This window comes from Sminthopsis crassicaudata, chromosome 4 (genome assembly GCF_048593235.1).
Source record: "Sminthopsis crassicaudata isolate SCR6 chromosome 4, ASM4859323v1, whole genome shotgun sequence".
Lineage (NCBI taxonomy): Eukaryota > Metazoa > Chordata > Mammalia > Dasyuromorphia > Dasyuridae > Sminthopsis > Sminthopsis crassicaudata.
In genome coordinates, this window is record NC_133620.1 from 430,111,397 (window position 1) to 430,566,074 (window position 454,678).

Sequence of the window (454,678 nt, forward strand, 5' to 3'; positions counted from 1 at the left end):
ACCCAGAGATAGAGACAGACAGAAATACACATATACCTACAGACAGCGAGTATAAAGAACCATGTCACAGGTGTTATGCTAAGCATTGGCAGCACAGACACAAAAAAAGCAAGTTACTTCCTGTCCTCCATGATCCTACATTCCAATGGAAGGGAAAGCTGGAAAAGGGAGTGGGGGGAGAGGTAGGAACCTGGTGAATGGAAAGATGGCAGTTCTCTCAATAGTAATAGGGAAGTTTGGAAGAGGGGTGAGTTTGGAAAGATAATTTTTATATGGGTAGATTGAATTTGAGATGCTTAGGGTCATACAGTTGGAAATGTCCAGCAGTCGGGTCATAATTCAGGCCTGACTCTCAGGGGAGAGTTTAGGGCTGGATGTATAAATCAGCAGGTCTTATTTTTAATAGTATTTTATTTTTCCTCAATTACTTGTCAAGAAAAACTTTAGCATTCATTCCCCCCCCCCCAGATTTTGAGTTAAAGATTTTTTTCTCTCTCCCCCCCTCCTCTTCTGAAAATAGTAGGCAGTTTAATATATACATGTGCCATTATGTAAAAACATTTCCTGATTAATCAGGGATGTGAAAGAAGAGAGATCAAAAGGGGAAAAAAATACAAAAAAAAAAAAAAATGCTTCAATCTGCATTTAGAATCCATCAGTTCTTTATCTGGAGGTGGATAGCATTTTCCTTCCTGAGACCTTTGTAATTCTTTTGAATCATTATGTTGCTAAGAAGAGCTGAGTCAATCATAGTTTTAATCACAATGTTGCTGATACTGTGTACAATGTTTTTCTGGTTCTGTACTTTTCACCTTGCATCAGTTCATACAAGTCTTTCCAGTTTTTTTTTTTTTTTTTTTTTTTTTTTTTTTTTTTTTTTTTTTTTTTTTTCCTGAAATCTGCCTGTTCATTTCTTATTGCATATTCTATACCATAGCTTGGTCAGCATTTTGATGGGAATCCCCTCAATGCCCAATACTCTGCCATCACAAAAGGGCTACTGTCAATATTTTTGCACACATAGGTTCTTTCCCCTTTTTATGATTTCTTTGGGATACTGATTTAGTAGTGGTATTGCTGGCTCAAAGGTTGTCCTTTGGGTTGAATCTGTTCACAACTCCTCTAACAATACATCAGTATCTCAATTTTCCCACATCCCCTCCAACAGTTATCATTTTCCTTTTCTGTTATGTGGGCCAATCTGATAGATATGAGGTAATATCTCAAAGTTGTTTTAATTTGTATTTCTCTAATCAAAAGTGATTTAGAGCACTTCTTCATATGCCTATAGATTTGATATCTCATCTGGAAACTGCCTGTTCATATTCTTTGACCATTTGTCAATTGGGAAATGGTTTGTATTTTTATAAATTTGACTCAGTTTTTTATATATTTGGGAAATGAGACCTATATGAGAGACCCTTGCTGTAAAGATTGTATCCTAGCTTTCTGCTTTCCTTCTAACTTAGATTGCATTGGTTTTGTTTATACAAAAGCTTTTAAATTTAATATGATCAAAATTATCCATTTTGCTTTTCACAATGCTCTCTAGCTCTTGTTTAAGTCATGAATTTTTCCCTTTATCATAGATCTGATAGACTATTCCTTGCTCTTTAATTTGCTTATGGTGTCACCTCAGGAGGTCTTCTGTAAAGGGATGATAACTGAATCCATGAGAGCCAACGAAATCAACAAATGAGTGAGTTATAGACATTAAAAGACCTAGAACTGAGCCTTGGGGGATACAGTTAGGGACTATGGCATGGATAAAGATCAGTCGAAGGGACTGAAGATTAATTGAGAGAAGAGAGGCATTTTTGTTTATCTATAATTTGTTTAGTCAAGAGACTATTAAGACTCTCTTTTCCTTTATCTTTCTCTCTCTCTCCCCCCTACCCCAATAATCTTTCAAAAAGGCGGGCTGAAGTGTCTTTCTTGCAATGGGGAATCTGAGGAAACTTTAATTTTAAGGTTCTTTTTAATCTTTATTTTTAGAAATATAAAGGTTATTCTTCTCGTATTCTGTATCCAAAGAGTTTGAAGAAATTCACATCTCTTTCCTAATCCAGTGTTGCATTTACTGCTTTCACTTTAGCTTAGATCACTGGCTGTGCCCAGCTGTCTACCAATTTACTTGGTGGGACTTTGGGAAAGGGGGCTGGGGATTCAGAGATTAAAATGCTAACCCTGGAGTCATGAATACCTGAGTTTAAATCTAGTCTCAGACACTTACTGGCTATGAACTCTGGGTAAGTCACTTTAATCACTGTTTATCTCAGTTTCCTGAATTGTAAAATGGGAACCTGCTTCAAGTTATAGTTTTGCGGATTAAATAAGATCAATATCTGTAAAGTATTTAAGCACAGTACCTGAAGCATAGTAGGTGACTAATAAATGCTAATTCCTTTCTTCCCTCCTCTTCCACCCCATATTACTGGGCCACCCAGACATAAATGATGATACTAACTTAAGCCTCTGGCTAAGTCAGCTCCCTATAATCTTGGCCAGAGTGTTTTTCCTCTATTCCATTTCCCATCTCCACTAAAATTCCGAGATAGAACAGAAGTTTGATTTGTTCTACCTTGCAAGGGTGGAAGAGCGGCAAGTTCTGAGACACTGGGTATAATTAGGACAATTAGCAAAGTATTATTTACACGTTAATTAATAGGGGAAAGTTTGCCTCAGGCAAGCTTGCTTCTCCTAGGATTTTGGAAAGTGAGAATTGGTCACCTTGGGATACTGACCTATTCTTTGGCTGCTTCAGGGGTTTTAGGAACCCATTTATTCATGATGGAATCATTTGCCAAACACTCATTAAGGTCCTACTTACTACTATGTGCAAAAAAAGTCCTTTACTATCATCTCCCCAGTAACTGGTGCCTTCTCTATAAGATCACCTTTCCTCTATTCTATTTAAATATTATATCTTCCTAATTGTTTACATGTTTTACCTCCCAGGAGGTAAAAACTATTTTGTTGGTTTATTTTTTCTTTATACACTCATTGTTTATTTCAGAGCCCAGAATGTAGTAAAACTTATGGAATGCTTGTTAAATAATTGTGCTTGAACCCAGATGAAGAAAAAGCAATGATGTGTGTGTGTGTGTGTGTGTGTGTGTGTGTGTGTGTGAGAGAGAGAGAGAGAGAGAGAAAGAGAGAGAGAGAGAGAGAGAGAGAGAGAGAGAGAGAGAGAGAGAGAGAGAGAGAGAGAGAGACAGAGAGAGACAGAGACAGAGAGACAGAGACAGAGAGACAGAGAGAAATTAAGAATTAAGTCACTTTCTCTTAAGAATATATCAATAAATGATATATTCTTGATGCCCTCTTTTCTCCTTTTTTCCCTCTGGTTCTGGGTGCCTGCTTTCCTTATAATCTATGTACTACACCTGTGGAAGAGAGGTTTATTTTGATTGCAGGTATGTGATAGAGAAGAAAAGAGAAAGGCTATTGTCAAGGCAGCAGAGAGAAAGACCTGAATTTAGAAAATGCCTCAAATTAGACTAGAATGTTAAGTGGAGCATCCCTCAATATGGGTGACCCTTCCCATGTTTCCATAAGACTACCTATAGGAAAACTTCCTGGGGTAGAGATATATTGTATATGTGTGATGGGAACAATGGTTTACTTGGGCTTTGTCAGAATTTTCTCAAACTAAAATTTAATGCATCCTAGGGGAAAATCAATCCAAAATTGGATCCGGCTACATACAAAAATGATCATCCTTTCATTCTTGTTCCCCTCTTTTCCCCCCAGAGATTTGGTCCATGGTTGATTACTGCCAGTGCTCTCCAAGCTCTTCATTTTCAAATTCTAGCTTCTCAGGCATTTTGTCTCCACCCCCCTTTGGTGTCTCCTGTGGCTACTGCCAAATCCAGAGCAGATCCAGTATGGGTGTGGGCTGAAATGGATATGTGGCTCTATAGTTGAAAGGTACCCCAGAAGCTCCTCACTATTCCTATTTCCCCATTTTACACTAAAGCTCAAGGAGTTGAAGTAACTTATTTAAAGGTAGACAGCAACAAAGGGAAACTTGAATTCAGGTCTCTTTTCATGATGGTATCATGCTGCCTATGTGATAACTCCAAGCTGTGGTCCATCTTCCCTACCCCAGAACACATGGAGAAACTATCTTTTAATTGTTTTAAATTTATTTTATTTTGAATTAATTTTAAATTTATTAAAAATAAATAAGTTATTTTAATTTTAATAAAATAAACAATCTTGAATCAAAAATAAAGACTGATATTCTCTGGGGTCTCGTGGGAATGGCCATCTCCACAGTCTTTAAAAGGTGGTCTATATATAAAACCTCCACAGAGGCCACTGAGCCTTGTCAGGAAAACTCTCAATGGAGTCTCCAGGATTCTTGAGTCATCCTTGTCTTGCCTTTTACTCAGAGTGAATATAAATGAATGAAAAGTCATTCATTAAGTGCTTAAAGAGGCAGCATAGCTCCCAAGCCAGGAAGAACATTTCTTGCTTCTGATGCCCATCATCTGTGTGATCCTGAGCAAGTCACCAACTTCCCAGTGCTCTTTGAAGACCTATCAGAAAATAATGAGCAGAGGAGATACAGACTGGAATTGGGAGGTGTTTCTTCCCCTGGTAGGGTCTCATGTGCAGTGTCGAGGCAGAGAGTGCAAAGTGACACATGGTAAGGACGTGCTAAATGGTGGAACTTTGAATTAGTTGTTTAACTTGTTAGTTTAGTTGTCTCACTTTCTATTTACTGTAGTGTTTCAGATTGTTTTTTCAGCACTTTCTGTGCTTGTCCCATAACCATACAGTAAATACAGCATGTAGACAGATTATTTTCCTCCACTTATTTTACAAATGAAAAATGTACTGGTTGTGAAATTCTGAACAAATCACCTCACCTCTCAAGCCTCATTTTTCTTATCTGTAAAATAGGATATTGATACCTGCCTTAATTACCTTGTAAGGATCAAATGAAACAACCTATGTCAAAGGTCCCATAAAAGGACAAAGCATTCTATAAATGTCAGCTCAGATCTTAGAGAAGTCCTGCTTCTAACATAGCTACCATGTGACCACAGTCAGGGAATTCCCACAGCTAACTAACACTATTTAATAGTTATAAGTAAGGTTAAAAACAGGAGCTCATAGTCTGTACCATCTAAAGAACTAGGGTCAAAGAAGATATATCCAGGTCAAACTGGGAATTAATCAACAAGGAAGTTGGTGTTACTAATCACTGAATATGTGGGGGATGGAGTATAAGAAGGCTCCAAAGGTAGGGGGAGACATGGCAGGTTATGAAGGGCTGTGAACATCTGAGGATTTTATATTTCATTCTGAAAATGTTAGGGAGCCAGTAGGAGTTTATTGAGTAGGGAGGTGACATGACAGACCTGTGCTGTATGTAGGAAGTTCATTTTAGTAGCTCATTGGAGGATGGACTGGAGTGGGGAGATACTCATGATAGGCTATTGAAATATCTGAATAATTGGATATGAGAGAAGGGGTGGTGAGAGAGTGAGACATCAGGGAAGACAACTAGGGTGAGCTTGAGGGACTAGAAGGAAGGTGGTGCCTTCAATAATAATAAGGAAGTTAACAACAGGGAGGGTTTGGAGGGAAAAATATTAAATGTGATTGTGGACATGTTTAGTTTAAGATGTCAACAGGGCATCCAGTTTGAGATCTCTAATAGGACTTTGGAGATGAATCTCTGTAGATCAGCAGAGAAAACAGGACAAGAGAAGTAGATTTGAGAATTATCAGCAGAGATAATAATTGGATCCATAGGAGCTATCGAGATTAACAAGTGAAATAATAAAAAGGGAGAAAACAAGAGGACCCAGAAGGGAGCCTTGTGGCACATTTATATTTAAAGGACATGAACTGGAAGAGGATCCAGGCAAGAAGACAGAGCAGGAGTGGTCAGAAAGAGAATCAGGAAAGAAGGGAGCAATAAGAAGAGAGTGATCATGTCTAAGGCTGAAGAGATGTCAAGAAGGGGACTGAAGAAAAGACATTGGATTTGGCAATTAATTAAGAAATCTTTGGTAACTTTGGAGAGAGAAGTTTCTGTTGAATGGTGAGATTGAAAGCTGGTCTATAGAGAAAAGATTAGAGTAACAGAAAAAGAAATAAAGATTATATTATAGATGACCTTCTCAGGAAGTATAATTTTTAAAAAATGACAAATAAAAGGAGGGTTTCTGGCCTCATGGCATCTGCTGAAAGAACTTGGAAAACTACGGCATGATAGCTTGGAGGATCAAGTGAGAATTTTTTGAGCAGAAAAATATCTAGTAGATACAGAGATTGAAGATAGGTAACAGTAAAAATGACAAAGAAGGCAATTTAAGAGTGAAGAGAGGGAGAAATAAGATCATTTGTATATATAGAGAGATTTGCCTTGCCAAAAGGAAGTGAGAGGTGGAGACAGAGATTGGGACAGAAGGTATGAGATGAGGAGAAAAGGGATGGAATCCATGGGGAATTTAAGAAGGGATGAAAAGATTTGGAAGAGCTGCTACAGAGAGTGGAATAGTGAGTTAAGTAGAAAGGCATAAAAGAATTATTTTGCAGGAATGAATGTCCAGTTGAGGTCATATAACATAAATTTGTAGTGGATCCAATCAGCATCCATACCCTATCCCAGAAAAAAAAAAAAAAAAAAAAAAAAAAAAAAAGGGGACTCCAGGAGCCACGCAACCAATCAACCAATTCCCATTTGGTCAATGAAAGAGTTCCACTTTAGGACTGTGGAGAGTGTGGGGAGCAAATAAAAGGAGGGTTTCTGGCCTCATGGCATCTGATGAAAGAACCTGCAATGTTTAATTTACAGAAGAGGAGACACACATATTTAACTATTTTAAGTGCTTTGTACAAGAGGGATTAAATTTGCTCTTCCTGAGTCGAGAAAGCAGTACCCAAGACAAACGTGTGAAAGTCGCAAAAAGGGAAATTTAGACTTGATGTCATGAAAAAATTGTTTTTCTTTTGGCAATAGTGATTAAATGACCTGCCCAGGGTCACACAGCTGGTAAGTGTCTGAGGCTGAATTTGGACTTAGATCTTCCTGACTCCAGGTCCTTTATCTTCTTCACCACTTAGCTGTCCCAGCAAAACTTGGCAATTAGAACTCATTCCAAGTAGCCTAGACTGCCTTAGCAGGGAGTGAGCTTCCCCTTCCCAGAGATCTCATATAAAAACAGGACAACCGATTTCCAAGTGTCCTGTAGAGAGGTTCTGTGTTCAGGCGTGGGTTGTCCTTGAGGGACCTTCTAACTTGAATTTCTGTGATTCTTTGACTCAGGGTTGGAACAGAGATATGTATGGCAACTGAAAGAGCTGTCATGGTTGTTCAGGGTGCAGGTTAAGGGAGAACCAAACTTGTCACCATGGAGATGTAAATATGGATAAATATTCCTTCCACATGGGGAAGAGGTGGGGGTGTGTGATTCATACATGCTATGGAGGAATGAGATGGCTCAGCATCTCCCCCTCTTCCTCTCCCCTACCCCCACGCATGTGGTCTGGTGGGAAGACTTATCTCCCTTAAAAAATAAATTATAGAAATAAATCAAAGCACCAAGATTGGTTACGAACATGTTTTCTCAAGGTACCAGGATACTCCTTCACAGAAGGCAGATGAGCCAGTGGATAAACAACTGGTATTTTTGCACAGTTTTCGGGGGGAGGGGAAAGGGCAGATGTAGTAGTTGCAGGAGCTCCTAGAAAACCTGCCCTGAAGCTCAACATCCTGGCAAGTTGCCCTACCTATTCTTGGGAGACCATCCCACTTGGCATCCATGCCAGAACTGTTTGGCTCAGGAGCTGACAATGATTGACAGGAGCCGAGAGAGAGGCAGGACTGAGTTTTGTCCCAACAAGGTTCTGAACCTGAACTAAAATAAACAAAAGAAACCACCTCTCCAGCTCCAGTCTCTTTGGCTTTTCTCCTCTTACTTCGGCACTGAACCTCATCCCAGTTCTGGGATGTGGAACATCAAGACGCACCCCAGTGATGTAATTTCAAAACTCTTGTCTCCATCAACAGAGCAGGAGCTGAGGAGCTCTCTCGGATTTGAGGAAAGAGATCTAAGGGCCACACGCAGTCTCTGGAAATCCCATTATAATATTTAGGCTCAGGGCAGATTCCATGTCTCCATTCTCTCCTACCCCACCCCACAACCCTCCCAGAGTTTCGAACAATAAGCATCCCACCCCCCAAACACTCCGGAGCAACAACAGGAAGGCCTGTCCCTGGAGATAAACACTTTCTGTTGGAGTGGGTTCAGATCTCTCAGAGGGAAGAGTCTCTCTTGGGAATGGGCTGAGGCTTGACAAGCAAGTCCCACCCAAAGTTATGCTGGGTTTCAGAGGGAAAAAGCAAAATCTGTTCTGAGGATGGAGAATTGACTCGGGAGAGAGACACACAGGAGCTGGAGACAACCTAGGGAGAGGACAAAGGAAAGGATCTGAGAGATTGATGAAGAAAAGTGGTGCTCGAGGTTCCTTGGAGAAATGGAAGGAGCCCTGGGGAGGTTTCTGTGAATTTTTGTGGTTGCTTAGACATTTAACCTAGTTTTTTTTTTCTTTTTTTTTTTTTTTTTTTTCTTAAGAGAGTTTAAAGTACTTTGCCATTCGAGGACAGTGCCAGGGAGGATTTGAATCCAAATTCTCACACTCCAAACCCCGCTTTCTGTCCATTGCATAATGTGAATCACTTTCTGTTCAGGCAATTTAGAGAAAATGTTTTGTGATTCACTTATTCCTCAAAGGAATCCAATTTCATTGAATTTCAAAGTCTTCAACTCTCCACTTTGTTGTGCTACAGATAAGGGCCTTGGATTTCAATCCAGGAAAGCATATGGATAAAGGGAAAGTGCTGGGGTTTGGGAGAAAACTTTTAAACTTAAAAGAGAAGCTTTAATTTAACATTTCAATTCAACAAAAATTTATCAGGTTCTTACTCTATGGTGGACACTTTGCTCAACCCTGAAGACCCAAAAATTAAGAAAAAACATAGTCCCTGCCTTCAAGGAGTTTACATTTTACAATCTGATAGTCCCTGCTCTCAAGGAGTTTACATTCTATTATCACTTTAAAAAAAAAAAAAAAAAAGTATTTTATTTTTTCCAATTACACACAAAGACAATTTTTAATATTCATTTCAAAAATATTTTTGAATTCCAAATTTTCTCCTTTCCCTCCTCCCTTCCCCTATTTCCAAAATAGTAAGTAATTTGATATAGGTTATATATGTGCAATCATGTAAAGCATTTTATATTAGTCATTCTGTGAAAGAAGAAACAGATCAAAGAAAAGGGGGAAGAATATGAAAAAATTAAGAAAATAAAAATAGTATGTTTTGATCTGCAGTCACATTCCATGAATTCATTCTTTTTCTGGATGTGGATAGCATTTTTCATTATAATCCTTTGAAAATGTCTTGGAGCATTATATTGCTGAGATGAGCTCAATGTTGCTGTTGCTATGTACAATGTTCTCCTGGTTCTGCTCACTTCACTTTGCATCAGTTCATGTAAATCTTTCCTCTCTAGTCACTTTTGATCTGAATAAACCATCCAAACAAAGATCAAGAAAAAGCTTCCAGATCTGGAATGCCGACAAAAGTGAAATAGTTCTCATCTTCTAAGAGCTTACTTTCTAACATGGAGGCAACATGTATATAAAATATACATATATTCTTAAGCATATATATGTAAACAATATGGATATGGGTCTATGTATACTATATTACATATATACATTAATTAATATATGCATATTATGTTACCTATACATACCTATACATACACATATGTTGTTTTAAATGAGGACCAATGACAGTATGAGAAGTGTTTTGACTTGCATGTGAATTGGATATGAGGTATAATTGCACAAAGCCCTCACAGCCTTACCCACTCTTCCAGAGTCATCGAAATCCAGTGGCAAGACAGAAATCAGGACAAATAGCGTGGCCCAGGAGGCAGTGGGTGATCTTGACATTTTCAATGTCTGACTCAGCTCTAAGCAGTCCACAGCTCCTGATTCAGCCACCTTCATGGCCTTTGGAACAAACTGTTCTTATTTCCCATTCCACCAGGGGAGTCTTCACACGCTTGGGATAGAGTCATCCCCCTAACTCACCAATGGGTTTAAAGCCTTTCAGCTGCTCTCTATAAGATTTAGCTCATCATTAGCTGAGATGGGGATGTGACTGCTGTATATGCTGCAGCTTCTTAGAGCACAGGTGAGAGCTGGGTGATAAGCAGACACCAACAGTGGGTTTACAGCCCTGAAAAAGACTTGGTAAGTTTTCACACCAGAGATCTAGTCCTCCCTGGATATCCCATACACATGTATGTGTTCATATATGTATGTATAAACATATCACAGACATGTGCTCAAAAATATCAACTCTATTAAGCCCTTTCCTGGGTGTTATGGGTACCTAGCAATGATAAATAAGATGTGGGACGTAGAATTTTGGGAAAATTAAGAATCACTGGGATATTTTTGCCTGTAAGTTGTATTAGAAGGGAAAGTGATATTCTTCAGAAGCCTGAAGGGAGTTCAGGATCCAAGGGGTTAACAAAAGCCAGAAGTATAAGGGCTATGATGGTTGAGTGCATAGAAGGCATCAGAGAGACTCATATTGAGAATACTATCGAACAGGCGCTGGAAATGCTGTGAGCCCAAGAGAGATTATGGTAAAAACAGGTATCCCTAAACCTGAAGAGGTTTCCCTGTCTGCTGTCCTAAAATGGGCACTGCAGGAGCAGTCGGGTATTTGTAATTCCGCTGAAATAGAAGATGAAGGGTAGGGTCTATGTAAGGAAGAAACAGATGTTCGGTATGTTGTCAAGAAGTAATCTCAGGGTTGTTATAAGTTGTTGGGTGGTTTGGGAGCTTTGATTTCAGTAGCATGGAAAGAAACTCATTGACTATAGGGAGAGTATGCTCTGTTTGTACTTTGAGGTGAAATTAGGAAGTAAATAGAATGGACTGCAAAGAGTTAACCTGCGGATTTGCTGGAAAATGATAAAAGTCCTAAGGACAAATATATGTGTGGAATCTGGGAGCCCTGTTGGTGCATTTGTTCCTGGTGAAACTTGTGAGAGGAGTGAAAAAAAAGGCAATAAATAGGGCTATGCTCTGGTTGCTAGTGTTCCTTCTCTGTATCACAGTATATGCCGGCACAGACTGAACTATGATGAAAAGCAAAGGACTTAACCGGTGATCTGGGAGCTGGAATTCATTCATAATTAGTGAGGGGAGACCTCAGAGACTTTGCAGCTTAAGATCCATGTCACTGTGGGTGATGTCCCCAGGACACTAAGAGGCTACAGCTGGGGAGGACATGAGGTAGAGCTGGCCAAGGAAGTGCCCAACTGCTGAGCAAACACAGGGAAGAGGAGGAAGCCATCTGGTATCTTCTTATTTTAACTAAATGGAGGCCAAGCTCAATTGCATCTTCCTGTTGAAGGCGTGCAAGTGCTATCAATGCTCCCTAAGTTTTGGAGCTCTGGGGAAAAGTGTTGATTGCTTCGCCCTAGTTAGGGCTCTGCCTGTAAATTCGGATTTTGCTCCGGGCAATGTATCTGAATCAAGACCTCAGCTTCTGGAGCGTTAGGAGGGGTAACTTTTGGTTGAGTATCATCATAGTTACAACAGTCACAAATGAAGGTAGCTTTCCTGCTAAATCATTTTGGATGACCTGGTGGATTTGAGGCAGAGGTTAATGTACTCTCCAGGAGTTTGAGGGGCTTACTTGTTCTACATAAATGCAAAGACTGTTCTATATAAATGATGGTGATTGTGTTCCCCCCTCCCATTTTAATTTCTTTTGTAGGAGCCAGTAATCATAATCTTGCCTATTTTTCAGAGAAGTGAGAGGACATGACTTTTTTATAATTCCATTTAATATTTTGAATGTAGTTCTGAACATTTACACTGGAGCAATTTTCACATTGGTCAAACTGGGAGGGGGCCCACACTGGACAGGCCAGCATTCATAATGGAGGAGGATTTCCCTTTGTTGCCAGTGCTCTGAAAATGAGTTTAACCACCCTCACAAAGGTATCCAAGTTTTAGTGCTGAAACATCAGGCAAGACCTTTCCTAGATTCTACAAATGAATTTTGCCAAGTGGGCTGGGAGGAGGTAGTCTGGATGAAGAGCTTCTCCCCAAGCCCCAGGTACAAACAACTATTAATTAGGTTCTTAATAAATGCTCCTTGATATAAGTACCAGTAGAAAGAATGCTGTCTCTGGAGCCAGAGGACATGGGTCCAAATTCCAGCTCTGACCCTTTTTGACCTTAGGCAACCAAAGGAGATGTCCTTTGGTCTTAGTTTTCTTATCTGTTCAATGGGAGGGTTGGATCCTAAGTGCAAGGTGCATGGAAGCAGCTGGTGCATGGGTAGATCTAGTACTGGGCTCCAAGTAATATCTCAGATGAGGAAACGGAATCCGATAGAAGTTAAGTGGCTATAAGAAACCATGAGCAGGATGATTTCAGAAAGGCCTGGAGAGACTTACACGAACTGAGTGAAATGAGCAGTACCAGGAGATCATTATATACTTCAACAACAATACTATATGAGGATCAATTCTGATGGACGTGGCCCTCTTCAACAATGAGATGAACCAAATCAGTTCCAATGATCTTGTGATGAAGAGAATCAGCTACACCCAGAGAGAGGACAGTGGGAACTGAGGGTGGATCACAACATAGCATTTTCACTCTTTTTGTTATTGTTTGCTTGCATTTTATTTTCTTTCCCTGTTTGATTTGATTTTTCTTGAGCAGCATGATAATTGTATAAACATGTATGCATATATAGGATTTGACATATCTTTTTACCATGTTTAACATATATTGAATTACTTGCCATTTGAGGAGGGAGTAGGGGAAGGAAGAGGAAAATTGGAACACAAGGTTTTATAAGAGTTAATATTTAAAAAATTATCCATTGTATTCTGATGGAAGTGGATATCTTCAACAAAGAGAAGATCTAATTCAGTTCCAATTGATCAATGATGGACAGAATCAGCTACACTCAGGGAAGGAACACTGGGAAGTGAGTGTAAACTCTTTGCATTTTTGTTTTTCTTCCAGGTTATTTTTACCTTCTGAATCCAATTCTTCCTGTGCAATAAGAAATTCTGTTCTGCACACATATATTGTATCTAGGATATACTATAACATATTTAACATGTATGGGAATGCCTGCCATGTAGGGCCGGGGGTGGAGGGAGGGAAGAAAAAAAGTTGGAACAGAAGTGAGTACAAGGGATAATGTTGTAAAAGATTACTCATGCATATGTACTGTCAAAAATGTTATAATTATAAAATTAATAAAAAAATTTAAGAAAAAGAAAAAATTTATCCATGCATATGTTTTGAAAATAAAAAGCTTTAATAAAAAAAAATGTTAAGTGTCTTATCACATAACTTTTTTCTCCTTGGGGCATAAAAATCAGGGTTATTGGCCCCATTCTCACTCCTTCAATCCAGGGAAAAGGTTGGTAAGAAGAGAGTCTAGATAAGTGATCCTATCAGAGGTTTGGACAGCTTTGGGGCTGAGAAGGTGAAAGGGAGAGAAAGGGAGAGGAAGGTGTGGTCCCCTTGTGGAGATTTCCTTCTATTTCTTCTGCAGTCCGAGGAATAAGGAATTTCCATTTCCATGGGTTTTGAGAAAAGCCTTGGGAGCATCAAGAGCCTTAGGGCTGGAATACATGCCAAGTGATGGTTTTGAGATATTGACTTGGGAACCCTAGAGGAATAGCCGATTTCAGAAAGACCTGGAGGGACTTATACGAACTTATGCTAAGTGAAGTGAGTAGAACCAAGTGAACGTTGTACATGGCAACAGCAAGATTATGCTATGATCAGTTCTGAGGGACGTGGCTCTGTTCAACAATGAGGTGATTCAGGCCAATTCCAATAGACCCATGATGGAGAAGGCCATCTGTATGCAGAGTGAGAACTATGGGGACTAAGTGTGGATCACAACATTATATTTTCACCCAGAGGCAATAGCAGTGGAAGGCATCTCACTGAGGTAGGAGTATGTTCTGTTTCTTTGGGTAAAGTTGTGGACTAAGGAGGGCAAATGTTCAGAGGGAGAGTGGGTGCCATGGTGGTATCTCCAGGAGAGGTGTGAGAGTAGAGCCTGGCACTCCCTGTAGGACCTGACGTGAAAACAGAGAGAAGCTGGATAGAAGGAAGGTGAGCTGGAGTAAGACTGAGATCTGGCTGCTGTGTTCCCTATCCCTCAGCACACACACCAAGGAGGCTATGTTGAAAAGCTCTAAGATGGGATTCTGTCTTATCTGCCGAATAGCTGTCTCCTCCTGCTTCCTGTGTCAGAAGAATTATTGTTGTTTGTCCTTAATTCTCAGAGGCTTGCCCAACACTTAGGTGCCCTGGGACATAGAATCCTGAACTCATGGAAGAAAAGGATAACTCTAGCTGGGAGAGGGGACTAAGAAGGTGGGGAGTCTGTGTCTTCTGGGGAACATTCTCTTCCCTTTGTTTAGAACTGAATGCTAAGTACAGATAGGGAGCTACCAACTCATAGGGAGTATCAGGTTGCTGATGCCCCTTCAACCTCTACTCTTCAAAAATAGAAACCCGAAAGCCAGTCCAGCTACACCCGGGGTTCAGATCATCTGTCCTAGACAGGATTTGATCTCCCTCTCTCATCATTTCATGTACTGTGCCAGGATAGGCTCTGAGGAGAAGACTAAGGACCAGGCTAAAAGCTCTACCCTGTTCATGCTCTCTCTCTCCCCTACTCCCACTGAAATGGGGGGAGGAGATGCAAAGCAAATGCCCCTGGACCAATAGCCCCCTTGGATTCCTTGCTCTCCCACGCTTAGAGTTCTGTATTCATTCTGAATCACATGCCCGGAGCCCTCCCAAGCCTTGTCTCTCTTTTAACGTTCTCCCACTCAGCATCCAGTCCAGCTCTAACTAATGTGCTGTTAGACCCAACATCCCTTTTCCTGATTCCCTGCATCTCTGCAGAGATGCAACCAATCATCCTTCTTTTCAGCTACCCCTGGGAGAGAACTAACCTTCCTGAACAAAAGGCCGTATCATCTTCTTATTAGCAGCCCTTCAGTCTTCTAGCCTTGAGACTCAGAGCTGGTGTTAAAGTTTTGGGGTTTGTATGGCCTATTACAGAGATAGAGTCGTGGCAGAAATCTATCCCTTGTGACTCAAGAGCACAGGCAAAAAGTAAGATGTAAAGAGCTTAGTATATCAAGACCCACTGGCTGACAGAAGGAAAGGAAATGAGAGGGAGCTACCATGGCTGGGTGAGCCAAGATAGGTTCCTATGATCTGGGAATATTAGGAAAAGAAGTTGGGATGACAACAGCAGGGCAGCACAAAGGTGTGGATACCAGGACATTGAAAGGATGAGATAAAATAGAGAAAGAACAAAAATGGGAAAACCAGGAAATCAGCAAACCAGAAGTCAGATATAAATGAAGCTAGGTGCAGTCATGCTGTAATTATAGATTATAATCAAAGTTAAAAGTTGTTGAGCTAATCTAGTCTATATACTGTTCCCAACTTCCCCTTCCTCTACCCCCTACCATTTTTGCAGATGAAGAACCTGTGGTTCAGAGTATTAGAGGGGCCTGTCATGGATTAAATAATAAGTAATAGAATTTGAAAACAACTAGTCAGTCCGTCATTGATTAAGGACTCACTATGTACCAGGCACTATATTATGTACTGGGGATTCACATAGAAAAAAATTTAGTCCCCTGACTCTAAATTCAATACTATTTCCATTACCCCACATTCCAGGGGAGTTCTTTACCAAATTCTTGGCAACTATAAGTTATAAAGGAACAGATACCTTCTGGGGAGGTTGGAAGGGGAGGGGGGAGGGAACAAGCCAGGGTTGGTTAGTTGGTAGAGATAGAGGGAAAGCAATGAGGACCCTGCAAGAAGCTGTGGGCTGAGAAGGAAAAGAGATCACTTTGGGACATTGTCCCATTGCTTTCCATGTTTGGTCTCCATTGGGGGCTTTCTGGTCTTGCACCTGGTATTCAGCAGGGGATAGAAACCATCCATTCTCCTCTCGCTCTCGTAGGGGGGCCTCTATTCCAGGACTCAGTGGGAATTCTAATCCGGAGGCTCTTCAGAAGAGCCAGAAATGAAGTCAACAGCTGCTCCTAGGAGGGGCTGGGTCTCAAGCCCATGACCCGCCTGTTGTCCCAACAGCCAGTATGTGAGTAAAGATCCTCTCAGTTCTGGCTGCCAGAGGGGCTCAAGCATTCATGGGCATGACAGAGAAAGAAGGAAAGCTGCCCCAGGAGCCAGGGGTGGGTGGTCTATGTAAAAAGGAAGAGAGTCCTTCAGATCTCCAGAGGGGAGAAGGTACTCTTCCTCAAATCAGAGGAGGTAGAGGGGAAAAAAACAGATTGTTGCTGGTTAACAAATAAAGATGCAAATCAAAGAGCAGAGCCTGAGCTGGGAGAATAGTTTTGCTTTTTGGCTTCTTCCCAATCTCCCTCCCTTCTCCCTTTCCATCTCCTGCCGCTCTCCTCCTCTACCCTTCTCCGCCCCCCCTGGCTTTAGACAAGTTTTCTTTGCTATGATTATTCTCCATGAATCATCATCTATGAAAAGTGACTGGGGCAATGGAGAGTGAGTAATGAATATCCAACATGGTCTTTTGTGTTTCTGCCTGGAGGGATCTGGAAATAACTTGCATTTTGATCTTTCCATTGCGGAATGATAGAATGTGGTAGCTAGAAGGGACTTTGGAAATGATCCATCCTAAACCTCTCATTTTGCAGATATGGAAACTGAGGCCCCAAGAGATGATGTAACTTGCCCAAGGTCACACAGCTAATTGATAACAGGCCAAAGGTTAGAACCTATGCCTTCGGACCACTAGCCTGGTACTTGTTCCTCTTTATTTCATTTATCTGACAATTCGTGTCTAGAGTGATCCAATTCCTTTCATTTGATGGGGTGGAAACGGATGTAGTAGAAAGAACATGGAATTTGGAATCAGAGGGTTGAGTTAGAATCCCAGCTCTGTTACTTTATACCATCTGTGGCACTTTTTCAAGATACTTCATCCCTTTAAGGCTTGAAGCCCTTCTGTAAAATGAGAGAATTGGACTAGCTCATAGGGTCACACAGAGGTGGAAATCTGTAAGTGATCACAAAGGTCATTTTGTCCAGCCTTTTCCTTTTACGGATAAGGAAACTGAGGTTCAGAAATAAAAGGGCTTGTCTGAAGACAAACAAGAAGTTGTTAATGGCAGACTTGAGGTCCCTGAAGTTCCTCCCAGCACTATATTCTAATAATGTCATTAGTCATAAGACTTTTACATAGAAATAATGCATATCTTCAGGGATAAAAAAATTCAAGGAAACCTATGAACTTGGAGTCCAGATAATGAGATAATTTATGTAATCTGTGTGTGTCTATCTATCTGCTTGTATTTAGGAGGGGGGACAGGCTAGAGAGCGGTGTTGCTTCCCTTGGACTGTAATTAGAATCTCTTGGCAAGATTATCATGGAGAATTGAGGACTAATAGAAACCTAAGACTTCTTGGAATAATTGACTTTCATGCTACATTATTGGGACTGCCACTGAGAATATGATCTGAAATGGGGTAGGGGGGATGGCAATGAGGAGTGAGACTATCATCTGTGAATCATCCGAGTGGGACTGAAATGACCACATGGATTTAGAAATAGAATTGGCATTTCAGGTGCGGCGATGCTCTATCCCTCATCCTAGAATAGGTGTGCACATAAGCTTCAAGAATTTGTCATTTCAGCTGCTTGCATAACAAAGTATTATGAAAAAAAGCACTGGTCTGGGCATTAAGGGAACTCTATTTTGGGATTCTAGTTCTGAGCTCCATTTCTCCTTCTGGGGGTAGGGATTCTATTAATCTGTCTGTGTCAGTCCTGTCCTGGACCCAGAGAGGTAGACATTTGTTTGGGGATGGTCACAAGTGAGGAGGGACAGGCATCTTTTGCTGCATTAAAGCTCAAAGTGGGAAAGAAAACCAGCAGTGATGAATTGTGGGCTCCTTCTGTGTGGAGCTTGGCTATAGAATTTTATAGATATGACCAGTCAAGCTTGGAGGTCTCTGTCAGGACAAAATGGCCAAGATAGAGAATGTCTCTTGTTATGGGATCTTCAATTTTCTCCTGAATTTACCCAGATCCTGAGTCCATTCCCCAGACTCTGGGTCCTAAAGACAGAATTCCTCCATAATTTCTATTTTCTTATCCAGTGAACAGAGTTTCACACAGGCACTCCTTTGTCCATTCAAAGGGGAAGAAATGTGAGGAACTAAACCAGTTGTAACTGTACATTCCATTAAACTCCAAGGTCCAGATTAATCCTATGTCTGAGGCATTTTTCAAGTCTAGGAGAACAGTGGATATGCAGCATAGATGCTTATAATTGTTTCCTTGTTATTAATTATTATTTCTATAATTTTTATGATTTTATATATTTTATATATACAGTTATATATATCATATATTATTATATAGTTATTAGTTACTATTTCTAAGCAAAGAGGAAAAAAAACTGCATGCATCATTTAAGTACTTTCTCTCTCTCTGTCTCTTTCATCTCTCTCTTCCTCTCTTTCTCATCTCTGTGTGTATGTCTCTCAGTCTCTCTCTCTCTGTCTCTCTCTCTGTCTCTCTCTCTGTCTCTCTCATCTCTCTCTTCCTCTCTTTCTCATCTCTGTGTGTATGTCTCTCAGTCTCTCTCTCTCTGTCTCTCTCTCTCTCTCATCTCTCTCTTCCTCTCTTTCTCATCTCTGTGTGTATGTCTATATATCTATATCTATCTATCTATCTATCTATCTATCTATCTATCTATCTATCTATAGAGAGAGATGGACAGACAGACAGACACAGAGAGACAGAGAGAGAAAGAGATGAGAGGGAAAGAGACATGCACACAGATAGACACAGAGAGACAGAGATATACAGAGATGAGAAAGACAAAGAGAGATACACACAAAGAGAGACAGAAAGACAGAGACAGAGAGAGACAGAGAGATCAGAGAGACAGAGACACAGAGAGTGAGATGAGAGGGAGAGAGATACACATACACAGAGACAGAGAGAGACAGAGAGATGAGAGAGACAGAGAAATATAGAGACACATAGAGTTGAGAGAGACAAAGAGACGGAGAGATGAGAGAGACAAAGAGACGGAGAGATGAGAGAGACAGAAAGAAACACACACAGAGACAGAAACACACACACAGAGAGAGAGACTGAGAGACATACACACAGAGATGAGAAAGAGAGGAAGAGAGAGATGAGAGAGACACAGAGAGAGAAAGATCAAAAAAGAAGGTAAGTTTTGCCAGTGGAGGGGATGAGGGTCACTACTAAATTTTAATTGGATGCATTTACCAGTCTATATCCCTTGACAACAAGTTGGTGCTCTCTACAGAGAACAGCAGAGCTGAGATTGCTGACTGAGAACAGCAGACATTTTGGCCCTTCTGCCCCACTGGGGCTTGCACAACCACTAGCATGAGTGTGGGACAAAACCAGTTCCATATTCAGACAGTAGCTATCAATGCCACCTGCTGGCAAAATGGAAAATGGGCATAAAAATAATTGCACTCCCTCCCTCCCAGGGCTATCATGGTGAAAATATTCAGTAAACCTTAAAGTCTGACAGAAATATGGGCTTCTGATGCCATTCCTCCCCTGACTGATAAAATGCGCAAACCTCCCACAGCTTAAAAGAAGGTCTCCTGTACGTTGCCGTGTCCGCCTCCTGTGGCCAAGCTCCTGGCAAGGAGACTTTCCGAACCTGGGAGGTGTTGGGAGGACGGAGCCCCTTGGTGGTCTGTGCTCAGCCTTTCAAGCTGAGGAGGAACACCTGAGCTTGTTCTCTCTGGTGAAGTTCCCCGAACCCAATTAAACCAGGTGCTGTAAGCACATCATGAATAGGCAATAGAAGTACCTCTTAGGAGAGGGTGAAAGGGGATGGAAGTGAGCCTGAACCTTTATGTGTGTGAGCTCATGTAGAACTTCAAGATTCTTAGATTAGCTCAGCCACTTGCCAAATGGCCAGTGGAAAACTGGCCTGGAAAGAGAAAAGATGAATGAAGGAGGCTGCAGGGAATGCCATTAGTGGGCTGCTGCGTGCTGGTATTGTTGGGTGCCTGTTGTGTCAAGGCTGAGAGATGAGAAACACGAGGGGATCCTCTTCCTGTCTAGATACTTATGGTCCAATATGGGAGATAAGGTCCCATAATACAAATTAGACTCTATGTGCAGGAGATAGAGCTAGGCCCGGAGCTGTGATGATTGCAAAGAGAGAAATCCGTTCCCTCCTGGGGGTGGGCTACAGTCCCTCCACCAGTCTTCCCAGCCCACTCCAGAACACCTCTTGGTGGAAATGCCTTCACCTGGGGTCTCTCTGGCAGAGTAGTTTTTTGACTCTCCTTGAAGCTAATTGATTATGGGGACACACCAGTGAGGGAATCCAACTGACAAAGCTACAAATCCTAGCCTTTTACTACTATCTCTGAGGTTGGTTGTAGGGACCCTGGCTGCTAATGTGAGTGGAAACTGGGATGGGAGCGGATTCAGTCTCAAAGTGGTACAGTAGGATCAGGGAAGCCTTCATGGAGATGATATTTGTCTGAACTTCAATTTGCACTTTTCCTAGAATTATGGGAGGGGACGGCACTGATGGTCTTACTCTTCATGGATTTGTCCAGAGTGGAGTAAAGCAGTGGGAAAAGTGCTAGACCCCATCAGGAGTTCTAGGTTCTCAGCTTGCCACTGATTCCCTGAGTGATCTTGCTCTCTCCTCTCCTCAACATTTGGGAATCTAAGCTTTGGCCATGTATTCTCATTACAGAATCAGGAAGGTCTGGGCACAAATTTGGCAAAAAATAGCTGTATGACACTGGGCAAGTTACACTGCCTGTTTGTCTCAGTTTCTTCATCTATAAAAAGAGTCTGAGAAGAAAATGGTAAATCACTCTGGTATCTTTGCCAAGAAACAGGGTCAGGAAGAGTGGGAATGGCTGACTGAACAACAAAAAGCACAAGATCATAATTTTAGAGCTAGAAGGGACCTCTGAGGTTATATTAACCAGGGTCATCATTTTCAGATGAAAAGCCTACGGCACTGAGTTGCTTGCTCAAGGTCATAGAATTAGAAAGTGTCAGAGATAGGATTTGAACCCACTTCCCTTGACTGAAAACCTAAGCTGCCTCCCAAAGCAGTGTAACTAAGCGTGTGCACGTGTGTATGTGTACATATACATGTGTTATGTGTGTATATATGTGTACACACACACCTACATACACAAACACATTCTCCTAAATATCCAGGAAGGCATCTAAGAATCTCACAGCTGTAATTCTCATTTGCTCGCTAGAACGGGAAAATAAGGGAAAGGGCAAAGTCAATGTTCTGTGAGTACTTGATCTCCTGACATCCTGTCGCTGCCTCCCCCACCACCTGAGGAGATGCTCCCGCAGCCCTTCGTTATCTGCTCAGCGCCTGTCAGTTTAATTTAGCAAGCTTGCCGTAGAAGTTTGATTTAATCAAACCAGTTGCTGTATCCATCCTGCTCCGAGGCCCTTTTGTGTCATCCTGAAGGCCCAGATTAGACAGCGACAATTGTTTGTTCCTCGCAGGGCATCTCCCCCTCCCAGCTTCTCCGGCTAGAAGGAACGAGGAAGCAGACAAACCTCCGGGGCTAAGAATAGACACAGAAGGATTAAAGGAAGAGAGTAGGGTTCTAGCCGAGGGAGCCTACTCATCATGTCCTAATGGTCCTGGGCCGATGGGGCAGGGGTGGGAAGTGGTGGGGAGGGTATAGGACTCTAGCTGAAGGGCTAAGAAAGGCTCCAGGCTGTAGGATCTTAGCTATAAAGCTGCAAGCTCCCTTACAGGTATTCTCATTTCACCACTGTGGAACTGGAGGCTCAGGGAGAAGGAGTGATTTGTTTGAGATTACTTACATAGGGTGTAAATGGCAGGGCCAATTTTTGGACCTGGGTTATCTGAGTCCAAATGCTATACCAATCAGATCAAGTCAGCATTTATTAAGCACCTACTATGTGCTAGGCACTGTGCTAAGAGGTGGACATACAAAGAAAGGTAAAAAGTAGTCTTTGTTTTCAAAGGGCTCACACCACAGCTATTTCATCATTCGTGGTGGTCAGAGATCAAATATGACTTCCCTTTCTGATAAGAAATAGGGTGGCAGGCTGTATGGTGAGAAAGGCCCAGAAGTTGGAATCGCACCTCAGACAACATTAATTTCTGGTTTCCAAGGCCAGGAACAAAAAAGAAAGATAAGATTCGTGATTTGGAGCTCAGCGTCCTTCATCTTGGATGGAAGATGGGTGGCAGGTGGAATTGTAACCTGATTATTGCATTATGTAAATGGAAGAAATGTGGATGCACATGCACACACCCAAACACACGTATTGTAAATACACAACAGTATGGTGGATATAGATCATTTTACATGTAGGATCACACATGAGAGCCTGTTGTATATATTTTACGTGAATTGTATGTATTAATGCAAAGAGAAGATAGAGACCAGCTAAAATGGTCATAATTATATGTCCTTTTAAAAATGTTTTTAATTTTTTTGTATAATGTCCTCTGGGGGAACTATGTAAGTGCTCCTTTCCCATTCCCCTTTTTCCAATCCCCCTTTCTCACCATTTGTCCCTCATCTACATATCAGTAGCAGATACCATCGTCTCCGGGAGCTGAATATGATTAGCAGAAACTCTTCCTGACAGCTCCAATGAAAAACCCTTAAATGCAGATTCTATTGAGCACGTCTCATTGCTACTGACAGCCACTTTATCAATTAAATTCCACATTCTCCATCTTCAGAGACGTGAACCTTCCTACCTAATAAATCATGGGGCCCCCAGTTATTGTTAAATATCCCATCAGTCTGTAATAAACTCCTTGCCAAAGGGGGCAGGTTATTTATTATGCTGCCTGGATTAGAATGAATAAGGGCCCGCCAATTCTCACAAGGAGAAAAGCAAACTTGATGCCTTGCTCCCCAGAGGATCAGGCTTTAGTGCTTAATCGGGGCAATTAATCAAATCAGTCTCTGCGATAGAAGGAAGAATTGGGTGGGGAAGGGTGGAGAAGACCATAGTCAGAAGATTTCTCTAAAACATGATCGGGCAAATCTCCATGAACTACACTGCTCGTTAGAGTCCTGGAGAGTTCAGGCCATAATTCCTCTTCTGCCTCCTCTCTGTATCATTTGTAGAAAGTCAAATGATGCTGGTCACCAGCCTAATACTAAATTTTGTGGTGGGGTCATTTCAGTTGTGTCCAACTCTTTGTGACCTCCATTTGGGGTTTTCTTAGGTAAAGATACTGGTGTGGTATGGTATTCTCTAGATCATTTTTCAGATGAAGAAACTGAGGCAAACAGGATTAAATGACTTGCCCAAGATCACGGAAATAGTAAGTATCTAAGTCCAGATTTGAATTCAAGAAGATGGAATCTTTCTGAACTTCAGGCTCAGCACTTTATCACTGTGTCATCTAAATACTAAATGTGTTACTCTTATTATCTTAGAAGGACAGCATAGGTGTAGTCAGAACATTGTATTAGCGTGTGCAGCCAGGAATTTAAAAAAAAGTAGCTATTTTCAAAATATATGCAACAGTCATCCTTGAAAAACCTTGTTTCAAATTTGTTCTCCTTCTCTTCCCCTCCCCCCTCCCCTAGACAGCAAGCAATCCAATATATTTTATCAAACTTTTTATTTTCAAAACATATGCATAATTTTTAACATTCATCCTTGCAAAACCTTGTGTTCCAATTTTTTCCCCTCCTTTCTCCCTACCCCTTCCCTTAGACAGCAAGTAGTCCAATATATATTAAACATGTGCAATTCTCCTATACACATTTCTACAATTATCATACTGCACAAGAGAAATCAGATCAAAATGGAAAAAACAAAAAAACAAAAAGCAAGCAAACAACAACAAAAAGGTGAAAAGACTATATTGTCATCCTCATTCAGTCTCCATATTTCTTTCTCTGGATGCAAATTGCTCTCTCCATCACAAGTCTATTGGAATTAACCTGAATCACCTCACTGTTGAAAAGAGCCACATCAATCAGAATTGATCATCACATAATGTTGTTGCTGTGCACAGTGCTCACTTGGTTCTATTCACTTCACTTACCGATAGTTCATCTAAGTCTCTTCAGCCTTTCTGAATCGTGCTGCTGATCACTTCTTATAAAACAATACTATTCGATAATAGGAAATTTTTTCAAGGTAAAAATTGATTACTTATTCACAAAGGATCTTGAATTCATCAAAAAATCAAAAGCTTAATATTTAAAAATAACACAACTTTAAAAATGAAAGATTTAAAAATGAGACAACATATCACTTCTATTTGAAACATTAGGGTGTGCCCAGCATACCTCACATACCTGACATACATGCCCAAGAGGTCCCTTAACCTAACAATATCAGCCTAATGAATTCTTATTACCTATGGCTGATCCTGTCTATCACTTCATTACAACATTTTAGTTTTAAAAATAGATGATTTTTGTCATATTTGGCTAATACCTGTTAAGGAGTATCCATCTGGTGAAAGGGTCAATACAAGCTCCTCAAAGCAACTAGAAAAACTCAAGATGAAAAACTTATAATGATAGCTCAGTTGGTGTACTTTCCCCTCACGTCCATCCGCCTTTTTTCAGAACACAATTTCTCTTCTCTATTTTCCAGAATTCCTCTCTTCCTTTAAGACTCAGCTCAAGTACCATCTGCTACATAAAACTTTTCCTAATCTCCCAGATGCCAGTGCCTTCTCTTCCAAAATATCATGTTTAGCTACTTTGTATTATATATATATGAATATATATTCATATAAATACACATATATATTCATTCTGTATTTGATTATATGTGTAATTGTTTTCCCCAATGGAATGTAAGTTCTATTTGAGTAGGGATTGTTTTATTCTTGTACTACTATCCCCAGTGCCTAGCACAGTGCTGTAGGAGATTAATAAATATATCTCTCTCAGTGTTACTTTTGTGATGGCCAGAATGCTATACAGCTGGAAATTGGTTGGTTTGTTTGTTTTTTGCTGGCAGATATGGATAATAAAGTCAGAAACATAATCAAGCAAAGAAAGGCATAGTCCCTTGGCTTCCAGAAGCCCTTTTATTTTTGTCCCTAGGTTATTTGCATGCCAATATGTATATGTATATATATAATTTGCATTACAGAAACATAATGGAGACTTATATCACCTCAATTAAATTTATATTGGATTGAGGTGAGTTCCTCAATGGGTTTTGGTGACATAGATTGACATCAGAGATTTCATGGAAGCTAAAAGAATTTCTAATCCCAAATCAGAGAGAGTCCCTGGGAATTGATATCTGGAAAAAGGCAATCAAAAGAAGACATTTAATCTGAAACTGTTGCTGGCTTTCTGGCTCAGAATGGTGGCTTGCTGATCTCAACTATGCACTAAGAGACTCCTAAGAGTCCCTTCCTTTCCAGACAGGTCATATCATCTGCTTTATTCCCAATACATGGCCCTGAAGACTCTGAAAACCAGCATATATTAGTCGGGAGCAACTTAGTCAAAACAGGACTGATGGTGAGAGCATGTTCGGTTAAATATGGATACCCTGGTCAGAAGGGATGATGGAAGGGAGAGAAGCGTGATCCAGCAGTGTGGAAGATGTGACTTGCCCTTACCACCCCACCCACGGGTTCCTATACGTGGGTCCTCCCTGCATATTTCCTAGTTATTCCCACCGTTCTTCATGTCCCTTCTCCTACTGACAGTACGATCTTTAATGGATATCACTTTCTCCACTGTCTGTTATTTCGTCTCTTCTGGCTGTGACTGGTTCACTGGTTTTTCCCCTTGCCCAGGGACTCTCTGCTGCTGAATTCAGGGCTTTACCAGAGAGATTAGTGGCTAGCTCCTCCCTACCAAAGATCTTTTAATGCACAGTTAAAGGTTCATGTAGCAAAATTCAGCTAAGATTCCAGGCTTTTTTCCTGCTCCCAACTTTTACTCCTCTCATTCCAGTCAACTCTATGACTTGAGGTCAGAACATTCTTTTAATTCTCATTAAATCTCTGATTCCCATTTTGGGGCTCCACTTTGGAGTTACTAATGCCCTCCTAATGGGCAGGTCTTCTCTCAGCTCTCCTCCTCCGCCTGTCTGATCGTGCCTTCTCCTTTGCTTCCCCTGCGTCACTCAACAGGGCCCTGCCTCTCCTCTCTTCTCCCTCTTCTCCCGGGGTGGCCCGATCACTCTCATCCATTCAGCGATCCCTTCTGTGCTGCTGACTCTAAGATGTACCCGTCAGTCTCCTGGGATCCCCAGACGTCCGTTTCCAACGGCCAGATGGAATCCCAAAGGAGGCCACGCGGCATCTCGGGCCAAGCTTTTCCTCTTCCCGACTCCCTGTAATTGTGGGAGTCACCGCCGGGCTTCAGGAAGCCAGACTTAACACCGACGTCATCTTCTAGTCTCTCTCCGGTGGTTCTCCCCATCCCTAAGCTCTGGTTTGACCTTGCAGCCTCTCTGCTGTCACCTGTTCTGCTCAGATACTGTGGCTCCCTGGGGCATCATCTCACAGCTGCAGCTCTCTCCTTGCGCCCGCTCCCCTCGGTCCATTTCCCCCTCAGCAGTCACATTTATCTTCTCAGAAGCAGGCCTGGCCGCGTCACCCCTCCATTCAGTGACCACTAGTGGCCATCTAGCACCTCGGGATAAAACAGAGAGCCCTTTGTCTGGCTTTTGGAGCCCTTTTACAACGCGGCTCCTTCCTATTTTCCCAGTCTCCTCACACTTTGCTACCTTGCACAGAGTCTGTGATCCAGACACTTCTGCCTCCAGAAGTTTCCTCTGGCCGTCCTTCATTCCAGGCATTTTCTGCCCCTTCCTCTGCCTTCCAGCCTCCTTCAGATCTCAGCTGCAGTTCACGTCCGCCAGCAGCTTTCCCCTCCCCTCAATGCAAGGCCTGCCTCGGTGGTTCTCATACTGACCCAGCCTCTGGCTGGCACCCTGGTGGTTGCTTGTCTTTCTCCCGTCAGACAGTGAGCTCCTGGACCGCCCAGCACAAAGATTTTTAATAAATCCTGATTGACCCATCATTGTCTTCCTGCTTGCAGACAGGAGTTGTCTTTATTTCTGCTTCTACTTGTAGGACAGTGTCAACCCGTAGGGAGCATTTCATAAATGCCTGTTGCTACTTGAGAAGTTAGGAGGGAGGGGGTACCGGCTACCGGAAGAAGGAAGAAAGAGGTGCCACTAATTGTGTGACCTTGACCAAGTCCCTTCCCTTTTAATTAACATATGTTATCGGTGCATCATGGTGGGAAATAGGTTTTCCTTGGCTGAGGTGGGGAACTCCAGGGACAGAATGGCGCATGCATCGTCAGAAGCTAACCCCTGGAGGTTATTTTTGCTGACTTGTTTCTTGGCACGGCCAAGTATGGAAGAAGCATTTATTAACCGCCTACTGCGTGCCAGGTCTCATGCTAGACGCTTTCGGAATATCTCATCGGACTGGAAGCTCCTAGAGGGTAGGCATTGTTTTGCCTCCTTTTGTTTTCCTGGCACATAGTAGGCGCCCGATAATACGAAGCTGGAGGTTCAATTATTTTTGAAAAATAATCGAGCTAAGATCGGTTGGCCCTAAGGCTGGAGGGAGCCAGGCGCTCGCCGGCGTCTTTGTGATGACGCTATGACGTCTACAATGTTTTCGGCCGTGACGTCAGGACAACAATAGCCCGGATGTCGGGGGCGGGGCGAACTGAACGCAGAGAGGGGGGGAGGGTCTGAAGAGGCTTCGTTGGTTCCAGCCGTTGCGTCCCCCGGAGATTTCCAAGCGCGGGGAAGCCCCCAGTAGACTCGAGGGACCTGGCTGACCTACCCTCTTGGGCCGGGGGCTGGGCTGCATGACTCCTCCCGTACCCAGGTCACCAGGGGAGGGGTGGGGGAAGGGGAAAAAGGAGAGGAGTCTCGCCCAGGAATCCCAGAGCGACACACCAAAGTGTGAGCCGGTGGCGCCCTCTGCTGGCAGGCGGCACCACACTTAGGACCTCCTCTCCTACGGGCCCCACCCTCCTTCCACCTTCCTTTGACTCGCCCCTCCGGCCCGCCCTTGATTTCTAGTCTCCTTTGATCCCGCCTCTCTCTCTTTACTCCAGCCTCTCTATTGGCTTTTACTCTCCCTCTCTTCGTCCCTCCGTCTCTCCGCCCCTCCCACTCTACCACTATTACCTATCCTGCCTCGACTGTCCGTATCCGCTCTGGACAGCTTGTCAATAAAGTTGTTTCTCTTTCCTCGCGCGGCTGTCTCTGCGCCCCGCCCCGCTCCTCTCGCGAGATCCGGCGACGGTTGGGGGCGGTATGGCTGCGGCGGCCGCTGCAGCGACGGCTAATACTCGTGGCGGCGCGATGGTGGCGGGACTGGCCCCAGGGCCCGACCCTTCCGTGGATCCGGGGGAACCCGGGCAAGGTCGGAGCCTGCGTACGGCTCACGACGTGGGAGGCCCGCGGGCGCGCACCGGGGACGTGCTGCTGGCCGAACCGGCGGACTTCGGGTCGCTGCTGCTATCGCGGCCGGTGCTGGAGGGGCTGCGGGCGGCCGGCTTCGAGCGGCCCTCGCCCGTGCAGCTCAAAGCCATCCCATTGGGCCGCTGCGGCCTGGGTAAGGCCCGGGGCCCGCACCGTTGAATCCCAATGCGGGGGGATCCCCTTCTCCCCCTTCTGCCTTCTCAGGGTCGGGGCTTTTGCCCGCCTGGTGCACGTGGCTTTAAAATGAATGACGACCTAACGGGATGGGGGCGGGCCTCGGCATCTTAGTAATTTGCCGGGCGAACCCGGGAAGGCCGGCCCGGCGCCTGCCTTCAGGGAGCGGGCAGTCAAACGGGAAGGGGGCGGGGCGCGTGCGTGCAGACCGCCCGCTGTACCCGGTACCTGTAACTGACGGCGGGCTTTCCTTCCCCTCAGATTTAATCGTTCAGGCCAAGTCTGGCACTGGGAAAACCTGCGTATTCTCCACCGTGGCTCTGGATTCTCTGATCCTCGAAAACCTGGCCACCCAGGTGAGCGTCCACCAGAGTCCCAGCCCGGCCCGGACCCCTAAAGGCTTGTCTCAGGCCTCCTAGCCCGCTGCCGTCTGGGATGGGCCGGGGGGGGGGGGGGGGGGGAAGGAGGGGGGACCGCGCTCAGAGCATACGGGCTTTTTCCTCCTCCTGTAAAAATTATTCTGAAGAGAACCGATTTTTTGCCCTCTCTTTGCCCCTCCCCCCAGATTTTGATCTTAGCTCCTACAAGAGAGATTGCTGTGCAGATCCATTCCGTTATCACAGCCATTGGCATCAAGATGGAAGGTTTAGAATGCCACGTATTTATTGGAGGGACGCCTTTATCTCAGGACAAGACCAGACTTAAGAAGTGCCATATTGCTGTGGGCTCCCCTGGTGAGTGTGGGCCATGAGGGACTGAACATCTGAGCAAGAACGGGGGGCGTTCCAGAATGGGGAAGGCGCCCTCGGAGGGGTCAGAGCCGGCGGCAGGAACGGGCACTGAGAACGCCAGCGTGGGGGCAGTGCACCTACTGCCTGTGCAGCCTTTATCTGTGAAAGGAGGGGGATGGACCACGTGATTCTGAGAATAAATGATAGATGTTATTTGGGGTAAAATGGTTCCAAAGACAGTGTGAAAGATGGGCCACTTCCTGGCAGGCCGGCCAGTCTGCAGCTGTTAACTTTTAATTTAATGTAGATTATCTTAATTTACAAACCATTCAGGCTTGCACTAAAGCGTTGGTGAAGTGGGAATTCCTAGGAGGGTCTGATTTTGTGTTGGCAGCCCAGGCTTAGTTGAAGCTTCCTGAAGGCAGATCTTTCCCCCCATCCCTTAAGCAGTGTTGTACTCTTGGGGGAGGGCGGTGGGACAGGCAGGAAGGACAGCACGTGCGATTTCCTGGGCGCAGAATTCTGAGAGGTGGAGGCCCTTTACCATGGCGCCCTGCAGCCCATAGAAGCTAAGTGACCTGCCCAGGCCACTGCCGGTCTACACTAGAGGCGGGATATGAATCTAAGGCCTTAAACCCTGAGATCCGGCCTCTCGCCATAGGCCTTTTTCACACTATGAGAAGGTACATTGCATGCATGGGCCTTTATTAGGTGTTGGGTAGGCATTGCAAGTACTATTTAAAATGAGTTAACTAGAATTCATAGCCTCAGTTCCATTTTGACTTATTTTGAATAAGAGCTGGGGAAGGCAATTAGGGGAGTATAAGTAACAGTGTTTGGTCCGTTCTCAGGCTTCCTCTTTATAATTTAGATTTCTAAAAATGATATTTTGTGTGTGTGTGTGTGTGTGTGTGTGCATGTACATAACACATGTGCATAATGTTTTGTTGTACATAGTTGGTTCTTCACTATTATTTAGTGTTTTTTTTTTTTCCTAAAACAGGTAGAATTAAACAATTAATAGAACTTGACTACTTGAACACAGCCAGTATCCGTCTTTTTATTCTTGATGAGGCAGATAAACTTCTAGAAGAAGGAAGCTTCCAAGAGCAAATAAAGTAAGAAAAACAACTGGATTTACCATCTTTCACTTTCTTTTCCATGGGATGCTCTTGTTAAATATCTCCAGACTTTATTTTTCTTTTGTTATTCTTCAGTTGGATTTATTCCTCTCTGCCTGCCAACAAACAGATGCTGGCAGTATCAGCTACCTACCCTGAATTCTTGGCCAGTGCTTTGACGAGGTACATGAGAGACCCCACATTTGTAAGGCTGAATTCCAGTGACCCAAGTCTTATTGGTATGTCTAGGTTTTAGATAATGTCCATTGGCGTATTATTAAGTTGATGATATTCTGATAGTTTCCCCCCCATTGGCAGTTGTTAGCATACATCTGTTATAGCCCTTGTAATAATTCTTGACACGTGGCACGATGCCTGTTCGTTCTATCCTAATGATTCTTAATTTTTTTTTGCATAGGGTTGAAGCAGTATTACAAAGTGGTGAATTCACATCCTTTACCTCATAAGATTTTTGAAGAAAAGACTCAACACTTGCAAGAATTATTCAGTAGAATTCCATTTAATCAAGCTTTGGTCTTCTCTAATTTACATAGCAGGTAATAGAATTTAATATTGGGATGCTGGATTAAGGAGAAGGATATTCTTGGGAATCTGAAAATTTTTTTGGATTAATTCTATAATCATAAGATTTGAGTTCTCTATATCGTTTTTCCCTAGAGCCCAGCATTTGGCTGATATCTTGTCATCCAAGGGCTTTCCTGCTGAGTGCATTTCAGGTAAATGGTTCTTCTTTTAACCTTTGTAATAGCACCTTGGAATGACGCTCCCAAGGAAGAAGGAAGAAATGGTATGTCAGATGTAGTCTTGGGATTTTGAGACAGTCGAAGTTTAAATTTTACTGTGATCCTTTTTTAAAAAAAGGGATTTCCCCCAATTTTTCTGTAATTTCAAAATAGCCCAAAATATTGTTTCAGTTAGAATATTATCTTTGTGGAATTTGTGTTTGTGATGTCCACAGAATAGAGTTGACAATTTTATTATTTTATGGGAGATAAAAGAATTTGCCATTTCCTTCCATGTAGTTAAAATTATCTCTTTTGCACTAGTAAGAATGAATTATTTGTGCTATTTTTTCCAGATAGCAAATTAGTTGATTGAGATTTTTTTTTTTTGTGACTCAGCCATGGTTTTACCTATTAGCTGTTGGGGACAAAATGTTTTCTGATAGAAAAAACATTTTAAATTTGGGTCAGAAAATCCTCCAAAATGTACAAAGTATATATAATGTTGTGTTAAAGTTGCATTGTAATCAGGATAGGCGCTCATATTTGCAGTTATGATGCCTTGTGTGGCAAAGTGATTTGCATACATTAGTCTCATTTTATCTTATTAAGACTCTTGTGTGTGGGGGGGAGAGGTGGTGGTTCAGCGTCATCTCTGCTATATTAAAACAAGCTCAGAGATGTGACTTCACACAGCTCATACATGGTGGAGAATGGAGCCTTAAGCCCAGCTATTTGAGAGCCTCTCTCCAATGTGTTTCATCATCGTTGTTGGAACATTATGTAATATGTACGTTTTTGTTGGAAAATATCAGTAGGTAGAGAGTACTGCAAGTGTGAATTGTGAGGACTTAAAAGATTCCTGTTATTTTAGAGCCATATTCTAAAAGGCTTATTCCTCTTGTAGCTCCTTAAGAATCATATTCAAAGAAACTTATTTCAGTGTCATATCATGTGGCAGCTAGATAGCTGGTAGAGCTGGAGTCCGAAGTCTGGCTTCAGACATTTTAACTAGCTGTGTGTCACTTAATGTTTCTTAGCCTTAGTTTCCTCATCTGTAAAGTGGAGATTGTATAATTCTAGTAAAAAGCTTTGTAGACCTCTAAAGCCTCTATAAATGCTAACTATTTTCATTTTAAGTGTGGGAGAAATTTGAAGAAAAACTGGAATCTTGCTCTTATGCCTCATTGTGGGTTCTTGAAAGCTATAATAGTAACAACACAAGCATTGGCAGGTCCTTCCAAATAAGAGAGACTCAATGTGGATCCATTTACTGATCTCTAGAGACCAGCTTAGCTCTATTGGGAGAGCCTTATCATCAGATAAGTTATATCAGTTTATCAAACAATGTGCGAAAATTTGAAGGGGCCAGAATTTGCAACAGTTGGAGAGTTGTATTAATGAAATCATAGATAGTGAAGTTTCAAAATAGATTATTTAAAATCCTCAAAGTTGCTGTTTCTGATGTATTTTTGAGTGATAGCAAAATGCAGCAGTACCAGCGCTTTTAAAGAGCTTATAAAACATTTGATGTTCCTGGATCTCTTCAGGTAGTATGAATCAAAACCAACGTCTTGATGCTATGGCCAAACTGAAGCAGTTCCATTGCAGAGTCCTCATTTCAACAGATTTGGTAAGCTTCCTGTTCACTTTAAATGACTTAATACATCTTGACACATGTTCTAGTTCTCAAATGTACAGATTTAGTATATTTTCTGTGCGTGTATTGAGAAGATACCAGAAGACAGCTTAGCCTCTTTCCAGCTCTGAGGAATGGGTTTCTTAAAATGGCTTTGATATTTGTCCCTTTCTTAAAGCTAAAGCAATAATCACATAATGATAGCATATATTTATGCAGCATTTGATGTATTTATTTTTCAGATGAAAAAACAGGCATATTGAGTTTCAAAAGACTCCCAAAGTTATTTACTATTTAAGTGTAGGAGTTGGAACTTAAATACAAGTCAAAGTACTTTTTCTACATCACATGAAGTTTTTAGAAAACACATTTTACCTTCACCCATCCTTCCAAATATACATCTGTCCTTAATTTGGCTCTTCATCTGTGGTTGTGCCAAAGTAGTACAGTTTTTTTTTGGGGGGGTGGAAATTATAATGTACGTTTTGAAATATAAGGGAACAGTATTTAGTAAACAACTGCTATCTTATTCATTTTGAGACTTCACGTGGGATTGATGCTGAGAAGGTGAATCTGGTTGTAAATTTGGATGTGCCATTGGACTGGGAAACATACATGCATCGGATTGGCAGAGCTGGACGTTTTGGTAAAAGACAAAACAAAACCAAAAAAATGGTTTACTTTGAGGAAAGGGTCCATATGAGATAGTTGGAATTGCAGGTATCATTCATGTCCAGATACATGTATAATTTTACACCTTTCTGTTTTAGGTACTTTGGGGCTAGCTGTAACCTATTGTTGCCGGGGAGAGGAAGAAAATATGATGATGACTATTGCCCAGAAATGTAATCTTAACCTGCTCTGTTTGCCAGGTATAGTTTGTTTTATCAGAAATTTGTTGAAGATCTACTCACTACAAGATATGAGATTACTATATTAATTCTGCTTTAATTTATGGGGATGAATAATAACTTTCTGTTTGTATACGTAGAGGGCTGTTAAGATTATTCTCTCTAACCTCTCAAATTTGGGCAGTATCTTGATCTATACACAAAATTTGATGGAATTATTGTTTTTAGTCATTTATGCTTTCTATCCTTTTGTTTTTAAGCATTATGTTTGAAACTGTTAATGATGAAACTTGATGAATACTAAAAAAAAGTCATGTTGAAATATTGTTACATTTGACAGGGTATAAATTTTTTTGTTTGTTTTATGGGCAAGATAGATAAAAATATGACCCTTGTCTTCATGAAGTCTGAGATGTAATAGAAAAGAGAAAATGTTAATATAAATAACTAATGTAGAATGTAAAAATACTAGAAGAAACAGTATTTTAGAAGTCTTAGAGGAAAGAGTTGTCTCATGAAAGATTGTATTTAATGTGTTGAATTTCACAGGTAAATGAATGAAAGATAATTTTAAAACTTTATTTTTTAACCAACTAAGCAAACTAAATATTTAGAATGTAGGGCTTAATATACTAAATAATCAGGATTAATATATCTGGAAAAATTTCTTTTTAAAAAAATCTTAACCCCACACTTAACAGTATATAGTTTTATAAATATATTTATTTCATTGAATATTATCCAGTTACATGCAATTTTCACTTAATAGTATGTAGTTTTTAAAAATACATTTTTATGTGTTTCATTAAATACTTATTCCCCAGTTATATGTAATAATTTTTTAAAAAACGGTTATCAAAACAAGTATAATAAATTCTTTCCTCCTTCTCCCGTTCCTCTCTCTCTCTCCCTCCCTTTTTTTCTTTGAGAAGACAAGCAATTGATATCACTTAATAGTATATAATTGGTCAAGTCTTTAATTTTGGTTCCAGAGGCAAAATGGCAACATGGTCTTCCTTGGGAAGTCCATTGTATGTTGTATAATCCATTTTGATTAGTGTGTATGTAGAGTGCTTTAAAAATAATACTAATTTTTCATATTTGTATGTTACTGCCAGAGAAGTGGCTAGCATAGCCTCTTTTTGGAGAAACTGGTGTTAAGAATAAATATTCATTTTTTGAAGGGCTGGCCGAAGGGGGGATAGCATGAAGGTGCCAAATTGGAATCTTTCAGCATGTAATAAACAGAGTGGATCTTTGAGGATATGGAGAAGTCTTTATGGATGTGTATTTCTATGGGATTTGGGTGTAAGAATAGCCGGGAGAAGCCTGGCAGCGTGGGTAGACAAGGTTTGGAGTTGGCAAGGACTTTTAAGTTAGGAGAGCCATTGATCAAGTGTGAGGAAATCACCTTAGGCAAGGAGAAGCAAGTAGGTACTGGAGCTATTTGGGGGAAGAAGTACACAGTCTAAGGAAGTGTCAGCCAAGAGAAATCAAGAAAAACAGGTTAGAAGACAAGGGATGAAAGGACCAGAGATGATGTGGGTAGAGGAGCTTAGCAGACAAAAGAGGTAAACGGAGAAGGTCACAAACTTAGGTTATGGTGTTTAGACAGCAAGGGTTCAAAATGTAAAGGAGAGTCCCTTGAGTGACAGTATGCATGGGTGTCAGCAGTGAATATGCAGCTGAGCCAAGGACTCAGTTGTAAGGACTTCATTATTTTTAATGTGGAAAAGCAGAATTGACTGTTGTCATGTTTCTTGGTAGGAGGAGAGAGCCCTGGACTACCTAAACAGTGGGTCTGCAACTCCTTATTCACACTTTTTGTAACATGGTTTTTATGCTTTTTTGGGTCACTTCCAGTATTTAAGCCAAACTTTAAGTGAAGCTTTTCTTATCTGTTAGAACAATAATGTCATCCTTTTTGGGATTCAGAATAGTTTTTGGAGGGTCTTCTTCATTCCCTTTGGTTAAAGTATTAACTGTTGATCCTGGTGTTCAAGACCCAGCATAATCCAGCTCCAACCCCATTTCTATTCCTTTCTTCATTCAGCATTCTGGAATAGCCAACTTGAACTGCTTTCAATTATCTAATCTTACTATCTAATCTTTTCCTTTTCTGTCTCCTTGCCTTTGCTCACACCATCTTTCTCAGTCTGGAATGGTACTCTCTCCTCTTGCATCCCCTTCTGTTCATCTGTGGACATCTCCCCTTTCAAAACCTAGTTCATTTTATTCATAGTACTTCTCTTATGTATTGATCATTCCCTCTTCTGAATCAAATCTTATTTTACTTTCAAATAACATTTTTTTTTTCATCCCCAAACTGGTTTGTCTTTGCAGTATTGCTGTTAATGTGTAAATTCTTCATTTGGTTCTGCCCACTCCACTTAATTCTGCATCATTTCATCCGAGTCTTCCCAGGTTTCTCTAAAACCATCCTCTTCATTATTTTTCTCAGAATAGTAGTTTTTCTCATGTACATATACCTTAACTTGTTCAGCATTCTCTGGTTAAAGGGCACCCCAACAGTTTTCAATTTTTTGATACTACAGAAATTACTGCTGTAAATACATTTTGTATATAAGGATTTTTTCCCTTCTTTCTTGGACTGCTTTGAGATGTAAATCTTAGTAGTGATATTACACATAGTTTAACATACCCTCTTCTTGGTAGATATTTTGCACTTGCCCATCCTTCACTCTTCTCTGCAATTAGGTTTTAAAATTGGAAACAGGAATATCATTCTCTGTATCCCCAAAATGTTTTGTGCATTGTACATGCTTGTTGAATTTAATTGAATTCTCAGTAGGTCAGCAGTTGTGGGGAGTACAAGTCCTGTTTCTGGGAAAGAATTTTCTATACCCTCAGAAACTTTTGATCCTTCCACCAGATGGAAGTACTTCTGCTGAGGAAGGAGATTGTTTGTTTTACTCTTAAGAGCAGTTCATAAGAACCCCTGAAGCCCATACTGTATTATGCAAGTTGATAGAGTATTAGGAAAATATTAATGCTTTCCTTTTTTTGTTATGTAGATCCAATTCCTCCTGGTCTGATGGAAGAATGTTTGGATTGGGATGTCGAGGTCAAAGCTGCTGTGCCTACAGTTGGCTCAGTTAATGCACCCATCCAACCCCCTAAAACCATTCAGAAACCAGATCGGATCATTCAGGCACAGAAAGCTCAGAGTAGCCATATGGCTGTATCCCAGACAGCATCAGGTCCTACAGGAATGGTCAAATCAAAGAAAGTTCCCAAGCAGAAACACCCAGGGAGAAGCCATTCAGAGTATGGAACCAGAGAAAAAGCAGAGCTTTCGAGGGGACTAGGCTACACCACACAATTGAAAGATCCAGCAGAGAACTATATTCAGACCCCTGTTGAAAGTTCCAGCATCTTTCAGAATCAGACCAGAGAAGCTTCACTTGCAACACTCCCCAAGATCCCTTGTCTGTCTTCCTTTAAGATCCAGCAACCTTGCATAGAGACTTTTTCAGAATTGGTGGAAGATTATGAACATTACATTAAGGAGGGACTAGAGAAGCATGTAGAGATCATCAGGCACTACACTGGTCCTGGGGAACAGGCCCTGCAGCCCCAAAATGGTTTATTGAAATGGAGACACACTCAAGAGAGCCCCCGAGCATTGGTGAGCAGTGGCCGCTCGGAAGATTCAGCGAGTGATAGTGATTCCGGCTGCTCACGAGCTTCGTCCCAGAGCAAAGGGAACAAATCGTGTTTAGAAGGCTCTTCTGACAACCAGGTGAGAGAGAGTGAGCTGGCCTCCATGACTGGCCATGCTTCTCCCGATCATCCCTTGAATCGAAGTGAAACCCCGAGTGTGGAGGAAAGCCAGGAGGTTCTTCACATTCCTATGAAGGCCCTGGGGAGGGAGGACGGAGCTAACCAGACCTCAAAGCGCAGCAGGAAAAGTATTCCCAAACGGGCACCCCACCAGCTGCAGTGGGAGCCTCAGGAGGAGAGCTGGTGCGATCATGCTGGGGAGCAACCTCCGGTGTTCCCCACCAATCCTCAGAGTTATGAGGATTACTGGAGATCCTGCTACTGGGCCTGGCAGGAATACTATGCAGCAGCTTCGCAGTCCTACAGCTGGAACGCCAAGAGACACTCCGATTGGATGGCAGCCTATCACATGAACACCATCTATCTTCAGGAGTTAATGCGGGGCGGTGACCTGTGAAACCTCAAGTGGTACCTCTGGGGGACTCTGTCCTGTAGGGTGGACTGTAATGGCATTTTGGAGGAACTTTAAAAGGCTTGAGGTTCTATGAAATGCTTTTTATTCTTCAGGTTGGTTTGTATCAGGTGAGGTACTATTTCCTCTTTCTCTTTTGGGAAAGTTCACAGATTTAGGCTCTGAAAAAGAGAACTTTGGGTACAGAGTCTTAGTGCATCATTTTTCACCATTCTTTTCACTGTCCCCCTTAAAAATAAACTAAACATAGTACCATACCATTCCTTATTTAAAACACTCCTAAAATACCACCACCTGCTCCCAAGGAAACATCCGACTGAGATGTAAATATTATGACTTCATATAGGGGGAAAAAATGGTTCTAATCAGATTGAATTTCCATAGTGATAACATGAAAACATTATTTTTAGTTTTTTTTTTTTTGGATCAAGAACACCTTCCCTTTTAAATTGAATTAAGTAGGGATTTTTAGTAAAGATGTTTCTTTAAACTTTGTAAAAAAGCCCAGACAAGAAAGATACTGTTTATTTACAGAAAAAGAGTTTCTAACGTTTTGGCATGTTCACCTGCCATATTTTCTCTATAAACTTTTTCAAATGTCTTTTCCCAGTGGAGAAGCTGGTAATTTTGCAGAATGGGAGATGCCTTACTGGTCATCTTCCCATTCCTAATGAAAGAAGACAATCAAAATGAATTTTACATTTTTTGGTTCTCACTTCAATAGCTCATGGAGGATAGTCTTTATTCTACCCTTTCTGCCTTCATACAATGTCCTAGATGCTCCTCTCAGTGGACCTTTTCTGGGAGGAAAGAGTTATTTTCCTGGTTACAAAATGTTATATTCTAAAATTGTGCCTATTCAATAGACAAGTCACTAGAAGTTAGAACTTGCTTTCATTTGTGTTTCTTCTCTTGTGTGACTGGCCCCTGCAAGGAAAACTTTGATTCTTTCCAAAGAATCCAAAGGAAAAAGACCCAAGATTTAGGGGACCAGGGTTGGTTTTTCATTTCAGAAAGTGTTGCTATTGGGCAACACAAAATACCATTACTCCTTTGTTGTCAGCAGAGCCCCCCTTCCACCACTTTTCTCCCCCTCCCCTCTCTCCTCTCCCAATAATTGTCATTTATTGTCAAAACACCTACACAACCATGGTCCTGAACTTGACTTAATGCCATCTGCTTCCTATTCTGAAGTTGAGCAATGGGAGGCTTTACTTTTCTCTCTATATGGTACTGCCAAGTGAGGATGAATTAATTAAAACTATGTAAATAGCAATTCCATAATTAGGTCCAGTCTGCCATACAATGGTAAAGATTTTAATTACATAGCAAAGAAAGATCCTGTCATTGCACCTTACCTTTGCCTTGCCATGTCCCATTTGCCACTCCTTTCCCTTGCCCCCTCTCCTCCCCTATACAGCCAAGTTAGCAGCCTGTCATTGCCAGGGAATTTTAATTAGGATGCCACTGCATCTTAATTAGAAATGAAATTGCCCATTAGTCCTGAAATTAATTGGATTCTCTTTAGGTTTGTCTGTTACTCTGTGTTTGTTATTTTTTAAATTGGAAAATAAGCTAGAGATGAGCACATCTTTATTACCAGAGACTAGTCTGAGGAAAGCTAAACACGAAATACATTTTCTTTTTCATGAACATTTGTGAGAAAAAATTTGAAATTGTGCTTCCTCGGCAAACACAGCCAATTGGGTTCGCTTGTAAGGCATTATCTTCATAAAGAATTTTCCTCAGGAAAATTTTTAGCTCAGGATTGACATCTTTAAGTTGCTAGACATTTTTAGGAAATTCTGGGTATGGAAGATGAGGTGTAGATACTGATGAAGTGGGAAGAATGCTAGCCAGACTGACCCTCTGAACTTAGGTTCTAGTTCTGTGTCACTCCAATGTGAGTGATCATGAGCGAGTCGTCCTTATGAGGCCAGTGGACAAGATGATCTCAGAGTATTTGTGTTTCTGTAACTAAAGGGAAAGGTTATGGGCGCTGAGAGGTAGGAATTAGTCACATTAGTAAGAGTTTACTAATTCAGACTGGTTGAAAATAGAGACCAATATGAACTGGCAAAAGGTATGCAGTGGATTCTTTATAAAAGTGTTTTGGTTATAAGTTATTGTTCCAAGAATATCTCAGATTAGGTTGATAGTAATTTTGTTCTTTTAGATGATTGCTTTATTAAATAGGCAAATGTGATGTTCTTTTAGATCAGGGGTTCTCAAACTACGGCCTGCGGGCCAGATGCAGCCCGCTGAGGACATTTATGTGGCCCACCAGGTTATGGCAAATGGACTGAGGGGCGGAGACAGAGTGTGAGCTTTTGTTTTTACTATAGTCTGGCCTCACACAGTCTGAGGGACAGTGAACTGGCCCCTTATTTAAAAAGTTTGACCACCATAGTTTTAGATGATTGCTTTACTAAATAGGCAAATGTGATGTTTTAAGAGTTTTATTTTCTAAATTGGGTTACATATTTTTCATTCTGGTTATATCATCAATTTGCTTCAGTAATACCCATTTTAAAAAATGTGAAAAGGTGTTTCTGCTAGTATGGTTGCAATTAAGATTGTTCTAGTATTTCAGATTCCACCTTTGTAGACAGGGAAGTGGTTTGGCTTTCTTAAAAAATACTGATAGGGTCCACAAATTTTGGAATATTTATTGGCCCATCACCTGATATCCAAGCATACCATAATGGAAAATGTAAGTATTGTTCATTGTTCTTGATGTCTATAGAGAGCTATGGGGCTAGGGTGACACCTAGTGGGTGATAAGATTCAGAGCAGCCATTCTCTGGCTGTGGAAGGTAAAAAGCATAGTCTAGCTACTGGGCCTTTTGATCCTCTCTGATATCAATTTGTCCTAAAATGTCTTCTCATGCTATTTCCAATGATCAAAAATCTTGCTGCTGTATAATGGTGACAATTTTATGAGTATTTCCTTTGAACTTTTTTGATAATTGTGGCAGCTGCCTGTTCTGTAACCATTTCCTTAGCAAATAATTCATTTTGAATTTTTTTTTTTTTTTTTTTTTTTGGTAATTGAAGGTATCTTGATTTAGCGGGTTTTATTTCTTTATAGCAAGGCTCAGATTTGTAGCTGGAGGGCAGAGTTAGGACAATTAGAAGTTGCATAGAAGCAGATTTTTAGCTCATAAGAACTTGAGAATAGCAGTACCAGAATGTGCTGTTTTAAGTAGTGAGCATTCTGTGACTAGAAGTATTCATGCAAGCAGCTGGATGGTTATCTCAGGGATTCTGTAGGAGGCATTCTAGCCCTGATCAAGAAGGATGATGGTACATTAGAACTCAAAGCTCTTAGAGGTGATCTAAGCCAAATCCCTCATCTTTCATCTCCCAGTTTGAAGTTCAAGGGAGAAAATATTGATAAAGGGCTTGGTACAGAGCTGGGCACATGTGTTAGCTGTTCCTCTTCAAAGTTTAAGTAGTAAGTGGATTATAAAGGAGCTAGATGGGTGTCCATCTTTGTCATCTCACAGATGACAGAACAAGAGGTCCCAGGAGGAGGTGCATTGCCTTAGGAAGGAGCGGGCCAAGGTCTGGATCCAAGCTCGCTCTCTCCAGGAAGGTTGGACTAGATGATCTTTGTGTCTTCCACCCACATAGTCCTAACAGGGAACAAAAGGGATCTTAGTTATAGTTATAACTTCTCTTGTGGGCCATGGTACAAGTGGAAAGCCGGAGGACAGTAAGCACACAGCATCACTTTGGGGTTTGTGGCACATAACGCCATTTAATCCAGATTGGATACATCAGGTACAGCAGTGGCACACGACTTGGTACTGTCAATGATAGACACACTTTTAACATATGCACTACAATTTCAAAGAGAAGACAACAGGAAACTCAAGAACTTTGTTTTAGAAAGTTGTTTTCAGATGAAGTCTGAATCTTCCTGCAGTTTTGTACAGTGCGTTTCTGTCTCTGCCATTGTGACGTTGGTAAGCAAAGCCCATTTATTATACGAAAATAGAGAAGAACGTACGTGATGTTTCTCACAATAAACATTAACAAAGGGGGTGGGGGGACCTCTAAAGAGAACATTGCATTGGAATGTCTGATTATCAAAAATATACCAACCCTCCCTCTTCCCCCAGCCCCAACTTTGTAAAATAGTCCCTTGGTTCAAGGAATCTCCTGGGACTGAGATCACCCTACACCAAATGGAGTGATTCCCACCCCAGATAGGTAAGTGATTTGCTGAGACAAAGGCCAGTCCCAAACTTGGTGAGAAAGACACATAATGAAACAAGACTAAGGAAGAACCTCTTTAAACTACTTTGTTTTTTGATGGTCCCTTCCTCTAATGAGCCTTTTTCTAAGGGTCATGACAGTGCTTTTCCCTCTTAAATCATGGAACACTCTGCAAATGATGAGGTTCTCCACAAAGAAGCCCCAAAGGGAAAAAAAAAAGCCTTATCAATTCCCTGCTTGGCCATATTCACAGTGCCATTTAGTTGGGTGGGATTGGATATTTGGCTATGCTAGGTAAACTCTTATTAATTTAAAAAATTTTTTATGCATAACCAACCTCACAGTTATCTGGTTACAGGGGACAGGGGAGCTGGGATCACTGGAATCTACAGAGACTCTTAAAACTTAATTTTGACCCATGCTTTGAATCTGAAGTTTAAAAATCAACCCTTCCCTACTCTATAAAGTTGTAAAGAGTGGAAAGATCCCAAATTAGGGAGCAGGAGAACAAGGACTTGGTTGATCCACATATTAGATCAACAGAATCAAGATGTTCATGAATTCTCCACCTTTGCTAATTAATGGTCAAAATTACATGGCCACTATTTTTATATAGAATGTAAGCTCTTTGTATCCCCAGTGTTACACAGTGCCTGGCATGTAGTGAATACTTGGTACATGCTTATTGATTGATGTATTGCCCAATTTCGCTCTTTGTGCTGGTGTTAGTCCTTTAGGTAAGCATGAGAGATCAGCTCCTTTGGCAGCAACTGTATAAGGCTCGACCCCCTTGTGTAATCTGTGAGCCAAAAATGGTTGCCACCATTCTGAAGTCCTCAAACTGCAACTGAGGGGGCCTGGTCTTTTGAGCAGGCTGTGAAACTATATACCGGCTTATTTATAAACAGATGTACCGAGGAGGAGAAATTGATAGTTGCAGAAATTTATGATGTCCCATAGAGGGCTCTGAATGACACTTTTCCCTTGCAAAGGCAATGTCAGAGTGTAGATTCTGTATGATAGTCTTGGGGAAAATGCAGTGGAGACAGTTGGATAAAGCTGCATCCTAATTCTGTCGGCCTCAGTTTTTCCAATTGCAAAATAGGAAACTAAATCCTTTACCCATCTGATAGGGCTATGAGAAGCATATATGTTTTGGGAAAGGTGCAAGTGCTAAACAGATTTAAAGGACTCTGGTTTGTCAGTGCTTCTCAACCCTCCCCAAAGACTAAAAGGGGAGTTGCATCTTAATTGGCTTTGAAAAAGCTAGCTACATACAAACAGAATTGACAACACAAACTGATAACCACGTTAAGGCAGTGGATTCCCACAGAGTGATCTCTGAGCTTTTTCTCTCCTCTAACCCCAAATTGCCAGGTAACTTATTCTCATATTGCCAAGCATTGTGACAATTGCTGTACTAAGCATTTGGCATGGAGTGTTAAAAGAATCCCCTATTTTGGTGTGTCAAAGTACTGTTCTGAAGGTAAATGGAGTCAGGAGATAGGCTTTGTTTTCAGCTACTGAGCTGTATCTCCTAGGACAAGTCCCTTAATCTTTTTGGAGACTAGTTATTAGGTTTGCACTGGACCTCCAAAGTAATAACACAGGTGGTGTTAAAGACATATTAGGTCCTCTGTTCTTTTCCAACTTTGTTTTGACAGGTTGGGGGGTGGAGTGTAACATTGTCTAAGGGATTTCTCCAGAGATTCATGAATGGAAAAAACTTGAGAACCAGTTTTCCAGAGCTAGTGGAAGAGGAAGGACCAATCAATTCTGGTCTTAACCTTTTGCCCCCCTCCCCACCAAGATGCAAAGATAATCACTCTTAGAATTGTACCTTCCTTGTTAAGCCCACTTAAGTAGTCTGGAAGGATCCAGTTATATTTGGGCTTTTCTCCTATATATAGTTCATTGCTATCCCCTTTCCTTAAGGTTAGAAAAACTAAGGTTTCATCTCTGGCTGAGGATTGTCAAGTTGGAAGTGTTGGGAATCGGGAAGGGAGTGAAGGAGTTTCGAGGGCAGGTGGTGTGGCAGTGTGACATGAGCAGTTATTTGAGATTCAGCGGATGCCAGGAGAAGACTATAGACTTGAATGTACCTCAGGTCATCTTGCCCAATCTTTTCATTCTATAGCTGAGGAAAACAAGACCCTTCAGCCCTCACAAAAAGCCCAAATCTGGAGTCACAACAGTTCCAGAAGAGCTTTGGGGCATCTCAAACCTTTTGGGGCCATTTGTTGGGAGGTAGAACTCCATGTGATCTTCAGATCCCTTTTTAACTCCCATCTTATCGATGCTGTAGATGTTTTCATGCAAAACAGCCTTTGGTTCTACAGTGAGACAAGATAACTTGGACTGGGAGGTTCATTGTGACCCAGAATGACTTTTCAGTGTTGATTTGCCTTCATGAAAATATTCTAATGCCTCATGAAACAAAGATAAGCCTGTGATCTCAAAAGCTCTTCCAAAATGTGGGCTGGGTATTAGACTGGGCACAGAGGATCAGCTGCTGCTTCCGAGGTGATTCCCCACCAGAAGGCTGGTTACAACAACTTGAAAATGACTGAGGCAAGAAAGAGCTATACAATATCAATCTTTACCTCAACTTTTTCCTCTCGGAGCATTTTAACTCTATATTAGACTTTTGGAATTATTTACTTTCTGCCCTTAAAAATCATGCTAAGTCCCTATTTGCCCTCTAGAAGATTGTCCTTCTGCTTGTCTTCGCTGATACACTATCTTTAGTTAGTAAATTTTAAGCACTGACAATTCAGTGTATTTAGGTTTGCATGGCTACCCTGATGGGTATATATATATATACCCATGGTCCATGGCTGTGCAGTAATGTTTTGTTTCCCACCAAAACACTAAGCTCAGAAGGCAGGAACATCTTTCCATGTTGGGGTTCCTGAGGTCAGGACCAGTTTGGGTGCACTGTGAGTACATAATGAGATGAGATTGGAAAGGCTCCCTCTCCTTTGCCCTATCTAAAGCTCTTCATTTTCTGTGATTAGGAACTAACTGGGAAACCCCTTTTAAAAGCATATAGGGCCAGGGTCATGGGGAGACCTAATAAGGGTAAAGTTAGGTTCTTGACCAAAGTAATCATCTATGGAGGGCTGAGGCAGAACTGCAAGAGTGATAAACACTTAGCTAGATAGTAGGTTTGGAGGAACTGCTAAGAAACTCCAAGGGATTGAGGAGATAACATGACCATCTTAATCCTGCATAGCCCAGGCTGAATTAGTGGTCATGAGGTAGGGAGTCCAGGAAATAGGAGGGGTAAGTTTATCGAGCCCAAAATTTGAGGAAAAATCAAATTGTAGTAGTTCGCTTATCCACTCTTTTCTGCTGAAACTGATAGAAAAGGACAGGAGGATATCCCCCTTCATAAAAGTGGTGTCCAGCTTTCCAAGGAAAAGCCAAATTTATATGCTTGCTCAGAGGGACATGTGCCCTTTATCTATTCTCTTTGGTACTGGACAGACTAGCTAAGGACCATCCAGATTTCCACACCCTAAAATAAAACATGCCTGAATACACATGACCAATCTTGCTCAGCTTATTCAGGTTCTCTGATGTGAAAACCAGTTGGCTGTATCTTAGGCCCTTGACCACATCACATATGGTCTAGGGGAAGCTTCCCAGAGGCTCCTGGCTATGGGTTGGACAGAGTGCATGGTCAGTACCAACAGAACAACAGGAGAGTAGTTGTCTTCCATGGAGTCTCTTCCATTTTTTTGTTATTTCCTATTCATCAGGATACAAGATTCTCTATATGATTTTTTTCCTTTTTCAAGATCCTAAGCTAATGAGTTTGGTTGCAACCAAAACTTCAGAAGTACCAGTGGGGCAGATGATTAGGAAGTGCCATCTTGTCTCTTCTTGGCTTTCTCCCTCATTCTGTTTTTTGTTTTTTTAAAGCAAAATTTCCCATTAACTAGCCGGTGGATTTTTACCACATACAGTTGTACTGCAGTGACCAAGGTAGCCATTCGCACTGAGAGCTATAGGAAGAGACAGCTGAACAGAGACAAAGGGAGCGGCAGTGACCAGGTACAAAGAGACAAGGAGACAAAGATAAGACTTGGAGAGAGCAAGCGCTGCAGTATGGATGGTCACATGGCTACTGTGTGGGTCACTCAGGCTTCGGTACTCAGTGGCCCAGTTTTACCCACCTGGGGTGGGGAAAGGAGAGAAAACTCAGTAACAACTGACATCTTGGCATAAAGCCTTTTGTTATAAAAGGAGGAAAAAAAACCTCATAAAATGCATTGTTTTGGTTTAGTTAAAGGTATTGGGTCCATGGAGAAAAACATTTCACAAAAATCTGTTGTTTTTCTGCTTTGTTTTCCACCTTTTTTTTTTTTTTTTCAGTCATGTCCCATGAATAAATATTATCCATTAAAAGCCTTGAAAAAGGTGCTTAAATACACAGTGTTAATATTTCCTTCCTGTTTTGCGTGTGATCTCTCAGCTTCTGTGCTGCTCCCTTGTTCTTGGGTTTTCCTTACTGGAGTCTCCAGAAACAATTAGTTTGATCTGAGGCTCTCCCCCACCATGCCCCGCCAGGCCTCGGCCTGGCACACGGCCCCTCCCCAATTCCCCGTCCCCTGCCTCCCCACCCTGCCTCTGTGTGTCTCCAGAGTGGGGGAGTGGTGCCCAGGGCTCTGTCCCCTCCGGCAGCGGCTGCAGTAGTGTCTCCTTCTGCTTGCAGGCACAGTTTTAGTGCGAGGGGTACAACCTGGACCGGCAGGAGTGGCAGGGGAAGGAGAAGGGAACAGCCTGGCCCCACAGGCTCCCTTCACCTCCCCATCCCTCCTACCAGCCCTTCCATCAGCCCTTCCCTCAGTGGCTTTACAAGGCAGAGACCTTGACGATGTTGCTGCCTATGGGGGGAATGTTCGTGGTGGAGCCAGGGCTAGATGGTGGCGGTCGGCTCTCCCCCTCTGGGGTCAGTGCTGGGGGAGTGGGGATGCTGATGATGGCTGTAGTGATCTGGGATCCTTTGCAGTTGGGTCTCAGTCCATCATCTGCTTTCAAATTAAGGCTGGAACGACTGGGGTGGATTAAAAAAAAAAAAAAAAGAATTAAGGGGCCAGTTCTTCCTTTCTATCCATGTTTCCCTCAAACTCCTAGGTTTCTTATTCATGACATCTTTCATTTTTCCCATTACTGGAGCTTAACAGAGCTTAGAAGATCCCCAAAGTCATGCTTAATTAAAAATAGATATTTAATATTTTTATATATAAATAGGTAATTATATAATATGTATAGAAATAAAACGCATACTGACTATATGACCATGGGCAAGTCCACTTAGCTTGTTGATACCCTGGTTACTTCTTCAAGTGAGACAAGGTGCCAGGCTGTAGGGGTTTCCTATACAGCTAAAGACAAAGGACCAATCTCTCTAATTTGTTTTCTAAAAAAAAAATTTTTTTTTGCCCATATATATCTATAGGGCAGTAAGGAGTAGGGATGGAGCATTGGGCTTTGATTCAAAACCAGTCACTAAGCTCCAAGTCGTCTACTAAAGTCCTACAGTGATGCATCCTTGTTGGATTCCCGAAGGATAAGCCAGGGCAGTAGCAGCTCTCGAAAGACCCCCTTCCAGGCTGGAAAAGCTTGTGGGGTCCAGCTCCAGGCCGGACGGATGTCGTTTGAAGCTAAGTTTAGAAAGGATTATCATCAGGGGGTTCACAGTCAGGTGCTGGCTTTTTATATGGAAATTTATAATGGCTGCCTATTAGAATGTAGGATTGTGGAGAGATTACTGGTCAGATCATGGAAACTAAATCATTTGATAGCGTAGTAAGTAGATAAGAAGGTGGTCTTAGAGTAAGAAGATCTGAGTTCAGAACCTGCCTCAGATACTGGCTGTGAGACTTGTAGAGTCATGGTCCTCAGCCTCATTGCCTAATCTATAAATATCTATATTTATTTATTTATATTTATCTATTTATAAATTTATCTATATATATTATCTATATAAAGTTATCTATACATCTATAAATACGGGATACTAGCATCTCCCTCCCAGTTTTGTTGTGAAGTAAGTACTTTAAGGACTTTAAAGTGTTACATAAATACTGTCCATTTGTCAAGTCAATAAGAATTGACTCTCATAATGAAGTCTACTTTCTAAGCAAGGGCGGATTATCTTGCAGCTTCAATAATAGCCTTCCTGATTTCTAATTCCAATCCTGACAGCAACCCGGCGTCATGGGATGCTCTTGGAGCACAAGGAGAGGGAGGGAGGATGTGGAATGGCCCAAGCTGGTGGGTGCCTCCACAGCTGAAAACTCCTGTGAGAGGGGGAATAGGACGCACCCACCTGGTCGTGAGTGAGGGCTGTTCACTCCCCTGGATGTGAATGGTGCTGAGCTCTTGCATGCTCCTCAGGCGGGTGGCTGGCAGGTTGGAGTTGGGCAGGTGGGTGGTCTTCTTGCTTCGACGGGAGCAGCAGGATGTAGTTAGGCCCGGGTGGCTGGAGAGTGAAGGGCTTCTTGTGGATGGGTAATTCTGCATTGAGCTCTCCATGCAGTTCTGCTCAAACATTTGTTCATCGATAAACTCGTGGTTCTGTTGGGAAGGACAGAGAAGCATGTGGGAAGAGGAGGTGGAAGGGAGGGGATGAGCTCCCCTCACGAGGAACTGGAGGGTCTTGTCCTGGGCTCCCTAGGGGTAGGCCCCCAGGAGACTGGAGCACAGATGAACACTCATGAAAGGTAACAGCCCACAAGTGTGGAGAGTTAAGAGTCATTGGCAGCCCTGGCTAGCCCAGCGGAGATGGGGACGAAGGGAAGGTACCATGGCGGGATTGTGTCGTGTCCTCCTTATGGAGTGGTGGTTCAGAAGGGGGTGAGGGGTCTGTGATTAAACTGTCCAAATGATTATGAGTCAGAGCTTACTCCGGGTGCTGGAGGACAAGCATGCTAGAGGGTGGGAACCTAGGCTGGGGGAAAGCATGACTGCTTGTTTACCAGAAGGGGATTTGGTGACATCACCAGAGCTGGACTTGGTGATAAAATCAGAGGGGGACTTGGTGACATCACCAGAGCTGGAATTGGTGATATCATCAGAGGTGAACCTGCTGACATTACCAGAGGTAGAGATAGGTTGGTTAGGACTTCACACTTCCTCCCCTCTCTAGCATGATGACTTCCACATGACAGGTGCTTAATAACTGTGTGTCACCACATGCACTGAAGCAGGAGGTGTGCCATATTCCCCATGACCGAAGTAGGGTTGGGTGTTACAAGAATGCGCTTTCCTAATGCAGGTGTTTTGACAGGGGGAGGGGAGGGGCAGGAGTGGCGAACACGGGACTCCTTAAAGTCACGCACTCTCCGGGTGAGAGCAGCTCACCGGACAAAGGGGGCCCGTGGACGAGGAACCCCACAAAGCTGAGGGCCGCCCTGCGGATGTCTGCCTGGGACCCCGGCTAAGGCTGCCAGAGTGGAGAGGAGAGTGAGACGGGAGCAGAGGCTAGCCCAGCAGCCCAGAGAGCCAAGGAGGTGGCGCAGACAGAGAAGGCACACGGACACTCACAGGATACCAAGACAAGTGCCGTGTTCGACCAGCCCCCCCGCGTCCCCAGCAAGGTAGAAGGAGAAAGTCGGGAGAGAAAGATGGCCGAGAAGGTTTGCACAGAAAACTGGAAGCCTGAGCTGGCCCCGCCGTGACAGCGGAGCGCGGGACTAGCCCCGGGGAGAAGTGACAACGCATGCAAGGAAACCGGACTCAGTGATAGAAAGAGAACAGTCCACATATGCCACAGGAATCAGAGAGAAAAACAGGAATTGAATTTTTAAAAAGCTCTACCTTGATGGTGGAAGTTCGTACAGATAACAGGGGATCATCCACAAGATAGGACAACCCCTACAGGACATGCCAACAGAAGATAAAAACACCATTGATTGTACATTCCAGCATTCCCAAGCTCAACTCTGACATTCCACCTTCAGTCCTGGCATTCCTCCCCTCAACTTCCACAGGCCCCACATTCCACTTTCCAAGCCCAGCATTCCGCCCCCAATCCCAGCATTCCCCCCTCCACCCCCACATTTCATCCACGTCTAACCCTACTATCACATCCTGAGCTCCAACATCCTCATTTTCTTACACCCCCCCCCCCCCGCGACCCAAACCATTCCCCACCTCCCCTCACTCCCTTCTAAAGTGTCCACATTCCATCTAGCACATGCAGTCTGAAAGGGCAGTTAGTCTGAGCCTGTCCTTTTAGATTGTTCCAAGTCCTGGAAGCGAGTTCCAGGGGCCTCCTCAGACATGCAAAAGGAGCCCTCTGGGGCAGGTGAGGGAAGAGTATTGGTGAGGCTTGGAAACATTAGGCTCTGCTTCAGGCTTCCTGAACTCTGGGGTTCACATGCCACCCCCAGAGTGCATATTTAAAGCGCTTTCCCCCTGGTGTGAGAGGGAAGACTGTTGGCTAGTCTTATTCAGAAAGCCCTCTCTGACATGCTGATCATCCAGTCTGGGGAAAGGAAGGTACCAGAGAACCGTGGAACATTTAGAGTGGATGCTTCCACCCTATTCATGTTCTATTTAGGTGGCCCAAGCATCTCGTTCCAGCTCATTTCAATTATGGCCTCCTAACCCGGAACTTTTTTTTTTTTTTTTTGCTTCCTTAGCCTTTCAGAGTTTGAACCTCCTTAGGGTTTCTGTCATCCTTTGGGTGTAGGTGAGGCAGTAGTATTGATGATCTTCAGTTGCAAAGCTCCTTCCATCTCCCAGCACCTTCCATATGGGTGGAAGGGGGGCACTAGAAGGGCCTAGCCAAAAAGCACCAACTGAAGCCTCTCCTGGGTGCAGGAAAACTGGTTCAGGCTGTTGCTGTATCAGGCAAATATGGTAGAGAGGAGAAAGAGGAAGGGATGGCTCAGTAGCATCTACGTGGAGGGTGATGTGTCAGCCCATTAGAGCTGGAGATCAGTCACACTGTGATAGCATAAAACCTGCTCCATAGTTCCTGTTGGCTACAGATGTGTAGCTGGACTAGGGAGTACGTTCCAGCCTTATCTGAGAGCCCAGGCCCTGGCGAGTCACTCATAATTGGGAGATAATAATAGCTTAGTAGCTCACATTTATAGAGCATTTATTTCATTGCTTTATATGCCTCATCCCTCTTGATCTTCACAGAAACTCTCTGAGTTTAGTAGGCCAAGTATTATTATCCGTATTTTGCAGATTAGAAAACTGAAGTTCAGAGAATTAAAGGCCCAAGGCTTCTCAGGTCAAGCCTGGATTTGAACCCAGGTTAAGAACTCTTGTCATTACACTAAGGTAATCCTCTCTTTTCTTGCTCTGTTAAGTTCAGAGTGGCAGGGTTGCCACCCTGTGACTCAGTCCTTTGAGAGAATGACAGAGTTCAGGGTAGGGAGGCGGAGAGCATGGGGAGATGCTGGGAGGGAGAGGATGGTGAGTTTCCCACCATTCCCTGGCACCATCTTGGTCTGAGGAGTTATAGGCTGTATCTAGGATCTGCGCTTGAGACTCAGGGTATACCTTTAGGAGAAGGGAAGTTGATAGCTGGGAGGGATGGCTAAGGAGGAAAAGGGGGAGACTTACAGTAGTTTTCTCCAGGCAGTGCAGCAGGTGGTGATGCTGGCTCTCAATGAGTGATGTGGTCTTGGTCAGGTGCTCATCCTCTGGGGAACCCTGAGACAAGGAAAGAGATAAAATAAAGTAGGGAATGGAGTACAGTTCCTTCTTCCCAGATATCCTTGATCTTTAGGTGTTGGGAATTTTTTTTTTCCCCTGAGGCTGGGGTTAAGTGACTTGCCCAGGGTCACACAGCTAGAAAGTGTTAAGTGTCTGAGATCAGATTTGAACTCGGGTCCTCCTGAATTCAAGGCTGGTGCTCTATCCACTGCACCACCTAGCTGCCCTCTGGGAAATTCTTTATTGACGTGTGCAAGTTTCAATGGCACCTACCCCACTTGCTGCTTTGGCTCAGGGAGTAGGTGTAAGGAGGATGCTGTGGTTATTGAAAAAGAAATTATTGATGGAGGGATGTGTGCTTCAGGGAATAAGTACAAGCTACCTAGGTATGGCAAGACACAGCTTCAGATCAGCCAGGATTTAAGCCAGTCATTCTCATGCTTCCTCCTCCCTCCCTCACTTCACAATGATTTTTGCTTTGGGGAATTGTGGCACATTGAACAAAGAACGTTACCGGACATCTATAACTGGGGCCTTGGGATTCCTTTGAGTGTCTCCCTTCTCAGACCTCCTTTTTCTGTACATTTCCAGGACTGGGATAGAGCTGCGATTGTGTGACCTTCCCAAGACTAAGCTGGGAAAAGCAGACAGCAAACTGCAGCTGGGGAAGGGGGCTGGTAAATGAGGAAGTCTTGGGGTGGAGGGAGGAGATTCTTGGCACAGTGAAATTTGAATCATGCTAGAGTTCCACTGCACACACTCTGAGAAGTGCTGGTTTAAGCCATGGGAGCCATCTGTGCCTCCCACATGACATTCCATCTTACTTCTCCGTGTGCCTTTGTACAGGCTGTCCCCTGTGTCTGGAATCCTTCCTCATTCCCACCTGTTGAAATCCATTTCAATACCTCCACCTACCCGCCAAGGTGAACTTGTACGTGTTTGGTTCACATTCTGAATGTTCCTCTACATGTATGTTACTTCTGTTAGATTGTAAGCTCCTTGAAGGCAGGCGTTGTTTCACTTTTGCCTTTGAGCCTCATCTAACACATTTCCTGGCACTTGGAAGGGCCATACTTGGTGGCTTGATTGGAAAGAAAGCATCTTTGGAATAGTTCCCCCTAAGGAGATAGGCTCAATACCTCTTGATGGGAAGCTATGAAATGAAGTCTGGGAATTAAGTCTTAACAGACAACTGTTAAGAGTTCTTTAAATTCAGTTCAAACTGAGATATAGCGTGTGTGTGTGTGTGTGTGTATACATGTGTTGGAGGAGATGGTTAATGAGGCAAATCTAATAGATCAGATATCTGGGAGAAGGTCAGAAGTATCACTCCTTACCTGTCAGGGGTGAGAGGGAGGTAGACTATGAGCATGATAAGGACCTAGAGCTTACTGGGAGGGAGAAAACCACAGCTTTTCTCTCTCTCCCCCCACCCTATTTCCCTATCCCCTCCCTCCAATTCCGAGATACTGACTGTCAGCTCCAGGGCTTCGTTGAGAAGACCATTCCTCTTGCTGTGCAGATAGGCATTGGAACTCCCAGTCTTGGCCACACGGATCCTGGCAAGGCGGGCTTTCTGTAATTGAGAAAGACAATAAGAGGGACATTGAGATGGTTAAGATCTCATGTTGCGGTTTTCATGTGTGATGGTGAGCTTCTTCCATTCTGAGCTGAGGTCTAGAAATGTGACCTGGGACAGTGGTCTGAGCATGCTGCAGGGTAGGACTGGCTACATGACAGGATACGGAAAGCCATTGCTACCCCTATTACTTTCACTGAAGATTTTATTGACCAGATGTTGAGGCTGCCGGAGACCTGAGCTATGGAAGAGATGTTCTTATTGGACAGAGATCTTGGGATAGAGATGAAACGTTGACAAAAATATACCCCAAGTGCTAAGATGTTAGCTACTATGAATCCGATTGGATTAATAATAAGCAGAGGAGCAGACGTTGGTTTTCAACACTATCTCTTCTGCTTTCCCTTTCTAAAAGTCTATGGTCTTGAGAAGAGAGGTTACTTCCTCCCATCCTTTTTCTTTATTCCTTACTTACAGCTCTGGGTAGTTTTGGAATTCTCTCTTCGAAAATTTGGAAGGGCAAGCAGGAGGAGGTTTAGGAGATGGTGATTGGCTTCTTTCTTTCTTTTTTCTTTTTTCTTTTTTTGACTATGCTCAATAAACCATGTAATCATAGTATGTTAAATATTGGAGTCCTATGGATGTAGAGGGAGTCAGTAACAGAGATAAGTAACAGATAAATGAAGTCGGGACTCTAGAGTTATGTACATATGATAGAACAAAATATTTTAATATTTTGAATAATATTCTATTTCATTTTCTAGACTAAATGTAAGACATGACTGTTGTTATTATTTTAAGTCATTGATTGGGTGATGCAGAAGATAGTCTAATTGTCTTCAGATTAAGTAGACCTGGTGACAAGAGGGCATGTTTCAGCTTTTTAGGAAGACTATTTCTTAGTTGTGCCACAGATGAATGAAAGTTCTGGGTTGGTGGCTCAGGTAGGACGCTACCTCAGATCCTGTGTATACTTATTGGAGAGTTAATATATTGACATGCTATCTTTATGTAGACTTAGGAAAGAATACCTGATTTCAAATCCCAGTTTAGATATTAACTGGCTGTGTGATCTTGAGCAAATGACTTAATCTCTTTCAGCCACAATTTCTTTATTTATCAAATGGGAATAATAATAACACCTACCTCACAGGATTATTATGTACAATGCTTTACAAACTTTAAACAATTATATAAATGATGATGGTGATGATGATAATATAAGGTCATTCACATTTGTTTGAGTAAAGAAAGATCATGTCATATATATATATACATACAGGTGACACATGTCTCTTATTGTGCATTCTGTTTAAAATCAGCAGAGATCTTGTTTTCCCTTGTGCCAATCTTCTCCATTTATTTCTCTCTCCCATTATTCATATATTTGATAGAATGATCCTTTTATCCAAACTCAGATCTGTCTTGTCCCATTGCCTTAAGATCTTTAGTGACTTTCTTGTTAACTGAGTAAAGTCCAAATGTCTTTTTGTGGCATTCAAGGTCTTGCGTCTTGTACTTTCCCACCTGTATGCATTTGATTTCATGCTGTTCTGCCTATAACAGTGTGATGATGACAATAATGATGTTTATCCATTTTAGTCTTGTGAGTTTCTTTTGATTTCCTATTTAGATCTGGAACATAGTTTCTTCCTCCTTCCTTTCAATTGTTTTTGATGTGATCTTTTATATCTAGGCCATATATCCATTTAGAGTTACCTTGTTACATGGAGTGAAGTAAAGCCTAATTTCTTCCGGGTTGTTAAATAGTGAGTACTTCCCCTATGAATAATTGGGGTCTTTTGGTTGATCAAACACTATGTTTGATTTGTTTCAGTTATGTTGTATACATAACAAGCTCTACTGATTGATTTCTCTCTTTTAAAAACCAGTACCAAATAATCTTGAGTACTTAATATCTTCTCCCTCCCAAATTACTTTGTACATATATGTTATATATTGTTACATATATCTTACAGATATTTTTTCAGTTATATGTCTCTCTAGATACAATGTAGTTATTGTTTGTTCTTCATTCTCTATAACCATGACATCGGAGAGCTGGATTTGAGTGAGGGAGGACTGTGCAAAATCACCAGCCTCATTTTCTTCTTTGGAACCATTTGGGTGGCTAGATATAGATCAGATTGTTTATGAACAGGTAAAAAAAAGGCTGTTCTTCACCTTAGTTTTTCTTCCCTAGCCTTGATCACTGAATAGGTGTTGCCTTAGTCAAACTGAGACCAGTTAAAGTCCTTAGCTTAAAAAGCTCAAGGTTTCCCACTGCATCCAGGGCCATTTCCAGATAGAATGTAATTTCCTTTAAGCCAGGGATTATTTCATTTGCTTGACACATAGGAGGTGCTTAATATATACTTGCTTATTTGCTTAATGCAGTCATTTGTTGTGTTCTCTTATTCCTCCACCTAGGAACAGTACTCATCCTGAGTTCTATTTGGCTGATTGTTAACTGTTAAAACTAGTCCAGGGATCCAGGGGGTTGGATTATCTAATAGAAGTGCAAGGCATTTGACATGATTTGTCCATTAGCCTAGGATCTTGCCTTGGCCACTGTCAGGAAAATAATGATGATCGATTCTATTAATATTTTCCAGGAACATACAGGATACAAGAAATGTCCAGGGATCAAAGAAGGTTTAGGGTGGGCTCAGAGGGACAGGGGAGGAAACTTCAATGGACCTTTTAGGAACAGTTTTCTCATTGAGGTAAATTGGTTAGCAGCCCAAAGTAAATAGGGCCAAGGGTCACAGTTCCTTCTACAAGTAGGTCACAGAACTTTGCTGTGACTTAGCCACACATTGTACTCCAGACCTTGGACATTTATTTCACAAATAATATATCTTGGCAATATTGGGTTGAGAGAGTGCGGATAGTTTAGCTAAAGCCATCTCTACTTCTCAAAAAATAATGCATATCGTGAGTCATGTCAACTCTGTATGCAAAAGATTTGAGCTTAAGGAAATTTTAAAGAGTAGCATTATAGCAAATCAGCAAAATAAATTCAGCCAAAAAGAACTGACAGAGAGTGAGAGACAGAGTCAAGGATGTAAGCCAGTGAACGTCTAAGACTGGGTACACATTCTTAAGCAAACGGTTTAGTTTTTCACTGGTGCTTTCTTCCTCAGCCATCTAAGGAAAGCATCTACCAGTATCTGCCTAATCTGGGAGCAGTGATGGAAATGGAGGTTATCCTTTTCACCCGAAGGAATTGGTGAGGCTAGGACAAGGGACTGGAGTTTGGGGCCACAAATCCTGTTAAACAAGCATAGAAAATTGCATGTCTTTTAAAGGTAGAAAACACATTGGATTTGGTTCAGACCATAGACTTAGAGCTGGAAGAGAGCATGGAAGCCATTTGGACCAACCTGGTTTTCATTTTATGGAAGCCAGAAGGTCCTTCAGATTGGAAGGTCAAAGATAGGATTGAGCCATTATCTTTCCCTTGTACTGCTCTGGAGCTTTTAAAACAGCACCTCTGGCTTACTTATGATTTATGGGATATTAGAAAATCACTTAATCTGTTTGGGCCTCAGTTTACTTGTATAAAAAAAATGGTTCTGACTAGGCCCTTCTAGTTCTAAAGTCTTAGGCAGTGACCTGTCTCTTCTTCCTCTGTTCTTTCAGATGCTCACCTCAACTAGAGAGTCCAGAGAAATAGAAGCAGAAACATGGAAGGAAGATAGGGGGAAAATGTATCTGTTCTCTCTCTGCCCAGCTGGCCAAGTTTCCAAAAGTCATTCTCATCCTGACAAGCTCCTTGCTTCAGAAAATCTGTTCCTGTCCTTCTCTCCCCTCCAACTACATGTTTACATCCAAACAATGTTCTTCCCTCCCCATATTAGAAAGTGGTTTTTATTGCTTTAGGGAAGCTCTGGGTGCTGAGAGCTGCATATGGAAATCCAATTGTGTCAAGCTCATTACAGCCTTATATAATTTGATCCCACCACTTAGAGACAGACCTTTATCGTATCTGGGGTCTGTCTTCATTACTTTCTAGAGATGAAAGATTTTTCTTCTCTCCTTTGTGGCATTTCTTTTAATCTTATCTTACCCTGGGCTCTATTAAAGCAATAGATTGTCATATCAAATACACTGTATCGTTTAATCATTTCCAACACAGGATGAAGAGGTTGGCGATGTATTTATGGAACAATACCCAGAATATGGAATTCAGTGTGGCTCCTGCTGTGATTTCCCTTGATATGAGCTGGGGAGGGCAGAGGTCAGTTATTATTCATCTTTTTATTTTCTCACAGTGCCTATCATAGTGTCTTGGGGTATTCAGTGATTCAATTCAATGGATATTCATTCAGTGAATATACAGCAAGCCCTGTACTAAGTACTGGGGAAGATACAGAGTTACTAAAGACATGATTTCTGCCTTCATGAAACTTATAATCTAGTGGGGGCATATAACATATTTACAGACACCATTAATATAAAATGACATGATAAACAGATACAAATCCACAAATGAACTGTGATGCTTCATGATGGTATGTGAGTTTACCCTAAGGTAAAAAGTTTACACACAAAGCTGTATAGTCCTAACAACAGATGGAACCTACTTTCTGGGGTCAAGCTTGATTAATAAAAGAGATGCTCATAATTAGAGAGGCTAGTCACTCGGTAATGAATTCTTGGGCTACAGCAACTCATGAAATGTGGTCATTCTTGATTGACCCACTTTCCTCTACAGTTAAGTGATGAAAAAGAGGCCAACAGAGATAAAAATAATAACAGCTAATAAAAACTAGCATTTGCAAAATACTTTGTAAGTATTATCTAATCTCATTCTTGTAACAGTCCTTGGAATTAAATGTTATTGATATTCCCATTTTATAGATGAGAAAACTGAGGGACAGAAGGTATGAAACTTGCTCAGGATCACAAGGCAAGTGTTTGAGAATGGATTTGAAGAATTATAAAGGCTTTAAATAACTTTAAAAAAACTAATTTAAATGCTGATATGTGTTCTACAATGGAGAACCTTGACCAATGACCAGTGAATATCATACTACTAGAAAAAATGGATCATCTCAATAATAAGGGAAGGGAATTAGCATTTATGAATCATCTACTATGTCAGGCACGGTACTAAGTGCTTTAGAAATATTATCTCATTTGATCCATAATGATCTCATTTGATCAGTAATGGTACTTTTGCTTAAAAAAAAAAAATGAGACCAGAAGACATAGGGAAGATGTGATAAATGAAAGTATGGTTCACAGGTTCTCTGTGGAAAGGTGTTTAGAAAGGATTTGATGGGAGATGGTTTTATAATGGAGCCAGACAGCAAGAAACATAATTTCATGGGATACTGGGTCATGTGCTTACATGAACAAATGCAAATGCAAAAAATGATCAGCTGATGGGTCAAAAAAATGACCAGCTGATGGGCTGTTGCAGAGAAAAAGGTGGGGATATTCTCCAAAGGACTGATTATCACCTTCCAAATCAAACTAGCCCATTCTTTGATATTCAGTAATTTCAATGCAAACACAAGTATTCAAAGCAGTAATTACTCCCTACTAGGGATGTCAAGACAACATGATCCCCTGCTTTCAAGGTGCTTATATTCTACTAGGAAGATACGGCACTGACCCATATAAATAAATTAAGGACAAACTGAGGAGAGCTTAAATAACTAGGGAACCAGGAAAAGCTTCCCATAGGAAGTGAAATGAGTTGAACTAAACACGAGGAAATGTGAGAAAGCAGAAATAGCAATTTTGGAAAACAAAGACAGAAAAAAACAGCTGCATCAGACCAAGTATAAACAGGAGAGATCCATGCTGGAAGCAACACAATTTTGAAGCAATTGATTTTGTGAGCTGTCTGAAAGGGAAGAAGATGCTTAATGATTGGGGGGGGGGGAAATATCATGGTTGTTATTGCTACCAAAAAAGGCATCAATAACTATTGACTCATATGCCTACCTTCTCACCTCTACAAAATCTCCATGAGAATAATTCACACACATTTTTGAGGACGTCCTTGATGAAAATATGAGAAGGGTCTAATAGCAGGATTTCCCAAATGATATTTGAAAACAGAGCACGTCTTTCACACAATTGATTAAAGGTACAGAGAATACAGCAGCCCACTTTGCTTCCTGTTCATTGAAAAGTAATTTTGCTGCCAATAAGGCAGCATTCTATACATATTAAGATAAACAAGATTCCTTAATAAAAGCAATTGTGGTGATATTTTTTTTTTTTTTTGTGGTGATAGGTTTTTGATGATTTTCTGATGATTAATATCAGATGAGGTGTAAGCAATGGAAATATACTCTCACTAAAAAGATTGGCTACTGTCAAGAAGGAAGTATGATGCAGAGTCCAAATGGAAGAAAAATTTCCTATAGGGGATGAGGTCCTCCAGATGTTCCTCTTTGCAGATAACATTGGACTAATATTAAATCCCAGAAAGTTGCAGAACTTTCTAAGTGAGGTTCATCACTACAACACAGGAAACCTCACCCGGCCCGGACACGGAAAGGATTGACAGATTGCTTAGTGTAACTATTCACAAAAGAAAAACTAAGTGAGTGAAGAATGCCTTTTGTTCATGCATAACTGATCCACAGAGCTGGCCCATCGTAGCATGGATATTGAGAATTGAATAGGAGGAAGAGAGTAGACTGGATTGCATTTGGGAAGTTGGGCAGTGGTCATCCCAAGTTCTTCTTTGAAATAAAATTCCATTGTTCTTTTACCAGTTTGCTTCTGCTCATGCTACACAGCAGGAAGTTATGAAACAGTATGGTCTCTGAGGAATCCAAGTCATGAGTCACCCATAGGACAACAGAGAGACATATGGTCAATGAAATTGTTCTTTGAATCAGATCCATGATTTCACTGGTATAGGGATCTCCTGGTAAATAACTTCCTCTATCAATGAATGTTATGACTTGCCCAGGGTCACTTCACCAATTTGTATTAAGACTATAATTTAAACCCAGGCATTTCTGGCTTTCTGTCCAGTATCTCTTACTTCCTGGTGCCATATATTGCAATGATGAAATTAAAGACACAAAGTGATATAAAGGATATGATCAAAAAGATATGTGACTGGAGATAGTGGATGTATTGACAACAAAAGGTAAACAGCTGGATAGTCCAGGTGCTATCCTAGCATCCACATAACATCATGAGATCTAGAGCAGGGGTTCTTAATTGGGAAGTCCACAGATGGATTTCAAGGGGACTGTGAACTTGGATGGGAAAAAAAATTACATCTTTAATTTCACTCACCTTTACTCAGGGATTCTTTATCTTTACTGGGTCATGGATTCTTCTGGTATTTTGGTGAAGTTTATGGACTTAATGTTTTTAAATGTATAGAATGAATTACATAGGATTACAAAGGAAACCAATTATATTGAAAGGGAAAGGAAAAAGAATAGGCATTTATGTAGCACTTAATATGGTCCAGGACTGTGCTAAGAATTTTTTATAACTATGATCTTCATTTGAATCTTACAAAAATCCTTGAGAAGTAGATGCTGTTATTATTCCCCTTTTGTCATTGAGGAAACTGAGGCAAATAGAGATTAAGTGCTTTGCAAAAGAGTCGAATAACTTGTAAATATCTGTACTTTGAAGTATTTGAACTCAGATTTTCCCCACTATTCTATCTACTCTACCACTTCAAATATAAAATATTATTATCAAAATACTAAAAAAAAAACAACACCTTAGACCTCAGGTTAAGAACATCTGTTCTAACTGAAATTTCAGCATTTTCTTCAATTATTTAAAAACATTATTTTGAGAAGAGATCTATAGGGGTCTACACCAGGCAGCAAAAACCATAAAAACAAAAAAGAGGTTTTTTGTCTAACACAATCCAGAAGCCCCTTAGTGCACTGGATAGTTCCCTTGTGGAAAATGTATAGGAAGAAAAAGATCAGAATCAAACAGGATTGGAAAGCATGGATGGTTTGCCATTTGTCTAATTAAAGGAAGTATCCCATCAATGAGACCAGAGATACATAAAAGAAGGAATATTGAAATATAAATATACAAAAAATTCAAAATTATACCAACTTCTCTCACTCATAGGATATTACAGATTTTGAATTGAAAGGCCTCTGAGAAGTTATCCAATTCAGGGCTTCTTAAACTTTTCCCACTCATGACCCCTTTAAAGTACCCAAGAAATTTTTATGTGACCCTGGGTATACCAAACCACATATACAAATTAAACATTTACTAATAATAAATCATAATTTCATGACTCTCACAGTCAGTTATCAGACCGCTATAGGAGTCACGATCCACAGTTGAAGTAGCTGGGATCTAATCCACCTTATCATTTATTCCTAAAAGATCATGAAGTCACTTTTTTCTCCACCCTTTCCCCAACGAACTACTTGGGTTGTAGTACCAGTGTCAATCACCAGGTGGCTGTCTCTAAGCTCAAGCTCCTCCACTCTGGCTCCAGATACAGTGACAAGAACCTTGCATCTCAGAGTTGGGCAAATCACTGGGAGCTTTTTAATCTGGGAGCTGCGAATTATTCATTCATTCATTTATTAACATTTTGATAATGCAAGCCCTTTGATCAAGAGAGAGCTTGTCCAGATAGGGAAACAATGAGAGACAAAGCAAGAAGTTCTCAATTAAAATCCATCTGTGACATCACTCATTCCAACCCCTTGAGTTCCACATTCTCCCTATCTTTGGTGCCTTCAAAATTTGGACTGTTCAGGGAAAATGTGTCATCTTCACGGTGGAAGACAATCACAGAACATGGAATCTGAAGCTCAGAAAAATTAAAGACTAGGTTCAAAGTCACACAGACAATAAGAGGCAGAACCAATTTTCAAACCCAGATCCTGTGATTCCAAATCCATCATTCTTTCTATTGTGCCACAGTGCCAGTCTCTCTCAGAACCCTTTATAATCATATCTCAGTTGAATCTGCTCTCTCCAAGGCTGTCAGTGCTTAAATTAAATTAAATCTGATGGCTTTTTCTTAATTCTCATTCTTCTTGACCTCTTTGTTGCAATCACACCCCATTAAACCTCCTTCAATTTTCTTCTTGCATATTCTCTATGTTTTTTTGAGGATACTGCTATTTCTTTGTTTTCCCACTACCTGCCTAATTATTCCTCACACTTTTTTGCTGGGACATCCTGGTCTTGCTACCTAACCATAGGTTAACAGACTCTATCCAGGATGGCAATGATGCAGAAAGAAAGCTTCCTGTCTCCTTCCCTTCCTTTCTCTTTCCCTTCCCTGGCTGGGCTACTTAAAACTTTACTGGACAGCTCCACTGCTCGAATGGCTTGGTGAGATGGGAGCCATCAATTGTATTCCTTTGGGTAAAATGGAAGAACAAGGGACTTGTCATCAGCACTGCTGTTGGGTCTTTAGGTTCTCTAGGCTATACCATCTGCTCTGCTGACCTCCAGTACTGATATCTGAAGTTCTGAAATAATGCAAGGACCCTTGGGCCTTCGCATCTGACTCACTGTGGCATTATGGGGACTTATGGAGTTTTCCATCTGTCCTGCTGCTGAACTTTCTTTTATATACTCTCTCCCCTAATTAGAGTATGAAGTCCTTGAGAAAGACTATCTAGATTTTTCTGTGAGCAGCACAAGCCAAGAACTTTGGCACTTAGAAATGATTCATTCATTTATTCATTCATTCATACATTCATTCAACAAAAACTTAATAATAATAATTAGTAATAGCTCACATTGATATGTATTTATTACCTGCCAGGTACTGTGCTAAGCCTTTTGCATTTATCATTTCATTTGAACCTCACAACAATCTTGTGAGATAGATGCTATTATTATTACCTCCATTTTACAGATGAGGAAACTGAGGCAGAGAGAGATTTTTTAATTGACTTGCTCAGAGTAAGTGTCTATGGCCAGATTTCATCTGAGATTTTCATGATTCCAGGCCCAGAGCTCTATCTACTGTGCAGCCCAGTTGAACAGAGAAAATGGTTCAGTAAGTCTTTGTGAAATAAATAAATGATGAATGAATGAATGTATTCATCCATTGGGCCTGGTACTAATGGAGGTCAAGGAATTCAAGCATGCTTGGTGTAATGGAAAAGATCACTGGACTTGGAATTAGGAGAGGGCTGAAAAGGAAATGTTGAAGGTCTCTTGTTCACCGTTATTCTCCCTCATGAATCTGTAGAGCACGAAAACATTGGAAGCATTCTCTCCAATGATGCAGACTGCAACCAATCCATATTTTTTTCTTTCTCTGTGATTTCCAGCCATGACCTCTTACCAGATGATAACAACAGCTATCATCCTCCTCCTCAGCAACACAATGGATAAAGTATTGGATCTGGAGTCAGGAAGGCCTGAGTTCAAATCCAGCCTTGGACCCATATTAACTGTGTGACACTGGGCAAGGCACTTTACTCTGTTTGCCTCAGTTGCCTCATCTGTAAAATGAACTAGAGAAGAAAATGGCAAACCACTCCAAAATCTCTGCCAACAAAACCCCAAATGGAGCCATGAAGAGTCAGATGTGACTGAAATGACAACAAAGAAAAAAATGGGTTTAATCACAGCATCTACGTTGAAGAGTTAGTTTGGGCTGTTGTCCCAATGCATCCACCCAACATCCTGTAATTTTCCTTAATTCCCTTGATGGGGGGTGGTGCTACCAATGGATCATATGGGCTCTTCTTCTCCCTCATCACACAACCAACTTTGTCCTCTTCTTTGGTGACAGCCTTGATTTTTCTCTCTTCTCTGTGATTCCTTGTATATATAATATATTGCAGCTTGCTCACCCCGACTATTCACCTTTCTGCTGCTCCTTGAGAAATCCTCCACTTCAGTTTTTATGAGACTGCAGCATTCCATCATTTGCAGTCCTACAACATGGCTTGTCTATGATAATGATAATTCTTTAATATTGAAACCTAATATCACTTTTTCCATAGTAACATTTAGTCCCATATTTTTCTTTAAAAATGATTTTTAAGCATAGGAACTAGATCTGTAATTTCATTGGTGTAGGCAACTCCCAGTGATAAAATTGCCTCTATTAATGCAGGCAAACCCCTACTTTGCAGTTTATAGTCTTTGGGACTTGCTGGGAGTCCTAGGGGTTAGCCGACATGTCCAAGGTCACACAGCCAGTATGTCAGAAATAGACTATAAAACCCAATATTTGTGGTTTGATGCCAGTTCTCTTTTCACTATGCTTGATATGATTTTATCAGAGGAAGTGACATAAAAGAAGGGACATTATAGTCTCCTTTGATGCTATTCCCCCTCCCCCCCACCTCAAGACCTTTCTAACTTGAAATTTATACATGTTTTCTCCCCTTTTTAGACTATGTGTTCCTTGAGAGAAGGGACTGCCTAATTTTTCTATATATAGCCTCAGTTCTTAATGTGGTGTTTTGCATGTGGTATAAACTTAATAAGTGTTGTTTTTTTTCATTCATTCATACATCCTGCCTCTCATTTTAAAATCTTTTAAAATGTTAATTTTTTATTATTATGCACTTGATAAACACCATCCAACATAAAAATTTCTATTTATAAAGAAGCATGCAAGAAAGAGGATTACATATTAAACTTGTTTAGTTGTTTTCATTCATATCTGATTCTTTTTGACTCTGGGGTTTTCTTGGTAAAGATACTGGAGTGGTCTGCCATTTCCTTCTCCAGCTCATTTTATAGAGGAGGAAACTGAGGCAGGCAGGGTGAAGTGTCTTGCTCAGTGTCATACAGCTAGGAAGTGTCTGAAATTAGATTGGAACTCGGGAAGATGAATCTGCCTTCTGGTTCAGCTGAGGAAAATAGAGCACAGGCTGACCAGCCATTATCCATTCCCAATAGGTGCAGATTTCAATGGGAGAGGAGGGAATGGACTGTCAGAATGCGGGTGAGTTTTGCCTTTTAGAAAGGAGATGATTGCAGGAAATGCTCATTCCCCTTTGGTGATGATCACTCATTCTGAGTGCTGCTAGCTCTCCATCAATCTCACCCTCTATTCTTTAAGTACCTTTTAACAATTTTGCTTACAGGTGCCCTTTAGTACCTGAATATTTATATCTCTCATCTGGAGTGGCCAACATAGTTTTCTCCTTGGAAGAATGGAAGGAGAAAGATGAAGAGAGAGTGGGAGGGAGGGATCTTGTAGGAGAGGATGGGGAAAAGAGGAGGGGAGTGGAGAGGAGTAGGAGAAATTAATAAATGAAGAAGGAAGAGAAGTAGGGAGGGAAAAGGGGAGAGAGATAAGAAAGGTTAGGGAAGGGAAGAGAGAGAGAGACAGAGAGAAAAAGAGAAGGGGATTAAAGGAGGGAATAAAGAAAAGAGGGAAGGAGAAAAGTTGATAGAAAGAAAGAGAGAAAAAGAGAGAGAGAGAAAGAGAAATAAGGGAGGGAGAGAAAGAAAAGAGAAGATAAATATTGAGGAGTTAAGGAAGTGAAGGAAAGAAGGAACACTCATTTCCTCTAGGACTCCAAGACTGTTGGCTTTTAGGCCACAGACATGTAGGTAGGAGCTTATTTTCAGAGCTTCTCTCTCTCTTAGAGGATAGGCTTTGGTTGAGGGCTAACATTTGCTCTACTATCCTTGCTCCTCTTTGTGACCCATGAAGTCTCCCCCAGACCTGAGATGCACAGCCTCAGCCACCAAAATCAGATAACTACTTTTTCTCTCTGGCAGAGAGCCCAAGGTGAAAGGGGGTAGGGTTGAACAACCTTGAGGAAAGGCAGCATCAGCCTGAGTGAAAAGCTTGTAAATATTTACTCTGATGTCAGATAGACAAGGAAGGAAGGAGGAAGAGAGGGAGGGAGAGGGGGAGGGAGTCATCTTCATCTGCCAGCATGAGGAAAAAAGACAAGACAGAGTTGTCTCTTAACAGACCTGGGATGTACTTTATAAAGTAATGGGGAAGTTCGCACTTTCTCACCCATAACCTTTGGAGGACAGTAGGAAACAGATAAGATGCTCCAAGAGGTAGAGAGATGGGACAGGGGAAAAACCTTGAAAACATCTGGGTTAGGGATACAGCCTTTGTTGCTATTACATAGGCTAAAGGTAATCTAGGAGTTTAGAAAATGTAACCAATTATTTCTCTAAATCATCTGCTCAGTTGGAAACATTTTAGAATGCCCCTAGTGTTGATTCCAGTGAGCACCTAATTGCTGCAAGTACTCTGGTGCCTGGGATAGGGGGTGGAGATGGGATGGGGTGGGTCCAAAACAGAATTCAGGAAACAGCTCTTCCACTGATTTGACGGGAGACAAGTAAAGCATTAACTAGGGTGAGGCAAATAAGCAGAGTTCCTAGCACTATTTTTGGCAGGGAATTTGAAGGGATGACACCTGGAGGTTTGAGGTTTTGCCAGGTTAAGTCCTTTGATCATCCAGTACTATGTTCAGTCCCAGAGTGTCTTGGGAAGTATCCTGATACAATTCTCCAAGCTATGGGCCATCTGAGTAAAGATTTTGCCTGAGAGTTCCATAGTCCTATTCTTTTAGAGCTCTGAGAACTTTTCTCTAACAGCCTGTAATCCCTCCTCAAAACCTAAAGCTTAGATTTTCACTAGGAAATGTTGTCATCATGACACTGGAGTCAACACAAGCTGATCTCATTTTTCAATACCAGCCCGTTAGCTGCTTCCTAACTTTGCCAGGAGGTACTTTGATGAGAAAGGATCAATCGCCTCAGTTCCATCCTGCCTACCTCCCTTGCCCTGACCTAGGCTGCCTGGCACCATTCTGTGGAGTCAGCCAAAACCACGTCTAATTAATTCTTTTCCATTGTGGGCTTTGGGGAGGAACAAACAATCTATCTTTGGAGCATTTAAGCTGCCAAGGAGTAGCCAGCCCCTCCCTCCCCCCCCTCTCTGTTTCTCTCTCCCTTTCTCTTTCCCTCTCTCTCTCTGTTTTTCTCTCTCCCTTTATCTTTCCCTCCCCCCCTCTCTCTGTCTGTCTCTCTTTGTCTCTCTGTCTCTGTCTCTTTGTCTTTCTCTCTCTCTTTGTCTCTGTCTCTGTATTTCTCTCTCTCTCTGTCTCTCTGTCTCTTTGTCTTTCTCTATTTCTCTCTCTCTCTCTCTCTCTGTCTCTCTCTGTCTCTCTCTGTCTCTCTGTCTCTGTCTCTCTCTCTCTCTGTCTCTGTCTTTCTCTCTCTCTCTCTCTCTCTCTCTCTCTCTCTCTCTCTCTCTGTCTTTCTCTCTGTCTCTGTCTTTCTCTCTCTGTCTCTGTCTTTCTCTCTCTGTCTCTGTCTCTTTGTCTTTCTCTCTCTATTTCTCTCTCTCTGTCTCTGTTTTTCTCTCTCTGTCTGTCTGTCTCTGTCTCTCTCTGTCTTTCTCTGTCTCTGTCTCTGTCTCTCTTTCTCTGTCTCTCTCAGGGGTTCTACATGAAGAGTGAGTGGTTCTTTGTTCTGTTTACCTTTGGGGAATATAAGGGTAGGAAACTCCATCTGGAACTCCCTCCCCTGCTTCCTTTTCCTTTCCATGAGGAAGATTCATGTTGGGGTCTATAAACAGTCTGTTTCTGCAGTCTGTGTTGGGATGTCTTGAAACATTTTTGACTTCCACAAGGAAACACAGAGTTCTTTCATTCTCATCAAACCCAAGCCTCAGGTCCATTGTTCTGTAGGACTTCAGCTAGGGAAAATAATGACAGTTCCAGAGATTGGGGTCTAATTGGAGGGGTGACGGGCAGTCGTCGTATCAAAGGAGGGTTTGAAGGATTACAGGGTAACAGATTAGAGCTATAGTGTATGTTAGGAGATCATTTAACACAATCTCCTCCTTTTATAGGTGAGGAAATAGAGGTCAGCAAAGGTTAAATGAAGTGCTTCAAGGTTACACAGGTAGTAGATGACAGTTTCCCAGGTCTTCTAACTTCATATTCCAGGCTTTTTCCATGGTGCTACTTAAGTATAAGGGAAAGCTTCCTACCAATTAGAGCTTTCTAGAAGTGGAATGGACTACTTCGGGAAACCAGTGAGGTCTTCCTCAATTGATGTATACACATGTAAGCTGGACGGCCACCTGTTAGAGATTTGAATCTGAGATTTTTGGTCAGCAAGATCAGAGGTCAGCAAACTACAATCCAGTCTGCTTGCCTGTTTTCCTATTGCTTGTAAAGTAAGAGTGGTTTTTTACATTTTAATGTTTAATAAAACTTGATTTAAAAATGTAAAAATCGTTCTTTGTTCATGAGTGATATAAAAATAGGCACCAGGCTAGCTTTGGCCTTCAGTTTGCCAACTCCTGGTCTCTGAGGCTTCTTCTGATCCTAAGATTCTGATGACTGGATAAATGCCAACCTATAAAGCAAGAGTCTGATGGAATGCTAGAAGGCTCTTCCTCTACAACTTTGAAAATAACTAGATATAGTTCAGAGGTGTTTACCAAATTACACATGACATTAAACTAACACTAGGGCAGTTGGGTGATGCAGTGAATAGGGTATCAGGCTGAGAGTCAGGAAGATTCATCTTTCTAAGTTTAAATCTGTCTTTAGATTCATATAAGCTATATGATCCTGGGCAAGTCACTTAACCACATTTACTTCCATTTCCTCATCTGTAAAATGAGCTGGAGAAAGAAATAGCAAACCATTGTAGTAACTCTTAACAAAAAAACTCCAAATGGGATTATGAAAGGTAAGTTATGACTAAATGACTGAACCACAATAATATTAATACTAATATTGGTGGATAGTCCAATAGGAAGGAAGCTGGCTTCTGTGTCAGAGGACCTGGGTCACAGCACAGCTCAGCCTCCTGGAGTGGTAGTTTCTGGGAAATTAGAATGTGCTGATCCTAATGTCATTAGGTCAACACTGGTTGCACAGAATTAGAGAACTAAGAGACCTTAAGAGATCACATAGTGTTGGATCTTCTTACTTTGAAATATTCCTTTGCCAAGCCACTCCCTTCTCCCTTTGGTGAGTTCCTTTCAGGGCCTCCATTTTGGAACTGATAGCTCAGACTGGCCATACTTCATTCATGACAGGCCATCCTTTATTCCCATCCTGGCTGTGCTTTTGATTTTATGCTCTTTGAAATTATGCCATCACTTGGGCACTCCTTCTGGCTCCTTTTTAGGTCATGTTTTTCCCAATCAGAATGTAAGCTCCTTGAGGGCAATGCCTTTTTTGGGCTTTTACTTGCATCCCCAGTACTTAGCATAGTACCTGACAAGTAATAACTGCTTAATAAATATTTAACTTAAATAATTGATTATACTTTAATAAATGATTAATTCTCCAAAGAACCATTTCTCTCTAAAACATCTTGGACATGAAATCATTTAGTTTCTATCTTATCAGTCTTTAAACAATACCTTGTTGTTCTGATACAGTCTCAACCTTCATTGTTCCTCATTCTCCCTCCCCTCACTGTAAAAAAGAGACTCCAGTCCCCAAATAGGTGATATTCAAACACTAAGACAACTGGTAGATTTTTTTTCCCTCCATTCTACCCTAGCTTGTCTCTACTATTTGGGTTCCTTCTGAAGAGCTAGGACAAGATCCATCTCTTATGTGGGAAGTTATGTACAAGAGATGATGAAGAACCTGGACCTGGGAAGAGAAGTTCATATTCTTGACCTCATGCTCTCTCCAAAGCCTCTTACTTCTGCTAGGTTTATGACATTTATCCATGAGACCCAAGGCTTCTTGAGCCTAGGAAACATGCCTTAGGTAATCTTTATATCCTCTATTTTCCCTTTTACCCCATTTGTTCTATGTAACTCCAGAGGGCAGAACAAGCAGGAATGGGTAGAAGCCGAAGAGAGAAGAGTTTGGGTGCAAAATAAATAATGACTGGCCACTGAGGTGAGGCTATTCAGGATTGGATTAGGGTTGCCACCTGCAAAAGTTCATTGATCCCCTATTGGGAATGCAACAGAAAGAATTCAAGTATTAAGAAAGAGGTTGAATATCACACAATGATCACACAACCACCCGTGGTCACACACATGGTCAGTATGAAATAGAGGCCAGCCTCCAACACTGGTCCTCTTATTCCAAAGCTGGTCTTATTATCTATTCTGCCATGCTGCTCTTATTCATAGATGAAGACCCTAAAGGTCAGTGATATTTAAATGAGCCCAGAGTTAGTAAGTATAAGAGTCAGAATCTGAGCTTTAGTCTTCTAATCTCTGTGAATATCTGGCTTACCTTGAATAATTTGAGAAAGGAAGCCTCCCTTAGAGTGGGCAAGGACTCACCTTCTGTGCTCGTCGCTTGTCAGCTCTCTGATTCTGGTGATAAATCCGACTGAAGTTGGAGACAATGACAGGAACGGGCAAGGCGATGACCAAGACGCCACTCAGAGAGCAGATGGAACCGAAGATCTTCCCTGCGATGGTCTTGGGCACCATGTCTCCATATCTGGAGATGAAAAAGTGGAATTAAGTCAGTGTGGTCTCTTTGCACCCTCCCAATGGGAGGAAAGGGCTTGAAGAATAGTCAAGGTTAATATTTTCCAGACATCTTCCTCTAGCTATTCTCCCAAGGTTGATTCTTCTAATAGGAAGGGAGGAAGCAATGGCCAAAATAAAGGGTCTGGGTTACCATGGATTTAAATCATACTTCTTCCTCATGGTCATGGATGATAGTATCATACAATGTTAAAGGTAGAAAGGACCTTGGAGGTGATGAATCCAATCTGGACCCAGTCAGGAATCTTGTCTGACTTCCAATGAGGAGAAACCCACAATCTCTTACAGCAATCAATTAACCAACAAATCAAATCAAAAAGCATTTAGTCCCCATCCCAGTTCCTTTCACCAAGTCTCACAATGTGTCCAGTTCCTTCAATTGATACACAGCATAAATTCAAGAATCTTCATAATCCTCATTGTCCTCCCTCATCCACTCTCCAGATCACCAAGATCTTATCTTAAAATGTGGAGCTCAGCAATGGAAACGATATGCCCAAAGGTCTGGCTGGGCTAGGGCAGAATACACTGGGACTACCCCTCCCTTAGATCTGGACACCCATCAATGCTTTCTTGGCAGCACATTTCACTTCTTATAACAAGTCAAAATCTGCCTCTCTTGCAACTTCTACTGTTCTAGCAGGATAAGAGATGGATTGTACTCTCAGGCTCTTGTCTTCTGACATTTGCAATCCCAAGAGGCTTTTCTCCATATCTCTTCCTTTTTCTGAGTAGTTTTAGTATTCTTCAGTTGTGGAATAATAATAAAAAAGATAATAATGGTTACTGTTTCCAGAGTATTTTAGGGTTTCCAAATGCTTTTCACAACAATTTTTTTGAGATAAGTATTATTGTTATCCCCATTTTACAGATGAGCTAACCTAAGATTAAGGGACTTATCTAGGGTCTGAAGTAGGAGCTGAATTCAATAGCACATCTATACTAGAAGAATCTTATAGAGCTTTGGGGTATAATCCATCCTTTAGAAATCAGACCCAGAGAGGGGAAGTAATTTGCTTAAAAGCACATAGCCAGTTCATGGCAGAGATGGCATTAGACCCCAGATAAGCATCTTTCTATTCATCATGCTTCCTTTCTGCCTCATGAGAAATGTTGTTCTGTTAGTAAATCTCTCATATGTTTCTGCTTTTTCTCATCAGTACTAGAAGATTCTTTAAAGTAGGTACATTCCCCCATACCCTTTAGAAATCCTCAACCATACTGGTACATCATGACATGAAATCAAGAAGACCTGAGGTCAAATCTTGCCTCAGATTTTAGCTGTGATATCCTGGACAAGCCACTCAATCTTTCTCAGCCTTAATTTGCTCTTCTGTAAAATGTAGATAATGAAAGTGCCTATCTCCTACGGTTGTTGTGGGGATCAAAAGAGGTAATACATGTAAAAATACTATAAAAACCTTCAAATGTGATATAAATACTAGAAGTTAGTTTTGACTGGAGCTGATCTGCCCTTAGGTCTTTCTGAGCTTCCCCAGTGATCATTTTCCTACTTCTATTTGTCCTTGTCAAGATTTGATTTGAGAAAATCTGGGGATCCTGGAGAATCCAGGGTTTGAAGAGGGGACTAGAGATGGACGGAGTGATGGTTAAGGCATACAGACTGGAGGACAAAGCAAAGACTCTTAGAGGTGAAAATTTATTGTTGCAGAATGGATTGAGGTATATGTCCAAGAGGCTCTGCCCAGGAAGCTCCATTTAATGTGCTTTGCAGGGATCCGAAAGAAGCGAATTTCTGGACAAAACATTCAAGGGATGACCTTGGGTCTTAGAGATGCCTGAGCTAGAAGGAGATGATATCTTCCCTTATGCCTTCTCCCTATTCCCCACTGAGTTATTTTCCTATAGACCAGAAAAAAAATTCTGGGTCCCACTTTCTATGTGCAGGTTGGCAACCCCCTTCCTGATGTTTAGATTAGTTAGAAATTCACACTTCAGCAATTGCATTGGGGGGCCTTAATCTCCTGTCTCTGCTCTCATTACTATCTCCCTTCTAATAAATAAAACTCTGTCCCAGCTGTTAAGTGTTATTTAGCCTTCTCTTTAGGAGATAATTTAAAGGCCTTTGTTAAGCCAAGAGTTCTGAAGCCTCCTTTCTCCAAGGACAGAAACACTTTCTTCTCAGCCCCTCCCCCCTCCACTGGGTGCCTAGAAACAGAAGAGATTGAGACAACCATTAATCATGAAATTATCTCTTTAAAATCATATAGCTTATTTCTTCTATGAAGGCTTAAAGCTGCTCGTCCTGAGACACCGTCCTTCCAGGCTCCCAGGTTAGCAACCTCAGCATTATCCTTGTCTCTTTATTCTCCCTCCCCCTACAATCTCCAGTGGTCAAAATCTGCAGTTTCCTCTTCCACATCTCTCACAATCCAAACCTTTCTCTCTATTCCACAGCTACCGCCATAGTTCAGGTCCTTTTAATAAAGCCTCCCCTGGGCTCTTGCAATGGCCCCCTAATTGATCTTCCTGCCTTTTCTCTTCTCTCTCTAATCCATTCTTCATACAGCTGACAAAGTGATTTTCTTTATATCCATCTCTGACCATATCACTCTACTATTCAATAAACTTCAGTGGCTCCCTATTACTTCTTTGGCTAAAAAAATCTAAAGTCTTCAGTTTGATTCTTAAAGCCCTTTTAAATCTAGCTTCTATTCCTTTTTCAGCCTCATTAGATATTACTTCCCACACTACAGTCTAGTCAAACGGATTTCATTTTTCCTTATATTTAGCAGTCATTCAACTATTAAGCACATACCATGTGTTGGGCTCTATGGTAAGTTTAGGGATACAAAGAAGGGTGAAAACCTGGTCCCCAGAAAGCAACCTAATGGACAGCTCCTTTTGCATAAGCTGTCTGTCTGCTGAGCCCGGAATGCACCCCTTCCTCATTTCTACCTTATAAAATCCTCATGGCTTCCCTCCTCCCAACCTCACATTTATTTTATATTTGTTCTGTATATTAATATGTACGCACACATGTAGAAGTTATACATCTTTCCTTCATCCTCAGCACCTAGCACAAACCCTGGCACAAAGCAGATGCTTAATAACTGTTTGGTTATTTGTCCTGGGGATTCCAGGGTTTGGAGAGGGGACTGGAGATGAACTGGAGTGATGGATAAGACATGCAGACAGGAGGACAAAGCAAAGATTCTCAGAGGTGAAAATTTATTGTTGTTGTCCACTTCTTTGTGACCCCCTTTGGGTTTTTCTTGGCAAAGGCACTGCGATGGTTTGCCATTTCCTTCTCCAGCTCATTTTACAGATAAGGAAACTGAGGCAAACATGGTCACGTGCCTTGCCCAGGTAAACGTCTGAGGCCAGATTTAATGCTCCATGTGCAGTGTTCTAACCGTTGCACCAGCTAGATGGTAGTTAGAGGAATGCAAAATGACACCATGGAGAGGACACTGGATTTGGCTCAGCTTCAAATCTGGACTCTGTTACTTATTGTATGACCTTGGATAAGCTATCTGTAAAATGAGGAAATTAGATTAGATGGGCTATGAAGTCCCTTCCAAATCTAAATATAAATGACAGGTTGGGGGGGTGCTATAGGTACAAAGGGTTAAAGTCCCCCTGCTTTCAAAGCCTGAATCATGTGCCATCTCTTCCAGGAAACCTTCTCTGACTTCCTCCCCTCCAGATGGAAGTGATCCGTGTCCTCTAATTTTTATGACATTTTGTCTGAATACTTGATACTTCCTTTGTACTTATCTATGTATAAGTAAGAATGTTTTTCTACTTTCTCCTCCCTCTACATCCCTTTCCCCTTACCACCCCCCCTCTTCCATGAAACTGTCAGGCTCCATGATGGCAAGGTCTGTGTCATCAACACCTTTGCATCTCAAGTGCCTAGCTCAGTGCCTCATATACACTAGGCACTTAGCAAACAGAGGCTTTACTGAATTTTGTGTTGTTGGTCTGAGCTTCCTTTGACTGGCGATAAATCATCGCATTTGATCCTGACAGTTATTCAACTTTGTACCTTCAACTCTGAGCCCCACAAGACAAAACAGAATCAACAAACCTAATTTGGGAATCACCTTCTTCCCCCTTCCCTGTCTCCCTATCCAAGGGAAGTCAGGACAGGCCTTTGATAGTAATTGTATTTGCTGCTGCTGGGTTTGGTTAATTTTTTGGCTGCTGTTGTTTTTTTTTTAAACTTAGATGCTGGAGGTGGGCCAGGGTACCCCTTGGCATCAGGTCTGGCAAGAGGGAGGATGTATGGGGAGATATGGTGTCCTTTTTGGGCTAGGAGAATGAACTGATCATTCCCTATAAGGAATAAAGCACTGTGCAAACTGTGACTACAGTCAAGATGAAAAATCATCCTGATCCTTGAAGTACTTAAAGTCTACTGGAAAAGTGAGATTTCTGCAGGGCACTATCTCTGAAAACAAACACCAGGTTAAATCCTGTGGCCACAAACATCACCAAGGTGAACACTGCTGTTTAATAAAAATATCCCCAACAACCCGAACAGAAGTCTTGTTTGTTATGAGCCATGTTTTGTATAACCAACTACAACCAAAGAATGAAGAATCCTTTGGAACTGGGTGAAAGGGATTTGGAACTAAATTTGTTGTTTTCCAGAAGCCCAGTTTTACTTAGAGTCATGGAGTGGGTCATCGCCTTAGAGATCATCTATTACAACCGCCCCTTTGTTTAGTAGATGATGTTGAAGTCCAAAGAGATGGGATGACTTTTGCAAAGAAGACACAGCTGAAGCTCGTAACAAGCATCTGCTTATCCCAGCAGACACTGGCTGTGATCTGCCATCTCTGACACGCATTGTAGAGAAAAGAAGGATTCTGAATAGAGGGATAGCTCTTGAGAAACCCTATGATCAGTCATTAATGCCCAGCCAACTGGTGCAAACTGGGATAAGGTCTCAAGTATTTTAGAACACAGCCAAAGCACAAGATTTTAACCAGGAACACCCAAGCCCCAGAAAAACATAAACTCATAAATACAGGAACAACTATGCTGGATGTCAGACCCAGAGCACCACTGTTAGGTGACACATTGGCACATTGGAAGACTTGAGTTCAAATCCCACCTCAAACTCTTTGTGTCTGTATGATCCTGGGCAAGCTACTTAACCTGCCTCACTTTCCCCAACTGTAAAATGGAGATAATAACACCTCTTAACTTGTTGGATTACTGGGAAGATCAAATGAGATAAGATTTGTAAAGCACTTAGGACGATAGACAGTACAATAAAAATACTAGCTATCATTATTATCATCTTTATTTCCCAAATGCACAGCTCAACCACTACAGAATAAAGGGTTAGTCTGATACTACTAGGTCAGAGGTTTAGGCTCTCTCTACTTTTATATATATAGTCACCTCATAAAAATACTTTTTAAATATGTTATCTGACTTGATCTTGACAATAACCTTTGCTGGTTGGATGCTGTTATTACTTCCATTTTACTGATGATGAAACTGAGACAAATAAAGTAACAAGCCTAGCTCACAAACCTAAGTGAAGCAGGATTCAAACTTGGGTCATCCTGTGCCCAAGTCCAGCACTCCATCCGCTTTGCTACCTAGCCGTCCACTTTGGGCTTACTTGTATTCTTCTAGAAAGAACCAATGTGGGGAAGTTTGAGGGAAGCTGACTTTGGTTTCCCCATAAGGAAAACCTTTCTACATGTCTGGAAATAGACAGCTTACTCAATGAGGTTGTAGTAAAGGCACTGTAAATTTGTGGTAAAGACATTGATTTTAGAATCAGGAGAAAACTGGATTCAAATTCTGATATTTCCTACCTGGAAAAGTAATCTAGTCTTTTTGAACCTCAGTTTCTTCATCTTAAAAAGAAAGATGATGATAATACTAGTACTTATCTCACGCAGTTTTAACAAACAAATGATTAAATGTATATGCTTTGCAAATCATAAGGAATTTATATGTCAAATATTATTATTACAACAGTTGACATTATTATTATTATTGTTATTGCAGTTAGGTGGCACCATAGTGCACAGAGCACCTGACCTGGAATCATTAGCTTTGTGATCCTAGGCAAGTCACTTAATCTGTTTGCCTCAGTTTCCTTACCTGTAAAATGAGTTGTAGAAGGAAATGGCAAGTCACTTCAGTATCTTTACCAAGAAAAGCCAAATGGGGTCAAGAGAATCAGATATGACTGAACAACTACAAAAACACCATTATTATTATTATTATTAGAGTAGTAATACTACTAGTAGTAATAGGAGTAGTAGTGGTAGCAGTAATAGTAGCAGTAAATGTAATAGTAGTAGCAATAAGGAAGTAGTAACAGCAGCAGATATAATAGTAATAGTGGTAGTAGTAACAGTAATAGTAGCAAAATGAATGGCAGAAAAATAGTAGCAATATTGTAGTAGTAGCAGCAGCAGCAGTAATAGTAATAGCAATAATAGTAATAGTAATAGCAGTAACAGTAGTAGTAGTAGTAGTGAAAACAGTAGTAGTAGCAATAATATAGTAGAAGCAATAGTAGTAGCAGCAACTATAGTAATAGTAATAGTAGTAGCAAAAATAGCAGTAACAGCAAAAGTAGTAAGAGTAGTAGTAATGATAATAATAGTAATAGCAATAATATAGTAGTAGCAAAAATAGCAGTAACATCAAAAGTAGTAAGAGTAGTAGTAATGATAATAATAGTAATAGCAATAATATAGTAGTAGCAATAGTAGTAGTAGTAGCTAGTAGTAATAGTAGCAATAGTAGTAGTAACAGCAGTAGTAGTAATAGAAGTAGTAGTAAGAGGAGTAGTAATAATAGTAATAGGAGTAGAAATAATCTAGTAGTAGTAGTAGTAGTAGTAGTAGTAGTAGTAGTAGTAGTAGTAATAGTAGTAGCATCTCCCTGCCACTGAAAACTGAATGACCACTTTTCCAAGATGTCTGGTAGAGAGATATCTTCACCTTGATCATGCTCTACTACCTCAAGTTCATTATGCTTCAATGCTGCACTCATAAGAGTATCATTGGGTTGGAAGAGACCTAGGCAGGCAACTAGTCAAAACCCTTTATTCTGATATAGATGATAGATGAGGAAACTAAGGCTGTAGGGAGGTTAAGGGTCTTATCCAAGGTCACACAATAGGTATCCAAACTCATCTTTTCTTCCAATTTGACTATTCCATTGCTGGTAATGACTTTCTCTTACTCAGCATTATCTGGGACTTTTCCCTCTTCCATGTCCAAAGAACTGATAAGTCTCTTCTATCCCAAGCTCATAAAACCAAAGAATAACAGAATCTCAGAGTTGGAAGGGGCCTGTCTGGTACCTGGATGAGAATCCATTCCACAGAATGGGTCATCCAACTTCTCCTTGCAAACCTTCAGTGAAGAGGATTCTGAGACCTCCTGGGGCAGTTCGCCATCTGTCTCTCCTTGACTGTTCTTACTGATACCCCTCTAGTCCAGGTCCTGATTATGTCTCAAGTGGACCACAGTCATAATCTCCAACTGGTCTTCCTACCTCTCCTCTCTCTATTCCATTCTTTACATCACACTGAATTTATAATCGGGAGATCTAGGTTCAAGCTCTAGAACTGCTACTTATTACCTGTGAGACCCTGGATAAGCCATTTGGTCACTCTGGGATTCTTTTAACTCACCTGTAAAGTGAGTTTTAATTTTAGTATCTTCTTAATATCAGTCTCTAGAACTTTTGCTTCCCATTGCTTACAGTATAAAATACAAATCTTTCAGCCTATCAGTAAAGGTCCTTCTTGATATGATTCCCTTTCTATCCTTATTTCACATGACGCCCCTTCATTTAATCTCTTATACTTCCATGTAATTGTATTCCAGCTAAATCAAGGAACATTTATATAACTTATAAATTATAAAATTAACTCAATAAACATTTTTATAACTCTGAAGTTATAAAATTAAGTCAAGAAATATTTACTGCAAATATTCACTGTATGTCAGCCACTGTGCTAAACACTTGAATATATAAGGAAGGACAAAAATTGTTCCTGTCTTCAAAGAGCTTCTAATCTAATGGGGAAGATAATACGTGAATAAGTAAGGAGATACAAGACATATGGAGTTGAAAGGTAATCTGAGAAGGGAAAGAATTAGCAATAAGCCAACAAAGGAGGGGTCATAAGAATAAGCCTCTTGGATATATGGGATTTGAGCTGACAGTTGAAGAAAGTCAGGGAAGATAAAAAAGTTGATTGTCTCTCAAACCTCTACCTATTGAAATATTTTACTTCTTTGAAGGTCCTGCTGACGTTTGCTCTCATCCATAAAGCCTTCATATAGAGCCTCCTCACATTTCTCATTCCCCTCTGTACTTTCCTGTTTTTAACTTGTCTTATAATCACTTGTGTACTTTCCAACTACTATTAAATTGTAAGCTTGAGAGAAAGGCCAAGTCTTGTTGACCCCTATTACTTCCAAAAGTCTCTTCCAGCCAGGGCAGGAACTAAGGAAAGGCCTACAAGGAAATAAGAAGCATATTGAGAAAAAAAAATTTAAAGCCATATGAAAAAGTGCTCTAAATCACTATTGATTAGAGAAATGCAAATTAAAACAACTTTGAGATACTATCTAAGATGATACTACCTAAGACTCTAAGATGATAGGAAAAGAAAATGAAAATGTTGGAGGGGATATGGGAAAACTGGGACACTAACGCATTGTTGGTGGAGTTGTGAATTGATCCAGCCATTCTGGAGAGCAATTTGGAATGTGCCCATAGGTCTATCAAACTGTGCATACCCTTTGATCAAGCAATTTCTCTATTGGGTCTGTAACCCAAATAAGTTATAAATGAGAGAAAAGGATCCAGATGCACAAAAATGTTTGTAGAAGCTCTTTTTTTGTGGCGACAAAGAATTGGAAAATTAGTGGATGTCCATTAATTGGGGAATGGCTAAATAAGTTGCAGGATATGAATGTTATGGAATACTATTATTCTAAAAGAAATGATAAACAGTCTGATTTCAGTAAAGCCTGCAAAGACTTACATGAACTGATGCTAAGTAAAAGTGAGAAGAACTAGGAAAACATCTTAAACACCAGTTAGATTATGTGATGATTAATTGTGATAGATTTAGCTCTTCTCAACAATTCAGTGATCCAAGGCAGTTCCAATAAACTTTGGATGGAAAATGCCATCTGTGTCCAAAGAGAGAAGTATGGAGACTGAATGCAGATTGAGAATACTATTTTTACCTTTTTTCCTTTTGTTTGTTTCTTTCTCATGGTTTTCTCCTTTGTTCTGATTTTTCTAACCTAATATGACTCATATGGAAATATGTTAAAAATGAATGTACATGTATCAGATTGCTTGCTAGAATGGGCAGGGAGGAGGTAAGTGAGGGAAGGAGAAAAAATTTGGAATTCAAAAATCTTATAAAAGTGAATGTTGAAAACCATCTTTATATGTAACTAGAAAAATAATATACTATTAAAATTAAAGGAAAAGAAAAAAGAAAAATACACTTTTAGGATACTGTTTTTGTATCAATTATATTTCCCAATATAACCTCTTCATGCTGCCTTTCTTTTTCACTTTTTAAAGAATTTATTGTAAATTTAATATTCAAAATCATTATGACTAAAGTTATTTTTAAAACTTTTAATCTCGATAAATGAATGCGCAATGTGTAAAATGTAGCTGAAGTACCTTCTTCTATCTTTTCCTACTCTGCCTTTCAGAAGGCAATCCCTTGTAATAAAGAATTAAATAAATAAAAATAAAGAATTAAAAAAAGAAAGAAAAAACAATTCAACAAAACTAACTTGACAATGCATGTAGCTTTCTGTACCTGTAAATCCCGTCTGCCAAGAAATGGATTGTTAATTGTTAATATTTTTAATGTCATAAAATACTCTTCTTTGTGACATGTGAGGATTTTATTTACTTTGTAATAAGTCAAATTACATGTTATGATAGAAGTTTTTCACCTTTTTGGTGTCATGGGTCTTTTTGACCTCTAACCCTTGCCAAAAGAATGTTTTAAAATCATTGAAGGAAATACTCAACTGAAATTAGAAATTAGTGAAAATAAAGAATATTTTCTCTTTTAAGTTTGTAGACCCCCTGAAATCAATCCACATACCCCAGAGCAAGGACACCTGTATTGAAAGAGGAATCCTTTCTACCTCTGGTGGACAAGTCTGCCTTCTCCTATCCCTAAGATTCTGGAATCCTGGGATTCAGCAATCGTCTAATCCAGTCTTCATACTTTACAGATGAATAAACTGAAGCTTAGAAAAGTCATGTGATTTGCACAAAGTTCCAGGGTTAGAGTAGCACAACCAGGATTTGAATCCAGATTCTCAGACTCCAGAGATATACCCTTCATTGTTGCCCATTTGCCTCTAGGAAGGGGTCAAGATTAAGTTCTATCTTCCTGAGTTGCTTCTTAATGTTGCAGTGAGGCAGCATCTCTGACATTCACATATCACAATTTGTTTCTTCTAGGAAATTCTCAGAAGATTTGTATGAACTGATTCAGAGTGAATTGAGAAGAACCAGGAGAACAATTTATATATTAGCAACATTGTAAAAAAAAGAAAAGAAAGAAAACCTTGAAATATTTAAGAATTCTGATCGGCACTGTGATTAATCAGAATGAAGAATACTATCTATTTCTGGATCACCAGAGAGATGATAGACTCAAGATATAGTATTTTTGAACCTGACCAATGTGGAAATCTATTTTAATTTTCTAGTTGTATTTCTTGCAAGTACTTTTTTTCCCCTTAATGGTGGGGAAGAAAACAAATGCTAGGTAATTTTAAAAAATTGAAAGAAAACATTACTGAATCATTCCCTTCTCTCTAGATTCACCCTCTTCTTTAATTCCTTAGTACACTTAGTTTGCCTCCCTTTCCCATTTAGCCTGTGGTATGGTGGCCACACACCCACAATTCTCTGCACAGACTTGGTATTAAATCTCCAGGATCTGAAAACCCTGCTTCTTCTCTTAAGCATGGGTTAATTCACCCCTGAGAACAACCTAAGCTCAAAATAGCGTCCTGCAGTGTACCCTGGGCAGTCAGAGGTGCCTTTGTGTATGGATCACTGACCCTGTGATCAGCCTTCCCAGGAAGAGATGTTGAAAGCCCTGAAACGGTGGCAACAGGAGCAAGTGTTTTAGAAAAGAAGGTCCGAGGAGGAAACCTATGGGAGGGTTAAAGCAGAGAGGGATTCTTGGGGCAGGACTTTAGATGTGGAGGAGAGTAGAACTGGAAGAGGGGCAGTGGAAGAGACCGTATTCTCTTGGATGCAGATGACAGGTGGCAAACTTCTTGCGCAGTAGTGAAGACTGTATTCAAATAAGATCTGGATGGTACATTACCAGAACTGTTGAAGTAATGATCGGACCACGTGACCAGAGTCCCTTCCCATTCTCCAGTTCTGTGAGGTTCTCTTCCTCCAGATCCATTTCTTTCCTCATTATATCATGTTGGACTTAATATATAAATATAATACAATCCTCTCACTTCTCACCATCATTGGCCAACCCAGTCACCAATGGTTTCCCTTAAAAAATTGGGGTCACTGAGGCATTTATCCAGATCATACCCTGATCTAGGTCCAATTTTCAGTTCTATCCTTGCCCAGCCAGATGAAAGGAACAGAAAAGGAGAAATGGAAAAGAAGAAAGAGCAGGAAAAATAATGAAAAATGGAGAATTCCATGGAGATAGACAGACCTCCTGGAAGAATCTTAGCATGTAGCCTTTCCCCAAGAAAATGAGTCTTTTTTGATAATGATGTTTGAAAGTGAAGGAGAGTAAAAGGGGCTCTTGGGGATCAGGACATGGACTCCTTATAAAGCAGAGAGCCAGCAGAGACTGATGCCCAGTCAGGACACTGAGTCTGAGGTCCAAGCCTCCAATTTGCAACAAGGGATGGCCCCCAGGCTCTCCTCCATCTGGGAATCCATTCTGTCTTCTGTAATCCAAAGAGCTGCCTATGCCGAGGCAGGGACAGGCGCGCTTACCCTAGTAATACGGGAGGCTAATTAATTTGTATTAGGGCTTAGGGATAATTAAACTTTTTATCTCAGCCCAAGCGGCGCAAACGGCAGCCCTTGTACGATTAATTGCTGCCTTCCTTTCCTCCTCCAGGTACCAGAGAGATAAGTCTGAGCCATTTTCTCTCATCCTGTCTTGATGCTTCTTAGGGGGGAAAGAAAGCTTCCAGAGATCTGAATGAGACAAAGGGACACTTTGCCCAGGTAATGCTTCAGTGCCTGGTACATAGTAAATGCTATATAAATGTTAGCTTATTATTGTTGTTATCTGTGGGGGAGATGGGGGAGACAGGCAGGGCTGGGCAAGGCAAAGGTTTCCCCTCAAATTTCTGCTTAACTCTGGCAAAGTAGGATCCCATTCTCGGCCCTAGTGTTTCCCTATATAGGTGTTAAAATGATTTTCCTAAAGCACAGGGCAGATGAGGTCACTCTCTTACTCAAGAAACTTCAATAACTCCTCATTAAAACTTGGCTCTGACCTTCTAGTCCAGTTTTATTTCAGGTTACTCTCATTCACCAATTCCTCAGCCCAGCCAGACTGACCTTCTGGCTATCTCTCACCCTTGATCCTCCATCCAACACAGCTCTGCGTCTTAGCATAGGCTGTCTGTCCCCCATGCCTGAAATCTCTTCTTATTTCATCTCTTTCTCTTTTAAATTTTATTTATTTGGTTACATGTTGAGTTCCAAATTGTTTCTTTCCCAATTACCCATTAGAGAAGGCCAACATTTGATGCAGATTTATAGATGGAGCCATACAATTCATACTTCCATATATCAGTTCTTTTTCTGGAAGTTTTCTTTCATAAGTCCTTTGTAGTTGATTTGAAAGTTCATATGACTCAAAATAGCTTAGTTATTCACAGTTACTCTTTGAACAATATTGCTGTTCATCTCCTACAATCTCTAGTTTCTTTCAAAGCTCAGTTCAAAGGCCCCTTTCTCCATGAGATCTTTCCCGATTTCCCAAGCTCCAAAGTCTTCCTCTCCCTCAACCAAAATTACTTGGTGGTAGAGAGCAGGGCTTCTTAAACTTTTTCCCAAGAATTTTTTTGGTGCAACTCTAGGTATATAGATGTATAAAATAGTAATTCAAATCAAACATTGACTGATAAATCATAATTTCATGACCCCTACATTCAGTTATGAGATGCCATAAGGGCCATGACCATTTTTTTTTAATTTTTTTTTTTTGGCTAAGGCAATTGGGATTAAGTGACTTTCCCAGGGTCACACAGCTAGGAAGTGTTAAATGTCTGAAGCAAGATTTGAACTCAGGTCCTCCTGATTTCAGGGCTGGTGCTCTATCCACTGCACCACCTCACTGCCCTATGACTTACAATTTAAGAAGCTTTGACATCAAGGAGAGACAGAGAGCTGAATCTAGAGTCAGAAATACCTGAGTTCAAATTTGTCCTCAGATCTTTACTCGCTGTGTGACTCTGGGCAAGTGCCTTAATCTCTGACTGCCTCAGTTTCATCATTCATAAAATGGGGATAATGAGACTTGTAGCACTTCTCTTTCTGGCTTGTTCTGAGGATCAAAAAAAAATGATGGATATGAAAGTGTCTTATGACTCTGACTAATTGGTATTCATTATGGCCTGGACCAACAAGCTGAATGGTGAACGATAAAGACCTGCCAACTGAAGAAATCATGATAACACTAGTAATAGTGGACAGGAGTCAGACTTTTCAATCATGATCTCAATTGAGCCCCTTAATGATCATCTGCAGTAGATATTTTGTTGTCAGGTATTTTGTTGTTTGGTCATTTCAGTTGCATCTAAATCTTCATGACCCCCTTGGGGGTTTTCTCAGCAGAGGTACTGGAGTGGTTTGCCATTTTTTCTCCAGTTCATTTTACAGATGAGGAAACTGAGGCATATAGGATTAAGTGACTTGTCCAGGATTACACAGCTAATAAGTGTTTGGGGCCAGATTTGAACTCCTGAGGATGAGCACTCCATCTACTGTGCCACCTAGATGCCCCAATGACATGCATTATTCTCCCCTTTTCCAAGATGAGGAAACTGAGACTTCAGAGAAGCTCATAAATGACATGTTTAGGGTCATGAGCCTGGTAAGTCTTGGAAGTGGGAGTGGAAACCAGGTTCATCTTGTTTCTGCCACAACTTGGCTGCTTCCCGTGAAACCTGTTTAATGGGGAGATCTGGGCTCTTGGAATAGTGTTGCTTCATAGAAAGAACACTGGATTTGGAGTTGGGTGTTTTGGGTTCATATCCTGACTCTGCTATTTATCTTGGACAAGTCACTTCTTTTCAATCCTCAGTTTCCTCATCTGTAAAATGAGGGGGTTGGGCTCTGTTTTCTCCCTCTACATCTGCCTTTCTTGGCCTGAACCAGGAAGAGGCTCCTGGGGGTAAGGGACTGGGCATATGGCATGGCAGGGTGTCTGAGTCTATTGCCCCCAGCAGGGGCAGAGCCAGCATGGCCAGTTCCCATCACAAGGCATCAGAAGGAGCTCCAGTGATGGGCACTGAGCAGGTGACTCATCTGCTAATGCTGACTGAGAGCATCTGGAATAGACAGAACCATCTGGCCCAGAACTTCAGTCTGGTGGCCTAGAGCATCTGTCTGATAGTGTAGACCAGGGGAACGATTAAGCTCAGACAGCAGGGACGATCTGTGGCCTGGGACTAGGGTTTCTGGAAGGTAGAGGCCAGGAGCTGACATTTTAAATAAGAACGTCCCTTCACAGAAAATGCCCAGAGTGAATTCAACGGAGTCAAGGTCTCCTCCTCTGTGTTCAAGAATGAGCATTCTGGGAATTGGAAATCCCTACATTATCCTGATGCATTGGGGCTGAAAGCTTGCATTACCTTCCCTTGTGTGAGTCTCAGAAACCTAGAAGGGATCAGTTGCTGAGATCTTCACCAGTCCGATATTCTCGATTTTGGCTCACTTTCCCCTAAAAGAAATGAAAATTTCTAGTTCCTCTAGAGAATGTTATAATCAGGATGTCCTAGAGTTCAAAGAACACTTTGTTGTGCATCCTTCTAACCATATGAAATTGTATAGTTGTGTCTTATCCCTTTGATTAAATGATAAGCTCTATAAAGATCGAGGCCTACTTTTATCCTAATTTTAAATTTGTCCCCGCTGCCTATCACTGTATTGGTCACACGATATGCAGGACATAAATGTTTCCTTTTTAATTTTTAATTAAATTAAAAATATTTTAATTGTAATTAATTTTAAAATCTCCCTATTTATTTTATAGATGAAGAAACTGAGGTCCAGAGTTAAGTGATTTGATCAAAATTAGAGTGCCTTGGGGGCAGAGCACGAATTGGAACCTTCACTCTGGAAATATGTCTGCATGGTTGCACATGTATAAACAATATCAAATTGTTTCTCATCTCTGGGAAGGGTGAGAGGAGGGAGGGAAGTGAATTTGTAACTCAAGATTCTTTTAAAAAAGGGACCAGAATCTCAAAAAATGAAAAGACAGGGAAGGGCTGCAATGTTTATGGTAGAGGGATCACTCATTTAAGAAACCATGGAACCATTGAAATATGTATCAAAATTTCTCCTTAAATATTAGTAAAGTCAATTATTCAATCAACCAATAACAGGCATTATGTTAAAGCACTGAAGATAAAAAGACAAAAGTCCCTGCCCTAATGACCTTAAAGCCTACCCACAAAAGCAAAACATACATGTAAAGGTAGACACAGTATACCAAAAGTTTTATTTCAATTTTAAGGTATTAAGATAAATTAAAAAAAAAAAAGACAAAAGTTTCAAAGTATTAAAGTTTAAAGTTGTGCTGGCTTTTGGGTCACCATGTATAAAATTTGCATATGCAATGTGGATATTTTGGGGGAAGACATTAGCAGTGGGAGCAATCTGAAAAGAGCTAAGAGGGAACTTGAGATGAGTCTTGAAGGGAGCTTGAATTTCCAAGAGATGGAGATGAAGAAGGGGAACATTTCAGAGATGGCAGCATTCTGAGAACATGAAGGCCTAGAGATGGGAGAAGGAGGGCTGGGATGTGAGGGGAAAGAAAGAGGGAGGGAGGGAGGGGAAGAGAGAGAGAGAGAGAGAGAGAGAGAGAGAGAAAGAGAAACTCATGTTCCTGAGTTCAAATCCAGCCTCAAAGACTTCCTAGCTGTGACTCTGAACTGGTCACTTCACTCTGTCTGCCTCATTTTCCTCATCTATAAAATAAGATGTAGAAGGAAATGGCAAACCACTTTAGTACTTTTGCCAAGAAAACCCCAAATGGGGTCACAAAAAGTTATAATGACAACAATAACAAGTGGTACAGAGACACAGGAGTCTCATCATCAACAGCTTTAGGTGGGAGTGAATGAAGACTGAGCATGAAGCAGGAAAGGAGGGAGACCATTCCTGATGGGATCAGAGGGGGCTGATCTCCTGGGTACTTGGGTCCTGTTGCCTCACTGGATCCTAGCAGGTGGATGGGGACTAGAGGTTTCTGGGACATCGCTTGTTCTTACCTCCACTATCACAAAGCCTTGCCTAGCATGGTATTAGGCTGAATCACGGAGCAAGGGAATTACACAGGCAGTTCCTCCTCTAAGACATGCTGATAGGAACAAACGTGTAAAGGACGTGGAGAGAACAAGATGCAAACAAGCAAACCAATTTGAAACTAGACAGGAACCCGTGCCAGCTGATAAAAGCCAGGAGAGGAAATGCAATCAAGGACTGTGTTGGTCTCCTTTCAACAGGAAAATATGGAACAGTAAATTGAGTTCTTAAATTTATTATGAAGATCCCAAAATACCAATGTGATCTCCTCCACTCATGGGAATGCCTCAAGAGGCCTGGGGAGGGGGAGGAATCTCTCCTTTGGGGAAGGGTGTGTGTCTACAGTGGGGAGAGGAAGGAGATTGAAGGGAGGGAGAGAGGGAGAGACAGAGGCAGAGAGAAAAACAGAGACAGAGAGAGGGAGGGAGAGGATAGAGACAGACACGGAGAGAAAAATAATGGGAGGAAGAGAGAGAGGAAACAGAAGGAGAAGGGGGGGAACCACAGCATGTATTGATTTAGAAGTAGAAGGGATCTTGGAGGCCACTGAGTTCACCCCAGCTCATTCCACAGATGAGAAAAGTTACAGAAAACTTAAATCTCATGCACCTAGTAGGTATCTGTGGTAGGATTTAAATCCAGATCTTTCTGCCTTTCATTTTTGGAGAAGAGGGGGAAGAAGATGAGGGAAGAATTGAGAAAGGAAAAGGACGGAGGGGGGAAGTGAGGAAGAAATGGAGAAACAGAGGGAAAAAGAAAAGAGATGAAAAAAGAGAGGAGAGAGAATAGAAAAGAGCAAAAGGGACAGAGAAAGGGGAGAGGAAAGAAAGGAAGGAGAGAGGGGAAATGAGAAGGAAGAGAAGGAGGGAAGGAGAAAGAAGAAAGACAAGAGGGAGAAGGATATGGAGAAAGAGGGGAAGGAGATAGGGAAAGGTGAAAAAGGAGAAGGAAAAAGGAGAGGAAAAAGAGGGGAAGAGGGATAGAAAGAGGGGGTAAATGCAGAGAATGGAGAGAAGGAGGGAAGAAAAGAGGGAGGGAAAGAAGGAGAAGGAGAGGGAAAGAGACAGGAGAGAAGAGCATAGAGAGAGAGGAAAAGAAAAAGGGGGAGAGGGAGAAATAGAAGGAGAGGAGGAAAGGGAGAGGGAGGGAGAAAGGAAGAGGACTCTAGCTTCTGAAAATTTGTACCTGTTTGGAGGATTTCAGGGACCAGTATAACCTCTTTAGAGAGACTGACACTTAATCTAGTGAAAAGCTCTTCCTCTTTTGTGGGGAGCCAGGAAGACATTTCTAAAGCTAGGACAGTGCTTTCTGTGGTGCTGTTTATGGCATTGTATTCTATTTGTTTCTAAAGTTCCACACTTGGCCTGTACATGTATACACTATTCTGGAAAATGGAGTCCATGAGTTCTTCTCTATGGGTCTGGGCTGGAGAACAGCTCCTCTAACTCCCCCAAATTTTGGGAATGGAAAACATGAGGTACATCACACACACCCCTAGTCAGATTATCAAAGACCTGGAGAGAACCTCGTCCCCCAGGTCCAGACCATCTGCTCATCTTTCTCCATATGCTCAGCTGAACATTCCCCCCTGAGCTGGCTCCCTATGTGCTTTCCAGCCTTGTGCTCAGGCCATACTGGACCCAAAGAGACAAAATGAACACAAAACATTTGTCCTTGGGGCTTCAAACTCTGGTTGGAGGCCAAGCTAGGAAGTGCCATTAGGAATCAGAGTTGTTCCCTTTGCTCAGGAAATGGGAAAAATTGAGGTGCTATAGATTTAGTTGAAAATAGAAGTTCTAAGAAGTATTAATTAAGATCCAACTATGTATCTGACACCATGCTGGAGGCTGGGGAACAAATAAAAATTATGGTAGTTACTGCCACAGTATTATTATATATTTATGTATATAACATATATATATATATAATATATATATAAAATATATAACATATAGTATTTATAATATACTGCTCTCAGTTACAGAATGGACAGAAATAAGGGATAGAAGAAGTCAGTGCTCCTAGAACCATATAGAGTTTTGCATTCCCTTTCCAATGTCCCCTGGTATTATTAAGGCAGTACATACTGCAGGGGAGCAATCTATTAGGACTGTCTGTGTCTAGTTCTTACGTTGAACAAGATCAGGCAAGTGGCTAGCAGTGCCCCCGTGGTTAAATGGTTTTTGTCTTACAATACAATGTTATTAAGTCAATTCTATCCCCTAAAGAACCTTCAGTGGCTCCTCCAGAGTTCAAAACATGTTCTTCAGTGCATCCTCTGGAGAAAAAAAAAGTAATCACAATACCTAACAATTTTTGTCATGTCTATTTTGTGTCAGGCACTGTGCCAAGAGCTATACAAAGTTCATCTTATTTTATTCTAATTATGATCCTTAGAGGTTAAGGGCTATGATTATCCCCATTTTTGTCATTCAGTCATTTCATTTTTGTCTGACTTCTCGTGATCCCATTTGGGGTTTTCTTGGCAAAGATACTGGAGTGGTTTGCCATTTCTTTCTCCAGCTAATTTTACAGAGCAGAAAACTGAGGCAAACAGGAGTTACTTGCTCAGGGTCACACAGTGACTTCAAATGCTTGAGATCAGATTTGAACTCAGGTTTTCCTGACTCTACCACCTAGCTTCCCATCCTCATTTTATGGATGAGGAGAACTAAGGCAAACAGAGGTTGACTTGTGCAGAGCAATATAGCCAATAAGTATCTGATCCTGAATTTGAACCCAAGTCTTCATGATTGTAGCTTGTGTATTATCTCCAATGCCATCTAATTGCCCCTTCAGGATAATGTCCAAATTTTTCAGCTGGCATTCAGGGTCTTCCACAGATTTTATCCTATCTTTTACATGTACTGTTCATCTATTTTCAATCCCAAGTCTTTCTTTGGGTCTTCACCATTCTTCCCTCTTCTTTCTAATTGATATAAAACACATCCAATCTTTAAGGTCCAGTTTAAGTCCCACTTCTTCCACTTCCTGACTGACTATTCCAGCCCTTATTCTAGTTCACCAATTTAGAAGGGATTTTACAAGTCATTTAATCTAATCTTTCACCTAAGCTCATCATCAAATAGATAGATGGTAGTGAATCAGCCAGTTTTTAAAGTCTTCCAGTGAGGAGAATGAACTCTTTATTTCTAAAAAGCTATTATTTACTTATTTTATAAGCATTAATTATTTCTCCTTTCCATTATACCCCCCCTTATATTGAACAACAAAAAAAGAAAACTTGAACCCGCATAACAAATATGCATAGTTCAGCAAAACAAAACCCCATATTGGCCACTTCCAAAAATACATTTCATTCTGCATTTTAAGTCCATCACCTCTCTGGCAGGATGTGAGTAGCATTTTTATTGGCAGCCCTTTGGACTCAGAATTTACTCTTTTATAAAGCAGACTTCCATCACTGAGCAGCTCAAATTGTCAAAAAGTTCTTTCTCATATTTGCACCAAACATGGCTCCTTACTTCTACCCACTGGTCTAGTCTCTCCTCAATAGTTAGTTTATTATTGTTAAGTCATTTTAATTGTGTCTGACTCTTTGTGGCTCAAATACTAGAGTGATTTGCCATTTCCTTTCTTACATATGAGCTGCCATCTTGAAACAGTAGTTTCTTTGAATCACAAGGGTTCTACCCTTGTCATTCTTCCCTTTCCTCTTCAGTTTTTGGACTTGTTTTTCTCCTTCCCAACTTCTAATTTGCCTTAAAGCCCATCCATGGTAGGTCTGAATAAGAAAAAGGGAGAGAGGGAGTATGTTGGAGGTATTCCTTCCTTTTCCCAATCTGAGAACTGATTTCCTCAGGCAGTTAGTATCCCTAGCTGAGTGGTCATCAGATTCAGAGCTGGAAAGAGCCTTGGACATCACGGAATTCAAACCCCTCATTCTACAGATAAAGAAACTGAAGCACAGAGAGATGTCTGGGGTCACATGAGTAGGAAATGGCTGGGGGAGGATCTGAACTCAGATCCTCTGGCTCAAAATCTACACATTTTCTTTTCATCCCATTTCCTGACCTAATTGAGGATAATCCTGTTCTTCACCCTGCTCTCCATCACAGCTCCCTGATGAAATGCCAAGCTAGTCTAAGCCTGTTTTTCTCTGAAATGTAGAGGATATAATCCTTAGTGAACCAAAAACCCCATTAGCACTTCTAGGCAAGTTTCCTAATAACAGTTGACATTTGAGCAGTTGACATATGTTCTCTTGCTTGAGCTTCACAACAACCTCATCATTGTTGCTCAGTTGTGGCTGACTCTGTAACTCAATCGGTGTTTTCTTGGTTTGCCATTTCCTTCTCCTGCTCATTTTATAGATGAAAAAACTGAGGTAAATAGGGTTAAGTGATTTGCCCAGGACCACACGACTAGAAAGTATCTGAAGCTGGATTTGAACTCGGGAATATGAGTCCTTCTGACAGCAGTCCCAATGCTCCATCCACTGTACCACCTAGATTCTATTACTCTAGCTTTCTGAGGAAGAAACTGGGCTCAGAAAAATATGCAGTAGAGTTTGAATCTTGATTCTGTACCTACTCTGTGTGACCTTGGGCAAGTCATTTACTTGCTGCCCTGTTTGTCACATGAGAAACTTGATATTTAGCTAGATATCTATATCTAAATATAAGCTTTTATGACTTTTGAGTTCTCTTCCAGCTCTGAGGTTTTATGATTCTGTATGACTTAATTCCCTTGTTTCTCACTTTTCTCATCCATCAAATGGGGATAAAAAATGTTTGACTGCCTATCTTACAGGGGAGTCATAAGCAAAACTTCTGTAAATCTTAAAAAACATCCTAAAAACGTGATCTATTGTGATTAGAGCAATTAGTTGTTGTTATTGTATATCTGCCCCAGCTAATTGGTAAGCATGAGATAATCTAAATACTGGAAGCTTTATGTTTACATACAAAATATAGATGGTGACCCTTAAGATTGAATAAGAAAAGAGAATCATACAGCCAGAATTTATATGTAGGATCACAGAATTTAGAATTGGAAGGGACCCAAGAAGTCCCTGAGTCTAATTCCTTTTCTGAAGCAACTTGGTGCCACACTGAAAGAGAGTGAGAGATTTAGGGTCAGAAAGCTATGAGTTTGAATTCTACTCCAGATTCTTATAAGGTAGAGATGACATCTCTAGCAGCCACAGTTTCCTGATCCACAATGAGGAGGGCAAAATTTTATCTGTCTTCCAAGGCTATAGGGAAGATAAAATGAGTTATTCCATGTAAAGTGCTTTTGTAAACCTTGAAAGCTATAGAGAGGCCAGCTATTATTGACAGATGAGGATTTGCTCAAGATCACACAGGATGACCTGTCAGAGCTGGGATTTGAATGTAGGGCCCCTGGCTCCAGTTTTAGGGCTTATCCCACAACCTCTGGTTCACTCCTGCTTCCCTTGAATTAGCCTCTCTTCAAAGATGACTCACCTGTTCCCAAGATGCTGCCTTTGTTCCTACGCTTCTGGCTCTTCCCTTTAGAAATGCCTTTGTAGCCACTTCCAAGAGGAGCCAAAAAACTAGCATCACTCCTCCGTCATTATGACTTGTTTGGGATGATAGGCAGCTTAAGCAGGGGCATGGGGGAACCTCCAAGAAAAGCTAGTGGCATCCTGGTCTGTATTAAGACATGTTCTTATCAGACTAAGGAGCTAAGTGTTCAATTTGACTTCTGGCCTGATCAGGTCACATAGCATCATGCACAGTTCTGGGTACCCTCCATCCCTCACTCCCTTCCTCCCTTCCTCCCTTCCTCCCTCCCTCCCTCCTTCTCTCTCTCCCTCTCTTTCTTCCTTCCTTCCTTCCTTCCTTCCTTCCTTCCTTCCTTCCTTCCTTCCTTCCTTCCTTCCTTCCTTCCTTCCTTCCTTCCTTCCTTCCTTCCTTCCTTCCTTCCTTCCTTCCTTCCTTCCTTTCTTCCTCCTTTCCTTCTTCCCTCCCTCCCTTTGTTCCTTCCTCCCTCCTTCCTTTCCCTTTTCTTTCTTTTTTCTCCCTTCCTTCCTTCCTTCATCTCTCTCTTTCTTTTTTTTTTCCATTTTAAGTTTTCAGATGTCTCCTTTCTTCCGTGCCAACCCTGCATTAGAGGAGGCCCACATTTGACACAAATATATATGTGAAACTATAATATCTAGTCTGATATATTCTTTCTCTGGAAGTGGATAGCATCTTCCTTCATAGATCCTTTCTAGTTGGTTTTGAATGTTCATATTACTCAGAATAGCTTAGTCATTCACAGTTACTCTTCAAGCAATATTGCTGTTACTATACACGATGCTCTCTTGGTTCTGCTTGTTTTACTCTTCATTATTTCATGCAAGTCTTTCCATGTTTTCCTTAAAATCATTGAGCTCATCATCCTTTCTTATAGCACAATAGTATTTCATCACAACCGTATACAACTTATTCAATCCTTCCCCAATTGATTGGCATCCCTCATTTTCCAATTCTTTGCCACCACAAAGAGAGCTGCTATAAATATTTTAGAACATATAGGTTCTTTTCCTTTTTTCCGGATCACCTTGGGAGACAGATCTAATAGTGGTAATTGCTAGGTCAAAGGGTATATACAGTTTTATGACTCTTTCAGCCTAATTCCAGATTGCTCTTCAAAATGGTTAGATTCACATTTCAACCAACAGTCTATTAGTATCCCATTTTTTCCACATCCCCTTCAACATTTGTCATTTTCCTTTTTTGTCTTATTAGCCAATCTAATAGGTATGAAATGGTGTTTCAAAGTTGTTTTAATCTGCATTTCTCTAATCAATAATGATTTAAAGCATTTTTCCATATGACTATATATAGATTTGATTTGTTCCAAAACTGCTTGTTCATGTCCTTTGATTATTTATCAATCGGCGAATGAATCACAGTCTTATAAATTTGACAAAGTACTCTGTTTTTTAAAGACATAAGGCCTTTACCTGAGAAACTGTTTCTAAAATTTTCTTCTCAGTTTTCAGCTTTCATCTTAATCTTGGCTACTTTGGTTTTATTTATACAAAATCTTTTAAATTTGATAAATCAAAATTTTTGAATATATTTTACAATACTTTCCATCTCTTGCTTGTTAACAAATTCTTCTCCTATCCATGAGTCTGATGGTAATATACAGTTGTAAATTATTACTGCCACCTTGTTTTGATTAAGAATTCATTGTTTGGTAAAATTGTTGGAAAAACTGGAAAACTGCTTGGCAGAAACTAGGTATAGACCAGTATACCATTTACCTTCAAAATAAGATCAAATGGATATATGACCTAGAAATAAGGGAGATATAAGTAAATTAGAATATGGAACATATTATTCATCTGTATTCCATTGATCCATCATTTTATTTCTTAGCTAGTAGTTTTGATAATTATTGCCTTGTAATACAAGTTAAACTCTGGTATTGTTAGACTTCCTTTACATTTTTTTTTTCATTAATTCCTTTGATATTCTTGACCTTTTGTTCTTTCAAATGAATTTTGGTATAATTTTTTCTAGCTTAATAAACTTATTTCTTAGTAATTTAATTGGGATAAACTTTCTCTCTTTCTTTTTTTTTCCCCCTGAGGCTGGGGTTATGCGACTTGCCCCAGGTCACACAGCTAGGAAGTGTTAAGTGTCTGAGACCAGATTTGAACCCTGGTCCTCCTGAATTCAAGACTGATGCTCTATCCACTGCGCCACCTAGCTGCTCCTAAACTTGCTTTCTAAGGGGGAAAGACAATACACAAAAAAGGAGTAGTATATAGTGGGAGGAAGTTGCCCAAATTGGAGAAAATTAGAAATAAAACCAGGAAAAGAATGAAGTGTAGCCATTTGTTTCCAAAATGGAGGTCCTAAGAGCAACTCATCAGTGGAAATGCCTCAGTGGAAAAAGCAGAGAATTCCTGGGTGAAGAAGCATCAAAAGTGGATGTATGCTCCAGATTGAGGAGTTCCCAGCCTCTTAGGTCCCTACCCTTGCTCAAGATCCTCTGTGGTCTAGCTGGGGAAACAAGATTAAGATTTAGGGATGAACGATGAGACAATACTTCTGGTCAGTATCTATTAAACAGGATCAGTGATTCCTACACTAACTGCTTTTAGAATTCAGAGAAGAAAGTATGAATACGTAACCTCTAAACTTTTACTCAGGTATAAGTGATGGCTTCAAGGGCTGAAAGAAGAGCTTAGAAGCCTAGAAGAAGAAAAAAGTCCTCCAGCATAACTCCTTCCTGAAACAACAACATCTTTACCAAATCATCATCCAGTTTGATGACCTTCATGGATAGGGAACTCAGCCCAAACTATTTTTGGACAGCTCTAATTTCAGGAAGTTGAAATCTGTCTCTAACTTCATTGGAATTGTTTCTTCCTTCTGAGGACAAGTTCCAAATATCTGCTCACATCACAGCCCTTCTTAAAGACAACCACTATGTCTTGACTTGCACTCTCCTTCTTTTCTTTCAATGCTCTCTTTCAACCTATCTCATATGACTCAGTTTCCAGATTCCTCACAATCCTGGTCTCACTAGTCTAGGTTTGCTCTGGTTTGCCAATTTTCTTTCTAAAATGTGGGCTCTCCTTACTCACAATAACTGGACACAATGCTTTATACGTATTCTATCCAGGGCAAAATGGACTATCACCTCCTTTAGCTGCACATCATACTTGTATCAATGAAGGTAAAACTCACATTAGCTTTCTTGGCCACACATACCTGACTCCCCCTGAGAATGTAGTCCACTAAGACACTGCGGTGTTTTTTTTTCTCTTAAATTATTATTAAGGCATATCTTCCCAATTCTATATTTGTACAATTGATTTTTTGAACCTTAGTGAAGGATTTTTTCATTTATCTCCATCATAATTTTTTTCTTGAAGGACAGCATATTATCTTATTTGATCTTTTTAACATCTCTGGGAGGTAAGGTGCTATTATTCTAGTGATGACTTTATTATTATTCCCAAAGTTAGAAGTAAAAAAGGGAAAGGTATTATGTAGCAACTTGGTATCAAGATAGAGACCATCAGTGTAGGTTTGATGGCAGTTATTAGTAGACAGACCTTGGATTAAGAAAGGCCTGAATTCAAATCCTGCCTCTGACACATATTAGATTGGAAACTATGGGAAAGTCACTGTAATTTTCTAAGACTATAAATTACAGATATTTGAGGTTTTAGAGGTGGTGGTGGAATTGACATTAGAGTTAGGGGTTTTAAGCTAAGTTTCTGAAATCTATGGAATCACAGGTTTGGACTAAACTCACTCTCTCTCTCTCTCTCTCTCTCTCTCTCTCTCTTTCTCTCTCTCTCTCTCTCTCTCTCTCTCTCTCTCTCTTTCTCTCTCTTTCTCTGTGTCTCTCTTTGTCTCTCTGTCTCTACCTCTGTCTCTCTCATATTTATCTATCATTATATATTTCTATCATCATCATCATTTTAGATCTGAATCATCATTTCTGAACCCCCTCTTTTTTAGTTTAAGGAGACAATATCTGGTAGAAAGAGGATTGGGGTCAGAGGACCTGGTTTCAAATACTAACTCTGACTGATGTGTGTCCTTTGTTCTCCTAGGTGAGTCATGATATCATAGGTGATGTCTTGACTTGTGCATGAATTGGATGTAAGTGAGGCAGAGCTGCACAAAGTTGTCAGCCTCATTCTCTCTTTCAGAGTCATCAAAGTTCCCTGTCAGGATAAAAGCAAGATGAGAAGTGATGGGTTGGGATACAGTGGATGATTTTGGAGGCTCTAAGTGCGCCATAGCATTTGCTTCAGCCATCTTCATGGCTGTTGAAACAAATTGTGCTCACTGACCCATTCCATTGGGGGAAATCTTCATCTGCTTGTTGTAGACATCCTGCAAACTTATCATTATCTGATTTAGCCCATTTACTGGCAAGGTTTTACCAGGATGTGGCCACTGCACATATTACAACTTCTGGAGCCACAGGGGAGAATTGGGTGGGTGAGCAGACCTGAAAAGGGCTCAGGAGCCTCACACCAGAGGTGCTAGTCCTCCCTGAACACCCCATTACCCCCCCCCCCCGACTCTGACACTTATTACTTGTATAGCCATAGGCAACTTGCAACCTCTCTTGTTCTCAGGTTATTCACTTGTGAAATGACGGCATTGGACTAGAATAGCCCATGAGGTCTCTTCTATCTCTTTTTCTATGATCTTATGCTCTGGCTCCATTATACAACATACTATTCACCTCTACCCTGCTCCCTTACTTTCTGTCATACTCTCCATCTTGAATTATCCTGGAATATTTATGTCCCAGCCATCTTTACAGTTTAATGAACTAAAGCAAGCATCCGCCCCCCATTGCTATAGGTATTAGGTGGCTGGAGACAGATAGTGACTCGGGGAGGCAGTAAAAGGAAAGAAGAGAAGATGGTCCTCCGAGCTGGTGCTAATAAACACTAACTAGACAGTGCCAGGAAGTGGGTTTGAAGTCAGAGAAGATCTGAGTTCTAATTTTGACTTTGTTTTATGTAAATTACATCATCTCTCTGGACCTCAGTGTCTTTATCTGTAAAATGAGGGAAGTCATTAGATGACCCATCTGTTAACCACTGACCATGAAACACTTATGTGTATACATTTAGCACCCGTTCCTCCTCCATCAGAGGTGGGCAGAGCTGGGATTAGCTGACACACAAACCTTGTCTTCCATGCCCAAATATGCTTTAGCTTGCATGTTTTCTGTCTGGTTGATTCTTGACTTCTTTAACACTTCTGTTTACAAAGGTTTCTGTAATTTGTAGCTCTGGTTCCCTTGATCATGGTCCCACCTTCATTGAATATATCCATGCAAAAGTATTTGTTATAAAGATGAATATGGGCACACAGTGTGATTTGCCCTGGATTCTAAACCCTGGTGAGTGGAAAATGAAAGACTAGAATGCTTAACAGGAATGAGAAGTTAAGAATTTGGACTGTCTCCTATTTCTACACTCTTTGCCTTGGTCATCTCATCAGCTTTTATCCTGATGCAGGAGACTCCAAGATTTCCATAGGTCCATACCCACTTCTCCTCACTCATTTGAACTTCAATCCCACATTATTCACTGCTTGATGGATATTTCTACTTGGATAGAAATCTCAAAGTAAACATGTTCAAACCCATCTCTTCTTTTGCCTCTCCCCCTCTTTTTTTGTCAAGGGCACTTCTTTTATTCAAATCACCAGTGTTCTTCCTTAACTATTTTCTTTCCTTCACTCTCCAGATCAAATTAGTTGCTAAATCCCATAGGTTGTACATCCACCACTTTAGCATGTATCCCTTTCACTTTATTCACATAGCCATCACTTCAGTTCAACCCCTAATCCCCTCTCCTTTGCATCATTATAATAACCTCCTTACTGGTCTCTGTTTCTAGTCTCTTCTTGCTCCAATCTATCCTCCACACAAATGTCAGATTAATGTTCCTAAAGCACAGCTCTGACCATGTTATTGTCTTGTTCAAGAAGCTTTGGCTTCTTAATATGTATATATGAAATATCATATATAAAACTATTAATATACAATATATTTATATATGTATCTGTGTTTAATTGTAGCCTTCTCTAGGGCAGGTTAAGGAGGAAAGGAGAAAAGTAAAATAACTGCATAGCAGAGAACAAAAGAAAATTTAGAAAGAAGCACAGAAAAGCTAGATGGCTTTGAAAACAATATGTAATATTTGTGGTTTTTTAAAAAGTAAAAGTAAACAATATAAAATGAAATTGTATTGTTTTATATTGAGTCGTCTCTTTATGTTTTGCTGTGTACATGGAAATATTCTTTCCTTCCTTTTCTCATTTTGTATTTGTTAAAAATGAATACAAATTAAAAAAAAAACATGCTTTGGTAGATTTCTGCTAAATCTAGAATAAACTACAAATCCCCATTTGGTATTTAAGCTTTTTTCATTTTCTCATCATGACCTGGCTTCAAACTATCTCTCTTAACTAATTGCATATAGCTCTAGTGCATTCTACATTATAAATTGGTTCATCTACACAGGTTCTTCTTCCTCATGGATAGAATGTTTTCTCTACCTTTTACTCTTAGAATTCTTACAACCATTCAAATTTCAGCCAAAGTATCCAGCAGTAATGTAGTATTCTCTCCTGTTTTTTACTTTATCCCTGTCTACATATATGTGGTTTCCCCCAGGATATTGTAAGCTCTATGAAGGCAAGGGACTATTTCATTTTTGTCTTTGGGTCTTCACTACTCAGAATATATTGGGTACTCAATAAATGTTTTTTGAAGAATCAGACAGGCTAATGAATGAGATAATGTCCCCTAGAGGCCTTTGGTATAAACACAAGAGGCACAGGTCAAAGAGTCCTGAGTATGAAGGAGCTGTCCAACACTCAGAACGAGTCTTATTTACCTATGGTTTCAGATATCTCATTTTGCTATTGTTCTCTGAAAAAAACCAAAACAAACAAACAAACAAACAAACAAAAAAAAACCTCCTAGAATCTTCTAGGACCTCAAGAGACTTATTTTTCTTTTCCAGTAACCATGAAAGGGTGCACTCCCATTCCTAGCTGTAAATTGGGTCAAGGCTACCTTGAATCCCCCAAGAAAATATTGGCTATTCCCAATCCCATAATTATTCTGGGTGCTTTTACTCAACTGGGGCAATGAGAACTATTTCTGGGGCCATCCACTCTCTGAACCCCGGCTATGTCCCAGTGTAATTGGTCACTCATGATTGACAGAATCTTGGCTCTGCTTCTTGGGTGACCTTAGGGAAGAGTGATCAAAATGGTGAAGCATTATGAGATCATACCATAAAAGGATCTGATGAACATTCAGCCTGGTGAATGAAGATTTATAGGGAACAAAGGAATTGTCTGTCATGAAGAAGAGACATTAGATTTACTCTGCTTGGCTCCAAAAAAAAAAAAAAAAGATACAATGGAGAGAAGATGAGGAAAAATAGATTTTGGTTAGATGGAAGGAAAAACTTATTAACACTTGAGCTAACCCCCATCTGAAATAGGCCAGCGTAGAAAGCAGTGGGGTTTTTCCTCGTTTCCAGGAAAGGCTAGATGACCCCTTGCCAAGTGTAGCGGGGATTCTATTACATCCATTCATGGAGGGAGTTGTACTAGATTACTTCTGTTGCCCCCTTCTAGCTCTCAATATTCTGATCCTAAGGCTCAGGTATAATATCTGCTTCTTTACCCTGTTCAACCACATCCCCAAGAAGCCAGATTTGTACACAGACAAAAACTGCAGGTTAAAGTTTCATGCTAGTGATTGGGTAGATCCTTCAAAGCCTAATTCTAATATCACTCCTGCTATGAAGCTTTTGGTGAGAAACCTAGACCACCCTGACTGAACCCCTCTTAAATCCTTGGAGCCTTAACTGCTGTCCATTTCTTCCCTCCCTTTTATACTAATAATATATTTAAAAAGTGCTTATTTATGTGCCAGGCATTGTACTAAGTTTTAGAGATACAAATGCAAAAAGCAAACAGACTTCAAGGAATTTACATTTTAATAGGGGAAAGACAATCTGTGTAGGATTGGTGGGCTGGGAGGGGCGTTTTGGCCTGGATAATCACAGGGATGGTAAGGACAATTGATTGATATGTCCTTTGCTGGAATGGCCATATTGATTTATGAGTTCATCACATCTAGCTCAACTGAAGCCTTCCCTGGAATTGTCCAGGCTGGACTGCTACATGGTACCTACTTCCCTTTCTACCTTTAGCTTTGGGAATAATAAGAAACACTACAATTGACAGTACCCACCTTAAAAGGCTATTGTGAGGATCAAATGAAATAATGTATGTAAGCGATACAGAAAAGCTAGCTATTCTATTAGTTACCACCACTCTGTCTTAATGCATTTCTGCTTTCTTCCTTTTTACTTCGGCCTCTCTTTCTCCAATCCTATTTCTATGCTGCTCCTGTACAAGGTCTTGCCCCCAGACAGACTGGGGCTTAGCAGCAACTTGCCTGGGATGAGATATGCTAATATCAGTAAGGATGGCTTTGGGGAGATTAGAGGCTCCATTTAGGACAGCCAGCTGGGTAATTTCCCATAGAGTGTTTTTTTTTTCACTGTAAAGCCATCTTTCTCAGCTCATATATAGTCTCTGTTTGCAAAAGAAATACATACACATACACATTTCTCTCTCTCTCTCTCTCTCTCTCTCTCTCTCTCTCTCTCTCTCTCTCATCCTTTTCCTCTATCCCTATCTACCTTTCTCTGTTTTCTTTCTTAATCTACTTTCTCTTTCCTTTCTCTTCCTTCCTTCCTCTCTCTTTTCCTTTTCTATACCCTTTCCCCCCTCCACATACACATCTGGGCACATTTGGGATCCTAAATCTGCTCTTGAATGAAGCACTCAATCAATCAACAAGCATTAAGCACTTATCTACTGAGTGCCAAGTTCTATGCCCAGCTTAGTTTCTGCCTTCAAAGAACACTGAGACCTTTCCCTCCCCTAAAGAACTTTCAGAGGCACCTTCAGGATAATGTCCATACTTCACAGCTTGGTATTCAGGGCCCTCCACAGTTCTTTCTTACTTTATATGTATGTACACCATCCCACCATCCATCCTACTTTCTACCACAGTCAAACAGGGCTACAGTCTTCCATGCCTTCCCCACTCCTTTCTAACTGTGACATACATGTCAATCAATTGTGCTTACCATCCCTGTGACTACCCAGTCCAAAACAACCCTTCCTGGCCATCAATCCTACACAGATTGTCTTTCCCTTATTAGAATGTAAATTCCTTGAAGTCTGTTTACTTTTTGTATTTGTATCTCTAGAACTTAGTACAATACTCGGTGCATAAATAAATACTTTTTAATTCAATTAAATCAATGTTTATATATATAAACATATCTATCTCAGAAGACCCAACTCTGATTCTATTTCTTCCAAGGAACCTTACCTGCTAATTGCAGTCTTGATTCCAGCTCATCTACAGGAGAATCACTGAGTTGGAAGGGATCTTATAGGTCATCAACTTCCCATTTAATGCCAGAATCCCTTCCACAGATAAGAGGTGGCCAATCAGCTATTGCTTAAAGGCACCCTGTGATAAGAACTCACTTTTTCATTTCTTAAAAGGTTATTCATTTTATAAATGTTTATTTTCTCTCCTTCCTATTATCATCCCATCTTTACTAAATAAGGGAGAGACCTTATATGTGCATATATAGAAGAGCACACAAATATGTATAGAAGAAATGCTGGTAATTTGTGTGGGAAGGCATCAGCTGGAGAATTCAAGAATGATCTCATGTAGGAGATGATGCTTGAACTGAGCTATGAAATAAGTTAGAGTATTTAAGGGCAGAGGCAAAGTTAGGGTGTATTTCTGGTTTAGGGGACATGGGGATAGAAGGCAAATATCTATAGCTCATCTGATTATTTCTGATCTCAGAAGGTCAGATGGCTGTCTGCCTAATGTAGTAAGGGTGAAAAGGCGTCCAAAACTCTCTACTCAAATGGTACAATATTAGAAGTCAGCAGACTTCTGTTTGACCTTGAGAAAAATCACTTCATTTATTTGAGTCTCAGCTTCCACATCTATAAAATGGGGTTGAGTTGGCATAGAATGGGAGTTTTTAATCCTTTTTGTGCTACAGAGCCATTTGGAAGTCTGAGGAAGCCTTTGTACCTTTTCTTAGAATAATATTTCCAGATGGATAAAATAAAATCCAGAGGATTATGTTGAATTATACAGTGAATCACATTGAATTATAATTAGTAAAATATTACAAAACATGAAATAAGGTTAAGAACTCTTAAGGTTTTTCCAAAATTCTAACATAATACAATTTTTTCCTCTTCTCCTCTTCCTCCTCCTTTTCTTCCTTCTCTTCCTCTTCCTCATTTTCCTCCTCTTCTTCTCTCCTGCAAAGCAATTGGGGTTAAGTAACTTGCCCAGGCCACACAACCAGTGTTAAGTGTCTGAGGCTAGATTTGAATTCAGGTCCTCTTGACTCCAGGGCCAGTGCTCTATCCACTGTGTCATCTAGTTGCTCATAATTAATATAATTAACAAAAGTTTTTTCTAACATTTTAGCATTTTGAATATAACAACTAACATTCTATTCTTTAATGTTCCTGAATATCTCTGTGCATTTATTTTAATCTTTGTAAAATAGGAAGAATTGCTCTTGTCCTATTTGATGTAGGTACTGACGAGATAAGAAATTACTCTGTGACTTACTACCCGTGTGACTTTGGATGAGTCAATTCCTCTTCTCACCCCCTTCCCTAATCTCATGTTCTTTGACTGTCTCATTTCTAAAATGAGAGTTGGACTAGCTAAGCTCTCAAGTTCCCTCCAGCTCTAAATCTTATGATTTTGAATACAAGGATAATTAAGCTGTAGGAGTCATTATCTCCTGTGAACTCATTGCCTCTATATTCCTTTAGAATTTATAACATGTCTTCATTTAGAGCTGACCCACCGTCCCTCTTCCCCCTCAGGCACTGATGATATGAAAATCAATCTCGAGAGTATTTACAGAGTCCAAAAGGAAGCCACACAAGTTCCCTGCAAACATTAGGTGCTTAACAAAAGCTTTCTGGTGGACCTGCTTTTGCTTTGGGTGACCTAAGCAAGGCAATGGATTTAGGATCAGGAAGACTTTGGTTCAAATCCTAGCTTGTATGCCTCACTAGCTGAGCCTCAGTAGGTCACCCTATTTCTCTGGGTCTCAGTTTCCTTATCTGTAAAATAAGAGTTGGATTCATTGGCCTCTAAGATCTAGGGTCCTATGGTCTTCTTTCATGTTTGTTTTTGTTTTTCATGTCTGTGGATCTCATTTTATCAATGAAACTACAAGTGATTTGAAAGCCAGGACCTTGTCAGAATGAGACCATTAGCTCTGGAGCTGGAGGGGGTTTAGGGGCCTACGAGTCCAACTGCTCATTATGTAGAAGAGAAAGCCAAGGTCCAGAAAGGTGGCACCCACGCTACAGTCAGGCAGAGGACTTGAAGCTGTGCCTCTGACTCCAGAGTCAGTGGGGAAATCTTTCCACCTGTACCCACTGCCATCTTTTTTAGCTTTCTCAGGAGCTGCTCTATGATGATGACTGATGAAGGAATCTTCCATGTTCCATCTTTCCTCACCTTGTGTGAGACAGCAAGCCCTCCTTCCAAATGGCTCCTGTCCTTTCTGTTCCACAGTTCTACTGCTAGTCCTCCCTAGCCTTAAACACTGATTTTTTTGCTAAGGTGAGAGGGCAATGCTCTTTGTCAAGGAGTCCCGTTTCCTCGGTAATTGGAGCTTCCCCCCAATTCTGGCACAGAGTTCTCCTTTGCCCTTTCCCTCCCCCCCTCTCTCCCTCTCTCTCTCTCTCTCTCTCTCTCTCTCTCTCTCTCTCTCTCTCTCTCTCTCTCTCTCTCTCTCTCTCCCTCTCTCTCTCTCTCCCTCTCTCCCTCTCTCCCTCTCTCTCTCTCTCTCTCTCTCTCTCTCTCTCTCTCTCTCTCTCTCTCTCTCTCTCTCTCTCCCTCTCCTTCTCTTCTTTCTCTCCCCTCCCTCTTTCTCTCTTTTCTTTCCATCCCTCCTCTTCTTCTCTCTCTCCTTCTCCTTCTTCTTCCTTCCTCCTCCTCCTTCTTCCTTCTCTCCTTTGATTTTCTCTGCCTCCTTTCTCCTCTCTTCCTCCCTCCTTTTCCCCTCTTTTCTGTTTTTCTCTGTCTTTCTCTCTCTCTTCCTCTCTGTCTTCCTCCTTCCTTGTTTTCTTCTCGGTTTCTTTCTTTCCTCTCTCCCTCACCTCTCCTTTGGTCAATATTTAATTTAATTTAAATTCTAACACAGGCAGAAGGGAGAGAGGGAGATATATTTCCCTGCAAGCCACCAATGGGCTGGCACCAGTGCCAGGCAGAGACACCTATATCCTTGGACTCTTCAGCCACCATACATAAATTATAAGGAGTTTGCCTTGAGTCTGTTCTACAACATTCTCTCACCTCTGCCCCTTACTCTCTGATGAATGGGTCCCATGTTCTAGGGCCTGTGCAGAGGGTGGAGGAGGGCTACATTGCTACAATTACCTGGCTCAGGGTGATTCTCCCAGGAGCCCCGTCTGCCTCCTTCATAAAGATGAGTGAGTGTTTCGAGTGCTAGCTTGCAAGCCACAATTGTTTTCATCTCTTCTGACCACACTTACCACCATGGGGCCTGTGCTAGTTAAACATAGCACCTCACACAATATAGAACTTTAATAAATATAAGATCAAATTTAATTCAATCCTCCTCAATTTACATATGAGGAGGTCAAGACTCAAAGAGAAGAAGTCACATGGCTATTAATAGCAGAGACAGGATTAGAATTCAGATCCTCTTCCAAACCTACACCCATCTCCGACTTTTACTTTCCCTTATTGGCTGGAAGGAAAAATCAAACAGTTAAGGCTGGGCACAGTTTAGAACCTGGGACTTTCACAGCCCTGGAAAAGGGTGAGAGGATGGATCTTCCAATGGATGGACCATATGTCTATGGATGGTGGGGACAGAGTATCGGAGCTAGGAATTGACTCCAAACTCATCAGCACCATTTATTTTATACATGAGGAAGTGAGACCTAGGGAGAGGAAATAATTTTTCAAAATACATGCATTTTAAGTATCATAGCATCTTGAGCTAGAAGGTACTTAGAAGCCATCTAGTCCAAACCTCTCATTTTATAGATGAGGAAACTGAGGATTAGAAGAGAGGGATGTCTCAGCTAAAGTCATACAGATAATTTCAGAGGTGAGATTTGAACCCAGATTCTCTGACTTCCAAGTCAAGGCTCTTTTTACTTCACCATGCTGTCTCTTAGTTTTTCAAGGGCAAAACTGCAAATTAAATACAGTTCTAGGCTCCTTTTATCACACTGTGCTTTGAATTGTGGCTTCCTAGAGCATTAGAACTGATATCATATAGAGTTGAGTCTGAACAGGGACTCTGCAACATGAGCTCTTTGGGGGAGTGGTCCTCGGTAATTTTTAATTATCAGACCTAGAGGTTTGAGAAGAGCTGTATTATATGATTCCAAAGGTCCTTTCTAGCTCAAATTTTTATAACTATCTGGCCCTCAACCTCATGGAAAATAGATAAAATGAAAGTGATTACCATCTCCTTCTAATCCAAGCAACTGATCGAATACTCCATTGATTTGGGGAGACCTAGGGACATTGGAGTGAGAGACGCAGTTTGATCCAGGGCATGTCAGTAGATCTGGGTAGCTGGGTCGAGGAATCTTGTCTCCAACAAAGAGACTGAATGGTTTGTTTGTAGGAGGGGAGTTTAGTCAAACATTGACAAACAGGGTTATTTATTTTCCTCTTTCCCATCATGGGGCTTCTATTAAATGACTCAATCTGCTATTAATCCTTCCTGAGCCATCAGTCCCAACAGGGAAAACAGAAGAAAGAAAATCACTGAGAAGACAATCTGTGTCAGCAGGGAACTCCCCCTAGGGATGGACCACCTAAGGAAAGAGCTGCTGCAATAAGGGAATCTTCTAGCATCCCACTATACTAAGCACAAAGACCCTTGAGGTCTTGAAGGCCAAGGATGTACTTCCAGAGAACCAATCTGCAATCTTTCTTTTTGTTTCTTTTAGATGAATAGAATTTGGGAGTGGTGATATTAGACTTCATTTACTTCTTCCCCTTACACTTATTTTATAGAGGAGTAAACTATGAGCCAGAGAGAAGTTATTTATCCAAAGTCATACAACTAATATATAGTCCTGAGACTCAGTCTAATTTTTCCAATTCCTTCACAATTGCCTTTGTGCACAAATGCTTACTTCCACTGCCTTCTTCCTATATTTTGCACTCCTCCTTTCCTTTTCTTTCTCTCTCAGCATCTTTATTTCTCTCTTTTTACAGTTCCTTTGCCCTTCTGCATAGTCAATGGGGTTCCTTCTGAGCTAGGCTCAAGTCAGATAGACACACACCTTGAAATTTTAATGAGAATCCCTGCATTGATGATATGAAAATCAATCTCAGAAGTACTTACAAGATCCAAAAGTAACCATTAGAGGAGGAATAAATCAAGCCCTTTTAAAGAGTTCATTTGAATTCCCCTCTTTAGGGGAAGTTGGAATTGGATGTTGGAGAAGGTTTGCCCAATCAAAGCCTGGGAACTGTGGAGTTAGAACTGGTGGCTGCTTGTTTTGCTTTAGGAAAAATGTCTAGAGAGAAAAATTCCCTTACTGCTGAAATCAGTAAAGTAGCACTGGCCTCAAGGGGGAAAGCCTAATTAAAGATTTTATTTGTATTTTCACAAACTCAGAGAGGCTTTGGAAGAAGGCATTCTGGGGAGGCAGCCCCTGCTGGGAAGAGGGATAAGTGAGGACAGGGGCACAGAATCATAGATCTGAAACAGAAGAGAACGCAGATGCCATCTGGTCCAATCTCCTCATTTTACAGAAAAAAGAAACTGAGGCCCAGGAGGGGAAGGGATATGGGGTAAAAGAGTATTCCTTCCTTCCCAACCTGAATTTGACTGAAAGGCCTTTCCACCAACTGGTTACTCTAGGCTCTTCATTTCTTCCTCACCTCTCCATTATCATGGTCATCATACAGATTTTTCTTTTGAGACTGCTTACTTTACTTTGCATCAGTTCATATAAGTCTTTTCCAGTTTCTCATTTCATTTAAAGAAACATTTACTAAGTGGATACTATGAACAAGAATTTGTGCTGGGTCCTGGGGATATAAAACAGGTAATGAAGTAGATAGAGAAACGGACTTGGCATTAGGAAAGACTGGCTTTATATCAAATTTACATATATTTTTAACATGTTTAACATATATTGGATTTCTAGCCATCTAGAGGAGGGGGTGGGGGGAAGGAGGGGAGAAATTGGAAAACAAGATTTTGCAAGGGGCAATGATGAAAAATTATCCTTGTATATGTTTTAAAAAATAAAAAGCTTCAATAAAAAGAAAAAACCCTCAAACCCTCCCAAACAAACAAAAAAAGAAATTTACTTGCTATGTGACCCTGAGAAAGTCACTTCTCTCAGTGCCTCAGTTTGCTCATCCAAAAAAGGAGGGAGTTGGACTCAGTGGATTTTAATGTCTTTTCCAGCTCCAAATCAATGATCTTATGAAATTTCTTGTTCTCAAAGTTCTTTCCTAAAAAACATCATTTTACATATTGTAAATTGCTACAATATTCACACTTTGCAGCTATTTACAGATAAGTAACTATAAGTCAGTTTCAGAATGGAGAGCATTAACAGAAGCCTCAAGGAAGTTGTGATGAGCTATTGTTGTTGGTTGTTGTTAGTGCTTCATTCTCAAAGAAAATCAATGACATTGTAGCGGCCAGAAACTGGAAACTAAGTAGATGCCCATCAATTGGAGAATGGCTGAATAAATTGTGTATATGAATGTTATGGAATATTATTGATCTGTAAGAAATGACCAACAGGATGATTCCAGAGAGGCCTGGAGAGACTTACATGAACTGATGCTGAGTGAAGTGAGCAGGACCAAGAGATCATTATATGATTTAACAACAATACTATATGAGGATAAATTCTGATGGACATGACTCTTCAACAATGGGATGAACCAAATCAGTTCCAATAGAGCAGTAATGAACTGAACCAGCTACACCCAGTGAAAGAACTCTGGGAGATGACTATGAATCAGTACCTAGAATTCCCAATCCCTCTAATTTTGTCCACCTGCATTTTGGATTTCCTTCACAGGCTAAATGTATACTATTTCAAAGTCCAATTCTTTTTGTACAGCAACATAACTGTATGGACATGTATACATATATTGTATTTAATTTATACTCTAACATATTTAACATGTAGTGGTCAACCTGCCATCTGGGGGAGGGGGTGGGGGAAAGGAGGGGAAAAGTTAGAACAAAAGATTTTGCAATTGCTAATACTGAAAAATTACCCTTGCATATGTCTTGTAAATAAAAAGCTATAACAAAAAAAGAAAATCAATGACATTACAAGTTCGTTGTCTTGACTTGCATGTAAATTTGTTTTGAGGTAGAGGTCAGCTTTGTTCTGCCCTCCAGAATCATTGGAATCCAGTGGCAAGACAAAGGTCAAAATCAGTTCCAATGGTCTTGTGAGGAAGAAAGCCATCTATACCCAGTGAGAGAACTGTGGGAATTGAATGTGGATCACAACATAGTATTTTTACTTTGTTTTCTATTGTTTGCTTGCTTTTTGTTTTCTTTCTCATTTTTTTCCTGTTTGATTTGATTTTTCTTGTGCAGAAAGATAATTGTATAAATACATATGCATATATTGGATTTAACATATATTTCTACCATGTTTAATATATATTGGATTACTTGCCATCTAGGGAAGAGAGTAAGGGAAGGGAGGAGAAAATAGAAATAATTGAAAGAATTAATGTTGAAATATTATCCATGAATATATTTTGAAAATAAAAAGTTTTATTGTTGGTGGAGTTGTGAACGAATTTGAAGAGTTTTAAAGAATAAGAAGAGCCCAAATTTCATGCTCAAATCACAAGGAAGGTTTTTCAATTAGAAGAGTGACATCTTGTATGTATGCCTTAAGAACATTGTTTTAGAAAGGGCAGATTATTGGAAATTGGAAACAAGAGTCCAGAAAAAAAGTGAGAATGGTCCGAGAGAGGCCAGAGAAAAGGATGGACATCAGAAACAATGCTACGACACATGGATAAAAATTGGTAACTGATATGGGGAGTGAAAGAAAGGGAGAAATATGATTCTAAGATTTCAAAACTGGAAGGATAGTAGTCACTAAAATATGAGAATTTGGAGGGCAGCTTTTGGTGGGGGGAGATAAATAATGAATTTTCTTTTGTTGAGTTTGAGATGCTGATGGGACCTGCAAGCATTTGTGATATGGAAATGGAAAAGGAGCTCTCTCTCTCTCTCTCTCTCTCTCTCTCTCTCTCTCTCTCTCTCTCCTCTCTCTCTCTCTTCTCTCTCTTTCTCTGTCTCTCTCTCTGTCTCTCTCTCTCTCGCTCTCTCTCTCTCTCTCTCTCGCTCTCTCTCTTGCTCTCTCTTGCTCTCTCTCGCTCTCTCGCTCTCTCGCTCTCTCGCTCTCTCTCTTCTCTCTCTTTCTCTGTCTCTCTCTCTGTCTCTCTCTCTCTCTCTCTCTCTCTCTCTCTCTCTCTCTCTCGCTCTCTCTCTTGCTCTCTCTCGCTCTCTCGCTCTCTTGCTCTTACTGTGTTTAAGAGCAGGAAGAGAGTAGTGACCTGGAAAGTCAAGGGAAAAGGGAATGTTTAGAAAGAGGGAATGGTCATGATGCCCACAAAATACAAGAAGGCCAAACAGCTATCAAAATTATATGAGATCATTGATAATCTTGGAGAGAGCAGTTTTAGTTAAGTTGTATAGTCCAAAACCATTTTTTTGAAAGTGAATGAAAGGTGAAGAAGTAGAGGCAAAAGTCTAGATTTTCTTTCTTCTTCTAAGAGTTCTGCTATGACAGGGAAGAAAGAAATAGTATGATAGTCTTAGTGGATGGTAGGTTAAATGCAGGTGGTTTTTTTTTTTTTTAGGAATGGGGGAGCCCTAGAGCATGTTTGTGGGCAATAGAGCATGACATATTGAAAGTGACAGGAAATGACTGAAGAGGTGAATTGCTTCAGGGAGGGGATGAGATCGAGGGCATAAGTGGAGAGCCATGGCTTGGCAAGGAAAAAGACTATCTCTTCATCAGAGATTGAAGCAAAGGAAAGATTTTGGCGTATAGAATAGGGAAGAAGGTGTTGATGGTGGAGAGATACTTTTTTTTTTTTTTTTTTAATAAATATGAAGGGTCTACCGAGAGGGAGGATGTTCTTTTGTGATGGATTTGTGAAGTTTAATTGGTGATTTTATCCACTTCCAATAATTTAATTAACTCCATGCTCACAATTCTCAAATTCAACTTTCTTACCCTAACCTCTCTGCTGACCTCCAATCTCCCATTTCCAACAGTCTTTCAAACATCTTGAACAGGATGTCCAGTAGACATTTTAAACTCAATATGTCCAAAAACCAAACTCATTGTCCTTCCCCAATCCAATTCACGCCCTGTTTAGCCACTAAAGTGCTTTTCCTAAACCAAAGGTTCAATCCCTGTCACTCTTACTCAATGAATTCCATGGGCTCCCTGCCCCCAGGATCAAATGTAAAATCATCTTTATAATCTAGCCCCCTCTTTCCAGTCTTTTTATACTATACAGCATCCACTTCCCCATTGCCTATCCCTTTGATCCTGTGACACTGGTTACCTGACTGTTCCAGGAACAAGACACTCCATTTTTCAACTCTCAGAATTTTCTTTGGTCTGTTCCAGTGTCTAGAATGCTCCCCCTCTTTGTATACTCCTACCGACTCTCATGGATTTCTTTAAGTCTCAATTAAAATCCTCTTTTCTATAGGAAGCTTTTCCCAACTCCTCTTAATTCTAGTCTTCCCTCTTTTAATTATTTCCTATTTATCCTGCATATAGCTTGTTGTCTCTTCCATTAGACTGTGAAATCCTCAAGGGCAGGGAATTGTTGCTTCTTTCTGTATCCCCTGTGCTTGGTACAATGCCTGGCACATATAAGTGCTTAATTAATGTTAATTGACTGATTGAACATTCTTTTTGGCATGGTGACCCACCCCATCATAACTATCCCAAAGATTAAATAATGGGCTTACACTATAGGAATTGAGTTCTCTATCACTGGAAGTCTTTCAACAGAGTCTGGATAATCCACAATCAAGGATGGAATAAAGAAGGCTACTCTTTGACATAGGCTAGATTTGCGGTTCTCTGATTCTGCTGTTCCAACTCTCAGACTCTTTGACAAACAGAGGGAAAGTGCTTTAAGAAAATTCAAGGATGGGGAGGACATATTGTTCAGATTGCTCTGAAGGCAGCAACGAGGCTCCAAAGAATGCTACCCAGAAGGGTTGGACTCCCAAGGGCAGCACCGGAAATTTGGGTAGAGAAGCTGTTTTCTGCCCCCAATATGACCTCTTAGTGTAGACAGGATATTACTAAGATTGAAGTGTGATAAATTCTTGGTCACCCTGCTGGCTGACAAATAGTACTTCACACAGTAGAGCAGGAGAAGAAATAACAGGAATCCCCCTTTCTACCCACCCCCAGTCTAGAGCTTTAATAGTGGCTCTGCCTTCATCTAGCAGTAGACAAAGTCATAGCCCCATTTGGGGTATCAATTTTCCCTGCTATAAGATGATTCTACTTCAGGAGACAATATTTATTTATCATCTATATTTGGAGATTCTATCCACCTTACTGGGTAGCCATGGAAGAACTACCTGTGGGAGAGGAAGGTCTCCAAACACTTGGCGGTATGCAGGGAACTAGATATAAGTTGTAAGCTATAATGTTTCAGTGAAAAGATTGCTGGGTGAAAATCTTGCCTCTGCTATTTATTCTCTGTGTGACTTTGGGCAACTCACAACATTTCTTAGCTTCTGTTTCCTCATTCTAAAAAAGAAGAGGTTGGACATGATTGCCTTTGAGACTCCTTCTGGCTTGAGATATGTGATCAGATGATGCTTTGGTCTCTGTGTGGGTTGGGCCCCCTCCTGTCTCGGAGACCAGGCAGGAAACCCTTCATCTTTGCAGTTGCCTTAGCAGATCTGGGGTGTTAGAGAGAAGGAAACTCTTATCTAAGGTAGTGTGGGATTCAGCTCTGAATGCCGACTTCTTTTTGCCAGAGGCATTTCATTATAGAAGGGTTAGGAGCCAGGATGTTGCTGCCAAATAAAGAGTTTACGTGGTGTACCATGTAAAGGAACAGGCCTCCATCAGGAACAACTTCAAGAAAAACAACTTTCAAAGACTTAAGAATGGTTCTCTGGATGATGCTAGAGGATGTAGGATGAAAAGACATCATCAGCCTTCTGACAGAGAGGTAATGGATTCAGATCCTCAGAACGAGGGATTTTTTTGGAAAATGATCAATAAGGGAATTAATTTTGCTCGATGACTCATATTTATTACAAGGGTTTTCTTTTCTTTTTTTCTTTTTCATGGTGAGGGGAATGAGGAAAGAAAATTAAATTTTTCTGTCAATTAAAATTTAATTTAATTAAAAATAAGTCTTGGTCTATTAAGTAGGGAGATCTCATCCATCTGAAATGATGAATTTTTCCTAAGATTCCAGACTCTCAAGGTATCATTGTACTTCATATTAAGTTGAGGAACAAGGAACAATAGCCTAGTCAAATATACAAACCACTATACTGGGAGAAAGTCGATTTACAATCTAGTATCAATTCTACCAAACAGGAGACAGAGAGGTTCACAGGAGACAAAATTGACAGTTTTGATTATATAAAATGAAATACTTTTTGTACAAACAAAAAAATTAATGAATGAATAAATGTCATCTCCTTCCACTCCTTCCTTCACATTTCCTTCTGGGTAGTTTGTACATGGTAAAGAGAACTGGATTGAAGCAATAGAGCAATTAGGGCACTTAATTTTGGGGTGGGAGGTAACTTTAAGGTTGAAGAGCAAGAGGCATGTAAGAGAAGAGCTATCCAGCTAATCAGAAATATCCTTTAACATACAATGTGTCCCTTACCTTCTCCCTGTAACCTCCTTAGGCTACCATATTGCCCTTTTATGACCCTTCCTCCCTACAGCTACTTTTCCTGATGTTTTCATCTACTTTATCTTTTATCCCATCACTGGTCTTTTTTACTCTGAGCAGTGTTCATCTGAATAAAAATATTAAGGGGAAGGGAGGATCCTGGGATTTATAGATTTAGAACAAAGAGGAACCTTAGATATCAAGTATCAATGCCTTCATTTTACAGATGAGATAACTGAGGCATAGAGAGGGTTAATTAATTAATTTGTCCAGTAGGTATCTGAGGCAAGATTTGAACTTACATTATTCTGACTTATCATTTCTGTACTCCATGGACTGTTCTACTCTACCTCTTTCAAAAATAAAGTTTAACCGTATATTTTGAACCCATAGTTCCAAGGGAGACTGCAAACTATGACCAACTTCATTCAATTAGTCACCTTGAATCATGTGAATGTCCAGTGCCTCATAAGTCAGTAACTAGGGATTTTAATTTGATCTTTAACATTTGCTAACTTTAGGCAAGTCACTTTACAGTTTTCTGCCTCAGTTTCTTTATGTGTAAGATGGACCTAAAAATAACTATTCACACATCTCAAAGGGCTTTTTGAGGATGTGAAAAGATTTTGAAATAAATATAAAGTACCACAAAGGATTACTCTTACCCTTGTCAAATATCATTTTGTGTTGTCTAAATATGGTCAGCTCTTGGTGATCTGTGAGTAAATTGTCTTTGTTCCCCCTTCTGCTCTTAAGTAGTCTTAACTGGTCTCTTAACTGAGATTTTGGGGAAAACATAGGAATGGAAGGGGAAGGATGAGGTCATTTGTGTGAATGTGAGAATAAATATACTTATATGTTCCTGATGGAGCCACTCTGCATTTCAGAACCAAGTATAAGTCATTTTGGATTAGTCAATGGTTGAGGGATCTTAACCCCTCCTCTGTCCATGAACATTCAAAAATCAAGAGTTGACTTTAAAATTTCACTGCACAATTATTTAAATATCTCCCTGGTTTTACTAAGGCATGACTGTAGACCCTATTTTAAACTTTTGCTAGAGGGGCATTACATAATTTGGAATGGGATGAGTAATGTTAGCATTTTCCTCGGAAAGCTTGAGGCCTGTGGAACTCAGGATCAAAGGGATTTTTCCCCATCTTTCTTCACACCTAACTTAGCTATTTTCATGGCCGTGCATAGAAATCACTTCACAGGAGTAGGGAAGGGGAGACCATAGGATCTAAGTATCATAAATTCAGAGGAGAAACGGACTTTAGAAAAATCATCTAGTCTAATCTTCTCATTTGACAGATGAAGAAACTAAGGTCCAGAGTATTAAATGATCTAAGTGACCAGATGATGCAATGGATAGATCACTGGGCTTGGAGTTAGGAAGACCTGAGTTCAAATCCAGCCTCCAACATTTACTAACTCTGTGATTCTGGGAAAGCCACTTAAATCTATCTGCCTCAGTTTCCTGGACTATAAAACGAGGATAATAATAGAATCTGTCTCTCAGCTGGTTATAAGGATCAAGTGAGATATTTACAAAAATTTTAACACGATGTCTGCTTCGTAATAGGTACTTCCTTTCCCTTGTCCAAATTCACACAAGTAGCAGACCCAGAATTAGAAGCCAGGTCCTTTAACTCCACATTCAACAATTTGTCCCTTGCACTAATACTAACTCTTCTTGTTTGTATATATACATGATAAACACAGATAAGGAGGTAGAAATGATGATCATGAAGGTTCTTCATTACTGGCACAGCCAGATTTCACTTATCCTGAAGTTAGTAAAGCTGGTATAAATTGATAATTAAAATGATATTAAAAATAACAGTTAATATTTCTATAGCACTTAAAATTTGTTGCTTGCTTTACATATATTATCTAATTTGATCCACAGTACAACCCTGTTAGTTAGGTGCCATTATTATTTCCATTTTTTTAGAGAAGGAAATTGATAGTCACAGAGGCTGTGACCTGTCTAGATATACTGTCAGGTGAGAACTGAATACAACTTTGTTTGACTCTGATCCCAGGTAGAAGTTGATATCATCTAGGGCTGAGAGCTTTAGAGAAGATAATTTTTCTGTGCTTTGGAAAGAACTGAAAAATCAGTCAGTCGTTCAGTCTGTCAGTATAGATACAAAGAACTCTATGTTTACTTGAGGTTAGAGGGGATAGAGAAGGGAAATATGGGGCCCTTGCTTTTAGGGCATGAAGAAGATGGAATCCACAAAAAAGAGCACCTGTAGAAAGAAATCTATGACCAAATATAAATTGATCCTGTATAAATAGGAGTCCTTAGGGGAGAGGAGTAAGAATAAAAGTGGTCAGGCTCAGAGGAGTTAATTGGGGAAGATATCCCAAAGGAAGGGAATATGAGACTAGGTTCTTTACAACATGGTGAGGACTGCTTATCATGATTGATTGGAGTGTCAAGGAGGTGACAAGGCACTTTTCTATTGGTTCAGTAGCCTCCTTGACAATAGGGATGGGGATGGGGACAGGGAGGGGGAGGTAATTCCCTTTCAGAGTTCTCTTTTACACAATATTTTCAGTTTGGAGCTTCTCAGAAATTGCTGGAGTTTTTTTTTTTGGAAAAAAAATTTAATATGGACCAAGGGTCCTATTAACCTATGACTGATTCAGTTAATCACTAGATATTTCCTGTGTTGTATCAATTGCCTTCATCCAAAGGCCAAGGACCTATAAAACCTTTCAAGGTGATTGAGGAGCTTCATCCTATGTGTGAAAATGTAAGAAAATTGAATTTCTCTTTTTAAAATTTTTCATCAATTAACTAATTATAGCTTAATATCTTTTTTAAACTAACTTTTTTGTTTATTTATTTTTTAAATAATAGGCTTTTATTTTCAAATACATGCAAAGATAGTTTTCAATATTCACTCTAGCAAAACCTTGTGTTCCAAATTTTTCTCCCTCCCTTCTCCCCCCTCCCCTAAACAGCAAGTTATCCAACATAGATTAAACATGTGCATTAATTCCTCTATTACAGGGAGAAAGGAGAGATGTGAATTTTTGGAGAAGTACCAGGGCCTTACAGCCATAGGGAGGGATTTGGGACAATTCTGTTCATAAGAAGCAAAGTCAGGTTTTGAACCCAAGTCCCCTAACTCTAAATCTAGATCTCTTATATTAAACCATATTTCTTCTACTTTCAGATCAGATATATTGTTTGAGAATGGTTCTTTCCTAGGCATAGGTTGGGGAGCCTATGGAATGCCCCAAAAGAGAAACAACATGCCCTCAGATGACTGGGCAAATCTCCCCATCACCAGATTTCTCAAGGACTTGGGCTGGTTCTCCTTTACTACATTTTGAAAAGTATAAAAGTGAAAAGCTCTGTAGAACTGTTCTACCTTGAATACAAATTCTCTTCTCCAATTTAATCCTGGAGGGTAAGTAGGGAGATGGCAGTTCCTTGGGCAAAGGTAGCTGGGGGCACTATGGGTTTACAGGATGTTCCCCAGGTCATCTTTGAGGCTCCAGAATGAATCAGAAGTCAGCAATTTTGGTGCCTGCTCTATTAGGCAGTGTTCTCTCAAATTAATGGTATTATCCAATTTAATTTCCCCTCTAGGAAATTAAATATTTTTAAAAAATATATGAAGGGTCAGAGAAGGAACCATGGCAACAAAGAGGATGGGAAATGAAGCTTTTATTCCTTATACTGGAGGCTTATTCTACCTTCTAGTGGTCTCTCAGAGGCTTCCTTCCCAGGGCAGGGAAATGGGTCTCAGATCCCACAGTAACAGGGTGATGGGATGAGAAGAAGGGCATCTGTCCCAGGGTGTGAGAAGCTGCCTTGTGGCCCAGGCTTTTAGTATCAGGTTGTGTGCAATTTATAGATTATCTCAAGAAAAGCAAAAATTAAAGATTTTTAGTGTGTGTATAAGATTTTCCTCTATTCCCTCTTTTCTATTTGGGAAATCATGCCTATTGCAATACGGTTCTTATAAAGGATTGGCTAAAACCAGAGGACATTTTTTCCTCCATTCAGGGGAGAATTGGGATTTGGGGTGTGTGTGTGTGTGTGTGTGTGTGTGTGTGTGTGTGTGTGTGTGTAGGGGAGGGAGATATGGAGGGAGTAGGGGCAGAGATACTTCGACAAAGTGAGGACTGGGGTTGTATGAGGTTGGAACAGGGAGCAGAGATCATTTGTCTCTTTACCAAAGAGGATTCTTTCCTTTCTTTCCTCCCTCTCTCTATCCTGTGCCATTGACCCAACCTAGTCCTTTCCTGTTCAATGACATGAAAACAACCAATAGGCATTTATTAGACACCTACTATATACCAGTTACTTTTAAAAACGCTATCGACACAAAGGCAAAAAAGAAAATCTGTCTTCAAGAAGAATATTTTATATTTCAGCAGCAGCTTTTATAACACCATTCAATATGGAGAAATCTAAAATATTTCAGAATTAAATATTAGCAGGAGGAAGATTTTTTTTTGATTTGGATTTAAGAGCTGAGGAGGAAGAGGCTAAAGCAAAATAATGCTCAACTCAGGGGAGCCCTTTATAATGTTGGTGTTAGAGAGCCAGAGCTAATATCTATGTTATAGGCTAATCATATTACAGCAAACTTTTACTGCATTTATTTGGGAATGCTTTGGGAAACATGAACTGATGGATTACAGAGGAGCTGGGTAAGAGTGAGCCAAGCTCTAATGGATTCATTACTCTGGGTTCCTAACTCCTTTCCTTCCATCAAGGGCACTATCATTCCCCCCATTTATCCAGACTTTAAACTTTGTACTTATCTTTGATTATTTACTTTCTCTTATCTCCCATCTCTTCCAGCCTCCATCTAATCAGCTGCCAAATCTGTGGCTCAAGGGTCATCAGTAAGCTGGTCAGAACATGGACCTAACACCAAGGTCAAGGACTCAATCCTTTGTATATTTCAACTTAATTTAGGTGCATCTGTTGATATTCTTGTCAGAAGCAATGTGGTACAAATGGTAAGAGTGAGACAGGATTCAGAGAGAGAGGACCTGGCTTCCAATTCTACCTTTGTCACTTATTACCTTTCTGACTTTGGCGAAATCACTTAATTTCTCTGGATCTCACTTCCTTTCATCTCTAAAATGTAAGGGTTGGGTTAAATATCCTCTGAGAATTCCTTCTATCTCTAAAGACAGAAGCAGCTGGAGGTATAGTGGCTACAGCACTGGGTCTGGAGTCAAGAAGATCTGAATTAAAATCCAGCCTCAGACACTCACTAGCTGTGTGATTTGGGGCAAGTTGCTTAATCTCTGTCTGCCTTGGTTTCCTCAAGTGTAAAATGGGAATAGTGATAGCACCCACTTAACAGGGTTTTTGTGAGAGTCAACTGAGATAATGCTTGTAAAATACTTGGCATAGAGTAGGAGCTAAATAAATGCTTAATTCCCTTCTCCTCAGCCCCAAAGCTGTGATTCTATGAGGCTGTCAATGACACTTCCATAATAATCCTGTGTTTTGTATCTTCTCCCCCTCCACACACATACTAATTCAGGCTTTATCACTTCACATCTGAACATTTTAATAGCCTCCTAATTGGTGTTCCCCCTCCAACCTCTCCCTCTCAATCCATTCAGCACACAACTGTTATGCTTCCAACCTTAGGTCCCATGACTCTCCCAAATGAATCATCTGTTTCAACTAGTCTGAGCTGTTCACTGTCCCCAGAGAACAAATCCCTTATTCATTGATGCTTTTGCTCACACTTCTCTTCCCTACCTAGAACGCTTGTCTTTCTCCTCTCTGCCTACCTAAATCCTTCTCATCTGTCAGGGTTCAACTCCAGACCCACCAACTCCCTGAATCTTTCTCAGATTGCTTTGACCTTTGATAATTTTTTCCCGTTCGGAACTCAAACAGTCCTGAATATTGGTACTACTCACTTGCCACTTAGCATGTGCTATCCTATAGAAATGGGGCAGTTGTGGACAGTGGACAGAGCAATGGAGTCCGAATTAGAAAGTCTTAGTACTGATGTTTCCCAGCTATGTCATCTTGCATCAATCACTTAATGTTTCTGAGGCTCAGATACCTTGATTTACAAAAGGCAAAAATAAGACTTATTTTATCTCACAGGCTGTGTATGTCGAAAGTGTTTGTAAATTCTAAAATGTTCTATAAATAAGTCATAGGGAATCAAAGGTCTAAAGTTAGAAGTGATCTCTGAAGCCATCTAAACAAAAACCTTTATTTTATAGATGAGGAAACAGAAGTCCAAGGGAGGGTCACTTGCCCAAGGTCACACAGTTGGTAAATGGTTCTCTAACTAAAGAGCCAAGGCTTTTCCCATTGTGTCATTATTGGTTCAATTCAACAAACATTTGACAATAATAATAGTTAACATTTTTATAGTGATTTAAAGTTTGCAAAGTATTTTACAACATTATTTCCTTTGATATTTACAACAGCTCTGGGAGATAGGTACTATCATTATGGTCTTTAATATAGGAAGAAAGGAATCAAGTATTTATTAAGCACCTGGTATTATTATTAGCCCTTTCCCCATAATTAAAAATGATAATAATAGCTAGCATTTATATAGTTCTTACTATGTACCAAACATTGTGCTAAGTACTTTACAATTTATCTCATTTGATCCTCACAACAACCTTGGGTAGGTAGGTAGTATTATTATCTTCATTTTACAAATGAGGAAACTGAGGCAGACAAAGGTTAAGTGACTTGCCCAAGGTCACAGTTAGTAAGTGTCTGAGGCTGGATTTGAACATGGTTCTTCCTGATTCTAGGTCTGGTGTTTTATGTTTTGTGCCATATAAGAAAATGAGCCTGAGCCCAAGTATCTTAACCAAAATTACTAAGCTAGTTGGTATTTAAGGGGCGGGGGAAATCAAATATACACGTTCCTGTTTCTCAGCTCAGTGTTCCTCTGCTACATCATAATTTATTAAGCATCTGTTATATGTAAGATACTGAATTAAGCACTGGGGACAAAACAATGCAAAAATGACTGTTCCTACAATGAAGTAGCTTACAATGCAACTGGATGAGGATGTGTGATACAACATAGGGACAAATATACATGATTAGTGATACAGTATGAGATGGGTAAGGGAGAGTCACCTTCTTGGTCTTCTCCAATTTGCATGATTCCTTTACTTCTCTTCCCTACTCAAACATAATTCATGTTCTAATAACTATAGATATCCCCTAGAGTTCTACCCTGATCCCCTGTTTCTTCTCTGTCTACACCTTGTCCTGGAACCTCATCAGTTCCTATAAATTCAATTATTACTTTTATGCAGATGATTGTCAAATCTGTCTCTCCAACCTTAGATTTTCTCTTGAACCCCATTTTTAGATCATCAACAGCTTATGGGACATTTCTAACTGGATGTCCTCTATTGGCATCTCAAAGTTAGCATATGTACAACCAAATTCATTGTCTTTCACCCTCTCCCTCCATGTTCATGGTCGTGTCCATGCACCCCGAATGTCTTGTCACCTTAACTTCCCTCTTTGAGCATGTCATCATCATTCTAGATGACCAACTTTGGAACCATTCTGCTTTTTTACCTCTCCCTCACTTAGTTTTCCTCATACGTAAAATGGAGGTAATGGCATCAATGATATGAAGCTCAAAGAGACCTTCAAGGCCATTTTGTCCAGCTTCCTCATAATTAGCTCATAAGGAAGAGACTAAATAACACAATGATAGAAACAATTCTTGAACCCAGGTCCAAGTCAGTCATTCCTTCACTTGGCCACATGTCCCTCCTACTTGCCTAATGGATAAAAGTATTGCTATAAACATTCTTCTTCTTCTTCTTCATACATTTAATCTTTCACATAGTCAGGCTATATTACATTTGGAAACCTGCAGAGTGCTTTTAAGGATCCCCAGATGCTCTCTGCTACAACGACCTATTTGTTTGTTCAACACAAATGTTTTTTCAGGGATTGATTCTCAACATATCTAGAGGGGAAGAGACTAAAAGCTTGGGGAAAAAACATGGATGTTATTACCACTAAAAAAAGGCAGATGAGAAAATAATAATAACCACCAACGCAATTCCTATTTTCCTACCTCTATAAAATCTTTATGATAATACTCTACTCATATATCAAGGGCCTTCTTGATGAAGATATGAGATGGGAATGAACATGCTTTTGCCAACAACAGTCTGTAGTCAGGCACACATTGACAATTATGCAACCGACTGAAGGGTACAGAAAACACCATATCCTGCTGTGTTTATTGTTTGTTGACTATTTAAAAAAGTATTTATTCAATAGAACAAAATGGTGTCTTAAAGAGGCCTGTCTTCTATGCATATGCCAAAATCATTATAAAATTCTTGGAAAGACACAGAGGAGATCGCTTTGTTGGTGACCCTTTGATTATTAATATCAAGCAAGGTATAAAACAGGAAGACATATATTTGCCAGGGATATTTGTCCCTGCCATGGAGGTTTTCCAGTGGAAAAAAATATCCTCCATTAGAATGTGATTTCATTGAGTGCAGGGAATTATACATTTTTGTCTTTCTTTGAAGCCCTAGCAGTTAACACAATGTTGGCACATAGTAGGCACTTAATAAATGGTTGGTTTTTTTTTTTACTACATTCAAAGAATAGCAATTATCCAGATGATAATGTATAGCTGGACCAATAGCCCACTGATCTGGTCTATCATCATAAATATCTTGTCTAGACACTGTAAATGGACAATAAGTGGGGCACGGAATTGAATAGGATGAGGGATGTAGGCTGGATTGTATCTGGGAAATTGGTCAGTGCTTTTGATGACTCTAGCCTTCTCCCTGAAACAAAAGCCCACTTTTTAAACATAAATATTCTGGTACTGCTAGATTGCTGGCAAGATGGAATACCATGTGCTTTAAAGAAATAAATGTGGCCAGGCACCCAAAGGGCAAAAGAAAGATGCATGGTGAGCATTAGTGGGCTATAGTCTATTACTAGTGGAAAACCTGTGCAGAAGTAGCAGAAAGGATATCACTGGAGAGATGTAGGATTGGAAATATGCTAAACACATTTCTTTCTTCCTCCCTTTCCTCCCTTCCCTTCTTTCTTTTTCCCCTGCCCCAACCACAATATGGACTGAATTAAGAGAAGCAAGAGTCACCTGGGATGAGAAGGCATGGTTGAGTTGTATTCTATATAAGGGGATAGATGATCCTCACTTATAAGAATGCAGATTGATTGAGGGATCAGGATGAGTTCTCCTGGTGATGTTTCATGTTTGCTGATAACAGAAGGCCATAGTCTCCAAGGAGTCAAGGTTGCAGATGACTCGAAGGGCATCAGAGAGATGTGTGAAGGGTGCAAAGAGACTGATCCAGGTGATTATCTATATGCAATAAGTGGCCTAAGGGATATGATTGAGAAAAAGTATAATTAACTATCAGGCTGTGCTGTCACAGTCTGAAAACAAGGGATAACAAATGAATGTCTATAATGCTCCTCTGTATCCATGCATAAGTGGGCATGGATAGATGGCATTCAAAACCCTTGGACAGAGTTCTCTCACTGATCTTAGAGATCTACTGCAGCATGGAAGAATCCTTAGCACCTTTCCTTCCTTCCCTTCCTCCTCCTCCTCCTCCTCCTCCTCCTCCTCCTCCTCCTCCTCCTCCTCCTCCTTCTCCTCTTCCTCTTCCTTTTCTCTCTCTCCTTCTCTCTCTCCTCTCTCTCTCTCTCTCTGTCTCTCTCTCTCTCTGTCTTTCTCCCCCCTCCCTCCCTCTCTCCCTCCTCTCTTTCTTTCTCCCTCCCCCCCCACTCAGAAATGGGTGTGGACTGATAGGAACATAGCCACATATATTTGTGTCACTACTACAGATTTTGGGGGTGGGAAGAGAAGGCCTTAAAATCTGTTATTTCAGTATGCCTAGGGCAGCTAGGTGGCCTGTCTAGCTTGGGGGTGGATAGCTTGGGGGGCTTGGAGTCTTTCTGACTCATTTTCCTGAGTTCAAACCTGGCTTCATATACTTACTAGCCATGTGGCTCTGAGCAAGTCACTTAACTCTGTTTGCCTCAGTTTATTCATTTCTAGAATGAGCTAAAAGAAACTAGAAAAAAAAATCCCCTCCAATAAGTTTATTGAAATACTCCAAATGGGGTCATGAAGAGTTGGACATGTCTGAAAATGACTGAACAACAAAAACACCCTGAATGCTTAATTTCATTGAAAGTTTTAGCCTAAAAGTTCCAATCCATCTCATTACTTCTGCAAAACCTAGGGGGAAAAATGTGCAATTGGGTAAGAATTCAGATTAGAGACATGCCACTGACAACAAAACAGCCCCGCCCTAAAGTCAACAAGGAAAGAAAGCTCATTAAGATTTCCCTCCTTGTGAAGCAAACAGTCTTCTCATAAATATTCACCAATTCCGACCCAGTGGTGGAGGGGAATGTTAATATTCTGCATGTAAGAAAGCTCAACATTTCCTACCAGCTTAACTGGGTTGTTTTCTTATCCCAACTTCACCTTCCCAAAGCTACTTGTTGGATATAGACCAGATAGAGCATCATGATGGTGAACTAGCTTACTCCTTGGAAAGGAAGAGCAGAAAGATCTCCCTTCTCAGAGAGGTCCTTAAGTCCCCCACCCCAGTGATTACAGAATATGGGAGTTGGAAGGAACCTCAGGACTATCTAATGTAAATCATACCAAAAGAAACCCACCACTATCACACATCAAATAAGTAGTTGTCCAGCTCCTTTTTTAAGCCCTCCCATGACCTCTCTATGCAGCCCATTGTACTTTTGGACAGTTCTAAACTTTAGGAAGTTTCTCCAGCTATCGAGCTTGAAATTGGTTCCTGGTTCTGCCATTTGGGGCCAAACAGGACAACTCTAATCCTTTTAAATAACAGTCCTTCAAATACTTGAAAATATCTACCTTTTATCTCTTGAGCCTTCTCTATTCCAGTCTAAATCTCTCAAGTCCCTTCCATTCTCATCTCCATCTTGGTATCTCACCTCTGGACACTCTCAGGCTTGTGAAAAGCTCTTCAAAACCACGGTGTCCACAATACTCCAGCTGAAGTCTGACAAAGGGTAGAATATTATAAGAATCTACTTGTGTAAACAATGAATGAATGAATTAATGAAACCAATTAATTGGTAGAATCTTTGAGTTTTAGGAGTAACTTACATTTATAAACTATTTTAAAGTTTTGAAAAGCATTTCCAGTCATAGCAATTCTATGAAGTTGATAGTATGTGTATTTATACCTCCATTTTACAGATGAGGAGGTACAATGGATAGTGTGTTGGATTTATTTCATCGGGAAGATCTGAGTTCAAATCTTGCATCAAATATTTCCTAGCTATATTGGCAAATATCTTAGTCACTCTCAATCTCATTTTCCTCATCTGTCAAATAGAGACAATAATAACATCTATTTCTCAGCATTGTTGTGAGAATCAAAGGATTCAAATGGAAATTTATTTGCAAACCTTAAAGTGCATTATAAATGCAAGCTACTTCTAGTGACTATTCCTCCAGTGAAATGCTGTTTGACATTCACTACTCTAGCTTCTTCCTACTTTTCCAGTTTTCTCATGCCTTATTCCCCAACATGTACTCTTTGGTCCAGTGAGACTAGCTTCCTGGCTGTTTCAGGAACAAGACATTCCATTTCTCAGCTCTGGGCATTTTCCCTGGCTGTCCACATAACTAGAATGCTCCCCTTCCTCTGCTCTGACTACTGACCTCCCTGGATTCCTTTTAAGTCCAGCTAAAATCCTTCCATCTACAAGAGTCCTTTCCTAACCCCTCTTAATTCCGGGACTTTCCCTCTTTTAATTATTTCCTATTTATTTTGTGTATAGCTTGCTTGGTACATGATTGTTTACATGTTTCTTCCCTCTTAAATTGTAAGCTCCTTGAATGCAGGGGCTTTTTTTGGTCTCTTTTTGTATCCTCAGCATTTAGCACAGTGTCTAACACATAGTAGATGCTTAATAAATTGATTGTCGCTCCAGCTGAAGATTTCCTCTGCTGCCTCATCATGGGATGAGAGTGAGCCATCTGCAGAGACCAAAGTCTGAGGCATTCTTCCAGGTTTTGAACATGGGCCTGGTGATGGACTGCATACCTTTTTTTTTGGGGGGGACCAGACCAGTTCTGAAAATGCTCATCACCAGGGGAAAAGTTTTTGGCTACAGCAACTCTTGAATCTTCCCTAGAAAAGTCTAGGTTATTACTGGTTTAGAGGAAGGAGGTAGAGGCTGAACTACAAAGGTAAGAAACTGAAAGTCAGGTAAATGACTTTCCCACAGTCATTGAAAGTTGGCCTTAGAGCCTAGTAGTCTGGTGCCACATTAACTGAGAAGAAAAGACTACTGGGGAAAGGTTGGACTTGAACCCAGGTCTCCTAACTTTCCAGTCCAATGCTCTTTTTCACTACCCCTTAAATATCACCTACCCCCAAATTCCTTCATCTTCCTCCTTTTCAGTGAGTGGAGTGTCTTGCCCCATGTCACATAGTAAGTCACTGGATATCCTTCAAGTGTTTTTTTTTGTTTTGTTTTGTTTTTTTTGGTCTTCTTGCAATCTTCTCCTTCTCCAGGTAAGATAACCCTGGTCCTTAACCATTTCTCAAGTGATTTGGCTTGCAGACATTTCAGCCTTGTGGCTGCCAACTTCTGCATATGCTTCAGTTTATTCAGTGTCCGTCTTTAAATGTCACAACAAGGATTAAAGATACTCCAGATGTCCTCTGACTGTTAGGATAGCACAGTCAGATCATTAACCTCCTCCAAGCTGTACATGGTGCTTCTGCATTAATTGCAGCCTAGGGTCATGCTAACTATTTCAAACTGTTGACTCATATTGAGCCCACTAAGACCCCTAGGTCCTTTTCATATGAACTATTATCAAGTCTCCCCTAACCCGAGGTATCGATTTTTGGAACACGAGTGCAGGGTTTTATACTTATCTCCATTCAATTTAGTTTTATTGGTTTTAGTCTATCACTTTAGCCTGTTAGATCCTTTAAATCTTGATTCTGTTATTGAATGGATTAGTTTTGTGTCATCTGCAAACTTGATAAATGTGCCTGCTGTATTTTCCATCCAAGTGGCTAATAAAAATGTTGGAGAGGACAGTATCAAGTATGAAAACCTATGGCACACAATGACAGACCTCATTCTATGTTGGGAAGGATCCATTAATCAACATCCTTTGGATTTGAATCTACCTAATAACATTAACATTCAGCCCATATTTCACCATGCTATCAACAAAGACAACATGAAAATCTCTGTCAGATGCCTTACTGAAATCAAGATGTACTGTATTTATGGCTTTCTATTAATCTCCTAGTCTCGGCAAAATTTCAATGAGGTTGTGATCTCATCAATGCAGTACTCTCTAGAGCAGTGTATTTGTGTGTGTGTGTACATATATGCATATATATACATACACCCATATAGACTGCAACCTGTCTCTTTTTGTTTAATCTTGCTCATTTCTTTCCATTAATCTTCCACATGAGGTCTACCCATCATCCTGAGGACCTTCCTGAGGACTCCTGATACTACATGGGTACTAATATAGCATGCAGCCTCTCCATCTGTTATCCCTTGCTCTCATTACATGATTGGCTCACTTTCTTTTCCCTTCACACATCTCTGATGATATATTTTTTTTAATGTTACATTGTCAGAAATAGTAACTTATTTATACCTACCAGACAACTGTCTATTACCCTTTGGGTAACCCACAGTTTTGATTCTTAAAAGACTGTGGCATTCTATAATTTATATTTATATTGCATTTCTAGAAAAATATGGGTATTAAAATGGCTTTTTGTTTTAGGAGATGAAAGTCTTGTTCTAAGTTTTTTCATTGTGATTTGGAGGTGACTCTGGGTTCTTAAAATTGAAGTTGATAAAACCCCAGTTCTGATAGGTTAGATAATGTTGAAAAGGATTTGAATGTGGTTTTGGGGTCCAGCAATAGAGTGTATATTTTGAGGACATCTTAGCTAAGTATGGCAAGACTCATAGACGAGCTTTTAGGTGATGGATTCTTTGACCACTGCTCATTAAATCAGTCAAAAATCAATGAGGAAAGTTGGTCAGAATTTATTCATAGTTAACCCATATTAATTTCTTGTGATTACTTCTTTATTTTTTAATTGCTTACAGAATCCATTCTAGAATTTTTGTATGAATTAATGTCAACCATGGTTTTTGATAATACATCTTTTGAAAATTATATATTATATTGCCATCTATTATCTCATTTTATCACCTACCATACCTCTGTAAAACAAACAGGGCTGGTATTTGTAGTCACATTTTAAGCTAAAGATACAGAGGCTCAGAGATGCTAATATATTTGTCAAGGTGCTACAGGAAGCTGCAGAGGCAAGAGTAGAACCCAGATATCTAACACTATGTCAATATTCTTTTCCTTTTACCATACTACTTCCCATAGAAGGTTCTGCCTTCTTTGCCAAATGATAGCTTCTCCAAGTGGTGATCCTAGCTATTCCTTATCTGTCTTAAAAACATATAGCTTTGAATATAGCTTTTAAAAAATAATAATAGCTTTAAGATAGTTTTCAACATTCATCCTTACAAAACCGTGTGTTCCAAATATTTTCCTCCCTTCCTTCCACCCCCTCCCCTAGATGGCAAGTAATCTAAGATGTTAAACATGTGTAATTCTTCTATATTTCCACAAATACCATGCTACACAAGAAAAATCATATCAAAAGGGAAAAAATGAGAAAGAAAACAAAATGCAAGCAAACAACAAAAAAGAGAAAATACTCAGTTGCCACAGTCCTCTCTCTGGATGTAGATGGCTCTCTTCATCACAAGATCATTAGAACTGGCCTGAATCATCTCATTGTTGAAAAGAGCCACATCCATCAGAGTTGATCATTGTATAATCTTGCTGTTGCCATGTACAATGATCTGATTCTGGTTACTTCATTTACCATCAGTTCATGTAAGTCTCTCCAGGACTCCCTGAAATAATTCTACTGATAGTTTCTTATACAACAATAATATTTCATAACATTTATATGCCACAACTTATTCAGCCATTCTCCAACTGATGGTCATTCATTCAATTTCCATTTTCGAGCCACTACAAAAAGGGCTGCCACAAACATTTTTGCACAGGTGGGTCCTTTTCCTCCTTTAAGATTTCTTTGGGATTCAATCCCAGTTGAAACACTGCTGGATCAAAGGATATATGCATAGTCTGATAGCTCTTTGGGCATAGTTCTAAATTGCTCTCCAGAATGGTTGAATAAGTTCACAACTTCACCAACAATGTATCAGTGTCCTAGTTTTCCCACATCCCCTCCAACAATCGTTATTATCTTTTCCTGTCATCTTAGTCTATCAGAGAGGTGTGCAGTGGTATCTCAGTTGTCTTAATTTGCATTTTTCTGATCAATAGTGATTTAGAGCACCTTTTCATATGACTAAAAATGGTTTCAATTCTTCATCTAAAAACTGTTCATATCTTTTGAGCATTTATCAATTGGAGAACTGCTCATCATTTCTTATAGAACAATATATTCTATTATATTCACATATTATAACTTTGAATACAGCTTTTAAAAGGCCCTATATGTTGTCCTTATCACTTCTACAAGTTTCATCCCATTCCAGTCTTTTGGCTTCTTGCCTATTCTTTTGTATTCATCCTTTGTTATAAGCACCTCCTTCTATCTTTTGTATAAATCCTTTTAAAATTTCAGTCCCTCAGAGAATTCTCTTTGCTACACTGGTTTTTGTTGCTACTTCCCCTTTTTCTTCCTCACTGGGATTATTTATGATTGTATACTCAGAATTTCATTTCTTAGTTCCCCATCCTTCTTGAGCTGTCTTCTATTTCCAAAGCTTTAAGGACATACCTATCTTTTCTGGCCATGTTGCTGTTTTTTGAATCAGTTTTCCTACAGTCTAGGATATGACTATAAACTAAAAAAACACCCCAACCTATACACGTGTATTGAGAATTACTCCCTCTCATGACAGACACACTAAGGTTTTACATTTTTGATATTTAGCTCAGAACTTTTGTGCTTTCTCAAGACAGTTTTAAAAGTCTCATTTGGATTGGACAATTTCTAAGAGGAAGTCCAGCTCACCATTTCGTTCTGGAGATAGAATTCCTGCTTCTCACCTCTCCTTCACAGTGTAGCACAGGCTTTTCTAGCAGCTTCTTCTCCCCTTGCCTTCCTGTCCCTTCCCTACCCTGACTTTCTAGCTTTTCCTCCTCTTCTCCCCACCTGTCTTTCTGAAAATCATGTATTCATCAAGACAGGGAGCAGATGTGTGTGCATGACAGCTTGCTACCAATTCAGCAAGCTGTAAAAGAAGCAAGAATTAAACAGCAGACTTGAGGTTGGGGTCAGGCTGACAGCATAGGGTGCCAGGTCAGGAATCGTATAAGCCCCTGGAACTCAGGTTTGATTCCTCTGCTAAAGAGTCTTCCATGAGACCACTTGGGTGGGAATAAGTCCTAATTAAAGCCTATGCATGAAGGTTGAAGCTGCTGCCGGGGGTATTCAGGACAATGTTCACTTGTCCATGTTCCAGTTGACCACAGGAACCTTGGAACACAATGAATGGGACTGGGAAAGGGAAAGGAATTGAGGGTATTAAGAAACCTGCTGTTCTAAATGGAAGATAGTAAAACTCACAGTCGAATTGGTACTGGGCAGGAAGAACATAGCCGTGATGAAAAAAGTACTCTCTGCTTCAAGGGACTCATCAGGGGACAGCACCATTCTCTGCTTTCACCCTGTTTTGAGCTCAGGGAGAAGGAACAATTAAAAACAAATATTTCTAGTCTCAGTGCCCACTCTGCTTCCAGTCTCTCTCCTTAATGAAAATCTGCATTTGCTAAGGACTCTTAGGGGACTCACTACCCACCTCACTTGCTTCCTGCTCTGAAGTAGCTCTGGGAAGGGTGCTCTAAAGGAGCATTTGGGGGCTTCCTGACACTTAGCAGCTCTATCTAACAGCATTGCAGCACTGCTATCAGAATCACAAAATACCAGAGCTGCAATGGGACCATAGGATCCTCATCTGCTCTCTTCTTTTTTTTTCTCTCTTATTTTTGAAATGAGGAAACTGAGGTTCAGAAAAATGAGAAGAATTCAGCCAAGGCTAACAGATGACTTAGCTGGAGCTAGAGCCTGGAGAAGCAATTCCTTCAGCCTTTGTTTCCCTTAGTTCCATTTTAGTTGCTAGAGCTAGAGCTGTCAGCTCTTCTCCCCTTCCCCACAAAAGCTTGGAGCACACAATTGCAAGTTACTCTTTATTTTGAGGGAGGGTCCAGATTTTGTTCATTGTTCTCCTTATCTCTGCTTATTTCTTTGCTTGTGTTTCATTCCTTCTCTCTCCTAGCCTAATGATCAACTAAGAGTGACCTTACTTACCTAATCTCATCTCTCATTATTTTTCAACATTTTGCCCAGTTAGCATTACCACTTCCCTAAGGAATATAACAGCCTTATGCATTTCTGCTTTTATACCTGGGCTTATATTATTTTCTTTACTTACAATATTTATTTCATTTTTTCTATCTAATCATATCAAATTCAGCCTTCAAGGCTCTGGACAAGTAAATCATACCTCAGCCATGAAGTCTTCCCTGACTACTCTTCCCTGAATAATGATCTTCCCTATTCCTTTAATGAGGCAGCTAGGCGGCTCAATGAATAGAGTGCTGAGCCTAGAACCCAATCTGATTCCAGACACTTAAGGGCTGTGTTTCCTTGGACAAATTACTTATCCCTGTTTGCCTCAGTTTCCTTACCTGTAAAAAGAGCTGGAGAAGGAAATGGCCAATCACTCTAGTATCTCTGCCTAGAACACTTCAAAATTAGGTCAGGGAGAGTCAGACATGACTTAAATGACTCAACAATAACCACTTAAGTTGGAATATATCTTGCCATTGTTTGCATGTTGCTGCTTAAATGTTGGTTTTTTTATTTATTTAAATATATACATGTATTTTTTTGTCCCAAGTAGACAATAAGGAAAGACCATGTAATATATTTCTTTTTTGTCTTCTATTGCGTCTGAAAGCAGTCTAGATACTCTCACTTCTGCAATATACACTTTTAAACTACCTGCTTCTGCACCTATCATGACTTCTTGAAGGTCATGAGCAATGTAATATAGTGGAGTGCTGGCCTTGGAACCAGTGAGATCTAGATTCAAATCCTGTCTCTGATATTTACCAGCTGGGCAACCAGAGAGAAGTCGCTTAATCTCTGTTTCCTCATCTATAAAATGAAGAAATTGAGCTACATGGCACCTAACGTCCTTTCCAGGTTTAAAATAATGATCTATGATCTAATCTCCATTTCCATCAGCATTTTCTCAGTCCTCATCCCTCTTAATGTGTCTCTAGTATCTGACATTGTTGATCACCCTGTTCTTCTTGAAACATTCTGTTCACTGCTTTTATAACACTGTGCTGTACTGGTTAATCTATTTCTCTGACATTTCTTGCTCTGTCTCCTTCCCTGGACCCTAAAGATCAGCATTTCTCAAAGTTCTGTTCTCAGATTACTTCCCTTTTTTATTATACTCTTTCTTTTGGCAATCTCACCCATCCTCGTGGGCTCATCTATCACTTCTATGCAGATGAAACACACATTTTTATCTCTAGCCTTGACCTATCTCCTGAGTTTCTGACCTGAATTTAAAAGTACTCACTGGACATTCATCATCACCTCCATATCTTATCAGTAGCTCAAACTCATCACGTCCAAACCAAACTCATCACTTTCTCTCTGAAAAATCAGCTACTTCTCCTGGTTTCTCTATTTCTCTAAAAAAGAAATGATTGTTATCTTTTATTTTTACATCATCTTCATTTCCAATATATTCTCCTCCTCTCCTTCTAGACAGCTATTTTTATAACAAAGAATAAGAGAGAAAATAAAATCAGTTGAGCAGCCCTAACCAATATATCAACCCAGTCCATATAACTTACAGCATTCCACATCTCTTACCCCCTAACCTCTGTACAGAAGGGAGATAAATTCAATCTTTAGTTCTCCTTTGGGGTATATTACATAGTACTTGAAATATAATAGATTATTAATAAATACTTATTGAATGACTGCTTTTAATTTCATAGCATTCAAGTTTTTTTCCTCCTGTTCTTTCAGTGATTTTTATGACTGGTTTTGTTTACTTCCTTTTGCATCAGTTCATGTCTTACCATGTTTCGCTTTATGCTTTATATTTATTGTTCCTTACAGCATAATGACAATTCACTACATTCATGAAATATAATTTGTTTAATTATGCCCCAGTAGGTGGATAGAGTGGTGGGTCTGGAATCAGGAAGACCTGCATTCAAATCTGGCCTCAGATACTTACTAACTATATGTCTCTAGGCAAGTCACTGTATACTGTGTGCTTTAGTTTCCATCCACAAAATGAGATAGAGAAGGAAATGGAAAAAGACTCTAGTACCTGCCAAAAGGGATCATAAAGAGTGTTAACTGAAAAATGACTAAACAACAGCAAAATAGATGGGTTTGTTTCCTGTTATTTGCTTGTAGCGGCACCTGTGCTGATAGGAATATTTTACTACATATGGGAATACAGGGCTTATCTTTGACCTACTGGGGCATGTGGCTAAGAATGGGATCAATGGGGGAGGAGAGGTCATGGGTATTTTATTGACTTCTTTTTTCAAGTTGTAACTTGCATGAATTGGAGTCTAGCCCTTGACAAAATGGATCAGATTCTCCTAGGCAATGTTTTTCTTTCATTGATAACCTTTATTTTCCTCTTTAGTTCCTCTGCAAGCATTCAGGCTTACTCACAGGATATAGGAAAGGTTTAATTTAACCAGATCAAAAAAGTGCAGAAGAGACTCAAACACAAGCCCTTAACAAGCCTCTCACTTTTGAAAACAATCAAGCAGCCTTCCCCATGGTAAGTCCTTTTAGGCCTCTGGATGTCCAAAGGATATTGAGTAGGATGTTGAAAGAAGTGGAGACAATAATATATGAGGACTGGTTGAAGGAACTAGGGATATTTAGCCTAGAGAAGAGAATACTTAGGCGACAATATGCTAGCTGTCTCGAAATATCTGAAGGCATATTATGTGAAACAGATATTATTCCACTTGGCTCTTGAAGGAAAAATTAGCACAATGCTTAGAAGTTACAGAGAGGCTGATTTCAGCTAAACATGTAGAAAAAAAAATAAATTAGGGCAATCAAAAAGTACAAAGAAATCTCTTACAAGATATAGGGATTATCCTCCCTGTAGGTTTTCAGACAGAGGCTAAGAGGCCATGTTGGAGAGGGAGGCTTTTTGTTTAGATATGATTTAGACTGTCTTTGGGCCCCTCCTCTATTTTAATATTCTCTGATTCTTTCTCATGTCAAAACCCAATTCCTGTCTATTGTAATTTAATAATAATATTAAGTGCTTTACAAATATTATCTCATTTGATGGTCATGATAACATTGGGAGATAAGTGCTTTCATTTTGCAGATGGGGAAACTGAGGCAGTTAGCAATTGAGTGGCTTTCTCAGGGTTACACAGTCAGGAAGTATCCGAGCTGGAATTAAACTAATTTTCCTAACCCCAAACCAACACTATATTTACTCTGACTTCTAGTTGTTTCTTCCCTTTCTTCTTGTCTTCCACAGGAAACAGACTAGTTTCTTTTGCATTCACTGAAACATAAATACATAGGACTAGCTGTGTGTGAGGGGGCCAGGTCTTCATATCAAAGGGTGATTTTTTTTCATCTGCTTAGCAGAAATAGGGCTGAATTTGGATTCTAAGAATGTGGATTTAACTCTCAGTTCCAATTTTTCCTATTTGTCTGACAATGGATAAATCCCAATCTCTATCAGCCTCTGTGTTCCCATCTGCCAATGGACCAATGACACATTTACAACTTGCCTCACTGGATTTTGGCAAGGAAAATGTTTTGTAAAATTTAGTATTATTTAAATATGAGCTTTTGTGATGTACCTCACCTGAGAAGAGTCATGATCAATTCTTCTTGTCTGATGCTCCCCTTCCCCAAACAAGGAAAGACACTGATCCAAAGGCTTGAATCGCTAATTATTGAATTTTAAGCATGTGAAAGCAGTGGGGCAAGACTTTTTTTTTTTTTAAAGTCCAGGGCCTTCCCTAGTACTTTGGATTTCATATTGTGCTGATGGTCATCTGGTGGCACCAGCCCTGGAATATCAACACTCCCAGGAGTACCATTTTCTGACATGAATGACCAATCAATCCATCAATAAACATTTATTAAGTATCAACTGTGTGTGGGGTACTGTGCTAAGTACTGGAGCTAAGAAAAGAAGCAAAAGGTAGTTTCTGCCCAAAAGGAGCTCACAACCTAATGATCCCAGAATTTCATGCCTGTGTATGATGAGATTCATCTTGATTATAAGGCACATTAAAAATGGCTAATATTCCTATCATGGTTTAAGGATTACAAAGTGCTTAACATAATTTCATTTGGGATGTCCATCAATTGGAGAATGGTTGGGTAAATTGTGGTATATGAAGGTTATGGAATATTACTGCTCTGTAAGAAATGACCAGCAGGAAGAATACAGAGAGGCCTGGAGAGACTTACATCAACTGATGCTGAGTGAAATGAGCAGAACCAAGAGATCACTATACACTTCAACAACAATACTGTATGAGGATGTATTCTGATGGAAGTGGATATCTTCAACATAAAGAAGATCCAACTCACTTCCAGTTGATCAATGATGGACAGAAACAACTACACCCAGAGAAGGAACACTGGGAAGTGAATGTAAACTGTTAGCACTAATATCTGTCTGCCCAGGTTACTTATACCTTCGGAATCTAATCCTTAACGTGCAACAAGAAAATGGTATTTACACACATATATTGTATCTAGGTTATATTGTAACATATGTAAAATGTATGGGATTGCCTGTTATCAAGGGGAGGGAGTAGAGGGAGGGAGGGGATAATTTGGAAAAATGAATACAAGGGATAATGTTATAAAAAAATTATTCATGTATATATACTGTCAAAAATTATAAATAACAGAAATACATAATTTCATTTGATCCTCACAACAATCCTTTGTAGTAAGTGCTATTATTATTTCCATTTTCTAGGGAAAGAAAGGGATAAGACTTAAAATGTGTTATCCAGGGTCATATAGCTAGTAAGTATCTGAGATATATACTTCTGATTTCAAGTACAGTTTTCAAGTTACTATGTTTCTAAACGGGCAAGCATGTAAAGAGGAAAATTTTATTTTTGATTCCCCTTATTTTAACTTCTTCCAGTTCCACTGAAACTTAATTACTGAAATATCTTTCTCTTAGTTTAGTTGTCAACTAATTCTTACAAAGGTATTAGCTGATATAGGTATAACATATTACTTTTCACAAAAGGTAGCCAAAGGTGTGACTAATGGTGGAATTTCAGCATATGGAAGGAGGCATTTTATAATAAGGACCTTCCTTAGTATCCTTTACACCATAACGTACTAGTGGCTGATGGGATTGATACTTGACAAACAATACTTTTGCTGCTACCACTTTCTGACATTAATGATGACAGCATTTGGTCCCTAGCTCTGACTAGATCAGCAGGACCTTGATAGGGGCTCCTGAAAAAACTTGGCCCTGACTTATCTCACTCTATGGAGAAGTCTCAATGTTGCCCTCTTTCACAGATATTAATGACAGTCCTTTCATCCTTGCATCAACTTGATGCTAATTACAGTGCCATCTAGGGAGAATAAATAGAACCATCCTTTATTCTGGCCTTGAAGGGGAAAAATAAAGGGAAAGAAGAGCTGTTCTAAAAACATATTAACATTCCTCCACCTTTAGCCCATAGCTGTTGCAGAATTCACCAATCCCTGTATGATTCTCTGCATCTGTAAATAGGTCAGCTTGACCTGCCAGGTATTTGAACATTGACCCCTTGGGATCCATGTTTGAAAGAAGGCTTAAAAATCTCAGCAGATCTGTAAACTCCTGGTGAGCTGATGCTTCACATCTTCCAAATGAACTTTAGGCTTACATATAAACTATCCATGGTGAAGAAAACTTCTCAATGCTGGTCTAACTAGTTCTTCAGTATGAAATCATTGAACGTTGTCTAAAGGACTCTGGTTCTTGTTATTTTCTCCCTACCTTGGAGAAGCACAAAATTATGCAACATGATATAATCAAAATAGTACTTGGGAACTGAGAAGACCTGAGTTTTTAATCCCTCTTCAGATACCTACTATCTATGTCACCTTGGAAAAGTCATTTAACTTCAACAAGCCTCAGTTTCCTTATCTGAGTAGGTTAGATTCAATGAACTTTATTTCCTTTCCAGCTCTGAATCTATGACCTCATGATTGAGATTTGAGTTTTGACCTTGACATTTTTGGATTGTGTGATTAGAGGCAAATCACTTAACAACTCTCAGTTTCCACTTCAATAAAATGGGAATAGTATACTTCTTTTCTAATGCACTATTCTCCAATATGGGATTAAGGCATCCCTGAGTTCTGTAAGGCTGTTCTAGAAAGAACATGAGCTCTGGTAGGTCTCCCCAAGCTGGAAAGAATTTTATTATTATCTGAGGAAGTGGTTTTTGTCAGCTGAGGACTCACAGCCGAACTAAGCTTGGAAAGTCTCATCATTAGAAGGATTAGATCAGTCAGGAAGTCAATAAACATTTATTTATTAATTTCCTATGTGCCAAGCATGTGCTGAGGAAACAAAAATAAGCAAAAGATAGTCTCTTCCCTTAAGGAGCTCATGATTTACTGAGGAGACAATATGCAAATAAAGACATACAAACAAGTTTATATATATATATGTGCACATATATATATATATTATATGTGCATATATATATATATATATATATATATATATATATATATATATATAAATAGGCAATAATTAGGAGACAGAAAGCATTAGAATTAAGAAGCTTTCTATAGGAAACAAGGTGCTGAATTCTGAGAGCCATAACAATTATAAGACTTGTCTTTAAGAAGAAGCTGGACAACTCCTTATCTGAATATTCTAGAAAGGATTCTTGCTTTGGGTACAAGATGAACAAGAATATCTGTGAACTATATCTCCAACTCTGAGATCCTATGATTCCAAAAGTGACCAATACCTTTAAAACCCTGGGCAGTTAAGCTGGAAGGGGCCTGAAATGTTAGCTAGGATCAGGCTATTCTTTTTTTTTTTTTATTTTTAAAACATATGCATGGATACTTTTCAACGTTGGTCCCTGCAAAACCTTGTGTTCCAAATTTTCCTCTCCTTCCCCCACCCTCTCCTCTAGATGGCAAGTAGTCCAATATATGTTATACATGTTAAAATATATGTTAAATTCAATATATGCATACGTATTTATACAATTATATTGCCACACAAGAAAAATCGGTTCAAAAAGGAAAAAAATGAGAAAGAAAACAAAATGCAAGCAAACAACAACAAAAAGAGTAAAATACTATGTTGTGATCCACACTTAGGTCCCATAGTCCCCTCTCTGGGTACAGATGGCTCTGTCCATCATAAGATCATTGGAACTGGCTTCAATCATCTCAATTTTGGAAAGAGTCACATCCTTCAGAATTGATCATCGTATAATCTTGTTGTTGCCATTGTATCTCCTTTCTAAAGGAAACTTGGATTCCACTCCTAGGTTCTGATTAGTGAATTTTTACTTTATTTAGCCTGAAAGGACTCCTCATCTCTTCAGTTACTTCCACACCATCATGGACGTCTGGCTTCCCCTAACCTCCTTTCTAGCCCCCCATTTATGTGTTGTTTTCCTTCTTTAGAATATAAGCTCCTTGAGGGCAGTTAAGATTTTAAATGTATATTTGCATCCTGTGTGCTTAGCACATTTGTTGTTCAGTTTTGGTGACTCCACAGACCACAGAATACCAAGACTATCTTAATCCTCCATTCTCTTTTGAAGCCTGTCAAAGTTCATGCTCATTGTTTCCATAACTCTCTCTATCTCAAACTCTGTCATTCCCTTTTCCTTTTGTTTCAATCTTTCCCAACATCAGGGGCTTTTCCAATGAGTCCTTTCTTCTCGTCACGTGGCCAAAATAGTTAAGCTTCAGCTTCAATATTTGTTCTTTCACTGAATAGTTTGAATTAATTTCTTGAAATATTGACTGATTTGATCTCCTTGCTGACCAAAGGACTCTCAAAAGTTGTGCTTAATAAATATTCCATCATCTATCTAGGTAGAAGAAAAAAAAACCAGAACAAAACAAATGCCAGAATTTGATGGGACACTCATAAAGGAATAAAAGCTTTGAAAGCTGAAGAAAAAGCAAGTCAGTTTTTGTTTTTGGTGTGAGGCAGTCATGTCCAAGTCCATCTCCAGGGGATCACGGTGTCTGGTGATGTGGCAAAGTCAGATGAAGATGCAGTTAGAGCAAGAGGGGAAGGTCAGTATATCACAGCAAAGTAATACCCGTGTAAACAAAAGGTCAGGGAATATCACCCAGAAAGTTAGGATGCAAGAGAGGCAAGTTATTCATTCAGAGGTCCACCAGTCACCTCTGGTTAAATTATAGATATCTTAAGAGATTTCTGGGCTTCATAAACCTGTCAGTACTGTACTCCTTCATTTTCTTAACTCCCTTTTCCAAGTGACTACTAGAATCCTTTTTAAAGAAGCTAACCTTTGTCTTGAAGAAGAGGCACTCAGATGTGTACCTAGGTCAGGAGACATGGGGATACATAATATATCTTTGAAGGGGGCAATATCCACCTAACACTCCCTATCTTCAGGTTAATTCTCTCCCCTCCAAAGTATTAAAACAATCTCAGTGACTTAATCAATTCAGGGAACTAACGGCTCTAGCCAATGACATCATCTATGGGTGTTCACTCTCTGTTGCTTGATTGGCAGACCACTCTGGAAAACTCAGAGGTGAGGGAACTATTTTCAGATGGAATCTGTGGTACCTTCACTGCAGAGCCTTTTCAAATGGGTTTCCCTTGTTAGGGTTCAAGAAATATCCTTTCATTAACTGTTGAATAAACTATGACTTTCTCCTTTTATACAATTATCAGGTTTAAGCTACCAGGGGACTGGTTTGAGGTAAGCCCAGCACAGAACACTAAGGTAGTCTCCTGGTGGGTTTGCCTGCCTAAAGTCCATTCCAATCCATCTTCCATTCAATGACTAAAGTGATTCTTCTAAAGCTCAGGTTTGATCATGTCACTCTCCTACTCAATAAACTCCAATGGCTTCCTATCACCTTCAGGATCCAAGTCTTTCATTACTTAGCTCCCTCCTACCTTTCCAGTCTTCTTACACCTTATATCCCATCAGATACTCCATAAACTTTCTGGCTGTTCCACAAAAAAGAGACAGTCCTCCTTTCTGTTTCATTTCTTTATGCCTGGAATACTCTCCCTCCTCTGCTCTGACTGCTGACCTCTCATTTAAGATCCAGGTAAAATCCCATCTTCCACAGGAAGCTTTCTTAAATATATTCCCTTCCCTGCTTTAAAAATTTCTTATTTATCTCTTATATAATTTTCTTTGTATTTATTTGCTTGCAGATTGTCTCTCCCTTTATAATATAAGCTCCTAAGGGCAGGTAGTATCTTTTGCCTCTTTTTGTATCCTCGATGCTTAGCACAGTGCTTGGCACATAGTAGGTCCTTAATAAATATCTATTGGCTGATCTAATCCTGGCACATGATAGGAACTTAGTAAATCTTTATTGATTGATCTAACCCTGGCACATAGTAGGCATTTAATAATGTTTATTAATTTATTAATATTAAATTATTATTAATGAAGGGTCTGTAGCAATTATAGAGATATGGAAGCCACCATACTCCTTCACTCCCCTCAATAGATGTGAGATGTATTGAATGAGGAATAGACTCAGAAAGGCTATTGTGGGGCTTAACTATATGAGCTGCTCTCCTTTCTGCTTTGGGATATTTCTTTAGAGATTGTCCTGGTTAAAGATAATAATGATAGCCAACATTTATGTAATGCTTTTAGGTTTGCAAAATGTATTCCATATGTTATTTTCATTTGATCAAGGATCCCTCTGCTCCTAATTCCCATAGATGCTGAAGGCACATTTCTCTTTACTTTCTCTTCTGAAAAGGCCAGATCTCAGCTACTACCTGAGCCTTTAGAACAACCTTACAGCCAGGGATGAAAAAAAATACCAGTCTTCCTAGTTTTTTTTTCCCTGACACAGATGCCATATCTTCTTAATTAATCTAGGCTTTTCTTAACCCTAGGTAGGATTTAGGGGATCAGACACATGAATCTTTACCACTTGTTAATATCAAATTACTACTCATCTAGGACCATTAGGCAAGGACTAATTGCAAAACCTCTTTAAGGAATCATCCACATGCACACACAAAACACATATACTACACAGACACAGACTCTCACATAAACACATGCATAGAGCTATGGTGCCCATGACCTTTAATTGTGAAGGTAAATTTTAATTTACTTAGACACATCATGGCCTAAAATTTGTTTATCCTTTTAAATTTCTCCTTCTTGGGGTTCACTTATCAATCATTCATTATTATTAAGCACCTACTATGTGCCAGGAACTATGCTAGGTATTGATCATGCAAAGACAAAAGTGAAAGTTCCTGCATGCAGTTCCAGATTGGATTATTTCATATCAAGTAAAAGTCACAAGATGCTCCCCAATCCACATCCCACCCCTCAGTTCCATCAATTGTCTCTCATGTTTATACTGAAGCTGATTAATGTGCCATTGGCTTCTACTGAAGCTCAGATGTAGCTGCAGTTAGGTGAGGCTGGGGGAGAGAAGAGTAGGGCCCAGTTCCAAAGGCAGAAATGCAGTGGAAAGATACTTTCAACTTCTGGGCTGAGGATGGAGTCCATATGTCTTGATCTTCCCTAAACAAAAAAGTACTTTGTCTTCTTAAACTTGAAACCCTCTGACACAGAGGACACTTCTCTCTCTGTTGTTCCCTCTGGAAGACAGAGGCACTGTGATCGATGCGATGCTGGAGGTAAGTAGGCCGAAGGGAGGTGTAGTTGTAATGGAATAAATACATCTCTGGTAAATCTTCCCACCAAGACATCTTTAAATCTAAAAACGGCCGCTCTGTTCCCTATTGCTACCATGAGAGCTGATGGATCTTTGTACTTTCATGGGAGCCATCTCTGCTTCTTCTTCTACCTCATCACTGAGAAAACAGCCAGCAGACAGAGCTTGGGACCCAATTAAAGATTTCAAGGGCTAGGAGGGGGGTGGAGAAAACAGGCAGTGGTTTATCCAACACAATGCCCATGCCAACAGACTGTTCTCTGGGACACCACCTGCCGCCTCCCAAGAAAGAATCAACACTCGTTTTGCTTTGATGTGGAGTGAGAAGAATCAGAAGCTTTGATATTTGTCCGTTTTGATACTTCCCCTGTTTCACACATTCACAGGCTTGCTGTGTGACATCAAGCCTGATTTAATGCACGATGAAGGTGTTGGGCAAACCTGTTAACAGCCCCAGTGCCCAATTATAGCACCCGTTTTACACTCTGATCTTGACGGGTGCTGGGAACTTCTCAGACTCTGAGCTTATTAGCATGGGCCTTTTCCTTGTCCACAAGCAGGTTCTCGTGCCCTCATGGGTTTGCTCTGTCAGTGCTAAAAATGTCTCTCCCTCTTAAATAGGTTTTGTCTACTCAACTAGGGGTTTGCGGTAAGGATGGTCTTAGAATCATAGGATTTTAAAGTTTGGAGAGATCTTAGAAATGCCATAGTCCAATCTCACCTTTAATTGATGAGAAAATTGAATCCCAGAGAGGTCAAGTTATCCCTTCTGATTTATAGTTCAGCCGCAAGGCTGGGGCAACACTAGTGGGTCAAAGGCATTGAACCTACATCCTAGTGATGGGCCATGACGATTCCATATTTGGTTCCTCTACAGACCCATAGATGGTCCTAGGATTTAAAGCTTTTAAGTCGGTTTGGAAATCATCTAGTCTACTTCTTTCATTTTACTGAAGAGAAAGCTAAGACTCAGAGAGAAGAGAAGAACCGAAATATCCGTGTTGATATAGCTAGGGAGTAACAGAGTTAGGTCCCTGGAGTACAAATCCAATATTGTTTTCACTTACTGTATTGCCTCTAGATTTTCCTTAGCTCCAGTTTTTAGAAATTCTTCCTAGATAATAGCTCATATTTACATAGCACTTAAAGGGTTTAACTTTTTGTGACTCCATTTGAGGTTTTCTTAGCAAAAATACTAAAGTAGTTTGCCGGTTCCTTCTCCAGCTTATTTTACACTTGAGGTAATTGAGGCAAACAGGATTAAATGATTTGACTAGGGTCTGAGGCCAGAACTGAACTCAGGAAGATGAATCTTCTTGATTTCAAGCCCTGCATCATATCCATCATGCCATCAAGCTGTTCATCTTAAAGGTTTAGGGAGTATCATATTCATGATAGCCTAGTGAGGTACCTCAAATTTACAGATTTACAGGTAAACATGTCCATTGTCACTCAGTTAGTAGAAGCAATTTTCAATCTCGAATGTCCAATGCTTTACCCAGTGCTTAGCACATAGTAGGTGCTTAACAAATGTTTATTGAATTGAAGAATCCTGACTCCAAATCTAGTCCCTATATCATGCCTGTTAGAAAACCCCATACTTACCTGTCAGGCCTTTCCCTCAATGGAGGAGTCACCTTGACCTTAACTATCCCACCTATTCCCCATAATGGCAAAGAAACATCCCTGATCCCACCAGTCAACAAAACAAGATTCCTGCTGGAGGTCCTGACTCTGGGGCATATGCATGATCTAACACAGACCAAAAGCCCAGTTTTGTCAAGATCAGAATCTGCAGGGTATGAAAAGGTGAGTCACCACAAACCTTGATGATAGGTCCTAGGCTCTGGGGATAAAAAGACAAAAAATGAAACAGTTCCTCTTCTCAAGTAGCTTTCATTCTATCAGGTATACAAACATGCATACACACACAAACATATAAAAGAAATACAAAAGAAAGAAACGGAAGTTTTGTGAGGATTGATACTAGCTTCAAAGGAAAACTAGAAAATGCTACATAATATAATATATAAATGTCAACTATAATAATTATTTTTCATTGTCAGACACATGCCAATTTGTGAGTGGTATCTCTAAACTCATAGGCATAAATTGGTCTTTGTGGCAGGTCCTCTTATGCCATCTAACTAGCCATAAGGGATAGTGGCAAGGGGCAGAAGAACCAACAAGTTAGTAAAGTCTTCATGGATTGGATCTAAGGCTATTTACTCATAGCTCTGGAACTTATCATTTTTTGGCTTTTTCCTCTCCTTCACAGCCAGCTCCTACTGATTCTAACATCACAAAGTTATGTCTTCTTCCTCTTCTATATGCTCACACTGCCATCACCCTAGTCCAGGCTCTCATCATATCACACCTGTACCACTGGACTAAACTTCTAACCATCTATTTACCCCTAATTTTTACTGTTGCTTTTAAACAGCTGTCAAAATAATCTTTCTAAGACACGAGACTATGCCATTCTCACATTCACAAACCTGGTTCCTTATTGTTTCTAGGATACAAATACTTAGGCTTAGCATCGAAAACTCTCACAGTTTGGGCACAATTGACCTTTATTTCACATGATCCCTTTTGACAGTCCATATCCCATCCAACTAAACTTCTACCCATTTTTTGTCCCCAACCTATTAACATTTCCCTCCGTTCATTCACATAAGCTATACTCCATTGCCTAGACTACATTCTTTCATCTTTTCCTTCAAGATTCAATTTAGGTAGCAGCTCCTCCATGAAGCTTTCCTTGATTTTTTTTCCAGCTCAGGGAATTCTCTCTCATATCAAATTTTTCAAGATCACTCTGATTTCTTTCTCCTCATTCCACTCTTATTACTGTATTACAATTGTTGGCAAACCCTTAAGAATATTAGTAGATGTAAATTTCAAGAGGGCAGGAACTGTCTTGCTTTTTACACACACATACACACACACACACACATATATATAGTATATGCGCATATACATGCATATATATTCACACATATATACATATATATGCACACATATACATATACATGCATATATTCTACCACAGTGCCATGTGTAGCATAGTATATTTCTTGAATTACTGCATGATGGAGGCTGACATAGGCCAGGAAAGGTCTGTCTGAAGACTGAGATGGCTTTTTCCTATTGGTCAATTGAGCAGATCAGGATGGACCAATCAATCAAGCCAGTCTGATCTGTTGAATTGTTCAAGTCTCTAATAAGTTACTCTCTGCATCCAACTCAGACACAAACCTCTACATTACTCCTAAAATTCACAGACACCCTGAAGATAGAGGAAGAAATAGCAAAAAGTAAGGAAATAGTTCTTAAATCCTTGCTATCCAATGGAGATTTTAACAATTTTTTCCTGAAAGAATTTGAGTCTGTATAAAAACTAAAAGAAAGCTTCCTTTGCCCTTGTCTTGGAGCCAAAAGAGATTTGTCACCCTTTCTATTAATAGGAGCAGGAAAACTAGCTTATGGAAAGAAGTTGATGCTTTTTTAGGTCTTGGGTATTCCAAGTGAGTTAGGATTTTCAGAAAATATCCAAAACATTGTCTCCATTTTACTAACTAATCATTTCCCAAGATATATTCCTTTCTGTTACCTAAGAAAAAGGAAATGATAGATTTATCAAAGAATCTTAGGATTCATAGTGACTATAAATCTCATAAAATAATAAATCATAATCTTTATAAAATTTCTATGGCACTCTAAGGTATTCAGTCACTATTTTCATGTTATTTGATTGTCATAACTCTGTAAGGTACATGCTTTTATTATTTACAGATAAGGAAACTGAGGCAAGCAGAAGTTAAGTGATTTGCTCAGAATCACACAACCAAAAGTGTCTTATGTAGGAGTTGAATATAGATCTTTCTGATTCCAATCCTGAGCTGTTTCCACATGTCCAATTTCTCATTTAGTACTAGAATCCCTTTCATAACTTTTCTGACAGGTCAGCATCCAGTTTCTGCTAAAACATTGCCAGTGATGGAGGATTTTCCCACTTTGTGAGGCAGGCCACTCTAATGTTGGATGAGTGTAATCAATAGGAAGATTTTAAAACTGGGTGTCAATCTGCTTTCCTCTTACACTATTCGCCAATCCTAGTTCCCCCCACTACAGCCAAGGAGAAGCAAGGAGAAGGGGACATTAGTCCAACTGATCCTGATCAAGAAATCCTTCTGGGATATACTTCATAGATGGTTTAGAAACCTCTGCTAAGGAGGGGGTGCTCTCTTTTTTTGTGAGGCAGCTCATTTTATTTTGAAATAGCTCTGTTAGGATTATTTTCTTTTTATCAAACTGAAATATTCCTTTCTAAAACTTTTAGCTGTGATTCCCCATTTTGTCTTCTGGGGCCAATGCAGAATATCTCTATTCACTTTTCTATAGGAAAACTCTTCAGTTTTTGGAAAACACATATCATATTCCACCCAAGTCTTCTCTTCCCCAGACTAAATATCAACAAATCTTTTGGCTGATTTTCATTGGATATTATCTTGAGATCCTCCGCCCCTTTTTTAAACCAATCTCTGCATGCTCTTCCTTTGTTTTAACGTTCCTTCCTAATATTCTTCTTTTATTATTGTTTTTTTCTTCAAATAGGTGAAGAATCTTTTGTTTAATTTTTACATTTAATTTTTATTTTTTTCTTAATTACATGTAAACAAAATTTTTTTTAACATTCATTTAAAATATATGTTGATTTCCATATTTTTCTTTCCCTCTCCTTTCTCTTGAGAAGGTCAACAATTTGCTATAGATCAAAGCTTCTTAAATTGTTGGTCATGACTCTATATAGGAATGCATAACTGAATGTGAGAGTTGTAAAATTATGATTTATTATCAGTAAATGTTTGATACTTGAGGTCACGCAAAAAATTTCCCAGGCAAAAGGGGTCATGAGTAGAAAAAGCTTAGGAAACTCTTAATTATAATTAAATTATATAAATTATATAACTAATTATATAAGTGCAGACATGCAAAATATTTTTATATTAGTTATGTTGCAAAAGAAAACAAAGACCAAGAAACAAAACAAAAAACCAACAAATCCAAGAATGATTTTTTAAAAAATGAAGAAAGAATGCTTCAGTCTGTATTCAGATACAGTTCTTTGTCTAGAGCTAGATCGACCAATTCTTTAGACCTGGATAGAATTTTTCATTATAAGTGCTTCAAAATTGAATTGTATTGTATTGCTGAGAAAAGCTATTCACAGTAGATCCTTATACAGTGTTGCTGTTACTGTGCAGAATGTTTTCCTGTTTCTGCTTATTTCACTTTGTACCAATTCCTGTAAATCTTCCCAGCCATTCTGAAAGCATCCTGTATGTCATTTCTCATAGCACAATAATATTCCATCACAATAATATACCACAATTGTTCAGTGATTCCCTAATTGATGAACATCTTTTCAATTGTTAATTCTTTACCAAAACAAAAAATACAAGACAATATTTTTGTACATATAGGTCCTTTACCCTTTTCTTTGATCTCTTTGTTCCTGATGTTCTTACTAAAATGTTATATCCAGAAGTGATCCCAGAGCTCTAGAAACAGTCTGGCTGCTACTCCTCTGTAATACAATGAATAGCTTCTGGGCCTGAAATCAGGAGGATCTGAGTTTGAAAGTGACCTCAGACAGTCAACAGCTGTATGATGCTAGGCAAGGCTCCTAGCCTCTGACTGCCTCAGTTTCTTCATCTGAGTTGTCATAATCAGTTGAGATCATATCGGGTTTAATACAGTGCCTGGCACGTAGTAAACACTATATAAATATTGGCTATATTATTTAAAGCAGAACTTTCAGCCTCCTATAGCAGGACATTATATCTTTCTTAGGATAATCTAAAATTACATTAGCTATCTTGGGCCGCTATATCATATTGTGACTTATATTGAACCTGAAGTCCACTTATAACCACAGACATTTTTCAGATGAACTTCTGTCTAGCCTCCATCTAATACTTGTGAAGCTGATTTTTTTTTAACTCAACCGTAAGACTTTAGAACTTTTCCTTTCATGTTTTATCTTATATTTGGCTCGATGATCCAGCCTGTGGAGATCTTTTGGGAAAAACTAACAATAGAGGAGTAAGTCAAGTCCACCTTTCCACACAACTCATTGAGTATTTCAAGAGAGGGATTCTGTTGTTGTCTTCCTCCCTCCCCGACTGAAACTGCTCAGCCTTCTCTTTTCAAAGAGAAACATTCCCAATTCTTTTTATCTTCCATATATAATGTGATTTTGAGATCCTCCTCATCCTAGGTCACTGCAGTTTTCCAACATCCTTCTTGAAATATAGTTCCGTAGGTAGACATCACAGTGTCAAGTGTCAGCTAGCTAACCCTGTCCAGACCAGAATCCTGAGGAAGGCAGTTGTTATGGGGGAGGAATAGACTAAAGGCTATGTCATACAAGAATTGCTTAGAATGAAGCTTGGCATAGTGGAGGAAATGCTGAAGTTAGAATTAGGAATATCTGGGTTTGAATTTTGATTCAGGTACTTATTGCATTGATCATAAACTGCTTCTCTTACCTCATTTGTTTCATCTGTAAAAGAAAGTTAGGGCAGCTAGAAAGTACAACGCACAGTGTCTAACCTGGAGTCATAAAGACTCATCTTCCTGAGTTCAAATCTGGTCTCAGATACCTATTAGCTATGTGACTCTGGGCAAGTCACTTTACTCTGTTTGCCTCAGTTTCCTTATCTGTAACATAAACTGGAGAAGGAAATGACAAAACACTCCAGTATCTTTGCCAATAAAATCCTGAATGGGGTCATGGAGAATTGGATATTGGACATGACTGAAAAATGACTCAACAGCAACAAAAGAAAGTTAATCACAACTACCTCACAACATTGTTTTGAGGATCAAGTAAAATTACATATACAAAGTTCTCCTTCTGGTCCTCCTAACATTTGGTGTCTCTCCTTCACATTTAATGTGAGAAAATGTGTTTCTTTACAAGTTTATTTCTTCTTTTTTCCTTTTGCAAAAATTAATTTTTTTCTGGGAGTTTCTGCAACTAGGCTGTCCACATATGAAATGTAACAGCACTTTGCATATGTAAAGCTCTTTGCAAATCTCAAAGCTCTATATAAATGTTATCTATTATTGTTCTTCTAAGCCCTGAAGGGCAGACCTAGGAACAATGTACAGAGATTTTAGAGACAGTGGCACGGGCTCCATGTAAGGAAATACTTGCAGTTGCGAAAAGATGGAATAGCCTACCTCAAAGAGTGAGGAGAGGGATGGTTGTTAGTGGAACCCCCAGTTCTGGGAGTATCCATTTGGAAAATTCTGAGATTTAAAGTGGGTTAGGGGATGTCTTTTTGGAGGTAGGATGTAGTGAGAATTCCAATGGTTTGTTGGTAATCCTTCCATTGAAGAGTTAAAAGATGGGCTATATTCTATGAATCATAGGCTGATAGTCTTCCAAAGCAATCTCCTATGCTCCCTAGTGCTGACATGGGGTCTGAGAGGGAAGTAGAACAATCTCACCAGTCTTTAATCCTTGACCTTTGAAAATTCTACAGTCTGGCCTTTGTACTAACCCCTGCTGAGAGCCCTCTGCTGCTTAGCTATGGCTAAGCTGAAGGTGTTTTTTTTTTTAAATTCTTTTCCTTCTTGTTTTTATTTTAAAAAAATCCAAAAGGGAATTTACAGTTGTGTCACTTTATGCAAAACTAGAGTCATCTGTCATTGTCTACTTTACCTTCAGGCTCTGTTAAAATATTTTTTAAAAAAAACTACATTGTTTTATTTTTTAAAGGAACACAGTGACATCTCTGGAAATCTCCAGCATAAGCATATCTCAGTGGAATGCATTGCCCTAAATCACCTTGCAATTAGCCATGAACAGAAATTGCAGAAGAGGATTTTATGGCTGTCCTGGAGATGTGGAGAATAATCTTGCATCTTAAGGATCAAATCATCCATACGCCCCTGCCTCCCATAGCCTGTATCACACAGCTAATTGTTGTTGGAAGAACCGAAGATGTTAAGTGTGGAAAATAGTTTTGGAAAATATTGCTATTTGGAATGATTGGTATCCCGATGAGTTCATGGCCCCTTCCCAAGCCATATGATAACTATTCAAGTTGCTCACAGATTGCGAGTTTGAGTCACTTAGGGAGCTCTCTGAATGCCCCTCTGTTATTTTTCATGATTCCTTTCACTTTGTCCTACATGCCCTGCCCTTAACTCCCATACCTTTTACTTGATAATTTAATCCTCTCATTTTATACATATATATGTATATATATATGTATATATATATATATATATATATATATATATATATATATATATATATATATATATATAGTCATTTTTTCTTCTGGGAAGCCTTCCTAACCTGACATCCAAAGACCTAGCTTCAGATTCCAGTTTCATTATCAACTAGTTGGATGACTTTGGGCAATCTCTCTGACCTTATCTATAAAATGGGGGATAGAATATTGGTTCTGTCTACCTCTAAGGGTTATTGTGGGGACAAAGTGACTTCATAAATCTTAACATACTAGAAATGGGAGTTATTATTATTCCCTGAGTAATATCATTGACTCTGAGCTCTCTTTTAGTTCCCCGAGCTACTATATAAGTGCGATTTTCATTTGTGTGTTTCTTTGTAAATTGTTCTTAAGACTGCTTGGATTCTGCTCTTTATAGAAGGAGAGCTCCCTGAAGGCAGGAACTGTATCCATATATATCTCTACAAGCCCTTGTGCATAAGATATGAATGAATTAACTGCCTGACACCATTCTTTGTTCATTTCTATTGGGTATGAGAGAGATAATAAATAGCAAGAAATACCCAATTATATAATATTAATACTATTAACTTTTACCACCATCAATAAAAGTAATAACTAACATTTATATATGCAGACCAGTGTGGTGAGTAGAAAAGTAGCTTTGAAGAAGTCAGAATATCTAGGTACAAATTCTGCCTCTGAAACATACTGTTGGTGTAGTGCTCTCTGAGTGCAGAGATAGAAAGATGTGATTTGCATTGGTAAAGGCAGTTTTCTTCAGTGAAATAACAAGTCCACTCCAATCCACCCAACTTCCTCCAGTTAAATACTCATATATTGCTTTAAATTTTGCAGAGTGCTTTACATAACTTAATTATGTAACACCCCCCCCCCCCCCAGAGGTTTGGCCATTTTACAGATGGGGAAACAGGCATAGAAAAGTTAACTGACTTGCATAGATATCACATGATTAGTAAGTACAAGAGGCAGTCTGGGACCTGGCTCTCTCCTAAATCCATTGACTACACTGCTGTTTCTCAGGTAAATCTATATGGAATGCTATCCAGCTTGTACTGGATTTGGGAGATTGGAACAGGATTGAAGAGGGGCTTTTCTTCCTGATAGACCATCTTCTGAGCTTCTTCCTTGCTCTGCTATTTCCTTGAGAAGTCAGAGGAGAACAATCATTTCAGATAATGGATATGTGCTGTCCTACCTTCTCCCAACTATTTATCTTCAATTGAATAGGCCAAAAGAGTAAATATGGATCTAAAACTGGAACACTAGATCTGACTATAGCACTCTCTACTTTTTTTTTCAAATCAGTTGCAAATGTATTAACTCATATTTTTGACATACTCTTAAAACAGACTAAGTATTATTATACCCATTTTATAGAGCAAGAAACAGATGTCAGCAGGTAAGGTGACTTGATCCAAGGTCATATAATAATGATCTTCAAGATCTTTGCATCTCAAAGTTAGAAGGACCTTAGAAATCAGAAAACCACTCAAAACAGTAAAAACAAACTCCCATGACATCTTTGACAAATAGTCATTCAGCTTTGCTTTCATAGGTTAGGGGCTGTCATATTCTTTAGTTATTAAAATTTTTTTCTTTATAGTAAACACAGATCTGCCTTTTCTAGAATACCACCTGTTCATTCTAATTCTGTCTTCTGGAGAAATTCAAAGTATATTGCACATGATGACATGTTAAATTCTACATTTAAAGATAGTTATTACATTCCCTTTAAGTCTTCTTCTCTTCAGATTAAATATCCCTTCTCTCTTCATTTAATCCTCATAATATGGTTTCTCTCATCTTTCTGGCTAGCAGTTAGATTTTTTTCTCTGTCAATATCTATCTTCTTAAAAATATAGGGCCCTGAACTAAATAGAATACTCTAGATGTAATTGGACCAGCAGAAAAGATGCATTGAGACAGGCGTTTCACTTATTCTGGGCACCATGATTCTGTAAGTTTCATTTCCTCTGCTAGAGACCTGTGTGACTGCTTTGTAGAGTAGATAAGCCCAGGGTCTTAAGGTCTAGCTTTATCTAGGGCAAGTTCTGGCAGAGATACCATTCATCTGGAAAGAAATATGGACCCCACTGTCTGGGGACTAGACTAGCTTATTTCAGAGGGGGGAGTGAATTGCCAAAGAATTGATCCCTGGAGGATAAATTTATTTTTATCTATAGACATGAATGGAACCAACTACTAAGGCATGGGGGAGTTATAGTATACTGTGGTAGAATGGTACCCACATTATTGAAATCTTTTTAAGAGCAGAGCCTATGCAATATTTATTTTTATCTTTTGACTGAAGAATCTTTTGAAGTACTAAAGACCACATTGAATTTTTGTGTGTGTTTGTTCTTAAGTCATACTGAACTTGTGGTCAATAGGAACCTCCATTTGCTTTTTTCCCCCATTAACATCTGTCAAACCAAGTATCCCCAATCTTGTACTTAATGTGATTGATTCTGCTTAAACCAAAGTGCAAGGCTTTATATTTATCCCTATTAAATTGTGTCTTGTTGCTTTTAAATTAGATAAAACATTTATTAAGACATCTAAATAGTAGAAAGGGGTTTGGAATCAGAAAGAACTGAGTTAAAATCCAGCCTCAGACACCTACTAGCTCTGTGACCCTGAGCAAATCATCTAATCTCTGTTTGCCTTGGTGATTATGGGGATAAGAATAGAACCTACCTCCCAAGGTTTGTTGTGAGGATCAAATAAGATAATAATTACAAAGTATTTAGCAAGTACTATATAAATATTATTATTATTAGCTTACCATGTGCCAGAAACTGTGTAAGAGTCTAGATACAGAAATACAAGCAAAAGGAAAGACATTCTTGCTCTCAAGGAGTTTACATTCTCTTGGGAGGAAAACAGAACACAAAAGGAAATTGAAAAAAAAGAGAGAGCACGAAGTGGAAAGGTTGTCTGGGGAATCAGGGGTTGGGGACATTATAAGTATGACTGGCGTGGACATTTCCCCAAATGGAGGTTTGGGGAAAAAATTATTGATCAGGGAACAAGGGCAGACATGTCTCCAAGATGAGTAGGTCATTGGAACAGAAGTGGGAGAGTAGTCCAGAGAGTGAGGATCAGGCCATTGTTCTAATTTGCTAGGAACAATTTCAGTTTCAAAATTTTCATCCAAAGCATCAAAGCTACTACTTTCAGTTCTTGGTTATTTGCAATTTTGGTAAGCATGCCTTGTGAGACTTCACTAAAATTGTTGATGAAAAGTTTTTAACAGAATAGAACAAAGACAGAGACTTATGGCATGCCACTAAGGATCTTCCTCTAGCCAGGGATTCCTTTTTTCTTTTTGCTGAGGCAATTGGGGTTAAGTGATTTGCCCAGGGTCACACAGCTAGGAAGTGTAAAGTGACACCAGAATTGAACTCAGGTCCTCATGACTTCAGGGCTGGTGCTCTAGCCACTGTGCCATCCAGCTGTCCCCTTTAGCCAGAGATTCTTTTTTTATTAAAGCTTATTTATTTACCCATGCATATGGGTAGTTTTTCAACATTGACCCTTGCAAAACCTTCTGTTCCAACTTTTCCCCTCCTTTCTCCCACCCTCTCCCGTAGATTAGCCAGGGATTCTTAATGTTTTGTGTGCCATAGATCTCTTTGACAGTCTGACAAAGCTTGCACACTCCTTAGAATAATGTTTGGCATAAAATAAAATACACAGTATCATAAAGGAAACCAATGATGGAAATAAAGATGTAATTTTTCCTCATCCATGTTCAAAGAACCCTCCCTTCAAATCTTGCTACAGAGTCATTGGGGGAGGAGGGTCCATGGATCCCAAGTTAAGAACCTGTATTCTAGGTTGATAGTGATTCCTTCAACAACATTCTTTGGCTGTTTTTATTTAACCATTTATGGCACTACTATACTATGGCACTACAGTCTGCAATTTTCTTCCTTCTCCACAATAATATCATGGAAAAGATGGAAGGATTTGCATATAATTGAAACCTAGTAAAACTTATAAAAATAATGTTGGGTTGTTAATGACCAAAATGAGTTCAGACTTGAGACAATAACGAAAGGTAAAAAATAAATTATCCTTGAAAGAATAAGCTAAACAAGGAAAAGACAACTCCATGAGAGACTTATCTACCTCCTTACTAAAATCAAGATATCTATCTATCTATCTATCTATCTATCTATCTATCTATCTATCTATCTATCTATCTATCTATCTATCTGTTATCTCTGGCCATTCCTTGATTGACCTACGATATAGTCACTCTTGATCAGAAATGAAAATTGGCTTAGTTTGTCATGACTTCTTTGTAGTAAACCCATGCTAGTTCCTACTCATTATTTTTTCCCTAGAAAGCATCTGTTTAATAATTCATGCTAAAAGTTTGCAAGGGATGAAAGCCAAATTTGATGATGTTTAATTTCTAAAATTCAAGCTTTTTGGAAATTTGCAGAATTGCTTTCCCCCAATTTTTCTACTCTCTCTCTTGGTTGTCATTAAAAGAAACTCAGAGCAGCATGATGATTATTTCTAAAAATTTTTTAGATTGGGTCTAGGAACTTGAGCAGATTGAAAACAACCTTAATTTTCTCATATTATCTTATCTACAATTTTCAAATCAATAAACATTTGTTGTTGTGCACTAATATGTATCAGGCACTATACTAACAGGTAGAATTTCATTTCCCATCTTGAGTTTAAAGTCCATCTAAATGATGTTCTACTTTTCACAACTTGAGGGTTAATCCCCTTGGTGGAGAAGAAGGGAGCAAAGTAGGGGTTGAATATATCTACTTAATGTCATTAGTTAACTGATATTAACCATCTGTCTCAAGTACTTATTCTAGTCTGTTGTTTGTCTTTTTTGCTTCTAAACAGAAGCTAGATTTTTTCTTTTTAAAAATCAATAATATTCTTCTCACATCTCAGCTCACTTTAGGCTCCTCCATCTATAATAATAGAAGTGTTATACTAGGTGTTCCTCCATCAATCTTTTGTATATTTTCTCTTGAAAAAGGCTCAACAGAGAGTCCCATATGAAGCTACATGTGCTTCAATGTCTCCTTTTCTTTTTGTAATTAACTTCACTGTTGGAATTTCTTTTTAAAGGCTATTTTAAGTCATATATTTTCATAGATCTAGAGTTAAAAGCGACCTCTGAGTCAGCTTAGTCTAAATCCCTAATTTTACAATCTAGGAAACTGAGTCAGAGGACACACAGATAGATAGCAAATGTGAGCAGCAGGATTTGAGCCTAGGTCTTTCTGCTATATTGTTCTGCTTCTCAACCTTTTATAAGGTCTAGTCACAGAATCGCAATCATTTTTCCTCAATTTTTTTTGAAGTTGGTTTTTAAGGTTTAGGATACCTAATTTCCAAAAGTTTAATTGTGACCAGTTTACTTACCACCCAAAATTGTTACATTTTGGCTTTGTGATAATTTATGATTCTTATACTCAAGCATCATTCAGTCTTTGACTGGGCAGGATATATAATAGACTCTGAAAAAATAATAGTTTTCTCTTCTTTTATTCTTATTAAAATGAATTAAAAATTATAGCCTCAGAATTTAAAAGACACTTATTGATCATCTAAACACAAAAATATGCAACTGCTTTATTACAAATCTGTCAAGCAAGAATTCCATTGATAGAATAGATCTTAAAATTGCTCTAAAATAGGAATGGGCTTTCTAATTTTTAGTGGGCTACTTTATCTTCCCGTCAAATTGAAAGCCTCACCATAGTACACATATATCCCATGCTTTCCTGCTTCTATTCTATGGTTCATGTTCTTCTCCATGCCTGGAACATCCTCCCCTTTCTACTAAAATCCTAACCACATTCCAAGACCTATTGCAATGTCACCTTCCCATGAAAGTTTTCACTTTGCCAACTTTAAAAAAATATTTTTATTTGTTTTTATTTTAATTTTTCATGAACAAAATCTGATTTGTCTCTCCTTTTCCCATAATTTTTAAAAGAAAGTGAGAACATTAACATCCTTTTAACAAGATGCAAAGCTAAGCTGAACAAAACTCCTGCATTGGACACATGCCTAAAAATATGCTTTCAATATATGACATGAGTCCATACCCTCTTCATCAGGAGGTGGGTAATATGTTTCATCATGAATTTTATGGAATCAAGATTACACTGACCAAAATTTTTAAGTCTTTCATTGTTGTTTGTCTTTATAAAGTGTTTGTTATTGCTATATAATTCTGCACACACACCTCTCACCCAGGTTGTGTTCATTTCACTTTGTAACAGACAATTCCCTTTATTATTTCTTACAACACAATAGTATTCTTTTCTCTTCTTCCTCCCTCCCTCCCTCCCTCCCTCCCTCCCTCCCTCCCTCCCTCCCTCCCTCCCTCCCTCCCTCCCTCCCTCCCCTCCCTCCCTCCCTCCCTTCTCTTCTCTTTCTTTCTTTCTTTTTTCTTTCTTTCTTCTTTCTTTTCTTTCTTTCTTTCTTTCTTTCTTTCTTTCTTCTTTCTTTCTTTCTTTCTTTCTTTCTTTTCTTTCTTTCTTTCTTTCTTTCTTCTTCTTTCTTTCTTTCTTTCTTCTTTCTTTCTTTCTTTCTTCTTTCTTTCTTTCTTTCTTTCTTTCTTCTTTCCCCCAATTCATGGGCACTTCCCAAAGTTTCCAGTTCCTTGCCACCACAAACAGAACTATGAAAGATATTTTTATATATATCAACCTTTTCCCTCTTTCATTGACCTTTTTAAGTATATGGATCTAGCAGAGGTATCATTGGGTCAAAGTTTACTAGCTTTTGGGGAAATGATTTTAAATTACTTTCCAGAATAGCTGGACCAGTTCTGAGCTTCACCAACACATACACCTATTTTCTCACACCCCTGCTGGAATTTGCCATTTTCCTTTTTTGTCACTTTGCCAATCTGCTAGATATAAAGTAGAACTTCCCTTTTGCTCTTATTTGCAAATTAAGTTTCCTTCTTTGGAGCTGTGTTTAGATTCATGCACTTAGTGATGGTAGAATATATTTATTATTTTGTGTCTGTGAACACTTGCTATATTGTAATAGTGTAAGTTTCATAGTAAGAGAAGCAATGTGTGTAGTAATGGAAAGAATGTTACTCTTGGAATCAGGACAACATGAACAGATTCTACAGTTCAGGCAAGCAAAGATAGTATATATAATCTGCAGAACTGGAGGAAACATTTAAATTAATGTGATCCCAGAACCATCTGAGTTTTTGAATATTATTATTATGAAGCTCAATGAAGCAATGTATTTTATTTATTATTGTATCAGCCACAGTGCCAAATAATAGGAACCTAATAGAAAATAGCTAAAGGAATGAAGACATAGATTTTTACTACATATTCTATTATTATTATTATTATTTAAACTTTTTATTTTCAAAACATATGCACAGATAATTTTTCAACATTCACCCTTACATAGTCTTGTATATCAGGTTTTTCCTTCCTTTCCCCTCATCCTCTCCCCTAGATGGCAAGCCATCCAATATATGTTTTACATCTTAAAATATGTGTTAAATCCAATATGTGTAAACATTTATACAATTCTCTTGCTGCATAAGAAAAATCAGATCAAAAAGGAGAGAAAATGAATAAGAAAACAAAATGTAAGTGAACCATAACAAAAAGAGTGAAAATGTTGTGTTGTGATCCACATTCAGTTTCCACAGTCCTCTCTCTGGGTGTAGATGGCTCTCTTCACTACAAGATCATTGGAACTGGTCTGAATCATCTCATTGTTGGAAAGTCTGGTTCAACAAAATTGATCCTTGTATAATATTGATGTTGCCATGTTCAATGATCTCCTGATTCTGCTCATTTCACTTAGCATCAGTTGGTTCACTACATATTCTAGCCATAACTCTCATCCTATAAATCTGGATGACATCATGGTGTTGTGGAAAGGACTGATCAGAAGGGCCAAGGGTTTAAATCTTATTTCTGATATTTGCAGATTATGCATCCATGGGAAGTCACTTAACCTAACTGAGTCTAAGTCACCTTGAAATGAAGATGATTATCCCTGTAGCACCTACCTTTAGAATTGCTATGAGGGCCAAATAGGATAATAGCTATGAAATGTTTTAAAGACTTCAAATGCCATATAAATGCCTCCTTTAAAAATTATTTATTTTTATTATTATCCTTATCTTACATCTACTATGTCTGAGAGTAAATACAGTATTCCACACTTATAGTACCCCACTTCTGCAATGTAGGGGGAAACTATGCCAGCTATGGCTATTATTAAAGACTATTATTAAAAGACTATATTTGCCAAATAAATGCTTGTTTACTGAAAGACTGAAATTGTATTAATATTTCAACTTGTTTATTTCCTATGTTCTACACATAGGTATTTAGATATTTTGGACCACAAATGCTGCTCCCAATGTGCTTTCCTATTATTTTCTCCATAGGATTACTGGGCCCTTCTTTCATCTCCTCAAGTCTTATTTTATCTTGTTCCCTATACAAATTTTATGTCCCATTCTCACTGGACAGATCTATTCTCAATCTCATGCTGCCCATACTTATTCATGTTTGGTTATCACCTATGACTGGAGCACATTCCTTTCTCATCTTACCTGCTGAAATCCTCACCCTTTACCTTTGAGCTCTGGTGCCACTTCTTCCAAGAAGCCTTTCCCTATCCTTCAGTTAAAATCGATATTTCTCTTCTTGAATCTTAAAGAATTTTGTCTGGATCTTTTCTTTGACCTCAACATCCTAGTTTGTATAATATTGATTTAGGTATGACTCACTTTATTGTTCAGTTATTTTTCAGGCATTTCTGATTCTTCATGATCCCATTTGGAGTTTTGTTGGCAAAGATACTGCAATGGTTTGCAATTTCCTCCTCCAGCTTTCCTCCTGAGGTGAACAGGGTCAAGTGACTTGCCCAGGGTCACACAGATAGTAACTGTCCACTGGTATGATTCACAGAACTATACAATTTTGAATTGGAAGGGACCTCAGCAGCCATCGAGTTCAGCCCATAGATCAAGCTTCCTCTATGATGCATATGGCAAATGGTCATCCAACCTCTGAGTGAGCGCTCCAATAAAGGCAAACTCACTCCCTTCTCAGATAGCTCATACCACTTTGATACAATTTTCATAGCCAAAATTTTCCCTGACTTTGAACCTAAATTTATCCCTTTGCAATTTTAACCAATCAAACAATATTTAGTAAGCACCTATTATGTGCTAGGTACTGTGCTAGACTGGGAATAGATACAAAAAGAGACAAAAGGCAATTCCTGACCTCAAGGAGTTTATAATCTAACCAATGCTTCTGATGTCAAACAGAACAATTTAAATAACCATTTAAAGGCTTAAAGACAGTTATCAATACCTGCCAACCCAGAGTCTTTTATTCTAAATTTGCTTCATTTGCTTTTCACATAACAGGTTTCAAGGTCCTTCGCTTTTCTGGAGGCTTTCCAGCTTAATAAGGTCTCCTAAATGTCAGAACTAAGAACTCAACCCAGTTCTACAGATGTGGTCTGACGTGGCAGAAGACAGCAGGCATTTCCTTATTCCCAAGATTTAAAAAAAAAGGAATTCCTCCTTTTTAGTCATAAGCCTTTTGAAGGCAGGGGCTAAATATTATTTTTTATTTTTGTATCTCTAGCTTCTAGTACAATGTCCTGCATGTATTAGGAGTTTAATAAGAGCTCATTAGAATAGAAGTGTAGCCCTAGTATCCAGCATCATAACTTACACAGAGTAGACAACTTAAATGTTTGCTGTTTATCACTGAATGAAATTTCTATGTTCCATTGATTGTCCCCCATAAGTATTTTTATTTCTTTGTTTCAAATTTCACCTTAAACTTTCATTTCATTTTAAGGTTTCAGGTTTTCTAATGACTTGTTCAGTGGCCAATTTTATTAGGGAACAAAAAGAAGGGGGGATTAGGAAGATTGCCCTGGCATGGCGCATCCTGTCATCAGTATGTGGGAGAGGATTACAAGCTATGGGAGCAAGTGTGCAATGGTTTGGCCTGTTGTGTCACTCTGGACAATTTTCCATTATCTGTGGGTGGGTAATAAACTTGGTGACCCATCTGTAGCACTTTGGGGCTTATGTCCTGCTGGACACAGATTTGGTGCTTAATTGATCTTTCTGATGTCCTAAAGGGAAGAAAGGCAGCTGGAAAGCAAGGCACCAGAGGAGTATTATATGCTTTGGTCATGGTCCCAAATGTGGGTCATGGAGTCTAACTCTGGATCAGCTGGGTTTTTTCAGGGCAGGTGGGATTTTTGTATGGCACTGCTGCCAAGGGTATTGGATGGCTCATCAGGGCTGTGAATCAGCACTAGGACTCAGCCCCAGCTGTCCATACTACCCACCTACCCCCTCTGACCCTTTTTATCTAGATAACCACCTGCTTTCCTTAGTAAAAGACCATTGATAGGGGTGAGGGTAAGGCTAGGGGTTGGGGCTGGGAAGGATATTCTTACTTTCACACATAGCAGGATCCAAGATATGAAAAGCCATGTAATGACAACTATGGCATGCATCCAGATTTCAATCAAATACTTAAAGGCATCCATCATGTTCCCTCCAAAATCTTCTTCAGACTAAACACCCTTAATTTCTTGGGTTCTTAATTGTAAAATGAGGAATTGGCTTAGGGGTCTTCTAAGATCCCTTCTAACTTGACATCTTTGATCCCATGGTCTTCTAATGTTCATATGGCATGACCTCAAGACTCTTCATTACCATCATAATTTTCTGTTTGATGTGCTCCCTTCTTCCTTTCTTTTCTTCCCTTCTTCCTTTTCCTCATCCCTTTTTCCTTTTCTTCCTCCCTCTCTTTTTCCTTTTTCTTTTCCTTCCTTCCTTCCTTCCTTCCTTCCTTCCTTCCTTCCTTCCTTCCTTCCTTCCTTCCTTCCTTCCTTCCTTCCTTCCTTCCTTCCTTCCTTCCTTCCTTCCTTCCTTCCTTCCTTCCTTCCTTCCTTCCTTCCTTCCTTCCTTCCTTCCTTCCTTCTCCCATAAGATGCAAACTCTAATTAACTTTTGACTTTATGTTCTTGATGCTAAGAAGAATACAGTAATTGCTTAATAAATTCTGTTGATTACAAAATGAATCTCTGTAAAATTCTATGCAGTAGATAGAACAAGCTTTGTCATTCCTATTGTATAGTAGAGAAAACTGAGGCATAGAAAAATTAAAGATAAAGGGGCAATTCAAGATTTTAATCTTTGAAAAATTGTGTAAAAAAGCAAAGAAGCTCTGGAAAAGGAAAAAAAAGGAACCACCAGTCCCTTCCCCACCTCAAATGAAATTCCTCATAGGGTACCATGATGAAAAATGCTAACACCTCAAGAGAGAGAACTCATAAATTTTCTGAGTGCAGAATGAAGCCTCCTTTTTATTCATCTTTTCTTTGTGTGCGTGTTTGCAACATGGCTAATATGGAAATATGTTTTACAAGATTTCAAGACTTCATTTATATAGTCGATAACATGCGGCTTGTCTTCTCAAGGGAGAGACTTTGGAACTAAAAAAAACAATGCATGTTAAATTAAAAAAATGGGTAAATATTTAATGGAATCACCAAAACTATATTAAAAAATAAATAACGTATAGATGCTTAAATTCTAATAGGCTATATTTAGTGTGTTTTGGTTCCATCAGTCTTAACAATGATTCCCAGTGAAAAAGATGGGTATTTTCTGTTCTATCTAAAAGCTTCTTCCCATCAAATTTTTTATTTATATATTTTCATTCATTCAACTAGATTTATGATGTGCTATTGTATGAAAAATTACTAGGCCCTAGGAGGAGCAGTTAGGTGACTCAGTGGATAGAATGATAGATCTAGTCAGAAAGATCTGAGTTCAAATTCCATCTCAGATGCTTACTGGCTATATGATCTTGATCAGGTGTTTTAATCTGTGTTTTTCTTGGGCCATTGAAGAAGAAACCAGCAAGTCACCCACTCCAATATATTTTGCCACCTTATGGACTGTATTGGTGTACTATGGTCCACAGAGTCATGAACCATCAGTCACAAGTGAATAACAACAAGGAGGGCAGAGGATAAAAATTTTAGATAATAAATGGAACCATCTAATTACTGTTGTTAGCTTCTCAGTTCATCCAGAGAATGAGGGAGTTGGACAAGACATAAACTATATTTTCTAATGCACACAAAATTCTCTTGTCTGCTCGAATGCTTTGGATATTCTGGAGAGCAAAAGAGAGGGTGTACATATATGTAGGGATAAGGATGCGAATGGGATGACAGCCAAAGAAGAGAAAGTGGGAAAAGGAATGGAAATCAGAACTTGTGAAGCTCCTGGATGGTGGTAACAAAAATTTAGCCCTACTTAGCAATCAAACTACTTCAGATCAGCTAGTTTGGAGAGCCTGATGTTTTGGGGGCTGCTCTGAGGAGTTTTGTCATTAGCATCTTCTCCGGGACTGTAGCTGGTCACTCCAAATTAGAGGAATAAGAAGGAAGGACCCCCACCTCTGCTCCATATCACATTACTCTGATCCAAGTTATTTGAAATCCTTTTCTTAGGGGATGGCACCTGCCTTGGATCAAAGAGGAAGATATTTCAGTTGCTGCTTGGCATAAAAGCTTAGTCTTTGAAAGTTTGAGAAGAGGCTGTAAGCTTTGAAAGGGCAGAGACGGTTCTTGGTTTGGGGGGCTTTGTATCCCTGGCACCTACCATATGCCTTACACACAGTAGGCATTGAATAAATGTTTTGTGAACTGAAATGGGTCATGGTTCACTTAGACTTGATTCCTAGGACTTGGTTCCCATATTGACTGTGTGAGATCATTCAGATGTATTTATGGACTCCTTGAGGTAGCAAAAGCTATAGCCCAATGGGCTTCCATTAGGGAAATGTGGATGTGGTGAACACTTTCATTCCTTTGATTTTTTTTTTAATGGGAGCAGCAGGAGCAGGAGGAGGCCAGGCCTGGCCATTCCCTCTGGTACAGACCATATGGCCTGGACCCCAAGCTCTCTGTTCACTTGGAAAATGGGACACAGCTCAAGCCCTGCTAGGAAAGTAAATATTTCCTTCTGGGTTAAAAATAAAACTCATCTGTCTCTGCTCCCCTGACAGGAGCCCCAGAGGCCATTTGGGAGAAGCTGGACTTTTTCTTTTCCTTTATCGGCATTTTATTTTATCCTGCCCTTTTTGATGCCATTAAGAGGCTTTGAAAGAGGTCCCTTCATTCTTGTGTTTCAGCGCTCTGCTCAACCCATTCGGCAGCTCAGGGACCAGAGGGGGTTGTGAAAAAAGTTAATGAAGATCTGGGGGACTGTGGCCAATCCAACTGTGGCAGAATAGAAGTTCTGTTTGCAAATATAACATTTCCCTCAAATTCAGGGCCTCCCCTTTCCCCCAAACTACCTACTGTACACTAATACTCTGGGCTGTAATTACTATTTTGGTTCCATTTTACAATGTTAATTAAAATCACAGAACATCCCCCCCCTCATTGTTACAGCTAAATATAAAGAGATAATTTTCAAGTCACATAGCAGTGGAGACAGGATGTGTGTGTGTGTGTGTGTGTGTGTGTGTGTGTGTGTGTGTGTGATGAAGGAGGTAGGGAGGACGTAATATGTGGTCTCCCTGTTTTCTTCTTTTCTTGGAAATTATTTTGATGTTCCCTTCTCTTTCACTCTCAACCCCAATTTCCTTAATAACCATTCAGGAAAAAAAAGATGCCAGAATTTCAAAAGAAACAGAGAGGTGGGACTAAGGGAGAGAGGGAGGCCCAGATTAAGGATCGTGGGTGGTAAATGCAAGAATTCGCCTGTTTGGGAGCAGAACAAGAAGAAGAAATGCTGGCGTGTATCTTTTCTGTCTAGAATTTATATTTTTTATGTGTTTGTTTTCTTATTTTTAATGAGGGAAGAAGGAGAATAATGTAAAATCACCAAGGGCCTCACATGAACTACAGTGCAATAAAACCAAGGTCATCTCTTTCCATGGCTCCCATTTGGATTAGCCAAGGGGCCACCATTAGAGAAAGGGGAGAGCAGAGGGAAAAAGGGGTTTAGAATTCAAGAATGTCTCTTATCTAGGATAATATAGCAATAATTCTTGGCCCATTTGAATGTTTCCTTCAAAAATGGAAGTTATAAGAGGGTAGGGGGACAGACCCCTTTGGCTGTCTGAAGGTTCCAGAGTCCAGAGTACAATAATACAATATTGCTGAGGCAATATAATTCCTGTGACTAAGAAACGAGTAACCAAAAATATTCCTCACCAGGTCTTATACTACAGGAGTAAATATAATTATTCCTAATTAATACAAGCCCTTCAGTGCTAATGGCTTCGTGGACTTAATTGTTCATAGCAGTTGGGGATCAGAAGATAAAAAGAACCAAAGATTCATGGGTTCTTCTTGTTGTATCTGAAAAGAACCAGCAGAATCTCTCAGATGTTTCTGGAGGAGAAAGCTGGATGTGGAAGTTGGAGCAGGAAAGATGGACCCAACTTTCTCCACAATAATTGGAATAGAACTGAGGTCTTCTCAACTTGTCCTAATCAATAGATTTTTGCAAAGACATTTGGCTAATCTTCCCCAATTTAACTATCCCATCCTTTCTCCTCTCCTTTCTTTCCATCTCTATAGCCCAAAGGACTTTTACCTCTAGTCTGAAAATCATTATCATCACCAGCATCATCATGAGAAGGTAGCCTTTATTTAGCTCTTTTTAAAGCATCCTGAAGTACTTTTATATACTGGGTCATTTAAGACCATCCCATGAGATAGGTGCTATTACGATCCCCATTTTATAGATATACAACTGGAGATAAAGTTACTTGCCTAGGGTTACATAGAAAGTGAGTGTCTGAAGCAGGGTTTCAATTCAGCTTTTCTTGACTCCATGAGTCAATGAATCTCTCTCACTTAAGAATTTCTTTAAGAGGGCAGAGCCTGCCCTGTATAATTTTCTGTGGCTTGTCTATAATGATCAGCCTGGGTCCCTGAACTAACAACTCACTGAGAAAAGCTATTTAACTCCCCCTTGCCCAAGCCTCAGGGAACAGAATGATGAAGTAATCCACAGCTTGGCTGCTGACCTACTCTGACCTCATTCCCTGTTTTCAGAAATTGGTCTTTGGCTTGCTTTTTGTGACAGAGCTCTTGCTTGATACACATTTCCCTGGTAATTGGGTCCTGTGGCTCTGTGCCTAGGACTGGCGGCCTGTTCCTGAACCAGGGATGCTTTGGTTAATGATACGGAGTTCTGCATAAAACAGATCTTTTGATAATTTCCCTTGAATGAACCAAATGGGTCCTTGCTACCTTTGTCATGTCTTTCTGACTTCAACCTCCTAGACCTTTGTCTAATGCCCACTGCCCTGACTGTCCAACTAATTGGGATCCAATAGAATTCTGTTGTTGTTCAGTCGTTTCAATCTTCTCTAACTCTTTGGGGTTTTCCTGGCAAAGATACTGGAGTGGTTTGCCATTTCCTTCTTCAGCTCATTTTATAGATGAGAAAACTGAGGCAGACAGGGTTAAGTGCCTTGTTCAGAGTCACACAGCTAAGAAGTTCAAACTCAAGTCTTCCTGACACCAGGCCTGTTGCTCAATTCACTGCATCATCTAGCTGCCCTTTACAGAATCCTAGGATCATACAATAATTATGGATTTATTTTTGTTATTGATGATAATAATGATATTGTTAATAATGATTGTTGATAATGTGTTATTATTACATGTTATATATCTGGACTGTAAACTCAAGGAAATCATTTAATCTCATAAAAATCTGACATTTATTTAGCACTTTATGTATGCAAAACAAGTACTTCACTGAGTACACTGAGACAATGTAAGTCTCAGGAAGCAACCTGATTCAGTAATTAGAGAGCTGGATATGGAGCTAGAAAGATCTGAGTTCACAATAACTAGCTGTGTGACTTTGGGCAAGTCACTTTGCCTCAGTTTTTCATCTATAAAATGGGGAGAATTACAATACCTACCTTGCAGGATTGTTGTGAGGATCATATCAGATAATTTTTGTAAAGCTCTTAGCACAGTAATAATAAAAAAGTAGTTGTTTTATAAATACTTGTTTCTTCCTTTTCACTCTGATCCATGATATATGCTTCTTTCAGATTAATTTTTTCCAAGATCCTGGTGGGATCCTATTAGGGCAATGTTTCAAAAACTTTTCCTGGTTTTCTGTTGTCCCCAGGATAGAGAATAGAACCCCCAAGTTGGCATTCAAATATCCTCATAAATTACTATGGAACTATATATCCAATTTTATCCCCTCATTAGTTCCTTATGAGAATTGTATAATCAAGCTAGACTTAAAACAAACCGATAAACCATTTTTATCACCTCCACGCAGAAGCATGGACTTATTCTTGTTTATCCAGCTTCCATGGAATACTCTCCACCCTCACATTTCCTTCATCCTGCTCATCCTACTTTCCTACATCACCCCAGTCCACAGTGCTGTCTCTCTCCTTGAACCTTTATAACTCTTCTTGTCAGTCAATTAGCATCTCTTAAGCATGCACTATGTGCCCAAGCATTGTATTAAATAGAGAGAAGGCAAAAGGTAGTCCTTTTCCTCAAGGAACTTCAAGTCTAATTTGGAGAAACAATTAACAAACCGCTATATAAAAACAAGATATATACAAAATAATTAGAGGTAGTCTTGGAGAGAAGGAACTAAGATTAAAGAAGATTAGGAAAAGATTTTCCCGAAAAGTTAGGTTGGTTTCGAGAACCAATCATTTGGTCCCTCCTTTGCAGTGGTTTCTATTAAAAGCCTGGTTAGAGTCCTCTCAGCCCAACTTTCTCCCAACCCACTTCAATCCATCCTTTACATTGCTGCCAAGGTGATTTTCTTAAAAACAAACAACAACCCCTCCCCCCAAATAGTCTGTCCCTTGCTCAATAAATAAATGAATAAGCTCCTTATTCACACTCTAGCCCTTTCTTACCTTTCTAATCTTTTCATTCCCAGCACTTACATGACACAGTGCCTGGAACATATAAACACTTAATAATTCCTTTTTGATTGGCTACATTATAATATATTCATATCTTCTATAATCTCAGAAATGGAAGGACCGCAGAGGCCCCCTAATACCACCAATACCTGAGCAAAAATCCCGTCTACAATGCTGCTGTGTGCACCAGCTTTTAGGAAGATGAATCTAGCACTCCTGAAGCAGTCCATTCCACTTTTGAATGGATTAAAGTCTACATTTGCCTTTTTGTAATTTCTACCTATGGCTCTTAATTCTGCCCTCTGGGGCCTTGGGGTCAGTGGTCATGTCTTATTTATCCAAGTGTATAACCCACTCATGACTCACACTCACTGAATATCCGCTAATTAACTTCATGAATTGGGGACATGATTATGAAGGGAGCCAATAATAGGACTGTAAAGGACTCACTGGTGGGAGATACTCTGACATTCTGTTCTCTTTCCTTTTGGAGTCACTTTTTCCTAAGCACACAGTCTCATTTATGTAGACCAGGAAGAGGTATCCAAGGATGATCCTCTTTGAGCATGGGGAAAGGAGTGATCTGGTAGTTGCTGGCTAAAGCTCCCCTTTCCATCCTTCTCTTTGACGCAAACCTTAAAGACTTTGCCTTATTTCCAAGTTTTTGGACACCTTGAATACCTCCTCCTTCCCCTCACTTTTTCATTCATTAAGCATCTTAAGACTCTGGCCTTCTGGAAAGAAAAGTCTAGCCACAGTACAAAGGATAGAGGGGAGATGGTGAAGGGAAAGGTCAGAGTACAGATAGTTGACATATGTACCTGTATCAGGGGAGCACCTGGGGGCAGGCTGGGGTGGGACAGAGTAAGCAGCATGGAAGACACTGGAGAGGGATGGGGACTGGAATCAATAGGACTCGGTAACTAAGTGAAATCAAGATTTATTGAATGACTTGAATAGGCAGAAGCTGGCAACCAATAGGCATAAGTTAGGGAAGATAGAAATGTTTCTCTTTCTCATCCCCTTTGCCCTCAGCAGCGGGAGCATTGGATAGGAAGGTCCAAGCTCTTGTTTGTTCATCTATTCAAAACACAGGTGCATCCCTGGGAAGCTGGAGTCTTATCGATCGGGGCTTGGATACAGTCTAGACCCAGCAAACTCCCCACAGTTCGGCGTCTGCTACAACAGTGAAAAAAAAATCCTCGACAACTCTCCACATTTCCTTTTCCCCCTTCCCCTGGTTGGCTGAGGGCGAACTTGGTGTTGCTTTGAAGATGGCATAAGACTTCAGTTTGGCAAGCTGCCGCTTCTGATGAGGTGCCAGGAGAAATAGAAGCCTGGACTCAATACTCAGGCACATGGAGAGGCGGAAACAAGGCTGGGACTGGGGAGACAAAGGGGTCACAGTCTCCAAGCTTCCCAAGATGCCGGTATTACCAGTGAGAACTCCTATGGTCTCCTGGCCCCTACAAAGGGCACCTCATTTTACCCTTTTACAACAATTATGGGAACAAAGATTTAGAGCTGGAAGAAATCTTAGAGATCGTTAATGCACCTCCACCACTTCATTGGTGAGGAATACAACCTTAAGGTTAAATAACTTATGGGTATGGGAGAGAATTCAGGATTTGAATTCAGGTCTTCTTAACTTCAAGCCCACTGCTCTATCCATTGCTCCACACTGCCTTTCAAGCCTATAAAGTAGGCACAGAGGCAGTAGGGTGCTGTAGGAAGATGGTTGGATTTGATATAAGGTGATCTAATATTAAAATATCAACTCTGTTACTGCCTGTGTGATCTTGGGCAGATTATTTTACTTTCTCATCCTTAAAATCAGGGAGGATGAACTCATGTCAACTTTCCAGCACTAAGCTTAAGATTCTGTGAGCCAACCCATTTTAAAGGCGTGAATACTAAGATTCAGTGTGACCTCCTGATAAGTGAGATCACAGAGATAATAGCTGGGATTTCAACCTAGGTTTTCCAAATCTAAGTGTCATATTCTCCTCCTGGTATATTGCTCCAGTTTGGACCACTTGCTAATAATGATCTCTTAAGTTCACATCGATCTCAGCATTCACATCTCATGGTTTACCTGTAGGAATCCTACACTGTCCTTGCATGGATTTCCACATCAGTCAATCAAAAGACCTTTATTAAGTACCTACTCTGTACCTTGGATAGCTAGGTGGCCACTGGAGTCAGGAAGATTCATTTCTGTGAGTTTATATCTGATCTCAGACACTTACTAGCTTTGTGATTCTGGACAAGTGGATTAACCCTGTTTGACTCAGTTACCTCATCTGTAAAATGGCAAACCAATGTCTGCCAAGAAAACCCAAAATAGGGAGCACGAGGAGTCAAAAACAAGTGAAAAAGCTCCTGAACTACTATGTTTAAACTTTAAAGATATATAAAAAGAGGCAAAAGACTCTCTCTGTCTGCTCTCGAGTAGCTGATACGAGCTTCCATCTTTTGCCCGAGCCTGCATTTCTGTCTGCTTGGATCTCCCCGGTTCCGCCTTCCCCAACCTGACTCATCCTCTTGCTCCTTAAGCCTGGCAGTGAGAACACGCAGCCCAGGCCAGGGCTTCCTCCCTAACCTATAACCGAATCTCCTAACCCCTACTTCTCTCCTGTTATTCCTGCCCCCCATACCTGGCTCCCTCCCTGCTCCCCAGTTTCAGCCCATTTCCCCGGTCCGATGGTCTCCGGAAATGAAGAGGAGTGGGTTTTCACCACCCTCCCTAAGCCTTCGATCCTCAGGAACGGGAGATTGCCAGCCCTTTTCCTCCCAGACTCCTCCCCGAATCTTGAATTCTCCTGCAGTCCCAGCTGGCCTGCTCCCTGCTCCCTGATTAGAGAAACACAAATTGCTTTGGAGCTAAGAATAGCATCTTCATCAGTGACTAAACAGCCCCTCACACAGCTCTCTCCAGCCCCCCTCCCTGCGATCTGGTCACTTCTAGAAAGGAGGAAGTGAAGCTGCTGGTTAAGGGAGACCCAGCTCTGCAGCTCCAAGCCCGAGCCTGGCTCTGGGGTCAAGGATCCTGGCAGTCTGCCTGAGGTCCCTCTCCACCCTTCCCCCAGGAGCCTCACCAACACTTGCTCCCCAGAAATGCCCTCCAGCCAGCTTTCCATTATCCATACCTAGAGAGGAAACATCTGGCTTTTGATAGCTACTGCTAGAGCTTCACCTCCTTAGGCTAAAGTTAAGTGGCCTGAGTCCATTTCAGCCATCCCCAGAAGGAAATATGGCCTGGGGTTAGGAGCCAGGAGCAGAGCCCAGAGCAAAAACTTTGCTGCTAATTTTTCATTAAAAAAAATAATCAAACAAAAAACCATACCCAGCACTTGGGATCTGAGCAATCTTACCACGTGCTCTGATGATTTACTTTATCTATCCTACCTGGGCAAAAGGAGAGCGCACAGAATTCACAAAGTACTTTTTGTACTGTCCTCTTGCCTTTCCTCATGCCCTGCACCTGGGGTTAGGGAATAGACTTAAGATTTCATTGCTAGAGGGAATACTCAGGTGAGGGAACTGCCTTTGAGTTTCCTGGAGTGCTAACAGGTTAAGTGATTTATCCGGGGTCACCTGGCCAGAATGTGCCAGGCACACAGCTTGAATCTAGGTTCTTTTTATTCAGGGGTACTAGGCCATGCTGTCCCCCCAGCCAGGTATAGAGGACTTAAAGGTTTACTGGATTTCTTCATTGTTGTATGTCGGCCTTGTCTCTCAGTGAGGCTGGAAGCATACAATACAGGATCATCCTCAGATTTAGAACTAGAGAGAAATTCAGAGGCCACTTAATTTAACCCTTTCCTTTTACAGCTGAAGAAAATGAGAGCAAGGGAGCTAAAAGCACTTGTCTAACACAGGTAATTCTCAGTGGTGGCAGTCACTGCTCTCTCCAATGAGTTCCACTGCTTCCCACTTCATCAAACTACCTGCATACTGTACTTGTTCAATAACTAAGTGACAATTTTTATCTATATACCATCACTCTTATCCCTCCACTCTAATAAGCAGTTATTAATCACCTACTATTTTTCAACTAGGTGGCAGAAGTGTATAGGGACCTGAGTCAGGAAGACTCAATATCATGAGTTCAAATCTGGCCCCAGGAACTTCCTAGCTGTGTGACCCTGGACAAGTCACTTAACCCATTTGGCTCAGTTTCCTCATCTGTCAAATAAGCTGGAGAAGGAAATGGCAGAGCACTTCTGTATCTTTGCCAAGAAAACCCCAATGGAGGTCACAAAGAGCCAGACCTGAGTGAAAAATTGTTGAACAATAAATTTCCAAGCACTTGTGATGGGCACAGGGGCTCTAGTTGTGTTTAACGCTTGGTTCGTGTGCCACCATATCCTAGAAGAAAACTAGAAAGGCTTGTTCCTGCTCTCTTTGTGCTCAAATAATTATCTGTATACTTATCTCTTTACATGTTATATTTTCCCAGTAAAACACAACTAGCTCTAGTAAGAGGAAAGGGAAGGAGCGAGTGCATTCCAGGCACAGGAGAGAATCTGGGTAAACACATGGAGACAGCGGGGCAAAGGGCCAAGCACTCATAAAAGCACACATGCATACATCCTCACTATGTTGTGCTTAGTATTGTCTATGACAGCATTACCGCAGAACTTGGCTGTTGGGCCTGCAATTTCATTGATTCATTTCAATTCAATGAGCATCCATCAAAGTGTGAATTCCCTCTCCTAGGAATAGATCAAAACTGTGTATAACTTATGGTCTTAGAGACTAGCCTGAGATACAGAGGGGTCAGATAATATAACTAGAAGCTCAAGATAGTAAATGAGGCACCTGACATGGGTTCAGGAAGAGCAGGGTTTCCAATCCTGACTCTGAAACTTGAAATTTTATTTACTTATTTCCTTGTTTGTTTATTCATTTATTTATTGGTATCCAGGAATACTATATGAAAACCCTGAAATAGAGATGGCAATATCCTCGGGTATTCCTTTCTGGCACCTTCCTTGCCAGCTGCTTGCTTGTCTCTCTGCCTGGTGAGATTGAATTTTCTTATCTAAGGATTCTTAAAGACCTAGTCTCTGGATCCCAACTTTTCCTAAATGTGGGAAAATATAAAGTGTAAGAGTCCTGTGGGTTTATAACTATGTTATCTCAGTGTCACCAATTATCCTTGCTGCCGGGGCCACTTTGACTTTGGGTCCCAGTTCCAGCACCAGAGCTATCTCTTTGTCTTTTGTAATAAAGGCCCTACTGGTGTATCACTTGTAATAGTTTAAATTAATAACAATAGCCATGACTCTTACTTATAGAGTGCTTTATGGAGAGACCATAGAGCTGTAGGTAGAGCTGACTTTGAAATCAGGAAAACTGGGATCAAATTCCATCTGTGACATATACTGTCTAGGTAATTTTGGGTATGTATAAGAAATAAATAGATAAATAATTAACATGAATGAATGAATATTTGGCGCTTACCAAATGCCAAAAGCTTTGCAATTATTTTTTCATTTGATTCTTACAACAACCCTGGGAGGTAAATGCAATCATTATTCTCATCTCATTGACGAGGAAACTGAGGCAGACAGAAGTTGTCTTGTCCAGTCACAATCCAATAAATGCCTGAGGCCAAATTTGGACTTTAGTATTTGACTCCAGGTCCAATGTTCTAAACCTCTCTTTGTACAACTCTATAAGTTTTTTAGACCAGGGCTTCTTAAAATTTTTTTCTAATCATAGACTCTTCTTGTTCAAGAATTTTTTACACGATCCCAAACATATAAATATATAAAATAGTATACAAATATTTACTGGTAATAAATCATAATTTTGTGACCCCTACATTCAGTTATGTGATGCTATTTGGGGTTGTGGAACATAGTTTAAGAAGCTTCATTCCAGGCAATTCTCTAGATTGCAGAGAAGGTACTGACCTGAATAGAGGGAGTTCACACATGAACAGAGGTCTCTGTACCACTGAAATCACATATCTAATCCCTTTATATTTATAGTTTATAAAGCATTTCCCTCACAACAGGTAGATAGTGCAAATATCATGATACTTATTTTTTGCCTCTCCAACCCCCACTATGGCTTACTCCATCCCCATCCATTCTCTGGGTCCTGATGATGTCAAGCCATCTTATAAAGTTCTAGTAATACAGAGAAGAGTCTCAGGAAAATGGTTTTCTAACTGCTCCAACTTCCTCCCATGTGGACCTTCCAGAAAATAAAAAAATTAGCAAATTGAAAGACTGTTCTAGAGTCATGGCCATGAGTGATCAGGCAGAAGAGTTTGGCAACTCGTCCTAAAGATTGTACTTCCTGGACTGGTGCTCATCCTTCTAAGCACCTAGTTTGAAAAGCAATTATTTTAATAAATAAGAATTTTGGGCCTCCTGCCTGAGGTAGGAGTATAATCTATAACACAGATGGAAGGAGGGGAATACAGCTGCATTATGTTAATTAAGTATATGTTAGGCATATGGTGGCACACCTCCAGACCAACAGGCAGAGACAAATTTCTTGGATGTCATACACTCTCATGCATGCAGCAAAAAGCAGCCAGGTACACCTGAAAGGAAAACAGACCAGCTCAAGGCACAACCTCAAGCCAATGTAATTACAATCACTGGGCCATCATTCATGCATTTGGGCAATGTTCACACTCATCCAAACTCATGCCAGCCAGTCTGAGTGTGTTGGCTCTAGTCTGCTAATCACCTACATTCTGGTTCCTTTTTTTTTCTCCACTTGATTGTCTACACCTGGAAGGACTCCCAGCATCACTTGTTAAAACTTTGGTGGCTTCCACTGGTGTAGCCAGGGCTGTCTGTCTTGTTGGGAGATGAGATTTCTGACTCTGTGTGTGTGTAAGATCAAGAAAAATTCTGAATTAATCCTCAAGTATCGTAATCCTGAATAGAAAAGGGAAACCCTCCTCCCACAGACTCAAATGGAATTCAACTGAACAAAAGTGTTTTAACTCTTTTTTGTATGAGGAACACTGGTTGGTACCAGGGAGAAATACTGAGGTCAGCCAACACCCAGTTTTTGCTCTCATGGAGCTTATGGTCTAGAAGGGGGGAGGAAACATATATCCAGATATAAAAACACAAGCTAATATATGATAAATTAATCAGGAAGGGTATAAAACAAAGTGCTATGAGAAGGGGAAAATATTGGGACTGAGTGGAGATGTAAAAAATCAAGGAAAACTTCGTGGAGGAGGTAGCATGGCAACAGACATTTAAAAGATGACAATTCAATAATGAAAAGGAGGAAGGGACATAGTGAATATAAGAAGTTGGAAATAGAAGCATGGAGGGGGGAAATTTAGAGTTGATTCAGAGGACAGAGAATAGTCCAATCTGCCTGAAGCTTAAAGTACAGGAAGTCTAAGAAAATAGAAAGAATAATAGACAGGAGATCACACAATGTCAGAGTTGGGAGGAATCAGCTACACTATTTGGTCCAATGCTGACTGTAGATTGGGACACTATTAGTGGCTGCTCAGTTTTGTGAAACCTTTGCTACAGGAAGATCATCTCCTTCCAAGACTCCACTTTGTCCCTCGCCTAATCCTGGTCTTCCAGGCTGTCTTGGATGCCTCCTTTGAGGGAGCTTTAGTTTCTACCTTCTAAGAATTGACTGTGAAATTTCCAGTGTATTTATATATCTTGGAAATTGGCAAAGGCTACAAATTAGGGCTTGATTTATTGTTTTGTTGATTGTCTAGATTTAAGAAAGTGATTAAAATTGAGAAAATGTTAATAATACAGAATAAATTTCAAAATACATTGAGTATGTATTTTGAGGCCCCTGCCTCTGCCTATTCCACAGAATAAAGATTTGGATCCCATGGACTTTTTCACTGTACTCCATACCTGGAATGCTCACCTTCTTTATCTCCACCTTCTGGTTTCCCTTCTTTCCAGTTCTAACTAAAATCCTGTTTTTTAAAATGGGAAATCTTTTCTAATCCTTCTTAATTTTAGTGCCCTCCTTCTGTTAATTAGTATCTATTTATCTTGTATTTAGATTATTTGTACTTGTTTGGTTGCATGTTATCTCCCCCATTTTATTATAAGCTTTTTGAGGTCAGGCACTTTCAGTCTCTTTTTAATCTTCAGCCCTTAGCACAATGCCTGGCACATAGCAGGAGTTTAATAAATAAATAAATGCTTACTATTATTAATAAGTGTTCATTGATTATTGATCTCATCTAGTCCAACCCACACCTTCCTGAGAATCCTTTCACAACCTGACAAGTGGTCATCTAGCCTCCAATGAAGAGGAATCTCTCTCTCCTGAGATCATACTACGTGGCCAGATGGCTCTCATCTTTAGGAAGATTTTCCTCAAATAGTATCCAAATCTGTCTTTATAATTTCTATCCTTTGATCCTGGCGAATTTTCCCCTCTGGGGTCAAGCAGAATATATTCAATGCTAGTATAAGTTGGAGCCAATTCTACTGCTTCTCTTGAGATCATTAAATTTTCACCATGATCATTTACACCTTTTAAAATGGGAAATTCTACAAATTGGGGCTTGGGTTTTTGTTTTGTGGATTATCCAGACTTAATAAAATGACAGAGAAAATTTTAATTGCGCAGATTAATCTTAAAAGTTTGCCAAGCTCTTGGAGAGTCAATTGTTAGACATTTGCTAGCACATCCCTGGTTGAATCTCTTTTTTACAAGACAGATTTTCAAAAACTTGAGCATAGCTATTTTGTCTCATCCCAAATCTTTTTTCCCTCTTCAGGTTAAACATCCTTAGTTTTTCCAAGCAACCCTTGGAGGCCTCATACCATGATGATCATGCTTTTCTGGGCTAGCTCTAACTTTACAGAATCCTTCCTAAAATGTGGTGATCAGAACTGAACATGATGCTCCAGGTGTTGGCTGACGAGGGCAGAAGTCCATACACCTTTCTGAGACTATTCCTCATTTGAAAAATGAATATAATACAATTTAGAGCTTTATAAATTTTGAGTTCCATATTGTGTCAAGAACCATATTTATCAGGACCTGTACCCTTCCTAAAAGCCAAAGAAGTTGTTCCTGACCCTTAATTTATCCAGGATGCTAAGATTTTAATCTAGGGTGGTTAGGTGGCCCTAAATTAAATAGCGCACTGTGTCTTAATCAGGAAGATTCTTCTACTGAATTCAAATCTGGTCGGTGGACATGGGTCAGTCACTTAACCATATTTGTCTTAGTTTCCTCATTTTCAAAATGAGGCAGAGAAGGAAATGGCAAACCACCTCAGTGTTTCTGCCTAGAAAACCTCAAATGGGGTACCGTGGAGGGAACCATCATCCTCCTAGTCACCCAGAATCATCTTCACACCAGCGCTATTGCAACAGCTGTTGGTAGAAGGCTGCCTCATGGATCTTTCCGCTCCACTTGAGCCTCTATTCAGTTGGCAAAGTGATCTTCCTAAAGTGCAGATCTGACCATATCACTCCACTATTAGATAAATTCTACTGATTCCCTAACATTTCCAGGATCAGATATAAAATCTGTTGTTTGCTTTTAAAAATCCATCATAACCTGTCCTCATCTGCCAGATCCCACTCTACCTCCAGTTGTCTTACACCTTACACTTCCCCTGCCCAAGCTCTTCAATCAACAATACTGACACTGATACTGGCTTCCTAGATGGTCCTTGCATGAGGTGATACTCCTGATTCCTGGCATTTTTACTATCTCTATCCTCATTTCTACTTCTTGGCTTCTGTGAAGTTCCAGCTAAAATTCCACCTTCTCCAGGAAGTATTTCCCAATTTCCCTTAATGCTAGTGCCTTCCCTCTGTTGAATCTCCAATTTATCTAGTATATATCATATAGTGTATCATTGGGAATACCTCATTTCCCTCATTGGACTGTGAACTTTTTGGGAGCAGGGATTGTCTTTTGCTTTTCTTTGTATCTTCTGCTTTTAGTACAATGTCGGGTACAATAGGTGCTTAATAAAATATGAAGTGTTTAATAAAAGTTCATTGTCTCTTATTTCCAAATGGAAATTAATATGGTCAGTGGTGGGTTGATTTAAAAGGCAGTAGGACATTTCCCAAGATTGAGGAGCACTGATTGGCTAGTCTCTTTCAAGTACTTAGGCAGCCAAGAATCGGGGAGTCTTCCTCAAGGATTCTAGCCTTAGTTACTAGACCTGGAAGATACTGCTCCTATTACTATGTGAATGTGAATAATTATTACCTACTTATGAGGTTATGAAGAAAGCCTTTTGTAAACTTCAAAGCATTTTATAAATATAACTTTCTTTTCCTCCCTCTCTCCCTCTCTTTCCCTCCCACCTTCCCTCTCTTCTTTCCTTTCTGCCTTTCTTCTTTCCTTTTTCCTTCCTTCCTTCCTTTCCTTCTTTCCTTTCTCCCCCTCCCTCCCTCCCTTCTCCCCCTCCCTCCCTCCCTCCCTTCCTTCCTTTCTCCCTCCCTTCCTTCCTTTCTCCCTCCCTTCCTTCCTTCCTTCCTTCCTTCCTTCCTTCCTTCCTTCCTTCCTTCCTTCCTTCCTTCCTTCCTTCCTTCCTTCCTTCCTTCCTTCCTTCCTTCCTTCCTTCCTTCCTTCCTTCCTTCCTTCCTCTTTTCCTTCCTTCCTTCCTTCCTTCCTTCCTTCCTTCCTTCCTTCCTTCCTTCCTTCCTTCCTTCCTTCCTTCCTTCCTTCCTTCCTTCCTTCCTTCCTTCCTTCCTTCCTTCCTTCCTTCCTTCCTTCCTTCCTTTCGTCCAATTACTCAGGCATCCTATAAAGGAGAAGGAAATTTTAGAAATAAATCTCAGAACTGGGAATTAAGTTTCTTCCCCCAACACTTCAAATAGCCATCTAAAAAATCTATGTTGAACTTCTGAAAGGATGAGAAAGGTTCAGGGTCTCCTCAATATTCCTATGGACCATTAAATCTTATATATAACTTCCAGCTGTAAAAAAACAAAACAAAACAAAACAACCCTGATACATAGCCTTCCTGTCCTCCCAAATAATCCCCTCTGGTTCCTTCTGTTCCAGCAGTCCAGCCTATTTCCTCCTTCCCGATAAGAGTGCTTATCACCTAGGTCACAATAACCCATTCACCCACCAAACTAGGCCCCAAGAGATACTTTCCAGCAAATGAAATACAGAGATATCTCTAATCACCAACCCATAATTACTTTTCCCACTTTAGCTTCATTTTAAGTCTCATTATTTAAAAAAAAAAAGTTTTCTGTCATATGCTAATGAATTCATACAATGAGCTAAGGGGTAGGAAGAAGACTGGAGCTGCTGAAGTAAGCTTTGGAAAGGGATGGCTCAAAGCATGAGATTCAGTGGAGATCTCACTTCAAATTGTTAAAATAAATTTGGGAAAGTTACATCTAAGAATTGTCTGCTGAGGTGTACGATACAGTCATTTTCCTCTCTTCACTATGTTAGAAATGGGATCTTTAATCAGAGCTTGGGCTCTTGCTGTCATCTACCAACAATAAGTTTTTTTCTTATCTTTCCTTCAAAACTCACATTCCATGGAAAGCGGCCCTGATGAAACCTACACCATCAAATCACATCCTTGCCAAGCTGATCTTCAGCATTTATTTATATACTTATTAGCATTCATTTTTTACATTTATAAATATGCTTGTTTATTTTTCATAGGCATGTAAGCATACTCAAGGTGTAGGTATAAGATTGTGTGTGTGTGTGTGTGTGTGTGTGTGTGTTTCTATCTCTTCCATTAAATTTCTTGAAAGTTAAGTCAATGTTATTTCTTCTTTTTTTTTTTTGAATCATCCTTTGGGAGCCAGACAGGACTTTGAACTGGTCATTATGGTATCATGGAAAGACACCTTGATTTAAGAATCAGAAGACTTGGATTCCATTCTACATTTTGCTATTTAGTAAATTTTTAGCCTTGGGCCACTTAAATTTTAGAATTCTAGACATTTTACTTTCTTCACCCATAAAAAAGAGATAATAATACCTGTAGCATCTATCTTACAAGTTAGTTGGAAGAACCAAAGGAAAACAAGTGTAGACAAACTGCAGACCTTAAAAAGTAATAAATATGTGGATGGCAGCTATTAGTAATTAATATTATCTATCAATGATGCTGTGAGATTTCTATGAGATATGAAGCTGTGGTTGATACTTTCTTGTCTTGCCTTAATAATAACTTTATTCTATCACAGGTTAAGAAAGCAAAGAAGTGAATAGCTAACAATTCTGAATGAAGACAAAGGCATTAACTGCTCAAATCAAAATTGGAAGTGTCCTTATCACTCTGAGTCACAATAACCTATTCACAAGTGAGAACTTTAAGAAGGAGTCATTCCTCCTTAGAATTTATAGTAAGAGAAGGAAAGGAAGGCCACTTACTGTCTAGATTTTGAGAGAAATTTCAAAGAGTTCTGGGAAAGAATATAGGTAGGATACACAGATAGCTACATGACATAGTACAAAGCTTCTTAAACTGTGGGTCTCGACCTTACATGAGGTCAACTCATAACTGAATGTGAGGGTCATGAATTTGTGATTTATTATCAGTAAATTTTAAATTTTAGCTGCGACCCTAAGCAAATCACTTGGACTCTTTTTGCTTCAATTTCCTCAACTGTAAAATAGGGATAGGTGATAATAGCATCTAATACCTTCTAGAGTTGTAGTGAGGATCAAATAAAATATTTATAAAGCATTTAATATGGTGCCTGGTACATAGTAAGTGCTTAATAAACGCATGTTCCTTTGTCTCTTTTATCCTATTGCCCTAAAATTATGCAAGGGAAATTGGTACAGGAGACATGGAAAACACTTAAGAATGAAATTCTAATGACACAAATATAAATGAAATTCTGATGAGGAAGAAAGGGGAAAGTTATTTAAAGAGATTAATATGGATGCAAAGGGAAGTGATCAACCAATTTAGGTTTTAAAAAGACAAGTATAGAACATACAAGCAAGAGAAGGCAATGGAAAAAGAACACAATGGTAGAGAGGAGCCCAGTTCTATAAGAACAGTGTCAAATATGCTAAAGGTCAGAGCAGGTGGAGACTGATAATGGATGTTAAAAACAAAAATGAGACATTTGAGGGTTTTTTTGAAGCTTGATTATAGGCAAGTCAATGATTTAGTAAAGACAGCTGCTTACAGTCGATATGATGGGCAACAAATGACAGAAAAAAAGGAAAACTGCTCAACTCCTCATTTGCTTTGGATTACACTCTCCAGCAGAACAGCCTTCATACTGAGAAAAAGAAGGGAAAACAGGAATTAAAAGTCTGAGAACAGTGAGGAGACCATAAATTGCCCCTAAATATCTTTGAAGGTTACAAATGACCAGGCTCAGATGAAATACATTTTAGGTTGCCTAAAGAACTGATAGGTAACATTGCTTAACTGTTGCTAATGATTCTTAAAAATTAACGGAATATGTCAGGTGCCACAGAACTCAGGAAGAATAAATATCTTGAATTCCAAGGACAGGCATAGAATGGAGTCTTTAAGATCATAATCATAGCAGGCATCTTACCCCATTTAGAGATGCTCAGTTGTGTCCAATCCTTCATTGCCCCATTTGGGTTTTTGTTTTGTTTTGTTTTGTTTTTTGCACAGATACTGGAGTGTTCTGCCATTTCTTTTTCCAGCTCATTTTATAGATGAGGAAACTGAGGAAAACAGGGTTTAGTGACTTGCCTAGTATCATACAATTGTATCTGAGACTGAATTTGAACTCTGGAAGACGATTCTTCCTAAATCCAGGCATAGTGCTCTATCCATTATAGTACCATCAAACAGCCTTAACAATATTAATTAAAACATTGTATTGTTAGAAATGTTGGCCAGGATATGGATTCAGGTATATTGTTTTGTTTAGATTAGATGGGCTGTGAGATTCCTTCTAGCTGCTGAGAATCCAAGGGCCATTTCCAAAATTTGTGTTTTATATGGGAAAACATTCTATAATCTGCAAAATCTTACATGAACATAAGGCTTTATCATTGTTTTCTCCTATCTGAGGATTCTTTTACCCAGATGTTTTGGTGTCTCTGGCTTGTTCACCATCCCTGAGCTGCCATTCTGAAATGCAATTCCCATCCCTTTCCCTTTGCCTCCAGAATTTGCCAAGGGCTAGTGCCTACTATACTATAGTGGATTCAGATCCATATTCCAACATGGAGCCAGTTCCAGGAGGCCCCAGATGCCATCCCAACCTGCCAATTTCTGGGATGATGTTTGCCAGCTCCCCTCCATCTCTGACATCTGTCCATGTTCACTCCTGAGCACGGAGCAGTGCCCCAAGTAAACTGTGCCCATTGAACACTGAGGTGTTTGTGAGGCAGTCCAGGCCCTCTGATGATCTAGGATATAAAATCAAGAAGCAAAAGACCCATTCTGAAAGAGGGTCCCTGTCATTGAAGCTCCAGAGGAGCATTTAACAAGGGACAGGGAGAGAAGAGGGACCACCTTCCTATCCATGACACAGCTGCTGACTGTCTACCTTGTTAACTTGAGCACAATTAATGTAGTTTGGAGTTAGAGGGCTTCATGTTTATTCATGTTGTTGGGTTTTTTTGGCACTCCCTCTGTGTATTTCACTGACTTTCCTCTTGAAATCTGTATACCTTGAAATCTGTATACATATGCTTAAATATTCCACTAGTTTTTCTGGGGGGAAGAAGTCATCATGGAGTTAAATAGAAAGAAATTCAACTCCAAATCAGTTTCCATTCTAATTTGTTGACCCAGCTCTCAACTTGTTTCCAGGAATTGAGCTCAGTGAATTTTCTACTGGTCTAAAGTATTTTCTGTGGGAATTGAGATTATTGGGACCGATTACAGCAAGGGTTCCCTGGGATCATGAGTCTGTTTTAAGGTGGGATTGCTCAGCCTTGCAACTTGACAGTAAGTGATGTTAGTTCTGTAGCTCAGTTGTTCTTCCTGTAAAATGGAGAGGAGGGAGAAGAGTGTTCCAAATTCATTACTATTTTTCTTGGATTGTTGACCTCCAAGTTTTGTTAAGCTTTGGAGTCTTGGTGGGCAAGGGCAGTCCATAGATAGGAAGAATCTTAGGTGACCATTAGATCAGAAAGCTTAGATGCCAACCAATGTGACAAACACATTTATATGCACATCTAGTCATTCTAACTTGGTACATTATTTTTGTATTTGTATATTTTCTTATCCTTTGCAAAAAAAAACCCCAAAATATGGACTCTTGTGGTCTGAACTGCATGAAGACAGGAGGTACTGTTGGAAAATGACACTAACACCTGGAAAAGTAGTAGGAGAAGGATGAGGACAGATCATTAGAAGCTGACTATAGTTGATCTCTGAACTCAGAGAACAAGGAAGGTCAGAAGACTCATGATTTGAGTAAGAGGTCATGTTCAAGTTCAAGTTGTGTAGTAGGTATACTAAGAGTGGAACTGTTTAAATAAACTTTTGAAATTGGATCTTTCACATAATCTCTTCCTTTTCTGCACCAAAAAAGGGCATAGGATCAGATGAGAAAATATTTTTTTAAATGCTTATACAGGTGCTTATTCTGTTCCCCTTCTTTTCTCTCATAGGCTGCTGGGAAAATACCTTCCTTGCCCTCTGGGGTGCCCAATCTCCCTCAAAATTACTTCATGTTGAATTTTCACAGTTCTGTTTTTCACTCACCAAACTGCTCCGTACCTAGAAAAAGGGGAGTCCAATCTGCTTCTAGAGGCCCTAGGGTCTAAAATGTGGGACTACCAGGTGACTCTAAGCAAAACCAGGATGGGAGTTTGGAATGTGAGCTGAAGGAAAGTGTGCTGATTTTAAAATTGACCTAAACAGTAGGTGTTTGAGTTTGATGATCAAGGTTTTAAATAAGGTCAGGGGGAGGGACACCCATCCAGGTGCTATGCTCTAGCTAAATTGCTTCTTCCATAAACAGCTGAGCTAAAGATAACAAGAAGAGACTAGATCTTAATTATCCTCTTATTTTCCCCAGTGCCTAGCACAGTGCTTTGCATATGTCTAATAGATGGCTGTAGGATATATGGATGAGGACAATTCTCCCAAGTGAGCTTTCTCTCTCCTCTATTCTTGACACTGTTTAGCAAGTCTGGCAACAGGAAATAAATTTCTATCACTTATTGTAGGCTATGAATCCCTACTCTCAAGAAAACAGCCCTTCTTAAGTCTAGGGATCTGTGATCTCATCAATGTGGATCCTTTCTGAGAGTGCTATTTGAAACCCATCCAATCTTTTTCATCAAGGAGTCCATTCAACATACTGAGGACTTTCCTTTTAGTTCCTTTGGAACTTTTGATATCATAGGATTTCCAGTGGAGCATGTGGGCTAGTCACTGGTTGCCTCTCAATTTTAGTACCATCCCTTTTAGTACTCTCATCTGAAAATCTTTTGAGGTAGGTAAGACCTCAACTTTTAGGGCAAGCTGACTATTTTGAGACTCTTAGTATCTTGGTGATATTTTGATGTGTTAATATCTTAAGTTGAAGAAAGAAGCACCAGCATTGGGAAGATAATCTGCACTGAATGAAGATTTATTTAAATGAATGATTGAAACTGGACCAATGCCAATCCCAGTCTGGGAAAAACCCAATAGTCCTTGTAGTCCCTCATGTTCCACACGCATCAAGGTGTTCTGAGAAGGGGAAATGAATTTAGAACATGGCTATTGTATTGAGTGTCTCCTCCCCATCACTTAGGATTCATACCCATCTGTACTGCTAATGCATGACCCACTCTCTCAGGCTCCCTCCTATGCCTTCCCCCTCCATGAGGAGCATCTGTGAAATCACAGTGACAGCTTCACTTTAGTACCCAGAAAAGACTTGTGATTATATCTGTCTCAGCAGGAAAGTGACCCCTTGGCTGTCCCTATCCATCCCTAAGCAGTCCCTCCTTTTTCATTCAAACAACTCTTAGGTTCCCACCTTCTCTACAAAGCGTTCCTAGATTGATGGTGTAAAAATGAATAGTTACTCCTGGGAACCAGCTCAATTAGTCAGGGGACTCATCCAGAAATAAAAAAGGGAAGGCATATCCCTAGCCGACATGTTCATAGCCCCTCTGGCTGCTTAAAAACCTCTTTTGGGGTTCAGGTCAAGAGCCTAGATATTCCAGCTGACTCAAGTCTTGGGTCTTCCTTGGCGAGGGCCTGGCTGGGGAAGATGTCTTTACAAACTTAAAAATTGTCAAAGAAAAGAGAAATAATCTCAGAATTGCAGAGTAGGAAAGGACCTCAGCAGAGTCTCCATTCCAATTTTTGCATAGTTCTAATTATTAGAAAGTTTTCTTTGCTATCAAACCTAAATTTGTCTCTTTGGAGTTTCTGTATCTATTGTTTCTAGTTTTGCCCTGCACCCTCCACTCAACTACTGCTCCCAATCCTTAGTTAACCTTTAGATAAGAGCTTTAAGATCTGCATAGCATTTTGCATGTATTTTATCCTTTTTCAGCTATCATTCCCCCAATTCCCTTATCATTTTCCTTTACTCTTGCTCCTTCAGTCAATTTGCATAAGGAGGACTTGAGGTTGAGACTTCAGCCATGAGATCAGACTTATTGTGCTTGGTCAGAGAGATCAGAATGGAAGAGAAGTTGCTGAAAAGCAAGATTTAAGTTTGATATAAGGAAAACAAACAAAAAAGAAACTTGCTAACAATGAAAATCCCAAAGTGGGAAAAGCTGAAGTGGGAAGTTGTGGGTTCCCACCTTTTAGAAGCCTTCAAGGGGAGACTAGATGACCACTTGTTAGAAAAATATTTTTCTATTCAGTTCCTCACTGGCCTACTGGTTTGTGAAATCCCTTATAATTTCCAAATTTTATAAGGGCCATGGTGAGGGGTGGAAGCTGATTGACAGTGCGTCTACACCATTCACTTACCGACACCCATTTCCAAAGTGCCTCCCTGTGTTTCTAAAGCTGGCCATACTACTGATGTATGGTGTTTAAAGGACAGTTAGAGCAAATGTGACATTTGAAAAACTAAAGTGTGGGAGGTAAAAGGCAAAGAAATGGTTAGTACAGATGCTAACTGAAGAAACTGCTCTCCTTACAAAGAGCAAGTGAGAACTGGGCAGAAAAGACCCACGTGGGGGCTTAGAAACCGCCAAACCATATTCAGTGCCCTTGGACTACACTCATTTTCTCTGCTACAGCTGGGTCTCAGTAATTGAGATGGAATAGCTCAGAGGACTTAAGAGGTAGAAAAGGACCCTGGAAATCATGGGGTTTTTTCCTCTCTCATTTTAATGATTAAGTGAGTTAACATGTAAAGTACTTAGCACTATCTGTATGCTAGCTAGTATCATTATCTTACAAATAAAGAAATTGAGGCTCAGAAAGATGAAGTCATTTGCCTGTGGCCCCACTGAGGTGACTTAGAAGCAGAGCTAAGATTAGAACCCAGGTGTTCTGGATCCCTGCCTAGTGCTGTTTGTACCACATCACAACATTTCTGGATCTTTGCATTGCTCCTTCCCAGGCTCTGACAGCTACATTGTACAGGGGAAGGGCAATTGCAAGAGAAGCCACTGGAAAATGGATAGAATTTGTTGTGTGTTCCCTTTTTTACTCTCCCCCCTTCTGCTGCCTAGCACTTCCAGGCTAGAAGGGCAGGGGACCTGGGGCAGGCATGGGGGAAGGGGCATTAGGAACTCTGCAGGGGAAAGACAGCCTGCAGGGCTGGTGCAGATGCCAGTGACAAGAGCCATTTATTTTTGAGGCAGAGATTAGACGGCAACTGAGAAATTCCTCATTGTATCATCCATCACCCAGGCAGCCTCTATGAGGTCACTGAGTTTCTCTTCACTGTGATGTTTTCCTCCTCCTTTGGGTTTCCATGGCTCAAGTCCCAGATGAGAATGCCTAACTGAGAAGTAAAGGAGGAAGAAACTCTAAAGATCGTCATAATAGTTACTATCCAAGAAGCTGGCACTGGACCAGTGGATTGAGGAGGACATGACTCCAGAGGGCAACATGGCATCTTCGACTCCATGAGCTGCTCTTTGTGGGAGGTAGCACAAGTGGTCTAAGGTTTAAGTGTTCCCATTCAGTAACCAGACATCACAGAACTGTCCCAGCTGTTCTTAGGGGGCACTACTGGCTGATGGCACTGTTGAATTAAACAAATCTGAGGTCTTTGGGGTCTTTTCATGTTCCAAACATGAGTAAACATTTCATTAAAATTATAATATTTACAGCATGATTTGTTTTACAAAATGCCTTACATGTTATTTCATTTGACCCTCACAACAACCCTGGGAAAGTGTATAGTATTATTATTCCCATTTTACATATGAGGAAACCAAGATAGAGAGAGATTACATATCTTACTCAGGGTCACACAGATAAATGAAGCAGGATTCGAACTCAGCTCTTTCTGATTCCAAGTCCCACACTCTATCCATTGCATTGCCATACCTGCCAATAAATTATAAAATTCCTGATTTAAAAGGAACCCTAGCTATCATAGGAATATAGATCTACACTTGGAAGGAACTTCTGAGACCAACTAATCTATATGTCTTATAGATGGGGAAACTGAAGCCCAGGGACAATAATATACCCACGATCATATCATTTATGCATAACTGAGGTAGGATTTAAATCAAGATACTCTGACTATAGTTTTTGGTAACATACTGTCTCCTACTGTCACCTAGCTCAACCTATGCCTGAAAAGTCTCCTTGTTATAACATCTCTGATGATCAGCCATACAATTTGTGCTTCAACACTCCCTTGATTCAGATCCCAATCACCTCCAAAGGCAGTCCACTCTTTAAAGCAACCTCTCCTGAAGAGAACTCAATGATACTAATATGGATCTTCTATAAATTTGAATGTGCCTATGCTTCAATTAGCATGGACAAAGTTTTGATATTAGGGGAATAATTTTTCTTGGTATCTAGCATTCCTGTTTCTTTTATAGTCTTCTTAGACAGGCTCTCAATAAATGCTTACTTGTTGGTTGACCTGAACTTGAATGAAGAGGAGGTAGAAGGAGGGGGAATAAACTCTATTTTTGCAAGATACCAGTGCTTTTGAATTGGTGTTTTGTGATACTATAGTATGTCATAAAGATATCCTTGGTGGGTCACAACAGCTCAGATTTCCTTACCTCCACTTGCCAAGTTTTAATTAAGAATATGGAAATGGAATTATAATCATGGTGAAGAAAAGAGGGAGAATCACTGGGGAAAGAGATGTACAAAACATGACAATATGTGTGACTGGACAGGAAAATAGATGAATAAATATATAGATAGGAAGGCAGGAAACCAAACACACTAGTCTCACCCACTTATATATGTCCCAGCACATCCATCCATTTGTGAAAAACTGAAAATGTTTTAAAAACAATGAAAAGTACAGAGCCATATAGGCAACCTGGGAAGGAAGAAGCAGAGGAACCTCTGAAAATGCTTTCAGTGGACCAACCTCTGCCTTTTGCTTTCGGAGAAAGGTTCCTAAAAGAAGCTCTTATGCTAAATGACAGTCCTTCTTTCTTGTAAAGCCTGGGTATATAGAGTATTTTTCAGAGTCACCCCCCCCAAATTCTCAGGAGTAAGGATCACTGGTTAGCTATATTGGAACTTAAGGCTTTGACATTGTTAAACTGGAAGGAACCTGATGTAAACTGGCCAGAAAAATGGACACTCAATCATTTAGTCAATTCTTGCCTTCATTCACCTTGAAAAATATTTTATCTCTTCCTTAACTCCTTATCTTTCCTCATCCTACCTTCCTACTTATTTTTCCTTCCACATTGCCTACTCTTTCTGGCTCTACTTAAGGGATATCAAGTACTATGGCAGAATTTTCTAATTCAGAAGAATTCTCTAACTATGCATTGTAAACAAATTCACAGGAGTATATACCCTTCCACTTTAGAAAGACATCATTGGTAAAGAAGGTAAAGATTCTTTTCATGAATCATGAGAGGAGGGAACAGAAGGAAAGAAAGTTCAGAAAACACAATGGAAGAAAAGAGGGGAACACACAAATAACAAGAATATCAAGGAAAAGAGAAGAGGTGTGTTAATGAAAAAGTTGTCTATTCTGTCTCTTAACTTACCCCACCCAGTTTAGGATTTGGCTTCTCAGGTCAAGTGAACTGCCCATGGTACTGACCTCTAACACCAACCCAGCAATTTGTCCTGGCCATGGTGCTGAACTCTAAATCAATTTGCAAGGTGAAAATTGGACAATTACTAGTTTATTAATGGAGACAATTTTATTCCTCAGGTTTTTTTTTTTTTTTTTGCTTAGATTCATGAAATGTCTATCATGCCCTTATTCACAAGAGCTGCTGATAGATTCCCTCATTCCACACAAACAAAATCAAACTAATCCCAAATTATTAGAGGAATTCTAACACATTATGAAAGTGCTTTACTTTGCCAGAGGAATTACATACGAGAGGCAAAGAAAATAGGAGACAGATCTGGCCCATAATTACACTTTCATGATCGCCATGTGTTCATTATCCAAGGGAGCAGAGCCAGACAGAGGCTTTGACAAGTATGGATTCTATTACAGGTGAAATTCCCTGGAGGGCTATGTTATTGGCTGACATAGGGTCTTATTATGAATAACAGTAATAGCACTAATAAGAATGATTGCATCTTTTACTGATGTAATGGCTTAAATTTTACAAAGTACTTTTCCTACTCAAGTTTTTGAGGTTACAAGTACTGTTTATCCCCATTTTTATAGGGGAGGAGACTAAACAATAAATGATTTTTGTGTGGCCATACAGCTAATAAATGTGAGAGCTAGGATTAAAACTCAAGCCTTCCGATTCTAGGATCTGTGCTCTTTATTGTATCATGTCATCTCTTTAGACAAAGACTGAAAATATAGAAGTATATGAGGTGTAACTATAATATAAAGTGACTTTTCTTTAAAGCAAATGCACCATAACAGTCATCTCAATGTGCATTGCTCCCATCAAAATAGTCCACTTGGGAGGTTATCTACTAATTTGAATAATACATCTACTACTCAAAATCTTTTAGCTGCTCCTTTCAGAAATGCCGTTTAGTACCTGGATGCATTCTTTTGAACATCCTCAATTGTGACAAATCTTCACTCACTGAAAGTGAACTTGATATCTGGGAGAAGCACATCTCCGTCTTCATCTTACTGTAATGTTCAATCAGTAAGCTTGCTTAGTATTAATAGACTGAAGACCTTTTAAAAATGAGGTAACTGAAACAGAAATATTCAGATTGTCAGGAAATACAGATAGTGAAGCTGCTGCCAAAATTCGCATGAACACTCTAAGGAGGGAGCAGCATGGCACAGTGAATAGAGTGTTCAAATTGGAGTCAGAAGACCTTATGTTTAAATACTGTCTCATATTTACTAGCTGTGTAACCATAGCCAAGTCACTTAACCTCTCCCAGGCTTAGTTTTCTCATCTGTAAAATGGAAATCATAATAGCACTGACTTCACAGAGTTTTGGGAGGTTCAAATGAGATAATATATCTGAAGCTTTTATAAATCTTAAAGTGTTATATAACTGATTAACAAGTATTTATTAAGTAGTCATATAACCAGGAACTGTGCTAAGTACTGGAGCTTAAAAAGGACAAAATATTTAGTTATTATTATTATTATTATTACAATTATTATTATTATTATTACTCAAGTCTTCTAGAGACATAACCACATTTAGGATCTCTTCTGAATTACTACTGACATGTGGTCATCCAATATCTGCTTGAAGAACTTAAGGGAAGGGAACTCACTATCTCCAGGACTTGCCTACACTGTTTTTGAATAGTCCTAATTGTTAGAAAGATCTTTGGAGTTTTTAAAATGGCATTTCCCCCCAAATACAATTATATATATAAAGATAGTTTTTAATATTTGCTTTTATATTTTTTCCTCTCCCTTCCTTTCTTTCCCCTTCCCCAAGATGGCAAGCAATCTGATTCAGGTTATACACCTACAATCATATCAAGTTTTTTTTTCATATTAGGAGAATTAGAACAAAAGGGGGAAACCATGAGAAAGAAAAAAAATGAAAATAGTATGCTTCAGTCATTACTCAGACTCCATAGTCCTTTTTCTGGATGTGGATAGACTTTTCTATTATGGGTATTTTGAAATTTTCTTTTATCATTGCATTGCTGAGGAGAGCTAAGTCCATCAAAGTTGATCATCACACTGTTGCTGTTCCTGTGTTCAGTGCTCTCCTGATTCTGCTCACTTCACTCAGCCTCAATGTAAATATAGAAAGGTCTTTCTTTCCCTCGATTTATGAAAGTATACAAAGGTCGTTCTTTCCCTTAAGTCAAAGTCTACTTTTCTGCAACTTTAATTCTAGTTCTGATTTCTGGTTTTGCCAAAAAGCCAGATCTCTTTTCCTTATGGTAGCCTTTCACATTCAAAAGAGCTATGACATCCCCCTAAAGACTTCATCAGGCTAAATAGCTAATATTTATATAGCATGTCTACCAGACTACCTCACCTCCATGATCACCCTCCTCACATTTATATAAGTGGTTTCTCAAATATTGTCTTCTGAACTGACTGTAAAACTATAAATATGATCTGACTAGGGCACTGTTAAGGTTATGTAGGACTATTGTCTGCTTAGTCTGGGGATATGTGTTTCTATTACTCTAATCTAAGAACATCTTAGTTTTTTAAGGCTTCCATGTCATATTATTGGGTAGAAGCCAAATAATATGAGCAAGAGTTATGTTTGAATTCTTTTAATTCTCCCCCAGGACCCTTGGATAGAACAGAAATGTCTATTCAATTGGGTGGTGGGGGTAATAAGAGACTATCTGTAGTACTTTGACTCTGGGAATTCAGGATCTGAGTACTAGAGGCACTCAGCCTCACTAAACACAGACTGAACCTCATTAAAGTGGACAGATGATCACTTTGGCAATGAAGGGAATTATTGGGTATAATAAAGACTTATGGCTCTAATCGAAGAGCTGGCTGATGTCAGGGCTGTTTTTCAAACTCAGGCATCAGAGATTCAAATGAGGTTGCTGCCCAGGGAGTTACCACTCAGGGTACTTTGTTAAAGGGATCTTTTCTGCAATGGGAAAGAGGGATAAACTGGAATTAATTTTATCCTATATAAATCTTGCCAGTACAAAGCTATCTGCATGTCACCTTCCCCAGTAGATTGTAAGCTTCTTGAGAGATTTTGCATTTCTTTGTATCTCTAGCACTTGGCACAATGCATGAAACAAAGGAAGTATTAGATACATTTTTTTTGATCAATGGGTTTTGCACTGCAGACTCTGAGTCTGGAAAGATGCAATCATTTACATCGATTGAAAATAAATGGAGGGGCAGCTAAGTGGTGTAGTGGATAGAGCACCAGCCCTGAGTTCAAATATGGCCTCAGACACTTAACACTTCCTAGCTGTGTGACCTTGGGCAAGTCACTTAACCCAAATGCCTCAGCAAAAAAAGAAAAAGAAAATGAGTTGGAAGAGAGAAGAGAATAGGATATAAGGAATGTTTTTGCTGGTCAATAAAAATGCTGTTTGATTTTGGGAGAATCAGTTCTGCTCTCTGGGCCTCAGTTTTCACAACTGTGAAAATTAGAAGGCTGGACGACATGATCCCAAGAGCTTTCTTGGTGCTAACAATCTTTGTTATACTAGATTTAGAGTTAGAAAGATTTGGTTCCCAATTTTGGTTCTGTTGCTGTCTGTGGGACCTTGAGAAAACTTCTGTAATTTCAGGGGCTTTCCATTTCCCCATTTATAATTTGAGTGGGCTGGACTAAGTGATCTATCATAGCTGCTATAATGCTTTAGGATGTTAGCTTATATGATTTGCAATATATTACTTCTCTAAGGGAGAATTTGAATTTTAAGAGGGGTCTCTAGAGGGGATGTCAGACAATGAGAAAAGCATAGACCTTGTCCTCAAGGACATTATCATGCTTTAATCCTCCTCTCTCTACTCCTGCTCCTCTTCCTCCTCATCACACTCATCTTTTTTTAATATAGAAAAGACATTTATGTAACCCGTTAGGGGCTTTATAGTGATTTAAATCCATGATCTTATTTGATCCTGGTAAACGTCAGAGTCTAGACTTAAACCAGATCTTTTGCTGTCCAATCTAGTCCTTTTCTTATTTTATCATAATATTTTTCTATAGCTGAATAGAGGCTGACACAAGAGCATGAGAACAGTCAATGAGAAGCTGGAGGACAGAACAAAGGATGCTCATTGATAACCATTTACAAAGCATCATGTAAGCACATATGAATATTGTGTAATGTGAAGAGAAAAGTGACAAGTAGGAGAACAGAGTGTAAGATGGCTAAGGTTCATTGGAGAAGATGTCTTGGAACTGGTGAGTATCAGACCAACAACTCACATAGTGGAATAAGATAGTCTGACTTGGAAATTCACTTTATGGTGAAGAGAATACTTTTTCCAAAGCAACTGGGATCAAGTGATTTGCCCAGGGTCATATAGCTAGGAAGTGATAAGTGTCCATCTAGCTGCCCCGTGAATACCTATTTGCTTGCCTTTGAAGGAAAAGCACACAGAGTAGGAAGTGTAAGACCATTTGAGACGGCTGCTGTTAGCCCTCATCCCAACCCAGTTCCTGTCAGACAGAACAGGGCAGCTGAGTGGAGAGAACCTGGCACCAAATAATGCTCTTTTTGAGCACTTAATATGGCTGCTTCTTCCCAGCTGCTAAATGCCCATTTCCATGTTGTTGATATTCATTGGTGAGTATGGCTAATATGTGAGTATAGATTAGCATGTTCAGGATTGATGCAGAGCTCCCTTGCTGGCAGCTGATCCCACTGAGATCCATGAAATGACTGGCACAAGCAGGAGAGAGAAGATAATCAGTGGGATGGGATGGGGCTGGAGGAGGAGGGGAAATGGAGGTTTCTTTCTTGAATTGTTAATGCTCTGGAGTATAGCCAATTCTTGATTATCCGTGTATAGGTTACCCACTGTGTGAAGATATCTACAAAAGACATTTTTTATCACTGGCATTCAGCTTCTACTACACTTCTGAGTTGCTAAATCTTGCTATCAAGTTCAATTCCATTAAACAATTATTAATAATTATAAATAATAAATCTATGTGGTGCTTTATGTTTTTGAAAAGCACTCAATTAGATCATGCTCATTTTATGGATGAGGAAGTGGAGATCTGAAAGGTCCAGCAATTTGCCCAGGATCACACAACTAGTAAGTGCCTGCAGTAAGGTTTAGACCCAAGGGTTTTCACTCCAAGTCCGGCATGACTCTGCAAAGCCACATTCAGGGAACATTAAGTAATCGAAAGACTAGCCAAAGGAAAAGAGAATTTAAAAAAGTAAAAAAATACTTCAAACGTGAATACATCACCTTCCAAACTATAAAGAAAGGCTTGCGAGCACTGGCTTCTGAGACAGAGAAATTGCTGCTTAATGCCAGCCTACTATTGGGCAAGTTAATGTATTTGGGCCTCAGTTTTTTTATTTGCAACATGAAGAAGTTGGACTCCTTCACTCCTTATTCTCCAGACTTATTTCTCCATCATCCCTCAGAAGTTTTCTCACTCTGGAAGATCCTGTGGCCCCTTTCTCTGATTGGTTTTTCTTCCTGGAACCTCCACCTAGGGGAAGGAGCCTCACTTGTCACCCAATTCAAACCCAGTCACCCAATGAAAGCATTTACAACATTCTCAATAGCTAATAATGAGTATTTATTTAACTACCACTAGAGATGGAACTTTCAGTCTTTTTTTTTAATTCAGTGAGTGGAACAGGCTATTTTCCCTCATTTTCCCAATGTTATTTGATCTACAAACTGCTTTATCTTCTCTTCCATCTTGTACTCCACTTCTTCTTTTGATATATTGCCTGTTTCCCTTAGAATGACCCTAGAGTGTCACAGACTAGTTTTTTTTTTGTTTTTGCTTGTATTCCTAGCACTTAGCAGAGTTCCTGACATATAGTAAGTGCTTAATAAATTGTTGATGACCTTTAAGGTACTTTCTAACTCCAAAATTTGTGATCCCTTCATTAGGAGAAGAGACTATACACACAGATGTGACACACAAAAAGATGTAATTAATTGGGAAAAACAATCCCACTCCACAAATATCTAACATGGCAGATACATCAGAATATATCCATCAGGTGCAATTCCTTCTTCAAAGAGTCAACTAGGGACACTTTCTGACCACCCAGTAATGATGTTGGCTTTCTAGGACATCTCCAAAAGTGATTCCAATGGCAGTAAATCATTGTCCCCAAACAGCAATTTCAAGGACTACAAGTTTTATCTCCAAAGGGAGATACTGTCATTGGGATGCATGAATTTTGGTACATTCTTCTTGTTATTATTATCAACTATAATAATAATAGTTAACATTTTGACTGTGTTTTAAGCCTTGTAAAGTGTTTTATGAAGCATTATTTTATTTGTTTCTCACAACAACCAAATAAATAATAATAGCTAGCATTTATACAGCACTTGAAGGTTTGCAAAACAATTTATGTATGTTATCTCATTTGATCCTCACCACATACTGTAACAGAGGCAATCATTATTCCCATTTTACATGCGAGAAAACTGAGCTAGAAAGTGGTACAGTGACTTGCCCAGGTTCACACAGCTAGGAAGTATTTGAGCAGAATTTGAAATTAGTTCTTCCTGATTCCAGATGCCATTCCTCTTATCTAGTATGACACACTGCCTCAAAACCAGAAATTAGTTTAGGATTATAGATTTAAAGCTAGAAGAGATCCCAGGGGTTATCTAGTCTACTCTCTTATTTTACAGATGAGAATACCAAGGGTCAGAGAGATCCAGTGTCTTGTTCAAGGTCACACAGATGATAAGTGTTAGAGACGGGATATAAACTGAGGTCCTATGACTTAAAGGCAACTGATGGTGGCAAAGAGCTTGGAGTCAGGAAGATCTGAGTTCAGATATGATATCATGCACTTACTAGATGTGTGACTCTAGGCAAGTCATTTGCCTGCCTCAGTTTCCCCAACTGTTAAGTGGGGATAATTATAGCATTATTTCCCAGGATTGTTTTGAGGATCAAATGAGATGATATCTGTAAGGCTCTTAGTACAATGTTTGGCACGTAGTAAGTGCTTAAAAATGTTTGTATCCTCCCTTTTTTCTCTCTGTGGTTGATGTTACTATTTTGTGAGTGGTGATTATTTCATGCTTTTAGAGTAATGGGATGTGAAGGGGCTGCATAATGTTGATTAAAGTCAGAAAATCACAGAGATATTGGAGTCATTATAGATAGGATTTAGATCTGGAAGAGTCTTTACAAGATTATTTAATCCTATACTCCCATTTTCAGATTGAGAAATGAGGGTGGGGGTTAATGATCAACCAAAGGTCATTTAAATATTAAATGGTTCAGGTTGCCTTCACAATCAATCAGTCTGACTCCAAATCCACTGCTCTTTTTTGTATAACATATTGTTTAGTAAATTCCACCTATAGGAAAAGGCTTTAAACCCAACCATCCAACCAAACATCTCCAAATCCTCATTGCTGATTATAAAGATTTGCTTTATATAACTACCTCTAGAGATGATACTTCTGAAGTCCTTTTGGATCCACGATTCTATGTGTAGGAACAGGCCACTTGTCCATTCTAAGGTTTCTGGGAGGAGGGGAAATCAGAATTTTGCCTGGTCATCTTTGCCTAGCTCCTTGTCCATAAAAAAGGTTCTAGAGAAGTAGCCATGGAAAGCCTTCCTCTAGGATTTACCCCCAGTTTTCTGAAATTCATTCCTTCTTTGCTGGATTTCCTGGCTAGAAGTACTACCTTGTTCTTGGACATCTACTCTTTCCTGGAAAAGTTAGACTTCTCTGGCCTGACCCTGGGAATTTTAATGAGCCATAGCTGTCAGGGAAAGACCATCTTCAAGGGGTAGGCTAGGGCAGGACAGAGTCATCCGGGCATGAAGTCTTCTGCCAGCGCTTGCTTCCTTTCTGATATTACATAATAGTGCTGAGTCTCATTACAGTTCCCCTTTAGAGTTTTTATTTCACTTAGGAAGGGTGTGCCCTGGTGCTATCCCTTGACTTCTGCTCCCCCAGGGATTTTCTCCCAGGGCAAGCAGTTTCCTTTGCCTCATTTCCCTGGACATTATAAACTCAAGGCCTTTAGCTTCAGAGAAACTCAAATCCCATTCTTCTCTCTGAGGAAAACCATTAGACCTGCACTTAGCAACCACTGTGAGGGTATTTTTAGACCTGGCAGGAGCATAATGTACAAGATGTAATAATCTTGGGCTTGAATTTGCTCTCCTACCCCCACTCCAACCACCAAGACCTAGTCAACATGAAACTGTGGTTGATGGATATTCATGGCTTAGGGAAACAGCAGAAGCCCAGACCAAACTTTGCTGTTTGGGATTTGCGAATCAGAAGCTGTTTGGCAGGTGGTAGTGATGGGGTGAAGGGATAAGTCTGGGCTTGGCCCATGGGGGTGAGGGGACAAATCTGAGGGTATATGTGTGTGGGGGGATCAGGTCTGACCTTAACAGGAAGAGGAGAAGGGGCAGGTCTGTTCTTGGCAGGTAAGGATAAAGGAGAGGACTGAAACTAGCTCAGTAAGCCTCAGTGATAGATTTTGCAGGTGGAAAACTGATAGGACACAAAAGTCCAGTAAATAAGAAAAGATGCTCTACCTACAAATAGAAAGTTGGCTGCATTAAAGGAGAAAGGTAGGCTTCCTCCTGCTGGATCATGGTCTTGATTACTTTTAGAGCAACCATCAGAGAAGACTGTTGAAAAACTTAAGGACTGTGGGAATTAAATGTGGATCACAACAGTATTTTCACTCTCTTTTGTTGTGTGCTTGAATTTTGTTTTCGTTCTCATTTTTTCCTCTTTGATCTAATTTTTCTTGGGCAGCAAGGTGATTGTAGAAATATGTATAGAAAAATTGCACATGTCTAACATATATTGGATCACTTGCTGACTAGGGAAGGAAAGGAGGGAAGGAAGGGAAAAATTTAGAACACAAGATTTTGTAAAGGTGAATGTTGAAAATTATCTATGTAAGTATTTTGAAAATAAAAAGCTTTAATTGAAAAAAAAATACTTCTTTCTTCCTGTGTCAAAAGTCTCAATTCTTGGAGTGTGAAATGAACTCCCTTCCTTTTCCCCTCCCCCCCACTAGCTACAATATGGCCTTATTATTGGCTTAATAAGACATGGTGCTTCTAACCAGCATGAGTTCAATCACCAAATGGAAGGCAGGGAGAGTCACTTAGCTATTCCCCTATTCTCCCTTCCCCCACCCCTCGGAAGAGCATGTTTAGCTTTAGGGAGACAGGACCCATACCCAACACAGAGTCTGAATGTTTTGCTCCAAGTGTTTCGATTGCTTCTTCTGTTTCCCTAATATCTGGTGGAAAGGAGAAGAGGAAAAGGGCTCCTCTCTTCTTTGGATGTTTTAACCTGCACAGCTGGCTCAGGAGACTGACAGATGTGGGAGGCTAAGAGAAAGGGCAACCTCATTAGCTAAACTCTCCTGTGCACACCAAGAGTTCTCCCTACAAATGCCTCTCCTGGTAGGACATTTGGTGAGAAATCGGGGAGAGAACAGCATCCACGCCTCTGGCACACAGGCAGGGGTGCCATAAATATTCATCAGCAGTGCTGGGGAAGGGGTAGACTGCAGTCCATGGATCTGTTTCCTGACAGACAACTATGAGTCAAAGGTATTTGCATTCACAGTCCTGTCTCTGTCTTCCAGGAATCACTCAAGTGGCCCTGAAAATGCATCCTTGGGTCGGAAATTGAGTAAGATGTTTCTCTGGCCAAATATTCTTAGATATGGCCTGTTTTTCCAAACTCAAAATGAAAATTTGCAGAGCTGTTAGCTTTCTCTTTGGCTAGAGAGGTGCTATAGCTCTGAAAAGAGCCATATGGTGTTAAAAGTTCAGCGTGATTTATCTCAGCCTTGTAGATAGATAAATGCCTGTCTGGATTTCTGAGGCCAGTTTTGTCGTGAGACCACAGTCCAATCCATGGCTTCCCATTCCACAAAACCCTCCGTTATTTGTTTTCAGGCTACCAGTGCATATGGACAGAAAGAGACTTCTCTGATTTTAGAGACCATGAGTATAGAAAGGAAGCAAAGCGGTCTTTAAATGCAATCCATTATGAATTCCTTACATTTACTTCATATAGTATCCATCATGGGTTATAGACATATTTCCTCTTCCCTTGCTCTCTCCCTCTTTCTTGATATTACTTTGGACTCACAAAACAGCCAAACAGAACAACCCTAGTCTCTCTTCCTAATGACATTCTTTAAATAGTTGAATTCAGACATCCATGTGGCCCTCACTTGGTAAATATTCACAGTTCTTTCAGCTGAACCTCAGATGATGTAGCATGGTAAAAATTCTGGACTTTGAGTTCTAAGACAAGGATTCAAGTTCAGCTCCTGATACATGTAGCTCTATAACTATAGACGAGTCCTTTAATCTCTCTGTGAATCAATTTTCCTATCTGTAGAATGGAAATAATAATATTTATACACTCAGAGGGATCTTGTAGGAAAGCTGCTTTTAAGCCTAAAAGCTCTCTATAAATGTGAATTATTATTGTGACATGTTTTTCAAGAGGCTTGCTCAACCTGGTTTTCCTCCTCTTGCTGAGAAATATTACTGCCTGTCAATGTCCCTCCTAAGACGCAGTACCCACAGCTAAACATAATACTCCAGGTGTGGTCTTACTAGTGCATAGTACAAGTCTGTCACCTCCCTCCCTTCATTTGTACATTATGCCTTTAAAAATAATTACTGATATTTTAATTTTTACATCACCTCTGTTTCCCAATGTGTCTCTTTCTCTTCCTCCAGACACCATCCCTTAATGCAAAATTGGAGAGAGAAAGTGAAAAAAGCTTTGTAAAACTGATCAACACATTAAGTGACTTGATATTCTATACTTATTTTAACAGGACTGGAGACTGAACTAGATTCTAATGTTTTTGATGGATGGATGGAATGGAGAGGAATGCCACTTTACACTATGGACTCATATGACTCATATGTCTATAGTATAAAGTATGAATCCATAGTATTATGGACTTATATGTAAATTCATTTGAGCTTACAAGCCCAATTAAATGCTCAGATCTTTTTCATATGAATAGATGTATTTGTACATCTTATACCCTTTCCTCATGAAGTTGATTCTTATGAAATTTATATGAAATTTCTTTCCTTTTTTTTTTCCCCACTGAGGCAATTGGGGTTGAGTGACTTGCCCAGAGTCATACAGCTAGGAAATGTTAAGTGTCTGAGACCAGATTTGAACTTCGATCCTCCTGACTTCAGGGCTGGTGTTCTATCCACTGCTCCATATAGCTGCCCCGAAATTTTATCTTTTTCTAGGTCCAACTTATTATTATAACCTGCCAAAGTCTTATGGGACCTCAGTTCTGTCATTCAGCCCATTAGTCCTCTCTCTCAGCTTTTTATCACTCATGAATCTGATAAACATGTCGTCTATGCAAGTAATTGAATCAAATATTAAACAAAACAGGGCTGAGACTAGGTCCCTATAATACCATTATGCTAAACTTCATTCCAGCTTCAGTTCACAGTTCTATCAACAAAGTATTAGTGTCCCAATTTTTCCACATTCCCTCCAACATTTATTATTTTCCCTTTCTAATCATTTTAACTAATCTCTTGGTTATAAGATATCTCAAAGATGTCATAATTTACATTTCTCTAATCAATAATGATTTAGAGCACTTTTTCCCATGTAATGATAGATAGTTTTGGTTTCCTTCATTCAAAAACTGCCTTTTCATATTCTTTGACCATCTATCAATTGGGAAATGACTCTTTCTTAGAAATTTCACAAAGTTCTCTATATTTTGGAGATATGAAACCTTTATCTGACAAACTATAAAATTCACTTCTCCTCCAATTTTCTGCTTTTCTTTTAAACTTGGCTACACTGACTTTATTTGTACAATGATTTAAAGATTTCATAAAATAAAAATTTTCCATTTTATACCTCACAATGCTATCTATTGTTTATTTATAAATTAATTTCCTGTTCAAAAGTCAGATAAACAATGTGTTCCATGTTCTTCTAATTTATTTGTATCTCCCTTATATGAAGGTCATGTCTCCATTTTGATTTTATCTTGATAAATGATATATGGTGTTGGTCTATACCTTGTTTCTGTCAGACAGTTTTCTAGTTTTTCCCAGCTTTTTTTTTTTTAACTAAATAGTAAATTCTTATCCTCAAAATTTAAATCTTTACATTTGTCAAACACAAAGTTACTGTAGTCATTGACTACTGTGTAATTATATCTCTACTCTGTTCTTTTGAACCAACTTTCTATTTCTTAGCCAGTACCAGATTATAATACTTTATAATACACTTTAATATCTGGTATTGCTAAACTTCTTTACATTTCCCCCCATTAATCCATTTGATATTTTTCATCTTTTAGTATTCCAAATGAATTTTGTTGTTACTTTCTAGCTCAAGTTAACATTTTTGGGGGTAATTTAATTGAGATGGCAATGAATAAGTATTATTCATTTAAGTAGAATTATCATTTTTATTTTATTAGCTCTACTCACCCATGAGCAATTAATATTTTTCTAATTGTTCAGTCTGACTTTATTTGTATAAAAATGTTTTATAACTATGTTCATGTAGTTCCTGGGTTTGTCTTGGCAGGTATGCTCCCAAATCTTTTAAGCTATCTATATTTATTTTAAGTGGAGTATCTCACTTTCTCTTCTTGCTGAGTTTTGTTGGTGATATATAGCAATGCTAATGATTTACATGGATTTATTTTATATCTTGTTATTTTGCTAAAATTATTTTATCTAACTTTTTAGAATTTTCCAAGTATATTATCATATTGTTTGCAAAAGGTGATAGTTTTATTACCTCATTGTCCATTCTGATTCCTTAAATTTATTTTTTCTTTTATTGCTATTGCTAGCATTTTAATGTCATATTGAATACTATTGGTGATAATGGGCTTCTTTGTTTCATTCCCGACCTTATTGGGATACTTTCTAACTTATCCTTGTTACACACCATGCTTACTTATGATTTTAAGAAGATGTTTCTTATCGTTTTAAGGAAAAATTTATTCATACTTATGCTTTCAAATGTTCTAAAATAGGAATGAATACTGTATTTTACTGAAAGCCTTTTCTATGTCTATTGATATAACCATGTGATTTTTTTTTGTTACTAATATAATCACTCATGTTAATAGTTTTCTTTATGTTAAACCATCCCTGAATTCCTGGTATAATTCCATTTAGTCACAATGTATAATCTTTGTGATGTATTATTGTAGTCTCCTAGCTAGTATTTGACTGTGGTCTATTAATCATATTCTTAAAACTCATTTTTGACCAGTTCTGAACTTATTGAACTAGAACATTGTTTACCCCAGACAGTTCTAGCTTTCCTATAAGGATCTCATAAGATTCTGTCTAATGTTTTGCTGAAATGTAGGCAAATGATATCTATAGTATTCCCCTGATCTAGTGCAGTAATTCTGTTAAGAAAGGCAATGAGAAGGATCTCTAGGGACTGAACTGCCACACATACTCCCTCAAGCAGCCTTTCCCTGTATCTCACAGTAAGCCTTTTTAGTTACAATATTCCTAACAGGAATCCAGAAAATGAATTCTAAGGAAAACAAATATGATGGATAAATGGGGAGAGGAGGTTGTTTGCTGTCTAGTAAAAGCTTCATTCTATGCTCACTGATATATGAATAATAACAAAATAATAAGAAATATTTTATATCTAAATGGCACTGAATGTCACCCTATAATTCAAAAGATCCATTCTTGCATCTTTATGAATACTACTTCTACCACAATGGACCAAATTATTCCCACATCTTAGAAAATGGTTTAATTAGTTCCTGTGTTCTCTCTTCCCCCTATCATGAATTCATTACCTGAGACCTCTATCAATTTAAACAGTCTGACATTCAGACAACAAATAGAGTCCAATGCTTAGCTTAAACGCCAAGCCTTTCTCTCTAGTTTGGTGAGACTTGCTAAAGCTTGCATTATTCTGCTATTGCCTTTAAGGGCCCTTGATACTAGTGTGAAGCACCAGGGGGGCATAGTTGAGTCAATCACTCAGTCTATGGCTTATATTGATTTCTACTGGTCTAGAGCCCTGCAATAGGTTCCCTAGGGGGATAAAAGAAAATAGTTGGTCTTTTCCTTGAAGGAGCTTATACTTCAACAGAGAAGACTGAATAGGTACTTGCTAAACAAGCTTAGATCTCTTCACCCAGCCAGTTACTGATGACAGAATGCAAATGAAAGGAGTGCTGATGATTGAGCAATCAATCCTCAATTAGTCAACCCATGAGTATCTATTATACCCTGCTACTGCTATGTGCCAGGCACTGTGCTTGACTAAAGATACTCCAGGAGGTAGTATTTCATAGTGGAAAGAATACTGGACTGGGGAGTCAGGAAATTTGAGCTTCAGTCTTGACTTGGCAATTAATTAGCTGTTGATTTTTAAACAAATCATTTTATCTCATTGGGACTCAGTTTTTCATATGTAAAATTGAGGGAGTTGGACTCCAAGGTATCTCAATACTATTAGATTGATGATTCACTTACAATCACCCTCCTTTTGTTTTTTTCTTTTGAGAAAATAGGTCTTTATTAGAGAAACCTGCTGTAAAAATTTTTGATTTTACTTCATTTTCTAGGGTACTTTTTATCAAGATGTTTTCCTGATTCTTTTAATTAGATCTATTTTTGCTGTTGCTTTGTCTGATATCGTGATTGTTCCCCTACTTTAAATTTGTTTTTTAGAAAAAGCTTTTTATTTTCAAAACACACACATAGATACCCTTGCAAAACCCTTGTGTTCTAATTTTTTTCTTCCTCCCTTCCTCCCGCCTCCTCCCCTAGTAATCCAATATATGTTAAACATGTGCAATTTTTCTATACATATTTCCACAATTATAATGTTGCACAAGAAAAATCAGATCAAAAAGAAAAAAAAGAGAAACCAAAATGCAAACAAACAACAACAAAAAAGTGAAAATACTATGTTGAATCACCTCCTTTTTATGGCACATAACATTCCTTAAGGCTACTTCTGCAAAGGATGCTCTACTCTTACCCCACCCAGATGCCCCATGACTCTCTTCTATATTCTTTCAAGGTTAAATTTTGTAATCTTTAGTCAACCTTTCAGTCTCGGCTAATCCAGCTGACATCTCAGCTGTAAGGCTTCTACCGCTTGTGGATAAAGAGACAGGCATTCAGAGAAGTAACAAATAAAGTTTTAAAGTTTCCTGCTGGGATTTCTCTGTTTGTATAAATACGGTTTAGGAGCACAATGTCTTAAGTAATAAAGAAGAAAGAGGAGGAGAAAAAAATCCGGAGAGAAATCAGCTTATGGTTCATTTAAACCTTATTGAAATTTCTACTGTGGAAACATTTAAATATCATAGTTATTGCAAACTCGTCTTCACTCCCTTTATTCCCTGGTGGATGTCTTCTTGCAAATTTGGTTGGGGAGCTAAACAATAAAGGCGCTTAGAAATTGCTTTCCCACTGCTAGGTAATTACAACAGGTTTTTATACCAAATGTAAAGAATGAACCATTATTTTTTAATAAAGAAGGCCTCTCAGCTGGTTCCAACCAGCATGACTGTTCCCCTCCCTCAATCTCTCTCTCCCTTACCTTTTACAGCCCCTCAACCCCACCTCCTCCAAAACCTTCTCCACCTTGGCCTTCTTTTCCTCCTGATCTCCTCCCACAAACATCTCTCAGCCAGCTCTCCCATTGCATGATTCCTTGAAGGCTCCTCTACTTTTTCTGACTGCTGAGAGCCTTGGATTTCAGAGTGTTGACAGAGGTGCAGCCCCCTCCAGAACTCTGGCAAGAGAAGTTAATATTTAGCATAAATACATCCAGATCACTTGATGTATTCTGTTCGCTTTTCACCCAAAATGGCATACTGCCCCATTCCCACTTTTTTTTAAGGAGAGCAATTAAAGATAGCTCTGAGTTTATTATTATCGTCTAAGCAAAAGAGTGCTGAGCTCATTGGCTCCATACCTACCAGAAAAGATCAAGAAAGAGTAAGGAGTGAGCTCTTTCTTGGGAAAACACAGTTCAGTCAATCAGCAACCAGTACAAACAGGCAACATACAATTATTAGCTTTTTTCCTCTAGGGACTTCTTCCCTTGGTGAATCCTCTCCAATGTTTTCCACAAAACGGACCTGGTTGTTGTTTCAGTATAAAAACCAAAACAAAACACTTCTTATCAACAGCACTGTCCAAAAGTAAGATGGGTTGCCTTGATAGGTAGTGAGTTAGTTCCCCATCACTGGGTGGGCTACAAGTAGAAGCTATTTGATTCTTGGTATGGTATGCTACAAAAGAGATTCAAGCCTTAGATCGGGTTTGTTCTACATTAATAATAATACAAATTGCTAGTATTTATATAGTGCTTTAGAACTTGTAAAGCACTTTATAAATAACTCATTTTATTCTCCTGGGAGGTAGATGCCTTTATTTTACCCATTTTATAGTTGAGGAAACTGAGGCAAACAGAGTTAAGTGATTTGCTCAAGATCACAGAGCTAATAAGTGCCTGAAACCAAATTTGAACTCAGTTCCTGACTCCAGACCTAGCACTCTATCCATTCTTCCAATTATAAGATATACATTCCTTGACTTGCTTTTCCCTACCTCTTTAAATATTCCCTATTCTCCTTTCTTAGATATTAATTCATGTCTTTCTGGGATGCAAACACCTCAAAGAGAAATCTAAGGCTTAATCAACTCCAGACAAAACATAAAATTCATTTCTAATTCAAATAGCCATGGCTTAAATGGATAGATTATGCCAAAATTTGGAACTACTCAAGCTACTTTTTGATGTAGGGAACTCACTAATGAGAAAATTTCCTTTACAGTGTAAATGGGCAATCATTGCTGGAGACACTAAGAGATTGTGTGATCCACCTAAAGTAACATTGTGTATGTCAGAAGAGAGACCTGAAATCAGATCATCTTGACTTCAAGGCCCCCTCTCTACACATCCACACACTTCCAGTGTAATTGCTCACATTTATAGAGCATTTTAACATTTACAAAGTCATTTCCTCACAGGCTGAGTGTAAACACACAAGCTGTACATTACTTTAATTAGAGACTGTGTGCTTGGGTCAGATCCATATGATAGCAAGGAAAGAGAAAGAGGAACTATTTTCTGAGGAATTATTAAGCTAATTAAAGTGTAAGTTGTAGAAAATTCATACCTAGCTTACATTCAAACTGGGAGAAATAGAAATTTGAAATAATGTCCCTGCCCCTCATGGAGTTTACAGTATAGTAACAATCATAATGGAGGCAGGTAGGTGGCTCAGTGGATAGAGTATTGGGTCTGGAGGTAGGAAGACCTGAGTTCAAATGTGGCTTCTGATACTCACTAGCTGTATAACTCTGGGTAAGGCACTTGACCTTTTGTTTGCCTAATGCACTAGAAAAAATGAGAGCAAATTAGTTCAGTATATTTGCCAAGAAAACCTCATGTAGGGTCATGAAGAGTTGGACTTAACTGAAGGACTGAAAATAATTATATTAGTTATTGTGATACCACTTTAATGTTTAAACACACACACACACACACACACACACACACACACACACATACACACACCCCACCTATAGAAGTCAAGTGATTTAACCAAAAAATGCAAGTAAAAAGTGGCTAAGGTTAGATTTCAATCTAGGTCCTCTAACTGTATTGTATCATAATGGTTTCAATTTCTCATCAGTGAAATGAGAGTTGGACTAAATCATGAATTTTTAACCTTTATGGTGATCTTTTTGGCAATCTGGCAAGCCTATGGACCTTTTCTCCCGAATAATGCCATTGTTTGTTGTTTATTTTTGTGAGGCAATTGGAGTTAAGTGACTTGGCAAGAATAATACATCTAGGAAGTGTTAAGTGTCTGAAGGTGTATTTGAACTCAGGTCCTCCTGATTCTAGGGTTGGTGCTATATCTACTTCGTCATCTAGCTGCTCCAGACTAATGTTTTTAGATGCTTGAAATAAAATATATCAGATTACAAAGGAAACTAAATTATTAATGAAAATAAAGATGAATTTTTCCTCCATTCAAGTTCTTGGGCTCCCTGAAAACCATGGACTTGATGGTCTCCAATGTCCTTTCCAGATCTAAATTACATGATTCTGGTAGCACAGACAAGTGGGCAGCTCAATTGCAATTTATTGGTTGCTGGGCTCTAAGCTAGACTCTGCTCTTGAACTGTTCTATTATCTTGGGCAAAATATTCGACTTCTCTTTCCAGTATTAGAATTGGAGAGAAAGTCTGTCTGCCTCCAACAGACAATTCAGGAAAACTCCCTTAATTCAATTCAATAGGCATTTATTAAGATACTTTGCACTGGGAAAGCAAAGACAAAAAAAAGGGACACTCCCTGCTCTCAAAGAGCTTAAATTCCATTTTCTACTAGACCAAGATTCTTAACTGGAGTTCATGAATTAAATGTATTTCAATAGAAGTGGTTTCCTTTTTAATCCTATGTATTTATTTTATGCATTTAAAACAATCCTGAAAAGGGGTCCACCTGGTAGCCAAAGAAATTCATCTAGCTAAAAAGTTTAAGATCCCTGTAGCAGAGACTCAATTAATTGAGAATAAAAGCAGAGAATATTTTTGGTTCCCCAGTTACAAAAGTTTCCAAAAAATCCTAAATACTCATGCAGGAAAAGGGGAAACCAAGGCATAGAGAGCCCGAACAAAATGATTCTATGTATTTACATAATTCTCCATCATCCAGTAGAGATGTTTAATTTTAGATATTACAAGAAGAGACATTTTCTCCCCAGAGCCTCTCTAGTGAAGTTTCTAGAGCTAGTACAGAGGGATCGGGGACCCACAACAGGAGAGCCTGACAAGCTCATCCCTAGAAGAATTCCTTTTCATTTTCCCACACTCAAGCACTTCATTTCCAAATCACAGGAGGGCTTCATCATTTTCTAGGGGTCTAGGGGAGCTTCAGAGTATGAGCCAAAATGGGTGATTCCAAGTGAATTTCTGAGGAGGGTCCCCTTCAGAATGGAAGGCTGAGGGGTGGGGGAGGGGAGCAGCGGCTGTGTTGGGGGCGGATGAAGGGAGAAGACAAGGATTATTTTAAACCTGTATTAATCACTGCTCCAAACCGGGACTGGGGGTGGGAGGCCGCAGCTGTCAAGAGCGAAGTTGGGCAGGGGAGTGGAGAGGAGGTGGAGTCCGGCAGGGAGGGGACACACAAGTCCTTTATATTCATAAGGGGACTTGGGTTGGATCATAGCTCAGAGTCCCCATTTTAGAAAACACCCATGAACAGTCCCTTTAGCCTGCTCAAATCATCATAGGATCACAGTTCCGGAGCTCCTAAGACCAATAAACAATGTATAATTCTTGCCTGAAGCTTCTAGTAACTAGAGTCTTTTTTTATAGTCACTACAACTCAGGGCGAGTTCTGGGTGCAAACAGCTGCTGCCTAATAGATTCTGCTCAATTCTCCTTCGACTAGACTCTTAGAACAGTTCTGGGAGACTGCTTTTTCTGAAGTATCACTTTTTTTCCCCCTGTAGACCCAAAGGTGAGAAAATTAACACCTTCCCCAAGTGGGAATCTAGCACTGTTCCTGCTGCCAATATTTCTATCTTTTCCTCCCCTTTCGGGTGCAGAGGATGAGAAAGTAGAGTTCATGGGCCTCTCCCCTCATGGCACCAGGAAACCACAACTAAGGACCCTACTTTGTTTTTTATTAATTCCTTCTATGAACTCGGTGCTTTAGTTAGAGTGGGTTTTTCTTCTCCAGACCACAGATTTTAATATCGATGTCATACCCCAACTAGATTGGAAGTTCCCTTAGGGCTAGACCCTTGCAAATATATCCTTCAGGGCCTACCACAGTATTATATGCAGAAAATACTTTAAAATATTTGATAAATTGTGGAAGGAGATAGGGATGCAGTTTAGATAGCACAGTCCATAGAGTGCTGGACCTGGAGTCAGGAAGACTCCTCTTCATGAATTCAAATCCAATTTCCTTCCTATGTGTCTTTGGGCAAGTCACTTAACCCTGTTTGTTTTAATTTCCTCATTTGTAAACTGTATTGGAGAAGGAAAAGGCAAACTACTCTTATATCTTTGCCAAAAAAAATTCCAAATGGGCTTTCAAAGAGTCAGACATGACTGAAAAATGACCGAATGATACCAACAATGGAAGGAAATAGGAAGGAGAGAAGAAAAGTGAAAATGGAAAATTTTAGAGTTGTAGTTGGAAGTGCTGTATTTGAACCTGGGCTCTGCTTCTTACCACCTTAGGCAATTTAGTAAACATGAAGTTCCTATTTTGTAGAAGGTAGAGTGCTTCTTCCTGGACTCAAAGAGCTGCTTTCTATTGAGGGGGAGGTAAGGCACCACAACAAGGACAATGATTAGTAAATACTAGGTTGAGATAAAGTAATTCAAAGAGATTTAGGAGGGAAAGCACTAATACCTAAGGAGGTTTGGGGGAAAGAGATCAATAAATTTATGTAGGAGATCCAATTTTGAAGGAAGCTGGGGATTCTTTGAGGCAAATAAATCATTTAAATTCTCTAAGCCCAAGAACTTCATCCTTAACATGAGGGTAGTAGGATTAATTGACCTCTTTCCTAATCCTTTTCCTAAATTTTATGTGAAGAAATTTTCTGTCTAGTAAAAAGCCTTACCTTTGTAGATACTGCCTCCTAGACCTAAAATGTCCTCTATCTCTCCTTCCTATTTAATTGCTGTTCACCCTTTAAAGCCTACTTTTTTCTCCAGGAAACCTTTCCTGGTCCTCTCAGTCCCAAATAACTTTGTTACCCTTAGTTCTCACCTAGCAATTCATTTTGTATCTTTATAAAAGATATGTTGGCAGTAGATAGTACAGCGGATAGAGCACTGGGCTTGGAATCAAGAACTTCTTGAGTTCAAATCTGGACTCAGAAAGGTACTAGCTGAGTGAGCCTGGGCAAGTCATTTAACTTTGGTTGCCTCAGTTTTCTCAAGAGCTCAAGAAGGAAATGGCAAACCACTCCAGAATCTTTGCCAAGAAAACCCCAAAGGGGTTCCACAGAGTCAGACAGGATTGAAATAACTTATCAGAAACAAAAGGATATGCCATTAGAGTTTGCATGTTTATGTATTTTCAAGTCCTAGAGGGTTTGTATTTAATCACTTTTTCTGGTCCAAGAAGGCAGAATCAAGAATAACAGTTGAAGTGGCAAGATCAAATCTAGGACTGATCTAAGGTAAACTTCTGAAAGTGAAATGTCCTATTTCAAGAGGTAGTAAATTCTCTCCTTTCTTGGAGTCTTCAAGAAGAAGCTGGACAATTGCTTATTGGTTCTGACAATTGCTTATTAATTGAATTTTTTTTTAAGGTATGAGTGGCTGTTAAGGTCCCTACCAATTCTCAAATTTGGTGATTTTGTGATTTTTTTTTTTTTTGCTTCTTCCACCTACTAGTGTCTTCTCACTTCTAATTTTACTTTATAGGTTATCTATTCTGGTGTGTATTATCCAGAATGTAAGTACTCTGAAGGCAGAAGCTGTTTTTGCTTTTTTTTTTTTTTTGGAATCTCTACTGCTTTGGTTCTTCCTTTAACAGGACTCAGATCACATCCTTTTGGTCCCACAAATTTCCTGATCCTGCTAATCAATCATGCTTCTGATTCAGATGCTACTTTCTGATGTCTAAAGACACGGATCATTGACAATTGGCTCTGAAGTCAACACTTTTTGCCTTTTCCTCAGTGAGAATTTCTCAGTTGTAATCTTTGTCTTCTCCCAAACCAACCAATGCAGGATAAGGGTCAGGGCTAGAGTCTCCAAATCTCAAAGTTGAAAGCAACCTCACAAGCCAGCTAATCCAATTTATACCTGAACAAGAATTCCCTTGACAATTCTTTTGCTGAATGGTCATCTTGCCTCTGCTTGGAATCTCTAGTTTCTAAGGAAGCCATTTCTACCTTTGGATAGCTTTAATTCTCAGGAGGATTTTTCCTTAGAGCAAGACTAATTCTATGTCGCTATAACATCCCCCTAACGCTACTAAGGTCAGCTCTTCTATATGATAGTTATTCAAATCCTTAAAGAAAACTATAATACCCAACCTAAAAGTTCTCTTCTCCTGGCTAAATATTCCTATCTCTTCCAACAAATGTAGCAATCCTATAAAAAAGAAAGTGCAATTAGTCTTATATGACTTGTTTTTGATGGAGTCATACTATTAATAATGAAGTCTTGCAGTTCTTGATGAAGTCATATTATTAATAATCACTGTCTCCATTTCTAGACATTGGTAAACCACCCCTTTAACAATGAAATAGAATTTCCTGTCCCACCTTCTTACTCAATCTACAATTAAATTGGATTATTAGCCCTCTTCCAAAGAGGTACTGTCCTTTTTTGTGGCTTTGGACATGTTATCCCCTATGCTATAAATCAATGGTGTCAAGTGCAAATAGAAGCAGGAGTCCCTAAACCATACATAAGAATCCTGGTAAGTCGCATATTGACTTGCAAAACCACATATTAACATTGTCTTTGTTGCATGTAAATGATGGGAATCATCCAGACATCTCCAGATATGTTATCTGGAGTCTACTTTACTCCATAAACCTTGCCCTGAATGCCTTGCTGAAATTTAACTTCCCTTTCTCTGAATTCTCATAATATTTTACTTACCTTTCATACCATTTATCACACTCTGGGTTATATTATGGTTTATTAAGTCTTATTTCCCAGTCTGAAATGTAAGTTCTTTGAAGTTAGGAACTATATCTTTTTTTTAATCTTTACATCCCCCAGAGCATGTAACTACAGCAATTAACACAATGTCTGGCACACAGTAGGCATTTAATAAATGCTTATTGACTAACTGCCTTATATTTAGTAGGTACCTAATGTTGAATGAAAATAAAAATAAACGAATGTCAAACAAAACAGATTTCCTTTTTCATTAGTAATTCTATACCAGTTGATTAGAAGAATGCCAGAGATATCTTTTATCTTTATTCCACCAAGATATCTGACAGAAATTGCCACAATATTCTTCTAGGCAAGATGGAGAAGTATGGTCTAGGTCACAGTGGGGTAGATTCATAGCATGTTGAAAAAATACCTAAAATATATTGTATAATGTACTGATAACACTTAGAAGGAGATCACTAATAGAGGGTACAGAGCTCTATATTTGGCTCTGTCCTATAAACACTTTTATCAAAAATTTGCATGAAGACATATTGTACATATTTATCAAATTTGTTTTGAGGGTTAACTACTAGGTTGAATGCCATAATTAAGAATCAGATATTTCTTGACAAGCTAGAAGGATGGGCCAAAACAAATAAGATGAAATTTAATAAAAATAAATATAAAGTGCCCTTGGTTTAAAAAAAAAACCACCTGCATAAGTACAAAGTGGGGCATGCTTGACTTAGCATCTCTCAAGAAAAAGCCTTGGTATTTTAGTTGACCACAAGCTCAATAAAATTCAACAGTGTGATGTGGCTCCATTAATAAAAATTGAGTATCTAAATCAAAGGGAACAAAAGTTTCCCCCTGCCATATTCTTGTCTTAGACCACAAAGAGAATACCATGTTCATTTATAGGCACCATAATCTAACCAAGACACTGAAAAATTGAAAAATGTCCAAAGGGGAACCAACTAGGATGATAAGGAATTGTAAAGCATATTCTAGTAGGATCAATTGAAGGAAATGGGGAGACATTTGGAGGAAAGATTTGTTACTCCTTAGAGTAGAACCAAAACCAAAAGTCTAAGGAAGCAGAATTGGGATCAATATAGAACTTTTGAACAAAGAGATTTTCCAATGATGGAACAGATTACCTTATAAAGTAGCCCAAAATGTGTCCATGTGTCCTAGAGAAATTTCTGCTAAGGTAGGGGATTAAGCTTTAATAGTTTTTCCATTTCTACTTTCTGCTCTGGAGGTAAGCATCTCATCATCCAACAATAGTCCATATCGAGGGTGACTGACCTTGTGTCACAGATGATGGAGAAGACATTGAGTGGGAGGCTGGAGTTTGTTTTTACTTTAAGGGTCTAAGAAACAAAATTCTGTGCATATACTTTAAGTGAAAGGCAAAAAAAGCTCGGTTTTCTCACCTATAAAATGTGGGAGTTAGATTGTTAAGTCGTTTTTCAGTCGTGTCTGACTCTGTGACCCCATTTGGGGTTTTCTTGGCACAGATAGTGAAGTATTTTGCCATTTACTTTTCTAGTTCATTTTACAAATGAAGGACTGAGGCAAACAGGGTGAAGTGATTTGCCCAGGGTCACATAGCTAGTAAGTATCTGAGGTCAGATTTGAACTCGCAAAGAGGAGTCTTCCAGGTCCAGCACTCTATCTGCTGTGCTATTTAGGTTCCTTAAGATCCTTAATGTCTCTTCTGCCTTTTTCTCTCTATCTCTGAATTAATCTTTCCCCACTTCCTCTTTTGTCTGTGTCTCTGTCTGCCTCTCAGTCTTTCTCTCAGTCTCTTTGTCTGTCTGTCTCTCTGTCTGTTTCTGTTTGTCTCTGTCTCAGCCTTTCTCTCAGCCTCCCTCTGTGTCTCTCTCTCTGTTTCTGTCTGTTTCTGAGTCTCGTCTCTGCCTCTCAGTCTTCCTCTCAGTCTCTCTGTCTTTTGTTTGTCTCTGTCTCAGGCTCTCTCTGTCTCAGCCTCTCCTCAGCCGTTCTCTCTCAGTCTGTGTCTCTGTCTCTGTGTCTCTGTCTCTGTCTTTTCTCTCTCTCTCTCTCTCTCTCTCTCTCTCTCTCTCTCTCTCTCTCTCTCTCTCTCTCTCTCTCTCTCTCTCTCTCACACACACACACACACACACACACACACACAGAATTTCCACTCATGATGCTCTCTGAGGTGGTCTAATCAGAACTGACACTTCCTTCAGAGGGTGGGAGGCATCGACAAATCTTGAGAGTGAATGGAAAACCCCAGAGGCACCATGACTGACCACCAGAGGAATTGTGCCACCTCCTTTGTGCTGCTTTGTCTTGCTTAATCAGGACTGCTGTAATAAAAAGCACCAGGGGTCTGCTTGCCTTAGACTGGTGTATTTATAAAAGACTCAATCTCTGTTTACTTCTCGGTATAAAACTAAATAAATCTTGATATCTCAGACCTCTCAAGCCAGTCTGCAAACCTGGTAGGGATGGCCAGCTAATGGATTGGATTTCATATCTGCTTATGGAATATCTGGAATATGGGCAAAAGAAAGCACATTCCATTCAATCAAATCAACATTTATTATGTAACTGCGTGTAAATTATTGTGTCACATGTGGAAAATGTAAAGAGAAAAAGGAACATTTCTACAAGCAAACAGCGTACATTTGGGGGGTCAGGATGGGATGTGATGTGCACAAAGCTAAGTATAACAAGATAATTTGAGGAAGGAGAGAGCATTGACAACTAGGGTGCATCAGGAAAGGTTTCACGTCCTTGAATAGGTATCAATCTGAGTGTTGAATGAACAAAGGTAATGAACAAAATGACCAGGTAAAAGAAGTCATTTTCTGCCTTATTTTTTACCTAGCCTTAAACACTGAATGGGCATTGCCTCAGTCAAACTGAGACCTATTAAAGACCTTAGCTTAAGAAGACCATGGTCTCCCAGTGCATTCAGGGCCATCTCCAGTCATCCTGATTTATTTCTTGCCACTGGACCCAGATGACTGGAGGAGAAAGTGCAATTGGTGGCTTTGCCCAGTCTTTCATCCCTCAAATCCAATTCACTTGCGTGTCATAGCATCACTTCCCTGACATCATGGTCCTCTTCAAGAATAAAGGACAAATAATAACTATGTGCTAAGCATTGTTAAAGTGTTCTTTATATATTTATATACATATATATTTCTATACATATATAAATATATACATTTATATATAAAATATGTATAAATTTATCTACAGTGTTAAATATTACCTTATTTGATTCCCTTCCACTATACTTGGAAGTAGATACTGTTATGATCCCCATTTTGCAAAATAGAAGCAGGCAGGGGTGAGATGACTTGCTCAGAGCTACACAGTAAATTTCTGAACTGGAAATCCAACTCAGGTCTTTGTGACATCAGTTATCCCATGCTGCTTCATGCAATGCTCTGCTGTTTCATTTCTGAGATGAGATAACTAAGAGAAAGGGAAAAGAGAGTCCAGGACAAAAATTTAGGAAGAGATTTTAAAATAGGGATGAATACCAAGAAGCAGTGGTCAGAGAGGTAGGAGAAAAATTAGGGGAGAAGCAGTTTCACAGAAGTCAAAGGAGGAGAGAATAGTCAAGAGAATATCCATTCTGTTTAGTCACTAACCTTTATTCTGGCTCCCATAACCTGTCCCCTAGATTATTATGCTAGCCTCATCATTCATCTCTCGGATCCCAGTCTCCACTTCATCATTCATATAGCTACTAAAATAACCTTCCTTAGGTCAACTAGATGTCACAGAGGATAGAGTACTCAGCCCAGAGTCAAAAGACTCATCTTTTTGTATTTAAATTTGGCTTCAGACATTTACTAGCTATTTGATTCTGGGCAAGTCACTTCATCCTGTTTACCTCAGTTTCTTCAACTGTAAAATGAACTGGAGAAGGAAATGGCAAACCACTCCAATATTCTTTCCAAGAAAATCCAAATGGGATCATGAAGAGTTGGAAGTTATTAAAAACAACTGAAAAACAACAAGCACTGGTCAGATAATGTAATTCTGTTATTAAAATCATCTGATGACATGATGGTATACTTAGAGAACCCCAAAGACTCTGCTAAAAAGCTATTAGAAATAATTTAGAACTTTAGCAAAGTTGCAGGATACAAAATAAATCCACATAAATCCTCAGCATTTTTATACATTACCGACACAATCCAAGAGCAAGAGATACAAAGAGAAGTTCCATTCAAAATAACGGTCGATAGTATAAAATATTGGGGAATATATCTACCAAAGGAAAGTCAGGAATTATATGAGCAAAATTACGAAACACTTGCCACAATAATAAAGTCAGATTTAATTAATTGGAAAGACATTGAGTGCTCTTGGATAGGCCAAGCAAATGGTTGGATAAATTATGGTATATGAATGTTATGGAATATTATTGTTCTGTAAGAAATGACCAACAGGAGGAATACAGAGAGGCTTGGAGAGACTTACATCAACTGATGCTGAATGAAACGAGCAGAACTAGGAGATCATTATACACTTCAACAATGATACTGTATGAAGATGTATTCTGATGGAAGTGGAAATCTTCAACATAGAGAAGAGCTAATCCAATTCCAATTGATCAATGATGGACCGAGTCAGCTACACCCAGAAAAGGAACACTGGGAAATGAGTGTAAACTGTGAGCATTTTGATTTTGTTTTTGTTTTTCTTCCCAGGTTATTTTTACCTTCTGAATACAATTCTTCCTTTGCAACAACAACAACAACAAAATTCGATTCTGCACATATATATTGTACCTAGGATATACTATAAGATATTTAATATGTATGGGAATGCCTGCCATCTAGGGGAGGGGGTAGAGGGAAGGAGGGGAAAAACTCGGAACAGAAGGGAGTACAAGGGATAATGTTGTAAAAAAAATTACCTATGCATATGTACTGTCAAAAATGTTATAATTATAAAATTAATAAAAAAAATCTCATCAATGAAAGGTAAAAAAAATCATCCATTAGGTCCTAATGCTTCTAAGAAAAAATATAAAAGATTCCAAAGATCAAAGATGAAGAATATTAAAAGCTGAAGAAAGGTCAAGTAGGATTAAGATGAAGAAACGGTCATCAACTTTAGCTGCTGTCATTGTCATTGATAACATTGTAAAACTGGAGGTGAAGGGAATTTGGCTAGGAATCAGTTTATAAGGGATTAAAGAGAGAGTAGGAAGTGAGTAATAGAAGTAATGAATGTATATTTTTTTCCTGGTTTTTTTTCTTGGCTGTAAAATGTCCTCACTATATATTAGATTTAATATCAAAATGTTACAATTGGGAAAAGTCCTTGTGATTGTGAATTGTTTATTTTCTGTAAATTCAAATGGATCATTACAATTTCCAATCCCTTAGTTCCTGGGATCATAAGAAAATAGATAATATTCACAGATGAGAAAACTGAGGCACAAAGGGTTAAGTAACTTGCCCAACCCAGACATCTCAGATGGCTTCTATTCTAACCTTCCCATTTTTTACAGATGAGGAAACTGAGGTATGATGAAGTTAAGGAATTTTCTCAGTCACAAAGGCAGTAATCATGAGTGAGAGTATCTGAATTCAGCTTCTCTGAGTCAAGAAACAGTGTTCCTTCCACAGTAGCAGAGTGAGAGGAGACACAAAGGTCAAACAGGCTAGTCAAGTCCACAGCAAAAATATGGCTGTGTCACTGACCCTCTGCCCATACAGATAGTATCCTCTTGGAGGTAGAGTGATACGACTGGGCAGAAGAGAAAACCATATGGAGTCACTAAAAGAACACTGGACTAGGAGTCAGGAGACTTGAATTCTAATCTTGGCTCTGTTATTAACAGAGAACCATGTGATTGTAGACAAAGTCAGACTTCATATAGAATATCATTTGTGGTGTGCTGGTAAATGTTTAACAACTGGCTCTACATATAACATAGTTAGAAGTTTTAATCAATATTTGGTAGTAGTTTTTCTAAGTTTAAACAAGCAACAAAACAATAAATCAAGCCCTAATCTGTTGCATTTACCAATTTTCAGGGTGTAAATTCTCATATTGAAAATTTAATAATGTCTAGCCAGAAGGAGCTGGGTGTGCTGCTGTACACACACCCCTGAATAGTGCTCATTTCTACACATTTTGTTTTTTTCTCAATAGCATTTTATTTTCCTAATTATGTGTACAGATAATTTTCAACATTCATTTTTTTGTAAAATCTTAAGTTCCAAATTTTTTCTTGCCTCCCTCCCTTGACTTTCCTTTTCCAAGACAGCAAGAGATGCGATATAGGCTATACATATACAATCATTTTAATCATATTTCCATATTTGTCATGTTGTGCAAGAAAAATCAGAACAAAAGAGAAAAACCATGAGAAAGAAAAAGCAAAAAGGTGAAAATAATATGCTTTGATCTGCATTCAGTCTCCATAGTTCTCCCTCTGGGTATGGATGCATTTTCCATCTCAAGTCTATTGGAATTTAGACATCTTATTTTAAGAGGGCCATTGACAATGATCCTAGACAACATGTAAAGATTTACAAAGTACTTTCTGGCGATTACCACTGTCTTCTCAGTTATTCACACTTGCAGCCAGCAATGTAGATATAATGCCTGATTCCTTACTTTCATTCACCTCACAAATCCAATATTTCATTGTCTTGTTGTTTCTAACTTTCAAACACCTCTCACTAACATTTTTTTTTCTCTATTCATACAGTTACAACCTCTGCTCAAGAGCTCATCTCTCACTTGGACTATTGCAAAAATCTTCCAAGTGGTCTTCCTGCTTCAAAGCTCTCTCCAGACTCCAATTTTTCTTTCTCTCAGGCAATAACCAAGAGTCATTTTTCTAAACTTCAGAAACTCCTCAATAAACTCCAATGGCTCCCTATTACCTCCAAGATCAAATATATTGTCTTCTGTTCTTTAAAACCATTCACAATTGTTTTTTTCCTAACTTTCCCATCTTTTTATGCTTTATTCCCCTCTATAAATTATACAATCCAGCTACATTGGTCCAATATGTATATTTTCATTTCCCAAATTCAAGAACTTATAAAAGTAATCCCTCATGCCTAGAATGCCCTCCCTTCTAACTTTCAACCCACAGTTTCTCTGGCTTCCTTAGCTCATATCCCATTTCTATCAAGAAGCTCATTTGGTCCTCCTAGTAACTTTTACTAGTTAATTTCCTTCTTTCTGAGATGATATCGTAGTAATGCTGCTTATATCTAAAAGACAGGAAGTAACCCAATGGATGGGTCTGAAAGACCTGAGTTTAAATCCAGCGTTGGATATTTACTAGCCATATGACAGTGGGCATGTTATTTAACTTTTGTTTGCTTCAGTTTTCTGAGCAGTAAAATGGGCATAAATATAGAAACTACTTCCCAGGGTGTTGTAAGGTTCAAATGGGGTAATTTTTTTCTTATTTTTTTCCATTTAACTTTCAGTTTTATGATTTTCTCCCCCACACATTGAGAGGGCAAGAAATACAAAATCCATTATGAATATAAAGTTATGGACAACAAAATATTAACCATGTTCTTAAAAGAAAAAAAAGGAAAAATATGCTTCAGTCTGCATTCTGATTCTATCAGTTTTCAATCTGGAAGTAAATAACATTTGTCAGCAAGAATTCTTTGGAGTTGTGGTGGGTCATTAAATTGATCAGAGTTCTGAAGTTTTTCACAGTTGATTATTTTACAATTTCACAGTTAATATGTATATTGTTTTCTGGTTCTGATCACTTTTGAGATAATATCTATAAAAGAGCCTTAGCACACTCCCTGATCCATATGATAGATATGATATAAATGCTTTTTCTCTTTTCTTGCATATTCAGACTTCTTTGCATGTGGTTTCCCTCATTGGAACATAAGCTTTTTGAAGGCAAGGGACGTTTTTTGCCCTTCTTTGTATCCCCAGTGTTTGGCACAGTGCCTGGCACATAATAAGTGCTTAATACATATTTGACAACTGAACTGATTATACTCTTTCCTTTATAGCACAAAGCCTTTTTAGATAAATTAGGATACATCCAAAGGAGGTGAGGGATCATTGTGATAGGTTACAGGAAGATCATCCAAGAGACTGGGGACATAACGTGGTAGAAAGATTTGACTTTTTCTATATTACTCCAATTCAATCCAATTTTAATGCCTATTCATTAAGTGCCTACCATGTTTAAGGCTCTGTATTAAGTTCTGGGAATAAAAACACAAAGGGCAGAATAGTTGTGGGTTTCGATTTTCTGACGTAAAATGAAAAAAATTAGACTGGATGCAGGCTTAAATCTTTTCACATAATCACTAAAACTTCATGTTGGAAAGTCCTTTTCAGCTCTAACATATTATGATTCTAATAATAATAATTTGTATAATACATTTATAGCTTATAATTGTTGTTCTTATAACAATTATGCCAGATATAATTTTTCCCATTTTACATTTGAAGAAATTGAGGTCCACAAAGGTTAAGTCATATGGTTAATCAGTAAGAGACTGAGGTCTGGCATTCAGGCCTTCTGAATCCAAGACCAGCATCTAGTCCGTTCAATTGACTCTCCAATAGGAACTTACAAGAGATTTGCTTACAATCCCCTTGCAAGGAAAAAAAGGGAGGAGGGGGGAAAAGAGAGAGGGTTTGTGTGCATGTGTATGTTTATGAGTGAGAAAAGGAGAGAGAAAGAAAGGGAGAAAGAAGAGAGAAAGAACATTGATATACTGAAGGAGAAAAAATGGGAAAGGGATAAGGACAACACTTCCCCATTTAGATTCTAAGACAGACGTATTCAGGATGTCCTCTGGGCTGCAGTAGTGACACGCAGTCTTAAAATATTTAACATCATCATTTCCTAATGAAACAAACCAAAAAAAGGTAAAGGATCCCTTGAGCATCCCATGAATATTCCAGTCCCGAACAGCAGGGGGGTGAAAATTTACTGGGTGGAAAGAGAAAGATGCAGGAAGCAAAAGAGATTTAAATGGCTTGAGTCAAAGCCAATAAAGCCGAGTCTGGTGTTAAGTTTTATAAAGTTATCTGACATGCCGTACTGTAAAGCAGAAAGATGAACGAGAGATAAATAAGAGGCAGAATCATTTTGGAGTGTCCAAGAGAAGAAAATTCACACTCAGTGGGAAGGAGCAGTGAAGCCTGAGTTTGCAGTAATGGAGATGGGCTCTCTAGGGAAGCAGTTTTATAGGGAAGGCTTGGGAAATTAGCATGAAGCCTTGAAGGAACCCCAGGAGCTCTCAGTAAAGCAGTGAGGGAGGAAAAATCAGGATGCTGGTCAAGATGCCAGGTGCCTTTGGTTCATTCTTCAGTATCTAGCAAGGGAGGGTATAAGCCATCCTCAACACAAGCAGCTGGTCAGGTAGACACAGGGCAAATCCTCCACTGGAAGTGGTATGGATGTAAGTCTGGGTCAGAGCCTAGTTCCCTGGGAGGAGAGACAGGTGACAGGCAGGGAGAGAAGAACTTGGCCTACGTACTTTGCTCAGCACACAGCTTATAGCAGAGAAAAACAAGGATTGATGTCTTGGTTGGAGACTGGGAAGGTACAAAGATTCAGAGGATTCTGGGGATGGAGTGAATGGAGAGTCTCACACATGCATATTCCATTCCTCCCAAATCAAGACAAAATAAGAAAAGACAATAGTAAAAGAAAGGGGGGAGAGTGAGAGATGAGAAGGAAGAGATGATGAGGAGCATAAATGAACTAAGCAGAGCATAAATAGGAAGTGAGAGAGATACAGCAAGAGAAAGAATTGAAAGGCAACAGAGAAAAGGGAGAGGATGAAAGGGAATAAAGAAAAAAGGAGAAAGAGGGAAAGGGGAAGGGAAGGGAATAGAAAGAGATAGGGTAAGGAAGGGACAAAGAATGGAAGAAACTCTCATTTGACCCTTTGAAGGGGTGTCTTTTGCTGAAAACAACCCTAGCTTTCCTGACATTGGAAAGGACTTTATTTTGGTTGTATTTGGGAGGGAAGCAGGAATTCTGGGTTGAGGCTTCAGTTTTCTGGAACTAAGTTCCTGACTTTGTTGGATAGATCATTGGAGTCCCAGAATGAAGGACCTATTTATCGCTGGCTAGGGTACCTGGAGTAGAATCTTAGAGCTCCAGAGATCATCTCAGAGGTCAGTTAGTTCTAACTGTGCTGAGCCCATGCCTGAAGAGGAATCGTCATGGCAAGAGACCTAACAAGTAGTTATCCAGTCTTTGTTTGGAGTCCTACAATGAAAAAGAACCAGCAATCTCCAGAGGCAGCATATCCACTTTTAGATAATGTTAATTATTAGGAAGTTTTTTCCTGATATCAGCCTTGGCAACTTCCACCCACCGTGCCTAGTTTTGCCCTCTGGATCCAAGTGGAACAAGTCCAATCCCTCTTGCAAATGACAAGCTTTCAAATATTTGAAGACTGCTATCATGGGCCCACTCAGTCTTTCTTCTCCAGGCTAAACACGTCCTCTTCTTGATTCTTATATAGCATGAGCTTAAAGCTGTTCACCACTTTGGCTGCTTTCCTGTGGATATGCTTTTAGCTATTGATGCCCTTCTAAAATGTGGAACCAGAGAGAGAATCTAGTATTCGAGACACGCTCTAATCAAGGAAGGGAAGAGAACAGGACAGTCTTCTCCTTAGGGCAGGACCCAGTGTCTCTCTCTGAAGTTTCATTTCTATTTCATGACTACCTAAGCTACAATATTTTCTGCCTTCATTGTCAAATATCAGTATTGACTCAGGAGAAACTAGGTGGTACAGTAAATAGAATGCTGAGCCAAGAGTCAGGAGGACCCAAATTCAAAATGGCCTCAGACCTTAGCTGTGAGACTTTGGGTAAGTCACTTAATCCTGTTTGCCTCAGTTCCCTCTTTTGTAAATAAGCTGGAGAAGGAAATGGCAAACCATTTTAGGATCTCTGCCAAGAAAACCCAAATGGGGTCAGAAAGAATCAGACATGACTGAAGTGACTAGCAATAAACATTGACTCATTTTGAACTTGTGGATAATTAAATCTCCAGATCTTTTGTAGATGTAACTGTGTTACATCTAGCTGTGACTCCCCTATTGTTTGTTTGTTTGTTTTTTTTCTTTTTGGCAAGGCAGTTGGATAAAGTAACTTGCTCAGAGTCACACAGCTAATCAATGTTAAGTGTTAGAGGTTAGATTTGAATTCAGGTTCTCTGATTTCAGGGCTAGTGCTTTATCAACTGTGCCATCTAGCTGCTCCCTCCCCTATTTTGACAGCTAAATGGCACAGTGGATAGAGTGCTGGATCTGGAGGCTGGAAGATTTGAGTTCAAATATAGCCTCAGACACTCACTCACTAACTTTGTGATCTGGGCAAGTCACAACCTCATTTTCTTCAACTATAAAATGAAGATAACAGCTCCCACCTCCAAGAATTGTTGTGAGGATCAAATGAGCTAATATTTGCAAAAAGTGCTTAGCACAGTGTTTGGAACATAGCAGGTATCATATAAATGCTTATTTCTTTCTCTCTTACACTTAGCTGATTTTTTAACCTCCATTTACATTTTTCTCTATTTATATTTTATTTTGTTATAAACATCCCCAAATTCCTACCTGTTGAGGTCTTTTTTGAATAATGATTCTGTCATTTTCTGTGGTAGTTATACTGCCTAACTTTGTATCTCCTGCTAATTTGATGAGCATGTCATCTGTCCCTTTATCTGAGTCACTGATAGAAATGTTAATATGTACAGAGCCAAGGAAAGATCCTTGGGTTACTCCACTAGGGATTTGTTTCCAAATGGATCACCAAGGACAGCTTTGGGGACTGAGCCATCCAGTCATTTCCAAAACTACCTATTTATTATATGAACTGATGCCAAGTGAAATGAGCAAAACCAGGAGATCATGGTACACGGCAACAGCAAGATTATATGATGATCAATTCTAATGGATGTGGCACTTCTCAACAATGTGATGATTTAGACCAGTTCCAATGACCTTGTCATTAAAAGAGCCATCTACATCCAGAGAGAGAACTGTGGGAACCGAGGGTGGATCACAACATAGCATTCTCACTCTTTTTGTTGTTTGTTTGCATTTTATTTTTTTCTCATTTGTTTCCTGTTTGATTTTATTTTTCTTGTGCAGCAAGATAATAGTATAAATATGTAGACTTATATTGGATTTAGCATATATCTCTACCATGTTTAACATATATTGGATTACCTTCCATCTAGGGGGGATGGGGTAAGGAGAGGGAAAATTAGAATACAAGGTTTTGCAAGGGTTAATGTTGAAAAATTATCCATACATATCTTTTGAAAATTGAAAAGCTTTAATAAAAAATAACAAAATTACCTCTCTACCTATTACCATCTCACCCATTTTTTTTGGTTTCCTCAAAAATATCATAAACGATTTAAAAGTTTAGAGATAGGTCTAATACTTTTTTTTTAAACCTTTGTGGTATTGAACACAGGTCCTTACACTTAGTAGATGCTCTGTAATATACATGATGCAGTTTTGGTGTTCCCAAAACTACTAGCTTAAAATTGGACTAAGACTTTTGGGACACCTTGTGTTTGTTGAATAAATGATAGGTGAAAAGGCATTAAAAACCTTTTGCAAATGGCAAATAGATCTGAGAGGCTTCGTGGAAAAGAATTGTGGAGAACCATCCATTAGACTGAAAGCTTTTTGAGAGCAGGAACTGTCTTTCTTCCTCTCCTCCGTATCTTCAGTGCTTAGCACGTGTCTGGCACAGAGTAGATACTTAATAAATGTACAATAAATTGAATTGAAATCTCATGAAAGATAGAGGACGTTTCCTAGAGACAGTGAATTCCAGGCAGGATTCTGAAGGCTCACCTCTTATGAAGGTTCTCTGATGCTCCCAGATGAAAGCTTTCTCCCCCTCCTCAACATTTCCTAGTATTTGCCTTTTCTAATACCTTGATCACTTATATTCTAGCGCTAACAACCTTCATCTTTCTGCTCCCATGCTGTGGGGAAGGGCGAGTGCCCGACCAGAGTATGAGAAGAGATAAAGGCTAACTCATATACTGTGTCCCAAAAGTCACGGTGCAGTTTTAGATTTGTATAAGTGTAAACAGCTTAAGGCTACATCGAGCCTTTGAGATAGCCTTGCATAGTCCTTTCAAGTTTATAAAGTGATTAATATATCTTATTTTATTATTTCAATAATAATGAATATATTATTTCATCTTAACCTTACAACAAAGTTGTGAAATAGGTACCCCAGCCATTATGATCTTCATTTTTTAGGGGAAACTGAGACCCAGAGTGACTGACTTACTACACTCACATTGCTAGTGTCTGGGCAGAGAAACCCAGGTTTATCTGACTCCAAACTCAACATTTCATTTAATATGTCACACTGTCTCTGTGCCAACTCCCTCAATTCACCTGAATGTTAGATGGAGAAAGGTAGAGCACTCTGCTAGACACCACAGGTTAATATAAAGAATTGTAACTGTGTGTTAATTGTAACCATGTGACAATTGTTTCCATGTGTTAATATAAAGTAACAGAAGGCAAAAACTCTATCCTCAAATGCAGTAGTACAGCGTCTAACTTCAGAAAGATGGGAGTTAAAATCCAGCATCAGACATTTACTAGCTGTGTGTCTCTGGCTAAGTCATATATAACTTCTGTCTGTTTTCTCAACTGTAAAATGGAGAAAATATTAGCAGCTACCTCCCAAGGTTGCTGTGAGGATCAAATGAGATAATATTTGTAAAGTAGAACAGTGCCTGGCACATAGTAGGTGCTATGTAAATGATGAGATAATATTTGTACAGTAGTTAGCCTAGCGCCTGGTACAAAGTAAGTACCATATATATGATGCAGTAATATTTGAACAGTCATTAGCAGAATACATAGTAGGCATTATATAAAATCTAACATCATCACCATCTCATTCATCATCATCATCATACAGTAGAAGGAATAATGGACCTAAGAATCAGTTATTTTGGTTCTAGGTTCTGGCTACCCTGATGAAGCCTGTCGGAGCCTCAGTTTGTTCATCTGCAAAATGGAGATAACACCATCCTACCTGCTTCCCAGGGTTATTGTGAAGAAGGAACTTTGGAAACTATAGAGTAGTAGAAAAATTTGAGCCAGTTTTCTTATTTATAATCCAGTTGGAGAGAAGAGACACCTTTATATAAAGAAATTCTAGGATGGCGCTCACTTTTTCTCAGGCAGAAATGAGGGAGGAGGTGTTGAAGTCACAGTGGCTGGGACCTGGACCCAGGATAAGTTGAGCAGCAAGTCATTCACTGGCAAGAGAGGAAAATGCTTTCCTTCTGTAAGAGATGCAGCTTTCCTGCCCACCGTGGCTCGGTTCAATCTCCTCTCTTACATTTCAGGGGAATCTTCTTCCCTGAAATAAATACCCGAACAATCTCAGCCAGAATGGCCTGGACGAGCTATAGGACTGCAGAGGGATTTCAAGAGCTCAGCCAGGGATGGCAGTCCAGCTGTCCCAGAGCAGGAAGACATGTTGTCTCAGCCTGTATTGACGATGCTGGCATCTCAGTCCAAAGAGTGTGAGGGGCTTTACAGAGCAAGTTGGGGCCCATCTCCTTTCCCCATCTTCTGAGAGCAAAGTGCACATAAAATGGGAGGGGGAAGGGAAGGAACAAAATTAAATTAAATTTTTAAAAGAAGTTGGAGGAACAAATTATTTGGAGACGAAGCAAAAATATCTGTGACACACCGCGTACTGTTTTAATGACAGCCTCGTGTGGGAGGACACTTTAGTCATATTTTTCATTTTCTCTTCCACTGGGAGCCGCGTTCCAGTGATCAGGCACTGATATCAAATTGGCATGTTCGCTAAATCAGTCACCTCCTCCAATTATTCACCAGGCAGGATGAGTCAAGGAGCTATGGAGTAACCCCTTCTCCATATGTTCAGGATTCATCTTCCCTTCCTTTGAGGAGGGGAGCAGGAAGCTGAATGGGGAGCCAGGTCCCAAAGCCCAGGCAGGAGGGAAGCAGAGAAACAAGCTGAGCTACCATCTTCTGGGGGTGGAGCTGTGTTTCAGGTGGCAATAACAATTATAAAAGCAAGCATTTGTATAGTTCCTTAAAGTTTACAAATGTCTCATTTTATCCTCACAAAAACCTTGGGTTGGTATTATTATTCCCATTTTGCAGATGAGGAAGCTGAGGCAAAAGTCATGTGACAAGGGTCTCAGTCTGGTCTTCCTGACTTCAAATCCAACGCCATCCATTGCATCATTTTTTTTTTTTTTTTTTTTTTTTTTTTAGCTTACCTCATGAGTAAGGACATTAGGCTTTTCCAAAGTCCATGGGTCTCAGTTTCTTCATTTGTAAGATTAGACCATAAATCTATGACAATAGTAATTGCTGGCATATCTAAAACAATTTATCTACTTATTTAATTTTAAAAGTTTACAAAGCATTTTATATAAATTATCTCATTTTGATTAAGGCCAGTTCCAATGAGCTTGTGATGAAGAGAGCCATCTAAAGCCAGAGAGAGGATGGTGGATCACATCATAGCATTTTCACTCTTTTTGTTGTTTGGTTGTATTTTATTTTCTCATGTTTTTTTGCAGTTTGATTTGATTTTTCTTGTGCAGCAAGATTATTGTATAAATCTGTATGCATATATTGGATTTAACATATATTTATTTCTTTTTTTTGTAGAGTAACTTCTCTTTACTATTACATTCATATGTATATTCATATAACATATATTAATAATTAATTACTAATTGGCATATATGTTCATATAATATGTATTCATATATATTCTATTTATTTATTTGTTTGTTTGTTTGTTTATTTACAATAGTTTTTATTTACCAGATATATGCATGGATAATTTTACAGCATTGACAACTGCCAAACCTTTTGTTCTAATTTTCCCCTCTTTCCCCTCCCCCAAAATGGCAGGTTGACCAATACATGTTAAATATTAACATATATTTCTACCATGTTTAACACATATTGGACTATTTGCCATCTAGGAGTGGGGATGGGGGAAGGGGAGGGAAAATTTGAACATAGGGTTTGCAAGGGTTAATGTTGAAAAATTATCTGTGCATATATTTTGAAAATAAAAAAGCTTTAATAAAAAATAAATTATCTTATTTGATCCTCATATCAACACTATGAAGTAGGCACTATTATCACCCGCATTTTATAGATGAAGAAGCTGAGGTTGACAATAAGTCATTTGCCCAGAATCATATACTTAGTGAGTTGTTGAGTCAGAATTAGCCCTCAGGTCTTTTGGATTCCAAGTCCTTCACTCTATGTGCCATTTCACCTAGCTGCCTATGTTCCTGGGAAAAAGTCCTTTGCAAAACCCAAAACTACTCTATCAATTTTAGCTTGGTTTGCTGTCACCTATCTCTTTGAACTCAACCCACTGTGCCTCAACTATGGTTGTGAATAGGACCAGAGGTGTGCTGTTGGTATTTGTTCTCTTCCAAGAAGCTGATCACCCATAGAGCAGTGCTGGAGCACTGAGTCTTGAGTAAGAAAGACATGAGTTTGGATAGAACCTCAGATACTAGCTGTGTGACCCTAGATAAGTCACTTAGCTCTGTTTTATTACTTGTGCAATGGGGAAATAATAGCACCTTGCTCCTGGGGCTGTTGTAAGGCAAAAGTGAGAAAATTGTAAAGGGCTTATCACAGTGCCTGGTAAATAGGATATAAATGTTTATTCCTTTCTCTTCCACTCTTTTAAAAAGAATGTGCAATCACTCACACTAATGATAGCTCATGTCTATAAAGCCCTTTCTAGTTCCTTTTTTCCTTTCCCCACATCCCTGTGATGTGGCTATCACAGCTATCATAGAAGTGAGTTATCCAAAACCGCATGCTAGGAAGGAACAGAGTTTGAACTAGCACCCAGGTCTCTGGGACTGGATTCCACATTGGCCTCTCAGTTGCGCTCACACTCAGCCAAATGCTATCATCATCTGGTTGTCTTACCTTTTAATAATAAAGCACTACGTACATGAGGTGACTGAGGTATGACATGGAGTCAACTGCAGATAAAACAATCACAGACATTAGACCTCTACCTCATAAAGCTACCTCATAAAGGAATTCTCCCTCTTTTGCCTTATTTGGGAAGGAGGGGAAAGGAAGAAAAAAACTTGGGTGGAGGGACAGCTCCAAGAAAGCTAGACAATCTCACTGAACCCACTTAACATCTGGATACATAGTTCCAGGATCACAGATTTGGAGATAGAAGGGGCAGTAGATATCACCTAGTCTGATGCTCTATTTGCCAGGTGAGAAAGCCTGGGTGCACAGGTACTAAGTATTAGAGCCTGGATCAATATCCTCAGACTCCAATCCAACTGCTTTCCCTTGAATTAAGATGAATATATTTCTGTGTACTTATGGATGGGAGCTGGCAGGTTGGAAGATAGGATCAATTTGCATATATGCAAAGGGACAGGGATACCACTTGTAGCCTTTCTCTTCACTTTTAAATGAACAATTACATCCAGCAATTCCACACTTCCATTACTCAGAATGGGGGACTTGGAAAGAAAATTCTGAATGATCAACTCAGAGTTATTGCTTATTATCTCACCTCTTCTGAGCCCTTCCTTGTAGTACTGCAACAACAACAATAGCAAGAAGCATCTTTAATATTTGCAAAGCACTTTACAGACATTATCTTATTTTATCCTTATAACAACCTGTGGAATATTTGCTATCATTATTCTCTTTTTTACAATTGAGGAGATTAAATGACTTGTCAGGGTCATTTAGCTAGTAAGTTTCTGTGATCAGATTTTGAACATGGGTTTTCCTGATGTGTGGTCCAGCATTCTATCCGCTGTATCACCTAACTACCCTTTCTCTCTCCTTTCCAACTCCTCCCTCGCCATCTCCTATCCCAACATTCTTGTCAAGAAAAAAGCCTCCCTGTTACCCCTTCCCCAACTTTTAAGCAGTATCTGCTGCTGTAAATGGTGCTGGGAGCTGCTCTCTCCCAAGAGACAGCTGCATTTCTGTGACTGGTGACAGGTGCGCTTACCCTAGACACATCCTGTGCTGTCGATAATGTACTCGGTTTCTAGGGGAACGAAACAGTTGTCTCGCCATGTAAAAAACCTGTGGCATCAAAACTGCTACAACCTTGAGTTTGCGCTGGTCATGAAACTTATCACTAGAAGTGATAAAGAATACTAAGGTTCTACAGAGTTGGACCTGGCTTCCCTTACAAAGTTTTCTCTGGATCGTCAAGGGCAATTTCCCTGAAAGTTCGGCTAGATGGGTCTCCAGAACCAAGAAGAAGCCAAATCATTAAGGAAAAAATACTACTTTTCTCTGTAATACCCAGAAAAATTTGTTCACTGGGGTGAAAAATGGATATTGATTTAATTCATATTAACAGGTACTAATGAGGGGTCTATACCCTGCTTGGCTCTGCACAGGATTCCCTTTCATATTAACACTTGTTGATTGCTCCTTGCTGACTCCTCAGACAAGAAACACAAATGAAGATTCAAGTCTCCAAACTCCCCAGAAATGCTAATGTGAAAGCATCAGAGTATCTTTGATACACAATTTGTAGAATAGGTTGTTAAATCATTCATTCCACAAACATTTGTTAAGTACCTATTATGTGTGTGTGTGTGGGAATTTTAGATAAGACATAGTTCCTGTCTTTGTAAAGCTTATGATTTAGACAGGGATAAGAAACAAATAAGTATAATGGAATTAATTAAGTGCATTTGTTTTGTTCTGTTGTTTTTCAGTTACACCAGACTATTTGGCCCCATTTAGTGTCTTCTTAGAAGAGTTATTGAAGTGGTTTGCCATTTCCTTTTCCAGTTCATATCACAGAAAAGAAACTGAGGCAACTACTTGTCCAAAGTCACATAACTACAAAATGTCTTAAGTTGGATTTGAAATCTGGTATTCCTGACTTCAGGAATTATCCACTGTACCATCTAGCTGCCCCAATTAAATAGATCAGAGAGTGGAAAAAGCAAAGCTCCAGGGGAATTCTGAAGGAAAAGGTTATTTCAGATTGGGGTGATCAGGACAGAACTCATAGAGGAGGTCATATTTGAGTTAGACCTTAAATCGTGAGTAGAAATTTAAGACATGAAAAGACCAGCCAACCAACATTTTCCATCTCCTCATCCTTTCACCCCACCCCCATCCTCATCCTACCTCTGAAAGCTTGAATTCTGGAACTAATAGGTGAATTTTTGTCTTATCTTTTACCCAAGCTAAGTGTTGAGGCAGACAGGAAAGCTATGACCTGATCCATTTCTATTCTCTCCTCCTTAGGCAGTCTCCATTCACTGTATTTATGCCAGATTTAGGGCAATACCAATTTTGCTTTAACTCTACTTAGCTTAGAACTCCCAGACTTAAGTAGTCCTTTTGGGAGCCTTGGTTTCCTCAGAACCGGGGATAAATGTCATTTGTCATTACAACCATCCTTTTATTTTATTTCTCCAGGAAGCAGCCAGATCTTCATATCATTTCCCCCAATACTGTTTCTAAACCATGGCCCTTTAGCTGCCTTTTAGGTGTTGTCTTCTCTCATTAGAATTTAAACTCCTCTTTCACATATTTAACCTATATTGGATTGTTTGCTGGCTTGGGGAGTGGGGAGATAAGGAAGGGAGGGAGAAAAATTTGGAACGCAAAATCTTACAAAAAGTCTCTTTACATGTATTTGGAAAAATAAAATACTATCCAAAAAGAATGTAAGCTCCCTGAGAACAGGGATTACTTTGAGCTCTTGTAGATATATACCCAAGGGTTAATGACTAATACATTGTAAAAACTTAGTAAATGCTTTATCATCCATCCATCCATCCATTAATCCATTCTAGATAAAGGATATAGAATAAGCTAAGGGACAGGTTGAGGGCAACATGTTCATCATCAAGTTCATATGTTCATGGGATGAAGAATAAACTAATTTGGGTAACTCATGATGAGAGATTGAAAGCAAAGGGAGAAGGAGATGAGAGAGGATGGATGGATAAATAGCATCATGGAGCTTGGGCATGCTTTGGTAAATAGTGAGGGACAGAAGTGGCTGATGGTCCATAGGATCACAGAGTCACACACAACTGAACAATAACATTGTTTCCTAGATTCCTTAATTTAAAAGATGATCAAATTCCTCAATCAACCAAATTAAGAAATAAATGGGGGTGAAAGGGAGTGGGTCAATGACATATACCTGGAAAACAACTTGAAGTACAATATCATGTGGGATTAGTCCAAGATCATAGATCGAAGCTGAAGGGATCCCATTGGACATTTGGTCCTCACTTTGCAGATGGAGAGATTGAGGTCCATGGGTGTTAAATGACTTAACCAAGGTTACAAAGGTATAAAAGTGCAGAACAATAATTTGCATCTAGGTTCTCTGACTCTATATCCATTGCTATTTACTGTCCCTTAATGCCGTTCAATTAATAACTAATTGGCACTTAGATAATTCCTGAAACAATGGCAAGATTTTAATGGGAAAATATTCTGGAAGCAGGAAGAGAACTAGTGAATCTAGAAAATCAGCTACTAGAAAAGATACTCATAACTAATAATGTTAATAGATATTATAATATACTAATAATAGCAAATAGTATTCATATAGAGCCTACTATGTATCAGACACTATATACTTAGATCTCATTTGATACTTAAAAGAACTCTTGGAGATAGATGTGATTATTTTCCCCATTTACAGTTGAGGAAACTGAGACAAGTAAAGGTTAAATGGCTTCTTCAAGGTCACACAGATAGTATATGATGTAATTTTTGAACTCAGTTCTTCCAAACTCCAGGTCCCGTGTTCTATGCACTATAGCACCTAGTCTGTTGGCAGAATAATGTATTTTTCTGCAGTCTTACTAATCAAATAAATAATATTGAGGGAGGGTAAGGGAGAAGAAAACTGTTTCCTACATAGATACCATGGATAATATATAATGAAAAACAGTAGTTGAGACAGTTGGGAATTTATTTTTTATTTTTTTAAATTAATTTTATAATTATAATATTTTTTGACAGTACATATGCATAGGTAATTTTTTTTACAACATTATCCCTTGTACTCCCTTCTGTTCCGAGTTTTTTTCCCCCTTCCCTCTATCCTCTCCCCTAGATGGCAGGCATTCCCATACATATTAAATATCTTATAGTATATCCTAGGTACAATATATGTGTGCAGAACCGAATTTTGTTGTTGTTGTTGTTGCAAAGGAAGAATTGTATTCAGAAGGTAAAAATAATCTGGGAAGAAAAACAAAAAAAAATGCTCACAGTTTCCACTCATTTCTCAGTGTTCCTTTTCTGGGTGTAGCTGATTCTGTCCATCATTGATCAATTGGAATTGGATTAGCTCTTCTCTATGCTGAAGATATCCACTTCCATCAGAATACATCCTCATACAGTATCATTGTTGAAGAGTATAATGATCTCCTGGTTCTGCTCATTTCACTCAGCATCAGTTGATGTAAGTCTCTCCAAGCCTCTCTGTATTCCTCCTGTTGGTCATTTCTTACAGAACAATAATATTCCATAACATTCATATACCATAATTTACCCAACCATTCTCCAATTGATGGACATCCATTCATCTTCCAGTTTCTAACCCTTTTTGTGGGGCTGCCACAAACATTTTGGCACATACAGGTCCCTTTCCCTTCTTTAATATTTCCTTGGGATATAAGCCCAGTGAGACAGTTGGAAATTTACAAAAAAACAAAATTGAAGGAAGGAAGGAGCAATAAAACTCTTGGCTTCCAATGTATTCACACAAATGTCCAACTTTAAATAACAAGTATATTCTATAAGAAACTATCAGTAGGATGATTTCAGAGAAGCCTGGAGAGACTTACATGAATGGATAATAAGGGAAGTGAGTAGAACCAAGAGAACATTGTACACAGCAACAGCAAGATAATATAATGATCGATTCTGATGGATATGGCTCTTTCAACTCAATCGAGTCCAGTTCTAATGGTCTTGTGATGAAGAGATCATCTTATTCTGCATCTCCCAACTGATGGACATTCAATCAGTCTCTAGTTCCTTGCCATTCCAAAAAGGACTGCTACAAAATTTTTCTGCACACATAGGACCTTTATCTCCTTTTTTTATGATCTCTTTGGGATACATGCCCAGTAGAGACACTGATGGATCAAAGGATATACACAGATTGATAACGCTTTAAGCATAGTTCCAAATTGCCCAACAGAATGGTTGAATTATAACTTTACCAACAATGCATTAGTGTCCCAGTTTTCTCACATCCCCTCTAACATTCAATATTACAATATGAAATTCTGAATATGGGAAGAGAAACGGTATTTATGAAGAGAAAAAGGGGGGGTTGTCTAAAAAGATAAATGTGGATACACAGGGAACTCACCAATAAACTTTTTTTTAAAAAATGAGCAACAATGCAAGCAATGGCAGGTAACAGAGTATGAATATCAAAGTATGGTCCTTTAAGAGCAGACCTTGGGGGAGCTAAAGATCAGACTGAACTGGGGCTGGTGAAAAAGGTCAAAAACAACAATTACAAAAAATTTTTAAAGCTCTATTAAAAAAAACAAGATTGAAAAAAAAACAAGATTGAAGAAGGGATATGCTGCAGCTTGGAGTAAATGGAACAAAAATAAACTATGATGGAGAGAACGAAAAGTATTCAATTTTTAATTTGCTTATATTTTTTTCTGCAAGGAGAATGATGTATGAGTAAAACAAAAATGGCTAATTGAGAGTTGGTGCCCAAGATAAGTAGGGAGACAGTGAAGAAGTGTTCAGTTGCTCTTCATTAGTTTACTTGAATCTTGCCTAGATAATCTAAATCACAGAGAATAGATAGAACTGGTAGGTGTGACTCTGAATACAAGTAATTTTTAACAATAGGAAAGGGCAGAAAATAATATTACTACTGACTTAAAGAGGGCAAATATTGGTACAATTTTGCAAAAGGAAAAAACCCCCACAATTTTAATTTTCAGAAAAAATGATAATTATTTCAATTCCTAGCAAAATTCTAGAATATATTATTAAAAAGATGGCTCCTGGACCCCTAAAAAAGGCAGTGACAACAAAGAGTCAATGTAGTTTCTTCAATAACAGAAAATGCCAGACTGATTTCATTTCCTTTTTTGACAAGATTATTATTAAGCTGGTAGATAAAGAGAATACTGTTAACTGGAATTTACCTAAAATAGTAGTATTTGAAAATGTTCTTCTTATTATTCTTGTGAATAAGAAGGGGAGATGTAGACAACAGAATAGTATTTCCAGGTAGATTCGGAACTGGTTGAATGACTAGATGCAAAGAACAATTATTAATGGCTTGTAAATTTGGAAAGTGGTTTCTAGTAAAGTGCTTTAGAATCTGTTATATGTCTTGTGCTACTTACTTCTTTCATTAATGACTTGAAGAAGGCAGAGAAGATATGCTTTTTTGTATTTTTAGAGGACATAAAGCTGGGAGAGACATTTTCAATATTGGAAGAAAGGATCTTGAAATGATTTGAATAGGCTAAAACATTGTGTTGAACCTAATAATGTGGAATTGAATGGAGACAAATGTAAAATTTTACTCAGGCTCAGAAAATCAACTTCACAAACACAAGACAAGGAAAGCATAGTTGAGAGGTAGTGAAAGAAGGGGTGACTGAGTTTTAGATTTAATGATCTGATAGCATGATCAGGCAGTAGGAAAAGAAAACTAATGATATCCTGGGATACATTAAGGGAAGCATGCATGGTACACAGAACAAGGAGGTGATTGTTCCATCATGCTGTGTACTGCACAGCCACAACCAGAGTATGGTTGTCATTTCTGGGCACTGTATTTTAGGAAGAACATTGATGAGCTAATGGGCATACAGGATGGTCAAGGACACAGAGGGAAATCTTTATGAGGGCTGGTTGGGGGAGGTGAGGATGCTTAGCCTGGAGAAGAGGTGATTTGAAGTTGGGGGAAAGACATGAAAGTTATCTCAAAGAACATGAAGGACTGTCTCATTCTGTTTGGTCCCAGAGGACATGGGCCCAAAACTATGAGTACTAGATTGAATTTAAAAAGAGATGAATTTTGGGTTGATATAGAGAAAAGTTTCTTAACATTTTGAACTGTCCCAAAGTGGACAGGGATGCTTTGGAAGGGAGTAGAGTCTTCTTCATTGGAAGTCTTCAAATACAGACTAGATCATTATTTGTTGGGTATGATGTACATGGGTTTCCAGTTGAAGTATAGTCAACCTGTACTACATGGCCTTTCTTCCAACTTTGAGGTTCTATGTTTTTTGTACAGTGGGGAATACAGAATTGAGTGGGAAGTTCAGAATTGAGTGTTCTTTTTTCTTCATTCTGATCTCCAGTGGAGATTCTAAAGACAAGAAGGAATGCAGCCAACAAGGATCGGGGTCAGTCTTGCACAGAAGTAAAGAGGGGCCCAAGGACCCTTAGAAAAACCTTTCATTCTCTAGACCGAGACTACTAACATATAATTAAAACCCAGTCATGGTTCAGTGGTCTTCATCAACTTGTAAGTGTGAGTCTTATGTCTGGCCAAATAAGGGGGAGATGGAAGAAAGAAATTGTAGCATCATTCTTGACTATTCATCAGTTCTCTGCAGCTACTCAAGCCTTCAGTGTGAAGAATATAGTAGTAACAATGAACGGCACAAGTCGGGGAGAGATGGGGAAGGGGAACTTTGGAGACCCTGGCCATCATAGATTTGATCAAAGGAGTTCAGTTTGCCAAATGAGCCTTTCTGGTCTGAAGTTGATCTGCCCCTGGGTATAACCCCTCCCTCAGCACATTTTGAGGTGAGCTGCTCTGACCCTCTCAGTTTTCCTGCCGTCCTCTGGCTCGGCAGGACTGGAATAAGGCCAGGACCCCACAGAGTGAAGGCTCCGCATGAGAAGGCATCGATTTCAATTCCACCTCTTAACTCATTTGTTCCATTCATTAAACAGCAGAGTCATTTGCATCCACTGCAATATTCTAGCAAAAGGGAAAAAAAAGACCCTGTAATTAACTTGGCACCCAAATACCTCACCTGGGCATTGCCTAAAGCACTGAATTCCATGCAATGGACACTGGCTCCAAGATTGGCTCAAGAGGGAGGCTGGGGAAAAGAATAAAAATAACATATGAAACCTAGCTGCAGGTTCTGTCACATTTTAAAGGCCCCAGGTACAATTCTGATGGCAGATTTTGTGCCTGAGAGCCACCAGCCTATCTATGTATAGAGAGGTTCAGCACCAGTAGCCTGGACCTGAATGCTTTGGTCATGGCAGCCAATATGGACAGCTGACATTTATATGCTACTTTGCAGTATACAGAGTGTGTTCCTCACACCATCCTAGGAAGAAAATGCTCCAAATAGATAAGGAAACTGAAACTTGTCAAGAGAGTTGCCTGGTACCACAAAAATACTAAGGCTCAATACAATTTAATTCCACAAACATTTATTGAATGCCTTGGTAAGGGCCCTAGGATACTTACTGTGTAGACAAGTGATTGAGACAGCAGGACATCAAGGATCACAAAATCATTCAGCTAGAATGGATCTTTATTGCCATAGCATGGAACCCCTTTATTTTGCAGATAAGGAAATTGAGGCCCAGAAAATAAATGGTTAGTGTAAGACAGGTGGAAATTTTCAAAGGAAGGATTTGAATCCAAGTCCTCTGACTTCTAAGTCAGTATGCTTTCTACTGTATCATCCTTATGGTCTAATGGAAGCAAGAAAATATTAGATGGTAGCAGAAATTCATTTTTTCTAACTCCACATCTAATACTTTCCTCTCTATGAGAGCATCACTAGGATAGCAGGGATAGAGGGAAAGGCACCTGCAGTGTAGATCAAAGTCCAGAGGAGAAACAAAAGACCTGAGTTTTATCACAGAATCATAAAATGATAGTGTTTGAAGTGAACCTCCTCCTTCTGTGACTGATTCTAGTAAAAGAGGAAAAAAAGCCCTGTAATTAACTTGGCACCCAAATACCTCACCTGGCCTTGTCTAAAGCATTGCATGCCATTCAGTGGACCCTGGCTCAAGAGGGAGGCTGGGAAGGGAATAATATTTGCATAATGTTTGTGTTCAATCCTGAGGGAGCTCAGCCTGGGTTACTGGGCAAGGAAGCTTTTTTGGCTCCCTTCACTTAGCTGCTTTTTCAGGAGGAACATTTCTCTGTGATGCAATAGTACCTTTGTTTTTCCTCTTTTCCAGCTCCCTCTTTTGGGCTGTTCTTCCCAATTAGAATGTAAGCTCCCTGTGGGTAAGAGTTGTCAAGTTCTTTTTCTTCTGGTTCTTATATCCTCAGCACTTAGCATAACACCTGACTCAGTGTGTGCTTAATAAATACTTGTTGGTACATTTATCTTTTCTTTCCTCCTTCATCCTTCTCCCTCAGTGAGTTAAAAAGGGCCCCATTTGAAGTGCATACCTTTAAGCATACTCTAGATTCAACTCTTGAATGTATATGTTAAAATGATATTTTTGTTTTGCTCACCAATTGTGATTTTTCCCCTAATAAGAAAAATGGATAAAGTGTTTCCCCAAAGCTCTTGCTATTTTTACCTTCCCTAGTAAAATGACTATTACCAAGCTGCAATTAAAGCCATTTTCATTTCAATTTTGTTTTGAAAATCTATATCAAATGCTGTCATTTTCTGCATTTGGAAGTTACTAAAGACCTTTCTCTTTTACTTCAACAAGTCTATAGTCTCATGTACATTGGTATTTCTTTTCCCAGTAGAGGAAAGTGGAGGTGACACATTTAAGATTGAAAGGGTCCTCAGAGAACACCCAGTCCAATGTCTTTATTTTACAGATAAAGAAACTAAGGCCCAGAGAGTTTAAATGCCTTGCTCAGGATCATAAAAGTCAGTATGGATAGGAAGCAAGAGTTGAGCCCAGATTTTTCTGACTCCAAGTGTATCTCCTATAGTAGAAGTGTCAAACACAAAGCCAGTGGGCTTCAAGTGATTTCCAAACTTAAGAAATGCAACATAGATAATGTTAATTTGTGGTTTTTCAAGTCAATATGTGGTACACAGAAATCTGTTTCTTTTTGAGTTTGACACCATTTCCCTTTCAATGTGATTACAACTCCATATACTTCTCATTCTGTTCAATTCTTAATCACTTCTTCCCATTATTCCGTTCAATTCTTAATCATGTCTTCCCACATATCCTTCATTGTAGATCTACTCAAAACACTGGAGGCCTTTCTTTAGCTCAGGAGTTTTTAATCTGGGATCTGTGCATTCTTTTAAAAAAATTACAATGGTATTTCAAAATAATCTGTTTCTTTTGTGGTGCTAATTAATTTATTTTATGTATTTAAAAACATTATTCACAGACCTCAAGAAGACTGCCAAATATATCTATGACACAAAAATGATTAAAAACATCTGCTCCAGATCTTTAGATACTCTATTGGGAAGAATCAGAGATGCTTATCTGTTAATACTTCCTTTTAAAAATGATCAATCTTACCCTTTTTTAGCTCTTATATTTTCTAGATGATACCTTTTTCTGACATTTCTCACACACAAATTATCATGGGCCAATATGTCCATCATATATGTTCCCATTAACCTGCTAGAGGATTAATCACAATTTTGACTCTGCAAAGACTGCCATATTGAATGATTGATTATTCATATAAAATCAATGGAAGAATAGTGCTATTAAAAATATAGGTTTTTATGTCAGCAAGCAGGTTGGGATTACCAAAATCCTCATACCGTTTCTCAAATGCAACAGAGTCCTCTCTCGTCCTCTAATAAATCTAAGTTCTGAACCCAGAATATATACATACACATGTATGTATATATGCAATTCAATTCAATGAACTTCAATCAATTCAATGAAAGTAAATCTATGGTCATTTTGAATGATCTATTAAAAAACCCCCACAAAAAGTCTAATCAATTAACAAGCACTTATCAAATGCCTAGAAATGTGATGAGGGATATAAAATACAACATTCAGCCACAGAGATAGTGTAGGATGTTCAAAAGGTGATTTCAAATTTGGACTGAGTAGAATGGAGCTCATATTCTATTTCTTGTCACTTACTGGGTAACTCTGAACAAGTTACTTCTACTTACTATGAAATCTTGGGCAGATGATTGAACTTCTCCAGGTTTTGATTTTCTCAACTTTAGGATGAAAAGGCCCTAGGTCTCTTAAGTCCCTTTCAACTCAAAATCTATGATCTGATCATGTCTTTGGGTCTCAACTATGTCATCTGAAAAATAACTATACACAAAGGGCTATACAATGGTGTATATCTTTCAACTCAAAAATAGTACTACTAGACATATATCCCAAACACATAAAAAAGACCTATATGCACAAAAATACTTATTGCAGGTCTTTTTGTAGTTGCAAAAATATTAGAAATCAAATTGAGGAATCATCAATTGAAGAAATGACTGAGCAAGTTGAGGCATATGATTGCAATGAAATACTATTTATTGTGTCATATGATGAGCAAGATACTTTCAGAAAAGGCTAGAAAGATTTACATGAACTGGTACAAAATAAAATAAGCAGAACCAGGCAAACATCATTGCATGATGCTCAACTGTGAATGACTTAGCTGTTCTCAGCAATACAGTGATCTAAGAAAATTCTGAAGCACTCATGATAAAAAATGCTATCCACCTCCAGAGAAAGAACTGATGGAGTCTGACTTCAGATGAAAGCATCCTTTTTTTGGCCTTTATTTTTTTTTTGGATTTTTTTTTGTTCTGTGTTTTCTTTCACAATATGACTAATATGGAAATGTTTTTCATGATTGCACATGTATAACCTATTTCAATCGCTTGCCTTCTCATGAAGGGGGAAGGGAAGAAGTGAGGGAGAAAATTTGGAATTCAAAATTGTTAAAAATGACTGTTAATGTTTATATATAATTGAAAAAATATTGAAAAAACAAGGGGGATTGAATTAGCTGACTCCCAAGTTTTCATTCAGCTCTAAATTCTATGAATTTTCAACCTTCTCCATGTTAGGTTAGAAGTCAGTATCTTTGAATGCTGCAACGAGAGATATACAATTCAGGAGCTAAATATAGAGCTGATTTCCCACTCTTAGCCCCTCTCAATCTCCCTAAGGCAGAGCAACAGGGAAAACATCAGTGCTTCAGTCAACTCAGCCCTGAGACAGACAGACAAACCTTATCTACACCTGTCAGTGATTGGTTCTGAGAAGCTGTGACATCCTGCAGGAAAGCAGGTCACCATGGCGACCTAGTGCAACACAACAATTGCTATCCTTGGTTCTGAACTCTCCCTCCCTCTGCTGCCCTGCTGGCCCCAACTATGGCAGGGGAAAGAAAATCACATTTCTGCTGTTCCCACTCCTGGTTTGATTCCAGCTGAGCTCTGGGTACAGCACAGAAGCACCCAGGCTCACTGCACTTACAACTCACAATGAACTGATTTTCTTTCGTCCCCAATTGCATCTTCGGATTTGGTGTTTTTCTCGGCCCAGATATTTGTTCCCAAGGTGCTGAGGTGACTGCTCTGTTGGGCGTTCAGGAGGAGGTGGGGAAGCAGTGCTATACACTGGGAAAAGCTGTGGTTCTCAGAGAGTGCTTCTATATGAGCCGCCCCTGAACACCAAGAAAGGATGAATCAGTCCAGGCTCATCAGAGCCTTTCATGCTAAACCAGCTCAAAGGACTGATTTAGAAACTGCGTAGTTTTTCGCCTTCAGTAGATTTCAGAGTCACACTTTAGAGTGGGCCCTCGATTCTTATTATCTCTGTCCAAATGCTTTGATTACATACAAGTAATAGCATATCTCACAATTCAAGAAAGAGTAAAAAGATAGAGTCTATTGTCCAGGACAGACCTACAAATTGGAGAGCCATAGACAGTGAATAAAAATTTAAAACCTACATGTAAGTGAATAATAAGGATTTTACCACATACAATATGTGGGGGAGGGGGAGCAGAAAGCAAGCAGTGAGCCATAGGAGAGGCAGTATAGCATAGTGGACAGAGTGCTGGAATTAGAGCTGTAGAGATCTGGATTCAAATTCTGCCTGTGATGCTTAGTTGTGACTCAAGTTACTTAAATTCTTAAGTCTCAGATTTTTCATCTGTAAAATTAGGGATGATGACAAATGTAGTGGCTACTTATGGGTTTTGAGGTTCGAATGAGATAATGTATATAAATGTCAGCTTTTATTGTTATGGAATCTTTGAGAACAGGGATATTTGTCTTTCCAGTGCCCAGCACAGTGCTTTGTATATAATGGATGCTTAATAAATGCTTCTTCATTTGTGGGAATTACTTGTCTATTTGACTAAAGGAAACACATCAGACCTTTTCTCCTGGACTAACAAAATGACTCCCATCACCAATCACCAATGTGATGTGTTAGGAGAGGAAAAAGGGGGAGAGAGAAAGACAGAGAGAGAGAGAGAGAGAGAGAGAGAGAGAGAGAGAGAGAGAGAGAGAGAGAGAGAGAGAGAGAGAGAGAGAGAGAGAGAAGGAGAGATGGAAGGAGGAGAGAGGGAAGGAGGAAGGGAGAGAGAGAAAGAGGTAGGAAGAGAGAGAGAGAAAGGGAGGGAGGGAGAGAGGGAAGGAGAGAGAGAGAGAGAGAGAGAGAGAGAGAGAGAGAGAGAGAGAGAGAGAGAGAGAGAGAGAGACAGAGAGAGAGAGAGAGAGAGAGAGAGAGAGAGAGAGAGAGAGAGAGAGAGAGAGAAAGATTCTTTAAACCACCTCAGAGAGGTTAGTCCTATCATCATCATCATCATCATCTTTTCTTTTTCTTCTCCTTTTTTCTTTTTCTTCTTCTTTTCTTCTTCTTCTTCATCATCATCATCTTGTTGCTATTAGCCTAGACCTGTGATCTCATTCATTTAGTGAACTTCCCATTATAAAACTTCTGCCACTAATATGGATATATAATTATGCTTCAATTTCTGGGTTTAGAAACTTATCTGGAGTCATTGAGACCTTAAGAAACTTACCCAATATCTCAAACCAATATACAGAGGCCAGAGGGTTTTCTCGACTCAGTCCAGTTCTCTATGCATTAGATAATCATTATCTCTCAATGATGATGATGGAGAATTATCTATAATTTCATTGTAATCCTCATAATTACCCCATGAGATAAATAACAAGCATTATTAGCTCATTTTATAGATGAACAAACTAAAGTAGAATTCAATTCCATAAACACTAGTCAATTATTGTATGCAGAACACTGTGCTAAGCATTAGAAAAGAAACTAAGTTTAGATTGTTTAGAAAACATCTATTCGGGGCTTTTTAAAGTTTGTAAAGCACTTGAGTTACATTATCTTATTTGATTTGCACCATAACCCATGAGGTATTATTATCCTAATTTTGCAGATGCACAGAGTCCTAGGAAAATTTGGTTACCTTATCCATAATAAGTGTGTAAGTAATAAGTTACAAAGCTAGAAAATATGAGATTTGAACTGACTACAATATCAGCATTCTACCCATTACATCTTGCTGACTCATTCTGTTTTCTCTTTTTTGGGATATTGGGTGCAGTAGGTTTGAAAACATTAACATGACCATCATCTTTTCCTTGGTCTATCTCAAATGACTAATGAACTTCCATGAATGAATGAAACATTTATTCATTATTTCAATAGTACCTAATTCACATAAGAAATCATATTTTACAGAGAAAAGAACATTGCGTTTGGGGTCAGTGCCCCTGGGATTTACTGACCTTGCTGTGAGTTGATGGGCAAGTTAGTTAACTTATGAGCCTCAGTTTCTTCAGTTGTAGAATAGGGTTATGAAATAGGTATTAATTTCACCAGGTCATGGTAAGGAAAACATTTTATAAGCTATAACAAGAGTTATTTTGGTGATTAGGTAGTACCTAATTAGGCATAATGTCCCAAAAAGCACCAGATAGAGACATTGTACCAGCCTTCCAGGTGACTTATGTTAAGATGCAATCTTCCCTTTTTGAATACCTCTTATGACTGTCTTTGATCTTTTCTATGCATTTATCAGATTATAACTCATGTAGTTGTTCCTTTCTGTATGAGACTCTCAACTCTTGAAGAGCAAGGATGTATCGGTCCTGATCTTTTTTTATTCTCCTAGCCTCTAGCACAATGTCTTGTCTCTCTGCCAATATGCCAAAATTCTAATACTTCTCTCCAGTAACATAGGAAATGATGCTTCTGTAGCAAAAAAGTCATGGACTTCAAACTGATTTAGGTCTAATGGCCTCATTTTTACAAGTGAGGGAACTGAGGCCCAAAAAGGAGCTAACCTCTAAGACCATGGAAATATTCATTGTTCTCTTTTTTATTGGAACTTCCTTGGCTTATAGTAGCCATCTCAGTATTGAAATATGTTCTGGGGACAGCTAGGTGGTGCAGTGGATAGAGCACTGGCCCTGAAGTCAGGAGGACCTGAGTTCAAATCTGGTCTCAAACACTTAATACTTTCTACCTGTGTGACCCTGGGCAAGTCACTTAACCCCAATTGCCTCAAAAAATGTTCTGGACTGCATTCTTCCTTGTTGTTATATGTAAAGTCTTTTCTTTACAATCAGGTGGTAAGCTCCATGAAGGTAGGGCCTATGCCCTCTGTACTCCACCAGACTTAGCATGCTGTTCCAACAAGGACTCCAGCCCTGGCACACCATCCACAGTGTCACTTACTTGCCTCATACATTCCTTGATTGAGGAAGAGGAAAGTACCTGCATCATGTGAATGTCAAAGATAAATGGAGTGTGTGCATTTATGTGGGGTGTATGTAGGTGCATGTGTGCGTGTGTGTGCCGGGGCAAGAGTAACAATAAATCCTGAGATTTCCAAATATCCCAAATGCTCCGTCTTCTCTGGCATTATCCATTAACTTTCTGATTTTAAGGGGCATTCCCAATCTTTACTTCAGTCCATTCAACATTTCTGCCCAAGAAAAGGAAAATCAGTGGGATTGTCATAGAAACTCCAACTGTCATGCTTTTTTATTGCTGGGGGTGGGGGAGAAGACTAAGGAACGGGCAAGCAAGAGTGACAGAGAAAGTGGGAGGAATCACGGGATTCAGAACTAGAAGGAAACTTGGGGATCATCTAGCCCCAACCCCTTATTTACAGATGGGAAAACTGAGACCCAGAGAAAGGACTTGACTTGCCCAACATCACACAGATAACAAGCAAACAGAATCAGGATTCAGACTGAGGTCTTTTGTCTCCAAATTCACCACATTAAAGAACTAAAACAACAAAATGATTCTTGTCTCTGCTGCTGAGTGCTGAGTGAAGATTAATCTGAAAGCCCTGGCTCCAAGCTTGTGATTTTTTTTTTGCCAGGACAGGGTGTCAGAGGAAGAATGATGTGAGTTGGCAAGTAATAGACAAAGTATACAAAGGAAGGGGAAGAAACTTAAAATTCAGAAGGCAGGCTCTTCTATTTTAAATTAACATCCTTTCTCCCCATACACAAGGCCTAGACTCTGTTCTCAGCTGCCCCCCCCCCCCAACAACACATACTCTTTCATGCAAGTCAACATTCTTGCCCCACAATAGGTGTGATTGCTTCCTATTACGTTGTCATGGCAACATCCATTTCCATTGAGGGGGGGGAATAGGGATATGGAAACAAATGAGCGGCCAATCAGTCTTTCCTGGAAAGTCACATAATGACACACTGTTCTCTGCCAAATGCCAAAGACAGGCAGGGGGAAAAAAGTTAGTATGAGTGATTCCTTTCTGTGCCTGGGTTTCTCTGGATCAAAGAGATGATTCCCCCCCCCCTCATTTCGGATGTACTGCTCTGATTGCTGAGTATTGTGGGATGCTGAGTGAAATTCAGTTCATCAATGGATTGTTAGTCAATTCGGCTGGAGAATGAGTAAAAGAAACTGGTATGAGCTAAGATGGGAAGGAGGAGAAAGTGGGGTCATTCATGCAGCCCTGCACCAGTGTAATGGATAAGTGATAATGCTTAGATCTTCCCTGGGATCAGGCAGGTAAGTACTACAGAAATTCAGGTCCATCAGGGATATCCTATGTCTTGACAAAAATCATCCTCTCTATTCTTTAGCCTTCTTGTGTATTGTTCAGTCATATCTGACTCTCTGTGACCCCTTTTGGGGTTTTCTCGGCAAAGATCCTGGAGTGGAATGCCATTTCCTTTTCTAGCTCATTTTAAAGATGAGGAGACTGAGGTAAGCAGGGTTAAATGGCTTGCTCAAGGTCACACAGCTAGTAAGTGTTTGAGGCCAGATTTGAACTCATGAAAGAGTCAGGAAGCCCTGGCACAATATCCACTGTGACATCTACTTGCCCATACCTTCCTTAACCCTATTCAATTCAATTCATCAAGTCATGTGTATCTCTATATCTGTACCTTACAGAATTTCTCATTTCCTTTAAGACACAACTTAAGCATCTTAAGCATTGATGAGGATCTTTCCTGATCCTCCCAATTGCTAGCATTCTCTCTTCCTAAAATTTTATTAATTATATATTCGTTATCTTATACATAGTATTATATTTATTATTATATAATATTGTTTATATGCTATTCTATAGGTTGTTTTATCTGACAGAAATCTCTGATAGAGGGGGGTCTGTTTCATTTTTTGTCTTTGCCTTTCCAGTGTCTGAAACAGAGTAGACATTTAATAAATGTGTATTGATTAACTGAATTATTAAATTTATCTAAAGTATAAGGCATGGTCTTAAGTAATAAAGATGCTAAGATAAATACAAAATAGTAATTTCCACAACCAATCATTCCATAATCATTAAGCTTTATCCCTAGCTAAACACTGGGCTAGGGATTAAAAAACAATGCTCCCCCCATAAAAAAAATCCCTTCCAAAAAAAAAAAAAAAAAAAAAAAACCCCAACACAATCTCAACATTCTATCATTCTAGCAGAAACTTGAAGCTCTTGGATTTTACATTGGGGGATACAATGTATATATGAACAAATATATTCTAAGTATATACAAAGTAAATTCCAAGTGATTGTATTTAGGGACACTAACAACTGGAGGGCCAGAATAGTATCCTATAGGAGTGGATACCTGAACTGAGCTTTGAAGAAAGGGAGGCAATCTATCAAGGGGACATGGAAGTGGGGGAAGAAGAGGCAGATTATGCAGAGCCAGAGTCCCGAGGGATTATGGTGCTATTGTTCCTTTCAATAAATCCATTTTTAAGGATATGCCCAGGTCAGCTGTGCTCCCTCCTTCCTTCCTCTCTGGGCCACACTGTTGACGTTTCACACTTCTTTCTTTAAAATGCCTCAACAGTCTTCTCATCTACCTCTGATTTTTGAGTCTCTCCTGAAATCTCCATTTTATGCCCAAGACATCAGTCACACTCACTCTATTTCACTCCTTTCTATCCAGACTTTCTTCCCCTCATCCTTTCTTTCTTCTTCCCCTCCTCACCACCTTTTCTGTTTCTTTTGTGTATTGTCTTCCTCCTTTAGAATGCAAGTTATTTGACACCAGGAACTTTCCTTTTGTTGTATTTAGCACAGTACCTGGAACATAGTCAGGGTTTCATAAATGCCTGTTGATTTAACTTGAATTGACATGATAGAAGATTTAGAGCTTAAATGGACTTTAGTGTCCATAGAGGTCAACTCCTCTTCTCATATTTTATAGATAAGAAAATCGAGGAAGTAATTCTTCTAAGGTCAAACAGTAACAATAAAAGCCAAGATTTAACTCCCCCCCCAATCCATGGCCATGCTTTTAAAGACTGTTTCTGCCCAAGTCCTATGATCATGTTACTGGCTTTAGGAAATTAAGACATAAGTTCCAAAGTTATGCATTTTTGTTGTTGTTTGTTTGTTTTTTTAATCACATCTGACTTGTTGTGGATTTGGGGGTTTTCTTGACAAAGATCCTGGAGTGGTTTGTCACTTCCTAGATGATGAAAATAAAGGGCATACAGGTCAGTTTATACGACTTCTATCTAGATGGAATGAGGCCATCCCATGATCTTGAGATAGTGCTTCTATTATCATTGGAAAATCAGAGAAGGAATCATCAGAGATATTCCATATTACCTTTGAAAGGTTTCCAGCCCCTTCCCCCAGTCCCCAAATACCTTATTAGCACTATACCTTATATAATCAGAGGAACAGCACTGAATCAGAACATGAGAACTAGGAGGGAGCTGTGACATCTTTTAATTCAACTCATTTTACAGGGAAGGAAACTGAGGCTCTTCTTTCCACTCCATCGAGGTCAAAGGCACAGACAGGGTGCTGGACAAGTCTCTCTATGGAACAACTAGAGATTTCCTCTTCATTAAAGACCCTTGTTCTGGGAACTGCCAAATCAGCCACAGGGAAATGAAAGGGACAATACCTACGTAAGGGTATTTGGGCTCATGGGGATAATCTCAGATGGAGCACCTCTCTATGTGTTCTTTTCCCACTGCTCTAACTTCTAGGACCCAGGCTCTGAACATCGTGAGCTTTACCATCAAGAGCAATGAGGACAGCTAGGCCTCGAGGCTGAGGTTGACTGGAGTAATTAATCCTAAAGGTTACCAGTGCTTCTCCTGCTGTGGAGGAGCAATCCAATTACCCACCATGACAGCAAATCCATCCCTCGGGAGACACTCATCTGTTGGAAGACACTGACCTGTCTGTCCTCTTGAAGCCTTCCTGTCAAGGAGTCCCCACTTTCCCTTATCCTCTTGCACTTCCAAGCCTGGCACAGACCTTGGGTAGCTCCATCTATGTCATCGAGTACGTGGTTCCTAAATTGTCTGGCAAGACCTTGGATTCCGGACATTGGAATAAGACAAGTATCTTCAGTTTTCTCATCTAGGGGCCTATTTTCCTTAGGACTAAAGAGAAAGGAAAAGCAAACCTACTTGTTACTTTTATAGAACAGATCAGTTCAACTTCATGCATTAGGCATCGGGAAAAGGAGCAGCAGCAGGGGACTCTGGATGCACTTTATAATTCCACAAACATGCAAATGGACACCCCAAAGGTCATCTGAAATAATGAAGGCCAACATTGTGAAGATGAACAACTTTGAAAAGGCCCGAGTAATCCAACCATGATTCCAAAAAACTGATGGCAATTAATACTCCTCACCTGGCAGAAGAGCTATGGATGAAAGGTGCAAACTGAGACAAAAGTTCTAGATATGGCCAACAAGGGAATTCGTTTTGCTCGACTGTGCGTAAATATTACTATAAGGATTTTTCCCTTTTCTTATGTCAGAAAGGGGGAAATAGGAAGGTGAGAAAATAGATTTATTAATATAAAAGATGTAATTTTTAAAAAACACTAAAAAAGTACCATTCACAGTTAATTTTATTCTCATTGTACCAGAGAAGATGGGCTTGCTTTTTATGCGTTTTTCACTTTTTTTTTTTCTCTGATAAGGCTGTTCATTCTTCATATCCAAAGCACTCTCCTTCCCCAAACTCTACTTCTGAAAATCTCATTTTTCTTTAAAACTCCTCTCCAAAGCCACCTCCTCCAGGATGCCGTTGCTAGTTCTTGTATTCCCCCAATTGTTAGGGCCATTCCCTCTATGGTTTTAATCAATCGACTCTATATTTATCTTCTATGTTCTGTCTTCCTTCTCTGAATGTGAGCTTCTGGAAGGTAGGGGCAGTTCTTGTTTTTGCTTTTTCTCTCAGCACTTAGCAACAGACCTAGTCTGACCTAAACTGGTCTCTGATTAGTTGACTGGTACAGGTGAAGTGGGGTCCTTGCCTGGGCGTACACCTAGGACACAGGCAATTAAAAACAGGAAGCAAAGTCCAAGACCTGCCAACAGCTCCAGCAGAGAGACAAACTTGACTTTTGTCATGCAAATCAGCTTCCTGGCTTGAAAGTAGATGATTAAAATTATATGTTTCAATGGGGAAACGAGACGACAAGACAGATTTGGTATTAGACAGCAGCAGCAGCTGCTGCTCACATCCAGGGGGTGTTTGTGAGGTTCTCACACAGGAGGAGGTGAAAGAAGGAGCATTTGTTGAGCTCCAAAAACACTGATCTTGCTCTTCCTCATGGATGGTACAGGCTGGGCTGGGCAGCCTCCTCTAAGCAGGCTGGGTAAATCTCTGTGATGCTAGCATTTCCAGGGAGAATAGGCCACTGCTGCATCTCTCCTGGCCCTAGGGAAAAGGGTAGATTAGCTCACAGGTCAATAAGCAAATGTTTGTTTGCCTCTAGGGCAACACGTGGGGGAGAAGCTTGCCAAAGGCTGGTGTTACCCTGACAAGAAACACACACCAGTATATGGGTATTTATTATCTGAGGGTGCTTACAAGCACAGTGAAGAGAGCACCCCAGGCAGGCACATTTAGGAGGGAGATGACAGACACCAGAGGAGAATTGGGAATAAGTTCTGGGGGGTGACCAGTGGTTGTTGCATTTTCCTAAAAGTAGGGGTAGCCATGGGAATCTTACAGTCTACTTTTGGAAAGTTGTCCCATCTTGGAAAAGGTGAAAAAAAGTCAAGGTTTCAAACAGCCTACAGCAAATGTCCTCTAGAAATCCAATAAAAATGCTGAAATCTTAGAATGGCAAAAGTCCTTTCTTTCACCTTTAGTCAGATTGAAGGGAATTTTAGTTTTGGTGAGGATGGAACAAATGAAGTCTAACTGGATATTAGATATGATCACAGAATTTAGGGCTAGGATTTGGAAATCATCTGCTCCAATTTCCTCATTTGAAACACAGAGGGAAGTGACTTATACAAGGTCACACTGAGAGTAAACGGACATATATAGTGATGTCTATGTTAATGTCAAGAATTGGGGACTGGAAAAATTTGTGCACCAGCTGGGATTACTTTGAACCAACAGTGACACTGAGGAGAGGACACTTTGCAAAAAGAACTTGGGGACTTTACAAGAAACTATGTTCAAAAAAGCAAATGGAATAAAGGGGGAACAGATGAACCCTTGTGTAACAATTGTCTGAGTCAGGGTGCCAAGGAAGGATGGGGTTAGTTTTAAAAAGCCCATCCATGGCTAGGCAGGTAATCTGCTGAATCAAGGCTTAGGGTGGGGGCAGGGGGCAGTACTTGATGAACAATTTTGACCCAGGACACCGGGGTGAACTCAGAGCCCAGACAAAGACAAATGTAGACACGAAACCTTAGTTCCAATGAGATTAGCAAAGTCCTGAGAGATTTCTGCCAAGGCTTGGGGGTGGGATGGTGAAATAGAATTGGAAACGAAGCTGAAGGCAACTATGTAAGTCAGCCTGATATATTTGCAAACCTGTGCCAAGCTAAAGTAGGTAACGAGACAGTATTTGTAAGTACCTTTCTGTATATAGTCTGTACCCTGAGCTCTCAGCACATGGTCGGTAAAAAACAATTTTTGAGGCTTGTGGGCATCCTTGGAGCAGAAGATGCTGGGGAGAGAGACACCATAGGAGTCGTGCAGGGAAAGAATACAATTCCAAGGAGCTCCATTTTTGGAACAGAAGCCCTCTAGGCCTTGGGTGGTAGTGACTTGGGCAAGTCGGAGGAGCTGTATTCAAGGTAGTTAGAAGTCTTTTGCTGGAGGAAGTGGGGGGTAGCTGCTCTAACCTTGTTCTGTCCCAATGATTTGACCAGAGGGAATTTTTCTTCTTTCTCTTTCCCCCACCCCGTCCCACCCTTTCATTGTTCCCTACCTAGGAAGGACTGATCCAGACTAGGACAGCATGCTCCAAATGGGCTGGGCACATCCCACAATTCTATTGGGTAATGTCCCGAGGGTTTTTTTCCCTTCCTTCCTCATGACCATCATTGGCCAAATGTTTGACTTGCCATTTGGGGAGTCCCAGGTTGATTCCGCTCACTGGCCAGCAAAATAGAAGTGTTTGACCTGACTTCCTGCTGATATTCCATCTGGAAAAGGTCACACAGACTCCAGATCGACTGATCATCTGGGATGACTGGATGTGAGGCAAGGGCAGTGTTTGCCCATGCACAATGACCCAGAGAGAGAAGAGGTCCCGCCTAAGAGCCTGACCTCACACATTCCTTCAGCATCTCTGGGAAATAATCACACTTCCCGCACCAAAGAAACACAGTCAACAGATTCTGGTTTCCTAGATACGCCGGTGGCTTCTAAAAATAGCTGGGCAATGACAAAGCAAATTGGCATATAGACTGCAAATAATTCCTGTACCAGCTCGTTTGGCAGAACTTGGCCCTTCCAATTCTCTGAGCTTCCTCCGATCCCACTTTGGAACAATAACAACAACAACAACAACAAAACAGCTTCGTGTTGCTTAATACCCCAGGCTGAGGGAGAGCTGGAATACCCCCTCCTCTCTACTGTTCCTTCCTCCAGCCCCAACTCCCTTAGCTTGTCCTGCCAGAGCTGGTGGCTTTTGCCATGTCAAGGACTGTGCTGGGACATTTTTTTTTTCTGTTTCATTTCTATCCTGTTCCCTTCTCTCCCAACTTCAGCACACACACACACACACACACACACACACACACACACACACACACACACACACACACATACACACACAAACTCACTCAAGGTCAAGATACCTGAGGGCCTAATATGACTGTGACCCACGAATACAGCAACTCTTCAGAAGGTGACTCTGGACTTGTTCCCTTTTTCTCAGAGAATCAAACACTCAGAACTAGAAGGGGCCTTCAAAGTCAGCTATTCCATTCCCTATATATTACAGATGAGGAGAGAAGGGATTTTTTGTCTATGGCCACAAAGGTAAAAAGGGACTTAAATTTAGATTCTGATTATAATTCCCTAAAACCGCCATCAGGATCCCCAGTTCAGAGAGAGATCTCTGCATAATTGCAAATAATCCGGGACATTTTGGATCTCTGTCCCATTTGGATTCTTTGGCCTCTACCTGGCTCTTACATTTATATCTTGCCCCATAACTAATTCAGAGGCTCCATTAGCACAACATCTTTGCAAGGGGTCTGAGTTCCTTTCACTCTTTCCCATAATTCTCTCCTCTTCCCAAGTTGTTTTTTTCTGAGCTATGGATGTATTCCCTTCCCTGGCTCACTCTAAAATACCTGACACCACAAACCTTATTAAGTGGAGGGTAGAGGTGAAGCTGGGATGCTTGTCCTAACCAGTAGAGAACACAGAATGGAATACTGCCAAGGTGAGAGAGTGGGGAGACCTGGATTCTCATCCTAGTCCCTCCGGACAAATCACTTCATTCAGCCATGTCGTTTTCAGAAATCATTCAACTGCAAAAGCAGTCACTCAAGCTGCATACTAAGCACTGACCTTATATTTCTCCATGACCTCTCTTCACTCCAGCCTTCCTACTCCCAATGCTGTTAGATTCAGAAGGCATGATTTTCCACCTGCCACAAACACAACCCATTCTACATCCCTATCCCTTATCCCCATTCCCTACATGAAAATTAAACTTCAACAATCGGAGGATGTCAGAACTAAAAATACCCTTGAAATTAGTAAATTTCTAGATGAGGAAACTGAGGCACAGGAAAGAAGTGATTTCTTCAAGGTCATACAATTACCATGGTAGCAGAGATGGAAATAGACCTGAGGCTTTCAGGCTTGAGTGTCATTGGCTGATTTGTATCATGGAATTTAAAGCAAGCCAACTTTTAATAATTTTCTACTTCATGCGAGTTAAGAAAAAGTTATAAGCACAGACTTGTAACTATAGGACCAACTCTGGGTCAGAAAAACCTGGTGCAAATCCTGATTCTGATATGATTCTGTTCCCATTGCTATTTCTCATCCAAGACACTCCATTTTCCAACTCCGCCTTTTCATGAAATGTATTTATGTCTGGAATGCTTTCCCTCCTACCTCAACCTTCCTTGAAGTCTCCCCTTCTGCAAGTAATGATTCCCAGTTTCCTTTCTCTCCAAGAACTCCCCTAATCCACCCCCTCCCCGACTTATACTATATCTTCTATGTACATCATTGTCTCCACATTGTCCCCTGAATCACTCAGTGAACTCCTTGAGGGCATTAATTGTGTTTTTGCCTTTCTTTGTATCCCCAGCACTTAGCATAGTGCCTGGCACAAAGTCAGTGCTTAGTAAGTGTTTGCTATTGTCAGTGATGATGCTGATGACAGCTGTGTGAGCCCTGCCAATTCACATAACCTCAGTGTACCAGGTGGTTCTGTAAGGCTATAATTTACAAAGGAGTTAGCCAGCTGCATTGCTTCAGGGAAGTACTGGGACTTCCACACCTGAATGAAATCACAAGTCTGAACTCCTGTTCACACCTTTTCACCTTCCCCAAGTCAAAAAAAATTGCAAAGCATCATGATGAGCAATAGGAATAAAACTCTTCCTCCCCGTTTACATCTATCTATCTATCTATCTATCTATCTATCTATCTATCTATCTATCTATCTATCTATCTATCTATCTATCTATCTATCTATCTATCTACACACAGAAATACATCTACACATGTATACATACATATAAATATATGTATGTACACATGTATACATATATACAATCATATACACAAATGTATACAAGCAATACCTGGAGGTATATATGCAAACTCCTTCAGAGTTCAAAGTTATATGCATGTACATACACATGTGCTTATATCTAGATTCAGCTCTGAAGGAGTTTGCAATCTAATGGGGATGTAAGCACAAAATGTACACAAATAATTATGAAAAGAGATTGTTTAGAGTGCCTCTTCAAGGCATTATGCTATATAGTGGAGAATCCAGAAATACACACCAAAAGACAGAACCTGCTCTCAAAGAGTTTGCATTCTTTTTAGAGAGTGGTGGATTGGACACACACACACACACAGAGTTCTATAAAACCAGAAAGGGTACGATGAATCCAAAGGAGAGATCAAGGCAAAATGCTCTAGGAAGATTGGAGGTGGAAGAACACATTTTCAGCTAGGAAAGGTTTTATTAAGAAGATGACACTGGAGAAGAATTCTGAAAGGTAGGAATGGGGAGAGAGCATATTCCAGATAATGGGGGAGAAGAAAAGAAGGGAGAGTAAGCCTGTATGAATGCACAGAAATGGGAAATGATACTTTAAATTCTGGCTAGAGGTCCAATTTGACAAGAATGTGGAGTATATACAGAGGAATGATATTCTTTATAGCTGAAGTCATTGGTTGGAGGCAGGTCATGAAAGCCTTAAATACTGTGCTGAGGTGTTGGTATTTTAGATCATTGAATAATAAGGAACTATTTCAGGTTTCTTAGAAGGTTAGTAATATGGTCATATATGTTCAATAAGAGGAGGATTTTGTCAGATATTTGGAGGATGGACCAGAGAGGGGCGAGGCTGAGGGCATGGTTGCAGGATTGAGAGTCTGAACCAGAGTGTGGAGAAAACTGGGCAGACATGAGAAATATTCTGAAAGCAGATAACATAGGAGTTGGTAAAGAAAAAATAATGGGAGGAGAATTAAGAATCAAAGATGACTCAGCTTTTGAGTCTGATTTCCCAGGAAGATGGTGGTTACCTCAACAGAAATGTTGGTTGTTGAATACTTTTTCAGTCATATCTAATGCTTCATGACCCCAATTGGGACTTTCTTGTCACAGATACTGGAGTGATTTGCCATTTCCTTCTCTAGCTCATTTTATAGACACTGAGGCAAACAAATTAAGTGACTTTTCTAGGGTTATATGACTAGTAAACATTTGAGGCCAGATTTAAACTCAGGGAGATGAGTTTTCCTGACTCCAGACCTAACACTCTATCCACTGTGCCTTATAGTTGTCCCCAACAGAAATAAGATTTAAAGAATGGGCCAATTTAAGGTAAAGATAATGGATATTGTTTTAAATATGTTAACTTTGAAATGGTAATGGGAAACTTTCTCATCACTCTAAATTTTATGATCACTTGATCCAGATAGAAATATCCAACAAGTAGGCACTTGAAGGTGTGGGTCTGGAGCTGGGATGAGGCTAGGAGAGAGGCTGAGAGATTAAGGTTAGATATATACATTTTGAAGGCATCCACATAAAGATGAAAATGGAACCCATCTGATTTGAAGAGATCACCAAGAGCAAACAGAGAGGAGCATCCAAGACAGAGCCCTGGGAGATGCTCTCATGGAGTGGATGAGAGAGGAATGATGATCCAGCAGGAGAGCTTGAGAAGGAATAGTTAGGTAAAGGGGAGAGAACAATGTCATCGAAAGCAAGGGAGTAAAGGATTTTTAGGAGAAAGTATAGTGACAGTATTAAAAGCTGCAGAGATCAAGTAGAATGAAGACTGAGAAAAGGCCACTGAATTCAGTAGTTGAGATCACTGGGAAAAATGCTTCATAAACTGAAAAAAAATCACATATAAATATAAGCAAGTAGTACCAGATTTTGTATTTTCAGTTAACTGAAATCTTTGATTTTTTTTCCAGCTACAAAATGAACATATCATAGAACTACAGAATTTTAAAACTGGGCTGGATCTTGGAGATCTAGCTCTACTCACCTCCTCCATGTTACAGCCGGGAGTAAGGCAAAGTGACATTTCCCCCCAAGTTAACATAGCTAGTCTGTAGCAGGACCCAGATTAGAAACTAAATCTCTTAACTTCCAAACTGTGTCTACACCACAATGCTTCTTATGGGTCTCCTTTCTCTCAGAGGAACGAAGGAAGACAAATAGGGCAGTAAAGGTGAAATCTTTGGAGAACCCAGGGAGATAAAGTTTTACTCAAACACAAAGAAAGATGCAAACTGATGATAATGATGGTGATGAGGATGATGAAAACAATGAGATTATTTAGAAGTAATGTTTTAAAAAGAGCAACATCTGAAGTTACTGTTAGAAGTCACATGTGTTCTCTTTACAATATTGGCTGAAAATTCACTCTTCACACATTTCTGCCTTCAACTATTTGCTGCCTTGAAGCCTGAGGTTGCTCTGAGGCGGTTCTAATTTGTCCCGGATGGGCAGAAGAGCTGCTGATGCCATTACAAACCCGTGGCCATGGGCTATATCTTTAATTCATGAGTAGGAATGTCTGTGTGACATCCAGAAGGATGGCCTTGAATCTTTTGCCCCTGACCCAGAGTAAATCTGAAATTCAGCCCAGATGGGCACCAAAGGAAAGCTCTGTTTCGCTTTTTAATGAGAAGAGATCATGATGAGGAGCTGTTGGGGGGTTTTGGGGGGAGGAATGACCCCTAGTCCAACTTATCTCTCTGTAAGACTTTTGGTTTTCAGTCAGAGTTCTTCATAACTTCTTTTGGAATTTTCTTGGCAAAAATAATGGAGTGGTTTTTGCCATTTCCTTCTCCATCTCATTTTATAGATTAGGAAACTGAGACACAGTTAAGTGACTTGCCCAGGATCATGCAATTAGCGTCTTAGGCCAGATTTGAACTTAGGTCTTCCTGACTCCAGATCTCACTGACATCTTAGATAAGACTTCTAAACTTTTTTTGGAAATATGATGATGCCCATAATAATATTTTTAAATAATTGAAGGAAATGAAAAATTTCAGCTAGAGGTTAGTGAAAACAAAAATATAATTTGGGCAAATCACTTAAACATTTTTGCGTCTCAGTTTCCTAATCTGTAAAATGGAAAGGTCACACTATATTACTTCTAAGTTCTTTTCTAGCTCTATATTATGATCATAATATTGTATAAAATCATCAACATTTATTTAACTATTGATGATTACATCAATTAATTTTGGTGGCAAGACTTCCCAGCTTGTCCTTAAGGTGAGTGACCCAAGATAATCTTGCTCCAGGTCTTTTGGGTTATCATCATCAGTATTCTATCATTGTTTGAAATTATTATTCCCATTTCACAGATGATGAAACCGAGGCAGACAACCTTTGGTTTTGTTTTTTAAAGAAAAATAGGATTGCAGTGATGAAAGCATTTTATCCATCTTTAAAATACTATTTAAATAGAAACAATTTCACACCTAAGATTTTTGTTCCCTGTCTTTTTCTTCCCAGGGAATCAGTGTAACTAAAGATAAATGTTGTCCCATTTTACAGATAAGAGAACAGAGGCTCAGAAAATTTAGAAGACTTGATAAGATTACAGAATTTGATAGAGAAGAAGATTCAAACTAAAGTTGTCTTATGCTAAATCCAAGTCTCTTTCCACTATACCAAACTATTCTCAACTTATCTTATAAAATGCCAATCTTATAAAAAATCTTCTGTTTTATGAGTGTAGAAGATAAGCAATTAATAAGCATTTATTAAATGCTTACTGTGTCCCAAGCACTGCACTAAAAGCTAAGGAAAGATACAAAGAAAAAGTGAAATCGGTCCCTGCTCCATCCCATTATGTCCTCATATACATGTATGCACAATATATAGAATAGATGAAAATCACCCTAAAATGGAGAAATGCACCAGAGGTGGGAGAGAGGGTGGGAATTAAAGCAGATGGTGGCCTTTAGGCAGAATCTTAAAGGAAACCAGGAATTTTAAGAGGGAGAAGCTCAGGCAAGCATGGAGGACAGACAATACAATGACAAAGAGATGGAAGATGAAGGTCCAGAGTGAGCAAAGAGCAAATGAGGTGGTTTTTATTGGGAAGGGGAGGAAGCAACTAGGTTGGGAGCCTTGAGACTTGCACCATGCCTAGTCTAGGACTTTACTGTTTACAGAGGGATTCAGAAATGGGGAGGGAGGAAGGAGGAGAGAGTACAAGGGAGAATGTTCATGACCTTTTCTGTTTCATTTCTGGAACTCTAATCTTCAGCATCATTAAGCCTGGGTCAACATCTTGAAAATTTCTTTCCGTATCATCAGCTAAGGAGGAGGCACACGTCTCATTGGCAAAGCTCTCCGCCTCAAAATGAAAAACAAATGCTGAGTCCTGTCCTCTCCTTCCCCTCTGCCGCTGCAATCCGGGTGCCTGTGGCTCCTTCCCATTGATCATTAATGAGTGGATGGTTAGGTTCCACCAGCCCTGTTGGTAAATGACCCTTTCCCATCCTTCTCTTCAAAAAACTGAAGGGAGGATTTGTTGGGTCCCCCTAGCAAATCATAGCAAAGTCCAAAGGACTGCTGAAAATTTTCCTTAGGAAAATGATGTCCAAGGATGGATTCTGTCCCTTGGGCATAGAGAGAGATATGCACAGGGTTTGCAGGTTGTTAAATGAAAAGGTCTTCAGATTGCTTCATGGAAAAAAGTGAATGCAAGAAACCCAGAATCTTAGTATTTAGGGATATGACTCAAGAATTATTTTTCGTTAGTTTTTAAGGTGGTCAAAATGCACTCTCTGTTTTTCTTAAAAAAATAAACAAAAAACCCCTCTCTTCCTCAGTTTCCTCATCTGTAAAATGGGAATAAAAATGCCAAATAATGATAGCAATAATGATAGTGATAACTCAACAGGACCCAGAGCAAGATACTTGGGGCACTCACTTCAAGAAACAGCTGGGCAGCAAAGTTATTTCAGGACATGTTGTTTTTGAAAAATAACAGGGTGTCTTTCCTGCACACAACAAACTTCCTCTCACCCAACCCCTTTGATTTCCCTAGAGGAGAAAACATATTGCTTCTAACTACAAGAGACTTTGCTGTTTCCCGATTATTCTCTGGGTCCAGTCCAGGGGGGAGTCAAGGCCTCCAGCTCATTTCATCCAGGATTATGGGAGAGATAATTGCTGGGAAATTTCTGCAAAAAGGACAAGCAAAGCTACGAGGAAAGAATTTTCAGAGAATCAGGCTTCTGAAGTTCCCATCTCTCCTCCACTAAAACCTTCAAAGAAAGTGGAAAGTAGATGGTATAACATTGCCAGAATCAATGATTTCATCTGTGCAAAACAAATTGGAATATTGAATAAGCATTTACATAGTGCTTACTATGTGCCAGGTATCATTCAAGGTGCTTTTCAAATATTATCTTATTCCTTTCAATAACTTTATGGGAGGCAGATGTTGTTATTATCAATTTACAGTTGAGGAAACTGAGGCAAAGTGATTTGCTCGGTGTCCCCAGCTAGTAAATGTTTGAAACTGTATTTGAACTTAGATCTTGCTGACTCTGGACCCTGTCTCTATCCACAGTACCACCTAGCTGCCTACCTTCTCTACACATCTTAGTTTTTGTTGTTTTTATGATGCAATTGGGGTTAAGTGACTTGCTCAGGGTCACACAGCTAATAAGTGTTAAGTGTCTCAGGTGGGATTTGAATTCAGGTTCTCCTGACTCTATCCACAATGCCATCTAGCATCCTTCTACAAACCATTTTCAGAAGTTGCTGTGACCTCATCTGGAGGATAGCATTCTGAAGATGGTTTAGTCATCTATAACTGAAATCCAATCCTCCATCATTACCTTTAGCTTGGAAGGTTCTGACAAGTTGTTAGGGGTAGCAAAGTGGTACGATACATAGAGAACTGGACCCAGAATCAGGAAAACTCATTTTTCTGAGTTCAAATCTGCCCTCCTATCCTCATTTGCTGTGTCATCTTGGACAAGACAATTAACCGCTTGCCTCAATTTCCTCATCTTTAAAGTGAGCTGGGGAAGAAAATGGCACTGGTATCTCGGCCAAGAAACTCCAAACATGATCATAAAATATTGGACACCGTTGAGCAGCAATAACAACCAAAGATATTCCCTCCCCCAAAGACAGATCAGCAATGATTAGACAGTTTCTAGTCTTAGAACTGCCTTAAATACAGAGAAGTTAAGTGATTTATAAAACATCTAGAATGGGTCAGAGGCAAGAAAGACCAAGGAGTTTGGACAGTGAGGAATCTGTGTCAGTCAAAAACCATCTGAGTACATACTCTGTGCCATTGACTGTGCTGAATGCTGGGAAAGCAAATATGAAAAAAAAAAAACAGTCTCTCCTCTCAAGGAGCTTACAATCTAATGGGAGGAAAACATGACATCAGAGGAAGTTTAAAAAAGGATGGGAGGAGGAGAAAATACAGTTGAAGAGAGTTCTTTATGTGTGTGTGTGTAGGCGGGGTTTCATAAGTGTTCCAAAAGTCTTTGTAAAATTTTAAACAATTATATATTACATTACATTTCATTGTGTTACATTCTATTCTATTGTATCCTTTTGGGACATCCTTATTATTGCATAACATATGTATATTTATCACTTGTGTGGTATATGATAGATGTGACAAAATATATTTTACTTATATCTTTGTATGTACTGTGTGTATATTTATGTACATACATATATTTGTATATTTATATGTATATAGAAATATAAATTACATATATACATATGCATATGTGCAAATGTATATATTTACATATATAAGACTCTTTTCCTTTTTTTTTTTGGGTACCTTGGGGGAAGAATCAGAGTATTCATCTTCACTAGGCACCTTCCATATTTTGTGCAGCCCCTCCTGGGAAAAATAGCTTTCGCATCCATGTGCTATTTAATATACCTTGGCCCATCTTGGCTGCCTCCTTCTCTCCATTCCTGGTCTTTTCTATTCCAAGTAGAACCAAACACTGGTAGGGAGAATGAGAGTCATCGGAACAAGGTCTGGTAAGAATTAAATGTGTTTGTGTATGTGTGTGGGTGTGTTCCATAAGAGTGATCTAAAAATCTTAGTAAAGTTTTAAAGTATTATATATTATGTTACTTTCGATTCTGTTTTATCCTTTTGCTACATTCTTATTGTGACATGCTTTAGCATCCAGTAGGAAACAGGCAAGACCAATCTTTAATACAACTTTAAAATTGAACAAAAACTGGATCTAGACCTAAAACTGGAAGGGACCTTAGAGGCCCAATCCCCTCATTTTACAGGTGAGGAAACTGAGGTGCAGATGAAAAGAATTGTTTAAGAATTGTCACACAGGTAATAAACATCAGAGGCAGGACTGGAAGCCAGGGCCTCTGACTCCAGAACCATTGTTAATTCCCTACTACATTGTGCTGACCTCTTTTTCAAATCAATCTCCTGATCAGATATTATCTTTTCATCCCAGAGGACTCCACAGGATAAGTGCACTAGAATACTCACTTAAAAGGTTCACTTTGCTCAGGTACTGGAAACCAGGCGAAGGTAGAAACTAGGATTCTGGGACTGGTTTGGCCCCAGAATGGACAGCATTCACCCCTAAGAGCAGATGTAGGAGAAGGGAAAAATGGTGACCAACCTCTCTCTGGCAGGGAAGAGAGGTTATCATCTACAAACTCTCCTCTCTCCTAATGTAAGATCATGCTTTTCCCATCCTTTATCTCCCCATAAATGCTTTGTTTGAGTATAATACCCCTTATATTCATTTATATGAATAAGATGTCATTCATTTTTAACTGCCATGGAATACAAAGCAATTATGAATATCGTTAAACCTATCCAATTAACCTTGTCCTGGGTTTTATTCAGTTTCAACACTAAATCTTGCTTAGTAAACTCAATCTTGGCAAGGTGCTGCAACCAGAGCTTGGTACTTTCTTCACAACTTAAAAGTACCAGAAGGAAAGGTTTTTGGAGGAATAATTGCACCTGAGCTCCTGATGTTACTGTACTTGGTTTGCTCTGGAAAAGGGGTTCTTTCTTCATTCTGTGGCCCAATGAATTCTATAGAATGACAGAAAGACAATACTCTGCTCTCTTGCTAAAGAAGCATATTCCAATATCTCCTTCTATTCTGAGACAGGGAAGGAAATACTCAATAACTATCAACCCTAAAATCCAGCTGGGTTCCAAACATGATTTCCTTCACATGAACAGATTCTCCAGCTTTGCCAACAACAGAAGTCAAACCATATGTTCGGATTTATCTTCTGGGAGGGCAAAGGAGAAAAAGGGGAGAGTCTATATACAAGGTTCTGAGGTCCCCAAGCAATCAGGGAAAGACCAGACATGTGTCTGTGTGTATTGTTTGAGAGACAGGGAAGATGAACAAGAGGAAAATAAAGATATTTCAAATGAACAGCAGACTTCTTTACTCCAAAGCAGGATCCCTCTCTTCCAGACCTTCCCAGCTTCTAGTTCTAATCTTCCACCACAGATTCCCTGAGATCAGACATTTTCCATTTTCGAATCATCTCACTGCTACTTGACAGATAAAGAATAGAAAAATAAAAACTGTAAATGGGGGGGTCTCCCTGGAATTTTCAGATGGAAGGGGTAGGTGGTGAAAACTAAGAGAGGCTTCTACTCTAGCTTTAAGATTATTATTGTTATACTTTCATGATGATCAATAAGCACTGAGACCACATCCACCTTTCTGGTGGGAAAACTCAACCTTAGAAGGGCAAAGAAAGTCATTGGTCCCACAGTGAGAGTTGTATTAAGATAATTCACTTAAGTGAAATCAATAAAATTTATTAATTAATTATTAAAGACCCCACAGTTGATGTTTTATCAATTAACTTAATTATTAAAGACCCCCACTGTTGGCAGTTTATCAATTAATTATTAAAGACCCTGCTGTTGATTATTGTGAGGGGAGTGAGAATGAATGCTATGGAGAAGAATTTGATGCCCTAGTGAATAGAAGTTCTTAACTTAGAGTGAGGGGGGTCTGAGTTTGAATCTTGCCTCAGACATTTAGCTGCTTTGGAATTCTGGGCAAGTCTCATTTATCCATTGATAAAATGGGTGTAATAAAAACTGTTGTCAGACATGGCCACGTATGGCTATGAGTTGGTAGAGCTTGAATGTCTGTAATCCCTAGTACTAGGAGAGGTGAAGACTAGTGAATCTCTTGAATTGGGGACAAGGGCTAAGACTGATTGGGTATTTACACTAAATCTGGCATCAATACCATGAACTTCCCTCTTCTCCAGGACTAGGAGCAGAAGGGGGAAGATAATGTGTTGAGATCAACTGTTTAAGGAAGGGTAAATCAGTCCAAGTCAAAAACAGAGTGGGTCAAAGCTTTTGTGCTAATTGGCAGGGGGGGTCAGGCCATGAATGACAACTCTCTTTTATCCTGGACAAGGTAGGGAGATCCAATTTTAAAATCAAACAAACAAATCAATAAGCACCTACTTCACAAGGTTTTGTTAGGATCAAATAATATAATAAAGAAAAGTTTCAAGCTTTGAGGATTATAGAACATTAGCTATGATTATCATCCATCATCAGAGTTTAATGGGGAAAGGACACTCTGGGGAGGGAGAAAAGATTGGTGTAGGGCAAAGCTTCTTAAAACTTCTTAAATTTTATTTAACTGAATGTGGAGGCTTGCAAAAAATTTGGCAACTGTAAAAGGTTTCTGAACTTAATGACCAAAAATTAATTTAAAATCAAACATTAATGAATCCAAGGTATTTTTGGCAGCATTCGTGCATGTGCAGTGTAAGGTATACGTGTTACTTATTCAGAACCAAGGCTGCAATGAAGTCACGGGATGCAACATGGGAAAGCACTCTCACAACTCAGATTTGAGTTGAGGTCATGTAAAAAGTTCTTAGACAAAAAGGGGTCTCGAATGGAAAAAGTTTAAGAAACCCTGGTGCAGGGTAAGGTACTATCTGGGACATTTGGGTGCTATAGTATAAAATATGGCTTTATTTTTAAGTGTTCAGTCTGGATTCAGGAAAACCTAAATTCAATCCAGCTCCAGACACTTACTAGCTGAATGACCTTGGGCAAGCCACTTAACCCTGTTTACCTCAGTTTCCTCATCTTAAAATGGCGAAAATAATAGCATCCTTCTCCCAGAGTTGTTATAAAGATCAAATGAAATATTTTAAAATATTTTAAGATAAATATTTTAAAATAATAGCTTTTTAGTTTCAAAATATATGCAAAGATAGTTTTCAACCCTTAGATGTAAAATTTCCCCTCAGTTTTCTGCTCCCTTCTAATCTTGTCTGCATTGATTTTGTTTATACAAAATCTTTTTAATTTAATATAATCAAAATTATCCATTTTGTATCCCATAATGTACTCTAGCTCTTCTTTGGCCACAAATTTCTTCCTTCTCCACAGATCTGAGAGGTAAACTATCCTTTGTTCTTATTTGCTTATAGTATCATTTTTTTATATCTAAATTATGAACCCATTTTGACCTTCTCGTGATACAAGGTGTTAGGCATTGGTTGATGCCTTATTTCTGCCATACTAATTTCCAATTTTCCCTGCAGTTTTTGTCAAATAGTGAGTTCTTATACTAAAAGCTGGGGTCTTTGGGTTTGTCAAACACTAGATTACTCTAGTCATTGACTATTGTGTTTTGTGAACCTAACTGATTGACTACTCTATTTCTTAGCCAATACCAAATGGTTTTGTTGACTGCTGCTTTATAATATAGTTTTAGGTCTGGTATAGCCAGGCCACTTTCATTTGCATTTTTTCATTAATTCCCTTGAAATACTTGATCTTTTGTTCTTCCAGATGAACTTTGTTATTATTTTTCCAGCTTTGTAAAGTAATTTGTTGGCAGTTTGATTGGTATGGCACTGAATGTAAGACAAAATCTTAAAGTGTTATATAAGTGTTGCTATTATCATTATCATTATTAATGTTGTTATATACTAGATTTGAAGTCAGGAGATCTGGGTTTTAAATCTTTGACTTTGCCATTCATTAGCAGGGTAACACTCGGCAAAGTCATACCTATTCCTTGAATATTTTAGGCTCCGGTTCCCTTATTTATAGAATGAGGGATTGGAGAGAGATTCTCTCTAAAGTCCTTAGTGTATTCTTGGTATAAATCACTCTGACCAAGTAAGGAAATACCCAGTATTGGAGGGACTACTGAGAGGCACTGTTGGTGGAGGTGTGAGCTGGTCCAACTATCCTGGAATAAAATATATGATTATGCAAAGAAAAATATTAAAATGCCCCTGTCTTTGAAACCAGGAGTTCCTAGTGCTAGACATGAATGTCAAGTAGTTCAGTTATGAATAAAAAGGCCCCAAACCTCAAAATATTTATAGAAAGACTTTGTTGTTGGAGCAAAGAATGGGAAACAAAGTATATGCACATGTAAATGCCTAAAGAAATGATGTTACCTCATAAATATTTCCATCAATAAGCATTTAAGCAGCAGCTACTATGTACAGGCACTATACTAAGTACTGAAAGTAATAGAATATTACTATGTAATAAGGAACAATAAAAATAATACATTTAGAGAATCATGGAAAGATTTTATTAACTGATACAAAATGATATAAGTGGAACTGGGCAAATAATATATGTCATAACTATAATGATGTAAATGGAAAAAAATAACATGTACTAAATAACAGAAATTGAACACAGAAAATTATAATGGCCAAGCTTGGCCCTAAAGAACAGCCATGAAATGAAATCTCCCCTTCCATTTTTTGAAAAGGTTGGGGAATACAGTTGTGGAAAAGTGCATATAATGCCAATCTTCCCATGTGATTAGTGTTATGGAAATTTTTTCTTCCTCTTTTTAAATCCTTTCTTATAAATGATTGCTTACCAATCTGGAACTATGCCCAAAAAGTTATCAAACTGTGCATACCCTTTGACCCAGCATTGCTGCTATTGGGTTTATATCCCAAAGAAATACTAAAGAGCGGAAAGGGACCTGTATGTGCCAAAATGTTTGTGGCAGCTCTTTTTGTAGTGGTTAGAAACTGGAAGATGAATGGATGCCCATCAATTGGAGAATGGTTGGGTAAATTATGGTATATGAAGGTTATGGAATATTATTGCTCTGTAAGAAATGACCAGCAGGAGAAATACAAAGAGGCCTGGAGAGACTTACATCAACTGATGCTGAGTGAAATGAATAGAACCAGAAGATCACTGTACACTTCAATGCTATATGAAGAGGTATTCTGATGGAAGTGGAAATCTTCAACATTAAGAAGATCCAACTCACTTCCAGTTGATCAATGATGGACAGAAACAACTACACCCAGAGAAGGAACACTGGGAAGCGAATGTAAATTGTTAGCACTACTGTCTATGTACCCAGGTTACTTATACCTTCGGAATCTAATACTTAATGTGCAACAAGAAAATGGTATTTACACACATATATTGTATCTAGGTTTTATTGTAACACATGTAAAATGTATGGGATTACCTGTCATCTAGGGGAGGGAGTGGAGGGGAGGGAGGGGAAAATTTGGAAAAATGAATACAAGGGATAATGTTATAAAAAATTACTCATGCATATATACTGTCAAAAATTTTATAAATAAAAATTAAAAAAATTAAATAAATGCTTACTGAGAAGAGATTAGAGGAGGGGACAATGGGAATTGCAGCTAAGGAAAAATAAAAGATATCAATAAAATTTACTTTTTAAAAATCTATTGATCAGTCATCAAATATTAAGTGCCAATTCTTTGTCAGGCACTATGCTAATTTCTGGGGATACAAAGACAAAAAAGGTAAAATGGCTCTTGCCCTCAAGAAGCTTACATTTTTTAAAAAAGGGGAGAATATATGCTTATTATATATATTGGATTTTAAGTTAATGATCCTATATTACTGGCTATATTACTTAACTATCTTTGTGATCTCAGATAAATCACTTACTTCTCTGGGCCTTAGCTTGTTATCTAAAGTTTTTTTCAGTTTTTACTAAGATTATTTTATGCCATGGTATAGCAATATCAGAATCAGCATTTAAAGCAACTCTAGGATGAGAAATTATTGAAAATACCAAGAAAAAATAAAATTTTCATAGAATTAATTATAGCAAAACTTCATGTAACACAAAATGCATTATCCTCATTTTTATACAAAGAAAATAAATCCCAGAAAGATAAAATGATTTATTCAGGCTCAACTAGTAAGTGTCAGTTGTTGGGATGTGAATTCAGGTTTCCTATATCTAGTTCTCTTTTGCCAAATTCTTGTCTGAAACGGATAGAATATGAATGATAGTGTGTCTGAATTGGAAAAAAATATCTGGACTAGCAAGGACTTCTGAAGAGAGGTTGTCCCATCCTCTTGCCTCTAGGAAAACTTTATCTAATCTAGCCCAGACAGATTTCCTTCTTCTTAAAGATCTCCATAGAAAGAACTAGCTTCCAACTATAAATTACTCTAAAAATATCAAAGAGATTCAGTTCTCAATTACCCACTCCAATGGAGAGGAGCAGTGTTTCAGTCAATGCAAAAATACCTTAAGATCCAAAAATACTTTCTTTTTTTGGTTATGGAATATGCTAAATTTTGGGGGGGATGGAGGGCAGAATCACTGTTCTAATTATGTTTTCTTGGGATTGAGAGTAAAATGAGTTTGTGTCCCCTCAGATCACTAACGATGTGGAAGGTGGCCCAGAAACATGTTTAATAGCAACTTGAATCTGGTTTATAATTAAAAATTTGTTGTAAATAGTACACCAAATGGATAAGATTAAGTATAGTGAAAAACATCCTCAACTAAGAATCAAAAGAAGAGTTAATTTCTAGTCCTGCCTTGGCCAATTACTAGTCATATAGGTGATTTCCTCAGCTCCCAAAGCTTCAATGACCTTTTTTATATAGATGACTTATAAATGTATATACACAGCCCTTGTATTTCTCCTGAAAACCAATCCTGCATCACCAATTCCCCTTAGATATTTCTAGATGGATTTCCAATAGATAAGTCAAACTGAACATGCCCAAGACAGAATTCATCTCTTCCTCAATCCTGAACCTCTTCAAATTCCCTTATGTCTGTCAAGACCACCACCATCCACCCAGACTATGCAACTTCATAGTCATTCACAATGCCCACTGTCCTTCAACATACCTGACCAACCAATTGTCATGTCTTAATCTATATCTATCTACCAATCTCTATCAATCAATCAACCAATAACATTTTTAAGCACCTACTATGTGCCAGGCACTGTGTTATGTCCTGGCCGGGTACTGCTCTTACAACCTCTCTCCTATCTATCCTTCTATCCCTATTAACAACACAACCACCTTATTTTATGATCTAATTGCCTTTTACTTGATTTTATACTAACTTTTAATTGGAAAACCGGTCTCAGATTTTTCCTCTCTCTGGTTTATCCTCCACATATCTATCAAAGTTATATTCCTAAAGCATAAGTCTGTCCAGATCAACCTCCTGATCAGAAAACTCCAGGGGCTTCCCATTGCCTTTAAGCATGTAGACCAAGGCCTCTGTTTGGTACTTAACACTCCTCACAATCTGGCTTCAGCCTGATTTTCCAGAATTATTAAATATCATTCCTCTTTATGTCCTCTACACTAAAGTGACTGACATGCTGCTTATCACACCTGACATCTCATCTTTCACCTGGGCTTTTACACAGCCTGTACCTCACCCTTGGGATGCACCCCTTTTTTGTCTTCCATTCTTAGAGTCTCTGGATCCTTTCACAGCTTGAGTACCATTTTCTCCAGGAAGGCTTTTTTTTGTTGGAGAGTCATTTCAGTTATGTCCAACTCTCAGGGACTCAACTTGGGGTTTTCCTGGCAAAGGGGTTTGCCCTATCCTTCTCCAGTTCATTTTATAAATCACAGATGAGGAAACTGAGGCAAACAGAGTTAAGTCCCAGGATAACGCAGTTAATAAATATGTAAAGCCAAATTGGAACTCAAGTCCTCCTTCTCTAGGGCCAATGTTCCACTCATTATGCCATCTAGCTACTCTACATGAAATCTTTGCAGTTGCCTTAATTTCTATAGCAATTCTCCCCCTGCCTTATTTCTGTCTCCATTTTTCTGTGTGTGTGTGTCTCTCTCTGTCTGTCTCTATTTGTCTCTATCTCTGTTTGTCACTGTCTCTGTCCCAATCTCTCTATCTCTTTCTATGTGTCTCTTTCTCTCTGTCTCCCTATTCTTCTTGCATTTATTGTTTTATTTGAATGTAAGCACCGTGAGGACATGGGCTGTTTCATGATTTCCCATGTAACTAAAATGGTACCTGAAACACTAAAATATTTAATAAGTGGATTAACTAATCATTGATATTATCTTAGACAAGCCATGATTTTTCTGAGTGTTCGCTGGATCTCCTGTAAAATTAAGCCTGCCTATCTACTTCGCAGGGTTGTTTTGAGCCTCCAATAAGATTAAGTGAGCTAGCAGTATATAAGAAAGCACTTTGAAAACTGTCAAGTGCCGCATATACACTTAGGAAAATCCATTTGTATAATAAATCTTTTTTTTTTTTAAATTCATTCATTCATCCTTTCCATTTAGATGATCATGAATTCTTGTCTGTTAAATAAATAAGTGGTAAAGTGAATAGACTGATGGATTTGAAGTCAGGAAGTCCTAAATTTGAATCTTGCCGTGGTCATTAACTAGTGCCATATCCCTGAGCAATTAATTTAATTTCTTTCAGCCTCAATTTCCTTATCTGGAAAAAGAGGAAAATAATATAGTACCTACCTCCCAGGGTTGTGTCGAGGATGCAATGAGAGAACATGACAAATGCCTTGCAAATTTTCAAGTATTATAGAAATGTTCACTATGTTCATTACTTATTAATACTACTAGCTGACATCTGTACAGTACTTGCTATGTGCTAGGCACTGTGCTAAGCACTCTATAATCACTACCTCATTTTGATCTTCACAATAATCCTGGTAGGTAAATGTTATTATCCCCATTTTTCAGATGAGGAAACTGAGGTAGAAGTTCAATGATTTGTTCAGGGTCACACAGCTAAAAAATATCTGAGGTAGAATTTTAATTCTTCCTGATTCCAGGCCCAGAGCTCTATGCATTATGGGATCTACTAGTTGCTCCATTGATAATTCTAATTATTGGGGCAGCTAGGTGACGCAGTGGGTAGAGCACCAGCCCTGAATTCAGGAGGACCCGAGTTCAAATGTGGTCTCAGACACTTAACACTTCCTAGCTGTGTGACCCTGGGCAAGTCACTTAACCCCAGCCTCAGAAAAAATTCTAATTATTGTTACACATATGGTACTACTCAGATAGTCAGGCATAGGGGGTCAAGCCTTTGACTCCTAGGGAACCCCGGGCATGTACTTCTTCAGATACATTTACATGTAGGTTAAGCAAGCCTCTTCAGCTTCCCCCCAAGCAAAGGAAAAGGCAGCCAGAGTCTGGGATGGAGGAGAGTTCTTTGTTCCTCCAGAGGTTACTTTTTCAAAGGTGATACGGTAACAAGATGCTCACGAGTCACATGCAACAGGCCTTGGGACAACACCGGGATTTAATAGCTCCTCCCACAAACCTGGCATCCCAACATCTCCAGCAGCTGCATTAAAGCATAACAGTCTTTCCTGTGGATTTTTCCGATTAATGCAAATTTGTTTTGCTTTGCAAATTGAAAATCAGTTGCCAGCACCTGGCATAATAATTCCAGCAGGGAGCGGAGAGCCCTCAGGATAAACCTGGCATCCTGGCACCCAGCGAGGGTCCCATTCCCCCTCCCAGAGCCAGCGATCTTTGCAGATCCAAGACAGGGACCGCCTTTCCCTTCTCTGCATCAGAACAAGGGCAGCCATGGAGCCATGCTTCTTGGGAGTTACCACCTGACCCAGGAGCTTTCTATCTTGTCTTAGTAAACATTACCAATCAGGTGCTGATTGCCAGTGTTTTCTGGAGGCACTTCTGAGGCCACTTCTTTGGTGATGGAGGGCAACAGGTATAATCACAAAGATAACTCAAGTCCTCTGAGAAGGAGGTCTCCTTAGCACCTCCTGCTGTGCATGTCTTTGCAATCATAAGAATAGAACTGGCTTCCCTTTCAGAAAAAGGGGGGAGCAGTAGTTTTTGACTCCACTAGCCCCAGTGGTCCTGAATCTTTCCTTTTGCTTTTTAAATTGATCTACAGGTACACTATCCAACATCTCATCCATTCTGAAATATCAGAAAGCAAAGAGTTAAGGAGCTAAAAGGAAGATCCATTTGATTCTAAAAAAATCAATCAATAAACCATCATTTATCAAGCACTTACTATAAACTAGGTGACAGTGGATAGAGTGCTAGCCTTGGAGTCAGGAAAGCTCATTTTCCTGAGTTCAAATCTGGCCTCAAACACTCACTAGCTATGTGACTCCTGGCAAGTCACTTAACACTGTGTGCCTCAGTTTCCTTAAATGTAAAATGAGCTGCAAAAGGAAATGGAAAACTCTTCCCGTGTCTTTGTCCAGAAAACTCCAAATTGTGTCAATGAAGAGTCGGACATGACTGAAACCTGATGCCAACAATGAAAGGAGGTTGGATGGATAGAAGAAAAAGGGGAGGAAAGCCCAAATAGAGCCACAAAGAGTCAGACATAACTGAAATAACTGAGCAGTAACAACATTTATGCTAGACACTGTGCTAAGTGCTGAGGACACAAAGAAAGGTCAAAAAGCTCTTAAGCAGCTCACATCCTGATGATGGAGACATACGTAAATAAATAGATTCGTGATATACCCAGAGAAAATGGAAGGCATCCTGAGGGGCTGATGAGCTAGCACGTAGGGGGTATTGGGAAAACTTGCAGAAAATAGGACCTGACATGTTTCTTTAAGGAAGCTAGGGAAAGATGGGGCAAAGCATTCCAGATGTGCAGAAAAGAGAAGATAAAAAAAAGGATTTGAGAAATAGTAAGAAGATCAGGGAGGCTGAGTTTTAGTGGGTATAGAAGGGAGTAAAGTTTAAGAGGGCTGGAAACGAAAAGGATGTGACTGCTATTGACCTTTCCACAAAAGCAACTTTCGTTGTTATCCCCTAAATCTACCTGCTTGTCCCTCACTAAAACCCAGTCCTTTTGGCTGATGTATTTCACCTGCCAAGGCAGCTCAGTGGAGGATGTCAGACTCAGGAAGACAGGATCCCCCTTTTCCCTTCTGCCCCCCCTCCCACACTAGGGATTCATTGTTCATTCAGTTCTGAGATAAGTCGTGAGGGATGGCAGCTGGGAATGGGCCTCCATTATTCTCCCTCTTCCTCTGGCTATGCAATTTGAAGAAGAGGAGAGAGACAGAGTGAGTGGAAAGATGCGCTCTGGAAATCCAAATTAAAATGTATTCCTGCAGCAATCCAGCGCCCAATTAAAGTAACCCAGAGCCTATTGTCCTCAGCTAAATTTAGTAAATGCTCAGGTGTGTCTGATCCTGCTCTGCACAGATATTTTTAATACAGATTTAATCATATTTTGGGTTAGAAGAAGGAGCTAATTAGGTAGGCAGATTTAGAGAGGCTGCTGGAATACGGGACAAAGCGAGGTGATTTGATGAAATTCACTATTTTCTTAAACAGTAACTCATGTTGGGCCTGGGGTTGGGACTAGCAATAAACTGGCATAAGGGCAGAAACGAGGAGGATCAGGGGATATTTCGAAGGTGTATAAGCCAAAGGATCCTGGAGCTGAAAGGATGTTTGTTCCATCTTCTGGACAAGGTTTTGTCATCACCTACAGGAAGGGCTACATTCAACTATCCAAGAAACAGCAGGAGAACTGGTGAGCTAGGAAGGATCTTAGAGATCAAGTGGTACCAGGCATTTAACATTTGGCCTACCTGCTCATGAATTGTGGTTCACCTGGGATTTTTATGGACAACAAATAAAAATCTTATGTTTTAAACTAATTATTTATTCTATATAAACTGGGTGGTCTGATCTGTCCTAACTTTCTGTCCATTGACATTATTCTGTACTTGATGGATTCCAGGTGCCACGTTGCAGGTTTGGGTCAACTGGATCATACACTGTCCCCAGTGTAATCACTCCTGAGAAAATTGGACCTAGCTTCAATCAGTTCATAGAAAGTGACTAAGTACTTATATGTCAGATTCTGGATTTGTACAGAAGATACCAGACCAACATGTCAATCCTGGCCACAAAGGGCTTATATTCTATAGGAGGGGAAGAGCAACATGTATGCAGATGATTCCATATAAAAGAAATCTATTCAAGAAAGATGAAGAGGAATTTCTGCAAGACACATTTTGGTTCAAAATAAGGGGGAAAGAAAATATGTTGAGCTTTCTGAAAATGAAATGGGCAGCTTTGGAAAGTCATGAATACTGAGAATGCATTGTTGACAGTGTTACAAATTGGTATAACTTCTCTGGAAAGCCACTTGCTCAAGCCCCTCATTTTTACAGATGGGGACACTGAGATTGACAGATTTTGTAAAGCAAGCAAGTAAGTACTCTACCTGGGTTACTGATAGATAGTTCAGTGCTTCTTTCACTGAACATCCTGTCTTTATGTCTACATCTTCCTGTCTCTGTTTCTGTCTTTCTCTGTCTCTGTCTCTCTCTTTTTCCTCTCCTTCTCTCTCCTCTTCCTCTTTCTCTCTGTGCCCCTCCGCTCTGTGTCTGTCTCTCCACCTTCTCTCCTCCTCTTCCTTTTCCTCTTTTCCTTCTATGCCTTCCCCTTTTCTGTTATCAAAACTAACATTGTGCTCTAGTTCACCACCCAGAACAGGAGGACCAAGTTTTGGCTGATGCATATTCTAACCTCTTCAGAGAGGCTGGTGGGGGGAATCTCAAAAACTGACTGGACAACTGAAGTAGAAATTAAAACACTCAGGTTCAAGCTCCAGGCTGATATCATGAGTTGCTTCAGGGGACTCACTTAACTGTTATGTGGCCCAGTTCCTTCATATGGGAAAATAGAGACTATATACTCATTGTACATCAGTATACCCTCTTTATAAGAAGGATGTGAGGATACACATGTGCGTAAATAGAAATGCAGGTGCTTGGGGCTTTTGAAAGAATGGTGCTAGAGATTCATGTGGACCAAATCCTAGACAAATACAATTTCAATGGTTTAGGGAAATCCCAGGGTGGAAATTCCCTCCATCAAATCAGGTGTCCACATTTTCTTTAATGAATAGTCTTAGACTTGTATGAGCTGATTAACAGTGAAGGTCACAGAATCAGGGATAAAATGCTGCACAATACCACACTACATTAACAATAATATTGTAAGGACAATCAACTGTGAAAGATTTGGGCAGTTTGATCACCAGAGTGACCAACTATCGTTCCAAAGGGCTCATGGTAAAACATGTCAACCATCTCTCAACATAAAGGTTATGGCTTCAGAGAAGAGATTAGAGAACAGATTAAAATGTGTATATATGTGTGTGTGTATATGTATATATCAATATCTATGTATATATCTATATCCAAATCCATCTTTCTGTCTCTATCTTTGGAAATAGCCCATGTAAGAATTTTTTGCTTACAGAACCACAAGATCGCTGTACACTTCAATGCTGTATGAAGATGTATTCTGATGGAAGTGGATATCTTCAACATAAAGAAGATCCAACTCACTTCCAGTTGATCAATGATGGACAGAGGTAGCTACACCCAGAGAAGGAACACTGGGAAGTGAATGTAAATTGTTAGCACTACTGTCTATGTACCCAGGTTACTTATACCTTCGGAATCTAATACTTATTGTGCAACAAGAAAATGGGATTTACACACATATATTGTATCTAGGTTATATTGTAACACATGTAAATGTATGGGATTACCTGTCATCGGGGGGAGGGAGTGGAGGGAGAGAGGGGATAATTTGGAAAAATGAATACAAGGGATAATATTATAAAAAAAATTAATAAAAACAAAAATCAGAGAAAAAAAAAGAATTTTTTGCTTAACTACATGTTTATAACAGGGTTTTTGTTTTTCTTTATTTACCAATGAGAGGAGGAGGGGTAAGAGGGACAGTATGAAGCAGAAAATTAAATTAAATTAAATTTAGAAAAAAATTCATAGCTGTTTGGAGCACTGCCAGGCTAAGTGGTCACATAGCTAGGCTTTGGTCCCAGCCTGGCTCCCTAGCCACTATGCTATATAATAGGTTTAACAAGTCTGGAGTGTTGAATTGAGAAAACTTGGTTCGGAAGGATATGTTTTATTGGGAAAAATTTTTGGAACTTCTATTTAAAAAACAAAAATTGGGGATGGGAGGGAGAAGGGTCTAAGATATCCTTGTATCTTACCAAGAAGAAAGTTGACCCCCCAAATGTCTTTTCTGGATTATCAAGGCTCCTCTTGAAAATAAGTTTTTTTTTTACTTGTACCACTGAGGAAAAGGGATAGGGTATAGAGGAGGTGATGAATTAACTCATCTCCTAGTCCCATAGAATAGGGCTTGTTTCTGCCCTTCCCCAATTCCCACAAAGACTCTATACTTTTGGGAAAGGTCCGATTGAGGCAGAAAGCCCTACTGGTTTGAAACCTACAGGAAAAAGAAAGTCCAGTTGATTAAGCGAGGGGAGAGAATAAATTAATGGCCTGGGACTGAAAGGGGGGTTCCTATATTTGATTTAATTTTCCTGTTTAAGGTTCCCAGATCCTCAGAGAGCTTCGGTCAGAATCTCTGAACTCTTCAGAAGATGAGCACGTAACAAACAGGGAAGGTAATTACAGAAGAGGGTCTGTGTGATTTCAGGAAAGGCCTTCTGGGAATGGGCCTCTGAAGAAGGGGGATAAGAAAGGCAGACTTTAGAAACAGGAGCAAGTCAAGACCTAGCTGGAGATTGAGGTGGGAGCAAAGGCAGCCATCATCTGCTCTATAGCTAATCACTTATCCATTTTTTTTTGTTCTCCTCCATGAAGCCTCCTTAGATTAACCCCATTCAGTACTGAGCAGTCCTTTACAGGACTTCCTAATCAGTTTTCATCTTATTAATTTGCTGATGGCTAAATGCCAATAGTTCACATTTATATTATTTTTAAAGTATTTTCCATATATAACCCTTTAAGATATGCAGTACAGGAATTACTAACCCCAATTTGCAGATAAGGAAATTGAAGTTCAGAGGTTGTGTCTTTTTAAGATGAAATAACCAGGAAGCATAAGAGGTGGAATTAGAACTCTTTTTAAAGCATGTTTACAACTATAATTCAGTTTTTCAACTTTATCCCTATAATTGGTTATCTGTGAGGTAGGTAAATCAGGTTTTATTTTAAAAAAAATAATAGATGGGAAAACTGAAACTTAAAGTGGTAAAGTGACCATCAAGAGTTCACACTAATAAAGTTAATGTAGAACTAGTGGTATGAATAGAATCCAGGTCTCAAGCACCACCCATTGTCCTCTTCCAACCCCAACCATTTTATTCTAATTAGGTAGTAAAAGTGCAGTCTGGGTCTGGAGTTCCTTGGTTCAAATACAGCCTCAGACTCTTATTAGCTATGTGATCCTGGGCAAGTCACTTAAGTACTGTATGCATCAATTTCAATTATAAAATAGGGATTATAGAACTCTTGGGATATAGTTGATGTTTTAAAAATGCTCATTTCCTTCCTTCCTCCATCTAATTAGATCTTCTACCCTGTGGCAGAATAGCCCTACAACATCCCTGATAGATGGACATCTAGCCTCTGCTTGAATATCTGCACAGATAATATATTCAAGATCTATTTCTTATTTAAAGTCAACCATGAAATGCAATCCCTGAATTCATTGTTTGGAATCTTACTCTGATTCTTATTTCATGACTTTGCACATGTTACTTCCCCTCCTGCAGGGATCAGTTTCTTCATCTTAAAAAGGAGGACCCTATAGGAAATGATCTCTAATATCTTTTTCAGCCTTTGTGTATCTAAGAAATCTAGGGACACAAGAAAGGCCTCTCTTGCTGTTGTCTTCTCAAAGGAATTAAAGTCAATGGGGAAGGAAAGTGGATATGCTACAAATAGCCAGTGAAGTTCCTTTGGGTCATTGATCCCCAGATCTGAGAGATCTGGAAGAGAAGGAAAAGAAGAAAGAAGAGTAGAAGAAGAAGAAGGAAGAGGAAAAAGAGGAGGAGGAAAGAAGTAGAAGAAGGTGGAAAAGGAGGGAGAAGAGGAAGAAAAGAAGAAGAAGAGGAGAAGAAAGAAGGAAGAAAAGGAAGAAGAGGAAGAGAAGTAGGAGGAGGAGAAAAAGAAAAGAAGTGCAGGAAAAGGAGGAGGAAGAGGAGGAGAAAGGAGAGGAAGAAAGAAGAAGAGAAGGAAGAAGAAGAGAGGCTACAAAATTAGGAAAAGACATTAGCTGTTAGTGGACAAGGCATAGAGCTTTGCCCAAGACTCAAAGATACAGAATCAAGCCTGAAAGGGACCTCAGATCGTCTAGTCCTTCCTCTTCTAACTCCTCTACCTTAGAATATCTAAGACCACTAGTTAGAGGTAGAGGTGGAACTGAAACCTAGGTCTCCTGACTCTCAGTTCAATGTTTTTTGCATCAAGTAAGGCTGCTACGTCCTTCTCAAATAAGATGGTGCATATAAAGCATTGCACAGTCCTTAAAATACTATGCAAATGTAAGCATTATTTCACTGGGTGCCCCCACTCTCTCTCCTTTCACTATCACTACACTTCAGCAATCTACTTTCTGACTTCATCATTCAAACACCCTCTTCTCAGTCTTCTTCCTAACTGATTTCTCTGTAGTCTCTGACACTGCTGATCACCCTCTCCTCCAGGAGGCTCTCTCTAGGTCTTCATGACTCTGCTCTCTCCTCCTCCTCAGACCCCCTCGCTGTATCTTTCTCCATGTAATTCCCACCCCTTCTATCCCAGGATCTCTGCTGTTTCTTCTATATTTTCTCAGTTGGGAATCTCATGAGCTCCCATGGGCTCGATTATCATCTCTCTGCAGATAATTCCCAGATCCATAATCCAGCTCTGGGCTCTCTCCTGAGCTTCAGTTCCACATCATCAGCTGCTTTTTGGACACCTCAAATTGGATGTATCCCAAGCAAATCGACGATCAGCATGTCTGTAATAGAACTCATCATGTCTCCCCCCTAAATTCTATTCTCTTACAAAATTTTATTACTCCTCCCTCGTCATCCAGTCTCATTTTCTTGCTGCCTCATTCTCACTCACCTCACACATCCAATCTCTTGCCAAATCTTTGTATACATCATTTGCTCTTCACTCACGTAGCTACTATGATCAGAGCTTCATCACTTCTTATCTAGTCTAGCATAAGAATCTTCTAATTGCTCTCTCTGACTCATATTTCTCTCCACTCCATTCTAACTTCCACTCAGCTGGCGATTTTCCTAAAGCATAGGTCTATTTACCAAGTCACTTATCTGCTTCACCAGGCACATAGGAAATGCTAATACATGCTTGTGGTTAATGATGATGAATGAGAATTATAGATCATCTAGGCCAACCTTTTTATTTGACAGGAATCTGAGTCCCAGATAGCATAGAGGACTCGTCCAAGGTCACTCAGTGAATCAGTAGGCTTGGAAACAGACTTTTGGATTCCAAATCTAGGAGACTTTCCATTATATCAAACTCTAGAGACTTTTGCTTTTTCTGGTCTTTTTGGGGCCATTTTTATAGCTCATGAATCTCCTCATCTTCTTCAGTTCAGCCCCTCTTTCCTCAGGATGACTTGAGAAATTCAAGCTTCTTGTGGATAACTTAAGTTCAGACCTTATCTCTCTGTCTCTCTGTCTCTTTTCGTGTCTCTCTCTGTGTCTCTTTCTCTGTCTCTTTCTGTCTCTCTCTGTCTCTTTCTGTCTCTCTCTGTCTCTTTCTGTCTCTCTCTGTCTCTTTCTGTCTCTGTCTCTCTGTCTCTCTCTCTCTCTCTCTCTCTCTGTCTCTCTCTCTCTCTCTGTGTGTGTGTGTGTGTGTGTGTGTGTGTGTGTGTGTGTGTTGGAGCCAGAGGGTGTGAACACTATTAGTTAAAATGCAGCTTGGCTCATCTGGCTGGTCCTGTTTTTCATGAGCATAATTAAGTGGGATAAATGCATTGACCATCCTGAGGTTAAACGCCGGCTCCTAGTTTTGACAAACACAGTCAATTCTCAATTATCCATGTTAATGGAGAGGCATAGATAATCCTAAATTCTTTCTGTCTGACTTTGGAATTTTATGAAGCATGTTATGACTTTTTTTCGGGGCAGATTTACCCTCTTGATTATGTACTACTGATGGGTGATACTAAAATGCGTTTGCATTCCTGGGATGTACACTTGCTGAGTGGAGGAGGTGGGCCAGGCCTGGGATCTTGCATGGACTGTGCATAATGGAGACCCAAGCATGCACAAGGGAGAGAAGTTGTGAAGTCTAGGGTCAGGGGAGTGTTGAAGATAGCCTTGTCCTTCCCAGGAACAAAAGACACTGAGGAGAGGGCAATATCCTGGACTTGTGAGAGCCTCCTATAAACATCTCAGACACAGATAACCTTTGCATTTCTTTTCAGGAAAGGAGATGTTCAACTGGGCTAGGTAAGTCCCTTAACTTTCCTATGCCTTGGTCTCCTCATCTCTAAAATAAGGGTGGTAGACTAGATCTCTGCTAGCTCTAGATTTGCGATCCTAGGTCTGCTTAGTGGGAACTGCAGCAGGCCAGTGTTTCCTGTTCTGATCCCCTCGGGCAAATTTGTCTTGGAGAAAAACTAGCAGAATCATGGTCATCTCCTCAGCCAAAGAGTAGTTTTCTGGGATAAATCTCATCCTGTAATCGGGTCAGGTCCCTAGACCAAAATTGAGTACTAACAGGGCCCCAGAAATACTTATGGGGATCATCCAAACATAAATATCTGGTATGTTTGTGGGACTTTCAGGTGGCACAATGAATAGAGCAGTGAGTCTGGAGTCAGGAATACCTGAATTCAAATCTAGCCTCAAACATTTATTAGATCTGTGATCCTGCACAAGTCACCTTAGTTTGCCTCAGTTTTCTCATCTGTAAAAAGAATTGGAGAAGGAAAAGGGCAAACTACTGTAGTAGTGGGATCATGAAGAGTCAGACATAAGTGAAACAAGTGAACAACATCCTCACCTAATAGGGCAATATGTCAAGATGCCAGTATAGTTAGGACCTTGAAGGGAACGTCTGGAAACTGGGACTCAATACTAAGCTCTCCGATTACCTCTTCCCATTGGGGTTTCCAATAGCAATCTTTCCCACTAAGCCCTTTCCCCTTCCCACCTTCCTTATTTCTGTCACATTCACTCCCATCAGGTTTATAATCTAAATGTCATTGATTCCTCACTATCTCTCACTATATTTATTCAATTTGTTGCTAAAGCCTATTGATTTCACTTTGCTTTCATATAAACTCCCTTTTCTTCTCTGATACTGTCACCATCTTGGTACCCCTCCATCTTCCTATGCCTGGATTATTGCAATGGCTTCCAGGCCATAAGTTTCTTCCTACTCCAGTCCATCTTCTACTCAACTGCCAAAGTAATTTTTCTAAAGTCTGCCCTCAAGGAACTTACACTCCAGCAACATGTACCTGAATAAGAATATAAAGAATACATTTGAAAACAAAATGAATTTATGTTAGTTTGGGGAGAGTGGGTACTTACTACCTGATAATTGTCTGTATGTTATCTTCCCCATTAACTGTGAGCAAGGACTGATTCTTGTCTTCCTTTGTATCCCTAATACTTAGGATGGTGCCTGATAAACAGCAAACACTTAGTGAGTACTTCTTGACTGACTGACAGTACCATGACCTTCATTTCTGGTCTAAGACAGCATTATTCCTTGGTCCATTCTTCCTGACTTCCCCACCAATGCCCATTCTCTTTTAAGTCTGTATATGTATGAGGCAACATAGAGTGGGGGGAAATATGCTGTATCTGGAGTCAGGGGGCTTGGGTTTCAATCCTAGTTTGGCCATTTCCTAGTTCTATGACCAAGGCAAGTCATCTGACCTTCCTGCGTAAGTGTCTTAAGCTATAATATGAGGAACTTGGATTAGATGACCTCAAAAGTCCTTTCCAGTCATAAATTAAATCTTCTATGGACTCCCAGAAGGGCCAATTGAGTTGAAAGAAGAACTTTGAAGATCCTTGACTGAGACTCAAGCTCAGCATCTCTTTAAAAATATTTACTAGAGGCAGGTGCTGGAGTTAGGAAAATCTAAGGTCAAATCCAGTCCCAGACACTTAACACTTAATGGCTCTGTGACCCTGGACAAGTCACTTAACCTTGACAAAAAAGAGAATCACTTAGAAAGAATCTCAGTATGTCAGAGCTGGCATTTTGCTATGTAGTTCCTGAGCCTCGATCTTTAAAGAATACATCAGCCCTTCTTAGACCATCCATTCAAAAGAACATGGAATTTAGAGATAGAGTCTTAGAGATATTTTAGTCCAAATTCCCTCTTTTATGCATGAGGAAACTGAGATTCTAAATCAGGGCTTTAATTTAGGCTCTGTGAACCTGTGAATTTTTATACATGCACACACACAGTTTTATCAAAGCAAAAGGGTTAATGAAACAAAGGTTAAAAACTCTATTGCTAAGAGATAAAGGGACTTGTCCAAGCTCAACTGTAGGAGTCAGAATTCGAACCCAAGGCTGCTGACTTCAAATCCAGCAAGTGGCCTTTGTCCTATGCCATAATTGTTACACTAGTCAGTGCCCCAAAGAGCTCACAAGAGACCCGAAAGTCCCATCGTCACAAGGTTCCCCAGGTTTGGGTATGTTTCCTTGTGGAGCTTAGAGAAACCCAATGCTTTATTTTTGTTTATAGGATTTAAAGTCACAGAGTCCAACTCTTCATTTCATAAAGGGCCCCTGAAGGTGAACTGGGTAATCTTACTAAGTTAAACCAAAATCACACAGACAATAAGTAGAAATGCCAGGATCTGAACCCAAATCTTCTAACCTTGAATTTAAGGGACTTTTCATGCTATACCACTAGCAGAATCCCTCTCATGTCCTACCCTTCATAGGGATCTCTCATCTAGACTTATCGTTATTGTTTTCATTTCCCTCATCATTTAAATTTATATCCCGGTTTCAGCTTGGTGCCACAGAAAGCCCACCAAGTTTAGAGCGACAGAACAGATTCAAATCCCAGCTCTCTTACTTCAATTAACCCATCAACAAGTATTTCTTAAGTGCTTACTGTATGCCAGGTAGTGTGCTAAAAGCTGGGGATACAAAGCCAAAAATGAAACAGAGCCTGCCCTCAAGGAACTTACATTCCAACATGAACATAAAAGAAAATAGACCTTGAACAAATCATTTCCCCTCTCTTGGTGTTGACTAGGTAACCCCTGAGGTGCCTTGAAATTTAGGGTTCTATGGTCTGTACTTCCTCACTAGAAAATAACCTGCTTGAGGTTGAGATTATTCAATCTAGTTTTTGTACCTACACTAATATCCAGAGTTCCACATACTGAAGACAGTAAATGCTTGGCTGGTATTTGTTGAAGAAACTCCTGTATAAATAATCCAAGGAAAGCTCATGCACAGTTTGTTTGTTTGTTTTTTAAATTATTAATCCCAGGTCACTTCCCTGCCCAGCTGTTGTGTGTTCAGCAAATGCTAACCGCTGTAATCTCCATAACATCCTAAGCAAAACATAATTAGGAAGGAAAATCTGCTACCCAATCAAGATATCATAAAACAAAAATGCTCTTCACATGGAAGCACATACATCCACATGTGTGCAGAAGTTCATTTGCCAACCAGTTACGATGGGGAGCCTCCTTCCTACCCTGCCCTCAGAGGTCAGACTATGGACATTTGTTATCGTGGAGCTCTTTGGTCTGCCCAAACCTTTCCTTCATATATGGCCCTGTTCTCCCGTTATCAGTAATTGGTGGGTATGTCTATGTGTCTTTAGGGATGCCATGTTTCTCTCTGTATTATTATATCTGTATCACTGTAAGCAGTGATAAGCATCTAACAGTCGATTTAATCATGTTTGTTGATTGACTAAATAAATGTCATTATTTTTAGAAAGGGTCCCATGGCTTTGCCTTTACTAAATTCTGTTTTCTAGTAAATCACTTTAGCAAGAGGTTGCAGCATATGTATGCCTTTGGGGTTGGTTTATTATTGTTTTTCCCCACCATTACACACTTTTATAATTTATTAGTAATTGAACCAACTGTGAATACAAATTGCCTGCATATTGATAACTACAGAGATGAATGTGATTATCTAAGAGTTTTAGTGGACTGAGTTTTAGTACTTCTATAGAGAACAATTCATTTGTTCCTTCTCATACCCTGGGAGGTAGACAGGACAGGTATCATTATTTCTGTTTTACAGGTGAAGAAGCGGGGACTCACTGGTGCTATGATTGACCCCATGTCTCATAGCCAATAAGTGGTAGAGCTCAGGCCTTCTTGATTCCCCATCCAATGGACTTTCCAATGCTCCTTTCAAAGGATGGGAATTTTGAGATTCCTAGAATAGTATCAACCTTCTATACCATGAGTACCATTAAATGCTTTTGGGCAATGCTATTAATAATAGATGGACAAAATGAAAAATCCATATTATGAAACAGAGAAAAACTTTAAAAAATTTCCCCTCCTGTGGTCTTATTTTTGTATAAAGAAGAAAAAGGAAGTTGATGATGAGTTCTGACAAGGGAAAGGAGAACTGGTTGGTTGGAATACCTGGGTATTTATGTGGTCTCTAAGAAATCCCCTGACACATGTCCACCTTTTCCTATCATCAAGCACATTCAACTCCACTGATTCTATTGAATAATATATGTGTACATACACTATATATATATATATATATATATATATATATATATATATATATATATATATATATATATATATATATATACATACACATATACACACATGTACACACAGACAAACATGGAGAATAAACTCCTAAGTGTGGCTTGTAAAAATAGTGATCTTTCCTGCACAGGCCTGATCTTGTTTAATTTATGCAGGCAACACAGGAACTCATCTCACCGTGATAAATTGGACTTTTTATGGTTTTCATGAATTTTCTGATAACATGAGTGTACACGCACACACACACACACACACACACACACACACACACACACACACGGATTTTAATGCTCTAGGAAAGGGATTGTGGGAACAAAATAATCAGGATAATGCCCTCCCCAGTGGAGAATGGGAAAATCTCTGTGTGATCTTAGAGCCGTTAGTAGAATTCTCCAGAGCTTAGACCACTGCTGCTACATCCATTTCCTAGAAAAATACCCAATTACTCCATCAGATAATGCCCAGATGCTTTCAAGGTGTCAACAGAGGCTGGGGGTCACAGAGAATTGCTCACATACCTAACCCTACTCATAGATCAAATTTCTCCTTTCTGTCTAAGCCTCAGGGCAACAAATATTCCTCAGAGGAGGGAGGTACAGAGATGATCAAAAAAAAAAAAGGAAGTTTGTTTTTATCAGGAATCTGAAAATGAATAAGGCCATACAAATGGAACTCAGGCGGAACAACCCAGCACCCGGCTGGCTGGGTGTTCTGCACCGATGCTCCCCTCTTCTCAAAGCCTTTCCCCCTCATTATAGCCGGTCTCTAACCTGGAGGGATAAGACTGGGACAGAAATTATAGCCATCTGAGGACTAAGAAAGGGATGAGCAGGCAGAGGACAGAATAGTGATGCTCTACTGAATTCTTTCTGACCCAGATGGGCATTTTTAAGGAGCAGCCTGTCATCTCCGGGTGACAGGCAGGGACCAGTGAGGTAGAACCCCATGGATGAACATGACCCTCTGATTTCATTCCTATTCTAGAACTGTGGCAAATGAGTGTGCCAGTCAACCTTGCAGGCTGAGCACCCACTGTAGGCACAACCTGGCAGAGCACACCACGTGAGGTTGTTCAAGGAGTCGTTCCATTCCAGTGCTTCATGTAAACCAATGCCAGTTTAATTTTCTTAAAAATATCATTTTTATTCTGTTACCCTGTTGAAAATCTTTAGTGGTTCACCATTGCCCGTAGGGTAAAGTTGAAATTCCTTAGCCAAATCAATTAGCAAACATTTGTTATGTCCCAGACACCTTGCTAAATGCTATATAAAATATAAGAAAACAAGGTAGCTCCTGTGACCAAGGAGCTTTCACCATATTGAGGGTAGACAATAAAAAGAGGGGAAAGGGGAAGAGAAAAGGGTAAGCTGCTGTGACATGGTTTGGAAATGGAGTGTACGTGTGGCAGAGTAGAAGCAGGTGTGTGTCGTTAAATGTTTTAACAACTGGCTTTTCAGACAAAATGCTTTTTCCCCTATAACAAATTTTAAGTTTAATCTGTATTGTTAATACTTACTTTATCATTTCTTAAGTCTGAGCAACCACTAAAACTAATCAAACTCTAATTTGGAGTATGGCAGTTTCCAAGATGTAATTGTTCATCTGATCATTTAACAATCTAATCTGAACTGATCTGGGATAGTTCTATAGTATGCCTTTGGGTGATGTGGGTCAAGATAAGAAAACTCAATCAAATGGTCCCAAGGTCTAAGTCTAAGGTCTTGAGTATGTCTATCTGTCTCTCTTTCTCCCTTCCTTCCTCTCTCCCTTCTTCCTCCCCTCTCTTTCCTAAATACACACACACACACACACACACACACACACACACACACACACACACACACACACACACACACCCCACAATGGGAATACATGAATATCCAGGCTCTTTTTTCACATGTCAGATCTCATCATCATCTTCCTTTTTCTTTTTTATACAAGAATAAGACCACAAGAGGGGACTTTTTTTTTTAAGTTTTTCTCTGTTTCATAATATGGATTTTTCATTTTGTTTCTCTATTATTAATAGCATTGTTCAATAACATTTCATGGTATTTATGGTGTAGAAAGTTAGTACTATTCTAAGAACCCCGAGGTTCTCTCCTTTGAGAGAAGCATTGTAGTATGCTGGAAAGTCCATTGGATGGGGAATCAAGGAGGCCTGAGCTCTTGTAGCAACTTTACCACTTATTGACTACATGACATTGGGTCAGTCATGTCACCAATGAGTCTCAACTTCCTCATCTGTAAAATCAAAATAATGATATCTGTTCCGTCTACCTCACAGGGTTGTTAGGGGAAACAAATGAATTAACATCTGTAGAAGTGCTAAAATTAAATCCGCAGATAAGCTCTTAGATAATCACTTTCATCTCTGTAGTTATCAATATGCAGGCATGTGTATACATAATTGGCTCAATTACTGATAAAATATATGTGTGTATGTGTGTGTGCCATATATGTGTATATATACATACACATGTACATATATACACATACGTGTGTGTGTGTGTGAGAGAGAGAAAGAAAGAGGGGGGATGGGGGAGGGAGGGAAGGAGAAAGGGAGTGGAGAGAGAGAAACCTTTAGCAGATACAAGACATATTCACAAAGACAAAGGAGCACTGTATATAAATGGGATCCAGGCAGTTAGGAGATCTGAGTTCTAATCTTGACCCTTGAATTACCTGAATTAATGAGATCTTGGAAAAATCTCTTATCCTGTCTGCTTCGTCATGTGTAAAACAAGGAGCTTGTATCAGAAGATCTCTAAGGTTCCTTTACAGTCTCGCACAATGTATTTATATAGAGGGAAGTCTCCCACCGTGGGTTGCCAGGTGCATGGGACCATCATTTCTCTAGAGCAAAGCTGTCTTTACCTCTTGTCTTCTCTTTTTACCTCTTATGTTTCAGGATTAAGCTAAGACATACCAATCAAGGAAAGACTAGAGGAACATCACATAAAAAAGACAGGGACTCTTTACACAGAGTCCCAGCCACAATTTCCAGGTGGGTTGGGAAGGGATCATCAATCCTAATGGCTCTCAATCCAAGAATCCAAATAAATACAGCAACAATGGTAGGTTTTTTTTTTTTTAAATTTGACCAGAATACAGGTAATCTCTAATTCAGTTAGCTCCTATCCATGACCTCAAGTGGATTTTGGGAAAGTTTGAGTTTTTAGCTTGGGGTGTAAAAAGATAACTAGAGAATAAAAGCATAGGATTTAGAGCTGGAAAGCATCTAAGAGGCTTACGAACCTTTTTCTGTACAATAAGCTGAAGCAGAAGTAGCATTATTCCAATTTTTACTGATTCAGCTGAAAGACGGAGCTATTTGCCATGGTCACATAAGTAGGAAGTATTAAAACCTAGATTTGAACCCAAGAACTCAAGTTGTGACTCCAAGTTGGCAGTTCTTTCCACTTTATTACATGGGCTTACCACTTCCTTATCATTAAAATGAGCAGCCTCTGCCACCTGTGTGATAAGATGAAGAGATATGTGACTGTTGAACTGCTGGTTAACTTCACTAATAAAACCTGACTGCTTTTATTTCTCTCCCTCAATAACTGTTGGGTCTCTAGCAATGAAACAATCCTGGGAGTTTTACCTCCCAAGACTTTTGGTTGATAGTCAAGAAGTCAGGACAGTCAAGAATCTACCTTGAATTGACAAGCCACTAGAAGGATTGAAGGGCATTGTCAGTCAGTTAAATTACATTTGAAGTCCCTACTATGTGCCAGGCACCTGCTGGGAATACACAGAAAGAAAAAATAGTTCCTGCTCTCAAGGAACTCACAATCTAATGGAAGAAATAACATATAAAGAACTATGTATATGGTATATATATAAGTATATACAGAGAGAGGAGAAATTGGAGATAATCAAAAGAGGGAAGGCATTAAGAAGGAGGCATAAAAAGGGAAGAATTAAGGGGGAATGGAGAGGGTTTTTTGCAGAAAATGGAACTAAAGCTGATACTTGAAGGAAGAGAGGGAAGGTAGGAAGCAGAGATGAGGTGGAAGAGAGTGTTGGGTATGGGGCACAGCCAGGACAAATACCTGGAGTCAAGAGCTGGGATGTCTTATATGGGGAATAGCAAGAATATTAGTATTGTTGGATCAGAAAATACTTGAGAGGGGAGCAGATTGTGAGGGAAGGAATGTAAAAAATGAACGTCTGGCTCATTTGTACCAAACAGTGTGCTAAGCGCTTTAAAATATTATCTCATTTGATCCTTACAGCCACCCTGGGAAAACACCTATGCTATTATTATCTTCATTTTACAGTTGAGGAGACTGAGGCAGGGATTAGGGTTAGGCAGTTAATAGATGTCTAAGGCTACATTTGAACTCAGGTCTTCCTAACTCCGGGACAAAGGTTCTATCCATTTTATTTCTAAGTATAAGGTATAAAAGTTTAGGTTAAGGTGATATAACATGCCATAAGACTAGAATGATAGGAAGGAGCCAGGTCCTGGAAACATTAAGGAACCACTCCAGTTCAGTTAATGAGGGGAGGTGACATGGCCACACAGGCTTTATTTAGGCAGATCCATTTGACAGCTCAGTGGAGGATGGAAGGATGGACCGGAATGGAAAGAGAGTTGGGGCAGGGAGATAACTTCTGTGTTATGGTATCTTCTGTTACTTGGAATCCCTGTCCTGCCCCATCTGTTCTCTAGATCCAGCCTTGCATGGTTGGCCCCCTCCCAAGCAGCCTTCTCCCTCCACCCTATGACTGACTATATGGGATCTCAGTGAAGTATGAGCAGGGCAGACCCCAGGATCCCAGTGGTTGGGACGGCTGGCTTCTGGTCCACTCACTTTTTATCATGGAAATAAATCAGGGACTTGTTTTACCCCAGAGCACACATTCCTTTTTCTCTCTCGCTAAAACAAACTTCTATTTCATCCCTTCTGGAGAGGCTCATTTAATAGCGTGTGAAATGAAATGTCAACAAGAATTAGAACAAATGGCGTCGTAATCCCCAGCAGATGACAGGCTGTCGTGGGAGCAGTCATTTCAGCAGCCCCAGCCGAGGAGAACGACCGGCCGGGGAGGGGACCCCATAGGCTCTGGGCCAGGAAAGGGGGGCCTGGAGAAATCAGGGTGTCTTCTGTCACTTGTGGGATCTCCGCATCTTTCATGGAAGAATGCCGACTGATCTCCTCTGACACAGGGAACTACTTCCTTTTGCTACACAATTAACAAGGGCAAGTGTTTCCAGGGACTGCAACCAAAGAGAGCTGAAAGTGTAGGGTGCAAAGGCACTGCTTATCAACTAGGACTGCTCACTAAACGACTACTGATACTAGAACTGCTGTCAATAATAAGAATTCCTAGTACCCATCTAGTACTTTTTACTTTTAAAGGTGTATTTCTTTATTTTCTTTATTCTAGAGTCAGCTCTGGATAGAGTTTTAAGTCTGGAGTCTGGGAAACCTGAGTTCAAATCTAGCCTCAGATACTTACTAGCTGTGTGACCCTAGGCAAGTTCCTTACTGTCTGTTTGCCTCAGTTTCCTTATCTGTAAGATGGGGATATAATACAACAGACTTCTTATCAGGATCAAATGAGATAATATTTGTAAAGAATTTAGCACACAGTAGGTGCTTAATAGATTTTTATTCCCTTTGCCTCCCCTCCAAGCATGTTACTATTTTTAATACCTTTGTGCTTTGTGAACTTATAGTTGAGATAGGGACATGACTCACATTCAGTTAATGATGTCTTTAAGTCCCTTCCAGCTCTAAAATTCAACTCAGCTATGCCCATCCTATGTGAATTCAGGCACTTTAGGTGATGTAGTGAAGTCAAATCCTACTATGGATATTCATTAGCTGTATGATCCTGGGTGATCACATTTCTCTGCCTCAGTTTCCCCATCAGTCAAAAGGGGATAATAAGAACATCTGCTTCATAAAGTTGTCTTAAAAGCCAAATGAGATATGTGTAAAACTCTTTGCAAACCTTAAAGTGCTATAGAAAGATTATTGTTATTTAACTTCAGAGCTTCATTTTTCTCATCTATAAAATGTGTTTGTTTTTTTTTATTTCTTGCTAGGTCTACTTTAGGGATGAAATGAAACAATTCAGAGGGAAAAGGGCGATAACAGAGAAATATCAGCTATTATTATGAAAAATGCTTAGGCAAGCAAGGTCAGTAAATACAAATGAATATGGCATAAATGAGGTCTGAGGTGCTGAAATACAAAGATGGGAAAGTTGACGTGGTGAGTTTTAATCTGCGAAGAAGGCAGAGATTGGGAGGAAAATCAAAAGCCTCTGAGAATACAGATTGCTGGGGGCATGGTGAATGGACTAAGCTGGCTGGAGTACAAGAGATCTGTGTAGCCCAGTACAGAAAAAGAAGCTGGAAGTTAATGTTGGCTTCAGAACTTTGTCAGGGGCGGTTAGAATTATTCTGAGCCAGACGCCTGTCTCCTTTGTCCAGGCTTGGTCTGCTCTGTGAGGATCAAATGAGATAATATTTGAAAAGAATTTAGCAGTGCTTGGAGCATAGTAGGTGTTTCATACACTTTTATTCCTTTGCCTCCCCTCTAAGCGTGTTATTATTATTTAATACCTTTATCCTTTGGGAATTTGTGGTTGAGATAGGGACATAGATCACATTCAGATGATGATGTCTTAAAGTTCCTTCTAGCTCCAAACCTCTAGCATAAGGAAGCCCACCTGACTCCATCTTCCTGCCCTTCTCCATGACACCTGTCAGATGGTAAAGAGGAGAGAACAGAGGCAAGGGGGCCTGGACCTAATCCTGGATGACCTGGATAAATAACTTAATTTCTTTGGGATTTATTCTTATAGAAAAGAGATAAGAATCATCCTGACCTTTTATTTCTCATAGAAGTTTCTTTTTTCTATTTATAATAATAGCAACTAGCATTTATACAACACTTCAAAGTTAGCAAAGCACTTTACAAGTATTATTTCATTTGATCCTCATAACTACCCGAGAAGGCAGGTAATTATGATCCCCATTTTACAGATGAACAAACTGAGTCACAAGGAAGTCAAGTGACCTACCCAGGTTCATTCAAACAAGTGTCTGAGTCCTTCTGATTGCAACTCTAGCATTCTAGGTAATTTTGCCACCTATCCTACCATAGTCTACCCTAAAGGATTCCTTCTACCATTTACCCAAATTTACTTTGGCAGAATGTGTCCCTAGAATGACAGAATGATATGGTTGTAATGGTAAAGCCTTAAAAAAATCACTTTTTATGTCTCAGTCTCCACATTTGTAAAGATGCAGGGGTAGAACATGATTGCTCCTAAGTTTCCTTCCTGCTTTCTAACTCTGATGCCATGTTCTAGGTCACACTCAACCCATCAGTCCATACTTTCCCCATGAGGATGCTGAGGTACAGTGAGGAGAAACTTACTAAAAGAAGGAGGATATAAGCCCCGATTTCCTGACTCACTATATGGTGCTGGGATCATTTTGCAATGCAATTGCTTTCTCTAGGGGAATAAGGTTCCAGAGCGTTGGGCTTATCAGGACAGCAGATGCTATGATTTTATCCTTTCTCCTGAGAAGCATTTGGACATTCCCATGACAAGCCACGCAATTCTTGGGGGCAGAAGGATGCTAAAACAAACCCAGGTCTCTTGGTGATTACCTTTTATTAGCTGCAAACAGCCTCTGTTTAGGAGAGTTTCATAAAGGCCTAAATCTGTCAGAAAAAAATAAAGACAGGGCTCTCATCCATCTTCCGGACAACTATTTATTAAACTCATTATTATGTAAATACAGAAGAGGAGGGAAAACAACATTAAAAAAAAACAAAGTCAACCCAGGCACCCCTCTCCTGGGAAAAGGATGTCACTGGCCAGGTTGTGGGGGAGGAGAAGGACAGCTTTCAAGGTCCCTCCTTCTGTTTGGAAGTCACCCCTTTCCTGGGAGGTACGCTGGAGTCACTCAGCATCCTGAATACCAGAGGGGAGGGATGAATGGAAGAAAGGAAGAGCCATGGACACTATCTCCAACTCCCTCATCCCAATGGTTTGCATTTGCATGCAAGAGCTCCAATTCCTGACCTGCCATTGTGACTCCCCTCTCTGCACAGGGCCCCAATTAATGAAAGGTTAGGAAGCAATTAAAAATCCTAATGGTGCCCTTTATTGCAGCAGGAGGAGAGCTTCTTTGTACTTGAATGAAGCTTTCTCTGCACTCTCCTCCTCTGCGGCCCCCAAACTCCTTTCTGCCTCTGTTCCTAGGAATGGTGCTTACAATGGTTGTCCTTGTTTGACCTTCCTCAGAAAACATACAAATAAATAAATAGAGCAGCCCCTTCCCTTGTACCCATACTGCTCTCCAGCAGGCTAGCTAGAGGTAGTGGACAAATTTATGAACCAGGGGTGAGCCAGACGGCCTGCCCATCCAAGTACAGATGCAGTAGGTTTGTAGGTTTTTACAAGCAGGTTTGTAGAATGCATCATTTACTTGGCTAATGTTCCCTTTATATGCCTATGTTCTTTTAAATGTGTACGTGAAATCACAGGGCTAGGTGCTAAAGGAGATGTAACAGTCAATATGTCAGAGATCCTTCCCTCAGTTTGCTTACAATCTGCCAAATGGGATGATATCTAAGCAGAGAGACTGATTAGAATATGATAAATGAGTAACCAGAGAACAAATGCACAGTATATATTGATATAAGATCAGATAAAGGCAGATGTGATCGTTTTGTAGAATTCATCACATCCTTTATTCCTCAAACTTCTGCCATCTCTTCAATACTTACTACTGTAATACACAGTGCTAGGAGCTAGGCAGTGCTAAATAGTACAGGAGATGTACATGGTGATGAGTAAGATTCAGTATCTGCCCTCTTGAAATTTATAGTCTACTAGAGGGATGAGACATCTACCCAGATAAACAGGATATAAATTAGAATGTGGTATGTGAGCGAGAAAGAGAGAGGGAGACAAAGATACAGAGACAGAACGAAGAGACAAAAAGACAGACATATAGACAGAAACAGAGTAAACATAGAATGAGAGACAGACAGACAGATGGAGACAGAGAGAGAGAGAGAGACAGAGAAAGGACAAGGAAGAAGAGATAGAACACAGAATCAATAAGGAAAAACTTCCTGGGAGGTGACATTTAAACTTGGCTTTGCTTACTATACCAAAAACAGAGCTGGGATGGAATGGGGTGGAGGTGTCCTAGGCTTAAATAACAGTCTAAACAAAGGCACAAAAAGGAGGGAGCATGTGATATGTTTGGATGATAGCGAACATATCCAGAATGACAGCACCATAGAGCCTCCTTGCTTTGCAGCTTAATCTCAGTGTTTTTATATATTCATCCATCCATTCATCCAGCAAACTTTTATTAAGCCCTTGCTGGGTGTAAAGAACTATATTAGGTGAGAGCCAATTTCTCTAGGGATTTTATTCACAAAGAAGAAAAATTATAACAGCTATATTATATAACAATATAAAGGACAGCTAAATAGTTCAGTGGATAGAGTGCCAGACCAGGAGACAAGAAGAGGAGTCTTCCTGAATTCAAATCTGACCTCAGACACTTATTAGTTGTGTGATCCTAGACAAGTCACTTAACCCATTTGCCTCAGTTTCCTCATCTATCAAATGAGCTGAAGAAGGGAATGGCAAGTCACTCTAGGAGAAAACCCCAAATGGGGGGAACAACTGCCTCTTAACCAACAGCCTTATCCAAATCAGATCCTGAGACACCAAGATCAACATCAAAATGTTCCCATTTCCTCTCCACAATGGTATCCCCTCCTTTCCTGTACTCCATTTGCTGCCTTAGATCTGTTCAATTTTGGATACATTGGTTTAAGCCAATTGGTAGACTTAAAATTATTGCAAATTACTCCCACATCTCTATTTTCCATCTTGACCCCACTTTTGAATTCCTAATTTGCTTCGTCATCTGCCTGCAGGATATCTCCTAGTTTTCTCAGCCAGCCCCTCAGGTTTAATATGTCAAGATGAGCTTACTAGTTTCCCTCTGAACCCTGCTGTTTCTTTTGATTTCTCCATTTCTGTCAATGGTATCACCATTCATTTGGTCTCCCTTATTTGGGGCCAGTGATACTTGTCTTACCTCCCTACCACGGTTGGTGTTTTTTGGTGGTGGTTGTTGTTGTTATTGTTATGTAATGGGAGAACTGTGAGAAACATAAAGCACTATCCAAACATGAGTTACAATTACATAGATGGCCAGAGGTAGATCAGATCTATGACCTTACTTTATTAATGCAGGGTTTCCTGACACAACGCTGGTTATGAAGTAGCAGCTTAATAAATACTTCTTGGATATGAGGCTGCTAAGTGGAAGACTGAACAAAGTGCAGATTTGGAATTAAAAAGAGCTGAATTCAAATTTTAACTCTCTCAGCCCCAGTTTCTTCATCTGTAAAATGGGGATAATAATTGCACCTCATATCTCAAAGATGTATCTAAGGGGGAAAATGGGATAACATATATAGTACTTTGAAAACCTTCAAATTCTATGTAATTTTTATATTATTATTGTAAATTAAGAACAAGGAAGGCTTCAATAGGCAGAAATGGAGAAGATAAACACTTGGCAGCTATAGTTGACCACAAGCTAAATATATATATGCTAGAATATAATGCTTTGATGGTCTTGTGATCTCATCAAGGTGGCAGAATGTTCTCAAATTATGCCTTCTCATACTTTGAATTCTTATCTATGTCCTCTTGTAAATAACTCATAGTGGGGCGGGGGGGGGGGGGAGTAGCTGTCATTCTGTCCAGCAGAAGCTGTCCTCTAGATCTCATGGCATTTTCATGGAAAGCCAACAGAGCATATGGCCATGTACTCATTATCCTGGGGTTTGGAGATTTGATAGCTATATGACCCCAAATAAAGCATTTAATTTTTCTCTGCCTCAATCTCATTAACTGTAAAATGCGGATAACAATAACATGTCTTCATAGGGTTGTTTGGAAGATCAAATGAGAGAGGGGAGAGAACAAGCATTTATTAAGTGTCTATTGTGTGCTAGGAACTGTGCTAGGTGACTTACAAATATTATTTCATTTGATCCTCACAACAAGCCTGAAAAGTAAACACTATTATTATCCACATTTTACAGGTAAGGAAACTGAGGTAGACAAAAATTAAGTGATTTTCCTCAGCTAGTATGTGTCTGGAATCAGATTTGACATCAGGACCATTTTGTCAACAGGTTGCTAATAATATATTTAAATCGCTTTGTGAACCTTAAAGTACTATATAAACATTAGATATTTTATTATTAAAAACATTTTCTTTTCACCAACAATAAACAGTGTGGAATCTTGTATTCTTGTATTAACTTTTCAGGAAACTGTAAAAAAAATTGAACTTCTATAGACTATTGTTTGCAAAATCCTACCTTTTCCCTTTTCACACTTCTAACAAGGATGCCAGGAAGATGTGCAAATTATGCCATAAAGATTTTATTAGAGGAGAGAAAGGAAGCACATAGTTAATATTTTCCTTAATCATTTATTTCAATACTAATAAGATATATTTCCCCCCTGATTTGTCAGCCTCCACTTAAAAATTATGTTGAGAATTGCTCTTAAAATTGTGTCATTTTCAGGGTATCCTTGTATGTATGTATACTTGTCTTGTCTAATTAATTGCTTTTCCATTTCTGTTTGCTCATATAGCACAGCGGGGATGGTAATATAGAGCAACAATGCAGTTCTACTGTGATTACTGAAGGAAAGAGTTTGTTACTGAACACTTGGCAGATTTTTTCCATTCTTCAGCTTGTTTGTTAGTCTCTTTCCAGGTTTCATACATAAAATATTCTTGGGTGAAGTAGTGATCTGACTGACTTAACACTTTCCCCAAGCTTTCTATAAATGTGTTTTTTCACTTTTTACTGTTTTATGAATATATAGTCTTAATCTTCTCCTACCTTCTTCTATATCTAAACTTTTGTTTGTCTCCTTCTCTCTCTGCTTGGCAAGGCATCATAGAATTTGAGAATCATAAGAAACCACAGTGATCATCTAGTCCAAACCACCAGTCATCATTACAGCACACAAAACAAAAGGATCAAGCATTTGCTGTCTGAAAGGGTTTCTAGGTTATTTTGATCTCCTCACAGTGATGATTGACTTACATTGGTTGAATTTCCTGATGGGAAGAACCTGTTAAAATATCTTCTTTTATCTATTTTCCTTTTAGAGGGGGCTTGTTTAAATAGTTGAGACTAGAATGTCTTCAAATGCACACTGTATTTTCAGATTTAATTCTTTCTTCTTGTTTGGCTTTGATTTTTTTTTATCTTGGCTCTAACAAATTGGTGGTCTGACTATACACAGAAAGATGATTTAGAAATGACTCCCACATGAATAACCAGTTGTTTCTATGAGAATATAACTCATTTCATTCTTTGTGGTATTATTTGATTCTTACCATTTCTAGTATATTCCAATTCTCTTCTAGAAGAAAATACTGTTAGATTCCCATTAATGCAAATAAAGAATTCAGTTTAGTGGTTGCATTATTCAAATTTGCATTCTATATTTCCTTTGGGCTAAAATCAATGATCATGTTTTACATGATTATAAATTTAATTAATGCAAATTCAAATATATGCAACTAATTCACAGGATTCATCATTCACACTAATCGGGACTTAACTATATTCATAATTTCTGGGCATGGAGCCTCTGGACTCACTCATTTCTTACATTTAAACCATATTTTCCAGAATCTTTATTCACTGTTTTCTCTGTCTCCCATAAGCCTGTCTTTACATTGTAGACACACCAAATATTGGAGTAAATGCTGATTTCATCTGGAAGCTTTTACTGAATTCATTATATCATTTCTCTAATTTTTCATCCTGTGCAACAAATATTCCTGCACAAAATTCAATCATCTGTGATCTTTTTCCAAACAACTTTTGTGGATACTGTAATACCAGATGACCAAATATCCTGAGTTTAAATCTGGTGGCTGTAATGTTGGGCAAAACCCTCAACCTCTGTGTGTCTCAGTTTTCTCAACTGAATAAGTGAATAATAATTATAACAAAATAGCATCTATTTCCCAGGATTGCTGTGTGGATCTAATGAGATAATATTCATAAAACATTTAGTACAGTGTCTAGCACATAGTAGGTGCTATGTAAATATTATTATTATTATTTTATTATTAAGAAATGATGTTTTCTCTTATTTCTGAATACATTATAAAACCAATATTTTCCGGTTCCTCACTTGTAAAGAGAAATTTATGAGTCATCCTTCCATTCAACTACAACTTCCCTTTGTCTTTTGTTTATTCATAGCAAGAAAATTAAAAGAGAAATGAGACTTTCAAGAGAATGATCACTCATCGATCATTGGACAAGGATTTCACATTTAGAGGACCAGTAGCTACATAAGTGATCTTTAAAAATATTCTCTTTTTGGCATTTTTTGTATTTTATACTAATGTAACAGTCATAGAAATTTAAATACACAAAATTGAAAAGAGGACTATACATGAATTCAGCTACATGCTATATTTACTTTTAGCTATGAGGTTAATTTTTAAGTGAATATCCAATTTAATACAAAATTGTTCTGCTTGTTTGTTGTCTCCTTTTTTCATTATATTCCTTGTTTCATTCATAATCTTTTCTTTTTTTCCTGCCCTTTTGGGATTATTATCATTACTCACTAATATACCCTCCCAAATAAAATAAAATACTTTCCAAAAGTATGGGCAAAGCAAAATAAAGCAACATACTGTCAATATCTAAAAATGTACATCTTTTTTTTCTCTTGTTCTCTCTTTGCCAACTTACCGGAGGCATGTTTCCTCATCAGACTTCTGAAGTCATGACTGGTTGTTGCATTGATCAGAGTCCTGAAGCCTTTCAGAATTAATGTTCTTTTGTATTGTTGGGATCATTATGTGAAATATGCTCCTTATGCACTTTACACATATAAGTCTTTTCAGATTTCTCTAAATCCTTCAGAGTCATCATTTTGCATGGTGTCACAATAGATCATTGCATTCATGTTTTCCAATTTGTTCAGTTCTTTAATCGATGGGAACCCATTTTGTTTCTAATTCTTTACTACAGCCAAATGCTGTTATAAATTTTGTAATTGTAGATGTGTATATGTTTGACCTCTTTGAGGTGCATGGCATGTGAGTACTAGAACATGTTTTTTCACATATATATTGTTTAAACTTGTATAAAGGATTTTATTGTATATGGGGAGATATTAATGAATAATGATAATAATCCCAAAAGCTGTTCCAAAAGTCTTAGTATGGTTTTTAAGCTACTAAACTAAGGTGCATTCACACATCTATCATATACATGTAGATACATATGTATTTATGCACATATGTATGCATGTATATGTTTGTAAAAATACCTTACATTTATTTAATTAGTTGATTGATTTCTGCTGAGGCAATTGGGGTTAAGTGATTTGCCCAGGGCCACATAGCTAGGAAGTATTAAGTGTCTGAGGCCAAATTTGAACTCAGTTCCTCCTGACTTAAGGGCCAGTGCTCCATCCACTATGCCATCAACTTGCCCTACACCTTAAGTTTATTATCTCATTTGGTCTTCACAACAACCCTATTAGGTAATCTTATTACTCCCATTTTATCAATGAGGAAACTAAGGCTGAGAAGGACTTGTAAATGATTTGCCCCAGAGTCACACAGATAGCAAGTGTCTGGGACAGGATCTGAACTCAGGTCTCCTTAATTGCAATTCCAGTTATTTCCTACTACCTTACTGCACCTTGTGATGTGCAAGAGCGGTTGAATTTGATTAGTGATGTTAAATGCAAATCGAAACAGATCCCTGGGGGCTTAGAGCACTACATCTTAATATTATCTATGTTGTATTATATGTTTACTTATTTTATTAAACATTTTCCAATTACATTTTAATAAAACTCAGGTCATACTGGGGAATTTTGTAGGCAGCGGCCTAGAAGATAATCTCTAAGGTCCCTCCCAGCTCTAATATTTCGTGATTCTATGATATGACCTTGTTCAAAAGTTTTTTCTTCCTAAATTATAAATTCCAATTGAATTTAAAGCAAATAAATACACTCCCAAGGGCTCGGAACACCCAATTACTTATTCAAAGTTTGTTCTGTGTCTCATCCTGACCATAGGATTCTCGTCTGAGGGGCTCTCTCCACCATGGCTCTGAGGTTCTGGTGGGCAAAAAGACTTTCACTCACTCAAGTCCCTATGCCTGATTCTTCTAGCTAAGTTTCGTGTTAAGATGGAGATATTAGGTGTGATCTCATTTCATGTCCCTCTGGAATTAGTCTTTGAAGTCATCTCATCCCATGTTCTGGGTCCTTTCCTCCCTGATTCCCCACTCTGCTCCCTTCTCTCTACCAGGACCTATCCCCACACACCTAAGCTTCCCTGACTCCCCCAAAAGACTTTCTGTTAGCTCACCTGCTGAAGGACTGGCTCAAGGATTATTTTCACTTAGAAAATTCCTTCTTTCAGAAAAATATCAGATATCCCTCATAGTAGACCCAGCATCTTATTCCAGAAAGAAAAACAGAGTATTTTTTGAAGCAAGAAGCATTCACTTCATTGAGAGGAAGAAAAGTAGCTCTTAGGGGAATTTGCACTCAGGAAATCATTCCAAATACCACATTGGAAGCTTATGGCTAAGGTACTGACTCATGCTTAAAGACATAGCTCAAATACATCGAGAAATCCTGGTAGTCCCCTCTTCCCCTTCTCCTGCCCCATCGCACTGGCCATTAGTGACCTCTCTCATATGATTAGGAATACCAGATTTGAATCTGCCTCTAAAACTTCCTAGCTCTGTGAATCTGGACATATCACCCTCCATGGATCTCAATTTGCACATCTCTAAGAGGATGGTATTGGACCTAAAGCATTAAAAGTCTCTTCCAAGCTTAGGTCTATAACTCTATGTTCTCATGGTGCTCTGTGACCTTTTTATGTACTTCCCACAACATTCTAATCTGAATTAGAGCTATTTGTCCACACATCACTATTGCTACTAAGATTTAAGTTCTTTGAGAACAGGAGCTCCTTCGTATTTATCTTTAAACTCTTCAGCACTTAGCCTCGTGGGTTTAATGTGCATTGAATTCATACATGAATGAATGGATGAATGGAAGAATAAATGAATGTATGAATGAACAAGTAAATTTGAAGACATCTTGTGGGGCTCTGGAGCTGGGCATCCCAGAGGCCATCTCAGTCAATGCAGTCATGCAGACAGAAATAGCATCCAGTACCTTACAATTTAGCACTCACATATTCCCTCCTTTCATGCTCATTACAGTGAAAAAAACCCTCTCTACCAATAAAGGATTAGCAACTGTTCTCTAATTTATCATCACAGAGAGCTGTCTGGAAGCACTTAGAAGCTGTCAATCAATAAATCAACAATATTTATCAATTCTTACCACACGCCAGGAACTGGGCTGAGTGCTGGGGTTGCAAAAAAAAGTACTGGGGCTTCTGCCTTCAAAGGTTTTCTCTTCCCAAGTCTAGCTTAGAGGCTCCTTGAGATACTCACCTGATCTTCAGAGTAGTTTTCTTAAGCATTTAACTTAATTGCCTTCCCCTTTAGCCTGTTTCCTCTTTGTCTAATCTTACCAAATCATGAACAATTCATTCTTCTTATATACTCCCCTAGAGACTGGCTGATTATTAATAAATACTGAAAAGTGGGAATTTAGAAGGTTATGTGGCACTCAGTGTTTGCTAAGGGATTAAACTCCATCCTGGCACAACTGATCTTTGCCACCTTAACCCTTGCCAGCAAAGCTGTGGCGATGCTCTCACTACAGACAAGCACTGCTAAGGGGACAATAGGCACCCAGATCTGCCATCAGATAATAGTAGATCCAGGAAGGATTCCCACTAACCTCAGGGCCTCACTCCCAGCAAGTGCCTGCCCCATAGAACACTGGATTTATTCTGTGATCTGTGGGATAACCTGCACAAAATGAAGGACAGAGGGGTGGCAATGGTCTCAGCCTACAGAAACTGTGCCCAATGGCCTATTCTCATGGTTACCTATCCAGCCACGCATGGGGATGTTGTCACATTATTTTTCTCTCCTTCTCTGCCTTTCCTCAAGAGCATACGTCTCCAAAGGATGCTGAATTCAGGATGAAAAGCTTGGATCAATTAATAGCCCACATTCTCAGACCCCAAAAAGGTAGGCCAGGCTTTTGCTCACTGGCAATAGCTCATTCTCCAGAGCATCCATTATTCACCTTGGCCTGAAGCCAATATCTCCGAGGTGTCTAGGATACAATAGGCCCCATGGTTTCAGAAAGGCGTAACTAGATTCTTGCACACATTTAAAAGGTAGCATTCCTTTCTTCCTAAATAATGGCTTTGTATCAACTGTTCATCAAACAACTCTACATTTACTCCTTCTCTTTCTCTACCTGCCAATCTGGGGAAGGATAAGTCCTGTCCTGCCTCATTGGGGTGCAGGATCTCTGTAGAGCATACTGGTTCAATATCAAGTCTGCCAAGTCACTTGTCAGAGTATTTATAGACTAAAGCCCTGACTTTTCCTGCCCATTCAAGAGCATAAAGTGCAGGTGACCTCATGGACAAAAAACATTTTTCTTTCTCTCCCCTCTCTAATCAATTCTCCACACAGATGCCAAAATCATCTCCCTAAATCATCCACTTAGTTCCTAAGATATCACTCCCTTGCTCAAGAAACTTTAATAACTCCCTACCACCAATGGAATGAACAAGTCTTTATAGTTTAGCACATAAGATATTTCCCACAAAAACCTTCAGAGAAAGAACTGATAGAATCTAAATGCAAATAGAAACACAATACTTTTCACTTTATTCTTTTTAGTTTCTGTTTTCTTTCACAAAATGACTAATATGGAAATATATTTTGCATTAATGCACATGTATCATATCTATTACCATCTCTGGAAGGGATAAGGGGAGAAAAGCTGAGAATTTGGAACCCCAAATTTGAAAAAAATTAATATTAAAAATTGTTTTTGCAAGAAATTGAGAAAAAAATGTTATTAAGAACACTTTCCCAATCTTACCAAAGGCTATTCTTTATGCACTTGACATTCCAAACAAAATGTGCTACCCACTATTCCCTGAGCTCTGTGCAGAATCTCTTGTCAGTATACCTTTGTGTAGGCTGTCCTCCAAAATTTAGTTCATATGGCAATTCTTAACAGGAAAATAGTCCTAATCCCCCTAGTCTTTACTACTCCCTTTCTCACTCCCTTCTCCTCAAATAATCTTGCCTATGCTTATATGTTTACCTGTTGCATGACACGAAGAGACTGTTTTCTGAGGCTGAGGACTATTAATTTGGTCTTTGTATTATAAGGGTCACCTTAAACAGAATAAGTGTGGCATTCAATAAATGCTCATTAGAGTGATTTAAGTTGGACTGGAGAATCTGGAGATCTTCCTCCTGTGTCTTGCCAAAGTAATCAGTTCTATATTGTCTTCCAATATACAAATAGTAATCCAGGTTTATTTTAGGATTAGTTGAAATTTTGGATAGTATCTATCACCAATCTCTTTTTAGGCAACAGAACACAGAAATTCAAGCTAGAGACAAGTAGGTGGAACTATTGATAGGATGCTGGACCTGAAATGAGGAAAACCTGAGTTCAAATAAAGTCTTAAGACACTTAGCAGCTATGTGACCCTTGCTAAATCACTTATCCTCAGTTTGCCTTATCTGTAAAATAGGAATAATAATAATGCCTACCTCCCAGGACTTTTGTGAGGATCAAAAGAGGTCATATTTGTAAAGTACTTAGCACAATGCCTGGCACATAGTGGCATATTCACTTTTCTCTTTTTCCCTTCATGAAGTACAGGTGGGATTTGATGGGACTTTCTTTTGGGGGAGGAGATATTTGATGAGGTGAGGCAACTAAGTCCAATCAGTCCCCGGTCTCTGAGTTTATCCTATCAGCCCTTCTTGTTCAAGATTCAAGGAGAGTTTGCACAGGGACTTCAGTAATCCCTGGGTTCTCTTTTTTGACTCACTGACCTGAGAAAGACTTGAGTGAACTGTCCAGGGTCCTGACTCCAAGTCAAGCCTGTTACCCACTGTACCACCTAGAGATAGACAGGTGATATTACAGGAGTAGGAGGGAAGGGGAAGACAAGAAATAGTAAGTATGCATAAAAGACAGAAACAGCACTAGGTGAAAGAGAAAATTCTTTGCCTCAATTGCTACCCAGTCTCAATTTATGAATGGGTGTGACCTCAGTCAAACTGAGACTTGTTGAAGACCTTAATTTTAAAAGACCAAGGTCTCCCATTTCATTCAGGGCCACCTCCAGTCATTCTGATCTATATCTTGCCACTGGACCCAGATGTTTCTGTAGAGGAAAATGAGACAGGTGATCTTGCACAGCCCTCCCTCACTTCAATCTAACTCACTTGCATGTCATGGCGTCACCTCGCTGATACCATGGTCCTCTTCAAGAACCAAGGACAAACAACAACAATTGGGTTTTGAATCCAAAGATCTGCATTTGAATCATATCTCTAAGACTTATGATCTATGAGTATTGACAATTTTTCTACCTTATTTATAAGGAGCATGTCACAATATTCACTACTTAACACAGAGAGCTCTAATTGTCAGTCAGTGCTTTATCATATTTAACTCTTTGTGACCTCACGGGGCCATAGCACATCAATACTATCTATGAGATTTTCTTGGAAAAGATATTGGAATAGTTTTCCTTCTCCAGTGGATTGAAGCAAACGGTAGCTAAGTGAATTGAAGAGGATCACATAGCTAGTGTCTTAGGATGGCTTTGAATTCAGGTTTTACTTACTACAGGCCCCAGTGTCCTATCCATTGAACCATCTAGCTGCCTCTAATGTAAGTCTTAAAGCTCTGAATAAATGTGAATTATTATTAAAAGGCAATGTGGTGTAATGGGGAGTGGGGCTTGGGATTGAAAGAAATAAATCTGAATCTTGCCTCCAACCCTCATTAGCAATATGACCATGACCACAGCAAGTCATTGAATTTCTTCATGATTAAGTTTTCTCATCTATAAAATGCAGATAATAATATTTATAGAGAGAGGTAGGATATGTAGTGAGAGACAGGGAACCAGCCTTACATTAAGGAAAAGCTGGATTCAAGATCCACCTTTGACATATACTGGATATGTGACCTTGGTCAAATTACTTATGCACTTCACCACTAGTTCTTGGAATTCATGGCTTCCTTCAAGGCTCAACTCTAACCATTTACATGTTGTCTCTCCTAACAGTATGTACTCCTTGAGGGAAAAAAGCCCCAGAACTTTTTTTTTTAACACAGTGCCTAGCACAGTAAGAATTAATAAATGTAGTTAATTTAGTGATTGACAACTTCTAAGCATATCTGGGTTAAATTAGGAACAGTTGCATAATCCTGTATTGGTAGAGGAAGTTTCTTCACTGGGAGTTCTATAAATAAATGAAATTCAAATGCTGATCAAAAAACTCTAAACCTGGTAGTTTTGTGGAGAACCAATGAGATAATGTCTATAAAGTGCTTTGAAAACTTTAAAACTCTTTACAAATGTCAGGGATGAAAGTTGCCTGTCCTAGTGAGACTTGGGATCAACTAACTGAGTGACCATAGGGAAGTCTTTTAATGGCTCGGTGCTCCAGGCAGCTCCACTCCAAGACATCAGTCCCACTTCTAGCTTAAGTCTCACAGCCATGAACTAGAAAAAGCAACTACTAGGGAGAAGGGGTCAACCATGACAGAGTGAGGGATGGGGAATGGGAGGAAAAGAGAGAGACAGACAGACAGAGAGACAGAGACAGAGAGAGACAGAGACAAAGACAGAGAGAGACAGAGGCAGAGAGAGAGAGAGAGAGAGAGAGAGAGAGAGAGAGAGAAGAGAGAGAGAGAGAGAGAGAGAGAGAGAGAGAGAGAGAGAGAGAGAGAGAGAAAGAGAGAGAGAGAGAGAGAGAGAGAGAGAGAGAGAGAGAGAGAGAGAGAGAGAGAGAGAGAGAGAGAAAGAGGGGGAGAGAGAGGAGAGGGGAGAGAGAACTTGGCAATTACTCTTATAGGTACTACAGTCATATCTATTGAAGATCCAATGAAGGAAGATTGTTTTAACTGCTGAAATTGTTGGTACTATCTAATAGTTCAACATAAAAAGCTGAAATGATTTTATCAGTGGAAATGATAGTAAAGAGACATTATCACCAGTGCTGTTGCTCTACCTTAGGGCCCATGGGATCTTTCCATTTGGCTTGAGGCTGAAAACTTCCATATATATTATCTCTGCTATTAGAGTGTGAGATTCTTAAGGGCACAATTATCTTCTACTTGTGTTCCCAATACTTAACACAGTGTTTTGCATGTGGTGATGCTTAATCATTCATTCATTCATTCATTCACTCAAAGTCATTAACCCACCCATCGAAGTTTATATCCCAGCCCTCTTAAGGAGACAGACCACCCTTGGATGACTTTGTAAAGTCTCTGACGCCTCAGCTACCCATGCAGGCAGCAACTTAGTTCTTTTCCAGGCGCCACCCCAGGTTCCAGAGCCTGCAGGGGCAGGAGTCCACGGCAGCAGCTGATTAATTCCCACTGACAAGAGGTTGCGTCTTCTGCAAGCACGGTATTAAATAGCTCCTTTTGATCATAATTAAGTTTCTCTTGGGCTAGTGCTATAAATAGCCATACCCTATTGATTGGAGGGTCTGGTCTGTGAGCTCAGCATCCTCCGGGAGGCTTTCCAGGGCTGGGTTGTATGGTGGAGTCCCACTTTTCTCTCCCTGACACGCAACACTTCTAATTCCAAGGGCAGGTACAGGCAAATCCAGCTAATGGTCCCTCTACTCCTCTCCGGTCTCACTACCCTCACCCACGCAGAGAAGTCTCCTCCCTGTCTCTTACCTCAAAGTAAGGGTTTGGCTCACATAATCTCTTCCCCAAACATTAAGAAGTTTATTGATTATGAATCAAGTCACGACCTACGACTAGGACATCTGAGTTCTCTGGCTGGGATCCCCCTGGTGAGCATGGGATCTTTTCTGAGATCTCAGCTTTACTTTTTTATAAAACAAGGAAAATAATTCTGCTTCTTGATGAAATAATTGTATTATTCTACCCATTATCCAAATGGGAGTAACAGAAGCCTAAAAGATAGAATCACAGAGGAGAGAAGGGAACCTACATGCAGACTTGACTGTCCTTGGGAGATAATATCTTCCTCTCCCTCCCTCTTACTGTTTCTTAAAGGATTAATTATTCATTATAGTGTCCAGTGATGAGGAAAGAGGGAAAGAGATGGGAGAAGGAAGATACTAGCAACTAAGAAGTGTAGGAAATCAGAAAAGGTCTCTTGTAGAAGGAGACATTTGAATTGAGCTTTGAATAAAATTTGGGGATCTAAGAGCCAGAGGTGATGAGAGAAAGTATTCCAGGAATAAATGACAGGCACCTTGTGCAAAATCATAGAGACAAGAGAAGCAATGTTATATATGAGAAACCATATGTAGCTCAATCTGGCCAAAGTGTAAGGTACATGATGGGAGAATGACCTACAATCAGCCAGAAAGGAAAGGTAGGCTGGAGCCAGATTGCGAGATACTTTAAAAATGTCAAAGGGAGGAATTTATAAATTATGCTGGAGATCATAGGTAGCTGCTGAAACTTCTTAAATCCGGAAGTGACATGTTGAGATCTGGATTTGAGGAAGAAGCCACTATGCAGATGGATTAGAGGAGGAGAGAGATTGGAGGTAGGAAGACCAATTAGGAGAATACTACAAAGGTCATGCAGGAGAGAGATGCTGAGACTGGTTTATGAATGGAAAGAAGAAGATGGAGGGAAGGAATGTTCAGGAGGTTAGTACTGATAAGAATTGGTTGGTGATTGGATATGGGGGCAGAGAAGACTTGGGATAGAGTCAGTCCCTAGTCCCCCAACTGCTACTCTCCAAGAGCTTAATCCAAATAATCAAAGTTAAGTCAAAGACAGAGGTGAAGACTCACACATTCCCAGTTTTATTCATTCTCTGATTTATAAGCATATCCATGGAACATGAGATCCAAAGAATCAGAAAGCTAGGGTCCATGGTAAGGAAATGAAGCTAATAGGCATAATCATCACAATTAAAACAAACAAACAAGGGTCATTCAGGGACTCCATCATATTATCAGTCAACAACCATTTATTAAGTGCCTACTATGCACCAGATAATACACCAACATTAGTGCTAACAAGGCAGTTTTCTCTCAAAGAGTTCACTGCCTAAGAGAGTTAACATGCGAGCTTTTTACAAATTACATATAGAATAAAGTGGAAGTAATAAAAGAAAGAAGGCAGGATCATTACAAGATTGGCAAAGGCTTCTTTTGAGCTGGAACTTGAAGGAAGTCAGGAAAGTCAGGGGGTGAAATAAGAAGTAAGAGCATTCCAGGGAACAGTCACTGGAGATTCCTGAAGTTGGAAGATGGAACAGCAAAGAGGCTGTTCTTACAGAAGTCAGGACTTCAGCAGGGAAGATCCTTCCTCTTTTGCTTCCTCATTCTAGGATTCAGGCTGCTCAACTATTTTCTGGAGAACGTGTGAGATAATCTATTGTTCCCCATTATTCTGCACATCCCACAAGGGTGACAATAACTCATCCCTCATCCCCATCCATCTGGCCCATGTCCTTCCTGACAAGCACTGCTGGGATACTTACACAACGCAGTCATTGCACTGGAAGGCTGCTGGGCTGAGTCCCTCTGGTCCCTAAAGTCACACCCCTAATCACACTCACCCCTTCAGCTCAAAGTTGGGGCTCTGGCTGCCTTCATCTTTTTTCCTCGACATGAAACCCAATCCAGTTTCCCAGAGAAGGCAACCAAATCTCCCCGATTAGCTCGCACACAGTGGCTGCCTGAGGCCATATGTTGTGTGCTCCAGCTTTGCCATTATGCATCTTGCTTGTAATTGCTTTAGAATGACACTCATCATGTTCTATTTTATCACCCAATGACAGATCCATACAGGAGAAGGGAAACACACACACAGAGCCAGCCAGGCTGTACAACGAATAAGCAGAGAGACTGTTTTGAAATTCTGAGAGCTGGACTCTATCCATGGGTCTAAGAAGATAATTTGCTACACATATTCCCATTGCCTCTGTATATCAAAAGAAAGCAAGCAGGCCAAGGGGCTCCCTGAGTGAAATGTGCTTCCCAAGCCCCTTCTCACATGCCTCCCCCTTATCCCATTCTATCTGTCCCAGACCCCAGGATTTTTAAAAATTTGGATACTAGAAGGATTTCTTTCTGGGGGTAAAGAAATGACAGATGGGCATCAGACATCATACTCTTTACAGGGACTCATATGAATCTTTATTTGCACAAAGTTTCATTGGGCCTATAAAATCCTGATTGGGTCATCTTGTTCTGTCCCTTGTGTCTGAACTATACATTTGCATAATCTGTTCCTCTAGCCTCAAAGGTACACTCTGTTCGATTTTGCCTTTTAAAATTCCTAGTTTCCAAGGGCAGCTAGGTGGTAAAGTGGATAGAGCACTAGCCCTAGAGTTAGAAAATCTCGAATTCAAAACCACCTTCAAATACTTACTGTGTGACCATGGAAAAGTCACTTAATTCTGATCGTTTGTAAAAGAGAATTTTAAAAAATTCCTAGTTTCCTCCAAAGCTTCAGGGGTAATTGATCTACCTTCCAATTACTACTGTCTCTTTCTACCCCAAATTACTTTCTATTTCTTTTGTATAAGCTTATTATGTGCATGTCTTTTTCATCAATTGAATGGTAATTTCCTTGATGAAAGAGACTTTATTTTTGTCTTTGTATATCTCCTGCTCCTAGCCCACTGCCTGGCACATAGTAGGTGCCAAAAAATGATTATCGATGATAGGTATCACAATCTTAAGGATTTTTGAAGAGCCTAAGGAAAGAGTTCCTTTTTTCCAAAGAGGGTTTTTTCTCCATCTCAGACCTCTCCCATCTCTGCAGATGGACCCAGAGACCCTGCTATCACAGACATCTCAGCAGACACTATACTATGTGCTGGACAAATGACCAAAGCCATGGCTGGAAGAAAATGAACCAAAGTCAGGTTTCATTTATTATGAATCACTGTCCCTCCATTCCGTCATAGGATAACGTTTCATTTAAAGATCATTGTGGAAATGGAGCAATACAAACTCTGATATTGTCCCTCTGGGAGGAGTCTTAGAGGCTGGGATGCTCCTGATCCAGTTCCTAAACAAGCTATTGTGGGAAGGAATCACAGACGTGCTGCTGGAGAGGAACTGATCTTATCCAGACCCCAAAAGCTGTGCAATAAAGCTAGAAGGATGGGATAGCACAAACAATGGAAGCCAGAGGGGGACCAAATCTGAAAGCCTGGCTCTCATGGGATGACATCACAGACCTTTGCATCTGGGCTAGGATGAGATGCTCTCCACAAAGCAGACCAACAAATCTCCAGAATGCCAGACTACTACACAGAGTTTGTATTTCTTAAAATACAAGCACACAGAACTCCTAGATTGCTCTCTGAGGCAGCCCCGGCCTGGCCTGGCCTGACCAGGTTGAGAATGAAGAGGGAGACCTGAGGAGAAAATAAACACTTATCTTACATAAAAAGGACTGAAATCTGGGAGGTGGGGGTGGGGTTCTCTCTCCAAAACCACCTCCTGTAAAGATGAGAATGAGTGAGCATCCCCAGAGATGGCGAGGAGAGAACAGAACAGATTGTTTCTAGAGTGATTTCCCATCAGCACTGATATTCTGATTTCTTAATGAGAAAATTAAGGAGGGCTTTTGGGGGTAAGAAGGGTGGGGTACCAGAGTGAGAGGAAAACTAACATGTAATTAGGGAACATTCACCCATGTGACTTCCCCACTCCAGGAATTCTGCCCAGAGTGGGACCCCTTAATCCCACTCCAAAAAGGACAATGGGGAATTTTCCCAGTAACATGTAGAAAATCTTGACTTTTCTTATTTTGGAACCCCTGGACAGTCTGCCAATTAGCTTGATATTGTGACTGTTTGTGGAGTCTTCTAGGAGGAAGTAGCTCCCTCTTGACGTCTGACTGCCCAGAAACTAGTGGCCAGAAATCCTACACTCATCACACATGCAGGGGGGATCTGATTCCATGGGAAAACTGACATTGGGTGGGCTATTGGACTGTTCACAGCATAGTCACCACTGTCAGACATGGCTGGCAACAGCTTTCCTGATCTTTGTTGAATGTGCCCAATTTTCTGACCAACTTGTCCCGATAAATAATTGTTTCCTCTCTTCACTCTGGCCAGTGTTCAGAGAAGGGGCACCGGGTGGAGAGATTAGACTGCTGGAGACATTTCTCCTTTTCCCCTTGGAGTCTAAAACTGGCGCTGACCTTTACTTAGGAGAGCAACACACAACTTTACAGTGGCTAGTCTCTTCCTCGTGATCTGTCAATACTTATTAAACCTCTGCCCTTCCTTTGATTACCATACTTTTCCCATCTTTATCGTTCTATCCCTAACACGACAGAGGGGAAGGAAACAGCAGAACATGTAGAAGGGAATATAAGGGAGCATAATTTGGGAAAAGGAGTAGGCTTTTAGTCAGGAGATCTGGATCTGAATTCTTGCTCCCATGCTTACCGGCTCTGTGACCCTGAGCCATTCACCTTATGACTCTGTTTCCCCATTTGTAAAATTGATACTACCTACCAATCAACTGTTTTGTAGACTTTATCCCTATAGAAGTGTGTGTGTGTGTGTGTGTGTGTGTGTGTGTGTGTGTGTGGAGGGGGGACATTATACACAAGTCCATTCTGAGACATCCAAAGGATAACTGAATCTTGCCTTAAGTAACTAGAATCACCATGATTTTGTTAGAAAAAGAGAATCATCAGTGTTATGGACCCCAAAAGTAAAGACTTTTCTCAGGAGCCTGGGATCATGAGGAGCTGCTCAGTCTGCCTTAGAGATATCAATCCATCTGGCTCCCTATCTGAAAGAAGCTGACAATTGCACTGAGATATTTAATTGTAAATTGCATAGCACAATGCCGGGCACATAGTAAGTGCTATTTAAATGTTATTATTGCTTTATGCAAAAGAAAATCACGTTAGGTCTGGAGAAAATGGAATACAACTGTAGTAGGCTCTCTGAATGAGGAGAAGTCTGAGTTTAGCTTACTAGGGAAGCCTCAGCTGATTAAAAATATGCAGTTTCTCCTAGAAGAAAAACTCCATCCCTTGCTCGGATGCTGAAAATTGCTGCCTTACCTTATAAGGAACAAGAAAAGGGAGAGTTGTGAGGCAGTCACAACTCAGAAGGAAGAGCTTAGGATAAGAAATTAGAACTGATTATTAGTTCTGATTCTGTGTGACACTGAGCAAGTTACTGAACTGGCCCTCAGTTTCCTCATCTGTAAAATGGAGGGAAACAGAAGAAGGGGATAAAATAGATGAGCAGATGATTCTAAGGTTTCTTCTAGCTTTCTGTTTCTATATTGTAGATATGGAGCATTCCTCGAGTGGCTATAGTTTTCTTTTGTCTGTGCAGCTTCTGCCCCCAGCATCTCTGGCCCATGTTTCTGGCTCACCATCTGGCAGTGTAGGGAGAGCCAAGAGTGAGCTCGGCTAACAGCTCCTGTTCATGTGGGCATATCTGTCCATGGAAAAGGGCAAAAGGGTGTGTCTGGTTCTTGGGGATGTTCAGATTGGAGCTTCCACAAAGGTAATTGAGGAGCCAATCGGCCCAGACTTCGGAGGCAGCCAAAGGTCATCACTTTCAGGCTTCTTTCCTTGGGGACCGGAGCAGAACTTCAGGCAACCTCAGAATTGGTGAGAATTTGGAAAGGAGAGACTCAGTTCTAACATCTTCCAAGCTGACAACTGGAGACTTAAAATGTTAGGGCTGAAAATAACCTCAGAGATGAACCCCTTTAGATAAGAGATATGATGCCGTTTGACTTGCTCAAGGCAATGTTAGTTATTGAGGTTAATGTTAATGTAGTGAAAAGGTATCAGACATTGTCCTAGTATTCATTGACACTTATTGATGGATCCTTTGTTTGGGCATTGGATATATCTACTCATACTCCTTCTTTATGGCCACCTCATAAGGTCTGAGAGTGAAGATATGTCCCTATATAATGTAAAAGCATGTCTATTAAAAGTACACTGGGGGATGGTTGACTAAGTCATGACTAACTATAACTGAGTCATTTTCCTTTTGGTCTTGTCCTTTAAAAGGGAAGAAACATACACACGTGTGTGCTCTCTCTCTCTCTCAATCCCTCCCTTCTCCCCCTCCTCTCTCCTCTCTCTCCTTCCTTTCCTCCCTTCTCCCTCCTTCTCCTTCCTTCCCCACTTCTGTCTCTTACTTCCCCCACCTCTCTCTTCCTCTTTCTCCCTCTCTCCCTCTCTTTCTCCCTTCCCCTCTCCCCTCCTCTCTCCATCTCTCCTCCCCCTCTTCTCTCTCTCTCTTCCCCTCTCTCTACATAGTCACTGTTCCTCCCTTCCCCACTCCCCTCCCTCCCTCCTCTCTCTTTCTCTCTCTCCTTTCTTTTTCTACTTCTCTCTCTTTTTCTCTCTCTGTCTCTCTTTCTCTCTGTTTCCCTGTCTGTCTCTGTCTCTCTTACACCCCCCACATACACACACATTTTAGAGAGTGCCAGAGCTTAGAGACCCACAGATAGGAAAGGGACTTCACAAAGAGGTTTAGCTTTGGTTCTTTAGGACACCAAGACACTGTAGTATCCCTCCAGGGAACTACATGAGATGGATGGTAACAGAAACTGTAGCTTGATACTATGAGCTATACTGACTGTTCATGTTAGGAGAGAGGGGACCACCTTTCAATGAAAAACCCTCAGTTCTTTTTCCTTTCATGGGAAGCTCTAGTAATTGAACAATGCTCAAGTCTGGAGGACTCTATTGTCTTTTGCTGGATCACCAGCAAAAAGGGGTCAATTCTCAATCTAAATGCTTTCTGAGGAGTCTAGCGGCAGAGCTTATCCTTAGGAAAGGGTTTGGGGCTTGAAAGACTAAATGGATTCTGAGGAAGACAGAAGTTCACTAGTGAGAGAAAGAGAATGGTTTTAACTATTTATGAGATTGATGGTGAGTCATTTGTATTTTGCATTTTTTTGTCCAGTTAAATAAAGCCTAGCCTTCACTTGATGCATTATTAGCTTGAGGGAACTAAGAGCCCTTTTCCCCATTTTCTTAGAAACCAACCTGAGGTAAATTTCAGGAGAAACCATGGTGCAATGCAATTAATACTGGACTTAGATCCATAGGGCCTAGATTCAATGATTCACTCTATCACTTACTACTTTGTTTGACTTTGGGCATGTGACTTAACTTCCTTGGGATCAGTTTCCTCAAGTGTAGAATGAGGTAGTTGAGCTAGATCTCAAAAGTTTGCTTCTCACTCTGACTCTTTGGCAATAGAAACCCTGAGTGGGAATAAAATGAGCCAATTTCTGATATTCCCAGGGATCCCCTCCAAAAACAGATTTGTTGTGTGAAATCCCTAAGGTTGTACTAAACATAAAATAAACAATAAATTAAAATAACATAAATAACATAAAGTAAAAATTAATGGTTCTGGGCCATTATGAATTCTATTAGTGACAAAATAGGAGCCAGCAATCAGGTTTCTATTTCTATCGGCTATACTTTTAAATACTTCATATTGTCAGCCTAGAAATTAACTTTAAAATGGAAACAAAATGACTCTCCGTACCTCTGAGGCATCTTACAAATGGTTCCTGCAGCAGCATAGCAAATAAGAGCCCCAGATGTAGAGTCTCAGGTTCATGTCCCAGCTTGTGTCTTGGTTATTGCAGATGTAACCTTGGCAAGGCAGGTTACCCTTGTGGGCCTTCACTTCCTCAGCTACAAGGAGGTGGTTGGACTGGGTGGTTTCTAAAGTCCTTTCCAGCTCTTAACCTATGACTCTATAATTTCTGTCCTCCCCAAATGGCCAAAACACTCATCTTGCTACAACTTACTAATTAGGGGCTACACAGTCACTGCCCCCGCATTAAAGTCAATATTCCAAGGGAAATAATGAAGGATTTTCCAGGTTTAAACATTGTTAAGGAGACAGGAGGATGGTGGTTTTGGAGTAGCACTAGTAGGATTCTCTCCCCAGAAAACTTCCTTTAGAGGTGAGGGACTGAAATCTACATTCCCTATTGTGACCTGGAATAAAATTCCCCCCAAAGGGATCGATGGTCTAGATAAGGAGACCTAAAGAAAAAGGTATGGACATTGGAATGGTTGCCCTGGAGAAGGGAATAATGGTAAATGATGGTCTTCAGAGATGGAAGAGCTATGAAAGGAGTTGACCAACAATACTCTAGCTCTATAGAGATTCGGACCAAATTGTATGACCTCAAATAATAATGTTAGATCAAAAGAGAAGTCTCCTTGACCCTGAGGATCATTAGAACATAAGTTAGTCATTTGTTGTTGTTACTACTTACTTCTTGTGACCCCATTTGGGGTTTTCATGGCAGAGAGACTGGAGTGCTTTGCCATTTCCTTCTTCAGCTCATTTTACAGATGAGGAAACTGAGGCAGACAGAGTTAAGTGATTTTCCCAGAATCACAAAGTTAATAAGTATCTGAGGCTGGATTTGAAATCAAGTTTTCTGATTCCAGGCCTAGCATTTTATCTACTGCACCCCTTACCTGCTCCAAGGTGTTCATGGAAGACCTCTAATTAAATAAACCAGAATCAAAAGGGGATTTCTTAAGATCATCCTATCTTCCTGGTTTCCTGGGACAAGACTGGGTTATTTTCCCTTCTTCAAGGATTCCAGGAGCCTCTCTCTTTTTGGTTATAACAGTAGCTAGCTCTCCCTTATTCCTACCAGGAACATTGTCATGCTATATCCTCTACATAAAGGAAGAGAGAATGCTGTCTTTTATCTCAACCTTAATCCTCACAACCTACCTACCAGTAGGAGTCTCTGATTTGGAACCTTCCTGTCACAATTCCATTATAGTTCTGCTGTAAGGAGCATGCTGACTGAGTACTTGCAAAAGGGAGACAAGCATACAAACAGTAAGGCTTGGGAGTAGGGAGACTCTCAAATTCCTGTGCAGGAATTTCACAATAATAGGTTCCCAAAGACACAGGGCACCTTACAAAGGCTCTTCCTTGTCATTTTTAGAATGGGAGAGTGGGCAATGAAGCAAAAGGGACAACTTTCACCTAGGACCCTTCCCAAATAGGGCAATGTACCCAAATGCCAATACAAACAGCCTATAAAGTGTAATCGAAAAACTTGGGCTCAATTCCCAGCTCCCATACTTAATTAGGATTGTGTCTTTGGACAAATCAATTTACTTCGCCAAGACTTAGTTTTTTCATCTGAAAATGGGTACAATAAAACTTTTATGCTACCTACCTCTTAGAAGGTTGTTCTGAAAACAGAACTTTGTACATCTTAAAGCACTTTGTAAGCAAGTCTTCCTTAGTATCTTTCCAATCTTTTTGCATCATATTTCCTTCTGTCTTTGTTTACTCTTGACATGACTTCCCCTAATAAACCTCAATTAATACATTCTCTCTCTTAGTCTTGATTGCTGTTATCTTACTATCATGCAGTTGGAGGTAACCCCTCGAGATTCACACGACAGTCTATTTTGACCTGCACTATGCAATTTCTTGTTCTCTAATTTGAATTACAGTTGCATGGGTACCTGGATCATCCCTCCAGTAGACTGAAAAGTCTTATGGACAAGAGCCGTGTATTATTTTTGCTATATATCCCTAGGGCCTTCCATAGTATAGAGTAAGTGCTTAATAAATGTCTAGTGTTCAGGGAAGACTTAATACTCTGATCAATGAAATCACAACTCTAGGGGATCAATGATGGATCATGCTACTTATCTCCTGACAAAGAAAAGATGGTCCCAAGATGCAGAATGAGACATGCATTTTTGGACAAAGCAGATGTTTAGATTGGTTGTCCTTGACTAAGTTTATTTGTTACAAAGATTACTTTTTTTCCCTTTTTGTTATTAGGGGAGGGATTTCAGTGGAGGCAGAGGGAACAAGCATTTCTGTATTGCTCAAAGGTTTGCAAAGCAAAATGATAGTTCTGCTAAAAAAAGAAAAGAATTAAAAGAGGGTCAGTGAAGCATCTTAAAAACGCACAGAAGGGAACATTCTGTTGAAGGAAGTTCAGACGGAAACAAAGAGAAGTAGGACAACTTTGAAAGTAACATGTTGAATTTATCATATGCTTTGTAAAAAAGCAAGCTGTACATAATCGAGATTCCTTATTTGACAGAGAATTCTCTTTGCCATCCTAATTTGTATATGGAAATGTTGTTTTCTCATGTTCCTTAAATTCAGAGTAGACTTATTTTTTTTAAGTTCATTGTTACAGTTCCCAGTGTGGTCACTCCCAGCCAATGGCCTTGAAATTATATTGAAGGTGTTAGTCTTCAGTGGAAAATACCCAGGATTGGGGGTCTGGAGAGCAAAGTTATAGTCCAGACTGCCCTTTGGAAACTGAACAAATCAATCTCACTCATCTCTAGATCTATCTTTAAAACTAGGGATGGTGATGGGCTATGATCTTGAAGTCTCTTTTCTAGGACACCTTAGTACTCTGTCCAAGTGATGATACGGTGCTACCTTTATACCAATGATTTGAGCTACACCTGTCTAGCACACACATTGGGCCAAGCCACCAGACGAGACCAAGAAGAGAACTGCAGAGACCTCTCAGAGAACACAAAACAGCTCTCCTACAGTTCCTTTAGGATTTATTTCCCATCATCCCCCTTCAAGATCATATACTCCATAGTCCAGCTGAAATGGCCTACCATTTGTCCTTTGAACTTGGCTCTGCATCTTCTGTATGTGTACTTTTGAACAGGTTGCCCTCCAAGACTCAGAATACCCTCTACCCTCATCTCTACCTTTATGTCTTCATTCAAGACCCAGCCCTGAAGTGACTCTCTATATTAATTCTTTCTAGATCCATCCAATTGTTAAAAAATATGCCATCCTTCCTCAAATTATCTTGTATTATATTATCCTATATCTCTAGAAGAATGTAAGTCTCAAGAACAGACATTGTTTCACTATGACTTTATATTCTCAGCACCTTCCATAGCACATAGGTGTTTAATAATTGGTTCTTGAATTGAAGTAAGCAATTTCTGGGGTATCTTCCTTAACTTTGGGGGATATAAGGAAGGAGAGAATTAAAATAATAATTATTAATAAATAAAATAACTACTATAATGAATAACAGTAATTAATTATAAGATACGATAACTAACATTTATGTAGTGATTTAAGATTTTCAAAAAAAATTTAAAATATTATTTCATTTGATTGTCCCAATAATCCTCTAAGACAAATATTACAATTGTCCCTACTTCTAACTGGTATGGGGCAATAATGACAATTCAAATTCCAGAGCATTTTCAAGTTTACAATCCTTTACTAATCAAAAGAAATACTTAGTTGGTACAAGAATTCTGTATACTATTGGGAAAAAGGAAAAACTATGCAAGGATTTTACAGATCTGAACTCCATTCTAGTATGAAGTTAGGGAACTGCGTGGGAATATCTCTAAGTTTCTGCCTCAGTTTAGAGAGGTGGTGATTTGTACAAGTTTGTGTAACTGAAGTCTGAATGAAGAACTATTGTTTTCTAATTCTAATCTCTGTGCTTTTCCAGGGATACTGAAGTAGTATAGAAAAAGAACTTAATTCAGAATATTGTGGAGTATCTCAATAGAAGGGAACCTAGCCCAACTCATATTTGAATTGAGGTATCTTCTGTCCCCTCCCATCATCTAGCCTCTGGTACAGATTAGGGAACTAGTGTTAAGAAATCTCCTGCAGGAGACAGGCCATCCAATTTTGGGGACAATTCTCATTGATACAAAGCTTTTTCTTAAATTCAGACTAATTCTGCCATTCTACAAATTGTTTCTCATTTGACCATCTGGAGAAAGAAGAAATGAGTTGGAATTGTTAAAACTTGGAGTAAGGAAAACCTACCTCCTTCCTTGGATGCTTACTAGCTGTGTGACCCTGAACAGGTAAACAATTGATTTTTTTTACATCCAAATATATTGTTTTCATATTATTAGATTCAATTCAAAGCCCTAGCTTGTTGTGCTACAATCTTTTTGTATCCTTGACTCTTGTCATCTACTGTGTTATTGGTCTCTCAGTTTTGTATTCTTTTGGAAGTTGATGAGGCAGCACAATGGATGGAGTGCTAAGTGTGGAGTAAGGAAGAGGGTCAGATTCAGCCTCACACATTTATTACTTGTATGATCCTGGACAGGTCACTTAATCTATTGATCTCAATTTCCTTAACTATAAAATGGAGATAATTACTATCTCTTCCTCCCATAGTTCTTGTGAGAATCAAATGAGGTAATATTTGTAAAGAGCTTAGCACAAAACCTGGAACACAGTAAGTACTATCTAAATGCTTATTTACTTCCCCATTTATATCTTTATCCAAGACATTGGTTAAAATGTTAAACAGCTCAGGGGCAAGATCTATTTCCCTGGAAGAGAACCTCTTGCTACATTGAAGCTTTTAACCATTAACCACTAATTTTTCATATGAGCCAGATGAGCAATTTTGAATCTGATTGTCTAGTCTATCTCTCCATTTTTTACAGAAGAACACATGATCCTTATATAATCTTGTGGTTTCTCTTCTATTTTCCATGATTCTCACCCTCAGTTTCCTCATCTGAAAAATGGGGACAATTCACAGAGCTAATGCAAGAATCAAATAATAGATGAAATGACCTACAAACTTTAAGACACTGTATAAAAATTAGCTGTTATTATTATTTTGCCCCACAACAGCCCTTCAAATACTTGAAGTGATTTCTAAATCGCTAAGTCTTCTCTGGGTTAAACACCTCCAACCCTTTCAACCAATCCTTACAAGATATAACCTAGGGGCTTTCACCAATGAGATTATCAACGAAGGGACAGTCTTAAAATACATTAAACAATTTCTATGAAGCCCATCTCCATTTCCTACACTCCCCCATTCATTTTTTTTGTTTTCCATAGTAGTAGTTGGTGATTGCCCCATAGTCATTAATATAAGAGTAGATTCCATTTATATTTGGAGCCCCCAAAAATCTGGTACTGCTATATTTAAGTTTTTTTCAACAGGACTGAAATCCTAAACATATTTTCCTCCCACAAGTCTGCTATGTATTTCCTTTACCTAGTTGGACAAAGGTCAGAGTCATCCTTCCTTGAATAATGAGGAAAAGTTACCCATGAAGCACTGCATCAAAACTGGAATAACAAGAGCATGGCAGCTTCATTTGTTTGGGGTTGTATGTGTATATATGTGTATGTGGTAGTGATGGGGACATGGGAGGTCAGGATTCAGCCAACACTTAGTCAGAGGGAGGATTTCTCTCTAGCCATTTCACTCTTCAATTCTTTAGAGAATATGGTCTGGTAGAGGTGCAGTGGTTCTCTAGTCAAAAAAAAATATATCAGTTTACATCTTGCTTCTGACGGTCACTCACTAGATGACCTTAGACAAGAATTTAGATTCCTCTGGGACTGTTTCCTCATCTATAAAATAAGGTGTGAGTATGTGGGGAAGATGGTTATGTTAGTTACTTGGCCTCCAATGTATCTTCTACCTCTAAACCTATGATGCTTCTTTTATGAGGAAAAGACTCTGGTTTAGGGTGAGGACAAAAGCTTCCATATTAAATGAGTTCCCAAATGTCAGATACTACCTGGGGACTACCTCTCACTTTCCTAATCGTGAATAAGGCCTAGAAGGGAGCGCCTGTGTCTGAGCCGTGTGACTGAGCTACTGAGAGACTGGAACGTCCTTCCCTCTTATCAAAACCAACTTCTCTGTGATTCAAATTTTAGACATTCCACTTCTTCCATGAAGTTGTCCCAAATTTACCAGAGCAAGTATGATTAAGTTGAACAAACATTTATTAAGAACCTACTGTATATAGAGCACTATGGTAACTGTTGGGAAAGATAACAGGTTGAAATAATTTATTACCTCTGTTCTCATGAAACTTCCATTCTGGACTAGATCTGTTATTTCATCAAATAACTTCTAGGTAAGAAAGCATCCTGTCCTACTGCAGGTCAGCACCTGCTTAGTACCTTATGGTCTTAAAGAGTTATTTAGACCCCTGATAAGGTAAATGACTTATGCACAGTCACATGGGAAATATATATGAATTAAAATCTTTCTGCCTTTGAGGCTGCTCTCTAACCACAATAGTGTGTTGTTGCTCATACACAGATGGTTACAAACTAGCACATGTGATTTGTCTTTTGTGAGATAGAAGAGCAATACGTTTGACCTACTGAAGTTATCATGTCCAGATCCCTTTTTTCCAGCACTAGGTATTCTTCTGATCCCAAAGATTGTGCTTCCCTTATTCACCCTTGAAAAAATGGCTGGTTGACACAGTGATAGAGAATTGGAGTTGGTGTCACTTTGTATCCTGCCTCAGAAAATTATTAGCTATCTGATCCTGAATAAATTACTTAATTTCATCTGGAAGAGTTTTTTCATTTAAAAAGTGAGGCTGATAATAGCACTTATTCTACAGGGTTGTTTTGAAAATCTAATGAGATTATATATATATATATACATATCTTTGCAAACTTTAAAGCATTTTATAAATGCTAGTTAATATTATTTATATTAAAATGCACCATGACCCAGCCTTACAGCTCCTTCAGGTTTTGTATTATTTTTATTCTGTTGCTCAGATTTCCAATATTTCAGTCAATCAGTAAGCATTATTGATGAGGAGTAAACTGAGGGTCTAAACCGAGATGGGTCAGTTCCTTTCAGGAGGTCTAATAATCTCTTTCTCCTTCCCAAAGTCCCAACAGGCGGGTCGTTAGCGAATGAATTTCGCTACTCAAGGCTGTGTAGAAACAAAGTCTTTATTGATTAGAATAGAAACACCGGAGAGCCGGTGGGCAAAATGGCTGCATGGTACAAGGCCATTTGCAAAGAGAAGATTCCCGTTCTCTCTTTTTATGCAGTGATGTAGGGAGGTTCCTGAGAGTGATGTAAATTAAGATAAGGATTCTCTTGTTATCTTTTGAGTAGAGACAGAAGTCTCTTCCCCTGCTGTGACATTTGGTCTGTTTGAGCAGATTAGAATGGGGGCTGTAAAACCCTGGCCATCTCAGATAGCCCAAACTAGTTTGACCACATCAAAGTCCAAGTCCCAAATGTAGTTGGAGATCAAAGAATACCAAAGGGGCTACCGCCCTCAACAATTATCAAGTGCTTACTGTATGCCAGGGACTGTGTTAAGCTCTTGGGATACAAACAGAGGCAAAAAACAATCCCTGTCCTCAAAGAACTTAAAATTTATAAGGGAGACAACCAGCAAACAAATATCTGCAAAAAAGTGTTAAAAGGAAAAATAGGAAGTAAGTTACAGATGGAAGGCACTAGAATTAAAAGCAATTGAAAAAGGAAATCTATAGAAGATTTTAGGTGTGACATGAAGTTTGGGAAGTCAGGAGGCAACTAGATAACTATCTATACTCATCCCAGGAATTGAAGTAAAAATCGGTGTCCTACAGTTTGCAGATTCTTCCCTTTTTTGCCTTTTTTGAAAATTGAAACATTGAGCCTTCTACAATTTTGTGGTATCTCTCCTATTATCCATGACTCTCAGCCTGTTTCCTCATTTGAAAAATGGGACCAATTCACAGGGCTAGTGCAAGGATCAAATAATACAATACAGATCTATCTACTGATAGAATGCTGGAATCAGAAAGATCTGAGTTCAAATGAGGCCTTAGATACTTATAAACTCTTTGATCCTGGTAAAGTTACTTAAGCTCAATTTGCCTTGGAGGCAGGCTCAGTGGAAAGACCTGTAGTCAAACCCAATCTCAGATATTCATTAGTGTTGGACTCTGGGTAAGTCAGTTAACCTCCTTTTGTTTTAATCTACTGGGGAAGGAAAGGCAAACTACTTGAATACTCCATGGACAATATTGCCACACTATGTTCCAAGGGATCATGAAGAATGGGGACAAAATTGAACAACATCAGGGAAACCAGGAGCCAGGGATGAGGAGGGATAATGTTCCAGACATGGGGAAAATAGCAAGAGAGAAGGAGTATCTTCGTGAAATCTTAAGGAGGTTAATGTCTCTAGATCCAAGAATAGTAGGGAGTAAAGCATAAAAAAGACCATCAATGTAGGAGGGAACTAGGCTATGAAAGTCTTTGAATGCAAACAGGATTTTGTATTTGATCCTGGAGGTGATAGAGGTACTGAAATTTTGCAGCTGGCAGACTCACCAGCAGGCTATTTCAATAGTCTAAGCATGAGATGATAAGAGCCCTTTATTTGTGAAAGTCTTAGTTTAACTGAGAGCACAAATTTCTCAAGGAGAGGGGCATCTCTTAAGTCCCAAACCCACATGTCCCTATGTACTCAGGTGCCTCTTTAGGACTCTGGGGGATAACTGGGAGGAACAAAGCCTTCCTGCAAATGATGCATTAACAATGTGTATTTTCCCCCCTGTTTCATCCCCCATCCCTCCCTCCAGTCCTCATCATTTGTTCATTAAAGAAAAAGCATTTGGGATGTTCACAGATTCAGAGAAGTTAAACCGCTCCCACCCTCTCTCTCTCTCTCAGGCTCTGTGTGATCATTTAATGGTTGACTTAATTCAAGTGAGTCTGGGTAATGTGAACCATGCTGCCCACACTAATGTTAATAGCAATATACAGATTGCCCGGCAATCTTATAGAAAAGCAGCTTAATAAGATAATGGTGATAGAGCAGTGAAGAATGGACCATTTATAGGACAACAGGCAAACTGAGCTATGTAGAAGGAGAGCAGTATCCTTGTAGAAGTGGGGTAGGTGCAAAGGCTTTGCCAATTTTGTCTGATGATTATGAAAATGGTTGACCTCAGTAAGCCTCCCTCAGCAGAGATACCAAGACAGATACATAAATAGATGAAGCATTGGTTAATCACTTACCAAGTGCCAGGAACTATGCTCAATTCTGGGGATTAAAGAACAAGCAAGCAGAGGCAGGTTTTATTAATCAAAGATGAGCTCATCTGAGCACTCACATGGTTGATCTGTGTCCATAGTCAGAGCAGACCCTCCCCCAAGGAGACGCAGCATTATGTAGTGGAAAGAACACTAGGATCATGGGACAGAACAAACCTGGGTTAGAATTTGGCTTGTGATCTTGAGGGACAATACTTTAATTATTAATAGTGTGGGGCAAGTCATTTTAACTTCCCTAAGTCTCATTTTCAACTCTAAAATGGGGATGAGATCTAATTAATATGAATAAGTACCTATCTCACCGGGATGTCATGAGCATAAATAACATAATCAATGTAAAATGCTCTTCAAACCTTAAGGAATATTATGTTATACTTAACATATAGCACATAATTATAACTATATGCAGGTACAAGTATATCTAACATATGGTAAATTATATAATGTATAACAATGCACTTAATGTATAGCATATTATAATGACATATAAATACAACCTATAATAATGTATTATATTTAATATAGCATATCATTATTATTATGCATAAATACAAAGTAAAATATATATTTAACATGTTATTATAGCTATATGTAATGTAATATATAATGCATAATATAATATTTTGCATACACTTATTATACTATACTTCAGTTAGATATTCCTGATTATTTCCTAACATTAAGACTTCCACTCACAACATATAAAACTTTTCACTTGGTCTATGCAGGGCATTTATTTATTTCTTCCTCCCAGGAACTGAGACTGAAGAATAAAAAGCTTAAGGACACAGGTATTTGAAGGGTAGTAGAACCCCAAATCAGATTCCACTCCAGCCTAACCCTACTTAGGATTTTGGCCTACTTCATCTATTGTACTATCTGATTTTATCACCATTTACAAGGCTAGAATAGTACAATCTTTTCTATTATCCATCTCTTCTGTTCTTCGTGAGGCAGGAACATTTCTTGTTGCACTCTATCTCTTTAGTTGCTAGTAGCTCTCCCACCCAAATTATCCCATATTTGTTTTCTCTATGTTGTAAAAATATCTACATTAGGAAATGTATTATATCTCTTAAAAACAAGGACTGCCTTTTTGTTTTTGAATTTACAGCACTTAGGACACAGTAAAAGCTTGAAAAATATTGATAGATTGATTAGACTCTAGGGCATTCCAACTTCCCTATATTCTTCTGGATACACTTCTTTCCTTAAACCACAGGAAAACAAAACTAGTTTAACAGAAAACAAACTTTTACTAGCATTTGATTAAAAAAATCAATCAATTCTCAAGAATTTATTAAATACTTACTACGTACCAGGCACTGTTCTAACGAGCTGGGAATACAAAGAAAGGCAAAAACATAATAATGTTCCCTGCCCTCAAGAAGCTTATATACTAATGGGGAGAAGTAATCACAAAACCTATCACAGAGTTGTCTTTATGTGTTAGCTATGTTCTCTGGTCATAGGTTCTTCCTTCAGAAGGAAACTGGATCTCTTTTTTATTTTTTTCAATTAATCATTTATTAAAGTACCAATTTTCGAGGTATTCGAAACACTAGACTAGGAGACACTGCCATCCTCTCCCCCTACTCCCCAATGGAGATGATAGTCTAGTAGAAGATGAGCTATTAACACACTATTATACTATTGTTGATAGTATGATGAAGTTACAGATACAATACTTGAATCTAGCCTCTTGTAGTCTCCCCTAATCTGGCCATTAATGGTCAACTCAAGTTGACATTAAATCTTTTTCCTTTTTCATCTGGCTAATAGTTTGTCTTCCTTTACTTCCCTACCCTGCACCATTGGTAACTGCTTCTTCTAACCCTATTTTAGGAAGGATCCAGATGTTTTTTTCCTCTATCTTCTCTATAGCCTTATCAATATTTCCATTCCAATATTTCAATCTTTCTTCCCCCAGCACTGGCACTATGATTAAATCAACTGTGTCCTTATTGCCAAAAGAGATATATCAGTATACTTCTCCATGGCCCTATTCACCATTCCTCACAGACCTCTCTTACCTCTTTTGATTATAGAATACAGAATATAAGGTTCTTAGACAATATAAGGTTTTTATAGAATATAAGGTTCTTAAGGGCAAGATTCTCTCCTTGCTTTGGATTTGTATTTCTCCAGTACATAGCACAGTGGTTGGTACATTTTTATTGTTCAATCATTTTTAAATTGTGTCTGATTTTTTGTGACCCCCTTTGGGATTTTCTTGGTGAAGATGCTAGAGTAGTTTGCCATTTCTTTTTCCAGCCCATTTTTATAGATGAGGCATATAATAAGAGCTTAATAAATACTTTAAAATTTATTCATTCACCAAGTTGCCTCAGGAAATACTTTCAGTGCATCCTTTGTCTTAGAGCACAGGTTCTTAACCTTTTTTGTATCATGGATCTCTTACTCTTGTGGGCTCTCAAAAATAACATTTTTAAGTGCATATCATTACAAAAAAAATCACTTATATGGAAATACTTTACAATTATTGAAATGCATTTAAAAACAAATGAAAGGATCTCAGGTTAAGAATCTTTGCCCCATATGGAGCTCCAATCCAACTCAAGGTTCCTCTTCCTCTCCAAAACTGGACCCTTGTGGCCTCTTCCACCAACTTCCAAGGTCATCACTGTGGCTGCTTTTAGTTTTCTCATTTTTGAGGCTTCATTTGGATAAAAGGTGCTTGACCTGTGACTTTACCCTCTAGCCGGTGTGCTGAAGCCACTGACCTCTTCTTATAATAATGATTTTGAAGTGCATAGAAATACAAAGGAAATCAATTATTCTGAAATAGAGATGTATTTTTTCCCCATCCAAGTTCATGGACCTTCTGAAGTCTATCTATAGCTTCCTTGGCAGGGTGGCAGGGTTTCCCCAGGTTCTTAACCCCTGATTTAGATTGATTTCTTCCCCAACCTAGAAGTGATATTCAAGTTGTTATTACCTCACAAATCCATATGGCCTCCAAGATGGCCATATACAGAATTCTTATCAACATTCAAGAGGAAAGAGTATTTCTTCAGTTTCCATGGACTATGTGACACAAGAACCAGGGGCATTTTTAGAAGTAAATTCTACAGCTCTCTTTTTTTTTTTTTTTTTTTTTTTTTTAAACCATTTGAGATGTCCTTCACTATGGAATGAGCTAAACTGCATCCTGGATGTTGGATGGCTATTTGCTGTGGCTAGAGAGATTCCTCCATTGGGTGGGGGATTAGATTAGATAATTCCTAATTTTCTTTTAAAACTTTTAAAACACTACAATTCACAAATGCTTTCCAGGAGATGTCAAATTTAAAAGCCAAACACGCCCAGGGATAGGGATAGAGCCCCAGCTCTGCCTCTTCTCATCTCCCCTTAACTTAGTCATCAGTTGGTTCCTACAAAGCTAAACTCCCACCTTCATAACTCTTTTGCTTTGCTGAAAAACAATTGTTTAAACTCTACCTCTAGAAGGTTAGGGTGCCCTGGCCCCATGCTGTTTAGACCCATTGAACTTACTCTATCTTATGTATCTTATCTATCTGAACTTATCCCACTTATGGCTCTCTCATTCTAGCTCAGCCTTTGAGCTCCTGATGATATTCTTGGCCAAACATTTTTCCAGAGTCTGTTTATTTTGAGGGAAAAAGATGGAAATGGGTCATGGAGGGGGGAGTAAACAACTCTTGACTAACTAAGAGCTGATTCTCTAGTATATCAATCATTCAGGTCTGTTGCTTGGAAACATATCCCAATGCTACTGGACAAATGCCTTCCCCCTTGAATCTCACATACCACTTTGTTTTGTAGCTCTCTAATATTATTATATTATTTTTCTTCATCAATCAATGAGAACTTATTAAGCATATGCTTTATGCTACGTGCTAGAGATATAAATGCAAAGAATAAAACAGTACATACCCTCAAAGGGCCTATAATAGATTCATAGAATCATTATCTGTTTTGACATCTTTTCCCCTACTAGGCTGTAAGGGCACAGTCTTATTTAAATTTTATGTCCCACTCCATCACCTCGCATATTGTTCAGAATGTAAGATAATTAATAAGTATTGAAGAAATGAATAAATACACAATTTCCTTTCTTTTGAAAAATAAAATATTTATTAAGTACTTAGTATGCTTCAGGCACTGTGCAAAGTCCTAAGGATACAAATTCAAGTCAAAAAGATGAACTTAATTTAATGGAGAAAAAGAACAAGTGAAGGGGAGCTAGAAAATAGGGAAAGAATGAAATGATAAGAATTGTCCTCAGGTCCAAAGCATTTCACCATTGGTGAAGCGGTGGGGTGAAATCCAGAAAGTGGATAGGGCTGGAAGTGTCCCGATTTTCTTTTGGGGGGACTAGAGGACATAATCAGAAAGCCTCAATCTAAGGCATCCAGCAGCCAATATATAGCTTGCCTAGTCTACAAACCCAGGTCTCTTGACTTCAAGTCCATCAATGATACAGCAGGAGGTTCCTGCTTCATTAAGCAAAAAGGGAACCTTAAATGGAAATATTAACCTAATGCAACAGAGTAGTGGAGGAGGCGGAGGAAGGAATGGGCACCCCTCTTCATAATCTTCCCCTAAGCCTTGCTGATGTTCTGTGCATGCCAGTTAGGCTGAAGGAAAATGTTTTATTAATCGACGTAAGTCTGTTTCCCTTACATGGGGAAGTGTCTCTGCTGGAGGTCGAGGTGAGGGGGAGGAAGGATCTGACTGCTTATGAGGGAGGGCAACAAACCTCTCAAGTGGGGAAAGATGGGGCGGGGGGAAGAAGAACAGTCACAAAGAGGAGCAGGGCTGGAAGTAGTGAAAAAAAATGAAAATAATCTAAGGTCATATATGGTGAACTGTTTTTTCAATTTCTCTCATGCAGAAACATCACAAAGGAGACCGGAATGATTCCAATAGTCACTACGCATCAGAAAACACAGCAAGAGAGAAGTGAGGCTTACAAATCATGAAGAAAGATGAGGATCTGGTATTGTGATTCCTCAAAGTCTGTAGAAGGCAGCGCTTATGATACCCCAGGGATGACACTCCCCAGAAGTCTCCATTCGTCTGTCCTTGTCATCTATCCCCCCACCTATACCTCCTCCTAGCTTCCCAGACTCAGGAATGGGAGAGCACCCATAGATCACTGTGATGGGGCCAAAGCTCCGATAGAGAAGGGGGGGCCTCTGGGTAAGGGGGCCTGTTTTCTGTCACTGGCTTACAACAGGCTCCCTGTATGGAGCTACCTTCTTCTTCAACTCCTGAAATGAGTCAGGATCAGGCAGCAGCTGAATTTCCCCTCTTTTCACTCCTGTGGATCTGAGAGACACTCAGAATCTGACCAGAGCAGACAGCCAAGACCCAAGCTCCAGTGTACTCACAAGGGGCAAGGGATTGACTAGAAGACCACAGAATCTCAAATCCTTCTCTTGCTTCTGGGGCTAAATCCCAACTGCCAGAGGCTTTCCCAACAAGATTACCTTCCAGGTACTTTGCTCCTAGCCTGTAGTAGATTATTCATTTGTATGTTCTTTCCCCCATTGGAATGGAAGCTCTTTGAGGACTGGGATGGCTTTTTCATGTATCCACAGAATTTAACACAATACCTGGCATAGAAAAAACTCTTAATATGTGGCCACTGGACTCAGATGGTTCTGGAAGAAAAAGTGAGGAAGGGGAATTCATACAGCCTTCCTTCTTCAACCCAATTCACTCACATGTCATGGTATCACCTCCCTGATGTCATGATCCTCTTCCAGAACAAAGGACAAAGAAACAATAATCTCTTGTGTAAGAGTAGGAGCAGCCCCACTGAAGACCCAACTGGAACTGATCAATTAGGAAACTCTTTCCATTTCCTTCCTTCTCCCTCTCTCCCTCCCTCCTTCCTTTCCCTCCCTCCATCCATCCCTGTTCTTTTCATCTATCTTTCTATCTTTCTTTCTTTCTTTCTTTCTTTCTTTCTTTCTTTCTTTCTTTCTTTCTTTCTTTCTTTCTTTCTTTCTTTCTTTCTTTCTTTCTTTCTTTCTTTCTTCCTTCCTTCCTTCCTTCCTTCCTTCCTCCCTCCCTTCCTTCCTCCCTCTCTTCCTTCCTTCCTTCCTTCCTTCCTTCCTTCCTTCCTTCCTTCCTTCCTTCCTTCCTTCCTTCCTTCCTCCCTCCCTTCCTTCCTCCCTCTCTTCCTTCCTTCCTCCCTCCCTTCCTTTCTTCCTTCCTCCCCTTCTTTCCCTCCCTCCCTCCCTTCCTTCCTTCCTCCCTCCCTTCCTCCCTCCCTTCCTTCCTCCCTCTCTACCTTCCTTCCTTCCTTCCTCCCTCCCTTCCTCCCTCCCTTCCTTCCTCCCTCTCTTCCTTCCTTCCTCCCTCTCTTCCTTCCTTCCTTCCTTCCTTCCTTCCTTCCTTCCTTCCTTCCTTCCTTCCTTCCTCCCTCCCTCCCTTCCTCCCTCTCTTCCTTCCTTCCTCCCTCCCTTCCTCCCTCCCTTCCTTCCTCCCTCTCTTCCTTCCTTCCTCCCTCTCTTCCTTCCTTCCTTCCTTCCTTCCTTCCTTCCTTCCTTCCTTCCTTCCTTCCTTCCTTCCTTCCTTCCACCCTCCCTCTCTTCCTCCCTCCCTCCCTCCCTTCCTCCCTCCCTCCCTTCTTTACTCCCTCCCTTCCTTCCTTCTTCCCTTCCTCCATTCATCCTTCCTTTCCTTCTTTCCTTCCTTCTTCTCCCCTCTGTGCACATAGGGTATGATACCCTCCTGAGATATCTTGGGCTTTATGACTAGATTTCTTTCTTAAGGACCATGCCCCAAACCCAAATCACTCTGACTCTCATTGATTGGCTAACAATAGGTCCCAGGCCAAACCCCAGTTGGTCATTTTGGGGGATCTTGATTGACTCAGAATGATTGCAGATAGCATTCATTTCTGTTTGGGCCAGAAACTCTGAGGGTTTTTCTCTCCTCGATTTATTTATTTATTTATCACTATTTTTGGACTAGGTGAAAGAGGCCATTCTTAGTTTCAATTGCTTAATCACTGAATGGATGTGGCCTCAGTCTCCCACTGCATCCAGGGCCATATAAAGGTTATAAAGGTTGATAGGAAATACAATTGTATCAATTATTTTTGTAAAGATGAAACAGGCTTACAGTTCTAAAGATCTCTCTAAAGATCAAAATAACCATAATAAAGTAGAGAATACAAGTTATTCCCATTTTACAGATAGAAAAAATAAGCCTCAAAAATTAATTGAAACTCTTAAGAGATACAAAAGAACTTTAGGAATTTTCTAGTCCAATTGAACTCAGAGAGTTTATGGGATCTCTCTTCCAGAAATCATCTCTTTCATCTTCCTCATTTTAAAGAAACTGAAGCCAGGAGAGATGAAGTTAGTTGCCTGAGGTCACAGAGATAGTATTAGACAGTGCTAGAATTTAAATTTACATCCTTTGATTCCAGGTCCAACTCTCTTTCGCTTGGACCAAGGTACTTCTTGTTAGGAGCTGCAATGGATAAAGTCGGGAAGACCAGACACACTTACAAGCTGTGTGACCCTAGCCATGTCACTTAACCCCTGAGTGCTTCAGTTGCCTCAACTGTAAAATGAAGATAATAACAATAACTATCTTATGGAGTTGTTATGAGGATCAGATGAGTTACTATTTGTAAAACACTTAGCATAGTGTTTGGTATATTAGAAGGGGCTTAATATATATACTTGCTTAGTTCTCTCCTCCCTAAGGCCACATGTATATTCAGTGGCACAGATGAAACTCAATCCCTCAACTCCAATTCCAACCCAACTTCATTATAATAAGTTGCTAAGATTGTAAAAGAATCAAGTTTTGATACATTTTTTTTTTGCTAAAGCAATTGGGGTTAAGTGACTTGCCCAGGGTCACACAGCTAGGAAGTGTGAAGTGTTTGAGGCCAGATTTAAATTCAGGTCCTCTTGACTTCAGGGCTAATGGTCTATGCACTGAACCACCTAGCTGCCCCAAGTTTTGACACATCTTTACAATCATACCCTCCCACCAAACAAGATAGAAGTATTTTTATACTCTACAATTATGGCCTTCCTATATAATAAATCCAAATTGTCATTCTTGCTTCTTTTGCTTCTCCTTACCATGATATTCTTGACTCTACTGGACAATCCATTTCTTGACTCATGTACTTTGATATCTGTTATTATAACAATTGACCCAAATCTATATCCTCATTTAAGCCTTACTCAAAGGCTCAGTCTTGATTCAGACTCTGGGATTAATTTGTGCAGTAAAACTATAGTTCTGTTTTATGCAGTACAACTATAACAATCATTAACTCTACAATTCACAGTTAAGAGTAACATGTTGATGGCGTCACTGAGCCTTTCCACACTAAGGATAATTGACACATGCTTTTTCTTTTGAATGGTAATGTGGATGTAATGGGTAAAATGTTGAACCTGAGTTCAAATTCTTCTTCGGACATTTACAATCTGTGAAACCCTAGACACACCAGTGGATTTTTCTCCACCTGTTTTACCATCTGTAAAAAAGGAAAAAGAACAGCAGCTATCAAATAGAGTTCCTGGAACTTCCAATGAGGTAATATAGGTAAAATGTCTTATAAAACAAAGCATTATGCGACCAGAGCTAGTCTGATGCTCAGCTCTGATAATCAACCCACCAATCAACATTTATTAAGTACCTACTGTGTGCCAGGGACTGTATTATGTGCAGGGTGTCATATATCCTCATATTCCTTGGTTTCCTGATCATTTCTCTTGGAATTAAGCCTTTCTCTGTCCAGTTCTATTGACAAGAGTCTAGTATTTAGATCAGAGTCCCCAAGATCTTCTTCCAGAATCTTCAACATAAAGAAGATCCAACTCACTTCCAGTTGATCAATGATGGACAGAGGTAGCTGCACCCAGAGAAGAAACACTGGGAGGGGAATGAAAATTGTTAGCACTAATATCTGTCTGCCCAGGTTGCATGTACCTTCGGATTCTAATGTTTATTGTGCAACAAGAAAATGATATTCGCACACATGTATTGTACCTAGACTATATTGTAACACATGTAAAATGTATGGTATTGCCTGTCGTCGGGGGGAGGGAATAGAGGGAGGGGGGGTAAATTGGAAAAATGAATACAAGGGATAATATTATTAAAAATATATATATATATATAATAAAAAAAAAAATAAAAACAAAACAAAACAAAAAAAAAAAAAAAAGATCTTCTTCCAGGTCTCTCTCATTCCCCCTAGCTGGATTTCTGCTTTGACTATTGCCAGACTCACTTGTCCCAGCACTCAGCCCAACTAATGGCTGGTGTCCACAATACTGACTTCTCATTATTCTGCACTAGCACCTGTTCTCTGCTGCTAAGATTTTCCCAAACCACTACCCTACTCTGGCTATATCATCTCCATGCTTTAGCCTCCCCTACTGCCTAACCAAATCACCCTTAATAAGGTTTGCTGAATAAATTTCTAGTCTTAACCACCTTCTAAGAACCAATCCTTTGTTACTGCTATGACTCCAGAAGTGTCTTTATTCCCCAAATTATGGCCCTGGTTTTTTTTCTTTCATCTTCCCTTCTTAATGAGATTCTGTGGATCCTATTTTGTATATAGAGTTGCTTATTCTTTCTTTTTTGTTTTACTAACTAACTCTTTCCCCTATGGCTCATTGAAAGTGATTTCTCTTTTGTCTCTGTGCTCTTCTGCTAAGCAGATTCACTGTGGCAGGATTTATTTCTGGGTTCAAATACTTCCTATCAGAAAAATCTGGTATCAAATTTAAAACCTTCTTATTTTAAAGTAAGCTCATTTTCTCTTGTTCCATTCTTTGTAATGATGTTGTGGTTCTGTCATTTTTCAGTTGTATTGGACTCTTTGTGACCCCATTTGGAGTTTTCTGGCAAAATAATGAAGTGGTTTGCCACTTCCTTCTCCAGCTCATTTTACAGATCAGAAAACTGAGGCAAACAGGGTTAAGTGACTTGCCTAGGATCACACAAATACTAAGCATCTGAGGTCAGATTTGAACTCAGGAGAATTAATCTTCCTGACTTCAGACTCAGCACTCTGCACTACGGTGTCATCTAGATGCTCTTCTCTTTACAATTAGAATTATTCAAAATTGAAAATGGCTACTGAGATAAATACTGAATTTAATGCCTGAGGGGTCTAAATAGTCACGTGTAAGGCATATTATAGAAGGGATTCCTGCTCAGGTACAAATTTCATTAAGTGAATTATAGTGTACTGAGCAACTGACTCAGAGCCAGCAAACTCAAACCTGGAATGCACAGTATTGCCCTAGAAATTCAATCTGGGGTCTGTCATTGCTTTGGTTTGGTCTCCAATCTACCCAAAATATGTAGGTTCTCTTATTGTTGAATGGAGTGTATATAAGCTAATTTTGCTTTCCTGGGAGAACACAGTGTATTCTATTATCAGCCCAGAAGACTTAAAATAACTCTGTTCTGGTCAGAGAACCAAAAATGACCCCTTTATCTCCGATGGAAACAATATATGAAAGGTTTAAACTGAACTAGCAGAGACTGAAGAAAAAAATTCATAAGAAAAGTTGTAAGTTAGTTGGGTCACTGATATTCTCAAGAAGAGAACAAGAAGAGAGGACAGCTCCAATAGACAATAAAGAGACGATGCTCTCTGTATACATAATTCCCATGGTTATATCATAATTTCATTTTAATATCTAAATATTTTCTAAGCATGAGAAACCTAAGGATAAAGGAAAAATCCATAATAATTCTTCTCTAATATGTCTCAGAACTATAGTTAATTCTCAGTTTTTCATGCTAGGAAGAGAAGAAAGACGAAGTAATTTCCCAGAGAACACTCCCTTCTCCACCCCTACACCAAATTGCCTATATTTGGTTTTGTAGTGTATTGCATGATTTCTATTTTAAAGTAGTAGATTTACCATTGTAATTCTTTTTGGTTGCTTAGAACAACATTAAAACCAGCTCATGTTCCTTGAAAACCAGCAGACTAAGTGTGATAGAGGCTGAAGTGGGGGAAGGAAGAGTACCACTGAGAATTTGGATAGAGATGAAAAATTTGTCTTCTGGGTATTAAAAATCTGGGCTTAGATAATCAGAGTACAGAGGAAAAATACTAAGAGCTGAGTTCAAGAGATTGAATCAGGACCCCTGCCTTGAGGCAGAGATATGAATAAATCGTTGATGCTCAAAACCCTTTCAGGAATAGAAATTCTTCCACTTCATCTGCCTACCATCCAAAATACCATCAGATGCTATTGTCCAGAATTGATGATAATTTTTAAAAAGAGACAAATAAACTGCAGGCTAAATTGCCACTGAGAATAATGAGGACTCAAGGATCTAGCAAGGGCTGGGCTGCTAGATTTGCTGGCATCAAGGGGAGACCTTGCTGTGCACTGGATGCAAATCAAAGAAAATGAGACTTGCAATTTTGCATTAATAGCCAGAAAAATGCAGGGAGAAAAGTTCTCCTTTTGGGTTTCTGAAGCAAACAAATAAGACACTCAGTATGTTGGTGGCTGAATTAGTTGGGGGAGATTGATGCACATTTCATGTGTCAGGGAGCTGAATCCCCACGAATGGAGCCAGTCTCCCAGAAAATGGCTTCTTTATATAGTTCTATCCATTTATTGTTTGATTGGACTTTCTGTATATTAAATTCAAGCTGCTCTCGAGCTCGTGGGTATTATGATGCGTTGACTCCACGGGAAATAATGAAGGTGATGGGATTTTATAGCATTGCATTACAAAGGAGGCGTCTCAGGTCTCATCCATCTCTCCATCAACAAGCTGGTATGGGAGGTGGCACTTATATTAAAACGATTTTTCTGATCCAGCTTAATGATACTCGTTGGAATCTTGGCACCCGGAATATGATTACATGGCTAAATGTAATCTCCATTTCTTTCTCACCCTCTCCAGTTCCTTATATGCCAGACCCCTGCTCCTTCCCAACCTGTCTGTTTATTGCTGTGGAATCAGAGAAAGCAAATTCCTTCCCAACTTCTCAAAGAAAGTCAGGAAGCAGACAGAGGTCACTTTGAAGGCCGTAATGGGGAAGGCATAGTTTTTATATATGAAGGCTGCTGATTGGAATACTCTAGGTCTCCAAAAGCTAACTGTGAAATCTTACTTCTTGGCTTAAAAGAAATCTGTAATGTGAGCAATATTGTACTCTGTTCAAGGGGAATGTTTGAACTTGGTCTATCCCCTCTAATAACAAAGTTTAAGAATAACACAAATATGAAGGACATAATATCAGGAGAATATAAGACCAGAAAAAAATGTCAAGCTTCATGGTTAAGAGCATTAATAGTAAAGAATATTAAAGGCTCTGTTCCACTATAGGCTAACGGGAGGAATTTTATCCAAAGACATCACGATTTCTGTACGGCTATCTCTCCCCACTTCGCAGTAAAGATTCTAAGGACAAAACAAAATGAACAACAATCATTGATTCATAGTGGGATGGGATTTCGAGGTCCTCTGGTCTAATCCCCTCATTTTACAAATAAGAAAACTGAGCTCCAAACAGGTTAAGAAATGGATAAGGTTACCCATGCTACACGTGAAACAATCAGAATTTGAATTCAAACTTCTGTTCCTGAATCTGTAGACTTGAAGGTAGTTTTTTTTTAAAAGAAATACTGAAAATAAAGTATTTCTTTTGATTGGTAGGATATTTTTGTATTGCTTTTGAGAGGTTGTCATATCTCCACCACCAGAACCCCTTCCAATTTGGGATTAAAGTAGGGGAAATTGTAAAGATTGATTATCTAGTACTTGAATATTAATAAAAGAACAGAATATCAAAATCCCCCCCAAAACTGGAAGGTTTCCTGATTAGTTGAGGTTTGGCCCAGATTGGCAAAACCTCCAATCTGGATGTTTCAGGAGGTGGATGTCAATGCTAGCACAAAGGGGTCTGGGGAGAAAGGAAGGCAATCTGGGCTTGGGCAACAGACCAAACTATTCAAGATAGCTGTTGGGCCCCAGGGAATTATGACAAAGCTGTTGAAAATAGAAGACCAAGACTCAGCCTATGTACCTAGTTAACCTAAAATAGGTTTTGTAAAATGCCAAACATACCCAGGCTTATCTGGAAAGATTTATTTGATGTACTTTTTATTTCCCCATAGTAACATTTCTTTAATTATTCTTTTTCCTTGTAAATGATCCCCTGGAAACAGCACACCTGGTCTAAGCAGGTGGGCCAGAGGAGGGAAAAGGGAAAGAAGGTACGGTTCTCTATGTGATAAACATCTCACAGTAGCAGCAAAGGAAACAGGATTCAGGAGGCATGGGGATTTGGGCATGGGCAAAATCCTAAGATTCCACTGGATTCATCATATTGAGCCTTGGATATGACTTTTCTAAGATTATAGCTGAGAAGAAGCCAATGCCTGAGGCAGTTTCCCAAATGGAGACAGATCCTACTTTTGATGTAGGCCACAAAATTCTGTATGTGACCATCTTCTGCCCAACACAGAAGCCTGAACAGGAACTCCTTATTATGGGATTGGACAAAAAACTCCTCAGGTGGGCGAAAAATCAGTAGGGCAAGAAGCTGCAGACTGGCTCTGGATCTCTGGGGGAGAGGGAGGGCCAGACAGCTTTGTATTTACACAGTTTTGAGGCAGAATAATTGCTGCTCATGGGAAAGAATCATGTTTATGTTTACTAGTAGTCTTGTAGCAGTAAAAATAAAAACAAGATTCACGAAAGAAAGAAGGGAGAGGGAGAAAAGGAGGAGAGAGAGAAAACAAAAAGGGATAGGAAGAGTGAGAGTGGGAGAAGGACAGAGAGAAAGAGAGAAGGACAAAGAAGAGGGACAGAGAGAGGGAGGAGGAATAGGAATCAGGAGGAGAAATGGAGAGGGAAAGGGATGGGGGACATAAGGAAGAAAGGGGGACAGAGAGAGAAGAAAAAAAAGGAAGAAAGGGGAGGCAGAAGGAAAAGGGCCAGAGGAAGAGAAAGAAAGGGAGAGAAGAAAGAAAAGAGAGAAGGAAGTAGAGAGGGAGGGACTTAAGAAGAGTGAAAAGGGGACAGGAGGGAAAGAGGGGGAAAAGAGAAAGAAGGAAAGAGAGAAGGAAGGAAAAGGAGGAAGACAGCAAGAGAAAAAAGAGGAACAATGGTAGAGGGAGAGAAAGAAAGGGGTGGGAGAAGAAGAAAGGGGGTGAGAAAGGAAAAGATGGGGGAGAGGTGAAAAGGGAGAGAGAAAGAGAGCAAGAAAGAGAAGGGGATGGAAGGAGGGAAGAATAGAAAGAGGTTGCAGAGGTGAAAAGGGAAGAAGGAAGAAAGGAAGGAGAGAGGAAAGAAGGAAAAATGGAGAAAGAAGAAGGAGAGGAAGAAAAGGAGAAGGGAAGTGTGACGATGAGTGTTTGGCCTATTTTTTGAGATTCTGGCAGGGAGTTATAAAATGGGCACCATCAGAGTTGAAATTAAGTTTAAGAGCAAAGTTTCACTACTTTAAAAATCCATAATTTCAGATGGCCCAAGGGACAATGTACACAAGATCAAAGAAATGGCAAAGTTATTCCTGCTTGCACATGTCTCTGTTTACCTAGACTCACAATGCTATGTCTGTCATGACCCCAATAATGGGGCTGCTCTGTGCTTCCTCTCTCCAAGCTAGAAATGTTACTGCCCTAAAGCATCAGGATAAATCTGTAGACTGCCTGGTGGTGGAGATAGCTCAGAGCTAGAAAACTTACCCCTCATCTCCTGCTCCTACCTTGTGGGCTATGGCCCTCTCTCCCAGGGCTAACCATTTTTAAACTTCCAAGGCCTGAGCCAAATAACAGCCAATGAATTCTGATTCTGGTACTACTGGAGGGAAATATTATCAAGGCACTCATCCTTCCCAAGCAGCCCCTGGGAATCCTGCCTGAAATTCTGGGGAAAATGAAGGGCAGTGGAATATGGCAAATAAAAAAAAAAGAAATCTGGAGTCTGAAATCAGTTTTGAGTTCTACCTCTATTCCTTAGAAGCACAGAATCTCAGTGGATAAAAAGCCAGACCTGGAATTAGGAAGTTTGTCTTTCAGTCATGTCTGACTCTTTGTGTCCACGGACCATAGGATACTAGATCCTTCTATTTTTTTTTACTCTCTCTCTCTCCCTCCCTCCCTCCCTCCCTCCCTCCCTCCCTCCCTCCCTCCCTCCCTCTCTCTCTCTCTCTCTCTCTCTCTCTCTCTCTCTCTCTCTCTCTCTCTCTCTCTCTCTCTCTCTCTGTCTCTCTGTCTCTCCAAGTTCATGCTCACTGTTTCCATGACATAATACACCCTAACCTTTGCCATCCTCTTCTCCTTTTCCCTTCAATCTTTTGTCCCAATCTTTCCTTATGGGGCCAAAGTCTTTCAGTTTCCGCTTCAGCTTTGACAATCCAAAGAATAGTCTAAATTAACTTCTTTAAGTATTGACTGATTTGTATCCTCCTAATGTCTAAGGGCCTCTCAAAAGTCTTCTCCAGCATCACAATGTAAAAGTGTTGACTCTTCACCTTTCTTTATAGTCTAACTCTCATAGTCATACATTGCTATGAGAAAAACCACAGCAAATAGGGACCTCAGTCAATAAGGTGATATGTCTGGTTTTTTAGTATGCTATCCAGATTTGCCACAGTTTTCATTCCAAGAAGCAAATGTCTTTTAATTTTATGGCTGTAGTCGCCATCTGCAATGATCTTTGAGCCCAAGAATATAAAATCTGACACCATTTCCATTTTTTCTCCCTCTGATAGCCAGGAAGTGATGGAACCAGTTGCCAAGATCTCAGCTTTTTTGATGTTAAACTTAGTCAGCTTTATACTCTCCTCTTTCACCTTCATCAAGAGATTTCTTAATTCCTCTCCACTTTCTGCCATCAGAGAGATATCTTCTGCATATCTGAGATTGTTGCTATTTCTCCTGGCAACCTTCATTCTGACTTTTGATTACTTCACCCTGGCATTTCACATAACATATTCTGCATATGTTAAATAAAAAAAGGTAACAATATATAGCTTTGTTATACTCCTTTTCCAATCATAAGTCAATCAGTTAGTTGTTCCATGTTTGGTTCTATCTGTTGCTTCTTGACCTACATATAAGAGACATCTCTTGTCTCTTTGAGGACTTGCCACATTTTGTTGTGATCTGTACAGTCAAAATGAAGAAGACTTGAGTTTAAATGTGGCCTGAGATACTTAACTAGCTGTGTGCCTCTGGGCATCACTTAACTCCATTTAATCTCAATTTCCTCAGATGTAAATGAAGCTGGAGAAAAACCACTCCAGTGTCTTTGCCAAAGAAAATCCCAAATGTGGTCATGAAGAATTAAAACCAATAACACTATCTGAAAAGACCCACAAGACTGCCAAAGATGACCAAAAAAGAAAATGCTAAATGTAGGAGGGGCTGTGGGAAAATAGTATTCTAGTAGAGTTATGAACCGATCCAGCTAATCCAGAAAGCAACTTGGAGCTATGCATAAAGTTACTAAACACTGTTTTCCTCTTGCCCAGATCTATAATATTATGTCTATATCTATATGTTTATATCTTTTAGACTTCTACTGAAAAGAAATCAAAGAAATGAAATGGTTCTATATGGAAAAAATTGACAGAAGCTCTTTTGGTAGTGACCAAAAAACTGAAAACTAAAGGGGTGCCTAGCCATTGGGAAAATGAATAAATTGTGATATAACAATGTTATAGAATACAACTGTGCTGTAAGAAACGAGGAAACAGATGATTTCAAGGAGATATGGGGAGACTTGTATGAATTGGTGCAGAGTAAAGTGAACAGAACCAAGGTCAATCTACAACATCTCATCAATATTATAAAAGTACTTTTAAGGACTTTTATAACTTGATGAAGAATAAAGTGGGAAGAACCAGAACAACTTATATAATAACAACACTGCAAAGACAAACAACTTGGAAAGCTCATAGAACTATGATCAATACAATGATCATCCATGATTCTAGAAGGGCAACAATAAAACATACTATCCATCTCTTGACAGAGATTTAGGGTGCAGAATCAGAATTTTATGGCCAATGAAGGAATTTGTTTTGCTTGACCATGCATATTTGTTATGAAGAATTTGTTTTTTCTTTTTTTCCCTCTGTTTTCTCCCAATGGGGTGGGAATGAGGAAGCTTTTATTAATAAAACGATTTTTTAAAAAAGGGGTTGTCACAGATATGGGATACTGCACACAATTTCAGTGATCTCACTGTCTTTTCTTTGCTATAAGATTTTTCTCATTAAGGATGGATAATCTATAAATGCTTGTAATGCAAAAAAGCATACCAATAAAGAGAGAGAAACAAAGAAAGACAGAGAGACAGACACAGAAAGAAAGACACACACACAGTGAGAAACAGAGAGAAGCCCTTCTGCAGTCTTTCTAATAGTGATCATCCAATCATCCAATCTCTGCCAGCAGGGAGAGAACCTACTGTGGTCTGAGGCAGCCCATTCCAGTTTTGGACAATACTAATTGCTAGGAAGTTTTTTTTTTTTTTTTTTTTTTTTAACTTACACCAAGCCTAAATCTGGCTTTCTGCAGATTATAGTTATAGTTCTGCCCTTTAGAGTCAACCAAAGTAAGTAAAATCCCACTCTATCCCTCCTTTTTTTCCCAAATGAGAGTCCCTTGAACAAATGAAGGGGGTACTCATATAAAGATAGCACAGTGCATTGAGTGTTGGATCTGTAGTCAGGAAGACCAGAGCTCAAATGTGGACTCAGAAACTTACTGTCTGTATGACCCTGGACAAGTCCCTTTATCTAGGCCTGATGCAGTTTTCTCATCTGTAAAATGAGGATGAGAATAAAGCTATTTCCCAAGGTTGTTGTGAGGATCAAATGAGATGATATGTAAAGTGCTTCCCACTGAGGTGTACAAGGCAAACATTTGTTAGCCTCCTGAGCTTGGATAAATTATTTCATATAGTTTCAGTTTCTACATCTATAATATGAGGGAAAGAATATTTTTGCTATCTATCCCACTACTGTTATGAAACATCCCATTTTACTGCTGGAAAGCTCTAATGACTTGGAAGCTTTTCCTTCTATGAAACTTAGGTCTACCTCTATAAACTGTACTAATATCTTATAGCTTCAAATTAAAACACACAAATACCCACAAAAACCAATGAAAACATGCTCAGAGCTCTTTGAGACAGAAGAAAAAAACAAATCAAATATCCTATTTTTTATTATTTGTGTTATGAAAATTCTTGTTTGATTATAAGTTAATATAAGCAATAAGTAAAGGGAAAATGGAAAAAAAATCTAATATTACAAATGTAATGTCATGTGGAAACATTCCAACCCTTTAAATGCTTAAAGCCAACATGTATCCCAAAAGCAGAGGTGTGCTGGAAAATATTTAACAAGAGGCTCATTGAAAAAAAGTGTTTTCAGGACACATTTTAAAATTTAATTTGTATTATTAACATTTTCTCAATCACTTTCTTACGTCTAGACCAGTGAAGATAGGAAATGGAAATGGAGCTATTATGTTTATTATGTTGTATATAAAGATCCCTACTGGTCACATATTGAGTTAGAAAATCACACATTAACATTTCCTATGTTTTATTGTATTTTTCTTTATTTTGTCAAATATTTCCTAATAACATTTTATTCTGGCTCAGATGTACTGTGGGAGTGTTGGAGGTTGCATGAGGCCAGTAGGAGGTTTGTTTAACACCTCTGGTCTAGGCATTCAGTGACACAAATCAAGCCCTCATTTGTAACATTTGCCCATTTCTGAATTGTAAATAGCACACTGCCAATTTAACAATTAGCTCTCCTGGTAAGAGCTTGCTCCAGCATATCCCTGCAAGCCATTTCTTTCTCAGATTAAACATTCTTAGCTCCTTTGACCAATTCTCTTATGCTATAAAGTTGAGATCTGTTAACATCTTGGCCTTTCATCTTTGGATACTCTCTAGATTATCAAAATATTTCCTAAAATATAGTACCTATAACTTTAGTTCATAATACTCCAACTATAGTCTGAATAGGGCAGAGCACTTTGCGATCCTCACCTCTTAGTTTATATATATCCTTATATTTCTCTCAGAATAGCCTAGGGTCTCTAAGGAGTGATCTAATTTTGGAATATTTAAGTATTCAAAGACAGAAAAAGTCAAGAATTAGACAGTGCAATGGCCCAAGCAAACTGACACCAATCCAGCAGAGCCTAAATATTGCACTGCAGAATGACCTTGACTAAACTGACTTATCTCCCCCAAATACTATACTACCTGAGATTGTTATTTGATAGAGAATTCAATTCAATTCAATCAAGTACCCATTCTGTGCCAGATTTTGTTGCTAGGCATAGAAGATACAAAGAAAAAAAAAAAGGAAACCAGTAGAGCAGATTATTTACACAATATATTGAAGCAAATGAATCCAGGACTATGATAAGAGTTTATTATTTGATTAAAACTGCTTAGGGACACTAGAAAGCAGATGGCAGAAGTTAGGCATAGACCAACATTTCACACCATATACAAAGATAGGTTCTAAATGAATATGTGACGTAGACATTAAGGGTGACCTTATAAACAAATTAGAGAGTGCAGAGTGAAGTGAAGAAAAAAAAACAATTTATAAAATAACACCACCAATGTTAAAACAAACCAACAAACAAACTTTGATACTTAAGAACTCTGATCAGAATAATGGATGACCCAAGTTTCAGTGTTCTATTAATGATGCTATCCATTTTGTGACAGAGATTTAGGAATATGTACATGTGTATACACACATATATGTATATCTGTATGTCTATGTATGGATAAAGACATGACTCATGCAAGAATTTGTTTGGTTTAGCTATGCTTACTTGATATGAGTTTTAAAAAATCTTTTTTAAAAGCTTTTTTTTTAAGGAAGGGGTGGGGAGTCAGGGAAAATGGAAAGATTTTTTGTTAACTGAGGAAAAAATTAAGTATAACATAGGATCACAGATTTAGAAACAGGGGGTGGGGGAAAACATTGGATATCATCTAGTCCAACCACAGAATGAAGAAACTGAAAAGTTTCTAAAGAGGTCTAGTGGCTTGCCTTCAATCATATAGGTCTGGGGTTGGAATTCAGGCCCTCTAACTCCAAAATTAACATGCCTTTAAGAAGGAGAAATACAAGATATGCAGAAAATCAAAAGAGGAAAGGGAAGAGGGAGAAGAGAGGAGCCAGAAAAAGCCTCAAGCAAGAGGTAACACTTGATCTAAGCCTTGAATAGAATTTAGGATTCCCAGAGCTGGAGGATGATCATTCTTGGCATTGGAGATGGTCTGTATTCCACTCATTTTGCTTGTACCTCGAGTTAGCCTGGAACATTGCGATTCCTTGCTGTGATGTGAGTCTGTCCCCACCCACAGAAACTTCAGCCCTTGAGAACTGTCTGCTTGTTGTTAATTTCCTTAGGGGAAAGAGCCCTTGGCTGTCTGAAACCTGGAGGATGAATTATGATCAGATTCTACAGGGCAAGGTTCCAGGGACAATCTGGGCTGTATGGTGCTCCCCTGCCAAGCTGTAAGACACCTAGAGAGGTGAGGACTAATAGGAGCTCACAATTCTATAGTGCTTTATGGTTACAAGATATATAATGTGCAATGTTTCAATTAATCTTCTCAACAACCCTGGGAAATAAATCACTTTATTTTACAGATGGGGAAAACAAGTCTCAAGGCAGTTAAAGAGATCTGCCTAGAGAATTCCATAGCTAGAAAAAGGCAGCCTTGGGATTGGAGCCCAGATTTTCTGACTACTAGACCAGTCCTATTTCCATTATAGTTTCCTGTAGGTGAATTGCCATCCACAGGGAATAAGCCAGAATATCCAACTGGAAGATTAACTAAAAAGTCTCTTTGATGCAGTTTCTTATAGTTAGAAAACTCCTTCAGATGCTTGTCTGAAAAATTCTTCAAAACTTGTGTTAGTTCTTGGTTATTGATCCTTATAAGCTCAGCCCCTGGGACCTCCTAGGATTAGATAGGTTGTGTAGTCAAAATGGTACTAATCGAAAGTACGAGTTTGGGTTCTATTTACCAGCTATGTGACCTTTAGCCATGGTACTGACCAACTCTGAGTCTGATTATTCTCCTATCAAGTCAAGGCAGTAGTACTTATCAACTTTTTCTATAAATCGAAGGGCAGGTTAGAGGGAATTTCCTTAATGAGATTCCTTTGACCAGAGAAAACAAGATCTGTTTTTTAAGTGCTTATTGTAATAGTCAAGAAAGATGAAAATTAGATGGAAATTATATGGAAAACGAAAATGCTGCCAATCCACTGTAAAGTATAATTCAATTCAGTTCATTGAACATTCGTTAATTGTCAAGAAATCTTAAAGCACTATCAAGATGCTAGCTATTAAGGGATTAAAAAAAAGGCAGTCCTTTCCCTCAAAGAGTTTACAGTCTTAATGTGAGGTGGGAAGGGGAGAAAGGGAATATAGCACATACACAGGTAAATATGATTAAAGAGAAAGAGGGATAGGAACAATTTTTTATTATTATTAAAATAAAATGTCAGCTTCTTTAGGGTAGAGACTTTCACTCTTCTTGTCCATAGTTAAATTGCATTTGGATGCTAGACATAGGACTTCAATCCAATTCTTGCCATGAAGGCCAGCCTGCTATTCATTCTGCTGCCTTTTCTGTGAAATGTTTAACTGGATAAACAGTTGTATGATATGATGGATTGAGGGTTGATCTTGGAATGCGAAGGTCCTGAGTTCCAATTCCAATTCAGAGACTTAGTATCAGTATAACTGTGGGCAAGTCAATGAATCACTCTGTTTCAGTTTCTACTTCTGGAAAATGGGTATAATAACAACACATGTCTCCAGGGTTGATGTGAGGATTAAATGCTTTATTTGTAAAGCATTTTAAAGCACTTAATTAAATAAATGCTAGTATTGTTTTTATTAGGTTAGAATAGAGATTGTCCTTAACCTTAAATAATTTAAAGTAGTTAGTTAAGTAGTTATCATTATCTGATGGGTATAGTAAAAATTGTACTATTCAGAAGCCAGCCTACTGAAATGATTTCCCTCCTGGAAATGTAAGGGTAGGGCAGAGAAGAAGAGGAGAATCCTCTTGGACAACAAATCAGTAATCCCTAAACACCTAGGAAAAAGGAAACACATGAGAAAGTCAGACCCAAAGTTTGGATACACAATAAATAATGGAAGGAAAGGAGAACTGTGACAGACTAATAATGTGGGCTGACCAACAACCCCTTCCCCCATATCTCCCCAAAAATAAACAATGCAAGATGCCATGAATTAAAAGCAAAGCCAGGACAATGGAAAGGACAGATTCTGCTCCTAAGAGGGCTTCCCTGGAAGGCAAGGGATTCCCCTTAAATAGTTGTCAAGCAGAGGATGAATGATCTGGATCACTGAGGAGGTATGGATTGGTTATTCAGATATGGGTTGCCTGGATGGTCTCTGAAGTCTCTTCTACCTCTGAGATTTTGTACTATTTATAAAATCCTGAAAGAATACAGTACAAAGGCTGTTGGATGGGTGTTTCCTGCCTCTGTCTAGGCCACTGGTTATATTCAGATGGCTCCCTTTTCCTTTTCTCTGTTTTCTTCTCCTTCTTTCTTGCCTAATTCAGGCATCATCTCCTACTGCATTCCTGAATTATGAATGCTCCATCCGGAGAGCTGGTAGCCCAAGAATCTCAAAAACTACCAACATCTGGATAATTGTACATCCTGTACTCCTTGGAATTTATACAAAGTTTTGCAATCACTAGTGGGGGAAGAAGTTACCCAAGACCTCTAGAACTGAGCTTCTTGGAAGAAGTTACTCAAGACCTCTAGAACCCAGCTTCTTAAATTGTGGGTTGTTACCCCACATGGAACCTCATAACTGAATGGGGGGCATGAAATTATGATTTATTATCAGTAAATGCTTGATTGCTGACTTTTGCAAATATTTATGTAACCAGAGTAATATAAAAATTTCTTGAGTAAAAAGAAGTTGTGAGCAAAAAAAGTTAAGAAGTCCTGCTCTAGAACATTACAGACCACTTACAGAACCCATTTTCTGGTTTTAGAGGACTTCTTTCCACAATCTCTTAATAAAGGGTGGAGATCCTGGAAAATAGGAGGCAACATGGTATCCTAGATCAAATGCTGGATTCAGGAGTCAGGACAGTTTGGCCAGCTGGTCACCTATTCCAAGAAGGATAGAAATTCTTATTTATCTTAGTTGCTATTTACAGTCAGTAGGGCCTTTCACCTGAAAAGATCCAGTCAGGAAGCCAAAGGGCAAACTTGTGTAAGAGAGGCTGCCAGATTCTGCTGCCTTGGCTTTCAACAGGCTCTTAGATACTAGAAATGGCCTTCCTCCCTCTCCTTTCTCCTCTCTCTCCTCCCCCTTCTGACTTGTGGCTTCCCGGACCCAGCAGAATGACAAATGTAATCATTTTAAAAGGTCCCATCACCTGCTCAGTCATTCCCAATAAGCTCACACAGCACTATGGAAAGACTGACACCCGAGTTGTAGGGCCTCAGCCAGAAAAAAAAATCAAATCACCAGGATGCAACCAACAAAATTGTCAAATACCAAATAAAAAGCTTCATGAATTCTCCATCAGCAATATAACGCTTCCTGGTCTAAGCAAATATAGACCCAGTATATGAATTGTGATAGGATTGCATTAGCCTTCCAACAGCTTCCAACAGCTGGAGCAGAAACCTCTAAGAAATACATGTTTCTATAAAGCTGCCTTTATTGGTTATAATCCTGTTAGGGTGAAGGCTGTAATCTCTTTCTCTGTAAGCCCCTATCCTCTGGTGGAAGGCTTCTCATTCACGAGTCACAAATACATTTCTGTTTCATTTGAAGCTGAGAAAAAAAAGAACCCAGACCAGATAGTTGAGGAGTTCCATGTGTACTATCTCTCCTCCACTCCCAAGTCTGCCTTTCCCCTCTAAGGCTGGCGCTCCTTTTGTGTCTGACCATGTGATCTGTTCAGATCATGTCCCAATCACTCAGATGTCCTATACAGTCTAGCCACACATGAACAGAGAAAACAGGATTGCTCATCCTTTGGAAGGGGAATGGGGTGTGGTGCTTTCTAGGAGCCCAAGTTCAGAATCACAAAGAGAAAGTCTGCCCAGAGCCATTCAGTTTCTGAGAATCCACTGAAGAGAAATACAAGCAAAACAAACAACCTTTGAATATGCTGGGGAAAGAATTCTACACAGGAGAAATCCATGGATTTAGACTTCTGTTAACTAGAGCAATACCAAATTTGGGACTTCCTCTCCATAGCAAATTACTGAAGCTCCTCACTTCCTTACTTACTTCAGGCCTTCAAGGACCTGATACAGGCTACTCATCTAAAAATAAAATGGTCAATTTGACTTATAAACATTAGAAAATACATTTCAGGCTCCAGACACCAACTCCACATCACCTCTTTCCTTTATTCCATTCCCTCAGAAGCCATGGTTCCCTTATGCTTGGTCTTCTGAATCGGAAGTTTTCTCCTTACTCCTGGGGAATGTATCCTCATTCCCCCACTCCAAGTCTGCATAGACCAACTTTCACCCGCACAAATTGTGAGCATCACTTACCCCAATGTTGTCATGGTGACAATGGTATACCAAAAGGAAGCCGGGATGCTTGTGAATTTGCTGGCAGAAGAGCCCTTCTCGGCATAAAACATCACAGTGGCAAAGATAATGATGGCCATGGTGAGAGAAAAGAGAAGGAAGCCCAGCTCTGACGCACAACTTTTAAGTGTGTAACCCAGGATTCGTAAGCCCTGGGAGTGCCGGGAGAACTTGAAAATTCTGAAGACTCGGAACACCCGGAGTGTGACAAAGGCGCCGGACACATCCTCATTGTTGGTCATCACCAGGCCAATGTAGTATGGCATGATGGCCACCACATCAATGATGCTCATCACACTCCGGATAAAGCGGTAGCGGCTAGGTGCCGCAAACAGCCGTAGCAGGTACTCAACAGTAAAGATCATGACACAGGCCGTGTCCAGGCAGAAGAAGGCCACCGCATAACGCTCCCCACATGGCAGCTCCTTGTTCCCAGGCACCGTGCCACAGGGCACTGTCTCCACCACATTAGTGATGACAGAAACAGCAATGAAGAAACCTGTGACATAGTAGAAGACCAAGGCCAGAGTGCTTGTGTGTGGATTCTCAAAGGCCCTCCACATGGTCTGACGGAAACTGAGTGACGGCAGGGATTCCTGGTTGTTCTCAGAGTCATTGTCATCCATCAGCCGTTCTGCATTCTCCCGCTTGCGATCCTTGTATTCTTCATAACAACAGTCCCCAATGATCTCTGGAAGGATGCCATAGAAAGCCAGCTCGTCATCATAAGCAGAGATGCACTCGTACCGGGGGTAATGCAGCTTCCCTGTGCGGTAGAAGTTGAGGACACAGCGGAATACCTCTGGGTCTCGGTCAAAGAAATATTCCTTGGTGTCCTCATTGAAAAAGAATTCTTTCTCTGTGCTGCCAAGTAAGGTGTCAGGATAGCGCTCCAGGGTGGTCCGCCATGTCTGGAATCTGCGCCCACTCACATTGAGGATGATCAGTTCATCTTGCCTCTTATTTTTGTCAGCTGGGGCCAGGGGCATGGGGCAGTTGGCCACGGGCATCCAGCCAATGGCTGCTGCCCTGGCAAAGGGCAGCCAAGCTGCGACTCCAGCAGCCATGGTGACGCCAGCTCTCAGGACAAGTTACTGTGTCTTGGAAAAATCACACACCCGCTTGGAGTTAGCTCAGCAATCCCCTGAGGGTGAGAGAAGAAAAATGGGGGTGGGTTAGAATGGAGAGAAGTAAAAAGATAACATTCAGAGGACAGGGCTAAGCCACTAGTGTCACACACACACACACACACAATCAAGTACACTGGACTATGTTGCTCTTTCCTTTTCCATTCCTTAGCCATATCGAGCAGCTAACATAGGTGCGGACCTGACAGCTGCTAGTGACTCACTGACAAATTGTCAAATTTCAAGAGAGCTTGGAAGCATTTGGAAGGGAAGCATCCTCAACAAAGATCTGAGAAGACATAGACTATAATCAGCTCTAAAAGGTTATGGCCCGATTACAAATTTAAATTGGGAATGGGTAAATGATCTCTCATTAAAAGAATTTAAAAGTGGGATAAACATGCTAATTTTTATTTCTTCACCAACCAAGGCAATTAGAAAGTTGGGGAGCAAGAAACAGAGAAGGAGCAGCAATAAACATATTCCTTCCACTTATTTCCCTAGCCAGTAAGATGCGATGCCCATATTAGACCAAATAAATCCTAGGATACCAGTTCATTGTGCAAAAGGTCCAGGAGCTAAGTCCCCTTTTGACCTAACTGATCCTTCACCTCCAGTTTACAGGTCAAGTAATGAATGACTCCCCTTCTTCCCCCTATAGGGCTTAACCCAACCATTGTGACAAATATAGTATAATATTTATAATATTAATATCATAATTATAAATGTTTGTTGATTCAGAAATCTGAGGTACTGACTTTCAAACTTTTTGAGTATGAAAATACTTTATGGATATAAAAAATGTTAAGTACTCCCTCCACTGGCTCATTGGTCTTTCAGCTATCATGTCCAGGCATCAATTCTTTGACCTTCTGCATATATGTCCTGCTCACACAGGTTCATTCTAAGTGCAGACCTACATGTGGATGCCCTGGCCACACACGCCTCCCATATTTGTATGCCCCATAAGTGATACATATGCAGGTTCATTCTTCCCACTAAATGGGAATTTGTGAGAAAGTAAGCTCAGGGTTAATGGGAGAAATTAATACTATTACTGTTACCACATTGCTATCTAATTTTGCATATTGCACATATATATATATATATATGTCTATATATACACACACACATGCATGCTTTGCATAAAACTTATGTCAATATCAAATGCCATTATTATATGGGGAGGGAAAAGTCAACTTTCCATTATTTGTGATAATGTGTGGATGCAGGAACTCAGACAATCCCAAAATAAAACTATTTGATTTGGTATCATCTCAATCCTATCCTTCTATCCCCAAAATCTAAGTGCATTCATTGCACAGATCACACAACTATGGAGTACTAGGAATTCAAACTTAAGTAAAAAAAGCATATTTACTTTCTTAATTATTTAGGTGATGTTGATAATAACCAACTATTAATATTAACACAGCACTTTAAGGTTAACAAAATATTTTCCTCCCAAAAAAACAAACAAACAAAAATAATCTCTGCGAAGGACTAAAAGCAAATATGATTATTCCAGAATTGCAGAATCTTGATTGAAGGAACTAGAGGTAATAACAACATATATATATATATATATACATATATATATATGTATGTACGTATGTATACGCATATATTGCTGAGACAATTGGGATTAAGTGACTTGCCCAGGGTCACACAGCAAGAAAGTATTGTGTCTCAGATAGATTTGAACTCAGGTCATCTACTACATTACTACACATAAGTAGTAAGTAAATCAGGCAAGATTTGAACTCAGATCTTCCTGATGCTATCCACTGTGACACTTAGCTATAAGAATTCTCTCTACCATATCCTTGCCAAGTGTTGTTGTTCAGTCATTTCAGGCATGTCTGTCTCCCCATGACCCCATTTGGAGTTTCCTCCAAAGATATTGGAGGAGTTTGTCATTTCCTTCTCTGGCTCATTTTACAGATGAGGAAACTGAGGCAGGCAGGGTTAAAGGACTTACTGAGGATTACACAGCAAATAAGTATCTCAGTTCACATTTGAACTCAGGTCTTCCTGACTCCAGTTCTGGCATTCTATCTACCACTACACCTAGCTGGACTTACTTGACCAAAATCCATTTTTTATACAATTTGTAACTACTATTATATTATTTAGGACCAAACAGAGCAAATCTAATCCCTCATTTTAATAAAATAAATTCTTTTAAGACAAAAAAGGAAAATTTTATTGCTGTCTTTTGTTTTTATATCACATCATTTCCAAATATGTCTGTTCCCTTTTCCTCCCCAGTAATAGCATGGCAAACCATCTTGGTGGAGATCTAAACCAGGTTGAAGGGTAACCTACAGATAGTGAATTGGGCAATGTTTACTCCAACTATGTGAAGATGCCCCTTGGCAGAATGGGCAAATGAAAATAATTGGTTCCAATGGCCATGAAGATGGGTAAGGCAAGAAGCTATAGTGCTTAGGGTTTAGGCAAGCATCAAAGACACCATGGTCATCTACTTCATCCCAGTCCATTTTCAGTTGTCTTTATTTTTGTCCTGTTACTAAACTTCAATGATTCTGGAAGAGAGAGTGAGACTGAAGACTTTGTGTAGTTTATTTAAATCCAATTTATGTACAAGTCAAGACATGGCCTGGGATGTCATTGGTCCTCTTCAAAAATGAAGGACAAACAACAACAATTCCTTATTTCCCAAAATGGCTTTTCACCTTCTAGAAGCCAACTAGCTTCTAGAATGCTCTCCTTAAATCTTCTCTTTTCAGATTAAAAAAATTCATCTCCTACAACTAATCCATGGCTCAATCCCTAACCCATCACTCATTCTGATTCGTCCCCAGGTGGCTGATGTTGTTCCAAAAATATATAGCTCTAGATTTGTATTATTATTAGCCGTGTGGCCTTGGATAGATTATTTATTTTCATTAAGATTAATTTTTCTCCTCCATACAAAGAGAGGGATAAATTTAGTTATTTTGAAGGTCCTTTCCAACTCTAAATCCCATAAAAGATCATACTCAAAATCTGTGACTGGTCTGACCATGATTCTTTAAGTGAACTCACACAGAATCATACAAGTGACAAAGATAATTTGAACTCAGGTTTTCAACTGAGTTTGAGAAATGGCTTCTCAGACTAGTGATTTTGACATCATTTCAACTTTTGATATTCAAATAATTCTGAATTCTTTGGGAAACTGTGAAAAAATATCTAGGGATGGGGGAAATTACATTTTTTATTATGACCAACCTGTCCTCCAGGATTCTTCACTTTTTTCATTTCATAGACCTCTCTAGCTCTCCAGGGAAGTCCAAGAACCCCTTCTTAGAAAAATGTTTTCAAAGGAATAAAACAAAAATACATAGGACCACAAAGGAAACCAATTACACTGAAATACAGTTACCAAACTATTTTTAAAATGTTCATGCTCTCAACTTAAGAATTCCTGATCTAAATATAAAAACTCAATATATGTTCGTGGTGTATTATGGTGGCCAAGCAAGCTAATGTCGCCTTAGGAAAAGCTTTCCAGGAACAGAATGATAATGGTTTCACTGTACTGTGCCCACATATGGAATATCAAGTTCAGTTCTGGATGTCTCACTTTAGGAAGGATGTTGGTAACATGAAAAGTAATGAGGATGGGGAAAGGTCTTGAGTATCTCATGGCCCATGAAGATGGGTTGGATGGATGAAGGGTATTTTGTCTAAAGAAAATAGAGTATGGGATGGGGAAAGGTTGAGAGGAATACGACAGCTGTCTTCAAATAGCTGAAGGGCTTTCATGTGAAAGAATGAATAGATTTGCTTTGTTTGGTCTCAGGGGATAACTCTACAATAAATGTGTAAGAGTTGAAGATAGGCAAAAAAGTTCAATTTAAATTTCCTCCCAGTTAAAAGCATCCAAAAGTAGAATGGATTGCCTTTGAGCAAAAGTTGGATGATAACATATGTGATCAAAGGAATTCTGCTGTCAGGTACAATTTGGAGTGGATGGCAGCTAGGGTAACTTCCAACACTAAAATTCTGCAATTTAGAGGATTTAGGGTATCTTTATTTGAAGCAATGACTTCCGATAATCCTCAAATAACTGAACAGGCCAAATCCCATCGCAACAAATTCCAAGGGATGTCTATATTTTCTTTTGTTGCATTAAATATCCATTTAAAGAGACAATGTAACTATATTTTTCTCTTGACTGTTTTGCTGTGTTAAATATCCCTCTAAAGACATAGTATCGCTATGTTAGAAGGAATCCTGGCTTGGAGTCAGAAGGACCTCGTTCAAGTCCCAGACTCAATGCTTACTAGCTGTGTGCTTATTGGAAGTCACATAAGCCTCTGGGTCTAAGTTTCCTATCTATAAAATGAGGCTAATAAGACTTGCACTAACTACCCTTCAGGGTTATTGTGAGAAAATTGCTTTGTAAACAGCAAAGCTTTCTATAAATGTCAGCTATTACTATAAGTGGGACATTTCTAAGGACTTAGAAATCTTTTTGTTACAGAGATTTGTTCGGGATTATAGTCTTTTTACTGTTTTCTTGTGCATCAGCTCTCTTTTCTTCTCTCATGTGCCTCCCAACATTGCATCCAGTTGATCAGCTTCTCACCAAAGTTTACTTTATCTGGTATCCTCTCGGGACTTAAGAGTACCCACATTTCTGTTGGACATTAACATTTACAAAACCCTCTGTTCACAACAAACAAAACTATGAGATAGATGGTAGAAGTGTTATCTCCCTCTTACAGAAAAGTGAGGTTCAAGGAGAGGTATTGTGCACAGTTAAGATGTTGGATATGAATCCAAGTCTCCTGCCTGCTGCCTCGCATCAGATTTGCACAACTTTATTTGTTCCTTGGTAACACTCTGAAATTGTTTTCATATGTAGAGGTTCTGTTTCTCCAATCAGATTACAAGGTCCCTGAGGATAAGAAATGGGTTGAGTGAACTACATTCAAAGGCTGGTATTATCCACAACTCTCTGTGAGACCTCAGGCAAACTGCTAAGATCTCTCTGTGCCTCTATTTCTACATCGGTCCGATGCAGAAAATAATTAGAGTTTCGCCCCTCTCTATTTCTGAAGTTAAGAAAGGGGGATTCAGATGCCATATGGGAAAAAGCAATGCACAAGACATCCCCCAAGTACAATCACACCAAGAAAACAGAATAACTGGTTAGGGTACAATCAGTTCCTGATTGTGATCCCTAACAGAAGAAAACTGTGACTGAGTCAATCCCTTGGATTTTGGAATTCATTGCAGAACTGTTTTTCCCCTGCCTGGAAGAAAGGGGTATGTATAGGAAAGAGATCACCAAGCTTAAAATCAGATGAAATGAGTTTCAATTTAGGCTCTGACAACACCTGTGTGACGATAGATAAGTAACTTACATCTGCAAAGCATGGTTTCTTCATTTGTAAAAACGGAATAATATTTGCATTACCTATCTCATAGGGTTGTTGTGGGAAAAGCATTCTGCAAACCACAAACTCTGTAAATATGAGCTGCTATCATTATTGGAACAACAGAAGAATCTATCAGTATTCTTTGAGCACAAGATGACTTACACAAAGATGCTAAGTGGCTTGGGGGGAAGCCAGATTGGTCTAAAAAAGTCTGCAGAGAGAATATGCCCCATGAAGAGGTCAGTGATATGAGTATCTAAAATATTACACCCTCTGGTTTTCTGATGTCTATAGTCTATGATAAAAACCTCCCTGGGTTCAAATGGGTGTGGCCTAGCATCCCAGAGAATGAAAGGCTATCTATGTAGGATCTCTATATTCGTTAGTTTACACACACAGAGTCAGGTGCACCATCTCTCTCTGTCTCTCCTCTCTGTCTCTGTCTCTGTCTCTGTCTCTGTCTCTCTCTGTCTCTCTCTCTCTCTCTCTCTCTCTCTCTCTCTCTCTCTCTCTCTCTATCCTTCCTTCCTTCCTTCCTTCCTTCCTTCCTTCCTTCCTTCCTTCCTTCCTTCCTTCCTTCCTTCCTTCCTTCCTTCCTTCCTTCCTTCCTTCCTTCCTTCCTTCCCTCTGTCTCTCTCTCTCTGTCTCTGTCTCTCTCTCTCCTAGGACATATTTTGATCAAAGGATAGCAACTCAGTCATTTACAGGACCTCAAAAATAATTTAACTCAGGTTTTTTATTAAACACATAATAAATGTGAGCATTAACAATAAGAATCTAACTCAAGGTCACACAGATTAGTAAATAGACCCACTAGGTCCAAATCCGATGCTCCTTTCTACTGTACCATGCTATGGCTTAGGTCAGAGGAGAAAACTAAGAGTATGGATGAATGTAGTAAGAAGAATGTAATTAGAAATATGGCAATCAGAAAATGAGGACCTTACTTAAAGATCAAAAGCTTTAGAGTTGAAAAGGCACTGAAAGGCCAAATCTAGTTCCTTCTTTTTACACACTTGGAAGATAAAAATCAGAGAAGTCTTGGGTTGTTAGCCCTGCTCCACACGCAACTAGGGCAGGGTGCTTTCCCCTGTACTCCTGTGCCTCCTAGTTCTGTAACATTTGGCAGGTGATTTCATTTTTCTGGGCCTTAGCTTCTTAATCTATAAAATATGGCAGCATGGTATATGAGAAAGAAGATTGACCTTGGAGAATGAAGACCTAATTTTGTAACATGATTCCAACATTTAGTAACTGTGTGACCTTGGGCCTTCAGCTTCCTTATCTGTAAAAACAAAACAGAACATAACACTCATAATCAGCAACCTGGATTGTTGAGGATCAAATGAGATATATAAAGTGTTTTGTCAACTCCGTGCTATATACATTTGAACAAAAATGAGACTTAAATGATCTTTAAGGTGCTTCTCTAAAATTATATCATTCTGTAAGAGCCAAGAATCCTAAGTGGAGGGGGAAATACCTGTGGCTTATCCCCTCATATGAGGAGTCTCCAAGATTCTCTAAGAGCAATTTTCCTCTCTACAAAGCAAGACAGACAGCATTAGTTTTTAGGCTCAAGATCCCTTGAGTCTCTTCATTGGGAAGAGAGTTTCTTTTGAATATTACAGAGCCAGTCTTGGGCATAGCTTAGGGAACTAGGGCACAGAATCTTTACAGCTCATGTCTTGCATGGCCCTTAACCATCAATGGAAAAACCATCATACATTTTCTCAGCAAGCTGTCTAGTGAGCAGCACTGGCTAGCCCCTGTGACCCTGGATCAAATTTTAAGAACTGTGCTTTCCACCCTGTATTGCATTTCTTCTCACTATAGAGACCCAGACCTAGTCATTTGCTTACATAACTATGCTATGACAAGTTACACTCAGTAGACTCTTCCATGAACCAAATTCCAAGTTTTGTGTCTCAGGCCATTGATGCTCACATCCCTATTCCTTACTAAAACTATATTCTCATCTATAAAAAGGGAATAGTAATATCTGTAATAACTATCTTCTTGGATTCTTGGGAGATTAAAATGAGTTAAAGTTTCTAAAGTGTTTTACAACTTTAAAAATCTAGACAAAGTCAAATATTATCTTATCATTTTTTCTAACATTTATATAGCATTTTATGTTTTGCAAAATGCTTTTTGTATATTAATTCAATTCTTCCCCAGAATCTTCTTTGATCCTCAAAATAACTCTCTGAGATAGATGCTATTATTATCTCTGTTTTTTTAGGTAAGGAAACAGGGTGATAGACACGAAATGACTTGTCCACAGTCTCATTGCTTGTATGAAGCAAGATCAAAGGCCTAAGGCTTTCCTGACTGAGTTCAGTACACTATCCATTAAGTTACTCTATCTTTCTTGAGATCAACTTTCTCTGATTATCTAGTAATCTGGCTCCTGACAAACTTTGCTTCTCCCAACTCCTTGATTCTGTCTCTTCTCCTAATCATTCAAGGTATTTTTTTTAAAAAAGAAAATAGACATTTATCAGCCTCACAATAAAAGCCAATTTGAGGCCCTCAAAATGATTTCAATGTAGAAATTATGTTTTGAAGGTTTTTATTTATTTCTTTTAATTTTTAAAAATGTTTTTATTTAAAGTTTTGAATTTCAAATTCTAACCCTTCCCTTCCTACTCCCTGAGATAGTAAGCAATCAGATATAGATTATACATGTGCTATTACATAAAACATTTCCATATTAGTCATTTTGTACAAGAAGAGTCAAAAAAAGAAAAAATAGAGTGAAAAATAGCATGCTTCAGTCTGTATTCAAATAATAACAGTTCTTTCTCCAGAAGTATTTAGTATGCTTCATCATTAGAACTTTGGGATTGTCTTTGATCATTGTATTGCTAAGAATAAATCATTTCTATTTCTTCATTGAACAAAATTGTTATTATTGTGTACAAGGTTCTCTTGGTTCTTTCTGTTCACTTCACTATACGGCAGTTCATGTAAGTCTTTCCAGGTTTTTCTAAAACCATTCTGCTTATCATGTCTTACAGCACAATAATATTGCATTACAATCCTAATACAACAGCTTGTTTAGCCATTCCTCAATTGATGGGCATCCCTTTGATTTCCAATTCTTAGCCACTACAAAAAGAGCTTTCATAAATATTTTTGCACAACAAGGTCATTTTCTTTCCTTTTAGATGTTTTGGGGATATAGATCTTGCAGTAATATTACTGGATCAAAGAATATTCAGTTTTATAGCCCTTTAGGAATTTGTAAATTTCTTGAATCAGTTCACAACTCCACCAGCAGTGCATTAGTATTCTAGTTTTCTTACATTGCTTCCAACATCCAACATTTTCATTTTTTTGTCTGAGGTATAGGGTACCTCAGAGTTATTTTAACTTTGTATTTCTCTAATCACTAGTCATCTAGAGCATTTTTTTCCATATGATTATAGGTAACTTTTATTTCTTTGTCTGAAAACTGTTCATATCCTTTGACCACTTATCAATTGGGAAATGACATGTATTTCATAAATTTGACTCAGCTTTCTATATATTTGAGAAATAAGCCCTTTATCGGAGATCCTGCAAAATTTCCTCCATGTTTTCTGCTTTCTTTATAATTTTGGCTGCATTGGTTTTGTTTGTGCAAATTTTTCCATTATCAAAATTACTTATTTTTAATTTTGTAAAGCTCCCTGTATCTTTCTTGGTCCTAAATTCTTCCCTTATCCATAAATCTGACAGATTAACTATTCCATGCTCTCTTAACTTGCCTATGGTATCACTCTTCTTCATGTGCAACTCACATACCCATTTTTGACTTTATCTAGGCTCAAGGCATTTTACAAACTGCTTTCTCATTTTAGAAAGTGAGAGGTCATGGAGGGAGGACAATCCAAATAAACCACTTTTATGTCTTTAAATCCTTAAGACTAACTTTCCCTATTCATTGAGCCAGGGCTATCTTCTCAAACAGGTCAAATAAGCAATTTAGCACTTTCCAGGGGGTCAGACAATTGCTTCTCTCTCTCCTCAATTCTAGCATCTCTTCCTTCTTGTCCTCAGAAAAATGCAAAAAAGGGCAGGTTATTCCATTGATTACATGTCTGACTGGGGAGGGATGTGTGTGTTCTCTTACTCTGCATTTAGCCTGTATTTGAGCCATACCTTCAGAACAATCCCACAAGCAAGACCCCAATTAATTTTTTCACCATTCTACAATGTCTCACCCCCTGCCAGGCACAACAGCTCACCCACAGTCAGCCTTAGTATGCATTCCTACAACAGGCAGAGCATCCCGGCCCCGTTTCCAACCAATGGCACAGCATATGCCTTGAATGTCAGGGTTTTACTAGGACGTGTACTCTTCCTAAATGGAAAACCTGAAGCTATTTTTGTTTTTGACAGCAGAGTTTGGCAGTAAGGGGGGGGAATGGGCATTGGAGAAGAGAGATACCCCCTGAAATGATAAAGACAAAAAGCATAAAAGAAGGGGAATGAATGGATTTCTCCCTGCTCTAAATAGAATTGCCAGCATAATTCCCTTAGCTTCTCTTTGGGGTGGGAGAGCATAGCCCTCGGGCTTTAGATTTACTTAAGGCTCTAACTTCCAAACTGGGTTAAAGCCTAAAATGCTTCAATCACCTGGGTGAGAGTCCAGCAAAGAATGCTGAATCCAAAAGGAAGTTAAGGGACAAAGAAGTCAGTTTCTGCTTTCACAGATTCCTCATCTTAAACCTGTTCCCTCTCAGCCCAAGAGATAATATTTGCAAAGCTCTTACCCTGTGCCCAACACATAGTAGGTACCTTAGTCCCTCTCCCCTTCCCTCCAAACAACCTTAATGGGGTTGAATTTAAGGCAAGGAGAGAAGGGCAAAGATGATGATTTGATAAATGCCTTAGCTGAGCCCAGAAAGCTATACTTGAACTTGACTAGGTGAATCAATCCCCTGACCCCAAAACGCTCAGACCATCTGATCCACAGAGACTTGTTTCTCCTACAGTGCCGCTCCTAGGCCACCCAGAGCACTTTCCTAACTGTTTTTCCTTTCTCTTCCAAAGCAAAAGGGGGAAAAAAAGACTTCTCTCTCCCCCTTTTGTGGGTTCCTTATATACATGCATTTTATCCCCCAAGTAGTCTACAACCAGAGATAAACACATCAAGAAATATATGTCAACATATCCACAATATATAAATATACCCTGAGGAAGATAGGATCACCCTATTTGCATACACATGCAGAAGCATTTATGATTGCAAAAAATCATGCACATGGAAACTTGAGGTGAAGGGGTATAAAAGATGTGTACATACATTCGTGCAAAATATATATTGTTTGCTATCTAACACATATTTGCTTCCTCAGAACATTTCTACGTTCTCTAACCATGCGAAGGGGTGAAGAGAAAGCATACGTTCTCTAAAAGCAATAAAATGGAGATTTTCCTTTACCAGTGGATTTCGGGTCCCAGCACCTCAGCCTGTTGCTTGTCTTTCTGTCCCAACCCCAATAAAAGCAGGAAGCATTTTATGCTGGGCTTAAGTTCCAACATCAGGAAAAGCAAATAAATTCAGCTTGCCCAGATGACTTCGCTTATATTCTCCCCTACTCCTCGCTGAACAGCTCAGAAAACATACCCTTTGGCTCCATCTGCCCAGGTCTCGCAGAACCAGCCTTCGATTTTAATAGGACACCTTTGGGAGTGGAAGGATGGAGCGGGACTGGGACAAAAGCAGCTGTTTCGGCTTCATCTGACTTCTAGGAGCACAGAGTGCTAGGCTCACGCGGGGTTGGAGAACTTTACCAAGCGCTCCCCTTTCTTCCCCGGTTCCCCTCCCTCAGGAAGGCGCAGGAGTATAGGATCTGTCCCCTCTGCCACCTCTCCCTCAACTGATCTCTCCGAGCAATCGGTGCCTCCGGGATTCTAAGGGACCCGGGGCAAGCTAGAGGTTCCCGGCCCCAGCCGAGAGTACAGCTGTGAGGGATAAGCAGCAAGTGAACATCAAAAGAGAATCCTGGACCTCCGGACTATCGGCAAGGGAAAGGCGCCCCAGAGCCTGCTCCCTACCCCTCCTCCCGAACCCGGGGACCGGGAGCTGAGCGAGGAGCACAGCGCCCCCCGCCCCGCCCCCAGCGCTCCCCAGCCCTGGTGCCCAGCCCCCAGGGCGTGGGGGAGGGACTCGAGTGGGCAGCTGGAGCAACAGGCGTGGGAGCAACACCTGCGGACCCCTTCCCTTCCCCTCCTGGTCCCTTTTACCCCACCCCCAACCCTAATTCCTCGTTGGTTCCGCTTACCTTGGGCGCAGAAAGCCCCCGGCCCCTCCCGCGCCCAGGGCTCCCGGGGAAGCTGCAGCCCGGAGCCCGGAGCCGGGGTCTGGCCGAGGCGGAGGAAGCCCCAGCAGCTCGGCGCCGGGAGCGTGGAACCGAGGTTCGCGGTGCTCCTCGGTGAGGTGAAGTCCGCTCGCTCGCTCGCTCGCTCTCTCCTTGCGTCCGCCAGGCACTCCGTCCCTCCTCCTCCCCCGCCGCCTCTCCGCCCGGGGCTCGGCAGCGCGCCCCCCTTCCTCCTTCTTTCCTTCCTTCCTTCCTTCCTTCCCTCCCTCCCTCCTCGGCTGCCCGCCTCGCTTGCTCCTTCGCTCGCTGCCCCCGCCAATCCCAGCGTCGCGGGAAGCCGAGACCAGCGGGCCACCGGCTGGATGGATAGGTCCCTCTCCCTGGGGGGGAGGCGGCGGGGGCGCGGGGCGGGGCCAGGAGGAGGAGGCAAAGCGGGGAGCCGGAGCCGTGGGTGGGTGGGGGGATGATCTGGAGAAGAAGACCGCAGGCGGGCTTCTCGGTGCCCGGCAGGTCCGGGCAGGGCGAGCTGCCCCGGCCACAGGCCGGAGAGCTGGGCGCTGCCGGAGCCGCTGGCAAATGGAGAGAGGCGGAGGATCGCTAGCCTAGCGGCCGGGAGGAGGCCCGGGGGCGAGGGTGTGCGAGGGGGAGTGACTCGGTGTGCGTGTGCGAGTGTGTGTGTCTGTGTATGGGCGGGTGTGGTGCGCGCACGAGCGAGTGTGGGGGAGAGAGCGAGAGCGAGAGCGAGAAGCGAGCCGGAGCCTTAGCCCTTAGCTTTCTTTCCTTGTGCGTCTCCCTGGGTGAGTGCAGGAATCCGAATGGGAGTGACTGTAGCGAGCGGAGTGTGCAGCCGCGGGTGTGAGTGCGTGTGTCAGTGTGGGCACCGGGTGGGGGGAGGGGCCTAGCCAGAGTGCCAGCATGGGTGTGTGAAGCTCGGGAGCGTGCTGTACGGCAGAGAGCACCGGGGTCCGTGTGTGGCCGTGGGGATGGTGGTGAGACTGTGTATCGAGCTGACTGTGTCCACACGGGAGCGCCCCCACGATCACCTGCCTGCCTTTTGGCCCAAGCCACCTGGGGAGGTATCACCTTCGAGCTTCTCCGGGGCGCGCTTCTCAGAGCTCCCGGACTTGTTCATCACCCCAAAGCACCGCGCCCAGCAGCCATCGGGGAAGCCCCAGAACCGGAGACTAAAACCTTGACACTATGCCCCACTATCCAACGCTTACACCTTTGCTCCTTCAGAGAGGAGGGCCGATCTCTTTTCTCTTTTCTCTTTTCTCAAAGGGCACAGCTGCTCCGCTAATGGGCACAGCACGGTCCACGGAAGCCAGTTTCGAATCCCCTTTGCTCGTCCCAGACTCGAGAGTCCAAAGTCCGGGCTTTAGAGACTAAACAGCAACACTGTTCCCATGGCTTGCACCAGTCCCCCCCCCCATCCCCAGGAGCGGACCCTTAGATACGGCCCCCCTAACCCCCGCCTTTGGGCTCCGAGCCCACGCCCTGATGTGGAGAAGCAAGTGAGGATGTGGACAGGCAGTACTAGACGGCCCAACTCCGGACCCGAGAGGACGGAGCGTCCTGGAAGAGGTTCTCTGCCACTCGCAGGTCTCTGGGGTTCGGAAGAGCTGCTACAGCGCTGGATGCCCCCAGCTCACAGTCCCGGAGAAATCCAGAGCCCGGCGTTTTAGTGAGCCGGGCACTTTGGTGGTTCTCCCTAAGAAAATAAAAAAGAGTAATGGCTCCTCTAGGTCGAATGTGTATGAGGGCGGGTGTGTCAGGGATGGAGAGGGATATTGATGCGCCCTCAGAAGTTCCGTGTGAACCCCAGGTTTGGAAAAAAGAACCCAGAGAGAGGATCATGAACCCGGAGTCTGACTGAAGGGGAAACCAGAATTTTTTTCATTTGTTCCCTTTAGAAATGACAGTGTTTGGGATAACTGGGCATTTGACCCAATGATACATGGGGAACTTGTATATTCCATCCCCACTCCCCCTTTTGGGAAATGGAATAGAATGTGTAAGAATGACCTGCGTCCCTGGGAACTTTTGTGTGGCAGCCAGGCAGCTTGGAAACCTGCCCAAGAGATTTTATGAGTGCCCTTTCCCGGAATTCCCCTTGCTCCGTATACTGCCACTTTTTTACATTATTGTAGAGACACCAAGCAGACAGAGGGACATGGGTGAGAATGGGAGACGATCTGCACCATAGAGCAGGTGGGTGTGGACCGGAGGGTGAGGTTGCCAGGAGTCCCAGTGCTGTGTTTGATTAGCATAATGATTTGCATATAGTAATAATGATTAACAACACTGCCACTCCCTGGTAGATAGAGGAAGAATTCAGGGAGATCCTTTGCAGTTTTCTTCTTCTTTTCCCTTCCCTTCCTCTTCTCCATCACTCCCCCCCCCACCCCAATCCCTCCTGGGCACAACTAATTTTCTTGCATCTGGTCTGAACTAGGGACATTGCCCCCCGGGGAGAAGGTGCTCCTTAACCCTTATAAAAGGCCCAGAGCTCACAGAACATTTTCCAGTACAATCTCCAAGTATATTTACAAGAGTTGGCCGTATGATCCCTGACCTTTCTTAGTCTTTTTATTATTGCTATTAAGAATAATTCACCTTTCCATAATACTTTAAGGCTTACAAAGCCCAGTTGACATCAACTATGTAAGGTAGATTATATAAGTATTCCAAATGAGACCAGAGAGAGATCAGAAAGGCTGCCTGACTCAGGATCACATAGCTGGAATTAAGTGTAAATCAAATGCCGGCCTTCTGACTCCAATATCTGTATCCTTTCCACTTTATCATGCCTCACTCCACCCCCCATCTAAATCATGCAAGATTTTATATTATTTTCATCTATAGGCTGTTGTGCCTTGAACTGCAGTTCATTATCCATCCATCCATTTTCTCCCTATTATCTATCCATCTGTATGAATGTATATAATGTATGCCTCCATATTTGTGTGTATATAAACATACCTATTAAGGGATTGTTCTTGAGGTGGGCATCTTCATTAAATGGGGGAATGGGAAGAAGAATTGGGGCGAAAGTTCCTTTAAAAAAGAAACTATAAGTCATTGGTTGCTATCTCTGAGGAATAATTTTAGAGGCAACCTGTGATTTCATTGATGTAAGAACTCCCTCTACAAATGTAGATTTTGTGATTATTCCACAACTACTAATCTAGGAGAGGTACCTGCTAAGCCACTTGCCCAGGATTTCACAGTATGTGCAACATGTGAGACAAAACCTCAGATCTTCCCGGCTTTCTACCAACAATTTTAAGTTGCCTTTCTCAGAGATAATTTAGGGGAAGGAATCAAAAACCCTTCACATATCTTAGAGCTCCAGGTTCAGGAAAAAAACCAAACAAGTAAAAAAAATTAATACTTTTCTTCTTTTCCTTTCTGCAAAAGGTATTGAAAGAACAATCACCACCACCACAACAAACTTCTATTCTTTTTTATAATCAAGTGGTCTAGAAAACATGAGACAAAGGGGGAAGGGATAAGACCCTTTCAAATGTGAGGCAATCATAGGTTCTCTTCAGCTCTAAAATTCATAGAGATCATCCAGTCCCACTGTCTTATTTTACTGATGGCTGGAAAGGTTGGATGATATGCCTTCAGGGAAGAGTTAGGTTTTGGATCCTTGGGTCCCTTCATCCAAGGCCATAGCTCTTTTGATACTACCTGACTGTCTCTTAAGTTTATAGAGCTAGCCAGGGCTCTCCCTCTTCCTTATTTCTCTATTGTCCCCATCTCTCTTTGGCTGACTGTTCTCACCTTTTCTCTCCTCTGCCTCTGGCCTGGCCGGGATTTTCAGTTGCTTTTCCCCCATGACTCGACCGCCTTTCCTTTAACTCTCAGCTTCTATTTAAAAAGCTAATTTGGGAGCTTGGTCGATGCTCCCAATTCAGGCATTGTAAATGGGAAATGAAAGTCAGAGAGTGTCTTTCTCCAGAAGCTGCTGAAGCCCTGGCTTTTTTTCTGTTTGCCACCAGCATGGCTGTGGCATTCAGGAGTCCCGCCACTCTTTTCTGGGCTGCTTTTAACAAAAATTTGTGTGTCCTTTCTGACCTGAGCACCCATGAATATCTCTGACTACTATTTGTAGAGCTTTTCACTGTTGGTGCTTCTGCTTTGTAGCCTTGTGGTCAAGCCCGAACCACCTGGTCCTTGATAGCTACACACCAGACTAGTGTACTTCTCAGCAGTCCTAACTTCTATCCTGTTGTTGGCAGCAGGGTTTCAGAGCATCTTTAAAGTGCCTCCTCTGCCCTCCCTGCTTGTGATTATCCTGTGTCAGCCCTCCCGACAGCAGCTGCTTTGCCCTTATTCACATGTGGTAGGAGGAAAACCGGATGTTTAGTGACAGACAAAATAAAATGCCCAGGAGCTGAGCAGCAGTTTGGGCATAATTTCATTGGAGCCGAGACTCTGGATTTATTATTGGACTTTAAAGCTTCCTGCTGGGACTAGTAAGGAGAAGGTGCTAGGAAATTTGCCCTGACTTGCCAAGAGAAAAAAATGAACATTTACATTTATTGTTTTAATAAAGAAAAGATCTCAAAATCTGTGAAATTTGTAGTGAGTGAATTTCAAAATGTGGGATAAGAGAATTTGAATGCGATAAGCACATTGGCTTTCATTTTTATTCCTATAACCTTTTATTAAGTTTATTGCTGAGCATGTATTGTCCCTCAGTAGATCATGGCAACTTGAGGATGGGGACTCCCATTTTTTATCTTTGTATTCGCATATGCACATAATAAATATTTGTTGAATTATATAAAGAATGGGAATTGGTTCTATGAATTAACTAATGGAACTTCCATATAACTCCTCCTGATTCAAGTCCACACCTACTCTACAAATTTTAGCTTCAGAGATTTGCCTGAACTACAGAGAGATTGAGGGATTTCCCCAGGCTTAAACAGCCTTCAGTATGTCACATCTGAGATTTGAACTCCAGATCTTCCTGATTCTGAGGATCTATCTACTTCTCCAGTGATCTGCAAACTTTATAGTCTTAGAATACCTTTCTACTCATAAAAATTATTAAAGAACTTCCCCCTGCCCCAGAGAGCTTTTGCTTTTATGAGTTATATGAATTTCTATTTGTTATATTAAGAGATGAAATCATCCTAGTATTCCAAAAATAGTTTTGGCCTCACAGATCCCCTGAGTAGTCTGGGAGTACCTGAGGGTTCATCCAGGGATCCCTAGATCACTTTGAAAACTGCTTTACTATGCCATGGTGCATAAAGAGAAAACATTTAAGTAGTGGTGGGAAAGGGACGAATGGGGAGCAGTTGCTGCCAGCAAATTATTTCTATAAAAAGGCCAAACAGTCATTTCCTTGATGACCTATGAGTAAAATTTCATGGTTTTGCAATTTTGGGGAAACAGGGTGGGAGATGCAAATGGTTGGAGCCCCTGGATATTCTGACCATTAACCTAGCATATTGTCTATTTGCCAAGTCTGTTGTGTAGAGAGGTCATTCTACTCTAGTCTCTTAGTGTCAAAGAGAAGAAGAAAATGAAATTGAAGACATCTGGCAGGACACAGATGTTCTCAAGACTAAGTTCAATAAGACTGCCATGCTCTTGTTCCCCAGGGACTGACCCTTTCCATTTCTCTTACCTTCACAACTTTATAGAATAACTGTTGGTTTATGTTGCTGAGCATGGAGTGGCCTTTCCTTAGGGTAAGCTAAAAACCATGCCCTGACATAAAAGTGCTTAGAGGCTGTCTGAGACTGGTCTCCTTCTTCTGTCCCACATATTGTTTCTGTAGCTTCGTTAGTCTGGAAGGCTAGCTTAGTACTTGTGCCTTCTATGTATAAAGCTAGTTCTACAAGACAAGACTCCTATGAGAAGATTTGCTCTGTGACCTAATACTTTTCATAATTCATTAAAGTGAGGAGGGAGCAGCAGTAACCCAGTCCTTAGAAACTACCTACTAAGAGGCACCTATGTGGCAAAATGAAAATGGAATATATATATATATATACACATACACACACACACATATATATGTCCACACACACACACATACATACATATTTTACCAGTCACATCTACTATGTGAATTTTTTTCCTTGATGTATTGCATAATTATACATATTTGTTTAAAAGTTTTCTTTTTCTTTTTCAATTGGAAAGGTGAGGGAAAGGAAGGGGGATTAGTTATATAGAGTCATTGAAAGAAAAAAAAAAGAAAGAAAAAAGCCACATGAAGCATATAAAAATATGCACAGAAGAGAACAGAAGAAAAACCAGAAGGAAATACATACAAGTTGGATAGCCTTGAAAGTTACATGTTGACTTTATGACATATTTGAAAAACAAGCTATATGTAGTAGACTAGAGACTCGTGGTTTCATGTAAAATCCTTTCTCTTCTACTTTATATATGGAAATGTTCATTTTATTTCAGATTTGGCAAGTTTAGAATTTATATTTATATATATACATATTTAGAATATATGTATGTATACATACACATATATGCATATATTCAGAATATGCAAATGAATATATACACATATATTTGGACTGTATGTATGTATATATGTATGTTCATATATGTGTATAGGAAACATGCATATATTAAGAATATACAACATATACATTCATAATACATATGCATATTTGTGTATATATATAGATGTATATGTAAAAAATATATATGCATACATATATACATACACATTATGCTTGAAAATCTTTTCCATTGTGGAAAATGAAATCCAGAGAGATGTGAATGAGTTGTCCATAATAATTCAGTGGTAGGACTTGGATTATAATCCAGGGTTTCTGATATTCAGGGGAGTTCACTAAATCATAGAAATAGCTGCCAGAAGGTTCTGATTTTTGTTGGGAAGAGGGCTGGGGTGTGATGAATGTAAAGGGGAAAGCTATTGGAGAAAAGGAATGTTTCAAATATGTGATGGCTTTTAATTCTTTAGTACAATGGCTTCTAACCATTGAGGGTATTTGAAAATATTAATGAGTTTAGCATTTAATCTCTACCTTTTAAGTCCTGTCTGATAGGGAAGGTTCTTGTCTTTTTAAGTGCTAGAGAGAGGGAGCATAATGAAAGGGATTTGGGGAATGAACTAGGTGTCGGATCGAATTATTACTTGGGAAGGTGCAGGAAGAAAACAGTGGTAATATTAAGTTTTTTGAGGACTTTCTATCTCTGTTACCTAAAAAAGCAGTTACTTCTGTGAGCCAACCACAACTGACCAAAATCCACCAATAATCAGTAAACTTCTGGATTGGATGAAAGTGATTCTTGGACTATAAAGGAACTAGAGCTTAGTTTGGAGCATCTATGTAAATCTGGATCCTTTTTATTCATCAAGAAAACTTAAAGAGTACCTACTATGTGCAATAATCACAAATCAAATGATTGATTAAATTCACTTCAGTAAACATTAAACATCTATTTTTATGCAAGGCATTGTAGTAGATACCCTAGAGATACTCTGCTCAAGGAGTGTACAATTTTATTCATAACAATAAGATGAAAAACTGGAAGGGACTTTAGAGCTCCTGTAGCCCAAATACTTCATTGTCATAGATGGGAAAACTGAGGTCCCAAGAGATGAAGTGAATTACCTGAAAAAGATTGGAAGTAGGTCCCCTAACTTTAAATTTACTGCTCTTGTCTTGGCAAGGGGAATGATGTTGGTCAACTGAAAAAGAAAGATCCCCAAAGTCCTCCAATAGGAAAAAAGGAGGAGTCTCTATAAGTGAAAAAAAATCACCTCTTAATGGGAGATTTAGAGTTCATGTTCCCAGAGAAGGAGAAAGTCCAATTTTCTGCTTTGGTGCAAATCAGTTTGTTGGGTCTTCTTTCTTTTTTGGCTAAGTATATGTTATATCCCCAGAGAATCACCTCACTGGGAATAGCTGCACCAAAGTTAGTCAGAACTGTCAGAGCTACTGCTGTCTATCCAGTGCCCAGTCACAAGCCTTGTGAGAGCTAGCATCAGCTGTGTTGGATGCAACAATCCTAATGGGGGGATTGTCAAAAACCCATTAGCCAAAAAAAATCCCCAGAAAACCATAAAAGCTAGTAGCTCAGCCCAAGGAAACACCAAGACAATGGTTCCTTTATTTTAAATATAGATTTGTATGAAAGCCAAGGATAGGTTTTGCTGAGCTCCTCATTGTTAGAAAAGCTATCTCTACCAGATGTTGTATTATAAATGGAACCTTATGGAACTTGTGATAATAATCAATAATGATTTATTTCATTATTTTGCTGATAGAATACAAATATTCAAGAGAGAAAATAATTTCATTTAGATGAAATACAAATCAGTCATCATTGTATGGCAATTGAAACTTGCAGCAAATAGGTAACCATTAATGATATTATTGCTTAGTTAAGGGAAAGATGGAAGGATATGTTGAAGAATTCAATTCACACATTTATTAATGCCTACAATGTATAAGGCATACAGAAACAAATATGACAATCTCTGCCATCAGCAATTATAATTTTGTTGTTCAATCATTTCAGTACTGTTCAACTCTTCATAATCCCATTCAAGGTTTTCCTTGCCAAAAATAGTAGAGTGGTTTGCCATTTCCTTCTCCAGCTAATTTTACAGATGAAGAAACTGAGGCAAATAGGGTTAAGTGACTTACCCAAGGTCATACAGCTACTAAGTATCTGAGATTGGATTTGACCTCATGAAATGAGTCTTTCTGACTTCAGGCCAAAGGTCTATTTACTGTGCCAACTAGCTTCTCTTTAATAATAATGATAGTTAACATTTATGTAGTGCATACTATATGCCAGCACTTTATTAAGTATTTTATAAATATTATCTCATTTGACACTAACAACATCTCTTGGAGATAGAATTTCCATTTTATTTATGAGGAATCTGAAGTAGAGAAAGATTAAATGATTTAGCTAGTAAGTGTTTGAGGCTAGATTTGAACCCAGGTCTTCCTTATCCAGTCCCAGATCTCTATCCACTGTACCTCCTAGCTAGCTATCAGGTGCTTTACATTCTATATGAAATAAAAACTCTGATAAGTAAATAAGCCACACAACTTCTACTCATGTTTTTATTATCTAGACTTGAATATATGTTTAAATATTATTTAAATATGTGGCAAAAGTGTGAAGTAGTTAGTCAGTCAATAAGCATTAATTAAGGTCTTACTATTTGCCAGGCACTGTACTAAGTTCTAGGAACACAAATATAAGGAAAATGAAAGATAGTCTATCCTTATGGAACTTACATTCTAATGGAGAAGGCAATAAATAAACAAAAACTAATGGGGGCGTGTAAGATTAATCTAGATTTGGAATTCTTATTTCAATAGGCATAGTCTTAGAGAGGGTGAGTACAAGTTTATTACTGCTCAGAACCTTGATTTAAATAAGACATAAGGAAAGAGGAAACTCATAGCACAAAATAAACACTGGCCACTATAACAAACAAATAAAACAACATACAACATACATCATCATAACACTGAGGAAGCACCAACATCTGAATTCCTTGGCTGGCTCTTAGTCACATTTACAGACAGTCTCAAGTGGGATAACATTGCTAGGCAAGTTTGTACAAGACTTCCTAGCCCAAATTCTCAAAGCTCCTTTCCACTAAGGGGCTTTTATAGGCTGAGAACAAAGAAAGCACTATACTAAGTAGTCTCATCTGATACATGACTAGCAGCCTCCCAAGTACAGGATACTCCATCACAAGAGACCCACCAAGGAGAATATTTGTTCATTTCTTTAGGAGGACTGTGTTTACTCAAGGAATTGGCTGGATTTCTGGAGTAAACACAGGCCTGCAATAAAGGATAATCATTGATTAATGTATAAGAAAAGATGGCTTTCCTTTCTTCCTTGTGCTTTCCTGGTGGTCCATCAGATAACTGCAAACATGTTCTCATATTCTTAGCAAAAAAAGAGTTACACAAGAGACATGGCTGAGACTTAGTATTTCTTATTCACTAGGATTCCTTATAGGATGGTGAGGAAGAAGATATGGAGTGCACCTGATGAGAAATGAAGTATGAGAAATTTCTGTCTAGACTTTCCCATTTGCATTATAGCCCTTTATTTTCCTATTTCTCCCTTTTATTCTTGGGCCCCCTTCTCCAAACCTGATCTCAGGGAAGGATTCAATTAATTTTAAGTCCAACATTTGGGTTCATGGATCTAGAGCAGAAATGGATCTAGGAGGTAACCTAATTCAATCCCTTCATTTTACATATGAGAAAAACTGAAGCGTAGAGAAAATAAGCAATTTGCCCAAGGTTGCACAGAAGCACACAGTGCACAGTGACAAAGCCAAGATCCATGCACATTAGATGGTGATAGAAAGATGAAAATGGCAAAAATCCTTCCTTGAAAAGAATCTACAGTCAGTGGGCTTGGAATATCAAGAAAAAATAACATTTCTTGCCTTCATAATTATTACAGTCTAGGAAAGGGATGAATGAATGTCAAAGCGTTTATGGTGCACTGAATGCCATATACTATACTATGTCTTAAGGATACATACATAAATTCAAACATCTGTGCTCTAATTGAAGAAGATAATACATTAAAGAAGATTTTGCTATAAGATGAATGAAAAATCTCACTCATGTTTGGGGTCTAGTGTCAAAACAAATTGTACATCCTAAGGAGCCTTGAGTACATTGGCAATATAGATGGAAATGCTTGGAAATCTGAAAGTATGAAGTTATTTGGCAATTGTAAGGACCAGGGAGCCTCCATCTTGGTAGAAGGATTGTAGTTAGTGACTTCTTGCTCACCCCAGCAGGGTACAAGAAGAATAGAGCTAGATTAACCTCTTTTTATAATCATTAGGATGCAAAAGTAGGCCTGATCACTAGAGTGAAAAGGAGCTTCAGGTTATCAGAGAGATGAAGAACGAAAATGGAGAATTATTGAAGAATGAGAAGGGGTTATTGGCAGAATGCATTATGTTCTCCATCCAGCACCTAGAGGAGTCTGAGTAATGAATAGAATGGGTCAAGGGAATAGAAAGGAGCCCTTCAGTACCTTCTCCTTCAGTAAGGCATGTAGGCAGATAATTTGTAATATAAATTATGAGAGAAATACAGGTAGAAGTCAAAATGAGCTTGAGAAATTCTGGAAAAGTGTCACTTCTACCTGAGAGAATCAGGGAGGGTGTCATGGAGGACAATTTAGATGAACTGGCAAGCTCATTTCTACCATAACGTAAATAACTGACAAAGTTTAATGTGCTTCTTTCCCCAAAGGTATTTACAATTTAATAGGGAACATTTGAGGCACATTGTTTAGTATGTAAAGGTAGTAAATTGGTATTCAGAGGATTTGGCTTCAAATCTGTGTGACCCTGGGAAAGTTATTTAATCTATCTAGAGCCTATGTTCTCCTCTGAGGAAAAAAAAAGATTGACTTTTGGAATCCCTACCAACTCTAAGTCACTGATCTTGAGAATGAAACTTCATGACAAAGGAATGACTCTAAAGGAGATGTTTCAGATATTATCAAGTAGACCAGGAGATATATTTTAGGAGCAGGGATATCTTCATAGGCTCTTAAATTGGTGGTATGTGATTGTACATCTGATCATATCTATATTAGCTGGTTCTAAATGGGTCCCATCGTATGTGAGGAGGCAATTTCAGAAATGTGAAGCTTGGAAATAATGAAGTTCTTCAAATATAAAGGGAAGATGTGGTCCTATCCTTCTCCTCAGGAGATGATGTTGTTAAAGAAAACAAAGGAAGATAGAGGTAATGAAGTGTTAATGAGTTAACAAGATGCTACTATTCAATGATTTCTTTAGAACACTTTTCTCTAGTTAAATTAAAGTGAGTTTGGCCATTGGAGGGATAGAAAATTATGCATGTTTCTGAGGATTATTGAAAGCTGAGTTAGCTCTTTAGTCCATCTATGTCTAGATTCTGAAACACAAGAGGAATCCAGCTCAAAGACAAATTATTGGGGGGCAAAGGAGATTTCTTTTTCCTTGTCTTTCTCACACCTCCTCCATAGTTCTGTCATGAAGGTAATCAACCAGCATGAGGCATTGTGTTTAACAGAGAACATTAACTTCCAACAAATATGGGTAAGAGAAGGGGAAAGAATCTCTAAGGGAAGAAGCGGCTTTAAGGAATGGGACCTCTGGCAGCTGTGGAAGAAGTCAGCTGTGGAAGAAGTCAGCTGTGGATTCAAGAAAAAGCAAAACATATCAATCAAGAATAGAGAAGAGAATCCTTATGTGTGAGCTATAGTGCCAGCCCAGCAGAAGTGTATGCAAGGATGGTTAAGGAGGGGATTTTATAAGGATTCTACTAGCAAATTCTTTATAGAAGAACTTATAAAATATTGAGTCTCCTTGGCCACGTGTATTTCTCTATATTCCACATGTATTCATTTGTGCCTCACAACCACTGCACTCTGTGGCCATTTTTCCCATGGATGGTCTGTGTATTACTGAGACAGGAGCACCAGGTTTATGGGGTAAATGTTTTGTAGCTACTCTTCTTTCTATGCCATCTTAGTAAATGATCTTGCTTTTGTAGCCTACTGCTTTCCTGCTCACCAAAGTTATTCCTCTTCTGATCTAGAGCTGATGAAGCAGTGACAAATACTTTTTTAAATTTCTATTTTTTATTAATTTTTATAATTATAACATCTTCTTTGACAGTACATATGTATAGGTAGTTTTTTTTTTTTTTTTTTTACAATATTATCCCTTGTACTCCCTTCTGTTCCGAGTTTTCCCCCTCCTTCCCTCCACCCCCTCCCCTAGATGGCAGGCATTCCCATACATATTAAATATCTTATAGTATATCTTATGTACAATATATATGTGCAGAACCGAATTTTGTTGTTGTTGTTGCAAAGGAAGGATTGTATTCGCAAGGTAAAAATAATCTGGGAAGAGAAACAAAACAAAACAAAACAAAACAAAACAAAACAAAAAAAACCCAATGCTCTCAGTTTACACTCATTTCCCAGTGTCCCTTTTCTGGGTGTAGCTGATTCTGTCCATCATTGGTCAATTGGAATTGGATTAGCTCTTCTCTATGTTGAAGATATCCACTTCCATCAGAATACATCCTCATACAGTATCACTGTTGAAGTGTATAATGATCCCCTAGTTCTTCTCGTTTCACTCAGCATCAGTTGATGTAAGACTCTCCAAGCCTCTCTGTATTCTTCCTGTTGGTCATTTCTTACAGAACAATAATATTCCATAACATTCATATACCATAATTTACCTAACCATTCTCCAATTGATGGACATCCATTTATTTTCCAGTTTCTAGCCACTACAAAAAGGGCTGCCACAAACATTTTGGCACATACAGGTCCCTTTCCCTTCTTTAATATTTCGACAAGTACTTTTTTTTTAACAGCCACCTATAATAGGGCTCTGAGAAAAAGTGTTATACTCTTTCAGTGACAAGCCATTTTTTCCTTAGAAGTGCAAATAGCAAGATATGTTGATTTGTCAATCAACTGCAAACATCTTTTCACAGCAAAACAGAAGTCACAGAAAAATAAATACAGAGCCTCTTTTTCTTCTTTCTTTTCCTCTCAAACCAGAGAAAAGGGAGACACTCTTGATAGGTTTTATCTCTTTTAAGTTACAGATGAAACAGAAAGTGATTATCCCTGTTAGTTCTTCATGGAGCAGCAGGATTCAGCTCTTTTTCAATGAGCTTCTAGAAGCTGCTTCAGTCTTTCCACAATAAATCAGTAAGTTCCCATCAAACTAGCTAGGTTGTATGTATGAATTAGAAACCTGTGTTTGTCTTTGAAAACAATTCAATTTTGTTCTGAATTGTACATATTTCATTGTATCAAATTACATGTTGTCTAGGGGATGGGGGAAATAAGGAAGAAGGGAGAAAAATTTGAAACACAAAGTCTCACAAAAATGAATGTGGAAAACTATCTTTACATGGATTTGGAAAATAAAATACTATTGAAAATTTAACTGTTTTAATTCACATTTCTATAATCAGTAGTGATTTAGAGCACATATGACTTGAGAGTTTTTATTTCTTTTAAAAACTGTTTGCTCATATTCTTTGACCATTTATCAATTAGAAAGTGGCTCTTATTTTTTTTTTTTTATCATTTTGACTTATTTCTCTACATATTTGGAAAGTAATACTTTTATCAGATAAATTTCTAGAAAAATCCCACAATTTCCTGATTTCCTTCCAACTTTGGCTGCTTTGGGATTTTTTTGTATAAAAGCTTTTAAATGTGGTATATTCAAAATTATCCATTTTACTTCCTATGACACTTTATGTTTCTTGTTCATTCATAAAGGTTTTTTTATCATTAGATCTGACCAGCAAAATTTCCCATGCTTCTCCAATTTTCTTATGCTATTAAATATTATAATTAAAGCATGGAGCAATTTTCTCTTGTTTGAGATATTATATGTGATGTTGGTCTATGCCTAGTTTCTCTGAACTGCTCTCCAATTTTTTCTAATTTTTGTCAAATAGTGAGTTCCTCCCTCCCCTTGCCAAAGTTTAGATCTTTGAGTATATCAAACACTAGATTATTGTGGTTATTTACTACTGTGTATCATGTACCTAATTTATATCACTGATCCATCATTATATTATTGCTTTGTTATGTAGTTTGGAACTTGGTACTGTTAAGCCATCTTCCTTCATATTCTTTGTACTGATTCCATTGATATTCTCGACCTTTTATTTTTCTAGTTGAATTTTGTTATTTTTTTCCATAGCTCTACAAGACAATTCTTTGGGATTTCTATTGCAATAACTTAATTAGTAAAATTATCATTTTTATTATATTGTCTTGGTCTTTACAGAGCAGGGCATATTTCTCCAGTTTTAAAAAATTATCTGTATGAAAAGTGTTTTCTAATTATATCTATATGGTTCCTAAATTTGTTTTGGTAGGTAGATTCCCAAATATTTCATATTTGCTCATAGTTTTTTTTAATTGCCTGCAGTTTTATATTATCTACAGTATTTAGTTTAAATGGAACTTCTCTTTCTATATTTTGCTCCTGGATTTCATTGGTATTTAATAGAAATGCTGATGATTTACATGGATTTATGTTATGTTCTGCAACTTTGCTTAAGTTGTTAATTATTTCAAGCAGTTTGCTGATTCTCTAGGATTCTTTAAATATATCATTATAGCAACTGCAAAGATTGCCTATTCTGATTCCTTCCATTCTTTTTTTTTTTTTTTTTTTTTTACTGCTAAATCTAACATTTCTTGTACAATATTAAGTAATAGTAATAATAGGAATCCTTGTTTCACTCCTACCCTTACTGGGAAAGTTTCTAGCTTCTCCTAATTACATATAATATTTGCTAATGATTTTAGAGAGATACTACTTATCATTTTAGGGAAAACTCCATCGATTTTTCTACTCTCTGGTGTTTTTGATAGGAATGGGCACTATATTTTGTCAAAAGTTTTTTTCTGCATATATTGAGATAATTATATGATTTCTGTTAGTTTTGTCATTGATATGATCAATTAGGCTAATAGTTTTCTTGATATAAACCAGATCTGCATTCCTAGTATAAATCCCACTTGGTCAGAGCAGATTACTCCCATGATAAATTGCAATCATCTTTTAGCTAATATTTTATTTAAAAATTTTGCATCAATATTCTTTAGGGAAATGGGTCTATAATTTTCTTTCTCTGTTTGGATCTTTTTGTGGTTTATATATTAACACCATATTTGTGTTATAAAAGGAGTTTGGTAAGACTCTTTTTTCTGTTTTTCCAAATAGTTTATATAATATTGAAATTAATTATTCTTTAAATGTTTGGTAGAATTTATTTGTAAGAACATCTGGGCCTGTAGATTTTTTTCTTAAGGAGTTCATTGATGGCTTGTTCAATTTATTTTCCTAAAATGAGGTTATTTGAGCATTTTATTTCCTGCTTTATTAATCTGGGCAATTTATATTTTTGTATTTATTCATCCATTTTACTTAGATTGTCAGATTTAACAGTTGAACAAAATATCTCCTATTTATTGCTTTAATTTCCTCTTCATTGGTGATGAATTCATCACCTTTTCATTTTTGATACTGGGAATTTAGTTTTCTTCTTTTTAAAAGTCAAATTAATCAAAAGTTTAATTTATTGTTTTTCCCATAAAATTAACTCTTAATTTTATTTTATTTGTTCAATAGTTTTGCTTTTTTTACTTTTAAATTTATTAATCCCTCCTTTAATCTCCAGAATTTCTATTATAGTATTTAATTGGGAGATTTTTAATTTGTTCTTTTTTTAGTTTTTTTAGTTATATGCTCAAGTCATTTCTCTATTCTTTCTCTATTTTATTCATTTTTTATTTTTATTCATGTTTATTCATATTTTATTCATTTTGAGATATAAAATTTCCCAGCTTAGGCTGCATCTCATACATTTTTGTGTGTTGTCTTATTGTTGTCATTCACTTTGATGAAATTATTGATTATTTCTATTATTTGTTGTTTGACCAATTCATTATTTAGGATTATATTAGTTCATTTCCAATTATTTTTAATCTATTTTTCCATGACCCTTTATTGCATGTAATTTTTATTTCATCACAATCTGAAAAGGATATAGTAAATACTTCTGCCTTTCTTCATTTGATGGTGAGGTGTGTGAGGTGATGGGTGAGTGTGATAGACCTTTCCTGAAGTCCTTCTACATTATCTTAAGCTAGAATAGTGTTTCATTCCATTTTTAAAGTTATGTCATTCCAGAATCCACATAGAGGTTTGATTTAACATTGTTTCTGAGGGAAACTGAGAAGAGTTCAAGCAACTTCCTGATTTATTTTTTCCATGATCATGGATTCATCTTCAAGATAGATTTCTATATCCAACTGAGTACACACACACATACATACATACACACACACACACACACACACTTTCCCCCTTTTGAACCAGTTCTAATGAAAGTGAGATTCAAGTGTTGTTCACCCCCTCTCCACCCTCTACTTTCAAAAGCTCTTCCTTGTGAATCTTTTTATGTGATTTTTTTCTCTTTTCCTCTTCTCAGTATATCCCTTTTTCTTACCTCTTTGGTTTTTTTTAGATCATCCTAATACAATCAAGTTATTCCCATCACCTTTGTCTATGTAGATTCTTTTTAATTAGTCTAATAATAATTGAGTTCTTGGAAGTTACATACATCATCGTTCCATGTGGAAATGTAAACATTTTTAGCCAATTTAAGTCTCTTTGATTTATCTTTCATGTTTACTTTGTTATGCTTTTTTTGAGTATCATATTTGAAAGTAAAAATTTCTATTCATCGCTGAGATTTTCCTCCGAAATGTTTTAAAAGTCATCTATTTTATTAAATATCTATTTTTTCCCTTGAAGGACTATATTCAATTTTGTTGGGTAGATTATTCCTTGTTGTAATTCTAATTCTTCTGCCTTCCAGAATAGCATATTTCTAGCTTTTAATGTACAGACTGATAGATCTGGGTTGATCCTAATTATGGCTTTATAGTAATTGATTCTTTCTGACTGAAAATATTTTCCTTTTGACTTGGAAACTCTGGAATTTAGCTATAATATTGCTGGGAGTTTTCATTTTGAAATATCCTTCAGACTTCTTCCTAAAATTAGATTTGAATAAATGAAACTGAATGACTCGATGAGACTTCAAGAATCAGTTAAATAATCCCCCCCCCAATAGAAAAAAAAAAGTAAATTGCCTCATTAGAAAAACAACTGATCTGGAAAATAGATCCAGGAGAGACAATCTAAGAAATATTGGAGTAATTGAAAATCATCATGAAAAAAAGAGCCTTTCATCTTTCAAGAAATCATCAAGGAAAAATGCCCTGATGTCCTAGAACCAGAGGGTAAAATCACCATTGAAAGAACTCACCAATCACCTCCTGAAAGCATCTACAACAAAAACTCCAAGGAATATTGTAGTTAAATTTCAGAATCATCAGATCAAGGAGAAAATCTTGCAAGCAGCCAGAAAGAAACAATTCAAATATCCAAGGAGCTATAATCAGGATTATTCAGGCCCTAGCAGCTCCATTCTGAAAGATCAAAGAGCCTGGAATCTGATATTCCAAAAGGTAAAGGAACTTGGATTTGAGCCAAGAATCAACTATCCAGCAAAATTCAACATTATGTTACAGGGGAAAAGAGGGATATTCAATGAAACAGGTTAATTTAATTTATTTCTGATAAAAAGACCAGAGCTGAACAGAAAATTTGATCTTCAAATACAGAACTCAAGAAAAGCATAAAAAATGTAAAAAGGAAAGGAAAAAATTATTTTATTAATTTTATAATTATACATTTTTTGACAGTATATATGTATGAGTAATTTTTTTTATAACATTATCCCTTGTATTCATTTTTCCAGATTTTCCCCTCCCTCCCCTAGATGACAGGCAATCTCATACATTTTACATGTGTTACAGTATAACCTAGATATAATATATGTGTGTAAATCCAATTTTCTTGTTGCACATTAAGTATTGGATTCCGAAGATATAAGTAACCTGGGTAGATAGACAGTAGTGCTAATAAAAAAAATTTCTTTTAAAAGTTAAAAAGTTTACATCACTATATGGGAAGATAATATGTTTAACTCTTGAGATCTGTATCTCTGTTATGAGTATACTTAGAGGGTGCAGGTAAAAGTTGACTTTATTTTGATGATATAAAAAAGAAACTAGAAATGTAAAGGGGATTCTACTGGAAGAAGAGGAAAATAAAATAAAATGAGATAAATTAAATCTCATGAAGACCTATTACAATTGAGGGAAAGGAGGGGTGATGAGCATTGTGTGAATTTTAGTCTCATCAGATTTGGCTCAAGAGAGAATATAAGAATATCAGACATATTTAACTTCACAGAGAAACTTGTCTCACCCTTTAGGGAAGTAGTAGGGGAAAAGGGAAAGGAAGGGGAGAGACTAGTGAAAGGGAGAGCAGAAATAGAGGGGCAAAGATATAAGAAAGAGGGAGGGGCTATAAAAGGGGAAGGCTGTTTGAGGGAAATGAGGATTAGAAGCAAAATACTGGGGAACAGGGAAAGGAGAAAAGGAGAGAGAAAAGTATAACTTGTGGAAAACAAGATGGTGGGAAAAACAGAATTTGTCATTTTAACTGTGAATTTGAATGGGATGAACTCTCCCCCCAAAAAAAAGAAGTGGATAGCAGACTGAATTAAAACCAGAATCCTAAAATATGTTATTTACAAGAAACACATTTAAAGCAGAGTGATACATGGAGAGTAAAGGTAAGAGGCTGGAGCAGAATGTGTTATGCTTCAGCTGAAGTAAAAATAAATAAATAAACAAGCAAACAAACAAATAAATAAATAAGCAAGTAAATAAATAAATAGATTTTGCAAAAGCAAAAATAGATCTAATTAAAAGAGATAATGAAGTTAACTTATCTTGCTAAAGGGTCCCATAGATAATGAAGCAACATCAATACTAAACATATATGCATAAGTAGTATAGCATCCAAATTCCTAGAGAAATTAAGAGCTGCAAGAAGAATTAGACAGCAAAACTATACTAATAGGTGATCTCAACCTTACTCTCTCAGAACTAGAAAAATTAAACCACAAAATAAATAAGAAAGGAGTTAAAGAAGTAAATAGAATTCTAGAAAATCTAGGTATGATAGACCTTTAGAAAAAATTGAATGGAGACAGAAAGGAATTTTTTTTTCTTGGCAGTACATGGAATATATACTGACTGTACTAGGGCATAAAGACTTCAAAATCAAATGCAGAAAGGCAGAAATAGTAAACGTATTTTTTCTAGATCATGCTACAATAAAAATCATATACAATAAGGGATCATGGAAAAATAGACCAAAAATTAATTGGAAACTAAATAATCTAATCCTAAAGAATGAATGGGTGAAAAAATCATAGAAACAATGGACAATTTCAACCAAGAGAATGACAATAATGAGACAATATACCAAAATTTATGGGATGCTGTTAAAACAGTTCTTAGGGGAAGTTTTATATTTCTAAGTGATTACTTGCATAAAATAGAGAAAGAGAAGATCAGTGAATTGGACATGAAACTAAAAAAGCTAGAAAAATAACAAATTAAAAATCTCCAATTAAATACTAAATTTGAAAGTCTGAAAATAAAAGGGGACATTAATAAAATAAAAGGAAGAAAACTATTGAATTAATAAACAAAACTGAGTTAGTTTTATGAAAAAAACAAAATTTAATTAGATTAGAAAAAAGAAAGAAGAAAATCAAATTGTTAGTATCAAAAATGAAAAGGGAGAACTTTCTACTAATGAAGAAGAAATTAGAATAATTAGGAGCTATTTTGTCTAACTATATGTCAATAAATCTGATAATCTAAGTGAAATGAATGAATACTTACAAAAATATAGATTGGCCATATTAACAGAAGAGGGAACAAATTGCTTAAATAGTTCCATTTTAGGGGGGGGGAAATTGAACAAGCTGTTAATCAACTCACTGAGAAAAAATCTTCAGGGCCATATGGATTTACATGTGAATTCTACCAAACATTTAAAGAACAATTAATTCCAATACTATGCAAGTATTTGGGAAAATAGGGAAAGAAGGAGTTCTATCAAATTCCTTTTATGGCACAGATATGGTGCTGATACCTAAACTAAGTAGGGTCAAAACAGAAAAAAAAAACATATAGACCAATTTCCCTAATGAATATTGATGCATAAATCTTAAATAAAATATTATCAAAGAGATTATAGCAAGCTATCCCCAGGATAATACACCATGACCAAGTAGGATTTATACCAGGAATGCAAGGCTGATTCAATATTAGGGGAACTATTAGCATAATTGACTATATCAATAATTAAATTAACAAAAATCATATGATTATCTTAATAGATGCACAAAAAGCATTTGACAAAGTCCAATACCCATTCCTATTAAAACATTAGAGAGTATAGGAATAAATGGAGTTTTCCTTAAAATGATCAGTAGCATAAATTTGAAATCATCAACAAGCATCATATGTAATGGGAAAAAACTAGTACCAACCCCAATAAGATCAGGGATGAAAAAAGGCTGCCCACTGTCACCATTACTATTCAATATCATATTTAAAATGTTAGATTTTTTTCCTGTGTAGCATGATAATTGTGGAAATATGTATAGAATTATGCTGTTTAACATATATTGGATTACTTGCTGTCTAGGTGGAGGAAGGAAGGGAAAATTTTTAACACAAGGTTTTGCAAGGGTAAATGTTGAAAATTGTCTGTGAATATGTTTTGACAATTAAAATGCTTTAATAAAAATGGCAAAAAACCATTATTTTAAAACTTTCCTGTTAGGTTCTTACTAAGTGCTAAGTTGGTACTTAACAATTCTCTAGTTCACACCTTTGGTTCTGGCCTTTAAGGGGAGTTTACCCCTTTGAACTTCTGAGGAGGAATTTACATATGAAAAGGAGTTTACACAACCTTTAAAAGGAGCAAGTTCGTTGGTTGAAGTAATTTTCCCATAAGCTCTTGAGTTCTCATACGCCCCTTCCCTGGGAGGTTAAGAGAGACAACATTGGGCCCAGAGAAGTGAGTCTACTTTGGGACAGAGTTGGGATGACACTCTGGAGGAAGAAGAGTCTAGTCTGGGATTGAGTTGAGACAGCAGATCTCCTCCCAGAGAGCGATCGGCAGTTTCTGGAGACAACAGAACATTACACTTTCCCACAAATTCTTGTTAGACTCATGTCAAATTCATATTTTTCTTTGAGCCTGTGCTTGTAGGTGTTTAACATCATTGTCATCTTTTGTGATTATGTCTTGATGTTCACTGTTACCACATAGCTTTTTATTTTTTTATTGTTGTTGCTTGTTCATTTTTTTTCCAGTTAATTTCTTGACTTTTAACTTATGGTATAGTTAGGCACTTTTTCTGGGGAGGAGGTGGAGGTATACTGTTCTAACCTGTAGGCTTTAACATTGATGTTTTCAGAGCTAGTTTTTTTTTTTTTTTTAAGTTTTTAGTACTTCCAAAGTAGTGTGATTTGGGAAAAGGTTGTTATCAGTGCTTCCTTGCTACAGATAATAGTGTCCTTTAATGTCCTTGCTAATAATTCTTTCTTTCCTGGAACTATAACCTGGAAGTGGGTACAGGAAATGGAGCAGCCAAACAGCTGAATTGTGCCTAGTGCTAGCATAGGGGTCTCCTCTAGTGTCTTTCTGACTAGTATTTTGATCAAGTTGCTGTTGTTGGTTTCAGAGTTCTGCTGCCATGTGAATCAACCTCGACCCCAATTTTGAAGACCTCCTTTAAATCTCCTAGGTTGTCTTGAACTGAAAAAAAAATCTTTCATCTTGATCTTTTGTTGGCTTTGCCATTCTAAAATTTGATTTTGAGATATTCTTTTAGAGTTGCTTAGAAGGAAATGTTGAGAGCATTTGGCTGCTTTCTCTACTCTTGGCACTCTCCCCAGAAGTCAACAAGTATTTATTTTCCTCTATTGCTTATAATGCTTTAAATTAGGCTGCAGAGATATGGTCAGTGATTCATCTTTATCTTATGAAGTAAAACTCATTAAGTCCAGGTATAAACACAAAAGTCTTCCCAAAGAGTTAATTGGGTTATAGTTTTGTCAGTTGTAACCTTTAAAACTATGAAAAGAGTAAATGAATTGAGGGACCAGAGTATGTGCTACCATCATTATAATCGGCATTGTTATGCCTTTAAATAAGTTTTCTCAGGACATTTATTTGAGCTATTCCTTTGGACCAGAGGTGTTCAGTACATCAGAAGATAGCATGTTGTTCACAACACTCCCTAGTCCAACCTGAACTAAAGTAAATTAGGAAATATTTCACAAAATATTTGCAATTCACAAAATATAAAAAATAACAGAAAACCTAAATAATGTAACCATATAGTTTTCTAAGTCAATATGTGGCATGCAGGTATCCTTATGTACAGTTTGTTGGTTTTGAGTCATTTCAATTGTGTCCAACTCTTTGGGATCTTATTTGTGGTTTTCTTGGCAAAGATGTTGGAGTGGTTTGTAATTTCCTTTTTCAGCTTTCTTTTTAACAGATAAGAAAACTGAGGCATTGCTAAGTGACTTATCCAGGGTCACACAGCTAGTAAATATCTGAAGCTGGATTTGAACTCAAAAAGATGAATCTTTTTACACCTGACATGACACTATCCACTATACCACCTAGCTGCTCATATGCCAAATTTAGTGATCCCTATTTTTGTTAGTTTGACAACACTCTTCTAGATAATGAATATCTTTTTTTTAAATATTTTATCTGAAAGGCTGTGTTTATTCACAAGTATATTTTATTAGTTTTCCTTACACAAATGGTTCTTTTGTTTGTTTTTATTTGTTTTTGCCCTTCTCAGTAACCAAACTGTTGACATATAAAAAGAGCAGTACTTTTAACTAAGAGTAAATTGCATCTCTTGGCTAATTGTTAAAGAACACATTCTACATAATGGAATTCACCCTACCACCATTTGGAGTCTTAAGACTTGGGTTTTAGCCCTAGCTCTGTTATTTATTAGGCATGTCACCTCAGACAAGCTATTTAAATTATCTTAGCCTCAGTTTCTTTATCTATAAAATGTCCATGGAAAATATGGCCAAATAATTACAAGTAATTGGTTGTTATCCTTTGTACTTGAAGAGGACCAAAATGGCATTACTATGTTAGAGTTGAGTTATATAGTGTGTCCAATTATATCTGATTAGACCAATACAAACTGGGAATGCTCTGCCACAGGTCAGACACAATAGTCCCTAGGAACATTTGCATAGGGGGGATGCTTCTCTAACTGTATAACTTGTGTTTCTTCTGAGCTAATTCAATTCGGTTTTGCTAATAGAGTGCAGCATCTTCTCTGATAAGGGCACACCTTGCTGGGTGATCTTCCATGTCATATAATTAGTTCTCAAGTTTAAACTTTAAAGATACCTTGAGAGTGTCCTTTTTATCACATTTTGTGAATGCTTGCCCTTTGTGAGTTCTCCATCGCTATGGTTAAAGCACTAAGTCTGGAGTCTTCTTGAGTTCAAATCCAGCCTCAGATACTTTTTAGATATGACCTTGGGCAAGTCACTTAACTTTGCCTTAGTTTCCTCATCTATGAAATGAGGTGGAGAAGTCTCCTTCGTCTTTGCCAAGAAAATCTCAAATGGGATTGTCAAGAGTTGGTCACAAGTGAAATGATTGAAAAACAAAAATCTAAAAAGAGATTACTAAGATTAAAGAGCAACCCCCTTTCTCTTATCCCCTATTCAATCCCTCATCCAGAAAGCAAAATAGAATATTTCTTTAGTGCTCAATCTGGGTTGAATTTCAGATTTATTTTAGATTAGGGGCACGACTGAAGAACAATTGAACAACAAAACCAATATGGAATACAGGAAGGATCCTTGGAGGTGGGATAGGTTAAATAATAGCAAACAAGGTAGCAGATAAAACTAAAGCAAAGGAGTCAGCAGGGATAGGAAATAAGAGATACTCACAAACATAATAATAATGACCAGGAATAGAATTTATTAGAAAAATATAAGGATTTTAATATAATTTAATAATAATGATTTAATACATGATCACTGATCTCAGGCAAATTTAAAACTAAAATAGATTTAATCAAAAGAGAAAATAGGGAAACTACAATCTATGTCAGTCATATTAATCAATGTTGCTTTAAACTATTTAAAATAACTAGTTACTAAAAGGCTGGAATATTGCTGTGGTATAAGAAATGATGAGTTAGTAGATTTAGAAAAATATGGAAAGACTTGCACTTATGAAGGTTGATGTTATTCATTTTCAGGGAAAGAAAGCAAATAAGTATCATAGATGCATATAAATATATGATTGTAGATATCTATGTATATGCAGGTGCATATGTTTATATATATATGTATACACACACACACACACCACACACACACATATATATCTGCTCTTAATTGTATCCTTCTTGGGGGTGGGGGAGTGGAGGAAAGTAGAAAAAGATAAAATAAAAAGTACACAGCAGAGAATAAAAGAAAACCTACAAGGAAGCAAAGAAAAAATGGACAGCTCTGAATAAATTTGTAGTATTTATTATATAGGCTTTCTCAAAATGAAAACTAATTGTCATTTTTGAATACTCTCTTAAGTTCTATTGTACACATAGCAATCTTCTTTTTTTCTAAATTATTTTTTCTTTTTCAATTTTAGATTTGTCTTAAATAAAATTTTAAAAAGAAGAAAAGAACAACAATATTTGTACTTATTTCATAAGGTTTTTGTGAGAAAAGTGGTTTTGTGAGGTATAATTTTAACTATAGAGTGCTATATTATTGAATTACATTATTCTTATTATTTCTCTTTTTCAAATGGGGAAACTGAGGCTTACAAAAATGATTTTTATAAAGCACCACAGTAAAAACAGAACTAGAATTTAAAAGAGATTTCTTCTGACTTTTGGTGTGGGATTCTTTCCAATTCTTTCTTTTTCCCGATTTTGTACTCCATATTTAAATGGTTGCCAAGTCCTTATGTTCCTACTTCATATTGATAACCTCTCCTTCTGTGGGAAAACTGGGACACTATTGCATTATTGATGGAGTTGTGAAATAATGCAACCATTCTGGAGAACAATCTGAAACTATGCCCAAAGGGCTATCAAACTATGCATACTCTTTTATTCAGCCAGTGACATTACTGGGTTTGCATCCCAAGGAAATTATAAAGGAGGGAAAAGGACCCACATGCGCAAAAATGCTTGTAGCAGCCCTTTTTGTGATAGCAAAGAATTGGAAAATGAGTAGATGCCCATCAGTTGGGGAATGGCTGAGTAAGTTGTGATAAATGAAAATAATGGAATATTATTGTTTTAAAAATTTGATGAACAAGGTGATCTTAGAAAGGCCTGGAAAGATTTACCTGAACTGATGCTGAGTGAAACAAGCATAATCAGGAATACATTGTACAAAATAACAGCAAGAATATGCAATAATCAACTATGAAAAACTTGGCTCTTCTCAGTGGTTCAGTGATCCAAAGCAATCCCAATAGACTTTGGGCAGAAAATACCATATGCATCCAGAAAAAGAACTAAGGAGACTGTAAATCAACACAGGCTATGTTCACTTCTTTTTCCTATTTTTGAAAAAATCTCTCATAGTTTAGAGAGTCCTAAAGTGAGTCTTTTGTACTTGCTTTGGCTCATTGTGTTGTTGAGAAAAGCCAAGTCAATCGTAGTTGATTATTACACAATATTGCTGATATTGCATACAATAGCCTGGTTCTGACCATTTCACTTTACATGAGATATTAATTGTAAAAATACTTAGCACAGTTCTTGGCTAATAAGATGGTTAATAAATGCTTACTCATTTCCACTAACATCATCAGTAGAATGTAAGCACCTTGAGAGCAAGGGACATGTCCCTTTTTATCTTTGTTTTCTTATTGCCAAGGTAAACTGATCCTGGGACTTAATAAAAACTTTTTTGTTGTTGTTGAAATAAAGTCACTGACATATTGCCACCATCATAAAAGCATTCAAATTAAAAGTGCAAATAGCTATATAGTCACTTCTCCAAAAGAAGGAATTTAACTTCTGAGCATGCTTTGCTTGGTCTCAGAAGCCAGACCTAGGAGCAGTGGGAGTAGCTGATGAAAGGAAAACTTTCCTGACAGTCCAAGTTATTAGAAGGTGGAAGGATTGCTCTGAAGAATAGCACTTCTTCCTCCCAGAATATCTTCAAGTAGAAACTATAGAAATGAATGGGGCTGAGGGACATGCCCAGGTCCCTTACAGCCCCAAGATTCTATGATCTTTCTTATATAGCTATATCAGTTTTTAGAGTTAGACTTCATCCCTGAGTTAATTTGCTTCATAACATTTATGAGAGGCAGAAGGATTCATGATTTTTTTTTTTTTTAAGTAAGTAAGCAAGCAAAAAAGGCAGTGCAGTTCCTTTCCTTCCGGAATAGGGCTATAACTTTAAATTCTGATTCTTAAACTAAAAATGTCATCCAGAACCTTTAGACCCTTTGTAATTGCCAAATACACAGATCTCTCTAACCCTCTTCACTATGGGACTCTTTGGATAGTTACTCAAGTCCAGATTTTAGAGAAAGTAGGTCCCTGTGCATTCAGAGAACTATCCACGGTGCTGACCCTTGGTGAGGTGTCTGGAGGGGATGTTTTGAATTTCCCCTTGCCAGGGACTGTGACATCTAATTACTCTCTTGGCCTAAACAGGAAGCTGGTAAAGCTGGTACCTTCTGCTTGCCAAAGCTATTGCTATTCAGTTGATAATAACAAAATACCCAGAATCACAGGTGAATTTTTCCTTGTCCAGGAGCTCCAAAACCCTGCTCTCCAAAGTAGTGGTGATACTTGGGTCTAGGGCTGTTAGGCAGGTGACCAAGAGCTCTTCTGCTAATGGGGAAGCTGCTCTGAGCTATTGCCCTGCTCTAAATGAGCTTTAGTAAGCCCATAATAGGATTACTTATTTATGTGGAAATGGAAGTTACATTTCCAGGTAACTTTTAATGTTGTTGTTAAAATGATGTAATATAAAGAATGCTAGATTTGCAGCTAAAATTTTGAGTCTGAAAACTAGCTGTGCTACAATAATTAATTTGCTTCCCAGGGTCTCAATTTCTTCATCTATAAAATGGGGTGGTTGGATTCAATGGGATCTAGGTTCCCTTTCAGCTCTAAAATCAATATGTAATAGTAGTGCCATCAATTAGCTTTCAACAAATTGTTTAATCTTATAAGCTGTGGTTTCTCCATTTGATTTTCTAGCTGATTTTACTGCTGAGGAAACTGAGGCAAATAGGATTAAGTGATTTGTCAAGGGTCCTATGTCTGAGGCCAGATTTGAACTCAGGAAGATAAAGTTTCCTGACTCCAGGTCTTCAAAATTTTGCACTGAACCACTTAGTTTCTGCCTCTTTTCATTTTCTACTTATTGTTTGTAGTTCTGTCAGAGAGGATAAAATTGAATAAATCCAATCTCTGTGCCCCAACCCCACATAACTCATCTCTTCTTCCTGTTAACCATCCCTTAATTCATTCATCTGATCCTCACATGGTATGTGATGAGTATTAAATGATGAGTAGTAAATGATGGGTAGTAAATTGAGGAGTAAATGGACTCAAGATGTTTTGCCTTCCTAATTGTCTTTTTCTAGACATTTTCCAGCTTATTGACTTCGTACTGTGTGGTAATCAAACCTTACCCAGTATCCCCTAAAAGTGGTCTGACCAAAGAATAGCAGAAGTCTCACTTCTTTTCTCCTTGAAATTCTGTTTTTAAATACAGTCTAAGAGGACTTCAGCTATTTGAGTGGTCATGTTATTTTGCTGACTCATAGTGAGTTGTAGCTCTTAAAAACTATTGGGTCTTTTTGCTATTTCACCCTGCCTCCCCAGTCTATGCCTTCTGAATTATTTTTTAGAACCTACATGTAAGACAACATATTTTATGTACATTGTTGAATAAGATAACATAAACTACTTTTTATACTTTAAGGCACAGAAGAAAACTCAATCAGGATAACATTGAAAGCTATATATTGAATTTATTATATATTTATATCTAATATATATATGTATATATATGAATATATATGCCTTGTATGTATATATTTTTATACACACATACATAATCTTCTTGAAAAGCAAGTGGTAAGGTGTTATATGTGGACACAAGAAGAACTGGGTTCACACCCAGCCTAAAACACTTATGTCTAAGCAAATTTCTCAACCTCTATGTGCCTCAGTTTCTTCATCTGCATGTATCATCCAGGTTGTTGTGAGGATCAAATAAGATAATATTTATAAAAGACTTAGCACAGTGCCTGGCACATAGTTAAGTACTATATAAATGTTAGCTATTATTATAGAGCTTCACAAATGGTTCTTGAACAATCCTCCCTTTCTCCTGGGGATATAGAAATGTTAATTTTATTTGGTGTTTGTTAAATTTAGAATAAAAAAATTTCCCTAAGCAAACAAACTTTAAAGCACTATGTAAATGTCAACCATATTAGAGCTAGCGAAGACACTTCTGTCCTCCGTGCTCTGTTTTTACTTTGATACCCATTTGGAAGCTTTTAAGACCTGTGATTGTCCAAGTTTGTATAAATACTAAGTGTCAGGGCCAGGATAAGAACCGAGGTTTCATTTTATTTCTCTGGGACTCAGTGTCTTCATCTGTAAAATGAGGGGATTTGACCATGTCCTTTCCAGCTTTAATATGTGATTTTCTAAAACATATTCCCCATTTTAACACCAAGGAAATTGAGGTTTAGAAAAGTCAAATGACTTATTCAAATTCACAGCCAGTAAATGATAGAAATAAGATTCAAAGCATCATTTTCTTGTTTTTTTTTTTTTTTTTTTTAACTTAGTCTAATGCCTTTCACAATCCATCATGATACCTTTTCAAACAGACCTTCTAATAAGATTTTTCTGGCCTCTGTCTCACTTCTATAAGTCAACTGATTTTAATGATTTCTTGAAAAGTGACATCTTTGGAATCCTCCTTTGAGAAACTTTCATGTTGATTTAACATATTCCTTACCTTTCTCAGCAGTTGCCAGTTTCCTCACCTGAGATATCTTCCTTCTTACCTCTCTGCCAAACTAGATCCATCACTGATTAAATCCTGCACAAATACTACTGCTCTAGGAAGCCTTCTTGGATTAATTCTTCTTGGCTCCCATTACTCATTGCATTTAACTGCTTCTTTGCATTTGTATATTCTTGTATATGTTTATTTATACTTATGGATTGCTCTGTAATTATTCTGAAATCTCTCTATATCTGCTGTTTTTTATAGAAATAGGAAGAAGCTTCTTCAGAATATGGACCAGATTTTCTATTTGTATCCCCTGTCCATCACCCCATTCATACCAAGCTTCATATTGGATATGGTTCAAGGCTCACTTCTTTGTGCAAATGATTTATTCTCCAAAGTAGAATGCAAGCTCATTGAGTGCCAGGACTGTTTTCATTTTGTTGTTGTATTCCTAAAGTATATGAGAGGAAACTTGTTATATTGGATAAAGAGTTGACTTCAGAGCCAGGAGATCTGGATTTAAGTCCTAGTTTTAACATATACTAAGTACAATAGCCTAGATAAGTTATTTACCCTTCCAGTACTCTAGGTATCTTTATTTTTTAAATGATTTTTAAATAATATTTTCTTCTTAAAATTTGAGTCAAAATTCTCTCTTTCCCTCCCAACTCTCTAAAATCCACTAAGAATGCAAGCAATATCTCAATTATGCATGTGAAATCATGCAAAACACATTTCCATATTAAGTGTATTACCAAAAAAAGTGAGAAAATTATCCTTCAATTTGCACAAGGAGTTCATCAGTTCTCTCTGGAGATAGCATCTTTTCATTATGAATCTTTGGTATTGTTTTAGATTATTGTACTCTAAGAGCAAGCAAGTCTTTCAGAGTTGATCATCATTACAATATTGCTGTAACCATGCACAATGATTTCCTGATTCTCCACACTTTACTTGGCATCAATTCATATAGATCTTGCCATGTTTTCAAAAGCATCTCCCTCATTATTTCTTATAGCACAATAGTACTCCATTACAATCATATATCACCACTTGTTCAGTCATTCCCTAATTGATGAGCATCCCTTCAATTTCTAATTCTTTACCAACATAAAAATAGCTGACATATATATATATATATATATATATATATATATATATATATATATATATATATATATATATATATGTTCTTCTACTTTGATCTCTCTGAGATACAGTGGTTTTGCTGGCTTGCATAGTTTTATAAATCTTTGGGCATAGTTTCAAATTATTCTCCAGAAATGTTGGACTAGTTCACTACTCTATCAACAATTTATTAGGCTATGTATTTTCCTTCATCCCCTCCAGCATTTTTCATTTCTGATAGGTGCAAAATAGTATTATAAGAGTTATCTTAGGAGCAGTGAAGTGGCTTAGTGACTCAGTGGATAGAGCACCAGCCCTGAAGTCAGGAGGACCTAAATTCAAATCTGGCCTTGGTAACTAAACACTTTCTAGCTGTGTGATCCTGAGCAAGTCATTTAACCTCAACTGCCTCAGCAAAACAAAAAAAAAAACCCAAACCAAAACAAAAAGATGGACTGAATCAATAAAACATAAAATTTTTTTTCTTAATTTGAATTTATTTAATCAATAGTAATTTAGAGCATATTTGCATATTACTACAAATTGTTTTTATTTCTTCTTCTGAAAACTACCCTTTCTTATACTTTTGCCATTTATTAATTGGGAAATGATTATTATTTTTATAAATTTGACTCAATTCTCTATATTTGTGAAAAGAGGCTTTATTAGAGAAATTTGCTATACAAGTTTTTCATATTCCCTTTGTCTTTTAACAAAACATACTTTCCCTGATTATCTCTTTTAATTAGGTCTATTTTTGCTTTTGCTTTGTCTGAGATCATGATTGCTCTTCCTGTCTTTTTTATTTCAGCTAAATCAGTATATATTTTCTTCCATTACATTTTCTTCTGTTTATTCTTCTTTTCCTTTTTATCTCTTTCTCAAAAATCTATTGTGCTTCTGACCATTGTCTCTCTTAATCTGTCCATTCTTTTATCATCCCCCTCTCTTTTCCTTATCTCCTTATCTTCCTATTTCTCTTTTGGGTAAAATAGATTTCTATACACAGTTGAGTGTGCATATGTATGTACGTATCCATATAGAGTCTTCCCTCTTTGCACCAGTTCTTATTAGAATAAGGTTCAAGCATTTCCTACCACTCCCCCATTTTCCCCTCTACTATAATATCTCTTCCTTTTATACCTATTTAGATGAGAAAAATTTTCCCATTTGATTTCTCCTTTTCCTGTCTCCCAGTATATCCCTCTTTCTTACCCCTTCATTTTTTCTTTTTTGGAGATCATTCCAACATAATCAGCTCATCCCTTTCTATGCCTTCTATGTAAACTTTTAAAAAACTGTCACATAATGAGTAAATCCTGGGGAGTTATATAAATCATCTTCCCATATAGTAATGTAATATAAACAGTTTAGCCTTATTGAGTTCCTTATCATTTCTCTTTATCTTTTTTATACTTTTATTGAGTCTTGGATTTGAATGTTGAATTTTTTATTCATCTTTGGTCTTTTCATCCAGGAAAGCTTGGAAGTCCTCTATTTTGTTAAATATCCATTTTTCTTTCTGAAGGATTTTTGTTGTCTGCTCATTTTTTCAGCCTGTTTCTTGATTTTGAGCTTTATGCAAAATTGGACTTTGTCTACTTGGGAGTGGGGAGGCACTTTCCTAAGTTTCAGGCTTTTTCATAATGCTATTTTCAGAGTTAGTTCTAAGAATTTGCAAGTTTTTTGGTGCTCCCAAGGTGATGAGATGTGGAGAGAAGTGTGGTCACTGCTATCCTGGTCTGTATTCTGACCTTTACCCAGGAAGGGTGCCTCGTGGTTGCAGTTACAAAAACTAGCACTCTTCTCTGACATGGAACTATAGCTCACAACTACAAATGGGCAATAATTCTCAATAAGCATCACTTGTACCAATACCAGCAATGGGTCTTCTGTAATTTCTTTCTGAAAACTTGTCTGACTCTGTTACAAAATTATGCTGAGAGCTTTTGAAGCTGCTGATGCTGCCATTGCTGTAGCAGCTACCTCCAAATTCCTCTGGACATATCCTACCCCATTCTCACAGATCTCTCCTGCAGACAGACTCACTTTTCTTAGACTGGAAAAATGTCTCAATCTGACTTTTTGTTATGTCTGCCACTCCAGGAATATATCTACCAAAGGAGAGTCAGGAATTATATGAGCAAAATTATGAAACACTTGCCACAAAAATAAAGTCAGATTTAAATAATTGGAAAGACATTCAATGCTCTTGGATAGGCTGAGAGAATATAATTAAGATGACAATACTCCCTAAACTAATCTATTTATTTAGTACTATACCAATCATACTCCCAAGAAATTATTTTAATGACTTAGAAAAAATAACATCGAGAATTTCAAGGGAAGTAATGAAAAAAAAATTAAATGAAGGTGGTCTAGCTGTACCTGATCTAGAACTATATTATAAAGCAACAGTCACCAAAGCCATTTGGTATTGGCTAAGAAATAGTTGATTGGTGGAATAGGTTAGGTTCACAGGGCAAGATAGTGAATAAAAATAGCAATCTAGTGTTTGACAAACACAAAGATCCCAACTTTTGGGATAAGAATTCATTATTTGACAAAAACTGCTGGGAAAACTGGAAATTAGTATGGCAGAAACTAGGCATGGACCCACATTTAACACCACGTACTAAGATAAGATCAAAATGGGTCCATGATTTAGGCATAAAGAACAAGATCATAAATAAATTAGAGGAACATAGGATAGTTTACCTCTCAGACTTGTGAAGGAGGAAGGAATTTGTGTCCAAAGGAGAACTGGAGATCATTATTGATCACAAAATAGAAAATTTTGATTACACCAAATTAAAAAGTTTCTGCACAAACAAAACTAATGCAAACAAGATTAGAAGAGAAGTAACAAATTGGGAAAACATTTTTACAGTTAAATGTTCTGATAAAGGCCTCATCTCCAAAATATACAGAGGAATTGACTTTAATTTATAAGAAATCAAGCCATTCTCCAATTGATAAATGGTCAAAGGATATGAACAAACAATTTTCAGATGATGAAATTAAAACTATTTCCACTCATATGAAAGTGTTGCAAATCACTATTGATCAGAGAAATGCAAATTAAGACAACTTTGAGATATCATTACACACCTGTCAGATTGGCTAAGATGACAGGAACAAATAATGATGAATGTTGGAGAGGCTGTGGGAAAACTGGGACACTGATGCATTGTTGGTGGAGTTGTGAAAGAATCCAACCATTCTGGAGAGCAATCTGGAATTATGCCCAAAAATTTATCAAAATGTGCATACCCTTTGACCCAGAAGTGCTACTACTGGGCTTATATCCCAAGGAAATACTAAAGAAGGGAAAGAGACCTGTATGTGCCAAAATGTTTGTGGCAGCCCTTTTCATAGTGGCTAGAAGCTGGAAGATGAATGGATGTCCATCAATTGGAGAATGGTTGGGTAAACTATGGTATATGAATGTTATGGAATATTATTGTTCTGTAAGAAATGACCAACTGGAGGAATACAGAGAGGCTTGGAGAGACATCAACTGATGCTGAGTGAAATGAGCAGAACTAGGGGTTCATTATACACTTCAACAATCATAAAGTATGAGGATATATTCTGATGGAAGTGGATGTCTTCAACATAGAGAAGAGCTAATCCAATTCCAATTGATCAATGACAGAATCAGCTACATCCAGAAAAGGAACACTGGGAAATGAGTGTAAACTGTGAGCATTGTTTTTTTGTTTTGTTTTGTTTTGTTTTTCTTCCCAGATTATTTTTACCTTCTGAATACAATTCTTCCTTTGCAACAACAACAACAAAATTCGGTTCTGCACATCTATATTGTACATAGGACATACTATAAGATATTTAATATGTATAGGAATGTCTGCCATCTAGGGGAGGGGGTGAAGGGAAGGAGGGGAAAAACTCGGAGCAGAAGGGAGTACAAGGGATAATGTTGTAAAAAAAATTACCTATGCATATGTACTGTCAAAGAAAATGTTATAATTGTAAAAATTAATAAAAAATAAATAAAATTTTAAAAAAAGTCTGCCACTCCAGAATTTTGTCTGTGGCCTTCTTTTAAGGTTGTTTGGAGAGGAAGGGTAAGAGATTTCAGCTGAATTGTTGCCTCTAACCCACCATCTTGGGTCTACCCTCTTCTAGGTAACTTTCTAAGACTGTGAGTTACAAAAAACATGCAAATGTCATTGATAGAAGCAATTTCTTTATTTAAGACTTTTCCAACTAATGAAATCACAGATCTAGAAAACGCATATCTTCAGTGACTAGCAGTTTTTATTCCTGCAAAGTAGATAGTAGGCACTTGATAAATGCTTGTGGAATTAAGTTGAATAGTTGTTTACTGTGCTTTCCATATACTACGGTTTTGCTCAGCACATAGAAATATTTCCATTTTCCATATTTTATTGGATCTACAATTTCAACCATATGAATTTTCCCTGAAGCACAGCGTATTCCAACCTACATATTTATAACAATGATTCTAGGGAACTACTTGTCCTAGCTGAGGGATAATAGGATCCCCTTCTGTGAATGAAATATAAGGTAACAGATCACAAGTACAAAGTAATATAGCATGAACTCGGACACACATCAAGAAATATGGAAGATAGAAGGATTTGGCATGCTATGGTCCATGAGGTCACAAAGAAGCAGATAAAACTGAACAACAACTATAAAATGTGAGTGACCCTGAGAACAAGATGATTCAAGATGAGTAAGGTTAATCAGGGAAGGCATTGACCAAATCTGGGATTTGGGTCAACAAATATGTTCTTATATCCATGGCAACTTGATTTTTTGCCCAGGACATTTTCTCTTTTTCTGTAAATATGAGCTTCTAGAGAGTCATTATTTTTCATTTCTAGGGTGTTAAAAGAGGGTCCTATGTGGGCATAAGAAAGATCTATCCCAAACATGGGCATGAGAGTCAATCCAATTCTAAAGAGAGGAATGTACTTTTTTTGTATCTAAAAGAACCAAAGGCGGTGTTTATTTGGTATGGACATTTTTGCCTTCAATGAGCTCTGATCCTTCAGAAGAATCCCCCTGCTGCCATTCTAACATTTCTGCATCTCAGTATGAAATCACCCAGAAGGCAAATGGAGGCCCTATAAATCTCCCACAAGACTTCCCACCCAGAAAGTCTCTGCTCTCCAAGCTTCCACCCACCATGTTGAACAAATCCCACCAACGCTGAGGAACATGACATCACTCATAATTTTATCATTCAAATGGGAAGGTTGATAGATGGGTTAGGGGAGGGGTGAGGGCAATTAAAATCTCAAACAGGCCTCAAGATGGATGGTGAGTCTTAGCGTCATTGGATTATTTTTATGGCGGTCAGAGCAGGAGTGAGGCAGCGGTCTCCAACGCCTGAGTCAACATTGCGATAAATTGCTATGGCGGCCCTTTCGATGGCTCATAACTAGTAAATCAAATCTATTGAACAATACATTCACTGCAAATTTAAGAAGTTGTTCTTTCATTTTTTAAGTGTGTGTGCTAAATCATGCCTGGAGTCATAAAGAACGGAGACAGTCAGGCTCGGGATGAAGAAAAAAATAACAACCCACAACTGGATACTTAGAGATGTGAACAAAATGCCTTGCCCTTTGCTGATGAGATATTCTCTTCTTTTGCTTAAACACAGCCTATATTTACAGACTGGATTTGCAGGGTCACACAGTTGCTGAAACCCAGAGTTGCAAAGGATCACACAAAGTATCTATCTCAATATGTGTCTGAATTAGAACCCCTTATGACAGTCAGCTAAATAGAAGCTCCTTGAGGTAGGAAGTATTTTTGGTTTTGTCTTGGTTCACAATTTATTTATTTAGTGCACAACTCATTTATTAAGTGCATGCTTTGTGCTTAGCACTCAAGGATTCAAAGGAAAAGAAAACCGAACAGCTTTTTCCCTTGAGTAGCTTACATCTTACTGGGAACAAATAGTATTCATTTGATCAATAACAATATTATAAAGACAAAAAAAAACTTTAAGAGATCCAAGAATTCTATTCTGGACAATGACTACCCATAATTCCAGAAGACCACTGATGAAGTATTTTATATACCTATTGATAGAACTCATGAACTCAAGATGCAGTATATGATGTATATCTTTTGACATGGCCTTTTTTATTTTGCTTGACTATGTGTATTGGTTACAAGGGGTTTTTTGTTGTTTGTTGTTGTTGTTTTTAGTGTGAAGATTGCAAAGTGGAGGAAGAGAAAAAATACACTTTTATTAATTAAAAAAGCAAAAAAATGGAAAAACAATTCAAATAAATGCAAAATAATTGTGGAGGAAGGAAATATTTATTATTGATAGAATTAGGAAAAGGGTTTTACTACAGAGTAGCATTTTTTCACTCTCTTAAGTGACTTAGGTATTCCAAGATATAGTGATGAAGAAGAAGGCATGGATGACAAATAGCTTGTACCAAGGCACAAAGTAGAAAGATGCATTTTGTGCATAAGGAACATTAGTAGGCTGGTTTTGTTAGAATGTAAAGTACATAAAAGAATAGAATTTAGCTTAGGAAAACAGATTAGAAGCAGATTGTGAATGTCTTTAAATGTTAAATAAGTATCCAAGCATTCTGGAGAACAATCTGGAACTATGCCTAAAGGGCTATAAAACTGTCCATACCCTTTGACTCAGCAGTGCCATTATTGAGTTTGTATCCCAAGAAAATCAGAAAGGAGGGAAATGGACCAACATATGCCAAAATGTTTGCAGCAGCTCTTTCTGTGGTAGCAAAGAATTGGAAAATGAGTAGATGCCTATCAATTAGGGGATGGCTGAAAAAGTTGTGGTATATGAAGTAATTGAATATTATTGTTTTATAAAAAATGATGAACAAGCTGATTTTAGAAAGGCCCAGAAAGATTTACATGAACTGATGCTGAGCGAAACAAGCAGAATCAGGAATACATTGTACAAAATAACAGTGAGAATATGCAATAGTCAACTATGAAAAACTTGGCTCTTCTCAGTGGTTCAGTGATCCAAAGCAATCCCAATAGACTTTGGACAGAAAATGCCATATACAACCAGAAAAAGGAACTAAGAAGACTATATGTCAACACATACTATGTTCACTTCTTTTTCCTTTTTTAAAAATCTCTCTCATGGTTTTCCCCTTTTGGTCTGATTTCTCTCTCCCAACATGATTCATAAAACAATGTCTATTAAAAATAAATAAATTTACTAGAAAACAAAAAATGTTAAATGGGATTTTGAATTTTATCCTAAAGGCAATAGGGAGCCATAGAAAATTCTTTGTTCAGGGGTGTGGTATGGTCTGATTTGTGCTTTAACAAGATCAATTTAGTAGCTTAGTTGAAAATCTGAAAAATGGTCATCCATCCTTTGCTTGAAAATCTCTAGTAAAGGAAACCAACTACTTCCTAAGCGAGCCTTCTAAATATCATATTTTCCTTAAGTCTTTGTAGGCTAAAAATCCTCTGTTTCTCCAATTGACTTTCAAGTGGAAATTTTTTTAAATTAAAGCTTTTTATTTTCCAAAACAATTGGGGGTTAGCTAGGTGGCACAGTGGATAGTGCACCATCCCTGAAGTCAGGAGGATCTGAGTTCGAATCTGGTCTCAGACACTTAACACTTCCTAGTGATGTGACCCTGGACCAGTCACTTAACCCCATTGCCTCTAAAAATATGCATGGACAATTCTTCAATATTAACCCTTTCAAAACCCTGTATTCCAATTTTACCCCTTTCTCCCAAGCCTTCCCCTGGATGGCAAGTAGTCCAATATATGCTAAACATGGTAGAAATATGTTAAATCCAATATATGCATACCTATTTATACAATTATTATGCCACACAAGAAAAAAGAGAAGCAAAATAAATGCAAGTAAACAATAACAAATAGAGTGAAAATGCTATGTTATGGTCCACACTCAGTTCCCATAATTCTCTCTCTGGGTGTAGATGCCTCTTCGTCACTGAATAATTGGAACTGATTTGAATCATCTCATTGTTGAAGAGAGCCACGTCCATCAGAATCTATCATCATATAATCTTGTCGTTATTGTGTATGATGATCTCTTGATTCTGCTCATTTCACTCAGAATCAGTTACTGTCAGTCTCTCCAGGCTTTTCTGAAATCATCCTGCATCACTGCATCACTGCACCTCTTTTTCAGGATGGACTACAGATATGCTTCAATTCACTTATAATAGCTTATTCTCCCAACCTGTCTTCCTCCTTACCAATTGCTTTCCAACATTATAGAAACCTACAATTTCCTGACTGGTGACTCCTTTGTTGAGACCATCCATTCAGGAAAAATTCCAGTCTAGTGTCATCTCACTCATTCCTCCAACTTCTCCTTGCCAGCTCCCTTGTCTCTCATGGGAACCCCACTTCCGGGTACCCTTTCTGTATTGTCTTCCCCTAAAGATGCTGTCTCTTTGTTGTTCCTTGAACAATTAACTCCATCTCCCAAAAGGGCATTTTTATTGTCTATCCACCAGACATGGAATTCTCTCTGTCCTCTGCCTCCTGGACTTCCTGACTTCCTTCAAATTTTGCTAAATCTTTGCTTCTATAAGAAGCTTTCCTTGATCCTCTTAATGCTAGAGTCTTTCCTTGTTGATCAGTTCCAATTTATCCTGTTTTATCTTATTAACATCATATAATTGTTTGCATTAGAATGTGAACTCCTTGAGAGAAGGGATTTTTTTTTAACTTTCTTTGCATCTTCAGTGTTTAGCACCATACCTTACACAAAGTAGGAATTAATAAATACTTATTGTCTGATATTAGAATATACTTTTCTTAAGACTAGGGACTGTCTTATTCATCTGTATTTGTATCTCTGATGCTTAGTATAGTAGCTGGCATGTAATAAACATTTAATGCACAGAATCCTGACCCACAAATGGCTTTCTGAGTTCAAATCCAGTTTCAGATACTTAATAGATGTGTGATCGTGGGCAAGTCACTTAACTCCATTTTCCTCAGTTTCCTCAGCTGGAAAATGAGCTTGGGGAGGAAATGGCAAATCAGTTTAGTATTTTTTGCTAAGAAAATTTCAGATAAGATCATGGGAAGTCAGACATGACTGAAAAATGGCTGAACAACAAAATAAATATACTCTGTTCCTGTCTGTATCTGTCTCTCTGTCTTTGTCTATCTCTCTGACTCTCTCTATCTCTTTGTCTCTTTCTGCTGACTCTTTGTCTCTGTGTCTGTGTCTGTCTGTCTCTGTCTCTCTCTTACTTTCTCTGTCTCTTTCTCTCTCTCTCTCTCTCTCTCTCTCTCTCTCTCTCTCTCTCTCTCTCTCTCTCTCTCTCTCTCTCTCTCTCTCTCCTATCTTTGTTGCCTTCTTCTGAATACACTTTATCTTATCTCCATCCTTCCTAAATGTAGTGTTAAGAACTAAATACAAAATGATTATAGTCAGATAGGGATGGGTACAATGATGTTCTTACCTCTCTTGTGCTGGGCTCTATCCTTCCCTACTGAATGAAACCTAAGATGACAATCAGTTTTGTAGCTGCCATATCTCTGTTGACGCACATGGAACTTGCAAGGAGAGTATGAATTCTTAGGAAATATCTACATTGCTTAGTAAGAGCATGTTAACCCTCTTGGGAAGATTCCTAAGTTAGGAGGAAAAATTCTCAAACTGGTAATAAAATTTACAAAATCAGTTGAATTGGACTAGGGAAAAGGAAGAGAATATGAATTATAGATTTTGTTTCTCTAGGGAAAAAGGGATTGATGGAGTTTTTCCTCCCCTAAGGGAGCATATTTAATTCATGAGAAAGTGTAGATATGGTCTTGTCTGAATGTGAGGGGATGGTCAAGATAGTACACGCTTGGAGGGAAACAGTACAAAGAGCATTTTATTCAGAATCAGAAGATTTTGGCTTGAATCCAGCTTCCACATATATGTCCTTTGAGATCATTTCATTTCTATGGGATTTATTCTTTTCATTTGTGAAAGGAATTGGATTAGATAATCTCTGAATTCCTTTTCAGTTCTTAGTCAATCATTTTGCAGAGCCCTGTAAGATCTATAGGCTTATATGGTACTATCTTTACAATAACCATACAGGTTAGTATATAATTATTATCTTCCTTTTATGGATAAGTAGGTTCTAAGAGATAAAGTCATTTGCCCAAGATCCCACAAATAGTTCTGGAGAACAGATTTGAAAACCTAGTTTTTTAAAAAATGTTTTTAGAACCTGAAATTAGAGAATCATGGAAATCCTTAGGAAACTTACAGATCACATAGTCCAGGGGTTCTGAACCTGAAAATAGATTTCAAGTGTATTCCATGTACTTTAATGGGAAAAAATACAAATTATTCTTCTAACTTTTGGTTTTCTTTGTAATCCTTTTTTTTAACTTGATGCATTTAAAATATTCTTAAGAAAGATCCATAGGCTTCACATGATTAAAGTATCTATGAAAAAATACAGATTAAAAATGCCTGGACTACTCCATGCCCTTCATTTTACAGATTAGGCAACTGAGACCCAAGACAAATAAGATTTGTCTTAGTCGATATATTTCAGAATCAGAATCAGAATTAATACTCAGGTCTCCTTATCTCTGAGTCCTACCTAACCATGGCCAACAATTCTGGGATTCTGAGATTTGACCAAAGCAGGGGTATCTTCAGTATCCCTAAGAGGTCAAATAAATCAGAACTGAAAGTGATATAGACTCTGAACTGCTGGGTGGGGCTACCATAAACCATCTTCCCTATCTATTTCATCAAGACTCTATTTAAGGGAACCTGCCTTTCTGAGGGTATCACAATCTTTCTCTATCAAAGGAGGATGAACAAAGGGACAAATGTGAATGTTGCGCAAGTTTCTTTATCTGTAAAATGAAGGAGTTGATCTAGGTGACCTCTAAGATCCTCTCTAAGATTCTCTTTCTAAATTGAGCATTTTATGAGTGATGATCCATGGTCTAGAAGGTCATTTCCAACTGTGAATTTCTATAAGAAAGTAGCCATGACAGCTATTGTTTTCTGATCTCACAGTGACCTTGAACATCAAATTCCTTCATTTTTGCATTGTGGTCTATGAAAGAAACTGGATTTCTTTTTCAAAGAACCAAAGTTTCATTGTTTTGATTGATCATCTAATACCACAAGAAAAGCTAAGGTGGTGAAGAGTATGTATTGTTCAGGCTGGCTTAAAGCGTGGTCTGGGAAGACCAGGGATCTTCAATGGTCCCCAAGATCATTTTAGGAAGTCCTTGAAGTAAAAACTGTTTATATTATAATACTAATTAATTTAATTTTAAAGTAATATTATTACTTCATTATTGATGTTTAATTTTCATTTAATGTTTGTTATTGTATACCACAGAATATTTAATTATTATTAATAATATTCCATGATATTTAATTACTGTTTTAATTTAAATTAATATTTAATTTATTAATGTCATTTAATCTTTGATATATAATATTTAATTATTTATTTTAACTAGTACTATTGGTTTATCATTAATACCCATTACTAATTAACCAAATACTAATTAATTTATCGTACTGATTTATTTAATTTTGAATATGGTAAATATCAGTAGATATGATCCACATAGAACAACATCACTTTGAAAGATCCTCAATACTGTAATTTTTATGAATGTAAAGTTTGAGAACCACTGGTTCAGACTATGTTTTATAGGTGGATGGTCAGCCCATGTGTTAGTTCATCAGTGAATATGTCTGGGACATTCAGATACTTGATGAGATGGACCTAGATTTGAATGGGCTGATTAAATGTGAATATTTGAAAAATTTCATAGTATTTTCAATAATTTTAAGCTGCTTTCCACTATAAAGAGCCATTAAAATCCACTAGCATTCTCCTAGTAATATTATATGAATATAAATTATAGAATCCCATAATTTCAGATGAGTCAAAGGACATTAAATAAAAGGCTGCATGAGGAGAGGAGAGAAAACCATAAAGAAAATCTATACCTTTAAAAGAAAGTGGACTTGATAAGCATGAAGAGTAATATACAACAGATAGACAGCCCAAGTATTATTGCATTGGTATACACAATAATGTTAAAAGATCTTAAAAAGAAGTCTGCAATCTATTAATAATCTCCTCTCTGCTAGAAAAGAAAGGAGTTGAGAAGGCACTGAAGGAGTATGCTTTGCATTAATGGATGTAAAATACTTATAAGGATAAGATGGTAGGTCTATTAAAGTACCCAAGCTGTCTCTAGGGGTGTGCTGCTAAATGGTTAACAACTGGCTTTCTGAACACACAGCATGACATGCCTTTAAGTTTAACCTGCCTTATTAACATTTTCTCCATCACTTCCTTAAGCCTAGATAATCAACAAAACAATAGCTCAAAGTCCTCACTAATCTCTATCTTGGTTAGTTTGGGTTGCTATGGTAATTGAATTTACTTTAGGTCTGTGGCTGGGAGCTAGTCCCACAACCTATTCCTGATACATCCTGGAAGGGCTTGAGCCCAGAACTGGGTGCCAGACAATGCCAGACAAGTGTTTCAGGAATGTTCGTGTGTTTTCTTTACAAGAAGAACACAAGCATTACTTTTATTTCAGGAATTATCAAAAGAGAAAATGCTTGATCTCTTAAGCTTTTCTATCTGGCTTTTCACAATCAATTTTAATCTTACTTTTTTTCTTCCTTCCTCCCTCCCTTGTTTCCCACCTTTTCCCTCCTCTCTTCTTTCCTCCCTCCTCCATCCATTATTCCTTTTCTCCCTTCCTCCCTTCTCAATCCATTATTCCTTCCTTCCTTCCTTCTTTCTTTCCTTCCTTCCTTCCTTTTTTTCTCCCTCCTTCCCTCCCTTTCCTTCCTCCTTCCCTTTCCTTCCTCTCTCCCTTTCCTTTCTTCCTTCCTTCTTTCTTTCCTTTCTTCCTTCCTTCCTTCCTTTCTTCTTCCTTCCTTCCTTTCTTCCTTCCTTTCTTCCTTCCTTCCTTTTTCCTTCCTTCCTTCCTTCTCCCTTCTTTCCTTCCTTCCTTCCTTCCTTCCTTCCTTCCTTCCTTCCTTCCTTCCTTCCTTCCTTCCTTCCTTCCTTCCTTCCTTCCTTCCTTCCTTCCTCCTTCCTTCCTTTCTTTCTTCTTCCTTTCTTTCTTTCTTTCCTTTCTTTCTTTCTTTCTTTCTTTCTTTCTTGTCTTTCTTTTCTTTCTTTCTTTCTTTCTTTCTTTCTTTCTTTCTTTCTTTCTTTCTTTCTTTCTTTCTTTCTTTCTTTATCTCTTTCTTTCTTTCTTTCTTCTCTTTCTCTCTTTCTTTCTTTCTTTCTTCTTTCTTTCTTTCTTTCTTTCTTTCTTTCTTTCTTTCTTTCTTTCTTCCTTTCTTCCTTTCTTTTTTCCTTCCTTTCTTTCTTCCTTTCTTTCTCTCTTTCTCTCTCTCTCTCTCTTTCTCTCTCTCTTCTCTCTCTCTTCTTTCTCTCTCTCTTTCTTCCTTTCTTCCTTCCTTCCTTCCTTCCTTCCTTCCTTCCTTCCTTCCTTCCTTCCTTCCTTCCTTCCTTCCTTCCTTCCTTCCTTCCTTCCTTCCTTCCTTCCTTCCTTCCTTCCTTCCTTTCTTTCTTTCTTTCTTTCTTTTCTTTCTTTCTTTTCTCTTTCTTTCTTTCTTTCTTTCTTTCTTTCTTTCTTTCTTTCTTTCTTTCTTTCTTTCTTTCTTTCTTTCTTTCTTTCTTTCTTTCTTTCTTTCTTTCTTTCTTTCTTCCTTTTTTCTTTTCTTCCTTCCTTTCTTGTTGAGGCCAATTCCCTTTTTAAAAATCCCATTTTCATATACCATCCCTTCTTTCCCCACTGAATCCTTCCTTTCAGCAAAGAGAAACAGTTAAACAAAACTAACTGGCAAAGTAACTACACCTGATAACATGTGCAATGTTTAGTTATCTTTAATTCCTCAGCTCTTCATTAAAAGGAGAGATAAGGTTCAATCTATTTTTCCACCTTTTTTTTTCATGGTTTTTCTTTCCATACATATGTCTAGTTTTAATAGCTTGAAACTGAACTAAGGGTTCTGGGATACTCTGTGTACTGTAATTTAAGCCAACCAGATTATTTATCATTCTCCTATTCTACCCTTATTTTTCCTGCTTTCTCGATTCTGTTCAGCTCATCATCCATGCCTATTTTCATCTCCCATGGCATCTCTATTTGTCATATTCATCCTTTCAGATCCAGCTCATATGTCATTTTCTCCATGAAGTCTTTCTTGACTGTTCCAGTGATGTCTCCCTGCTTGAATCACTCAATCTCCTCTGTTTGGACCTCTCCCATCTATTTATTTTACAATTTGTTATAAGCCATAAAGTTTCATGTAAATGTCCTTTCTTATTATCTCTGTGTACCTCTACATAGTTTGATGAACCTCCATCACCAGAACCAAGACAAGGAACGCTGTACATAGTAATCATGGGATTCAGTGTGACCATGGATACATCATGTAACCACACTGGACCTCAGTTTTTTCACCTGCAAAACAGGGAAAGTAATTAGCTTTCCTACCTAAAAGAGTTATCATGAGGAATCACTTTGTAAACCTTAAAGAACTATAGACATGTGGATTGTCTATTTCTTGTTAAATGTTGACATGAAATTTCTCATATATTTAGAAGTTGGTTCCCTGAAATCTCCCTTAGAGGTAGGAAGATCTGGTGATATTTTTAAGTTCCTACCTATTTAATGTCTAGAATTAAAGGGCAGAATTCTTACTTGCTAGAAGCTGGGCTTCTAGACTGCCCTTTTTCTCCAGTGAAATGCAAACTCAAGAAAAGTTAAGTCTTATTTTCTAATAGCAGAGAGAAGTTGTAAAGAAAATCCAATTCATCGTTGTCCAACAAACATTACCAAGATGGACGAGACACCACGGGCAGTATTTAATTACGAACAGGCAGAGCAAATTCGAGGAACGCTATAAAAATGCTAATAAGGGAGAGAAAAATCAGCTTTCATTTTCTCCTAGAATAGACTAAAACTCATCTCCCCTTCAGTCCCTGCATGGGAGGCCACCAGCCCTGCTGTTCCAAGTGATGAGGGAGTGACTGAGCCCATTAGAGTCATCATTCTCAGGTTTTTCCTTTCTCTGTCTTTGGCCTTTAGGTGCCTGGCAAGATGGGTAACTGGACCCTCCCAGCCCTGTGAGCATAGGATGAGCTGAAAGAATGTGTCTCTAAAACCTTCCCATGACTTCTTGCTCAGCCACAGTAGTGCAGTCATGGAACTTGCAAATCAAATTAAGTTATTATTTGGGGATAAGTCCCCTGATGGAGGCCACATAATGACGGGATGGGAAGGGAAAATCCCCCCTTTAAGCTGCTCAGCTTGTGTAAGAAGGCTATTTGCAGAGGCAGGCAAACCCAGGGAGCTCCTCTTCCTCCCCCTCCCCTGGACAAGCTCCAATTAATTGTACTTGGCAGAATCCCTGCTTATAACAGATTTATCAGCCAATCCAAAATTGAGTCAATTAGAAGGGGTTTGGAAAGATTAGCCAGCTTCTGAGGGGACTAAGTCAATCCTAGCACTATTTCCCTTGCTTAGACAAAGTATTCCCCAGGATCAAAGGAACAGAATTTTTCATTTTTTAAACATAAGGAGGGTGAAATGCCAAAGAATTGTGAGAGAGCCAAGGGAGTGGTAGCTCCACCCACTAATAAAACCGCAGTCTGATTATCTCCCATACCCCCATAAATCAAGGCAGGAGCTCAGCATAATTATTCAGCTAACATAACTGATCCTCCAACTGCACCTACCTTACCTGTCTGGTTTTTTTCCTGCATTTTTTGGGTATTCTCTTTTGGTGATATAAAATGGTTTAAAATAACCTTAACCAAAGGCTTGTTTCTTGAGTCTCATCTTCCCATCTCTAGTGTCCCATGTATTCTGGGAACCTTTCTGCTTCTACCACCTAAGGAATAGAAGAAGGTTTTCTTTCCTAGAGACCTTATCCCTGGTATTCATTTTTTTCTCCCAAGATCCTCTCTATATCAGTGGTATCAAATAAATAGAAACCGGATGCTAAAAACAGTACATACGGATCTTTGTAGCTGCATATTGATTTATAAAATCACATGTTAATATCTTCTATGTTTTATTGTATTTTTATTTATATTGTTAAATATTTCCCAATTATACTTTACTGTAGTTTGAGTAGCATTCAGGAGAGTTGTGGGCCACATGTAGCCTCAGGGCAGTTAGATGGTGAAATGGACAGAGTGCTAGACCTGGAGCCTAGAAAACTCATCTTACTAAGTTCAGATCTGGTCACAGAGACTTAACAGATATAAGAACCTAGATTAAGTCATTGGGTAAGCCAGGAAAATTCACTTTTTTGAGTTCAAATCTGGTGTCAGACCCTGCGTAAGTCATTTAACTCTGTTTGCCTCAATCTCCTTACCTATAAAATGAGCTGGAGAAATGACAAATTACTCTAATATCTGCCAAGAAAATACCATGTGTGATCACAAAGAGTCAGGAAGGAAAAACAACTGAACAAGAGCAAACAAGTAGTCTCAGAAGGCATGTTTGATACCTTTGCTCCATAGGATCCATTGCATCAAAGCAGACAGAGAATAGTTTAAAATATTTTTTCAGTCCCAAACAATATTATTGTATAGTTGAATAGTTAGATTCTCTCCTTTGCCTCATTCTGCCATCCACAGCTTCAGTATTTCAGCTTTTGGTAAAACTACAAGTAGTCATATTGACACTTGGGTAGAATTCATCTGTGTCAGATAGGGTACAGAGGACAGTTTGATCATGGAGACATAATAATGGTGCTGGGGACAGTCCTGCAAGTGCAATGATTTGAGGAAGGAGCAGTCAGGGCATTGGGAAAGAAATCTAAGAAGAAGTTGGGAGAGCAGAGGGTAATTCAGGGAAATAGACCAGGGGATTTTGCATCTGGTAAAGCGAAGAAAGTTTAATTAAGAGAAATAATGTTTTTTGATTGATTGGAATTATGAAGTCCTAGCCAAGAAACTAAAGACCTTGGGGCATAGGTGGTATTTTCATTACTGCTGGTGATTAAAGGTAGAGTATTCAGGAGAGAAAGAAAGCTTTGGGACTGAACAGCTGGTTGTCAGAATTGGAGTTTTTAGCCAAAACTCAAGAAGTAAGAATGAATGATGGGTTCTTATCTAAGGAAAGAGTTCATCTAATGAATTCCAGAAGAATATATTTACCTGGAAACTTTTTAATCAATTCAAAAGGGCTTTAAAATGAAAATGGAGGGAGAAGGCAAAACCTCCCTATTTAGAACAGTGAATTCAAGTATCATAGAGATAGATAAATAGATAGAAAAAATTAAGAGATAGAATGAGCATTTACTAAGTGCTTATTATGTGCCAGGAATTGTGTTACATGCTGGGAATATAAATACAACCATGAAACTATTGTCTGCCCTCAAGAAGCTTACATTTTAAGGGGAGGTCAACCGTAAAAGGGACCTGAAGGTGAGGTAGTAAATGTTATGATTACGAGAAGGTCAGGTACTGAAGTACAGGCCTGGATCAAGGCAAGAAAAGGAAAAAGATCACCCTATCAGAACCTGATTTCCACAAGAAATTTTCTGGTGGGGAGGATGTAAGAATGATAGTTGGAGAACAAGAAGTATGATTTGAATACCAGAAACTATCAGGAAATGGCAAGTAAAAATTCAGAGAAGACTCTCAGTAATCCATAGAAGAAAATACCGAGAAAATGAGAAGTAATAAAATACCTTAGGAGCTCATGCATAAATGTCAGAGTATAAATAATTGATAATATAGGAGGTAAATTCAACCTTATAGAAGTTATAAAGACATGTGGGATGTGATTCAAACCAAAAATGTGACAACAGAAGGATAGAGTAGGATGCCAGTTGAAGTTCCAGTTTTATTACTACCACCTTGGATAAGTGCCTTCCCCTTTCTGGGTCAAATTTCCCCCCTTGGGAAAATAAGAGGGCTGGACAAGATTATCTCTATGCTCCCCTTTTAACTGCAAACCCTATGATACCATTATTTTTTTCTCAGTATTATCTTATTTTTCCAAATATATATAAAGATAGTTTTCAACATTCATTTTTGTATGATTTTGTAAGCCAAAATTTTCTCCTTCCCTTTCTTATTTCTCTCCATTCCCAAGAAAGCAAGCAGTCTGATATAGGTAAATATATACAATCCTTTTGAACTATTTCAATATTTGTCATGTTGTACAAAAAAAAATCAGACCAAAAGGAGGAAAAAGTATGAAAAAGGAAAAGCAATCAATCAAAAAAGGTGAAAAATCCACAAGTGGATTGAAATGCTTCAATCCACATTCAGTCTCCATAATTCTCTCTCTGGATGAGGATGACATTTTCTACCCCAAGTCTATTGGAATTATCTTGGATCACTGTGTTGTTGAAAAGAGATAAGTCTACCACAGTTGATCATCACATAATCTTCCTTTTACTGTTATAATGTTCTCCTGGTTCTGCTCACTTCACTAAGCATCAGCTCATGTAAGTCTGTCCAGGCTTTTCCGAAATTACCCAAACACTTCTCAATCCATTTCAATATGTCTAATTACTCTCCTTAAACTGTTCTCTCCAAAGTTAGTAATGATTTCCTTCTTGCCAAATCTAATGATCCTTAAAATTTTTCTCATTTTTCATTCTCATTTTCTCATGTAGAGCCTCTCTGTAGGGTTAATACTGGCTACTTCCACTCCCCCTGGACAATCTCTTCTCCCTGGGTTTGTTGCTGTTATTGTTGCTGTTTTGTACTCTCTCCTGGTTTGTCTCCTGAGAAGGTTTACCATTCCTTCTCAATTGTAATTATTGGATTCATATCTAATAAGTATTTACATCTTAGGATTCTAAGTCCTCCCATTAGATCCCATGGATTCATCTATAGTCTCTATGCTGATGATTCCCAATCTACACACCCAGGATTAATTCCCTTTGAGTTCCAATCCCTCATATTTAATTGCCTCCTGCACACCTACAGCTGGATGTTACATTGAATCTCAAACTCACCATGTCCCAAACAGAGCTCATTACCTTTTCCTCTAGCTGCATCTCTCTTTATCTAGATTCACAAGGAGCATTTTTTCTAATTACTTGAGACCACAGCTGAGGAATCATCTTTGACCCTTCATTTTTTTTTCAGGCTATTTCTAGTTTATTTAATTTCTTTAACTGATCCTCATTATCATGGATCATTTTACTATATTGGTTGTACACTTCTTCAATTTATCAATCTGCTTCTCAAAATATGGCAACTAGAGATTAATATGTTTATATGTAATCTAACCAAGGCAGGACTATCACTTCTAGATGCCAAGTAACTCCTTTTATATTCATTTGTTTGTTTGTCTATTTGTGCCACTTCTAATAGAACTTAAAAAGACACGAATTTTCTTCATTCCTGTGGTACTTTGTTTCTTCATAATTTTTCAGATTTCACTAATAATGGCTTAGAATTTATGCCTGCAAGTACTTTCAGTATCCAGAACTATATGTAGTCCATTCTCCACATGACTTGAAATGATCAATGGAAGATATGAGATTTTTTTGTGATCTCCCTCCTTACTTTAATATTGCACTTCACATTTTTGTTCTGTTCTTCAACCAATTAATCAATAGACGTTTATTAAGCATGCACCATGAGTCAGTCACTGTTTATCCTCTGCAGAGAAAACAGAAGTAAAATGAGAGTTTAGGAGATCTGCGTTCTCTCAGCTTTAGATATCACCATCCACATACCCCATAATCAGTAGTTTTATTAGCTCAGGGATTAGTAAGAAGCATTTAGTAAATGCTTCTTGACTTAACTATTCCTGCATTAATCTTGCACTTTTCCACAAATAACAATATAAACAAACAAGCAAAAAGTTGTCTTTAGCTTTTTAAAACAGTCTTCTTTCTGACCTAACATTATTCTTAGAGCCATCCTGTGCTTTTGTATTTATCTGCTGTTATCTGATCCATCTCTGTTCATGTTTTATTTTCTAAAATCCAATTCAGCCATTGAGTTTCCTATATACACACATTGGTATCTTTAGACAGCACCTATTTTCCTATTTATAAGAATTGTTTCTCTTTGTGTTTTCATAATTTCATTCTTGAGAGTTTTTCATCTCTCCTAGGATAACTTCATTTATGTAATTTTAGTCTGTGGAATCTTCACTGTCCTTTCTTTGACCTCTTTGAGGTCTGCTTTCTCAAAATCTTGGACTGTCAGAATATCCCTAATGTAATCCAGATCTCTACCAGAGCTCTTTCTTTGCAGCAAGCAAATTTGCTGATATATTCGCACCTTGACTTGATATTAACTTCTTTTAATAAGTAGAGAATGTGATGAAAGTCATCCTGATAATTAGGATTGATTCTGACTAATAAGAAGAAAGTGTTTGCTGAATTAGAAATTATTCTAACCTTAAGAGAAATTGACCATTCTATGATTGAGTACATCATAGATAAGGAAGAAAAATCATAATCAGACATTCATACTAGATCAGAAGAAAGCGTGTTTAAAGCAATTCATGGACTAAAACTTTATAGTAAAAGAAAGTTCCAGAGATCAGAATATGTGCAAACCATCAAATTTTGACCCACAAACACTGGTGGTTCTGAGGAGGAAAATTTGGAAAAACTGTTTACAAACCAATGTGTATTCACAGAAAACTCATCAATCAACTTAGAAAAATAAGCAGATGTTTGGAAGATGGAATCAATGGCAGGTATTTGAGAATGAATAGAAGTGTCATATTCTTGTTAGAATGTGAGTTCTTGTATCATACAAACCTTTGGCAATCTGATTTTGCATAGTATGTTTATAAATAATTAAAGGAACCACTAAATTAGAAATTAGTGAAAATAAAGATGTAATTTTAAAAAAAAATCCAAGTTCACAGACCCTCTGCCATTTCAAATAGATCCATGGATACATTTGTGTGGAATCCATGGTTAAGAATCCCAGTGTTAGGATAATGTCAAATACGAAAGCCTATCATGATCTGAGGCAGAAAAGAATCTTAAGAACAATTAAAACACTTTTTAAAAAAAGCTTTTCTATGGAGTAAGAGGGAGATCAACGAGGAACAGAATCATTACTCCCAAGTGGATAGCATGTTACTGTGTGATGGGGAGAAAATAAAACTATTAAACTCCTGTTACCCTCTCTCCTAAATGAAGGTTTTCAGAAAAGGGAAGAGATAGTAAAAGAAAGTATCAAGAGCAAGTATAAAGCTTCTCCCAGGTGCTCAAGATGTTCATTGAGGCAACCAGAAAGAGAGAATCAGAGCTGAAAAAAGGTTTCCTTTGACCTACAAGAATAGGGGTTTCTCTTTTCACTCTTGAGGTTGGAGTCACCAGTCAAGAAAACACATTTCAGAGTTTTTAATCCTTACACCATTTTGCTCACTTCATAGGAGCTATCACTGAAGGGCAGCAAGATGGATGATGTTACTTGGATCAGAATGGGCCCTAGCTTTGGTTTGATTGAGAAAAAAAATGATTTAATCACCTTCCAAGGTCTTATCAGTGATGTTTCCCTGAGGGAGGGAGAAGGAAGAAAGCAAGCACAATGCTTTTTTAGTACACAATGATTCTGTTGGGAGTAACCTTGTGTGGTCACCATGGGAACAAGTGGTCTGTCTTGAAACAGCAAGGGAAAAATTTCCAGGTCTCAAAGTCAGAGACAGATTTAGACCAGGCTTGAAAATATTCACTGGCCTGTGGGGCTACGGCCTCAGAGAAATCAAGGAAATCAGGCAGTAGGGCTGAATGAGAGTAGTGTGTAAATAATCTGACAATGCTACTTGAACCATTGAATCCACTTTCTTTTCTGAATCCCTTAACCACATAAAATCTTTATTTTTAAATTTTTACTTTTTATCAAGCCTAGCAGTGTATAGCAAAATGCATCGTTTTGGAGGAGTATGGAGTAATTAAGCAGGAATCAGAAGACTTGTATTGGAGTTCTGTTACTGATTCATGTAACTCTGGGCAACAATTCCATGCGAGTAAAATGAAGGTGATAGACAAAATAACCTCCAAATTTCTTTTCAGCTCTGACATTCTAGGATTCTAGAACTACATGAATTTCATCTCATTTCATGATTCCCATATCTTCCACTGGGTGTCATGCTAATGAACAGGGAAATGGGCTAAGCAAGAGAAGGAAGGGAAAAAATGTCCCAGGCAATCTTTGGACTGACTAGTCTGGGTATTCAATGTTAGGAGAAACTACACGTCAAAGGGACAAACAAACACTTTATAACTGCTGTTATATTATTTTATTACTATCAACTATCAATAATAACATTTTCATTTTTTATAGTATATTACCTATAGGGCACTTAGGTGGCTCACCAGGCCTAGAGTCAGGAAGACCAAAGTTCAAATCCAGCCTTAGACATTTACTGGCTGTGTAACTCTTGGCAAGCCCTTTATCCTATTTCTCTCAGTTTCCTTCTCTGTAAAATGAACTGGAGAAAGAAATGGCAACCCATTCCAGTATCTTTTCCAAGAAACCTCAAATGAGATCACAAAGAGTCAGCCAAAACTGAACAACAATAACTTTACCCTTCTCAAAGTGATTTTTATACCTGTTCTGTCATTCATTCTTCCTGAGTAGGCAAGGGCAGATGTTATCATTTCCATTTTAGAAATGGGGTAACAGGGGCAGCTAGTTGGTGTAGTGGATAGAACACCAGTCCTGAAGGCAGGAGGACCTGAGTTCAAATCTGGTCTTAAGACACAACATTTCCAGGCTGTGGGATCCTGGGCAAGTCTCTTAACCCCAATTGCCTTAGCAAAAAAAAAAGAAAGAAAGAAATGGGGTAATAGAGATAGAAAAAGTTAATCGATTGCTAAAGGTCACATAGCCAGTCTATGGTGGGACTTCAAACAGAAGCTTGTTTTTTGTTTGTTTGTCTCCTTTCACCAAATGAAAGGAAGAGTTTTGGTTTGGAGCAAATCAAAAAGCACTTGTGACCAAAGTCATGCCTTGGATGTGCACCAGGTCACCAATATACCAGTATGGGAGATAGGCTTCCCGGTAAAGACATAAGTCCTTGTCTAGAGACCAGTGATACCCTACCTATACTGAATGATGCTCCTCGGTAGGTCTTGGCTTACATCCTCCACCAATAATTGAGAATGTAGCAGGACTGCCCTTCCACTTTTCCTCTTATATAGCATTGCTTCTCACTCTTCCCCTCAACTGTCCTTCATGTCAATTCTTCCCTGTAATTATTTTTGATGCAGGTGAAAGAATTCCTAGGGGTGCCTCTGCCTGTGGCCAACAAGAGTGATATAATGTCAGTCACTGACAACCACAACTCATACTTCGTGTGACCTCAGGGAGCTGTCAATTTGGCCCTGATTGGTCCATCTATGAAATGTGTCCCCTTGGCTTCCTTCTTTGATAATATTGACAGGAATCAATTTGCAGAAGAGTAAGGCCGTTTGGGATACCTTCTAAGAGAGCTCTACATGAACATGAGACATTATTACTATTTGTTTCATTTAATCCCTTAATCTCATGCTTACAGCATAAGTGGGGAGCCGAATGAGTCTGTGTATGAGAACAGTGGGGGAAAAAAGAGGATCATTGCTGCCTGCCAGCCATATTTAGAGGAAATATGCAAATTGCTGGCCTTTTTGTGAACAGAAAAATGAATAAGCAGGTACTCTTCCCTACACAGCTGTAAGTACAATATGGAGACTTGGACACAGACAAATCTTTCCCTGGAGCAGCCTTGTCTGCTTCTCTTGACATGGAGTGCAGGGACAGTGGCAATTCATCAAGACCAGAACCATCATGCTTGGGGCTGCCCCCCAAACATAGAATTTCTGAAATCTCTGGTCCTTGACTCTCAGGAGGATTTTGGAAAATGATATTGGAATTCTGCCTTTCCAAATCTAGGGAAGAAAGTATCATCAAGGACAACATTTTGAAGGAAGCTAGTAGACTCTCCAGGGCACTTGGATGGCTCAGTGGATAGAGCTCTAGGTCAGCAGTCAGAAGACTCATTATACCAAGTTCAAGGAGACTAGTTGTGTGATTCTGGGCAAATCACTTAATCTTGTTTGCCTCAGTTTCCTCTTCTGTCAAATGATCTGGAGAAAGAAATGAAAACCCCAAATAGGGTAAAAAAAGAGTAGGATGTAACTAAACAACAACTAGGAAATCCTTTAGATGTCTTAATTGATAGAGATCCAGGTTGAAGCCAAGAAGACCTGAGTTCAAGTCCAGTCTCAGACACTTACTAGCTGTGTGATCCTTAACCTCTTTTTTTCTTGATCCACTGGAGAAGGAAATGGTAAACAGCTAAGGTATCTTTGCCAAGAACACCAGTATTGGCAGCTGTGCTCCAAGGAGTCAGAAAGAATAAGACAAGACTAAACAACAAGGAAACTCTCTACAGCAAGGATGCTTATTTTTTGGAGACCATAGACTCCTTTGGTAGTCTAGGGAAGCATAGAAAAATCCTTCTCATGCATAAATGCATAAAATAAAATACATAGGATTGCCAAGGAAATTAATTATTGTCAAAATGTAGTGATCAAAATATTTTTTTAAAAACAGATTCACAAACCTTGGGTTAAGAACTCCTATTGTAGCAACACATCTCTAAGAGAACAGACAACATGGAGGATCTAATATTAGAATTGTAGAAGAGACTAGGACATGCAAAGCCAGGCTTTCCCCAAGGGATGCTGGGACCTTGGCATGGAATGGTGGTTTAGAGAAGAACCTGAATTTGTATTTATTCAGAATGGAGGAAGGAGCAGCAGGTTATGGAGACCTTTGAAGTGTTGCCAAGTGGTTTGGCAACACAGAGCCTGTCCAGTCAGCTTCCATGCTGGGAAAAATTCATTGGAGCCCTTTCCCCAAGGAGAAACCAAGCAACCTCTCCCTGGAATGAATATTTGTAAATATGTAGCCCCCGGAGCCAAAGGTAGTCTTGATCTTTGTAAATATGGGTAACCCTGAGAGACAAAGGTAATATTGGCTTTTAAGTAGTAAATGATCAGTCCGGGCAACTTCCGATTTAAATATCTCACTTCCTACTTTTGGATATCTCAGAGAAAAGGAAATGTCCTCATTTCTTAATTCCCCATCTCCAACCAACCTGAGCTAGATGAGAGATGGTTTGAAGCAATAGAAGATTCTATGATTCAAAGTCAAGGAATCTTGACTTTAAGCTCATTTCTTCTTAGATGTGTGAGCTGAGGGTGTGATTTTTGTTTCTGAGGGTTCAAACTTACTCATCTATTTAATGAAAGGGATAAATTAGATCAAAGTTTCTTAAACTTTTCCCATTCACTTTTTGCCCAAGACATTTTTATGTGTCTATGGAGATATAAAATAGGTATGTAAATCAAAACATTAACTGATGATAAATCATAATTTTGTGGCCCCACATTTAGTTGCAAACCATAGTTTAAGAAACTGGGAATTAGATGGCCCTCAAATAAAATCCTTATATGAATGAAAGTTTGACTGAATCACAATATATTTAAGATTAGTAAATCTTGTGCCAGTCATTGTGGTCATACAATTCACCCAAATTAACAGAATTACAGTGTAGAGCATGCTTAAGCCAATAAAAACAGAAGAAAGGAGATAATTTATACAAAAAGATTTGCAAATCTTAGAACACTAAATATATTTATTATTTATGCTTTTTCTCTCAATATAGGGGAAATAGAGAAGATGGAGGGATGCAGTCCAAGTGTGACTCGATATTCTAAAGCCCCCTTCTCCTAATATGTCAGCACTGGAAAGAAAGAATGGAAACACATGAATGGCTGGGAAATCTCTCGTGCTCTTCTTTCCCTTCTTTGCAGAGGTGGGGAACTACAGGCATTGGATTCTGCTTAATATAGATGGTGTATTGGTAAATTTTGTTGAAGAACTTTTCCTCAAGCTACATACCCTGAATTTGAATTCTGCCCCAGGCACTTAACTAGCTGTATGACTCTGAGCAAGCCACTTAACCTTTCTGTATGCTGCAATTTCCTCATTTGAAAAATAGGGATAATAAAATAAGTCTATCAGGGTTGTTGTGAGGATAAAATGAGATAACACTTGTAAAATGCTTTGCAAACTTTAAGTTTCCATGTCAATGGCTATTATTATTTATTATTATTGGGCAGCTGAGTGATAGAGTACTGGGCCTGGAGATAGTAAGAATCATTTTTCTGAGCTCAAATCTAGTTTTAAACACTTGCTAGTGACCCCTGATCACTTAACCCTGTTTGCCTCAGTTTCCTTATCTGTAAAATAAGCTAGAGAAGGAAATGGCAAACCTCTCCAATATCTTTGCAGCAACCACAACAATTATTCTTATAGCTCAGGGGTTCTCAAACTACGGAGGCCCGCTGAGGACGTTTAGGCCGCTGGGTTCTGGCAAATGGGCTGAGGGGCAGAGACAGAGTGTGAGCTTTTGCTTTTACTATAGTCCGGCCTCCCACAGTCTGAGGGACAGTGAACTGGCCCCTATTTAAAAAGCTTGAGGACCACTTGTTATAGCTGATGGGGAGGAGAGACATATAGGGAAATATTGGCGATGAATAACGAAGTTGTTGTTTTTTTAATTGTCAAGAAGACCTAGGTTCAAATCCCACTTTAGACTAGCTGGGTGATCCTGGTTTAAAAAAAAAAAAAAAAAAAAGAATAATAGCAACCATCTCTCAGGATTGTGGAGGTGATCAAATGAGACAAATCAATTGTGAAGTGCTTAGCCCAGAGCTTGGGACGTAGTAAATGCTGAGCTGGGTTTTTGTTTGTTTGTTTTCTTTTAATCTCCTCACGATTTAGGTGGAGTCATCCTTCTCCTAGACGAAATCTGCTCGAGAGGCTTCTTGACATAACGGATGGCTGTGGGGCGCTGGACCAAACATTTCAGCTCCCTGAGGTTCAATTTCCTCTTGTGATAAAATGAGCGACTTGGAACTCATTGATTTCCGAGGCTCTTTTCCCATTCGGAATCTGGGAACCTGAGGTGGAGCAGAAGGAACACCCTCGGGGAGTGGAAAAAACAGTCCTTCACTACCGCGGGGCACGTGACACGGCCCTCCAGCTAAACGGAAAGAGTGAATTGTGGTGATGAACAACGGGAGGGGCTGCCCCTTCCCCAGGCCCACGCGTACACTCGGACGCAAGCTTGCCTCGAGGCCCTGTGCGGGATTTCACCGATTCCTGCCTATTCCCTGTCCAGTCTGCAGCCTTGAAGTTCTAGGCTCCCTAAAGCCTTCTAAGTTCAGCGGGCCTTTCCTTCAGGGCCGAGCGACCACCACTGCTGACTGCCAGCCTCCCTAAAGCCCAGCCTCGAAGCGGATCCTTCCCGCCTTAAAAGCCGCCTTCCCTCCGTGTCGCGGACGCTAGTCTGCACAGCCGAAGCCGGACGGGAGTTCTCCTGCAGCCGCCGCCCGGCTTTTCCCCATCGCCCCGGCCCGTTCTCCGCGCTGCTTTGGCTCTCCGATAATGGATTAGCTCCACAGTGGCTGGCACACACAAAAAGAACGGGGCTTAAATTAATTTTCAGCCAGCGATGCCATTGGACCGGGCAACTTCCCTCCCACTGTGTTAACATCAATGTCTTGTCTCGTTAAATGCCGATAAACAAGTGTAACACTCTAACAAGCCACAAATTGGCTTATTGACACCTTTGTCAGCTGCTCTCGCCTTCTGAAATTCCCTGCTTTCTAGTCAGCGGCTACCCGACGCTGGGGCCCTAATGGAAAATCTGGATGGGGAGTCAGTGCTGACATCTGGCTCCTTCACTTCTCCCCCTCGCACCGGCAGACCTTCATCTAGCAGCCCATTATAGCAATATGGTCTTTTCCCCCACTGGGGCTTTGAACTTAATTCAGAGAGGGTGTGGCTTGGAAAGGGGGAAGAGGTAGAGCATCCTCCTCTTTCTTGCTATTTACCTTGTGCCCCCTCCTCTGGTTTTATAAATTACAGTTTCGTAGTCTTTTTCATCGATCTGGATCAATAATAATAACAATAATAATAGATTACATTCGATTTACTGCATAAGTGAATTCACTGCAGAGAGAAGTAGGAAATGTTTTATTAGCCCCATTTACAGATAAAGAAATTGAGATTTAGAGAGAGAATATTATAGGTTATATAGAGAAGAGTTAAGTGACAAAATCATAGTCTATGACGTAGAAACTGAAATTCCACGAGAATAATTGATTCACATCAATAGTCTCAACTGCAATTCTCCTGATTCTACACCCAATGATCTTTCCATTAGGCCTCCTTGCAGTTCAATGTGGGTAGGGCTGATTGTCACCACAACTCCACTCTAATACTTCTCACTCTGTGCACCTTGGAGCGAGAAGGTCATGGAGTGAGGAAGATGTACAACCCATCATTTACACTCCAGAGAGATCTCTTGCTTGTCTTGCGTGTTGTGAGAATCCCAATCACTGAAAAAGGCTCTCACCAGCAGAAAGAAGAGAGAAAATTCATTTAAATGACAGCAAGATACTTTGCAGTGGTACATAAGAGAGCTTTCTGATTGCAAGGCTTTCTGAGATTCTAGAAAAGATGGATGACTCATACGCTTTCCTCTCCCAGTGAAATTGTAGATTGTAGAGCTGGAAGGAAATGTGAAGACCATATAGCCTAACCCCATCATTTAACAGATGAGGAAATTGAGATCTTGAGAGGAAAAGTGATTTGCCCAAGATCACATAGTAAATAGCAGAATCAGTATTCATTCATTCACTCACTCATCAAACAATTCTAAGAACTGAATATTCTTGATTTCCTTGAAGAATTTGAAGGAGAGAACATCCAGCCTTTTTCTGCTTGCTCTTTCCTCTTTCCCCCTTCTCCTCCTCTCCCCCCCCCCCATTTTCATAACATTATTCTCTTCTCTGTTTTCTTTCTGCTTCACCAATCCATTGTGGTATATAATCTGTGTCTTGTCTCCTTTAAGTGAATATACAACAGGACTCTTTTTATCTACTAGGTCCTTTTTTCTACTCTTTCTTAACTTTCCTGGTAATCATTCAGCAACCAGGGGTTCAACTATCATTCCTGTGCAAATAGAGTGAAAGGCAAGAGCACTTTTACTACCTTTTCTTTCCAGAGCTCCAAATCCCATTCTCCTTTTCCCCACCCCACACCCAATTCCCAATGCCTGCTGGCCATTTCTATCCAGAGGTTGCATAGACATCTCATACTCAACCAGTCCAAAATTAAGCTTATGCCTTTTCATAACTTTCTTATTTTTACTCAGGAAGCCACCATTCTTCCAGTCTCTCAGTAGTTATCGCTCCTCACTTCCCTCCACATATCACACATTTAATAAGTTGCCACAGCTTACTGAGCCTACTTCTACACATTTCTCATATCTATTGCCTTTTTTTCAACTCACATTGCAGTCACCTGAATTCCGATCCCCATCACTTATTATCTACACTATTGTAATAGCCTCCTATCTGCTCTCCCTGCATCTAATCCCTCCCCTTTCCAATCCATCCTTTGAATCATGGACAAATTAATATTCTTAAACATATGCCATTCCTCTTCTCATGAAGCTTCATTAGCTCCCTTTTGACTCCAAGATAAAATACAGACTATTGTGTTTGACATTGAAAGCCCTCCACAATCTGGTTCCTATCTATTATTCTAGGCTAATTTTATGCTATTTCCCACCCCATACTTGAAGAAAGATGAGAAAGAGAATGAAAGGCAAGAGAACAGCAGCTTTTCCTAGTTTTATTACACAGGGGAGTAAAGCCATAGGGTAGTGGCTTGAGGGAATCATTGGATCAAGTGAAGATTTTGTAAGGATGGGAAAGGTCTGCCACATCTGGAAGCAACAGAAAGGAGCTAGTAGATGTGCAGAGGTGAGAGTGTGGATAATCAAAGGTTTAGAGAAAGCCTGAAGCAGTAATAACCCACTTGAAGTTACATAACATAAATTTGGGCATCCAGGTTGTATAGCAGATCAAGCAGGTACCTGGAGTCAGGAAAATTTATCTTTCTGAGTTCAAATCTGACCCCAGACATTTCAGATCTATGTGACCCCTAGAAGAGTCATTTAACCCTGTTTGTCTCAGTTTCCTTATCTGTAAAATGAGCTGGAGAAGGAAATGGCAAACTCCAGGATCTTTTCTAAGAGAGTCACACAGGAGTGAAACAACTTGACAACACATATGTTTTATGTGTAGATAAATGTGTGTAGATATGCATATGTACATATGTGTGTAGATAAATTAATATATACACATGTAAATATGAACTCACACATATGTGTGTGTAGATACATACATAGATGGACAAAATATACAAAATCATAGATGATTGCAGGGAATGGAACCAATAAGTAGGAGGAAGGCCTCATGTAGATAGTGTAGGTTGAGCTTCTAATGGAAGGTAATTAGGGATTCTAAGAGACAGAAGTGAGGGGAGCGTCTGTATTCCAGGCATGGGGGGAGGCTGCCTGGTCAAGCACTGGAGTTATGTATTTGAGCCCAAGATAGCAGGGAGCCTATGAAGTTAACTGAGCTGGGCAGTAACATGGCAGACAGATCTGAGTTTTAGGAATATCACTTTGGCAGTTGTGTGGAAGGTAAATTAGAGAGAGGAGACTTAAAATAGAGAAACCAAGAGAAAGACAGTAGACAATCTGAGAGGAATAGACCCAAGATGAAGGCAAGTTTGCTAACACATCTTCCTGAAAGTACTCAGTGGAAGAGCAGAGAATGGCCAGAAAAGGCCTAGGAATGACCTTCGTAAAAGTCAAAAAGTAGTCTCCATAGAAGTCAAGGGTCTCTGGACCAATAAATGCTCTATCATTGGATCTCCAGGGACCTGAATGAATGGATTTTCAGTTTCTTTGCCTCAGTCCAAGACAATGGGAAATGCGACATACTTACAAGGTCTATTGGGACCTTATGCATTTAGCTTTCGGTTGTATCTGGCATTTGAGGTCCTGTTATTGGATAAATATGGTGTCTGTGTACTTAATAGTTAAGGAGAATTAAGGCTTTACTTTTCTTGTCCTATAACAGGTAGAAGAACAGGTTCTGAATGGATGACCTTGACCTGCTTGGATTGTTAGGGTTTACTGAGAATACTCAGATAGTAGTGAGAGTTGATGGTTCCCATACCATACCTGGTAGCCTATTGGGACCAACCTTGCTGCCATTTATTTAGGTGCTCAGTATTTTTTTTCTATTATATCTTTTTTAAAATTAATTTTATAATTATAACTTTTTTTGACAGTACATATGCATAGGTTTTTTTTTTTTTTACAACATTATCCTTTGTACTCCCTTCTGTTCCCAGTTTTTCCCCTCCTTCCCTCCATCCCCTCCCCTAGATGGCAGGAATTCCCATACATATTAAATGTCTTATAGTATATCCTAGGTACAATATATATGTGCAGAACTAAATTTTGTTGTTGTTGTTGCAAAAGAAGAATTGTATTTGGAAGGTAAAAATAATCTGGGAAGAAAAATTTAAAAAATGCTCACAGTTTACACTCATTTCCCAGTGTTCCTTTTCTGGATGTAGCTGATTCTGTCCATCATTGATCAATTGGAATTGGATTAACTCTTCTCTATGTTGAAGATATCCACTTCCATCAGAATACATCCTCATATAGTATCATTGTTGAAGTGTATAATGATCTCTAGTTCTGCTCATTTCATTTAGCATCAGTTGATGTAAGTCTCTCCAAGCCTCTCTGTATTCCTCCTGTTGGTCATTTTTTACAGAACAATAATATTCCATAACCTTCATATACCATAATTTACCCAACTATTCTCCAATTGATGGACATCCATTCATTTTCCAGTTTCTAGCCACTACAAAAAGAGCTGCCACAAACATTTTGGCACATACAGGTCCCTTTCCCTTCTTTAGTATTTCCTTGGGATATAAGCCCAGGAGTAGCACTGCTGGGTCAAAGGGTATGCACATTTTGATAACTTTTTGGGCATAATTCCAGATTGCTCTCCAGAATGGCCGGATTCTTTCACAACTCCACCAACAATGCATCAGTGCCCCGGTATCATTATTCCTACATTCATCATTATTTGTTCCTGTCATCTTAGCCAATCTGACAGGAGTGTAGTGGTATCTCAGAGTTGTCTTAATATGCATTTCTCTGATCAATAGTGATTTGGAACACTCTTTCATGTGAGTGGAAATAGTTTTAATTTCATCATCCTGAAAATTGTCTGTTCATATCCTTTGACCATTTATCAATTGGAGAATGGCTTGATTTCTCATAAATTAAAGTCAATTCTCTGTATATTTTGGAGATGAGGCCTTTATCAGAACCTTTAACTGTAAAAATGTTTTCTCAATTTGTTACTTCCCTTCTAATCTTGTTTGCATTAGTTTTGTTTGTATAAAAACTTTTTAATTTGATGTAATCAAAATTTTCTATTTTGTGATCAATAATGATCTCCAGTTCTCCTTTGGACACAAATTCCTTCCTCCTCCACAAGTCTGAGAGGTAAACTATCCTATGTTCCTCTAATTTATTGATGATCTCATTCTTTATGCCTAAATCTTGGACCCATTTTGATCTTATCTTAGTATGTGGTGTTAAATGTGGGTCCATGCCTAGTTTCTGCCATACTAATTTCCAGTTTTCCCAGCAGTTTTTGTCAAATAATGAATTCTTATCCCAAAAGTTGGGATCTTTGGGTTTGTCAAACACTACATTGCTATTTTTATTCACTATCTTGCCCTGTGAATCTAACCTATTGCACAGTCTATTTCTTAGCCAATACCAAATGGTTTTGGTGACTGTTGCTTTATAATATAGTTCTAGATCAGGTACAGCTAGACCACCTTCATTTAATTTTTTTTCATTACTTCCCTTGAAATTCTTGACTTTTTGTTGTTCTATATGAATTCTGTTGTTATTTTTTCTAGGTCATTAAAATAGTTTCTTGGGAGTCTGATTGATATAGAACTAAATAAATAGATTAGTTTAGGGAGTATTGTCATATTAATTATATTCGCTTGGCCTATCCAATGTCTTTCCAATTATTTAAATCTGACTTTATTTTTGTTGCAAGCATTTCGTAATTTTGCTCATATAATTCCTGACTTTCATTTGGTAGATATATTCCCAAATATTTTATACTATCAACAATTATTTTGAATGGAATTTCTCTTTGTATCTCTTGATCTTGAATTGTGTTGGTAATGTATAAAAATGCTGAGGATTTATGTGGATTTATTTTGTATCCTGCAACTTTGCTAAAATTCTGAATTATTTCTAATAGCTTTTTAGCAGAGTCTTTGGGGTTCTCTTAAGTATACCATCATGTCATCTGCGAAAAGTGATAATTTGATTTCCTCATTTCCTACTCTAATTCCTTGAATCTCTTTCTCGGCTCTTATTGCTGAGGCTAGCGTTTCTAGTACTATATTGAATAGTAATGGTGATAGTGGGCAACCTTATTTCACTCCTGATCTTACAGGGAAAGGTTCCAGTTTATCACCATTACATATGATGTTTACTGATGGTTTTAAATATATGCTCCTTATTATTTTAAGGAATAGTCCATTTATTCCTATACTCTCAAGCGTTTTTAGTAGGAATGGATGTTGGATTTTATCAAATGCTTTTTCTGCATCTATTGAGATGATCATATGGTTTTTATTAATTTGATTATTAATATGGTCAATTATACTAATAGTTTTCCTAATATTAAACCAGCCCTGCATTCCTGGTATAAATCCTACTTGATCATAGTGTATTATCCTGGGGATGATTTTCTGAAGTCTTTTTGCTAATATCTTATTTAAGATTTTAACATCAATATTCATTAAGGCGATTGGTCTATAGTTTTCTTTCTCAGTTTTCGATCTACCTGGTTTAGGTATCAGTACCATGTCTGTGTCATAAAAGGAATTTGATAGGACTCCTTCAATCCCTATTTTTTCAAATAGTTTATATAGCATTGGAGTTAGTTGTTTTTTAAATGTTTAGTAGAATTCACATGTAAACCCATCTGGTCCTGGGGATTTTTTCTTAGGGAGTTAGTAAGAGCTTGTTCTATTTCTTTTTCTGAAATGGGACTATTTAGACTACTTACTTCTTCCTCTGTTAATCTGGGCAAGCTATATTTTTTGAAGGTATTCTTCTATTTCATTTAAGTTATCGAATTTATTGGCATAAAGTTGAGCAAAGTAGCTCCTAACTATTGTTCTAATTTCCTCTTCATTAGTGGTGAGTTCTCCCTTTTCATTTTCAAGGTTAACAATTTGCTTTTTATCTTTCCTTTTTAAATCAGATTTACTAAGGGTTTGTCTATATTGTTGGTTTTTTCATAGAACCAACTCTTAGTTTTATTCATTAGTTCAATAGTTTTTTTTTTACTTTCAATTTTATTGATCTCACCTTTTATTTTTAGAATTTCAAGTTTCGTGTTTGTCTGAGGGTTTTTAATTTGTTCCTTTTCTAGCAATTTTAGTTGTAAGCCCAATTCATTGACCCTCTCTTTCTCTATTTTATGCAAGTAGGCCTCTAGAGATATAAAACTTCCCCTTATTACTGCTTTGGCTGTATCCCACACATTTTGGTATGATGTCTCATTATTGTCATTTTCTTGGGTGAAGTTATTAATTATGTCTATGATTTGCTGTTTTACCCAATCATTCTTTAGTATAAGATTATTTAGTTTCCAATTATGTTTTGGTCTATTGTCCCCTGGCTTTTTATTATATGTAATTTTGATTGCATTGTGGTCTGAAAAGGATGCATTTACTATTTCTGCCTTACTGCATTTGATTTTGAAGTTTTTATGTCCTAGTATATGATCAATTTTTGTATAGGTTCCATGAACTGCTGAGAAGAAAGTATAGTCCTTTCTGTCTCCATTTAGCTTTTGCCAAAGATCTATCATATCAAACTTTTCTAGTATTCTATTTACCTCTTTGACTTCTTTCTTATTTATTTTGTGGTTTGATTTATCTAATTCTGAGAGTGCAAGGTTGAGATCTCTCACTATTATAGTTTTGCTGTCTATTTCTTTTTGCAGCTTTCTTAATTTCTCTTTTAAGAATTTAGATGCTTCACCACTTGGTGTGTATATATTTAATATTGAAACTGCTTCATTATCTATGCTACCCTTTAGCAGGATATAATGCCCTTCTTTATCTCTTTTAATTAGATCAATTTTTGTTTTTGCTTGATCTGACATGAGGATGGCTACCCCTGCTTTTTTGGCTTCACCTGAAACATAGTAGATTCTGCTCTGCCCTTTTACTTTTAGTTTGAATGTATCACCCTATTTCAGGTGCGTTTCCTGTAAACAACATATAGTAGGATTCTGACTTTTAATCCAGTCTGCTAACTGCTTCCTCTTTATGAGGGAGTTTACCCCATTAACATTTATGGTTAGAATGACTAATTCTATATTGCTTGCCATCCTGTTAACCCCGGCTTATGCTTTTCTCCTTTCCTACCCTCTTACCCCCCTACCCAGTATTAAACTTATCAACAGCACTTGCTTTTCACAGCCCTCCCTTTTTAGCATCCCTCCCCCACCTTAAAGTTCATCTTCCTATTTTACCCCTTTTTCTCACAATTTCTGTATTGCCTTCCCCTTAGCTTACTCCTTCCCTCTCACTTTCAATTAAGCAGAAGAAGTTTCACCATAAATCGAATATGTCTATTGATACACACTATGTTCATCTCCCTCCTTTCTTTCTCTCAGATATAATAGGTTACCTTTCCTTCTTCATGAGATGTAGTACCATCACTTTACCCTTTTTTGTGATATAATTTCCTTTCCACCTCTAGTTTCTAGGACAAATTACACATGTGTTCTTTACATATCTTTATAGCAGAAATATAGTTCTCAAGATTTCTTTTTACCTTTTTAGAAATCTCTTGAATTCTGTATTTGAAGATCAAACATTTTGTGTAGGTCTGGTTTTTCATCAAGAATAGATGGAATTCATTTATTTCATTAAATGTCCATCTTCTTCCCTGGAAAATGATGCTCATTTTTGCTGGGTAAGTTATTCTTGGCTGCATACCAAGTTCCTTAGCCTTTTGGAATATCATGTTCCAGGCCCTTCGTTCTTTTAATGTGGATGCTGTTAGATCCTGGGTTATCCTTATTGTGGCTCCTCCATATCTGAATTTCTTTTTTCTAGCAGCTTCCAGTATTTTTTCCTTCGTCTGATGGTTCTTGAACTTGGCCACTATATTTATTGGCATTTTGATTTTAGGGTCCCTTTCAGTAGGTGATCAATGAATTTTTTCAATGTCTATTTTACCCTCTGTTTCCAAAACGTCTGGGCAGTTCTCTTTGATAATTTCCTGGAAAATAGTGTCCAAGCTCTTTTTTTCCTCACATTTTTCAGGGAGTCTGATTATTCTCAAATTGTCTCTCCTGGATCTGTTTTCCAGGTCTGTTGTCTTTCCAATAAGGTACCTGACATTCTTTTCAATTGTTTCATTTTTCTGGTTTTGCTTGACTGCTTCTTGGTTTCTCCTTGAGTCAGTCATATCTACTTGTTCAAATCTGATTTTCAATGATGTATTTTCTTCACTCACTTTTTAAAAACTTTTTATAATTGTCCAATTGAGTTTTTAAGTGAGTTTTTTTCTTCTATGGAATTTTTTTCCATTTCATCCATTTTATTTTTTAGAGAGCTATTTTCTTTTTCCAGCTCACTAATCCTGTTTTCCTTGGAGTTGTTTACCTTTTCTAATTCACTAATTTTATTTCTCAATGATTTGATCTCTTTATCTACTCTGGATGACTTCTCCAACTCACTTGCCAAGCTTCCCTTTCCTTTTTCTATTTCTCTTCTAGCTCTCTTGTGAGAGCCTTTTTGATTTCTTCTTTGATATTCTTTTGCATTGAGGAGCAGCTCATATCCCTCTTAGGGTATTCCTCTGGAAACAATCTGCTTTTAGTCTCCTCAGTTTTTGAAGTCTGCTCTCTCTCCATACAGAAGCTGTCAATCGTTAGAGCCCTTTTGAATTTTTTGTTTATTTTGTCAGAGCAGAATCAAAGAAAACAAATTGACAAGAGAAACAATAGGACTGTTTCTGGGGGGGGGGGAATGGGGCTGGATGGTGTTACTGGGCTTTCTATACAGACTGAGGGAGACAGCAGCGAGGCACTAACAGGACAGCGATGGCTGCACTGTGTCTGTGCTCTGAGGCTCTGAGAACAAGTTGAGTCACTCCAGGTGGGGGTGGGGGTGGCCGGTCCTGAGAGACACTAGCTTTCCGGGGTTTTATTCTTTACCTTCAGTAATTACACCTTCTCTGCTGCTCCTGGCTTGCTGCCAAGATGGAACATCCACCCTGGGGTAAAAGTTTTTTCACAGAAACAGAAGAGATCACACCCCTACCCCTCCAGTCTGCAGTGTGAGCTGCCTGTCTCGCTCTGGCTGCCTGCCCTCAGTCTGCGCCCAGTCTGTTTGACCCTCCCCCGAGCAAACACAGACCTTCTCTAGAGAATTTCAAGGATGTCTTCTGTTAGTGATTATTTGTGGGTTTCTTTTCTGGCCAAGCATTAACTCTGAGGCTGGTCATGAAGTAAGTCCTGAGAGAAAACGCGGAGCTCAAGCAGCTGTTTGCCTCCATGCCGCCATCTTGGCCGGAAGTCGGTGCTCAGTGTTACCAGACATGAGGTAGCACTCTCATGGCTGACAGAACTAAGAAAGAACACACATTCCCTCCACGCACACATCAGGATGCTCTAGGGCAAGGAATCCTCTAAACCCAGATGCTAAGGAGGGGTGGCATTGGAGTTTCTCCCCTTAACAATGGGAATGGTGCAGAGTTTTGGCTTTTTAATCAGAGGACCAGATTCCTCCTGAGCAAATCACTTAATTTTCTTGGGCCTCAGTGTCCTCATTTGTAAAATGGAATGGGACTAAATTAGAGATTCTGACATCCCTAATAGCTCTATCTCTGTGATCCTTATGCTTTAGGGGAGAGATCTAGAGGTACTGCTCTTTCCTTTTCTACCTTCCCACCTAAAAATCATGGAGAGATGTCATAGTGTAGTATCTGGAAGGGATTGCTGGATTTGGGAAGAGCTGAATTTTAATCCTACTTCCAGCACCTCCAAGCAGTGAGACCCCAAACAATTCATTTAATTTCAGTCTCAAGTATCTTATTTACTAAATGGACATAGTAATAATTTCTATTCACAGGGTTGTTGTGATGATCAAATGCAATTATATATACAAAGTACAACTGAAATGTCAACTGATCTTAAGTTATTTAAATTTTTATTGTCTATTATTATTGTTGTTGTTAATTATTTTAAGGAAAAAGTAGATGGGGAAGGAACAAAGCATTTATTGAGTGCCTAATCTGTGCCAGGCACTGTGCTAAGCAAATGTTATCCTCTGCTGATCTTGTAATATGTAACCTGGGGGTTCAGAATCCCAGTTAGATGTTGTGGAAGTAATTTGTGCTTGATTAAGAAGTTTATTTGATTATCTCTGAGGTCTCTTCCAACACTGGAATTCTAAGGTCCCTTTGAGTCAGGTCCAAGTCTGTCTGAAGTGGGGAGGATGGGAGTGGACTAGATAACTTTTCATTGCCAAGATTCCACAGCTTTATGATACTCACATGTGAGGGCAATGTCCTGGATGTTCCTTTGGCTTGGGGATAAGGGGGAATGTTGTGTTCTCTTTAAATGTTATCAGTGGAACAGTTCACATGACAATAGGAATGGAATGAAATCAACAGTACAGCATACTGTGCTGAAGGGAGAGAATGTTTTCTGCTCAGAGCCTAAATCTGTTCCTTGAGAAACCTACACACAAGATTAGGAGATCCAGCTCTGCCTCCATCTTGTTGTGTGACCATAGATAAGTCCCTGAATTCCTCTGATCCTTCATCTGACAAGTACAGATAATAACACACCTCATGTGTCTCACCAGGTTAATGTGAAGATAAAAAATATAAGGGATTAAGAATCTGGATACCTGTGCTATATTCCTAATTTTGCCAATAACTAGCAACCTCATTCTTTGTGACCTCATCATTGCCCTCTACATGCCTTAGCTTTTTCATTGATAGAAGTGAGAGGGTTGTTCTTGATCTATAAGATCTTTTCTAGACCCAATATGTCAGGATTTCTATATGGGTTGGGAATTTGTCAATAAGCAATTCTTAAGGTTCTTAGCCCTACAGACACACAGAGAGATGAAAGTTTGTCTTTAAGAAACTTACAGCTAGTCAAGAGAGATATGTACATATTTAAATATGCACAAAATAGAATACAAATTTAGAATGTAAATGGATGCACAGTGGTTTAATCCATAGATATCTGAACCTGCATTCAAATCTGACCTCAGACACTTACATGTGACCCTAGGGAATTCACTTAACTTGTTTACCTCAGTTTCCTCATCTATAAAATGGAAGTAATAGCTCTTACCCCTCAGTGTTGTTGTGAGGACTAAAAATGATAATAATTGTAACGTGTCTAAGCACAGGTCTGGCACATAGTAAGAGTTATATAAATGTGATGATGATAGTGGTGGTGGTGGTAGTGGCTTTAGAGATTTAGGCCACTGAAGACTAGGACTGTTCAAGGGCAATCTGTCAATAAATAACATTAAATGTCTACTATTTGCCAGGCTTTGTGCTAAGTGTTGGGGATACAAAAACAGACTTCAGTCACTTCCCTGAAGGAGCTCAAATTTTAATTAGAGAAAACTAAACATAAATAATTATTTATAGACAAAATATATATAGGATCAATTAGGGGTATTTTAGCGGTAACTTGAAGGAAGCCAGGAAAAACTGGGGAGGTGGAGATGATGAGGGAGAGCATTTGAAGCATTGCAACAGCCAGTGAAGAGTTTCTCATTTGAAAACAGCAAGGAGGTCAGTGTCAGCAGATGACAGAATAGGTAGGGGTATAAGGTGTAAGAAGAGAGGAAAGATAGGGGGCATGGATAATAATGGAAACCATCAAATTAATTCATATGATTTTATTGATGAGAAAACTGAGATCCAGAGAGGTTTTGACTATTCAAGATAGCACGGGTAGCAACTGACACAGGTGAAATTTTAACTAGCTTTCTTTTTACAGAATTAGTACTTTTTTATTCTACTATTCCTTGTCAGGAAAAGGTGGGAGGATCAGAAAAAGAATTAATTTAAGAAGATTTTACCTAAGATGAGCTTTGAAGGAAAGGAGTTTCTAAGAGGCTGTGATTATGAGGCAGGGAATTTCAGGCATGAGGGACACTCTATGCAATGACATAAATGAATTGTGTTCAGTTCAATAGCAAGAAGGGCAATTTGACTAGACCATAGGCTGTGTGAAAGGAAATATTATAAAATAGGTCTGGAAAGGTAGGTTGGAGCCAGGCTATGAAGAATTTTAAATGCCAACAAGAAGAATTCGTACTTAATTCCAGTACTTACTATTGAAGTTCATGAAGCAAGAGAAGAATTGGATAGACCTGTACTTTAAGGAAGAAAAGATCATAACGGAAACATGGTATAATAGAAAAGCACACTGGGAAGCAGAAGATCAATTTCAATCAGATCATGGTCAACATTTGGGCCATCCTTCTGTTATCTTTCATTGTCACTACTCAACCAATTCATGCTTCTTTTTCTGGTTATTTATGCTTTAGACGAGGTTTTCTCCACTATTTTTCACATATAAGTCATCAACAGTGATATGCTACAGTCTGTTTACACCCACCATACATCTTTCCATTACACTTTGAGTCACCTGAAATTTTTATTCTTCTGGGATGGTGATGTCCCATGACTCAGAGCCTTATAACATCACTGGGAAAATATTGATGTTAAAAATAATAAGATACATAAAAATAACAAGATGCGAGTTGGGGAAAGTGCATCTTGGAATCCTTGAAAGCACTATGCACTTTCTGAAATGCAATCCAGCCTGCTCTCTTCCCATTTAATTTTGGTCCTAGCTCACTATCCATTGACTCTGCTTCTCCAAGATAGATGTACTGTAATACATAAATTCAGTTGCATGTCATAATTTGGACAACGTGTAATCTTTATTCATTTGGATTTTTCTGGTAGTTTCTTAGGTTGGTTTCTCTTAAGGGTCTTGTTAAAGAGGCTCTGTCATGTTTCTGGGTTTAATGAAGTTAGTACAATGCCATCTAACAAAATAGGAGCATCTGTATAGGGAAATCTCTTTTATTTGAACTCTGTATAGGAGTTCCTCCATGATTTTCTTTGAGGGCAGGAAACATAACTTTGTCTTTGCATCTTTGCCTTTGTATGTGTAATGATTAACAAAGCTCCTGGTACATATAGTAAGCACTTAGAAAATGTCCATTGTCTAACTGACTATCTTTAGGAAATGGAGAGGAATAAATATTTACTAAGTGTATATTATATACCACACTGTGTGCTAAATGCTTTGCAAATATTATTTCAATGGAAATATGTTTTACATGATTTTGCATATATATATATATATTTACACACGTATTTGTGTGTGTGTGCGCAAAATTTATATCAAATTGCTTGGAGAGGAGAAGGTGAAAGGATGAGGGAGAAAATGTGGAACTCATAATTTTTTTTAAATGACAAATGTTATTTCACTTGATTCTCCTGATAATCCCATGGAGTAGGTACTATTATGGCTCCTATTTCATGGTTTAGTAAATTGAAGCAAATGTTGTGACTTATATGGGTCATATCCCTAATAAGTATCTGAGGCAACTAAAGTCTTCCCAATTCTAGGCAAATGTAAATAGATAGATAGATAGATAGATAGATAGATAGATAGATAGATATAAATAGATCAATATAGATGGGTACAGATATAGTACATTGGATATTATATACACACATATATACATGCATGTGTGTATGTATATATATATACATACATACATATATGTGTGTATATATACTTATGTTTTATAAACATATATAATTGGATGTCTTTTGAATGTATTTGTTGTTTTTGTTAATGAAGTGCTAATAATGATATATGTGATATCCTGAATTTTTCTTTTTAAAATGCTTTATTGATGTAGCTTAGTTTTACACAAGAATTATTTCCCACCAAGGCCCTAGGTCTCTGGTATTTTTTCTCAGCTTTGCCAAACTCAAGTAAAATTGTCTATTATGGCTGCATTTTAGTTGAACATTCATATCAGATTATGTAATAGTCTCCAATTGTAACTTATCCCTAGTTATTTCCTTGGTTCCAATTAGTTTAATTATCATCCCCACACAGATGTTACTTAAATCTATACAGTATATCTGGTCCTGATCTTTTTGCCTGGATTATAGTCCCATATTGCTAGTTTCCTATGGGATTATCTCTACCCGAATGTCATATCAACATCTTAAATTCAGAACGTCCAGAGCAGAATTCATTATAATGTTCCCAAATGTTTTCTAACTTCATACTTCCCTATTTCTATCGAAGGCACTACCATTCTTCTAAGTCTCAGTTTTTTTCAGGCTGGTAACCAATTCAGTCATTCTTGTCTTCCATTTCTTCCTTCCCCTCTACTCCATCACATCCCAATGCTATATTTTATCTGCAGAATATCACTCACCTTTGTTCCCTTCTATCCACTTACACAGTATGCTGTCATCATGTATTGCTTAAACTCTTGTAGGAGTGTATTCATTTATCCACTCACTTCCAGTTTCTTTCTTCTTCATTCCATGCTCCATACAGCTACCAAATATTTCTAAAATATAGATGAAACCATATCATTCCCTTACTCAAATATATTCTGTAAGAAAAAATGCAAAGTCTTCAGACAGGCATTTTAGATTCTCATCCCTTTTCAGTCATATTTCTTATTAATTTCTTTCACTGATACTCTGATCTAATCAAAACAGCCTGCTAGCTGTTCTTCCATAGTGCCTCTCCATCTCCTGTATTTGTGCAGGTGATTCCTTCATGTCTGGAGAGGACAACCTTCTCATATCTAGCTCATCAAATCTCTTTTTTTTATTAAAGCTTTTTATTTTCAAAACACATGCATGGATAATTTTTTAACATTGATCCCCATAAAACCTTTCCCTACCTCTCTCCACCCCGTGCCCCAGAAGGCAAGTAATCTCATATGTCCAAACATGTTAAAATATGCTAAATCCAATATATGTAGACATATTTATACAATCATCCTGCTGCACAAGAAAAATCAGATTGGGGGGGCGGAGCCAAGATGGCGGAGAAGAAACACACGACTCAGTGAACGTCCTCACTCCCTCGCAACCAATTAGATAAATAAAGTCTCAGAATTAGCTCAGGACTGATAGATACCATAAGGACTGGAAGCACGACTTACCAGCTGAAGAGAATCTGGAGTTTCAACAGGAAAGGTCAGTTCTCAGGGGAGGAATAAGAGAGACCAGCACAGACGGTGGGGTAGTGGCACACTGCGCCCATTGCGCTGGGAAGGGCTCTGGGATCAGAGAAGCCACTGAGGTAAAGGAATCTGGCACAGGCTGTTAGCTCTTCTCTGCTAATTATTTAGCAGTTCAGAAGAGAAAGCCAAAATATTTTAAAACTCAGATTAGATTTTCCCTGATCCTGGGGGTGACTCAGCAGATCTCTTGGCACCAGGGGGGTGTGGCCTCAGCTACCACCTGAGAATAGTTAAGAGATTGACAAGTGGGTGGATACGGCCCAAGGCAACACACCCTGCCTAGTTTAGCTGGAGGGAGTGGAACTCAGCTCCAGGAAGTCCCAGAGAAGCGGAACCTTTGAACTAGGGACCGCGGTTTCTGGCAGACACTTCCAGTTTGAGCGCAGGGGCTTTTCACGTCACCTGCTGCAGACATCCACTCCCCACCCGGACACATAGGCTGGGCTTTCTGCTGTCTTTACTATTCTACACCCTCGAAGCACTGTAGTGCTAATCACCTCTGAGGCACCTCCAGGGAGGGGGTGGGGAACTCTCTCCCAGAGCTCTATCTTAGCTCAGGCGCAGGAGCCGCTGCATCCATCCGGTCTGGGAGGAAGCTGGTAAAGAAGTAAATAAATAATTTCCTACCCCAGGGACAGACCCCAAAAGATTTTTTAAGTATGAGCAAAAAAGCTAGAAAAACCATAGATTCCTTCTATACAGAGAAAGAGCGGGTATCCAACCCCGAGGAAGTTAACAGCAGAGAGTCAGCAGATAACAACCCAAAGGGGAACAATTCCTGCCCCCCATCACATAACTCTCTCCTAGAAGAAACTCTTAAAAATTGAGGGAGATCGAAGAAAAATGGGGAAAGGAAAGGGAAGCTATGATAGAGAATAACAACGTCCTGAAATTGGAGTTGGAAAAAATAAAGAATTCACAGGAGAGGCAGGGAAACAAAATTTATGAATTAGAAAAGGTTAAAAAAACACAGGAAAGTAGGATTTCTGAATTGGAAAAGATAAAAAAGTCTCAAGAAAATAGAATTTCTGAATTGGAAAAAGAAAATAATTCTCAAAAAAAATTAGGGAAATGGAAAAAAATTCAATAGAGCAAAATAATTCATTTAAAAACGAAATTGGGCATTTACAAAAAGAACTAAAAACTGTGAAAGAAGAAAATAACTCCTTAAAAGTCAGGATGGAACAAATAGAAATGAATGATTCACAGAGAACCCAAGAATCAGTCAAACAAAACAAAAAAAATGAGAAGCTGGAGAACAACGTCAAATACTTACTGGGAAAATCTATAGACCTGGAAAATAGATCTAGGAGAGATAATCTGCGGATTATTGGACTTCCAGAAAACTATGACCAAAAAAAGAGCCTAGATTCTATTTTACAGGAAATTATCAAAGAGAACTGTCCAGAGATAATAGAAACAGAAGGGAAAGTAGATGTGGAAAGAATTCATCGAACTCCTTCTGAAATAGACCCTAAAAAAAGAACACCACGGAATATAGTGGCTAAGCTGCAGAATTACCACACAAAGAAGAAAATCCTGCAAGCAGCTAGAAAAAAACAATTTAAATACCAAGGTGCCACAATAAGGGTCACCCAAGATCTGGCTGCCTCCACATTAAAAGATAGAAGGGCCTGGAACCTGATATTCCGTAAGGCAAAAGATCAAGGACTGCAACCAAGAATGAACTACCCAGCTAAGTTTAGCATCTTTTTCCATGGAAGAAGATGGTCATTCAATGAAACAGAGGAATTCTACATGTTTCTAAGAAAAAAACCAGACTTAAACAAAAAATTTGATCTACATCCACAAGACTGAAGAGAAACAGAAAAAGGTACACAGAACCCTTGAGAACTGTAACTCTGTTGTGGGTATATAAAAAATACTCAAGGATAATTTGATTTTACTGATATAAAAGAAAAAAAGGGGGGGGTGTAGTAAAGGGAAGGAGGTCGGTTCAGAAAAAGGGGAAGGAGTGATAAAAAGAGGGAAACTACATCCCAGGAAGAGGCATAGAAAATACACCATATCTGAGGGAACTTAGTGAGGGGGAGAATCATTGTGTGAATCTTACTCTCATCAGGAGAGGCTCAAAGAGTAAATAATTAACATATTTGTTTTTCAGAGAATTTTCTCTCACCTCATTAAAAGGGGGGAGAGGAAAAGGGAAAAGGAGAAGGGACTTGGAGGGAGGGGGGAGGGATCCTAAAAAAAAAAAAGAGGGAGGGTTGCGCATCACAAGGGGGGTCTGTAAATTAAATATCGGGGAGGGGGATCAGGGGGGTCAAGGGAAAAAAGCATAATCTGGGGATAATACGATGGCAGGAAATACAGAATTAATAATTTTAACTGTAAATGTAAATGGGATGAACGATCCCATCAAACGGAGACGGATAGCAGATTGGATCAAAAAGCAGAACCCTACAATATGTTGCCTACAGGAAACACACTTAAAGCAGGGAGATACATACAGAATAAAGGTAAAAGGTTGGAACAGAGTCTATTATGCTTCAAGTAAAGCCAAAAAAGCAGGGGTAGCTATCCTTATCTCAGATCAAGCAAAAGCAGAAGTAGATCTCGTTAAAAAAGATAAGGAAGGAAACTATATCCTGCTGAAAGGTAGCATAAATAATGAAGCCATATCAATACTAAACATATATGCACCAAGTGGTATAGCATCTAACTTTCTAAAGGAAAAGTTAAGAGAACTGCAAGAAGAAATAGACAGTAAAACTATAATAGTGGGAGATCTCAACCTTGCACTCTCAGATTTAGACAAATCAAACCACAAAACAAGAAAGAAATTAAAAAAGTAAATAGAATATTAGAAAAACTAGGTATGATAGACCTTTGGAGAAAACTGAATGGCAATAGAAAGGAATATACTTTCTTCTCAGCAGTTCATGGATCCTATACAAAAATTGACCATATATTAGGACATAAAGATCTCAAAATTAAATGTAGGAAGGCAGAAATAATAAATGCCTTCTTCTCAGATCACAATGCAATAAAAGCTACTTCAGTAAAAAGTTAGGGGTAAATAGACCAAAAAGTAATTGGAAACTGAATAATCTCATCTTAAAGAATGACTGGGTGAAAGAGCAAATTATAGAAACAATTAACAATTTCACCCAAGATAATGACAATGATGAGACATCATATCAAAATCTTTGGGATGCAGCTAAAGCAGTAATAAGGGGAAATTTTATATCTTTAGAGGCTTATTTGAAGAAAATTGAGAAAGAGAAGATTAACGAATTGGGCTTACAACTTAAAAGGCTAGAAAAAGACCAAATTATAAATCCCCAACCAAAAATTAAACTTGAAATACAAAAATTAAAAGGAGAAATCAATAAAATTGAAAGTAAAAAAACTATTGAATTAATAAATAAAACCAAGAGTTGGTTTTATGAAAAAGCCAATAAAATAGATAAACCTTTGGTAAATTTGATCAAAAAAAAGAAAGAGGAAAATCAAATTGATAGTCTTACAAATGAAAAGGGGGATCTTTCCACCAATGAAGAGGAAATTAGAGAAATAATAAGGAGTTACTTTGCCCAACTTTATGCCAATAAATTTGATAACTTAAGTGAAATGGATGACTTCCTCCAAAAATATAGGCTCCCTAGATTAACAGAGGAGGAGATAAATTGCTTAAATAGTCCCATTTCAGAAAAAGAAATAGAACAAGCTATTAATCAACTCCCCAGGAAAAAATTCCCAGGGCCAGATGGATTCACATGTGAATTCTACCAAACATTTAAAGAACAATTAGCCCCAATGTTATATAAATTATTTGAAAAAACAGGGGATGAAGGAGTCCTACCAAACTCCTTTTATGACACAGACATGGTACTGATACCTAAACCAGGTAGATCGAAAACTGAGAAAGAAAATTATAGACCAATCTCCTTAATGAATATTGATGCTAAAATCTTAAATAAGATATTAGCAAAAAGACTTCAGAAAATCATCTCCAAGATAATACACTATGATCAAGTAGGATTTATTCCAGGAATGCAGGGCTGGTTTAATATTAGGAAAACTATTAATATAATTGACCATATTAATAATCAAATTAATAAGAACCATATGATCATCTCAATAGATGCAGAAAAAGCATTTGACAAAATCCAACATCCATTCCTACTAAAAACTCTTGAGAGTATAGGAATAAATGGACTATTCCTTAGAATAATCAGGAGCATATATTTAAAACCATCAGTAAACATCATATGTAATGGTGATAAACTGCAACCTTTCCCAGTAAGATCAGGAGTGAAACAAGGTTGCCCACTATCACCATTACTATTCAATATAGTACTAGAAACTCTAGCCTCGGCAATAAGAGCCGAGAAAGAGATTCAAGGAATTAGAGTAGGAAATGAGGAAATTAAACTATCACTTTTTGCAGATGACATGATGGTATACTTAGAGAACCCCAAAGACTCTGCTAAAAAGCTACTAGAAATAATTCAAAATTTCAGCAAAGTGGCAGGATACAAAATAAATCCACATAAATCCTCGGCATTTTTATATATCACTAACAAAATGCAACAGCAAGAGATACAAAGAGAAATTCCATTCCAAACAAATGTTGAGAGTATAAAATATTTGGGAATCCACCTACCAAAGAAAAGTCAGGAATTATATGAGAAAAATTACAAAACACTTGCCACAAAAATAAAATCAGATTTAAATAATTGGAAAGACATTCAGTGCTCTTGGATAGGCCGAGCGAATATAATAAAGATGACAATACTCCCCAAACTAATCTATGTATTTAGTACTATACCAATCAGACTCCCAAGAAACTATTTCATTGACCTAGAAAAAATAACAACAAAATTCATATGGAAGAATAAAAGGTCGAGAATTGCAAGGGAACTAATGAAAAAAAACTCAGAGGAAGGTGGTCTAAGTGTACCTGATCTAAAGCTATATTATATAGCAGCAGTCACCAAAACCATTTGGTATTGGCTAAGAAATAGACCGGTAGATCAGTGGAACAGATTAGATACAAAGGACAAAAAAGGGTACATCTATAGCAATCTCGTCTTTGACAAAACCAAAGATTCCAACATTAGGGATAAAAATTCATTATTCGGAAAAAACTGTTGGGAAAACTGGAAATTAGTATGGCAGAAATTAGATATGGATCCACACTTAACACCATATACCAAGATAAGATCAAAATGGATCCATGATTTAGGCATAAAGAGGGAGATAATAAATAGATTAGAGGAACAGAGGATAATCTACCTCTCAGACTTGTGGAGGAGGAAGGAATTTATGACCAGAGGAGAACTAGAGATCATTATTGATCACAAAATAGAAGATTTTGATTACATCAAACTAAAAAGTTTCTGTACAAATAATACTAATGCAAACAAGATTAGAAGGGAAGTAACAAATTGGGAAAATATTTTTAAAAACAAAGGTTCTGACAAAGGTCTCATTTCCAAAATATATAGAGAACTGACCATAATTTATAAGAAACCGAACCATTCTCCAGTTGATAAATGGTCAAAGGATATGAACAGACAATTCTCAGAGGAAGAAATTGAAACTATATCCACTCACATGAAAGAGTGTTTCAAATCACTACTGATCAGAGAAATGCAAATTAAGACCACTCTGAGATACCACTACACACCTGTCAGATTGGCTAAGATGACAGGAACAAATAATGATAAATGTTGGAGGGGATGTGGGGAAATTGGGACACTAATACATTGCTGGTGGAGTTGCGAAAGAATCCAGCCATTCTGAAGAGCAATCTGGAATTATGCCCAAAAAGCTATCAAACTGTGCATACCCTTTGACCCAGCAGCGCTACTACTGGGATTATATCCCAAAGAAATACTAAAGAGCGGAAAGAGACATATATGTGCCAAAATGTTTGTGGCAGCTCTTTTTGTCGTGGCTAGAAACTGGAAGATGAATGGATGTCCATCAGTTGGAGAATGGTTGGGTAGATTGTGGTATATGAAGGTTATGGAATATTATTGCTCTGTAAGAAATGACCAGCAGGAGGAATACAGAGAGGCCTGGAGAGACTTAAATCAACTGATGCTGAGTGAAATGAGCAGAACCAGAAGATCACTGTACACTTCAACAACAATACTGTATGAGGATGTATTCTGATGGAAGTGGAAATCTTCAACATAAAGAAGATCCAACTCACTTCCAGTTGATCAATGATGGACAGAGGTAGCTGCACCCAGAGAAGAAACACTGGGAAGTGAATGTAAATTGTTAGCACTAATATCTGTCTGCCCAGGTTGCATGTACCTTCGGATTCTAATGTTTATTGTGTAACAAGAAAATGATATTCACACACATGTATTGTATCTAGGCTATATTGTAACACATGTAAAATGTATGGGATTGCCTGTCATCGGGGGGAGGGAATCTGAGGGAGGGGGGGTAATTTGGAAAAATGAATACAAGGGATAATATTATAAATATATATATATATATATATATATATATATATATATATAAAATAAAAAATAAATAAAAAAATAAAAAAAAAAAGAAAAATCAGATTAAAAGGGAAAAAATGAGAAAGAAAATAAAATGCAATCAACAACAACAAAAAAGTGAAACTGCTATGTTGTGGTCCACACTAAGTTCCCACAGTCCTCTCTCTGGGTTTAGATGGCTCTCTCCATCACAAGATCATTGGAATTGGTCTCAATCATCTTATTGTTTTTAGAAAGAGTCACATCCCATTAGAATTGATCAGCGTATAATCTTGTTGTTGCTGTGTATGCATCTCATCAAATCTGAATCTTCCTTCAATGTATAGCTCAAATATAAGGCTTGTCCTGATACTGTCAGTTGTGAAAACTCTCTCCTTGAATTTATTTTGTGCATACATTGTATTTATTTTTTAAATAGTGTATTTGTGCCTCTCTTCACCAGTAGACCGGCATGTTCTTTGAAGGGCAGGAATTTATTTATTTTTTTGTTTTTATATACCCAACACCAAGCATAGTGCCTTGCAAAACATATGGGGTATAGATATCAGACATGGGATTTCATTGGGATAGAGCTTCTAAATGAGGAAACTCCATCTGCCAATGGAGTTTGACATCTTCTCTACAATATATAAGTATTAAAGTTGTCCAGAGAACCAAAAAGTTAAATGATTAGGGTTAGGTAGCTGATATTGTCAGAATGAAACTTAAATATAGACCTTCCTAATTTCAAGGCCATTTCTCTTAAATTCTTGCATTAAGAATCTCAAACAGAAGTCAGAACTACTTCTGCCAGTCACAAGAAAACAACAACAAAGTTTTCAAAGGAAAAATTTAAATCATGAACAATCATTTAAAAATCATTCTAATACAGAAATATAAATTAAAACAATTATGAATTATAACTTATTTGATGTTTCAGGGGTTCTGCCATCTTATCAATGTAACTTCTGCTTTTAATAATGATTACAACTATTCTATATCATCAATCCTTCATAAGGATGGTATAAAATGAAAATTGTACTGTCCTATATTAAATAGGATATAGGGATACAGATACCCCAAAATACAAAATGGGGCTCTGAATTAAAAACTATTGTTCTAGAAAAATTAATTCTAAATGACTGACTTTACTATTGGAAGAAATTAATTCTATCAATCCTGACATTCTTTTTATATGTGAAACTGGAAAAAAAAAGCAAGTTGCAATTAAATGGAAGGATGCCTTGCCAATACTCCTTGGCTAGACAAATAAAGGCATTGACAGTGTTGTGTGTATATGTGACTTAAAAAAGTTTTTATTAACACAATTTGTTTTTGTCCTGTTGTTTAGTCATTTCAGTCATGTCTGATTCTTTGTGACACCATTTAGGGTATTTTCTTGGCAGAGATGCTAGACTGGCTTTCCATTTCCTTTTACAGCTCATTCTACAAATGAAGTAATGAAGTAAACAATATCAAGTGACTTGCTATGGGTCTCATACCTAGTAAATGTCTGACTTTTTTTTTTTAACATGATCACATTTTTTCTAGTATCTCTTCTCCTTAGGGAGAGACATCCCACATAACAAAGGATATTTTTAAGAGATTAAAAAAGGAAAATGGGAGAAAAGATCAGGATAACGGATTAATACATCAAAAATGTCTGAAAGGAAGTTCATTATATAATTATGGACCCCCCACTTCAGCAAATGTGGAAGTTTCTTCTCACATCTCTTCTTTCAAGTCATAGGTTTTTTAAAAATTAGATATTATTGATGTTCTTTTAAAGTACTACATTTCCCCTAATATTCTTTATTTTACTTCTCCCAAAGAGCCATTCCAAATGACAAATAGTAATTTTAAGTCCCCTCCCCCCACAAAAAAGAAAAAAATCAACAAAATTTTTTTCAAAAAAGTATGAAAACGCATGTAATGTATAAGACTTGGAGCTTCTATCTCTGCAAAAAATTGGGGTGAGAATATCTTCTCACATTTCTTCTTTTTAACATTAAAATAATTTTGCAATATTTACTTATGATTCTTTTTTGTGGTTGTTCTTTATACCTGTGTCATAAAAGTCACTGTATATATTCTTTTCTTGGTTCTGTTGGCTTTACTCTACCTTTCCATGATTTCCTATATTTAGCATTTCTTTTCATATAGTAATATTCCTTTACATTAATGTTAAATTCACATAAATGGATCTTTTTGTGTGGCATATTGACTTAGAAAATCATGAATTAATATCATCTGTGTTGCATTGCATTTTAAAATTTATTTTGTTAAACATTTCCTATTTATATTTCAATATGGTTTGGGCTGCAAATTTGATACTTCTTTTCCATTACATGTATATATCATGTAAATAATTAGTTTAACCATTCTTGAATTGATGGGGTCTTTCTGCTTAATAATGGTCTCCTTTGAGACTTACATGAACTGATGATAAGTAAAGTAAGTAGAATCAAGGAAACATTGTACATAGCAACAACCAGATTATATTATGATCAATTTTGATGACTGTAGTTCTTTTTAATAGTGTGATGATGCAGTCCTGTTTCAATTGTCTTGTGACAGACAGAGCCATCTGCACCCAGAGAGAGGACTGTGGGGACTGAGTGTGGATCACAATATAGTATTTTCACTTTTGTTATTATTTGCTTGTATTTTGTTTTCTTTCTCATTTTTTTTCCTTTTTGATCTGATTTTTCTTGTGAGAATTGCACAAATATATATGGAAGAGTTGCACATGTTTAGCATGTATTAGATTGCTTACCATCAGGGAGAAGGGGTGGAGGGAAGAGAGGAAGAAAAAAAATGGAACACTATGTTTTGCAAGGGTGAATATTGAAGACTATCTATGCATGTGTTTTGAAAATAAAAAGCTTTATTAAAAAATAATGGTCTCCAATATAAGCTTAGTAGTGGAATTTCTGCAATAAAAGATATAGGCATTTAAATCCCTTTATTAGCATAATTTCAATTTGCTTTCTAAAATGGTTGTACTGATTCATAGCTCCACTAATGATGCATTGGTGTGATAATTTTTCTGTAACTCCTCCAACAATGACTATTTCCATTGTTAAACATTTTTGACAATTTGCAGAATGTAAGGTAAAATATGAGGATTGTTTTGATGTGCATTTCTCTTATTAGTAATGATTTGGATTGCTCTTTCATGTAGCTATTAATAGTTTGCAATCCTTCTTTTGAGAACTGTTTGTTCATACCATTTGACCACTTATCTGTTGAAGACTAAATTTTTGGTCATATTATATCTGTCAAATATCTCTATGTATTGGATTCCAAACCTTTAATAAAGAAATGTGATGCAAAGTTTCTTTCCCCTATTCAATTTCTTTCCTTCTTACCCAGGATACTATAATTACATTTGTACAGAAGTTTTTTAGTTGCATTCAATCAAAGTTATCTATTTTATCTTTTATATTTGCCTGTAGCCCTTATTTATTTAAGAATACATCTGGGAATTTATGGCCAAAGAAGAACTAGAGAACATTATGAAATGCAAAATGTATAATTTTGGGTACATAAAATTAAAAATATTTTGCATAAACAAAATCAATGTGGTCAAGATTAGAAGAGAAACAGAAATCTAGGAAACAATTTTTACAGATAGTGTTTCTGATAAATGTCTCATTCCTGAAATATACAGAGAACTGACTTAAATTTATAAGAATATAAGCCATTTCTCAATTGACAAATGGCCAAAGGATATGAACAGACAATTTTCAGATGAAGAAATCAAAGTCCTGCTTTCTTTTGTTTCAGAAGACAGATGGTCATGCCATTCCTGACTTCTCAGGGAGGTGAGAACCATAAAAAGGAGGTGATCACACCCTCCCTGACTTCTCAGGAAAGAAGGTGAAAACACTGAAAAGGAGGTGATCACGCCCTCCCCGCCCTGACTTCTCAGGAAGGGAGATGAAAAATGCCAAAGGAATTAGGGAGTCAAGCCAGATACTGTTAGCAAGTTTCTGGGCTGAAGGGTCTTAGTAGAAACAGGTATGCACAATCCCATCAGCATGGGAGATATTACACAAATACATAGCAATAACACACAGACTTAAGTGATGACTCTCCCCACAGCCAGTGCAGGCTCAATGTGGTGTAATGAACATGAAGTAGTGATATAACAAACAATATGAATCAATATGGTATTATGAAAGATTTCCAGAAGTCTTAGAAGGAGAGTATGTAAATAATAATCACACAGACGCCTCCTTCAGCAGCCAAGAGATAGTCTAAAACCAATCTATTATGCATTGCTTCCCGTGTCAGGGAATCTAATGATCCCCCAAGTTTTTGAAGTCCTGCAACAGTCTTTTTATGTGTTAGGAAATCCAATGATTCCTGCAGATTTGAAGTCCTGCAACAATCTTATCATTTCTCAGAAAATCCAATGATTCCTGAGGGTTTTCAAGTCCTACAACAGTCTTATCATGTCTCAGAGAATCCAATGATTCCTGAGGGTTTTGAAATCCAACAATTTTTGATGCCCATGAGCCAATTGCCATGCTCTTTCAGTGGTGGGCACAATCAGCAACAAAACCACCCAATGTTTCTTGGGTCTTCTCCTTCATTTCAAGTGTCTGCTCCATCTCTCTCTAATGGACAAGGTGAATACGGCTTGTTGGCACCCATATGATTCCTTCTCCATTTGTGGAGATACAAGCAAACCTTCTCCCCCAAGCAGTTAGCCTATCTGGTCCCTTCCATTCACCATTTTCTGGATCTCTCCATATCACCTTATTTAGCTTAGATAAGCTTATCTAAATATAGTGGAGCTGCTCACACTGGATACTGACCTTCCATTGGGTTATAAAACCTGTCTGCCAGAGCCATGCATTTTTATCAAAAATCAAGAAGTTAATAGTGTAAAGAGCTAAATTTAGAAGTTTTCTAGGGTTACCTGTGGCTCCCCCTTTCTTTGGTTTTTGGAGGAGCATCTTAATGTCTCTGTTTCTCCTCTCTACTATTGCCTGTCCTTGAGAATTAAAGGGTATACTGGTGGTGTGTAAAATCTTATACTGTGCATAAAAGTGTGAAAAATGTTTAGAAGTATATGCAGGTCCATTATCTGTTATTGCTTATGGCACACCCATAATTGCAAATGCTTGTATAAGGAATTTAGTGACCACTTGTGCTGTCTCTTTTGCTGCTGGTATTGCAAAAGTGAATCCTGAAAAAGTGTCTATCACAACATGGATAAAAGACAGACTACCAAAAGACTTATCATGGGTCACATCCATTTGCCAAATTTCATTGGGTCTCAGACAATGAGGGTTCTTCGCTGGTGGGAGTGTAGGAGCATGGAAAGGAAGGCAAGTTGTACAGGTTTTTACTATGCTCCTAGCTTTCTCCCTTGTTATTCCAAATTGTAAATGTAAAGCTTGAGCAGCCTGATGATATTTAGAATGAGATGCATGGGCTTCCTGAAATAAAGGAGTATTGGCCAACAAAGTTAGAAGGCTATCTGCCTTTGAATTTCCATCAAAAATAGGACCTGGAAGTCCACTATGAGAGTGGACATGCAAGCTATATAAATCTTACCTGTATGCTTTCTCACTTGCTCTTGCAAGGAATGTGGAAAACGAACACCCATGAATTGTTGGTAGAATTGTGAAATTATCCAACCATTCTGGAGAGTGATCTGGAACTATGTCCACAGGGCTATAAAACTGTGTATATTCTTTAGTTCATCTGTGTCTCTATTGGATCATTACCTTAAAGAGATCATAAAAGAGGGAAAAGGACCAACATGTGCAAAATGTTTGTAGCAGCTCTTTTTGTAGTGGCAAGGAACTGGAAATTGAATGGATGCCCATCAGTTGAGGAATGGCTAAATAAGTTATGGTATAGGAATGTAATTGGAATGCTATTGTTCTATGAGAAATAATGAGCAGGCAGATTTCAGAAAAGCCTGGGAAAACTTACATGAACTGATACTGAGTGAAATGAACAGAGCCAATGGAACATTATACACAGTCATAACAAGATTATATGTTGATCAACTCTGATTGTGGAACCAAGCTTAGTATTTTTCAACTTTTGTTGTTGTTGTTGTTTGCTGGGGGTTTTGTTTCCTTCTCATTTTTTTCCTTTTGATATGATTTTTCTTATGCAGCATGATGAATATAGAAATATGTTTAGAAGAATTGCACATGTTTAAAACATATCAGACTGCTTGCTGTCTTGAGGAGGAGGGAGAAAAATTAGGAACACAAGATTTTGCAAAGGTGAATGTTAAAAAGTATCTTTGCATGTGTTTGGAAAAAATAAAGTATTATTAAAAGAATATATCTCTTAAATTATAACTTTGAATGTCTATGGTATGAGTTCCTTCATAAAACAGAAGCAAAAAACAGAATGGACTAAATACCAGAATACAACATGATTACAAGAGATGCTTAAAACAAAAAGACACATTCAGAGTTAAAAATAAAAGGCTAGGGCAGAATCCAATATGCTTCACTGAGGTAAAAAGAAACAACAAGGGTAGCAATCATGATCTCAGACAAAACAAAATAAAAAATTAACCTAATTAAATGAGATAATCAGGGAAACTGTACTAAAAATACCATAGACAATAAAGTAATATCAAAAATTTCTACATTAGGTTTCTCTGATAAAGGCCTTATTTATCATATTAGGCAAATACTAACTCAAATTTACAAAAAATAAAAGCTATTCCTTATTTAATAAGTATTCAGAAGATATAAACAGATAGTTTTCAGAAGAATTCAAAGTTATAAGAAAAAATGCTCTAAATCACACTCAGAGAAATGGAACTTAAAAAACTCTTAGAGATATTATGACCTTTCACCTTTCAGATTTAATGACATTAAAAAAAAGAAAATGACAAATGCTGGAATGGATATGGAGAAATAGGTACGTTAACACTGTTTGGTGGAGTTTTAAAATGAACTACTATTCTGGAGAGCAATTTGGAACTATGCACAAAGGACTATAAATTGCATACCTTTTGACTCAGAAATATAACTACTAAATCTGTTCCCCAAAAGATCAAATAAAAGGAAAAGGGTTCTATATGTACAAAATATTTATAGCAGTTATTTTGTGGTGATAAAGCATTAGAAATTGAAGGGATGGTCACCAACCACGGAATGACTGAACAAGTTGTGGTGTGTGATGATAATTGGGCAATAAAAGATGATGAGAAGGTAGTTTCAGAAAAAAAAATAAGCATGACAAGAACTGTATGAACTGATGCAATAAAAAGTGAGAACTGAAAGATCATGCACAGTAACAACATTGTAATGATAATCAATCATAAAAGATTTAGCTATTTTGATCAATATAAGGATCCAAGATGATTCCAAAAGATTTATGATGAAAAAAAATGTGATCCATCACCAGAGAGATGACTAATGAACTCTAAATTCAAAGTGAAGTATAATTTTCTCACTTTATTTTTCTTGCTTTTATTTTTTATATGTCTAATAAAATGTTTTACATGATTTTATATGTATAATTGATACATATTTCTTGCCTTCTCAGTGAAAGAGGTTGGGAGGGAAGCAGAGAATTTGGAATTCAAAATGAATTATCTAGTACCAGGTAGTTTGAATAATTAAGTCTTACATTACAGTTTAAGTTATATTACTGCTAAACTTCTTTCCTTTACATTTTTCCATTACTTCTTTTGAAATTCTTACTCTTCCAAATTAATTTTGTTGTTGTTTTTTCCAAATTCAGTAAAATAATTTGTAATTTAATTTGAATGAAATTGAATATATAAAATAGTGTAAGTAAAATGATAATTTTTATTATATTGACCTTGCCTACCCAATTAATATTTCTCCATTTATTTAAATATGATTTTATCTGTACAAAAGGTATATGTATTTGTGTATGTGTCATGCACACACACACACACACATACACACACACACACACTTTTGTTCATAAAATTTGTTTTGGGCAGATATACTCCCAGATATTTTATACTGTCTAGAATTATTTTAAATAAGGTTTCTCTTATTATCTTTCCTCCCAGAGGTTTGTTTGTGATATATAGGAATGCTGATGATTTACTTCCTATTCTGATATTTTGCTAAAATGATTAATTGTTTCAATTAACTTTTTAGTTGTTTCTTTGGGGTTTTATTACCTTATTCCCTCTTTTGATTACTTTGATTTCTTATTTCTTTTTTATTGCTATTGCTATGATTTTCAATACAAAACAATAATAATAGTGACAGTGGGTAAGCTTATTTCATAGTTGATTTTACTAGGAAGGATTCTATCTGATCCCCATTGCAAATATGCTTGCTGATAGATTTAGTAAATTCTTTTTTTATCAATTTAAGTAAAAATACATTTATATCCATACTTGCAAATGTTTTAATAGAAATGAATGTTATACTTTATCAAAACATTTTTTGAATCTATTGATATAATCATATGATGTTTTTAACTTTTGTTATTGATATAATCAATTATATTAACAATTTTTCTTATGTTGAATCATCCCTGAAATCTGGTAGCAATCCCACTTGATTATACTGTATAATCCTTATATTACGTTAGCTAGTAATTTATTGAGGATTTTGCATCCATACAATTTAAAGAAATTGGTCTATGATTTCATTTTTCTGGTTTTTTTCTCTTCCTTTTTCTGAGGCAAAATGCCTTAAGCATCAAATCTCTACAAATTATTTTCATTGCTATATCTCTATTTACTTTTATAGAATATCACTCTTTGCTCTTGGGAACATTTATCAGTAACAGCCCTCCCCACTATTAAAACAAGACTTTTCCCTTTCTTTCCTCTTCTCAATGGCTCCATGCCTTCCATTTGCCTTCTCACCCAATTTCCTGAGATACTTCTTCTGGGAGACTTATAATTATCCCTTCCACATCAAAACTCTGCCCATCATGATTTAGATATATTGTGGGTTGCTATAAGAAATTAAATGGGGATGGGAATTTCTTGGGAGATTTACCAAAGCTGCAGACAGCATGTGAAGACTAGTAGATGATACTGAAAAAGTTTAGAAACTCAGAAGTACATATATATATATATATATATATATATATATATATATATATATATACATATATATATAATATCAACATATTTTATATTTTAGTGCTATAATAATTCAGACTTCCTCTGAAGAGAGAGACAAAAAACTCAGGAAACCCCTTCAAGGTAACCATGTGTACCAGGGAAACATGTAGTCCCAGGGGATCATGGGACCATGACCATAACCAAAATAAAGGAAATTTCTGGAAAAAGATGGAGTGACAGAAGAGTTCCTGGACCAAAAATAAGGAGGAATAAAGAAAAAGAATCAGGATATGAGGAAGCAAATTTGGATCTTGTTTTTCACTATTCCTGTGAGTTACATGAAGATTTGGATAAAGGGGATCAACTTTTCAGTGATCCTAGGAGTTTTCTTCTTGGGGGTAGGGTGGGATGGTTATAATACTTAACCCTAGGGAAGCACTATAGTCTAAACTATAGATGGGCCTTCGGAAGGTCGGACTCACTAAACAGCTTAATTTATTCTTTAAAAACCTTCAGTTTTCTTCATGGACCTGAACTCCAGTGTTGAATCATAAAGCTGGAGAATTGTTAAGGTTCCTGAGAGATTCATGATTCAAAGAGCAGCAGCTTTCACTTCTTATGGATTCAGATAGGAGTCCTCTTCTCAGGTAAAATAAAGCTTAGAATATATTTGTTGTTTTCTTGGCCTATGGAGCTGTATAAGAGGTGGAGGCTCAATTTGAATGTTTCAAAGGGGGATTCCAGGGCAAGAAGGCTTAAGCTCAAGAGCAACTTTAGTAAGAAATCCTTGAGACTGAACATGGGGAGAGCAAGAATAGGATTTTACATTTATCCCTATTGAATTTCATCATATTAGATATGGCTCATTGTTCTGGGCCTGTCCAAATCTATTTGCATCCTGACTTTGTTATCCCTGTATTAGGTAACTCTCCCAGCTTTGATCATCTGCAAACATAATAAACATGCCACCTATGCCTTTTATCCAAGTCATTAACAAAATACTGCATGGCAAAGTGCTAAAGAAATATCTAAGGGTCCTTCTTCCTTAGCTTTCCTTCCAAGTTAGCACAGAGACTTATTTACCATTTTTTGGACCTGGTCATCCAATCATTTTTTGAACCCAACTAATTACATTGTGTTTTAGCAAACATCTTGTTTGAAAAAAATAGTATGAAAAACTTTATTAAATACTTTTCTAGAATCAAGGCAAAATGTATATAATACATAATATTCCCTTGATTACTCTGGATTACTTTATCTTTAATAACGTAATTCTATTTACAGACAACAGAAGTTGAAGAATAATAGCTAATAAGATGGCATAAGTTAGAGCACTGGACTTGGAGTCAGGAAGATCTGAGTTCAAATTTGCCCTTGAATACTTATTAGGTCTGGCTCTAAGCAAGTTGCTTAAACTCTGCTGCCTCAGTTTTCTCATATCCCCATAAAATGGGGATAATAATAACACCTACCTCCCTGGGTTATTTTGAGGAGCCAATGAGATAATATTTGTAAAGTGGTTAGTATAGTAATTGTCACATAGTAGGTGCTAAATAAATACTTGGTTTCTTCAATAATAATAATAATAATAATAATAGAAAGCATATATGAAACTTTCAGGTTTGTAAATCACTTTACAAATATCAAAGTTTATCTTCATAAAAACCTTGGGAGACATGTGCTATTACTATCTCCATTTAATAGAGAGAGAAACTGAAATAAAGTGATTTGCCCAGTCATGTGACTAGTAAGTGTCTGAAGCTGGATTTGAATTCAGGACTTCTTGATGACAAATCCAGCTTAACCATTGGCTCTATCCAACTGCCTTCCACTTCCTGACAGAGAGATGATGCAATAAATGTATGGTATGAGACACACATTTTTAGACATGACCAATGTAGGAAATTGCTTGGTTTGGCCATACATATTTATTACAAGGGCTTTCTTTTCTTTCTATCTCCTTTTTTTTTTTTTTTTTTTTTTTTTACAGGAAGGCACAGGGATTTGTAAAGGAGAAAAAAATAAATGTTCAATTGAAAAAATGATAAATATTAATTTAGCATGAATTATTCTAGATGAAGATCCATGTTGGCTCTTTGGGATTGCCATATTCTTTTCTATAAATTTTTAATAGTATGTTCTTAAGTTTGACCAGGACTCAAAGGCAAGTTCATTTGTCTATTGTTTGCAGACAACAATTTTGGAAGTTGAGAAATTGAGACACTGAGACATTTCAGACAATTAGAAATTTTAAAATTTGTCCTTCATTCATGCAGCAACATTATGCTCTCCAGTATTAAAGATTGTGCTCCCCATTCAAAGATCAGGTATAAAGATTCTACTATCATAGCCAGTAAATCTTTCAGCACCTTGGAAAGCATCAACTTTCAGTCTGGTGACACTTACACTCTCTTATATCTCCTTACTTGTCTTGTGTTTAAAACCCTGTTAGTCACTTTTTCTTCTGTCTTTTTTCCAGTCCCAAGATCATTTTCCTTGACAAAACAAAACAAAATAAAAAATCCCACCAGAATTAAAGTTGGTTAGTTTTGCTTTCTCTTTATCAACTATACTGATTTCCTTTTCTTTCTACCAATGGTTTAAACCCCTTTCATTCCCCCAAAATGGAATAAAGATAGGAAATGGACTTGTGATTTCATTGGAATAAGGCAGAAGTTCTCACACTTTTTGGTCTCAGAATCACTTTCTACTGTAAGATTATTGAGGACCCCACAGAGCTTTTTGTTTTTAACGTGGGCTATGTCCATTTATATTTATTATATTAGAAATTAGAATGGACATATTTGTAAGATATTTATTAATTCATTTAAAATAGCAATAATAAACCCACTATGTGTCAACATAACTTTTTTTTAATGAAACAGAACTCTATTTTTCAAAACCAAAAACTTATGAAAAGAGCGACACTGTTTTTACACATTTTTATAGATCTCTTTCATGTCAGGCTTAATAGAAGATAATTGGATTCTTACATTTGCTTCTGCATACAATATTTTCTGGTTAAGGAATAAGAATTAAAACTGGTCTCATGCAAATATATAGTTAGAAAAAAAGAGTATTTTACTATGCAAGTAACATCCCAGTATTATTTTTTTAGGGAGGCAATTGGAGTTAAGTGACTTATTCAGGATCATGCAGCTAGTAAGTGTTAAGTGTCTGAAGCTAGATTTGAACTCCTGATTCCATGGTGGTGCTCTATCTGCTGTACCATCCAGCTGCCCCTATCCCTGTATTATAATTTATTTTTTACTTTAGTGATCCCCAGGGATCCATAGATCATACTTTGAAAATTGCTGGTATTGGACATTAACAGAAAAGGAAATTTCTCCCAATGTAAGTTTGCAACTTCTCAGCAACTTAGAGTTTTTGGGAGAAATACTTTAAGCACTGTGTACTTAAGTGAAGTGTTCAGGGTCATGCAACCACAATGGGTTAAGATTAAATTTTAACCCAGATCTTCTGGATCACAAGCAATATATTTTATATCTTGATGCTTTTCTTCCTCATTGTAGCTTTAAAAAAGCAAAATAAACAAAAACATCTCCTTTGGATCCTCCTCAGCACTCGCTGCCAGATTCAGCTCATTCTAAACTTTCCTACTCTTGACACTTTTCACAGGACCATGTCATATTTTCGTATTTTCCAAGAGGAAAATAATCGTATCCTTATCCCAGTCATGTATCCCTCCAAGAACAATTTTCAAGGCTACATTAAGAGTGGGAACAAAGATTCCTTCTGGTTTGGATTTTATCTGACCTCTCCAGGACACTATCTGGCATATCTCCAAAAATGTCCTAGATGCTTTGATCTTAGACCCAAACACGGAGGAGAATAGCTTGTCTTGTCATCAGCAGCCCCATCCAAATCAACACCCTGAGACTTTGAGCTAACATCTTTGATTCTGGCAACAGTAAACAGTGGCCATTTGGGAGTGGGGGGAGCTGGAAGAGGGAGGGTGTTAATACAGAGTGCACTTTTAACAAGACTTTGCAGAAAGAAATACCCTTTGTGTATCATTATTTTTGAAAATGAAACATGGTCATGACACCCTCAATGACAGGACCATTCAACAGTTGCCTTCTGGAAGAAACTGGTCTCCACCAACCCTGAGTTTCCTTGTCAGCCGTGCAGGGAGCAGGTGATGTAGTGACGCTTGGGAGAATTGAGCCCTGGGAGCAAACAGCCCATTTCAATCAGCTGCTTCAGTTGCTACCTTCTGGTTAACACATTTCCAACCTGTCTGGATGCATAATGAAGCTGCTGGTTCACCAGCAACCTTGTCAGAGGCTCCTCAGAAAGGTCACAGTTGAGGAGAGAAAGAGACAGAAATATTTTGTTGTTTTTCCCAGCCTCCTTGGGGCCTGGGCTTTCAGAAAGTCTCATAGGTAAACAGGATCTCAGTTGTCCATAAAGAGAGATGATACCTCACTCTCTTCCTACTGGTTTGACTTTCCTTCAACACTTACCTCCACTGCTGACCCCCTGTTTTCTTCCTGGTATGGTAAGTGAACATGGATGGAGAAGATGAAACAATATTAAAGACTTCAATGGATCTTTGATCCAATTTTGGAGCATCCCTCTCTCTCCTAAAAGAGTTGTATCTAATGAAAGGGATTCATAATAATAACTACTTACATGTGTAAAGCACTTTAAGATTTGCAGAACACTTTTCCTTGTTTTGATTGGTTTGGTGAAGAACCATTTTACAGATGATGAGACTGAAAATTGGGGAAGTCAAGTGGATTGTTAGATTGACCCTATCTTAGGTCTTCTGCCTCCAAGTTTAGTGCTCTGAGAATAGAAAAGAAAGATTGGAGGTGAAATATATAAAAAAGAATTGATAAGACTAAAAGGAC

General features: G+C 38.8%; 2 protein-coding genes across 4 annotated transcripts; one reads left to right on the forward strand and one right to left on the reverse strand.

Annotated features, from left to right (window-relative positions):
• Positions 1-27,836: 27,836 nt before the first annotated feature.
• On the forward strand, positions 27,837-38,971 carry DDX20 (DEAD-box helicase 20). The gene is made up of 11 exons (XM_074263063.1): positions 27,837-28,745; positions 29,048-29,142; positions 29,352-29,520; positions 30,521-30,635; positions 30,735-30,877; positions 31,057-31,195; positions 31,317-31,375; positions 32,932-33,014; positions 33,561-33,666; positions 33,791-33,892; positions 36,907-38,971. Exons 1-11 carry the CDS (start codon positions 28,445-28,447, stop codon positions 38,070-38,072), a joined length of 2,478 nt encoding a protein of 825 aa, XP_074119164.1. The 5' UTR covers positions 27,837-28,444; the 3' UTR covers positions 38,073-38,971.
• A 2,857-nt stretch (positions 38,972-41,828) lies between these two features.
• Positions 41,829-360,281, reverse strand: KCND3 (potassium voltage-gated channel subfamily D member 3). Of its 3 annotated transcripts, none has more exons than XM_074263064.1 (8): positions 360,142-360,281; positions 347,302-348,484; positions 70,796-70,958; positions 53,473-53,574; positions 51,906-51,995; positions 50,142-50,198; positions 48,652-48,899; positions 41,829-47,373 (listed from the first exon to the last, which is right to left on the reverse strand). In XM_074263064.1, the coding sequence occupies exons 2-8, from the start codon at positions 348,405-348,407 to the stop codon at positions 47,172-47,174; spliced, it is 1,968 nt and encodes a 655-aa protein (XP_074119165.1). In that variant the 5' UTR covers positions 348,408-348,484; positions 360,142-360,281; the 3' UTR covers positions 41,829-47,171. The 3 variants fall into 3 exon arrangements, with proteins under 3 accessions (XP_074119165.1, XP_074119167.1, XP_074119168.1); XM_074263066.1 differs by lacking the exon at positions 360,142-360,281 and adding an exon at positions 359,484-359,846; XM_074263067.1 differs by lacking the exon at positions 50,142-50,198.
• Between the last annotated feature and the right edge of the window lie 94,397 nt (positions 360,282-454,678).

Coding starts and splice junctions, on each gene's coding strand:
- DDX20 (XM_074263063.1), top strand. CDS start 28,445: ATGGCTGCGGCGGCCGCTGCAGCGACGGCTAATACTCGTGGCGGCGCG. Junction 29,521..30,520: donor TATTGCTGTGGGCTCCCCTG/GTGAGTGTGGGC, acceptor TTCCTAAAACAG/GTAGAATTAAACAATTAATA. Junction 33,667..33,790: donor TGGCAGAGCTGGACGTTTTG/GTAAAAGACAAA, acceptor TTTCTGTTTTAG/GTACTTTGGGGCTAGCTGTA.
- KCND3 (XM_074263064.1), bottom strand. CDS start 348,407: ATGGCTGCTGGAGTCGCAGCTTGGCTGCCCTTTGCCAGGGCAGCAGCC. Junction 53,575..70,795: donor ACAAGCGACGAGCACAGAAG/GTGAGTCCTTGC, acceptor TCTCAATTACAG/AAAGCCCGCCTTGCCAGGAT. Junction 51,996..53,472: donor ACGAAGCCCTGGAGCTGACA/GTCAGTATCTCG, acceptor TCCTTGTCTCAG/GGTTCCCCAGAGGATGAGCA.